Raw genomic sequence first — 459,937 nt, forward strand, 5'->3', positions numbered from 1 at the left:
AATATATTTTTATACAAGTTTTTAATAAAAAAAATTCAACAAAAATATATATAATCAGGCATTTTATGCAATGCATACATTCTTTATATCTGCAGGTACAGATAAATAACAGAAGGCAAAAACAAGTACTATGCTTATCTTTGGCCATTAACCAATAATCACCCCCAGAGAGATATTATAGGGTCAAAGAATAATAAACTGAGTCTGTAAACTTCTCTTATTACAGACAAAGCATCAGGCAATAATACAGTAGTTAAATTTTTAGAAATGTAAGGAAATATTTCTTCAACACTGCCCAATACCTCAATAGAACCTGTTTTGCTGATGTGGAACATAAGGCCTCCTTTAGCTAACACAGGCAAAATTCCTGACTAGAGATATGCTCCATCCCTCACTACCTTAACCTACTTCCCTTCACCATACGTTGTTCTAAAAAGCCAAGCTGTACCTTTCCATCGAGTAAACTAACATGAATTCGTATCTGCGGATCAGTTTCCTGAACTCCAACCAATGTACATACATACAGAGCAGTTAAGCTTCCTTATGTCAATATTTTTTCTAACTCAGTGTCCCAGAATAATAGTTATCCTTCCACTTTACAGCACAGATGCATCTGATGGCTCTACCAAAGCAATATATACATGACACACATAAAAAATGATAAAAGCAATGTTAAAGATACATTGACAGCACATAGCAGCTTATGTCTATGTATGTACATGTTTTCACAGTTACATTTTAGAAAATTGAGAACATCAGGAATACTTCTACTGTGTTTTCCATAAATATTAAAAATTTAACTGTCAGGTATTTGGACACAATATTTAGGATATCACTTTTAAATAGCTCTAGAAAACCTGTAGCGTTTTAATCACAAAGGCTGTAAAGTTTGAGGATTCTTTGAAGAGTTCAGCCAGTTTCAGCAGCAGGGCCACCTGCCAGTTTGATATAATTTTTACTTTATCTGCTCAAATCTGGTAACAAAGAAATTCCACCACTTTTGATGGAATAGGCAAGTTCTTGACCTGGTTTGTGGGCATCACTCTTCGAATTGCCATGCGACACAAATGCTGGAGACTTGAGACTTGTCTTGGAGTTGCCCAGAAGTACACGCTGCCATCCTGCGTCCTGCACAGCAAGAATGAATGAGTAAATAAAGTAGAAAAAGGAAAACAGAATTACTGCCCTCGATTATCTAATGATTCTGCTCCAATCCACATCTGTGGGTCTGTATTTTATTTATTCTCCAAGACAAGAAATGAGTTTATCGGACTCTAGATTTTCTGCATTGAGTTGCATGTTACGACTGAAGATCCTTAGAACACTTAACTAACAACCTAACCGTGTCACTTCAATATTTAAGGGGAGCATATACTTGCCCTGCAGCTAGAACACTGCCATCAGTAGAAAAGGTACAGCAGAGCCCGTTGTTCAGAGGAGCAACTTGTACAGGGCACTCTTCATCAATTCTCCAGAATCTTATCATTCTGAAAAGGGAAAAATGAAGCAGTCAGTTATCAGAACAGACATTTGATTCTATCTCGTATCATCTCTGTTTCCATACAAAAAAAAAAAAAAGTCTGATAAAAATTCTGGGGATTCCTATAAATATTTTCATATGCATACAATACATTTCAGATGCGGCTTGAAATATTATCGCTTCTTCATTCCTGATATATACCATCATTTGTATTTCTTCAACCTTTCTAACTCTGCCATTTAAAACAAAAGCTGGCCTTCTGTAGCAGAAAGCAATAACCTGCAGATTTACAAAACCTCTCTTAAGCGTAATTCCTGACAGGAAAGCCCAATAATGCTTATCTTAACTAAACAAACAAAAAACTCAAGTGTTCCTGTAGTTAATATCCTTGCTGTCATCTTGAGAAAGCATTCTTCATGAGCTTAAAATACAGATCTTCAAAATGCAATTTGCACATTAGCAGAAATTGAATACCAGATCATGGAGTACTTTGCCTTTTGTTGTGTAAACTAAAACAACAGAAAATTCTTAACTGCACTGTTATTTCAATTTACATTTTTCATCGTTTATAACCCCTCTCTTTTTATTTTCTGTTGTTGCTCTGATCATCTCCCCTGTACACAGCTCATTATTTTCTGCATTCAGAATGAACAGAAACATGCAGCAGTCACCTCACGTACTTTTACCAAGACTACCAAATGCTATTTCTCAGTTTAAAACAGGCCAACCCAACTGCCATTAAATGTTCACATCATACAGAAGGAATTAAAGGAGTCCAACAGATCTTTCCCCATACTTACTTATCATCAGCAAGGCTTGCAATATGTAGTCCATCGTGACTGAAAGACACGGATCTCACCCATCGGTCATTTGCACCTCCAGCAAATATTGGAGTAGGAGGTGGAAACAGATGCCTGCAGATAGAGAGAGAGCCAACAGTGTAATACTTAAGAGCTACAGCAGACTTCCTTCACAACCAGTTAAGCTGAAAGAAAAAAACCGGACTGAACATTTTAACTACGAAATCAGGAGCGGAAATTTTACTACTGTATCTTTTGCAGTACTGAGTATGTACTGAAAATGCTTTCATTAGTGCACACTGAGGTACTGGTGCTTTGAATTCTTCCTCAGAAGGAAAAACGCCACTATGCTACCACTGTAGGATTTTTGTCAGCTGCTACTAAGATTTTCTTTCCCAAGTCTTGTTATCAGTTACAGCCAAACAAGACCATCGATCTTCAGTAGGGAACGCCTGGATGGAACTACTCCACTTACCCAAACTCCATCAGAACAACTCCAACGTACGGATCCCAGACACAGACTCGAGTATCGTAGGATGCAGTAGCCAGTAAAGCTCCATCAGGAGAAAACTCACAGGCTACAACATCATTGTGATGTCCCTCAAGTTTTCGTATCATGGAGTATTTATCCATATCCCAGAGAAAAACCTGCAATTACATAAGCTAATGTTATAGCTCTGCTCAGCGAAGCAGTGAAGCAATTACTTTGTTTAAGAATAGCTGCTTAACTAGGATTATATTAAAATCAGGCATTATGAATTACTACAATTAAAATGCTCAGTGTCATACTCGAGATTAAAATGAAAATTTTAAAAAATAATTAAAGCAGACATGCAAATTCTAACTCGCTTGTTAAATGTTATTAACAAAATAAGACAAAATATAAGATAAATACAACACAATTTAACCACGTAGCTTACTGAAAATCATGTATTACAAAACTATTTTATTAAAATATGCAGAAATAAAAGGGTTAAACTCTACAGTCCCCTCTTTCCAGTAACTACCAAAATTTTAAGAAATATACAGACAGAAAGTGTAAGGTTAACATATTGTTACTCCAGTGGCATCCCTTTGAGTTTAAGATCACTTGTTTACAATTGGCTTGGATCACCAACGTCAGCCTAGGAAGAGAAACAGATACTGCAAGCAAAGAGAATTTTCACAGCCAAAAGTTATGTCTCTGGCAAAACAATAGGGAAGTCTAACCACATTATTAGAAAGAATTTATGCATTTTAAATCAAGTCAACAATAAAAGAGACATTAATATTACAATTTACTCAGTTAATTGCACACTATTATAAACAATAAAATATTATTCTGGGATTTTACATGCAGTTGTACTTTATATGTATATAAAATCAAAATGAAAATTGTGCATAATTACTTAATATGAACTATCTATGTTCTGCAGCATGAGTTTATGGAAAATATATGATCTTAAGCAGAAGATATTATGTCCCTGAAAGAGCTTATTAGGGTCCTTGTCTTTTTCTTCCCCTTACTCACAGATTAAAAACAAACAGATAAGTCTATGTTTTACCAAAGCAAACGTGGCCTTAGTGCCTCACACATTTCCTAAAGCTGAACCAATTTCTCTAAGACCCCAGCGTTGCATAAAACTAGAAATTAGGTTTTAGGAGTCAAATATTTTTCACTGCTGTGAAAATTATTAATAAAAAAAAAAAAAAAGAAAAAGAAAAAAAAAAAAGAAAGAAAGAAAGCAGAAAGTGGACATCAACCAGCACCTGCGTACGTACAGTACACCTTGCAGTCGAATGCAAGGTTACTTCATCCTATGGTAAAGTTCGCCCCCAGCCTGGTAGCCAGAGATGCCACTCTTTCTGCCCAGCTAACACCACTGTGCTCCTGTGAGTGGTGCCAGCTTAACCTCAATCACACCAATATTGCTGCCACCACCTGTGACAGGGAAAGCAAGAAGCTTATGCAAAACACACAGCCTAAAGATATCAATGTATACATCTACATCTACTCTAATTAAAGAAAAAACAAGCCCCCAAACTCAACTATTCTCTATCAAAGCTGCACTGATAATTTAAAGCATAAAATGCATTTGAACAGTCATCTATACAAAGCAGTATTCAATTACTGAATTGTGCTTACTAATCAGCATAGATACGCTTCGTTAACTGCCCAAAAAGCCCCTGTAACTCGGCTGAATTCCCCTTTTTGTCTTAATCTAGTTCTTCGGTGCCAACAAAAGTAGCTTACTGCATATGTGCTTTACCTGCACTGCTTTCAGTTCTCTAGCGGGCATTACAATACAGGTGAAAAGAAAACCAGTATGCTGTCCTTCATTCTAGTTCTATCAGACACGTGAGTGCCATTCGTATTGGGAACACGCAGAGATACCGTGACTGCCTCAGACTTTGCAAAGTCCCTTTCATTGAGTAGAAGACAGAAAGAATAGAATCAATAATAAAGTAGCTTTATGCATTAGTCTGTGTATCTTTTAACACTGGAAGCTTTAGTCATCGATTTTATTCTACAGACATGTTCAGATGTGCAAGATTACTTTTCAAAGAAAGCTTAAAGTTTCTTCAACTAAAAGCAGTGCAAGTTCAATTCATAAAATCAGTGTCTCAACACAACATCTGCTAGTTAAATTTCATGCACTTCTACATCATCATAAAACATTAGAAATCCATGACACAGAGCATAAGCTTACAGTTACTTAGATTTAAAATGATTATGCATACAATTGAGTAGATTTAATGAACAAGAAACTCTGACACATACTGCTTTACTAGCTCCAACAGAACACAGAATGGAAGAATCTGGAGAGAATGCACAACCGTATACCCAGTTCTGATGTCCTTTCAACACTTTCATCATATTTCCTAAAAAATAAGAGATACATAATAATTCACAAAATCAATTTCCATTAAATGTTACAGATCCAATTGGAAAAGCTCTGTAAAATGTTATACTCTTTCCAAACAACTTGCAATGTCAGTCTGCACAGAACGTTTAGAGAACATACCGAGTAAATGATTAATAGAAATTTTTGTTTTTTTTTTTAAAAAGAAAGTCCTGACTTGTGATAATTGCCATAAACAATGGAGTACATGCATATTTCTCCTGTGCGTTACAGCAGATGAACTGAAAACATACCGTCATCTTTCAGGTCCCACACTCTCAGTGTTTTGTCTCTGGATGCAGACACCAAAATCAGGCTGCCATCCGGGGCAAACGTTAAATCTCTGACAACTTCTGTATGGTCCATCAGGTTAAGGAGGAGTTTTCCTGTTACACGGAAACACCACAGTTTAAAATGAAGGGCTGTACTTTGTTCAGATTAAACTGACATATATTCTTCCCCATACTCAAGAATAAAAAGTAATCTCTTGTTTTTAAAATATACTAAAATTTTAAAATCCAGCGAAAGATTTTGGTGTAAACAACTAATGTGCATAAAGTCCCTCCCGTATGTAACCACTCCGCAGCACCAAGGCCTCATCTGCCATCACTTACATCTCAGCACAACCTGAGTCTGTTCCTTCCTCTCCCAGTGCAGTATGTTTCCAGTCGCAACCCACGATTTCTTTTTTAGATCAATTTGTATTCAATGTTCAATTTGCAATCACAGTTCTGCAAGCTATTCGTTGTATCAATGATGTTAACACCGCATAAAGTCCACCGAACTGCCAGCTTCCCCTCACCCTCCCTACCTGTATACACATCCCAGATCTTGATGCGCCCATTGTTCAGGCCTGTTGCAAGCAGAAGCTGGTCCTGCCCAAATTTGAAACGATGCCATTCTATATTCACACAGCGACTCTGCTTCTCGGGCACTGAAGACCCAAAAGCAAGACTCCAGACAATATCACCACAGTCTATTATATGTTCACAAGGCTTATTTCGCTGACTGCCCTCACTGTTCTGTCTTGAAAGCCTTGTACTGGCAGAATTTGCAACATTCTTTGTGCTGTGCAACAAGCTGCAAAACAAAAGAATACAAGAGGAACTCTATGAAGAGTTATCTCCTATTTTGAAATCCTGAAGTTCTTCAGGCTAACTGAAAGCCATGCAGCTTTATCTTACAAGTTAGTAAGGCACTGGGACCAGGGGACCAGCTTCACTATGCGATGTCCTTGTGACCAAGCGAAGTAGGATCCATCTGGAGCAAACGCAACAGTCCAGTTCTCACGTCCACACTTCTTGTCGAAAGGAGAAGTGGGGGCCAAGAGTTCTCCAACAGCCCGCGACCGCGCTGAAGAGAAACAAAGAGGAAATTCCATTTCAAAATTAATTAAGTGTATCTTAAGATGTTACAAAGAACCAGGCAGCGTGTTACTCAATTGCTTGCTAGTTCATCACTTGTAAAGCAGCTGCCCACTGTCACAAAAGAAGCGGCCGACTTTCGGTATGCCTCAGCTGCAGCGGAGGCCGGGCGCTGGCTGCCATGGCAGCATTGCTGCACCACGTTCCAGCCCACCCAAAGACTCCACAGCTCGGGGAAGAAAGCCCCGCTGGGTCCTGCCCTGAGTGGCACAAACGGCCGAAAGAAGCCCGTCGTGAAATAACAGCGCGTTTCGGTCCGCTGGAAGCCGCCGTCTCGTTCCGAAACCCGCGGACAAAGGCGTTCGTTCTGTTTCCCCGACGCGACCCGACCGCGCGGCGAGAGGCGGCAGCGCGGCCCCAACCCGGCGCAGCCCGGGAGCCGGGAACGCCGAGCGGCAGCCGCGGGGTCCGGGAGCAGCTCCCGACGAGGCCGCCCACCCCTCCCAGCCCGAGCAGAGCCGCCCCGACCGACCGACCGACCGCGCCGCCTCACCGATGAGCTTCTCGTTAACACTCAGGGGAAAGCTGGCCATCTACGGGGCCGCCCTTCGGACCGGCTCGGGCGCGGAAACCTGCGGCCGGGCGCAACACAGCTACAGCGACCGCCGCTCGCCGTGGACGCAGGCACTGAGACAAAATGGCGGCGGCGGCGCGGGGAGTTGTGCGGGGCGGGGAGCGGCGGCCTCGCCCCGCGGGCGGGCGCTCATCGTCCTGCCGGCCTGCCTTCCCGCCTTCTCTCCCTTCCTCCCTCTCTCCCTCCGGCCCTCCTCGCTCTGTGCGGGGCTCCCCGGCCGCGAGCTCTTGCAGCGCCCCGGCCCCTCTACTCCTGGCCGGGGTCCTCTTGGATCCCGAACCGTCTTGGCTCTCGCTGCCCTGCAGAGCTCGACCCTGCGCCTTGCAAAAGCCAGCACACCTACCTAGAGGTGGTCACAGCCCCGAAAGTCCCCTGGATGTGTTCTCATTATATCTGGGCAAAAAAGAGTGCGTGCCGTTGCTTCACCAAGGCGGCTCAGTTTCCTGCGGCTGCCACCCGCCCAGTCCCACCTCTACCAAAAAATACCACACCCTGCCTGCAGTGATGGACTGAACCTTGGGAGCGTGCTTCCCCCAGAGACGGGGCTCTCACTGTTGGGAGGATTTCAGGGGAACCTGTTGCAGCCAGACGGCTCTGTTACATGGGATGAGCTGGTGGATGGGCTGTAGGGCCTCCGTATGGGATCAGAAGCATTCCTGCGTGGGTCTGCTGCCTGGCCAGCATCTGGTGACATGCCTCAGTGCCTCACATGGCAGTTGTCTCGTTATCTTTTAAGCCAAATTGTAGCATGCTTGATATCTATGACCATGGGACTGCAAAGCAACCTGTGAACTGAGAAGTATGTAAACGCTTGTATGAGTGCATTGCAGTGTGTGCACCATACTGATGTGTGCACCTGATTCCATCTTCCCTGACCAGAGGCTGGAAAATGCTCGGAAGGTTCCTGCTTTCCTGACATTTCTTTGTAAAACAGTTCAGTGTCTAGATTCAGCAAGATCTGGTTTTATGCTTAAGTTCTTAAGTTACAGTTAAAACTGATAGAGTTGTCCATGAACTACTGGGTGACTGAGGCCATCTGAGTCTCGGTGTGGTTTTGTTTCAGTGCCTGTCTGCTACTCTCTCAGCTCACTGTAACACCAGCTTGCCCTGTACTCCCTAGCGGCATAATGCATCTCCTGCTCTGTCAGTCCTTTGTTGCTTGCAGAAGGAAAAGCCCTCATCAGCTTTGCACAGCAAGGCAGATTTGTAGCCAGTGAATATTGCGAAGAGTTGCTTTGGAGTTACTCATAAGTACAGAATGTTTGAACCGGGTCCTCTCATGTCTGAGACAATTCATGTCATGAGATTTCTCCTCGGGGCCTGAGCCTCACCTACAGCCTGAGTAAGGCTGGGTTCTGTTTGCTTACCTTGGGAGCTGTTACAGCCTGGGAAAATAGCAGTCAGGTTACATGGCTTTGTGGGAGTGTTGCCATGATACTGACTTTCTTGCTTTTTAAAAAGAAGCAAAGTGTGTGCCAACTTATTTCTTCAAGCTTTGATGTTCTTGTAAGGACTACTTCAGTAGTTTGTCTTTCTTCCTCAGCATGCCGTCTGCTCAGTTGTGTAATAGATTTGAGGCCCAGAAGAGATGATTAGCTCATTTAGCATGGTCTTTGTATAACACAGGAATAGAGGATAGTCTTCTGCAAGGCACCTTCTAGCAGTGAGGCTTTCCAGTAGTTGCTCTGTTGTTCAGCCATCACCGCTCTGGAGTCCAGCTGCCAGTCTTGGAGCTTCCAATCTGCCTTTTGGAAACAAATTGTGATAGGTAAATTCCCAGATTTTTGCAAATTCATTGGAAATTGTTTGGCATCACAGACTGTCCTGGAGACATTACCAACATTTCTCTTCAAACCTGGCTGGCAGGGCTTTTATTTCATGTTTGGAGCCTGGACAGAAGAGGCAGAAAGCTGAGTTCTGTCTGCATAATGCTGACTTAACCTTTATAGCTGGTAAAAAGTGCTGTTCTAAAAATCAGTCAAAACTCACAAAGAAATCACACTTCCCATTCTCAGAGCCCTTGCTGTAGTTATTGCTGTGTAAGTGCAGCAAGCTGGATGACTTTTCAGATGGTTTTCGCCTTGGGCTACTGGTGAGGCATAACTGTGGAATCAAGGGTGGCACCAGCGCATACCCCACACAGTCACATGTAGCAAGGGCCTGCAGGACTGTGCGGATGACTCAAGGCTGATTTATGTGTTTTCCATTATCCTTCCTTGTGGATGCAGCTGCCAAGTCTGCTCAGCGCCGTTCAGCTGGGAAGCTAATAAGCTCAGTGCCATCTAAATCCATTGAGAATCCACACACTGTTATAAGCAGTTACAAATGAAAGAGGATTTTTGTTTTCTGTCTGCCTGAAGTACTTCCAGGTTACAGGGCTTTTCCTGCTGCTAAGGCACCAGGATCTACTGATTCAACATTCTTGTGTGTTGACTTGACGAATCTACTTTAACACACTGCACTTGTTTAATCTTTTCTCTGAAATTTTCAGCTACTTTGTATGTGTTTTTCAGTCAGCTTTGAGGCAGTTGTTTTGACTCAGTCACTTTCTATTAGGTTATGTGTATCCCAAACAAGGGACCGTGACGCTCTTATATAAACTGGGTTTTATACATTTGTCACACTGCCTGGAATTTGTAGAATGAACCCAGGTGTCTGCTTCCTGCATTTTCTGCCTTCTAGGCACTTGCAGGACCCTCAGTGGAGTGCTTGCTCTGTTTCATTTCCATTGCTATGGCTTTCACTGAAAGGCTTCCACCACAGAAAGGCTGTTCATTCCAGTTAATGAATCCTGGTACAGATCAGAAGTGAATATTGATCACAGTTTCTATTCATGCTGTGCTTAATATGCAGGTCCCCATTCAGTCTGTGCAAGCCATCCCAACAATAATCTTCTGTTTGGGGACTAGCAAGGTTACGTTTCCGTTATCTCTGGCTGTTTGGGTTGTACAGACCAACCTCGGGGAGCCAGCTCAGCACACTCAATGTATGACAGCAAAGTCCTAGAAGAGCCCATGGCCAGACCCAGGATTTCTGTCCCACCCCTTCAGTCGCTGTTTTGTGAAGTACAGACGGCAAATGGCAGCTGAGGGGACAGTTATGGGCAGTGACAGGGATGTCAAGGTGGCCTATCTGTGCAGTAGTGCTTGCATCTGGGTGGTCTGTCATTAAAATATACTATTTCTAGTCCACATTGTTAATAATTCACAATCACTGTTTGTTTTGAGTTGTCTCCTTGGGTAGGAGAAAGTTCAGCGTTAGTTTGTAGAAGGAGGAGAGAAGGTGAAAGAAAAAATCTGAATAAAGAGGGCAGGGGGATGAAGAGGAAAAGGGATTGCAGCAGAGAGAGCGGCGAGCAGCAGAACATTGTGTTGGCCAAAGAGAGAAGTGCTGTCAGCACCCCAGGACAGAGAGCTGTCCTCACTGCCACAGCGCAAACAGCGTACCCTGGAAAGCTCTGACTGTGGGTGTGGGGGCCTGGGGAAGCAGGGGAAAATCCAAGTACCCCCGAAAGGCTGTGCGGTTGCCTCAGTCTTGGCTGTGGGCACAGCCTTTAGTCCTGGGCTCCTGCCTGCCTCCTCTGTGCTCCGTGAGCTGCAGAGGCTCAGCGGTGCAGGCCCCAGTCATGATCTTCCTTATGGGGAAAAATGTGTTGCAAGAATAGATTAACTGACCCTTGAGAAAATGTATCAAATGTAGCAAAAAGGTGTTAAAGTTCTGAGAGTTTTGTACTCAAAACATTTGTGAACTGGATAAAACATTCCTTGTTCCTTGAAGACATGTAGGTGAAAGTAACCTACTTTCCAAGGTTGACAGATCTTCCAAGTTCAGCAGAAGGTGAAGGTGGTCCAGGTAACAGCCCCACGAGCTACAGGACTCAAAAAACTGATACATGAAAACACAACACAGCCCTGCAAGAAACTTGTGGCAGTGTGTGAGACTTTGTGTACCAGGCTTTGTGATTTCACGTACTCATATACTATAAATATTAACAATTCTAGGCAGTCTTTGCCCATCTCAGTCTCTCCCTGCCACCCTTGTTGCCACCCTGCTGTGACTGGCACAGTTTCAGCTATTTCATCTCATGTACGTGTTGTTCTTTGCCTGATGTCTGCAAGAGATATTGGCACAGCTCAGCTGCTTGGAATAAGACTGCTGGCCCTGAGGAGCCTGCATTCTAAACAGAGACAAACTGGCTGGCAGGGGAGTGAGGAGACGAGGCCATTTCTCAGGGTCATTGTGGAGCACCAGGAGCAACATCTGACTTCCTGCGGTCGCCCCACACTCGGGGTGAGGCTGCCTCCATCTTGCACTTCCAAGCTGGTATTTCCCCCATTGCTCTGTTGCTTAGCTGTTAGATTAGTTTTCCAGAGGTGGCTGTAAATTGATGCATCTGGTATCTAAGGGGTTAATCTGTAGAGGCCTGCTAAAGGTGTATTGTGGGGAAAAAGTGCACAGATGGAATATCAGAGAGATGAGATTGTGTTTTTTTCTCAGCATTCTTTTGGTCTCTTAGGGATTGTATCATTTTTAGACCACATCTTGTTGTTACAATAAATAGAGCAGATGGCTTTTCTGTGTGTAGTGAACTGGACGCTTTCACCATGGATAGCTTCACAGAGCTCCGGGTTTATTCACTTTAGCTTTTGAATTATTCCTTCTTTGTACACTGGCCCTGGATGTTGCACCTTGTGAGGGAGTGCTTTCAGGAACATCTGCGCTAAATTTACCCACTGAAGTGACAAGAGCTGTTATCTCAGACGGCTGAAGGTCAGGGGGAGAGGTGTGAACTTGAACTGCCCTAAGCCATGACAGTGGAAGAGGGTCCCTGTACTGCAGACAGAGCAAGGCAGTCTCCGTTGGGTCTACACCTGATATACGCCAACACAACCTCAGCTGTCTCTGACCTCTGCTGCGCAGCAGTTTGCCCTCTTTTTCTCACAAACCCTTCAGACAGTGTGCTGGCTTTCTGTGCCTGGTTGCTTTCTCTGTGGTTGACTTCTGTAGCCTCAGAGCTCGAAGGCTCCTTGCAGATGAAGTCTTCTTGCAGAGGAGCACAGTGCTGTGCTCTCCTGGTGGATTTGCAGCGATTTTCTGTTCCAGTGTGCAGGGGAAAATGTTACTGAGCACTTTTCTGTTCTTTTGGCTTAAATTCCTGCACTCTGGTCTGCAGTTACATGTGATTGTTTACAGGTGCAAAACACTGAGTCTGTCATTATAACCAGGGTTATAAACATTGTTCTAATTGTTTCATTAAAATTGAATAGATAGAAGACCTTCCGGCCAAAGCATGGGATGCAGTCAGAATACTTCCCGACTTTGCTACATGCTTCCCAGGTGAATGTGGGCAACTCACAAAGTCCAGCCTTAAAGCAAACTTAAATAAAACCGCCCAGTTGGGGAGCAGTAGCAGAATGCTTTGAGATAAAGATACAAACTCTTAAGAGAATGCAAAATACTGTGTTTGAATACTGACTTATTTTGTGATGAGGAATGGGCCCGAAGGGGCCAGGGTTGGGAAGCTGATGTGAGACCAGAGGAATGCCAAGCAGTCACGTAGCAGTCGAAATAAGGGCTGTGTCCCGGCTGGCTGTGAGTGTGATAATGAGATAACAGGGAATATTCTGAATGGTGCCAGTTCCGAACACGTTTGTGTAGATACAAAAAAGCATCACTTCTTAAAAAATAAAAACTGATCTGGGAGAAAAGCATACAGTTATTCATGCTGACCTAAATTGTAATCAGCAATAAACTGCTGAACGTGTTTACAACAAGAATAGTTTTTGCTTTTGATGAAGTCTGTGTTCTGGCACTGGATGAGCAGGATTGTGCAAGCAGAGTGAAAATCAATCGCATGAAGGGTGTCCTTGTCAAATCCAATACATTTTCCATAAATTAAATTTGTAGAAAGCATGTTGAATTTAATAGGAAAAATGAAACAATTGAATACCTACATTTTGCGAAGCAGATCGATAAATTAATAAGAGCAGAAAAAGTCAGCATAGTGGGGAATGATAAGGTTGTGTCTGACAGCTTCTGCCTGGAAATGAAGCAGGCTGCATTCCAGCTGCAGTTGAGTTGGGAAAGAGCAGGTTGCTCACTGATAAAGTATGTTTGCTCATAGACCAGAGGTGAGCCGGAGCTGGTAGTGATCTGAGCCTGGAAATGTTGGGCTGGATTGTGTCCAGGCCTGTTGCTGCAGGAAATGTGCAGAGGGTTACGGAAAGGGTGAAGTCTGGGGGAAATGGAGGTTCTCTGCTGCTGGAGGTTGGACAAGAGAATTTCTTAAAATCTCTCCTGGCTCCCATTTTTGATGGCCTGTTAAAAATGATTGGAAATAGGTACAAGGAGAAAAGGAGAAATGGAAATAAGCCTATCTACAGTGCAGCCTCTTAGATTATAGAATGCATGCCTGTGTTTGCTCCGTGTGAGGACAGATACTTAGGCAAACAAAAGCAGCATTTGTTCTGAAGCAATGTGTATACCTCTCTGCTTTTAGGGAAATTCCCACAAACACATCTGCAGATCAGAGTGCAGGATATCACCAGGCGGGCACATTCAGAATAATGCATGTGATGTGAGCTGACAGTTTAGCTGGATCTGTACAGATCTGAGCACTGGCCTGCAGTTTGCAATGATTGAGTAAAACAGTCCAGGAAACAAAAGCAGATATATATATATATATGTACACACAGACAACTCCTATTGCAGGTAGAGCTATAGCTATGTAGAAGGGCCCTAAGTGAGCACAGCTCATTGCTGAAATTAGAGGGATAAACCAGAGAGGTGCAGGCACATTTATGCTTTGTAGCTGCCTCCATGCTGGAGGTTTCATTTCATCACATTTGGTTCTGAGCAGACCTGCATGCAGAGGCACCAGCGCGGCTGTTGTAATTTGCTTCCTGCATTGCTTTTTTCTCCACCTGGGATCAGCCAGATGCAGTCACACCAGTGAGTCTGATGGCTTTTAGGGGAAGGTCCCGCTCTCTGCATTAATGTAATTGCAGGTTATTTGTGTAATTCCTTCCACATCTTACTTCCTGAAGGCCTGGCACAGAAGTCTGGTTTTGTAATCTGAGTACTGAAGAGTGACTGGATGTAATTATGTGCTCCATTATTCCAGCAGCTCCATAGCACAGAAAGTAAAAGCTGAGTGTTGCCATTAGTACTGAAAACCCACAAGTTAACATGTGATAAGTATCTCATGCAAGCAGCATAGTGGGCAGCCTGTACTTCACCTTTACTAGTAACTGCTTTGTACTGTCTGTTTCTCAAAGGAGACTGATGAGATTTCTTGCTATATGTTCATTATGTCTCCCTGAAGTCACGAATTGTATAGAAAATGCATAGTAACAAAGTTGTGACATAGCAGTGGGTTCCTCAGTGAGACAAAGCAGGATTTGGGGAGCGTAATTTACCTTTTCCCAGATGCCATTTGGTGACCACACACGGGGAGATGAGGTGTATGTGCTCAGACCTGCAGATGGATCTACTGCTGCAGAGCACATTAATTGCAGCTGAACCTTTCATCTCAGCAGCTGTTTGCTGCTACCTCTGGTGCTGTGCGTGCCTGGCTGCCAGGGTTTTGGTGGGAAAGGTTGCTGTTAAATAAAGACACAAGAAAGGGAGTTTTTTTTGCAAGACCTGTAGTTTAAGTCTCTATCCTGACATGAGCAGGAAATACATGTGTGTCCTGATTTAGTGACACTATGTCAGAAATACGCGGTGTAGAATTTAGGTTGTAAGTTCTGCTCTTCAGCCACGCACGCTGTGCTGCGATGGTCCGAGCGCCTCGTTCTCGCCAAACAGAAGATGGCAGCATTAAAGATGTAATGCTGTGGCATCGCGTGATGAGGCTTTGTCGTGCACTGAGAAACGTCATGCGGTGTAAACATCCTCTGTCATCAGGCTCAGTTTACAGTGCAATTAGAAGGCTGATAGCGTCCTGGTAGGCAGTTTTAACCCAGGGCATTTGGACACCAGTGACAAAGGTGGGACGGGGCTGCACTCATTCCAGAAAAGTAAAGTTTGCTGGTGCAGTCAAGTAATAAGATAATGTGAGAGTAGATCTTGATGATAGTTGTAAATAAAAGTGGGTAAACTCTCTTTTTGTGCTGTATCATCCAAATTAGAAGCTACTAATTAGTGTTTATCCTCACTTAAACTGCTAATCAGCAAGGTTATGTTCTCCTAGAGACTTTTAAGCTGTTCTCTGAGGTTCTGATGAGCTGGAGTTCGCTTGCAGGGTGGGCATGGGCACTGCTCATGGCTGTGCTGCTGCCTTGCTGTGACAACAAAGTTAGTCAGACCGCTCCCTGGGCTCTGTTTGCCCTTTTGACTTTTACATGTTTATCAGTTAAGGCTGCAAAGAAGGGGTTTCATTTTAATCTGTATTTGTGCAGCACCTTACACAGAGGAATTGGGTTTTAGGAGCAAAGAGCGTGCAGTACAGTGCAGAGCTGCTACCATGGTGTGAGGGTGATAAAGCTGTCATGTGGAGGCTGAGGGGACACTGACACTGGTGCCCATCTTACGTCTGTGCAGCTTATGATCTTAAACTGCAACTGGAATCTCTCCAGTGCTGGGCTGGCAGAGCCCCAGCTCCACTGCACCCCATCAGTGCCCTGTTGGTCTGGATTTGGAGCCATACCAGCACGACTGAGTCAATAAATGGTGTAAGAACTTCAATCAGTGTGTCAGTGAATGTTCTGGCAAAGGCACTGCTGTACAGGTGCACAGGGCTGTGCAATATTTTTGCTATCCAAAATAGCAGTGAGCTTTGGTAGCAGTATAACTATTTCTGTGTATGGGAAGAAGAGATGAGTTGGCCAGGTCCATTCTGCCATTCTGCCAGTCTAATACACAAAATACCCACAGTTAATTCCCTTACAGAACTAAGCTGAGGGAAGCTCACATGCTTGACAGGTGTAACAGAAAAAAAGCAATTGTGACCTCACCTTTTCTTTTCCTTTCCCTTCTTGCTGAGCTGGGAAGAAGTATTTTTTCCTCTTGCCCTCTCTTTCAGGTTTTTTTTTTTTTTTGTTATTTTTTGTTATTTTTTTTAGCCTGCTTTTCCTGTCCTACCACATACTCTCAAAAGAGCTTGGCATTTTTCCCTGTCCTTTGCAGCTTAGGAATGTTTTCTTCTTGTTTCTCAATTTCTGTTAGTGCTGCAAGTAAGGCAGAAGTGACTTCTGTGTTTCACTGTTGCTTTTAATTCACGTGATGATATTTAGGAAATTTGTGGAGCTGCAGTGCTGCAAGACTGAGTGAAAAAGACCACATCTGCAATGTAGGTTAATGAGTGCCCAGCTCTCTGTAGGGTCAGGTCCATGTTGAGGGCTACAGTGGCTACTGGTGGCCAGCAGCATAGGTTTACTGTGTAATACTGTGCTTCAGTTTCAGTTATCCCATGATGACTGGACTATCTGGCGTAAAAATTCCAGTATGAATATTCTGTGTCCAACCTCTGATTTCTCTAAATTATAATCCATTTTTCTGTGATTACCATTAAGATAATTAGTTCATTTGCTTTCTCTCAGATTTAACACAGGGAGAAATTGGAAAGCGCAAAATACAGAAAAAAATCCATGGTTTAATCCAACAGAGAGAGTTTCTTTGCGTTTTGAAATCTCTACAGTACATTTCAGATGAGATAATAAGGTAAGTGTCATGGAAAGAATACAGAGCTACCATTCGTTTATCAAATGAAAATAAATACGGACTGTTTTCCTACGCTTGGAACTTGGGGGATTTTAGTGGCCTGTAATGCCCTCTAATGGACAAACCTGTTGGAGCAACGTCCTGCTGGGAGGTGAAAGGCAGCATCTCGATGGGGCGAGAACTGGCAGCACTGCCGGACAGGCTGTGCAGCTTTCGTTGGGAGCCTGCCAGCTCTTAGATGAAAACCCGTGTTTGCTGAGTTTGTAGCTTAGAAACATCGTCACTTTTTACCAAAATCTTGGCAGATCCTCTTCTTCCTGCCTTTCTTCCACATTTAACTGAAGTTTGTTTAACAAACTGCACTTAAAAGGAGTAGGAAAATACTTTTGCCATTGGCCCCAGAGTTGGCCCGTTTCCTCTAGAATGACACCCTCTCCATCAGGAACTGAGTTCAGATGTGACTTACAGGGGAAGGCAGATCTGGCCAGGTGTTTTCTCTGTGTGCCTTGGTTTGCTCACCTGATTCCCCATCCTCTCACTTGGGCAAAAAGCAGAAGTGCCGGAATGCCTCCAAGGAAGTGATTCAAGGGGCATTTCTTGACTTAACTACAATCGTGACTGTCTGGAACTATTCCCACATAGACAGATCCGCAGCTCTTGCTTTGCTGCTTGGCGCTTTAGGTTTTATGAGGCCAAAGCCTGTGCTGAGAGGCGGCAGAGGATGAAGTGGAGACTCTCCTCCTATGTGTGACCCTATCACCACCATCACTTTTGACAGACAGAAAAGGAAATTTTTAGTGAGGAAAAACCATCGACATTCACTTTAAAGCCTGACAAAACAGTGGGGTACTTTTGTGGATGAGTTAGGCTCTAATTTCTTATTTGAGTTTACATACAAGCTTAGGAAAGTGTATTAAACTACAGTGTCTCAAAAAAAAACCCTTACCAAAATAATCAAGAAGCACCAGAATGCCAAAAGCTGCTGAGAAATGGTACACAACTCAGACTCTATCTGGATCTAAGGACCTTGCAATGATTTCAAACAATTTGTACCTAGCAGTCATAACTTGCCACGTGTCTGCCCGCTGGAAGACAAAATCATGCTGCTTTTTGTGTGTCCAGCAAAGTCCTACACCAAAATAAACAGTAGAGCTGCTGTGCTTTCTTCTAGGATAGGGATTTTTAGGATAATGTGATTTGGAGCACTTTGCACTGAATCTAGGAAGGAAAGGAAAAAAAAAATAAAAGGAAGCTGAACACTGTGGAAGAGCGATTGTGACCAAATACTGGCTGGAAATTTCCAAAGAGTTTGAGGGAAGCACTGAGGATTTCCAGCATCACCAGCCAGCCTCTGAAACACCCCTCCCCCTAAGATCTGGGAAGCCTGCAACAAGTCGTGTTTGCTTTTAGGGAACAGATTTGCTTTGGGAAAAACACCCTGAGAAACAGGAAGAAGCACTGTTTGTTTGGTTTAGTTGATTCTGAGGGGAAGAAGTCTTTTTCTACTGAAGTCGAAAGTTCCCAAGATGCCTCCATCTCATATAATCTTATCACCCCTGATTTTTTTTGTCTTTTCAAGATATGTTTTTCACGAGTATCAGTCAGCTGAAACCTTTCTGCCCCCCTCCCCTCTGATTAGTTCTTCTTATTTTGATTTCGGCAGGGTGCAGAGATCCCTATGAAGATTGTGGCTGAGTTGCCTCAGGTGAATGTCATTCCTTGCTCATTGCTATGGGACACTTTGATACTCAGCAAGGATGCACACATGTCACGTCGGTTTGTTTTGGATATAAATATATATAACAAATACAGCAAAAGTATTTTCTAGAACATAATTCAACCTTTAGTTTTAAACATCTTTTTGGGATATGCCGGTGCTGACGGCTGTGATGCAGTCTGATGCAAAGGAATCAATCGCGCGCTTTGTGGCACGCGGCAGTGCGCGATGCAGGACCCGTCGGTGAAGGCGGCCCCGTGCCTGGGGGTGAGGCAGCCCGGCTCGGAGCCTCTCCGCCCCCCGCCTCGCTTTGTGCCGTTTGTTGGTTTTGAAAACCTGTTTTGAGATTTTCTTCCGCTTTGGCCAAATGGAAAATAAGACGCTTCTTTGCTTCAGCACCTAGATTTCAGTTTTCATTTTTCAGCACGTTCACTCCTCGGTTCTTCTCTACACGTTGGCCCATTTTAACTCTCACTCGGGAGGTCCCACCTCAGTTAGTGATTTATTTGTGCCGCCAGATCCGGCACTGAGTGCCGCCGCGGAACCGCCGGGAGCGAGCGGCGCGCAATGACAGCGTGTGCAGCGAGGGATGGTGCCATGCCTGGAGCCGTCACTCCGAGATCAGCTGATTCTCTAAAGAACCTTTCTTCGCTCTTCAGAACACTGCCAGCTACGCGCTCCAGCCCGCACCTAACAGCCGAGCAGAAGCACCGAGCCGCACAGCCCGTCCGCACCACGCTGAGGGCGCGGCCGCCACCGCCCCGCCCTCAGCTCTCTGCCGGCCCGATGCACAGCGCAGGCGCGCTCTGGGCGCAGGCGCGGAGGTTCCGGGGCCGCGCAGGCGCCGCCCGCCGCCGCCGTGTCTCGGCGCTCCCCCTGGCGCGGCGGCCGAGGCGCTGCCGCTCGGGCGGGCGGGGGCGGCCCGGGCTCCCGCTTCCGGTGTGGTGTCATGGCGGGCCCTGCGCGCTGATGGCTGTGGGGAGCTGAGGGTCCAGGAGCGTCAGGGATACGCGGAGCTCCCCTCGCTCCGCTGCTCTGTCGCCGCCGCCCCCCCCCCCCCCGCGGGGATCCGCCCCCCGCCGCGGCCGGGCGGGCGGGGGGACATGGCGGCCCACAAGCCGGTGGAGTGGGTGCAGGCCGTGGTGAACCGCTTCGACGAGCAGGTAGAGGGGGCGGCCCGGGGGGCGGCGGCGCGGGAGTCGGGGGGCCTGGAGTGTAAGAACGGCGGGGGAGGGCCTCGGGCCCGGGGCGGGGGGCGGCTGGGGGGAGCGCTGCCCGCCGCCGAGGCCCTTCTGCTCGGCCCCGGCTCTCCCGGCGGCGATGGAGCGCGGCCCGGCGCCCCTGGTGCGGGTCCGCGGGGCCGGGTGGAGCCGTGCCGGGAGCCGAGCGGTGCTCCGGGCCTGGCCTCGGCCTGGGGCAGCCTCAGCCGCTGCCCGCGGAGAGCCGGCGGGGCCGAGGTGCCCGCTTCTGCCTCGGCTCCGCTCTCACCGCTCCCAGAAACGAGCTCGTCTTTTGTGGATGTCATCGGGGATTCTGAGTTTTCCGCCTTCTTGCTCGCCAGAAAGGAGTAAAGCCTCAAAAACGAGCGTAAGGAGAATGGCTGGAGAGCTGCTCAGGCAATTCTGCCTTCTTCCCTGTCGCTTAATGGTGAATGTTGGTGTGAAATTTCACCCCCGGTGCTGGGAGCTAGCTGTTCTGCGGGACGGAGCGGCTCCTCAAGCTGCAGCAGTGACGGATATTTGCTTCTGTTTATGAAAGCCAGTGCTGGCAGCTGGGAGAAGGGTTTTCTGAATGGAAGAAGGAGAGATTTGTGGGCCTTGGACTTTGTGTCTGTGATCCACACGAAGAAACCGCTTACTGGGATTAGGTGGCGTGACTTCCCAGCGAGGCTAAGCCTGCTGCTTAAGCTTGGCGTTTTTACTCCCAGGATGCTTTCCTGACGCGTAAGTGGGAGCTGGGTTGAGTCTGAGTGGTCGGTTTCTGTTGTGTCTCATTTGGCTGTGCCGTGAGCGCGTCCCTCGTGGCGCCAAAGGCATTTCTCTGAGGGCTCAGCCCAGCGCTGGGCCAAAGCACGGGGCTGGTTCCGAGTCCTGGGTTTTGTTCACCTGCCTGAGCCATGTGTCCCTGATGGTGACTCTTGGCTTTGGACAACCTGCAGGGAGATGGCAGCTGAGCTGCGTGGAAGTAAGCTGCTCTGTTTTACATTTATGTCAAAACTGCTCTGAATGAAATTTATTTAAGGAAAAAAAGTTTTGCCTATTGACTTTAAAATGATACAGATTTTTTATGTATGTTTTAGGCACAGTAGTTGCTTGGCCAATGTATCCCCCCACACACCGCCTTATCTTGAATCATAGATCATTTTCTCCATAGGCTTTAAAGGCACGGTACTGATTATTTTCCCAGTATTGCTAGAATATGTTTTTGTGTACTGGTGTTAAAAGACCCAAGGCTTTGTCGTTTGCTTTGTTATGTATATTGTGGAACCGGGCTTGCCAACATCTGTTAAGAGTTAAGAACTTGAGCTTTTTAAACAGAAGTATTTTTCTGCACATTTTATGGAATAATTGCAGAAAGGTATGTGGGAGGAATCCTCTCCTGACAGGAAGGAAGCTGCTCTGGTTTTTGAGATGCCATAATATTGGAGTTGCAGGGACAGTCTACATCGAATGCAGTTTTGACTGTAGAGGTTGTTGGTATTGATGGTGGGCTCTATTTGCAATATTTTAATCAGTTTATTGAGTGCTTCTCTTTAACCAGTGCAATTTTTTTTTTTTAGTGCTGTGTCAACTGGGAATGAAGCAGTGAGACAAGCATGAGATATTAATGCCTACTTTTAATCAGAAGTTTTCACATTCATTAATCTCAGCTCAGGGGTCTCAATTTGGTTTCCTTTTAACGTGTAGTTTCCTCTGCCTCGCCTGGCAGTGATCTTCAGGGTGGAAAGGTGTCTGTTCTCAAAAGAATCCTCAAAGGGCAGCTTTCTGCTGCTAAGTGAATTCTGAGTCAATGGTGGTACTTCCATGCTTCTTGTAGCTGCTTACCTCTGTGTCATTACTGGGTAACCATGTGCTTGTTAAGCTATCGACTTGTTATGTCTTTGGTCACTCATTTGAAAATTGAGTCTGTAGTTAATCAAAATGTGCTGAATATAGCGCGTGTCGTTTTAGTGATGATGATGCATTTTTGAGCCTTTGCATTCTGTGTCTGCCCTGCTGCATGCAGGACCTTTTGATTCAGCATTGAGGGAGCCAGGATGCCGTCTGATGTTATCGTCCAATTTGAGTGGGGAAGGGGAGTTGTGTTTGTTTTGAGTTGAGAGTTGTTCTGTTTTGTTTTCTGCGGGGGAGAGGACGAATGTTTTCAAGGTTTATTCCTTCTTTCACAGAGGAAGAAAATGTATCCATCTCTCACCAAAACTTACAGACAATCTTTTCATTCATTTTAAGGCAGATGAACAACAAACTGAGAGAATGCTAATCGTACTGAGAACAACCAAAATCAGTGCGAACCAGTTTGTTCTTGTCTACTCTTGTTTATTGTTATAAGCGATGCTTTAACCAAAATCTGCTTTTGTGTGCGTGATTCTCTGGGCCTGAAATGAATGGCAAGCACAGTTTTATGAATTAACCGAGGGCTGACTGACTGAATGCATTTTTCCAAGCTAGTGCCAGTTTTGCCCATCTGCGCTCAATTCTGACACTTCAGCTGCTGCAGCACTGTGTTGAGCCACCCTTGAAGACTGCTTGAAGGTTTCAGCTGGTGCAGAAAGAAGCAATTGACTGTACATGTGAGATTAGAGCCCATTTCTTGTACGTTGCATTCAGAATCACTTAAGGTGTTCATATATAGTAGTTATGAATACATTTTTCAAAACTTTCAGTGGTCTGGATGGAATTAGAGTGCTGTAGCACCAAGAGGCTGGGCTGTGTTTTAGTGAAGTTCTCTTATTTCAGACGTATCCAGGAATTTGCAAAATAAAACGGTCCCTTTTCTCCTTTGGAAGTGTTCGCGTTCAGTTTTATGTACTGCAATTTTATAGTGTTTTTTAATGTGTTACAACTGAAGTCATGGGAAGGCTGATGCAGTGGTGAAATCACAGAAATGGCTCTTCTACACTTAGCAAAGAAACCTCAGTGCCTAACCCAGTTAAATCTAGGCTGTTTTAAAGACTGTCAGATAGAATGAAAATATTAATCCAGTATAAACATGTGGCAACTTAAACCATTATGACATACTGTAACGGAAGAAGCCCCTTACGGTTTAGGTTTTCGTTTAGTCTCCCCATGAGTAGTTTGAGATATGATTACTTTCAGTTAAGAAAGCTTGTATAAAAACTGAATGCCATTAGGAATGTTCCCCTAACTTTCATTACAAGGCATTGTGTTAAAGCAGATCTTCCCTCCTCCTGTTGCTTCTCTCTGTGGCATTTGGCATCTGTACAGGATTGCAGACCCAAAGAGGTGCTCGCTGCAAGCACTGGCTTTGTGTTCATCATTCTTTTTCGTCTGAGCTTGTTAAGAAACCACTAGTAGTGATAAATTTGTATTTTAAGGAATTCCAAAGTACTTTGTGTAAGTTCCGATGGCTCTGGTGCTCAGGCACAGCACAGTCCTTTGCTGCAAGGAGGACCAGGCTATGCAGAAGGTGAATTTTTTTTTTGTGCAACTAGTCTGAAAAAAAATTTCAGAGGAGCTGAGAAGCAAAGCAGGCTTCTGGGCTGGAGCACAGAGGTGCTATTTCCATATGTCTCCCTAACATCAACCTGAAGCAGCTTTGGTCTTACTTTCCGAACCAGTGTATGTAAAGTATTGCTACAGAGCTGCTGTTCTGTGTGCAGAGTGACCTGCAGAACAGACACAGGAATTGTCCACGGGCAGCAGGTGTTACTGAGTCCATTCATCAGCTGATGAAAAGCAGCAGGATGGTTTGATGATCATTCCTTGTTGAAGTAGGGAAATAGGCGTTTGTTGATGGTGCCGACCTTTAGGTAACTGTTTGAAAGCGTAATTTTGTTACTATTTTTTTTTTTAAGGGCAATGTCTATAATCTATTTTCAAAGTTCCCTGTTCTTTAGAAGGCTGCGTTATGAGGCACTTCCACTGAATTAAGGCTGTCAGAAGGTGGTGCAGTGCGTGCTTATAGTTTCAGAGGGAGATGCCTGTTGATCCTTAACTGGTGATGCTGAGGAAGTAGTGGTGCTGTGTGTATTTTCAGTCTGTGATACAGCTGTGTATTACAGCCTAATGAAAAAGTTCCAATAAACTGTTTGAAATGGAAGATGTAGGTATATTTTTATGCTGTTAAGAATGACAGTGGAGGCTTTTGTTCAGGATGTTATGTTTGTTATTTGCTCCCGATTGGCTTTTCTAGTGTCAGCAGTATTTGGAACACAAGATTACTGCTGTCCTGGATTCAGGATGCACAGGGGCTTGTATTCTTACTGCAAATGTCAGGCTCAGTATTTAATGGCTTTTCCTCAGCTGTGGCAGCAAGATTCTGTTTCAGCTCATCTTAAAATATTTAGAACATGATAGCTGGAAATATTCCAGATTCAGTCTGTGCATTTTTTTTTCTTTGCCAGCTTCAAGAAGGAAAGCCAATTGTGGACCAAAATGCCATTGTTCCCTGTCCTTTTTAGATGGTTTGACACCTAAACCTGGCTTAGTCCAAATGGTAAGAGGGAGGGAGGTTTATCACAGCACACCTCTGCGTGGGCTGTGCGTCCCAGTGTGCTTCACGAGGCTGCTGACCATTGCTTCCTACTTTGCTGGTGAGAGCAGTTGGATGAGAGCACAGTGACCATCCCTGTCCCCACCTGCGACGAGTTCAACGTGATGCCTGTGTTCATGCTTGGAAACTCCTGTTATGCAGCAGTCTCGTGCTTTATTTTCTGACTCAAACAAAGGCTGTGCAGGTAATCCATTTTCGGTCTGTATTTTTCCTAAAATAAAACTTAAAGTAAAGATTCAACTTTTTTTGTAAGGTTTGGATTGGATTTTGGTGGAGAGGCTGAGCAGTTTCTAGTTGGTCGCTCAGCACTGCGTTTCATCTGGGTGCAGAGTGCTCCGGCTTGTCAGAAAGCACGAAGGAAATAGCTGAGGAATCTAAAAAAAATTCAGTGCTAATATTTCCTTTTAATGTAGCTTCCTTTTTCAGAAGGCAGTATAAAAAGCAGCTTTACTTCTAGGTGACCTTGCTGCAGTGGCTGTTGTGGCAGGAAGCTCCAGAAGCGTGTAACGCAATGTTTCCATTGCATGGCAGCACAGGAGCTGGGTCTGACACTTGGAGAGGCACTTCTGAGCGTTCTGTCGCTCGTGGTATTGAGCCTTTCTGCCGTTGTCAGCACAGACTTCAGAATTCTGATAAAAGTACGAGTAACGCTGAAATTTTTAATTAAATGTGTCTATCTTCCGCTAACGACTTCCGAAAATACATTGTAAAAATAACATCTAGCAATGAAAACAAAGCCTGAGTCAGAAATGCTTTGATGCGCCTTTTCAAGCTCTGAAATGAGCGCTGAATCGCGCCGCGCCGCTTCAAAGCGCCGCGCTGTGAGAGCGGCCGCGCCGTAGGGCGGCGATGCTGCCGAGCGCTTGGGGATCCCGGAGCCGCCGAGCTGAGGAAGGCGTTCCTCCAGGACCGGCCTGCGCGCGTCTGCTGGCCCTGATGGCATTCGCTGTGCCTGCTGCTGGGATGCGGCGCTGCGGTCGCCTTTGGATTGGAACGGCGGTACCCAAAAAACCAGTGCTTTGGACTCGGAGTAACCTGCAATGTGTGTGGAGAGGAAATTGCTCTTGGGCATGAAAGCTAGATAGTGTGCTACAGAGGTCTGTTTCCCTACAGATGGGAGATGTGGGTGTAAATTGGTTGTGTTTAGTGACGAGATCAGAACTTGTCAAAAAATATTTCAAGTTTTGGACTCTTCGTTACAGTTCATGCAAAAAAGGTTGTGGCATTCATTTCGAGCTATTGGTCTTTCAGAACATGTCCATACTGAGAGCTCTGGCCGGAATTAAATCTAGCAGTGGCATTTGATTCAAGTTTCTGTGGATGGGGAGTTCCTGAGTCACACTTAGAAATACGCGTGACACACGTGATCTATGGAAAGGGACAGCAATACCGATTACTTTTTTGGTTCCCTTTTTGGTTACTTTGTAAAAATCCTCATTAAAATGAATTTTTACAACTTACTGCTTTTCACGTTGCTGTGTGATGTTTTGAAACTGACTGACTTGGAGAAGCAGAGGGCAGTGGCTGCGTGCTTGGGGAGTGGCTGCTTGGTGACCCTGGAGAAATTTGGGTATGGCATGAGGGATGCTCTCAGGTTTTTTTTTTCAGTCACTCTGAATCTTATAATTCTGGAAAAGCTGCACTTCAGTCGAGTTGTCAGTGCGGGGTGTTGAAGGGGCTGACGTGGGGCTCCCGGTCCTTGAGGCACGCCTGTGGCTGAGGCTCACATTGGAGGCTCCTCCTGGGCAGCCCTGAGTTCCAGGCAGGGGTTACTCAGAACTGCCCTGGTCTCCTTCAAGTTCGCACCCCCCGTGCACCTTTGCCTTCATCTCCTCTTGTTTCAGCTTGCTGGTATTACTGCTGTGAAGACATCTCTAGTAGCAAGAGAAAGTGAAATAATCCATTTGTTTGTTGCTGTCTTATAGAATGTGTTTCAAGGTTGTTCCTGGTGTCTTATTTAATTCATCTCTAGTAATGAAAATTTCACTGCAAGAAAGCTCACACGACTTATCTCTCTTTGTAGCTTCCCATAAAGGCCAGCCAGCAGAATACCCACACCAAAGTCAGCACAGAGCACAACAAGGAGTGTCTCATCAACATTTCCAAGTACAAGTTCTCTCTGGTCATCAGTGGTCTCACTAATATCTTAAAAAATGTTAATAACATGGTGAGTTCTCTCATTTTAGATTGCTGGATGATTCTCAATATGGTTTTTAATTATTCACATTGCACAATGTCTGCAAAGAGACACTGAAGCTCAGTCAATGTTGGTCGCTTTTTACTCCTACATATTTTCTTTCTATATGATCACATTCACCAACAGCACTGTTTTACAAATCAAGATGGGGAGATGGCTGTGGCAGCAGAGAAGTTAAGGGAGGATGGTGGTTAAGGGAAATCCTTTGTTATTCATGGGAAGGGGTCTGTAGCTGGGAGGGTTGTAGGCAGCCAAGGGAGCAGTCATCTGGGCCTCTGAGCAGTGTTGAGGTACTGGCTGTGCAAGCTGCACCACTTGTTGGCAGATGAGGATGATGCTTTCTGTTGCCTGGAAAGGTGCTGCAGGTGGCTGGGGGAGCAGTGCTTGCAGCCTTTTTAGATGAAGAATGCAGCAGAGCTAAAAATGTTAATTAAAAAATCTATGTTTGCTTTTCACTGAGGAACAGAACTGTTTTTTTTTCCTCTATTCAGTGGAGTAAGTTACTGTGCAAATCAGCATTATTTGTGAAGGTATTAAGAAAAAGGGTTTGCACTCTGCCAAAAGTTGCAATTAGTTTTGAGCCAACCTCTTGAGCAGTGTGAGATGTTTGAGAGGAACCTTCTTTGGACAGCTGTAAGTTGGCTGTGGACTCAGGCAGCAGTACTGATACAGTTCTGGCTAAATCTTTTCTGTGTTGTTTAGCTGTCTTTGTATTGTTGGAACCAGCCAGTACCAGCAAAACAATTGGGTGATAGCTTAAGTGCTGGATGGATCTCTACCTCCATCCTGTTTCTGAAGTGTGGCATCCTTTTGGAGAGTCTCATGTTTCTTGCTGTGGTCTGTGATAAATTTAGCAGCACTTGAATAAGCTTGTAGGTATAGATTTGTTGCAACATCATTTCTGTTAAGTGAGATGTTGGCAATGAAATACATAATTGGAAAAGAGTCAGCAGTAATTGGTACCAAAATAGTTTCTGAAAAGCTGTAACCTTCATTTCTGAATAGTTTACCGGTCTGATGAAGGCAGGGGGCTGCAGTGCACCTCCACTCCTATTCTGCAGTAGCTGCTTGTTCCTTGTTGGATTTGGCCCTGCAGGCAGTACTGAGATATTTCTTCAGCAACAGGGTTTTAATTCTTTTTTTGGACTAGCTATGTTTCTGAACTTAACTTTAGAGCAGTAAAGGAGCCATAATTTTCTGTGCAACTCTGCAGCATTACTTTAATGTGTTACAAGTCAAATTTGTGCCACTCAGATCCTATCCTTTCTTCTTCCAGAGAATATTTGGAGAAACTGCTGAAAAGAACTTATATCTATCTCAACTGATTATCTTGGATACACTGGAAAAATGTCTAGCAGGGGTGAGTATGCTTGCATGAGCATGGTATCAAATGAGTTAAGAGAATAAGTCAAATGCCTGTCTGTCAGTTATTACTGGTACAAAACATAAAACTTAGCTCATTTGGAGCAAAGTAGTAGTAATGCTATTTTAAAAAGAGCAGAATTTTACATATATGAACGTTATTTACATAATTGATAAATTAAGTATTTCTGGGCTGTGTTTTCCTGCCTAGAATTAATGATAGTGACTTTAGTAATAGTGATTAGAAGTATTTTTCCATCTATATAGATTCAGGCAAACCGATGAACTTGGCCTTTTCAGTGCTCAGCTGATTGTCTGGAGTTATAAATAATGAGTTTCATGTAATAATTTGTTAGAAAATTTCAGACATCTGTATTCTGTGAGGCAGATGTGAGCTGGGGTAAGAAGGAGCACTCAGGTAAAGAATTAGACTTGGTTATCTGGCTTAGCTAGATTGCTGTAAACTTTGAATGCATGTGGCATATTCCACTTAAAGTCTCTTGTGAGTTTCATTTGTAAATGGTAAAGTAATTTTATTTCAGTTTTGTGTAATTGCATTTACAGTAGAAACTTTGCTATCGCTACTCTAAAACTTACTTTTGCAGGTGCTTCCTAGTTTACATTAGTTAACTCTGTTCAAACTTCCACTGGGAGTCCCGTCCTGAGGCTTCCAGTCAGAGCTGTGCTGAAAGGCAGTTTGCTGTTACCTTTGGGATGTTGATGGTTGTACAGCTTACTGTGCTAAACTTTGTAATTCCAGAGCCAAATTTCACTGTGAACAAAATTTGCAAATCTGTGGTTTATTCCTTTAATAAGAAAGACAATGAAATTCCTTTTTAAAGCTGTGCTCCTGGTTGAATATCATGAAATCACCCAAGCTTCTTGCTGTTTCTCTGTTTCTGAAAGCTTTTTATAAGGTGACTAGGTTTGTCAAGCACTGTATCTTACAGTAGTAAAACAGTCTCAGTATTTGTGAGTTCATCAGAATTCACAGAAGACCCAGGTAAATGCATTTTGCATAATAAAGTATGGCTGCAAAAGCTAAAGTAAATACCTCCTTTGGTTCATTTTCCATCTTTCATATGGAGAATCAAAGGAGACCCCCTCCCAAAACCTGTTTAATTTCTGAAATTTAATTTCTTTAAAATTTTCTTTTACACATTTTGCTTGAAACATCAGTGTTGTTTTTTTTCCTGATACATGATGATACTTCAACAGCCTAAAATTATGCTGGATGCTTCTCCCTTTGTCCATTCAAAGGAGAGCAAATTGAGCCCATATATGTACAGTAAGACTGAGCCAAAGTTCTATACAAAGAGCGTTGTGTTCTGTGATATCTTCAGACTTATTTCTTGCTCACTGTTCTTGCTCAATGTTTCATCAAGTTCTCATGGCAACAGAGCTCAGGTCAACAAAGTGGGAGTCTCTGAAACTTCCCAATTCCCTATGGTAAATTCATTGGTAGAATTTTAGAAAGCTTTAATGCTGACCCTTCTGTTAAAACTTGTTCTTACTAGAGCAAAGTTTCACTTCAAATTCTTCAGCAAATAGTTTCCTTATGTCTCATACTGTACAAACTGGCAAAAATTGAAATTTTCTTTTACAGGAAAGTTGAGACATTTTTTGACTCTCATAGAGCCATTCCAGGGAAGAGGAACAGAGAAGCACCTCTTTTTCAGTTCATTTAAAAAAAGATTTGCTGTTTGAAGTATAGGGGTCAGAATACTAACCAAAGGAGAGGTACGGGTGAGTCTGTGCCCTTCGTGCCACTATTCTAAGCCAAGACAGTGCTTGACATAAGTTGGCAGAGAACATTACTCAGGTAATATATTTTACTTCAGAAACGAACTTGGTGTTTTGCTTGCTGGCATTGGTCAACTTCACGTCCTACATATTTTGGAGACTAATTCAGAACTGTAACGTGGTTTGAATGGTGCAGATTGTTGTTCAAACGGGAAGAATCCTTTTCTGCATAGCTTACCATGTGGTCAGTGGTAGCATGCAAGTGGAACTTGAAATCCAGATTCAGGTCCAGTGCTACTAGTGGCAGATGCTCCATTCTTTGCCTTCGAACCTAGAAAATTGAATATCATGAAGTGCCAAATGTTTAATTTTAGCAACCGAAGGACACGATGCGACTGGACGAGACTATGCTGGTAAAACAGTTGCTGCCAGAAATCTGCCACTTCATCCACACTTACCGTGAAGGGAACCAGCATGCAGCTGAACTGCGCAATTCTGCCTCTGGGGTTCTTTTTTCTCTTAGCTGCAATAACTTCAATGCTGTGTTCAGCCGCATTTCCACCAGGTACGTGTTTTAGTAGCTTGACTCAGCCACTGCATTAGAACACCTGAGAATGGTGCCTAGAAGATCATTCGTGAGCTGCAGTCCTTCATTTTTGAAAAACTTTTACTGCTTAAGTGGTATTTAGAGAAATTTCCTCTGCCTGTCAAAGTTTTACTTGACTTTAGGGTTAGAAAAGGTACCTGTTCCATATCTGTTCTGGGTTGCTGTCAGCATAATACTTGAGTTGTGTTTATTGCTCTTTTTTACCTGCTTTTGTAAGTCCAAGTTAAACTTTACTGTAAAATGAAACAGTGATGACTGAGAGAAATGTATTTTGTAGCCTAAAGTTGAATATCCGCTCCTTTTATAGGACATATTTTTCAGCTAAGACTGACAGTCTTTGGGTTTAATTTGTGAATCCTTATTCACGTGTGTGTAACATGGCTGACTTCTCAAGCTCTGAAATCCTTCCTAGCATCAGTTTGACCGTACTGTAGTGCCTTTGTCCCCTGACCTGTTTTTCTCTTCAGGATGACTTGCACAGAAATAGTTAAATACTTGACCAATTGTTGCTGATCTCCACAGGGGTCAGCTTGCCGACAGTTAGCATTGCTGATCTTTTGACCTGTGCTTCCTGTTTAGGAATATTTCTAGGCCTTGCACAGCAGCTGGGGGATTTTTGGCATGAAAAGCAGTGCAGTGGGGACCTTCCCATTCCCAGCGTGGGCTGTTAAGTTTCCCTGGTGTTGAAGAAATGAAGAGCTGCTTTTGTGTGCAGTACTAGAAATTGCATTCCTTGTCAAAAACACATCTGTAGTTTTGGAACTAGACATGGCAATCTTTAGTTTGTGAGAACATATGATTTAGTTATTAGTGGCCTGGTATCTGTTGAGATGCTTAGTAAATTATCCAGTACAAAACTGAAAAGGTGCCATTGGATGTAGAACGGTATGATTAAACTTCATCCTGTTCTTTTGCACCAAGTAACAAGGACCTCCTTCAGCTTACTGAGTGTGATTGTAGCTCCCTTCTGTGCTATCAAGTGGCATCAGTCATTGTTTTACTGTAGAGAAATTAGCTGGGGCAAGACTTGCTGCTAAGGAACAGTAGTCTGAAGGTGTCATGACTCCAAGTGAATAATTTGGATGAAAAGATTTCAAGGTTAGAGCTACAAGAGGGGAGATAGCAGAAGTCTTCAGGCAAATCTTGGCTGTAAACAGGCTGTCACCAGCTGATACTGGTGTCTCGTGAGACTTACCACTGGTGTTTTTGGATCTATTCTCAGTATGAGGATTAAACAGGACTTGATTGTAACTCTTAATTTTGCAAAGTCTACCTTTTATTTCTAAACCTGGATAAGTTTATCTGAGAGGATCATATTAGATGTGGAGATCATTTATTATTCTGCTGCTCTGCACATGTATAGAATCGTGGGTGTGTGCACATACCTGTCTGATCATCTGAAGGAGAAGTTAATTTACTTTGCATATTTTTAGATTGCAGGAGCTGACTGTTTGTTCAGAAGATAATGCTGATGTTCACGACATTGAGCTTCTACAGTACATCAGTGTGGATTGTTCCAAGCTAAAACGACTCTTGCAAGGTATGATGGGAACCTGTCTGAAATATTTATATATGAGCATGTGTTGTTAGAGATGACACAGTGGTATTGATATGTTCAGCTTTTTCTTCTTTAATCCAAATATCCTGTGCGTTTTTACAAAGTGCTTACAGGTATGCGAGTACCTTTAAAGTATCAGAAAGTCCTTACTTTCTAAAGGCTTCAAAAGTGAGGCTTTGCACCTCACACATTTTTTATAAACTTTATTTGCTGCTTTTTGGAACTAAGCTTCTCTTTAATGCAGAGATGTTTTACCTTTACAGAGACTGTATTCAAGTTTAAAGCCCTTAAGAAAGTAGCTCAGTTAGCTGTTATCAACAGTCTTGAAAAGGCAAGTATTATTAATTTTCTGTTTCATCGCTTATTTGCTGTTTTTCTGTAACTTAAAAATATGTGCAATTCAGAATTTTATTGTAAAATATGCACTGGTGTTTCCCTTTGTGTCCTGCAAGAAATGCCGAGTTGTTAAAAGTTAACACCGAAATATTTATTTAAATATGTAATTTCAAAAACTATGTTTTTTAAGCTCAGGAACGTAAAGATGTTCTGTGTTACTTGCAGGCATTTTGGAACTGGGTGGAAAACTATCCTGATGAATTCACAAAGCTGTATCAGACTCCACAGACTGATATGGCCGGTGAGACATAACAAATGACACATTGTTCTAAAGTTGGTTTTAACTTTTTCCTATTAAATCATGGGGGGTTTGTGGATATTCTTAGTTGGTTCTGTTTTCCCACAAGGCATCCCCACATTCATTTTGTGTCTTTTTTTTTTTTTTTTTTTTCTTCTTGTCCATCCTACACGTCAGAACAAATTTCGGTCAGTCTTTTACAGGGCAGGCAAGAATGTGTTTCTGCTCTCTTTCCTGTCTCAACTTTTAAAGGGATTTGTTTTGTGATTCAGAACACAAAGAAATAGACCCCCAGAGATGCAAACTCTTCAGATGTGTATTTTTGTTCTTGATACACAAAAAAAAACTTGTTGGAAAACATCAGCTCTATTTATCTTTAATCCAAAAGGATAGAAATTAATATTTTCAGATAAGCCAGGGCTTTAAATGGTTCTCTCCACTTTTATCTTGGGTAGCATGTTTGTGATGTGCAAAGCAGGACTTTTTTTCTGTGTAGGCAGAGATATCATTGCTCTCTTACTCCTGTCTTTTCATAATTAAAAGCAGTATTGAACTTGAGGTTGCATTTCATGCAGATTGTGCAGAGAAGTTGTTTGACTTAGTGGATGGCTTTGCAGAGAGCACAAAACGTAAAGCAGCAGTGTGGCCACTACAAATCATACTCCTGGTCCTGTGTCCAGAGATAATTCAAGATATAGCAAAGGATGTGGTAGAGGAAACTAAGATGAACAAGGTAAGAAAAGAAAATTATCTTAGTTCTGAGTTCTAGGTGATGCTTGTCTTTGCTTATTCTATATTTTATTACGTCTTTTATACCTCAAGTGTATTAAAATTCCATATGTAAATTTCTGCACCCTTTTTGTTCTCAACTGGCATACGTTCTTTCATTGTCAATAATTCATGCAGCTCGTATGTCCTAAATAATGTTATTTCAGAACTTGCATGTTTCCTTAGAGATTTGAATCCCAGTGTTGCAACGCCCTTGTTTCCACCACACAGCTAGCATTTCTTCTAGCTGCTCTGTGTCGAACCGGTCTGAGTTTGTTCAGTGTGTGTAATGTGTGCTCTGAAATTGCAATACCTGCTGAAGGAGAATTTGGTGTGATTGCAAACATTCTTATTGTGAGTGAACCAGCATCTGATTTTATTGCATTCTGATTGCCCTCAATGATCCAAAATGAATGTGTAATACAGATAATGCTTCTCAAAAATACTGCATCAAGTTGGTTTTTTGCAGCCCCAGTATTTGTGACTTCTATTCAGGAAATGCAACATTATATTTTTTAATACTTAAGTTTCTGAAAACTCTGATCACAGATTACCAAAGCTCTGATGATAACTGTTACCCACTTGAATTCTGCAGAAACTGTTCCTGGACAATCTCAGGAAAGCACTTGCAGGCCACAGTGGGAGCAGACAGCTGACTGAAAGTGCTGCTATTGCTTGTGTTAAACTGTGCAAAGCGTCTACCTATATCAACTGGGAGGATAATTCTGTCATTTTCCTACTAGTGCAGTCCATGGTAGTAGATCTTAAGGTAAAACTATGTTTCCTAATTGCAATGAAGAAATTTGCAAACTTCCCCTTAAATGAGTGCCATGGTGTTCTTTAATGGAATGTTTTTTTTTCTTTTTTTAAATTGCAGCATTTGATTGAGTTGTTGCAATTCTTAATTTCACTCCCTTATTTTTTTTTGTTAATACCCTGCTTTCTTCCTCCGGAAGTTTTGCATTCTTTTCTTTATTTAGTGCCTCACGGGTGAAGCCATGACACCTGGGTAATTTACTGACTACTTCAGTGCTTCCCCAAGGTGCCATGTCACAACAGTAGATACTGTTTGAAAAAAAGCGGAATTTTTAGAGTAGAATACATGCTCCTTTTTTTCCCCCCATGTGATGTATTGAAAATAGACAAGAATAATCTTGGTGTCTCTCTTTTTTTCTTCTTTCTTTAACAAAAAAAAATGTATATAGAATTTGCTGTTTAATCCGAGCAAACCTTTTTCAAGAAGCAATCAGAATGCAGATGTAGACCTTATGATTGACTGCTTAGTTTCATGCTTCCGCATAAACCCGCATAATAACCAGCACTTTAAGGTGAGAGCACAACGTTCTGGTAAGTCATTCTGCATACTGTCAGTGACTTGTAAATTATCAAAGATGTGCCAACAGCAGCTGGGAGTTGGTAAATAATTTCAGCTGTGTAAGTGTCCCTTAGTGATACATTACTTTGTGTTTTTATAAGTCTTTTCTTAGCCTGTTAGAGTTCCTTATTCTCATGTCTTTACATTTGACAATTTTGTCAATTTAATTAAAAGGCTCCAGTATGTTTTTCAGTGTGGAATGAAAGGTGTCAGAGAAAAAATGTGGCTTTTATGTATTATTTTCATTGCAGATCTGCTTGGCACAGAGTTCCCCATCAACATTTCATTATGTACTAGTAAATTCACTCCACCGAATAATCACAAATGTAAGTTCTGAAAATATTTAATCAGCCCAGCTATCTGTGGCTTCTGTTCAGATCCGTAGCTGCTTCAGCTTAAATCCGTGCCGCAGGAGTTGCTTGTTAATAGCCAAGCGTGTGCAAATGTTATTTCACGCTGTCTGCTGGCTGGGTTCTCCATTTGAGAGGTTTTCCTGGTCAGTGTGAAAATGGAACCAGGCAGTGCTGAGCAGCCGCCCTCCTGACGACGTGGTGTCACTCGAGTTCGTGTGTCCCAGCATGATAATGAGAGCACTGCTTAAAAAAACTATGAGGCGTTTTGAGAAATAGAGAAGAATGTGCTACAGTGGATGTGGTGTATCCAGAGGAAAAATAAGGAAGTAATTTTGAATAAATTATATTGCTATGGTATTTGTACACTTTCAAATTAATGCTGTTTTACTTACGATTAATATGTTGAATAATACAGCTTTTTAGATATTATCAAGTGCTTAGAGCATCATTTTTCTACTTTGCGTAGTGTATCAGAATGAGTTGAGCACGTGTTGTGTTCATAGTATTATTAAGCTCCCTGTATCCTGAAATCCACTCTGGTTTCCCAGATTTTCAGTTTGTTGTTCAGTAGTAAGCAGCTAACTTTGAGTTGTTGCTTCAGTTACAATTCATTTAAGACTGAAATGGAATATCTGTAATAGTGTGCAAAACACTCATTTGTTATATTAAACCTTTTGTAACTTTTAGAGGTCTAAGAATTGTGGAATAAATCCCAGAATCATATGTAAACCATGACATAAGTCATGTTATGGCGCACCTGCTGAGCACTTCTGCATTTTCCTCCTAGTCTGCATTGGACTGGTGGCCCAGGATCGATGCTGTGTACTGCCATTCCGTGGAGCTTCGCAGCATGTTTAGTGAGACACTTCACAAAGCGATTCAGGGCTGTGGGGCACATCCAGCAATTCGCATGACTCCGGTAAGACCTGTCAACAAGTTGGTAAAACAAACCTATCGCTTTTCCCATCTCTCCATTCCATGTTGGCTTTTTATTCGTTAACCTTAGACTGGAAAGCAGAGGGGGGAAGAACATTACAATCCAAAAAGCAACAGAGAGCCATACATGCTCTGTAAACTTTCCAGGTTATGGTGTATTGACTAGCTGTTCCTATGCTGTAGTGACACATGCTTCTCCAGGTTTTTTTTTGTGCTGCTTTTAAACTGGCAACATAGAAGTAACTGTCCTCCGTGGCTAACCATTCATTTTACGTGTTCTTGCTGTGTGAATAGCTAGATAATATATCCAGTTCTGTTTAATCTGAAAAATGGAAGCATTCTGTATGTGAGGTTAATTTCTGAAAACCGGAATGCTTTTACCATGATTAGCACGATTATTACACTATTACCTCCTTTTATTTGTCTTGCTTGCTTTCTGATAGCAAGTTGACTGGTCTTGGTGACAGCATCAATGATAAAGATCTTTCAACCATTGTGAAATGAAGTCAGTATTCTCGGTTGTCGTAGAAATTTTGAGTAAATTCAGATTTGTGGTTCGTCCAGATTTATTCAGTAAGTTCACACGCAACCACATTTCCTTCTGATCTTTCTGTGTAGGGCTCTGGATGTGTCACGTTAGCTCACTGATGTTCTGTATTGTCACAGTGTGTTGGATGTTTGTTTTTAGAAGAGCTAAAATTATGCATGAAAATACTACCGTTGGGCTTGTCGTATGAAAGAAAAACAGTCAAAATGCCTTTAGTTGAAAGCTATAACTTGTTTAACTTGCTTTTTACATGTGTATGTTCATCTGTTGAGAAAATAGCAGGGGTGTTGTAGTGTCAACTCTGACATTGATTGGTGGTGCTTTGTCTTCTGCTTCTTATTTTCTATTCTTATTGGCTGCTGTCGCTCATGGTCAGATGCCAACCAGTCACTGTTTTGCATGGCAGTGGGCCTCTGTTGCTGTAAGTATGACCCATCGTAACTACCGCAGAAAAGCCTTTCGTTGCCCTGACTTTTCTGTGCATAGTTACTGCTGCAGTCACATCACTTCACTCGGACACAAAAGGTGGCTTTGCGTGGAGCACAGGACTGGAGGAGACTGCTTCTGCTGGGCTGGCAGTTGCAATGTCATCCCTTGTACAAACTTGTTGCATTGGTAAAGGCTTTTTGTTGGATCTGTTCTGTTCTTTCTGCCCTCTACATTTCCATCACAACACTCTTCCAGAATCTCCCAGCTCTGCGATTAGAACTGTTTTCTAATTTCCAGCCTAAACTTCTTTATGTGTAACTTTATCCCCATGTGTTGTTGTTCTCTGTTGTCTGCTAGCTTCAAACTGGTGTTTATCCCCCTGATGCCTGTGCAGACAGCAGTCGTGTCCCTGCCTTTAGCTTTGACAGTGTGAAGTAAATAGACACTTCATAGAAGCTGATCAGCTTCTTTTGCCAAGTGTCTGTTCTCCCTTACTGCAGCAAACTAAGATTTTGCACAGCATGAGTTAGCTCTACTAGCATAGTATCAATTTCTTAATCAGATACTTTGTGTGGTAGATTTTATTCTATTTTCATATATATTCACTGGCCAGCAAAGTAGTGTGAGCTTTGAGCATTTCTGGAAGAATTGCATTCTACAATATTGTATATATACTTTACTTCACTTGAGGATGATTTTGAGCTGGTTTATTTTACGTTCAAAATTAAAACTTGTTTTTTGTCTTCACTAAGCTTGTTACTGTTTGAGATTTTATCAAATAATAAATTAGATAATTAAAAAGCTGAGTTTCTAAAGTGTTCTGTCCTGTGCTGAATATCCACAGCCTTTTTTTGTGCAGTTTACTCTCGACTATTTTGGTAGCAGTAGGCAAAAATATTAGCTTAGTCCCTGGTGATGGAGTTTACAATTAATGAAAATATAAATTCTGTACGTTTACTGGAGAGAGATAAAAATCCATGTTTGAGCATCCTGGGGTCCAGTTAATGCAATATATCTCGTATTTTTTTTTTTTAATACACATAGAGAGATGAGTGTTTTTCACAGACACCAGCATTTGTCCAGATTATATTTAAGGTGAAGGTGCTGCAGTAGTTTGCTGTGCAACAAGATTGTTCACTCTGAAGTGTTGTGTGTGCTGTGGGGTCGAAGCATGTTCTCAGTTTCGGAAATCCCTATGTTGAGTGACATCCATACGCACTGACTGCACAGCCAGCACTGTGTGACTGGTGGAGAGGTGCGTTGGTCATGCTGGGTTCTGTTGTGAATGGCAGTGCTGGAACGTGCTGCCATTCACAGTGGAGTCAGAATTCCTTATGAGTTGCTGATACAAACTTTATAGTGCCCTCCATTTCAGATGAGGGTGTTGAGGAGTGCAGGGACAATTCCTGGTTTTTCAAATGGAACTAGCATTTTTTAATGAAAAGATGCACTATGTGCTCTGAGAACTGAAAGGCACTCTTTTTTTCAGACGTCACATAGATGAAAATGCCTTAATCCAGACTGTAACTATGACAAAATAGTGCGTGTTGCCTTTGGAAAATAAAAATTCCCTACCCTCTCATGTATTCAGGTTTACTTGTGATCTTTTTTTCCTCTCAGAACAGCTGAAATAGCTCTAAATTTTTATTATTTCTTCTACACGTTTCATTTGTATAGTTTGTCTTATCCAGAGCTTTTCTTATGTCCACCTGCAGCTCACTGAAATATTTATTAAGTAAACTTTACAGATGTAATAGTGATAGCATATGCATATTTAACGGGGAATTTTTAAGCAGAAGTCCATGCAACTGTACTTGAGTGAATTGAATGTACTTTTTAACTCTTTCATGAGTCATAGATAATGTAAACAATAATGCTTCATAAGTTGTTTAGTTGCAACTTCTACATATAGTTCCTTGCTGACTATAACTGCTTTTTCCTCCTGTCAGAGTCTTACGTTTAAAGAGAAAATGACAAGCCTTAAATTTAAAGAAAAGCCTACTGACTTGGAAACCAAAAGCTACAAGTTCCTGCTCTTATCCTTGGTAAAACTGATCCATGCTGATCCAAAGCTTTTGCTGTGTGTAAGTATGTTGAATATTTCATTCAAGTAGTAGAATTTCATTTTGAAGTTCCTAAATGAATAAAAATTAGAAATATACCCATGACATCTAGGATACTTCCCTGCTCATTCTTTTCATCTGAACTGTCAAAACAAAAAGATAACAAGAAAAATGAAGCATCTTACAGAACCAGAGGGGAACACAATGAAAGGGAACATACAGCTGTGTAACTGAAGGGAGAAAGAAGGGATTACAGTCCTTGTTTCAGTGACCAGAAAAATGGATGCTTTCTTAGTTCCTTACAGCTTTCAGTTACTGTTGTCCGTGGTGTTGAGTAAAAGGAGGATTAGGGCAAGCATTCTTTAAAATAGATATGTAAAATTGCTAAAGATTCACTCTGATGTGAAAGAGAGCCGTAACTTAATAAGCCTTATGTTTGAAAGTGCTTCCTTGTGAATTCATGTCAGAATGAATGTTCTGTTCTTTATAGTATTACTCTGTGACTGAATCTCATACATCAAATCTGAAATATCAGAAGTAAACTGAGTATTGATCAAATGTCTGCACGTGGAGGGCGTGGGAATGCAGTGCTGCCAAAAGTAGGGGTAGTATGAGCATCTAACCAGTGTGCTAAACATTTTCCTTCTGTCTGGTCTGTTTGTTGTTTAATTTAAATAGATTTCTATTATGTCAGAGATATAATATGGGGTGTCATGGCTGCTGCGCTATTAAAGATGTGGAAATCCACTAGTTTAGTTACAAAAATTACTGTTTATCAGTCAGTAGCATGGTCAGTCATTGACAAGCTTTGCTTCTTAAACTTGCTTTCATTTTCGCTGTTTAGAATCCAAGGAAGCAAGGGCCTGAGACACAAGGCAGCACTGCTGAATTAATTACAGGCCTTGTACAACTCGTTCCACAGTCCAGTATGCCAGATATAGCACAAGAAGCCATGGAGGTAAGAGGTGAATGTTCTCTATGCCAGATGGTTCGTACAGGCTGTGCTGGACAAACTGGGGCTTTTCTAGAAGCCCTGGTAGGTATTGATCAGCTATGCAGTTGTTTTAGAGATGTGTCTCTATTGGTCTTTTGCTAAATGTCTCCTGCATTAAGAGTTTTACAGGAGAGACCTAGAGGGAAAGTTTTAAAACACAGCCATTCGGGTTGCCAGTTGGTGGCTGCCCTACATCCCCTAAGACATTTTGTTCTGCCCTGGCATTGATGGAACAGAGTTTGACAGTTCCTCTGCTCCTCTGTTGTGCTCTGCACAGCCCCATTGGGCTCATAGGTGCTTGTCTCCGTTTTGGTGATTGTTCACAAATAAGCACTTAGCAATAGATTCAGACCATTGTCTGTCAAAGCCTTTGGTTGTGCAGGGAATGGTTACAAAGAGGAAAGTATTTTCCTGGCCTTGGAGAAGAGCTTTAACTAAAGAAATCTTGTAGTCACCATTAGAGGCTTATGTATGTAGGACTGCTTGAACAAATGTCTGCAGTAAATGTTAAAACACAAACTTATCTGAAGTGAGATGCTGTTTTGTTTTGAATTTAGGCCTTGCTAGTTCTTCACCAGTTAGACAGCATTGACTTATGGAATCCTGATGCACCTATAGAAACATTCTGGGAAATTAGGTAAGTTAACTTTTGTAAGTAAGAGGAATGGGTTTTGATTTCTCTTCTTTTTTGCAATAGCTGTGAATAGTTCAGAAAGTTGTGTAACATCAGCGTGAATTGGCACTCTGTTAAAGCATTTTTTCTCATGACAAAGCTGCCTTATGCAATTTGAATTCTAACAAAAATATCCACAAGTGTTTTGCAGGCTTTCTTAGCAGTTCTCTTCAGCGTGCTGTTGAGGAGTAGCAATGATTGTTGATAGAAAAAGTTAAAGGCTTTATTCCTGCATACAAGTGTTTGTTGTTTGAATTCTGTTGCATTTGTGTGGACTGAGGGAGGATAATGCTAAGCAAATCTAGAAGTGTGCATTTACTGACCTTGACTTTGAAACCCTCATTTAAAGAAGGTAGTAGCTGACCCTGACCTGTGGTTTCCATTTGTCTTTCTTGTGTGTTTAAAGAATTTTTATTGGTAAATTGTCTTGCTTTTTATAACTTCACAGCAGCTGTTGCAGTTGATTTATTGGAGAATACTAAGGTAAACAAAGTTCCAAAACAGTCGGTTAAAAAAGAGCTGAACCAAAAACTAAGGAGCCTGTAAACTCAGAGTTCTAAGAACTGCGTGAGCCGGCCAACTCAGCTCATTCTCTTCTCAGAAGAGAATTTGGTGATCTCTTCCAGTTTGGTACAGGAGGTTGTTTTGGAAGAAAGCCTGAAGTCTAGGTGGTACACTTTCACTAGCATCAACAAATGGGCCTGCATGACTGCTAGAGGTGGCTCTGAGGGCTTATTATGGGATAGTTCTGGGGCTGAGTCCTACCTAGCTGGGCGATAACAAACTCATTACTGTAATTTAGTAGTAGAAATGAATCTGTGGTCTGTTCGGGCTGGGGGAGAAACCCTTTAAAATTGACACTAATTTGGACCCTTTGGCAGTTTTAACAGAGAGTGTGAGGCCTGAATGGATATGAAGGAGGAACATCCCTAGATGTGTTCCTTCCAGAACAGAGTTGAGACACGTTATCAGAGCAGTGTAGGTAAACTTGTACTGCCACTGTCTGTGCTGTATCTGTTCTGTGGATAAATGGAGGACTTCTGAATCGACGGCCCTGGAGTGTGGACTTCTAGCAAGTACCCAGATTGCTTAACTTCCTCTAGGGAACTGCTGAGGCCATTTGGGCGGTGGGAAGGGTCAGAGGGGATTGTGTCATTTGAAGTACACACCTATATCATATCTATTATACAAGTTAAAAGAAGGTGTTAGCACATCTGTAGGATATTCATGCCAGTCATCTATTTCTATGTAAAATGTAGCAATAACTTTTTCAAATATTTTGTTGTTAGATGATAAAGTTAATGCTTCATTTCATTTTGCTGCAGTTCACAAATGCTTTTTTATATCTGCAAGAAATTAACCAGTCATCAGATGCTCAGCAGTACAGAAATCCTCAAGTGGCTGCGAGAGATTCTCATCTGTAGGAATAAATTCCTTCTAAAAAATAAAGTACGTAAATATCTGTTTTGTCACTCCCTTTGTTAGGTTATTTTTATGATTGAAGGAGTGTTAGTGGCTACACTTGCACTTTCTGTTTTCTGATTTCTGCCAAGAGAAAAATGCTTTGTCTTCTGTCATCTGTGAGACAATGCAGTGAGGCATCTGTGATTAGAACCCTTAGCTGAAGTTAGGGTGAGAATTCAGCTACATGGATTGTTTTACTTTCCCTGAAAATGGTTTTCCAAAACCTCAGTTATTTCTGAGAAGGTGATGCACTGCACTTATTTCCCTAATACAGGGGAAATGGTCTGCAAGAGGAGAGAGAGGGGAGGATGGTTATGAGAAAATGCATTTCATTGAGCTTGTGTTCAGCCTTGTCCTAGAACTCACTTGCTTCTTTCAAATACTAAGAGACTTCTTCCGAGCTGAACACACTTTGAACTCTGTACCTGCTAGAATTAAAACCAGACTTTTTTAATTGAAGGCCTACTACTGAAAATAAAGAGTTTGTTTTTTTCTGTCTGGCTTGCAAGTAGATGTATTAACTTGAGAAGATGTCATGTGTGATATGTGACATGCTTAAATGTCCATTGTACCAAGAGCATTTTTATCTTTAAATGATCTTCTTTCTCTTTTCGACATTGGTAGCTGTTACTGATGGAGGCTTTGAGTTTGTGTTGATGCTGAGTGGTAGGCTTTTTTCTTTATCTTCAACATAATGTACATTTGTGAAATATCTCATACTGCAGCTCAGGACTACGGGCATTCTGGCTTTTTATGAATTTGGGAAGACGTTTGTATTTTGCCTTGAAGTAGGAATCAGCTGTCCTTGAGACACAGAGTTGCTTAAGATTGTAATCCTGCTTTCAGTAGAGAAGAACTTAGTTGTTAGAGATCTCTTCCTTCATAATGCTCAGAGGATGATTATTAATATCATCATAAGAAAAAGATAATTGTTTCCAGAGCTCTGCTTCATGCTCTTGGTTTTTACTTTTTATGTTAAAATATCAAGTGTATAGAGAATTATAGTGCTGCTGAGCTTGGCTTCTTTAGACTGAATTACATTTAAACTATAATTATGTTGGTATGTGTTCTGTGTAGTAAAACCAAGAAACCTTTTGGGATTTCAAGGGCAGGCCCAAGGAAGGGAGGAGAAGGCATAATGTGCTTGCTTCAAGGTGATGCATTTTGAAGATGGTTCTCAAAATACTTTGTTTTCTTAAGGGAAAGCATCATTCTAAGATACTGTTCATGTGGGTGTATTTATGAGGTCCTCTTAGAGCACCAGTGTGAAAGATACATTGTAAATTCTGAGCTTTTCCCCTTGATAAGGTAGAGCCATGTCCTGAATCATATTGTTTTAAAAGATAAGGTGGTTTATTATTTTTCTTTCTTTTTTTCATAGCAATCAGACAGAACTTCCTGTCACTTCCTCTTCCTGTATGATGTCTCTGGAGGTGGAACCAGTCAGATGTCTCTTGACCATGAAGAGATGATGCGCTGTGCTCCTGGAGCCACCCTCAGGAAAGGGAAAGGAAATTCTTCCATGGTGAGTAACAGAAACCTGAAATCTCACCCTTTGAAGTATTGCGTGCAGTTGGAATGTACTGCAAAAAATCAAAATATCAAACATTTCAGTAAGGTATGCCATTGGACAGATAAGGTTTTCTGATCTACTCTTTAGCTGCAGGAAAAAGTGAAATGATATTTTGAATATCTTCTGTGAGCAAAAAAAATTGTTTATTGGCACACAATTTTCTAGCGTCAGTGGGACTTCCATAAGCATGTGAAGGTAGTCATGAAGGTAGTTTCTTGCCTCTTTGTTTATGCAGTGTCATGTACAATAGAGTTCTGATCTCGGTTAGGACTGTTTATTCTCCTGGAATAAAAGCAAATTTGAGAAGGATCTTGGATAAAGTTAAATTATAGGAAAACTGTCATATTCCTAAGCAATATTACCAAATTTGGAATTTTGTTTCCCAAGGAAAGTACAGCAGGATGCAGTGGAACACCTATTTGTCGCCAGGCCCAAACAAAATTGGAAGTCGCCTTATACATGTTTTTGTGGAGTCCGGATATTGAGGCAGTCCTTGTTGCAATGTCCTGTTTCCGTCACCTCTGTGAGGAAGCAGATATCAGATGTGGAGTAGATGAAGTTTCAGTTCATAATTTTTTGCCAAACTACAACACTTTCATGGAGTTTGCATCTGTTAGCAATATGATGTCAACAGGTAGGAATGGTGAATCTGAACAATATCTTTGCCCCTGGGTAATAAGACTGTTGGGATTGAAATTCTTTGAATAAGATTCTTGATTCAAGTGTAACTCTTGCTTTCATTGAAATAGCTGGAACAAAATGGGAATTTGGGTGTCTGTGATGATGTGAAAGTGTGACAAGGAGAACCTTTTTTGAAACACTTTAAGGGGTTATGTTCCTCTTGCTAATTTAAAAATTACTTTCAAAGATCTCATATTTGATGCAGATCGCTTTTCAGAAACCTGTTTGATAAATATTCTGTTCTTTGTAGGGAGAGCAGCTCTTCAGAAAAGAGTGATGGCTTTATTAAGACGTATTGAACATCCAACTGCAGGGAACACAGAGGTAAACTTTATTATAAACTTATATACGTATCTGTTGGTTTTGTGTTTTTTTGTTGTTGTTGGTTGATATGGTTTGGTTTTTATGAACACAGAAAAGACTTGTTTCAAGTAATTTTGAAGTTAAATCTTGATATGTCTTATTTTAGGCTTGGGAGGATACACATGCAAAATGGGAACAAGCTACAAAACTAATCCTTAACTATCCGAAGACCAAAATGGAAGATGGGCAGGTGACTATGATTTTTCCATAGGTTCAACACTTGGAAATTCAAAGTAAATATTTAAATTTATGTATTTTAAGGAATTTATCTTTAACTTAGGCAGCTAGTTCTCTAGAAGGATGTAAGTTCCATGACAGTATTCCAGAAATCAGTCCTCTGTGCCCACTGATGAGAGAATTTTACTTAAATTGTAAGACAGATGGAGTCTAAACTTATAAACTGAAAAGAATACTCTGGAATACTACCAGAGAAATTGTGCAGTCCTTTCCACTGAAAGGTTGTGTTGTTTTTTTTTTTTTTTTTAAAGGGAAACAAAAAGCTGCTGGCAGTCATCACTTAAATGTGCTCTATCCTGGTATTCAGCAGGGAGTTACAACCCGCTTTGGGCCACCTTTAGCCTTGTTTTTTCAACTTCTTCAAAAATAGTTCCCCTGGATAGATTTCTTTTACGGCCAAAATAAAATGCAAAAGGCAAATCTTAAAATATTGTTGAGACTGGAATTTTAAATGGCAGGATTCGATATGGAATGCTTTCAAATTCTGATCTCTCTGTTATTTTTGCTTAATTGAAGAGACTTCATCTCGAGTTGTTCTTTTTCAGGTTACTGAGAGTCTTCATAAGACAATTGTGAAGAGGCGAATGTCGCATGTTAGTGGGGGAGGCTCCATAGACTTGTCTGACACAGATTCTCTTCAGGAATGGATCAACATGACGGGATTCCTCTGTGCCCTCGGAGGAGTGTGCCTGCAGCATCGCAGCAATGCAGGATTAGCAACCTACAGTCCACCCATGGGCCCAGTCAATGAGCGTAAGGGCTCCATGATATCTATGGTATCCACTGAGGGAAACGCAGAGACTCCCGTTAGCAAATTCATAGATCGATTATTGACTCTGATGGTGTGTAACCATGAGAAGGTGGGACTGCAAATACGGACTAATATTAAAGATCTGGTGGGTTTGGAGTTGAGTCCAGCACTTTATCCAATGCTATTTAACAAATTGAAGAATACCATCAGCAAGTTTTTTGATTCTCAAGGACAGGTAAAGTGTTTCCTTCACATTTGTATCTTAATAAAAAGCATCAGTCTTGTCTTTCACATTGGTAATTGAAATGAGGTGTCAGTTCGTAGTTTGTACAAAAGATCTGCTAGTGTGACTGTCTGAGAGCATGCTTCTGTGATTTTTGTATTTGATTCCAAGTTGTATTTAGCATAAAGTTATTAAAATATTTTTGAGTTCTTAGTAAACTCTTAAACAACAGAACCTGTGAGAATGTTCTCAGAATCTCTAAGATTGGTTAGTGTTAACCTGTTTTAATAATGACATACAGTAACGTTCTTTTGCTCAAGTGATAATTGAAAAATGCTTGTCTGTTAGATTTTGAAATTCTGCAGTGTATTTGATAAACAGCTGCCCCCCTTTTTTTTTCTGTCCATAATTAAGACCAGAAACTTTCTTCCTGTAGGTTTTGTTAACTGAGACCAACACACAATTTGTAGAACAAACCATTGCTATAATGAAGAACTTGCTTGACAATCATACAGAAGGGAGCTCAGAACATCTTGGACAAGCTAGTATTGAGACAATGATGCTAAACCTGGTTAGGTAAGAAACCTTCTTGCCTTTCCCATACAAAGTAATGTGTTTACGGAGGAAAATTAGACTTTTAGTTCATACCTTTGCTTGCATCCATCAAGGAAGTTGACTGCAGTCCCCTTTCTTAGGGTCCTAAAAGGTTCACTAATCATGGAGACTGGTTATACCGTAGCGTTAAGTGAACTGATGGAAGGTGACTTTTTTGTTTATCAGAACCAACCATTCTATAGCTCACCTCCTTTCCTGGAAGTATTCCTTCATACTTTTATATGCAGTTGTGTCGGTGGTTGGCAGTCAGCTGATGGGCAGGTTTCTGTTCAGTTTTGTACTGATAGGAAACTTTTTGCCCAGAAGAAATTTGATACCCATCTTTAGCTGATATATAAAGGTTGTTTTCCTCACTTGGCAAAAAGATTGGCCCAAACACTTGCTGATCTTTTATGCAGGTCCATTACATGTAGGTTTTGAGATGAAGCTGAAAAGATGTATGAGATGCGTGGGTCGTTTTTCATGCACCATGAAGTATCTGCTTCACCTTTTTGCTGTTTGTCCCCAGGTATGTGCGTGTGCTTGGAAACTTGGTACATGCGATTCAAATAAAAACCAAGCTCTGTCAGTTGGTGGAAGTAATGATGGAGCGGAGAGATGACCTTTCATTCTGCCAAGAAATGAAATTTAGGTGAGTAAAGTATTTAGGAAAGAGTAAACATGTTCAAGTGTAATTCTGTTCCGCTACGTGTGTGTTTGTTTAAAAAAACCAACACTTTTTCATAACAGTCCTTGTCCTCAAATTTCATAATTTAGAATCTGGTGCTACGTTAAGTTTTTGTTTTGATTTTGGGGATGCTAAATGTATGTTTAAAAAAACGAAAGAAATCTGCACGTGATGCTGGATGGGGTATTTGTTGGTCCACTAAAATGTCGCTGTGTGGTGATTCAAATAGGAACTTGTAATAATTCAGAGGAGGTAAACGGTACTGAGTGTGCTTGAGGAAATAGATTGTTGTTTAAAAACCAAAAGCTGGCAATTTTGTATGTGTATATTTTACAGGAACAAAATGGTGGAGTATTTGACAGACTGGGTTATGGGAACGTCTAATCAAGCAACGGATGAAGATGTGAAGTGTTTGACAAGGTATGGAAGGATGCTGTTTTGCTGTTTCTGAAATGCTGATGGTGTTTTTGGTGACATTTGATATACGTGGATCAGCTGGACTGTGTGGAATTTCTTTAGTGGTTGTAATTTTAAGGAAAATGCCAAAACTGATAGTTAATTTTTTGATGGGCAGCAACAGGATAATATTTAATGCATAGCATTCACTGGCATGGCTCCTGAGGGCTCTTTCAAAGTGTTCCAATTTCTATTCAATTCTCCTTAATACAATTTCTGATTTAGCATTAGGATTGTTAGTTTTAATTTATGAAGTTAATTTGTCCTATGATATGTTATAAAGTCATAAAAACTTAGTGTTAAATGTTTTTAGTGACATACTTGCTTTTCAGTTGTTGTCCTTTAATAATGTGTTGCTTGAACCTGTTCTGCATTATGTGGTTGCATTTTCCTGCTGGACAGAATGCAGACCTTATTCTGGTAGACTTTTCAGCTACAAATAGGTGCATAAGTGGAAGACTTGGAGCATGAAGAGAAATCTTCAGATGGGAGCAGAGACCAATCCTGCTGAAGTCTGAAATGATTCACAGCTGTTTTTTGGTTTTTTTTCTTTCCCAGAGATTTGGACCAAGCAAGTATGGAAGCAGTGGTCTCTCTTCTCGCTGGGCTTCCATTGCAGCCTGAAGAAGGAGATGGTGTTGAGTTGATGGAAGCCAAATCTCAGTTATTTCTTAAGTAAATAGTGACTTTTAACTATTTTTATTATACAGTGGCTCCAAGTACATGCACCATATAATTTTTTTTTACTACTATGTTTTTTTTCTTCTAGCTGAATAAATTTAATTGTCCAAAGTTACCTCATACATTCACCATTTTACCCATCTGTCTCCAATGTTAATGGAAACATATTTGTTTAGAAAGCAATTATTAGGTTTGGTTTTGTTTCCCCTTAACGTAGATATATCTTTAACTCATGGGAGAAGGATTAACTGGGTTTGAAATTGCATTTGGCTGTGAAGGTGCACCTGTGAAATTCAGTTTCTTGATCTGAGGAATTTGTGTACGTGTTTCTTGGGCATTGCCTTCCTGTTGTTTCAACATATTCTTAGACAATTCAGACAGTACTACAAAAAAAGATTATTTGGGGCGTGCATGGGATTCTTTTTTGAAGGCTTATGGCTTATTTGTTTTTGTGTGCAAATCTTCATGGTGTTGCCTTCATATAATCTTTCAATGATCCAAATCGTTCTCTTTTCCTGTAGGTATTTCACACTGTTTATGAACCTTCTGAATGACTGTAGTGAAGTTGAAGATGAAAGTGCTCAAACAGGTGGCAGGAAACGTGGGATGTCCCGCAGACTGGCTTCGCTCCGGCACTGCACTGTTCTTGCCATGTCAAACTTACTCAATGCAAATGTGGACAGTGGCCTTATGCATTCAATAGGTAATGTAATTGGAGAAAACCCTGTGATTATGTATTCCATTTATTTTTACATGATTTTTAGTCAGTGTATTGGATTATTATTATTATTTTTTTTTTTTTAAATGAGGCTTGGGCTATCATAAAGACCTCCAGACAAGAGCTACGTTTATGGAAGTCCTCACCAAAATTCTACAGCAGGGAACAGAATTTGATACGTTAGCAGAAACAGTGCTGGCAGATCGGTTTGAGAGGCTGGTGGAGTTGGTTACGATGATGGGTGATCAGGGAGAGCTTCCTATTGCTATGGCTTTAGCGAACGTGGTGCCTTGTTCTCAGTGGGTGAGTTGATTCATGTATTTTATTTCCTGTATTTTTTGAAAATAACAAGACTTGAAATAATTAGTGCAAACACTTTTGAAGTGTAACAGGGCCCACCAAAGTGAGATCAGACCTCTGTTTTGTAATAGTTAGCTTTTCTGAGTATATTCTGAAAAAATGTATTCAGTTTTAAGAGATCTTAATTACAAACAAGAGTTTTATTTTGAATTTTAGTTGATGTCTAAGTAATTTTATATGCAGTTATTATGTATTTTCATTGATGTTACTTGTTACAGGTTGTGTGCTGTAATGCAGAAGAACAAAACTCTATTTGCTCCTCTGTGGAGATTTTAGCGAGATTAATTGGTCCTTGTTATACAGCTTATCTATCTGGACCTTCTGAAATTGCATGAGGAGTTACAGTGGAAGAGATTTTTACACAGTAGCATAGGGAAGATTAAAGAAAGGATTGTCTGTGCTTAACTGGATATTTCCATGCAAATAGCAAATTTAAAGCATTCGTACAAGCTGTAACTGGGTGCTCAGATGAATGTTGCCTTGATTCTTTCAGGATGAGCTAGCTCGTGTTCTGGTCACACTCTTTGATTCCCGGCACTTGCTCTACCAGCTACTTTGGAACATGTTTTCAAAGGAGGTTGAGCTAGCAGATTCCATGCAGACACTCTTCCGAGGAAACAGCTTAGCTAGTAAAATAATGACTTTTTGTTTTAAGGTATGTTGTCTAACCTTTCTTTCTGCTGCAAATCACGTCAACAACGGGAACGGTTGAGTAATACAAAAATACAAAGCTAACCACCTACGGTGTCAAGCATTTGAGAAAATGGATTTTATGGAAATACTACAAAGTTAAGATTTAAGCTCAGTTTAAATTAGTTGTACATCTTACTGGCATCTCTTGAAAATTTAGGGAGTTTTGTGTTTAATGCTTGATGAAATAATTTTTGTTGATAGAAGTAATTTTGTAGATAAAAAATACCAATCCTTCAGGAACTAACCTTTTACCAGGACTGTTTGGCTTAAGTCTGCAGTTAGTCCCTTTGAAAGTTTCCAAAGTAAAAAATGCTTCATTTTTCTTGGTCTGTGTGCTCTGTATTGTGGAGAAATCTGACTGTTTAATAAAAACATATGTAAGATTTGTAGGCTTGAAGACACACATTACTAGATATTTAGAAGATCTGACTTGGTAAAAATAGCTAAATACTTGTACAGAATTCAGTTATTTTGAAGTCCTGACCTACATAATCTTCAGTTGTAAGTCTCTTAAAACTTATGTCCACCTCAGTAATATGATGACCTTTTACTTAATGGGCAATTTAAAGATGGTGAGATGAATTCAAGGCTCTTGTTTGTGCTTTCACTTCAGTATAAAATTTGATGTACTGTACAGAGTACTGTGTTGAGTCACTGTGCTTCAAGAAAGATTCTCATCTATTTATTATAGTTATTGAAGTGAGCTATAATTTTCTCCAAGTAGTTAAAATACTTGCAGAAGTTGACCACAACTGTGTTTTAGGAGTCTGTCTAATGCCAAAACAAATCAAGTGTTTTCAGGTTGTCGTAATTCACAGTTTTGTACTGTTCCTGTGGACTGCTATCTTAACCTGCCCACTTATGCTGTTTTGGTTTTTGTTTTTTCAACAGGTATATGGTGCTACTTATTTGCAGAAGCTTTTGGAACCTTTATTAAGAACAGTGATCACATCCTCTGAATGGCAGCACGTCAGCTTTGAGGTGGATCCTACAAGGTTTGAGATTCAAGGGGGGGAACAAATGTATTTGTTTATATACTTGTCTCCCAGTCATCGTGATTCCCTTTTCATTGTTGCAGATATTTTTCTCACACTTCCATGCTTTCTGTTCCTCATTCCTCTAGGTACATTCATTGTATCTACATTTCTTAGACCCAGGGAGAGTTTACAGAGCTGTCCAGTGCAGTGAGATGAGTTCTGCTGCATGTCCTCTGAGCCCTGAGGGCTTAGAGCCCTTACAAACCTCATCTGCTTGCTATTTCATACTACTTCATACTTTTGTGTAGGCATAATGTGGCATTTTCCAGCAGTACCAGAAGGCATCTGGTTTAGGTCATTGAATTAGTTACAGGAGCAAGATGGAATGCATGTGTGTTGTGTGCAGTTTTTTTGTTTTAATTTCTCATGTCACTTCAGGACTTGGATTTAGTAACTGTTGTCAGTTGTTTTGACTTTAATTCTTAGAAAACTTTCATCATTCTTCTCTTAAAAAGCTTACCAAACAATAGGCCGCCTTTTTAATAGTTTAGTTCTCAAACATCTGTCTCCTAATTCAGGAACTGCTTTCAGAGAAACCATCAAACTGATAGTGCAGACCTCTGGAAGTGATGAATGCTTGTCTTTGTATGGAAGAGAGAGTCCAACTTAGCTGTCTATTACTGAGTTTTAAATGACCTTCTACTTGTGCAATGTAAAATATTGGTGGTGAAAGACTGTAAATGTTCCTATAAAAATTTCTGTTTACCTTGTGGAAGAAGGTTACTGCTCAAAGTACAAGTACAGCTAGTGTGATTTGTTTGATTTTCAGTCTTACGTTTATGGATCTGTTTCAGGCTGGAGCCTACAGAAAGCCTTGAAGAGAACCAGCGGAGTCTCTTGCAAATGACAGAAAAATTTTTTCATGCAATCATTAATTCTTCTTCGGAATTCCCTCCACAACTTCGCAGTGTGTGCCATTGTTTGTACCAGGTATGCCTGCAGTGGGTGCCTGCCCCTGAACTTTGGGGTTTGTTTTTTCAATTCTGACAGCTTGGTCTGATAACGGGTGCGCAGTGGTATTACTGAAAGACTTCTGTCAGAAGTTTGGTGAATAGCAGGGATCTGAGCTTGAAGACGAGATGCTGCTTTAGGACTTGAGCTGGCAGTGAGGAGGTGACTAAAGTATTTTCTTTTTTTAAGGAGTTGTGTCACAGCTAAGAACTCAGTCCTGATAATCTCAGTGTTTTAGCATCTCAAGTGGGAGACCAAAGATTAGCTAACTATGGAGGTAATGGTTATATTCGCTTCCATCAGTTTTGTCATACAGCTCCCTCTCTAGGGAAGGCAGAAATAGGGAACAAAAAAAAATCACTGCTACTTGGCAGCAGAATGCAAAACTACGTTTTGAATATAAAAGCATTGTACTTGTTCGCTTTTTATTTCTGATTTAATTGGTCTTGTTTAAATTTAATTTATTAACTTCATACCTTTGATCAGCTTCATAAGTATAATAGCTACTTGTGCAGTTATTAATCTTAAGTTCTCTGCATAAAAATAGTAGCAAATTCTTCAAGGGTATTTCACCCCTGCAGTAAATTTTTCCAAAACTGTCTATTAAATATCTTATCTAGATCACTGCTCTGGGAATAATATTTACAGGTGGACACAACCTCACATTTTACACCTTTGATAGAAGAGCAGGCTAAAAAGATCATAAAATACTTGTGAATAAATAAATTTTAAAAACAACAACAACAAAAAGCAACAAAGTTGTATGGGCTCCAGTGAGACAAAACTAGCTGAAGTCCTGAATTCTAGAAAGCATGACTAGTAGCTGATTATAGTGGAAGAGAATAAATGTCTAAAATGTTTTGGCTGTGTTTGGAAGAGTTGTAGTTATGTGTGGTTCCTTCAATAAGCTCTTCTACAGGTGAAATCAAGACATTACAGTATACAAACTTTATTCTGATCCCACTGTATCATGTCTCTTGATTAAGATCTGAAAGCAGGAGTCTCTAGACTGCTGTGGACAACTGTAAGCAAAGCCATTCACTTTTACTGGGAAGGCTGTCCACTTGCATATGATTTGGTAAATAACATTAACCTAGTAACTGGAATGCCGCAGATGCTTTGTACTTTGAGGATGATTAGGCAGAGGGAAATTGTTATATTTAAAATGTAGAATGATAACTGGAGAACATTTTAGTCTATAAAGTAAAATACCTTCCTACTGATACGGGCAGCGTGTTCTCCTGGAGTTACCGTAGGGTTGCCTGCCAGATGTGCTTTGCTTAAAGGGGTGACCGGATGTTTTCACGTACACAGTATTGATAAATAAAGAAGCAAACAGGAGGAAGAGAACCTGGAAGAGACAAAGATAAATAAATTGGTGGAGTTCTCTTCATGATGTGAATTACAAAGATTGAGTTTGTGACTTGTGGTTGTTTTGTGCTGTTGTGTCAACTTTGCAAAAGAAAATTACCAAACTGGGACTGTTCCTTTGCGTGTTCCTGGTTCCATTTATAAACGATGCTCGAACATAGGAAACCTGTGGAATGCTCCTGCTGCCTGTGGGACCTGTAGGGAATATAGTCTCCAGTCCTGGAGGAGAATGCTGTCACAGAAGAGCTGTGTGCAGCAGGCTGGGAGCTGTGAGCCCTGAGGTGTTCTAGAGGAGCAGGTGTAAAGTGCAACAGGGAAAACGGATTTTCTGAGCCTTGTCTGGAAGGAAGGCATGCAAAGGAGTTATCAGCCCTTGTTGCATGTGGGAGATAGTTGTGGAAAGTGGAAGCAGACACAGGAGAAAAAACCTTGAACTAATTATCAACAGTCAGAAAAAATTCTGTGCAGTAGGTACTACCTGTTTTTTGTAAGTGAATGCTGTATTTGCATTGTTTCAATAGAAATAATTTGTTTCTGAAACCAGATGATTGCTGGTCTTCTCCAAATCAATCAAACAAACAAGTGAAAAAAACAAATTAGCTTAGCAGTGATACTCATCAGGTATTCTTACTCTGTAAGAGGTCTGTAGCTAATTTTAATTAGTGTGGCAACATTATAGAAACAGAGATGCTGTATTCATTGGATATTGCAGACTGCACTGGCAGGTGCTGCTTTTACCAGAGCAAATTCCTAGTAAGCATTTTCACCTGGACACACACAGCTCACTGCTAGTTCTGCAGTAACTGCACCGCATTCACACTTGCTCGTTTTCAGGTGATGTATGTTCTGGAATGTTATATGGTCAAGAATGAACTGGATTATAGTCTCTTGTACAAAGAAATGGTGCTATCTCCTAAAAACATAGAAACATATGGAATTAAGCACACAAACAACATGATTTTTCTTAATAAAGAGAGATGGAAATTTTAGTTCCTTTGAATGAAGTAGCATGATGAGTAGAGATGGATAAGACTATTTTTGAAATTAACTGTTTCCTTCTGGAAATTACACAAGGTCAGAAATGGTAAATGCACCATTGATTAAATATTAAAAGGTCTTGAATAATTTTGAACTCATCAGTTGGTTAGTTTCGCTCATTTGCTTTTACTCTGTCACATTTTTAAGCTACAGGAATTCTCTTCCAGTTCTTTTCTCATCTGATAAAGATGTTTGGACTCTCGGTGTGTGCTTGATCTCAAACCACCAAACACTGTAAGCTTTTCTATTGATAGAGCTCCAACCATCTGGTGATGCTAGTTTACTGTGACAGCCTTTATGGAAGATGGAGGGTTGAGCTCCAAGAGCAGGATGTTCCTCTTTGAGGGCAGCAGCAGAAGGCTGATGTGCTGTAGCTTTGCTCAGATCCTGATGTAAAATACGGGAGAATGTGGTGCTTTGTGGTGGGTCCGTTTGCCTTGAAATTAACATAATCGAAACGAATATCTAGACTGTCATGTAGACCTGCTTTTTTTTTTTTTCCCTCCATTTTTCACAGAAATGTGTTTATTGTTAGTGTTATCAAAGTCATAATAACCGTGATGAATCACAGATTAACCAAATTGAAGGACACACAGAGAAACGTTGGGAAGATTTTAAACTCTAAATTTATTTTAAAAGTTAATGCGCATTTCAAAGGTATAACACTTTGTTATTTGTACTATTAAAATTATTTGGGAATGGTGAATTGCATCTGAAAGCTGAACATACAACTTAATGCCCTATATTGTATATCATGAACACTTTAATGTGGTTTGACTTTTAATCTAGCCAGAAATAGTAGAAATGATTGAAACGCAACATTTGCTTGTTTTATATTTAGTGCTTTGTAAACAAGATTTAATTAAAAAAAAGTGGAATAAAACCTCCATCATCAGTCTTTAGTTTATATATTTCATTTTCTGTTGGTTATGTTTGTTACATTTTACTGTGCAATTTACGTACAAGTCAACATTGGTTTTTTGTTGCTGTATGTAGTTGGTGCTGTGACTTGTTTGTGCTCATCTCTGTTCTGTAGGCAACTTGCCACTCTCTACTGAATAAAGCTACCGTAAAAGAAAAAAAGGAAAACAAAAAATCAGTAAGTTTGGAGACCTTTTTACTAGCCATTTCTTTCAACCCACAACAGAAATCTTTTGCTGTTTGTTCAAAACATCTTCACTTTAGTCTGTTTGAACTCACTGTGAAATCATTCTACTAATTCTGGCACAAAATAGCTTTCATTTCAATTAACACTGGAATTAAGTTATATTTAAAATATTCTCTGTGTGCCTATCTGAGTAAACAAAAAGACATTTTTAACATTACTTCTTAGTGTGTAATATTCTGATTCCTCTACCTTTGCCATCTTCAAATTAAAAAAAAAAATAGAGGAGGAAAGTGTTTTCTTTTTTTCGGGGAAAATCTGAGTCTGTTTAGTTGTTGTAATGCTTTAGTAGGTAACGACTTCAGCTTGCATCCTGCCGGAAGAACAGTTAACTGATGAATTGCTGGAGAAAAAAAAGCTCCCATGACTTATTTCGGATATTTTTGTTTGTTTGCCTTGTGAGTAAGCAATAAAATTTAGCATTTGTATTTACTTAGAGAAGACAAGCAGATTTCCCATTGCAACTGACTTACTGGAAATTGTGATGAAGTGGTGTCATTAAAAGCTGAGGCTTACCCTTTTCTTTAACAGTGACTTCAAAACATAATGTAAGAATAAAACTGAGTAGAATGAAAATTTGGGCTTTTATTAAATACTCCCTTACATTTTGCAGTAGCTGGGCAGAACAGTAACGTGTGGAAATAGAAAATATCTCTGCAAACTAATATTTTACAAGAACGTATTATCAATAACTGATTCACAAGATAACTGTGAATGAAGTTGCTACTGAACCATAGTGATTCTTGATATGTTATGTATGTGCTAATGGCTTTAACTGTTTTAAGAAGCATGATTTGAGATTGCTCTGGTTTTTGTTTGAAGTATGGGAAACTGGGGAGTGTTTGTGTTCTATGCAAACAATTTAACTTTGCGTATGAAACTGCTGATTTTGTTATGTGGAAACATAGAATCAGATTTATTATTATTAGCTGTTAGTTTTACAAAAATGTGTATAAATATTGAATTTTCTTATGACATTGCCCACTCAGCTTTGGACCATTCTGTGTTTCCTTCTTTGACAAATCTGATGAGATACGATGGAGATGGAGAGTATTTCAACAAATATCTCCTTCCCTCAAATTCAGGTTATTCCTGAAACTTTGTTTCCTATTGATGGAGAGGACCTTGAAAATAGAAGTGAAAAGACCTAAGAATCTAAAAAGAATTATCTGTGTTTCTTTGGAATACTGCATGCTTGAATACAAACATAAGGCATTTGTCTACTTGTCATTGGCTTAAGTAGTCAGTAACTTGGAATTTTGTGTTCAGAAATTGACCCCAGCGAGGAAGTTTGTGTGAAAGCTGAAGTAAACCTAGCCTGTGTCTGCACAGCCATCTCTCCCTTTCTCTGCCTTCCTTCTCTTTCTTGATTGTCGTGCAATGCAAGACCTATCAAGGCAAGAGAATCCTACTCAGACTTGTTGAGCTTGGCTACTATGGAAAGAATACATAATGTGGGACTGCCATCGAGACTTTTCTGCAGTTGCTTTCCCTTTAATGCAAATACATTGTTTATAATGCTTTGTAGGTTGTTAGTCAGCGATTTCCTCAGAACAGCATTGGGGCGGTTGGAAGCGCCATGTTCCTGCGGTTCATCAACCCTGCGATCGTCTCCCCGTACGAGGCAGGGATTTTAGATAAAAAGCCTCCGCCCAGAATTGAGAGGGGACTGAAACTGATGTCAAAGGTGAATCAGCTTCTCTCTTTATTTGACCGTATTTCATATTCTACCTGCAATAATTCTCTTCTTTGGTGGAGTGATGTGAGGAACGTTTAGTTGAACTTATTTTTGTGCGCTGGAGATCATATTTGAACTGCAGCTTGCTGCTTTTACACATCATAACCTTATTTGAAAACAACATTATTTCCGGAGTACAGAGAATATGCTGATATTGATTAAGTTCATACAAGTCCTAAAGAAGTGACCTTTTTTTTCCCCCTGTCTTGAATCTCAAGATTGGTAGTTTAATGGTTCTGTACTTCTGTGACCTGCGTGTGTTTTTAATGTTGAGAAATGGTGATTTTCTTTAAATAAGCATATATTGCCTTTATGCCTGTCTGAGTGAAGTCTTATCCTAATATTTATAATAATGTAAAAGAAGATACTTCAACTTAGTTGTCTTGTGTGGCTTTTTTTTTTTGTTTTGAGGTTTCACAGCAACTTAAGATAGGTATTTCTGGTAGTGAAGTTATGCTGGCTATCGTAGCAGTTTTGACATTAAGCCTTTCTGCGCCCTTACCTGTTCTTTATTGCTGTTTAGATACTTCAGAGTATTGCCAACCATGTCCTGTTTACAAAAGAAGAACATATGAGGCCTTTTAACGACTTTGTAAAAAGCAATTTTGATGCAGCTCGAAGGTAGGTCCTTTGGGAACTTCTGCAAAGGATCTTTATTGTGTAAACTGTAAGCAGAGATGCATTCTTATGGCCTTTTAACTCGTGCCTACGTGACAGATTTCCCTAATATGTTTATGGCAATCACTGGTTTTGATCTCTAGGTTCTTCCTTGATATTGCGTCCGATTGCCCTGCGAGTGACACCGTCAATCACAGCCTGTCCTTCATCAGCGATGGCAATGTTCTTGCTTTGCACCGGTTGTTGTGGAACAATCAGGAGAAAATTGGCCAGTACCTTTCCAGTAATAGGTAAGGCTTAGGAATGCTATGTAAGGAACTGCTAATTGGGAATGAACGTTTGGAATTTGGAATCAGATGTTTTTGTGGTTAATATTGAGAAGAATTTCATTGATGGAAGTCTTACCTTTGGGAACTTCTTTTTTTAGTTTTTTCTTTCCTTACTTACAGCCCATTAGTGGGAAAGGGTCTGAAGCGTTTGGCTTCTTTACTGCCAGCTTTCTGTGCACTTCCATAGTTGTATCTCAGTGTCTGTCATGTGGTTTGTAGAAATAACATGTAATGCATTTTTCTCATTATTCCTCTTAGGAAAAAAAAAAAATAAAATTCAAACTCTAAAAAAGAAAATATAGCTTCTTCAAGATAAGGGAGGATATTGGGCAAAACACTACAAGAATTACTGAGTAAAGAAAGATCTATCTTTAAGAAATTTGCTGTTTCTAGGGACCACAAAGCTGTTGGAAGACGACCTTTTGACAAAATGGCTACTCTTCTTGCCTATCTGGGTCCACCTGAGCACAAACCTGTGGCAGATACACATTGGTCCAGTTTAAATCTCACCAGTTCAAAATTTGAAGAATTTATGACAAGGTAATGAGATTATTATGGGCTTTTAGTCTTCAGCATGTTGAGTAACATATGTAGTTATTAAGCCTGCAGCTTTCATTCTGAAGGAGTGTTCAAAAAGTTGGCTTCACACACACCTGCTGTGGTTGTAAGTAGATTTTAATAAATGAGAAACCTTGGTAGCTTTTGTGATTTAACGAAGGTTCAAGATTTTATGAACTTAATACTTCTGTTTAAAGATGCAAATAGAGGGTTTGGATTTTGCTAGTTTGTTTTTTGTAAGGCAGTTGTGAAAAGTTGATGTCATGTTCTACTTCTTAGGCATCAGGTGCATGAAAAAGAAGAGTTCAAAGCATTGAAAACGTTAAATATTTTCTACCAGGCTGGGACATCTAAAGCTGGCAATCCTGTTTTCTACTACATTGCTCGGCGGTAAGGAATCTTTCGCCTACCCTGTCTAAAATAAACATGCAAAATCAAAAGTATCAGGTGTGTATGTGAAGTGACACAACCAGGACTCTGAAAGTAGCTTATCTGCTAAATTTTGGAGACCATATTTTTGAACTGTGATTTGGAATTAAATTAGAACTGTTGTAGCTCTTACACCCTGGGCTGTATGGGTGCCTGTAGGAATATACCTGAAACTTTAAATGAATTTTATTTATTTTTTCACTGTTTGAAATAAACCACGTTACTATTTACCCTTCAACCACATTACTGTTAAGCCTTTATCAGTGATTATAACATCTTCACATTATGAAGTATGATGAATAACAAGTTAAATGTGAGATAGGGTTTCTCAAAAAAATCCACGTATCCCATTTGAAAGAGTAATACAAGTACTTACAAGGTTTGTGTCCAGTGAACACCATAGTGTTGCTTCAGTTATTCATAACAAGTAGCATGTTGCAATACTGAATTTAGGAAGAATATCCCAAGGTTAATGTTAGTCAGTTTATGATCAAACAAGTAGTAATTCTCTCTGTTTAGATCTGTGTTTAATTCAAATGAAATAAGGCTGCAAAGGTGCTACTACAGTAAGAATGTGAATGAAACTTGGTATTTTAATTCAGTTATTAAATAATGACCTTTTAAGATCTGTGGATCTGTGAGGACAGCATGTTCAAAGCAGTATCCATAGAAACTGAGAATGATTTTAAGTACTGAGCACAGACTTGTTAACGAAAGGAGAGTCGTTGTGCTCACAGCCATGTGAGAGGCTGTGTCACTGAGCTCGCTGCTGGTGCCTTTTTCCTCTGGGCAGCATTGGTGCTGCCTTTGCTGTACCCCAGTGCTGCTGCTGGGACCTCGTGTCCACGTGGCACCACCCATGCTGTCAGGTCTCGTGGATGCTGCTGTGGTCGGATTGTTGCCTTGCCTTTTGGTGCCCCTAGGGTTCATGGTTGTGCTTCTGCTGCTATTGCAATGTGATTTTTGCTGGTGCTGGTGGGTACAGAGCCGTGCCAACATAGCTGCCCAGCACTGCTCCTGACACACTGTTGCTTCTGCTGCTGCTGGGATGTTTGTGTGCTGGCAGTGGGGTGCTTGCTTGCTGTACCATGTTAGCAGGTGTGCAGTCAGAGCGATGGTGCTCCTGTTTGTTGCTGTGAGGCTGAGCAGCTTTTGTGGTGCCCGAGCTGGTGGCTGTGGCCTGCTGCTCTGTGAGGCCTCTTCCAGGTAATGGTGTTGTGAACTGTCAGCAGAGCCTCTGAGTGCACGTGGCGAGCTGAGGAAGGCATTTCTTGGTGGCATATTCTGTTTGTATTAAACAATTTATGTGAATGGTCGTTTGGGTAAGGTGATCATAAGGTGGAGAAAAAAGGAAGTCTGACATAGCTCATCTGTGTGGAAGTAGACCGTGGATTGAGAGCAAAGTGCCCAAGTTTCTTGTATACTTAATGAATATGTAAGCCTATGCCAATCAAAGGAATACTAAACGTAAAGAAGCAGTCACTACATAAATTTTGTTTTCTTTCCCACTTCTCTCTGCACTGTTTTTCAACAATTTATTGTTCTGAATTAGAAACTATATAAGAAAATGTAAGTAAGTAAGCCTTTCATTTTCCTTTATTTTTACTTGGGGAAATCAAACCTTATGTTTGAGCGCTGCGTCTATGCTAGGCGGTAGAGAAAACATGAATGATGCCTGAGAGGTTGAGCTGTGATACAGAGTTGACAGTAAAATGAGTGTATCCAGTGCCAGGACTGAAACTAAGTTCTTTTTTTTCCCTGGAGGCTTCTGCAACACACAGTTACAAAAGTTCAGCTAAGGACCCATTTTTAATTGCTCCATCATGTAGGTGACTAGCCTGTTGTGAACGCTTAGAATAACCCAGAGATAAGCGATTTTGAAGTTTGTTTCTGCATAAGCTTCAAAAAGGGTATGGTGTTCTTGGGACAGCGTGGTTCAGCTCAAATAAATTTGTTTTTTAAAGCCTGCAGGTTGTTTAAGACAACGTCACTAACCTGAATGTCAGTAGAATTTTAAGGACTATAGGATGTATTATGTTCAGACCCCTTCTAAACTAGTTGTGCTGCTCTCAATAGAAAAAAAAAAAACCAAATACTTGACATTGGAAATACAGGAATAAAAATGGATGTTTAGAAACTCTGATTTTTCTCCCAGTTGTTGTGTTTGTTCACTGCTGTAATTGAATAAGCTTGAAAAGTTGTCATACGTCTGCGGCAAGTTAGAAGGGTCAGCTGGGTCATTTCAGACCTCAACTCCTACCTGCATTTATTGCTCCTTCCTTCAGTTCTGTCAAAGGCATTTTGGAAACTGCTTCTCTGAGACTCGTGCATGTATCCATTGTGAGAAAAAGCAGTCTCTTTAGGATGGAAAAAAGCAGAATGTATACTTTCAGAAATACTTCAGGTTTTCAAGATAACCAATCCTTTTGTTGAGGAAAATGGGTTGGAACTTGTTCTCTCTGCCCTCCTCCATATCTTACGGAAGTTATATCGACTGTATGACAACAAAAATAAAAATACGCCTCCATTATATGTGAATAAATATGATTTCTGTTGAAATATATTTAAAATTGCTGTTGTACCCTGGCATAGTTAATTTTGGTGTGAGTGAGCCTGTTGAAATAAGACTTTTTCTACCTTTCTTCAAGTGAGATGCGTAGTGAACACCAATAGATAAGTGAAGCAAACCCTGAATACTTGGAATTTATTCAGCTTCTGCTTGCTTCATCTGAGAAAACGTATGATCTTTAGTGTCATTAAATGCTGATTGTGATTTGGATGTCTGATGCTCCTTGATTAAGGGGCCAGCTCTGTGTGTCAATGTTGTATACAGGGGTTTGGGAGAAATCTGTCCAGGTTTGGGCAAATTGGTAATGGGCCAGAATAAAGCAGAATGTGGATTATGAGGCTGGATGGCAGCTATTTGTCATGCCAGTTACTATTTATTGCCTTTATCACCCTTTTTATTACTACTTCTCTTGGGCTGCTATGTAAGCCTGTGGTTTCTTTCCACGAGGCTGCTGTTCAAACCTAGCAGGTGGGACCCCTTCTCTGCGCTGTCTCTACAAACGGGGACATGGCTGGGAGGTGCTCCTTTGGGGTTCTGAGTTCTGAGCCAGATGTCATGTTCTGAGGTGTGAAATGTGGAAAGGCTGTTCAGGTCTGAGCTGCCAGTACATCTGAGGGCTTGCAGCAGGCAGGTTTTCTTTTTTAGCTTAAAGCCTTGTTGCTAGGGCATTGTTGAGTCATTTCTCTGACATATCTGGATCAGTTGATATCCTCTTGTGCTGTGAAATTTAATCTCTTCTGCCTTTTTTTGTTCCCTGGGTAACAACCAGACTTCCAAAGCCAGTGCTCTCTGTCTTTAATCCTTGCTCTGTTACTACAGTGATCAATACCTCAGTATATATTGATCCTGAAGTACTGCCATTAAGTTTTGAAGCTGCTATCTCAGACTAATTAATAGGAATCATGTGAACAGAAACCTCAGAGTTGTTTCACACTGCAGCTGCCCATGCAGCAATTTTAGCCTTCTGAAAGCAAACGTGTTTCTGCATCAAGGCGTGCTGGATCACGTCTGGAGCAGCCAACAGATAAAGACAGCAGCATTTTCAAAAAGATATTGAATGTTATATTGAAGTGTTAGTTATTTTGAAACAAAGAATTTCCTGAGGATGGATTATGGTATTTATATTTATTGTGGACTGAGTGCCCTGCCTGTTAGAAGCACAGCAAGCTGTTCTGCAGTGCTCACATCCATGCGTGTTGATTTTATTTCAATCTGACTGTGCTGTTGCCAAGCAACAGGTGCCTGCCTCCCACACTGCCTGCCTACTTGTGCTCTGTTATCAACTCATTTGTATTCCAGAAAAATACAAGGGAATCCAAATTTAATCTGCCTATTGAAGGCAGTCTGACTGAGAAGCCCTCTTTGCTTGCATCTACCAAGGGCAAGTTTTGGATATAGAGCATGGCCCTGGAGTTTGAAGGGAGTGCCATCTCACTTCCATCACATCTGTGATTTCCCCCCTCTATATATATATATATAATTTTTTTTTTTTTTTTTTTAAGATGAAAAAAGGAGTGCTTTCTCTGGTGGGTAGGCATTGGTCTGAGGGGTTTGCAAGTTCTAAATGGTAAGAAGCAGAAGGGCAGGGTATTATTATTTCAGCAGCTTATTAATAAACAGTGTTAGGGAAATTTGAGTAACCAAATAGTACTATTTGATCATACCATAGTTTTTCTCTGTAAGACATAAAGACTGAGCCAAATGCCCGCTTGGAACAGATCTGTGTAATAAAATAGCATCTGTTCTGTACAGTTACCTGTCTGCAAGATAATAGTGAAAAGAAGCACTGTCACTAGTTCATTTCAATACAAACATAGCTTTATTTTTACTTTAGTGCCAATGAAATAACTGTACAAATTCATTGTGCAACATTTACAGTACTATTAGAAATTAAAACACATTTCTGATTATAGAAATACAGTTCACAATTGGAAAGTTGTGATTTTTCTGATACCAGTAGTTATAAATCATCTACAGCCTTGAGTGATACCTAGGAGAAATAGGTAAAGGACTGCAGTCTTGGTGTTGAGGTTTTCTAGATTTTGTGGCACCTTTGTGCTACGATAACTGGAAATTAAATGGCCTGAAATGCTTGGAAAATATTGAATAAAGATTTGCAATATTAAGTGAATAATACTCTTACAATTAACTTGTTCTTCAGTTTTCATTTCATGCTGTTTGCAAAACTTCATCAGTAGTATATCAAGTACCTTTGCCATGTAATTTTCCTGGAGTGGCCAGAACCATGCGTGCATCTACTACTTGCTGATGGCGCGGATGTCAAGGAGAACAGCATTCGTGCTCATCGTTGGAAGGCCTTGGGCATGTTCATTGCCATGGCTTGAATTAAATCTTAAGTCACAAGATTCAGGAATTGTTTAAATGAGAGCTTTAAACTGCTCCATTGATGTGTTACATAACTTGCATTTGAAACTGGCCAATATTTTATTTTATTTTGATCAAAAAGTAGTTTGAAGAATTCTGGACGAATTTTGTTGAAGTATTTCAGATGTTTGATTGTAAGTTAAGCTGTTTGGTTTTGTTAATGTATGTAGATTAAAGCCCGTGTTATTGGAGAGTGTCATGGCATTGAACGTGTCGCGTTTTCCTCTACTTCTATCTTTTTTTGTTTTCTATTATGGAGAGCAAGGAATAACTTGCCTACAATTCTAAGTCAAGGCAGAGCAAAAAGAGAGATCAGCCCCTACCACTCTTCCCATGCTGAAGCTGGACCGTGTTAGCATCTCAGTTAAGCCCCTCTTAGTAGATGGACATGGTGGCATTGTCATATTTAATTCCTAAATTCAGAATGGTTGTTCTTTGTATTTAAAATATCCTAGTACATATGAAGCAAACATAGATATACATGCTAGCGATTTTTCTCAAGAATTACTTCTGATTAGCAAAACAGCTAAGTTTAGTTTCTTTACATTTTCCCTTCCTTATGCATGGCATCATAACTTACAAAGAATCTCTGCTGCTATAGTACAAGAATTTCTCACCAGCAAATCAAGCAAGACAATGCAGATATGATACAGGACTTCTGTTTTTTTCCAGTTGTTTAGTGACAAAATAATACAATCAGTACTTAAAATTCTGTGCAAGTAAAATTAAAAATTTAAATACAAAATAAGCACATCTTAAAAAACAAGAGCATAGGTTAATTTTACTCAATTAAGACATATTAAAATAAGTAGCAGCTTAGTATCGAGACATTAGTCTGCACTTCTTTAGGAACTGTTACTTTCTTTAGATCAGTCAGAACTTCAGACTTCTCGTGTTTTGATTTGCTGTTTGACCTGGATGCCTCCCCCCCAGCTGCGTGTCACAGGAGTAACCTCAGAGCTCCTACCAATAAGCACTGCCACTGCATTAAGCATTACAGCATAAAACAAGCACATCTCGCAGGCGCTCGCTTTGGAGGGCACGTCAGTGTTCAGAACGCTGGTAGTGGCTTCCTCTCTCCTTAAGGTAGCGGTTGTGCTTTGAGGCGTTCTGGAGTAGTTTGTTGGCATTCCACTGGTAATACTAAGAGTCATTGGAGTGCTGGATGATCCCGTTGAATGAGTCAGGCTTGAGTTCACATCGGTTGAATCTTTAATGTGGATGCTGTGTGTGGCAGCCGCTTCGTAAGCGCTGACCTTCCTGGTCGTCAGCTCTTCGGGGTAGAGGAGCACGGGCCGCTCTGTGCTCGTGAACAGTACTGTCTGGCTTAACGAAGCCAAGGTAGTAACTTCCTTTGCTTTAAATAGTTTATGCATTTTTGTCATGTGGGTCGGTTCAGCTGCCGCTGGAGAGGCAGCAATGTCTGCTGCCTTCATTCCTTTAATCATGAAGCTGGCATCTGGCGCGGCGGCGGAGGTCGGCGTGATGTTGGCCCACAGCGTGGACTGGTCGGCGCAGGGAGCCCCTCGCACCCTGGCAGGGGTGCCCTGCACCCATTTAAGCAAATAAGAGATATTTTGTTCATCGCTGCAGGACCACGGGTTGTTGTATAGTGTTACTACCTGCAGCTGAAAGAGCTGATCAAAAGCTTTGTCAGGAATGTATGTGAACTTGTTGTTGTGTAGGTAGAGACTTGTGAGGTGCTGTAATCTCACCAGCGTTCCTGGAAGTATCTGAGACAAGAAGTTATTGGATAGATCCACTGTCTCTATGTTGTAGGGCATGTTGGTTGGAACTGTCCAAAGTTTGTTGCTGCTGAGGTTGAGAAACTTGAGACTGCTCAGTGTGTTGTTGATCAAAACAGCTCTTTCCACCATATTCCTGGAAACATCCAGCACTCTAAGGTTCCACTGGTAAGCTGTGTCAAGTTTCTGAAGGACCTTAATGTTGTTATTTATGGCATACAATTCCCACAAGGACTTGGGCAGATGAGCAGGAACATTCTTGAGCCAATTATTTGAAATATCAAGAGTCCTTAAATTGCTGAATCTCGTCAGCTGATGATCGAGATCTATGAACTGGTTAAACGACAGATTTAAATATGTAATGTTGTCTTGGAGTCCGTGTGGCAATACTGTTAAGTTTCTGCCTGAGCAGTCCACGTTCCTGTTGTTTCCTGAGCATGTACAGATAGAAGGACAGATACCCAGAACAGTGGGTATGAAAAATAGAAAGACCAGCAGGCAGGTAGATGCTTTCAGTATCTGGTGTTCCATTGCTGCCTAAAAATAAATATACAAAAATGACACCCTTGAAATCCATGTAATGTATTTTGTTTATTTGTAAGGGCTGTCTTTGCAGTGATTAGTTGCAGCAGAAATTAAGTAAAAATATCAATAAACCCCTTTGTGGCACGGTCCTTTTTGTAATTGTTCAAGAGAGACTTTACAAAGCATCCCTTCAGAGCCTGTCATGTTGTCTGGCAGAACGAGACTTGTTTTTTCATCTGCCTTTCCCCCTCAAGCTCAAATGAGGGCTTTCTTCCGAAAATGCAAGTCTCTTCCAAACGTTATACAATGTCTGCTTCTTGTTTTTAGTGATTTCAAGCCTATATTATGTTTGGAATAATGTGTTCTTTTATACAGGATGAAAAAATGGCTGTCAACTGAATCTGCTTTACAAATCTCTGCAGTAATGTAGCAGAACCCCCCATCCAGGCATGCTCTTTGCTTAAGTAGAATTGCTTAAAATACATCTTAAATTGGTTAGGAATTTAGTTGGAAACCCAAATTCTGCATTCATAGTAACATGCACATTAGTACTTTTCCTTATTATCGTGTCAGTTACATTCCCAAAGCTAACACATGTTTGAAAGCTGAATTAATGTTAGTAAGAAATCTCTGACACTGCAGCAAATTCCTGGTGCAAGCATCTCTCATCAACTAATAATTTCGTTCTTATTTCTGTCTCTACTTTTGTAGTAGGTTTTGTGATTAAAAACAGAAAACACAAACTTACCGTAATGTCTTCTGCAATATCAGCACATTATTTCTGTGAAAGATTTAAGCTTAGAGGTCGTCTTGTTCTAGAGAGTAGCTACAGTTGCTGTCTGTGGATTGTGCTTGCCTCTTCAGCTGCATCGTATTGCTGCTAGCTGGGGCTCTGCAACCACCTGATCTGCACTACATTGGAGGACTGCAGAGCTGTCGCTGGTGCTGACTCAAATTTATTGCAAAGCATACATATTCAATAAAATAGTTGGGTTTTCTAATTTGAATCAGTTAACTTCTTTATGTGTTTGTAGCCGCGATACTGCATCAAAACATTACATATAAAATTTTCTTAGCTTAGTGTATGAACCCATTTAAATGTTTCTATTTTAGAAGTCCTGTGAATTGTGCTCTTTTCTGCTTTCATTTAGTCTCTGTTCCAGTAAGAATGGTTAGTGTTAATTTAGGTTTCCTATCTCGAGCTTACTTAAGCTACCCTGCCAGAATATCTTTTCCTAATTTAAAAATCCTTGGTTTTGTGCTGCTTGGATCAGGTTGTCTCTGTGTTGTTGGGTTTATACCCAGCAGCACATACTGCAGGAATTTACTGCTTTCTAAGGAAATCTTTATCTGCTTTGCTCCAAACAATATGGCAAGGGTATGCATAGTTTGTAATGCACACATTTGTCACATATAAAATATATGCATATATTTTAACATGGTGCAATGCATAAAGCCTCAAAGTCTTTGAGCGACCAGAATGCGGTTGGAATGGAATGTCCATTGTAACAGGTATGAACAGGTGGCCTATGTGACATCCAAACATGTTCCCTCCCCCAGCAAACTCAAAGCTGCAAGTTCTTTGTCATTTTGCAGAGACGTCACGGAAACCTAGCATTAGTATCTAGCACCTTCTCTCTACAAATCTTATCTTTCTACAAATCTAGGCATTAAATGCAAGTAAAATATGCATGCTTGTAATTTACCTCTGCATGGTTCTGGACAGGGTAGTGAACTTATCTCATACTTGAGGCCCAGAAAGGATGGGCCAATCTGGGCACTTGGAATTAAAGGAACCTGCAATCCAGACAACCTTAAACCAATTTTTAAAGATTAATTACATTGAATCCATTCTGAAAATCCTGCTTGAGAGGAACAAAAGGAAGAAATTGGTAAACATGTGCAGCTAATTCTGATAGTTGTCCGTCTGGATGTTCTGTGAACTGTTTGTTTCATCCACCAAAACCAGCGTCTGGGTAAAACACCACCTTTTTGTTTTTCATGTGTTTGGAGTCATATCCTCTTTTTCACAGCCACTATACTATCAAAAATACGCTATTATACTACTGAAAAATAAAACAAAATAATGAGAGTTTTTACAGTATGCATTTCATCGGCTTTGATCTGGACTGCTGGCTGCTGAGGGCTTTGCTTTAAATACCTGTCATCCTCTGTTCCCAAGTGGCTCCTCCATCTGACGCAGAAAACAGACCTCTGTATGAGGCAGTCTGTATGTATGCATGCCAGAGCATTTAGACTGTTTTGAATTAGAAGCTTTGTATCTAAGCAAATAACTCTGTTATGCTTTAAGCAACCAAAACATCTTCGAATTAGAAAGCTTTATTAAAATTAACTTGAATTCATTGCGTTCATTTACGTAGTCTAATAGAACAAACCTTTGCAAGAAGCTCTGAGCCCCTCTAAAGTTTCACTGTGCACATCCATGGGTGTGTTGCATGTGCTGAACACAGAGGTACACACAGTTTTCTGCAGTCTCCAAAATTGGGAATCATTTGTTATCTGCACAGTGGAGTCACTATTAGGCCATGCAGTGGCACCAGGCGTGCTGTATTCTGCCAAGATTTGTTGCAGGCAGAAAGGGATTCTTCCCTTTTGTGAAAGCTGAAGTTGAGAAATGCCGGGGAGCTGTTGCTCTTGCTGTGGTTTCGCTGTTCTTGCCTGTGTCAACTTCTCCATTACTCAGTTATTTGAAGAGTGCTTCGTTTAAGAAAAATGAGAAGCGTTTTGGAAAGTTATTTTGGCACAGTCTACTGAGGCTGTTCTGGCCGTGGCGGAGGTTCACAGATCTCTTCAGTACTTTGGAGCGGTGGGGGATACGGTTCCTTCACTTCCGAGTGAAGTTCCTCTTGCTGGCCAGGATCAGCGGCGTGCTGCTCGGCCGGCTCAGTGAGCTCAGTGAGCCACGCAGGGGGAGGCGGCAGCTCGAGGCCCTCGGCAGGCTGTGGGTGCAGCACCTGCTCTGGGCTCGCTGCTTCTGGGCCGGGAGCCGCTGCTGCAGCAGGGTCGGTGGCGGAGCAGCTGTGCTCTGCTGCGGGCTGCTGCCTGCAGGTGTTGCTGGCCGTGCCGTTGGGGGGTTTCTCCGATGCGGGAGGGTCGTGCTGTACGGATGCTTCTTCTCTTAATTTCCAAGGCAACATAAATAAAACGGACAAACGCTTGGTAGCCTGGCCGGAGTCCACAAAGGTATCTGGAGTGTCTCCGTCTGCAAACGGAGACTGACCTGCCCAGTTTGAATCGGCTAGCAATGGCTTCTTGCAGCGTTTCCATATAACAATCATACTAATAGCAATTACCATACCAACCAAAACAATGCCCATTATCATTGCTGCCACCCAGCTCCCGTTGGTGGGCTCTATGTGTGGTTCGGGCAGCTGTGGCAGTGTTGTCGCAGCAGTCAGCGCTCCTGCAGGCTTCTGCATGCTGGGGCCGGTTGTTTGCAGTTGGTACTTGGTAGATCTGTCCTCTGCCGGGCTGCTGGTGCTGGTATGCACGATGCTTTCACTTGTGGAAACATTTGAAGGTATTTCAGTGGAAAGTGATTTCCAAATTTCTCCACAGAAGAGAAGCAATATTACTGTGTTGCTGACCATTTTCCTGCAGTCTGTTTAAGTACGTCTCCTACATCAAGAATAAAGTAAAACACATTAAATTGAACCTGAAGTGACACTACTGATACTACTGATACTGAGACAATTTTATATTTAGAGTCTAAAACAAATAGGCCAAATTAAACTCGCATGCTTATTGTCATTTGTATGGTTGACAGCTTTGTCTCTGATATCAATATCATTGTGGGTTTTTTTGTTTTCCACCTTCTCTGAAAAAGGTGTTTGGTGAGAAGTGCAAAGCGTTTCAAAATAGCTTTTATCTGTCACAGAAATGATTATGGATGTGAAATGAAATACGAAACACAGCAGTACTGACAAACAAGAGTAAAGAAAATTGCCCTACTTTATACCTGAAGGACTGAGAGAGAAGCCTAGAGATAAGCTGAGACCTGGGTGAAAGGTTCTTTAAGGTCTATTTCCTGTTCTTCCCTCACTTGCGCAGTTAAGGTTAGAGTGCAATAATTCTGCAAAAGTTTCCAAATATTGCAACTATAATGGTACAGAACTCCAATATTTAACTGTCTTTGTAAAAAAAACTCCTGCACCGGGGAAGGTTCTGTAACGAAGGAGGTTGTGTTAATGTTAGGAAGTTGGGATGGAGCAGACTTTTTTTCCTGTGCTGCTCGGTGTTCAGGTTTCTGAATTTCTGTGTGATGCAAATCATTAAAATACAGACACCTATTGTGATTTTACCTGAAGTTACTTTGTGTGTTTTGAGATAATTTGTGATCATGCTGCTCTTGTGAAGCTGCGCCTGGAACCTCAGTATGTGAAACTATGAAAGTCAATTTCAGATGCAACGATGCAAACATGTATGAGCAGCAGATTAATGCTTCTAGAGATCACTATCTAAACGTAAGATTTAAAATAGATAAAAAGGACCCCATTTTATTTTCTTCTGCTCAAAAATATATTCTGTTTTAAAATATATTGAAATGGTGCGTATGTGTAGAGTTCATGATAGTTCACAGTAGCAACACCTTAGGAACTGGATGGAATGTCTGCATCTTCCAAATACTACAGGAACTTTGAATTAGCTTAGGAAGTGCTGTACAAAGTGCAGTTCATTTAAAAATAAATAATGCAAATATTAAGTCTTTACATTTTGAATTTGATTCTTACCTTTGTCTTCTGTCAAGCAAGCATTCTCTTATTTTTTGTTTGAAGCCTTAAGAGGACAGGCTATGCTAGGAGTCGAGCAGCTCTGAAATGGCTTGTCTCACGTTGAAGCAAGTTTCTGCAGCTAAAGAGGAAGTTTACCAACACTTGCTGCAGGAAGTGTCAAGAGTAGGAGGATTACTAAGAAGCTTAGCTCAAGGTTTGCATGATTTAAAAGCAGACTTTTCAGTTCAATTCTGTTTGTAAAACTCAAATATTTAGGTGGCCTTTGTTGGGTATGTGTTATGTAGGAATTCGTGAATGCTTGTTTTCCAGTCCTTGCTGAAAACAGTTGTGCTTACAAATTTTTTTGAATGACACAGAAGTAAGTTTGGATTGGATTTCATTTTTACTAATAAAAATTCAGTGGTGGTTTTGATGAGCTATCATTGTTATTAATGGAAATGCAACCATAGGCTCGCTACAGTGAGTCATAGAGCACTTCTGATCACGAGGTGCTGGCTTGCACATCTTCCTTCAGGTAGCTGTGTTACAGGCAGATAGCTGCAGATCTCACCCTTCCTCTGCCTCCCCTTCCCCACTTTGCTTTTCTGTCTGGACAGTGTTGGTGCCTCTTGCCACCATTAAAGGAGGACTGCGTGCTCTAAGCAGTTGTTTTTCTGCTGTCTCTTTTCCGTATCATAACCCAAACTACTTTTTTGTCTCCTTGAGTGTTTTGGCCTGCTGAAGAAACGTGTATGTCTGTCCTCACAGCATTTTGCAAGTGCATTCTTGTGCCTTCCACTATATCTATTCCATGTCCCATGCCTGCTGCTGTGCTCTGCTGGCTGTGCTGGCTGTGCTGGCTATTTTCCAGTCTGTTGCCAACTCCTGCTGCACATGCAAATCCTGATATTATGACACACACTTTCTTGAGTCTTACCTCATTCAAGTTCCCTTCAATCCTCACAGTTTCCACCTGTTTTTGGCTGCAGATCCCACCCTCGTTACTGTTTCTTTTCCTTCTTTCCACTGATAGGATCGTGATTCTCTACTTTTTTCCTGCTTTTCCGTGATACTGTGGTTTTACCCCTCGTGACTTGGAGAAAAAACAGAATGTAAACTTTATTTAAAATTAATTTAACATTTTACTGATGTTTCTAGTTTATTGATGGTTACAAAAAGGAGTTCTTATATTTTAACATACAGTACAAACTTCATATATTTACAGCCAAAGCAAAAAGTATGATTGCTCTCAGTCTGGTTCAGAAGACATTAAGCTGATTTAAGAAGTTTTGATAGAATAAACGTGAAAGGCATTTTAACAGAATAGTTCCTGATTCAGTAATGGCATCAAAGTCGTGACTGAATTATGGTTTTCTTAAAATAGCCAGTGCCTGTGTAGCACTTTAGTCTGTGTAAATATAGCATTTTCTAACTGTCCTTTCCTTTTTTTGTCCCCCAGTGATCTTTGAAAATGGCAAAGTTCTGTCCTGCTTTATCCTGTTTGGTTCATGGTACAACCATGATTGCTGGTTAAAGGAGTTAAAACAGCCCTGGTGCTACTTCTAAAAATCTCTTTAATGCAGTCCTACTCCCTTCTTGATGTACAGGTTTTCACAGCATACCCACTACCTTTAAAAATGAGAAACCTGAAGGTTTAGCTTTCCCATGTTACAGTGTGTGTTGTTTCTTGAAAGCTAAGTTTCTGTCTCATGTTAATCCAGTATAAAATGTAAAAGCTGAAGGTGTTCTTAGTTGACTAAATCTCAACTACAAAATTGGTAAAAATGCTTTTGTGTGACATTGTTTCTCTGTTTTCATGTTTATTATCTGTGTCTTTAACGTGACTCTCAGTGGATTCATCTTGCGTTCTCAATTGGATTGCAGCATCTCTCTCTGATAGCAAGTCCTGCATTACTACATCAGTTCCAGTTGTCTCCTTAGGTATCCTCTGCCACGTTCCTGCTGCAGTTGGCCAGAAGCTGTTGGTAGCCAGAATATCGCCATTGCTCCTGGGCCGACGTTTTCCTTGTTGAGCTTTTTTGACATAGGACAGTTTATTTGCTATTACAACAGTTGACAGAAACAGGAAGGTGCAGATGAGTACAAGGGCTGCTATTATAACGAAGCAAATCAGTGTAAGAAACTTATTGTCTTCACATGTTTCTTTTGTCATGGGGATCTTGGGTGTGCTGGTATTCTTAGGTCCTCCAGTGTCAGGAACACTTTGGGCAGAGGAAGATGAGGAGTTTGGGCCCATTGTTGAAGATAAAGACTGGGGGGTGGCTGTCAGCATTTCAGCAGTGGGTGTTGGTTTGTCGTTAAAATCAATGCCTGCAGGAGATTTTGTGTTGGCTTCTGTTGTGTTCTGACTGCAAGTTAGGTTTTGGCAGTTTGGATACCAGATTTCATTGGTAACCATGGGATAGTCAGTATGGTTTGCACTTAATTGCAAACACAATGAAAAGATTATCCCAAGAGGGAAAGCAGAATGTGGTTTGCCATGTCTCTTTGTCTTCATCTTCCTCTTCAGTCACCTACAAAAATAGAAATTCTGGTGTTAGGAAGTCGCAGTGCTAGTTCTTAGAGGTTTGAATCAGCTTGTCAGGTTTAGCAGCCAGCAGCTTTTCTGATCAGCAGTGTGTTGTAACTTGGCCTCGTGCTTGCCATGTGTGGAAGGGAGCACTCAGCTGCTTGGAATCCTGACTGAATTGGTGGTCTTGGACTTCAGCTCTTACAGTGCTGAATTCCAGTGTTTGGAGGTTTATGTGTGATGTGTATGAAGATGAGAAAAGAACATGAAGCAAAGAGAGGAAAGTGTTTTCTGCTGAGTGCTCCGTGATTTGTGGGTGTCGATACAGACTGCTGTAGTTCCTCCTCTTTAGAGCTAACCATCTTTAAGTTCATCACTTCTGCTTTTAAATGGGGAAGGGAGGCACCCATGTAAAACCTACAGAGTACCGCTTTCTGCTTCACCGTGTTTCCCCAAATATGGGAGAAGTAGCTGTGCTTGTACAGATGGCCAAGCAGAGACCTTAACTGAAAACATTCCTGTAAATGGCAGCAGTAACTTGTTCCAATCGTTTTATTTCTTATCACGGATGTCTGGAGTATTTCATAAATCCCTAGGAAGATCTTTGTTCTCTAATATCTGGTTTATTGTACAAGAGACTGTTTATCACAAACGCACTTCAGATTTGATATTTCCTTTAAAACCTCTGAAATTGTGCAGATTACCATTAGTATTATGCTCTGCTCTACATTAGGGTAATATTCAGATTCGCACCATGAATCAGAGACAAACAGGACAACCTCAGAGTGATGCTGATGAGAGAGGGAAGTTACTGCATCATGCCTGTGCTGAGTCTTCTCAGGTTTACGTGTGTGAGACAGGCTCAGGTCTTATGGCTGGTTGTTGTGCTCCCTGTCTCTGTTAACAGAATGAAATGTTTCCTCCAAGTGCTGTAGTTTACATCTTGTTCGTGTATAAATGCTATCAAGGATGACTGACATTAATGGTGCTGTTTGTAGAAATTTCTTCTTGCAGCTGTTACTTTAAAGGTAACAAAGCACATCTGCATGTTTCTAGGTTTTGGTAACTTGGAAATGTACCAGAAATAAATTTGCTTTTGCCATAGTTGAAAGTTAGCTTATCTACCAGAGAACTTAATGTGTTCACACTCAAAAATCAGAGAGCTAAGCTTGCCTGTCTTTTCAGTATCCAAATGACATCTTTCATACTCTTGGAGCCCCCCAGGGAAGGGAAGGGTGTGATAGCAGGATGATCACTGGGATGGGAGCAGGGTGAGATGGTGGGTGGCTGCTCATGAGGCAGAGGAGAGGAGAATATATTTGTATCTTTCTTTGCAATTCACACTACAAACTAAACTGCTCTGAGTCCTTATTGTTAAGTTTGAATTAGAAACCATCTTAGTTATCAGCTACAGCCTGGGTACAATATTTATCTTCCCGAGGTAACGGTTGCTGGGGAACGCCTTATTGCAGTCTTCAAAAAGGAGGAAAGGCAGCAACAGCACAACCTTTTTGGGGGTGGAGGGAAGCAGGGCATTTCACAAAGTTTCTACATGACGTGCAGAAATGAGGTGCATTTTCCAGTGCAGATGCACTCCAATCCTTACTGCCAGAGAACTGCAGCTGTACGAATGTTTATTTGGACCAATATACTTTTCTTAACAATAAAGAAACTAGTATTGTAAAGGCTTCAGTTATAATCACGTTAGCAAAGGGACTGATCATTACGTAGCTTTTTCTGTTTTTCTTTAACTCAGCAATTTGTGCCCAGGTATTGATAGGGTCCTCTGTCAGTGCAGAGTAACAGTGTCAGTCCGCAGTAACAGGAACCACAGAGCAGTGTAGGCTGCTGTTATTTCTTTAGTCTGATTGTGAACAACTTCTAGCATCACTGAAAGCAATTGTTTATCAGATTCCTTAAATCAGGCAGAGATTGATTGTTAACTGTTGTTACTGGTGGAGTTGTATTTAAACAAAAAAAGTCAAACTTACTTTCAAGTATAATTTCCTACAAAATCTAGGAAACTTTCAAGTGGAACTGAAAGTAGAAGGAAAACGTGCACTTACCTTTCCGTGGTGCAGTCAAAAGAAAGTTGGTGTTTAGATATTTAGTCCGTTAACAGTAAGATTTCTCTGTGTGTGTATTTGCTCTTGGGATGCAAACGTCCATGAACATGAAGCAAGTAGACTTGGACAGTGCTGGGTTTTGATGTGTTTTTTTTTTTTTTTAAGCAAATCTGTAACTGAAATTACATGTCCTGTATTCTAAGTGGAGAACTAAAACCACAGTGATGACCCACTTCCTTCTTTTTTTCTTCTTTTTGTTTTCTTCTAAACGACTAAATGCCATGACATCTTAGAGGGGGAAAAACACCAACTTGCCCAAATTAGCTTTCTGAGTAACAGGAAGTAACACAGGAAAAGAAGTCTCTCGGGCAGACAGATGAATACTTTACATTTGTGATGGGTATCTCCTCCGTTATCCTGTGCTCAGGTGGTTTACCTCAGATGTTACCAGGAGCAGTGTCCCTCTGAGATCAAAATGACTTGTGCTTGCAGTGCTTAGCAGATGTTTCCGTAGCCTGTTGTCTTGCTTTGAAAGAGTTGAGTTGATGCTAGCTCAAAACAAGCTCAAATCTTTAAAAGTTCAAAAACTACTGCAAAGTCTGCTTTTTAATTCTTTCTAATAGAATTTTATCTGCTGTACTGACTCTGAAAACGGTTCAGACAGATGCTCTGTTCGATCTCATAATGTTCAGCAAAGCACTAAATGACAGCAAAGGGTTCTTAATATTTTTGTAGTTCCTGCATGCTTTTCAGGTAAGAATTATTTCACAGATGTGTCCTCTGTACTACTCAAAGAACCAACTGGTCTTAGAAACCATCCACCAAGCATTAGAGTACATTGCTGTGCTTGCTGCAGTATTTAGCAGACAAAATGAGCTGAAAAAAATGGTATGTAGGTGTTTAATTAGTCTTAACCAAGACAATTTAAATAATTTATTTCTACTTATAAAAGTAGGTATAATATGAACCTGTAGAAATGTGTTTAAAATATGAATAGTAATAAAAATAGAGTTTGGGGTGATACTTCATGCCTTTTTTCAAAGAAACCCTTAACTTGCATCAGCTTTGAGCCGATCGATGCACTCTTCCTCAGCAGTGTGGATTTTACTTTTCCTTTGGTTGGAGGTGCTGGATGAGCCTCCTGGCTGTCCAGAGACTTCATGGCTGTGGGAGGTGGTGTGGCACTTCAAAATGAATGAATCCAAACCAAGCTGTAGCATACTGGGCTGAACTCGGTTGGAATATGAGTCGTGACAGAATTTAGGCTGTGGATGCCAGTCCAGTGTCATTGCTTTGAGTTTGACATTTCTGGGGCTGTGTAAATGTCAATCTGTTTTAGTGTAGCAGTGTGTGTGACGCACCACTGAAATGTTTTATTATGGGTCTAGAAGGCAAAGCCAACAGTGTCTGTCATGTTTTCTTACAGTTTCAAGACTGGCCAGATCAATGGAGATTTACTGATATACCACGTCCTGCTAACTCTGAAGCCATACTACGCAAAGCCATATGAAATTGTGGTGGACCTCACACATGCTGGCCCCAGTAATCGCTTTAAAACTGACTTTCTTTCTAAATGGTTTGTAGTTTTTCCAGGCTTTGCTTATGAAAATGTCTCAGCAGTTTTTATTTATAACTGTAATTCTTGGGTCAGAGAATACACCAAATACCACGAAAGACTCTTGACAGGTTTGAAAGGAAGCAAAAGGCTGATTTTCATAGACTCTCCAGGAAAGCTGGCGGAGCACATTGAACATGACCAGCAGAAACTTCCAGCAGCTACTTTAGCTTTGGAAGAGGACTTGAAAGTATTTCACAATGCCCTCAAGTTGGCTCACAAAGACACCAAAGTGTCTATTAAAGTAAGTATTTTCATGCTTTATTAGTGAATTGTTCTATTTTGATAAGATTTTAAATGCGTTTCTGCTGTCTTTTAATTTTCTTCTCTGTCTCACAACACAGTATTATTTCATCCAATTTCATACATGTATCTTGGTCAGATAGAAATGTCACCCTTGTCTCTTTGTATCATTAACAGCAGGTGCTCAACCATTTTTTGATTCTGTTTCTAAGGTTGGATCAACAGCTGTGCAGGTGACATCAGCAGAACGAACGAGAGTCCTGGGACAGACGGTGTTTTTAAATGACATATACTACGCCTCTGAGATTGAGGAAATATGTCTTGTTGATGAGAATCAGTTTACATTGACAATTGCCAACCAGGGAACACCGCTCACCTTCATGCATCAGGAGTGTGAAGCTATTGTGAGGTCCATTATTCACATACGGACACGGTGGGAGCTGTCACAACCAGACTCCATCCCACAGCACACTAAAATTCGCCCTAAGGATGTTCCTGGAACGCTGCTGAACATAGCATTGCTCAACTTGGGAAGCTCAGACCCCAGTTTGCGGTACTGATCTTTTAAATTAATTTCCCTTTGTAAGGAAAAGTTTGGTTTGCAATATGTATTTATTGGGTACATTTGATTGGCTTGGTGCTGAACTTCTTGCTTAATAGCTGTCCCTTGCAGAGCAAATTTTTGGGTCTCATCAAAGAGGGCTGCCTCCAAAAATGAGTCCTTGCTCACTGGCAGACTGTGGCCCTCGGCTCCTGCCTCTCAGCCACTCAGGTGCATTTGGAAATACCTCACATTTCCTGGAACTGGATGCTCTTCTGAGAAGTCTAGTACCAAATTCTTCCAGCATACTCTGTAACTTCATCAGAAACAGCTTAAAACAAAGGAGTAATTTAATTCATTTGTCCGAGGCAAATGTTGTCTCTGAACCTTAACTGATGCAGAAAAGCAGCTCAGGGTTTAAATATAGTACATTATATAACAATATTGATTTGGTTTTGGAAATGTGACTGCCATTGCTGTGATGTCTCAGTGTAATGTGTGTATTTCAAAACAGACAGGAAGACTATTACAAATCACATTGCTTGCTTTGTTTACAGGTCTGCTGCCTATAATCTTCTGTGTGCCTTAACCTGTACCTTTAATTTAAAGATTGAGGGCCAGTTACTGGAAACTTCAGGTCTATGTATTCCTGCCAACAACACGCTCTTTATTGTGTCCATCAGTAAGACTCTTGCAGCTAATGAGCCACACCTTACCTTAGAGTTCTTGGAAGAGTGTATTTCAGGATTTAGCAAATCAAGTAAGTAACGCTGGTGTTCCTCAGTCCTGACCATGAACATGAAACGATTTAAGCTGTCAAGTTTAACAAACGTCCTCATGTTACTGAATCACAGCAACTTTAAGTTACTAATGCTTCCTAGAACTGATTTGGATGTTTTTAAGATGACCCGTTTATATTTGTTTCTTAACAATCAAGTTTAATCTGATAATTCTGTGTTTCTGTGAAGCTGTGTCATCCTCAAAAGCCAATGTTGTGACCTGGGGGGGCATCTGTTGGAGCAGAAACTCCAGCAGTACTTTGATTTACACTCTTGAATGTACACTTTTCTTTCTGCATGGAAAAAAAGGAAGCAGATATTATAAAAAGAAATAAAGCAGCCTGAGCCCAGTCTTTCTAGCTTTCACCAGCCATCTCATTTATCTAAACAATTACTCAGTGTGATCACAGCACAAATTATTTGTTTCGTACCCCTGACAGTTTTGTACAGGGAGTAATCTGGTGATCAGATCTCTATCACACTGTTTTTGATTCACCAGAATTAAGAATGTAGAGAAGAACAAAAAAAGATCTTGGTGAAGTTTTGAGTTCTAGCAGATACCTGAAGAAAACAGTTTGTGTCTTTCAAATGTAAGCCTTTCAGATTGATGATATCTCCTGTCTGGTTCTACCATTCTGCTTTTGTTATCTCTGTTTTGCAGACATAAAACAGCTCTGATTTTACTGCTGGAAGCAGTTTGGAATACATTCTTAAGATTAAAGAGAAATTTTCTTTAGTCCCACTTCATACTAAGCGTACACATCTTTGTCACATGTCTTAAGATACTAAAATGTCAAAATCTCCTTGCTAGATTCTTACAGATGCTTATTGGATGTTATTATTAACAGTGTGCTCCTTATGAAAGCTGTATTCTAGGGTATTATTTGCTCAGATCTGATAGTCGTTACTTTAGCAGGAAAATGAAAGGGTAGTGCTTGCAAATAATTATTTACCTGTTCAGAGACACCAACAGCAATCTTTTGTTACAAAGTGAGTTTTTGTTTCAGGTATTGAACTGAAACATCTCTGTCTGGAGTACATGACTCCCTGGCTGTCCAATCTGGTTCGGTTCTGCAAACACAACGACGACGCGAAGCGCCAGCGAGTCACTGCTATTCTTGATAAGCTTATAACAATGACAATAAATGAAAAACAGATGTACCCTTCTATTCAGGCTAAAATATGGGGAAGTCTTGGACAGGTATAAATTATGCACGATTTCTTGTAATTTCTTCCTAAGCAGATTATAGTGTTTTCAATCACTTACATGAGGATAAAGTTTTTGACAGATAAGACCTTGCTTGTTTCCCAGAAATGTTTTTTGGGGTTCTTTTCCACCTCAAATCCAGTTTCTTCTCAGTAAGTGCAAAGTGCAGCATTTTATGAATAGCTGTGCTTTGAAGCAGAGAGCAAAACAAAAACGATACCGTATCATAGTTCTTCTGCAGTTGTGAAGCATTTTGATCTGATGCAGTTCATTTTGCAATTCTAATATTTCAATGGGCTTTTTCCAGAAAGGTGACAGATCACGAGGACTGTCGCTTACACTTATGATAGCTGTGCACCTTCAACTGAGAAAATGTAATGATTACTCATTCAGAAGATTGTTTACTGTAGAAAAATTATGTTAACCAAACAGTAAGAAAGGCTTTTTTTTCTCTACCAGATTACAGATCTTCTTGACGTAGTGCTGGACAGTTTCATCAAAACTAGTGCCACAGGGGGCTTAGGATCCATTAAAGCTGAGGTTATGGCAGACACAGCCGTAGCACTTGCTTCTGGAAATGTAAAATTGGTTTCAAGCAAAGTGAGTTCCCTCCTTGCCTCTTGAACAGTAATTTCACCTTTAGATAACAGCGTAGCACTGAGGTGCTTTCTGATGACTCAACAATAATGAAAAAAACCCAGAAGAATAACTCTAATGTTGATTTGTAAACTGCTTCTACTGAAATTTTGAGCTCTGCTCTTTGTTTCATAAAAGCAAGATGGTTGCTCTCTTTTCAGGTGATTGGAAGGATGTGCAAAATAATTGACAAGACTTGTCTGTCTCCAACTCCTACGCTGGAACAGCACCTGATGTGGGATGATATTGCCATTCTAGCACGCTACATGCTGATGCTGTCCTTCAACAATTCTCTGGATGTGGCTGCACATCTCCCCTACCTCTTTCATGTGGTTACTTTGTTGGTGGCCACAGGACCCCTTTCTCTCAGAGCTTCCACTCATGGTCTTGTCATCAACATCATTCATTCTCTGTGCACTTGCTCACAGCTTCATTTTAGTGGTAAGTTCTTAACAGGTTTTCAATTGGTTGCTTTTTAGTTTCAGAAATACCAGAGTTATCTTTCTCTCTTTCAACAATTCTGAGCTTGAAAATACTGTCTTGCTGTTGAACTTGTGTAGAAACCAGAATAAGGGTATGAGCCAGAATAACTATGAAGGGGGAGTTAAAATACGACTGGTTTCAAGCAGGTGTGTAGTATGAATTGTATAACGGGTCTTTGAAAAAGGGAAGAAAGTAAGTACCAGTAAGTTCCTGTAATGCAGATTAAGGATAAAATGCATCTGTGCTAAAACTGGCTGATGTGCATCTTTTGAACAGTTGCATAATGTGGTAACAAATATCAGTTACATAAGGAAATTTTGAAACTGCTTAAAGCAGGAATGTTGCATACAGCTGTATGTTAGCGATCCTGAAATATTTGAGATAGCAAAGGGGCAGCAGTCATAGAAGTACACTATAAAATTAGGCTGGATTTTGTGAAAAAAAAATCAAGAAGTTTATGTAATCTTGTTTTTTTAAGTATCTAAAAGCTCCTTTTATGATATCTAAGTGTATTGACAGAGTGTGTGCATAGACACAGACACTTGTATTTAAGGAAAAGCCTTGCTGTGATGCACAGAGAGAAAGGCAAGCTTTCCTGTTTAAAAAATGGGTTTGAAGTACACAGTACTGGAACAAAGTTCAGAATTGTAAGAATATGCAGTGCCAGTACCAGGGCCTTTATTTTCTTCTGATCTAAGGGACTTAATTGCAATGGGAGCCCAAACCAGAATTTAACTGCAGTTTGAACTGACAGTAATGTTGGCCTTCCAATGCAGGAGCGCTCCGTGTTTCCATTCTCTTAACAAATATGAGAAAAAGTCTCAGAAAATCACATCTGTAGACAAATTTCTTTGTATCTATTTCCAGACTGCCTCTCTCTCATGACTGCTTTCAATGATCTGTGCAACAGGCCACAGTTGTTCTGGCACGTTCTGAGACAAGTAGCAAAGAAAACAGTATAGAAACATGCACAGGTTTATCACCTGCTTGTGTATTTGTGGGAGAGTGAGCTTAAGTGTGTTTAAAATATGAATTGTGTGTCAGTGTTTTAAGTCTAATGTGTAAAAATTTGTTCAACAGAGGAGACCAAGCAAGTTTTAAGACTGAGCTTGACTGAATTTTCTCTGCCTAAATTTTATTTGCTGTTTGGAATCAGCAAAGTGAAATCAGCTGCAGTCATAGCATTCCGCTCCAGCTATCGAGACAGGTCATTTTCACCTGGCTCCTACGAGAGGGAGACTTTTGCACTGACCTCCTTGGAAACGGTTACTGAAGCTTTGCTGGAGATCATGGAGGTACGTGTTTCAAAACAAAGTTACAGTGCTGCTTGTTCTACAGCAAGCAGTTTAACGGGCAGTGCCTCCAGTGACATGATAAGGAGCACTTCTGACAACTAGAATAACTGAGCACTCTGAATTAAAATAATTCATTTTCTTTATGCTATATATGTTCAAACAATGTCATTGTTTTTAGGCTTGTATGAGAGATATTCCAACATGCAAGTGGCTGGACCAGTGGACTGAACTAGCTCAAAAGTATGTTATAGATCTCAAAGCATGACCCCTAACTGCCTGTAGTACACCTGGAATTTTCAGTTTTCCATTGTACAGCTTGTCTGTTGTATGTTCATTTAATGCAGTGTACTCTGTTTCTCCACAGGTTTGCATTCCAGTATAATCCATCCCTGCAGCCAAGAGCACTTGTTGTCTTTGGCTGTATAAGTAAGCGTGTCTCTCATGGACAAATAAAACAAATAATCCGAATTCTCAGCAAGGTATAAGGGTCTGTGTTTGTCTTCCTCTCTGACACATAAAACAACTAATTTTTATTAGTATTCCTATTGAATATAAAGCGCAGCATAATTTCACAGTAAATACATTCTTCAAGCATATTCTTCTACAGAGAAACCTGATAGGAAATTGTCTTTGTAGGCCTTCTATTTTAAATTAGTTTGGTGGCAATAAATTTATCAGTGCAGCTACTTGTAGAGTAACATTAGTTCTCAATATTGAGTTTAAAATTTGCGACACTGAATTTGGATCCAGAAGAGTCAGTATTACAATAAATGAGCAATTTTCTGGTAATGCAGCTACCTGTATGTGTTACTCTCTTTTTATTTTTATTTTTTTAAGGACATTAACAACTAAATACAATAAAAAGCAGAATGTTTATATAAGAAAACTTTGCAACATATTACCTAGCTTGGTAATTATGTCCATATTTTCTAAAGGAGGTTCTGTTCTGTAGCAGCTGCACAATGATGAATTTCTTCAAGTATTTTACTAACGTTATGTGGACATAAAATTTAACTGTGCAGTGTCTGAACTGCAGAAGCCCTTCTGTGGCTCTTGCACCCTTACTTTTTTAATACACATTGCATGATTGTTTACAGCAATAAATAAATGCTTGTGTAGATCTTCATTTCTGAAACTCCTTTCAAATTGGTTTAAAGGGAACTCAGCCTTTGTAAACTAATTGAGAACTACATTATAGTTTAGAGCTTTCATCTTTTCATGAAGCAAAATCTAATTATGGGTTCTGTTTTCTTATTATTCTTTTTTTCTACAAAAAGGGACTTGAGAGCTGTTTAAAAGGCCCTGATAATTACAATAGCCAAGTTCTAATAGAAGCAACAGTTATAGCACTCACCAAACTGCAGCCTCTTCTTAACAAGGTAAGCAACTGGATTTCTGGAGGAAACAGAATATGTTTTGTAGGCTATAATTATGAGTATAAGCTTAAAAATGTATGTAAGTCTTGTGGTATCTGATGTTCACACATCGCTGCTCTGACTCACGCTTGAAAGTACTGCATATGGGAAGTATGTCACAGATGTTTGTATGTGCAGAAGCTGTAAAAAGCCTTCAGAATGTACAGTTCTGCTTCATCACTGGGCCGTACGCAAAGGCTGCACCACAGTTTGCATTCATTCCCACCAAAAGATTTTCCATCTCGGCTTTTGAATTTGCAGTTGTTCATACATCTTTCTGATCATGCCTTGTAATAAATTTTGATTATGTCTTACTTGAGATTAATTTAGCCATTTTATGTTACTTCAGTGAATTGATCAGCATATCAGTAGGTGCACCATTAATGAATCACTTCAGAATTTACCTGTGGAGTGGCATTGTCATGCACACATAAAAGAACACATTTCTATGGCGGGGTTTCTGGAGAGCATGGATGCATTTGCAGCTCCTTCTTTGTTAATGCCTTAAAAATATGCTAAAAAAAGAAACAAAACACCTTGTTTTTTGTGTCTGGTGTGTTTGAAGGGCTGCTTTAATGTGCATATTTGACTTTCATTCACACAGCTAAAGACTTAAAAAAAAAAATCTATATTAACTTCGGTTTGTTTCACTGTTTGCTTGGTAGCTTTGCACTGTGTTATGTGAAAGTAGAATCGTGGTCTCTTTGTTTCCCTTCAACTTCTAGGACTCTCCTATGCACAAGGCCCTCTTCTGGGTAGCCATGGCAGTACTGCAGTTGGATGAAGTCAACCTGTACTCAGCAGGTACAGCACTGCTTGAACAGAATCTGCATACCTTGGATAGCCTTCGAGTGTTCAATGATAAGGTAAGCAAGCCCTCTGCTAGTAATCAGCTGTGATTAACCCTTAGTTCATGCAAGCAGCTAGTTCTAATCAAAAGAAAATATACATATATTCCTTACCCTAGTGATCAATAATTAAGCAATTAAAACTTAAAATTTGCGTTACAAGCTGTTTACTTGTGTAATATCAGCAGTACACTGTGATGTAGAGATGACGGCCTAACTAGATTAGTCCCAAACAACAGAGAAATACACAGATGTATTCAAGTCAGGAGTGCAGTCAGTAGGTTCCTGTTCTTTCTTAAATTACTATGTTTTGTCACTATTTTAATTATGATGAGTAAACTCCAATCAAATAGGCTGTTCTGAAGAAATTCATAATGGGGGCGGTGAGGCCCTGGCACAGGCTGCCCAGAGCAGCTGTGGGTGCCCCATACCCAGAGATGCTCAAGGCCTGGCTGGGCCCTGGGCAGCCTGAGCTGGTGGGAGGTGTCCCTGCCCATGGCAGGAGATGTGCGCTGAGGTCCCAGCCAAAACCACTCTATGCTTGTATGAAATATTCTTATGTCTTACTTTCTGTGAGTCAGAGCCCAGAGGAGGTGTTCATGGAGATCAGGAGACCACTTGAATGGCACTGCAAACAGATGGATCATTTTGTTGGGCTAAATTTCAACTCCAATTTCAACTTTGCACTAGTGGGGCACCTCTTGAAAGGTAAGAGTGCATGTTGCTCGTGTGCGAAAATGAATGTGTGGTTTCATTTGCTGCAATACATTACTTCTTTCTCCCAGAATACTTTCTTTCTCTGTGCTTGCCTGTATCTCCTCACTGAAGATTGATTTGTGAGATATGGATGCAATATATGCACAGACATTTGTAATTATGTGATTTTGGACAGAGGGACTGAATTAATAGTCCTGAATGTGCAATTTCTGTTAGCGCTGTACTTCATTACTCTACATATGAAGTGTCCTGAGAACATGCTGGGAAGTATTTATAAATGCTTTTAAAAAATATTTGTGCTTCATAAATATGTATTCAAAAATTAAATACAGGATTTGGTGTTTAAACCTCATTTTGCAGGGTACAGGCATCCTTCACCTACTACTGTAGCAAGAACAGTCAGGATTCTACATACACTACTAGCTCTGGTTAACAAACACAGGAACTGTGACAAGTTCGAGGTGAACACCCAGAGCGTGGCTTACCTAGCAGGTGAAATTAAACATTCTTTTGAACTTGCATTAACTGGAAAGGAGTGGGTTGTTGTGGGAATGTCTTCTGGTGTTAGGCCAATGACTGTTATCAGTATGAAGGAAACTTGTAACTGGAGTTGGACAGGAGTCTGGGTTGGGCTGCTGTGCGTCACTGACGCAGTGTGGTCTGAAGGCTTGTTGGCTCAGGACCTACTGTGCAACTTCCAAAATGCTTCAGGGAGACTGGAGGTGTTTGGTTTTAAGTTCTGAAGTGTGTTGCTCCTTGCAGAATTTACATTTCTAGTGGTCTGGAAACAGAAAACATGGCTGTATGAGGGCAAATGTTTAGATCATGGAATTTTAGCTATTTGGGGAATACAATTATTTTTTAATGACCGACTTTTCATCTGTACATTTCAGTGAGGTGTAATTACATCTCTGAGGTCTTTTTTGTACTAAGAAAAAATGTAAATAGATGCTTACATTCTTCAGTGTATTCCTGACATAGAAAATTTGCACCAACTTTGTTTTTTTTTTAATTTAGCTTTGCTGACAGTGTCTGAGGAGGTTCGAAGTCGCTGCAGCCTAAAACATAGGAAGTCTCTCTTGTTGACAGACGTCGCAATGGAAAACGTGCCTATGGATACATACCCCATACATCACAGTGACACTAGCTATAGGTTGGTTGTCTTTCTTTTCGATTATAAAAGTTACCCAAATTTCAATCTCTATTTTCTTTACTAAGTTATCTAAAGGTAAGGTATGATATATAGAAAACTAAACCTCCTGTTCGTTAAAGCTGAGTTAATGTTCACCTGCACATTAGTGCTTCCTGACCAACATGCTGCTGTGACCGAGAATCATAGGGAAATTTGTTCATGATTTTGATTTCTCTGAATATGATTTTGAGATCTCTGAAGCAATTTCAGACTTCAGTTAATGGCTTTGGAGATTCTTAATCTTTTTTGATAACCCCTTTCTGTGAGACCTAATCTCACCTCATTCTTCATTTGCATTTTAGAATAAAATTGTCTTTTTAAGAAGTAAGGAGATGCTAAGTAATTGCTTGATTCCTGTTATTGGGAAACTTTGGCATCTTATCCATTGTCTATATGCAGCCACAGAAGTAAGCTGGGAAGTCAACCCTGAAGTGCCATGCAGAGTCAGATTTTCTCAGTGCGGAGCACTTTACTCAGTACCTCTCCTTTTAGTACCCAGTATGGAGCAGCAGATGTTTAATGTCTTACATTTTGCCTTATGAGCAGATTTGCTTATGGTTTATTGCTTTATTTTCAGCTCTTCAGCATTAGGTTCATACCAGACTGTTAGTTTTTACTAGCTCAGACATTTTTCTAGCCAAATAAATACTTTTTATTAAAACATTTTTCTGGGAGATTAACCTGCTAGAAAATATGGGTTTAATATAGGATACTTTGGCTAGCTGGAAAATTAATGTCTGAATATGCAAAAGTTTTAAAGATTTTCTTAATTTCTCTGCACTTTCAGGACACTAAAGGAAAATCAACCATGGTCGTCACCAAAGGGTTCAGACAGACATCTGGCTGCCAGTTACCCAACAGTGGGACAGATAAGCCCTCGAACACGAAAGTCCATGAGTTTGGATATGGGGCAGCCTTCGCAAGCGAACACTAAAAAGCTTCTAGGTTATTAAGATGCCTAATTTACTCATTTGTCTACAGGATACTCCATGAAATGTTACTGGAGAAAAATTATACTTGCATTTGTTTTGACTTTTAGTACTTACTCCTAATTCAGAGCAATGCACATGGTTTCTACAAAACGGAAAGAGAGGACACTACAATTGAAGAGGAATAATTTGGTTTGCTTTGATCAGGAATATGGGAAATGTTACTCAGAATGGGCATGCTGAAGTGATTTAAAAAAAAAAAAAAAACAAAAACCATAATTGAGATACTTAAGATTCAGATGCCAGTTCAGTTTTCTGGGGAGCAGACTCTTTGGCAGGGTCTGTTGTGTCAGACCAAGGAGCAATGGTTTCAAACTACAAGAGGGGAGATGTGGTTTGGATATAAGGAGGAAGTTCTTTACAGTAAGGATGGTGAGGCGCTGGAACAGGTTGCCCTGATAAGTGGTGGTGCCCCATCCTTGGAGACAGTCCAGATCAGGCTGGACCAGGCTGTGAGCACCTGGTGGAGCTGTGGATGTCTCTGTTCATTGCGGGGGTGGGACAAGATGGCCTGTAAAGGGCCCTTCCAACTGAAAGCATGCGATGATTCTGTGACACAAGATGAGTTCTCCACATAACTTTACGTGAGTGCACGTGGAAGAAGAGAGGCATTTCTTTCATTACAATCCGTTACTGCTTCCTTTTCAGTAATCACATTTTGGCATGTTTATTCAATGTGATGCGTTGAGCAGGAAACCATAGCATGCCCACAGCTTACATACTTGAATAAACTGCATGCTATTCTCATATGCATTGTGAAGCATTTTGGAAACTGTGATGGAGAGCGGCATGGTGTACCCGTAGTTTCTCTACCAGCTCTGAAAACGTCCCCAGATTCCTATTGATATGTTGCAGACAGGATAGTAGGTTGGCCAGACAATCAGAAATATTGAAGTGTGGATTTAGGTTTAATGTTTTTAATTTCCTGATAAATTGTTTTTAGGTACAAGGAAAAGTTTTGACCATTTGATATCGGACACAAAGGCTCCTAAAAGGCAAGACATGGAATCTGGAATCACAACGCCTCCCAAAATGAGGAGAGTAGCCGAAAATGATTATGAAATGGGTGAGAAACAGGACTAACATTTCAGAATAACGCTAATTATAAATGCTTTGTATTTATATACAAAGGATTATTTCCAAATTCAATGTTTATTTGCTTAGGTTACTGCAAGGTAAGGGAGAAATATCTTAATGGCTTCTGGAGAGTGTAGTCTTCCATATCTCTGACAATTGAGGTTTGAGTTAGAGTTGCTCAGTTTGTAGATGCAGGATAAGGGGCAGCTATAAAGTACCATATGCAGGAGGGAAATAAGTAAAATTTGGCTTTTTATGGCTTACTGAGCCCTAGCTGCAGATTTTGCAAGTGGAATCTGATGTGATGCCTAGAATGCCTCTCTTCATCTTCTCCCACATCTGCTTCCTGTGACCCCATCCCCAATTGCAATGCAAGACCAGGGTTCTTCTGTTGTATCTGATGTCAGTCTGCTGCCTGACCCTGAGAACATTACTTACCACCCCTGGGCCTGTATTTCACTGAATAGGAAATTGGGGTTATTGTTTGCCATTTGATAATACATCCCATGTGACAATCTAGCTCTGCTAGTATTACAGCATAATTGTTGCTTTCTTATACCTTATGGAAATTCTGGTGAACTCTGAAGTTTGCATATAATTGAACTTGTTATGCAAAATATAATTCTGTTCTGGCTCAGGTTTATTTTGCTTTTGATTAGTTGGTCTTTTTTATTTGGCAGAAACCCAGAGAATATCACCTCAGCAGCACCCCCATCTCCGAAAAGTTTCTGTTTCTGAGTCAAATGTTCTCCTGGATGAAGAAGTTCTGACTGATCCGAAAATTCAAGCACTGCTGCTTACAGTTCTTGTAAGCCTTCTTTCTGTGTATTATTGTGTGTTACTTTCTGATGTTCTTTCACCGTCCAAAGAAACGCTCCCTGTGGTGCTTCATGAATTCATGTGGATCAAACTTAGAATGCACTGTGCCACTCTATTCTTTAGCTGCTTTTCTTCACGCTTCCTAGGAATCACTCTTATAGATCCATTAAAAACAACGGGAGGGGAAAATTTGGAATTTCCATGATTCTATATTATAGTTCAGAACATGTCTAATAGTTGATTCTTTTTCCTGACAGAATTCTACTACAAACTGATTTTATATAACAAGAAGCTATTCTTACGTATTACGTATTTTAGAAGAAGAGAAGATTGCTAGAATACCAGCACAATTCAATTTAAACCCTGACTAAATTGTAATATAGCAACCAGAACGTTAGTGCTTTCACCAGGTACACCAATACACCTTGCAGCCCTGTTATAATGCAGAAAGACTCAGTTGCACAGTTCTGTCAAAAACTGATTAGTTAATTTTGGACCAAAATAGAAGCTATTACCCAACTGTTCTTATTGTTTCTCATGACATAAAACAACTTAATTCCATGTCTTCAAGTTAATCTTCTGTAATGCTGCTTCTTCTGGAATCCTGGAATCTTAAAAACCTTAAACTACAATAACAAGCAAAAAAGCCTGTAACTACTCAGCCTCCCTCAGAACCATGCTGATTTATTCCTTTGCATTATCACAGGCAACGTTAGTGAAGTACACTACTGATGAATTTGACCAGCGGATTCTGTATGAGTATTTAGCAGAAGCCAGTGTTGTCTTCCCAAAGGTCTTTCCTGTTGTGTAAGTATCTGAAGCTGTTTGTGATGATTCTGTACTTGGCATTCCTATAAAATGTCTCTGGACCAGGGCAAGCATGTGTGAAGTGCTTTATCATTTGTACTTTGTGAGCAGCAGTGTGTCCTTTGCTTGAGACAAATGTCCATCACAGTTCGAGAGCATTACATTTACTTAACGTAGGGGAAGAAGGAATGCTCTGAGGGGAATGGGAATCTTCACACAGCACTGCTACAGACGGCCCACTGGCACACGTCTGGGGTCTGGGCAGGTTGGCAGAGCAGCCAGGGAGCAGCCAGGAGCCTGTTTGTGCAGCCATCCATTCCTCCCTAAAGCTTTCAGTGTCGCTGCTGCCATTACAGTAGCCTGGTGACTTTGCATGGCTTTGGCATTTATTTGGTACTGTGGAAAATCAAATTACTTTTCACGTGGTCATACAGTTTTCTATATAAGTCAACATCTACAGTTTTATATATTTTTGTCCCAGATAGACTCACATTTTTTAATCAGTAACCCAAGCACATATCGAAACACACAAAGTGTACCTCGGGATACTCTTTCAATGCAGTTTTTTAGATATGGATTAGAAAGGTGCATATTCATTTTGTGGAAAAAAATAACCCACTGTTCTTTTCTTTAGGCATAATTTATTGGATTCCAAGATCAACACCCTTTTGTCGTTGTGTCAAGATCCAAATTTGTTGAATCCAATTCATGGCATTGTTCAGAGTGTTGTCTACCATGAGGAGTCTCCACCCCAATACCAAACTTCTTATCTACAAAGTAATTTTTTTTAATTACTGAATTCAAAGTTAGATATCCTAATGAAAATGCCTTCGCAGAAGAGCTGATCAGTTTTGTTTGGATTCTCTCTGACCTCATAAATCCTTCATAACATTCAGTTTGTTGTTGTAGGTTTTGGATTTAATGGGTTGTGGAGGTTTGCTGGCCCATTTTCCAAGGTAAGAGATAAATTCATCAATTTTTACCTTTGTTCTCTTTATGAAGCACACTGATGCTCCAGGTATGATGCAGAGAAGTGATAAATGACAAAACTGACACGAGCAAGTCAGTAACATAAGGGTTGCTTTTATGGCTAGAAGTTTTTTAGCCTGCAGCAGCTATTTTGATGAACTCAAGGTAAACTTACTGAGGCTGGATAAAAGCAGACAGGTGGTAAATACAGCTTTTCAGCGCCCTGAAGTTTGCAGACTCAAAAGACATGGAATATTGTTCAGAAACTCTGGTTTGTTATCCTTATCTTACTGTTTAGGAGTTTAATCGTTAAGAATGATAATTCCATAAGGACAAATTCTATGTTACAACAGAAGAAATGAAACCATTGACCATCTGTGCTTCCATTTGTTGCTTCTAGTCATTGCTACAAGAACTGTACGAGCAGAGTAGCAGTGTTCCGTCAGTAGGCTTTGGGGGGTACAAGTAATAAATACTCTTAATAACATTTTAAGTTCGGTTGCTTTGAACGTTATGAATGGAACAGCCCCCTCCTCTGGCTTTGCAGTTCTTAGATGAACTGAAATTACATCTGTGAGTGCTCTGTAGTATTGCATTTAGATTAATCTGGGAAGGATCACAGATGGATTTTCACACATAGTTGCCTCCAGATGCTTTTTATAAATTTCAGGCAAAAACACTGGAAACCTACAGTGAGTTAGGGGTGAAATTCATCGACAGAAAAGTGGGAGGAAGTGAACCAACCTTTTTTTTTCCCCCCATCGCTCACAGCAAACACAAATTCCAGACTACGCTGAGCTCATAGTGAAGTTTCTCGATGCCTTGATTGACACGTATTTGCCTGGGATTGATGAGGAAACCAGTGAAGAATCTCTCCTGACACCCACATCTCCGTATCCTCCCGCAGTGCAGAGCCAGCTTAGCATTACTGCTAACCTTAACCTTTCCAATTCCATGACCTCGCTCGCAACTTCCCAGCACTCCCCAGGTCAGTAGCAGTTGCGGTGCTTGATAGGTAAGGAAATGTACTGAATTTATACAGCCAAGTATTCCATCTTGTTATGCTTTAAATGTGTTTACACATCAAACATGATTGCATTCTTGCAATTGCATTGAATGTTTTGTCTGTCATCTCTCCCCATCCCTTGTCACAGACATTACTCACTTACGTTTTTTCTTTCATTCTGTGTTTGTAAAGCTTCTCTGCCTTGCTCTAAATCTGCAGTTTTCATGCAGCTTCCTCATCAAGGTACTCTCTACTTCCATCATATTTGCACGAGATGCTGCTTGATCTGCTTTAGGGTTGGGCTTGTGGCATGAGAAGTGGTTTACTAATCCTGGACACAGGAATGGCTTCAGTGTAAGTGCTAAGCTGTTGCATTTCTCGTGTGATGCTAGTAATATTTAATGGAATAGCAGCAAAAGTCACATCTTCAAGAGTAAGATACATTTGGTAATAGAGAAGTGGAAGCTTGGTATGTGAAATTATTCTGCTGCACATATTAAGCTAAAATGTAAAGCTATTTCATGAGCTCTTTAGTTTCACAGGAGGTCAGCTTCAGCATCATTTGCACACTGCCAGGAAGCAGACGCAAATTCTTTGGACTAAATTGCAGCAGACAGAGGGTTCAATAAAATGAATTCTCACAGCACCATTTGATTTCTGCTTCTGTGTGGAGAAATAAATAAATAAGACTGCAAAAGACTTTTTTTACTCACCTTGCAGGTTGCTTCCTGTTCTCATCATAGCTTGTGACTTCATGAGCTCACACACACAGGGAGCAGGACAGCAGACCACAGACAGCTTCTGAATGTAGTTTTGATTTTCACTGTAACTGTGTGAAACAGTGGAGTGTAATCACTATTCTTGCTTGTGCCAATGAGAATCAATTTCTTAGAGGGATGAGACATAGAAGTGTGGGAGATACTGTTTGTAGTGATAGGATTTTGCTCCAACCTTTTCATTTGCTGTCAGACATCCTAATTTTTGCTGCTGGTTATACTTTGAGTCTCTCCCATTAAAATACCTTTCCTACTACTCATTCCAATGCTGCACATGTGCTGTAAGTGCTTAGTGTTGTTAGACGTGCCTCAAGCATACTCATTTTGTAGCAGAAGTAAAGTGACAGCTGCACGAAGATGCTGCCACACGAGTGATTAACTCAAAGTAGGGTTAGCATAAAAGTAATGACTGATTGAAAGCATGTCTGCAGTAAGACATTTATGTCTTCAAATGACAGACTGTATCCCAGAGATGTAGAGCAGTGGTTCATACCCAATCATGTGCTGTCATCATGTCAGCCTGAAGTTACACTGGAGGGGTTTGTTTAGGTTGGCTGTTTGATGTGATTCCTTTAGCACAACACAGTGGAATTCATCTAAAGCTTCTAGGACAGTATGTGCACTGGGGTAGAAATCGAGGCTGGTTTCATCCTCACCTTCTACCTCCTGCCTTTGTCTGGGAGAGCAGCACTTTTGCAATAGCAGTCATGAAAATTTCCAGACTCACGTCTTGTCAGCAATCGTGCAGTTATGTCCAAGCTTTGGCCCTAGAGTTTCTTTATTCTTGATTTGTGAGGGTGTCTTTTGAGGGTATGGATGGAGCATTTTCTTTTCAAGTACCCTTGTTCATTCTGCCCACAAATACATCAGAGCACGTGCTCCTGCAAACGAGCAGCCTCGTGCACAGGCAGCTCTGACACTGCTGTCAGCTGCAGGGTGTTGAGGCAACTCCAGAGCACAGCACTCTGCCCTCCCTCCTGAACTGGACCTGAGTCTCACTGCCCTGTTTGTTACTAGTGGTATTTCAGGAGTATTTGCAGTGACTTTTCCTGTCCTTACGAAGGTTAGCACAGGGAAGTGTTGGATCTGGTCAGGGGCTGTACTTTCTGAGCTCAGAGTTGTACATTTGATCTGAAAAAACTATTCTTCACATTGCAGTACTGCAATAAAACAGCTGCATCAGTTCTCTCATTTGCGAGTCATTGTCACCAGTAAGGCTGTGTTACTTCCTGCTAAGAGAGTTACGAGTTATTTTTAATATTTTGTTAGTTGGATGTCTGAAGTGCTTTCCCAGCTATAGGGCAGCACTGCTGGCCGCTTGTGTTCCCAGAGGCTGTCACCGCCGCCACCTGTTCGCATGGCAGACCTGGGTTGTATCCTGAGCGCAGTCACTGGGTGCCACCTGTGTCGCCGTTGCCTGGCGCCGCGTCGTCCGGCAGGGTGCCTTGATTCTGGCATCGAGGGTGTCACAGTATTTTGTACCGTGAAGGCACTTCCATGCTAACCTGTTCATTTGCAGAAATGTCTGTCGTTATGGTGCTGACGGCAGGGTGGCAAAGCAGCGAGGCTAACTTGTTGGTCTGTGTGTGTTCCCAGGGATCGACAAGGAGAACGTGGAGCTCTCGCCCACCGCTGGCCACACCAACAGCGGGAGGATGCGCCACGGCTCTGCCAGCCAGGTGCAAAAGCAGCGAAGTGCTGGCAGCTTGAAACGTCACAGCATTAAGAAGATTGTGTGAAACTTGGGGTTGTTTTTTTTGTTTGATCGTTTTTTTGGGTTTTTTTTTTTTTGGAAACTGACTGACGTACGTGGGCCTCTTGCAAAGGGCCCCCCACCAGTTGTGATGCTGCACTTAATTTTTCAAGTTCCCATCCTGTCAGCCATGTTGCCAGATGATCAACTCCTGAAACATTGCCTCAATTTTAATGCCTTCTTACTTTTTTTCTGCTTTTGTTTTTTATTTAAGCCAGTGTTTCAGAACCACTTGTAGACCCTGAAGGACTTCGTAGGCAAAGGAGATGTGAGTTCTTCAACACTGCGGAACATACCTTGTCCAAAAATGAAAGCCATTTCCCATAGACGGTTCTACCTTGCTTCTGTGATTCGCCTTGTTTATTTCTTCTATAAAGGAAAGTGTTAATACTTAATCCTGTTTGCACACTTCTCAAGGTAGTGGCTTTATGAGCCAGGGGAAGTTACTATCATCCTGGTTTTGATTCAAACCTGTAGGATTTTTAGCTGTGGACTTTTTTTTACCGTGCTTAAAAGAAAGTTAACAATAGCTGCAGTACAATGAGCTTAGCCAGAATTGATTGATTAGATTAAATTCCTAGTAATCAGCAATAAATTGAGAGGACAAGGAGGCTTCATGAGTCTCTTCATTCCCCAGACCATAGCTTCAAACACTTGGACTGTATATGGACCAGACTGGATAAACTGTCTTTTTTCCAAAGGAGTTTTTTTTTTTTTTTTGCTGTACTTTAACTAGACTATAAAAGGTTGTACAGTGAAAGACAAGGGACATGGTAGATGAGGGAAAAGCTGTTGATGTAGTCTACCTAGACTTCAGCAAAGCTTTTGACACGGTCTCTCACAGGCTTCTTCTGGGGAAACTGGCTGCCCGTGGCCTGGACAGGTCTGCCCTGCTTTGTGTGAGGAACTGGCTGAGGGCTGTGCCCAATGAGTAATGAATGGTCAATGGAGTTCAGTCCAGCTGGAGACCGTTTCAAGTGGCGTCGTCCCGGAGTTGGTACTGTGGTACTGGGGCCCATCTTGTTTAATATCTTTACTGATGACCTAGATGAGGGGATCCTCAGTAGTTCTGCAGATTACACCAAGTTGGGAGGTGGTGTCAATCTGCCTGAGGGTAGGGAGGCCCTTCAGAGGGATCTGGATAAGCTGGATCGCTGGGCTGAGGTGAATGGGATGGCCTTCAACAAGGCCAAGTGCTGGGTCCTGCATTTTGGCCACAACAACCCCATGCAGTGCTATAGGCTTTGGGGCTGAGTGGCTGTGAGTGTGAAGAGGAAGGGAAATGTGAGTGTTGGTTGATGCTTGGCTGAACGTGAGCCAGCAGTGTGCCCAGGTGGCCAAGAGGGCCAGCAGCATCCTGGCCTGCATTAGAAACAGTGTGGCCAGGAGGAGCAGGGAGGTGAGCATCCTCTGTACTCAGCTCTGGTGAGGCTGCACCTTGAGTACTGAGTTCAGTTTTGGGTCCCTCACTACAAAAAAGACATTGAGGCCCTGGAGCATGTCCAGAGAAGGGCAACAAAGCTGGTGAGGGGTCTGGAGCACAGGGCTGATGAGGAGCAGCTGAGGGAGCTGGAGTGGTTCAGTCTGGAGAAGAGGAACTCAGGGGAGACCTCACTGCACCCTGCAACTTCCTGAAGGGAGGCTGTGGTGAGGAGGGTTTGGCCTCTTTTCCCAGGAAACAAACAGGACCCAAGGAAATGGCCGCAAGTTGTACCAGAGGAGGTTTAGGTTGGACATAAGGAAGAACAACTTCTCTCACAGAGTGGTCAGGCAGTGCAGTGGCTGCACAGGGAGGTGGTGCAGTCGCCGTTCCTGGCAGCGTTCAAGAGGCGCCTGGGCGAGGAGCTGCGAGATGTGGTTTAGTGCTTGTGGTAGCAGTGATGATGGGAGGATGGCTGGACTGGATGATCTTGCAGGTCATTTCCAACCTTGAGATTCTATGATTCTAAGAAAACTGTCAAGAACTGACTATTATGGTGTCACTATAGCAGTGTTTAAAATTTATTGCTTCTTTCTTCCATTTAACGTATGCTTTAGTTTTGCCCTTCTAACAATACACACTTTCAAGAAATTCTTGGCAGATAAACTGTTGGGATACAGAGGGGAAAATTTTATTGATTAACTTTCAGCTCTGGGAGGTTGTTTGGCAAAACTGCTTTTGTGCCGTCCAAGCAGTGATATAAAAACAGTAATGTTTGCTCAAGGTACACAAATTTAAAAGTAAGTGACGCTTTGTCAAATCCAGGTTACGTTTGAATGTTTGCAGTGCAATTTCTGCTATCAATACAGACATTTGCAATCAAACTTCTCTTGCAGAACTTTGAAGGGGTTTTAGTTTGTAAGGGCTCCTACTTGGGGTTTATATGAAACTGAAATTGCTATCACTGTGAAAGACTTGCCAGCCACGGTAGTGCATGAGCAATGGGGACTGTGATAATATGCTGCTATGTTGCATGACGTGTAAAGATGTAGCACTGTGTGCTACAGACATGACCTGCACGGACTGAAGATGCGCAGAGCGTTGGGTCTGAGGTGGATGGGCATTCTGACAAAGGCCTGACAGCTCGTTGTAGGGCTAAGCAAATCTACTGCTAAAGAACAGTTAAACTTCCTAGATTCAGATCTCTGTTGTATGTTAGAAGTTAACAGCTTATAAATGGCTTTAGAAGGGGGGAAGAAAAGTATATCCTCTATATGAAAAAAATAAAATCCTCTAGTGCAATTTTGTTAGTGGCTTTCAGTAAATCAAACTCCACAGCTAAATTATTAGAGAATGGTACAATTATAAGTGTTCAGATTTTATTGATATAGCACATAATTCACGTGTATCCACACAGTAACAATGTAACATTTATGTAAATAAATGCCTTTATTGTATTGATTCATAAAATAACAATTCTTCTAATTTGTTTACAGTCCTGGAAGAACTATGAACACAAGCTTAATATGCAAATAGTTTGCCAAAACAGGATGAAAATGTAGAATTAGCAATCTTGAAATAGAATCGTTGGAAAATATGAAGACTTGTGCAATTAACCACATTTTTTTACTCTTGACTGTGTAGGAGCTGCAGTGGAATCATGATCCCTGAACTGTTAGGTCTGTTGAAGGGTTACAAGGCTAGACTTAAATTAAGGAACAGAGCAGTGACTTGTGCCATGTTTTTCAGCTGCTATGCATTTGTAATTTTGGGAGTCACTGATTTAAAAACCTTTTTCATCTCGTACATCAAATTGCTCATAGCTTCGGTATCGCTGTCGGTTTGCACCTGATTATACTGAACCAAGCTACTTCCAGCCCTTTCTGTTTTGCTGAAGACAATGAATTGTAGAAGCCTTTAGAGTTATTCCCTCCATAGGTGGGAGGAAAAAAGAATCTCTTGTGATTTACTGATTCAAAAAGATAATGTTCAGTTGTTTCTCTGTGAGAAAATTTTCTTTAAAAATAATTCCAGATGAACTGCCAGCTCTGCTCTGTTTGGACCGAGTGCATTTGAGAGCAACTCTTCTAATATTTTGCATTGCCTCAATAGAAAATGCATCATGAAAGAAGAACTGATGCATTCTTACAGCTGTGAGTATGGTGAAACCAAAATTACCTTTTCAGTGAGAACCAGAATTACTGTAAGCTCTCAGTCCTGACTGAAACAAATGATACATTGATAAAGCAAGTCAGCAAAATTTAATTTGTTCTATTTCTTGGCAAGGAGTCATTGAACGTTTTCACTCTGTAGTTCAGAGAGGTGACCCGAACTTTCAGAGCAGGGGTGTCAAACATTTTAGGAAAAAAGAGCCGAACTTGAGTGTAACTGTAGACACAGAACCGTGGAAAGGTTTGGACAGAAGGGGCCTTAAAGCTCACGTTGCAGCCTCTGCCAGCACCTCCCAGCAGCACAGGCTGCCCAGGGCCCACCAGCCCTGCCTGCAGCACCTCCAGGCACGGAACACCCCCAGCTGCTCCGGGCAGCCTGTGCCAAGGCCTCACCACCCTCACCGTGAGCAGTTTTTTCCTTTTACCTGCTCTAAGTCTATCCTTTTAGTTTGAAGCCCTCGCGCTCCCTGACAGCCCTTTCCTGCAGCCCCCGAGGACCGCAGTGAGGTCTTCCAGAGCCTTCTCCAGGCTGAACAGCCCAACTCCCTCAGCCTGTCTCCATAGGAGAGCTGCTTCAGCCCTCTGAGCATCCTCCTGGCCTCTTCTGGACTTGCTCCAGCAGGTCCATATCTGCCTTCGGGGAGCCCAGACATGAATGCAGTACTCTAGGTGGCCACAGTCTACAGCAAAGATGTAATTCAGGGCTGTGTTTGTCCCGGTACACAGCAGCACCAGGGTTTAGGACGTTTGTGCTTAGATCAAGGGGGAAAACGCCTTCCTTTCATTCGTAAACTTTGATTAGTATATGGTTGGTCAGTGCCTTACTGTCATCCATCACCATGAGAACCTGCTCCCTGTAATAGCCGTTGCTATTGCTTCACTTTTTTGTTTTCTTTCTCACATCCTTCCTTATTTGCTCCCTTTTCCTGTTTTGCATATTCTGTGTCCTGCTCTGTTTCGTTCCTGTGAGCACCGCTCTCCGTTTCTAATCCAGCCTCTGTCCCTCTCCTCATCCTGTCATTCCATTGATGCTAGTGAGCAGCAGTCAGTTGCTGGTGACAGTGCTTCAAGATCAGGCTTGAAACCTGATGTAAGTGGGAGACTCCCAGGTTCAGACCTTCCAGCCACTGTTTCAGGCGGCGCTCAGCACCGCACGGGCTGCCCTCCCCATGGTCTGAGGATCAGCTCTGCAGCCGTGCAGTCTGTGTACTTCAGAATGAAAACTTAAATTCAGAAAAATCTGATTGTAACACGTGGACCACGTAGCGACACTGTGGGGACTGTATGTTTGACACCCCTGTTTCAGAACACGCCATCCATTACGTACTAACTACAGTTAAGTACTGTAAAGATGATTAACATTTTGTGTTTGTATTTTCCCTGACTTAAAGATAATTCAGTAGTATTTGAATAGTACATAACCTACCTGTTAATTATGCCAATGTTTCTGCTTTAATGTGCATGAAGTTTCCAGGAATAGGAAACCTTTCAAATAAGTATTGTGGACTGAGCACTTGGGAGCATTCCAGTGCTCTCTTCCTAAATGGGTTGTAGGTTTTAGGGCTTTTTCTGTTTCATCCTAAGTTTAATTTTTACAAATGTAATGAAGCACGTCTTACTGTTATGCAACAAACTTACCACAGAAAGTCACTTTTAGTGTTGGTCCCACCATTTTTTTTAATGCAGTATATTCACCTGTAAATATTTTTTGTGTAAAATTTGACAGAAAAGTATATTTACTACACTGTAAATACATGTGACAATATATTGTATTATTTTGCTTTTTTTGTAAAGCAGTTAGTTGCTGTATATGTATAACATACAAATTTGACTATTCTAGTGTTAGTAATTGTTAACTACTACTTCTCCTTCCTGCTGTTGCGTTACGTCATTTAAAAACAAAGCTGTGTACTATAAACTTACACTGTGTATGATATCTTACTCTTTCCACTCGGGCCTCACCTTTGAAAATGTTCCCTCGATACAAACAGTCCTGTTCCTGTGCTCAGCAAGTGTGGCAGGGCGGGCAGAGCCCTGCAGCCTCAGACACAGCTGGTAAGCTTAGGCAGAAGTGGTAGAAGCCTGGTTTCAGGTAACTGTTGTTCCTCCCATCTGCTCCTCATGTACTTTGCCTTTTTTTGAAGTAAAATGTAAATTCAACCTGCTTCAAGTTGTTTGAAGGTCATTCACTTACGGGAGTTGGTATATTCTGAAATCCTTTTCCTGTTTCTTGGGACACAGATTTGGATGGGTTTGAAACTGAGAGTTGAAAAGCTGTTTGTCCTAGGGAAAATGAGAACCAATTGCCTTGGGATTTGTCTTTCCAGACAAACGTGCTTCTATGTGGGTGAGAACTTGCACAGTTTTGAATAGTAGCAGAAGTGTCTGTGGGTAACTGAGGACAGAACGTGGACAGAATAAAGCAAGCTCCTTGTCATGGATTTCATGTCACTTCAGTAAGGTTATTATAATTGAAAGACTCAGACTTTTTAATGTAAATTCAGTATTTTAATAAAACAGCTGCTTGGCCTTTAAAGAACACATCAGTATAATTTGTCCATTTGGGCTTTTCTCGCTTAAAAGCTTCAAGTTTCAACTGTAAGGCAACCTTTATGACAAAAAAGAAATATTTCTCTTTTATGGGGATACTTTTCCACTAAAAATGTATAAGTACTTATATGCTGCCTTTATGAATAATTAGTTGAGTATCTTCTATAGGAGTACGTTTTCTTTACTTTAGAGGAAATGTTCATTAATCTGTATCAGAAATAGCAGCACTGTGTGTAAAGAGGAGCCCTAAGAGAGGTATTTTCTGCAGCCGTGCTAAGTGACTGCTGCTAAAAATGCTGACATTCTTCTTTTGGACAGTTGACCTTCCCTGTTACTTGTGGTACAGAATGAAAGGGGAGTTATTTTAGCTCAGCCTTTATGCAGTTGAACAATTCTACACAAGGGAAAAAAGTGGCATCCTCAGAGCAACCACTTCTCCATTTGGAAACAGCTTCAGAATCCCTGCTCGGCTGGCACCAATGTGCCAGAATATTTTACAAAGAAAAAAAAAGTCTAAATTCGGAATTTCTTTGATGAAAGGGTACAAATTTTGTTCTAGAGGTAAATAAGGGTAAAACTGTACAAAAAGGAAAACTGCAATTGTTTAAACTGCTGTAAACCCCTGAATAAGACTGACCTGTAGTAAGAGTAGATAATTCCTAAATACTAAGTTGTCTCTGGCCAGCATAAATATTTCCAAATACCTCTGACTGGGATAACAAGTCTTTTCAATATTCACACTTCAGACAGCCCAGATGTTTCATAAAAAATTGCAGTTCTCTGTAACGATGTCAGACTTTCTTATGAACCCTAAAAAACAACAAAAATTGCACAGGTGTAACAACTGAAAGCCCTTTTCAGAAGCTGGTGGGGTGCCAGCACTGAGGGCAACTTTGGCACAAATACTGAGCTGAATCTGACACCTCTGAACGGCAACATCACTGTGAGGATCAGCCTCATCTCAGGCTGCTTCACAGCTGTGTGCAGCTGGTTTAAGGAAGCACAGCAGATAAAAGCAAAGTGGCCGTTCTGTTTATCACAGTGCACTGCTTCGAGGGCCAGGGGAGAGATGTCCTGGACTTTGCCCCACTTTGCTGACCCCAGGGTGGCTCAGAGCCATTAGTTAAAGTGACCAAATGCTGTCATGGGCAAACTGCTACATCTAAGAAACACCCATTGCATGAAATGTTGTAAATCTGCCGCTCAGCATCCTACCAGAGCACTGAGTTCTACTGCAAGTTGGTCACTTCTGTGATCATCAAATGCTTATTTTGCTTTCCTCCCTTTAAGCCCATCTGGATTGATAAAGTAGGCAGAAAACACATTAACCTGAGTAAGTATATCATGCTCAGGCACAGTGCCATGGAACTAAGAACTAAAACTCTTCTTGCTGTGAAGAGTGCTACTGACTATTCCCTATCAAAGCAATGATGTTCTGTTTCTGCCAGTAGAATTTAAGATTTGTGTGTGAATTCTAAACACCTTGGAACATTAGTTTCTTCACTGGTATTATTAACAAGTTCTCAGGTGACAATAAATCGCAGGGTTGTGTGGGTGGAGAACGTAGAATAAAGCCTCCCATGATGTAACTTGTTCAAACAAGTACAACTTTGCTGCTCAACGCAACGATGAAGTTCGACAGCTGCATCTCAAGGTAATGATGGCATTATAGTGATGACTAGATGACTAACTCTGTGTTTAAGAAACTCCCACTGAACTATTAAACTGTTGGGTTTTTTTTCATAGCACACTGTCCTTTAGAAAAATGAAAAAAGATCTGCTCTGCAGCTTCTGCTCCTGACTAGTATGCTCAGACAACAAATTCTGTGCAGAGTTGGATGCTCAGCAGAATGGCTTTGTTGAGCTGTACAAGAATTGCTCACCCAGACCGTGGCGTTAAAGACGCAGGTAAGTGAAGTGACTGTGTCCTGAAGAGGCAGAGCAGAGACAGGCCTGACTGGGGCTGAGTTTCCCAAGCCCTTGTTTATTAATTCAGTACTTGTGGTTCAGATAAGATGCTAGGTGAGGGTCGCAGTGACTGCCTCTGCCTCCTCACCTGTCCTGGGCTCTGTTCTGCCTTAATTTGCACTCTGAGAAGTGCATTCACTTGCTGCCTGTGTCCTCCTGCTCCCTGCAGTATCAGCCAGGGTTCTTTCCCCTTTTTACTGGTTCTTCCAGCTCTTCTCACAGTGAGAGCACGTGCAGAGGTCTACAGCGTGTGAGACCACCCAACTGTCTACAGACAGACGTGACTGAACGTGGCCCAGAGTGGCAGAGAGCCAAAGGGGAGCCTGCTTCAGAGCAATGCAAAGCACACAGAGGAGTAAAGGCCTCAGCGTACAAACACAGGTGAGGCCAGGCGCTGGCAGGGGCAGGACAACAAAACAAGGGAAGAAACTTACATGTTTGCTCTGAACATTTGGCTGCTGAGCTCCTGTGACCCCACAGCTCAAATGTTTATCATTACACGCGCTCTCGTGACCTTCGGTAAAGGAAACATCTCACGATCAGGCGCCGCAAATGCGCGCAGCGCCCACCTGCCCGCGCACAGCACGGCGCGCAGCGCTGCCCGGCCGCCACCCCAAAGCTTTTCCTCGCGGCGCGCCGTCAGCTCCGTGCCGCGCAGCGCTGTGAGGATCGCCGCCACTTCACGCTGAAACGAAGGCGAAGCGCCCACGGCCCGGAGCGCGGCGTTCCCCGCCCCGACGCCCCTTTCCGCCCGCCTCAGCCCAGCACCCAGAGGCAGCGGTCGCGCTCCGCCGGCTCGTGCTACCGGAACTTCCCCTCGGCAGCGAGGAGCAGCGTGGCCGATGGCTCCGACCGGGAGCCGCACCGCGAGACGTCGGGAGGAGCGCCGCAGCAGCGAATGGCGGCGGGCGGGGGCGAGGCCGCAATCCTCCTCGTGCCGGGGCGGTCGGGGCGCTCCTCGGGCGCCAGCGGGACGCGGTGAGCATGCGCGGCGCGCGGGCGGGGCGGTCCCGGCGCCGCTCTCGCGAGAGGGGCGTGGCGCACGGGCGGGGCGCGGTGCCGTGCATGTCCCAGCGCGGCGGCCCGGCCGGGCGGCACGTGGGTCGGCGCGGGCGGGGGGCGGCGGGTGGGACCGGGACCGGCTTGGGCACCGGCGCCGGGAGGGGCAGCGCCGCGCCGGACCGTCCGTAAGTACCGCGTGCGGCCGGGCCCGGAACCCTTCATCCTCGCGGCCCTCCGTCCCGGGCTGTCAGCCCTCGGCCGCGGGCCCGGAGTTTCTGCCGCTCCGCTCAGCCGGTGCCGGGGGTTCTGTGCCCGCCTCGCGCGCGGCCGTTTGTTGCGCTCTGGGGGCCGCAGAGGGTCCTGCACGGCCGCGCCGAGCCCAAGGTCAGTGCCGTCGGCCCGGCCTGGAGGTCACCCGGCGACACCGAGCGGGACGGGGGGAGCCGCTCGGGGCCGCTCCGCACGGCGGCTGCTGTCCGCGGTGCCACTGTGTGCTGCGGGATCGCGGCGTGGCCGAGGCCATTCTGCTGCGTGTGAGGCGACGGGGCCTGGCCGTGCTGCGGGCGTTCCCGATGGGAGCTGCCGCCGACCGCCGCCCGGTGCGACGCGTGCTTTTGCTCGTCCGTTCGTTTGTTTGCTTGCACGCCGCACGGACCGCACGTGAGAGCGCAGCGGTTGCGTTCCGGTGCGTCGCTGCTAGCGGAGCTGCACTCGAACGTCCCGCTCTCCTGGGGCTCCTGCGCTGCTCCCCCATCCCTTAACGAAGGAAGGTCCCATTTACCGGGCAGGGCTTTGCCGCCTTCCTGAGCTCTGTGATGTCTCGACGCGGAGCTGGGAGCCCGGCGCGGTGCGGGCGTCCTGGGGAGGCGTTCCGTTGCGGTAGGAACCGAGCGGAGCTGCGGTCCGCCTGTCGGGGCAGGCGGCGAGGTGCGCGGTGTTTCCAGCGCCGCGCGCTGCCTTGCTGAGGCCGGCGGCTGCGCGCGCGCCCTGGAGCGTTATCAGAGCCGCTGTGGACTTTGAGTTGAAAGGAAATGGCTCGTTGCTGGGGAAAGTTATAGCGAGAGAAGCTAACTTTATTTTTCTCGTGTTTACTTTGTCTGTGAATGATCTACTGAGCATGTGCCGGGAGGGAGGCCGGGCCGGGAGCCGTGGAGCTGCGCTGGGCTCCGCCCGCCCCTCTGCCGGAGCTCCCCGTGGGACGCAGTTCGGCGCTGAGCCTCCGTTGTCTCTAATGAGCTTCCTGGGTGCCGGATGAAGCAGTGCCGTGCCTGGCATCGGCTGATGTCTGTCTGTGATTCCTTCGGCATGAAGGTAGCGCGGCTTCTCTCTGCGCACCTTCATTTCACAGCTTCGTTCTTGTTTGATTGGTTTGCTTGCATGCACTGCCTACTGCGCAGAAGGAAACTCGAGTTTTAGTAAGTGAAAGGGAATACAAAACCTGTAGACTCAAATTGTGCTTGATGCTCCATAGAAGCTGCCTTAATGCTTCACTTGCAGAGCCTGTGCTGCTCACCTGGCACCTGCTGCTTGCAGTGGTTTGTGGAGCTCTTGAAGGACTCCCAACAGCTCTCATGAGGCTCTGTGCCATGGGGCTACGGGCTGATGGCTGTCAGATGTGAAACAGCTAATGTTGGTGGGGGTCTGTATGGGATAGTGCTGCAGGAACCCATTTTTGTACACTCTGGTGGCTGTTGCTTATTTAGGTTTGCTCTTGTTAGTCATGCTAAGCTTAGATACCCACTGGAGGAACCGCATTCCTTAAAGCTCTGGAGATGCAATAGGGTGCTTGCATAGAGAGCTTTCCTCTCTTTCATCAACTGCCTCGAAAGCCTTGGGGTAAAGGCAGCTGCTCCACAGCGCGTGGGGTGAGGCAGCAGGAATTCCCCTCACCAAACACAGTGTGATGGCGGTACCTGAGGGTCAGACTCGGCAGTCTGTGGGCTCTGAGCTCCCCCCCAAGTTCTCCTGGGAGTCAGTGACAGCAGTGTGAGGCCTGCTGCCAAAGCTGCTCTACGCCAGGAGCCGTCGGCCGCTGTGTTGAGACTCGAGTTTACTTTGGAAGCACTGTAGGCTGACTTGGGGCATATTCAAGAGCGAGTGTGTTTGTGCAGTAGAAGAGCTACGTGAGGAGCATGATGCTCTGGAAGCAGCATGCTCTGCTTATTGCAGAATGGCCTGGGTTGGGAGGGACCTCAAGGATCGTGAAGCTCCAGCTCCCCCCTGCACCACAGGACTCTTGTGGCTCTGTGGCTCTTGCCTTTTATGTGTGCTTAACTGCTGTGAAAAAATTATTTAGGATATTTCTAGTGTCCAGAGGGATGGTGAGCTCAGGATTGGTGTCCCCAGGTGCCCTTAGCAACATCTTTAAGTCATTAAAAACCATTAATTATTTCTAATTATGTAATATTTCAAATCTAATGAGTGGCCTTTCTAAAATCCTGATCTCTAACTGCAGTGCTTCTGTGGAATGCTTCACACAAACGGTTGGTAAAACTTGCAGCTGCCAACTTCAGCTTCTTTGAGGTGTCTGCAGGAGCTGCTGCGCTGCCTGGAAGGTCAGGCTGTTGAGTTTGCTCCTCGCAGGGGTTGCAGGAGATGGCATGTTTCCGTGTCAGTCACTGCTTTTGCACATGATCTCTTCAGCTGTCCCCTTTGTCAGCTTTGTTGCTGACCAGCACGTGGGGGCCCCATGCATTGCTCTTAGCAGAGGTGAGCTAAGAGGGAGATTTGAAGAGATTGTTCAAATTGTTCTTCAGCAAACAAACCTGTGCTTGTAGACCACAGGGGGGAACTGCCTGTGACCTCTGCTGCCACCTGGCAATGAGGATGAGAAACTTCCCATGTGCTCTAGCTGGTTTGGGCTCTGTGGGTATAAATAGCAGACCCTAGCAAGAGCTCATGATCTGTGTGTGCCTCTTGCACCAGGGCTTTAGCTGTGCTTGGGGATGTATCAATGGTTTAGAAGGCTGAAGTCTGGAACAAGAATTAGGGAGAAAAATCTCTCCATAAAACTCAGGGTTGTGATCCTGTATTTTTTTTCCCCTTTGCTTAATGGGGAGCCTCTTCTGTTTGTGAGCTTGGGATTTGTTCCATTTCCTGTTGAACTGTGGGGATAAGGACAGGTGTGGTGTTCAGGGTTGCAGGAAAGAAGTTTGCACATCCCAACTCCAAAATATTTTAAAGGAATAGCATACAGCGTCCTGTTTGCTGGCCCGTAAAAGGATGGGCAGCGTGTGTGCAGCTTGGGCTGCAGGAAGGTTGGTCTGTGTGCTGACTCCAGCAGTGGGCTGAAGTCTGGGGGAGCCGTCCTGTGCATGAGAACAGCCCCCAGCACAGTTGAGGCGAGGGCTTGTAGCTGCTCCTGTAATATAGATCAAAGCGAAGCTCGTCTCTCTGATTAGGTCTCAAGTATGTTGTATAACTTCTTGTAGCAAGCTTATTAATGCATAAAAGTCATCTTCCTGCTTGTTTGGTCTAAGTGTTTTGCTGAAACCTTTGCTGTTCCTTCCCACTGTGGGTGACTGTGGAGTGCTTTTTTCAGCAGATGTTCAATATCCTTCCATGCACTTCTGAGGTTTATTTGCAGTGAGCCCTAGGCACGCAGCTTCCTTCTGAGCAACACCATCTCTTGCTGTTCTGTTTTAGCCCAGGTTTTGTTTTGAGAAGCACTCTGTCAAGGTCTTGTTGCGGTGAGCGCTATCAGTGCTGTGGTGTAAACCTTTCCGTTCTGTCTCCTTGAAAATTCAGGTCTGTTTTGTTGTGTGGAGTGCAGAGCACAGCGGAAGCCTTTGGTTAGTTTAGTCTCTGCTTCTGAGCGTTGTGCCTGCCTGGGTGTTGGAAATAAAGTGTGTGCCAGGCATTTTACTTCACTGATTGCTTAGATTGTCAACTGTAAACTGCACTTGCCGTGGACATTAGTGTTGCCCTTAGCAAAGGCTGAGTTCTATATTGATGTAGAAGCAAATACAAGGCATGTATGCATTGAATGTGTTTGTTCTGAAATTCAGGGAAGTAGTTTCCAAGCTGGGTAACAATGCAGAAAGAAGGAAAGATGCTAAAAATCTTTTTTTAATGATTGTAATATGTCAGTAGGTTATGAATGTAATAAAAGCAGCTTTGCCTGTACTACCAAGGAGTGGTTCTCTTGAGCATTTTATGAAAAATGCTTTTGAAAACATCGAGTCGCCCCTGGTGCAATGCGGGCCGTGCAGCAGGGACACAGCATGGTGTGCTGGCAGCTGCCCATCTGGAGGTGAGTCCAGCAGGCAGGGAGGCGTTAGCACGGCTGTGTGAGGCTGTGGAGTGGCAGGAGCAGAGAGTGGTCCCTGGGCTGCAGGGAGTGGTGCTGCTCCAGCGGGGACATCTGTGCACAAGGGTGGCTGGCTCTGAATCCAAGGGCTTCCTCTGCTGCATAAAGCAGGGCGATAATGGGAAGGTTGTGGCCAATGTGCTAAACTTCTGGCTCACTCAAAGCAAAAGAGTGTTTGGTCTGGTTCAGAAGCAGACTCAAGCTGGCAAACTTCCTCAGATGTTTGAGGAATAGATGAGAAAGGTGAAACTGGTACTGATGAAGAGGTACAGAAGCTGTTTCACCTTTCTGGCAAAGCAGCCAGTTGACCTTGGCCTTCTCTGTGACGGAGGGCTCGCAGCGAGTCACCAGCGTGGCTGAGGAAACTGAATAATGAAACGAGAGAGCAGGAAGGTAGTAAGATACCAACTGTAGTAAGGAGCTTGATAACCTGATTGGGTTAATGTTAATTACATAGAGTAACCTGTGGCTTATTGCCTAGTGGGTGGGATCAGCTCAGGGCCTTGCATTAATCTGTGCAGCAGTGCAGGCAGGGAGGGCTGCTGATGCTAGTTGGTTGCATATGCACGAGCTGCTTGGTGCTTTCTGAGACATCTGCAAAAAAACCATACAGTTTGGCAAAACTGATTCTTTCATTGTAAACCTCAGCTTGTATGTCCAGGCAGGCGGCTCTGAGACCTGCCTTGGGCCTCGAAGTGATGCTACTGGAGCTGCACAGCTCTGCTGGTCCAATCTCAGGTTCCTTGATGGGTCAGAAGCAGAGTTGTAGGATGAAGCAGTGATAAAGTTGGGCGGTAAGCACAGCAGCTTCAGCTGCAGAGGAAGGGAGTGAGCTATTGTAGGAACATCAGTGGAGCTGATTACACCAAAAGCAGTCTTTATCTCTGAGATAAAAGCAGCCTGCTGTTGGTGTTTCATGTTCCAGAGCTCTAGTTTAGCTCTACAACAACCAGCTTTTTCAGCGTCTTGTTTGTCATAATAACCTCTCTGCAACTAGGACTCACTGTTTTTTTTTAGTACTTGAAGATTGTAGAGTGGCTTTCTTAATAGTTTCCATCCGTAGGAAGACAGCTCTGTGAGCTGTGCAGTTGGTAAAGGGAGGTATTGCCTCCGGAGCATCCCCTGCTGCTCGTGTCCCAGCGCTGGTGTTAGTGGCAGGAGTTGCTGCAGATCTCTTCACTTTAATTAAGTACAGAGAAACTCACCTGTTCACTTTTTTTTTTTTTAAGTACATACCATCTTGTCTGAGATCTGCCTGCCTGGCTCCTACCTGCCGTTGGCTCCTTGCTGCTTCTGAGTCACATCTCCTAAGCTCTCAGCTCTGGGTGGTGGATGTTCTTTCTGAATGGTACGCTGCCCTGGGAGGAGAGACTGGGACAGACAGGAGTCCGAAATGCTGCGATGTCCTGCGGTGCCTCGGGTGGGTGACGCAAGGCTGGCGGCCTGGGGATGTGGCAGCTGGCTGTGGCTTCACGGCCCATCCTGTGAGGTTCATGTTGGGCACCACTCACTGCAGCCTGACCTGCAGCCTCCCGTGGAGGCATTTGGGCACTGGAGGTGGCAGCTTGGGTTTGTCACCTCTATGCTGCTCCTGTGCAGCACTTCCTCTGTTCTTCCAGTTCTTTAGGTTTTTGTCTACTCTTGTTCATCTGCCTCTTACGAGGCAGAGCGTGTGCTGCAGGTTATTTTTAGCATGGAAAGTTTTAAGAGGCCATGTAGCTTTAGCTGAGGCAGCCTTGCCCAGTGTTCTTTCACCCAGATAGTATTCATTTTCCAACTGCTGTATCGCTAACTGCAGGGCTTGCTGGGAGGCGTCCCAGCCTTGCTGGGAAAGCCATACATGCAATATAGCTGCCTGCTGGCTCTGGTCAGGGCAGTACTGAGAGCTCCGGCTGTGTCCCATCCTGCTGGTGGGCTCTGGGTGGGGGACCAGGCTGTGGGGCAGTGCCCCCAGTGCAGCTTCCTGTGCTCCAGGGATGGCTGTGCTCTCCTCTTGGGCCTTAGGAATGAGCTCTCTGGCTTCCCTGCAAAGCTCGTCCTGCAAACATTTCTAACCTTATAAGGATGCGTGCACTGAAGGATTGCTTGGCCTGGCTGGAGGAGCAAGGTAGCTTAAAGCCACTCTGGGACCCTATTGCAAGCCAATGGAATGAGCTGACTGTCCTCGCCTTTTTTTTTTTTTTTTTTTAAGGTAGGTGAGCATGTGTGCCCATCCTTGTCCTTATCTTCCAGGTCCTCACCAGGAGTTCTCCATAAATCAAGTCAGAATGTGACCTGGATTGCTGCCTTCCCTGCTGTCCTAATCCCTTCCAAGCGCAGTGCTCAGCGCGGAGCAGCGCCGTGCGGAGCTGCGGCTGGGCCTTGGTGTGAGCTGTGATGTTCAGAGCGGACTCCTGAGATGCCGATGGTGTGAGCTCTGTTGTGTGATGGCTCCTCTTGGTGCAGGCAGAGCAGAACCAGGCAGCGGTGCTTGGTGCTGGCTCTGGTGCTGGCACGCTGATCTGGGCTGAGGCTCTGGAGCTGCTGAGCTTCCCCTACGGGCTCCTCCCGCTGTGAGGGCTGCAGGGCCAGGCCCCTCCGTTCTGGCAGTGCTTGGGGCCGTGTGACTTGACAAGCTGCCATCTTGTGCCCTGCTGCTGCTGGGGGAGGCTGCGGCGCTCAGCCCCCTGTGTGTAAACGGTGCCATTGCCACGTGTGCCCAAACGGTTGGATGAGCAATGGGGAGAGGGCTCTGTCACTCTGGAACATGTTGGAAAATGGATGTGGCTTTAGGAACTCTTTCAGAGATGAAGGATGAGTATGTCTGTACATCCTCGCACCTTCTGCAGCGCGGTCCGGTGCGCAGCCTTTGCTCAGTTGTGTGCAGCCACAGCCCTGCCTGGCAGCTGCCAGCCCAGTGTGGGGCGTCCATGGCCCTCCTGTCTGTGGCAGAGCATCAGTGGGAGCAGCACACAGCACTTGCTGAAATGAGTCCAATAGCAAGCCAGAAATTAAACAGGCTCCCAACGAACACTCAGCCGAAGCGCCAATTCCCCTTGATTTAAATATCACAGAAGAGCAAAAATCTTTATCTTAAGTGATTGTACTGTTCAAAATAACTCTTGGAAGTGTTCTGCCTGCCAGGCTGGGGCAGGCCCCACCCCGTAGGGTATCCTGCTGCTCTCTGCTGCACTGCAGAGCTGTGTGGGACTGTTGTGTGTGTGGTTGATGCAGCTCTGTAGGGATGGATCATAATGGCACAGTCTGTATGGGGGAGCTTGCTGGGAATGGGCTTCTGTGAGCTACTTTAATTTGAGTTTGTGGTATGAGACAGCTTGTGGGGTGGTTCTGCATTAACTATGACAAACTTAAGTGGACAGCAGAGGAGCAGCAGCAGTGGCTCACAATGTCCCATTGTGCTGCAAACCTTTTGTCTTAGCAGTGTGCAGGCTTTCCAGTGACCAATTTCAAAAACAAACCACAAAAGAAAAAAAACCCTCCTAACAAAATCCAAATTACTGCACAAAACTGTGTTGTTTTTTCCCCTCAATTCCAAATCCAAAGCGTGCTAACCAAAACATTATTCTCAGCCACGAGCTCTGCTGCCTGACTGCAAGGAGGTAACTCCTGCAGAACAAATCAGAACTGCCCGGCGCACACGGCTTCCACTTCTGCACAGAACAACGTAAAAGCCTCGTTCATGAGGTACAGGAGGTGTTAGTGCGTTTGTTAAATCATATCTGCTTTGAACCAGGAGGTGAGGCTGGTGACTGAGCCAGCTCAGCTAAGGTTGTGAGTGTGGCTGGAGGAAGAGGTGTGAAAAGTGCAGTGAATATTGGCTTGTCTGGGACCTGAATGCTCAGAGCAAGGGGGAGGTGTGTTTTTGTTCCTCAGCTCCTCGTGAAGACTGGGAGGGTTGTACTTGGAAGCTGCACTTGGAACACTTGCTCTGATAATCATTTTTTTCCAGTGGAGACAGACTAAGCATAGTCTACAAGCTGGCTTAATTATTTTTTCTTCTCTAAGAAATATTATGCTTCTCAAAGGGAACCAGATAATGCTCTTGCAGTGGGTGGCTCCCGCTTCTGTGGCTGCTATCTCCTGAAAAAACAGGTCTTATTTGTGTCGCTCATTGGTAAAAGTCGTGGCCTGGTTGGAGAAGAGTCTGATGTGTGTGGGTATGGTCAGGCATGTCATGTTTTGCTTTAATTCCTGCTCAGGGAAAATGTAAACTGTGAGTGCTCTGCCGCGAGGCTGTTGTGGGAGGCAGGCAGCGGTTTGGTTGTTGTTCCAGCTTTCCTTAAGGAAAGGCATGTCGGCCCTGCCTCGCAGTGCGGGGATGGTGACTGGGGAGTGTGAGGGCAGTGTGGGTGCCAGCAGCGTGGGGCAGGGAAGAGCTGGTGTGCTTCCTGCAGGGAGGGAGGCGGCTTTCATCTTGCTGAAGTTCAAGGGTGGCAGCTGTTCACCAAGGCAGTTTGTGTAGGTGTATGGCAGACTTTGGGTCTGGGCTCCTAAGTAGCGGGATCTCTATCCAGATGGATTCTGCTGGACAAGTATTGCTGCTTAAGGGGTGTTAGAGCCTACTTCCCACCTTTGCTTCTTGAAATTGCTCATTGAGGGATCCCTGAAGGTCTGAAGTGGTGCTGTCTGGCTCATGGGCTCTGGGTGCTGAGCTGAGGTGCGTGGAGCTTGCCTGCCCCTCATCAGGGCAGGGTTTGGAGCAGAGCAAGATTGTGGGCCAAGCCTCGGTCCACAGTGCAGAAGAGGCCTCCATGTCTGCAGCAGTGCTGGAAGCAGGGCAGCCCAGTGAGCCCACGCAGCATGCACAGTTCTGCAGGTCTGCTGCTATAGCGCCCCGGGAGTGTCAGGGCTCCTGGTAGGTGTGATGTCCCTGTTGGGCAGGAGGTGCACCCAGCTGGGCTGCAGGGAGCTGTGCACTGCAGCAGTGCTGGCACAGAATATGGCAGCTACGCTGAAAATCCCTGGTGGGGGCCCTCCTGTCTTCAGGGAGCAGCAGGGACACAGGGTGCAAGTGCCATGACCCATCTAAGAGCAGGGAGTGCACAAGCCACCTGTGTGACCTGGACACTCGTTAATGTGGTGGAATTAATTCACAGTGATGTTTGTCTTTATCCAAGCAGCATGCTGATACAAAGAAGCAGCAAAGTGCTGTGTGCCATCTTGCTTACTGCTTTATTTATAGACATGAAAGCATGCTCTGAAGTTGCTTCAGTGCTTCAAAAACCCACAGAACCCCTTTTAACAAAGGCTGAAACTGCAATTAAGAGGTTCAGCATGTTAGAAATGTGTCGTGTCCTGGATTCTGGTCATAGCATGAACACAACTGGGCGATGAGCAATGTGGGAGGATGATGTGCTGTGCTGGGCCCTGGAAGGCTGCATGCTCATGGTGCAGCCCTGGTTGTGCTGTCCCTACCTCAGAGCTTCACGTGTGATGAGAAGCTGCTGCTGAGGCATTTAGCGTGTGTCCCTTTGCTGGCAGTCCCTGTGCAGATGGGTAGATATGTTTCCAAATTTCACAGGATCTTTCCATAAGTGTGTGCAATGACTGAAGCTGTGAACTCATGATGTTGTGTTCTTGGACACGTGCTGAGTATTAAGAGGCCTTTGTTGCTGGCAGTGAAGGCAGGATACTCCATCTATCAGTACTTGTCTCAAGCTGACACAAAGCCTACACATCTTGAGTGGTGTCCTTGGCTGGAGCAGCCCTGAATGTAGTCTCTTCCTGCCTGCCTGTTAATAGTGGCACGAAGACTGTGATTTAGGTGGTGTAGGAAAGCTTTGAGACGATCCTGCTGCTCACCATAATGCATCAGGAGCCATGTGCCTTTGCAGGCTGTGTGCAGCTTAAACCCAGCTGGAGTTCCCATGGTGTTAGAGGTATTCAAGGCTGCTTTGCTTGTTCTCCCTCTGTTGTATTGTGAAATTGAAGCAAGTGAAATAACAACTGTTAGTCTCACTTTGCTCCTCTTGAAGGGGGGCAAGGTTCAGTTTTTCAGGTAGAGTGGTAGGATGATTCCTGTTGAAAGGCTTCACAGAACGAGCAGTGGGATCCTTCTAACGTGAATAAAAGAGCTGCTGCCCTGGCGACACAGAACCCTCTGCTGGAGCACACACCAGCTGCCTTCAAGAAGGCAGTGGAAGGCCTGGAGGCCCCTTGCCCTGTGGGGTGGTCGTGGCTTTTTGACTCGTCAGTGCATGGCAAGCTGGGGATTCGGCTGCTCTGTGTGTTCAGAGCTCATTTTACCTGGCTGAGCACTTTATGTACTCCTTAGGGCCAAGAAAGCATGCTACGACTGGCTTACTTGCATCCAGTAGCTACCTCTACAGGCTCTAGGGTGCTTTGTGGATCCTTGGCATGCTGCTGTCTCTGTAGCCTGAATTCCTTGGGGTTATCTTCAACTGCAGGCCTTCCTGTTCTACATTGGTCATGTGGCCGCATAAAAGCTTGCAAATGTTGTTCGTCTGTCTCAGTCACTAAACGATTGAGGTCGGGTTGCAGAGACATCCCAGACACTTGTGGATCAGAGCCCGTCCTGCAGCGCCTTCTGTTAGCGGCATCCCTGGCATCGCTCTGCAGCAGGGCAGAGTAACTCTCTCCTGCCCGTGTTGTCCTCTCTGCTCAGATGTGTGGTTGCATCCAGCTGGTCTTGTGACGCCTGTTGGCTTGGGGGTTGCTTTTTCCAGAGAGGGGAACTTGCCTGTCTTAGCGCTGTAACCTGATTTAGTGCTGCAGTTCTCCCTTTATATAGCTCTGTTCTTTTAGCAGAAACCACACTGCAGACAGATGGGCAATAAGATCAGTGTCAGCCCTCCCATCTGCTTAGCTTGCAAATCCAGTGATTGATGTATGGCGTGGAGGGGTCTGCAAGTTCTGAGTGGACTTACTGCCCCTTTGTTCTTAATGAATGCCCATCCTGTGATGGTAATAGCTAGATAAGAGGAAGGGTAGGGTTGTTTTTGTGTTTTGTTTTTTTTTATAGCTGTGTTGGGCTTCCAGTAGAAAGCATGAAGTCTTTCAAAGGCACTTCTGGCTATTGCAGATCCTTGCATCATCATGAGGGGGCAAGTGCTCCTTGTTCATAAAACAATGGATCAGCTGCATAGCGCTCTGCTGCACCTCCAGAAGTGCCAGCTTGCGCCGAGTGCCGTGCGCTGCCCTCCTGCAGTGATGTGGGTGAGGAGGTTTGTGAAGCGGTTCTCCTTTGGTTTCTCACATGTAGTAAGTCACTGGTGTTTGCCAGCCTACAAAATGCTTTTGGGAGCGTGATGCTGTCCCCAAAGCAGAGAGCTGGGGAGACCTGTGGTGTATCAAGTCTGAGCTGCTGAGTGCTTGTAGTATGGCCGTGCTGGGAACTCAGCCTGGTGCAGGAGAAATGTGCTGTGTGGGATGCTGCCCTGTGTGCAGCGCTGACCCGCAAAGGCAAGACGGGAGAAAGAACATGAAGCTGTTGGCCAGGATAAATTCACTGGTGAAAGCTGACCAGATATCCCTACTGCTAGGTGAGGGTTGTGTTCCTAGGTCTGCTGATAGAGCAAAGATGTGAATTTAAAGCAGCTGGAAAGCAGCCCTGTTGTGCTAATAGAAACAGCTCAAGGTATTTGTGAAACTTCTCATTGCCTTTTCTGTATTTTAATGCCATTTTTGTTCCCTTTCTAGGATTTAATTGCTGAGGCTTTGTAAAATGGCTTTACGCTTTCGCACTTTCTTCCCGTACGCCATACCTGGAGTGCTGGCACTTCTTGGCTGCTGGTGGATCTATTCCCATAGAAAAAAGCATCCAAGCAACCGTAACAGACAAGCAATAGCTATTGCAGAAGAAAAGCAGAAAGAACTGCCAGAGAATGATTCACCACCCAAAACAGAAGCATGTGTTCCTCAAAGACTGCCTCTCTCCCCAGAAGAGGAACGCCCAGAGAATGAAACCTCGACCTCCCTGCTGCTGGCAGGGCCGATGACGCCCTCTCTTACGCGTCAGACTCACGAGAGGTTAGATTTCTCACGGGACCTTTCAGCCCCAGCAATAAGGACAACTCAGCCCAGCACCGTTGAGGACGACAGTGAAAAACTAGAAATTAAAGGTTCTCAAGATGAAAGCAGTGTCCCTGCTTGTGTTTCTCTCCCTCTGATCTCAAAGAGCGCTAAATATCATAGCGATGCTGCAGTCAGCCCTGAAGAGGATTCAGGCTCTAGTGCAAACCAAGCTACGTGCCCATCAGCATCGCTGGTGCTGATACAAGGGTCTTTGGGAATCACGGAGGAGATCAGCAATGCAGAGCAGTCAGATGAGTCTTCATTTAAGCCCCCTAAGGAAAGCCAGATGCCAGAAATTGCGCTGTCGGATACTGGCTGTGTGACAGCCCTTCACTTGGGATTGGAGAAGGAAGCCGATACCCCACAAGCCATTCTCTCTAATGAAGTTGTATCGAGTCACCAGGATTCTGCAGTTAGGATGTTATCAGACAGTTTGGAGTCTGCCTGTTTGGAGCAATCTAGGGAAGAAAAGATATCTGAGTCGAATGACAGTACTGTACCTGTGTGTCAGGGGGAGGACACACATGCAAAAGGAAATGAATTGGAGAGAGAGAGGATCAGAGGAGTGAGTTTGGACAAGGAAGAAGTTGAGAAAATCGAGCAAGTAGCAATACAAATAATTTCCAAGGTCATTTTGGCAGCAACTGAGGAAGTGCTGTCTGGTTCTGTAAGTGATGTGTCCAGTCGGATCTGCCAGGCTGCAGCCAGCCGAGTTGAGAGACCTCAGGAGAGAGCAAGCACTGTTTCTTCTGATGAGCTGCTTGCGGGAGAAGCTGGAGGAGCGGATGAGAACACAGCTCTTAAGAGCGATGCTGCGGTACCAACGTCTCTGCCAGCAGAGGAACATGATCAGTGTGTGACATATTCCAGCTGTTTAGCACTTGGTCATTTGTCTAGCCCGGTTCAGGGAGACACACAAAACCGCCAGGAAAAGAACTGTGTGCACAGTGAGTCCCAAAGAGTTGATAGAACTCTTGTGACAAGCCATGGAGGATCGCTGGGGAAGTCATGCTTGGTTATGGAGGACTCTGGGTGCAGCACGTGTGCATCTGAAGGTGGGACAAGTGTGGAGGACCCGTTGCAGAACACAATGCTGTCTGTCGCATCAGGCCAGCATTCGGACTTACTGAGCACATCTACAGCCCAAGACACTTCTGCTGAGCAGAGCTCAGAACCAAGTGAAAAGCCTCCTACCCTGAAGCTACCTGAAGACAGCAAAGTGCCATACAGTAACGGGACGCTGAAAGAAGACGGTTCAGATTCACGCCATGAGGGTAACTGGGCAGCAGAGATGGATGGAGATCATTCAGGAGGTAAAGGATTTGTAAAGCTTCCAACAAAACATGGTGAATAAACATTTCGTGGGCAGTAACACCTTGCTTCACAACACATTCAGATAATTCCTTTTTCTACTTAAATTTTCCCCAGTAGATGAATATTCAGCCTTCTTATTCAGATGGGTGTCCCAAGTGTTAGCTGGATGTTCTACATGCCACAGAATCACAGGGTTCTGTGATGTGTTGCAAAGGGATGAACAGGGTGATTCCCTTTCAGCACGTTGCTTGCTGTCTAAAGCGAAGCGCATGGTGTGACTGGATGTAGGTCAGGCGTTGAACACCTTACTGCTTTGAAACTTGCTAATGCAAATGGTTTCTGCTCCAGTTCAGGCAACTCTCTAGTAAGCAGTGAGTTCTTATCTCCATTTGTGGGCTGCTTCTGGAGGGAGGCTGTAGGGCAGGCTTCTGAGGTGCTGCTGGGTGAACCAGCGAAGTGCTCTAATAAATCCTGATAAAATCAGTTGGTTGGAGACCAATTACCCTGAAGCCTTTTTTGCCTGGAAGAGTAGGTGCACGCCAGGAATTCTCAACAGGCAACTATGCTTGTGGAGATCCTCCATCTGTCTCTGTATTGTTTTTGCCTTCTAGATCCTGATGTATGCCTGGCAGAATGCAAGACTGTCTGAGCAAATGTTGACCCATGTGACCTTGAGGATGGGTGTTAAAATCCTTTAGGATCCTGTGGCGCCAACAGCTCTTAATGACAGGATGTCTTGTAATCACTGCATAGTAGGGTTGCTGCTTGTTGCAAGACAAGGGTCGAGTTTGCCAAGAATTAAGGATTAAACCCACAAAACATCCTCACTAGTGAGAATAACTATGGGAAGAGAATGGTTTTGCCTTGCTGTCAGTGCTGATGTGATGGAAGATGTAAGAACGAGTTGGGAGCCTGCTGATAAATAACAAGAGCTGAAAGCTCTGTGCTAAAGCTGGAAGCTGGGGAGGAAGGATACAACAGGTAAAGTTGTTAATATGACTGTTGGATAAGAAGTCCTACAGCTGACCTTCACACCCCGGCTGTGTGATTTCAATCTTCCTCCTTGTCTGGAGAGTCCGTGGCAAGCAGCTGTGCTGTTTGTCTTTGACTTTCTTGGCATTTGTACTGTCCTACTATTTGAGATGTAGCAAACTTAAAGTAGCTGTTCAGTTACTTTTCTTTTTGGTCTTGTACTGGATGGTCTTCATGTTCCTGTGTGTTACTTTGCAGGAAGGATCAACTTTGTGATACACTGATCTAGTGTATCAACAAGGAGACTGTTTTTCCCCTTACCAAGGGAAACCTTGATATCGATGGATGGCTTGGGAACAAACCATAGCTCAGCTTTGGTGCTGTGTTTCTTTAGGCATATGAGATATTAAGGCAGGAGGCAGTTTGGGTGTGCTCAGGATTCACTGCAGCTCTTGTTCAGGCAGGAATGTGATATGAAGCAGGCAAATAGGTTGTGTGTCCCTCCCTGTGAGGAGCCCTGTGTAAGCCATGGGGAAAATGCAGAGTATCTTTCCACAGCAGTAGCTGTGCGTTGATGCTAGCATAGCTCCTATTCAGCTGGTAGTGGTGACTTTAGTGTCCTGTCTCTGTGTAAGGTGTCACCCTGTTTGAAGGACTCATGCTGAACTCTGGCTTCCTACTGTTGTGTTTCCAGAAGTACTCAGGTTTCTTTCCAGGAACAAAAGGAAACTGTTTAGACTGTGTGTGACAGGGCTTGATCTGTACTGAAATGCTGCAGAACTCAGTGCAGGAACACATCACATGAATCCACATAAGAAAAGCTCAACCTAATCTCTCTGCAAGATGACGTGTTCTCGTGGCCTTCTGTCTGGAAGCTGGGTGGATTATGGAAGTAATTGGAATGCTGGTGTGTGTGTTTTGTAGGTTCGGATGTGAACAGCATGGATTCTGTGGACAGTGGCTGTGCCCTGGGGAAGACAGAGACCCGCCAGAACTCTAAGCCAGGAGGAGAATCCAGCAAGTCTGACCTCACTATCTGGGAAATCGAGGTTCCAAAGGTAACCAGCCACCAGCCCATCGTGCTTCTTCCCTGCCCTACATAGCGATCTTCTGGTTCTTGCGGTCTGGTAGTGGCTCAGTGCCATCCCAAGGAGATCGACAAATAAACAAGGATTTAAGCATTTAGCTCCTGTTGCAACTGGTCAGGAGTGAAGAGCCTGTACACAGCTGTAACCAAGAGGCACGTAAGGTCTATACCCAGGGTAATGTTGGGTGTTAAAGTCTTTACTCCCCCATCTTCCACCCCAGCCTGTTAGTGCGCTGCTTCAAAAGTGTTTTCAGAATAGCTTGAGAGTACAAGGTTTTTAAGAGCCGGTGAGGATTCGTTTTTCATTGTGTAGGAGAACCATGTTTTAACAGCCTGCCTAAACTCCTCACAAACAGAATGCTGATCTGAGCTGTTCTGTGGAGCAGTTTGCATCTGTTACTATAAAAAGTTTTCTTTTGGATTTGAGAGAGAGGGTATGGTTTTGTGGGCTGTGTTCATCCCCTTTCTCCTACTTCGTGTATGCAGTCACCCCTGGCTACTGTACACATCGTTGCCCTTGCAGTTCTGCTCCTCAGCAGACCTAGATGCTGACAGTCAGTGAAGTGAAACAGCAGCTCTGTCAGGATAAGCATGCTGCTGCCTTGAGTGCAAACTGCACAGCTGCTCCAGAATTGTATGATCCAGCACTTGATAGCCTGATTTACTTCCTTTCAAATCTAGTTAGCTTGTGTTAAAACTGACACATGCTTTGTTCAAAATATACAGTAGTATGTTGAAAACAGTGCCCTAAAAATAAAAATACGTCCAGACTGGTAGGAGATGTTCTTTCACTTGCTGTAGGAAGGCAGTAGCCTTTATCACATTCAGTTTTGTTTTCATGGGTTTTTTGGTTTTTTTTTTTTTTTTTTTTGCAAGATGTGTCAAAACAGTCAGTACCTGCTGATCAGTATCTGTACAAACTGCCTTACCTCACTGCAGACAAACAGAACTGGCCCAGTGCTGCTTTGCACTCATCCTGCCTGGCCCTTTGCACACAGGGAAGTGGGAATGTGGGTGAAAGAAGGCAGTGCTGTTTGATCTGTTTATCTTCCTGACTGTTGCTTTCTTATCTCTTTTGTAAAGCATTTAGTTGGCCGCTTGATTGGCAAACAGGGGAGGTATGTGAGCTTCCTGAAGCAAACATCTGGTGCCAAAATTTATATCTCAACACTACCTTATTCCCACGACTTCCAAATCTGTCACATTGAAGGTAAGATGTATCTATTCGTGGTCTAATGCCTAGCTTGTGGGTTGTTGTTAGATGGGCAAGGAATTTAAAACAGTTTTACAGGCTTAATGAGTCCAGTGCTCGACAAAACTTTTCTGCTCGCAGATAGTGCTGTTACAGTAGAGGTGTATACCAAGTCACCTGTATCCTAGCACATGAACTCTCTATTTTAGAGGTGCAGTTTAACATTCTCATTTGCTGTAGTTTGTAACTGGTATCTTTGCAGGATCACTTAGTGTTGAGAGAGGAGCTAGGGGACATGCATTGACAAATGGACTCTGACTGTGTGGGAGTTGCACTTAAATGTGGCTGAAAAAATCTTAGTACACTGTGAAATAGGTCACCCTGGAGGCTAAAGCTGTTGAAGTGATGGCCTGACAACCTGAGTTGCTCACGATGGCCCCAGCATCAGATTTAGTGGCCAATCTATTAATTTTCTAGAAACTGTTGATATAGCCTAGGAAGTTTCTTGTAGGTGTATTGCTTCACCTAGGATACACGTACGTCCCCAGAATATCTCTACAACAGACTCTATGCTGGACTTTTGTCTTCCAGGTTCCCAGCATCATGTAGAAAAAGCACTGAGCCTTATTGGCAAGAAGTTCAAAGAGCTGAGTCTCACCAACATCTATGCTCCACCTCCACCATCATTGGCGCTTCATTCCCTCCCTATGACTTCCTGGGTAAGCCCTGCTTTGCTGGCTCTGGTGGCATTTGGTGCCTAATTGCATTTGGAGAACACTCACACCTTAGCGTTTCATAAAGTGATTTTTTTGCTTTTCTTGCTGCTTTTGCTACAAGGTACTTAGAAACTGCTTGCATTGGGCATCTAGTAACTGTGCACATGTCTCTGTGGATGTGAAGACAGGCTTTGTTCAGGAAGACTGAATTTAATAAAGTTAAAGGCACTTACGGTGTATTTTGAGCAGATTAATGCTTTGTGTTCTGGGAAGTTGCCCAGCACAGCAGCCCTCTGGTAGGAAGGGCGAACTAACTTCTGAAACAACCTCTGTGACAAATCTTAGGCAGCCCCTGCAGAGATTGCATTGATGTTAAAAATCCTGTGGGCAAAGCATCCCTGGGAGTTGTACAGCATCAGTAGTGCAGCATGACTTGACCTACATCACTGCTGACTCTCTCTAATCTTTTGTGTAGTAAGTCCCACAGCTGCTCTGTGCTAATAGTCGTTCTGTGCACAAGATGGGCCCCTTCCCAGATGTGATTCCCTTTAGTGTAGAGTAACGCTGGGTATTTTTCTGGTTCTGATCCAAAGCAGCCTTTGGAAGCCAACTACCAGAATGTCATTGTTCTCCTACTGGTGGCTGTTAGCTTTAGGAGTTGCTCATAGAACAAAGAATTAAACAGTGTCTCTAAATGTGATTGAAGCTTATGTGACAGTCAAAGCTGATGAGTATTTCTCTCCTTCCTGTGGTAGTTGATGCTCCCAGATGGAGTCACTGTAGAAGTGGTTGTGGCCAACCAAGTCAATGCAGGACACATGTTTCTACAGCAGCATACACACCCCACTTTCCATGTCCTGCGTAGCCTGGACCAGCAGATGTATGTCTGCTATTCTCAACCTGGAATTCCAACCCTGCCAACACCTGTGGAAGGTAAGTGACTTGGACACGATGTGGAGTGGGGGGTGCACCACAGGGAAGGAGTAATCAGCGCTTGCTTTCCTTGTTGGAGATAGCAAACTTTGCTGCTAGAGGCTGGAACAGAAGTGGATGTCTGCATAGAATGGCATTATAGTGGCTGAGATTTAGTGGTAAAATGCATTTCTCTGGTCTCACCTGCAGGCCTTATCTGTTGGGGATGTGAGAGGTGTTGAAAGAAAATAAAAGCAACGTAAGCAATGCTGTTGAGTCTTTGTGAATAACTGTGCAGAACTGCTAACACGTGAAGTGCTGTTTTCCAGCAGTCTGTTAATGCTGAGCCTCTCTTCTCTGTGCTCTTCCTCTTTGCAGTTGGTATTATTTGTGCTGCTCCAGGCCTGGACGGGGCATGGTGGCGGGCACAAGTTGTTGGCTACTTCAAAGACAGCGGTGAAGTGGAGATCAGATACGTCGACTATGGAGGATATGAGAGAGTGAAGATTGACACACTCAGACAGATCAGGTCTGTAGCTGCTCTTCCACAGCCTCGGGCAATACCTGGCTTCAGTCTGCGTCAAAAGCATCCATCCAGTTTGAAACACTGAAGGATATTTCTCTGCTAAAGTGGGAGATGGTTAGATGGTTTGTCCCAGCAGTGGGTGTGGACGTCTTGGGTGTGTGGTAAACCCTTGCAATTTCTTTCCTCCTCCCTTCAAAAAAAAAAAGCCATGCAACTTCTGCCGCTTCAGCTTGGAAACTGAGCAGAAGGATGCCTTCCAGAGTCTGTCCCATCAATTAATGGTGCGTTCATGTACTGTTAATCAATGAGGTAGGACTAAAATTCAGATTCTGTATGCTCCATCCCCATTGGCTGGGAATGCTGCATACAAGCCTGTTAAATACTTAATTGTTTCAGAAAGAGTGCCCAATGGCCTGGAGGTAAGAAGCATAGGCTGTTACGGAGCTGATATTTGCTTGGAGCTCAAACGGACGTGGCCTGTTAAGCAGGCAGTTCATTGCTTCTAGTTAGGTTGTTGGTGGGATGGTTGGATTTTTTTTATTTGGCCATTATCAGTTATAAACCAAGTTCCTATTAGAGCAGTTGATTAATCAATATCACCTTAAAGAATACAGAAGTAATTTGAAGCCATGTTCTTATTTTGAACTTATTCTCTTCTTAAGGTCTGACTTTGTAACACTACCTTTCCAAGGAGCAGAAGTTTTACTGGACAACGTGGTGCCACTTCCAGGTAATGGAGCTCTTGAGCTATCACTCATATTCCTGCTGCAGGTTTAAATGCACACCAGCTGTGTGCAAGCAGTGATTGTGTAAACTTGTCCCTCCTATTGCAAGTGCAGCCTCTGAAGTGATGAGATCAAGGGTTGGAGAAATTATATTTTATTGTTCTGGATCTGCTAGTATGACACAATCTGTCTTACTCAGGAGGAAGATAATAAATATCTCTCCTCTATAGAGGAGAGAATGAATTGCTGTCCTAAACAGCAGTGTGGCAGGACTGGCAGGATGTAACTGAAGCAGCTGTAATGATTCTGCTGCCTTCTGACATAATGTAGCTGTAAATGCAAACTTGGTTTTCAGTCTGCTAGACAAATACCAGGTATTTTCCTGCTGAAAAGACTGATGTACACATTCTGCCTTGAAAAGACTGCCCTCCAAGCGCTGTGTTGTCAGTCCCTGCCTAGAAATGCTTGCTGTGTTTTCAGTTGTTTCTCCCCACCCCCTGGTGGCAGGCTCTGGCTTTGCTAGCAGGAAGTAATGTTTGCAGTACTGGTGTCTAAAATCTTGCCCCCCTGGGTGCAGAAGGGGTGCAGGGGTGGGCAGGGCAGGTTTTAATCACTGGAACCTGTGGCTGGCAGGACTCCAGTGCTGGCTCTGCCAAGGCTGTAGATGGACAGCAGGGTTTATGCTGCTGCTAGCAGAGGTGAGGGGTTTTCATGTGCCTTGAGGAAATCTGCCTCCTTATTCTGGAAGTGCAGGGAATTCCTTTGTTTCTGGAGATCATCTCAAGATGGGGAACACTAGGAGGAAACTTTATTTTGAACCCTTTAGATAGGAAATGAGCAACTTTCTTCCAAAATGGAAACACCTCTGTCCTGTCTCATCTTTGCTGAGTAGATTTTAACTTAATTGGCTGGAACATGAGTTTTGTGTTGCATGTGGAGTTTGCAGTAGTACCCCAAAAGCTGTGCAAGTTGTGAGGTTTGGGCTGCAAGTGCTTGTAGAGTGTGTTTGGCACCATTCAAGTACCAGAGCCAGTGGGACAAATGTTTCAGAGCTCCTATATATAGCATTGCATGCTGCAGGGTCAGGAAAGGCCTGAGGCTCCTGAGCTTAGTTCATTAAGGATCAAAATATTAATGACAGAGGTACTGCAGAAGAACATTTCTGTCTTTAAAGCTTCCTAATTCATCAGCCGCTTGTGTTCACGTTAACTTAGCTAGTGGCTTTGAAAAGCACTTCATCCTCTCCCTTCAGCAGCACAGCAGGCATAGTTCTTGTGATCTCCAGCTTAATAGACTGGTTTCAGCAAATGCCTGCAGCAGCAGTAGGTGAGGATTCTCTCTGGCCTAGCTTATGTGGGAGGTCAGACAAGATTAGGTTAATGGTGCCTTCTGGACTTGAAAGCCCATGAATGTCTCACTTGTTTTCCCCTGTTCTTTTCTTTCCAAAGATGAAGATCACTTTTCATCAGAAGCTGACGCTGCTGTTAGTGAGATGACCAGAGGGGCAGCACTGCTGGCGCAGGTACATGAGAGCTGTCTGGAAAAGACTTGCTGATGATTTTACTGCTGCTGTTATCCTCTCTACCCCTAGTACAGTGTGTGTATTAATCAGAAAGAGTCCAGAACCTGTAAGCCTGGCTGCTGGGCAAGATTCTTTTTGAGAAGCCTCAGTTCTTGAGAACAGGCTTGTGTAGCAACCTTGTATAGCATCACCGCTGCACGGGACTGTGTGCCTCGAAGAGATGCACAAAGAAAGGGGCAAGAATTCACTTCTGTCAGCTGATGCGGGCGGTGAGGGTGGATGCATGAATGGTCTTACAGAGCCAAAGTGGGCTGTTATGCAGCAGATTAAGCACTGCCTGCCCTGCCAGCCTGCAGTGTTCTTGCCATGCTGACACACAAGATGTGGCCTGTGGCTGGTTGGAGAGAGAAGAAGGGCTTTTGGTGGAGCTCATGGGCTTCCGTGCACAGTACTAGGTCTTACTGAAGGGGACTTTACCTCTTTTGAAGTGCTTCTAATACTGGCTGTAATTATCCATGTATACTAATTGAAATGAGATGAGTGGGAAGCTTGATAGTGTTTGTGATAGCTTTATAGCTTCCTTTGGCTTAACACAGTGCTTAAAGGCATCAGTAATTCTGGCAAGGGTGAAGATTTGAGCAAATACAGTAAACTTGCCAGCAGTACCTCGGCTGTGTGGTGGCAGCAGCTGTTTCGTCTGGTCTGCACATGGGTTGAGGAACTGAGTGTCATGCAATGAATAACACCAGCTTTGCATCTATCATGGATGAGACCCAACTGCTGCACACGTTTTCTGTTTCCAGGTCACGAATTATGACAGTGCAACAGGTCTGCCACTGATACAGTTGTGGAGTATGATGGGAGATGAGGTATGCTGCCATACTGCTGTTTAACTTGTTTCAGTTTTGGTTATGCACGCTGCTGATTCGGAACTTGGCCTTTCTTGTTAGTGGTTTATTCATCTTTCTTTTTTCCCCTTTCTTCAGGTGGTGTCAATAAACAGAACTCTGGTGGAAAGAGGATTTGCTCAGTGGGTTGACAACTACTAGCGGTGTCCTAGATGCCTCGACAACTTTTCCTAATGGGGAAAAAAAAAATCCTGTTTTGCACTGTTACAATTCGGTTTGGCAACCTCTTACAGAACATCTGTTTACACCTGCCTGCAGAGTTTTGTGGTCCATTGAAAACTGTTTTGCTCAACTGTTACCATTTCATTAGAAGCACATACCTCATCTCAGTGAAAGGCAGGGTGTTAAAAGCCATAAGGAGAGACACTGTAGCTTTAAGGCAAAAAATCCTCCCTGGCCTCTACTTAAAAGGCAAAAGCCTTTAAAATCCTGGGGCTTCCTTGAAGCTACCAGATGCCCCTGAAATGTTAGCAGTGGCTACATTTGTGTTGAAGATGTATAGTACCCCATGAAGTTGGTGTCTGCTTTTCCTGGAAGTTACAGTGCTTGTCCTTTTTATTTTTTTAACAGGCTCTGCCTGTGAAATTAATGAATGTTATTAAGGAACTTACCGTTCAGTTATGGATTTTTCTATATTGTGCCACTGACGTGCATAAATTGCATTCATCTTTTATCTTCTTGATGCCAGGAGGTTGGTGAGCTGCATTTGTTGCCCATATTGTGCCCATACGTCCCGCTGCGATCATGCTTTTTATGCTTGATATGCTTAAGGAAGAAATGCTTGAAGTGCAGGATACATTACCACTACAATTTTGCTCTGAAATATCATGTATTTAAAGAACTGATTGCCAAGCCTAATTGTAATTTGTATTTTTCTAGCTGTGCAAGTCTGTAAATATATATAAAAACATTGTAATATTTTGTACAAGAAAAACACTGGAAACAAAGGGAACTTTACAGAAACTTTTTCACACCAAAATGTCCTATGTAGGTAGAACTGGTTTGGAGTGCATTAGGGTAGCCAACGTATTTGGAGCATCTGGAGATGGGAGTGTTTCTGCTGTACTGTACACAGGATTAGCATTCCCATAGGTTGCTGTCTGGTTTGAATTGTGGTCACTGCATTCTTTGCTATGTTGCTGTACAGACCTGTTTAAAAAAAAAAAAAAAAAAAAAGTAACAATTTGGCATTAATATTGCAGTGGTGTTCTCTCTCACAGTTTTTTTGTTTTTTGGGGGTTTTTTTGCTCCTTTTTAGATTTATTTGTGTCACAAACTTACAACATTTTTTGCCCAAGTAATTTAAGCTGACTTAATGCTCTTAAGCACATGCCCTCTAATGTGTATCACTTTAGATAGGTATTGAGTTGGGATTTATTGCTGGTGGAGAAGATACTTGCCAGGCAAATGATGTAGTCAGGGCCTCCCAGGTTTTTTCAGGTGGATTCAAAGGTGTCTTTACACCCAGTGAGCTCATGTGTCAGTACAGTGCACGTTTGGATAACTGCCTACAAAAGCATTTGGTCCAGTCCCTTCTGATATGTTATGATTATTATATCCTTTCTTGAATTTTCTCCTATTTGGCGCTTATGATTTAATGTTCATATTTGCAATAATTTCCAATGGAAACTAAATTTGGTAATTCAGTTAAATCTATAAAACATATATCCTTTTGGAATGTTTCTTTCCATTTCAATTAAAGCTCAAATTTTAAGCCGTCTTAATCAAACTGTGATGACTAAGAGCCTTCATTTCTAGAACTCTTGGGACGTAGGGTGGGGAAGAGAGCTCAGTGGGACAAGCAGGTGAGGTACGATGGCTTTTCAACAGATACATAAAGGTCAAGCTTCAAGTCTCCTGGTTTTGGGTTTGTTTTTACTTCAAATTTTGTGAAAGAACTGAAAACTGGACGTAACCTTGTGGTTGCTTTTAAAATTGCTTTTTAGAAAGCCTTCGTTTGAGCAGTGGGACTCACAGCTGTTGTATACATGCAGTGAATTTACCCTGTGACTCAGGAAGCTGCTCGGCCCCACGTGTGTGTTGAAAGCTCCCGAATAGGATGGGTGTCATCCTATTGTGCAGAGACAAAACCTCTTTAAAACACTGACAAGTTCGTTATTTGAGCCAAGGAGAGCAATGATGTGGCTGGGTATCCCAGTGAATAGTTTGTCCATACCTGGTACCAGAGCACCCTGCAATTGGTCAGGTATATTTTTGGCAGCAGGATGTATCTGTGCTTTCTGAAAGGAAGAGAAATGAAGGCACTGAATGAGCTGACTCTGAAGGTAGCACAAAACTAAGAGTTAAACTGGAGAGTATTGCCTTTGTGAGTGCATACATATTTACAGACTATATAGTTCAAGGTATCAGCCTTCCTGGTCTCAAGGTTTAAAACCAGTCTGTCGGGTTCATTGCAGAATACACACAGTCTGTGGATCCTGCGGGCTACACCTCGGTGCTGTATAGGCGAGGACAGGAGACAAAGCATCTTGATGCTGGGAGGTGTAGTGGTTTGGAAGCATGCAGAGTTCAGCAGTGTCTTTCCTTGCATCTCATTGCAGAAGGTGAGTTTCATTTCATGAGATTCCTCGGTCCTTGCAGTCACACTCAGCATCTCTGAGGGATGGCTTTGCCATGCGGTGTGGTCTCCCAGGTAAGCAGCTGGTGGCAGGTGCTGTGGGTGGTTATCATTACTGCTTCCTAGCACACCTTAGAGTGGTGGGTGCTGGCAGCTGTGCAAGCACGCAGCTCTGCCCCAGCTGCAGGCTGGAGTGGCTGGTTCAAAGTGCCTGCCTGTTGCCTCTTTCTAGATGTCAAATATGGAGAATACAGTTTAGCCTGGCAGTTGAGAGGCGCTATTGCCATCCCAAGGTAATGCAGACACTGCAGTTTTTAGAGTTTTTAGATCTAAGCGAACAGAGCTCCCGTGGCTGCTCCCACATCCTGGAGCCTGTGGTCGTTGGTTTCAAACCAAGCGCAGGTTAGCCTGGAAGTGTTTGGTTTTTTTCTCAGGATCTTGAGAGGAGCTCTGGACTTCCAGGTCTGTGCTCATGCTATGGCTCTGTACTCACTGCACCTGACTGTGAAGTTCAGCTCCTCTTCGCGCTTCCCCGGCCTCGTGGGGCCATCAGCGATCTGCTGCAGTGGCCGTGGGAGCTCTCCTCTGTGTCTGCTCTGCATCTTTTGTTTTCCTCAGGCTCAGCAGCACAAATGTCTTCCCGTTCCGTGTTTGTGCAGTAGCGAGTGGAACACTGGACGTGCAATTACCGAAAGAGGCAGGTGTTAGGGGCGAGCAGCGAGGCCATGCGCCCTTCCTCGAGCCGCCCCGGGTGCCGCGCTGTTGGCCGGAGCTCCGAGCAGCGCAGCTGGGAGCGGTGCTGGGGAGCAGCCGCGAGGCAACGGCGCGGCGCTCAGCGCCCGCACGGCCCGGGGCCGCCGCAGCGCCTTCCTCGGAGCTGCGGTCAGCGCGGCCGAATGGCGGCCCGCGGGTAAGGAGCTCCTGGGCGGGAGGAACGGGGCGGCCCGTGGGCCGGGACGGAGAGGGGAGGCCGGGGGCTCAGGCTGACGGGAGCGAGGCGGCTCGGTAAAGCGGGCAGGTTGAAAAGGAGCGGTTGTCCGCGGCCCGGGCTCCGCGGTGCCGCCCCGTTCCGCGCGCGGCGCTGCCCACGTGCGGCCGCCGTGGCCGCTCCCGGCGGCGGAGCCTCGGCTCTGAACCGTGCGGTGGGGCTCTCCCTTTGAAAGGCAGTAATTTTATTACGGGTGGAATCAATGAGGTCTCCTGAGACGCCTGATGGATCACTTCCTTCTGGAGTGCTTCCTGCCTGCGGGCCGGAGCAAAGGGCTCTGTGTTGGTGCGGATGGAGCCCGGCTTTTGTCTTTGGGGGTGGAAGCCTTATTGATGGTTGTTCTTTTCCAGTGAAAGTAAAAATGAAATTTACATCTGTTTTCCTTTGCTACCGAGTTGCACACGAGCACCCTGTCGTGGTGCCTCGGTTTGCAGGGCAGCTGAGCAGCGCATTGAGCTCCACGCCTCTGAGCCATGTTGGCTCTTGGGATGCAGGAGGGACAGCAGCACTGCAAAGCGTGAAACTGGGGCTACATTGGGCAAAGGGCAGTGGTGTGCGTGGGGCTACTGTGAGAGGAATGGCCCCGTGTCGGGGCTCTGCTCTGGTCATGCTGTAGGTCTGGCTGGCTCCTGTCAGCTCTGTCCATTCAAGGATTTGAGGTGTATGATACAAAAGCTGAATCCCCTGCAGTGTTCCTGGCCTGGGGCTCTGCCACTTTCCCCCAGGAGTGACACCAGGCGCTACGTGCGGCCATAGTGGATGCTCAGATGCCCTCTGGTTTGTTCACATGTGAGGCTGTCTGTCCTTCTGACCTCTGAGATCAGTGGCAGTGCGTCTCCTAACTTAAGTGTGGGTGAAAGAGTTACTTCCTCTTTGCCTTGTGAATTGCCTGAGCGTACCTGGATAGTCCTCCTTCCTGATGCTGCCTGAGGTGAGTAATGGTCCCTGCTTTGCTCTGTGTCTGCTGTGAGCTGCTCTGTTACATGGTGAGATGCCCGCAGTGCCTTCAGCTCCTCAGGTGGATGTTGGTGGGTGATTCCCCGCTGTACACCCTGTGCCTGTCCCAGTCCTGTGTCGGCCTTTTGCAATGGGACGCATAGCAGGGCTTCCTTCCTCTGCTGAATCTGGAACAGGATAACAGCTGCTGAGTGTCAGTTGTGCCTAAAAGCGTGGTCAGAGGCTTGATAGCAGCCCTGGTTGCTTCTGAAACTACGTCAGTGGGTGACATTGGTGGTTGCGGTTTCTTTTTTTTATTTTTATTTTTAACATCAGAACTCCCTGGTTTGGATTCAAGGATGCTGAAGTGATGTTTGATGCTGTTTCAAGTGGGGAAAACAGCACGGTCAAAGTAATTTGTGGATTGTTTTTTTTCCATGCGTTGTCTGGGTCTAGAGTGTGTTTGAGTGCCCCTTTCTGGCACCCTGCAAACACTCCTTCATCAGCAGTGGCAGAAAGCACGATGTTGGGAGGCTCGTGGTGCTGTGTTGCCCCACACAGAGCTGCAGGACCCTCAGTCCTCGCTCAGGGCTCAGCTCTCATCCCTTCCTGGAGGTGTTCGTGTTGCTGGCACGGTTGTTTCCCGGAGCGGGACGGAACGCTTCGGCTGCATCGCGTTCATCCTTCGGTTCCTTTACGGCGCTGCTGGAGTCCCCGTGGCCGGCGGAGCTCGAGGCCGTGCAGCGGGGCAGGGGCTGCCCGCGGGGAGCTCCGCGCTCGCTTCAGCCCGGTCCGTGTCGGTGCTGCAGGTGGCACTCGAGCTCCAGCCCAGGGGTCCCCGCGCGGGGCGGTGCGGAGCTGCGAGCGGAGCCTGCAGGCCTTCATTTACAGCTCGGAACGCTGCCTTCCGCTCGCAGGTGCGGATCGTATCTCTGCTCGCAGGTTTGTCCTCACGCGGTGCCCGCACTCGAGGTGATAAAGCGCTGCTTTTCACTTTGGGGAGTCTGCTCCCTAATTTAAATGGCTTTACTGTATTTATTTTTGTCAGTGGCGTGCCTTCCTGAGCAGTGTGAAACCAAGCTGTTAGTTTTGCAGATCAAGCTAATTATCTTTTTTGTGCAAATGGAGGCTCAGAGACGGCCGGTATGAAGCCCAGAGGAGCAGAGGAAGTTTCAGTGCTGTGCTGCCTCAGCCCAGGATCTAAATGCACTTTGCAGACTTACTGTAACAGTGGTCACTCTTGTATTTGGAAGTGTATCTTGGCACCTGCTAAAAATATCGAGAGCCCAAGGCCTTCTTGCTTTCCTTCCAGCAGCACTGTGTACCTCCTAGCGCAGCTGCCTGTGCTCAGGGGCAGGCCGAGTGTGAACTGGCTTGCAAAAGCAGAAGTCATGGTACAGATGAGTCAGAAACTGAGGCCCCGTGGTGATGTGTGTCTGGGCTCCCCTGTATTGAAATGAGGGAAAAAATGTTCCTCCTGACTCTGCTGCAGCCCTGTGAGCCCCTGGCAGCAGCCTGTGGGAAGGACGCAGGCAGACCTGTGGGTTCCCATCAACGGCTTGATTGACCTCCTGGCTGGTGCTGCTGCCCTGCACTGGTGAAGTGCCCTCTCTCCTCCACTCATCTGACTTCAGTGTAATAGAAGGGCTAAGTGCTTATTACCTTTTTGAAGCCTTTTCCAGTTGCCAATCAGATGTGTCTGGTTTGGGGGTTTGTTTTGTTTCTCCGTCGCTGTGACTATGCAGGATGCTCCATCTCGCTGTAATTACGGTTCCATCATTGTCTTGGCATGAAAACATCTGCTGTCTCTCCGCGATCTCCACTTCTCCAATTTCTTTTGAGAATTTCATGGATCGTGATGACCTTCTATTTTCCATAACGTCTCGTGCATCTCAGTGTACACAGCTGTTCTCTTGCTTTCCCCTGTCTCTCCATCCATCCCTTTTTTCTATCAGCATCTCCAATGCACTCAGCATTTCAACTCATCTGCTTATCAAATCAATATCTCGCCTGCCACCTCCTCCGTGTCTCGGCCGCTGTAAACACGGCGCCTTTGCACCCAAGTTCCCGGACAGCTTTCCTCTCTTAGCACCATTCATCTTCCAGCTCACGTCTGAAGTCTTTGTTCCTCTCATTTAACAATTTTAAGTTAATTTTCTCAGCCTTTCTGCGTTGATTACATTGCGCTCTCTGGCTGCATGGTTTGAGGTCGCTGTGCGGATTGTGAGGAGCTGCTGCTGGAGGAGGAGGAGTGGGGCTGCCTGTGGGGCTCAGCTGTGGGCAGAGGGGACGGAAAAATGTGGGTTTGTGTCCTACCTCTGTGCGACCTTGGTTCAATAGCATGCCTCTGTGAGTATGATGAACAGAGATACTTCAGTTTTTATTCCGTTCTGGCGCTTTTTATTGCTGGCACCTTACCGCTGTGCCTATTCTCTTAAAAAATAATAATAAAAAATTCAGCCCTATAACTGCTGCAGAAGAAGTAATAAAACTCCTGGGTATGACAGGACCTTAAATCTCTTTGCTTTGTTCCCTGTGTGCTGAAAGGACCTCCCAGCCCCCTGCCCGCACTCTCCCCCCCCGACCCCATGTTGTGGCTGCTGGTGGGACCCAGCTGTGCCCACTCACAGCACAGCCACGGAGAATATTGAAGGTTTGGCGTTTTTGTATTACTTGCCTTCAACCCATGGTCTGAGTCTGAGCTAGGAATGTCATATTCTTGACAGACTTTGCAGAAGTTTGGCACCTGAAATGTGTGGCTGAGGAATGGCTATTTATATGTTGACAGAGGAGAGGGCAGAGAGCAGAAAGCGAGGTGGGGATCAGTGAATCATGCTATAACTTCTTAGGTGGACGGAAATAACACTGTGCATATATCATCATTTTTTCCCCTTTCAGGAGTGTAGCTGCTTATGCAGGGATGGCTTGGGCACTTTTTCATACAGATATGCATTATATGTGGGTACTTGTATATAAATAAGGCTGTAAAACCATACATTAAGGGACCTGTTCATCCACAAAGAGTTATGTGGTTGTCAGAATGTGTAATGGCTTCCTGATTCGGGACACAAATGGCTCCGATGGAGGCGCAGCGCTGCCTATGGCCACAGGTACAGCCCTCAGTGTCCTTGCCCAGGCAGAGCTGCTCTGCCGCGCTCCTGGAAAGCCCCGAAGCTGCTGGCAGGGAAGTGTGTGCAGGGAGCGCTGTGCCCTGAGGGCTGCGCCACGTCTCTCAGCTGCGCTGCGCCTCAGCTGATGCTTCTGTCTCTGGAGTAAAAACACAGCAGTGCCTGGCACCAGAGCAGGGGCTTGGGTGTTGGGCTAAGCATCGCTCTGGAATGGGCGAAGGGAGGACAAAACAAGTGGAAATCAAATAAGGGATAAGCGTTATCGGAAATAATCCCCGTCGCTTAATGTGCCCCGGTGACTTTGGAATAATTGGCCGCTTCCTGGCCGTGTCCAGATGCGCCGAACAATGTTCTCCCTGTTTCCTTTCTGCACACTTGCGATCTCTCAGTGACCGGGCTGGCCGCTTCTCCCCCTCCCTGTGCCTCTTAATTCCCCCTCAATTTTCTCATGGAGTTTGTATTTTTCCCCCAACAATGTCTCAGAGGAATCACAAATGTGTAATGTGTGTCCCGACGCTTGTATTTTAATAGCGCGAAGCAAACCACATCAGCACAGGCAATTTCACATTCAACACATTATTGCTATTTAAAGTGCAGAGGTATAAAAATGATTGGCAATCCTGCTCTGCCAGCAATCGCGGGCTGCTGCCAGCTGCCAGATTGTGATTTTTTCATATTAGCTGCTCCATGCAGTCATTCCCTCACCTTTGACTTGCAGATTTCCAAGCGTTGAAATAGCAAAATCATTTTTGGATGCAACAGACACATTGCTTGCTGCTGAAAAGAAGTAATTATAATTAAACACGTGTGCAAATATGTACTCATACACATACGTGTAGCGTGGGGTGGCTGGTCAGTTTTTTCCAGCTGACCAACCATTTACATTTTCCTCCTTTGCATCCGGAGGAGGAGGAGAGCAAAAAGGGACAAGAAGTAATTGGGAGAAGTGTTTGAAACTTCCATGCAATTCGAGAAAGGAAAAGACTTTAAGTGGGATGGAGCTTTGGTAATTGTTACTGCCCATCCGCTGCTCTCGAGAGCTGGGTGCTTATGGCAGGGCTGGAACCTGCCTGCGTTCAGCAGCCGGGCTGAGCCGTCCAAGTAAACAAGTGCAAGTCTCCAAAAGTTTTGGGAAATAATAGATTAAAATGTACTGGCTGTCCTGAACGTGTTCTTGCTGGTGGACGTTGGGCTGGTGAGAGGCTAACACTGTGTGAAGAGCAATGCATCACTGGAGCAGTGCTGCTCTGATGATGCATTACACCAATACATCATGAGGGCGACAGCGCCGTAATGATGTATGGCTCTGAAAGGGCCCAGAGAGAGCAGGTCCAGCAGGCTTCGTCCATTCCGACTCAGGATCTCCCAAATGTTCAAGTTTTATTTCCTTTTGTTGAAAGAGCATCCCGATTAGAAGCGGTGTGAGGTGTGGCTTCAGGATCCTGGTGGGCCCATGGATGTCGATCCTGAATGACGTGAAAATATTGATTTGGAGAGAAGGAGCTGAAGTGCTCTCAGGTGCCAGGTTGCTGCGCCAGCGCTGCCAGGCGCACAGCCGCTGCTCCTCGAGCAAAGCACTCCGGCACTGCCGGGAGCAGCAGCGTGGGTCAGTGTCCGTCCCATGGCCGGGTAGCGAGCGTGGATTGGAGGGGACGCAGCCCTGGGCGGCGTGCGATGTGCCATGGCGTTTCGGCAGTGCCAGGTTTTCCCACTGGTATTTTCAAAGATGACATAGGAGCCTGCTGCCAGCCTTGGCTTCCAAGCAAAACATGTTGTCCTTTCTCCATTGACCATGCGTGTTATTTGAAAGGATTGTCCTCTGGATTACTTTTATTTGTTGTCTCATATCAAAGCCCGAAGGTCACATTTTTCAAGTTCTTTCCTTGGAGCTTCAAAGACAATACGTTTACTTTAAACAAAAAGGGAAAAAAGCAGCATTTTTAGAAAATCACTCTCCACACAGGGACTCTGGAAGGCTTTGAATATCTGTGTCACAGTCTGATGCTCCTGTTCAGCTTAAAAGCAGCGAGGTTTTACTTAGTTACAAATACTTCATAAGTGTGAATGTTGCACATCTATGATTGTGGCTTCTCGAAAATGAGCATCCAAACCCAAGTGCAAACCCACCTCCTATTTCCAGCCACTTAGATGTATAACTGACCTATGCTGATGAGGCCAAAGTGAACTGGGGGGTGCTCACATTTCAGCCCCATGGCTGAGCTGGGTCTGCTCGAGGCAATGCAGCTGTTGGTGTGAGGCTGGGCAGCTCAGGAGCACGCGGTCCTTTCTGTGCAGGATTTGGGGCGCTGCTCACGTGCAGACTGGGAGAAGTGTGACAGCTCTGTGGGATGGCGGCAGCTCAGGGCAGTGTCCCTGCTGGTGTCACTCTGGCCCCGTGCCACCTCCCAGGGACACATGACACCTAATCCAGCAGTGAGCCGGAGAGCTGGCGCCTGATCCCTGGGGTAACCCGCCGGGGGGTCTGAGCCACTGAGAGCAAGCGCCTTGCAGGCCGGGGCTCCGTGCTCTGCTTTGCGGGCTGGGGGCTGTGCTATGAGCAGGGATGCTGCACACCTCTGTACGCTGTGGAGATACTGAGACTGAGTGTGGCAGGTAGGGGTGCAGAGGGAGAAACGAAGGGCTCAGTGTTCTGCTTCTGGCTTGCGTGGACCAAAGTGGGACATTGCTATCGATCTCTTCACCCAAAATTGCTTTTATGGGCAAGTATGCTAGAACTGTTTGCATAGCTCGATCCTACCATATTCCAGCTGAACTTTGGCCAGGAAGGGACAGGTAGATCAGGACTCGTTGCTTAATTATGTTTACATGTATATTACTGCGGTAGATCTTCACTTCCTCAAGAGTGACTTTCCACTGCACTTTAATTTTATAGAACAATATGAAAGGCATGAATCTTCATGAAGCTGTTCCTCATGCAGCAGAGGCCATGCAACATTTGCAGCCTCTGCTCTCCATCACAAGAAGTCCTGGGGGAGGTTCAAGGTAGATCCTTGCCGTATCCGCTTTGCAGCCTCGGATAGCCCAATAAATAAAACAGAAAGTTGGCAAAGCCCTGATTCAGCAAAGGTGTGAGCACAAGCTCGGCATTAACCTCTGCTTAAGCTGATTTGGAATGAGGCAGTTAATCCAATGGCAGCCCCAGAGTCAGACCAGAAAGTGGGACTTGAGCAGCTGAAGCATCAGGGTTTTAAATCTGAGAGAAGCAAATGATTCAGGATGAGGAATTTCTGAAATGGAGGTAGAGAACAAAGAATGGGCACGGCAAGAAAGAGTGCTCTGAGTCATGGGGAGATCCCTGGGGGTAACAGAGGCCGGCAGGAGCAGGACCTGCCGAGCCGTGAGGGCTTCTGCAGGAGATGTGCTGTGAGGAGGGCCGTGGCACACAGCCCTGGGCTCTGGGGGCGCAGCTGTATGAGCAGGGTGCAGTGAGCGGGCACCAGGACCATGCGCCCGGCTCTTTGTGCTCCTGCGATCTGTGACTCCATCACGATGCGGTTCATATTCAGTTATGGTGTTTTAATGTAGTCATGGCTACACTGAGCAGACACGTTTCTTCCTGATTTACACCGCTGGAATCTGCGATGCGGGTGGAGGCTGCCTACAGCCCCTGTCCCCAGGCTGCCGTCCCAGCACCGCAGAGAGGCGAGCAGCGCGCGGTGCCAAAGGGAAGCACGGGACGTACCTGCGCCCTGCGGAGTTTCACTGCCCTCGCTGCTCCTCCTGCCCTGGCCCTGGGTGCTGCCAGCACTGCGCTGTGCCCAGGTCTCACGGCCTCGGCTGCTCCATGGTCGGGGCACTGGTGGACGTCCCTCCATCTGCAGAGTGGCTCTGGGGCACCGACCTGCCATGATGTTCTGCAACAGCTTTGGTCTGCTGGTTGGAAACGTACAGCGACGATGCCCTCTAGGGAGCAACTTGTTTTCCCTTCCTCTAATTCAGCTTCAGATTTGTGAATTTTAAGGCACACATTGTGTACATAGAGGTGTGCTCGTATCTGTACGGACGCTGTCTGTGTGCGTTCTGCAGTAATTCTCCTTGGATGCTCTTGCTTTCTCCTACAGTCAATTTCTTTGAATGACACGGGGCTGATAATGAATGTGATTTCAGTGCCAAATGATCGGGCTGGCTCATCTCATTCCACCTCTCCCTGTTTTGAGCAAGAATGTGGGGACTCGCTGTGTCTATTTCAGATTCCATCATGAAAGGAATAATTGAGATTGAGATTCTTAGTCACTCAATGCAGAAGGTCAGGGAATTAATGCTGTGTTACATCCAGACCATTCATTTACTGTGCCTCCTTTTTTAGCTGTCTATAGGGGAAAACAAATGTGCCACAGAGAAGGTAACGCATCTCCAATGCCACGCACATCGCCAGTCTCTGATAATGCACACTGTTTGTCTTTATTTTGGGGGTGTTCCAGGGCAGTTTTATCATTGTAATTGATTAGTGGCTACAGGGAAAAAAAAATCCAGGAGTAACAGGAAGAAATGAATCCAGGGAAACCATTGACTCAGTTGTAGCATTGATCTGCTTCTGGAAATTATTTATAGGAAAAGATTCACAGTTAATAATATTAGTTTGGACTTCTGGAACAGTTTATCAGGGGATCTTAAAGGCCTCTGCTAACAGTTAATCAAGTAGAAGAATAAGGTAGAGAGCCTCATTTCAGGAGAGGGAAGGCAGCTGGATTGCTGGCATGGATGTGGCCCAACAGTGCATCTCCAAGGATGCAGGGGCTGCAGAGGCAGTGGCACAGCGCAGGGCTTTCAGGGGGTGCAGTTTAGGGGTGGTCCTTGAAGAAGTCAGCACAAAACTCCTGCTTAGAAGTCTTGAGATGTTCACCTGAGCTACAGAGCGACCAGCAGGGACACAGCAAACACTCTCCTCTTCCCACATTGCCTCCACGTGTTGTTTTTGTTTTTAGCTTAATTGATCCGTATCCCACCCTCCTACCCACAGGAGAAATGGCACATCTGAAAAGAGCAGGAGCATTTCTTTCAAGTGGTCCGGTTGGTTTTTCTGGTGCCTATATACAAAATTGCCTGGAAGTAGTAAATAGAATTAAACACCGTGGTTCAGAAAAACAGAATTCTAAGGGCTGTCTGTTGATTTCAAAGCCGATGAAAACAAAGCAGGCTTTGAAATCCTTCCTTGCAGAGCTCTCTTTCTCCCTTCCTTATCATCTAAAAGATGGGCCTGATAATATTTGTTTTCCATTCTTCTTTTGAAACAAGTTGAAAAAATGATGCTCTTGCAATTAAGATGAAAATCCCAATGATTTTAATAAGGTCAGTGTAACGTCTTCATTAGCAAGATGCTGAAATAACTTGATGCAGATCTGGAACTGTTGCTGACAAAAACTTCAGTCTCCCCCTGACGTGTGGAGCCCCATCTGCAGCAGGTGTGAGCTCAGAGCCGGGCCGGCACAGCCCGATTCGCACAGCAACTGCCCACCAAGGTTGGAAAAGACCTCCAAGGTCATCCCGTCCAACCGTCCACCTGCCACCAATATTCCCCCACTAAATCGTATCCCTCAGTGCCACATCCAAATTTTCATGAGCACCTCTGAGGATGGTGACCCAGCACTCCCCAGCAGCCTGTTCCCATGGCTCACCACTCTTCCATAGAAGAAATGCTGCCTAGTGCCCAGCCTGACCCTCCCGTGGAGCAACTTGAGGCCATTCCCACTCGTCCCAGTTGGCAGCTGGTAGCAGGGCAGACAGCCCAGGCAGGCAGGCAGCGCTCACCACTAGGAGATGCAGTTGGTTGTCAAAGGACGGACAGCCTTAAAAAGCAAAACCAAAACCAGTGTCTGTACCCTGTCCAACTTTTGCCTGTGGGTATTGCGCCCAAGCTGCAGCACTGTGGAACCCACGTGGGCCCCAGGGCCGTCCTGGAGCCGTGGCCCCTCCGTGTGTCGGGGGAGCGGTTCTGCAGATTGCTGCCAACACCGAGGCAGAGAGGCAGCACCAATTGTTTGCAATGACATATTCTGCATTTTAAACGATCTCTGATTTCCTGGCAGCTCCCCCGTGCCCTGCCCCTCCGTAAAGCTGTCTAAATAACATTTGTCAGGTGGAGCCGTGGCCGGGCGGCAGCAGGGCAGCCCGCAGCACCACTGCTGATCAGGGACTTCCAAAACCCACCGGCCAATCAATCTCAAGACCTTATTAAATGATAGATGGAATATAATATAAGTCATTATTTCTTCCCTGTGCATGAAAATGAATTATTCAGTAAAGATTTAGATCCTTTTTATTATGACACTGAATTTATAGCGCATGCATAACATAAATGCAGATTCCTCCGTGGCAGAGAGGCGAACCTGCTCCCAGTGCAGTGAGGTGTCCTTACCTGGCCCAGCACCTCTCACTCCTTACCTGGCTCATCACTCTCTCTGTGGTTTGGCAGCCCAACATCTGCGTTCCGCAGAGCCACAGAATCATTAAGCTTGGAAAAGACTTCCACAGTCACCAAGTCCAACCCCGAGCCACCCCACTGTGCCCATTGACCACATCCTTCAGTGCCACATCCCCGCAGAGCGGAGCACCTGGAGGGGCAGTGAGCCCTGCTCTGTGGGCAGCTGTGTGGGCACCCGAGTGTTCTTTTCGAGAAGAAACTTGTTGGGAATTTCAGACATCACTTAGGCTCCCATAACCCACGTGTTGCTGGCAAGAGCCAGCCATTGCTTAGGCCCTACAAATGCTTCCTGCAACAAACCGTGCATCTCTGTTCTCAAACTGCTGTGTGTCAAGAGCTCAGCAAGCCTAAAAGCTGGTAACGAGGGGCAGGTGTTGTGCGGGCAGGTGTGGGCATCCCGGAGTCTGCTGTGTGCAGTGCTACGGCCCAGAGTCTGCGTTGGTATTGGTACTGGTAACTTTCCTTGTTAACGGAATGAGCGCTCCAACTTTTAATTGTGCAGCTGGGGACAACATTAGCGCTGAGCAGCAGCTACAGAAGTTGACTTTGCAGGTCGTTAGCTCCTGAAAATCCGTTGGGAATGGATCTTTAGCACGGGCGACCAAGAGGAGAGCAGAGCACGGCGTGGGCGAGGGGCTGGGAATGGGGAGAGAGCAGGGGTGGGCGTCGTGAACATCGCCTGCGGGCACCGCGTCACCTGCGGGCTGCGGACCGTGGGGGAGGTCGGGATTTGGGGCGCCGGGGTGAAGAGTTGCCAGCGCGAGCGGGCACCGGGACGAGGGGCACCGGGACGTCGAGCGTTGACACGTGGCGGCACCAGGACGTTGACTTTAGACAAGCGGGGGCACCGCGACGTCGGGTGCCGACATCCGCGGGCGCGGGGACGCGGGGCTCCAGCCGCTCGCTCGCTCGCGGTCGCCGGTCAAGCGCCGCCTTCCGACCCCTTCCACCCGCCCTCGCTCCGCAGCGCTCCCCAACCCCGGCCAGAGCCGTGGAGCGGCGCCCCCGGGCGGAGGAGGCCGAGCGGCGCCGCCGGGCACGCGGCGGGGGGGAAGAGCCGCGGCGTCGGAGGCGCGCGCGCGGAGCGAGGAGGGCGCTCGCGGCGGTGACGTCACGCAGGGCCACGCGACGGCGGCGGCTCCGCCCCGTGGCGCGGGGGTGGGGGGGGCGGCGCAGCGCGCGGGATGGAGGGAGGAGAGGATGGCGGCGGGGGGGCGGGACGCGCGGCGCTGAGCTAAGCCGAGCCCACGTGTGACGGATCTTGGCCGCTTCCCCGGCGCCGCTCCAGTGAGGTCCTCCGGTAGCGGAGGGAGGAGGAGGAGGAGGAGGTGGTAGTGGTGGAGGAGGGGGGGGAAGGGAAGGGAAAGGAAGGGAAGGGAAAGGAAAGGAAGGAGGGGAGCGGAGAGGAGCCGCAGCGAACCGAGCCGAGCCGAGCCGGGCCGGGGAGGCGGCAGCGGCGGCGAGCGGGGGGGGGGGGGTCTCTCGCTCGGCGCGGATCGCTGCGGGCTCCGCGCGGCCATGGAGGCGGACGGGAGCCAGGCGACCTCGGGCGGCCCCGGCGAGGCGCAGCACGACCCCGGGTAAGTGTGCGGGCGGGGGGGCCTCCCCGGCCCCGCTCCGCGCCGTGCCCCGTCAAAATGGCCGATGGCGGCCCGGCGCTGAGCCCCGCTCCGCTCTCTCCCCCCAGCAAGATGTTCATCGGCGGCCTCAGCTGGCAGACCTCCCCAGGTAGGCGCCGCGCCCGCCCCCCCGCCCCCCCTCCGTGCCCGCGCTGCCCCCCGCTCTCCTCTCCCCGCAGACAGCCTGCGCGACTATTTCAGCAAATTCGGGGAGATCCGGGAGTGCATGGTCATGCGGGACCCCACCACCAAGCGCTCCAGGTAAGCGGCCCCCCCGTTCCCCCCACATTCCCTTCCCTCCCCGCTTCCCCCCCCCCCGGACAAAACTTTGCGGCCCGGCCCGGGTCCGCCCCGCGGAACAAAGCGGCGGCGGTGCGGGAGGTGCGGCCCCCCGGTGCTCATCGCCCCCCGCCCGTCTCCGCTCTTTGTCTCGGCAGAGGCTTCGGCTTCGTGACGTTCGCGGACCCGGGCAGCGTGGACAAGGTGCTGGCCCAGCCGCACCACGAGCTGGACTCCAAGACGGTAGGTGGCCGCCCCCAGCGCCGCCCCGGATTCGGCTCGAACTCGCGAAAGCGGCAACTTTTTTTATTTTATTTTATATTTTTTCCGCTTTAATCCGAATTCTCCCTGCCGGCCGGTGGCTCCTCCCCACGCCTCACGTTCTATCGAGCGATGACATTGAAAAAATCCCAGGGTGAAATGTAACTTTTTGTGGCGTTCGGCTGCAGGTTTCCTGCGGGGCACTTTGTGCGGCTGCGATGGGTGATGATGTCCTCAGTCCGTCCCAGGGCCACCTGCAGCCGCACCGTCCCCTCAGTTGGTGCTGCTCCCGGAGCCCACGCTGGGGACCCGTGGGATTCACGCGTTGATCCACGAGGGTGAGGGCTGGCAGAGCTGGGCTGGCAAAGCTGCTCAAGTGCCGGTTTGCTGTTTGTGCAAAGCTTTTTGCTACAGTCGCTCTCCAGTGGGTAACGTGACATTATTCAACTGAGATACATATTTTTTTTTAAGTGATCATTTAAAAAACAAAAAACGCCCAGGGGACCTACCCCCTTGCCCTTGCACCACGAGTTGTGTCCAGCCCCCACTGCTGCCCTGTACCCAGGGGCTGGGGCTGAAGTTTGCGATTCACACGCTGCCTCTGCACTGTGCCCAGCAGCGGCGTGGGGAGGACGCCGGTAGAGGTCATTTCTGCTCTGGTGCCGCTCAGTGTAAGCAGTGCTGTATGGGGATGGAGGGGCTGTGGGGCTCAGCCCTGCGTGGGCGCTCCTGTGGGCGCGTGGCCGCGGCTGGGCTGCTTTGTGGTGCTGGGACTGAAATGTGACAGCGGTGAAAGGGAGAGTCCTGCCTCGGTGCCGGAGCATCCGCTGTGTACCTGGATGTGATACAGCCGCGCCAAGGGCAGGCCGAGCGTGGTGTGTGGCCCTTAAAGGGGTTGATGTGAAATGCAAAGCCACTAGGAAGCAGTTGAGGCGTAATGCTCAAACCCGACTGACAGATTCTGCTGGGCCTGTCCGAGCTCACGGCCCCTGCCTTCGCCTGCCTCAATAATTTGATTTGGGGTTGAATCAGATACAGTGCGGTCACTGATTTGACTGTGCTCCAGAGATTAAAGTCACCAGACCTTGGTGTACGGCCGTATTCTGGGTATTTTTAAAGATAAATCTAGTTAGGAAGAACAAAGGCAAACAATATCCGAACAAGAGTTTAAAAAATGCCAGGAGGACACCCTCTCTTCCTCTGCCCATGATTATGTTCTCCCCAGCTTTCTATGGCACAGAGTCCCTGCAGCGAATTAGTTTGCTTTGCTTGGGGGAGGGGCAAAAAGCTCGGCGAGGGCCAATGTGCCTCAGTGCTGCCGTGTGAGCGATGGAGGCAATTCTACCAGCAGGGCTCCTCGCAGTCAGAGCGTGGCTGGCGGGGCGCAGCTCGCGGGTCGCCCCGGCCGCTCGTCCGTAGCCGTGTTGTAGTGATGCTGCTCGGTGTAACATAGCGTTTGACTCTGTTTCAACGTTCAGCGCAGGAGGCAGATCGGTTGGGTATTGGCATGGAAACGTCGCTCTTGTTTACAGTTACGTTAAAAGCTTTGTTTAGGTAATGGCCATTCATATCAGAAATAGTATTATAGTCATTTCCTAGAGGACTTGTAGATACAGTAAGTAGAATCGTACCTAACTAACTCGATATTATTTTTTTTTTGTAGAAATTTTTTTGTTTGCTGAAGTAGTTGATGGGGTTGTGCAAAAGGTATGGATGTGCCACGGGGTGCCGGGGTGCCTCTGAGAATGGCAGCCTTGGGCAGAAAGTTTGTACGAAGGAGAGCTCGGTTGCTCAGGAGGAGCTGTTGCTGCGGTGCAGGGAGCTCCGTGCTCTTTAGACTGACCTTGAGAAATGAGCGGTTCGCTTCAGAATGTAACGGCTCTGCTGCTTTCTGCCAGTGGGATCGTGGTGTTCTGGTGGGACTGGTGTTCGTTTTGCAAAAACTTTTCCATTGGAAGTGGCTGTGGGAATGTGCCTGTTTGCCTTTGGGTACCCGCATGGGCCATCCATACCTTTTGTGTCGCCCCAGTAGACAGATGCTAGTCAGTGCTGGATGTATTTGTAGATAATGTTAATCTTTATGAAAAAGGTTAGCTTTCTAGTTAGAAAAGTTACTGTTTAATGCTTTTTGAACAAAGAAGAGGCACGTAATCACTCATTTCTCAGGTGTGTTCTAAAAGAAAGATACCGTATTTGTATCTGATGCAGACAAATTAGTGATAAGTTGCACTTCAAATGCTGGTGCTGTTTACGATTTTGACATATTAAGTGAGCAGAGCTGCTCTTTAGGAGAGGTTATTTGTCACAGAAATCACCACAGGAATAATGGTACCTAAGTGGGAACACCTCCTTGTTTGGGGGCAGCTGCAGGGGGTGAAATACAGCCAACCCCAAGCCAGGAAAGCCTCTGCTTCTGCCTTCACATGGTCAGGGTCAGTGTTTGTTACGCAGTCGCAGGGTGCCCAGTCCAGGTGGGATGTAGTCCTCTGAAACACCCTCTCCTAGCCTAGTTAGAATGTGAGTGCACGCAGATGCTGCTAAAAATACAGAAGCAATCAGCAGCATGCGTGCACTTTCTTGCAGTTGTTTTTGGCAGTAGAGCGCTGCCTAAAAGGTGTGATTATTTATTTACATCCAGTCCTTCATTTATGGTGGTGGATTTCTGTTTTCAGGTGATTTTTGACGGAGTGCAGTTGGTAATGCCCCATGTGAAAGTTGCTTTTAAAATTGCAGAATGAACGTTTTAGAACTGCAAAGTGGATATGGCTTGTAATTTATGCAACACAGTGGGTGTCAGTGCTACATCTGAAGGGAGCGAGGGATGAAACCAAGGTGTGCTTACTGATCTTCTTGGTCCTTTTTGTCCGTGCTTCACTCAGGAATACTTCAGGGAACTCCCTCATGGAAAATCTTTTTTGAAGAGCTGGGTCTCTCTGGCTCACAGTGGCTGCACGTTTTGTTTTGCTCTCCTCTCTTTCCCTCACCTCCGCAGTGCTCCTTTGCGGTTCTTTGGGGGAAATGCTGTAGCAGATCCATGAGGAGCGCTGTTAGGAAGGATGGTCTCGCAGTCCTTCTAACAATTCAGTTTTAATTACCAACTGAAACTGAAGCAATTTGACTTTGAATTTTGCATTCTGCGTTGATGCTGCTAAGCCAGCTGGCAAAACAGAAGAATAAAACAGAGGCCAAAGTGACCCAAAACCCAACGGAAGGAAGGTGCAGGTGTCAGGGCCTACAGGGAAGGGCTCGATCAGGAGTGCTGCTTTCTGTGCAACCTCAAGAGTGGTGTTGCTGCAAAAGCAGCACCCGGAGGCCGGTACAGGGCTCCCTGGGCACTGCTGGTGGTTGTGACCCACTGGCCCTGCTCAGGGTGCACAGGAGTTTGCTTCCTCCCTTCCTTGTCTCCCTCCCTTTGCCGGGAAGTCTCTGACAAACCCAACCTGTGATCTCTCACGGGGTGGTTGTAGGGCCCAGTGTGCTGAACTATAAGCCTGAGAAATGAGAGATTAATAATTCAATGATTTTTTTTTTTTTTTAATAAGACAAGAAACAGCCTGACAATCTTGTTGATTTCTCCTTTCTTTTTCCTCAGATTGACCCTAAAGTTGCATTTCCCCGACGAGCACAGCCTAAGGTAAGTAGGAGGATCAATAATAGGATTTTAGGCACACAGAGAATCATTGTTGCCAGGCAGTTCAGGTTTCAAACAGGGAATTGGCAATGAAAGCTTTTAAAGCCGGAGTGCATGGCGTCTTAAGGGTATCAGCGCATGGCTGTGAAACTGCAGGAGAGCTGCTTTGTGCTGTTCGTGCCTGCAGTTAACTGTCTCCTTGCAGAGTCCCGGTCAGTTTGCTGGCTGAAAACCAGAGGCTTCTCTGGCGGTGGTGGGAGATTGTTGCCACATTACTTGGGTTTGTTATGCTCTTTTCTGCAGTATGTTTTGCATGGTATTTATGGAGAGCGTTTGGATTAAATGCAGACTTCAGGCTTGTTTTGAGCTGAGCTTTCAGTTCTGCGGTTGTGATGGATGGGGGTATATCTCTGCCTGCATTGTTTGCAAGTTTTCTTTTGTGTAGCTTCAGAGATGCGTTTGGATATTAGCAAGTGTTGGAGAGCAAGTTCTGATGGAGCTGTGAACTCTTCAGGCCACAGGGTATTCCTCTGCAGGCATGGGGAGGCAATGAGCTTTAAGTCGGGCAGGCTGAGCAGGGACCTCCTAGCATCCTTGCAGGGTGCTCCACAGCGCGGGGTTCCACGCCAGGACAAAGGCGCTGGCTGTGTGCAGATTCTTGGCTCTGAGTTATCGCTCAGTGCCGCCTCCTTGGGCAGACCTGCGGATGGAGCAGGAGTGGCTGTTGCTCTTCAGGTCCTGCCTAGCAAAACCAGCAGATCGGTTTCAAATCCCAAAACATTTGCAGTTGCGTTTGAATTTTGAAAGCTAAAAGAAAACTTCTGTGATTGGCTTTCTGACTGCCTGTTTTTGAGAATCTATAGGAAGCATTGATGTGATGTGTGCCACTTGTACTTTTATACACTGTTTGTCTTGGGTTGTTTTGGTTGAAAAATTGGAAAAGAAGACTGTGGAGTTGCAGAGTGAATTCAGTAAGGAGAAGCATTTAACAGCCTTTGTGGCTTGAGACCACCTGAGCAAGTTCAGCCCAACAGTTTTGTTGTGTATGGTTTCTTATCAAAGCAGGTGGTTTAATAGTGGAACTGTAACATTAAATATTGTACAAAATGTGCATCTGGGGAAAAATGTGTGATTTTTAGGAACGGGCATACAGCAGGAGAGGTGCTGGTGATTTCTTTAAAGTGAAATGGGGGGGGGGGGGGGGGGAGGGAACAAGAAAACCCAACAGTGTACTTGTGGAGCTTTAAACCAAATGAATGTGGTAAATGAGTTAAAGGTTCTTTTCTTCATTGGACATATCTAATAACTAATTAGTGAATAACAAGCTGCCTGATTTGCTTCCTTGCTAAGCAGAGTTTATACTTGTGGGGTTTGTGGCTTCTGGATTATGGTGTTGGATTAGTGCTGTCTTTCAGAGAGATTTTTAAAGTTTCCAGGATTCTGAAAGGTTTCATAATTAAAGAAGGTGATCTTGCATGAAGGTGATCTCACACTGTGATTGATGCTTCTTTCCTCCTTCCAGCGCCTTTAAAGGCTTATTTACTTTTTAAACTGCCTTCAATTACCAGGTGTCTGTTTCTACAGTGCTATTTGTGAAAGTTTATAACGCTTACAGTGGAGCTGTTAAACTGTCCCAGGTGACTTCTTCTAAAACAACAACAGCAAAAAAAACAACAGGGCTTGTCTTATGCAGTGGGTATTGCTGTGTTAAATTGACCTGATTTCTGCATTCTTTAACAGGAAACTTTTACCAAGGAAACAAAGGGGATTTTGTTTTTGTCGGAGTGCTTTGGCTGGTTGGTGGCAGACATCTTTCAGGCGTGGGGCAAAGCCCGGGATGTGGGCTGCTCCCAGGGGTGGCCCTGTTGCGCTGTGCTGTGTGTGCTGCCTCCGTGGGGACCGGGATCCCGCATGGCGTTTGAGGGGCAGAAAGAAACTGAAAGGAGCCTGATGGAGAAAACGTGTGCAGTGAAGAACAGGTTTTACACTGTTTTGTGATACGTTGTTCTGGACTGTGTTTTACGACCTGGACTTTCTGTTTCTTACTTAGATACCGATTTAAGGTTTTGGGCTTAAGTTGTTCCCTCATCCCAGTTGAATACTGAGTGTTGTGCATTAGAATGCAACTGTTTTGGAGTCTAACTAACTAGCTAACGCCTGGGGCTGTGCAGATGAATGGCGTTCAGTGCCGTGTCTCTCTCTAGGTGTGAGAGGAGATCTTTTCCCCAGGCAGTTCCCCCAGCTGTGCCCCCAGAACCAGGGCTGTGCTCCCCGTGAGGCCGGGCCGCAGAAGGCCGCTCAGGGCAGTGCAGTATCCGGGGGCCGCGGCTGGCCGCTCCCAGGCTGCGTTCCCCCCGGCTGGGGGCTGTGCTCTGCAGGGTCGCAGTCACTTTGTGTGTGTGCATAATGATGTGTGTGCATAATGATTTGTGTGCGTCGCTTTCCCCATTCGGATTCATGCTAATTGGCCAGGCTCCCTCTTTCAGACTGCGTCCGGGCAAAATGCTTTCTTTTGGGCTTTCTAAACTGCGTCTCCATGATGTGTCACCTCGCTGGTGATGCAGATTGGCTGCTGAGCAAGAAGTGGCAGACTGGAACAGTGGAGTGTTCACCCTGGTTTTCTGAGAGCAGCCCTTCCACAGATCCTTAGCGATTGCCCCCGGTGGATTTCTGATGTGCAGTGCTCCCCTCCTTGTGCAGTCTGACTTCAAGCTGCTGTTTTTGGACATTTGCTGCAGAGCTTTAACTTGCCGAGGTTCCAGTGTGGGCTAACGGAGATGAAGGAATATAGCGAGGTGCTGTGGAGGCCGCTGTTCCTTGATAGCAATCTGTCTTGCTTCCAAATGCTGGAAGGAGCTCTCGAGCAGTTGATCATTTTTAACTCTGCTGACATAAAAATCCTTAAAAAGCAGCCAGGCGGGAGGAAGCAGTTGAGTACCCCTTTTTGAACACTGAAGACTACAGTAATGTGACTTTTTAATACGTACAGACTATTGACTCTGACCTTACCCATTATGTTATGTGGGAGAAGCCTTACCAAATTTAGCGTGTTCATTAGATATTTTCAAGCGTGATGGATTCCCACCTCCCCTGCTGCGAAGAAACTCTCAGATGGTACGTGTGTGCTTGCGTGACTTCGGTGCAGTTATTTGCTGCTCGTGTCGTTGTGCTCAGTGACATCGGGCAGTGCCACGTGTGTGACCTGCTGGCCACTGCCTGCATGTGCTCCGGGAGCACTGGGCAGGCAGCACCCAGCCCAGGAGCTCCGTCTGCTGCCAACCCAGAGCAGAGCTTGTTCTTGTCGAGGTTCTGTTGTTACTGAGGAGCTGATCTGTGTGTGCTGGGCATGGTGTTCTGATGACTGTCCAGCACATAGTAGCAAGAGACTTATTTGGGGAGAGAAGTGTTTAGACTGGTAGTCAAATGGTGGTACTGGATACAGTGCTCTTGTTAGGTGTGTTTTATCCTGACAGAGGACCAGCCCTGGTTCTGGCATGGCTGTGCCCAGTCAGCCAGCGTGCCCCCAGCTGGCTGTGCCTGCCAGTGCCTGGGCTGGACGGAGGTGCAGTTCTACACATCTGTTCCTCCTTGAGTGGAAAACAGCATCAACAGCTCTTCTTTCATTGGAGTTGTCCCGGTTAAAGCCACGTGAAGCTGACTGTTCCAGAGCAGCAAATGGAGGGCATGCCCTTTTGGAATAACACTCCGGCTAACCTGGGATTTTTTTTTATTATTTTTTTTTAAGTGAACCAGTGGATTTGGATGTCTGATTCCAATTAAGCTAACTGTAGGTGGGGAGTCTGCATCCCTTGGCTGGTAAATGTGAGTCAGAGTAGCAGAGAGATTTTATTCCAAAGCAAATGATGGACCTTGAGAATCCAGAGTTCTGCTCCCATGCTTCTTCCTCCAAACTCTTCCAGGTTAGTCCTGTTTCTTTTCATCTTAGGTGGAAGGTGCACTCTATGAAATAATGCAAACTGGATTCTCCAGCAGAGCTCGGGACTCTTCCTTTCTGCTGCCCCTCCTTCTCTACCAGGCTGTCAAAAGCAGCAAAAACAAACCTTGCTGCTGTTACAATTGTTGTTATTATCGTTCGTCTTATTTCCCTGCATTTGCATATCAGGATAGAATAAGGGAGTTACTACTTTCTGCTCTTGGCATACGTGTGTATCTTAATTATTACTGCTGTATCTTCTACATACAGAGTAGTAGGAGATCCCTACCAGATGGCATGAGAGACTTGGTTTGACAGTTGATGGCCAGTGTATGGGTGTTTGCAGCCTATCCTGGTGGAGATGCCTTGTGTGCTGTAAGCTGCTCATAGAATTTGTCTCCCTCTGGCACTAGGTGGTCAAATGAAAAAGTTGATGAGTCTGAGTCTTAGCTTATCTTCTCAGGTAGTAAGGGCTCAGGGTTTTAAAACCTATTATTCTTGAGCTCAGCTTCTTGCTCTCTGATCTCTTAGAGGCAGAACACGATCTCTGTTCTTTGATGCTGGCAGACAGAGGAAAAAGTGCCTGTGTAGGGCCTTCTGTGAGTGTGGTGAGCTTGGTCAGAAGCTGGAGTTGAGGTGGATTTTATTCTCCCTAACCACTCAGGCAGATTGCTCACATTGTCCTTAACCTCAAGAGAGCGTCCTATTATTTTGTAAAACGCGTGTATTTCTATTATTGTTGCCTAAGGATGGCTTTTGTATTCAGAATGGTCCTGTGCCTAGCCTATTTTCCTTTCTTTTTACTTAGTGCTAACTAAAAATTAAAATTGAGCATCACTTGCCTTTTTTTCTGCAGAGGTAAGTCCTGTGCACCAAGACCTAGCTGCTTGGATACGGCAGGAGAGGGTCAGAAAAGGGGGAGGACAGGCAAATGGGAGAGAAGCAGCATGCTGACACCCCTGTGTGCTCCTCTCTGCTTCCAGATTGAGTACATCTCGTCTGCAAAGTGCTGAGCCTTTACCAGCCCGGGGGTAGGTCTACTAATGACTGATCTAAAACCATCAAATTCATTTATTTGTCACTGCCAGTGACAGCCCAGTTAATGCTAATGGATTCTTTTTTTAGCCTGTTGACTCTGGTGATAGTCTTATAAATGTTGTGAAATCCAAAGCATTAGGGGAACTTGTAACTTATTTTTAGAGGAGATCTATTGAGACAGGGTAATGTAATAAAGGTACGTGCTGTGTCGAGAAGGAAAGAAACTCTTCTGTTTCATTCAGATGTAGGTATCTTTGTTCCTAATAGCTGTTTGGCATTTCTGATATATTTCAGTATTCTCTACATAACACATTTTGGATTATGCTGTAAACAGGAAAGACTGCAAATAGAGCCAGTGGTCGTAGGAAAAAAGTCTTGTTTCAGCAAATGGTTCATCTGCAGAGCCTGAACTTTCCCTGTCCCTATTGTGCAAAAGCACTTAAGCATATACTTAAGCATAAGCATGTGGGTGAGTGCTTTGCTGATCAGGATGGACTAAAAGCACATTAGTAGATGTTTTGTTGAACTGTGGATTTTGTAGCAGAAAAAGATGAAAAGATTACTTGGTGTGTTTGACAGTACTTTGACTATGGTCAGGTCCATCACTCCTCTTACAGAGATGGCTGGTTTCATATCTCCTACAGTTTTCCTGCTTTGACCATAGGATCTCAGTGACAAGAAGATACTGATGTGCTGTTGCCTGACAGAAGTAACTGCAGGCATGAGGCTGGGTCCTTGTAGCATCTGACTCTTCAAAAACCATAGTCTAAGCTTAGTTTAGTGTCTGGTCCTGGAATGACACATTCTGTTTGGCTGAGTCACTGGAACAATTTTCTGTAAACTATGTGAGCTGTGTTCAACTTAGTTTGCTGTAGAAATTGTGGTTTGCTGAGTAATTTGAAAGTTAATGTGAATCTCTGTAGACAGATCAGCATGAGGTATTAATAAATTACTTCTAAACACTGGCATTCTGCTGCTCTCCTGTTGAAAATATTTCCTTTGTTTTTTGAGTGCTGAGAACATTTTATAAATGTTAGGCAGTGTTTTGCCCTTGTTCAGCCGTTCCTCGTGCTGGAATAGCTGCAGCTGTGTGTGCCTCTGGGATCAGGTATGTTTAATTTACAGATTATGATTGTACCTGGGAGCTTCAGGTTTCTGATCAGGGATCCTACCCTGCTAACACCTGTGCAGTTCTACACATGAGGAGTGGTTCTGGAGACCTTAGCAAGAACAGTTAAATGTGAGCAACGTTGCTCAACGTGTTGATGAAGGGCACATGGCAAGAAGAGTGAAGGGAAGCCGTCGTTCCTTCTGCCCTTCCCTCCCCCCAGCAAGGGCTTGCATTAATTCCCCGCCAACTCTGATATACAATAGGGAAGAAGTTTCAAGCTGACTAAAGGGCCAAAGGTCCAAGAAAGCTACTGCAGTGGGAGCTGATGTGGAGTGACAGTAATGAGGTGGCCTGGCAGGTGGGAGGGAAAATGGTGGGGCAGGGAAGGAAACTAACTTCTAGTTAATCAAGTGGTCCCAGGATTCAGAATTGTTGAGTCCTGTTGGTTTAAATTTCCCTTTTATGTGCTTTACAACTGTGAGATATGGCCAGAGCGAGGCCTCTGTGCTGCTTCCCGTGGCTGAGAACTTGGGCAGCACCCTGCAGTGGCTCCAGCCCTTATGCTTCAGCCTGGCTGACAGTGTGCTGGTATTGCCTGGAGGGGAGGAAGTGTTCTGGTGTTCCCAGCCCTGTGCTGTGTTGTTTTCCCCTGTGTTTTATCATTCCTGACTCTGAGCTCATTTTCATGTTGTTCTGTGGGTCAGTTCTCCATCAAAGGGAAGGTGAGGAGCGCAGAGCAAAGAAGTGTTTTTAAGATTTGCTTTATTTAAAAGAAGGACTGTGAAGTGCCGGCAGGAGTTCTAGCTCCTTGAATGCTGGCAGCAGCAGAGCACCTACAGGCAGAGTCAGTAGAGGTTTTCTAACTGTTGCTGTATGAATGCTGTTCAGGAACCCTCCTGAAAGGTAATCAATGGGGTGTGTAAGGAGGTTACCAGGAGCTGAGAGTTCGTCCCAGACATTGTCTATCCAGCTGCGCTGCAGTATTGCTCAGGCTGGAGGCCTGGTTTGTGCTGGAGGCTCAGCAGTAGCAAACCCTTAGGGGGGTTCTCTGCTGGCCGCGCTGCTGGGGGAAGGTGCTGCTAGAGGGGGCATTGCTGGTGGTTTTCTGCAGCGCTTACTGAAGTGATGAAGCTTCTGTATAGTCTTCCATTTGGCTGTTATCAATCACTTATGTTCAGAGGTGTGTAGGTGTTACTCTGCTCTGACCCTGAGCTGCATGTTGACCCACTGTGTGTGCAGTGCGGTTCTGTTTTTTTCAAAAGTTTGCAAACTGCTGCAAAGGAGCACAAAAAATCTTCGTTTGCTGGTGAAATTTGCCTACTTCTGGCATTGCATTTGGCAGACCTGCAAAGCTTGCTACATCAAGCACACGATATAGCTTTGTGGAGGAGAACAGAAAACAGAAAGAAATCTGAAATTGATATGGAGGTGAGAAATGTGATAGGAATTCACTGAGGACTGAGATGGCACCCCATTCTGGGTGCAGGGCTGTGTGCTGTGGTGTTTGATGCAGTGTCCTGAGGATCCCCAGAAGATCTGTGAGCCTGAAGGAGCAGAGGTCAGAGCAGAAAGGGCGTGTGTTATCCGGAATATCTCTGTGGCAGAGAGCACATCCATTTCATGAGCCCAGGGCTGGGTATCACGAGGTCAGCGGTCTCCTGTTGTGCAGAGATGCTGACGGCATCCCTGGGCACTGGGAAGGAAGTGTGTGAGCGAAGCATATCGCCTGCTGCCAGCTCTTGGTGACGTGAGTGAGGGCTTAACCTGAGGTTTTGTTTCTAACGGCTTTTGATTGAGAACTTGTAAGCAAGGCCCTGAGTCAGGCATTCCGGTGGCATGGTGGAGGTTGAACTGCTATGTGCAGAGGTTCCCACTGAGCATTCTGCCTTCCACCAGTGGCAGCTGGGCTCTGGGGAGGGGGAAGTGAGATAAGGCGCGGGGCTGCCATGCGGGGTGGCTTGTGGTGCTGCAGCCACTGCTGTCACATGCGCCCGCGGGGGCTGGGGCAGCGCGTCAGCAGCACAGAGGTGAGGGCAGAAGCTGGCAGCAGACTCGAATGCGCTGAGCACTGCACTGCAGGCTCCTCCTGATGCCCTCTGTGATGAGAGCAGAGCAGGAAGCCTGCCAAGCTGCAGGTGTCTGGGGGGGCCATTGTACTCCACGCAGAGCTGGGCGCTCCTCCACCCCGTGGCCTGGCTGCTGGAGGCTGGCAGCGCGCTTTGTGCTGCGGGCCGTGCACTGCGAGGCCTCCCTCCCGTCAGTGCCTACAGGGGTGGTGCAGAGCAGCACCAGGGACGTGCGCTTCCTGCTCACACTCAGCAGTGGGTGATGAGGAGGAGAGCTGGGGAGAGCCCCTGCCAGGTGCCTCTGTGCCTGGATCCTTGGGTTGGCGGAGTCCTGATGAATCGTGGTTAACTGTGGTCAGAGCAGCAGGTTATGCGTGCCGTGTGCCCAGCAGTTTTAGCAGCTGTCCTGCATGGCTGTTTTTGATCTCGTTTAATTGCATCCTCAGTGTCCTGTCCTGCAGATCAGACCAGATGATCAGTGAAAGCCCTCACACTTAAGGTTTTCCCCGAAGTTTTGTGGGCCTGGCTTTGAGTTTGTCATCGTTATTAGAAGTCAGCTCATATTTCTTGGCTGTTGTTTATGGCTGTTTTCAGTGGATATTTTGATAGAGACATTTCCCTCACAGTTGAGCGTGTGTATGTGATAGCAAAATATATAAATAAACTTAAAACAATTTAGTTTTGGTCTGAAAGCTTCAATGCTAAAGAGCCATGGAGAAAGTTTATTGGAACTATAATTGCAGATGTAAGAAGTGATGTTCTGTCTCCCTGCTTTTATAGTTCCCACCACTGTCATCAGAGTGCAGCAAGCTGATGGGAATGTGTGCAGAACTTGGTTCAGTTGATCCTGTGTAATCCTGAGCTCTTGCAATATGTGGAAAGTAAAATAAAGGTGTCAATTCATTTGAAACTGATGGAGACAGAAAAAAGGGAGGGAGTACCTGCCGAAAGCATAACCTTATTTCATCCAGCTTGTAGCTGAAGGAACGCAGTTGACAGACTAAGCATTACGTATGGACAAGATCAAAGTAAATTCTGCTGTTTCTGAATGTTTTCAGAGGTCTTTGTCAGGTTCGGTCCCTCATCTGCAGGGAGTGCCTCCCTTTGTTTCCTTGAAACGTTCTCAATATCCTTTGACTGAGAAGGGCAGCAGCACCTGTTTGTCTTACTGAGAACTGGAGATTGTTGGAACAGGGCAGACAAATGGGTGCTGCCAGGCGCTTCCTGAGGTGGAACAGAGATCAGAGAGCAAGTCCTGAATTGCTTGGCCTGCTTACTGGTGCTGGGTATGCGGGCAGAAATGTGCTTTGGGCTGTAAAGAGATGGAGACAGGAAGAGGCGATGAGGTGGTTGGCAGGCCTGAAGCTGTGAAGTGCACAGTGTTGGTGTACTGGAATCTTTTGGTGAACTTACTGTGCACATGATGTGGTGCTGCTGTGCAGAAGGAGGACTTGCGCTGCTGGTATGATTCAGTGAGAAAATCTGACATTCCTGAACTGTAACCTGGTGCCTCTTTTGTAAGGAGGCTCTTAGGTTTGCACTGCTGGAGAAATGCAGGAAATTTTCTGCTGCATGACAACCAGAGTGGCTGAAGCGGTGGTGTGAAGAGCTCTGGCGGTTTATGTTGCAGTTAGCAGGGCAGAATGTCCACAGGTTTACGTGGTTTGAGTTTGCTTCATCGAGATTGGGATTCATAGGGCCTGCTTTGTGCTCTTCTCCTTGCTCTCCTGCTCTTCGTGCTTTTTAGGCACAGAAGTGAAAAAGCTGAAGTCTGTCTCATAACACTGAGCAGCTGACTGCAATGGAAGTTACTTAGGGAATCAGTGGAAGAAGTGAGGTAGGAGCTGGGAGTCCAGTGATGTCCTAGCAGGATGTGAGTAGTGCAGGGCTGGGGCCGAGCCTTCTGTGAAGATAACTATTTCATGGATGATTTTTGGCAGCCAGGCCATCGTGGTGTGGTGCTGCCTTCAAGGCTGAGCAGCACCAGTCCCCTGCATGCAGAACGTGCCTCTGTGGCAGCTCCACAGAAGAAGAAGAAACATTCCAGGGCCGCACAGCCCCAGCACCCGCGGGCTGCACACTGCTCCCCTGGGCTGGTGCTCCGGCTGTGGGACCCTGCGGCAGGCAGTGCTGTGGGGACATCCTCATCTTGTGGCCCCAGGGGCTCTGCTCTGCACCGGGCCTCAGCCTGCCGTGCTGCCTTCCCGTGCACGGTCTCGTTCTGCCCATCAGCAGTGGGAGACGGGCCTGGTTGATTTCTGCTCCCTGCTGCATAATAAATCTGATACTAAAATTAGTGCCGGTCTCCCTAGGCCATAATTCTTGCTGAGATTATAGAGAATTGTGAGTGCAAAGAGAAATCGTGGCTGCCTCTGTATGTGTGTGAGATTTTTTTAAATAACCTTGAGTGTACAATTTCCAGTTTTTTTACTTAACCTCCCCATCTTTTCCCCCTTCCCTCTCTTTTGGGAAGTGCTTAGCCTTTCTCTGTGTTTTGGCTATTTAAGCCTCTGTCACTGCAGGCAGATGAGTTCCTTGGGAGCTCTTCTGAAGGTTTTGTAATTGAGTCTTTTACCACAGCGACAGGATATTATTAACCTTCAGTAAAGCAATTTATTTCATACTCCTTTGTGGGGATAAGGCTTTTTTCCCCCGGGAAAATATTTATGTGGAAAGGGTTTTACGTACAGGGGTAGCTGGACTTTCACTAGCGATTATGATTTTAAAATAATAATAATTTGCATGAAAAATGGGCTGTTCTGTTTGTGTCAGTGCAAAAGAAGCCTTTGGTCCTGAATGCCTCCCACCCCTGCTCTGACACTTGATTGTAGCAAATGTACTCGTGCCTATGGGAGCTTTGGCAGAAGCCTGTGTTGCTTTTAGGACTTCAGATACTCAGCCTCTGTGAGCTCTGGAGCATTCTGTTCCCCTCTTGGAGACAGCCTTATAAAAGGAGCTGAGGGTGGAGGGAGGAGGTCCACGCAGGGTCTCCCTCTTGGCCTGGCCTTTGCCCTGAGTTCAAATGCAGACTTGCCCAGAAGCAGTTGCAGTTTGCGTGGTTGGCTCCTAGGGCAGCAATTTCCAGGAGCAGGATGAGGGATTGGCAGCCGGCCTGGCTGAGGAACCTGTGCTGTGTTGCATGATGGTAAAGGCTCTGGGCTGGGACCTGGGGGGAGCTGGGCTCGTCTCTTGCAGTTTATTCAGCACTGCTTCTCCCTGCACCTGTGTTTCCATAAAAGGTGGATAAGAGTATTTCTTTTCCTAGGTCTAGTTAGATTTTGCTGTTCATTTCAGTAGACTGTTGCACTTCAAAGTAAACACGAGTTGGTGACTTGCTCATCCTGGTTTGTCTCAGGACTTAAGATCTCTATGTGGTCACAGCATCTGCTTTCTAGGAGTTTGTTCACCTTGCAGTATGTGTTCTTTCAGCAGTTCTGCAAGCTGGTGCTGTTGCCACATTATATGAGAGAGCTGGGATGGGAGGTTAAATCTTTTTCCAGAGCTTCACCTTTGCTAATGCAGTTGGATCTCTTGGTGCCGTTTGTGGGCTCCTTGTGGCTCGGAGGGCTGCTGGCCTTGCAGTGCCCTGTCTTGGGAGCTTCTGCACTGTGCAGTGCCGGGGACCTGGGATCTTCAGGTATGAGGGTAGATCGTGTGACCTTGCTTCATGCTGCAGCCGCCAAATGCCATCAGTTCAGTGTGTAGCTGAATCTCAGCTTGTCTGTTGCGGTGCCATCGCTGCTTCAGGGTGACTGAGAGGCTTCTCTGGGGTCTGCCCAACTCGGTGAGGCCTGGGCTGTGCTCAGCCCTTTCTCTGCCACCCTTCAGCCTCTGCTACACTGGGAGAAGTTGCATACTGAAGGTTTGGCCACTGGAAGGCAAAAAAAAAAAAAAAAAAAAAGGCCCCTTTGCCTGCTGCCGTATAAAACTATGCAGCAGCTGGTAGACTTGCATCTTCAGCCAGAGAATCTTTTAATTTTCAATATGCTTAAATTACTTCCATTCCCCCTTTCTACTATAGCTGTTGTAAAATAAGCCCCACAATCTTAAAAATAAATAAATATTTTTTAAAATATATTTTTTTTAAAGCTTCCCCACGGGAGATTTAATTAAAATATTGTGAAAGGCAGTCATTGGAAATGAGGCTCCTTTTGAGTGGAAGGCACCCTGATTTCCCTCCACGGAGCTTTTTGTCACCATAGAGATGAAAAGAGGAGCGCAGAATTGCACTTCCCAGTGCCTTGCTACCAGGGCGGCAGGTAGCAGCTGGCGGCTGCTGGCAGGCCTGGGGCTGCGGCGCTGCTTTAACTCTTGCAGGGTACAGCAGCGTTTGGGATCTCCTCCCTGCTGGAAAGGTGTCTTTGGAGTTTATTGTTCTGTTTTAATTTCCTGTATTTCAGGGCTGGAATTTATCCGGGCTCAGGAAGGGGAAGAATTAAGGCACCTGTCTTTTTGTCTTGGCAAAAGCATCACTGAGCAACTTTGGGTGCAGCGTGGCCCAGTGTGCCCTCACCGACTGGGCTGAGCTGCCGATAACTGCGTTGTAGTTGAGGTGCTTGTACAGAGAGCCTGCAAAGAATGGAGCTGAAACCCAACTTGACCTTGTTAGTTTGACCCCATTGGAGTATAAATCAGAGCTCCTCTCGCTGCTCTGCTGAGTCCCACTTCAATATCTAAATGACTGATTTTGTGTGCATTTACTTTAGAGTGAATGGGTTCGGTTTTTTCCTTTCCTTCCAGCAACTCCTCTGGAAGTGTAGGGATTAATAAACCAAAAATACATGCTGTGAGTCACAAAACTGCTCTGATATGGTTTCAAAGACAGTCACACAAATGGGAGACTGTTGGAGGGTACGTGGCACTGGGCAGTGTTATGCTTTTAATCATTTAGAAACAAATTTTTTCTTCCTAATTGTGTTAAAAGAGAGTGAGGAGCAGGCTCAAGTGGATTCTTGGCACAAGCATCTCAGGCAAATGAAAGTAAAATGTATATTCAAGCTGTCTGCTGTTGTGTATTTTACACCATACCTGTCTTTGTGCCTGATTGCAAATGGACTTAATGGTTTAATTCTGAGCCATTCAAGTGAGACCTGTTGTGTTTAAACTTCTAGATAGAAAACAAATGTAACCCACGTAATGCCATTATTAATGGAGAGTATTACTATGCAGTAATTTGCAAATTAATGGTTTAATTCTGAGATTAAATATAGAGCTGTGTTTTTGTGTAATGCTACATGACAAAATTAGATGAAGTGTTTAAAAACAGAAGGGCCTAATCCTAAACCAATGGGTGTTTTCCCAGGACTTCACCAAGCTCCTGATCTGCACTGCAGTGAGGGTGCCAACGTGCAGTGTGAGCAAAATTTCTAAGTGTGCCAGTGTAAAAGGGCTGTTAACATCCAGCTACCTGGAAGACCAAAGTATTCAGAGCAAAATGACTCCCATGTTTCTGTGGTGGTGACCAAGGCCACCAAACTGCCAATCAGGTTCAGCCTGTACCTGGCAGGCTAGTTGCAGCAATGCTGTTTGCACATCTGTCGAGTCTTTGCAAAATCATATCTGAATTTTCAGCAGAGATCTGGGAGCTGGGCTCTGATGCAGTTTGCCCTTGTGCTTTCCTTGACTGTTGCTAATAAGAAGTGCTGGCCTAAATCAGTGTCTTGGAGAATCATTGATTCGCTAATTGCAGATAATCAAGTCTCTGCTCATGCTGAGACCACTCTCCTTTCCTGCCATTCCACGAGGGTTTGGGCAGTGTCTTTCAGCCAGTTTGACGTAGCCAACAAAGTAGATTTTGAGCTCTCCCACCATTAATTTTTAGAGGTGATGAAGTTAGTGTCCAGCGTTGGTAAATAAGGACACTGCTGACCTCTCCCATGAGCATGATGTTGGCTCCATGCGTGGCCCTGTGCTCTGAGGTTGTGCTGGGCGCATGCAGTCCTTGCTTCTTGTTTGGATGGTTAAGATATGCTCTGAGAGGTTTTAACATGCTGTAGGTCGTACAGAATGCATTAAAATGAGGCAGGAGATGCTCAAAATGCCTCTGTTCTGTGGCTGGAGAGGAGCTGCTGCTGTGCACTGCCTTCTGGTCTGCACCATCCACGTGGTATTGCATGTGAGTGCTCTGCTTGGTGCTGTGTACCTGAACCCAGTGTGCCCTGCTTCAGTTCCTACCGGAGCAAGAGGATGTGAGAAGAGGGACCAGAGGTGCTGGTGGCTGGCACGCTCCTCTAATGACTTGTGTAGGGCAGCACTCGATCTCAGACCAGGAGAAAAGAACTTGTCTGAGAAGTGGGCCATCAGCTGGTGGACATGCTTTCCTTCTGTAGGTGCTGGGCTTTTGGGTCGCGGGGAGCAGGTCAAATCCCATAAGCTCCTTTGCTTTGCAGGTAGGAACTAAGCATGCTGCCTTGGCTGAGGAATTCTGCAAGAATAGTGAGAGTTTTTCACAGGGTCCATCTGGTTGGGAACTGGTGCTGTGCATGGGGCAGCGCGTGCCGTAGAGCTGGAGGTGTGGGCTGGCTCCTGCTGTGCTGACTGGAGAGATTCTGCAGGTGGGACACAGTGCTCTAGTGGCAGGAACAGATCCAGCTCCAGCCCTTGTGCCCGTGCTTTGCTTGCTTACTGTGCACTGCTGAATCCTGCATGGAGGAGGGAGGAATGCAGCGTGGCTGTGTGCAGAGGTCTGGGAGCACATGGGGCTGTGCAGCCCTGAGCAGTGCCCAGCATGCAGCGGAGCTGGGCAGCAGATGATCGTGGGCAGCTTAGCTTACATAATCCCGATGGGGTCAGTGTCAGGACTCCCTCCGCCCCATCCAGCACCGGCTTCCAATCCTGCTCGTCACACTCCTGAATGTCCTTTTAATTTTTCTCTTTATTAATAGTACTGGTGCTGCATGTGTTCTGCCTGGCTGTGTGTGATGTGTGTGCCCCTGCGCTCATTTCTCTGCTCTCCTCCCCTGTGACTCTGCTCCTCAGCAGCCCCCAGCTTCTCACATGTGTTTGATTTGCTAGTTCCAGAGGTGGCTTTGAAAAAAGTGCTGTGGAGAGGAGGACAGAACTGCTGGGCTTCGAGATGAGCTGCTGTCATTCCCAGTGCAGTGAGGAGGGGACACGGGGCCCGCTGGGGAAGGGTTGGGGGGGGCAGTAGCTCCATCCGATGAGCCCTCCTGTTGGCCCGCTCAGTCCCATCGGCTGGGCAGCGTTGCTTGAAATTCAGCTTGCTTGTTTCTGGAAGGACTGCTTTGTTTCTGCCCTGAGTTCTTTATTTTTGTAAATGCGGGTCTGGGTATTAATGTGGATTTGCCAATCCTTTACAAGCGGTAAATATTAGCATTCCTGTAGAGACACAGCAGCAATGTTTGTGAATGCTGAAGGGCTGCTGTGCCACATCCCTCACCCCGGCACCACTGTAGGGCGTTCTGCGTTGTCCTCTGCTCCTGCTGGGTTGGCACGAATTTACTGCGTGTCTCCCGATGGCGCTTCTCTGAAAGCTCCAGCACTGGGTTACGTCACTGTCAGCTGTTACTGTTATTTAAAAGAATAAGATAATAAAACTGTTTGCATACGTACATACACATGGGGTGGGAGGAGGAACTGAGATGTAAATCCAGATTAAAGTATTGGAATCATAGAAGCTGCAAGGAATGTGTTAGGAGTGGACTTGTGACTGAGCAGCAACCTCGGGCACTGGAAGTACTCGTGCATTTGCTGAGATAACTTCTCTTACATCAGCTGTTGTGTAACACTCTCAGTGTCAGTGCAGTTGAAAAGTATTGCAGGGAAAATATTTAATACATTGTGAACATCAGTGCAACGTAGCAGCTGTTTAAAAAAGGAAAGGGTGGGAATAGGAAGAGCAGAGAGCAGCACACGGGCTGCTTCTGCAGGCACTCAGCACAGGGCTGAACCTACAGGTAAAGGGTTCAGCACGCTTGGTGGTTTCTCATCTCCTGTGATTTATTTTTGCTGCTTTAAATGATGGCTTAACTAGGAAGAGGGGACAGGAGCAAGGTGAGAGAACAAAAGCAGGGGTGGGAGGGCACGGCGGATATGTTTAATCATGTTTTTTTGCAAACATAAGCAAGGATTGCCTTTGCCACCTCTTGCAGTTGTGGTAGTACGTGCTGATTCCTCCCTGAACCCTGTGATTGTGAGTAAATCATGAATTGATAATGCCATCATGATCTTGACTGTGAGCCAAATTGTGCAAAATCCAGTAGCACATCTGTGTCTCTAAAGTAAAACAGTCAGAAAGGGCTGGTAGTGCTGCCAGCTGCTGCTGTGTGCTAAAGTGGTGGTTTGTGGTCCATGATCCCTAGGTGAGTAAGTCTCTAAATTGTATTCAGAGATGATGTGTGGCATAGCTGGAGTACTGCAGCATCATTTCTTTGCGTAAGGTGAAAGAGCAAAAATCCAGGGCTGTATTGTTTGTTTATTTTTAATTTATGTGCTTCGTGTTTTGAGCTATGTCCTTTTGCCCAGTAGATGTTTGCAAACAGAAGTCAAGACCCAGATGCATGGGGAACATAAATTTTGCTTTATGTATAAATATGTGTGCATACACACACATAGCAGATGCCAGAATTGCTGACGTGTTTGTGTTTGTTCAAGTGCACAGGGTGTGTGATTGACACTGCTGAAACAGGGAGAGGGGACAGCGTGGTGAGTTATTGCCTTTGATCCCTAACCTGCTATTGCTTGCTGTATCCTGAAAGAGCCTTCGTGCTAATGATGCTGAGCAATAAATAACGCAGAGAAGATTAATAGCTGCCTATGGTTGCAAATTATAGTTGATTTATTGCTCGTAATATATACAGGTGCAGCTAATTTAATTAAACACAGGACCTCTTTAATGCTGTAAAGACATCCCTCTCTCTAGAAGCGAAACAGCAGCATGATACTGTAATAAGGCCTTAAGTGAAATAAGCAGCATTACAAGCAAAGCTCTGCTTGGTCTGATCAGTCTCCTGCATCGTGGGGGAGGGAATATTTTTCCATAACCATTAATGCCACTTTAAGTCAACTTATGCTGTAACAAAGTCCAATTCAATATCGTGATGCAAGTTATCCCATCTCCGCCTCATCATCCAGCAGCAGCTTTCCGTAACGCAGCGCACACAGCTCGTTACTTTCTGTGTTCCCCAGGGTGTCTCTGATTGCTCGTGGGCTGTCTTCTGCTCATCCCTCACCTGAGCCTGAAAAAGGGCATTGTGTAGGAGAAAAAAAAGCCCATACGTAGGGCTGTGTTAGTGAAGTCCTGGTCAGCTCATTGACCTCTTCTAATCCTCTTTTGCTCCTCTGAAACTAAACTAAGACAGTGAAAAAAAAAAAACAAAAAAAAACCAGAAAACCTTGAAGTGGGCATCTGTGCGTGTGCATAACATGACAGCGTTGGCCTGGCCGTGTGCTGCTGCTCAGTTCCCGGGTTGTTATGATTGCCACGTGCACAGGGCTGGGAGCCTGCCCTGCACCGTGGCCCTTCTCAGCTCATCACGCAGGGACGGCGCTGTGCGATACTTTGCCACCATCACTTGATTATTTGCGAAAGCAGAAAAAGGTTCAAGTAGCTGATTGATTAATTTTTCTCCAAGTTTTTCTTCCCTCTATTGCCTTCATTTGAAACGTAATCAGCAAAGGAAAATGTATTAGGAATAGATGGGGCATGTATGAGAATGCTTAATTTCATCTAATTCAGGCATCAGGCGCACGCGTTCCACGCACACCTCCTGCGTGCCGGGGCTGTGTGTACGGCCAGGTCCTGCAGAGCCTGTCTGTCCTGGAGCAGAGTGCTGGTGTCCTTTGTGGTCCTGTGCTGGGCAGAGGCCTGAGAGCTGTTCCTCAGAGGTGTCTGGTGAGCTCACTTCACTCTAGCTGCACCGGCTGTCAGAACTCAGTGTTGGTGGATGGTGAGAACCAGTGGTGGGGCTGCGCGAAGGCAGCTGCTGTGCTGGTGCTGTGTGTCCGTGCGGAACCTTCCTGCATGTTGGTTACTTGGTTTTTTTGGTTGTCTTTTTTGCTGTGTTTCTTCCCATTGTAATTCTGTCTCCTCGTGTTTGCTGAATAAAGAGCTCCGTGCATCAGTTTCTTATCTGTTTAATGGATAGCGTAACAATTGATCTCGGTTCTCAAGGATTCTGTTGTGAAGTGCTTTTGAGAAATCCAGGCTGAAATGTCGTGTTTGATAAGGCCGCTTGAGAGCTCCCATGAAAACTACTTCTAATCCAGATAACATTTGGCGATAAAACTTTGCAAAATCTATTGCTTCCCCCATCTTTTGCTGTTCTCTGTGTTCACTTTGTGAGTCAGGAACTGAGAATCTGGAGACAAATTGAAGTGTTTTTTACTTTTTGAAACCTGTACAATATCTGTGGCTGAGAGAAAGATAGGAAATGGTCTGAAAATCTCTGAGAGTAGAAGTAGTGCCTTGTTGTACTTGAATTTCTCATAGGAAATGCTGCTTTGATTTCTCCCTGGGTGCTGTATTTCCCTCCTGCGCTGTGCCGGTCTCCAGTTGCGTTCCCTCAGATGGTGCTTAAGGAAACGTTCTCCTCTTGGAGCACGTCTGGTGACTCAGACACGCATCTCCAGAGCATCTGCTGAGTGCAGTTGTCGTTATTCATCTGCCCTGTGCCGGTCTGTCACAGTACTGTCAGAGTTGCTTTCGCTGCTGCTATGGCCGGTTTGGGCTGCAGCAGGGCCTGTTGTCCCATTGGAAGTTGCATGAGGTTTGCCAGATCTGCTGGGCTTCCCCAGAAGCTGCCTTGCTCCTGTCCCCAGGTGTCCGCCAGCCAAGCACGTTGTGGATAGCAGCCCTGCTCAGCCCCAGGTGGCTTTCATGGCTCTGGTGGAAGAGTTAACGCTGAAGGAACCCGAGTGCTGCCCGCCTTCAGATGGCGTTAGCCAGAGCGAGCGTGTCCTGGTTGCATAATGCTTCTATTTTTGATGCTGTGGGCGAGTGTGTTGTAAGTTAATACCGTGCTTTAGAGTTCAGAATTAGAGATTCTTTGGAACCAGATACAACTTGGCATTATCTCCAGAGCTTTGTGCGTTTTCGTTTTTAACACAGTTGAATGAAACCTCCCACAGTTACTTTCATTCTTCCCCCTCTAGTTTGTGTCAGGGTTCTGCTTCCTGGGATGCTGACCGCCGTGTGGGCAGCGTGCTGCTTCTACAGGTGTTTTTCTTCTGGAGCCTCTCTGGGGTAGGCTTTGCGCTTTCTCTTCCCTTCCACTGCAGGGCCACCGCTCCCATCCCAGCACATCACCGTTAGCTTTTCCTCTGGTATTGTTCATCACTCTCACTTCTGAACGGCTGCTTAATGCCGTTCTGCCTTGTTTCTGACATGGTGATTTTCTCATCGCTTCGTAGCAGCGATTTGTTGCCTTTGGCTTCAGAGTAAATTGGGGAAGTGAACAGTGCAGGTTTGAGAGCATATATTTTATTTAAAAAAAAAAAAAAAAAATCCAATAAGAAATAAATATTTTTCATTTCTATTAAAAAATCCTTTTTTTCGGTCAGTCCTTTTGTTTTGAGCAAAGGGGGGATTCTACTTTTAACAGTTTTATTCTATGTGTGCTGTTGAAATTTACATAAATGAATTTTAAATACACTTATGAGCTGTGGGAAGAAGTTATTATCTCTGCGCAGTGGATGTGGGACTTTATGCTGTGCTCCATCTTGCACTCAGTGTTTGTTCCCTTGTCCCTGTTCTGCTGTTGTGATCTTTACGTATCTTCTCAAGCACCAAACACAAGCCAACTCCAGTTTCACTGGGTGTGTTGGTGCCGAAGTTGAGCACTTGAGCTGTTGCAGTGAAGTCAATCCCAACCACGTGCTCGAGCTTCTCTTGCTTTGATGGACTGGGACCTCCATCACAGAAATTTTCTGGTGTGCTTTTCTGTCATCTGTCCAAAGCTGTTTCTGACAGAAACCGATTCAGCCCCTGCCAGGATTGCTGTGGGCCCCGGCTGCCCTGCTCACGGCCTGATACCCAAGCAGTGTTGCTGTGATGCGGCAGGGCCGTGCCTGGAGCTGCTGGGGATGTGCTGCCTGTGTCAGGGCCAGACCTCGAGCCCTGGAATGACTGCACTCTGCATGCTGGGGGAGCTGATGGCAAAGCCTGAGCTGAGTTACAGCTGTGGGCCTGAGACTTTGTCCCGTTCCTGTGTGGGGGAGAGGCACAAGATGTCTGCTCCCCTCCTACCCTTTCCAATTCTAGTTTATCTCCGAGGGGAAACCAGCCTGCTAAATGACTGTTTGCAAGTTCTTTTTCATGATGCTGTGATGATGAAGTTCTGGTAATAGAGCATATGATGAAGTTTTTTGCTGAAGTTCTGGATTTGGGCAGGTTGGCCACATACGCTGTAATGAGCAAGAACCTTTCCAAACATGTCCAGAGAGGAAAGCTAACAAAGCGCAGCGAGTCTGCTTGCTGACGTGCCAAATAGCAGCCTCTGGTAAGTGCTCTTGTGGGGGCAGTTAGGGGGAAAGCAATTGGACTTGGGGCTGGTGATTATTCCATTGCAGTGGTTGAATTTCTTTCAAGTGTCGTGGTGTTCTGAGTTCTGGGGACAATTACCAGCTCTTTTAGATGTCTTTTTATTTCCAGAGCGTAAAAATGGTCATTTGGGGCAGATACTCAAATAGCATAGCTTGCTTTTAAGGCTACTTGAAGTCCTGACTTTATCAAGACCCAAGTTGTGGTGTTACTTGATCCAGTCTGGGGGTCTGTTCCTGAGAGGTTGGGGATTGGGCTGTGGTTGCGTGCATTCATAAGCAGAGGGGTGTAAAGGAATGGTGTGAGCATGTTTTCTATGCATAAAGGGATAAATTATTATTCTTAATTTATGATCTCCATTCGTTTCTTTCTGATTATTTAAAGCAGACTTCCTTGGAGAGCTGTTCAATTAATCTAAATTTGTGTCAGGGTGTTTTCCAGGGAAGGGGTGGCTTTTTTGCTGGGCCGGGTGGGTGAAGCTGGTCGATGTGTCAGGCAGTGAGCAAGGGGCTTTCCAGCTGTCTCAGCACAGGGCTGGCACAGGGCTGTCGTTGCCCCTGGGCTGCTCCACCTGCCTGCAGGGCTGCAGAAGGGCTGTCCCCCAACTGAGCCATCAGCACAGCTAGGGAGGCTGAGTCAGTGGCAGCTCTCATCCTGTAGCCCACGATGGGCGCATGTAGCTGCCAGAAGTAGCGGTGGGGATTTTTAGCGTTGGAGCACTTGGGCACCTGCCAGCTGGAGTCTTTTCCCATTCTGATTGAGACCGGTATGCTTACCATAAATGTTTTCTCTTAAAAACTAAAGCAAGAAATGCAGGGAAAGTGCAGAGACTGTGACCATCCTCATGGGCACCAGCACAGTGGGACAGCAGGACAGCAGCCAGCTCCGTGGATGGTGGCATCAGGGCTCTGCCTTCACGCCTGCTTTGGGTTTTGTGTTTTTGAAGGGCGTGTGGCAGAGACGTGTAATGAATAGCACTCTGTTCTTCACAACCTGAATTTTCATTGCAGGATCCCCAGGGAAGCATTGCTGGCTCTACTCAGTGAGGGAGAATCATTATGCAAAGCCACGGTTTGAATTTTTTCAGCTGATATGGAAGGGTAGGGGACAAGAGAGAGGAAGAGTGCAGTTGAAAAAGGGGAAAAAAACTATGCAAATAGTCCACGTATTTTTGTTCTTGTTGCTTTTCTGTATAAAAAGGGAGTGAGTTGTAGCTCTAAGTACTGTTCATGTTGCAGTGATGTTTGTTCTACTTGCATTGGCTCATCTCTGCAGTGACTTGGTGAGAGCTCTGTGCTGTGGGCTCCTTCCTCCGCCTGCCCTGGTTGCACAGAGAGCTGGCACTGTGTTTCCTGCTTCTGGGCTGCTGGGAGCTTTCCGGGGAGGGGATCAGTACAGCTTATTGTTAGGTAAATAAAGCCACCGTTTGGCTTCGTCATGGCGACCTGCTCACCTGGAGGTGGATTCAGACCTCTCTGAAGTCACCTGCAGGATCTGGTGAGTGAGTCTGTGGGAGCGGTGCTGCCAGGGAGCAGCGCAGCGCCTGGCGTCCGGGGCAGCCTGGCCGAAGGCAGGGCGGTGCTGAGTGGGCTGTGGGCCTGCTGCTGGCACGATGCTGTGTGGCCGGGAGGTCGGTGGTCTGTGTGGCAGCGGCCCTCGGTGAAGTAGCAGCGGCCTGCAGGAGCCGTCAGGCTTGAGCGTGGCCGTTTGCCGTGGCGGCCTTGTGCCGGGCCGGGCAGCTCGGCAGGGGTTGGAGGGCCTGGGGTGCCGCCTCGTGCTCCTGAGCTCCTCAGAGAGTGACAGAGGACTGTTGTGAGTTGGGAGCTTTGTGCCGCACAGCTGCAGTTCTGCCTGCTTCACCCAGAGCTGCAGCCCAGCAGAGGGGTGTTTGGGAGCCCTTGTTTTCTCAGCTCTATAACCGTGTGACAGTGGGAAGGTGCTCTGAAGTTCAGGAGTGCTGAGTGGAGCCGGAGTCCTCGCTGCCTGAGGAGGAGGAGTGCCGAGGCTGAGTGCAAACAAACCGCCTCCTCTCCTCCCCCTCATGTTCAATTTTATGTTCTGTGACAACACTTGCTAAAAACCCAACACAAGCAGTCAAAGCTGAAATGTGCTAATCTGTGGCAAAAAGCAGGAAGCTTTTTGGTGTTTCTTTTTTTCAGTAATGGATTGTATGGGAACTGTTGAGTCACGGCCTGAGCCACTGATGGAGCACCTGGTCAGGACCAGGTCAGCCCTGGGGGCACAGGTGGAGGCAATTCACCTGTATGGCGGGAAGGGGCGGAGCCTGGCTGCACCTGTCTCAGAACTCATTTAAGGGCTGGCTGCCACCGGGGAAGGATTTCCTTGTGGAGATCCCTCCATGGTGGAGCTTTCCCTTGCGAATCTGGAATCTTCTGACACGGGTGAGTGATCTTTTTCCCCTCCTTTATAGCACCTTTCTATCATGCTGATCCTCCATCACCTTTCACCTCTGGTGAAACACCTCTTCCATCATGTTGATCTCTCCAGTTGCTGCGTGGATCGATGTGCATCATGTAGGTGCAGAAAGTGAAACTCTTGTTGCGTGTTTTTTAAGGCCGTGGGTTTTGGTCAGGGTTTGGAAGCCAGAAGTGAAGGGCAGATGTTGGTGTGCTGAGGGAATGTGCTGTAGCCCTCCACTCATTCTCTGCTCTTGAGAGCTGCAGGAATGACTGGCGTACTCCCTGACCCCCGATGGTTCTCTTCTCTTGTGTTCCTTTTCACACTTCTATTGGGTCAGAAATCATTGAGATCTCCTGTGTACAGGACACAGTGTGATGTCAGTTGTGGAAATGAATGCTGTGTGCATTTAAATCCATAAATCTGCAGAGGATCCCAGTTGCACCAGTTGGGCTGGGAATCTGGAAGGAGCTTGATTTCATGTCCTGTGCTGCAATGCTCGAGAGGAGCTGCTGTTACAGGCTGCTGGGGGAGGGACATGTAAAGGTGTGAAAAATGGTCTCTGGTTCCAAAAGCCCAAGTGGAGGTAGGTTGATGTCCCCAGCAGAGCTTGCTTTGCTGTCCTGCTTGCTAACTGAGGGGATGGCTGAGTCCTGAAGCTAACGCAGAAATAGTGTTTTGCAGACTGTTTTGTCTTTGGTGGCTTTGAAGATTGCAGCTGGTGTTCCTAGTTTCACCCACCCCTTGGGAAAAAACATGAGGTCATTGAGGTTGCATTGATGAGGGCAGCAATAGGGTGTAGGATAGAAGGCAGTGCTTATTTTAAGTCTCAATTGACCAAAGTGTGTTTTTAGACAAAAAAATATTTGTTCAGCTGCCAGCTATCCTCAGTTGTTGAGATTCAGATAGTTTGTCTGCAAGTTGCTATCTAAGAGGTAAAAAGTAGGAAAGGAAATATATTTGTGCAGTTGGATGTTTTTGGTAAGCATTTTTAAGTTCATGGAAAGACTTGGCTGTGATATTTGTATGAGGTAATACAGTAATGTTGTCAGAGCTTGGGCTGTGCTGACATTTTCTGACAGTGAAAGAAATGCTGCCATATCTGCCCATATCGTCTGCTCTCAGAGCTTTCTGTGTCTGGAAGTCCCGCCATCTGCGTGTGCTGTCGGGGTGTTGTAGGCCCTCTTCTTCTTGTGTCCTCCATGGGTGCTGGCATGATGTGGAGAAAATAGTGATGGTGAAAGTGACCTTAAATGCCTCTTGATTTGCGTGCAACTTAAATTCCACTTGTGCTAAAAGAAAACACTGTAGTCAATTTAATGCATAATGCAGGGAAAAGGCTGGGGATTCTAAAAGGGTCTGCAGGAAGAGCTGCTGGTTCCATATATGTGGGAAGGTTGGAGTGGAGGAGTGCTGAGCAGTTTGATTCCCTTTTTTGTTTGTTTATCTGAGGTCACCTGCTGATGTCATTCAGGCTTAGAGAAGCTGTACTGATCCAGGTGGAAGCTAAAGAGGGGCAGAGGTGGGGATGTTTGCAATTAGCTACTTATGTGATAAACATATATATCATCGTGACTGATCTATCTATCATAATACAATTTCCATCACTTTGATATATTTGGGTGATGGTGAGGGGAGAGGAAGCTTTCTTTCCCTGAAAAATGAATCTGAAGCACATATTAATGTTGTTCTCTGTCCTTGCAGTCTCCTCCCCAGCAGAGTATAAACTTTGTGTAGCACGGTTGTTTTTAATGCCATCACTGTCATGCCTTTGCATCTTTGCAGTGAGCTCATGAGAGGCAAGGCCTGCACTGGTGCTGAGACTTGCTGTTTCGGGTGTATGATAAGCAGAGAACTCCTTTTCTGCTTGCTCTTTTTGATGGCTTTTTCCTTGTTTGAGAGTTAAGCTTGAATTACTTCTGTACTGTATTCCTGGTTTGATGGGAGATCTGAACAGTTGCCAAAATATGAGCATCAGTGTCTTTGGGCTTTGGAGCCCTTATTTAAGGAGCCAGGAAGGAGTCTGCAGCGGGCAAGAGCTGTTGGAGCACTCGGTGGCATGAGCCAAAAGGATCCTACCTGCCGCCAGGAAGATGCTCTTTGGGGCGCAGCGTGTCGCCCAAAAGAGAAGTTTGCTTTTTGGATCAGGAGAGGGATATTGTTAAACACACAGCAGCATGAAGCTCTTCTCCTTTTAATGGAATTTGAAGGGAATTTCTTACTGAAGGGAATCTCTTGAGCTCCTATTAATGAACTGTGCCTAGCAACTTCAGCGCATCCTTTTAAACGGGGTAGTGAGTGAAAATGCAGTAGGCTGGTGGCAGAACCACTGGAAACTCATTTCCAAGCCTCAGTGCAGTTGTCTCCGGTGCGATGTGCTCTCCTTGCTGCAGCGTTGCTCAGCGCTGCTCTGAGCAGCAGCTCGTGTGCTGCCAGCAGATCGCTTACGGCACACGTTTGTTAGTGAAGGCAGGTCCAAGTCTAACCAGCGTGAAATGGAAGAGATTGAAGTCAGCCCTCCTACCTAGCCAATGGAGCTAGCACTTTCTATCATGAAAAAGTGGATGGTGTCCCTCTTTTGCTGTGGTCTCCTTCCCTTCCCCAGATAGAGCCTTCGATTGTTGCTGTGCTTTGGAGCAGAGAACCTCCATGGCCGTGGGCTGCTGCCATCAGAACTGATCAATAGTGGCTTTTTTTTTTTTTTTTTTAAATATTTGCTGTTTCAGTGATTAAATGTTGTACCAGACGTTATGATTCGAGGTCGCTTTAACCTCCTACCTCTGGGCTGAGACAGCTCATCTGCCTCTCATTTTTCAGGCTTTGTTACATAAGTATTTGAAGTCATATGTAGAATAATAAAAGCGTGGAGCTCCCTAATGGCAGCAGTTAAAAAGGGAGGAAGAAGCTTAAGAGCCATGGGCTGTGTGACAGTGAATACTCTCCCGACCTCTGATCAGAATTCAAAGTAGGTTCACACCGTTTGCCTTCCATCTTACTTCACCATGTTAGTTGTTAACCTCAGCAGGATGCTTCCCGAAGAAAACTAGGTTTGAATTGTGTCAGGCAAATTAAAAATAAAAATAAAAGTTAAGCCCAGAAGGGGAATCCCTTCTGAATGGGGCACTTGTAGGGAAAGGAGGAGAGGTCTTGCTTAAAGAAGTACGGAATAGATGTTTCTTCCCATAGCCAGCCGAGTCTGGCAAGCAGTGAGCCTGAAAGAGCATGAGGTTGTCCTCCTCCTGTCCATCTTGGGATGACATTAGCCAGAAGGGATAAATAAAGGACGTTTGCTCTGGTGCCACTCAAGTGCAAGGTTAAGATGAAAGCTGCCAGCCTGTTTGGGATCCCTGGCACTTGAAATGACAGAAGCCTGAGTTTTGCTTCTTCAGTTAAATAATCTGCTTGCCTGACATTCTTCCTCCCTGCTATTTTTCTTTGTTTCTGGTTGTTGGGTTTATCGTGAAAGCAGCCATTGTTTTGCTCCAGAGATGATGGTGTAGATCTGATCGTGCTGCAGCAGATAAGTCTATTCACTTCGGAAAGAAACTGGAATCCTTCAGGGGAAATGCAGCTGTGTGAATGGTTAGTTGTTTTTTTTTTTTCTATGCATGTGTGTATTTCCATACACTTTTCTAGCAAGTGCTTATGTGGTAGTTCCATGCTTGAAGGGATGTTGTACGGAGGAGGTTGGTGTTGGGAATTGATTTTGGTGGTGAAGAGGTGATTTGCAGTGTTGTTTCTCTTCCCCTAAAGGAACATTGTCGAGTACTGCAGGAGGAGATCAGGCACTTAGTCTTGCTCTCGTAATCTGAATAGTTGTCTGCAAGTCTAATTTTAACGCGGGTGCTCCTGAACCAAATTTGTTGTTCTCCACTGGCAGTTAGTTTTGAAAGTGTGTTGTAATACATACGCAGGATGGTGAGGGGGAGTCATCTTAACCTCTGCCAAGAGGAAAACACAACAGTTGGGAGAGGCGCAACATAGCAATAAATATTTTATTGACATGTTCCAAACATATTGGATGTAAATGTACGCAGTATCTGAGATTCGTTAAGTTTCCTTGTGAATCGTTACGTTCCTGTGAATTCTGGCTTGCTAATTGGCTGCAGGGTGATGAGTGTCGGCGGTGCTGCACCGGCCTGGGGAGCTGGGGCTGCAGCTCTGGGGACGTCTCATCTCGCCCAGCCCCTTGGTGAGACCTGAAGGCAGAATTGTGCCTCTGCGATTTGGGAGCCAGAGTGTTTATCCACAAAGCAAAGAGTGGGGAAAGATTTGATTAAATCTGCAATTTGGTGCGAGTATGGCAGGTAAATGGAATTTTACAGAAATGTGTCCTCCTGACTTCTATCAGCTTCCTTGTAATTTGAAGGTTTTCCATTAGATGCGCAATAAAAGTTGCGGTGTTCTGAAGATGTGCCCTACGTCCTGTGCTTGCTTTCCAGTTGATGATCGCTAAAAAGAAAAAGTACATCCAATTTTGGGTGTGCAGTGTGAGTTCAAAAGGTTACACAACACTTATTTTGATGCCTTTCTTCTAAATCTCCTTTGCTGGAGTATTTTGTGGCTTTCATGATGTTGATTCAAATGGGATTTCTGGGGCTCAGGACTCGGCTCCCTTCCAGGTGGGCTCTGTCAGTTTTGGGGTGCACAGCCCACCTGCCCCTGTCACCAGGGCCACCAGCTTGGGCTCGTCGCCTCAAGAGAGCACATCATAAAGAGCTGAGGCTTCGGTGGGGCTTTCAGGAGATGCTTCCAGGCTGCAGTGCCTGTTCAGCTTAGAATTAAGATGCTGACTTGTTAAATGTAAATTTTCTCATGCGTACTGAATTGTCACAGGAGGTAGACAGGAAGTCTGTATAAATGTGTTGCTTGTCCTTCATTTAGTAGCACGCCATGCATTACAGGTACCCAGTGATAATCGCGTTGCACAAAACTATTCTGGAGAAATGCTCTGTGCCTTCCCTGTCCTCTTTCCCTTGCACTGCTGAGCCGTGCTCCAGCAGCACGCTGCAAGCACTGCAACTGTCCTGCTGCCTCCTTGTTGCCTGAAGTGAAGCTGAGCTGTGTGAGCAGCAGCAATGGGAGAACAGAGAGCACTGCGCTGGGGGCTGTTCTGCCAGTGAGTGCTGATGACAGGAATATTGTCAGAGCCCTATGCTGTCGTCTTTTTTTCCATTACCTTGCATTAGATAGGCTGTTGGATTAGATGTTAGTGATTACAGTCTCCGGTTCTGCCTTTTGGAAAGACCTTCTGGGTTATCAGAAGAGAACAAAACGAACTTGCCAATTGCCATAGGAAATGTTTGAAGGAGCGGGAAATGCAAGGCACCTATTGCTCTTTTTTATCTGCAGCCTTGATCAGAAGCACTGTACATCGTACAGCGCCTTCCTGTACGTGCCCACCTGGGATCTCAGTCTGCAGCTAGAGCTGTGCCTCACCAAGGAAAATGACTTAAATTCTGCCTGGGAGGGTAAAGGGAAAGGCCAAACAGAGCTAACTTCTGTCATCTCCTAGCATGCGAAACTCCTCAAGTGTTAGCTGTGGAAATGTGCCTTTGTTGCAGAGAGGAGCGCAGTCCTCCCAGCACTGTGTCCAATCTTTACACAAACTGAGCCCGGGAGGTCTTCATAGCCATGGACTTTCTCCTCCTGCATCTGCTTTTCCCTTCCCTTAGCTCACCTGGCTGGAGCCCAGCCCTGTGGTATGTATGGATGTGATAGGACTTGAGAAGAGAGCTGCTCGATGAGCTGAGCAATGCTTTTTTTCCATTTTGCCATTTTAATCTTAGTTAAACCTCTTAGTCAGAGGGTGATTTCCATTTCGTCTTGAGATACATTGGGCTTCCGTGGCTTATTTCAAGCTAGAGCTTGCCTCCTTAAACTTCTGATGTAAGCCCTATTACTGCATTACCCCAGTGGCTGCAAGGAGCCACTCTGACTCCTGGGCATATAAATACTTTGTTCTGTGCCTTTGTTTGTCAGACGTTTGGGTTTGGTATGAGCACGAACAGAAGAGTTTATTCTTGTTTCAGGGGAAAGGCAACAAATGTTTATCTGAATGATCAAAGTAGAATTTATGGGGAAACACAATGGAAACTTTTCTTGGCTGTTTAGAAGCTGATGTGCAGGAGTAAGCCAGGAGCAGAAGTGAGTGTACATGCTTTTCCTGGGCCCAAACTGCAGTGTTTCCACTGAGCAAATGCTTTTTCTTTGCGTGTGTCTAAGACTGGCTGTGGATTTGTGAAGAGCAACAAAGAGTTGTGAAAAACAGCAGCCCTACTCCTTCTGAAATATTTCTTCAATGAAGCCACAGAGGGTGAGGTTTCTATTCTAAAATTACTACGTGGTGTTGCTCCTTTGCACTTTCCTTCCGCCTCCTCCTTACCTGACGCACAGTTTATGCTACCACTGGCATGAAGAGGCCGTGTCCCTGCTCTTCCTGAGGTGGGCGGATGCTGCTCTGCTGTGTCCTGGTTCAGGAGCCCACTGCTGGCTTAGGGCTGTTCCACTGCCTCTCCTCCAAAGCTCGCTCTTGCTCAGATGAGCTCAGCACGCCCGGCCCACAGCCCTCACTGCTGCCACTGCGGCGCCTGCTGACCCTGTTGGGTTTGCTGTGATGAGCTGTGATGGGCTCAGGGCAGGTAGGCAGCAGGGGCTCAGGTGTGTGTTGCATTGCTTTACCAGACGTATTTCGCATTTTAGTCTTCCAGTGACGTGAAGATGCAGTAAGTCTGCCGGTGCTGCAAACCCCATTCTTTCAAATAGATGGATTGTGTGCTGTGTTTTCTCCCACTGAGAGAACTGTAGGAACACAGTAGGAAGCTGTAGTGGAATGTGTGCAGCCCCAGGAGCAGCGGGGCTGTGTAACCCTTCTTGAGCCAGATGCCAAGTATGACTTGGAGTCATAGAATGGCTTGGGTTGAAAGGGACATCAGAGATCATCAAGTTTGAACGTGTTGTTTGGGACTTTACTTGTGCAGGACCTGGTGACCAGGTTCCTTGGTGGCAGCACTCTGTGGACAGAGTACAGAGGTGCTGCTGGCTCCTTAATCTTGTCTATTCTTGAAGAAAGTCTTTCTTAGGCTTATTTGGTAACAAAGATAATGAAGTCTTTCTGCTGTTTTACAGCAGAAAACATTAATGCTGGATCTTTCTTCTGTCTTCGTGCTTGCGTGCCTCTGTGACGAGGGGTGTCAGACCCTCTGCCACTCTATGTTCCTCTATTTTCTTGCAAACTTTTCCTGCTTAGTCTTGACTGGGTGCACCTCTGCTTGTCCTAGACCAGAGCAGTTCCTTGCAGTTCCCTTCCACGCGGCAGCTGTCTGTGGGCTTCATTCTTCGGATGAAAATCAGTGCAGCTAACTTCATGCCAGCTCAGGCTGTGCCACTATTTCAAGGACTGGACTGTATGTTGGAAAATTAGGGAAGTTGCAGAGTTCAGAGAGTCCTCTTGCTTTCTTCGAATGTTTAGTGATAGACCTGCGTGGTCTGAGATCCTGCAGAGCGGTGTTCCTGTTGTGGAGCTCGTGTGGGCTATTCCTAGAAGGGTAATGCTCGCAAGATGCTGAACGCGTGACTTGTTTGTGGAGTGGGAAGGGTACCTCCTGGTGTCTTGTGCCTGATGCTTTCATTATCTCCTGAGCCCGATGTGTGCCCATGGCTAGCATCTCTTCTGGCTCTGCCCTCGGCCACGCGGGCGCCGCACTGTGCCGCAGTCTCGGTGTGCCCGCGGAGCCAAGCGTTAGCCGCAGCCTTTCCAAATCCACGGCCGCACCTCTTCCCTCCCACGCTTTGCATTTGGAACAGCAGCATCCAATTATGGCCACGAGACACTGCAGGAGCTTCGCAGAAGGGTCATTATTTTGTCACCTAGGTGACAGTTTGTTACCCTGCCAGTTGTCTGCTGCAGTAAGCCTCTTCATGTACAGCTGACACGGCCACTTGTGACAAAGTGGGTAGCTGCATCCTTAGTGTTTGTATCTCTCAAAAAATCAGTTCTCAACTGTTGCCTCTGTGATGAGGTTGCTCTGAATTTGTGAATTCAGCTGTGGTTGTGTGCTTTGCCTCCTTCTGATGCAGGTGACACAAAGGGTTGTCCTGATTTAGGAGCGCTGTTAGAAATGTGACTGTTTAGAAGTACCAGGAGACGTGCAGGTGCTGTTCCTGTTTGCTGATAGGCGCACAGAGTGGTGCTGGGACTCGTGCCAGGCTGCCAGCAGCCGTAGTGGGGCAGCCTTTGAGGCTGGCATCAGGCTGCTGCGTGTAAATTAACGTTAATCGTGCCTTTTTCTGCGAGGGCTTTCAAGGCTATCCACTATGAATTTTTACTGCAAGGCAGGAATGCTAAAACTGGATGGTTTCTATATGGAGATGTCAGGTATAGCTTCAGTGTTTTAAGTCTTCTTTTATGTTTGATTTTTACCCTGCGCTTCTATGAGTAATGATGGCATCAATCAGCTCAAAGACATGGAAGCATACAGGTGCCAGTGCTGGGCCCCTCTGCAGCACGCATCCTTGTGCTCTTGGTGGAACAGCCCCGACCACAGGAGGCCATGGGAAGCAAAGGGAGCTGAGGGAACTTGCTGCCCAGCATCTGCTGGTGGTCTGCCACCCCCTCCTCTTGAGGAATTGTTTGTTACCAAAGGTGCTCTCGACTTGGGGAGTGCATTGTAGTCCTTCTGAGTCATTTAAAGCAGTGTAGGCAGTTAAAGATTAATTTTGCATGCAGTGACCTCTTTATTTTTTAACTGCTTTGCCTCCTGGATCCTTAGAAATAACAAACAAATGCTTTGAACACACCAACCCCCTTGGAAGACAACAATTTCATTGTGGCTGTGAGCGTGGCATACATTGTGTAAATATTGGTGCTTACATGCCTGCTGATTCTTTGTCCTTGGATGCTGAGTCTTCCAGCCCTGCTGGTTCTGTTTTGTAAGAGCTTGGGAGGAAACAAATCAACAGTGAAAGCTGCTGAAGTTAGTGGTTGGTCAGGACCACCTTTCTAGCTTGAACTGTTTAGCAAGGTGGATTTTTTTTTTTTACTAATGTGATCAGACCAGTGCGTTTGTGACTTCAGTTTAGCTGACCACCATTGCTGTTGCACTTCATGCTTTGTAGATGTCTTTGTGTTGGTTGTTGCGGTGTGCAGAAGGGCTTCACAAATGCAGCTGAAGTCCTGCTTCATCTCTGGAAGAAAAGTAACAAAGCTCTGTCCTTGTGAAGGCAGGGGGAGGCAGGAGAGTGATGTGCAAAGGAATTGTCCTTGTTACAACTCAGGACGTGTTGCATTGTTCCCTTTTTCCATCATGGCTTCTGTGCACGGGCAGCAGCACGCTCCTGCTGCAATATAGTCGTGCTGCTCTTTTAGCTCATGTAGTAAGGTATTGAGTCAAGGAGCTGAAAGTCCCCGTTTGCAAACCCTGCTGATGACTGGTGGAGGAGGTAGGTTTAATTTCCTGAAGGCTGCATATAACTCCAGTGGAGCTAAGAGTTGTTCTCTGCTTGTTTCTGTAGCTGGGCTGTACTTCCTCGCAGAGAATGAAATGTGAATCTCTACATGATCTAACGGTTGTTTCCTAAAATATGAAGAAAATCAAAGAACGAAGAATGTGCGTGGTTCAGAGCTGCTTGAGGAGCTGAAATATCGACTGAAGTAGCTGAGAGGGGAAAAAAAAAAGGATCTTGTGTGGGGTTTTTCCTAGCTTGTTTAATGCACTATATTCATCTTTGCTAGCCAAGCCTTCTAAATATGTCAGAGTAATTGTGTGTGGGTGCTCCTGTAATTGTTAGGTTGCTACTGAAATACAGACACAGCGAGGATAATTTTTGGTGCAGGATCTCATTTTTTGGATCAAAAACCTTTTGTAAAACTTAGGGGCAAGTTAAGGAAGGGCTGAAATGGGACCTGCAGACCAACTTGGGCTGCGGCGCTGCCTGGTAGACTTGTGTAACCTTTGAGTGCCTCCTGGCTCTATAGCCCTTGGATACTGCTACTTCATGGAAAAAGTTCTAAATATAGTGCTCGTTTGTTGTTGAGGAATAACTCTGGAGAGTGGACACGACAGTTTCCAGCTCCTTGCAGAGCAGGAGCAGCACAGGAGCTGTGCACTGTGAATGAGACCCTTCATGTTTGTCCTCTCCTGTAGTGTTGCTGAGCACCTACGTAATTCACTGCGTTACTTATTTGCCAAATATTCTGTTGAAGGCCTGTCTGACATGGAATGCTCCCTGAAATGAGATCTGAGGCTCCTTTTTGCCCATGGAGATGCTGTCTTTTCCTTCCCGTTTCGCCTGGTGTGTCCCAGCTGCCAGATGTGGGACTGCTGTGGTCAGCAATCTGGAGATGTGCACTGATAGCACTGAAGGGATCAACGGAAGTGGCAGAAATGGTTTGGAAAGGAGTCAGCGTTACTTCAGGTTAGCGGAGGGAGAGGTGGAACCTAGGGGAAGGTGAAGAATTCTGCCCCAGGTTGTGCAGCAGGCGTGTGCTGAAGGGCCTGAAACCTCTGCTTCCCAAAAGCCCGTACTTTAACCCAGCCCCGTTACCCCAGGTGCCGTCCTTCACTGAAAGTTGAGAAAACTCGCGTGGTTTTGGCCACCCACGGGGTGAATCTGCCTCCTTGCTTGCTCTGCCCTCCCAGCGCTTTACCTTACAAGACCTTGCTGTCTTGAGCAGTTGTCCTATACAGTGCCTGCTTCAGTGCTGCTTCCTTTCACTAACTTTTGCTTGGAAGTCAGATTCTTCCCTCTCTTTTTGCTTTACTTCCTGGTAGAGCTCTTCCTTGTTCCTGCTGCTCATTAAATCCTGCAGCTGTTATTTAACATCATAAAGCCTTTAGAGATACCGTCCTTATACAAGGATACAAAATGGATGTGCATTGTAATTCTGGTCTCGGGGTGGCAAGCTTCTTCCTTGTGGAATTTCTATGGCTTTGTAAAAGCTGTTACTTACCTTTTTATTTAGTTAAATTATTTTAGCGCTTTTCTGATTCTTAATGGTTTGTGTGTTGGTAAACATTTCTAATGCAGTTATTAAGTAATAATGTAATTATGTACATACAATTTATACAGGTGTGAGTTTGTATGGGAGAATGTGTGTTATTTCTCTTTCTGTAGTTCGGCAGCAGGGTTGGGTTGCCACATCTTGGCACAGTTACAGATGACTGCCTCACGTGGGCAGAGCGTTCCCATCCTGCTGCAAACCAGCACAGCTAAACCATGCGTGGCGTTGGGCCTCGGTGGCTCGTGGTTGGAATTGAGCTGGCTCTCCACCGTTGGGCTGTGTTGTTTTTTTTAAAGCAGGCCGCTTGGTGTGTGTGCAGCAGGGCTTTCTCTTCTAAGGGTGGAGGTCAGGGGCAGCAGCAGCAGGGAGCAGGGCGACTGGTGCCGGTAATTCCTGGAAGCTTCGTCTGCATGTGGTCTTCAGGATGGTGTGTGTGTGTGTATTTTGAAATCTGAGTGCTCATTTCAGAGCCTGCTGCTGCTGTTCTTCCTGGGCTCGGGGTCTTTTGGGGTTCCTTCTGCGTGGTCCCCATGCCCAGGTTCATGCACTCCTTCAGGGGAAGGGGCTGCTGCAGAGCTGGGTGCCGTGGGTGCAGGTATGGTGCTGTGTGCTCACCTGTGCTGCCGTGGGCCTGGCAATGGAGCCTGCTTCAGCTGGGGGTGTGGAAAACAGCTCTTCTCAGGCTCAGCTTGTGTGTGTATGGACGTGAAGGCAGGCAGGACATCCTGGCAATGCCTCGTGTCATGCACTTCAAATAATCATTAAAAGCATTCTCTTTTTTTTTTTTTTTTTTTTCTCCTCTCCAAATTACCCTGGCCAAAGCAAATAGGATGAAGAATTAGAGCAAGCTGAGACTGGTATTATATATAACATACTAAACTATGACTCCAGCAGCAATTAATGTAAAGGAATGAACATTTTACTGTGCCCTGCGGTTATCCTTAGCTCTCAGTGGTAAACTGAAGACAGCCTGATATCTGTGTGCTCACCAGGCTAACTGCCACTATTACTGCTCGTTCTCTTCTCCATTTGCAGACTTCTCTCAAGCTACCCTCTTTCCCCTTTTGTACTGACCCAAAAGAAGAGTATTATTGTTAGTGCAGTTGATTTGACCCCAAGCTGAGTGCTGATACTGGAACATGGTATGTATTGCTCAGCATTCAGCATGACGTGGCCAGGACTGGCTCAGGGAGCCTGTTCCCTGGAAAGGAAAAGGTGCAGTTTGCAGAGACTTCTGACTGAGAAGTGTTTGGGTGCATGCTTTGCTTTAAGGTAGTCCTGCCCAGCCTGGAGCCACACGTGTGTGGTCATCCTTCAGAAAGGCAGGGGAGCTCTGCAGGCGTACAGCTTTGGGTTGGCATAATAATCTTCGGTAAGAAACTGTCTGTCCTGGTGAGAAGTACAAACAGGAATGTCAGACTGGTTCTTTTCTCATTAAAGAGGTACTGTTTGTACCCTTTGCCCTCCCGTGCTTTGTTTCACAGTAAGGTTGGTGTGGAAACTGCACAAAGGATAGCAGCACACCGTGGAGCTCAGTTTGGTTGTGGCAGCCATGGAACAGATAGGAGGGCTGATAGTGTGTCCCATGTCAAGGTGGCTGCATCCTGCCCCTGAGCTGCTACTGCTTGGTGGTGGGGAGAGGAGGAGGAGAGGGTCTGAGCCTCAGCCATTGCTATGTGTACACTTCTGCTGTATGGAGAACATCTGAGTGGAAATGGGAGGAAATGCACTCTTCAGGCAAGAAAAAGAGTATGTAATGTAAGAAACACTGTTACTTAATGTGTTTTTTTGCTTGGAAGCTATAGACAACACATGCTGTAGTACTGACTGCTAGTGTGATACAGTAGCAGCAGGACATTTCAGATTTATTGCTTTTGGTTTCTCTTTAAAGAAGTCCTGAATCTGGAATCAGAAGAATGCTTGTTTCCTCTCAGCTACAGAAGGGGAAAAAAACTCAAAATGACATAAATCAAAAATTATATTAAAGGCCAGCAGAACAGATGAAAACTGTTTTGGAAGATTGTCTATAATGTTTGGCAGAAGAGACTAATATGCTGTGTTTTTTGGCTGATTCAGTAAATGAGAAATACTCTGGGGTCTGTCTCCTCGAAATGATCTATTTTTGTATATTTCATGTATATCTATTTCAAAAAAAAAACCAGCAGGGGTGATTTTTTTGCGTGCAGTGTATGTATTAAAGCCTGTGTAATTAATATTTAATTATATGAATGGCATTACAAACATTCAATTACAATTTTATACAGCATATTCAGGCTCTTTCTCTAATAGCTGCACTGCGCCCTGCAGCTGTCGCTGTGCGCGGGGCAGAGCTGGCGGCGTGCGCTCAGCCCTTCTGGTGCGCGGCACCGCGGGGAGCTGGAGGCAGGAGCTGCCCTGCCTGCGTCTGGCAGCCGCAGCTGGAAGTGAGCGGCCAAGTGGAGCCGATGAGTTGGCTCGGGGTCTGCTTGCTCTTCAGTAAACTTCCTAGGGCATGTTTCTTCCCCTTCTAATGCGTTTTTAAATTCAGTTGCGTGGTTGTGCTCTGTGTAACTGAGTCGCGCCACAAAGGATGCAGTGCGGGATGATCAGTTCGAGCTGCTGCTTCCTCCTGTGATGCTTTGCCCTTCTGCCTCTGATTTCTAAGATGCTTCTGACACTCGAGGTGGAGGGAGTTACCTTTAGACTGCTGATGCTACTCTACCTGTGATCTGGGAGGTTTCTGTACCCCTTTTCCAAGCAGGAATCCGCTGTGATCTGTGCCTTGTTCTGTGCACAGCACACAATGAATACCCTTTCTTCCCTTTTCTCGTGGAACAGAGATTAAAATGCTTTGCAGGAGAAGAAGTGTGACCCTCTTACCTCTGTCGCTGCAGTGCCGCTGTCTGGCACTGTTTGTGCTCCTGAACTCAGCTGCAAACTTAGGGCTCAGGTCATCTCACAGAGATTGTGAATTTCCATGTAAAAAGGTCTTGTGTAGAGCTGCACGTGTGTCTGTGTGCCTAACAGATCGGAATTGCTACTGACACTGCTCAAAGCGTTCACAAAGAGAGCAGTGCTTTAAAGCTACCTGTTAGAAATTACTCCAGAAGGGACAGAGCATGTGAAAGTGGCAGTGGATTTGGGTTCCCAGGCACATCTCCGGGCTGACCCTTTGGGCATGGCATTGGGTCTGGGAGGCGGTGCAGCCAGCAGGAGCTCTGGGGTACCGGCACTGCGCTCCTGTCTCTACTGAAACCAATGAGTGTGGTAGATGAAGACTGCAGAACTGCCGACACTTACCCCGAAACGTGTCCATGTGAGAGCATCCTGGGGCAGCCCTGTGGAGCTCGTCCTGTCCCAAAGTTCTGTGTGCAGTGCTGTGCCCGATGCTACTCACGGCTAAGCACTACATGTAAACAGCTTTGTCGGCCACTTTAACTTTCCTTGCTTATATTGTACACCTTAAACGTGCTATTTCTCTTTTGGCGTAAAGGCAAAATCGCTGCTTATGGGAACTGCATACAAAAAGCTCTTTGAAAAGAGCTTTATCAGAGTACAAAGTACTTGGAATTGAAAACCCCTAGAGGGTTGCTTTATTTTCCCCCTTCATTCAAACTTGTAGTGGTGCAGGATCGAGATACATCGTGCCCTATTTTCAGCTGATTTGCATGTTAGAGAGAACGGAGTAATTGGTGTTTAACCAGAACAAAAGAGGATCTGTTTGCTAAAAGAAAAAGAATTCTTGAAGTAGACCCTAATACATATACTGCCTTTGTCTCTTCTCTCATTAAGAATTGAATAGGATGGCCTAGTAATTAGAATGTGGAAGGCACTGCTTTGGTGTTGATGCTTTTTGAGCTAATTGGTTTGAAAATTATATTTGATGTAGCTCTAAGGGATGTTGGCACAACACCTTCTTGGGACATGGGCGTCCTGAACGCCCTGCTGACTGCGGGTGCAGGCCTTGGAGGCAGGGGCTGAGTTTGGGGACTGTTGGGTGGGTTTTTGCGTGCATGTTTTTGGGTTTTGTTTTAAAAAGCAGTATTTACCTTCCCAACTGAGTACACAGGATGAATCCCACGCATGTAAATCATCTTCTCCTGTTGGTACGGGAAACTTGAAATGACCTTGGGAAGCGATGATTAGCCCCCATTTTCCAAATAAATACCTAGCTCAGGCCTTGGCAAAGCACAGATTTAAGCTGAATCGGGTTTGGATTACTGCCTTTCTGCATTCTTGGAAAGGGCTGGTTTTTGTCTTTTGTTTTGACAAAAAGATTAAAGCAAATTTAGAGGTTGAGCAGGTTGGAATACAAGACAGGACTAGAAGCATCCCGGAGGCTTCCCTTGGTTTGTGCTGGGGGAGGATTCCCACCTTCACTTCCTCCAGTCCTTTCCGCAGGGGGAGGGGGAGCTCAGGGAGGCGCTGGCTGCCTGGTCCTCACCTTGGGCTCCAGAGCAGAGCTGCTTTCATCTGAGGGCTTGGGAACTTTGCTGGGAGCCTTTTGAAGCAGAGGCTTCTTACTGCTTCAGACAGGCCCCTCTTGTACCGTGCACAGACAGTGGGATGTGGGGTAGGTGGAGATGCAGGAGATTCCGTGAAGATGGATCTCTTTTTTAGACTTAGAGACAAGTATCACAGAGCAGTAAAGACTCAGCTCCAGAGAAGTGGAACGTGTTTTATTTGATAGTGCTGCTGTTTAGTGGTAGAAATGTAAGTCTCAAACCTGTTGCTGGTTCTCTGCAGAGCATTGTTTGATCATATTAATAAAGTTTTACAGCTTGATACAGTTATTTTATGAGGATGAAGCAAACTTCTAAAATCTCCCCAAAGGTTTTGGTGATAAAAAGAACACTTGTTTTTAATGGCTTCGGGTTCTGGAGAGTATGTATTTAGCAGTGTATCTGTTATTTAAATGGTTTTGGTCTTGCGGAGAACTAAAGCCTGCTTTTATTTACTTTCCAAGTATGTCTCTTCCCCTTCTCGGTGTTCTCAGCATTCTTATGAGGCTCCTCACAAAGGAATGCATGACAGTGATACTGCCTGAAGATCTGCTTGTGTTTTCTCTAAGACAGCTTTAGTGCCCTTAGTATCTTAGGGCTTTATCATTAGGCACCTAAACGCCTTACCTCTCCTGCCTGGAGCCAGGATGGCTGGTGGTGAGCTGTGCTGCAGGCCGTGGCAGCAGGCTGGGACTGAGCTCCCGTGTCCCAGCCAGGCCTATTGCAGGGCATTGCTCGGAGCAGCGCTTTGCTGGTGTTCGCTGGACCCCCAGGCTGCTCTAGGGTTGTCCCTGGGCACGCTGCTCCCTGCCAGCTGAGGTCTGGCATCCTGCACGAAGCGCCTGCTGTTGGGCATCGTGCGGCACTGCTGTGAGCGCCTGCGGCCTCGAGAAGCGCCTCGGGGAGAAGTGGGCTGTGGGGAAGGGGGGCAGGATGGGGGGACACAGACTGGGGGACGCAGCGCTGACAGCTCTTGAAAACAAGCCCCCAGTTCCTCTCTTGTGGGTCCTCATTATTTAAAAGTAGGTCTGAAAGACAAAAGGTTAGAGAGGGGTTAAACAAACTGGGGAAAAAATGCAATATATTTAGAGTTAAAACAAGATGTTGCGGATTGACTTGAAAAGAAATTTTTCCTTTTTAAAGATTTGCCAACAAACTGCAAACATGTTTGTTTAATCATGAGCGAATTTATCCTCCTGCTTTTTGGTCCTGTCTTGTTTTCAGTTTAGTCAGCAAATTGGAAGACGGAACTGTTGTGGCAGTGTTCCCAGACAGGGCAGCTCCGCACCGCTCCTGGAGCCCGCAGCGCCCGCTCAGGGTAATACCTCAGAAATTATACATGGGAGTTTATTGGGAACTGCTTCGGTTTAAGTCACTTGTATGCTTTGACGGCAGCTAATCCCCTTAAAATGTGTCTTTAATGACTGGTTTGTTTTCACCTGAGGTCATTAATGCTCTAAAAATGGCCGTTAACTTCACCAAAGTCATTTATTTTTTCGCAAGGAGGAATTCCAGCATGCAGTGCATTCAGTGGTACCATGCGTTTCATTTCTACCTCTCTTTCTGGGTATGCCAACTTTGTTTTTAGTTGGAACCGCCACCATTTGTTTCCTGTCTGCTGGTGGGCAGCAGCAGTGTGCGCAGGGCTGTGCTGCCTGCTGTGCCCCAGCCCCAGGGACCGTGGGGGGATTAAAACTTGAGACGACGAGCGGTGGTGATTCTGCACAATTTTTGTGCTGATTTATTGCTCTGCTGTGTTCCTAATTCTGTCACCTAAATGCAAATGCACTGGCAGCCTGCTTTATGGATAACACTTAAAAAATAATGGTCCGGTAATGAATGGTGAATTGCAGTGGAGATCTTGCTGAAGTGCTTGCAATATCCACATTAATTTCAAATGAATTAATTGCAGTTAATACTATTGTATTTAAAGCTTGTCAGAAGCCATAATAATGATTAGGGTGCCAGCGTAAAATGTTATTTTAAAGCAGCATCAACTTGTTTTTAAATTGCTGTATGTGACAGTTAAGTGTGCCTGACCCTAATGGCCGTCGTGGTAGGCTTTGGTGTGAAGCCCATCAAAGGCAGAGGACTCGGAAATACGCAGCTGAGGGAAGGAGGGGCCGTACACCCTTTGTTTCTGCCCAGACCAAACCCCAGAGCAGGAGCAGGACAGCGAAGGGCCTCTGCCTCCTGCTGCTTTCTGGCTACTGCTCTGCTGCTGCTGCTGAACTTCAGTTCCTGCCCTCGCTCCTGGCTCCGGCTGCGTTCCTTCCAAGCATTTATTAGTGCAGCATCAGACAGTCCTTGGAGGTGGGCAGTTTGGGCAGTTAAGGTCATAAAGATAAAAAGGTTCTGAGGGAGCGGCCGCAGCTGGAGCCCAACTTAATGCTGTGTAAGCGCTGCACAGGTGGGACCAAGGACTGGTAGCACACTTGGAAAAGGTCTCAGCTGCGGTGCTGAGGCAGCGAGGGGGGCAGAGGGCTCCAGCCGTGATGCCTTACAGCCCTGCTCTCCTTCTGGGCTCCCACCACCATCTGAGAGACTCCCAGATCTTCACACCCCGTCTGCGCAAACGGGCACAAAACTCCTTTCAGTTTAACCACTTGTATTTCTATTTTAGATCTCAGTGTCTGGCCTTGAAGAGTGCTACACCTGCAGGCTGTGTCCTGATAGTGGGAAGCGCAGAGTGTAACTTAACAGATGAAGACAGCTGCATTTTGTTCATCTCGAGCATGAGTTGTGTTGGGCGATTTGTAAACTGAGTTTCCATCTGCCACAAAGGCAGGGACTAATTCTGGGGTGTGTGGGACTGATGAGATTTCAGGCCAGATCTCTTTCTAAAGAGACAAGCAAACAAAAAAATAAGCAACCGAAAAACCACCCTACATCATTGCACAGTTCAGTCAGTTTCCAGGTTCCTTAATTAGATCTGCACTGGCTGATTTAGTTGGATTATTTCAACAGAAAAATTATAGGTAAAGGAGAAAAAAAGTATGTGCTGATTTCCAGTGAATGGTATTCGGTGCAGAAGTTGCTTTGCTCTGTTTCTGTAGGCATCCAGTGGTATTCAGTCTTTTCTTTGATGAGGAATTTCTTGTCATTTTTTAAAAGGAACGGTGGGGCTTCAGCTTTTTTTTGATGCAAAAATTGTATGCATGTTTACATTTATATGGAAGTATTAGTGATGATTAGCAGCCAGTCGAGGCTCTGTCTTTTTGTTTCAGGTGTTACCAATCATTTGCAAATTCATTTTGGGGTAGGTCAGAAATTATGGGTGCCATTATATTTAATCACAAAGTGTTCCCGATTTGCCGTTTCCTTGGGCAGACCTTCTGCTGCAGATTTGATCTGATTTCTTTCAAAAGCGGCAGAGTTCATCATAATCTCTCCTGTTCTTAATCCATCCCCACACGGTAGTTTGGTAACCACTTCCTAATGAAGAAATCTGGGCTGCAGAGCCAGTTGAAACCATAGATAACTGTTTAATCAACTGCGTAGCGGTGGAAGCGTTGGAATTTCATTAGCTGTCTGAGCTCAGAGCACCTTGCAGCGCTGCCGGTGCCACACGGCCGCGGGCTGGGGCTGCTGCAGCTCTGCTCAGCCACTTCCCAGCAGCTCCCACCTGCAGCCCTGCTCCCGTCTGCAGGGGCCGCTGGACGTGGGCACACGGTGCTCCAGGAGTGACTGGAACAGCTCTGCTGTCTCTGCTCCCCCTTCTCTGCAGTTAGAACAGAATTCAGGGCCCAAGAGCATCCTGGCTCCTCTTGCAATTGCATCATTCCCACTATTAACTGAGGGGAACAGTATTGGTTTTTTCCTTGATTTTTTTATTATTTTTTTTTTTCATCTTCAAATGAAGTCTTCATCGTATGAATTCTGAAGAGTTGTTGTAGTTTGCCAGCTACTCAAATCAGAATGCATCCACACACCAAATCCTTCTGTTTCCTTCGTGAACTTTCTTTCTCTGAACTCTCTTCTTGGTAATTTGCATCTTGCTGCTGCTCAGTTGCACTTTGCTTAATGCAAGGGAAGGAAGTCCGTGTGGTGTGGGGCATGTTGATTTGCATATGTACTTTATAATCCTGACGTGGATGCTTTGCTTGCTTCAGGCAACCAAACCAGGATGTTTTTATTGTCATATCCTGTTGGTTTAAGGTGAGAGGTAGATCGGCGCTTGCTTTGTTTGATTGACAATTGGAATCTCGGTTTGAGGTTTGGTGGTAAAGATTTGAGGCGCTTGGGGAATTTTACGAGAAAACAGTGAGCTGAAGGATATTGCTTTAAGAGTTGTGGCAAAAACTTAGGAAAATAAACTTTGTGGTTTGCTAAATGGAAAAGAATAAAGGAGGGAAGAAACACCACGGGGCACTGAGAAGCAGCACGATGTGTCATTCGATGCTGTCGCCTTCAGCGATCACTGCGACGTCTCCAGAAGGCGCTGCCATGCAGGCAGCACCCACAGCAGTCGGCTGTGAGGGTTTGTGTCACATCCCAGGGCTCTGCGTTGTTCCAAGTACTCGAGCTCCTGGCTGTCAGATCACTGCAATTTGTCTGCTGTGACTTTTTTTTCTTTAACAAAATCAAGATTTGGAGGAAGAGTGGTGCCTGGGAAGGTGAGAAGGGGGAGGTCGGTGAATTCTCATCTGATTCTCAGCTGCTGGTTGGAAGGCTATGCGCACCTGTCTAAACTTGGAGGATTTTGTTAATTAATTTTGTAATAGAGCTGCACTAATAGAACCCCGTTGTGTCATAGGCCAGTGTGTGCAGGGAGTGTGTGTGTGGTGGGGAACCCCCAGCGCAGTGCCAGGCAGCTGCTTGCCGTGCACCGGTTCATCACCTTCCTGCAGCATTTGCTGTTTAGTCTCCTTCATGCAGTCTGTGGGGCTGAGAGCTGCCCACGTGAGAGATCTCCTCTTCTGCCCTGTGTTTGCATTAGATGCAGATACTTCTGAAACCTTCTCTGACAAAATGAGCTCGGGTTCATCCTTGAGTTTGAGCTTTCCTTTCCAGAGATGGTGGTGTTTCTGGTTGCTGTTCTCCATGTGCTTTGTAGCTGCGCTGTGGCTTAGTGATAGAATGGGACCTTGTGGTGGAGCAAGGCAGGTCTGAGCAGTGCCAGCCCGGCGCTGGGTGCTGCCCACCGCCTCCTTCCCGGTGCTCTTGGTGGCTTTTGCATGACTGTGCTCTAACTTCAGTAACAGCAGATGCGCTGCTTGTGTTTTCAAACACTCTTAATTTGTGCTATTGGAAAACAGACATAAAAATAAACCTGGACTGCGCGGAGATGTGGGATTGAATTCTGACTGCAGGAGGGATGTGCAGAGCAGCGGCAGGGCTGTCCCTGCGCCCATCTGAGCAGCTGGGATTATGAAATGAATTTGCTGAGTTCAGGCAGTGCTGCTGAGAGGGATGCTGGCTCTGGCCACTCATCTGCGAGGAGCAGCTCTCCTACCCGCAGCCATGAGGAGCAGCAGGACCAGCCCTCACCCTGGGCCTTGGGGGGCTCCTACAAGTGCTGGGTTCTGCTTTCCTGCTCCCTTAGCTTTGGACTTTGCTTCTGTGTCTTGTTTGTCATGAGCATCTGAAGGCTGTTGGCCAGAGCTGCGCTCCCTTCCCGGGGGTAACGTGGCTGGCAGCACAGCGGGGATGGCAGCAGGGACAGCCGGGCTGACAATTGTTATTTACTCCAACAACCAACGGGATGCAGTGCTGCCCAGGTTGGGATATGGGATCTTCACAGCAGCAAAAAGGCTTCTGCGTGCTCTGAGTCATGGAGCTGATTTTGAAGAAAAAATGTTTTATAATCCTATTTTCCTTCCATTTCTCCTGACTTTGATGAAAACACTTGAAACACCTTTTTAACTCTACATTTAAAATGCTTTTTTATAGCCATGAAATACACTCTTGCGTGGTTTTTAGCTCTATTTAATTTTTAAAAGCCCTCCTTACTGCTACTGCATAAGGAGAAATTTTTAGATTACAAGATGAAAATATGACATTCTGTTCCATATTAAAAGTTAATTTAGGACAGAACTGAAGGCAAAGAGAAGCGTCTCTTCCTGTCCTGTACCTCCACGTAACTCAGTAGCCCCCAGCTCTTGGCCATGGAAGCTGCCCTGCGTGGTGCAGGTTGGCCCGATGTGGGCTCTGTGCTCCCTGTGCTGCTCCTGGGCTGGAGATGCTGCTGTGCCCACGGCAGCTCAGCACCAGTGCTGGCTCAGGAGCAGCTCATGCTGGGGCCGTGGCACCGTGGCCCTGTGTTGGTTCACGTCCCCATCTCTCCCAGGGGTGCCTCGGGCTCGTGCTGACTTTGGATGCATCCAGCTATTAAAAATGGCAGGGTTAGAGCTGTGGTTATGGAAACAAGGCCTTTCCTTGGACCCTGCTGAGATTGTTTACAAAGGTATAAAAAAACCAAACCTCTGCAGGTGTGCTGAGGGTGAAGAGTAAAATAGGTTTGTGTAATAACAGAGACTGGAGAGATCAGCGTGGCCTCAGCCCTGGGAAGGGAGCACGGCTCCAGGGCCCAGCGGCCGCATGGCCTTCATCTGCAGGAGCGGCTGCAGGGTTGCTGCTGAGCCCTAATTGTGCAACTGTGATTTTCTGTGAGATGCATCATAAAACCAATCCGTGAGCTGGCTGAAGAGTTACTCCATCCTCTCCAGTTGTAGAATAGATACTTTACAAAATTGCCTAAATCTGTACTTTTCTTGGAGCGTTGCTAGTCAGCCCCACACGTTGCTAATAAATATTTCATAACCTTCTGTGAGTTTATTAGCACAATTTAAATATCTGAATGACTGGCTCTGCTTGGCCTGAGCAAAGCCCAGAAGCAGACTTGGGGTCGTCATTATGACCTCCTTTGGTGTTCTGCTGCACTGCCCTGAATTATGGGCCCTGTGTAAGTGCTGACTTACTTTCATTGGCTTTGAATTTCCTCTGTCGTTAAATCTGACTTTTTTTTTTAGCACTAGTGGGTGAAATATATCTTTGTAGTTCCACAGCGTTTACAGTAAGGATTTAAAAATGTCTAGCGTGCGTTAATTTAGCATGAGCTCCTTCATGTGAGCAGAGGAAATACTTTTCCCATTTTAACAATCAGAAGGGTGGGAAGAGAACCCAAGTCCCCACCTGCCTCGATCCTTGTGTTACATTTGATGAAGCAAACAACAAGCAAGGAATTGGAAGGGAGTCTGACACAGCAGTCCTCACAGCTGAGGAAATGGGCAGATGTACCATCCATTTCCTTCTGGTTTTTTTTCCAGCAGAGTGAGCCCAGGCCAGCACTGGTGCGGCTGGCTGTGTTCTGGTACAGAGGCTCAGGTGCAGCACTGAGTGCTGCTTGCTGTGGGCTTGGGGTCACTGCCTGCAGCCGGGTGGGTTCTGCTCTTGGCTGGCTTCTGGGGCCCCTTGTGCTGCTCGCTGGACGTTACTGAAGTTCTCTTTCCCAAAGCTGTGAGTTAAGGGGTGAATGACGTCCTGGTTCTTATTTCTGTGTGCAATATTTATGTATGTAAATTGCTGGGATGTTTGCCTTTATCTCTGGATACAAATACAAGAGGTGTACACAAATATAATGAGGCACAGGAAGCTCACTTTGTTTAAGCAAAGCGCAGCGCATTAAGCAGTCATGTCCTGACACTTGTTTCATAGTTAGAAACAAGAAGGGAAGAGTCTGACGTGAGCTGGGAGGTGTAAAAGTCTCTGCTTCTTTACATGATGGTTATTGTGGCTTTAGCTTGCTAAATCTTGTGTTCTTTATTATTACTTTCCTTTTTTGTAAGGAAAAAGACAAGGGCTAAAAATAAGAAACATAATTTTTGATAAAAGTGTGGAAGCCCAGTTAGTTCTAACACAGCAGGTGGCTGAGGGACTCCGTCGGCAGAAAGCAGCAGTGCTTTCAGTGCAATCAAAGTTAAGTGCAGAAATTTAATTAAATGGTAGCAAGGCTGGCAGAAACTTTGTAGAGCAGCAGTGCGTTGTCAAATCCAACAATTATTTCAAGGAACACAATCCACAGATGGTGTCTAATTGATAAATTAAGGTTCTGGTGCCTGATTCCGCTTACATTTTAAGGTTCTCTTTTCTTAAACAACCTTAATGTTTCAAGGCACCGCTGTTAGGGAAGCATTTGCCGACAAGGAGCTGTTAGTTGGGTGCCCGCTTCCTGCCGCTGCCCTCAGCCACCCGCCTGCTTTTGGCCATGGCAGCACACACGGATCCCCCTCAGGCTGCTCCTCAGCATCGCTGGGTGCGCAGCCCGGGATGCGGCCCGAAGGACGGTGCTGCTGGGTGGTGTCTGTAGGGCCTTGGGCTGGTTCTGTTCGCTGGCTTCCCTGGGAAGTGTGCGGGGACACGGGGCAGAGCGGAGACCGTGAGTGCCCAGAGAGTTTGGGTAGAGAAACCCAACCGACCCACCCTGCTTCTCCTCCTTTCTGAACTGGAGATGTGCCACCAGTGCTTGGTGGCGGGTTGATTTACGTGCGTAAATACAGCTCGTTTTCCAGGGTTTATCTTAGCACTTAGAAGAGGGCAGAAAAAACTGAATCCTGCTCTTCAGTTCGTTTTGTGTGCTGTCCTTCCATCCTGGAGAGGGTCCTTTCCCTCAGCTAGTGGCACTTGGCATCTTTTGCTGAACGAGGAGTGCAGTTGAGAGAGGAGGCTCTGGCTACGGAATTGGTATGTGATGTGCTCCCCTACGAGGTGTTTGTTCAGTCCCTGCTATCAAAATGATAGTAAAAAAAAGACGTTTGAATTTCACGCTTTCTTCTCTGTTTAGGAAATTTTAGAAAATGCATACAGGAGGGAAATGGTGATTCCGTAGGATGCATGTTACCTAGATGCTTATTTCCTAATTGCTTTTCTGAATGCGTTGTGTCCTTTTTGGCACTGCCTTGTGGTAGTAAATTCTCCATTAGTTGGATCCTACATGAGAGAGCCGAGTCCATTCTGCGCGACGTCGCTGATCCAGTGCTTGTTATTTTTGGTTACTAGCAGTGTGCTTGAGTTCAGCAACTCAGCTGCTCCCTCCCCCTCCTCTGCTCCTGTGCCTAAATATATCCACCCAGTCAATCAGCGCTGGCAGGCATCAGTGCTGTGGCTGTCAGATCGAGTTAGCTCTGGGTAGCCGAAACTACTGCCTTGTTTTTGGGGGCTTGGAAATGTGCTCAAATAGTGGCGTTGTATTTGACTTGCAAATAAGTACAGTCTGGTGATGGGCCTCTTGCATAGGAAGAATGATGCAGCACTTCAGACAAATGTATGTCTCCTTCCCGTGAAGCTGATTAGAAATAATACAGTATGTGCTGATGTTTATGGCTACATGCTTAGAGAACAGAAACATTTTTGAATTTTCATTAATTGTGGATTTTATAGTTCTTAATGGAACAAAAGGAAAGACTGGAAATTAAATGCTAATGTCTTACTGGGGAACTTATAAAACACGTGGTTTAGAGGCAAATTGCTCTGGTTGTTGTACTCTCTCTAATTTTTCCCCTTATCTAAGCTTTTTGGCTGTTGGTTTGTTTAAGAGCATCGCTGAAGTGAGCACATTATCTTTGTTGTTGCTTATTCCCAAGTTGAAGGAGCTGCCCTTTGCCTGTGACGGCATAGCTATTTCCACAGCAACCAGGCAGGATGTCACAGATTCAGAAGTGTGATTTTACATGCAGAACGGCAGCAGGAGCAGATGGATATTGGAAACAAAACCCCCACCCTCTCCCTTTCCTTCTTACACTTCTTCAGGAGGAAATAAAAGCGCTTCTGACAGTGCCTGTCTTTGCGAGTCTCCCAAACACTGCCCAACTCGGTGGCTTGGTGCAGTTTGCAGTTGGGATGCAGCTGAGCTGGGGCAGGGCCTGCTGGCTGTGCCTGCAGCGCTGTGTGAGCACTTTGCGGATGGAGCGTGGCCTGGCAGGAGCACCGAGCCGTTGTCAGTGCAGGACTGACGTAGGGAGAAGGAACGTTCTTGGGGATCGGGGCTCACGTTCAGCCCACGAGTTGTTTTATTAGCTTCAGTCCTGGCCTGGTTCTGTTAATCCTGAACTTAACACGGGAGTTGAAAAGAAACCCCCCCGCTGTAGGTATTTAGGCACATTTGGTACCCGTCTTGCATAATGTTTGTCGTAACACCCGCCCACTGTGTGGGCAGAAGCCCCAAGAGCATATGCTCAGTGTGTTTTCTCAAGAAAGATAATATTGGAAACAGACATAGGAGGGGTTTTGCGCTTCATATTGGGGGTCAGAGCCTGCGGTTGAAAAACCATAGAGCAGGGGCTGAATCTCTGCTGAAGGCCCTGTGGCAGCAGGTTCAGGGGATGGAGGCTGGAGCCGCCGCTGTGCCCTGCGTGCTGCTGGGGCTGTGCGCTCAGCTGGGGCAGCTCAGCTCTGCAGCCTTCATGGTTGAAGTTCAGGAGGAGCGAGGTGCTGGCCTGCCCTGCTGGCAGTTGGGTAGGAGCTGGGTGTCTGTTGGTTTTTTTTGTATTGCTGCATTAGAGTCAGAGCCCAAGATCCCCTCGTATTTTTCGGTTTGTCGCTTGACTTTGAAAGCACCAGCTGAGATCCTCCATACTATTATTGGTATGGATCATGTGAAATTTTAATTAGCTTGGGTTGAAGAGAAGGGAAGTTCTGGTAATTGATTTAATATACAAATGCCCCTCTGCCTTCTTTGGTTTATGTGCTGGAAAGATTGTATTAGAAGTTTTCTATTATAAGGGAGACAAAAACGTGTTTTTAGGCTTTTCTTGAAATTAAAAAAAAAATTAAGTGCCTCCAAACTATTCATTTGCACAGTACTATTGTTCACTAATTCAGATAAACGTACAAGTTATTGTTATCATTACTATTATTGCTGTACTGGAGCCAGTCGCTGCAGTCGAAGGCAACTCATTGCAGCCTCACACTGAGCCTCAGCCCGTCGCAGAGCTCAGGCCCCATGTCCTGGTGGTCACTGCACACTTATTACACAGGGTTATGAGGTGTTTTCACCTGTGTGTAGTGCTGTAGGAGCTCTGAGCTGATGGAATGACCGCTGAAAAGCGAGCAAAGCAGGGAGCTGTGTTATCAGTGATGTTGCACCCTCTGAGGTGCATCTGGAATGCTCGGTGTGCCATCGCTGGCACTGTGTGCTGCTGGCCGGTTTTGCTGCGGTCGTTACCTTCTCCAGGGGTTTCACTCTGCCGGAGTGCCTGGGAATTCCCTTTTGGGGTTGGGAGGCGCTGCTCGTGGGGCTCTATGAGGTACAGCCCCTGTCCTGGAGAGCTGGCAGCTTTGGCAGGCTGTGGCTGTCGTGCTCTTCCATTGGGACCAGTCAGATATGAGGGTCTATTTTGGGAAATTAACCTTCACCTCCCCCTCTTTTGAGGCCCATCTACTGTTCACCTGCGATCCCACTCCTTTTGCTGTCATTTCAGTCTTCCTTCCAGCTAATTGACGCAGGAGATCACGCTAATTTCTCTTGACTGGGGCTGCCACCTTTGCTTTCTCCTGCTGTAGCATGAGTGAGTCTTCTCTACTCACCTCTCTTTTGGCTCCAGAAGATCTGGAGGCAGATTCCTGGTGCTCCTGGGTGGAAGCACGTGGGCGCATGGCACCGTGAGCAGCCGTGCGCTGCAGGCTGGGCAGCAGAGCAGAGCTGGCAGCGGTGGGGCTGCGGTGTTTGCCTCTGCAGAGCTTTCTGTGTTCCGCCTGCTCTTAATTTCTGTTTTTCTTCTCTGCATTCTTTGATGCTTTTGAAAAAAAAAAAAAAAAAAAAAAAGATGGAAGATTAAGAAGCCCCCAAATTACTGCAGTAGCCACATAAGAAAAACAGCAGCGGTGATATTAATACCTGTTCTGTCTGGGAGATGCTGTTAGTGCTGGGGATGATCTCTATTCTCCCCCAGTATTTTACAGATGAGCGCTGAAAAGTGTCTTTATTCAGTTTGACTGTTGCTATTATGTGGCGAGGCATTCAATAAAAGTTGTGATTTATGAGATGTGTGTGGCCGTTGTTGTTTTTTGCTCTGTCATCTATCAGGGAGGGAAAAGCTGGGCCTGATAATTCCTGGCACATAGCTTTTTCAGTTAAGAATGTCAGCTGTCAGGCTGTCAAGAGAAGTTATTTCTCTGTTTTGTTGTTGTTGTTGTTGTTGTATTTAAATAGGCAGAGATCCTGCTTCTTACTGCGGTGCGTTGATAAGGAGCGCTTTCTGTATTGCTGAGAAAGTGTGTCCCAGGGAAAGGTCCTTGGTGAATGCCCACTTAAACTTCCAGCGCTTTGTGTTTCCAACGTGTGACAGCCCTTGATTGCTTAATATAAAATGCGTTCCGATTCTTTTTTGCTGCCTTTGTGTTTTGTTCCTTTCTCACTTACTGAATGGAACGCTTTTTTCTTTGTGACGAGATATTTTAAAAGCGCCCTTTTGCAAAGTATGTGCACATTAGATAATCTGGTGTTGCATAAAAGCGCTCATATTTTGGGGGCTTCGCGCATACATAAAGTAGACCTAATTGAAGGCAGAAGCAGTTTGTCACAAATGTGAATATAAGGATGGGGGATGGAGGGAAAGAATTACGTTAAACGCCAGGGTGATGGCTTTTTTTCCTTATTAGTTATTTGCAGAAATGTATCAAAAAGTCATTTTGATGCAGAGTACAATGGTATCACAAACTTGCGCTTTGCATCCTAAGTGCCTGGTTAGAGCACAGTTAGAAGCTGAAATCATTCCTCGATTAGTCCCTGGAGACCTATATAAGTCTTTAACTCTCAGTATGTGGTCTGCGATTTAACAATGGATGACGGATTGCTGAACTTGAACTGAATGAATAACCTGGAATTTTCAAACCTTCAGCCCCTCTGCTTTCTCCTCTCCCCTTCTTCCCAAAGAATATCCATCAAAGCCTTGCCGCAGCTGGCTGCATTTTGCCTCGAGGGCAGAGCTTTGGAGCTAGAAAGACTGGCACGATGCAGCTTGTGGAGCTGGGAAGCAAATCAGCACTGTGAGGGGCTGGGAAGCGTGTCTGGCTGCCGGACCGTTCCTGGGTGCTGCACTGGGGCTGCTTGTCCTCTTGGAGCCTGGGAGGGAGTTGGTCTGAGCGTGTTGCCAGCATCGTGTGGCTGCAGCTGAGGTTGTGGTGACCTCCTCATTATTGTGGTGCTGTTAACCTTTGCTTAAAAGGAAAGAATCTTCCATGTGGTAATTCAGTCTGGGCAAATCATTTACATATTGTATATCACTGCTAAGAAACAGGATTGGAGAAGTAAGGTGTAAGCCTCACTGAAAGATGAAGTTGGTCTGTGTGGACTGTTGTGACGTATGGGGCCATATGTGTCTTAAAGGTGTTCATGTGGTTCCTGGTTTATCTCCTATTAATACAGGAGCGGTCTTCAGCCCCCTGTGTGTCTCCATAGAGCTCCCAGCCTTGCGTTGGAGTCTCCAGGGCATTTTCAGACCATGAGGTTCCTTGGTAGGAGTGAGATCTCCAGCACCCTGCAGGCAGCCTGGCAGGTTGCTCTGGTTGGGTGCGGTGTGGGATTTCAGGCTGAGGTGGTTCCTGCTGTGCCAGCAGCCCGTCTGCCTCCTGGTGGGTGATCTGTTGGCAGAAGGGTTGCAGCTTTCCCCTGGCACCGCATCTGTGATGCTCTTTTCTCTTGCAGTGGAACTGAGGTTTGAATTGCAGGTTTATCAGGCAGGAGGCAGATGTAAATGGTCTTCAGATCTGTCTTGAGTCAAACTACACAAGTAGCTGTTCATGAATGTTGTCCCAGCTTTTCATGTCCTGCCAGACCTGGAAATCCAGCCATCTCAGTGACTGGGCTTGTCTGTCTGAGATTCTTGGCAGTGTTCTAATGCTCTAGGTGCTTTCAAGTTTGAGTGTATGGAGCTGTGATAGTCCTTGACACTCAGCAGAGTTCCCCTATGGGGAAGACAGGGAAGGAGTATGTTTCTGGCCAGTTGCTTACTTTCAGTACTGTAGTAATTAGAGACCTGTTGGTATGATGAATTGGGTAATAAGGAGTCCCTTCGTTGTGACAGCTGCTGCTTAGGGAGCCACCAAGACAGCATTACAGCACAGCACTGTGCTCGCCAGCCTAGGGAAGGAGGGAACCAGAACCCCCTCTTCTTAGCTCACAGTGGGGAGGAGGCTAAGCTGATGACCAAAATACCACAATTCAGTGGTTTCTTTGAGCTCTGCAGGTCTAGCAGCCCAAGGGAGAAAAAGAAACGACAGGGCTGTCAACATGACAACAATTTTCTTCTAATGCACTCTCAGTGCCAAATTCTGCGAGTGCTGAAACAAGGAGAGTCGGTGTTTGAGAACAGAAAGAGGCACCAGGCACGGTCCCTGTGGCTTTGGTGTGGTTTGCAGAGAATTCGTTTGTGCAGACTTTGCAGTGAGGTGGGTGAGCGTCTCTGAAGGAGCACTGGGGCTGATGCTGGTGAGGGGCTGGTGTGTGTGCTTGGCCAAGGTGGAGCTGGAAGTTGGTGAGCTCCAGTGTAACGTGCTCGCTTTTTGCCTCTTGTCCTGGAGCCTCCGCTTCCTTGATGCGCATTTCTTTTTCTCAAATCCGTGCTCAGGCTGGGGAGCTGTAGTGGGGCTGTCCTGAGGATGCCCTGCCGTGGTTGCAGCCTGGTCAGTGGGTGGGATCTGGACAGCGTGCTGTGAAAGGGAGCTGGAGCCCTGTCCTTTGGAGGTAACACGCCGCCTTTTGGGCTTGTTTCTTGGAGGAAGGCTGGAGGAGTGTGCTGGGAGCATTTGGGCTGTTGGCCACATGAGAAGGGGACTGGCACCTTTCCGTGGCCTGAAGTACTGAGCCACTGGCGTCCTGCTGGAGATGGCCGTGTCAGAGCTGGGTGCTGAGTCACGCCGTGTGTTCTGCCATCCAAATGCCGAAGTATAAACAGATCATTTTTTGCAGAATCTCTTGCCAAGTGCTTGGATTTACAATGCTAACAACTTTAAATAAATTCTTCCTGGAGATAACTGATTTATTAGGCTCCCACCCTTCTGAAAGTGAAGCTAGTCGCAATTAGCAAACAAAGCAGCATGAGACAGTTACCATTCTGGTAATAAATCTCTCGGTGTTGAGTACCACTTGCTAATGGGCTTTGCAAGTACGACCATACGTCAGTCAGCGTGCCGTCAGCCTGGGCAGCAGTGTGTGCAGCGCAGGGGCTGTCAGCACGGCGTGCTGGTGGCTGCCATTTGTCCAGGCAGGGCGTGCTGCGGGTGGGGGCTGCTTGGTGCTGAGCAGGAGCTGGGTGTGCTGCAGCAGTGGGCCTGGCTGCAGGGCCGCTCTTGGCGTGTGCTCCTGGAACACGTGGGCTGCGTGTGCCACCACAGGTAGGAAGCGGTCCTGTGTTGTTTCTGCACGCCTCATGCCTTGCTGTTGGCAAGACCGACGGTCTGCTTCTTCCAGGTTGTTTCCATTGGTAGCCCAGCGCTGCTCCTTCCCCACTTTTCCCTCCTGCTTACCTCTTCCCAGCCCCGTGCAGTAAGGCTGCCTGCTCCGCCAGCCTTCTACCTCCTCTTGGCTCAGGATTCTAGGATGTGGCTGACGAGAGCCCTCTGAGCGCTGGTCAGGAGGCATCGTTGATCCCTGGCTGCGGCTTTGGATAAACAATTGGTCCAAGACCTGTTAGCGTGGTTTCCAGCGCTGGGGAGATGCTTCCTGCTGGGTTTGTAGAAGTGATCTAAATGGATCCGACATCCTGGCTATAAAACATCTGTAACATTACACATTTAGTTATGTTACTAGAGACTTGAGTTCATTTTGATGGGTAGTATTTTATCTGCTACTTTTCCCCTTCTGAAAGCAAAGCTTTCTACAGAGGAGGATTTATAGAAATATCTTTCTAGCACACGCAAAAAAATCATGCACATTAAGATGTTGGAGTAAAGGAGAAATAATGTCTTTTTTTGGAGACCTTGGCTGATTTATCGCTTGCTTGGTAGTTTGCTGCGACCTCCGTAGCTAGGAATAATATTTTTATTCTTCCTTTAATAACAGTAATGTCAGTAACAATGTCTTGCACTCTTCCAGCATCTTCAAATCAGACTTTTGGCAGGGCAGAGGTTTGAGTGACGCCTCACAGGCTCCGGTGAGCTGTGGGATTTTTTTTTGTTGTTGTTCTTTTCGTGGAAACCAAGGCACACAGCACTCGATTGTGCCGCGTACTCAACCTAATGAGGCTTCTACAAGCTCTGCAAGTTAAAATGTATGCTTAAATGCTGAGCCTTGCAGACTCCGGCAGAGTTTCTCCCAAGACTCTGATATATCAGCCCTGCATTGAGATGACTTGTCCCCTGGTCAGTAAGGGAATAAACATCACACGAGGGAGACAAGCTCTTGTAGCTGCAAGGTGCTGCCTTCCCTGGAAGAAAAATCAGGATATTTTCTCTTGTCTTGCTTCCACTCTTCATTCTCGATGCCACTCCTCAGGGGCCCTTTTATTCCTAGTCAAGGGTTATTTGATCTGCTTTAGAGCCACGACTCTGTTGCTTTTATAATGGCCGGTGAGTTTCCTCCCGTCTTTCTTTTGTGAGGAGGAGATGGGAGCAGGGTAATTCTTGCAATTCACCACCCCGTTTATGTGGGGAGGAAAGAGAATGAAAGAAAATGCGGTGTTTCATAGGACTGTGGAAGTATTTCAACAGCAATAATGAGCAAATGTGGGCATGTTGCAAGATTTCAGTGGTCTCACATCAGAGGAAAAGATCAGCCTTGTGAAAAAGCCAAGCGGTGTGTTGCATAGACATGAGCTTGACTCAGCATATGAAGTAAAACTTGCTCATCAGTAACTGATTGCCATGTGCATCTGTATTATGTAGATGAAATTAATCAAGGCTAAGGGTTAAAGTTTTCCATTTGTTCTTTTCAGAGAAATCATCTGGAGTGTGTTGGGCGGGAGGTAAATTGCTTTATGCATTTCTTTTTGCTGCTTGTGAATTTTTCTGTTTTAGCAGAACATCATCTAGAATCTTAACAGAGGGCTCTTAGCACTGATTTGTCAGGGCTATCACAAAAAATTAGTTGGTGCTAACTTGGAAGTATTTAAATGATGCCTGCTTTCTGTGCTGTAGAGGCAGTAAGATTTTTTTTTTGGAGTGATCTCGCTGTTTGCAGCTGGAAGAATTTTATAACTTACAGAACGTGCACTTCTCTGAGTCCCCACATTGGGCTGTGCTGTTGGCTTTTGTGAAGTGCTGCGTTGGGCCTCCAAATGCATTTCTTCTTTCTCCTTTTGGCAAGCGCACGCGGCTCTGTAAGGGCTCTGTTAGCCACAGCACTGCGTGCTTATGGGTGTATTGACGGAGCTGGCTGCTTGGCACACCAAAAGGTACGGCTGGCTGAAGGTGTAGCTGCCTGTGCGAGCTTTCTTAACTTCAGAGGTAAGTGTGGAGCAGTGAGGGAGGGGAAGGTGATAGATTTTGCCCATGGGACAGTTTTTTGCCAATGGCTCTGCCCTGCATCAGTTTGTCCAGCAGTGATGGCTGAGGAGACCTGTGCAGGATGTGTGTTTGAGGGTGGCCCCGTGACTCTGTGGGCTTTTGCCTGGGCAGGGGCTGTGGGGCAACCTGGCAACGTCTCCTGGTGCCTGCAATGCCCGGCAGCCCATGAAAGCTGCGGCCGTAGGCAAGCATGACAGCAAATCAAAGGCACTCAGCTTTGGCTGCTCTAACTCATGTATGGGTTTTAATGGGGTCGTTGTGACTCAAATCACAGAAATATTGGGAAGATTCTTAGCTGGGCGTTTTGTGTCGATGGGAGCTGGGCTTCCCACTCTGACCTACTTTGATGCAGCCTGGCGAAGAGGCTGCTTCGCTGAGAGCTGAACGTGCCCTTGGAAAGGTGTTCTCTTACTGCTGGGTGTCCTGGTGGAGGACAAAGCTTTCTGGTTGTTTTTTGGATATGGCACCGTTTCCTTCCAGAAAACGATAAAACATGAGTAGTGGAATTGATGAACCTTGTAATGGTCAGCTCTGCTGTGTTCCCACTGAGCGCTGCTGCCGTGCCTTTGTATGGAGGGCCCTGGGCAGAACGCCGTCCCCCCTGTCCTGCAGTGCAAGGTGAAGTTCTGCAAGAGGACTCTGCTGCAAAATCTGTAGGCTAAATTGCTTCTCTCTGGGACTTTTGTCCCTACATTACGTGGGTATTGCAAAAATCCTGCCCTTGGTACATCTTCATATTGAACAGTGGTCTCCTTTTGTGGTCCTGAGATGTCTTCCTTTAGCAATAATTGTGTTCATTTAATGTATCAGCGCAGTTTTGAAGCACTGCTGAGCAATAATCAAGCTGGTATGGTGGATGAGTCGTCTGCAGTCAGTGAATATTTAGTTACCTTTCTTCCCATAACCGTGTGTGAGAAGCTAACACGACTGGGGGATTTAAATAGATTTGCTCTGTTCTCCTCTTCCTGCCTCCAGACCTTGCTTCCCCTACGCATAAAAAGAGTAACCTGGAGTGGAGGAGGAGGGAACAGCCCTGCGGGATTCAGAGCAAGTAGTTGAATCAGGGCTGAGGGGCTGTGATCTATTCCTGTTCTCTGGAGGGTGTGAAGTCCGGCTCTGGTGAATTTCGCTGTATCTTTTGATTTGAAACTTGAAGCCACGTTTTGCTCAAAGAAATGCTGAGCTCTCCCAGCTGGGGCTCATTTTCAGGAGCGTGGGCAGCTGGTCGTGGCTGTGTGTGTGGGGGCTGCGCTGCCCTGGCTGTGCTGCTGCTCCCAGGAGCTCTGTGGCGGCTGCGCTGGGGAGGGCCCTGCCAGGGCTGCAGCCCTGCAGTTGGTTCTGGCTGGTGCTGCTCTGCTGCATAAAAGCCACGTTGCTTGTTCTGCCTCCTGCCGATACCACGGGCATCTGGCAGGGGGCAAAACCAGCAAACAACCAGCCAAAAACCAGCTCTCTCAAGCTTAACATCAAAACCAAAGACCGCTGAAAACTAGGAAGACAGCTGGGACTAAATTGGTTTTGTTGATGAACGGCTTGGGAGAATACAGTCCGTCTGTATTTTCCACAGAAATCAAGGGAACTGAGTGACCCCACCAGGAATCTGTGCTGCTGGGTGGAATTAAAGAGCCCTTTCATTGCTGCGTCCCTTCTGTAGCTGGCGTTGGTTCTCACAGGATGACATTAGCTTACGCAGGGGTCAGGCACAAGGTATTTGCACTGGCTAAGTCTTGCTGAAATCCTATTTTGAATACTTAAGCGTGTTGTACGTGGCACGTAAAGCTGTGCTGCCTTTACACAGGATTGAGTTTTTCTTGCTCTTGGGGAGCTTTGAGTGCCTGATGTTTGCTAGCTGAAGGTATGTAGTACTGTGCAGGAAATACGTCCGTCATTTCTCAACCATACAGTGGTTCTGGCTGAGAGGATGGCTAGTGGGGTGTTTGCTCACTTTGTGAATGGAGAAAAGTTGGCAGCTTTCAGTAAATGTTCTTTCTTTCGTCGTGGGCTTTGCACTGTGTTCCGGTTTGTTTCTTAATGGCTTTTTGGAAGTTGCTGTGAGGATCCTGGAGGCAAAAAAAAAAAAAAAAAAAAAAAAAACCACCACAAAAAACCTGGAGAATTCTTGCTTATGGTTTTTGTTCTGCTAAAGAAGCCTGGCAATTTAGTTAACAAGATCACTTCCCCTATTACATGAGTTATTGTTGTTTTTAATTAGAGGTAATGCTGTAGTTTGGATGTACAACACAATGGGGTATAAAATGCAGTTCAGCATATATACTAGAGATGATTTTTCCAATTACAAACCTATTTAGAAGGCGGATGCATTAGAAATGATGAAATGTCAAACTGCAGATGAGGTGAGCAAGCTGGAATACACATGCACCCACACACACACACTCAGAAGCACAAGAGGAAAGTGCTCTGGAAAACTGTTATATATGCATAATTAGTTTAATCTGAAATTAATGCTAATTTCAGCAATTTGTGATGCAGATTCATTATTAGTACTCCAGTCCATTTCCACCATTCTGAGACGTTGAGAAGGGGAAGGAAATGATTCTTACAGCCGTTGTCCTGAAGTCAAACGCAGAATTCCTGCGCTGTGTGAGCTGGGCCTTGGTGCTCTGCAGGTGCTGGGGGTTTGGTGCCTGAGATTCTGAAGTTCTTTAAATTCCAAAAATTCTTTCATAAATCCCTTTTGCCCATTTTCATAGTCACGATAGCAAGAGAGAATGGGGAGGAAACGAACAAAGAAGCCTAAGAACAAAATTGATGTGTGCGGGCACGGATGGGCGCAGAGCTGGAGGCACAAGCTCTGCAGAGCCGCACGTTCCTTCGTGTCGCCTGGGCTGGGTTCCGCTCCTGTGGGACGGATCTGTTTCCAGAGGCAGTCTTCAGCCTCTTCTTCTGGGAAGACTGGCTTGATGTGCCACAAACCGATCTCATTACGACCTTAGCCGAGCACAAAATGCCATCAAACCAGAAGAGCTGTCGTGCTGAAGCACGGTGGTTTTTCCTGCTTCTGCCCCAGCTGAAGTGTTTGCCAAACACAAAGGCAGATGTATTTCTGAAGAGCCAAGCCAAGAGAGAGATTGTAACCTTGAGTGACTCTTCGCAGTTCAGTCACATGTTGAGTTTTGATTAACTGCAGCACCAACACCGTGCACAACAAAGCGGTTCTGCAGATACTCGCCATTAGCGGGCTTCATAACCACCGTTAGGTCTCCCTCTCCCCTGTTGATTCCTGCTACAGCACAGACAGACGCCATCAGCGTGCAGAGACTCCAGAAACACGTGAAGTCTGCGTTCTGTGCAGACCTTTCGATGGCCATCGACAGCTCTGCTTTGCTGCACGTTGCTGAGGTGTGGAGCTGGCAGTGGTGCCTGCTGCCGACCCGGCGCTCAGTGCTGCTCCGAGGGGTTGTGATGGATCGGCTCCCATGGCTTCCTGTCGCTGTCAGTGAGTGCAGGCGGATGGCACAGCGGGTTGTTCTTAGGTGTATCACAGAACATCCCAAGTGAAAAGGGGCCAATAAGGGTCAGCGAGCCCAACTCCTGCACTCACCTATACGTGTGTTTCTGTAGAATTGTAGGATATTTTGGTTAAAGATATGCAGGTGCGTTTTCACAGCCAAACGAGACGTTCTGATTTTAAAAAGCCTTTGGTTTTGAACAGAAACTCCGTGCCTGGCTCAGCTCTACATGCTGGTGCCCCTCAGCCTGACCTGGCCTTCCCCAGGGCTGCATTCTTTGCCCAGGCAGTGAGTGCTGAGTACTGGAGCCGTCTGAGAGCAGGGATTGTGAGGGCAGGCTTCATTTTGGCCTTCGCTTCTGTACCTAGAAGTGATTTCTAAAACCATTTCCCATCTCACAGCACACAGTCAGTATTAAAATGTTGTGAATTTGCTTGTCATTACCTGTATTTTCTTTGACTGAAGCTATAGAAACAAAATAGTCTTTTTTTTTTTTTTTTTTAACCTTCAATCTTCTTTCTAAAAGAAGTATTTCTCTTTTTCTTTCTTGGTCAAATATAAAAATGAAGATAATTTCAAATATTGCTTTAGAATAATTGCTTTCCTCCCTCTTTTGTATGACAACAGGAGCTTGGCCTGATCTTCATCAGATGCCAGCAGGCAGAGGGCTCCTGGCAGCCCTGCGAAATCCTTTAGTTACAAGTTGGCTTTAGCCAATTCTTTATTTGTAAATGACAATTTTATACAGAAAAATGTATGCTTGGGCTTCAATTTCAGAGTCCTAGATTGCATTCAGGAAAAAATAATTGAATTTTTACACTATTTTTTTTCCTTCTTAACTTACAAAAAAAAAAAGTGCAGCTCTGTAAAGCATGAGTGGGGAGTGATGGAGGGAAATGTTTGATTTGAATGGCAGCAGAGATGGGAGTGATGGGTCTGCGCTGCTGCGAGGCGCCCATTGGTGGTGGACTGGCCCTGCAGTGACACCCACTGCCCTACTGGTGCTGCTCCTAAGGGCTCGGGTCCTTGGGCTGAGTCCTGTCCATCTCAAAGGGCTGTGGGTGATGGGTCACCTGGAAGTGCTCCACAGGGAGTCCAGCATCATTCCTTTGCTTTGTGTGGACCAGCCTGGGCTGTGGGGTCTCGCCTCCTGAAGAATGTCGAAGTAGTTGTGCAAGTTCCTTTTAAAGCCACCCGTGGAAACTTAATATCAGGGCAGTTGAGTTGGATGGAATTGCCTTATGTCTGCTAAAGAGTGTGCTTTGTCTTTAGGAAAGAAGGGGGAAAAATGCCGTGCCTTTCTGAGATGGTAGCTATGAGGAATCCTTTTTCCCTTATATTTGCATTGAGAAGCACAATAAAAATCATTTATTAAAAAAAAATATCCGGGGGCTAGAGTTGTTATTGAGTGCCTTTACTCATCCATTTCTCAAGCAAAAACAAAACAAGACAAAGAAAAAAAGTATCTAATCAAATAGAATCTGAATTGCTTTTGTAGAGAAATATTCTCATTAACTGGGCTAGGGATGGCATCTGAAGAATATATTTTTTTTCCACATATTGTTTGAAATAATCTGGTTAAACCATATGCTTGTCTTGTAATTTCTTGCAGATGGTCACAAGAACAAAGAAAATATTTGTAGGTGGATTATCGGCTAATACAGTAGTGGAAGATGTAAAGCAATACTTTGAACAGTTTGGCAAGGTAAGTTCCTGCCTGAGTGAGCGCTGCATTCTTTGAATTCTTCCTTTTTTTCCCTTTCTTTTTAAAGTGTTTTGAAAAAACAGAAGTGCAGTGAGGCCTGTGCTCAAAGGAGAGCCACATTTTCTGCTTTGCAGTATAATTTTTTTTGAAGCCTATTTAAGTTTGTTTTGTGGTTCCTATTGTTTGCTGCATCTGAATGTGTACAGCATCATCCAGCATTGTCAACACTGCTCAGGGTTAAAAAAAAAACATATCAAAACAACAGCAACAAAAATCACTGGGAGTTGAATTTGTGTTTGTTCAGGAGGAACGTACCCTTACCTGAACGATTACACAGTTGTCTGCTCCATAACGTAAGCCTCCTGTGAGCCCTGATTCCAGCAGCTGAAGGAGGCACAGAGGTGTGTGAGAGAGCTTGCAAAGTTGTGAAATGCCTTTAGGAACCAGGTGAACAGCAAGAGGGGAATGGAAGTCACCAGGTTATCCTTCTGTTTCTTACTGAAAAATCTTTAGCAAGATCCTTGTGAAGCACACGTGGAGTCCTGAAGTCGTTAAAAGCAGAGTTAGGCGTGGAGTCGGTGCTGTCCGAGGGAAGCCTGGGCCTTGCCCCAGTGCTCTCTTGTGCAGCACAGCAGCTCGCACCCTGCGGTGGGCGCCAGTGCGGCGTGGGGCCCCCGGTGCGGCGCTGGCTGTGCTGAGCTGACGGCAGGCGGGGTGGGCAGGCCCTGAGCGCGGTGCTCCCGATGGGCGCTGGACCTTCGGCGCTCTGCAGCTCGGTTTCTGCCTTTTGCATTGCATCGACTGATGATTTAGATGCTTGATTGCCTGAGCGCGCAGCGGGATTTCCCAAAGCAAAGCAGCTCCCATTCCTTGTAGTCAGTTTATGTTTCTTTTATCTGGCTCTGAAATGCCTTGGCCAGGCAGTATTTTGTTGAGAGCTGAGGAGGGGAGTTTATAAACTGTTCCTGTGCTGGATTGGTAGTTGTTTTTCAAGCCGTTCACTTTATTTTCAATAATAATCTTCGATTCCGGCAGGATGTTTACAGCCTGCTGAGCCTTTTATTAAAGGATTACACGAGCTTTTGGATGTTTCTTCTGTAGTTACTTCTAATTGCGGAACTCCTCTAACCTGTATTTTTGAAGTTAATAATAGTTTCAATAAAAGTGCTTTGCATATTGGCTGGATGCTCTCTTAATCTAGTCTTTTTAATTTCACCATCTGGTAGTTTCATGTTTGCAGTTTTACAGTCCTTGATAACGCAGACAATCGGACTGCAGTTTTTCAGTAGCGACTTGTGGTTCGGGATGCTTCAGTTCCTGCTTTTGTGCTCTGCCTTTCTTGACTTTAAAGAAGGGTTTTCAGAAAGCAATACTTCTGAAGAATCAGATACTCTTCAGGTGTTATCAGTTGAAGGCTTAAAAATGAAGGAGCTGGAAATAATTGTGTAAGTTGTGAGCAGGGCTGAAACCCTTCCCTTTGGCAGTGGAGCCGGGGTTCATCCCGCTGAGGCTGGCAGTCCTTGGGGCTGGGCTGCTGTGGGACTCAGGGCCAGCAGGGTGCTGCCCAGTAGCATTTTCCAGGTGCATCCCTGTCTTGTGCATCTCGGTGCTACATTGTGATCAGGAGGAGAGTTTGAAGGCAGTGGCATTTTGGAGGCACTCAAGTGCTCTTGACTGCACTGTGTTGTTTGTCAGCTGGCAGTTTGGTTTGGGGGTGTCTGAGGTGATGCCTGCCAGGCTCCAGTTGTGAGAAGGAGCAGAGGTGATTAGTGACCCTCGGAATCGTGGACTTGTGGTCCAGCTGGTTCAGGTGGCTCAGTGCACTGCAGTGGGTGGGTTGTTTAGGCACAGGGAGGGCTGTCCCTGTGGGACCTGTAGGAGCTGCTTCCTTCTCTTCCATGCCCATCTCCTTCCCAGGCCTTACCTTCACTTGCTGCTTTTGGTTGCAGGCTCGTGGTGGCAGAGACTGGTGATGTCTGTGTCCTGCTCAGCACACCCCTCTCCTGTCAAGTCATTGCAGTAGGAACAGTGCATTAGGACTGATGGCAAGGATTGCATTTGGTTAGCGCTTTCTTAAAATAAAAGGCAGTTGCGTTATGTAATAAGAGAACAGCAGAGCCGCCCGTGCTTGATAAGAACATCTCAGGTGACTTCCTCTTTGAAATGCTGAGCTTTCTTATTGGTGTGAATAAAATTGCTTAATGGCTGCTGTGCTTCTCAGAATCCAGTCTGTACTTGCTGCAGAGAAGAGCTTTGCAACCAGGGGCGGTTGTTCTGGTAACTGGAGGTTGCTCTCAGTGCAGCCCGTGGTTACAGCCATGCAACTTTGGGCCAAGCTGACGCGCTAATTTAACGGGAGTTGGCACGAAGGGCCCTGAAGTGTTGAATTCGAAATAGTTTCTTTCTGAAAAGTAAATGTCAGAACCTTTCTCTCCAGTAGAAAGAAAACTGCCTTTAATAAACCTTCTTTCCTGACTTCACCAGTGGAAATGCCTGCCAGCTAGCACGCCAACAAATGTAGTAATGATAACTCTTGAGACTTTTATTGTGAAGCTTCTGATATGATAGTTATTTCTTTCAGTAAAGCTGAAGATCTGTGGGAATCCCAGCCATCATTCAGAGGAAGACAGGGAAAAATGACCTGCATAAAATCAAAAACCTTAGCAGAGCGCAGAGCAGTGTAATTAAGGCCTGGTGGCCGGCTGCAGGAGGGGCCCGGCTCCCTCTGCATGCCCAAGCTGCTCCCCGGGCTCAGCGCCTCTTGCGGTGCTCAGTGCTTCCAGAAGCAGTTTGGGAGCAGAGCTCAGCTTCGCTGCACCTCACCCTGGGCTGTGGTGGCAGAGGGGCCTTCGTCTGTCTGCACTTCTGTCAGGGCGAGCGCATCCCACGCGCCTCCAGCTGCAGGCGAGGGTGGTGAGGGACCCCTGCGGGTCTGCAGTACTGGGTAGCTTCGTTGCGCTCCTGTGAAAGTAATGTCGTCCTTATTTTGTGACTTGCAATTACACTTCACATGGCGAACTGTGTAATTAGTTTGGAAGACTTATGCCTAGTCATTGGTTTATCCTAATCGGCTTTGGCTTTTCCCAACAACAAAGTGAGCTTATTTTCCTAAGCTGAAACAACTCTGCTCCCTTTGTTCCTGTCTTTTATTGTCTCATTCCTTTCATTCTGTTTTACTGCCAAAGTTTTGTTTCATTAGGCCTACAAGTCATTTCCAATCCAGTGGGCTGCTACAATAAGGCCTTTATAGCTGGCTGCCCTGGTTCCCATGTCCCTCCTGGTCGGCCGCCAGCGCCTGCGGTCTGGCACTGCCTTAACCCCATCGCTGCCCGGGCTGAGCCGGGCCTGCAGCACGGGCTGGGCCCCCTGGGCTGGGAGTGCAATGCGGTGCCAGGGGGGCCCTGATGGCACCGGGCAGTTCTGGACCCAGCTGTTGGATCAGTTCTGTTCAGTGGTGTTCTTCGTGCAGGGCTACAGCCAGTCCTGGGGGTGCCGTCTTTTGAATGAAACCGGGTATTTCCAGCCCATGTTTCCAGCTTGCTGGGAACGGTTTTGTTACAGGTGCGTTTGGCTGTCCTCAGCTATTTAGATCAGTGCAGATATGACTGTTCTGGAAGCAAAGATGTATTTTCTTGTGAGGTAGAGAAAACACTAAGTTTATACTTCAAAAAAAAGTGGTTTTTCTTAAGGTGAAGTCTGAAATATTTTTGTGGACTGCTTTGCATACAGTTATTTTAAACTGCTGGCAGAGCAGTGCTGGTGCTGGTGGCTCCAGCTGTTGTGCTTGCTTTCACCATCTCAAAGCAGGAGCGTTTGCTCTGTTTTGTCTTTCACAGCAATCCTGAAATGACTTTTGGGAATGGGCGCTGTAGCATTTGGTTTATATTTTAAAGTTCCACATAAAATCAGAACAAAGATGCATGCATTAGTTTTGCTTTCTGTTGGGGCTTGCCACCAGGTCCCTCAGACAAATTGCAGGCATGCTTCAGCTTTGCCCAGAATGTGTTGTTTCGTCAAGAATGGCTTTTAAGATTTGGAAAATTTGGAAGAAGAGAGGATTTCTGAATTACCTCTCTGGTTGTGAAGGGTTTCGTACAGTTGCTTGTTATTTCCTGTGAGGCACAGAACAGGCCAGTGGAATAATAATTTCTGGTTTCTGATGTTGGTTTGGGTTTTTTTCTCCCGCAAAACTGTTGTGTTTTTGAAAGATTACGTTCTTCTGATCTCTCCCTTCTGTAGCCATGGCTTCCTGTCTCGTTACAGTTAACAAATACAAGGAGGCTGCTCCTAAACCCTCCCTGCTGCCACCAGGGCTGGGGTGCGAGGCGGGCAGAGCTGCGGTGCTTCAAGGAGCAAAGCGTCAGGATGAGAATTTGCCCCTTTCCTTTTATGCCGTCATGTGTTGTAACAGGGACAGCAGTGCAAATAATGACTAGTTTAACCTTTAAAAAAAGTAATCTGCTTTCAGTAACAGACAAAAAGTCCCTCTACTTTCTGCATGAAATGGCAGTGGAAGAGGAGAGGGAAGGAGGTGTGATCCACATGCAGGATTTTAGCCTAATCGGGTGGTTTACGTAATGTGCTTCCTACATGCTTTTCTCTCTGACAGCTGTGAAAATATAAATCAGGAAAGCATGAAAGAAAACTCCTCCTGGCTTGGCAGGGCTGTCTGGGTGTGAATGAGTTAATGTGCCATTGGAGTATTAAGCACTTCACTGGTTTACTTTTCCCTCAGACCTTGAGTGTGGCCTCTGAAGATGTTATTGCAATGGAGTTATTAGCATGAGAAAAGGTGCTTTGCTCCTGGTTTTGTGTCCTGGGGATTGGGAGTCTGCTGGAGCTGGGGCTGAGGCCAGAGCCAGGAGGTACAGGGAGTTCTGCTGGCATGAAAGTGAAAGCAGAGTTAATTTTGGCTTGGCACACAGTCTGAATTGCGTTGTTACATCTCTTGGGTGTTGATATGTAGAGTTAATGGTTAATGGGATACGTGGATGGTCATTCTCAAAATATTTGCTTTGCAGAAAAATCATTTTTTGATATGACAAGCTGTTAGCTTGCCACACGTTTCAGTACTGTATTTCCAGATTCAGTATTTGGGAAGTGGTGACATTTTATGAAATTGAGGGACAGATTTGGGCTCGTTTATGTTCTTGTCTGTAATAGCCCAAGTTTCTGAAACATTTTATAAATACAAAACAGAGGATGTTGGCTCTTTTTTTTTTTTTTCCCTTTGCTGAGGCTGCTGCTTATGTCACCATTCCCTTCAGAGAGGTCCTGAGCTCTTGGCCTGTTGTTAAATAGCGTTTAGGCCCTTACATTCTTCTTCCTAAGTTACCTGGGAGCGCTTTGGGAGGAGCTGCTTAATTTGCTTCATTGCAGCTCCTTAGGTTGAGCCCCAGATGAGCAGGTTGTTTGCAGCCTGTGATGAGCGGTGCTGCTGGGCGCTGTGCTGCCTGCCCTGCCCTCAGGCATTAAGTCCTGATATTTCCGGAGTTCCTGGTTTGGATGCTGTGTCTGTGTTACTCTACAGGATAATGAATATTCCTTTAAATTTTTGCTTTGGCATGTGACAAAGAGATCTGGGATGCAGTGGTCCCTCGTGGCCTGGAGCGCTTTTATTATTTCTGCTCACTCCCACGCATGCTCGCTCTTTTTTCTTTTTTCTTTTTTTTAACAAACCAAGGAACTCGATTGTTGCTTTAAAAAAAAAAGTGTTTTCATTCTCTGAATGAGAGCTTGTACACAGGAAGTCAGTTTTTAGGAGGTCTGTAACAAGACACACGCTTTGTGGAAGTGGTTTTGTTATAAATTAGCGGTTGGTTTCTACCTGGATTTTATGAAAAGAGGAAATGTTAAGGCAGGATTTGCGGGCAAGGCGGCTGTATCAGAGCACAGCAGAAGTTTAAAGCGTGATTTTATTTCCTTTCTTGCTCTGCCTAAATGAAACGGCACGGCAGCCTTTGTGCTGTAACCCGTGTGAGATGAGGTAATTGTGGTGGGGAGCCGGGGCCCCGAACATCTGTCTTCTGTTTCCCACTGTGCCACCCACTTGCTGTCTGACTTTGGGCAAGCTGTTTTATCTTGCCTTACATTTCCTTGCCTTTCTTTCGTAGTGAGCTCTGTAGGGCATGGGAAATGTAAATATGCCAACAGTCCTGTCATTCGCAGCCTTCAGCCGTGTGGCCTCGGTGCCGGCTGAGCACACGGTGCCAGCAGCGATTGGACGGCTGGGCTGAGCTCCGTGCAGCACCTCTGTGCTGGGCTGAGTGCTGCAGCTCTGCCAGAGCGCGGCTCCAACGCCCGGCTGGGAGCTGCTGGGCAGCGCCTGCGTCCTTGGTTCAAATGTGGCTTTTAAAGAAAACTTTATCGTCTTTTTCTTTCTTTTCCTTTTTGTGAAGTCACGGCTGGTGTTCTGTGTTCGTCCTGGGAGCAGTTCTGATCCTGAGCTCGCAGGGCATGGCACACAGCTGCTGACCTGAGGCACCTGAGACTGAATCAGCAATTGGCCGGGGGCTGCATTTGGATGAAAGAAGTTAGAAGAAAACATTCATGTTAACTTTTCCAGCATGCACATGAATGCTTGCTTGCAGCATGTAGCAACTTTGCAACAGGGCCAAAACCATTAAAATTACCTGTATCTTTTCTGAGACCCCATGAAATCTGATTTTTCGTTCTGTCTCTGTTCTATAAAAACATGATGTAATGTACCTAACAACTTCAGCTAATCGTGTTTGCTAACATCTTCAGGTTATCCCTGCAGTGCCCTTGGATTCATCCCAATGTGGGTGGGTGGGCTTGAAGATTCAGGTCCGCTGGGATGGAAATGTTAGTGTTGCACTCTGATAGCAGCTTTGAGTCTGGATGCTTTTAAAAGTATCTGTGAGGAGCTTCATATGAATTGTTCCAAGTGTGGAAGGAGCCCATGTTGCTGTACGAGCGCCTTTTGCAGCGGGACGTGGACGGCACGGCTCGTTCAGCAGCTGGCTGCAGGGCTTGGGGCACAGCAGCCCTCTGCCCCCAGCGCCGCGGCCCTGTGCGGAACATCGAGGAGATGCCAGATTTGAGCTCTGTACTGATTTTAAGAAACTGACGTTTTTCTAATGGAAAAATAGTTTGTTGGTGTTTAAGTGTGGTGAGCCTTCTAGTTCTTGTTTGTGTTCTTGTTCTTCATATGTATTTCTGTGCTATTCTGTCAGGGCAGTAAGAACCAACAGGATGATTTTTTGGTCCATCCTAGAGGTGAAGTAACAGAGCTTTGTTCACACACACAATACTGAGCTCTGACTGATTTAATTAAACTTATGCTAATTTTATAGAGGTAGGAGATTAAATTCATTTGACATCCATGTGTCCACCTCTGTTAAGGGAATGTAGTATTTGTTTTTGCAGAGAAAAAAACGTGCCTGGGCGTATTTGAGTGGCAGTGGAGTAGAAGCCAGGGGCAGCAGGCTGGTTAGTGTGAGTTCCATTGGTAACCCTATGGTTTGGGGCTCTGTGCTGGTCCAGAGAGACTGCGTATTTATACTGTGTGGTGCAGTGTATGTATTTATAAATACATCTTCGGAAATGGGGACAAGGGCAAAGTAGCTCAAATGAAGAGCCAATTAAGATAATCTAAGCAGAATGAGGATTAGCTGCCTCTTAATCTGAAGAATACCTAAATGCATTTGGCCAGTTTAGATCAAGCAAACATTTGTCTCTGACAGGGGCGTTCACAAGAGGTTTTTGGTGCGTAGCAGTAACAATGGTAGTGTCTGCTTACTGCCCTGGGTAGAATGTTTTTGAAGCAGGGATCTGGGCCCTGCTGGCAGTGTGAGGTGTGGGCTGTGCTGCAGTGTCCTCATTGCACAGGTTGGAGGTGAGGGAATGAAATGATAGCTTATGTGAAACAAGACCACATTTTGCAGTTTTTCTTTCACAGAAGTTTGGAAATTAGCAAGTTTGTTGGAAAAGAAGCGGCCGTGCATTTAGCGTTTAAAGTGGATCTTAGTGCCCATCCTGACCTTTGCTGGCATTCCTGACCCTGCAGAAGGGATCTGAAGAGAGGCATTGACACGTCCCCATGGCACCAGGTGGCCCTGGCAGTGAAATCGCAGAGGTCTGAGCACGTGCAGGATCCCACTACCAGCACTGTTTGTTTTAACACTGGCATTTACACCTGTGCCCTCTGGTGGGTTGTTGTGCCTGCAGCGCTGACCCACAGCGTGTGCTCGTGGTGCCGGTGGGACTCATTGCAGGAGATTCCTGTGCTGCTCCAGCACTGTGAGGAGTGGTTCAGCGGGTCCGGATGGGTTCCTGTTAATTGTCAGGATGGGGAGGATGGGAGCAGATTTCACCAGGGGCAATGGAAGAGATCCAATGAATTTCCACTCTGTTTCCCTGCTTGGCAAACCAGCACTTACTGTCACTTTGCATAAATAGGTTTATTTCAGAGGGTCAGCCGTCACCACTCCCCCTCTTCCCCTCCCGGCCCACCCTCCCCTGAAGGATAGGAGGCCGACGAGCATTTAATTTCCCCAACAGCAGGTGCTTGTCATCCATCTGAAGATAGCTGCCAACATCTGGTGCAATTGCCTCAGCAAACGCAGTAACAAGGCGGCCTGCAGTTCAAACGCAGGGAGAGCATTGCCTCTTTAATGATAACAAGCTGTTGGCTTCCCCTCTGAGATGAATTCATCTCACAGATGTTTGTCTAGTTTTGGCAATCTTATCACTATAGCTTTGGTGATTATGCTCAACTGGAGACTATTACTATAAAAGAAGTTTGAACTTGTTCCATTTTTGCATTATTTTTTAAAATCTATTTATTTCTTTGCTTTCTGGATGTAATTTGTACCAGCAACTGTACCGTGGGTCCCTTTCCCCGCGTATCCTTACTTTCTTGTTGGAACTGCTGAACAGTAGCTCGCTATTTGACATTCACCACTGGTGAGTGTCTTTCAGCCACGCTGACATTTTTAACATTCCCCATCAACTGCTTTGTGGTTTGAACCCTCTATTTAACACCACATTTTCTGGGATTACTTGGCGCGCGTTCTGTCTGCTCTCTCTAATAACTGCAATGTACTGACTATTCCTACGAAGCGTGAATCGCCAGGAATATTCTGGATACTTGCTTTTGGACGGTAGGGCTCTGGTGACCTTGGCAGGGGTTTGTAATGAGAACATGCAATCATCTTCATTTTTACATCTTGAACACTTGCAGTCGCAGTGTGCTCGTACCAAATGTGAGGACCTGCAGGCGAAGGCTTTGGTGCTTGTTTGCTACTGTTTGCTTTTCCAGCATGCCTTTCTTCTGCTGTTTTGTTTTTAAGGAGACATTTTTCTCCTGAGCATGTGGAATTTAATTCTGGTAAATAGGATTTATTTTTGGAAACGTGCTTATGAATAGGTGACTCATGCCTGAATGAAGATTTGTCACTGTTGGTGGGGACACCACATATATAATTTCTGAGTCTATAAATAGATGTCCGTCCAAGTATTGGTGACACGGCGATGCTGTGCACTGACTCTTAGCTGGAGGAGAGTGTCCAGTGTCAGTCTCTCCTGCCGGAGCAGTAATTTCTGCTGATGCTTAAGGAATAGACATCAGTAGCTTCATAAAATACTCTTTAAATACTCTAATTAGCACAGTGGAAATTGGGGTTCAGACACATTCTCTAGGCACAGTCACAGGGTTGGTTTGTTGCTCCTTTCCATTTCATGGGTGGAGTGGCTGATCTGAGGAGTTTGGATGCTTGTCAAAAGCTGCTGGGTATCGCCTGTAGGTTCCTGAAATCTAGAAACTCGTGTTTGCTCATTTAATGCATGCACTCAGCTCTCATTGCAGGAGATTTTTAAGATAAGCCATTGGCGTTACAGTCATTGTGATTTTAAGTACTGGAGATGGGATTTCCTTTTTCCCGTCCTCACTGGTCCTAGGCTGGTTCCATGTAGTCGATGTTTGCTCAACCCCATTTACCCACCAACATGGCACATATGGTTTATTATTACAGCTTTTTTCTGCTCCTGCTGTAGTTACAGTATTATTAAAAATCCATTAAATTTTAATGTACATCATAAAGTATGTGCTCCTGTAAATGTGAGCACGGATAATTATTTCTGATGAATAAACCAAAAGGACAAGTATGTAAGAAGTTCATCCTGCAGCTTTCAATTTTCATTATATACATCTCCTGCAGGGGCAATCGTTGTGATGTTGCAGCTGGTTGTTTCTGTGGCCCGGCTCTCCCTTGAGATGGCTGATGACAGTGCAAACTTGAACTAGCAGAAGTGCCAGCGTTTTTGTGGGCCTATTTGTAGATAAATGGTCTACCAGGGGAAGTAACCCTGTGGACAGTAGAGGACGTGAAGCGCGCCGCAACGCTGAGCAACTTTCAGAGTTCCTGTTCACACATTGGCTTTGCAGAATCTTGGAAAGTAACCCAATTATTTCTCATTAAAATAACCTAGAATTCTAGCAACCAGCAAGGTATCGGTGCTAACACACCGCCAGGAAAATAGGGAAGCTCTTCTTGGTTTCCAGAGCTCGAAGTAGGCAAGGGAATCATTAAAAATAATGCATTACAGTGTCTATAAAGTTTCATGCAGAATGGAGTAGTCCACAGGGGCCTCACCTAGTTTTGCATATATGATACATACATAATGGCTACAGCTTCTCATTAAGCTTCCCATAATACCGAGTGTGCATCTCTTTAACACCTCCTTCAGGCTTCACGTTATTTGCCGAGGATTTCCTAATAAGCAGGAATTTAAATATTTATCATGCTTGCCTCCTGTCCCCACCAGCCTGAAGCCCTTGTCACCCTCACCTCTCTCTTCAGCTTCCTGTTCTGGAACGCTGTGGAAAGAATCCAGGGGCCCAAAGGACTTTTCTAGGACTCTCCTGTGAGGGAGTTCTGCTGTTCCAAATAAGAAAGCAGGACTGTCCCAAGAAGTCATAGAGATCCCACAGGATCCCATGTACCATTGCTTCTTTGCATGCGAGTGTTGTGTTAAAACTGCTCAGGTCTTGATGGATCCTATGGGATCACTTGGTTGTTCTGTGGCCTGGGAAGGAAAGAGGAGGAAGGAGGTATGGTTGGACCAAGGTTTGGGAGGTCTGCTGTGCAGACGTGGCACTGATTTGCTGTGCTATTTTAATCTCATTCAGATCCTCACCCACAATCTGGGACTAATGGTGAGTCTTCTCTGGTGCTGTGGCTGCAAGCATCTCCACGAGGGAGAGAGCGTGTCTGTGTGCAGCACCTTGCCCTGACCTTGGGCAAAGTCACTGTGCTGCTGTGATACCAAATAATGACAGATAAATGCACCTCTGTACAGTTTAGTCTAGCAGGCTTTGTTCTCTCATCCCCAGCCCTCCCTGTGAAGAATTTTGTTTACTTTTCCTGAAATGGATGAGGCCCTGTTGCATGGTCCTCTTTTAAAAATAAACCTTTAAAAAGGAAAATAAAAGAAAAAGAACAGAAATCAGACCTTGTCTGATAAAACAGCACAGATACTGATCTTGAGTTCAAGGCAGCGTGAACCAGAGGTTTGTTTAAGCGCAACACAAATTCTGCCCTTTGTGGATGGTGTGAAGCCCTCCTCCTGTCCATCCTGTGCTTTCTGAAAACAAACGAAAAAGAATGGCACTAACATTCTAGAACTAGCAGTATTGATTTTTTTCCTTTCTTTTGTCATAGTCTTCAATTAGATTTACGCTCCAAAGTTCACAAAGTCAGGTGCTGTGGAAGAACTGTATTTCATTTGACCTTCCGACTGTATTTTGACTTGAAGGAAGTAAAAATACCTTGTAGAGATGGGATTGCTTTACTTCTGAGCCAGCAACAAGCTCTTACATAGGAGAAGAGGGAAAGATAGGGATGGAGAGGAGGACCTCTCCTGCTGTGTGAAGGGCTGTGTAAAGAGTCACTGTTGTGCTGCCCCATGCTGTGCTGCTGTCCTACACACAGGCTGTGCAGCTCAGCTCATCAGGCTTTCCTTGCCTCTATTTACTCAGTGCTGTCTTTGAAATTTTTCTTACTCCTGTTTGGAGCTCTGAGAACCCTTCTGTCAAAATGGAAGCGAGCTATCAATAGTCAGCAACGCGGGAGCGAGCTGCTCTGGCCGTTGGTGAAATGTGGATTCATTTGCTTGATGGACTCCATGGGCTGTGATGAGTCCAGAGGAGCCCATCGTGTCGAAAGAGAAGAGCTGCAGAGATTAAATACCCAGCGATGGCAAAAGCCAGCGAATCGACACAAAGCCCGCTCCGCCTTCACGCTCTGGCGCCCTGGAATGTGACCTTGCTTTGATGCTGCGGGCTCACAGCAGCGTGCGGGGCGGGCGCTGCCGGAGCTGCTGCCTCGCGCCCCGCTGCTGCTGTGACCTTGCAGAACCGGCCCGGCCCGGGGGCCTGCAGGAGGAAAGGGGCTGCAGATCCCCCAGCGAGTGGTTTGCTGTACTTTTCCTGCAGGATTCTGGTGGAATCTGATTACTGTAGCCCAGCTCGACCATCTGAGTGTTATCTGAAGGCTAGGTGTCCTTTCTGGTGCTGCCAAACGAGGTTTCAAAGCACGCCCCGTAGCATCCCTCAGTTCCTTCTGGTAAACTGGGGAGGCTGACGATGCCTGGCCTGAGCAGGCTGAGTCCTGATAACTTCAGCATTTCACTGCTGAAAGTGGAGATTGAGACAGGCTCATGAGAGGCTGTGACGTGATGGGTGAGCCGGGCTGTGCCTGGCAGTGCTCGGATCGCTCTGGGTTTCTTCGTGCTCCAGTGCTGCAGCTGCTGCCTGTTGCAGGGCGTGAGGCTTCATGGCTCGTGTCAGTGGGGCAGTGGGTCTGGGTGTTGCCATCAGCAGGGTCTGCCATGCAGTGCTGTAACCTTCCTGAAGTGGTGAATGTTGGCTGTTCCCTGCTCACAAAGCAGCTGTGTAGGATAAATAGAAGCATCTGTAATGACGCTGCTTCCATCTTGTTCATTGGTAATTAGGAGAAGAGTTCCTGTGAAAAGTACCCGCTTTGCTTTGTTGACTCAAGCCGTACTTCTTGTTCCCCCTTTTCTGTTTAAGTGGGTAGATTTGTGTACTATTCCCTGACCTAAAAATTTGCTCCATAAAACGTGCAGAAGGTGTGAAAGTCTGAGAGTGTATCTTTTGGGACCAGAGGCTTGCTTTTGACCTCTATTTACATGGTGTAAATCAAATTGGAGGGGAGCAGTGAAAATAGGGCAGTCACACTTGCATCAGGGGCTGTTTGGCCTTATCACAGTAATAATGCTGTGTAAAATGATAATATGTGGTAGGATTTTGTCGTGGCCATTGGTGATAAGGAGGGTGCTCCTAAAAGGGAAGAATTAGAGGTAATTGATGATTTCAGTCTGATTGCTTGCGAGTGTTAACTGGCAAAACTCCTTGAGATGAGGGGGACTGTGCTCGTTTGCACCCACCGCGTGTGACCAAACATGATCCAGATGGCAGCAGTGCTGGAGCTTCGTGTCAAATGGGGCACGGGTGGAAAACTGCTGCTGTCCAAGGGAAGGGCTGCCCGCTCTCCTTGAGTCACCTTCTCTATTTTTGTGGCCTCTGAGCAGGAGCTCAGTGCAGCGTGGTTGTGCTGCAGCCCCTGGGTGCGTGTGCTCGTCTGCTGGCAGCCCGGGAAGAAATCTGTTCGTTTGCTTATAGTGCTATTGAAATATTAATGCAGAACAAATTGTCCAGGTTAAACTGAACATCAGACAGAGAAGAGAGAAATGGTGTGTGATGGTATCAGTGGTTTGTAAAGGAAAATGCTTGACTGCCCTGTGATTGAATCTATTGACAGTGCGCTGGGTGGGCAGAAGGATCCTCAGTAGCCAGAGCAGGGCAGTGGCTGAGGTCTTGGTCTGTGACCCTCCCTGGGCTGCTAGGAACTCAGGTGGAATGGGAGAAGGAGCTTTTCTGTCTTGCATCATCTGTGACGGATCGGGAGGGTATATGGGAAACATTCGCTGCTCTTGGGACTTCTTCAAACAGACTGTTTAAAGTCGTAATTTTACCCAGATGGTAAATATAGGAGACATCCTCAGCAGCCTGCTAGTAATAATAATACTAATATGGCCCTTTATACTTTCAAGCTGCTGCCCAAGTAGCTGCTGATCTGTCGTGTCTTCTACAGCAACGTGGAGTTAAACCTGAAGGATATTGGCCTGAATTTGTAGCAGTTTATCAGTCATGTCTGTGGGTGAACTCCTCTGTGCTGTTGGTACTGTGGAAGTAAACTGATTTCTCCTGTGTTTCTTGACATTGATTCCAGTCTCTCATCGTGGTAGTGAAAAAAAATGTTTAAGCTGAATGGGGAAGAGAGATGTCCTTCTGTCTACTGCGCTACAAAAAGATGAGCACGGCCTCACAGACAAATGATGCTTCTTTTTTCAGCCTATAGTGTATAAATGAGCATAGTGTGAAAAAGAGCTTGCTTTTTTCTGTGGCATGACCTTGCTGGCTTAAGCTGTGTGCAGGCTCAGTGTTTGTGCTCTGTGTGCTCCAGTGTGACCGCAGCGTTTGGGGTTTCCCATTGGTTTGGGTGAGATTCCCCTTGTCCTGCCAGCTGGGTTTCTGGATGTGTGGGATGTCATTGCTTTGAATGTGGGCTCCGTCAGCCATACTTTGCTCTGTGTTTCTGCAGTAGTGGGATGGGGCAGGCAGGAGAGGACATGCCAGTGTTTGGTGAGAGGTGGGATGGGGGGTTTGCTGTCAGGTCTGGACTGCGCAGGGACTGCAAGAGAGCAGCGGTGAGGAGCTGCCCTGCCCTGCCGGCCTGTCCGTCTGCAGCATGGCTCGCTGTGTCTCCTTTGTGCAATCTCTCCAAGGATTTTATTTATTTTTTTGCCTTTAAGGGTGCTTCCAAAGAGCATTAGGTGCAGGCGGAGGGAATAGGTTTGCACACCTGCCTGCAGTTAAGTAGTTTGCTTTATGTTCCTTAATCTTTTATGCAGTTGCAAGGATGGTGCACGTAATGCGAAGTCATCACTGAGCCAAACTCGTGGTGCTCAGGGATGAGGGCTCTGCACCCAACTGCTGCCCGCCTGCTCTGCATCTCGGGTGGGTGTGAGCCTGGGGAGAGAGCAGAGCGTGGAGCCCCAGGGGCGGCGGTGGCTGCTGGGAGGAGTAGAGGGGGGTGAAGGCATCCTTAGCAGAAGGGACCGTGGGGGAGTGAGCCGAGTTCTTAGAAAGAGGATGATGTGAAAAAGTAATTAAAAGGAAAAGTCTAATGGTACATTAGGGGGAGATGCAACTGGAACTTGAATAAGCAAATGTAAAGAGGGAATTAAGTTCCAAGCTTTCCTCTAAGGAACTGAGGAGGAAAATATGTCAACAACTTCTGCTGATGCAAATCAGTGCTGAATCCACTGCTGAGGAGCTGCAGCTCGTGAGGCCGCCTCGCTGTGTGCTTGCTGGTGTGAGCCTTGAGAAGCACGGGGAGAGGATGTGGCGTTCTGCAGAGGTGATAGGAAGGACATTCGAGTCTGAAGCAAAACATACGGGCTTGGAATGAAGTGAAACCATTGGTAGTGTGGTTTGCCTGGGGCAAACTGGTAGTTTGTTATTACCAATATTAATTTCAGTGTATAATGCTTCAAATGATCTCAATAACTTAATGTATGTGATTTTTTTAAAAAGCAGTTTACCCACTCTGATCCTGGGGAAAACAAAACAAGAGAGGAAAAAACTTCAAGTAATATCAGCACTTCTGTTTTACTCTGGAGAGTAATCTACAGCAGAGACGTTTATTTTTAGATGTGAAGAATCTGCATGTGTGTTTCCAGATGTATTCTTAGACTTCGTACTGCTTAAAATTCAGCTACCGCAGTAAGCAGATCCGAATTTTCCTCTCTGTAACATTTTGTCTCTGCCCCGTGGATGTCTTTTTTCTTTTTTTTTTTTTTGTCTTTTTTTTCCCCAGCAGAGAGCGGGGGGGGGATGCTGGCGATGAGGGCCGGCCCTCAGTCTCTGAGCTTCCTCTGAACTTTCCTCCCCGTGCGAGGAATGGCCCGTTTCGATGAGGCCCTTTGATGCGGTGCGGAGGTCAGGTGAGGTCAGGGCTGTGGCCGTGCCAGAAATCCCACAGATGCAGGAAGCGAAGAACTTCTGGAGGATGCGGCTGAACAGGCAGTTATTTCAGTGTGTTCTTTCTCTGTGCGCACATTTGTTCTCACTACATTCCAGAAGCAGAAAGGTCCGGATCCTGTGCAGCGCAGAGAACAGCCGTCACTCCCCGTGTTCCAGGGGCGGGTTGTGTTCCCGCGGGCAGCGCTCAGAGCAGGGCAGCACGGAGGGGCCACGCGGAGAGCGGCAGAGCTGGATTCCCTCTTGCTTTGATGTGCTCTGTGAAGCGCCCAGTGCTTGTGCAGCTGGATACCTTGCCTCCCTGCCATCTCCTTTGCAGCCCTTTGGGTCTGTCCCTGTCTTTACAGCTTGCTGCCTGAAGAAGGGTGCTCTGCAGATGTGTTAAATTCCGCAGCCTTTGTTAATTTTCCTAATTGCTGTGTGGAAGTAAGAGGAGGGAAGATGCTCCTCGGCTTGGATGTCCCAAAGTAAAATCCCAGCCGAACAGCTTATAATAGATGGTCAGCTGGTCGTTAGGGCTGGAGCCAGCTGGGAAAGCGTGGCATCTGTCCCCCAGGAATGCTGCCTGGTCATCAGACTGGATAAATTAGGACTAGTTCTGGGAGAGCCTGAGGTTGGGGAGCTGCCCTAAAAGCCAGCACCCAGCCCTCTGACATCTGTCTGGGAGTCACTGGTTGTGGATGTTGCAGCTCTGAGACGTGGGTGTGGGGATGCTCTGGGGGTGCTGCTGCCCTGACAGCTCCTAACGGTACATCTCTTAATGGATCCAGCTTAAAGGGGGAAGGGAAAAGATAATGCCTGTGATATTCCCACAGCAGCCATGTCTGCGTTTTACCTTCTGTGCCTTTCTTCCGTGTGCTGCCTCCTCCCTCCCTCCCTCTGAGGCCGGGAGCTGGATCCAATGGCAGCGCTGCTTTTTCTCAGATGCAGCACAAAACAGATTTTTCTAGTGGCTGAATTTAATCACTTAGATGCAGAACACTGATAGACTGAATCAATTTAATTCCTATTGCTCGTGACTGGGAGGGGAGAAGCAGGAGGAGGAAGGTCATAAAATTTAGCAAGCAACAACTTGGCTTAAAAACGTAACCAATAGGTCAGGCTTTCAGGGAGATCTAAACCTGCCCAGGCCAGTACGTATGGCAGCTCTAGGAAGTGGAGCAAGTTGTGCTCTGCAGAGTTGGGAAGGTCATTTATTGGTGTGAGCCTAAGTTGGGAAGTTTTTAACTGAGCTGCTGGAAAGGTCCTGTTTGTCACCAGGCCATAAGCACCTCGAGTGGCCCGTAGTGCCTGTGCATTTCAGGGTCTTTCATGCCTCCCTCAGAGCATCTCTGCCAAGGCAGCAAGTGCTAAGCATAGAGCTCTTGGATGGCTCTGAATCCCTTTGGAGGCTTCAGTTACCTGCTGTGCTGTGAGTCTTGCTCAGAGAATGGGAGGATTTCATTGGAAATGAAGAAGTCTATGATTGTCCTTTTAAAACAGATGCTGCTTTTCCTAGCATCTGTTAGAATGACAGCATACCTGTTCCATGCGAACTCTGAAGTTTAGGGCTTGGTGGCAGCACCTTGTTGAGCCTTTCTGAGGGCCCTTTCTCTGGGCACGGGTGGTGCAGGTATCTGTGCAGCCCCACACGTGGGATATGGCCCTTTCTGCGCTCATTTCTGATTGCAGGAGGTGAAACTGCTCCCAGGTAGATGCTGACGTCAGACTCATCCTTCACCAGCATCCAGTTCTCCCTAGAGAAACCTTAGGTGCACCTTGCTGAGGGCCAGTTCCCCAGTGGCATTGCAGTAGGACCACCAGCAAGTTTTGCACGGTGTTTGTGTGGTGAGTGACGCTTCAGATGCTGCCTGCAGGGCACAGTGTAGCAGAGCAGAGCCTTTCCCTCTAGCTACTCACAGTCGCCCGGCTGACAGCAGCATTCCTCCTTACATGGGGCACGCGTCAGGAGCAGAGTGATAACAGCAGACTTGGCCAGCTAACAGCAAACTTGGTAGCCTGCCACAGCCATCAGCCCATATGTACCATGGTAAATAAAAGCTGCGGCTGAATTCCTTTCTAGCTTTATATAACATTTGTTACAGTATGTAAGGAGAAGGGGAATCCCTCCAAGCGGTTCTGCCACAAAGATGAGTTGGAGCCTCCTGTAGTGCGAGGTGGGTGTGCAGCAGGGCTGCCACTCGCATGGAGGAGGGACGCAGCAGCGAGCAGAGGCCGTGTCCAGGCAGCAGTGTGCACCTGCGTGCCTGTCAGTGGGGCTGGGAGCTGCATGGGGGCTGTGTGAGCCGAAGGGGAAGAAGTTTGGCTGTGCTAAGTGATGGTCAACTTAAAAATAGAGCCCTCTATTTATAGCTGTGGCAGGAGGCTGCTGCCTGCCGCTCAGTGGTACCGTCTGTCTGATGATGCCCTTCACATCGATGAGCACGGGGTGGAGGCGGTGCTGTGTGCCGGCTGTGCTGTGGGAGCACCTCTGTGGGACAGCAGGGCCTCATAGCTCTTCCCCGACCTCCTCCTTGTTCCTCAAGCACAGCCTGTGCCCACTGCGCCGCCAGGCCTGCGTGGTGCAGAGCCCTGCAGGGTTCTCATTGCCTCGGGCTGGTGAGGCTGTGGCCCCGCTCCCCGGTGTTTCAGTGCCTCTCCTGTTGCTGCAGTGAGATGCCCAGGCAGGACGTGGGCGGCCTCCCGCTCTGTTGTTGCTGGGAGGGAGGTGTAATGTAAACACTTATTTAATTGCCGCATGTTGATTGCTGATGAGGCTTCCACTTTACAGACAGGCAGCATCAGAGGGCGGCGCTGGTTCAGTTGCGATGAATGTGCATGGGAAGGAAGGAGAGCAGGAAGGGGAGCCGTGCGCAGAGCACGCAGCCGCACAGGTTGCCTTGCCAAGGCGATTTTGACAGAGCTGCATCTCGGAGCTCCAGGTGCCTCCCTGTAGCAGGAGATGATCTGCCTGGTGGCAGCCCAGGACTGCAGGGAGAAGCCAGGTTTCTGTGTGCCGTTGTCTCCCCATGGGGCTGCTGGGTGCACGGCTCGCTTGCTGCTGAGTGAACCCATTCTGTTTCTAAACAGGTGCTTCTGTTGTCCTTAGCATTTCTTGTGCTGACTTTGTTTCTTGGAACACTAGGGGAAAATAGAGAAAATTTTGGCCTCGTTGGGCACCGCAAGGGTTGAAGACAGCAGCTCTGCAAGGAGAGGCACTGCGGGTGGCTTGTGTGGCAGGAGCAGCGGGAAGCCCACGGCTTGGGGTTGGAGCAAGGCTTTGCTTTGGCTTCCCAGCGCCGTGTTGAATTGCAGATTTTGCCATTTGTCCCTCTCCCTGCTGTGGGCTCCTGCTGCTGCCTGTCCCTGTGGCACTTGGGTCCCTGGGGTGTGAGGCTGGCGGTGCTCTGTGCCATGCGGATGGCCGTGCACTGCTGGCAGCCCTGCAGCGCTGGCTGCTTGGCTTCTGTGGCAGCCATTCTGGGGTCTGGTAGCAGGGAAAGCTGCCGGTCCTGTGAGAGGCAGAGAAGAGCTTGGTGGGATGACCGGTGGCCTGGCACAGCTTCTCTGCTTTGGAGAGCAAAGAAAATCCATCAGTGAGCCATGGCCGAGCTGTCAGTGCAAGTGCCTGGTGCAGGGATTGCTGACCTGCGGCAGCTGGGAGCCGGCTGGCAGCTTTGTAGCGTGCGTGTGGAGCAGGGTGGGTGGTTGGTGTGTTGCACATACAGTCTGCTCCTGACTCTGAGGGGCTTTTACCCAGTGTGTGTTTTCACATTCCCATCCCAAATTAGAGGGTACTTGGGAAAATTTATTCTCATGAACTTCTGCACTTCTGAGAGGAGAGTTGTGCCTCTGGTTGTAAGGATATCTGCTGCTGGTTGAAACGTAATCTTGCTAAATCTTAATTACATGGGGTCTCAGGGCAAGGCTGTGTTTTCTTATGTGTGTGCTTTTCAAAAGAAAAGAAAAAAGAAAAAGAAAAAAACACGTGTAGATATGTAGGGTCTGTTTTCCTTGAGATTCTGTCCACACTGATGATCAGCATTCTGTTCATAAGGGCAGTTGTGAGTTCCTGTTGTTATGGGGTTTGTTGATTATTATTTTTTTGTTGCTGTTGTTCTGTTTTGTTATAATGGCAGAGTGGTTTTCTATTAATGTTTCAACTGTTTCAGCTTTGGGCTTGCCAGTTCAGGGTTGAAGGTTGGGGTTGCTGTTTCACTCACTGCTGTACACTTAAAGGTAGAATTTCTGCCATAGTTTTCAATCTCTTGGGTTTTTGCCATTTTTTATCACATTCTGTGTTAGTTAACCACTTCTTTATTTGATCATTTAAGCGGACTGACTCGTACGAAGATGATCACATGTAAGAGGCACCTATAATGAGAAAGGGGTTTGGTGTCATTCGTATTTCAGCGAAGAAAATCGTGTACTGTTTGCAGAACGGAGGCAGCACGTATTAACACTCAACAGGCGGCATCCGCTGTCCTGACAGAGCGCCGGCTCTTGCTGACTTCCATGAGTGCTTGGGCAGCTCCAGCACTTCCTCTGCAAGTGTGGTCCTCTGCCTGCTTGCGTCTCTCTTTGTCTCTCCTCCAGCAGTCTTGTCTCTGCCTTATTGAAACACTGTGGAGCTGACCTGGAGGTCTGTGTGTTAGGGAAGATTTACCCCCATGAAGCGAAACATCAGGCCTGGTGCAGTGCTGACTGCGTCTGGAGTCCTGCTCCTCTTCAGTGGAAGGCTTCCAAACCTCTCACTCTTCACTCTTGTTGAATTTTTGAAATAGAATAAAACATGAGAGCTTTGGCTTGGAGTTCTCTTTTATGGAAATAGTAAACAAATTCAAAATGACTTTTCACTTTTCCTAGAAAGCGGGAGTTACGTATATGGCAAACGTTAATTGGCAATTGTCTATTGATTTGGCTTTAAAAGCCTGGGGAGAGATTTGGCTTTTTTCAGACATGTCTCTCTTGAGAAGTATAGAAAATATTTTTCCAATGAAGAAGATCTTTGAAACTGGCAGGAGTGGGATTTTCTGTATTTGTTGCATGCAGACTGTATTGTGGCTTTCATTTGTAGATCATAGAGTTTGCATCTCTGTGGTCCTCTCATGTTGCTACTGGCTTCTGTGCAAAGAGGATGTAAAATATTACCCTTCTTTTTTCAAAGACATCGTTTGGGTTTTTCTGCTTTGAAACAGTGAGGTGAATCTGGAGCTGGGCTCTATTCCTTCCCATGGATTCCTGCCCGCCTGGCCCTCATTGCAGCACTGTGGCCCAATTCCCATGTCAATAGCCAGAGCTGCCTGGGTGCTGGCACCCAGCCCTGTGCCTGCAGCAAGAATTGCCACTGCTAGGCTGGCCCTGGGGCTGGGTTAGTACAAAAGATTTCTTCCTGTCTGAAGATTTAGGATGGGGAATTCCTGTTTGCGTTGATTATCAGAGATAGGATTTGAACTGGTAGACGTTGAAAGGATCTTTGGATGTTTCCAAGGATGGAGGCTCACCAGCCTCTCTGGGCAGCCTGTTGTTTGATAGCCTGGTATTTGATAGCTTTCAGGGCTTGGTGGCCATCACTTCTGGACCCGTCTCTGGCACCACCAAAAGCAGCTTGGTCCGCTCTTCGTTCCTCGCCATCTCTTATTTTTCTACACAACAGTGAGCTCTCTCCCTGCAGTGGGGCAGTCCTTCCCACCTTTCCTCAGAGGAGGGTTGCCCCAATCCATCATGTTTCTCTTGGCCCTGCGCTGCTCTCCAGGAGCTCCACCTGGTACTGCAGATCTTGGACTGGTCCCAGGCTCCAGGTGCCGCTTCCCGGAGCTGAGAAGGTGTTGGCTCTCCTTGCCACAAGGGAGCATCGCTGGGTCACGGCCACTTGGTGTCCACCAGGACCGCAGAGCTGCTTGGCCCCAGGTGGTGCCTGGCCAAGATGCGCTGGAGGGATCTTCCCACCAACATGATGTGCTCGGGTCTGATGGGTTCTTGGCCATCTCCAACCCCAGCTGCGCCACCACCTCTGGAAGCTGCTGGGCCTGGGAGCTCCCATGCAGAGCTGCCCCTCACCACGTCCCCTCGGCAGCACCCCCCGCTGGTGGCAGTCTGGCTGTCACAAACAGATGTGCCACTGGGTAGCACAGTGGTTTCGGGGGGCTGTGATGAGCGCGAGGTGGTTTCACACCCCTAGGCTTCTTCCGAACCGAGTGCTGGGCCAGCTCGCTTGAAAAGAAAACCTCAGCGCCGGTCGTTTGCTCCGGAGTCCTGGTAGCTGCGTGCGGGTGCAGGAGTACGAAAACCACGCAAAGCCGTTGTGATATTTGATATGTAGGTTGGTAATTTATCAGGAGCAATTGCTCTGCAGATCACTTGCGTGCTGAAATGAGCAGAAGATGGTGTGCGCCGTAGCTTGGCTGCCTGCCTGCAGCACGCGTATTGTTAGAATTTCTTCCTCCTCCATCTCCTCCCTCTCCCCATTGAAACGACATGACACCAGGGGACCATTGATTTCTGCTCTCCGCGTTAATGAAAAATTCCTTGTTGGCTCCTAGTTTTCTAAATCCTTTGAGACAGCTGCGACAGTTTAGATACTTCAGAAGCAAACATGCCAGCCAGGGTGATGTATGATTTGTGAACTTTCAGGGGACAAAAGGGTAGGCTTCTGCTACTTGTAAAACCAAGAGAGCTCTTACCCTTGTAATTATTACATTTTCTGGAGCTGGTTTGCTGAACGTATTTTGGTAACTCGTACACAGTTTCCATTTCATATGGCATACAAGATTTATCATGTTTCTTAATGCTTAATAATTTCATTTAGGAGCTTAGATCCAGCCAAATAAGAGCCATAAGTCTTAATAACGCTACGTAAGGCCTTCTCATACATTTGATAGCGCTCGAAACACAGTCCTCATTTTCTTCTCTGCTGTGTATCTCTTTGCCAAGTGAAAGCCATTAATTTAGAGAGAAGGGAAGTATTATTTTAGATCACCTTGTAATGCTTTGCTGCCACATTTTATGTTCCTGGACAGCATGGTAGTGGAACGCTCCTCATTTATGAAGTGCAGGGTACAGATGGCAACTCATTAAAACTTTAGTGATAATCACCCTTCCTATGGAATTACCACTTAAATCTAGTTAGTGGAGGAGCAGGAGTGCCACATAAACATGCTTCTTCTGGGTGATTTAAAAGCATATGGGATTGAGTGTTTTATGCGTGCCCCCTTGTCAGGAGTCCTCGGAGCAGACTGGCAGAATTGCTGAGCAGTTAGAGTTTAATGGAGGTGCAGGAGCTGGTGCTTGTGATCCCTCTGACAGTTAAGCTGTCGTCTCCAAGTATTTTTTTTCTTTAAAAAAAAATAAATATATCTTTTAAATACAGCTTTTCTGCAGAATAAATGGAGGCAAGAAGAAGTATGTGAGACAGCCTGCAAGGAGCTGTTTGGTCATTTCAAGGTTGGGAAGCATTCTTCGGGGAGTAATGCATCATTGTTAGATGGCCTCACAGAAAAAAAGGTGCTTGCTTGTTTGTCCTCGCTGGTGCAGATGTTGTAAGAGGGATGGTCCCAGGGGCTCCCTGGGAGCTCGGAAGGTAGGAAGAGTATTTGGATTCAGGTCTCAGCAGCATTACAGATTTTCTTTGGGACTTTGAGTGAGTCACTTATTTCTTCTCTGCCTTGGTTTCCTATCTGTAAAATTTCTGTGCTGTGAGAAGAGGGTTCTTTGCCCCATGGCAAGCTGCTTTCCACCAGTTGGAGCAGATGAGTGAAGCTTCCTGGCTTGCCCTGTGCTTTCCTGTCTTTTCACAAGCGCAGAATCTTCACAGGTGACTTATGCTTGGAAAAGCAGAGCTGAAAAGACTGGCTGAGGTCAGCACACCTCTACACAGGTGCCGTCATGTTACAGCACCGTTAGCAATTCAGCCCAACTTGAAGGCGATCCACAAATTATCCCTTGCAGTAATGGAAGTGATCTGCCGCGCCTGGGTAATGCAGGTATGTAAATGGTGTGACCCTCCTTTTCCTTTCCCAAGGACTAGTGCTGCCAAGTGCCCATGCCCCTGCTCTGTGGGGCTCTGCAAAGCTGTCCTGTCACCGATCTTGCTGGAAGGCAGCCAGAGGCTGGTGGGCTGCTCTGCTGCTGGCTGATGGTTTGCTGGTGGGTGTGGGGGAGCCCCCAGCCAAAACTGGGATCCTGTTTCCTCTGAGTCACATCTGTCTGGGCTTCCTAAAGCAGAGAAAAAATAGCTTTCCTGCTTTTGGCAAGGCAGAGCCAAGAGCTGTCTGTGTTCAGCTCTGCTTCCCTGTGGCTGCCCATGATCAAACCTGTGCCCAGTTGCAGTGAGAGCGAGCAGCTCGTGTTCTTTGTGCCAGGGAAATGGCACACGCTTGGAAGAAAGAATAAAAATCTTCGGGACAGTGTCATATTTTGAATCAAATTTTACATTGGAGAACCATAATGCAGGGTAGGACAGTGAGGTCTCTTAAATGCAGACCTTTCTCCTCTTCAGGCTGCATTTGATAGGGTCATCGTCTGGTTGGTGCACACAAGTGAATTCCCTATTCTGTCCCTGCATCAAGCAGCCAGTTTGGTCTCAGCCCTGCGCTGTGTTGTCACTCAGCTGGTTGCCGGAGACTGGATTTAAGTGCCTGAAGGTGCTTTTTGCTTATCTTGTAGCTTGAGTTTTGCCTCATTCATCAGCAGTCAGAGCTTTGCTGCAGCCTGAGCCCTTTCTGACAGCACTGACGTGACTGAGAGGCAGCAGAGTTGGCTGGGGGCTGCAGCACTCTGTCTCATGCCACCACTGTCCCTCACACAGGTTTGGAGGGACGTTGGTCATGTCCTGACCTCCCCTCTGGGGTGTGGAGCTGGCATGATGCAGGCAGTGCAGAGCTCCCCTCGCTGCCCTGGAAGCAGCCCTTGGGATCCCAGCTCTAACATCAGCCTGGCTACTCTGGGTTTTGCTCCTTTGTCAAAAAAGACCAAACACTTTGCTGTCTCTCCTCTCCCCTGCTGACGCTCGTAGCTGTGCTTGCTGTAGCAGTGCCTGGCCCCTTGGGCAGCACTTCAAGGTGGGTAGCCTGCAAACTGCTGAGGTGAGCTGCCTCAGGTATGGTGTGAAGCTGCACGCAGGGACAGTGCTGTCCAGGCCAGTCAGATGTCCAAGGTTTGGTTCCAGCACATGGAGAAGGAAAAAATGAGGTCTCCTAGCCACTGTTGAGTAAAAAAAAAAGGAATTGTAGCAAAGGAAAAAGAGGCCAAGAGCTATGAGAACACCTTGTGCTGGACATCTGCTTTTCTGTGGTTCTAAAATGTCGATGCATGTCATTGTACCTACAAGGTCCAGAGGGATGCCAGGTCCATAGGTAGCAGAACCGTGTGCTCTGTGTCACACCCAGGAGCTGTGGGGTGCTGTGAAGACCTGTTTGTGTGCTGCTTCCCCCTTTGGTATGAGAAATCAGGCACAGAAAGTGCGTGCAGGTTTGTTTTCCCCTTGTGCATTCGTATTCTGGACAGTGAAGAACAAAAGAATCCACTCTCCTGGAAGGATATGATCTTTTAAACAAGGAGCATTTGAAAAAATGCAATAACGTTAGCGTGTATTTGTTCCAGTATAAACACATCTCATCGATGGCAGATGTGGAGGCAGCAGATCTGAAGCAAGGCGCACATGTGCAGATAGGGCAGCGCTGAGCAGAGCTGCTGTTGTGTGCGCGTGTTGGAGGTACTTAGTTCTGCTTTATTACCGCACTGTGCCCCAAAAAAGAAGGAAAAATAGAAAGCATCTGTTAATGCTCAGTATAAAAAACAAACAGCCAAAGCAAGGGAAGGGGAGCCCACCTGTTTCAGTGCCGCGGAACTCCGTAGCAAGTTCACAGAAGGGCTCTCAGCTGCTCTGCTCTCAGCTCTGGCAGCACTCGTGGTCACATCCTGACACGAGCGAGGGCCCCGTCTGCGTCAGCTTACATGGAGTTACAAATTGCACGTGATGATAGCAAGTGCATATTAATTTTTAATATGTTACAGCTTGTGCTGCTGGGATATGGTGTCTCTGACAATTGCTGCTTTTGGTGGAAACAAACCCTGAGGCCTTTTCAGTGCTTCTGTGTGTTTGTAAACACTTCTGTCTGCAGAGGAGGAAATGTGCTTTTCAGCATCTCAGAGCAGTAATTCTTCTCTCTGATTTAAGGGAAAACTTCAAAGCTGACTGTTTGAATTGCTGCAATTATGTGTTAAGTTCCTGTTTGGTTTTCACATCTTTTACATGCATTTAGCTGCTAAGTACGTAGATACCAGGGTATGGAATAATCTGAACAGAGAACCCCTTGGTTCTTGCATGCTTGCTCGAGCAGTAGTTGGGCTGTGAAACAGCAGTTTCAGAATGCACATAGGACTGCAGTTTGTGTGGGCTCTCAGAAGGCAGTCTGACTTTCCTGTTACTGCCCTGTGTTTCCAACAGGCATCATTTATTTTCTCATTGGTTGCAGATGGCAGTGAGCGATGCGAGGAGTGCTGGGTTCAACAGGCAGCTGTAGTCCTGCTGCCGGCAATGGTTTGGTGTGGGTCTGCCCTCAGTGTGTGCATGGAAGGGTTTTTCTGGTAGAAAAGGATGTGTAGGCCTCCATCTGTGAGCGGAGAGGCAGCCGGTGCTGTTGGTGAGGGCCCGTCCAGTGCTCACAGCGCTCTTGGCTCAGCCCCAGACGGCCGTGGCAAAGCCGTGCAGCACGTAAGCCTCAGCTTTCGCTTTGTTTTGCCCATTTGTTCCCTGTGCCTGAAGATGAGAGTTTCTGCTAGCTGTTTTTCTAGGAATTGTTTTTTTTCCTCCTTCCTGAAAGTCCAAAAGCTGCTGGAGACCGCTATCTCCAGAGGACTTGTGCTGTTACCAGACACTTCAATCACTGCAGCTGCCGTCGCAGGAGCTCTTCAGTTTCTGCTGGGTCATCTGCCCAGGCATGGGTATTATTTTTACACTTACAAAATGCTGCTGGATTTTGCAGGGCTGGGAGCTGTGGTGTCACCTCCGGCTGCCAAAGGATCCGCTGCTGTCGCAGCATTTCTGGGGAGCAGGGCTGGCATCCCAGCCTGCATTGGATGTGGTGCTGGTGAAGGTGAAGTATGGAAGTACCCGAATGCACGTAGCTGTGGCTGTCATTTTTAGACTATCGAGAGGATTTGATTTCCCAAATAACCCCCTGAATTATTCTGTGTAATTAACTCGTGAACTCATTTAAAATGATAACAGGGTGGGGAGGAAGAGAGGAACTGTTGTGGATCTTAGAAAACTGATAGTATTGCATCACTTCTCCCCACTGATCGCAAGGTCGTCTCCAACAGCTGTTCAGGCGCAATTAGCCAACCCAGACTTCATGATCTGAACAATTGAAAAATTACAGGGGTCAGTGGCTCGGTGTCTTAAATTTTAATAAGTACATAAAACCAAAGTGCTGAGTTATTAAAAATTAATCCTGCTAAGCGTTTGTTTAGGCTTTGTGGAGATGGAAAGCCTGCGCGTGTCCATTTGTCCGCTGGGGCTGGAGAGGTGCTGGTTATCTCCGCGGCCTGTGCTGCTCTTCGGCAGCAGTTTAATGGGGTGCTAAGTTTGACTGTTAATTTAATCAAGGTCACACTTTGTTTATGCAGAAGTAGAACTGTGGCCCTCAGTAATCCTTTCTCTCCTCGCTTGCTCAGCCTTTGTAATTCCTGTAAGCTGCTCATATGAGCGGAGTTGGGATATTCGCGCAGTCAAGTGGATATTGTGCAGTGTTGATGATAGCGCGGCGCGGGCCGTCCCTAAGTACTGAGATGTTCTATTAAAACGGACCGTAAATCTGTCAGCATTAACATTATAAGCCTGAATCCCTCCCTCCCCCCTTTGAGACTTCAGATCCCAGTTATAAAACTTGGTTCAGAGCTTTGAGTGTTGTGAGTGTGCTTTCTTCTCTCAGTGCATTCTTCAGGAAGTGTTCGACCGTGTCATGTATACGAGAACAAATTTGGGAACTTCTGGCTACACTGTTTCTGCAGCTTTGTGCATGCGTGCCATGCTGTAAAGCCATGAGAACTTAGAGAGGAAGGCAGAGCCCTTCCCTGACCAACCTGGCTTTGTTTGCAGAGGCAGCTGGGTACAAGTGGAATGCAAAGGGGGGAGCAGAGGTTGAGCCTGGGTGTGGGATTTGGAATGAGACATTTATTTCCTTAAGTTTGTGTGCAGGAGTTGTTAAAGGAATCCGATAAGAGTATTTGCTTTTATGTAAACATAAAAGGCATTGGGAAGATGCATGCTACGGAGTTGCTCCAGGGGTTGCTGGAGCAATCGCAGTGTTAGAAGCACTCTGAACTCTCAGTGAACTGGAGGTGCGGCGCTGGGTCGTCTTCCTCCGTCCTGAACAGAGGCTTGGGAGTTTAGTTGGCATTGGTGCTTTGTAGCCTCCGCAATGGGACTTCTTAACGCAGTGCTTCCAACAAAGCAACAGCCCCAGGGGAAAGCTCTGGGCCTTGTGGCCCAACTGCCCCTCTGAGAGGGCAGGGAGGAGATGTCCCATGGTTGGCACAGTGTGTGTGCAGCCACAGTCTGCTGACTGCATGATGGACTGTGGGCAGAAGGGTGCTGAGCTCTGCTGGTTCCGTAGGGTCAGGCCGTTGGTGATCGTGGGGCTGGAGCTTATGGTCCCTGTTCAAGGCATCCCTATGCTGGGGCTGGGCAGGGCTTGTAGCAGGAGGGCTGAAGTGTGTGCCTTGAAGCTGGGCTGCCCACCCTGTGGGGCCAGCACCCTCGCAGCTGCCTGCGGGCCCTGAGAAGAGCAGGAGCCTCAGGAGATGTTTTTAGGTAACGCTTGCTCAGCTGTGAGCTGACAAAAGACTTTCAGACTCTATTAGGCAGCCGCCGCTGCTGAATCATAAGGCTGATTTGAAAAATTGGCACCTAAAGGTTTACAACTGGAGTAAATTTCCAGAAATTGGACCACAGAGAGAAACTTCTTTTCGTGTGTGCAAATGTGCTCACGGCTGTCCCTGGGAAGGGGCTGCTTGTCACTTCCATCAGCACCCCGGATTTCTTCCTTCTAATTAGGAGTGGCGGTGAGCTCAGATCAGCATCCATTCATCTCTGTTGTGACAAAGCCGTTTGATGGCGAGGGCTGCGCAGGGGACTCTCAGCACTGCAGCCTTTTTCCTCCTTCCTCCTCCTGCCGGGGTTTGTAAAGGCCAAAGCCTGAGAATTCCTGAAAAATTAATGGGGCCTCAATGGGTGCTTTCCATCTGCTGCTAACCTCCCTCTCCCAAGCCCACCACGGGTCACAACTGAAAGGCTGACAGCACAATGGCTGCGCAGCAGCTGCTCTTTTGTATGCAGATGGAAGCTGGGCTGCAGGCCCTTGTGCTGGGACAGCTGGGGGGGGGGCATGCCATGCACTGCTCTGACCCCACAGATGACACTGTGGGTTGGTCCCTGTCCTGGGCACAGCTCCGTGGTGCTGTGCTGCTGCAGGGGCTGCCCAGCAGGGCACAGGGCTGGGGAAAGGTCTCTGCCTGCAGAAAGCACCGCTGCCTCTCCCCCGTTACTGCAGTGCCTGAAATATTCAGAAGCATCCTAAAGCGCTCTGAACTCCTAAGTGTTTGCCTTTTTCCTATTATAGAGAACTCCTGTCTGGCTTTCCTTACTGTTACTGTTATTTCCAGTGAGCTGGTGCTCGTTTCTCAGCCCGTCTTCAGAACAAGTGGTCAGGACTGTGTCTTGGCAGCAGCCTTGCAGGTTGCTCAGCGCAGCTGCAGGCCATTGCCTTACAGCCACTGGGAGCTGTGTCTCATCCCGAGCTGCTGTTCCCCTCCCTACCTCGGGTTTCCCATCCTGCAGACAGCAGTGAGCTGGGGGCCCTGTCCGTGCCGTGCAGCTCTGCTCCTGTGCCCCAGGTTCTGCTGCCCTCATGTTCTGTGGCAGCAGGCAGGTCGCATCTCGGGCCCTGCTCTCTCAGGGTCACATGGGGTCGGTTTTATACCCAGTGTTAAAGTAATACCCCCGTGCAAGGCAGAAACAAAAGGTGAGGAGTCTCCTCCATTTGGCAGTGTGTAAAGGCTTTTTAAAACTAAACAAGAAAACCAATTATTTTTCTAACTGCTTTACTCTTTCAAATCTTTCACTGTAATGGAGATTTAGAATCCATCACTGTTTAGCTATTATTTCTGTGTAAACAGAGTCATGCCCTATTGCACCAAGCAAACAGTCAATTTTTTCCATTATACTTAGCTGCAAATAACAAGGGTACAGAATGGATGACCCATTTTGGAGCATATTTTCCTCCGTGCCATACTGTGTGTGCCTGCGTCCCCAGAGGAGGTGAGAAGGGTTGAGGCAGTGGCAGCGTGGGGCCGTGCTGCAGGGCTGGGCAGTGCACTCCTCATGGGCTGGTGTTGCTCTGAGTGGGGCAGGCAGTGGGGCAGGCAGTGGGGCAGGCAGGATCCCACCGGAGCGCCCCCAGGAGTTGGCTGCAGTGGGTTTTTATTCCATTGCAGACTCGCCAGCGATGCGTGCGCTGTGTGAAAGCGCAGCACAGGGGTGCAGCCAGCAGCTGTTTTTTAGAATTAAACAGACTCTTGAGGTTAAAAATCCACAAGTTCAGTTTTTGCTTCCTTCTGTGTTACGAAGTTTGGATTTCTTCCAAAACCTTGATAATTTTATTCTATGGCATTGAGTCTGTTTGTTTACGTTTTGCATTTCTTTCGTGTTCCGCTGTTAGATTTTGCTCTCCAGCTCCGAGACCTCACTGCTGGGTTGAGTCCCACTGTGCTGCAGATCACAGCTCTGCTGGGGCTCGGGCTGTGAGCCTTCCATCTGTATTTGATGGAAGTTCCAAACCCCAGTGCTGTGGGGATCCCCGCGGGGTGCCGCACTGATCCCACTGCAGGGCACCTCGGCTGCAGTGCATCCAGCATCGCACAGTGCCCAGAGATGCTGTAGGGAGGACTGAAATAGCAAAGAGTGATAAATTAAAGGAATAAAATACCATAAGGGCTTGTTTGGAAGAAATAGCCTTAGGAAGAAGTGTGTGAGGGTTGGGGTGTGGAGGGGAACTGGCTCCACCAGGTGAGGAAAGAGAAGCACTGATGCCTTTTTTTGGAAGACCTCAACCTGATCACCTCTCTTTAAGAGAAGTGAATTGGGAAGTTGCAGCATGGACTGTTGAGCTCGTTGGGGGAGAGATAAGGAGCAGAGGAGCTGTTGGTCTGATGAAGCTAGGTGGGAACTGAGGTGCACACAGGAGCTGTGGGACCGAGGAACAGCATCCAGGGAAGAGAGGGCGATGAGCTGAATAAAGGAAGCCCGGCCATGGAAGTGAGGTTCCAAACAGTGAGTAAGTGAAAGGGACAATAGCTGTTGTGTCACAGTGCCAGAGGGACGGGGGCTGTCCTTTCCAGTGCTGGGCTGCCATCGCTTTCGTACTTGAATTTCATCCCTCCTTTGTAGTGCCTGACTTGCGTGGCTAAGAAAGGGCTTCTTTTTTCCGTTTGAAAATACTTACATAAAGTATTTTATAGCCTATTCCCAGCTGAGGCTTTTGCTCAAGTGCTTCTGGTTAGCTTCTGTGTGGAATATGTCCAAACCACTGCCATGAGCACATGCATTGACAGCAAAAGGAATGAAACCAAACATTTCTGAGATGGGCACTCTCCTCTGAGGGCCAGTTCTTACTGTATAAGTGCATAAAGTAGAGCTGCAGCACATAAACAAATGCATGCTCCCAGCTGCACACTCAGCGCTTGCAACCACGCATCCCAGTGCCACCTGACAGGGCCTTCCATCCCCATTCCTCATCTCCTTTCTGTTTTTCCTTTCCTTTTTTTTAGTTCCAGAACAACATTTTGAGGGTTTTGGTTTTGTTCTTGCTTTTGTTTTTCCCAATCCATGAATGTACTTTAGACAGAAGTAATGAAACAATTAAAAAAATAAAAGGAATGGAAATAACCTCATGAGAAATGTCAGAAAAAACCCCATCAGCATCATCAGCTGTGCTCACACCAAGTCGTGCTGCTCCAGTGCATCGGAGACACTGCTTCATTGGAGAGCCCATGCGCATAGGCAGCCCTGCGTTGCATCCACAGCATGTTCTGTGAAGGGCTGTGATGGTCCAGGACCGCAGTTCACTTTGTTTTTTCCTTCCTGCAGGTTGTTGTGCTTCTGCTGGGCTTTTCATCCAGCATCTCACACTGAGCTGTGTGAAAAGGAGCGATGAGAAACCAAACAGCACACAGATCTCCCACCTGGCTTGGGGAGGTGCTTTCCCTTTGGTGGGTGGCTGGAGGCAGTGGGCTTTGGAGGTTGTTTTGGTTTCCAGCCTGCGTGGAGCTCCCAGTGGAACTCTGCTCCGCTGGGAGGTGTTAGCAGGGAGCGTCCAGGCCCTTGGGAGGAGGATCCCCTTCTGTGCTGCTTGGAGGAGCAGCCGTCTGCAGTCATGTTGTTGGGGAATATTAGTGACCCCACAACATCCTGCTGCAAGAATCCTCAGCAAGGTGTTTATGTTATTTTAAAAGGCGAAGCAAAATTGTTTCCTCCCTTTTTTATTAAACAGTTGTGTGGGTTCAGACTGTTCTGGTGAGCCTCTAATTGGCACAAAAGGGCAGTTTAGCTGCACCTTCAGGAGCAGTTGTCAAACAAGCTGGAATTGTTTGCCACTCAGAAGCATATAGTAGAGCCATCTACTATGATTTGCATCTTGTTTTCAGCCATTAGATAGTGCAGCAAGGTATTTCATTGACATGAAGAGAGCAGCTAATGAGCATTCTTCTTCATCTCTGCTGCTGTTCCTCCAAGAAATGCAGTTGTTAGCAGCAGCCCCGCTAATAGCTGCGGCAGCGGGGAGCTCCTGAGGTTCGTCCTGCCCCAGAGAAAGGAGCGTGTGGCTGGGCAGCTCTGCAGGGTGCAGCAGGGCTGTGTCAGCCCCAGGCTGGGTGCACTGCACGAGTCCTGCTCAGCTCAGCCCCAGTGTTTGGTGCAAATGTTGGCCAACGCCTGTTGGGAAGCAGGGCGGTTGTCCCAGTCGAGTTGTTAGTTTAACCTTTTGTTCTGATCCCTTTTGTTGCGCTGATGATTTAGTAAAAGCTGGGAAAAGAGGGCAGCGCTGTTATTCTTCATAGGTCGGGACTGGGACCAGCGCTGCCCTGGCTGAGCAGGAGGGAAGAGCCAAGGATGTGGGGAGGGCAGGGAGGGTGCAGCGGGGCTGTGGCTGCGCGGTGTGCTGGCAGCCTGCTTGCAGGGCTTTGCTCAGCAGTGCCAGCTCCTGCCTGACCCCCTGCTCCTTTCTGCTCTGGTCAGTGAAGTGCGAGGCACGCCGCTCGCTGGGCTGTGGGATCCTTGTCAGAGCAATACTGCGTGCTTGGCTAATGGGCACCGCACAGGACGTGGGCTGCCCCACTGGTGCCCGTCCAGCTTTCTGCAGGCACTGCATCTTTGCATGCAGGTCCTCCCGTGTCCCCACGTGCGCATTGCTGGCAGGAGCAGTGCACCCTGAGCTGTGGCCATTGACCGCCAACAATGCGGCAGCACGGCTTAACCTTTGGGTTGGCTGTAGCAGCAGAGATCTGTCCTTTTGCTTTCATTGAAGTGCACAGCAGCCTTTTAACAGTGGAGCAGCTACAGCAGCTCTTCCAGCGCAGGTGTCTGAATGCTGCTTATTGATTCAGGAGGAAGGAGGCACCCACTGTTTGCTCATCTCCCGCTGGTTTGGAGAGTATAACAAAAACTTCCCAGCAGAGCTGTGCTGGGCTCTCCCTGGGCCCTCCACTGCTGTGCTGGTGGCTGGAGCTCTCCTTGCAGTCCCTGTACCTCCGGGAAGGGCTGTTGAGCCGCCAGCTTCCTGCTGCCAAAAGCAGGTTTAAACAGAGCTCTGGAGCCATAGGCACTCATCTTTAAAGAAGGCGGGTGCTGTAGTGCCAAGGGTCGAGAATTTTGCTTGAAAAGCCCACAGGAAAGCAATCTTGCACCACTCTTGGGCGGTTGTGCCACTCAGGACTGGAATGGAGTGAGGGGTTTTACCCAAATGGGCACAGACTTGAGAGTTCGGATTGCATTCTGTTGTTGTTTTTCAAATTTCTCTCCAGATCCATCTGTGCTCCTGACATCCTTTTATGTTGCTGTTGTGAGCGTGGTCAGGTCAAACTCCTCACTTTTATCTCTGCTCTCTGGTAGGTGATGGGCATTTGGGGAATAAAATGCTGAGAGTGGGGCTTAACGGGGCTTTGTGTGCTATTGTCCGGCTGTGCTTGAAAGTGCAACAATAAACAGTGAGAGGAAGTAGAGCTTTTAAACAGACCTGCTTCTTGTCTTCCTATTCCTGTGTTCCTGGAATATGACAAATTCTGCTTTTTACTCCAAACCTTATTAGTAAAAATAACAAGGGGAGGTGCGTTCAGTACAGCTCAGAGAGTTTGGCTGTCACTTAATTGTTTTTACATGTGCACCTCTGTGTGCATACATTCATGCCTGTGTTTCGGAGGTGCTGAAGAAGTCGTTCTGTTTGGTGGCTGTTCCTCCCAGGTCTGCGTCTGGGCTCCATCCCCTGCAGCCCCCCAGGGACTCCAGGCTGATGGGGGCTGTTCAGCTCCAGCTCCTGCCCCTCTCTTCCTGCCCCATTTAAGGCATTGGTTTTCCTTGCCCTGCCCACTTTGATGTAATTGCTTGCTATAGAGCCCGCTGCTCTCCCAGTTTGTCACCCAGATGTGTTCATGGCGGTTTTATCCCCACTTGGTGAGCCCACAGCTTCGGGGAAGCTGAGCACCTTCTGTCAGAGGTGGCTTTGGAAGTCTTGCATTGAAGTCATGCAGCAAATGCCAGATCTTTGCTCCTTTCTGCTTGCCTCTGATCGTTGCTGTGCTTGAAGCTGCCAGTGTGAAGGGTTTGTGTGCTGGGCTCAACACCACGGGCTGCAGCATCCCACAAACCCATCCCTGCTGCGAGTACAGCGCATGGAGATATTCGTTCTGCTGAGGAGCAGATAACAAAAATAATCTAACCTATTCCACCCAAATAAATAAGGCTGAAAATAAATCTCCCTCTGTATTGTCTTTGTAAATATCTTTTAAATTGAGTCTGAGTGACAAGATGTGGTTGAGTCGCTAGAAGATGATCTGTGATAGCACTCGAGAACCCCTTCCGCATGTATTTTGTACACCAGTGTCACTGCAGCTGTACTGATCTCAGCGCTCCGCTCGCTGCCGGTGTTGCAGTGACAGTGGCAGATGGGGACAGGGACTCATCCTGAGCACTGCGGGTGCTCTGGGCTGGGCCTGCAGGGCTGGGGGCTCCGCACCTCCTGTCCTTGTGCAGGGGGACACGGGGCCGAGGGCACCGCTGTGCTGTGAGCGCGCAGCCTGCAGTGCTCGGTGGGATTTCAGATTGTTTAGCTTGATTGCAGCCTCCTTACAAAAGGAGTTAAGATGCAGCTCTAGAAGATAAAGAACTATAAATTGCAACGCAGGTTCTTACAAAATCAGTAAATTATTCATTTACCAGTTCCGCGCGTGCTAATTTCATGTTGCTATGGCATCTCAAAATGGAGGAGGGAGGTCAGCCTGTGAGTGCGGGGTGAGCGCAGAGCGCGCGGCTCTCGGCGGAAGGCAGATAACGCCGTGCACACAGCCCTCAGCTGATGATGAATTGCCTCTTTATCTGGTGCTGCCCAGGGAGATCCGAGGCAGACAACTGAAAGAGACGTCTCGCGCTAGCTAACGTTTTTTGGAATTAGACCAAAAATCGCGCATTTCAGTCTTGAAATCTGTTTAAGGATGCATTGTCTTAGTGCCATCTCTTGTGGGTCTGTCTCTGGAGATAGACAAATCGCAGCAGGCAGAGAGCGAACCTGGGGCTGCATCAGCGCGCGTTGCTGCTCGCTCTGCTCTCACCAATGGCCAGTAAAGCTGCTTACAGGAAATGAATTTTCCTCTAAGTTCTGTTTTCAGGAAGGGGACGTTCTTTTCTGTTGGTGCGGGGGGTATTTAGCTGTAATTTATTAAGGGACAGAAGAACTGCTGTACTGCTGCTAATCCAGAGCTGTTTGCATGCCGTGCTCTGTGGCCTCGGCCGTGCCCTGCGGTGCCGTCAGTAACGGGGACCTTCCTGCCATGCTGAGCTCACAGGGCCGGTCAGGCTGACAGCGGGGAGGGATCTGTTCTGATGTTGATTGTGTCTCCTGTTCTGTGGCTCCTGCTTAAGCACTGAGGGTATTTGCCCCTGGAAGATGTGGTCGGAGGGTGGCCCATGGCCGGTGTGTTGGTTGGGCTGTGCGTAGGGCCAGCAAGAGCAAAACGCAGTGCTTGAAGGTGAGGTGCAGGTTCTGCTTGATAGCAAAAGTGATGGGTTTGGAAAGCGGGAGTCTTGGAGTTGTTTTAGGTATGGCAGCCAGGCAGAATGAGTTGTATAGTGTCTCTGTCTTACCCAAACTATGGAGTGTTTGCTGGATAAATGGGGCAGAGAATCCCCTGGGGTCACAGAATCCAGTTGTATTCTTGCAGAGAGGGAGGACTTAAGAGAGTGTCTTCTCTCCTGGCTGCCTCTGTGCTGTGCTGGTCCCAGCCATCTCTGAGACAAAGATGGGTATCCATACAAATGGCCAGGAGCACCCAGAGGGAAACAACAACTCCACAACAGGGGTGTTTTTTTCTGTGGTGCTTGGTTAATTGAGCCCGCTGTGGTTGATCAGGAATAGAGGTGCCTGTTTTTTTCCCCGAGACACCAAATGTGGAGAATATCTTTGTGCATATGGGGAAGTGTTTGTGGTGTTTGCACTAAGTAGTCATAAGCTTTCCTGCTGGCACACGTGCTCACCGCTGCTGCACTTCAGGTGAGAAGATAATGATCACATCATTAAGACACTACTGAAGCTGGCATTACTTGTTAGGTCAACATATCGATCTTGACATTACGCTGCAAGATTTTTTTAGATAATGTCTATCTGTCCTGCCTCTTGCTCCAGGAAAGAGGGAGAGAAAAAACACAAAGCTAAAACTCGACTCAAGCAACTTAACACAGGTTTCTTCCCCAGAATAAAAGCCCTTTTCCTCTTAAAGGATCTGTTCTGTAGAGGCTCCTGGCTTGTTGCTGCTGATGAGAATATGGGCCTATTTTCCTTAAGTCAATGAAAATCACAAGGGAATTGCTGGGTGCATGGGCAGATAGTTTGGCCACGGGTTGCACCTGATGAACCAGGTAGGCTGTCTGTAACTCTCTAGCTGTCCCTTAAAGCCTGCTGTTGGTTTGCATCACACCGGTATTCTGAGCTTATCAGGAACCGTGGAAATGCCCTTCTTTGCTGTAGAAAAATCTCACTTTTTAATAAATTTCTGGGGTTTTTTGTTATCTCTTTGTATTGAAGCTGTCCAAGCCAGCTTTCCTGATTTCCCTGGGCTCTTCTTACGATGTGCTACTTTCATAGAGGCATTTTGGAAGAATACCTCTGATTTTAATAATATATATCAAATTACATATATATAATGCATGTTTTACATCACCAAGCCTTTATCTGGCATTTTAATCAGAGCTCACGGACTGCAGTGTAATGGACCCTAACGTTGAAAGCGATGGTTGCAGAAACGTGTGATGTTTTTCAGCCTGACTTCAGAGGAGCAGTGTTTGCACCGATGCTGAGCTGCTTTAATATCCCTCGCTACATATATTTCATTAAGAGAGGTCCATATGGTGTGTCAGGGAGAAGGGGAGTGCGGAGCAGAACCCGTGTCTGCCAGAGAAAGCTGTTTGGCTCTAATGTTCTGCACAGTACAACTTTTGGGGAAAAAAAATAAACAGTGTCAGATGGGTGCTGCCAAATTTCACAATTTACTGAGAAATTCAGGCTGTTCAATGGCCTTTTTTCCTTTGGAGTACCCCGGCTTTTGGAGCCTTGTGATTTACACAAGACTGTTCATTTTTGTTTTGAAAATATGTTGTAGAAAAAGCCTCAGAATGTGGAACTGAGGGGCCGTGGTGCCAGTGAGCAGTGAAAGCCTCAACCAAAGGCTGTCTGAAGCGTTGTAGCTTTGCTGTGCATCTGCAGCTGGTGGGACGGGGAGGAGCGGTTGGGATGCTGGTGTCCTCGGAGCACCCCGCGCCACCTCGCAGCTGCCTTTGGTCTCTCCTGAGCTCCTCGTGGTTTTTGACACATCCAGTGAAGCTCTCTGGGTTTGCCTAGGGTTAGTTCACACCGATAAACAAAACCTGTCGCCGCTTTGTACCTCTTGGGCTCGCTCCAGGAGCCGCTTGGAAGATGCCACCTAATTAGAGCCTGGGGAGCTTAAGGAGCCGATTTTGAATTTCTGACACTGGAGACAGACGCAGGTTTCATCCTTAGGGTCTCTCAGGGGCCTGGTGTACAGATCTGGAGCGCTGCAGGGCTGATCCTGGTGGGGCACAGCACTGCGCACAGACCTGCATGGCCTCAGCCTGGCTGTCAGCAGCTGCTGTGAAATATGGGTTGTGTTTTACAGCATTGCAAAGTGACACTTTATGGCAGGTAGGTGTTATAAATCATCAGTGAGTAAATAACATAAAGCGTTTGTTTGCATTAGCTGCATTCTCTTGGTGTGGAAGTGCTGGCAAAGCCCTCAGTGGTCACAGCACACACTGAGGAAGGAAAACCTCTGTGTTTCCTCAAGTTGTGGTAGCATTTGGGCTAACAGAAGTTCCTCTGAAGAGATTTCCCAGGCTGTTTTACAAACCTGTGCTAGGGAAGGGAGCAGTGCAGTGATGAGCGTGGCAGGAGCAGTGCTGGGCCTTGTGCTGGTTGCATGCAGGCTGGTTGCATGCAGGCTCGCTGCTGGGCCTGAGCTGTCTCCTGGTGCAGAAAGCTTCGCAGCTGCCCCTGAGTTCCTGGCTGCTCTTTGTGGCTGTTTCAAACTGCTGGGTCAGCTTGGAATTCACTGTGCTGAAACCCCAATTTTGCAAGAATAAGACGGAGAAGATTTTGCTAGGAAATCACGAGAACGTGAGAATAAGGAGAGTCGGAAGGGCCGGTGTCCTACAGCACGAGCAGCAAGGTTAAAACCTGGCCACTTGCAGTCTGCTGTGGATTGAGTTGCGAGATCAGCACTGTGGCCCTATGTACGTAAGGGTTATAAATCTCCTTTCTCATGACACTTAAAACTGGGTTAGCAAAAGTGCAAGCAGAGCACAGCAGAGAGCACTGCTGCCTTGGCCTCTTGGGGATGGGACAGATCCGTGTGCTTTTTCTTAAAACATTTTCCAGCTTGCAGCTGGCATTTGAAAATAAGCTATTAATAAATGTTCCTTTCTTTCTTACTGTTCTTTGCTTACTGGAAGCATTCACTTTGCTTACTTGAAGCACTGGTTACAAAATGAATGCTTGCTGCTATCCTTTATCACACAGTGTTTCCAGCAGACGCTGGAGGATTCAGTATGTACAGTTTCCACAATGCTGGTTTTCCCTGTTCAAGATCCATTTCTGTCCATCTCTGCTCTTTTCCATCGCTCTCAGCCTGGGTTTCCCCCAGTGCCAGGGTTGTGATCCGTGCTGCATCCCACATTGGTGGTGGGTGCTGCGCTGGGATGAGGCTGCAGCCACCAACTCTGACACCTTCTGCTTTTGCACACCAAAACACAAAGCACAATTAGAATACAGTTATATATCCTCATAGTTATTAAAGCGTGGATTAACATGACATAAAGTTTTGTCTGGGGAGCCCTTTGCTGAGGCTCAGGGAGCGTTTTTGTGTGACAGTAATAGGCTACAGTTAATATACTTGAATGATACCAGAATTTGTGTAATAAGACAGAACAAAGAGGGTTTATTTGAGGCTGAGTTACAAAGGTGGAATTATCACTGTAACAATCCACTGAGATGGGAGCTTAGTTATTGCGTCTTGACTTATTGTGGCATCAGGCACTGTAGCCAGCGAAGCAAAGTTTAAAAATACATAGGCACGTCTCCGAAGGACACCTTGTCAGTCACCCGGGATTGATGTGTGGACCTGTCACCTCGTTCTTAGCGCCAGAATCCTCTCTTTGCCCATTTTTGCACTTTGCTTGATTTACAGAGCCTGTTTGCCGTGATTCAAGAGCCTCTTGTAGTGCTTGGAGGAGAGATTCATCACTGGGACATAATCCATTCAAATAGCTTTTGGGCAAGAAATAAAAAGTGTCGGGAGTGCAGGGACTCAAAACAGAACGTCCCCTGCGAGAGCTGTGGTGTCTGTGGGTCGGGGCGGGCTGTGCCAGCTCTGCAGCCATCGTTTGCCAGCATGGTTTCAGTTGGATCCCTGAAGACCCTCCGTGGGGCCGTGCCCTGAGTGCAGCCCAGCACTGAGCCAGGTGTGCGCTGAGGTTGGCGGAGCGCAGCACTGTGTGCCCGCCCTGCTGTGTGCTTGCTGCCCTGGAGCTGCTGCAGCGCTCTTTGGCAGATTAAAAGTCCCCAAATGTAGAAATGAAAGCCGTGTTTGATCAGGGGTGGAGGGATGCGGGAGGAGAGAGCTCTGCTTAGCAGAAATAGCCTCTGCAAAGCGTTCTTTAATATGCAAGTCAGTATATGAAGAGAACAACAAAAGGAAAAAGGGTCTAGCAGGAAATAAAATGAAACTTTTTTTCATTACAGTCAAGGAAAACTTAGATGAGTTTTTCTTTGCTAATAAACTGCACTGTTTCATTTTGCAGCTGAGCCTTTTTCTGAGGCTGACTGTGGCGATTGTTCAAGACTTTTTTTTTACACTCTGGGCAATAAAAAGGCCCTTCATGCATCAGGAAACATAGTAATGCAATCCTTGTCTTATCTTCACACTTATTCAGCAGGTAGTTACGGAAGGGCAGGGGACGCCCTCTGAGCTCTTGGATTCTGCTGCCCACGATGTCTGTCCATCAGATCCGCTCAGCTGTGTCTGCCTGACGCTGGGGCTCTTTCCAAAGCACCCCGGCTGCAGAACTGGGGGTTATCACTGAGTGGGGAGAACCCATGCTGGAACACCCTTGGCACTCTCACACGTGGCAGAGGGGCATGTGAGCAGTTTGTTCCTCTGTGGCTTTGTAGCTGGGCGTAGGGGAGCTGCTTGGTGCTTGGCGCGATGTCAGAGCGCAGCACGGAGCCCCATTACCACTGTGCGAGTCACGCTGTGCTGCCCTTATATCTTGATCCTGGAAAGTACTCACAAGGAAATTGTGAAAATGAAATTGTCATCTTCAAATAACACATCTTGGAAGGGCTTAGTTGGGCTTAACTGTATGCTGCAAGTTGAGCTGCGCTCGGCAGCAGCTTCCGTGTGTTAGAGACTGCTTCTGAAATGGTTGGTGGTGAATTTGGAGTGCAGGGCATTCAGAGGGATGGCTCTGGTGCTCTCTCTGGCATGAGGCTTCCGAAGGTCTCACTGCAGCTCATTATTGGGCATTTGTTTGTAGCAGACAGAACAGCTGTTTGTGTTTCAGTGTTGCATTGGTGGGAAAAATGCTGGGTTTGGAAAGAGAAGGCTTTGCACATGCTTCTCTGAAATTACTGCTCTACAAATATTTGAAGCTCTCTTTTCTCACTGGATATGTCCTGGGCTCTCCCCATCCATCCATCATCCCAAAGAGAGCAACAGGTAGTGTGAGCTCTGGGCCATGGTTCGTGGCTGCCCAGCACTGTCCTTTGCATCACTTTGATGAGTATCACTGCACAGTGTGACAGAGATGCTTGCACCTTCTTTCTACTCCCTTTATTGTGGAGCAGGCTGGATGGAATGCTGACCACCGTATCTGCCCAGAAACCTTCCAGTGTGAGTGTGGTGGGAGCTGCCCTGAGAGCCTGGGCCGTGCAGGCAGCACCACTTAGGTGTTGTTTGGAAAAGAAAACAGATTGCAACTTTGCAGTGCTAATATGCAAACGAGCACCGCGAAGGGAGGAAGAATTATTTCTGCTGACGGCAACTAATGTGCCGTGAAAGTAAAATCGCAAACTGCCTCACACCTGGCTCACCGAAATGCTGAAGGAGCAGTGTTCTGCCCAGAGCCCGCGGCACAGAGCAGTGAGGGCAGCCCCATCCCTGCCCAGCAGCCCCTGCAGGTGCTGGGATGGATGAAGTGCCGGGGGATGTGGGACGTGGGCTGGGGCACACCGAGCCTCAGAGCCGTGCTGTGGCTGTGCCTTCGTCCTCACAGCATTTGATGTACGTGAGCCTCAATCTGGAGGGAGGTGGGGATGTGGAGTGTTCAGCAGTGCCTCCGCCGCTCCTTTGGGAATGCAGCGCTGAGACCTCTTTCCCTGTCTGGTGAAGCATGCCCAGGGGACGGCCAGCCTCTCTGGTGGCAGGAATCATTGTGGGCAGCTAGACCCAGCTGCAGGACATGATTGTGGAGATCAGGCCGGGCCCGCGGCTGGCTTGGCTATTTTGTCTCCATAAAAGCACAAGAAGCACACGCATGCTCTGCAGAGGAGGGGTAACGTTGCTATGGCCTCACTGCTCCCCTTGTTGCTGTGGCCAGCTACCTTGCTTTAATCAGCAGCTCACGGTATTAAGGAATTGTTAGTAAGGGATTCATAAGGAATTGCAGGTGGTGCCATCTTCAGTTTGTCCTGCTGCAGAAAGCTGTGTTTCCAGGAGAGCAGCGGCCGCTCCTGCATCTCCGCTGGGAGAGCGCGTGTTGAGCAGCGCCTCGGCCTCGCGTGGGAGCACGGAGTGCACGGCGCTGCTGGGGGCTGGGAGCGCCTCGCTGCGCCCCGGCTGGTGGGCGAGCCCTGGGATTGCTGTGATTGAATGACTGTTTTAATTTCAGCCCTGACGGAGCAAAATTAGTTACGATGATGTGTGTGTGTTGAATGAAATTGTAGTTTTATTAGCTGTAATTGCCAAAGAAGACTTTTTAAAGACTTGACTGCTGGGGGGAAAGATTGCTAGTGCTGGAATTTGCTGTCGCGCAGCGTGGCGTCGATGGTTTGCGCGGTGCACGAGGCGCGGGCCGTGGGTTGGTGCGATGTCGCTGGGGGACGTCAGGATGCGCGCAGTGAGGAACCGCACCGCGTGCGCCCGGCCCCCAGGTGTGCACAAATGTGCCATGCGCCACGGGTGCCATTCTGCTGCCACGCAGCCACGGCTGCCGGGAACGGGGTCGTGGTCACAGGTTTGGGCCTGCGCTGGGGGAACTTTTTTCTGACGTGCAGTAGGTATCTGTCTCAGTTTGTGCGGGGGGAGGCTGTGCATCAGCAGGAGCGCGTTGCTGGCACTCAGATTTCACATGCACATTTAAAATAATAGCACCTGACAGTTTACTAGCAGCTAAGAGGCTTTTCTGCTTCTGGAAGCAAAATATTGTAGGAGTTGTGCAGTGTGTGTAAATAATTTGAGGAATTGGACAAGAATGTCCGGCGCTCTGACTCAGGATTGCTGAAGATGACAGACCTGTACAGTTTGCAGACCTGGGACAGAGGGATAGGAACACAGCACAACACATGTCACTGAGTGTCATCCTTGTGTAGTTGCTGTTCTCCTAGGGCCTCGTGTGAACGGGCACAGCGCTAGGTTGCAGTGCGTTGCTTCATTTCTCTGCCCCAAAGCTTTTCCCTGCGGGGCTGCAGAGCTCAGAGCAGCCCTAGCCCAGCCCTGCTGTGCTTCCTGGGAACAGGGGGGGTCCCCACCTGCACAGGATATGTCAGGAACTCAGCTTTTGGATCAGGACAGACTTGCCAGGACTGGATGAGGAGATGTGAGGAATAAAGGCTGCTGTGTGTCGGTTAGAGCTGTGAAAGTCAGTGGTTTCTCCGTGGAGGTTGCACCGAATGAGCAAACTTGATTCAAAGGGGAAAAAAAAAGAACTTGGGAACATGAAATAGGGGCTGTTGTCATCCCCGTGCCTGCACGCAGACACCCTGTAAATAACAGCAGCCACAGTGGCTGCATTTATTCCCACTGCCCCCTGGGTTTGCAGGGCCGTGCGGGACGTGGAGCTGTGCCTCCAGAGCCTTCCTGCGCAGGGTGGTCCTGGGCTGTCCCAGGGTGGTCTCTGTGGGAACCGGTGACAGCTCTGGTTTGAGTGCAGCTGATGAGGCCCAGCACCCAAATCCAGGTTGCAGAAATAAAAGACCAGACGTGAAGTTTCCCAGAAAATCCCCAGTTTGAGTCATTGCCGTTTTCTGGCTGAGCATTCACTGATTTTGCGGCAGATTCAGCTGCCTGCGGTGGCTGATTGAAACTGCTGTCCTCGGGCAACTCACGGAATTGCCTCTCATCCGCAGAGAGGATTCAGCCTTCTCACTCATTAGGGCGCGAGCGGTGATGGGCTGCGCCGTGTTTGATCATCTCTGACCGCTCAGGACGGACCCGGGCAAAGGAGAGGAGTTGAAAATCCTTAAGAGGAAAGTGGGAGGAATGAATGAAGAAAAGCGTGTGTTCTAGTTCTGGCTGGATCCGTAGCATTAAATTCAGAGTTTTTCTGAGTACAATTAATAGTCGTCTTATTTAGGTCATCCTGGTTTTGTTGCTTTAAATATATGTCGCCATTAAAGTGGAAGAAAATCAAATAGATTTATCTCCGTGGATCCCTTTGTGAACTAGTTGGGCATATTTTAAATAAGCCTGGAGCTGTGAGGATTATTAAAGCCTTTGGCTCCCCCATTTTTTTCTCTTTTCTCCTCTTAGTCCTTATTCCTCCTTCCAGGCGGTGATTAAAGCAATGCTCTGGCCCTTCCTGTTCTCAGAGCCCCAAGTAGGTTGGAAAAAAAAGGTTAAACAAACTAAAACCCATTACCTGGGCTTTGTATAAGAAGCCTGGTCTAAATTGGGTGTTGGTATGGTGTGTGCTGTGCAGGGGAGAAGTCCTTCAGATCCACACCGAGTCCATTTGCTCCTGGCGTTGGGTGGCAACTTTCTTTCCTTTGCTGTAAGTGCAGAGACACTGTTCTGAAACGCTCCCTCATTTGTTGCTCGTTATTAGGTAGGATTCATCAGCCCCTTTCAGCTCCGAGTTGAGCACTGTAACGCCGGCCGTTCACACCGGCCTCCATAGCAGTGTGCACTGGTCAGAGCTGCCTCGGAGCACCGTGCCCGTGCTGTGGGGCAGACGGCCCTGCGGCACTCTGGACCTGGGGGGAGAGAGCCTGGGGGGAGCACGGGTCTGGGAGTTGATGGGCCTTGCAGCCCCGCTTCAACCCTGCAGAAAACTTCCTGCGGCACACAGCGAGGCTTTGGGCTTTGGGCTGCGGCTGGCAGAGCTCTCCTTGCAGAGCAGCTTCCGAGCGCAGGAGCCGCGTTGTGAGGGGTGAACTGCAGGAGGGTCACCGCTACCGAACGCCTTGAGTTTCATCTGCAGGCTTTGTGTTTTTTCTCCCCTTGCAGCAGGGATCAATTTGCTTACTACGGGGTTTCCTGCCAGTTACCTTGACTGCGTCCCTTATTTCTCCTTGGTCAGGGCTCGAACAAGCCGCTTGTGTTAGACTCACAGAGAACCGTGAGAAACGGGCAGCGTGTGAGGCAGTGTGGTTTTCTCATTCTATTCAGCCCTTTGTATATTCAAATTCTTCCAGTTTCAGCTCTTGCTGTTCTGCCAGATTTCCATACCATTGATGGGTTTTCTGCATTAATCAGCTTCTTTCTCCCCCTCCCTCCCGTACCCTCACCACCTTTTTGCAACCGGTGAAAAGTTTCTCTAAGCGCTGCTCTCTGCGTATTGATTTTCCTCTCCTGCTTGTCTGACCGGCTCTCAGATGTTTTATTTTGCAAAGCATTAATAGAATTTTTCTTTGGCCGTTGCACTCTGTCTATTCAGGAGGTTTCAAGAAGTCTCATTGTGTCACCGGACTATAGAGGAAAGAGCCTATTCTTCTGCTACAATGGCTGCCCTACAAAATAACGCAGGGTGGGGTAAACTCCAAAAGGGCAGAGACGGAGATAAAATGTTCTGACCTTAGGAAGCAGAAAAGATAACCAATTAGGCATTGTTAGAAGGGCACCAGCTGGCTCCAAGAACACCCCCCTGATTATTGCTTGTTACCGGTGCTCTCTATCCAAACCTGACACCGGCTGCGGGAGCTGCTTCCCCCACCCGGGGTTCCAGCCTGAAGCTCCCAGCCGCAGTCAGGAGTCTCTGGGTCTCCAGAACTGGCACTGAGTGCAAGGGGTCATTTTCTTACTGCCCGTGGGGCCAAGAGCTGCGAGAATGACAAGATCTGCTGTATAGATGTAACCTTACTTGGAGATCAGTGCTCGTGGTGGGCGGAGCGCCGTCCTTATCAGCATCCCAGTATTGCTCAGACCTGTGAATCTTCTTCCTCCAAGTGATGAGAGGCAGCAGGACAAGTGGCTTTGTGCTTAGTGTGGTTTGGATTTCCATTGCATCAGCATTGTTAGGTCTCATGGATGGTGGGCTTTAGGGAGGCACGCTGCTGTCTGTCTCTAGCTGCTGCTAACACATTTTGCAAAGCACTTTGGAGAAGTCAAGAGCAAGTTAACCAGAGACAGGTTGCTAAATGCACCCTGGTATAACAAAAGGTTTTGCTGCTCTGCATTTTTGCTGTATCCTGGAGTGTGTTTTAATGCAGCAGTTAAAAGGCTTGAGCTGTGTTTTGCCATCTGCACAGAGCAGGCAGGGGCTGCTGGGATGGGAGGAGGAGTCCGTGGTGGCATTGCACAGGTGAGGGGAGCATGTAGGATGTTGTGAACTCTTCTAAGGTGTGTGGTTTATAGAAATCCTGAGTGTAAATACATGAAAATCTCATAGAAATCAGTGGGGAAAAAAAAACAAAACAAAACAAATGGAAGAAAAACACCTTAAAAAGATAACCATCCCTGATGTCTCCTGCAATTTAGCAATGGTGCAGGTTTTCATCAGCCCCTGGTTTCAAACAAGGAGCAGGAAGCCTGGAAGTCTTTTCACAGGGCTTGCAGGACCTTTCCTGCAGCGTGCAGGACTGACCCACAGCCCCTGAGCACCAGTTCAAAATGTGGTGAGAAATCCCAGCCCAACAACCTTCTAAAATAAGTGTAAAATGTTAGGTGTGGCTACACAGATTAAACGGAGGTGGAATAAATCATGCAAATAGTAATGAAAGTTGAAAGCAATTTGGTTGCACTTCAGTACGTTTCATCAGTCATCTCTCTTCTGAAGTGGAAATGCCAGGCCTGATGCGAATTAAACTTTCTCCCCCTCCCTCTGCCCTCTCCTCCAGCTTTTCAAAGGGCCCTTTGAAACCCTCTGAATACCTTTCTTGGCTGACCAGATTTTGCCCTGCTCCCGCTCCTTGAAACCTCCCAATTCACAGCCAAGGCAGCAGCACTGATTTGGAGAAGTCACGGGCGTGATTTGCATCCATGATTCCTCAGCCCTCCTTTATCTCTACAAAAGGGAAAGAGGCTGAGGTGGGGCATGGCGAGCTGGAAGGGCCGCCCGGACGTTGGGCTTTGTAGGGTGTCAGTACTGCTAACGTCCGCTTTTCTGCTTTAGGATCAGATGTCAGCGAGCGCACAGGTTGGAAGCAGCAGGTTTCCAAGGGGCGATGCTGACTCTGAGCCAGAGGAAGGAGATGTGATGCACCTGCACTGCCTGAGCCGAGGCCTCCGCCATCATCCCGCTGTGTTTGTGTGCCTCTGCCAACCCAGCTGGGTGTGTTAAGCACGCCTCTCCCTTGTGTCTTGCAGGTAGAGGACGCCATGCTTATGTTTGACAAGACGACCAACAGGCATAGAGGTAAGAGAGCAGCAGCTCAGCCATCACCTTTGTGACAGAGTCGGCATGCTGAGCACAGCCAAAATCAGTGTCAGCGTGGTGACCATGTGGCTAAATGCAGTGGAGCTAAATCAGCAGAACTCCTCATGTTTGAGACAGCTTCCTGTGTCCTGTGGGTGTATGGAGGAAGGGCTGTGTGACATGTAATGCCACGTCCCATGTGGGTTTTCATATTGGAGCTGATTTCTCTGGTCAGCCTGATGACTTACGTTTGGGAGGATCACTGTCAGGCTCTGTGCTGTCCCCAGAGGTGGTGAAGCCCGGCGCCAGCGTGTGCCACAGGGAAGGGAGCTGCATCAGAATGAGGGAAAGTCTCTGTGTCTCCACTATTCACCCCGTGGGATGTGCATCCGAGCAGGGTCAGCCCCAACCCTGCTGGGAGAACTGCGTGCACTCCTGTTCCCTGCACACACGTCATCCCTGCAGTGCTGGTCGCTGTGCTGCCCACCTGCCCTCTGTTTGCAGTGCTCCTAGTAGAGCCACGCTCACAGCTCGGGGTCCTGCAGTGGTGCTGGGCTCACACCAGGTGTTGCCATGTGGCACACAAGTGCTGAGATCCAGACGTGCTGGTGGCACTGGGGTGTTGGCTGGGGCTGCTTTTCAGGGAACCTGAAGTGATGTTCCCTGGCCCAGAGTCAGTGCGGCCTGGCTGCTGGCTCAGATGATATCATTTACATGTAGTTGTGGGAAAGGTGACCAAGTGGGCTTGCAAAGCTTGAGGACCATGGCTGTTCTCCCTGGATCCACCCGTGTCACAGAATGTGCAGAGGCTGTACCAGGGCGGTGGCTGTTGGGTTGAGCTGGGTGTAACGTAGTAGGTTGAGACCAGGATATCAGGGTGCCGAGCCCTTCGCTGGGGTTGTGAAGTTTGGGGCTGCTCATCATGTGTCGATAACAGTGAGCAAGATCACCAGAAAATGAATCCCATCCACATATTTCAGTGGACAGATAAGGTTTCATTATTGCTTGTACAGCTCTGTGAAAATGAGCTGAGGATTATTTCAGCTTTATGGCCTTTCCTTTCAGCAGAAATAAATGATGCTGCGGTCCGGGTGAGCGCCTCGCACTGAGGAGCAGAGCTCCAGCAGAGCCCTGGCAGCTGGGGAGCCCCGGGGGCATGAGGAGCACTGTGCCACCATTCCCTTGCAGTGGGACCGATGGGTGCTGCCTCCTCCTGCTCTCACGAAGCGTGTTTGGAGGCAGCACAGCTTGTGGCTCCCGCAGGGGTGCACAGCTGGAGGTCTGTCCTGCGGCCTTCACGCTCCGGCCATGTCTGCGCAGTGGCTCTCGGAGGGGCTTGCTCAATTGACACAGCTGTTGTCTCAGCCACGGCTGCTTCAGCTTCCTGGTCAGCAGCGGTCCTTGTCACTCACAGCCCAAGGGCAGCCCTGCTGGGATCAGCCCGAGTTCTTGCAGGAAGGAGCCAGCCCTGCAGCAGGGGGACACTGCGGCTGAGCTCTGACCTTCACCTCTGCCATGGAGCGGAGGGAGGAAGGAGCAAGCATAACAACTCAGGAGGCGCAGCCGTCTTTGGCCCCGTGTCTGAGCTGAGCCTGTCTCCCCAGACATTTTCTCCTTCCCTGTGCAGGTAGCTGCCACTAATCAGGCTAATGAGCTGCCGGGCAGGCTGTCATCGTGGAGCGGGTTCTGTGGCATCGATCGTTTATAAAATCACCCTGGATTTTACAAATTGTGACATTCTGATTGTGTTGGAAACACGTTTAAAATGCAGTAGCATGCGAGCAGCAGCGTTAATAGCAATTCTTAAAACCACTTGTGGGTTGCAATCTGTATCGTCAAATTAGCCAAGGGAAAGAGAAATGGCAGATAAAATATCCGCTGTGGTTTACTGTAGTTAGTGTATGCCTAGAATGATCAACGTGGGCAAGGAAAAGTATTAGAATTCACTCTCTGCTGCTGGAAGGAAATGGAGGATGTTTGTTGGTGTAAGGCTGTCCCATGTGTGCTGCCTGTGTGCTCCAGTAGCAGTTGGTGTGGCCGTGCTCACATGTAACCCCCACAGATGGAGGCAATCCCAGAACTGCTCAGTGCTGAGCAGTGTTAGTAATGCCTTGGGAGGCCTCAAATAAAACGCTGATGGAGCAATGGAGTACAGAACTTTCATACCCTTTAAAATATTATCAAGCGAACCACTTTGCTTCCTCTGTGATGTCCTTTTGTTTTCTGATACCCCATCACTCCTTCATGGTCTGTGGAGGAAGTGAGAGGCAGAGCTGCTGCGTCTCCTGCTGATCTGCCTCGCCACGCGGATGGGCAGCTGGCAGTTTGTGCGCACGCCGTGGGAGCAGCGCTCGCTGCTTGGAGCTCTGTTGGAAAAGCGGTCTGACCTTGGTGGGACCAGGCTGGTGCTGCGAGGCCCCTCCTCAGCAGTGGGATGCAAAGGGTGGACGTGTAGAAGACCGCTGTCTGCATTGCCTTCTTTTATGATTCCGTTTGTTTCTGGGTAAGGTTGGTAATGTGGAATTTCTGCGCCCTGCACTGTACTTCTACATTTCTGTATAGGGAGAAAAAACACACAAGTTCTGTAAGAGCTGTGGAAGATCACTTTTATCACTTTTTTTGCTGCCTAAAACTTCACAGAGCTGAAAATTACTGGGTCAGTCTTGAAAGGATTCAGTAATTGGAAAGTAGAAGCGAGGGTGGTGTTATTTCGTTACCCTTGCAAAGAGCAGATAAAATCTTGAGTTCAGCATTAGTTATTGATCTTTGGGGTTGGAGGGAACCTTGCAAGATGATGATGCCCTTCTGCCTTCACTGCACAGACAGGTGTGGGGCACATCCCTGGGGGTGCCCTGCGTGGAGCTGCTGGCTGCTGAGCAAGGGCTGCGGGAGCAGGCTCATCTCCTCCCCACCCTTGGTTCTTAGCAGAAGGGAAAGCAGGGTGCAGTGTCTCCTGACGAATGAATTTGCTCAGGAACCCCTTTCTCCCTTTTCTTTCTGTGGCTGTTAAGCAAGTAGGTGGACACTAGTCAGGAGAAGGCGATGGGGAGAGGTGGTGCCCTGGGGTGCTCTCTGTGGGCAGTGCCCATACCCCGTGCTGCCTGCAGGGCTGTGTGCTGTGCTGCAGCATTTCCATAGTTTGACTGTGCAGAAAGGAAAATAAAGATTTTGACTGATTGAATCCCCCAAGTCGTAATTGCTAGTATTAAATGTAATGCTATATGTTTTCCAAAGCCGTGCAGCCCCCAGAGTTATTTTCATATCAATTAACTCTCACGTGGTTAGGAATGGCAGGGGAGAGAGGAGGGAAGCGACAGCATGTGATTTGGGCTTCTTTAATCTGAAAACTAAACAAAATTAAAGTCAGGCCGTCTGCGCGATGCGCGGTGTCCCACGTGTGGGCGCTCAGAGCATCGCCCCAGCCCAGCGCAGAGCTCAGTGACTGCACTGCATGGCAGTGCTGCTGCCCAGGGGGGCGGCGTGCGGCCCCTGTGCTCACTGCAGGAAGAGGGGACGCTGCTGGGCTCTGCCAGGGAGGGTGCTTTTCTCAGGAGTAAAACTGCCTTTTGCGTTGCCCGACTGCCAGAACCTCAGTTTTGCAGTTGACCTCTGAAGTTCTAATTGACATTTTTCTAGATGAGATATAAATATAATTAAGAGTCACAGCAATTATTTGTTTATCGCCGTCTCTCTCAAGCAGAGCAAGGTCACGTGCGTTTAAAAAGACATCGCTAAGCGGTTTTGAGGAGAGTGTTTAAAACATAGAGAAGTCATTGCCTGCTTTGGTCCTCCGGAGCACAGCTGTGTCTGCTGCACCGCGCCTGGGGATCTGGGATGGAGCCTGCAGCCTTTGGAAGGAGGGGGCTGCAGGGAAGCTCCTCCTGGCTCTGACCCGGGGCCTTTGGAAAAGCATCCGCACGGGGCTGGCATTTGTTGAGTGCAGTGAGTGCTGTAAGAGCTTCGGATGAAAGGTGTGACATAAGATATAAATGGAGGCAGCATTATTGTTAGCGCTTTGCTGGATGAGGATGGCTTTTATTCCCTTGTCGCTTCTATCGCTTCGTAAATGAGCCTCTGGAGAGCACGGCTGTGCAGAGCACAGCGTTCCCAGCAGCAGAGCCCAACCTGGGGCGGTGCTGTGAGGAGCAGCGGCTCCGTGTCGGTCTGCTGCCCACCCAGCGGGCTGGGGAGAGGAGCTGCACATGGTTTGTAAGCAAATACTTGCTTCAAAACTTCCAAGGAGGGCTGTGAAGATTAATTAGTTAATATTATTTACCATTTACAGACCTATCAGTGGAAGTGGTGATGGCTGAGCTACAGTGCCATCATTCACACCTATCTGTTGGGTTTGCAGTTATGACATGTGCCATATTAATATTTCATGTGTGTACGCTTTTAATATCACATCCTCACTTATAAATATTCATGTCATAAACCATATTAATGACAGCAAGGCTGAAGCAGAGCGCTCCCAGCTCTCTGCCTCCCATCCCGAGGTCAGACCCACACCGGGTGGGATGCAGGAGCCGGGCTGCAGCCTGTGGGTTTGGAATGGCCCTGCAGCCCACCCGTGTCCATCCCCCACCATGTGGGTCTGCGCGCTGCGTCCCAGCCCTGCCTCCTGCATGGTGCTCCCAGCACCACTTGTTTCTTCTGTGCCAGCAGCCGCAAAGCGAGCAGGAAGGGCCACCGAGCCTTGAGCCCCTCAGCCCTGGGCTTTGGTTTCCTGGCCGGCGCCACTTGCTGCTGCATCAGAGCACCTTGCATGAGGTGCAGGAATAAATGCATTTCAGCCAGTGACAGCCCTGCAGCCTGGGAGGTTCTGTGTCAGAGCGGCAGATTGGTGCTGGCCACGCGTCTCCAGGTGATTATAGGATGTCTCGGGTGGCTGCTGCTGCTCTGTGCCAGCCCCACACCGGGTAGCACCACCTGAGGCTCAGAGCAGTGGCCCAGCTGGGTCCTGCTGCTGTTCTTCCTTGCTCCATTTTGGACCAGTGGTGGAAGCTGCATCCAGAGGAGCAGAAAGAGCCAACAGCTGCACTGTCCGGGACACACAGAAGGCACAGACATGTGTGAATGCTTATTCTGAAAGAGGGAGAGCTCGGCTTTGCTAGCAGCACTCAGGGGATGGCATGACATTTTTATTTTCTCATTTTACAAACAAATGTGGTAATAAAATGGAAAAAAAAGTCCCACCAACCTGCAGTAAAGGTTGCAAACCCAACATGGCAATTAGTTTGGAAGTCTCCAGCTGCACAATTAGACTCTAAGGTAAATACCAACTTAAAAGAATATTGCAGAGGACAGGGGATCTGGAGCACCCATCCCAGAGGAGGAGTTGGTGGAGCTCCGGGCTGGGGCCAGCAGAACCTCCAGAGGAACAGGGGCATTTCCATCCCATGGAGCCTCAGTTCACAGTCCCTGCCTCGAGGAGCTCCCACTCACTCAGTGCTGAGCGCTGTCAACAGCTTGGTGTAATTAGACTGTGGTAGCGCTGGAGTGTGCAAAGTAAATCAGTGGAGCCCTTCTCATCTCTGGAAGGTTCTTCAGGAACCTGATGGTGAGGATTGTGCAAATATTTAAGACAGTTTTTGAATTATAATGGCTCTGTTACTCGTCAGCATGCTGGATGGGATGAGTGCTTGCAGCAGGAGCAGGCAGCAGCATCCTCACAGCATTGAGAAGGCAGGGGGGTCATTTAGTAGGACTGCAGTTCCGCACTTTGCCACCTTCCTCCCCACTGCTGGGCAGCCGGTGTGAGCCTAGAGAAATTAGCAGAAGTGCTGATGGTCTCTGCATGGAAGGGAGCCTGCCCCGCTCTGACTGCTCGCTGGTGGGACCAGAAGCCTTCTTCCTGCATGGAGCAGCAGACGTGATTATCAGGTAGTGCTGCGGTCTTGTGGGACTGTTTGAAAATGTTAATTGCAGAAAAGCCGGAAGCAGGAGGAGAACAAAATGCAGCATTTACATAGATGGGTAGTCTTACTACAGCGAGCAGAATTGAAATCGGTGGAGTGACCTTGAGAAGGCAGCAGCTATTGCAAAATGTGCGATGGGAGCACGGGGCACCCTGCAGTGCTCCGTCCTGCTGCATTCTGTTCTGCTCCCAGTGCATTGCTGGAAGCGTTCTGGTGCAGCCGCTCAGTCCACACTGGGGCACAGATCTCTGATTTCTTCCTGTGACATCCATGCTCTGTATCTGCTGTGATGATAAAGGTTTCAGAGCCTTCTGAAAGCAGTGGGGGCATTCCTAGCAGCGCGGGGGCACAAATGCTGCTCCATGTTCCTCCCATACCTTCCTGCTGCCAGCCAGTGCCCGTGTGCTGCCGCTGCTTTTCTTTGCAGAAGGGCTCAGCTCAGAGCTCCCAGAGATCTAATGAAACAGGTAACACCTCCTCAGGTCCTGGAATCCAGCAGTCAGGGTGACACAAACAGTGCTGGTGGCACCAGAAGCTCTGCGTTGCCCCTAAGCAGTGCTGCTTTCCAGGCAGCTGTTGCCCTAAAACAAAGAGTGCAGCTCCTGTATGGGTGCATCCCACCTCATCAGTGCTCCTCTGTTAGCATCCTGGGGGCTGTTATATCACTGCCATGGGTGCTGGGATGCAGGGCTGTCACTGACCGAGCTGGTGTGCTTTGCACTGTTCCCCATCAGTGCCCTCTTACCTGTGCTCCATTGTCTTTCCCAGAACACCAGGTTTTAACTCAAGATTTCTTTAATTAACTTGATAAATACATTCTGGCAAGGAGTGATTCTGCTTATTCTGTATGTTGGTTTTTTTTACCTATAGCTGAGGTATGAACATCTGGTGGGTTTTTTTGCTGGGTGTGATAGAATAAGTTGAAGAACAGCTTCTTGCAAAAGACTGCAGGTCAGCGGTTTTGCTGGGGTTTTGTTGTTGTTGTTGTTAATTTATATAGTGGTTTTTGGACCAGGAAAAGCACCTTAAACTAACGTGATAATTTGGAGATCTGTTTAGAAACACCTCCTGATGCTCATGTGCCCAGCAGAGCATCCAGCCAGAGGCACTGCTGTGGATGGGGCACCGCAGCTCCGGGCAGCCGTGCTGGGAGAGTCCTCCCCCAACCCCAGGTACAGCCCGCACCCATCCCCCCACGTCCCCAGGGAGAAGCCCGGTGAGGGGCTGTTCTGTGTGACTGTGGTAACAGCTTCACGGCGGCTGTTGGGTTCCCTGCAGGGCAGCAGCCTGCCTGCGTCCCCGCGGCCAGGGCTTGGAGGTGGGCAGCGCAGGGCAGGAGCAGCTGCAGAGCGCAGAGGGGAGCAGCTGCAGCAGGAAATTAGTCATCGGGGGAAGAAATGGATTTGATAAATAATAAAACAGTGGCATTAACAACAGATGCTTTCCAGGTCAGGTGACTTGGGTAGAAGAACCCAGCAACTGTGGGCAGTGGTATGAAAAATAGGTGTCCAGGAGGGTGCAGTGCTGTGTCCCTGCATTGGGTGACTGAGCCTGTCAGCTCTTCACAGCCCTGCACCAACCTCTCCCTGAGAATGGCCCAGTTTGTTTTTATATTCCTACTTTTCATTTTATTAACTGTTTTGATTTGTAAAATACCGTGTCCTATACAGTGGTTTGGACAGTGGTTGGGTATGGTGATTTACTATGCTCTTCTTATCTTTCACCTTAAGTCTTTGATAAGAATGTTTTAAAAATGAAATTGCTACCTGACACCATTATCAGCTCTTGGCTGCCTGCCGAGGGGAGGGGGTCATTGGGGGCACAGGCTTCCCAGAGCCAGGGCTGATGGCACACGGGGTGTCCGCAGGGATTGGGCACAGGGCTGACAGCAGGGCTCAGCTGGGCATGGGGCACAGCGACCGGGAGCGACGCAGGGGTGGCACGGCTGCTCCTCACCCTGCTCTGCACCGTGGCCCTGTGGGATTGTATCGAACTCAGCACTGCTGTGTCTGGGTGCTGCCCCGGGGCGGGTGGCAGCAGCAGCGTTTGGCTGTGGGGCCCCAGTGCCCCCAGTGCCAGAAAAGCCCTCCTGGGGCTCAGGTTGTTGTTATTGGCATCGCGGTGCCGCTGCGAGACTCCTGCGCGTTTGGGTAATTGAAATGTTTGTGACGAGCGCGCTGTGCCCGCTGGATGTCATTTATCAGTGGGAAGGCATCAGCGGTGGGAATATCAGTAAATAGAACTGTCTGACGTGGCAGGTCATTTTTATTTTAATGTAGTAGATTTAATGAACTCTTGTCTTTATAATTCATGGTACTTGCTGAATGCATCCATTTCCCCTCCTTAATGACGTTTGTTACAGATCTGTCCTTTGTTAGAGGGCTTTATTACGGCTGCAGAACTCGGCTCCCCCCAAGTTGTCATGATGTGCTCCCGAAGCGTGGAGGGCCGTGTAATGGATTGCTGCCCTTTACATTCGGAACTATTAGTGATAAACATGGCCCAAAACTTCCCCCAGTAGTTCATGCATTATTAATGGTGGGTAGAACGGAGGCTCTGCGGGATGCTCGCCAGCCCTGCCCATGTGCTTGGGGCACCGCCGTGGGCCCTGTGCGCTGGGGTCACAGCAGCAGAAGCTCCCATATCTGCCGTCGAGTGATTTAATAGCATTTGTGTCCAGCCTAACCCAATCTACCTCACCTCACAGAGAAGAAAAAAATAATCCTGCATCAAAATTATTGCTTTTGGAGCTGTCTTGTCTCTTTTGAGTAGGAACTGGAGACAACTAGACAAGCTTCAATGAAAGCGAATAAAGAAACATTACTTTCTGAACACAATCTTCTGTTACCAGTCACTTTTCAACAGACATTCAATCAAAATGCTAATAGCAAAGGCAACAAGGGAGCGAGGTTATTGTAATACTAATTGATAGGCTGCGGGGATGGGTTGTGATAAGTGCTGCTGAAGATGTATTTTTGAAATACGATTCTCTTTAATTACAATGATACTAATAAAAAGGAACAAATGATTTAATGATAGTTTTCTAGGTAATGGCTTAAAGATTTTGTTCAAGTTATTTTGTAGCCTTTAAAATAAAAAAACAGGAACTGTGGAAACCTTAAAAATGAAGCCATTGCTGAAGGTAGTGACTTCATCTGGACTTGTGTGGCTATTTTGCATCAGAATTAACTCTGTCAAATATGAAGCTCTTGAATAAGAAATCCAATCATTTATTTCCACAATAGACTTTGCTGGAAGCCCACAGTAGAAGCCACGTTGCATGTAGGAGTGCATTTACTATCTAATACTTGAAGAACAGGATCAACTGTGCGGGGGTTTCGGATGCCTCGCAGGAGGGGCAGGCTGTGCTGCGGGGTGCAGGTCTGGCTGTGGTGTGGGGTTTCTGCCCTGTGTCCTGCAGGAGCTGAGAGGAAGGGCGGCTCCCTTTCAGCTAATTGTCAGTAGATTAATTGATAGCGAAACAAAAGCGGCTTTTTCGAGTGGAGAGGTGTTTTGCTTTTGTTGACGTGGGTGGGGGCTTTTCTGGGGCAGGAAGGATGAGCTCTCCTGCCTTTCAATTTGTCAGGCTCTCTCTCAAAGATCTGCCACAGAAGAAAGGGTAATTAATAGGCTTGAAGTCATTTCCGATGTGTCAGTATTTCTGCCTTGCTTCCAAGTGATAATGTTCGCTGGCTCGAGGCCTCCAGGGAGCCTTCCATCTTATTAACTTGTCTGGGAGAAGCAGTGAGTGGGGACAGCTTGGGCCAGTGGGTGACATGAAATAAGGATTTGTGGTGTAGTGAGCTGTAAACACTGCGGCCGATTGAGTAAAAAGTGGGAAGGAGAAAAAATAAAAAAGAAGGGAAAACAGTTCTAAAAAGGCACTCGTCACCAGCATAGCAGCACGTGGCAGGGGATGATGTGCACTTTGTTCGGGCTGACCTGCAGCAACGACCCCAGTAGAGCACACAGAGCTGTGCCCTGCATCCAACCCCTGGGGTGTGTGCCCATGGTCTTCAGCGCCTCGTTCCCTGCTGTGCTGTGCCACGTGCAGGGCAGCTCCTGTCCAAGACTGGGAGGGGAAGGAGCAGCCATGCTGTGGTGCCAAGACGTTCACTGAGGGTTTTGGTAACCGTTCCTGCCTCACAGCTGTGCTTGGTCCTGCTGGGTGTGAGCAGAGCTCTGGGGGCTGTGCCCAGGTGTCGTTAATCCTGCAGATGAGAAGTCAGGCAGCTGCAGGTGGGCTCAGCCCTCGGTGCTGGGCAGTGCCCAGGTGTACTTAATTCTGCGGAGGAGAAATAAAGTGGCTGCAGCTGGGCTCAGCTCCTGGGTGTGCTGAGCTGCTCTGGGGTTTCAGCAGAAGCTGTGGGGGTGCCGTGGGGAGAGGTAGAGGTGTCCATGTGCTCCTTGGGCAGAGCAGGAGGAGATGCCCCAGAGCGGTGGTCTGTGCCTCCAAGCTGCTGTGTCTCGAGTGGTGCTGCTCCTTGCTGCTGTTGGAGCTCTGACCTGTGGGCATACAGAAGGTGAGCTTATATTTATGTGTTTAAGACTTTTTGGCTTTTTTGTTTTGTTTGTAAGTTTCCCTTTGTAGCAGAAGCGTAAGGGTGGTTTCGTTGTCTGTTAAAGACAAACCCAGCAGAGGCAGTGCTGGTCTCAGCCATGTACAAACTGTTCCTTGGAGATGTTCCCCTTTTATTCTTTGAAGCGGCAGACCTTGGTGTGTAGGGTCACTGGGAAGGAACAGGATGTCTTTCACGTATTGACAGATTTGTTTCTTCTCTCTTCTCTCACACTCCTGTTTGTCAGGCTCGCTTCTCATTTTCCAGAGAAATGATGTGACTAAATGCCTCTGACAGCCTCTTTGCAAAGTGTGAGGTGGGCATGATGGAGAAAGCACAGCCGCCTTGGAGCAGGGCGGTGATGAGCTGCTCCCTGGGACAGCTGGGCTCCTCCATTGCTCTGCCTGTTCCTGCGCAGCAGAGTTCCCCTTGCAAGCACTTACTGAGAAGGCACCACTATAATCTAATTAAAATTGGTTTTAATATTCTGTGAAAATTAAAACCGAATCCTTCCTGCTAGAAAGAATGACCGTGCATGTATTAGTCCTCTGTGTCGTTGTTGTTGTTGGCTTGCTCAAATATTAACGCTGCCTGTACGCTCAGAATGGTGGTTTGTGTCCATTAGCAGAGCTTAATTCTCAAATTAAATGGTGAGCAGTACAGAGGAGGTGGAAGCTGGTTGCTGGATTATTTTTTTTAATGTTAATGGTACATCCTGGAGGAAAATAAGGGAAGAGGGTGCAGTGCAATGTTATTGCTATGGAATGAAAATAAAGCCTCATTATTTGAGGATGGGATTTAGTGGCTGAGGGTTTGCTCTTCATCTGAAGCTCCATCCTGAATGCTCCCAGTTAATTGCCTGCTGAGAGATGGGCATTGCTAATGCTGCCAGGAATGTCCCAGGCTGGGGATGGCGGCCATGTCAGTGCTGCTGGAGTAAGGGGTGATCGTGTGCTCATCTGCACTCCTCTCTTTTTTCCTGGGAGTTTGGAGTTCTTGCCAGCTGGAGGACCTGGATAGCCACTGTGTATAGATCTGGTACAGGGGTGGAAATGAGGAAAATACTGCCTTTCAGGTAATGGGTAGGAAATATGCTATTTGAGATTTAGGTCAGATTTGGTCCCGCAGGGGGAAGTTTTTTGGGAAGTAAAAAAAAAAAATATGGAACTTAAAGCTGCAATGTATTTTTGTATTTAGCCTTGTGCTGAGCATGGAAAAGGACCTCTGGTTGCTGAAACCTCCATGTGCAGCTCTGCCCCTTCTGCACAGGTTGGAAGCATGCTGCAGATATCTCTGTTCCTGATCTATTGGAAGTTTTCATGACTGATTGGTGGAAAGCCTGCTTTTGTGTTGCTTGTGGGCAGAAGATAAACCGGGTGCTGCTGGGGTTATCTCCAGAGCACAGCGTGGTCAGAGTGCAGGGGAGCAGTGGCCCTGGGCTGGCTGTGAGGGATGGGGCTCAGTGCCCATGCAGGGGATCTGCTGCAAAGCATCACCGCAGCGATGTGGAGCTCGGGGCCGTGAGCAGAGCAGGGAGGATCAGCAGCATTAGGCCTGGCTGCTGCCCTCGTGGGAGCCGGGTGCTAATAAAGCTGTACCAGGCTGAAAGGACACGGAAACACCGCTTTGTAGCTATGGCAACTTGGGAAACAAGGGCTGCGTGGAGTATTTTGAAGGAGAGCCCTTATTATCGAGAGTTCGAAGGGAAGGTTCTTAGCAACACAGGAGGCTTGGCAAGGTAATTAGACTAGCTGCTCTTGGAGCAAATGCGGGCTCTGGCATTGCGTTACTAGAGCTTCTGGCCTTGCTGAGAAACCCAGCACCGGTGGTATTCTGCCACCCAGCTCCTCTCCGTGCTCTCATTCTGCCCGTCCCCATGCTCTGCTGCAGGCAGAGTGCCCCTGGTTAATGGGGTGCCATACACCAGCTTGCTGTCTCTACTGCAGGGGACATGGCAGGGTTGGCTGTGTTCAGCCTTGCTGCAGGTTCTCTGTGTGCTGGTGGCAGGGCCCAGCTCTGTACCTGGGTTTGCCTGTTGGTGCCAGGTGGTGGATAGCAATGTACTTGCCTTTTGTCCGCTGCCTTGAGCTCATTAAATGGCTTTAACAGTTTGCAGGTGCCAGACTTGATAGAGGAGAAGCAGTGTGATGCTTAGTTGAGAGTGATGATTTCCATCTAAAGCAAAGGATCCGTTCCCTCTGCTCAGAATGGTGCGGTACGGTTGGTACAGGTGTGGGAAGTCACAGCTGAGGGACTAAAGACCACCTTGCCCTTGCAGTGTGGCAAAACCTGCTGTGTCTGGCTCTCACTGCCTCTTGCTGTGTCTGCTGGGCTCCCCAGTCCCTTCTCAGGGTTAAGTGCGTGATGCCCATTTAAAGACCAGATTGCAGGGCAGAGAACCTCAGCTGGGCTCAGCAGACATTGAAGTAATCTGATAGATCGATTGCTCTCTTTATACTGGCTCCCATGGCTGCAAAGCCCTTCGAGGGAAATGATTTTAGCTGCTGGTCTGCAGTGTGCCCGCCTGAGGCATAACCAGGCAGGGCTGTGTTGTTTGTGTGCCTGGTGAAGGAGTGCACCGTGCAGTTGATGGAAGCCTGATGTCAGGTGGGTGTCAGTCCTGCCAGACTGAGATGACAGTGGCATCATGCAGCAGATCAAAGCATTAAGTCTTTAAAACCATATGTTCGATGTGTCATATCACAGAAGCTTTATATTCTTGGTGATAATGATCAGCAATGCATTATCTGTGTTTCCTCGACTGTGTGTTTTTTACAAGCTGATAAACTTTGAGCCGGATGGGAATCAATCGGGCCTTGTCCTTAATGTCTTAATCAGCCTCAGAGGAGTGCAGCTGGGGTGGTAACGGCGGAACCAGCACCTCTCCATGGAGTCTGTGTCTGTGGTGTGACCCCTCAGCGCAGGGGAAAACCCACCCAAAGGGCAGCAGCCTGAGTGGGGAGGCCTGGGGAACCAAGGAGGAAGAAGCCAGGAGCATGAAGGAGGTGGCTGTGCTGCCTGCCAGCCCTGCCCTCCAGCTCACAGCAGCGCAGCAATATGTGCTGTTGGTGCTTGAGAAGAACGCTCCCCTTGCTTGGCATCTTCCAGCAGTAGGCTGGAATTAGTACTTTCTTTTGGTGTGTGGTGATTTATTTTGTTAAAAACCAAGGCATTATTCCTAATTATGCAGTTTTATGAGGGTATGCATAGCAGCATTCTTCCTGCGGTAGGCTGTGGGAGCTGGCATAATATTTAAATAGGAGCCCTGGGGAAAGGACATGCCTGCATTCAGAGGAGGCTCCGCGCAGTTGCGGGCTCAGCCTATTGAACCAGCGTATAATTACCTCTATTCAGCACTGCCGCTCCAGTTATCAGCCGGCCGTCAGGGGAAGGCCAGCGCTTTAAAATGACATAGATTGTTAGAGAACATCAAACTTTTTTTTAATACAGTTAATGATCCTCAGCTATAAATAGTCTGTTCCCATTGACTGGCAATAAGGCTTTTGTGCTGTGCCTCGCAGAGCTGCAAGGCTTTTCTTGGTTTGTTTTTTTTTTTTTCTCTTTCTCCATATGTACTGTAGGGACTTTCATCCCGATTGTTTTACAAACAGCAGCTCTCCCTTTCTGCATCACAAGATGTAGGTCCTATAGAGTGGGGTTATGCCCAAGGTCACTGAGGGCTGATGAGTGAGGGAGATGTGGGCCTGGCAGCTCTGTCCCCACGTTGGTCAGTCCTCTACCTCCCATGTGGATGGGGACAGGCTCGACATCCCCACACCTCTCCAGTGCCACCCAATGGTCCTGTGGGAATGGCCATCCCTACCTTGTTAGTAAGACAGGCAGCTTTTGTGTGTGCTGTGCCCCAGAGGTTTGCTCGTTATCTTTCAAGTTGGACTAGTGGTGTAGGTCAGTGGAGGAGAAATTTGGGGCTGCCAGCTCTGTGTTCCCCTGCTGCCAGACGGCGTGTGTGATGAGGAGCTGTGTACTGATGGAGGAAATCCCAAAGCAAAAGAACATTTGCAGAGAGGCTGGGGGGGTGGTGGGGAGGCACTGTGTGCTTTACCCTTGGTAATTTAATCTGGTGACCATAACTGGATTCATACCTAAGGTGAGCCCCAGCAACTGCTTGAAAGCTCAGCATGTGATGACCACAGCCCATTACAGTTCTCTGCAGACATGGCTGCTTTTACACACAGTAGCAAATGATTCTATTTTTGCAACTGTCAGTAATAACGTTTTTCTCAAAAACACTATGAAAGATCATAGACTTTGTTTCTTCTATCTCTGGGGTTGATTGTTCCTGCAAGGGCTGGACTTAAACGCAAAGGCTGGAGATTGAGGCAGGGTAATATCTGCCACAGCTTTGTTCTTGAGTGCCTGTGGGCACAATAGGAAAAGGTCACCTCTTTTCCAAGGCCATCTCTTTGTCCAACTTGAAGGCCAGGAAGCAAAGTGTTCTCACCTGAACCTTGCTGCCCGCATGGCAGGATCAGGCCTTGTCTCCGTGACTGTGCATGCTCCATCAGCTGGGCTGGGGCTGCAGTGCTGTGTGCTGCTGCAGGTATGAGCAGAGGCTGTTGGCTGGGTGTGGATGTGGGGATCTGGGCCGGTGGAGGTCAGAGATGGTGCAGCAGTGGATGGGGGAGGCATGGGCACCCCGGGCGCAGCACTCTGCAGGGAGCACCTCTCTGCTTTCCCTGCCAGCATGTGCTCCTGAAGAGCAGCTGCCAGGGAAGCAAAGCTTCCCATCGTATCTGACGAGTGTTAGAAAGCATACTGAAATTATGGATGTGATTAGCAGGGGGACCTGGGCTCTGTGCCTGTGCCTGTGCTGTGCCCATCTCGGAGCCGTGTTTTTCTGTTACCAGCAGATCTGTGTCACAAAGCTGCTCAGCGCTGTGTGGTCCCTATTAAAAGTTTTCTTTCCCAGGGTGATTCTGCTCCTTTGTTGCATCCAGTTCTCGAGCACTTTATACTATCAAACAGCAAAACTGCTTTTATTGATGCAGTAAAGAACAATGGGATCTCTCCAGCCATGCTCCCAAAATACACTCTTGGCTTTCTTTATGCCTGGCTTCCCGTGGTGGAGAAAATGATTGAGATATGTTAGGTTTACTGCGGTCACTTCAAGAGGAGATTGGTAATACCAACAAATGATTCCAGCAAATAGATGAGCTCCTCTTCCCCAGCGAGGCTGAAGCGTTGTGTGCTCATCATGCTCCTCCTGCGAGGCAGAGAGCTGAAAAAGCAGAACGTGGCCCTGGTTTAATAGCACAGATGGGGTTGGGCAGAGGTGATGGCTCTGGGTGTGTGTCAGGTCAGGGCTGTGGGGATGCATGCAGTGCTGCTCACAGTGACTGTGCCTGCTATGCCTGGAGCTCACTGCCCCATGGGGAGGATCCTGTCTGTGTGGAATGGGAACTGAGATGACGGGAGGTAGGCAGAGCATTCTGTGCAGTGGTGCTGAGTCTGAGCTTTGATTTTCTGCGTGTTCAGGGACTGGCTTTGAATTTCTCATGTGAGCAGATGGCAGGGCATGTATGTCTGGTGTATTAGGGACATATGCTTGTTAGGGCCATGTTTTAGTGGGTGCAGTGGGGATGGGTTGGTGGTTGGACTTGATGATCTTGGTGGTCTTTTCCAACCATGGTGATTCTATGATCAAAAATGTGTGTATATGCTATGCCTTACCAGTGTCTGTCAGCCTTTGCCCTGTGTGATCTGACCTCTCTGGAGTTGTTACTGTAACAGCTCTGTTTACAGAGACAAGTTCTGCTCAGGCTGTTTCAATTGGCAGAAGAGATCTTTAAGCTTCAGGGAACTCGTTCTAGTTCTAGAAGTGCCTGTGCTACGTAACGTTTGTACTTATTTGTCCATTCTTTTGGAGCACTTTGTTGCGTGGCCTTTGTTCTCCTTCAGACAAGGTGCTTGTTGCACTCCATTGCTCCCTGCCTTCCTCTCTCACCAGGTTCCATCTGGCTGGGGAAGAGCTTGTGTGCAGTGAGAGAAGAGTACATACAGCACCTCAAAGAAGTGTGGTGCCGTTGCAGCGAAGGCCCTGCAAACTGACCTTGAATCTTTCAGAACAGTCAGTCTTCTTTAAATACAGATCTAGCTGGGGGAGAAGAGAAGGCACAAACAGGGCAGCCTGTGCTCACAAGAGTAAGCAGTTGAGCATTGAGATGGGAGTCCTCCAAAGCCCCCACAGACCCACTCAGAATCACCTTTGTTTGTGTGCACAGCTCCCAGCCCATCACTGCCCCACAGAGGTGCCAGTGCCTTTGGTGAGATGACAGATGCTGCTGGGCAGTGCTGTGCCCTGTGGTGCCATGGGGCAATTCCCATTAGCCACATCCACGGGTGGTCCTCCTTGTCAAGGGGAAGCTGGCCTGTATTTCTAACTCATGTTAATGTCTTTGATAATTTGAATTGAGAGTTTTTTTCCCATGTATAGGAGCTCTAAATATATATATGTAAGAAAGTGATTATCTTAATGTTATTCATCATTTACTTGAAGTGCGTTCTCAACCTAAACCTGTTTGCTCTGATGAGCATTTATGTCGCAAAGGAGTTGATGTTATCTCACTTTGCCTGCAGTCTTGAGCTTATGAACAGGAGGGATTTCCCCCATTCCTTCTGCTCGGAGATGGCACAGGGGCTGCTGGATTCACCCCCACGCAGGGAGGCAGCAGTGCTGCTGGCTCTGCTGTGCCCCTGCCTGGCTGAGCAGCGCTGGGCCGGGCTTCCAGGAATAGCTCAGCACAGAGCTTGCTCTTTACATGTGTATCCAGAGGAACAAATGGTGCATGTATTCAAAGCATCTGTCATAGCCAGGCACTTTCTCACAGTAGCATGCATTCTTTGCTCAGGCAAAAACCAACACAGTGCAGGAGCAGCAGGATGGGGCCTCGGCTGAGGGTTTAATGCTGTCCAAGAATGTTATGTGTTGCCTGGAGCTATAGCCCGAGGGGTCATACTGCACTGCTCAGAGGTATTGCTTTAACCTGAGGCTAAGCTTCTCATTTCTGCTGGTATTTCCCTTGACCCTCTTCAGCATTTGTCTCAATTCCTGAAATAGTTTCTGTTGTTCCCTGCCTGATTCTGTTTCTTTGTGTACTGATATGCAGGCAGCAGGGCAGCGTGAGGCTCCATCCCTGCGGTGTGGGAGCAGCCTGTACAGCTTAGCGAGCGCACACAGAAAACCAACCTGTCTGGGTGCTGCGGTCGTGCTGTCAGGCTGGGGGCACTGCGGTGCCTGAGCCGGAGGGGGGCTGAGCCTGGTGGTGCTGCTCCAGGAGCTGCGCTGCTAGGCTGTGCTTCCCCCATCCTGCCCTGCTTTGGCTACCTGCAGTTCTGTGTGCTGCTTTGGTGAAAGAGCATCAATAAACACTAACAACTTCTCATCCTGTGCTCAGTCCCAGTGACTTCCTGGAATGGAGTGGGGTGTTCTGCTTTCTTTCTTGCAGCAAAAAACAGCTCTCAAAAAGCACACCTTAAAAAAAAAAAAAAAAAAAAAAAAAAAAAAAAAATCTATAATTGAAAGATTTCAGATTTCTTTTGTAAGAGCAAGTGCGTGCTTAAACTCAGAGACAAATACAGCCAATAATATGTACTTGAAACAATGCAAGTTAATTCATTTTGGCACAGCCCCAGATATGCTGATGAAATGCCCTGTGAAGTGCTGCAGTATCTTGATAATGTACCTTCTCTGTTTGATTATATAATCAAATATGTTGTACCTAATAAAACTTAAAATGAGAGGGAGAAGCTCAGAGCAGATTGTACTGGGCATGGAGCGGGTTGTGGGCAGCACGAGGGCAACTTCTCACCTTGCTGCTGCTGCAGGCACAGGGCTGCCCCACCACCCTTCATGGCACCGCAGGGGGAGCAGCTGTAGAGGTCTGGCACCGAGTTCTCATTCCTTTACAGGGAAGCCGTTGGTTTCTGGTGGGGTAGAGGGAATTTGGCCTGGGTGTTCTGGCCCTCCTGTGCGATGAGGTTGATGGGAAACAAATGCGTTATGCCTCTGACAAGCTGTTGCTGCATTTTTATTTTTTTTTCATTTTAAAACAGCGCTATCAACCAGTTGGAATATGGGCCTGGAGTATCGCAGGGAGTAATCTAATTAGTATGAAGTCAATTCACTAGTTCCTTTTGTATCTCGTGATTAAATAAGTGGGAAAATGGCTTGAAAATTAGGTGCTAGAACGACCCAATTACATTTCTGTAGCTTTTTGTATTCAATTTCATAAACAATTTTGCTCTTCGCTGGTTAATCAGTGAATGCCTTTTTCCAGTTTGAAAAGCACTTTTGAAATTATAATGCAATTAAATTGTGTGTGGATGTTCTGGCATAGCGAGTGTGAAAGCTGGGGGCCTGGCAGACAGCCATGTTGTACCTTGACAGTAATGAGTTCCTGAGCTGGCAGCTTGCTCGTGTCATTCATAATATTGTCCATGCTGGGTTACCCAGGGATGCAGCTGCCTTCGCTCCCTCCTGGTTGGGGTTGCTGGTTGCTGTGTGCCGCGTCTGCTGCACCTCCCGGGGCTGAGAGCCACAGTGCTGCGTGGGCACCCATCTCTGCGCATTGCTGTCCCTGGGCTGTGCTGCTGCTGGGCTCAGGGCTGCTCCTGTGGGCTCCTCCACCACCATGCTTTTGGTGCTGTGCAGCTCCGTGCTTGTGCTGCTCTGTTTTTTCCTTATGTGAGCATCTGTTAGACTGCAGGATGGGTGAGGAGGAGGATGTAGGGGATGAGTGACTGTTCCAGGATGGCGTAACAGAATGAGGAGAAGGAGGTGGTGGCCGGAAGTACTGCTTGTTGGATCAGAATGCTGCTTTGAGGAAAGGATTAAATCCCCACTGAAGAGCAGCAGAGCTGGGCTGGTGTGAAAGCATGTACAGCCTTTGCTCCCATCCTTGGGCAGAGCAGCTGAGGCGCTGCCCGGGATTTACGGCCGAGCGGCGCAAGGAGAAAGGTAGAAAGCTGTGTTAAGAGAAAAAGAAATAGCGTTAGAAATAATGACTTGCTTGGCAGCTTTTAACAAGTTCAGTAATGGTATTAGGTGCCCTTGGCTCAAGATTGTAACCTCCTCTTAAATGATCGTTACCTGACTAATAAAGACCTCAGAGCAGGTCATTACAGCTTAATTTAGACATAGCATCCTGTTTGGTTTGAACAGCATTGCCATCTCTCAGGCTAAAGCTGGTGCTGGGAGCTGGGCTCTGCCCAGGCTGCTTTCCCAGCACTGCAGGGCACCAAGCATGTGCTCTGAGCATCCCTGATCTGGGCAACTTCCTGGCGTGTCGCCTCATCTCTCCTTGTGTTCCTGAATGTTGTTCAAGGATGGGGAGCAGGCGATGATAGGAATGGGGCTGTGGAGCTGTGAGCACAGATAGAAACCTGGGTGTCGGGAGGTGCTCACCATCAGCTGTGTTGGCAGCGTGCTGTTGTGCCGTGCTGGGCTGTGCTCGAGCCCAGCTGTGATTGTCATAGGGAGGCTGCAAGAGCTCATTGCTTCTTGTTAGGTGTACTTTGTGTCCCCATTGTTTCCTTTCAGAGTACATCAGAAACAGCGTTTTTTCTCATCCCAGCATTTGTAGTGGAGCTGTGTGAGTCAGGAGAGGCATGAAGGAGCCACTTGGACAGCTTGTCCTTCCCATGCACGTGGCACCAAGCTGAGCCACCAGGCCTTGGGTTCAGCACAAACTCTTTCTTCCATGTAAGATACAACTGGAGCTTGCAGGCACTGCAGAGATGAGGGACTGGGAGGCAGCAGGAGCTGTTGCTGCACTGAACACAGTGGCAGCTCCTCCACACCATGCGGCTGCATTTCAGCTCTTCCCCTTTTTTCTTGTTATTTTGAAGGGATTTTAGGTCTTTTTCCATTGAAAGGAGTTAATCAGGTATGATATTGCCATGTTATTCACTTGGAATGGCTGCACACTGTGGGGTGCTGTCTCTGTGCAGCCGTTTGGTGCAGTGGGATGATGCTGGGTGGCAGTGGCTCTGCATCCCTTGCAGACCAACAGATGAGTGCCCAATGTGTGCACACGTTGCTGCTTCCCATCTCAGCAGCAGAGCTGCTTTAAATGGAAGGGTTTTTGTGTTGTGATAAAGAGCGTCTGAGGGCAACTGTGGCATCCTGCCCTTAGATGAGGACTCAGCAGGCTGCCATCCTGGTGGATCTTGTGCAGGAGTGAGGACACCACAGCCCACCCTATGCTCAGGGATGAGCTGTCATATTTCCCTAACCCCATTAGCAGTAAGCTTCAAATGCAAGTAATTAAAATCGCCAACCCCAACCAGTTACTAATATTTTGAGGACATTTCTTTGCTAAGCCTGTCTTTCCAGCCAATTTCCTACTCAACCAAAAACAAAACAACTTTCCTCCTGGTGTTGTAAATCTGTTGTTAAAATGAAGAAAAGGAAATGGGAAAGAAAAAAAAAGAGATTTCCCCCAATGACAGAACGTTTGTGCCGGGCTCAGCGCTGCATCGCCTTTGTTAGCCCTGGATAGAATTATGCATCACAAATAAAAACTGCTGTCAACATGCATTGGTTTCAAAACATTAGAGCATATGGTATGTGATTATCTGTATTGTCAAATGCAATAAAGTGAGTTTGGATATAATAAAAAATGTAATATTTTAGAAATTTGGTAATAAACTGTGGGAGAATTGACAGGCAGGGAGTGCATGAGGCCCACGGGCTGCAGGATGTGGGGCAGCACCCATGGGGCAGCCTGCTGGCATCGCTCTCCTGCTCCTCTCCCCATCCTCATCTTCGCCCCGTGTGGGAAACTCAGACACAATGCAGATAAAGTGCATCACACATACGTGCAGTTTTTCTTAGGTCAACTTTAATGCGTCTAAATGATCTGTGAATGCATTAATGGCTTCTGTTAATTAACAGTATGATAAAGCTGGCATTTAGTAAGTTGCAGTGTAGTGTGCGTTTAAGTCATTATGTACTCAGTGCTTTGGTTTGATTTCAGAATGTTAATAGAATAAAATTTTAATGAAGACTTGTTGTTATGAAAAATGTATTAGAGCGGGTGAGGTGCTGCCGGCGGGGCCGTGGCACGGGGCTGGGGGGAGCGGGGTGTCCCAGCCCTGCAGGCCTGGTGGTGTCACAGCAGGTCCCTGCAGTGATGGATGTGCCCTCGGTGTCCCCTGCTGCGCCCTGCGGGGCGATCGCTCCCAGAGAGCGGCGCGGTGCTTTCTGCCCATTGCAGCACCGCCGTGTGCTGCTCTGCCTTCTCATTCTCCATGCCCACGTCTTTTTCCTTTGGCTCTGGATTGTTTTTGAATGATGCTCCCTTGGGATGCAGCCGTGGGAGGACGGTGAGGGACCTGAGTACCGCAGCTGCCTGCAGCAAAGGCCGAGTGGCTCTGGTGCCCGTTATCCTGCTGCCCTGCTGTGCCGGCACTGACACAGCAGCACCTTGTGCTGCCCCAGTGTGCAGGCAGTGCTGTGAAGCAGTTTCTCATCGCTGCTCTGAACCCCATTGTGGAGGTGAGGTGTGTGCCATCCAAAGGGCATAGCCTGCAGGCCTGGGAGTTACTTTCCCAGCAGACAGAAACATCTCCTTTCTGTGCGTGCCGCTCAGGAAACGGGAATAACAAGGAATAACAAATGAGAATTGACAGCTTTTGTCTCAAACAACTCTGAGCTGTAATGAGCCAAGTTGTGGTTGTCAGATGGAGACGTCACAGAAGGATCTGGGAAGCGGGGGAGAAGCAGTGTGGGACCTGAAGTGCTGGGGGAGCTCCGTGCTTTGTGCAGGCTGTGCAGGGAGAGGCGCAGGGCTGAGCTGTGCAGGTCCTGCGGGGCTCCGCCTTGAGCACAGCAGCGGCTGTCCCGTTGGTTCCCAGATCCCGGGGACCTCGCACAGCACTGGGTTAGACCCATTCTGTCCTGGTTCTGCATCTGGGCAGCGGAGGTGCCCTGACCTCTGCTCTGAGAGGAGGCAGCAGACCCTGCTGTGTTGGCCCCTCCTTCCCCCCCAGCCCTGTTACTGCTGCAGGTGGGCTGGCGGCTGTGAGATCGCTTACTAAGGAACTTCTTCCCTTCTGATTACAAGGGATGTGTGAATAAAGCAGAACTGTATTGATTCACACCAATCTGTGCATCGACTGTGTGGGAGCCACTTGCAATTCCCAGCAGCACCAGAAAGCTTTACAACAGGGAGAAATATGACCAGGCAAGTTGAGCAAATAAATTAAACCAGTGTCAACTTTTCTTGTTTCTTCCCTCATTATTAATGGATGGAATGGGGCTCGTTTATCAAGAGGAGGGGAAAATTAATTGACACGGGCCTTAATATTATTATGCCTGGCTTGTCTGGTCACATTCCTTTTTTGTTTTTTTAAGCTTTTCAAAATGCATTTTATTACGGTTTACAGGTCTGGCTGCCAAAACTGTTGGTATAAACAAGAAAGCAGGTGCGTAAATAATGCCATGGCAGGACTGGACATTGCTGTGCTTCACTGCTTAAGTAACTTAAATATGGGGAGAGAAAGAGGCATAAAACAAATACAAACAGGATCATCGGGTACCAAGATGAAATGCAAAGAGGGAACACAACTGGAGCTGATGTTCCCTCATTCTGGTGCTGTGGTTGTTGGGGGCTTTTGTGGGTTCGTGTCCCTCAGCACAGCACTGTGAGCCCCCGTGCTGCCAGGCTGTGATGGATGGAGCTGTGCTGTATGGATGCCCATCAGGTGTTCTTACCTGGCAGCAGGAGTGAGAGTTGAGCAATGCTTCTTGTTGTGGTGCAGGCTGTGTATATCTTATTTCCCAGGAATCTTCTAAGGAGCTATCTCATACTTCAGCACGCTGTAGGAGGTGGTCCCAGCTAACTGAGACCATATGGTCTAAGTAGACAATGCAGACCCAATGTGGGTGAAATGAGATGATCTCCTCCATGTCATGGGATGGCCCTGGGACAGCCAGGGATCAAACCACTCTCCTCTGGTGCTCACTGCCCTGCTTCTGCCCCCAGAGCTCCTCTCTGTGGCTGGAAAACAGAGGTATCCTTTGCCTTAGGAAAGCTGCTGGGCCAGCAGTTGGCGATAGTGCAGATGCTGGGAGGTGGTGGTGCCCCAGTGCGGGGCAGGGCGGTGTTCAGTGTGAGCAGTGTCCCTGTGTCAGTCACAGTCTCTGCAGCCAACGCGAACACTGGCTCTGTTGGTGCAGGTTTGAGGGAGCGAGGCCTTCCACGTGTAAGCTGCCTTCACGTAGCTCTGCTGCTGAGTGATGTTCTGGGGGTACCTAAATGCAGCTGTAACGCACTGCTGTGCTCTCAGCGCCCTGGTTGAGAGAAGCAGCTGCCAACTTGCAAGGGAAAGCAGATGTATTTCATAGCGACGGTGTCGTCATCTCAGCTATATTTTACTGAGGTTGACAGAAAACTTCTCAAGTGACGACAAAGGTGTGAAATATAGTTGATTCAAGTGTGAGAAAAACAAAGTGCGGAACACAGGAGCGCTGACATTTGGTATCTTCAGCACGGCTTCTCCATGTGATTTATGGCGCCCACTGATTTGTTTTAATCTTTCTATGGTTGTATTTGGCTTCTCAGAGCAGCGCTCCCCTCATCTCTGGAGTGCAGAGCTGGCAGTGCCCTGGGCCGGGGGGTCTGAGTGGTGAGGGCATGGTGTGCTGGGCACTGAGTGCCTGGGCGGTGATTTTGGGCATATCAGGGATGCTTCCAGGGAGCTCAGGCTGGCGTGTGCATGAGGAGGCGATGCATTTCCCCAGGCTTGCCTTCCCTGTGGGCCATTCCCTTGGATGTGTTTCCCCGTGAGGATGCCCAGTGCCAGCAGTGCCCATGGGCTGCACTCCCACAGGTGCCTGCGGGCTGAGCTGCCGTCTCATTTCCTGCAGGGCTGCTCACTCGGACTCTGTTTGCCTCTTGTTTTATTTTCTCCCTCTTCATTGTCTTCTCTTCTCCAGAAAAGATTATTCAAATGAATATTCAGTTTTATTCATTTGAATTAAAAAAAAAAAAAAGCAAACCATTTGACTCTGTTAAATGCTTATCTCTTAAATAGAGCTTGTTAGCTTCCAATAATAGCTTCATTCAGAAGGATGCCGTATAATTTCATTTTAAAACGTGTGCTCCTTGACAACCGGAATCCTATTTCTGTCACCGTTTCAAACAGCTGCCTTTGTTTTGTGTTAATCTTTTTCATACACTTTCCAAGGAGCGTTTTTTGTTGACTCTCAGTACCTCTCATAAGAAGTAATTGTCTGTTTCGTCCAGGAAGGTTTCTGAGAGCTTTGGTAATTCAGAAATGAGCTCATATTCATTATGCTAACTAATAAGGCATGCGTACTGTAATGTTTTTTTATGCGTGCAATTATTGAAAGTCGCAATCCAATATTTTATAAGTGAAACAAAGAAGGACCCATTATGGGTTCGTTCCAGGAATTTTTTAGCTGCAGGGCAGTGATCTCCTAGGGTTGCTTAAGGAGCAGTAGGATGCGACGGACAGGCTGTGAGAGCAGAGGCAGCACAGCCTGCAGCGCTGAGCACTGCTCTTCTCCTGTGCTCCCCCAGGGAGGAATGAGGCAAAGCTGCTGCTGGGTTTTCCTATGGACCCATTCACGTCTGGTTTTTTACCTGCATGGGTTGGCCTGGATCTTTTAAAAACCTGAATGAGCATTAATGTCTATGGATTGTTACTTTGTTCTTGTTATAAAGCCTGTAAACACAGAAAGCTGGGCAGGTTTCTGCTTTTCTGGTTTAATCAGAGGAGTAATTTCTGGGTAGAGCTGTGTTTAAGCCGTATGGAGTGCGATGAGAAGGGGAAACTTGTTTCCTGGTCACAACGTGTCCTGCCTGCAGCAGGCTGTCGTGCTGCGCTGCGTATTAATGCTAATCTCCTCTAAATTCCTCTTCCTGGCTCCAGCCTGGCAGCAAGACCTGACAGGAGCTCAATGAGAAATCCTCAGCTGCAGCACTCACTAATGAGTTACTAATGAGGAGGTGGTGGTGGTGACAGTCCCAGCACTGTGCAGGGCACCCTGGGGTGCTGCACCCAGGCAGTTAACCACAAACATTTGGTTGTGAGTGCAGATCTGTTTGAGGTGGATTTAAATGGAACAGTTTGGAAGGCAAAGAGAGGAGCTGGGTCAAGCACCACGCTTGAAGCTGTAGGTGCTGACGTGCAAAGCATTGCTCTGAGCGCTGCATTTGGGTGCGGTGTGCTGTGGGATGATGTGCTGCACCTCGGAGAAGTGCTGGAACCATTTCTAGTGTTGGTTTTTTTCCATCCACCCAAGAAGATCCAGAGAGCAAGGGGTGCATTGGCCACTACCTGTGCTGTCCGTTCCCATCACAGCCTGTGCTGTATGTTCCCCAAAAGGCACCGCCTGGTCCTGGTGCTGTGGGTTCAGGGTGAGGTGCCGTGTGTCCCTGCAGGGCTGTGCAGCCAGCAGAGCACACAGTGCTGGGCTGCAGGTGGGCAGCAGGCATCCAACAGCCCTGACGCAGCCCCCATCCCCACAGCTCTGACTCAGCGGTGTGGAGGAGAGGAGCGATGAGATCAGAGCCCTCTGACTGACACTTCTGAGAGGCCTCAGGATGTCCTGATGAGGCATTAGAGGAAGTCATTCAGGAAGAGGGGACAAACGAGCACCTCCGGAGCTTGGCGGCCCCGCTGCCTTGCTGAAGTTGTCAGTGCTGGCTTGGTGCGAGGGGAGGGCAGCAACCAGCTGCTGTCTGCCTGGGTTCTCGGTTCGTTGGGTTTTTGTTTTTTTTGTCCTGCAATGAGTCAGCCCTAATGGAGAAGTCCCTTGGAATTAAACAGGAGATAAAATCAATACGCTTCCATAGACATATAATTGGGTTTTGTAGAGATTGCTCTTAAAAACCTATAAGGTGTAAAAGAAAATATAGCCTGATTGTAGTTTCTGAGCCATCATGAACCAGGGTGTAACTATCCATTAAGTTCTTTGGATGGATCAAAAAATCCATAAGGAGGTTTTAATTCTCCATTAAATCCTATGGAAGAGCTGTAACAGAACCCTATTAATTTCCTCCGAGGTGATGCTTCCTACCTCCATTAGGCTGTAATGAGTTCCGCGGCAGTGCTGTGCAGGGCAGGTGTGTTTACATGAGCATATTCCTGGGAAAGCATTCCAAAGTCCAAATGGCAAATAATGCCTTGTTAGAAGAAAAGCTGTTTGACCTCGCTAACGTTTTCCTTTCCCCCTCCCCTTTTTGTTCCTCTGTTGAACAGGATTTGGTTTTGTTACTTTTGAAAATGAAGATGTGGTGGAAAAAGTCTGCGAAATCCACTTCCACGAAATCAATAATAAAATGGTAAGTGTGTGTTCTGCCCAGAGCTGGGATGTGGGGCCTGGGCTGCTGCCAGCCCTGTGTCCACAGAGCCAAGGCTGTGCTGCAGCATGCCAGCGCTGCCCGGCCCATGGGGAAGTTTTCCCTGGGTGACATCAAGCCCCAGGTTGCCGATGTGACAGAGGGAGAAGGGTGTTTGTCTTCCAATCGATGCGAAAACTTTGATATTTTCAGCTGAAATACTCTTTTTCCCTTTGTCAAAACATCCTTCGCTTCTCAAATGTGTATTCAGATATGCATTGTATATTGGTCTGATATGTGTTCACAGACTTTAAATTCAATAATGGAGCTTTTAGTGTGGATAAGATCAAAGCAATCTCCTTGGCATATGCTGGAGGCCTGATTCAATATTTGACTTGCTAATTTTTCCCAGGGCACTGAAATAATATTCTTCATATTGTTCCTGATTGCAATGTGCATCTGAAATAAAAGCGGCCGTCCCTCCAGCAGGCACAGCGCTGGGGTCCAGAGTAGGAACAGGGCAGGAATGGGGCAGCTTGCCCTGCCTGGCCACACTGCTCTCTACTTTGCTTCTGGAGTTTCCTTCTGCTGCTGGTGATGCCTCGTGTGAGATGAATGTGGGTTGTGGGTGAGGTTCCGTTCCCTATGTAGTCACTAAACGCTGATCTGTCTGCCTTAAAACTAAATAAGAGTTAACACCCAACACTCCTGCCTCGAGGAGCAGCAGACTTGCTACAAATTAGGAATGCTTTAAATTTGGGTAAGGTTTGTCAGTGAGGGAGGAAGAATAGGAATTTCCTTAATGCGAGGTGAGTGCCCATCACAAAGCACTCCCTTTGCTTACTTCACACCACATACTTTTCTCCAGAGCTCAGCTCTCAGCTCACTCTCTGTGTAAGTCACAGTGGGGAGGTGCAGGAGCTGGCCGGGCACTGACAGCAGCACAGCATAGGGCAGAACTGTTGCACAGGGCAGGCACAGTGCCGGCCCCCAGCAGGAGGAGCAGCCTCCAGCAGAGCTGTGTGCTGGGGGCACAGGGAGGTCTGTGGTTGTTGCCCTTCCTTTGCCCCAACCATCAGGTTGGGTTTTGCTCTGCTATCGGGATCTGCCCCTCTGGAAAGGCTCCTCCTGCAGAAGGGCTGCGCAGGGCTGTGGGCAGGCGGGCTGAGCGGGGCACAGGGCGAAAGCGTTCCGCATCGCAAGGAGCAGCAGAAAGCAGGTGGGTGTTCAGCTGGTGTGAATAATTGCGGTGCGTTCCTGCCGGTGCGTGATCCGGGCGCCTCGAGCGCGCTCTTCTTGTCACTCCCGCAGCACTAATTTTAAAAGCAGCCCACGGGGGAGGAGATGAGACATGATCCTGTCTTGGGACTGACTCATCGTGCTGCTGATGTGCCTGCAGATTAATTACCAAACCCATGCAGGAGCAGCAGAGCCTGCGCACACGTATGTGACAGCGTGCTGCGTCGGGGCTGACAGCAGCCAGCCTTCCTGTGCCCCTGGCCCTGTGCCTTGGTTTGGTTTCTCCCTGGCGTTGTGCTGTAGGGGTGCTGGCGGCCCGCTGTGCTCTATAGCACTGCTTTGGCAGCTGCCCCACACCGGCTCTTGTCGGCAGCCGCTCCCTGGCCCGGCTGCAGCCTGCCTTCCCATGCAGGTTATTTTTATCCCTCCCGTTCTGCCTCTGTTGCCATCCATAAAGCTTAGAATGTCAAGTGTAATATTAAACGAGCGGTGTGCAAGTGAAAGGAAAATGCCAGAGAGATATTTAATAAATGGAAGGCTGGAATTGATGGGGGAGACCATGGGTTTTCTCCAAACTCTGAGGACAGGGGAATAGATAAAACCAAAATGAAATGTCCCCAGAATATTGTCATTATTGCCAAAAGAAGCCCAGTTTTGTAGGGGGTGCAAAAGTAGCTGGAAAAGGGATGTGATGGGATCGTTTGCTTTGAGATCTGTACTGTAGCAGAGTCGTTCACATTGCAGGGTAATGTGGGTACCTGGGCCTGGACCTCTCTGCAGCTGTTGAGAGTGGGCTTCCATGGTGCAGGGCTGACACTCTGCCCCTTGCCCCAGGGTGGGACCCACTGGTGGTTGTGTTGTTCTGGATGGACCAGAGCTGCTTGGGCTCTGCCAGGACCAACAGCCTTCAAGCTGTGGTTGCAGCATGAGTTACAGTGCATGCTTTGGGTTTCCATCCCAGAGCTGTGCCCAGCTGAGGACATGCTTGACAGCAGTCACGGGGCAGCACCGCTCGTGGCTGCAGCTCTCACTGGTGCTCACATTGAGGGGCAGCAGGGCGGCCCAACCCCGGCTAACCGCGAGGCCAGCTAGACAAAGTCACCTTGTCTTTGGGTGGTAAAGCAGATTTTTGTGCGCTGTGAATCTGGGAGTGCTCTGCTTTCCCTGGAAAGCTGTTGGCCGTGTTTTTGTGAGCTGTCGTGGTGCTGCGAGCTGACAGCCCGCCTTGTTGCGCTGGGTGTGAGAGGCTTTTCACTCCCCATCTCAGCCATCCTGGGCTCTGGTGGCTCTGACTGCTCATCTGACCCAGGAGCACCCCGGCGCGACGTTAATTCTGCCAACTAGACTAAACAAAAACAGTGACTTTTAGTTTCCCTGCTTTTTTTTTTTTTTTTTTTTTTTTTTAAATTTCTTTCAGCCTTAAACCATTCTTTGTTAGGCTGCTGAAACTGGAGCACATCCCTCGTTCAGGGGAGGCAGAAAAAATCTGGAAATTATTAAGATGTGCAGAAATGCTGAACTAAAAGCTTGTGTGTGATTCGGGTTTGCATGCAGCGTGCCCGCATCGGGCCGGCTCCTGGGCAGCACAGAGCTGGGCAATGGCTGTGCCATCAGCGGATGCAGAGCGTGGCCCATAGGGCAGCCTGCCTGGGCTCTGGGGTTCCTGTGCTGCCCTGGGGCTGCGCCACCCCCAACCCGAGCAGCCCAGCCCTGCACATCCTGTCACCCACCCCACACAGGAGTCATCTCAGCTGGGCAGTAACAAGTGTTTCTGCCCTTGCTATGGGATGTGTTTGTTTACGAGGCTCAGAAATTATTTCTTTTTCCTGCGGGTGACTCTTTCTTCTCCTTTAAAACCACGTTAAAACTTCTTTGCAGCTCAGTACCGTTCCCTTTATATCCTCATGTGCTGTGAAAATCATAAATTAAGCCAGTCTTTCAGGGAGCAGCAGTAGGCTGTTTTGTGGTTGCAAAAGCTAATTACTGGGTTATTGTTTCTAACGGTGCTAATCCAAACTTCATTTTCCTGTTAATTGTCCGTCCAGCCAGGCTACATTGTTTTCATCATTCTGAATATTGCAGTGAGAGCAGCTGTGAGGTGTAACCAATGCCTCCATGACACTGTGAGTAGTGGCGAACCCAAAGGATGTGCTGAGAAATGGGATGGAGCACCTCTGGCGGCCACCCAGTTGCAGTTAGAGAGGTTAGATTGGCACAGGGCTGTTGAAGGACTCAGCAGCGCGCGAGGAGCGGTCGGCAGGACGTGGCCGAGGTGTCGGCGCAGCTGGTGCCGGTGCTTCGGCTGCATTTGGGCCCCGTTGCTCTCAAGGCGGTGTTGTGGCACATCGCTGCTGCAGGGCCCACTGAATTCCCTGACAGAGCTTTCCGCTCCCTCTTCCTTCTCTCTTAATACCAAGGCCCCCAATGTGCACCGTGGTGCTTTCCGTCGCACGGCGTGCCGCTGCGGGGCTTTGCTGCGCTACCCCATCTCTTACAGCCCTTCCCACAGCTCTTTTAAGGACCTCAGTACTTGTTGAGAGAAAGGTGGAAAAGGAGAACTTGAGAGGAATTTCACTCCAGCCTTCCCTGGGTTCGGGCAGTTTGCTTGCAAGAAGTGCTCGTTCTGACGGTGTTGGCAGATTTGAGTGCTGTAACACTGAGGTGTGTTGCAGGCAAGCAATGTAAATACGATCTGCACAAGATTTGCAGCAGAAAGGGGAGGAGTAGGTGGTTTTGTTTAAAACACTGCCATTACAGTCAGTTAACCTTCATGTTACCTAAATGAAAATTGTATAAACCTGAAATTTTCGCTGATCAGGTTGCCTGGAAACAGGCGGTCGGTTTTCATAAGACAATGAACACACAGCCACTGATAGGGCTATTAGGAACGGAGATGTTCAGCCACGTTATCCAACAGCCCCAGGCCTGTCTGCTGCTGTCACTGCTCACCCACCGCTGCCAGAGGGGTTGGGGATACGGGATGGTCACAGCCCATCCCACGGGCAGTGGAGTGGCACTCATAGGTGTCCAGCACCCTGCAAACCATTCCCTGGAGCTGGCTGGCCCTTGGACTGCTGTAGGGGCTCAGGAGGAGCAAGCAGAGGTGATTGCTGTGGCGTGGAGGGACTCAGAGGCAGCGGAAGTAACTGAAAGTGAAAGAATGCAGATCGTTTATTAATAGGGTTTACAGAAATTTTCTGCTGGGCAGAAATATTGATTCCTTATTCCTGTTTTAAAAGGAGCTTTTTGTAATGATCACCGAGAGTCGTTCTGTGCTATTGATTGTAATAGAGCTGTGCTGAGGACTTTCCTCCATCCATTCCACGCCTGCAAAGTGTCACTGAGAGAAAACGCAGCGCGGGTTTTGCTTCCAGGACCGCAGCAACTTCTTCAGTCAGCTTTTCTGTCGTCCTTACGGCGCTGGGTGCGCTGAAAGAGGCACACGTGTGCTCTCCTAAATCCATTCATACTGTTCAGAAAGTTCATCGTGAGGGGGAGGCGGCGGGGGCAGGAAAACGCTAAAAATAAATCTCCCCCCTTAAGTAGATCAGTTCTGCATTTGACATTTACATGGAATTCATTTGCATCTCATTTGTACGTGTTTCTGCTCAATAGGTAGAATGTAAGAAAGCACAACCTAAAGAAGTGATGTTTCCACCAGGGACGAGAGGAAGGGCGCGCGGATTGCCGTACACCATGGACGCTTTTATGCTGGGGATGGGAATGTTGGGTAAGTGTGCCACCGAGCGTCTGCCAGGGCTCAGCCCCTTGCTCAGCACCTGTGTGGGGTGAACCCCAAACCTCAGCAGGGCTGGGGGGAAAGAATCCCGTCGGAGGGAAATGATGAACTGCCACCTCCCTGGAATATAAGAATTTGCATTTAAATGGGTGTTTTAAAGAGCCTGTTTTAGTCTTTCTCGCAAAAATAGAATGATGAAAGATGCAGTGTGTTCATTCTGACTAAAAGTGATTTCTCCCCTTTTTTAGAAGAGTTCAGTCGCACATTGTTCCTCTTCTTTTAAAGGTATCTTTGGCAGTTCGGTGTAGATAATTGAAAATCTTGCTGGCTCTTAAATGGCACGCAAGGTGGAGAAAGCAGGGGGATGCATAACAGCATAGGTCACAACAATAATTACGAGTTTCAAGGAGATGGAATGGTATTTTGGTCCAGAGTATTGTGTCCAGAAAATACTAATTAAATAGGATAAATGATATTTAATGGCAAAATTCTATTTGTGCGCAAGGTCTATTTAGTTATAATTGGTTCTCATTTGTTTCTGCCTGGGTGGTTCTTCTTTCTGTATAGTCTGACAACCCCTTGGTATTCTGTCCTCAGATTTGCTAAGCCAAAACACTGCTAGTCCATTGCCAGTGTCCTTTTGTAAAACCCACGTATTGCCAACCTTCTGCTCCCTTTGTGTTGCTGCACCTTCCCTTGTCACACACAGTAAGGCACAAGGGGGGCAGCTGGGGGTGTCTCAGCCCACAGTCCTTCTCCATGGCCCTTCATGGGTGCTCTATGGCTTCTGCCTGGGGTGGCAGAGCAGCTGGAGAAGGGCAGGATAGTGCTCACCCCTCCCCTCCAGCACCGTTCTGCTGAAGGCACCCAGTGGCTGGAGCAGGGCCTGCACACTGAGCTGCCATCAGGGCAGAGGATTTGATTCCTGTGAAAACTGGGCTGTTCTGCAGAGATGTCTGACTTCAGGCACTGCTTGATTGGATGGGGAAGAATTTCCCTGCCATGTTGGCATTATCTGAATTAATGGCACTTCTCTGTGTGGCCAGAATGATTAGTTGCTGGGATGTGTAGTTCAGTTATTTCAAGCCAACATCTGTTTTTCTGCTACACCACCACCCTGCCCCGAAGTGTCTGGAGATTGCATTTTATGGTTAAAATATTTATCTTATTCAAGTCAGTCCCTCTGTGTGGCACTGCTGGTGGTCCAGGAGGCGCTGGTGGGTGCTCCTTGCTGCGCTGGCACAGCCTGGGGGTGGGAACCAGGGCAGCAGCCCCTCTGCCAGAAGTGGAGGCAATGCTGGGAGCAGTTCTGCAGCTGGGCTGTGTGCCAGGGACCTCAATGGGAAGCTGAGCCCTCGGGAGTGCGCTGGGAGTGATGGCTGCCTCCTGGGGAAGAAGATGGCTTTGGGCTTGAAGAAGCAACAGGGGAGTTCTCAGCATGTGGATCATCTGCGGATAACTTTCAGCTGGGTTGTGTACTGTGGTCACCTGCTGCATGGGGTTGGCTGGCCAGTGCTCCTCGCAGGGCAGCCCTCAGTGTGCTTATTAGATTTTAAGCCAGAGTGGCTTGCTCAGAATTGCTGATTGATTTATGTTGAAGGCCAGATGCTTCGTTATCTACTCGCACTGTTTTTCATTTTCTGCTTGCTACAGTGCACCATGTTAACTAAAGATGTGCAGACTAACAGAGCTGCAGCCTGCTATGTAGGGGGCTGTTCTGAGCCCCAGGGCTCATTTTGAGGCTGGGAGGGGGACAGCAAGCCCTGATGGAGACCCCCACCCCAGTGTGGGGAGGGCATGATTAACCCATCACACTGTGGAGCATCCGGCACAGTGGGCTGCCAGGACAGTCTGAAGCAGCAGAGCGCTTTGCTGAGATCCCAGCGAGGCCGGTGGCAGACTGACTCCCCTCCTTGCTTCAGTTGTTTGACTGGACTGAGATGGAGTGGATGGAAGCTGCTCTTAGAATGCTGTTGTACCTGCTTCCAGGAGCCCTTGTCCAAGGTCACCTTCTCCAGATGCCGTTTGCAGACAGAACAGGAAATCAGAGGAGCGAACGCACAAGACAACCCAAAGGAAAGAGTGGAGAGTGACTCCCTCCAAAGCTATTAAGGAAGTTGGTCTTTTTCATTAATCATAGCCTCCCTGAGGAGCCTGCAGCAGCCGGGGTCTAAAGGTGCACAGGCAGCCGCTTCTGTGATGATTTGGTTGATTGGAACAAAATTAAAGTGTTCTTCTGAAAGGATTTTTTGACTGTGAGAGTGCAGGCAGGCTGAGCCTTCTGCCAGGGCTGCTCCTGGGCTGTCTCAGTCGCTGTCTGGTGATGAGAAGCACACGTCCTCGGGGGAGGCCAGGAACATTAATTAGCCACTCTGCATAAAGAGTGGGCTGGAGCGTGTTCAGTTTGTGATCTCCTCTCCCTGCCTGCCCACCCGGCCACAGCATGGCAGCTCCTATGTCACAGTGAGCAGAGCTGTGCCCCTTGGTGGGCAGCGCTGCGCTCAGCTGGACGAGAGCAAGTGGGGACTGAAAGCTCACGCTGCATCCAGGAGACCCTGCCTGCCTGCTGGTCATGGTGCAGACTCATCACCCAGGGCCGTGTAGGTGCTGCTGTGTTACCTTCTGCTCCTGGGGGGAAAAAAAAAGCCAAGAAAAGTAAAGAGGGACAAAGAGAAGAGCAGGTGGGCTCCATTCCTCTTCCCTCCTGCTGGCAGCAGCTGTGTCTAGGATGGAGTGCTGCCACGTGCTCAAGTTGGAACACCAGGCACTGAGGGTGGCTGCTGCACTGCACTGTCTGAGCTGGGGCCCACAGCATCAGCTTCATTTGGCGATGGGTACCTTGGGCTTGCTGGTGTTTAATTTTGAAGTAACCTCTCCAGAGATAGAGCACAGTCTGTAAGGTTTATGCTCCGAGACTGCTGAAATAATGTCTGATAGGAACACCAAATTTCAGGAAGTCTCTGCCAGGCTGCTTATATCATTGCGCCAGGCAGACCAGGACTCTGCATTACTGCACACGTTCAGGTGAGGTAGGCTGAACTCATGCATAAAAGAAGCTCGTGCCCTTCAAAGAAAGTCATTCCTTTTTTCCCTCAGAGTCTGTCTGATAGAGCAGCAGCTGCCTGTGAGGCAGGCTGAGGAAGGAAGCTCTGTATTGGACACAAGCTTTCTGCAGGACCTCTGGAGCTGCTGGCTTCTGCTGGCCTTGCACTGGGACAGATCTGCTTTTTTTGCACCACGGGAGCACCTCTCTCTTGTGGAGATGATGATTTTCTTGAATTAAGTGTAAAAGCAGAAGTCCCCAGGTTCAAAGCAGTCACTCCATGCATCCATACTTTAGCTGTGAGGTTTGTCCCTCCTGGATCACAGCATCTAAACGTGGGGACCATGCAGAGCCAAGGTCCTGGCTTGGTGTCCCACCACCCTGGTGACCTCATGCCGTGAGCTCAGGCTCCAGGCCCGCGGGTTCCTGTGGGCACAACAGAGGGCTGGGTGCTCTGCTCCATTTCCCTTTCTGTGACATGCCTGTAGTGACTGGCCTTTACCCTGGGCTTTAATACCAGTGGTGTTGTGGAACTCTCTCATAAACTGTAAGTGAAAAGGTCAGTGTTGATCTGTTTGCAGCTGTTCCTGCATTGGAAGCAGAGCCTTTGCTTTCCTTCCCCCTGACAGGACACCGACCTCACGCTGTGGCAGCGCAGTGCTGGGTGTTCCTTCCAACAGAAGCATCGCTGTGACTGCTGCTGCTCAGCACAGTGACTGCAGCCATTGCTGTCACCTTGCATAGGCTGCTGGTGTGCTCAACCCACTGCCTCTGGATGATACTGTGGGGTCAAGGAGTTTGGCGTTGTCAGCGTGCTTTGGGGTCTTGGTTGGAGCAGGCTCCGGGGTCTTGCTTGAGAAAAGGCAACCTGGGCAAAACTGGGATTCTTGGTTTACGGTGGGGGATAATCAGAGGGTTGGGTCATTCTCTAGGAGTACTGAAGCAAATAAACTGTTCACTGCCCAGCATAGGATGACTGTGGCATCTAATGGAAATGGTGGATAGGTCAGCATGGCCGTAATTTGGCTTGATGAAGCAGCCACATGGGCCTGGTGTTAATGCGCTATTGATATTCAGCCAGCCCATTTCCCCTGCGTGGATCGGGCTTCGACTCGTTAGAGCAGAGCGGGGCACTGCAGCAGTAAATGAAGAGGAAAATTGAAGTAATGTTGTATTGTAAATTTATGATTCCATCTGCCTGACCGAGAGAGCGCTGAGAGCAGGGGATACAGCTGAGACCCCCCCGGGCAGCCCCTGCACCTCAGAGGGAGAGCAGTGCTGCCGCAGGGTGGTGCTGGAGCTCGCGGTGCTCGTAGGGGTGTTGCTCACTTGGCAAATAATCCATTTGTCAGTGCGGTGGTAGTGAAGGGCTTGGTTCTTTTTTTGAAAAAGGGAAAAAGTTTTGTGAAGCGTAACTCTGAAAGATCTGATTTAGCGACAGGAGTGATTAATTTTAAAGGGAATCCAGCTGCTGAGCTGTGAAACAAATATATGGGCTGAGCAGAACGGACGAACCCCGGGAAGCCGGAGCGCTGTCCTGCAGCTGCCGCCTGCTTTCCCCTGGCTCTGCCTAATGGCTGCATCAGAATTCATCCAAGCACTTTTATCTCCCGGTTTTAGATGGTGATTAATAGCACGTTATATGTATGTTAAAATTGAATCGGAGGGACTTGCCCTGGCAGAAGAATTGCTGTGGGATGTGGTATGAACAAGGGTAAGTGGCTGTGGGGACGCCAGGCCTCCTGCAGTGCCCTTCGTGCAGGACGCCTTTGGCTTTGGGTGGAGCAGCACCAAACGTCTGCAGATGGTCCTTGGTCCGGAGGGGCCTTTCCTGAAGGCTGGAGGAGTCTTGGTGCACCGATTGATGCTGTGGACACAGGGGATGCTGTGTAGCACTTGGTGCATTAGAATTACAGGAGAGAGTCGCTGTTGGTAAGCGCTGAGCAGGGGATGCTGAGGATGAGCAGCAGGGCGCTGGTGTGCCATGGCCCTGCCTTCCACCTGCTGCGTTCAGGTGGGCAGCGTTGCTCCTTCGTGTGCTTCCTCCAACATTTTTATTAGCAAAATGGCCTCGAATGGTGTTTTTCTCATAATACGACTTCAAAAGCTGCCCGAGGTTGGGTGTGTGTGTCTGAGCGATCCCTTTAGGAAGCGGTTCTCATCTCTGGGTTTTACTTTCCTGAAAAATTAAAAGCCTTTGACTCTGGCTCGTTGCCGTGGCTCCTCCAACTCTTTGATGTGTTAACTGTTGTCCTTCACACTCCTGGGATAAAGAATTACTACTACCTTAATCTCCAACTGTCAATAGCTCTGAAGCAAAGTACATTCATTGTAAGCTCTCCAAATGTCAGGGCAAACCTGTGTTATGTGTTTAGCCTTAGCATTTGGCATTTACTCTTCCAGCTAACAAGTATGCACAGTGCTTGGGCTTCAGGCACCAAAGTGCATGTTAATTACAGGAGTGACAGCGCTCGTGCGAGGCAGGTGATCAGCAGCCCTCCATCTCTGGATGGTTCTATTCCAGATGATAATGAAACCTTTCCTGCGTTTTGCATGAGCAGAATAAATCTCATTTCTGCATATTCCCTGTAAAATCAAGTTTTGCCCATCCTCAGTGTTATTTGACATTGTGTTTATAATCTGAAAGCCTCTGTTAATCTTAAAACATTTTCTCTCACTGTTTTACTTGTTTGTTTATTTATTTTTATGTTTCTGTGATCAAGGTTACCCGAATTTTGTCGCGACATACGGCCGAGGATATCCTGGATTTGCCCCAAGTTACAGCTATCAGTTTCCAGGTACGTACGTTTCATTTGCAGATTCACTTCTTTCTCTCTTCTTTCCTTCTTTAGTTTTTTCTTTTCTTTCTTTCTTTTTTTTTTTCTAATCCGTAGCTGCAGGTTGAGGCAGGCAGGTCTGCAGGGAGCATCTCACATAACATATTTTTTTGCGATTAAAACATATCTCTACAGACGATATATTTAATACATCTTTATTAACGTGTGAATTGGTACTGGTTATTTGAAAACAAAATTTAAGTTAAAGCGTGAAGCGGCAGAACTGGTTTCAGAGCTGTTAGCTCCCTCCGAGGGGTTCTTCCTTCTGCATACTGCAGCTCTGTGCCTGGGCACACACAGCCTTGCACACACAGCCTTGCACAGACACACGGGGGCAGACACACACACACACACACACACAGCCTTGCACATGCTCCCCACACCGTGGTACGTTTGCATCCAGCAGGAGGGCCGCTCTGCCCTCCAATATTGCTGCCTCCTTTGGTGCCCGCCGCGTCCTTCCGGCATCCTGTGCTGTGCTCACTCCCCTCTCTGGGCTCTGGCTCTGTGCTGTGCTCCCCTCCCAGGTCTGTGAGCACTGCTGAGAAAAAGGGCTGAGAGCCCTTTTTCCTTCACCTTAGTGCTTCTCAGGGATGTTACTAGATTACACAGAGCTGTGGCTGCTGTGGTCAGTGCTGTGTGCTGAGTTACAGCGGCTGTGTTGGGAGCTAACCTCCCTGCATGCTGCAGCAGCAGATTAAATTCTCGAGCGCTTGTCAGGTTGATCCTGGGTGGGACAGAGGACAAGGAGTAGGGCTTGGCTGCCTTAGGCATGTGAGTCATAGATATGGCTGTGGCATCAATAGGAAGGAGTGTTGCGTGGAAAGGATATGTGTTATTAACATCCATAGGATGAATGATGTCCTTGCACTGCAGATCTGGTGTCTGCAGGATGAGTAGCATCGAGGCAAGCCGGTGTTAGATTTTTTTTTCTCTATTTCTAGGCTTTGCAGATGCAGCAGTTCTGTGTTATGCTCACCTGCCTATTCCCCACCTGTACTGTGCCCTTTGCACAGCAATGAACAGAGTGTGCTGCTGGGGCGGGCAGCACTGCTGGTGCCCTGTGTGCCCCACAGCAGCAGGGCAGGCTCGTGGGGTTTCTGTGGTGACTGATCTATGTGAGAGCAGAGACAAGAGACAGTCTCGATAGGTTACATGGTGAAAATCAGCACAGCTCAGGTGTCTTTAATTATAAACATAACTAAAATGAGCGTGTCTGGCTGTTGAACGTGGAGGTGTGTTGAGCTTCAGCCATCCTGACATACGCTGTCCTGGAGGTTTGGGTGATCTTCCCGTGATTGTCTGGTTATGTTCAGTCTCTTGCAGAGATTGTGGCACAGGAGAAAATCAAAGAGAAACGTTACCTCCAGCGAGCGCTGCACTCAGTGCCAGCCTGGCCGTGCCGCCTGCACCCGGGGCAGCTCGAAAACGGGGCTGGCAGGAGAAGCAGCAGCTCCTGGCCAGGCTGGCACCGGGAGCAGCACCACTCACGGCAGTGCAGGGGCTGCTGCTGTGCTGGGGGTTGGGCGGTGTGCAGTGTGCACTGCATGGAGCCGGGAGGCGCCTGGGGCAGTGAATGCGGCGGCGTTGGGGGGTTACAGGGCGTTGGGTGGGACGTGGGGTGTTGGGGAGCATGGGCAGCCTGCTCAGAGGATCTGACATCTGCCGTTCTGCCCGCTGGCCCTGCAGCACAGCGCACACAGGCACTTGGGCGACTGTTCGACTGTTCTATCTTCTCCCATCGTTATTTTTTCCTCTAGGCCTTTAAAGCTCAGCACTTAGCCTCTTTTTTTTATTTATTTATTTTTTACAATCACTCCCCTTTCTGTGTCTTTTTTTTTTTTTTTTTTTTTTTTTTTAATTTCTGGGACTTATCTTTTCAGTTTAATCTATTAATTTCTGTTCTTATTTCACTTTGCAGACTATTTGCCGATTTCACAAGACATAATTTTTATCAACTAGTTCTTAAAGATGCATAACAAATTAATCGGGGTTTACTACAGTGCTAATGAGAGAGAGAGACAGACAAAGCCTGGGTGGTCCATGTTAATATCAATGTCCACTGAGAAATTGCTGCTCTTGCTGGCTGGTTTGATTGAATGGACTTTTTACTTTATTTTTTTAAAGGCTCCATATCCTCACTGCTTTGAGTTTTGCTTTTTATTATCTTTTTTTTAATTCTGTTATTTTTTCCCTCTGCTTTGTTATGAGTTTTTAATGCCCACTTGGAATGTAACTCACAGGGATGGGGAGAGGGGCATTACGAAGGCATGACTTCTCACAAACTTCTTAAGCATAATTCTGACCAGGGAGCGAAAACAACAGTTGGGCCTCACAGCTGGCCCCAGAGGGATGCTGGCACTTTGTGCAGCAGCACAAGTCGAGAGCGGAGCGAGGCCGCCGTCTCCTCTTGCTGGGGTTCCAATGGATCAGGGTTGGATTGTCCCCAGAGGCTCTTCTCACACTGCAGCACCCACCCATGGCCGTGCCTGGCTGTGGGGCGGCTCTGCCTGGGGCAGCTGCTGCCTCGGGGTTGGGGTCGGTGGCTTCTGTGTGGCCACCACTGAACCGCAGCGTCCCCCCCCCTCAGTGCCATCCCCTCAATGCCATCCCCCCGCCTCCTGCAGCGGGCGATGCTTCCACCTCCTCCTGCAATTGCTTTTGCTTGCAAATTGTGAGCAGGTTGCTTAAATTTGGGCAGGAGGGGCTTTTGCTGTGCTGCTTTCAGCTGTGCTGCACCTCTCAATCTCCACCCAACTACCCGAACTGCAAACCGGTGATCTGCTGCTGTCCATTGGCTCCGCTTTAACACGACCAGATTCTGCTGGTTTGGGTAGAAAACACACATGGTATCTTTTTTTTAAGTGTTTCTACCTACCTTATAAGTTTGTGAGAAGTAAATTGCATGCTTACAGTAGAACTGTAATGCATTTTAATGTTTGTTAATCCACTTGTTTAAAATGTCGGTGTCAAAGGCTCTGCGATACACGGCTGTGCTGTTCATTTCATTAAAGATGCTTGATGTAACGATTGGTTAGTTTCCTTTTTACTTTTCTGCAGGCAATAGCTTTTTTAATCTGTATGGCTTCTTATTATTTTGTTTGTTTTTTTGTTTTTTTTTTGCTATGAATTGCTTTGCTTTTGTGAACTTGTCTTAGTGTGCATGATTTGCAAACATTTCGGCTATTGTGAATTTTCTCATTTTTTGTAAATAGTCCATCTGTGCTTTTTTTTTTTTTATGACTTTTATCCTGTAAGTAACTGAGGTAGAAAATAATAATAAATTGTTTACAACGGATGTGCTGTGTTGCTGCTCTCTTAGCTTTGCAGATTTAATATTTTGGTTTGGATGCACCAAATAACCAGTACCAATGACAGCTTAATAAAAGAATGACACCACCACCACTCCCAGCACGTGAGCCACTCTTGGAAGAGCCTGCAGACGAATGGTTACGTATGAGGTGTGTTGGCAGCAAAAATTAAAACAAAAGCAATGACAGCGCACTCGTAGCTGGGGGAGAGCGGTGTCTGCCTGTAAGGTTGCAGCATTGCCAGCAGTGACCGAGGTGGGTTGGAGCACCAAACTGTAGCTGTGGTAGAAATCCCTGTCCAGCACTGGTGAGCAGGAGGCTCTTTGCTGTTTGGAAATGGAAGGGACGATGTGGGCAGTGTCATGGCAGAAGGTCCCGTGCTGCAATGGCAGCATTTGCCCCGAGTGGTGCTGCAGAATGCAGAGCTGCCATCGCTGTGGGTGTCACTGTGACCCTATCTGCTGTCACTGCCTGGGTGCTGGAGGATGTCAGAGTTGCTTAGAAGCCTTCAGCTCAGGAATTTAAATTTCTTTTTAATTCAGAGTTTGTTTGCTTGTGTGTTTGTTAAAGTTTATTAAAGCCTTTGTATGTGGGAAGAGGTGGGAAAGCCAGATATTATCACAAGCTTTCCTGAGCTCCCGTAAGAACACTTGCACCTTAATAACCCATAGTCTGCAAAGCCTGGAGCCTGGTTCTGCGTTGTGCTCCTGCTGCAGACACGCAGTGCGAGGGAGCTGAGTCTGAACGGGGACTTTCCATTATTATGAGAATATTTAAAACCAAGTCAACTTTCTGCTAATGTACAGAATTCAGTTCGGTTTCTTTCCTGATAGCAGTTGCACTCTGCTCACTCATCAGCAGTTGATTCTGAGTAGGATGGTGTCCTTCCCTGAAAGTTACTTCGTGATGCTTACCTGATAGGTGTGGTAGCTGCTTTCTGGGTCAAGAAAAAGAGCTGGTACCAGAGGCAAAGGTAACGATTATAGTAATGACATGCTTAAGGCTTCTTTTGTATTGTCTGAAAGAAAGGGCAGCTTCCTTCCTTACCTCTTTCTGGTGCTGAGGACATTCAGCAGTGCTACAAAGCTGTGAGCTGGCTTTGTTCCTGCAGGTCTCTTGGTTCCCCGTTCCTTTTTAAGTAATCTAAGAGAAGTGCAGTAAGACTGGGAGGAAACGAGCATGTGCATAGTTTCACCTGGTGTGGTGCTGGGTACGGCCTGGCCAGGCTGGGAGCAGGATGTTCGCTCAGCAGAGGTGCAGAGCAGCTGCCCTCCAAGGACTGAGCTGTGGTTCTGCCCAGCTGCACAGGCTGAGCTCCATCTCCCAGCCCAACATGCGTGGTGCTGCCAGGATCCCAAGCTCCCTTCTGTTCCCCAGCACCCAGCTGTCTACTCAGGTGATGGGGAAGTTCCGAAAGCTGAGATGCTGCTTGCATGTGGTTTCCATGCTCGCAGGAAGTAGTGAAGTTAGTACTGAAGGAGTCTGCTCTCTAACACGCTCTTGTAAAGTGCTGTTACACAAGTTGTAGACTTGTCTAACAAGGAATGTGTTTGTCTAGACATGATAATTTAGTGATCAAACTTAACATTAAGGAGGACAGAAGTTACTGGCAGCTGCAGAATAGGAGGAGGCAATGCAAAGCACACTTGGTGTAGTCTGTTCAGTTAGTGAAGCCTTGCGTCAGTGAGATGCTGAATGAAGCTGGAGCTGCTCTCGCTCCTTTGTCTAACCTTTTCTTAACAGCTTAAAGTCTGCTGCCATCATCCCTGCGCTGCGTGCTTTTGTTCACCAAAAAAACACATTACTGCACCTGCATGGCATCAAATGGTTCACAAAGAGCGTTTGAAATCTGCTAGAATCACCTTAATTATAGCTCTTCAGAAGTCTTAGTTTTGCCTCCACCAATGAAAACAAAGGCCATGGACTTGACCTGGTCTAAAAATTAAGAGTTCGGGTTTCTCTGGTTGGCAAAGGACAGGCTGAGGAGTTCTTGGTGCAGCTGCATCCCGGCAGTGAGGAGCAACTGAACTGAAAGAGCAGCTGACAAACTGAGGAATGAATGTAGCAAAGCCCATACATTCCCAGCCAGAAGGTACTCCTTCAAGTTGTATTGAGATGATAAGAGTTTTGTTTTGATTAAGAAAAAAAGAATGCCTAGAGCTGTTGTCTGAGCCCAAGCAGAGCTTTGGCAGCTTTGCCTTTTATAGGTATCCTTTGTTTATGAGTTTATTTTTTTGTGTTGCACAGAAGTGCTTTGTAGAAATTCGCACCTCTTATGTCCTCTGCCCTCTCAAATAATATCCCGGTGCTGAGTTGGAGGGGAGGCCTTCAGGAGGATCCGCTGATCCTGGTCTGTGGTCCAGCTGCCAGCAGGGCATGAAGAAGGCTCTGTGCTGCATGCGGGTGCTGGTAAGATTTCCCTAAAGAGCTCATCTGAAGGACCAAAGCATGTCCTGTTCTTCCTTAGGCTTTTCCTTACTCGGTGCCTGAGCAGGAGGAGCACCCTGACTGCCGACCTTGGGAGCCGCTGCCCATTCCCAGCTGCTCACTGAACTGTGCAAGAGCCAGGCTGTAAATATCCACAGCCATTGCTGTGGGAGTGAGTGGTCCTAAGGGGATGAGGAGGACAGGAAGGAGCAAACTTCACAGCCTGCTGCTCCTGTGCGACTGTGTGGTGAGCAGAGACCGGGAAATGTAACAGGAGTTATTTACAACAGCTAAGAGCTGTAACTCAAGCAGAACGTGTGGGACAAAGCAGAGATCACCCCATGGAGCAAATGATGCGATCTGGAGATGCCATTCTGCTGTGAGGGGTTCTGCGTGCCCAGCTGCATGGAGTGGGGCAGCTTGCCTGTGTGGACCTGCAGAGGCTGAGGGCCCGATCCCTAGCCGTAAGGCTGTTACAGATAGAGCGAGGGGCTGAAAAAGAACTCGTAGAGGTAATTCTTCATAAAGCAGGAAAACGTTCCAATGTGAATGTTTTTCAGAGGCATTTAGTGATAGGGTTCCACGCTTGTACTGAAGCATCCAGTCGCCTCCAGGTGCGCCTCCTCCCCAAAGCAGCGCTGTGTCGACACTGCAGTGCTGCTCTGAGGGCTTCAGGCTGAGCCTCACCATCCTCTGCTCAGTCTGTATTTGTGACGTGGGTCTGAGCTGCCCAGCAGCAGTTCCTCCAGCCCAGAGCTGCAGGGATGTGTTGACCACACGGCTGTGGTGCAGCATCAGGAGCGGCTTTTGCTCCTGGGACCCCACACAGGGTGCAGAGCTGCCAGACCTCTGCTTAATCATCTCTCTGCTGGAGCTGCCTCCCTTACGCTCTGGTTCTTCCAACTCCAGCTTCCAGACGTGGGTTTTTCTTATGTGTTTTTTTCATAGCCTGGGATCTGTCTTTTAATAATACTTACCCAGATAGTTTAGATCATTCATAAAAATTTAAGCAAGCTGTTTAAACAAAATAGCTCATTTTCCATACCATCGAAGCACTCAAATGAGGCTTTAAGCAAATCAGCGCCGCTTTGCTGAACTTTAAATACATGCCATGATGCTCTTCCCTCCGCCCTGCCCTGTCTGTTAGCAGCAGGTGACAATTCAGCGCTGCTGGGCCGGGGCTGGGGGAGCCCACAGGCATTCCCCCTGCTGCCAGCCTTCCTCTTCTATAGACCTTGTTTATTAGATGTCGATGGTAAGCATTTGGCTCTGGGCTTTAGAATGAGAAATGCTTTCAGTGGGGCAATCAGCTTAGTACTAAAGAGAATTACTTGCTTTTAGGAAGCGATTTAGTTGAGATTCTCTTTCATGCACGTGAGCTGCTTTCACCTGAAGCTCATAATTCCCTGTGTTTTACCAGATTAGGAAATTAGGGAAGATTACGTACGGAGCTGAAGCATTGGGTGGTGGGAGGTGCAGTGTTTGTAAGTCACAGTTGAGGAGCTGAGTGGATGCCTTAAGGAGAGTAAATAGACTAAGGCAGCTAGCAGCCCTTGCGTTGGTTTTGGGGGTTTTCTTTCTTTTTTTTTGTGGCTTTTGTTTTTTGGGCTTTTTTTACATGAATACTTTACTGAAAATGAGCCATTTGCCTTTGAGAACTTCCCCAGTTTTCTGCCTGGTGAAATAACTGCAGAAGGGTTATTACACTCGAAACGACACGGAACGATAATTTGGAGACAAACAAGGCTTTGTCTCAGCGATGCATAAAGTAATTACTGGGCAAAAGTGCATCATTCTCGTTTTAAAAACCGTGGCCTGAGAGCGGTAAACAGCTGAAAAATGGGTCGTTCGCTGTACATAAAGCGCAAGTGCCAAATTTCGAACTAACTATATTTGGATTTTATTGTTTTGTGGAAACTCCAGAGCAGAAATATTTGCTCACAAGAACACGAGCACACATCCGGTGCGGAAAGCGCGGCGTGTCTGACGTGGAGCGTTTCCCCACCGCGCCCTGCGACGCGTCGCACATCTCAAACAGCCGCGGCTGTGCCTTGAATCACAGAGGGCTGCTAATGAGGTTTCCATTATGCGCGATGTGCTGAATCTGAAGTTCGCTAATTTTCTGACCTGCTGAAATAGATTTTAATAAGCTTGATGTACCACAGCATATAAAGACAAAGGGAAGCGCTTAATGGGGCTGTCAGGATAACTCTGGGCAGGCCTGGGGATGCTTAAAGTGTTGGTGGAGTTGATGGGAAGCTTGGGCAGCAGACTGTGTGCCCATGAGCGCTGCCCGGCGCCGTGCTGCTCTGTGGGAGAGCTTCGTGGGGTCTGCAGTCAAATCCAGGAGAGATCATTGCTCCTAAAGCACGACAGCGGGTTCTGAGCAGTCAGGTGCTGTCCTGATCTTTCAGTGAGCCTAGATGGAGTTTGATTTCTCTGGGTGTGTTCATCCAGCGGTGAGTGGTTGGCTGTTCATCTAAAGCTTGACACGGCGGCTGCATTTTCTTTTTCGTTTTTGTTCCTTGTAGAAAAGGAGGGGAGGGGGGAGATGGAGGACTGAAAGATGAAAGTTTTGAGCGTAAAGGGATTGTTTTGGGATTGAGCTTTCCCTCATGTGTGCTCACCATTAAAGGCTGTGTTTGTGTCGGGTAAATTGGACCCATGCCTGCCTGCCTCCCAAAAAAGGCAGCGAGCTCTTCTGCTTCATGGTTGCGAGTCTGATACTTTTGAAATGAAGCCTAAAGATCCGACAAAGAGGATAACACTGCCTAATGGAAAGAATAATGCGGGCAGGAACCCATCTGAAATGACAGCTGTGAGCCTCGCGCTGCTCTCCTGCGCTGATCAAAGCCGCTGGTAACGCTGTGTGAAAGGAGGGCATCGGTTCCCCCTCTCCTGCTCCACCTGCAGACATTTCTGCATTGGCAACTTGGTGCTTTTTTCCCTGGGAGATCAGTGCAGCTCCCAGCATATGTTCCAGGCTCCATTGTGACAGGCCAAGGGGCCAAACTACATAGAGGGGAGATTCCAGTTGGATGTAAGGAAGTTTTTTACAGTAGGGGCAGCACAGGCTGCCCGTAGAGGTGGTGCTGCCCTGTCCCTGCAGACAGCCAAGGTCAGGGGAGGCAGCCCTGAGCACTGATGGAGCTGTGAGTGTCCGTGCGTTGCCGGGCAGTGGGATCTGATGGCCTTCAGAGGTCCCTTCCAACTCCATCCGTTCTGTGATTCTGTAATAATTTTGGTGGTTTTTCTGAAATCTGGTGCTGAGGCCACATGTGCTCATTGCTAGACTCTTGCCATGCGACCTCATGTGCCCGCGTGCTTTAGTCAGTAGGAAGCAGAGAAAATTGTTTGCATAGTATTTATTGATAGGAAAAGGGATATCTTGGTCCTCGTGACTTTTGGGGGGTGTGGTTGCTCTTGTCCCGGTGTTCCTACAGTGCAGCATCGTGTGTGCTTCAGGGCTGAGTGGGACGTGGCCCAAAGCAATCACTGGTTGCCCCATTGGCCGCATGCTGCCCTCTGAGCTCCTGTCCCACTGCCAGCCTGCTGCTCCCTGACTTGTTTCTGTGCTGGAGAAGGCACTGGCGTGGAGAGGGCTGCTGCCTCGAGCTGTGACCGTAGGGTAGGGCTTCTGGAAACAGACGTGTCCTTGCCCCATTGCATGGGGCTGCTTTGGCATTTATAGGGAAACTGTTGGTGCGGGAAGCAGAAAAATGTATCTGTGAGAAATTGAACTCCAAACACTGGCTTTGGCTCATTCTGAACAATAAGAGAGCATGAAATTGCTGTGAATCCTCAGGGCTTTCCTGGTCAGTGTGTAAGCCCGTGGAAAACATTTATTGTAAAATACCTTCTAATTACAGTGCCTGAAGTAGGCACTTTGGGCCTTTTGAACAGCTTTGCTATCTTGTTTTCTGTAATTATATGCAGAGGACTCACAGAGGAGGGCAGGGATCTTTTCTGCAAGTCTGGAGCCCCTCATGCAAACATGATTATGAAATCTCTCCTTTCACCCCTTTCCATTTCCCATGGAGCTTCAGAGCTGCCAGGGAGCAGCATGTGGGGAGCTGTGTGGGTACCTGTGATGGGCCAAACTCAGGCACAGGGGAAGGGGCTGTGGCTGCTGGGAATGGGAGGGCATCCTCACCCCGAGGTGCTGGTGGGACCTGGGGGAGGTTCTCCAACAGGGAGGTCCCTTTGGGGGCACAGAAACCAGCACAGAGGTTCCCTTTTTCAAATACCTTTCCCCAAGTGACTTTGCTCCTTGTGCTGCATTTTGTACCGTCTGTGAAACGGAGATGGTGTCACTGCCAAGAGACACAGGAACAAAGAGCTCCGTAAGAACAAGAAGTGGATTGGCTGTGTTCTTAGACAGCACGCAGCATTAATGTGCTCAGCAGCGTGATGAGTGGGAAATTTGTTTTTGACTGAAGGAGCTGATTAATGCAGCGCCTGGCAAATGTAATTTCAGTGTGTGGGACTGATTACTTTCAGCATGTTGGATTGATTTAGGGATCCTCCAGTGATGGAACCCGTCTGTGTGTGTTGGTAAGCAGGCTTTTGCCAATACAGATAATCAGCCTCTGCTCCCATCTCCCACCTGTGCAGCCCCACGCAGCCGTCCCAGCCAGCGTGAGCAGCACCATTGCATGGAGCTGTGCAGTGCCTCTGGCGCAGAGGCTTTCATCTCATAGTCAAGAGAACAGCTTTCTTTCAGGGAGGAGGGATTAATTTTTCACACATCTGTCCTTACTGAGTTCCGGATCGCAATAATAGATGCTTTGTTCAGGCTCTTTTTGTGGAGCCTCTTCTCCACCCTTGTTATTTCGTTCTCCTTTTGCATGGCAAAACTTTTTGTCCTGCATTTCAAATAGATACTGAGAGTCCCTGGCAGCTGAACAAGAGAAACAAACTTTGCAGCCCTGTCCTTTATGCTGCTTTCGGGAGATGCGTGGTGATGTGAAAGGTATTAGATTGGTTTTGGCAGAGGCATTTGATTCCCTGGGAAATCCACAGCTCCTCTGATCCCTTACGGATGGTTTAGGGCCTCTGGAGCCCCCAAGTGACGGGTTTGCTGGTGGGCAGCTGATCCTGAGCACGGCATGGGGGTATGGTGGGCGCTGCTTGGGATGAGGTAGCAGGACGTGCTCTGTGGTAGGCAGGGGGGAGGCTGTGAGCACTGCTCTGTCCCATTTACTGCCAGCTCAGCGTTCAGCTTGAGCGTGGCTCTGCACAAAAACAGAGCCCCAGAACAATGCACTCATCCTGCAGGTGTATTCCCTCTTGGCTAATGCTGGTTTGATTCTCTAACATCAAGGTCTTCTTGCTCCAGGCTATTGCAACTCTGCTACCATGTGCTGGGGGGAGCCAAACAGGGTTCCCCAACAGGAGTGAATTTAGCACTCTGGTGTTTGGTTATAACGTCCCCTGATGTGAAAGTGCTTCCCTCTGTATCCTGCTCTTCAGAGATCATAGCAGTTCATCAACGTAATGAACAAATCATGTAGGTGTTAAGTAGCAGGGTTTGCTGTGCTGTGCATGGGCTCTGTACGCAGGGAGCAGCTGCCTGGGTTACCCTGCATATACATTTACCTGGACTTTCTCTTTTCCCCCAACAGCCCTATTACCATATTTAAATGCAAGTATGTCTGTTTTTTAATCAATGTTTTAAGTAGCCTTAAGTGACTCTAGCCTAGCTGCTCTCTGCTCATGCCCTTGGTAGATTCCCCGTAGGTAGGATGGTAGTGGTAGCAGGCTTGTAGTTGGCAGGTTTCTCTGACTCTCGCTCTCTCCATCTCTCAGCCTGCTGTTCTCTTCTCTCTTGGCTCAGTTGTTTTTCTGTGGTTCTTCAGCACCGCGAAGCAGTTGTGGTTTCGAGTCCCGGAGCTGCTGAGGGCAGTGCTGAGGCAGAGTTTGCACCAGCGGCTGTCCTGGCTGACAGCAGGAGCTCCCAGGGACCAGGAGCGCTCCAAGTGCTTTGTTGACGTGGCAGCACAGGGTACTGGGGGTTCCTGTTGATTGCCTGGACCTTGCCAGTGCCCTCTTAAAATATATATAGAAAGTCAAAGCCTCTGGAGATCTGTTAATATTAATTAAGTAAAGAAACCGAGTCTGAAATCTTGGTAGCAGCGTTTCATTCATCTGCAGCCCCCTGTAGCAGGGTGTGTGTCTTCAAGCTCCTTGATCTGCGGCTGTTTTGCTATCAAAAGCTTTTTTCTTTCTTTCTTTTTTAAATTACATTCCGGTTGAGTTTTTTTTCTGCTTGATCCCAGCAAATCTGTGATCTTGACACGAGACCCTTCCCCCGTTTTCCATTACTGCTCTGTCTGTAGATCGGCACGTTATTATCACTTGCAAATAAGCAGCGACCGAAATGCAGCCGTCGCTGTGTGCACGGGCCGGCCCTGCCTGCTGGAGGGGATGTTGGCTGTGGGGCCCTGCGAGGTCAGCCCCGGCCCCTCGCCTCCCGCAGCGCCGTGCCCAGGATCCGTGTGCCAGCACTGCCCTGGCAGACGCCCCGCAGAGGCGCGCGGTGCCGCCGGCTTCTTTCTTTACCCTTCTCCTTTTCTCCACGGCCAGGTTTTCCGGCAGCGGCTTATGGACCAGTAGCAGCGGCGGCCGTGGCGGCAGCAAGAGGATCAGGTAGGGGGGCCCGTGGAAGAGCAAACCCTCAGAGTGCAGGGTCAGGTAAAAGCTCTGTCGGTATTCTGTGTGGCTGCAGCTCTCCATCATTTCTCTGATTTTCCTCACGCTTATCCTGGGGATCTGAAACCAATCGATCAAAAAGATAAAAAAAAAAAAAAATAACTAAATCCCAACCCCAAACTACAAGCAGAGGCCACGGGCCTGGAGCACCTTGCAGGAGATTGGCGTCAGAACTGCCAAAACCAGGGTAGATATTCTGATTTGCTTCTTTATTTATCCCTTTATTACGTTGGTTTCTTTTGTTTAAATTCGAGATTATAAAGGACACCCAAAAGAAAAAAGAATTGTGGTGTTGCGAAAGAAAGTTTTCGTTTCTCATGGAAGGTGAGGGCCGGGCTGTGCAGGCTCTGCTCCCCGGCGCCGCAGGTCGGTCCCACGCGGGTGGCCGTGTGCCATTTCCTGCGGTGCTCCGGCCGCTTCTCATGGAAACGCCAAAGCTTTTCTTCCCGTCCTTCCGAACACTTCCGTTTTTTTCCCCTTAAGGGAAATAAATCAATCGTTGCCAATTACCGTTATTACTTTGGGCTTCAAATTCAGATAAAGGTGCAAATTAGCGCTTTGCTGAGGTCGTGGAGCGTTCAGTGCACTCATGAGTGAGCTGCCGGTTGGGCAGCCCAGCCACCAGCCTGTCCCATCCCGCAGGGCCGTGGGTGCGCGGGGCCGGGCTGGGGGCAGCGCTGTGCTCGGCCTCCCCGGCGCAGGGCCCGCTGCGGGGGTCGGCCGCTGGGTGTTGTGCCGGCGGAGGCCGCGGCGTTGGAGGCTGCTCCCAGCTCACCCATGATGCAGTCCTGACGTGGGGGTTTCTCGGTGACTTTCCTGGAGGTGCCCTGGGTGATCCGGGCTCTTCCAGGAAAGAACCGACCAAACCGCTGCATACTGGGTCAGGAGGAGGGCATGGGCCCCAGTGTGTGAGCCTGATGCCGTGGAGGCCAAAGCAAGACACCAGGAGAACTCCGTTCCATGCAAACTGGCACTGCTTGCAGGCTACAAAGGATTATCTGTACCAGTTCCATTTTGTGGCATGTAGAGAGCGCCTAAGGGGTGACTTGCCAGACTGGTTGTGGGGGTCCCAATCTCCTCGCTCCTCCCACTGCCCCTTAACAGAGGGAAACAAAAGTTTTCAAAAGCAAAAAAAAAAAAAAAAAAAAAAAAAAAAAAAGGAAAAAAAGAGAATGATTTTGCATATGATTTCAGGAAAACAGATTTCATTGTTTCTGCCTTTTCCTCATGTTTTGCCCTTCAGGTTTTGTTTTACGTACAAACAGACCTGGTGAGTTGCCCCTTAGCAAGGCACAGAGGGTTTGGCTGGATTAACATTGCTTCCCTGATAATTACTATTTTTTTAATCGGAGTGCTTTTGGTGCCCATTACAACTGAACTGAGCATTGATCAATTCTGTGCCTGAAAATCATTTGTCTTTAATTTGAGTGTTTTTTGGTTTTTCTTCTGTTGGGTTTTCTGTTTTGTTTTGTTTTTTCGTTTTTTATTTGAACTTGCAATACAAAACTAAATCTAACCCGAAATTAACAACACCCTTTCTGGCAAGTTTAAAGAGCAGTATGGTGTTTGGAAATGTCTTTCAAGCCTCAAAATTGCCCGTGTGCATAAAAATGGCAAAACTCCAAAACCGAATCACAAGAGCCCCCCCAACCCCGAGACCTGCAGGAGGGAGGTGGGTCTGTCACAGCCGTGGGGCGCAGCCAGCCCTGCTCCAGGCACGGTGTGTGTCACGTAGTCATCTCCATCCAGAGGCAGCTTTTGGAAGGGACATCCTCACTTCCATTCAGCCATGGTAGTGAATTGTATCCAGGAGCAGTAGAGTGCCATCAGTCTTGTGATACAGTCTATAAGCCCGATTCATTACAAGAAAAAATGATTGGGGTTTTTCTTCTTTCCGGTTGGGTTTTTCTTTTTCCCTTTGCAAATTTGCACCCCCCTCCTTCATACATGCCCCAGCCCAAAGCCCAGAGTGCGGCGCTGCTGCTCTGCCCCAAGGCTGCTGCCCCTCTGTGGGCAGCGCAGCACTGCGTTCCCCCCTGGCCTCACTGCTTAGCCTCATGGTCTCCCAAGGAGACTGCAGCCTTCTCATTTCCAATCCCCTTCAGTTCTGATGTGCAGACACTGCTGACCTCAGTGCTCCTGGCTGGTGACCCTTTGTGGCACCCCGTGCGTTGCTGGGCAGCAGGGCAGTTACCTGAACAGGACCTGTTCACTCTTCACTTCCCTCTCCCCTTCTTTTTCTTTTGTGAGGATGCAGCCACCAGTTTGCCTTGCTAGGTCACACAGGTTCTCTTTTCTGTTACAGCAGCTATGTCCTACGCTCAGCAGAAAGGGATGTTTTCCTCTGCTCGTGCTCAATGTCAGCCCTAAACCCCATTCTTGACCCAGCTGCATCCCCACAAGGAGGTGACGGCCGAGGGCTCTCAGTCTCCGTTCCCATTGGTGGAGCCGTGCCAGATCCCTCAGCTGCTTTTGATGACCTCACCCATTCTTGAATATTTTTTTTACGAATTGGGACCTGAGCCATGGAAACGTAAAAGTCTGAGTGCTGCAAACTCCTCCTAGACAACTTCACTATCAGTGTCACGTTTCTTTTAAATCCACCTGACATTTTTTTGCGTGTACAGCATTTTTGTCTTATAAACACATTTTTTAAAGTAAAACCATCGGGGGGACATTTTTATCTTACATTTGACATAGGGGGGGGGATTAACTTGGAAGGAAAGCGAGCCAACGAAAAATCGGCAGGAGAGGGTTTTAGTGCCTTCCTGTTTGGTTCATGCACAAGTCTGAGATTTTTCCAGTTTCCAACCTGTTGCCACCAGCCTTTCCTCCCTGCTGACCAGAGATCAAGGCGCTAAGGCCGTAAGCTCAGCCCGACCCGCTGCTCAGCAGCCAGTGCCCAGCTGTCCCAGGTGACCGCGGTGCTCCGACGGCTCCCAGCACGGCTGGACCTCGGGCGCCTCTGCCGGCTTGGAGCCCCGCGCCCCGACAACCCCTTACTGTACTTTATACTTGCCAGTATAACGAATCTAGTAACGCAAGCTACTGACCTTGATGGTGAGTGTGAGCAGTTATGTTTTGTTGTTTTCTCTCTTGCTTGGTTGGGGCTGCTGTGAGAGAGGGTGTCTCTGAGGCATACTTTCCGGCCTCTCTTACACTCGGACGTGCACACCTCCTCTCAAACACTCTTCTGAGCGCTCTCAGCGGGAAGGTTTGTCCACACCTATTAATCCTCTCTCAGTGTCCAGCTTCTTGTTAGTAGCAGCTGGTTGCATGTTTTTTGCTTGTTCAGACGAAACGGTTCAAGAAACGACTCATATCAACTCTTGAGAAATGTCTCTATTTTTTTGTACACTTTCTTTCTTTTGATGTTTTTATTAATTTCCCTTACTTAAAAAACAAAACACCTGTCGTCCCGTAAAACATTTCACATCTCCCCTTGCCTGTTCTTAGAGTGTATGTATCTGTGGGACTGAACTAAATGCATGCACTGTAGTAGTCGTACTGGTAGCAGTAGATGTAGTTGTAGAACATGCATTGTCGAGTTGATATTATAGGTGCCATCAATGTGAAATAGCGCGGCAGTTAAAAGCATAGCCTTGGTCTGACTGAGAGCGTAGGGCTATTAACAAAGCAGAGAGCTGCTAAAGGCTTGGATCCATAGTCCTGCATTTGTTAAATCCCATTATCTGGAAGTTTAAATTGAACGCAGCTGTAGGCTGTACAAGAACCCGCACATGCTGTTATGTTGATAGTAAATTTGCCGTATTTTTTCAAATTAAACCCCCTAGGAATTTAAATGCTAAGCATAACAATATTCTCTAATTTTTATTTTATATTAAAAAGATATTTTAAAAATCATTTTACAATCATGGTTTCTCCATCAGCCTGTTACTCGTCCATATTAGCCCATAGAATCATTTGTTAGCAGTTGTAGACCAGATGTGCCGAATGCAAATCACTCCATTTGGGTGTCTAAATAATACCATGTGTGCGAAGCAGCTTCCCGCAGACCGTCCCAAGACATAAAGCAATTGTTTTTAGGTCATAAACCTTAAATCTTGTTATGCAACAGAGACTCTGAGCTAGCGGTGGTTTGTATTCATTGCCATGTCACCGAGCTTAAGGGAGCATTTGTAAATGAAGATGTAATGTTTCATGAATATTGGCATCAGGAGCTTGAGACGAGTTCTGCATCTTTGCCGTCGAGCCAGTGAGCGGCGTTGCTTCCGGTGCCAAGGTGTGTGCACGAGGCTTTGGGAGCTCTTTCCCAAATGAAGTTTAGTCTGTGGGTTTAGCAGGCAGCAGGTGAGATCCCAATAGAGACTTTGTTCCTCTGTTTCGTTGGCTGGCTGTCAGAGAACGCCCTGCTGGGAGCAGCTGGGGTGTGCAAGGTGTGGGTGCTCCCTGCTTCCTCCTCCTCCTCCTGCGAAGGCACTGTGCTGAGCCCATGGTCCTGCTCTGCTGGGGGCTCTGCGTTCAGCTGCCAGAGGGAATAAGGTTTTCTGGGGGCTTTCGAAGTGTAGTTAAGAATTTGTATCTGCTCCTCACCTCTAACAGAGCATCAAGTAAATCAGCCAAACAACAGCTTGGATGGAGCTGACCCAGAGGCAGCCTGTGCGGAGCAATCGGAGCTGCCCGTATCGCTTCCCTGATTGCCGAGGAGCCGAGGTACTCGGGTATCAAGAGGGAGAATTATGTCCCCTTTTGATCTCGATCTGCCAAGGAGGCAGGGGACCCACAGTTTAATGTGCAAGGCGTGTGATGTAGTGAAGAGCGTATCTGAAAGTTAGCAGAGCGACAAATTGTGAGGGGCTTAGGAATCCTTGTCTTACACTTCAGGAAGGTGCTCTAAAAATGTAATATCGCCATTAGGCGCCCATAGTGTTGGCAAATTGCAGCCATAAAGAGCTGGACCACGGCTGGGCTGTGCGGGGGGAGTGACACCAGCACGGAGCTGAGCAGGGATGTGCGGAGGTGATGTGGCAGTGAGGGATTTATGCGGCCTGCGGAGAGGGCTCCCTGCGGCACGGCCGCTCAGATGGAACTGCTCCCCTCCTTTTATTTTGCTATATAAAAGTACATAAAATTTAATCCAAGCTATGTAATCTCAAAAGCCAGAACCTAACAAGTGGACCACTTGGGAGCAGCAAGCAGGCTGAAATTTCTCACTCCACTGGAACAGCCGGTAATTATGTGACAGAGGCTGGCAACCGGAGCTCTGCACGGCTGGAGCTTCAAAAAATTAATGGCTGCATCAGATGTTATCTTCTGCTTATCTTCCTTGCAGAGGCAGGCGGTGCTGGAGAGTGGTGCAGGCAGTCAGCAGGGAGGAGTGGGATGGAGAACCTCACACCTCTTCATGCACTTGCAGAGGGGGAACACAAAGGCCAGTGTCTGGAAGGAGGTTATAGAGTGCTGGGGGTCTGCTCCTGCCCCGGGTAATGGGTAGGATGAGAGGTGAAGGTCTCATGCTGTGTCAGGGAGGGTCAGGTTGGAGCATGAGGAACGATTTCTTCTCCAAAAGGGCAGTCAGGTGCTGGCACAGGGAATGGGGGGGTCACCGACCCTCCAGGTGTTCCAGATCTGTGGGGATGTGGAGTTGAGGGACACAGTCAGTGTGCGCAGTGGGGTGGCTTGGGGTCAGACTCAGTGATCTTGGAGGTCTTCTCCAAACTTAATGATTCTACGGTTCTGTGATTCTATGTTTTGTATCATCTGGGAGGTCTTGTGCCAATCCAGGCTGGTTCCAGCCCCGCAGAGGTTCTCTCCTCTACACAAGCCCCACTCATCGGCTTTTCCTCTTGGGCTGAGCTCCTTCCAGGGCCATGTAGGAAGTTTGGCAGATTTAAAGCCATTTGGTGCTGCTGTGATTAGGCCTCAACCACAGCAGCGATCGCTCTGCACAGGGCTCCTGGCTGAGGTCTGTTGTGGTTTAAATACATCAGCCTTAATCAATAATTTTGTAATAGGAAACCTTGCGCACTTGATAAATCGTCCCCTGTGCAATTAGTGACCACCTCTGATGTGCAGACTTAAGCATGGTGTAAGTTAATCTTTTATGAATTTAGCGGCTAACTTTTAATAGTCTTTTCAATCAGGAGAATTATTTTCAGTGGGAATTAGGTCCCAGCAGAGACCCTGCTGCCTCCAGGCACACAGAGCTGATGCCCCCACAGCCATGGGATGGACTGAGCACAGCGGGCTGAGTCCTGTTAGTGTCGCAGCTCTGAGTGTGACATAGCATGCATTTTACAGACCCGCCGCTGACCCTCACCCTAAATGCTTTAGAAGTAAGTATGTAATTACAATGCTGTTGGGTTTGTTGGTTTGTTGGGTTTTTTTCCTGGTTTTAGAGAAAGAAAAGTGAAAAAGAAGCAGTGACATTTTTCCTTGCAGCGAGTGCTCGCATGGCTCAGGATTAGCACGAGGAGCAGGGTGGATTAGGAGTTTCAGGAGAATGCAGAATTGGTCTTTGGGTGCATAAAGCTGAGCTCTTTAAAACCAGCTGGGGCTGTTCAGAGGCGTCTCCTGGCGGTTGGAGCCCAGCGCTGTGTGCAGGGGGGGCCCCCGGATGCCCACAGGTAAGTGGGTGCCCCAGGCTGAGGGATGGTGTCCCTGCACATCGTGGTGCCTTACAGCCCCAGGGCTGTTGCGATTTTCCTCCTGTATTGTCTGTTACTGTTCAAAAGGCTTCGATTTAAAATTAACGGCAGTGATAGCCAGTTAATGCGTTACAGTAGGAGGCCAGAGTTTCTGTTGCTATGGCAATGGAGTTCGGCTCATTTGTTTTGTAGATGAGTAATTACTACGCAATTAGAGTGGGCTAAAAATAAAGGGGCCTTTTGTTCCCTGTTACTCATTAATATTAATAAAAGACCTGTCCAGGCGGTGGTAAACAATTAATGCAGATGTGGTGCCCATGGTAAAAGTAGCAACAGATTTCATGTTACCCAGCAAGAGGTGAAAGTGGCGTCTCTGCTTAGTTTGGCTGTTGCTCATTTTATATAGAAAAATGATGGGGGAGGCCTGCTGTGCACAGGGTCACACGGCCCAGCCTGCTGCTGGCCGGGCGCTCGATGCTGAGAGCTGCAGCCTCCTGTGTGCACAGGGCAGTGCTGGCTGGTCCTGTGCTGCTGCAGGGTGGGAGCCTCTCAACCAGCCCAGCCCGGGGCAGCGCAGGCACTGCTGCTGGAATGGCAGCCCAGGGTGCCAGCACCAAGAGAGAGCAAGGGGAGATGGTCCCAAGCACTTGGTGTGAAGCATGCAAGCACCGGAACACAGCAGATTTCGAATGGGCTGTACCATCAGGTGAATGGACAGGGAAGGCTGCTGGGCAGGCACTGACACAGGCTGTCTGGTGAGCAGGTGGGTCCCTGTCCTTGGAGGTGTTGCCGGGCCATAGCAGTGTGGCACTTGGGGATGGGCATGGTGGGCATGGTGGGGGTGGGGTTGACTTGGTGGTCTCAGAGGTCTTCTCAAACCTTAATGACAGTGACTGGACATGATGGGTTGGCGGTTGGACGAAGTGATCTTCTCCAGCCTTACTGCTTCTGCGACTGATTTGCTGAAGGTGGCAAACAGGACAGCCATTACCTCTCAGATTTACTTGCTGGCCTCCATGTAGGTGGGGGACACGGCTGTAGCCCCCGGTGCTCAGCACCCGCAGCGCTGTGCGGAAACACCGCCAGTGAGGGGCAGCAGCACGGCCCAAAACACCGCTGTGGTGGTCGGGGGATTGCAGAAAAATGGAAACCGCCTCCCTCCCAAAGTGTTTAACTAATGGAGGGAAACGTAGCACAGCCTTTGTAAGGTCGACATTTGTTTGTTGTTAAGGATCTAATTAGAAACATGAGAGGGAGCTGAATGGCTGCTTGCTCGGCTAATTAGCGACATGCACGAAGACCACTTTGAACTTCAAGGACACAAAGCTATTAGCGCTTACATCAAAAATGGATTAAACTTCTGTGCTTTTATAATGATTAAAGATGAGCTGCTTGAGAGGAAATCCTTTTGTGGGGTTGTGACAAGCACCGGCTCCCTGATTGCAGCTCCTACAAGTGGAGCTTTGTGTGGCCTTCGTGTCAGCTTGGTGCGCGTGGCACTGCCAACTTGCAGGACAGAGAATGTGATTAGGCAGTAAATATTGATCGCTTGCAAAAACAGTACAGCCAAGCTGGAAAGTGCAGGACTTAGAAAAGCTGCACTTGAGTACATGAATGTTGTGCTTTTGTTTTGTTTGTTTGTTTTTGGCAAATCAATGGACAGCTTCCAGATGTGGCTGATGCTTTGAGGAAGCCAAGTGAGGCCTTCAGCAGGAGCAGGTGCTGCTCTCATGCTTGCAGGGTGCAGCGAAGGACAGGAGTTGGGTTTTTTAAGCATTTTCTCCACTTGAATTTCGGGTGTACACAACTCTTTGTAACAGCAGGGGAGCACTGGAGCAGAGGCAGGAGCAGTTCCATAGGATGACAATTGTCATCATCACACCGGCACGTCCAGCGTGGTGCATAACAGCTGGGACTGCTGCTAGGTGCAGGCCTGGAGGTGTGAATAAGGAGGGGTCAAGCGCTGCCCCATCCCTGCTCAGTTCCAGCTGTAATTGCTGTGCTTGGGAACCTGCTCACCTCCCGCTGCTTTCTGTCAGTATCCTGGCGATAGTTCGATGTGTGAAGCCATTTCCAAAAGAGCTGCAGAGACAGAACAACCTTTTAAAGTGTGACTGCAGATAGAAAATACGGTACAAATAGTGTCTTGTTAAGGCAGATAGCAGCTTGCGGCGTCTCTCGGCCCCATCACACCAATTTGCTGATGAGCCCCACTTCTGCAGTTTGTCCCTGCGGGCGGGGGGCTGCCCGGCCCTCCCTGGGGCTGTGCTGGGTCTCCACAGGCAGCACCGAAACCTGGCTGTCCTGGGAAGAATGCCTCCAGCTGTCAGCAGTGACAGAGGATCCGCTTACCAAGAGGGGTTTGCTTTTCAGGTCTGCTGGGAAGGAGCACAAGCGAAGCACAGCCCCGTACAGCTCTGCACAGTGCTGTGTTGAGCAGTGTCTCTAATTGCAGTGCTGGGTTCTCTTCTTTCCTGTCTGTCTCCCACTTTTGTGCTCAGCTAGTTGGGAGCTGTTTGTACGCTGCTGTTCTCTAGGATGTCTGTGTGTTTCCAGCTCATTATTTTGGAGACATTTTCTAGTTTGAGCATTGATCTGAACTGGAGGTGTGCCGCGTGCAGTTTGTCTCAGACATAAAATAAAGCTGCATGTAAAAGGGCAGGTAGAGAAAAGTGATGCCTCTGATAGTTTGGCCTGACCACAAACAAATGTGTTTGTGCCTCCAGCAGGAGCTGTGTGCAGTGGCTGGGGTATAACAAAAGAGTCTGGATGCAAACAGTGAATTCTTAATGCTGTGTCTGTGCGCTCCTGCAATATGAATGGCAAGCAAAAACCAGGAGCACTGACGTCTTATTTCACACTGACATTAATTTGTACATCCATGGCTGAGTAAATCACATCGGGGCAGTTAGCATCTCAGAACAGCAAGGTGCAAGCTCTCTTCAGCTGCAGCAGTGAGTGCTCCAGGAATTAGGGCTGCCCCAGCTCTCCTTGAGGTGGGTGCAGTGCTGGCTACCGTAGGGTACTTGTGAGGCTCTCAGCGCTAATGATTGAGCTTTGCATGCAGTGCAGGAGTTTCTCTGCGCCCCATCCTGTGGCTGTTATTTAAAGTATCAGCATCACACTGTGCCTGCTGGTCCATTAGTCATGCACGAAGATGTGGTCATTGGTGTTCATGCTTCAGGACACATGGGATGCCTGAGAAATCAGGAGGGAAGCAATCTGTGCTGCACCAGTAGCCCTGGTTTTTAGTGGTGTCCTCTGCAGCATTTGTACTTGGTTCTTTCAAAGTCAGTGCAGCAGGTTTGAATGCTTGGGTGCCTCTTGGGGAAATTCCCAACTTCCAGGTACTGCAGCACAGTGTCAGAGAGGTTTAAGGAAGTAGCTGAAAGCATCCTTTGCTCCACGTGGCTGCCTGTAATTACCGTGATATCTCATGGAATTAGATCTAACCACTCTTTAGCTACAGGTGCTGTTCCTTCTGCAAAAATCCAGGCAGATCCTCTGAACTGCCATGAATCAAATTAAATCCCGGGTGAGCTGAATCAAATGCCCCAAGCATGGTGTTGTTGCTGTCCCAGCTGTCCCCTGGCCCATTCCCTGCCCCGATCCATAGCCGTTCCATCACCATGCTAAATGTTACCCTGTTGTTTCCTCCTTCAAGCTGGAAGCTGATGTTTGCAGCACACTAGATGAATTTTTCATAAAGATAAAAACAGCCTAATCTTGTGAGCTTTGAGTCTTGGTAGTGGGTAATGGCTTTGATTTAAAGCATTTTGTCTTAATGATAGTTATATTGAAAATTTCCTGCTGCTTTCAAGCACGTGGAGTTATTATCATAAACATTGGTGGTAGAAATGCCTGCCAAATTGTGCGTGGCTGTTTATGGCAGATGAGAGAGTCATGCAGAAATTAGAGCTCTGGATCAACAAGTTGTCAGAAGCGTGTTGGTACGGAAGGGCTCCGTCGGGGCGCGGAGGAGCAGCGTGCCGTGGCTCTGCGCCGGGCGCAGGGAGAACTGCGGGCAGGGGCTGAACGGGCGCTTGCACTTGGCTTGGTTCTTTGTGTTATTCCTTGTGTGGAGCCTCTTGTGTTTGCTTCTCTTGGAAACATGAGCAGGTGCGTGCTTTGTAAATGAGGATGTGTTTCTAGGGGAATATTTCACTCTTCTCTCTCTTTTTTTTTTTTACACGTGTTGCTTTGCTCTTTGTGCTCTGTTCAGCAGCATCACCCGCTCTGAGCAGCACCTCCACCAGGGCCTGTGGACAAACTCTGCTTCCAGCAATGCCAGAAGCAGATCAGCTCAGCAACACTGATTGTGTCCCAGGGAATATGAGCCCTCCCCGGGAGGTGGTTCATTGTCATTGGGCAGTCCTCAGGAGTGCTGCCTCAGTGCTTGCTGATGGTGCCGCTTTGCTCTGGTGTCTGCGGGAGGGGACGGCCATGGGGACGGCTGTGGGCAAGGAGCGGCTGCAGGCAGTGCTCGGCTGCTCTCTCCGTGAGGAGATGCATTTCTGGCTGTGATGACAGGGTGCTGTATTTCATCCTGAAGTATTCTGCCTCTTCTTGAGGAGGAAATGCAGTAAATCATGGGTGGTTTCTTGCAAAGTTGAGGTTTTTCTTCTGCCTGTGTAGTAGTAGGGTGTGCAGCCACGGGTTGTGCACTGTTCTTCGCATTGCTTTTTCTTCAACTTTTGAAATCTTTGCAGAATAATTGTAAAACAAGCACAGCAGTGATTACTGAACCCTTTCCCTCTCTCTTTACCTTCACTGACTTGAGTTTATTTGGGTGGGATTTTAGCATCCAGCTTGCTGTGCTTTACCCATCTGTTTCCGTCTCCCCTCCCAGAGAGGCATCTGAATCCTCGTTAGTGCAATGCACAGCTTGCTAAGGCAAATGTCATAATGAATCCTGACTTAGAAATTTCTCAAGAGTTCATCAGAAGAGAGTTTATCTTTCAGTGGTGACCTTTCCTGTTGCACGTGGATTAATGTACGATCGGGTCTGTGCTAACACGGCAGTTTGCAGGAACGGGCGCTCGATAAGCGAGCTCCTGGAGCTCCACCTGCTCCCTGCAGCTCTGCTCTGTACCCCCCATGCAGCTCTCTGCTGGAACAGTGTGTTGAGAAGTGCCTCACATGCATTCAGTGTGTGCAGAGAGCTCTGCAGAAGGATGCCGAGGTGAGTTAGTAGTCAAAGAACCTTGCTCAATGTAGTGCTGTCTTGAGGTTACAGATGCGTTTTAAAATTAGCTGCAATTTGACATTTATTTTAGCAGAAGACTCGGTAGGTTCTCTGCTCAGACAGAGCAGTGCTCAGGGAGTGAGTGCAGTGAGTGTGCAAGGATCGGTGTCTTCTCTGTAAGGAAAAACACAGCAAATTCTAAGGGAAGGAAACGCTGCAGGAAGTGTCCCTGTTCTCATCACTCAGCTGCTGTCAATTTTTTTTCTTAGGTGTAGGAAGAGCTTCCCCAGCCAAGAGGATGGGGCTGTCTGGGCTTGGGAATGGTGAGGCTGGTTAGCTGTGACTTACAGACACATCTCATCTTTTTCACATCCGTTCCACTTCGATCTGATGCAGGGCTTTGTGGTGACACCTGGGGCTGAAAATCATGCATAGTGGAAACCGTTGTGTTGGAGGTACCAAGTCACAGTTTCAGGGCTGTGAAAACATCCAGTGCAGGATGGTTCCCTGTGCAATCAGTTGATAAATTGGAGCTCAATTCCGATCCTGGAAACAGGTGCAGTGTCTGCCACGGCTTCCCGAGCGCTTGAGGTGGGAGGGCATCGCCCGCTGGGACCCACAGGAAAGCAGTAGGGCTCTGCTCCAGCACTGACCAGAGCGATCTGCGGCTCGCTGCTCTCCTCCAGCACAGCACAATCCTTGCCAGTTTGCCAGCAGTGCACTTCCCAACATCCACCCGTGGTTATTTCCAGCTCTGTCTGCAGGATGTCTGACCAGGGGAATGTCTCAGGTGCTTTGCAGGCTGCGGTGCTTTAATCTCAGTGCTCTGTGCCTCTGCACCCAACAGCACCTGCAGCTCTCGGATGGCTTCTGCTGTGAGCTGACAGCTTTGTCCTACAGCTGACAGCTTTGTCCATCTCCACAGTCTTAATTTTTTTTTGAGGGCTGAAATGGCATCCAGAGTCAGGAGAGTTTTGTGTTTTGTTTTCTGCTTCATTTCAGTCTCAGATTACTTGCAGGTTTGTGTATAACAGATTTCTTTTCAGGCATTTCTTACCCAAACGCACTGTATTCTGCATGTTGGGAAAGTCATTCAAGGTCCCTTTGCAGTTGTTTCAAAGCGATCATAAAACTGCCTCCAGCTCTAGGTGCGCTTCAGTGCAGCTATTGTAAGAAGACAAATATTTAGCAACTCACCATGGCTGAGTGAATCGTTAAAGTACGGCTTTCTCAGGACTGTTTAGTCTCCTGGTAATTATGAGAGCTTTTCTCTTTCATTTATCGGGTCTGGAGCAAAGTGTCAGCTCTGTAAAAGCTTCCAACCCTTTCTGTGAAGTTCTGCAAACAGCTGTTAGCAGGCGGTGCACAAAGTGCTGCCTGGGCACCCCGCGCCCACGGAGCTGTGCGAGCGGAGCGGAGGGCGTGCTTTTGTGTCACACGTTTGTCTGCAGCCACTTCTGTGATCATCAGGATGTAGTACCAAATTGATGCTCAGGAGATAGAAAATTGCCTTTTTCTTACGTTGCATACCTACAATCAGAAGGATGTTGAATAAACAGCTGCCAACTCCTTCCGCACGTATGCAAGCTGGTATTCCTGAATTTCTTAGAGCTGTAAATGGCTGGGGCTGGGCTGCTTTGGGGGATGGAGCATCTCTTTCTGGCTCCTCGCTGCTCGACTTGCTTTCAGTAAGAGTTTGGGACAGGCTGAGTACATCTTCTTATTATCTGTGCATGGACTCGTAACTGTGGCTTAATGATGCAGAGGTGCTGCAGTGTGTGTGTGTGTGTGCGTCTGATCCGCTGCCCCACTCGCACTTGGTTCAGGGGCTGGCTCAGCTCCTCATCCTGCAGCTGCAGAGGCCACAGAGGTGTTCATTCATAGGACATTCGACTCGCAGCACCCCAGCAGCCTTACTCCATGCATCTCACTGGGGCTGGCTGCAGTGCATGAGTCCCACTTGCTGTGGTGTAAAGCAAGGGCAGCCTTTGTGTCACATACCTGCTGCTGGGTGCCCCACTGCCAGCCCAACCTCTGCTCAATGCCATTTTGAAATGGTGTAATATTTGATCACTGTATCTCAAAATTAAATATTGAGGCATTCTACAGGCGTGTTCGTGCCAGCCCCGACATGCCATCAGTGGGCTGCATCAGAGATGAATATGGCCTTGCACCTCAACTTTGATTTTTAATGAAATGCTCCGTGCACCTCTAGATGAGAGCTGTGTGATTTGGGGACCATGTCTTCTTGGTGCGATTTGCACTTTTTCCCAGCAAGCCACACGCTGCAGGAAGGCAGCTGTGCAAGGTGCAGGGCCACACTGCAGGGCTGGGGGCAGCACGTGGGCTCCATGCAGAGCCCTGCTCACCCCTCGTGCCTCATGCCATGGCTGTCTGCAGCTGTACTCATGCTCTGTGCTTTGGCACCTTCCATCTCTGAAGGACGTGTTAAAGAACGTTAAGGCCAGATTGGATGGGACTCTGGGCAGCCTGGGCTGGTATTAAATGGGGAGGTTGGTGGCCCTGCATGTGGCAGGGGGTTGGAGATTCCTGATTCTTGAGGTCCCTTCCAACCCTGGCCATTCTGTGATTCTGTGAATGTTCCACATGTCCCAGCCAGGCGCAGGGCACGGCCTGCCTGCAGAGCGCTGCACGGGGCTGAAACACCCACATCCATTTTGTTCAACTAGAAGGAAGAAAAGGAGAGGAAAAAAGCACTGGCTTATAGTAATAAAGGGCTTTTGAACATCTCAGCTGGATATTTTTCTTCACGAGTGAGAAGGCCAAATGCTATCTTGACATTTAATCTTTAATAATAAAAAAAGGTACTTTGTTTGCCAGTGAATTCCAAAATAATCTGTTTACTCTCTCATGCCTTATTACTTTTAACTTGCCGGCTTAGATGACCTACTTACTTTCCCCTGCTACCACTTTACAGCCACATAAAACCATTTACTTTGCAACATTTACTTCCCTGTCATTGCAGAGCCAACGGTTGCCGTGTTTTTGACTGGTTAATCCTTTGGGTTGAGGAACGCGTGCCGTCAGCGTGGTGGGGACGGTCATGGAGCCACAGCAGCACGGCGCGTTGCCCCAGATTCTCACTGCTGTGTGCTGCTGCAGTTTGCAGTCAGCCTGCAGCCCGGTTTGCCTCTCGGGAGCCTTGCTGTGGGTCGCTCCTGCGGGGCAGGCGGCACTTGCCCTGCAGTGCTGTTTGTCCCCTATAGACCCTGCTGTGTTGACCTGCAGGCTGGTGGCTGGGCTTACTGCAGGCTGTCTGGAAGCTCTTCAGGTGCACGGCGGAGGTAGGCAGGGAGCTGTAGTTGGAGGAGGAGGCTGAGGGAGTCGTGGTGCAGGCTGAGCACAGAGGTGATGTGAGTTGCCAGCGGTGCCCGTTGCACGGCTCCAGGGAGGTTGTGGTGATGCTGTGGTCGTTGTGGCAGATCAGAGCCTGCATTCAGGACATCCTTAAGGGCCATTTTGGTGTCCAGGGCTGAGCTGCAAGAGTGTGGTCGGTCAGGCTGCGGTGCCAGGTCAGCAGCAGCATGTCGGCAGTGCTCCGTTGGCAGTGCTGTGTCAGCAGGGCCGTGTTGGCAGGTCGTGTTGCAGGACTCTCCCGCTTCCAGCGCCATCCCCATCCGCTCTCCCTGCCGCTGACTTTTCTTTCACATTAAATCCTCTTACTCATAAACTTCACATCCAAGAACAACAGTGAGGAATGGCAGAAGCCTGATCATCTAACATGCTTTAATATCTAAATCTGTTCTTCAGTATCATTCTTGTTTACATTGTTTTTCTGTCTCAAAAAAAAAAAAAAAAAAAAAAAAGTGAAGGGAGGAAAAAAATAAAATTTACTTCCACATTAGGAGGTGAGTTGCCATACACCCTCTGGAATTCTTTTTTTGCTTTGAATCTTTATTTATTTGTTTAATTTTGGTTGATGTCCCCCCAGCGTGGTTTTGGAGATGAAGGTAAGTCTTCAATCTCCAAATCTAAAGAAAGGCAAATTAAATAAAACAATACTCTCCTTGGTCATACCTAAAAAATAAACCCAAACCGTTCCATTCCATACCATTAAAAAAACAAATTAACTATTGAGCTGTTTCTACAGCTTATCAATTTAAAAGGGCAGGTTTTTTTCCAAAGTATCAAATGGATCCAAAATGATTTTACTAGATGCGATTGAAGTTACTTGCTGTCAACATTTTAATATCAATATTACCACAATGTGTAGTCTCAAACTAGTTCCTTTGTAGTTTGCATGGGATGTGAATGCTGTCTCGGCGTGCCCAGACCTAGAGAACTTGTTACTACTGCATGAGCATCAAGTCAGATGTTGAAAAATATCTATTATATTTTGTGATAATTTGGTAAAAATGAGCACCTACAGTCTCTGGTTGCAGTAGTGTGTTGAATGATCGTTCTTTTTTTTTTTATATATATTCATATATATATTTTGGAGCTCTAAGCTTCGTAGTAGTACGGGCTGACTATTATTCAGTACTTGCTCTCCTATCGCATGGCCTTGGTTAAGTGTTAGAAGTTGGGCCTAGGCTGTTTATTCTGGTGTTTGGCTTTGTGATAACGGTGCATGCCCGGCGTCTGGCCTCATACCCAGCTTTATTCTCTGCACACCAGTCTTGAATAGCTACAGTGCTCAACCGAATTTTGGCGCACCCGCTTCCCCGGCAGGCTCCAACCCAGCCCGGCCCGGAGGCTTCCCTGGGGCCAACAGCCCTGGGCCCGTCGCAGACCTGTACGGCACGGCCAGCCAGGACTCCGGCGTCGGCAACTACATAAGTGCTGCCAGCCCACAGCCGGGCTCCGGCTTCAGCCACGGGATCGCCGTGAGTACCGCGTGCCGGGAGGGGACGCGAGGGGGTTTGGTGTCTTTTTCGATGACGGAACGACGGGCTGCTTTGTGCACGGCTCCTGTAGCCTCCAGCGCTGGGCACAACCCTCTGCAGGCGCTGAGGTTTCCCGCAGCCCTGCACTCTGCTGTCCCAGAGCCGCTGGAGTTGCAGTGCAGACTGGAAACAGTTGTCTGAGCCTTAGCTGCACCAATGTGGCGTGTTTTGAACAGCCCTATTTAACAGATACAAGCTTCTGCTTGTCTAGATGGGCTTCCCATCAGTGGAACGGCCCGTTGAGGCCGGTGTGCTGCTTGCAGGCAGTGTGCCTGGCCTCTCCTCACACCCAGAGGAGGAGAAGGGTTCCCGGGACACCAGGCCTGCCCGTGTCCCAGCAGTGGCACAGAGCCATGGGGGCTTGGAGCTTCCAGCCCCTGCCCTGCCGGCGTCGGTGTGTAGCAGAGGATGTGGGCATGGGAGGTGGGCGCCGCCTCGTCGGGGCACCTTGAGGCAGCTTAGGGGGTTGCTAACGGTCCTTAAAACGTGCAGGTCACAACTAAGTCACTGCTGTTGTGTTGTCAAGTCATTGGAAACGTATTTCTGTCATGCTGCATGGTTCTGCAGGCTCACTAATTACGGGCGATGGAAATTTGCTTAACAAAGCTGCATGCTGTTTTTCAGATTGCACTGTTTTACCTGTGTGTGTTAGCATGAATGTGGTTAAACCGCTTTAGTGACTGTCAGTCTCCAAAACAGAAAACCAGCAACCTACACTGTTTTCCCTTTTTCCATAAAATGCTGAGAAATCTTTTCCTCTCATAAAATAAACATGTCAAAGTACAGAGATCTCCCCTGAGGTTTTCCAAACTAAAATGACAGTTCTGTTCTTTGACCACACGGGATGAGCTGGGGGAGCTGGAGCACAGAGCAGACAAAGTTCCTGCAGTGGTGCTGTTTGTACTGCATGAACAGCCGGCACCCAAAGAGCCACAGCAGCCGCTGCCTCTACAAGGGCCCTCATGCTCTGCAGTCCGCTCTGGTCCTGCTGTGCACGTGGCCACACAGAGGACGTGGCAGCTTCTTTGGATGAATTTGAGTACAGAACACAGAGTATGATTATTCTGCTGAGAGAAGGCTACACCAATTCAGACTTACCCCTTCTGAGGCCCCCTTTCCAGTTTCCACCTGAAGACTTGCTTGTTTTGGAAAATTTGGGTGGTTTAACCTCGGTGACATCCCAGTCTTTCAAGCAGTGAGATGCACGATAAAGGCCATGCTGTCGTGATCTGTCTGCACTGAGACTTCTTCAAAGGCCAATTAGGATTGGATTTTGAGATTGGCAGCCTCTTAGTTAAGGGGATGCCCTTCATACTGGGTGTACTCCAGTAACTGCAAAGGCTCAGGAGCCCTTTTTACCTATATCTTTATTTAACACACTCCATTTACTAACCTGGTTTAGAAACAAAAAAGGGAAAACCCAGAGTTTATTTTTGCATCTGAGGGAACAAGAAGGTCTTGGAAAGGACCCTGTAGAGTTCAGCACAGAGTCATTAATGACCAGCACAGCTTTTGGAAATATATATTCCATATTCATGCTGACAACACAGTCTTTCAAGTCCTTTGATAATTTCTTGCCAAAAATTAATAATCATCTGTTCCCATGTATAGAACACTGATGAACTTAACAATTGTACAATTTTAGGGACCTTTGATTGCAACGGCTTTTACAAATGGATACCATTGAAACGTTACACATGGTTGGTTGCCATCTCACTTGGAGGTATTACAGTATATACCATTTGTACTTCGTGCTAAACTGCCATTTCCCTTATATTTACGTTAAGAGAACAATTTTTTGTTAATCTCCATTCTGTCTTTCCTTGGCCTTTAATCATTCTTTTCTGTGATTCATTTTATTTAAATCAATTTCATGGGTTGGAAACTGGAAGGCAGATCAGGAGCTCGGGCCCAGTGCACTTAGCACACTGATTTGGAGACTTCAAAACCCCGCAGAAATAAACAGTGATCCCCAAAGGGAACAGCCAAGTGCCAGCATCGTTGTCGGGGGTAGAGATTGGCTATGAATGCACCCAGCTAAAAACAGATGAGCTCCACTGCTTCATTAGAGAGAAACCATCGTGCTTAATCAAGGGCTGTACCAGATATCACAGCTAGAAGATAACGTTGTAACCACAGAGCAGTTATCAAGATTTTTAAAAAATTAAAGCTAAGCAAATTAAATTAAAGACATTACCTAAGTAATGCGTCCTTGGATCGCTGCCAGTTTCCTACCCTTTGAACTAAGCTCAAGTTAATTAAATGTTTAATTTTTTCGTTATTTTTTGGCCTTTGGCATATCCATCTTAGCAAACAAATATTCTTACACTGAGAGCAGCGTAGATTAGGAAAGTCAGTCAATGGAAACGGAAAGGTGTACGCACTGAGTGCATGGATTCACCGTTAGAGCTCGTGATCCAGGCAGACAGATGCGATGTGACATCTTTCATTTCTTTCTTAGCCTTTAGCCCAGCGCTGCCCTATCTCAGTGTGCAATCAGGGCTGGAGGCAGGCTGGGGATGGGACCTGTGGAACACATTCAGGGGCTTTAAGCTGTGTAAAGATGAACGTATAGGTAGCTACTGGCAAAAAAAAAAAAGGGGTTGCTATTTATTCTTCATCTCCCTATATATACAAGATTATCTGAAAGTCTTTGATGGACGGATTCGGTCCAGCACGCGCTATGTTGTGGGAAAGGAAAGAGGTGCCCATGCGCTCCTGCTTCAATCCCCGTTACTGGCTGCACGTATCCTGTGTGTTCTCAGGCTGATTTGTCAGATCCATCGTGTTCTGTGGGCCGCCAGCCTGAGCACGTGGGAGGTTTGAGCAGAACATCGTAATTCAAACTAATAACGCTGCAGTGAGGGCAGTGCTCATCAGATTAATATATTGTAATCATTTTACACTTACCACAGCACATCAAACTATAACCATCATTTACCGGCCAGTATTAAAACTCAAGCCATTAATGACTTAAAAACAGAGAGTGCTTTTACTGTTGCTCGTTACTAATGAAAATAGATTTCGAGAGGAGGAAATGAGCCTTGCTATTAACTCTTCCGGGGCCACCAGGTCTGAAGATCCCGGGGCGCGCATCCCTTGCGCCGTGCAGCGCTTGGGGCAGTCGGGGTGGCCCAGGGCCGCCTGCAGCCCCCGCTGCTCATCGCCCTGCTGGCTGCACACAGCGTTCAATGCAGGCAGCAGCCGCAGCGCCAGGCGTTGCGCCTCCCCTTAGAACGTAGCCCCGGAGCGCGGCAGAGCGCCCAGGAGGACGTTGTCCCCTTGGGGAAAAGCTGGCCACCTCATGTCCCTGAAGGCGCGGTCTACTTGCACAGCCCCAGCTGACCCTTCCCCTGTCCTGTGTGCTGCTCTCCTCGCAGAGTCTCTCTGGATGTCCGGGCAAAACGGGGCGAAGTTTCTGAGCGGTCCCACGGTGAGGTGACATCGTCAGACTTCAGCACTACATCTTCACCAACAGCAAACGAACTGGAGGTGGCACTCGACGGACTTGGGCTGTTTAAAAAAATCTCTCTCATCATCTCATGAATCTGCTGTACTATAAAAACAACAGCTTTTAAAAGTATGTATATAAAATCCATTTCTTGTTCGTTTTATTTTCTCAAAGGGTTTCCCCCCCTTTTTAAACCTACTCGACCCACATTTTTTGGTAGCGTTTTGACATAGTCTCGTAGCCACGTAGACCTGATTCTTTGTGTATCTCGTAGGAGCCTAACCATAGCCTAGCTGTTTATATTAAGGTTTTCTTTTGTTTCCCTCCCCCCCCCCCCCGTGCCCCCCGGTCTCTGTAGTTGCTGTCATTGCAGGACGTGGGGCTGCGGAGCACGCGGGTCGTCCCCCCTCCTTTTGTTTGTGCCGTCTTCGTTCACCCGGTTCTATTTTCGGCAATAAGGCAGGGACGACAGACTTTTGGGCGTCCTTTTTCTATAAGTGCTTTTTTTTTGTTGAAAGAGGTGATATAAGGTTTTTTGAAATCGTGAATTCTGAAAAAAACAAACAAACAAAAAAAAAAAAAAAAAAAAAAAAAAAAAAAGAAACACAACCAAACACTGTAAATACGATTCCATTACGTACATATAAACTATTAAGAAAGAGAAATACAAACTATTTTTGTGATGGAGTCAGTCTAAGGCAGTTTCTCTATTAAAACCGAAGACGCAGCGCAGGTGTGGCCTCGAGGCCAGCTGCCCGGGTTGGCGCTGCCCCGTCGGCGCTCTGCCCCCGCTCTGCCTGTTGCTCATGCGTGCGCAGCTTCCCCCTGACAGCCTCGTCGTCTTTTTAATTTAAAAACTGCTTTTCCCAAGACTGAAAAAGAAGCTCCGGTTTTCCTATTTATCGCATTTAAGGTTCGAAGCACACAGCTGCTCCGCGTTGCCGCTCCCAGCGCAGGCGGAGCGGCGCAGAGCTCGCATGGGTACCTTTGTTATCCATCACTTTCCGTGTTATTAACAAATTAGGAAAGCGACTTTGGTTTGTCTGGTTTTTTTTTTTTTTTTTTTTTTTGGGAATACCTCAGTGCTACAAGTTTCACCCTAGAAGCAAAGGAAGATTTTAATTTATTGTAGTTGTAAACAGAATTTAAAAAAAAAAAAAGAAAAAAAAAATAAAAGTATAAAACATCATTGCACTGTGACTGGTAGGGGAAAAACTGACAGTTTCCTATTTGCACATGTTTAATATTTGGCTGTTATATATATGGTCCTCTGTTGGGGGAGGAAACTTATGAAGGATATTTTTTAATTTAATTTTTTTAATATTGGTAAATAGGCCTGCAACAGCAACTAGAAGTACAACACGGTAGGTGGCATTAAGAACATACTGTAGTGTGGATATATTTCTTCTTTTTTTAACGTAATATTGACGAGTTTTATTAATATTTTTTTAAATTGTTACGTTTATAAATTTGGTACTTTAGGTACAGCCAGTATAAGACACTGAATGCGACATTTGTTAAAAGAGCTGCTGCACTCCTATTTTTGTAAATTTTACTAACGAGTAGAATAACGTAGCCGTTCAGTAGACAAGGTAGAGAAGGCATCTGCAATGGAAGTGAGGCACCGTACTGCGAACCAGAAGGAGAAAACCTTGGGTTTTTCCTTATTTTTGAGAACAGAATCATGCTTTTTTGTGTAATGTTTTCGGTTGGTTTTCTTTCTTATTTCCGAACAACCAGGTTTAAGCAAGATGCTGGACGCTTTTTAAATATTGAGACTTGATCAAGTGATACATAAATGAAACCATTCTTTAAAAAAAAAAAATGAAAAAAAAAAAAAGCAACAAACCAAATTCCCTGAGGTTCAGTGTACAGTCAGGGGATTTTTTATGGCTATTTTGTCAATGTTGATGATGTACTGTACTACCGGTTGGTTTTCCTCTCCATTCCCTGTCACCTCATAGAATATTCTTTGTTGATCATTGTTGTATGTTAATAGTGTATAAAATGGCTATCTTGTAAGAGTGCTGTCCTGATGCTAGTGTAGTGAATCTTCCCCTCCTCTCTTCCTCTTCTAGTACATATTGGTAGGTGTATCGTAATTAAGGTTAAAAATTTAGATGTAGTTATTCAGATTTAGGACCAGTAAGGATAGAACTTTCTCTTATTTAAGAAAAAAAAAACTTGCTAATAATTTTGGGAAGGTTTTCCTCGTTTGTTTTCTTTTCCTTCCTTTCCTCTTCTATTATTTTTCTTTCTGTTGTTGTTGTTCTTTTCCTTTGCTGATCTGATGCGGTTTCAACTAACCAAAGGTCTCACGATGTTAAAAATGCTGGCAAACTCTTACGGCATTTTGTAGATCCCCACCCTTTGAGAGGGGATGTGCCATACTACCTTAAATGCTAACGCTAGATATGCAAAACTGGATTTTTTTAATTTATTTTTTAAAAGAGGGAGGCACGGTATATTAAAACGATTTTACTAAGAGAAAAAAAAACATATTTTTTTAAGAATGCTCAGAAGAAATTGCTAATCTGTGTGAATATGTTTTAGATGTTTATATACCTTTTGAGAAGTCCCAGTGGCCCATAGCACAAATGTCTTGGAACCCGGTACGTCTCGATGTGGCTCCCCATGCTGAGGGTCCGTTAGTCCCCGCTCACCTCGGAGTCCATTCCCAAGGGGTTTTGTTCCCTCGTTCCCTCACCCGGGGGTTCTGTGCCCTTGCTGGCGCAGCGGCTCAGCACGCCTCGCTTCCAGCGCAGCGCCTGGCGGCCGCCTGCCCCCAGCTCCCACAGAGCAGCCGTGGGCCGGGGCTGAGCGCAGCAGGAGCTGCAGAACCCCAGCAGTTCAGTTCCCCTCCCCACTAAAACATAAGAAGTCGTTTGCGATGGGCTCACTTACAGCGAAGCCTGATCTGTCCCTTTTTTTGTTTCTTACACTCATCGGTGTTCATTCTAAGTTGAATTTGTAGCTTGGACTTTAAGGTAGCATGGCTCTCTTGCTGTATTTTCTTTTCCCATTGTACAGCAGCATTCATTCAGCTGGTGAATGTCACACATCTCGCTAGAGTAGTCAACCATTGGGTAGCTGTTGGTATGACCTGAAAGGTGTTCGCGTTTCTTTTCCCCCTCCCTGCTCCGAATCCTCCGACGCTGTTTCCATCGTGGGTGCGAATGAGGGCTCGTGCTGCACCACCGCCGCGTTCCGCTCTGCCGCTCAGCGCAGCCTAACCCCGAATAAAGCAATAGCGTTTCCTCCATTTCTCTGAAGGCCAGCCATGGTTACGTATGATATTGCATACGAAACTGTTTACACAAACAAACAAAACACTAACTCGTAGCTGTCTTTTACGCTATGGAAATGTCTCTCGGGTGGAATTTTTTGAATTCTGTTTGTTGTTTTTTTTTTAGTGTTTGTTTTGGTTTGTTTTTTAAGCAAAATAGTTCCGACAGAAAACTGAGGGTCGATCAGTGTAAGACGGGATGCATCGAAGACACACCGCGGGCCCGGGGTCTGCGCGTACACTGTAGAGTTTCATACGTACAGAATCGAAGTCGAACCCATTTCTGTGTGTGAACACTACGTGAGGAGATTCTGTAAGCTAAGCAATACTTTAATACTGTAATAAAATTACCAAAAAAATAATAATAAAAAAAATAAGTTTGAGAGAGTAAAGGTGCGCCGCGGTGCAGCTCCGCCGAGCCGGGCGGCTGCAGGCAGCGCTGCGGGGCCCAGCGGGACGCGCCGAGTGCCGCGCAGAGCGAGCGCCGCCGGGCTGTGTGTCACTGCAGCGGGGAGCAAACCTGCGTCGTTCTGTCGTGCGAGGTCCGAACTCCATCAGTGCTAGAGTGCGAGTCGAAGCGTTTCAGGTGGTCATAAATGTACCTAAATATACTATGGCACAGTGGCGAGCCTAGCCCTTCCTTTTATACTTTAGTATGAACTGATGAGAACTTTGGTAGTGACTTTTTTTTTATATATATACATATATATATGTATCTATATATATCAAGCATCTTTCAGGTCTCTGTGTATGGCTTTCTGAAGCCCTGTTGTAAAATACTATGTGGATGGGGGTCTCTCACATCACAGATGTGGAAAGTATAATTTTATATTTGTATTTTCAAATAAATAAGTTTGTGAAAGGTTTCCATCCTCTACTGTGGTCCAGAAATCAATGTGTTTGTCTGACAAAAAAATACAATAAACTGTTTTGAACAGATCTCCTTGTCCCTGTCGTTTGGGGCTGGCAGTGGGGCAGGGAGCGCTCGGACCTGGGCTGGGAGTGAAGGGGGGGAGGGGGCTGCAGTGTGTCGGGGTGGGGGCAGGACGGGGACGGCAGCCACATCACCATCGTTCAGCAAACATCTCTGAACGATGAGTGCAGGGTGGGTGGGTGATGCCCAGAGCTCCGCTCCTTCTACACAACAGGGTCTGTGTCAAAATGTACATTTCTACACCAATGACAAAATAAGATTTTGTGTTCGCCTCCCAGCTATTGAAATCAATTTGCAGCTAAAAGCAGAGTTGTAAAATAAGCAAAATTTTCCCTTCTCTGTCAAATCAGTGTCCCGATAAAGAGAACAAGGGACATAAACATGATTTGCGTCCCTCTACTCCTGGCATAAAGCGTTTATGGCTGAGCCTCAGTGCAGGGTCTGTAAGTCAGTCGTGCTCTGAGCTCTCAGTGCCCCCATCCTCTACTGCCCGGCCACAGGGACCTGGAGCTGGGACTCCCCAAAGATGGGATCCTCGAGTTGAGACCCTGGAGCTGGAACCCCCTGGGGATGGGATCCTGGATTTGGGATCCCCGCCACCGCCGCTCCCTGCAGACTGCGGCTCAGCAGCAGAAGCCAATCCAGCGCTTATTAATTATGAGCTTAAGCACTTCCCTTCATGGCTATTTACAAGGGCCGCCTCGTTATTAATAAGGAATAACACAATGGGGCAGTTTTAAAGCCCATTTGTTCCGCAGGGCATCTGGGCACACGACAGCAGTGCCCCAGGAGGGCTGTGACTGTGCGCCCATGGACAAAGCCCCAGATCCCCCCAGCATCCCACGTTCAGCCGCATTACATAGCATAAGACATGAGCAGTTAATTGCAAGTGTGCCGGGGTTGGACCTGAGCTGGTAAATGGAGGATCCAACATCCAGGAGCCAGAGTGGGAGGGTGGCAGTGGCCATCCCGTGTCCCATTACCACCAGGCACTAATTGCTGTGACATATTGGCTGGCACTCGCCTGGGGAGCGGGTGAGAGAAGCCTGCGTATCGCTCCCGCTCAATAATAATTACTGATTAAAAACGAGTTAAAAAGGCAATGAAGATGGAGACGTGCATTAACCAAGCGACCCCCGCCCCGAGCCAGCTGTGGGGAGATGGCATTACAGAGTCAGCACTTGAGGCATCACACGAAGGGTGGCTCAGATCCCCCCCAGACCTGCTGTGCAGCGGTGCCACAGCTGCCCCAGCTCCCACAGCCCCATCCCTGGGAGCAGAGCAGCACCGGATGGGACTGGAGAACTGCTCTGCTCAGGAGCAGCATGGTGAGGGCTCTGTTTTCCAAAAGGAGTCTGAATAAGTGTTTTTCCTTTCCAGTTACTGCACTTCACTCGCAGCTCCTGACAGCTTTGAAAATGGCTCCAATTGAAATCATCATTTCATATTGATTTTGGGCTTTTTCTTCCCTCCCCTGACAGCAATGCACCGAAGGTGTTTTCGAGTGTTACTGAAATAGAAAGCTGCTCTTCCCCCTGAGCTCCTGGCTCCCTCCCCAGCTGTCCCAGGTGTCCCCACGCACAGGGGGCAGTGCTCAAGGCCTCACACTGTTCCATGGGTCCCAGTCCCATTCCAGTCCTCCTCTCCCAAACGCAGAGGCTCCTGATACACAATGTAAACACCAGCAAGAATAGCAGGCACGAGAAAGCATATATCTGTCTCTGTCTTTTTGTCTTTTGCCTGGGGTGCATTTGAGCCACTAATAGAAACACACAGGACTTGCACAGGGCTTTGCATCATCAAAGCCAGGCAGTGTTTTGTTCCTCCTCTGCCCTTTTTATCCACAGATCCAAAGCACTTGTTTCCATTATCTCAGCACCTTCTATAGGTGGGAAATACTTCTTTTATCACAAAAGAGCAAATCCGGATGGGGCTGTGGCTGCCTTGTTCTGTCCCCTGCAGCCCCACTAACTTGGACCCCCGGCTTGGTTCCAGTAATGCAGGGGCTCTCGGACTCCAGCACTGCCAGTAGTGACGATGGTGACACGGCAAGTGCACCCTCTCCTCCTTCTGCCACATCCACCTGTGCACAGCAGCACCGGGAATCTCGAGCAGAGGAAGGTCAGCAGCACAGCGCCCATCTCTGCCCCTCCACACATCCCTCTGTGCGCCGCAGTTTGCATCACTCACAATAAAACGCGGTCCCAGATGCTGCCCTTGGGGAGCGCAGAGATGAAGGCATTCCGCTGGGAGCCAGCACTAACAATGCTGAGCCATTAGCAATCAGCATATCGGCACGGCATTGCGGCCGCTTCATAGAAAATCAAGAGGCAAAATAATTGAGTCAATAGCGATACGCAAGGATTGCTCCTTCAGCCCCATTCTTCTGCTAACAATTCTTCAGCAGGGCTGAACATTCAAAAGCTCAGGGAATCAAAAAAGAATTGATTTCATTCAGAGCTGCAGCCCGGGCTGTATTTAACACATCATTTCTGCTTGCTCTACATAGAACAGAAGGGCTGCCTTATGGCAGCGAGGCACCAAGGGCAGGGCTGGGTCCCAGAGCAGCGCCCATCGCACTCAGGGTCTGCTCCACCACTCCATGCACTGGGATGGAGAACAGCAGCTAAGGGTGACGCACTGCCAGACCACCTCCAAGGAAGGCAGGGTAAGAAAAGGAACGCTCAGCCCATCCCAGCGAAGCGCAGCCCTCCATCCAGCACACAGCACCCATCGCCCCCCGGAGTGCCAGCACCCTTAAGGCCGTTGTGCTCCTAACGAGGGCCGTATGCTCCCTGCTGACACAGCGGGGACATTCAGACCCAACACCAGGCAGCTGATGGGATGTGTTGACGAGCAAGTCATGTTGCTATAATGAGAAGTGTTTATTTGAATAATAAGGTCAGGAGTTAAGTAGTTGGTATTCCACTCGTATGAAGCAGTTTGCACAGTGTCACTAATAATTAAAGGGGTTTTTGGACTAATCTAGTTGCTCTTCCTCAATGTACTCTACTCTGTTCAAGAAACTCATCAAAGCAGCAGAGTGATCTTCGAGGTTATTAATCTCCTTTGCTCCACAGCTGGAGCAAATTTATTTGCTTGAATTAGCATGAAATAAACTTATAATAAAGCTGCCATATCCCTCACTTTAGAGATACAGTTTGTGTAATGAGTAGTTAAATCTAGGTAATGTAGCAATAGCCTTTAGGTTCAAAGATTAGGGGGGAGAAAAACCAAAACCCACAGCGCTGTTACCTCTGGGTGATGGGACATGGGCAGCGGGAGGTGGCACGTGGACAACTGGCAGCGCACAAGGGCTGGCTCCTGCAGGGAGCGCGAGGCCAAGGGCTGTGCATAGAGCTGGGCTCAGCACAGGGTGCCTAAGTGAGGGGAATTAATTTGCTTCAACTCACCAAGCCTTTACCGTTTGCAGCTTCTCTCCAACAATAAATCCTTGCCTCTTCTCTCTGCCTAACACTTGCTGCACATCTCCCAGCAGCCCCGAGTGCCCCTTACAGACCGACGTGGGGTGAGTTCAGTGGCTGGGGGGGCTCACCCCCCGCCCTCCCTCCTCACAGCCCATTATTCACAGAGAGGGAGCAGTAAATAATTTTTCTCTCTCCATTTCAGCTCTTTTCTGTTGCTTCTGGAGCTGCTCGGTGCTGGAGAAGGGCCTGGGCATTAGCCAGAGGTGTCAGAGGTGTTAGACAAGGTATTAAGGAGGTGTCAATGGTGAAATAGCTGGGATTACAGTAAAGTCTAAATAAGGTGTAAAATAAAACCAGAGGTGATAAAGTCATTGATAAGAAAAGCTGGAGAAAAATAGGAGTGCAATTATTTTTCATCCCAGTTGTTCACTCTCGCAGTGCATTATCCGCGGCTTTGCAAAGCCTTAAGTGAGATCAGTTCTGGCTGCAGCTCAGCGCCCGCCGAGCGGCCGGCACAGCCTGCTGAGCACCGCGGGGCCGGGGCTGCAGCTGCCCCCCCCCAGGGACAGCTGTCCACAGCCGAACAACGCAGGGCTCCCGCTTTCAGGGGCGTGTGGCAGAAGCCCCCTCAGTGCCACGCACCTCACGCAGGACCTGAGCTGACCCCCGAGCCCGGCCAAGGACCTGCACCCAGCAGCAATGTTGGCTCCACACGACGAACCCTGCCGTGCAATGCAAATTAGCGCAGAAAGGGGAAAGATGTCTTAAGAAGCAACACACTGAGCAACTAAAATTATGCAGTTACTGCTTGCAAAGTGCAATTATATCATTTCCATGCCAGCTCAGGAACCTGCCACCGTCCCTCACTGCCACGTGCAGCACTGCTGTACCCAGCATCCTACAGTCATTAAAGACGACCACTACGATCAGTGAGTCCAACCACTGACCCATCACCATCATGCCAAGACCCAGCTGGCATCGGGGGCCTGGAAACCTTTGGGTTTACGGGCACGAGATTTATTCCCGGAGAACTCCAGAGGAATAGTTTAGACAAGGACAGGAAAAAACAAAGAAAGATAATCCGCAAATCTTTTGCTGCCATGAAGCGTTATCAACTGATTGGGTTTCATCACCTCTCGCTTTGCTGCTGCTCCAGGTGATTGCCCTGGATTTGCATTTCCCTCAGACCAGCACTGTGTGCCCACACACTGCAGCAGTGCCCCAGGGGTGGGGATCTGCATGGCCAGGGGCACAGCGTGAGGCCATGCCAGGAAGGGGTAAGTGGAGAACAGGAAAGAGCAGTCAGGGATTGGAATTACCCAATTGGAATTGGAATGAAGGGGTCCCATCCCCCGAGGTGTTCCAGATCTGTGGGGATGTGGCACTGAGGGATGGGTTGGGGACCTTGGAAGTCTTTTGCAACCTGAACAATTCCGCAGTTCTCTAAAGCAGCACCGAGCTCTCAGGCAGGCGATAGCAGTGAGGGTGCAGGCAGCAGATGGACACAGCCTGTGTGAGCACCAGGTCTGTGAGCCTGGTGGCCATTCCCTGCTTCTAACGTTCATTAATAACACCGTCACTGAAATTATTTCCACCACTGCAGCTTTGCAGAGCACACCACGTCCTACTTCTGTTCTGTTTCAGGCATATGGAGTAAGCAGTGAACTGAGTGAGATTAAGAAGGCACAGAGAGGCACGGCCTGGCACTGGTTAGGGCATGGAGCTGCAGCGTGCTTCAAGCACGTGGCCCTGGCACTGCTGGGCCCTCACCACAGCAGCCACAGTTTCAAGTGTCACACCTTGACTTCATTTTAGTAAATATAAAAACATTCGTATGTATGAACAGCTCTGCCAGTACCATACATTGTGCTTCTCCTCCATATAGGAAACAAGCTGCTTTCAAGCTTTTTAATTACACAAATTTGAGCAAAGCCTTCGCAGAACAACCAGATAAGGGGAGGTGAAGTGGTTTCTCCCCATAACACAGTGTTGAGAGTTTCCTTCCCCCCTCAAGGTTGAGTTATGAACACACCGCTCCTGTTTGCATTTCAGAGCACTGAATTGGTACAACCATAAGTACCACACTACAGCAATAACCAGCTTCCCCCTGACTGCCCTGACACAAAGGCAACCATGCTCCCCACCCAGCACTGCCTGCACCGCACTCCTCATCCCCACCAAGGAAGGAGAGCAGCAGCAGCAAGGACAGACCTTGTTCCCGTGATTAATTAAGGCCGACTCCAGACCTGAGGCGCAGCACCAATACCTGCCTTGTTTCCAGAGGTGTCACAGCTGCAGAAGCACCACAGCCCTGTGACTTTCTGCGGTGTCATTTGTCACCGCCTGACACTGACAAAGTGCCGCAGCTGCACGGCTGCTGCCCGGCCATCCCGCTGCACCGACACACCGCGCTGCTGCCCTACTTTCCTCCTGCAGCTCCCACTCCCTCCTGCTGCTGCACAAAACACACAGCACACACCTGCAGCACCCGAGGGCTCACTCAGCTCCCATGTGCTGCCTCGGTGACCCAGAGAGACACAGGCAGCGGCCACCAATGCTGGAGGGGGTTTGTTTGCCCGAGGGAAGTGATGGGGAAGGAATGGCAGCCATTTTTGTATAGAGATGCTTTTTCTCCTTACGGTGACACTTTAACGAGAGCTTAATGAACAGTGCTTTCTTGCCTTTGCGGGGTACAGACAGGCCGGATAGAGTTAGCACTCATTATCATCCCATCACCAACGCAGCCGGGCAATTCCCCAGCCATATGGTCAGTGCAATGCACTTCTAAAAGCAGCGACATCTACACGGGCTTCACTGCCACCAGCCACAGCATTTGGGCATCCTGCAGCTACAGGAAACAGCCCACCACAGAGATCTGGGTGCAGAGGAGCAGGACCTGGGCTGGTGCCACAACCACGACACGTTGGTTCCCCACGGCCCAATCTGACACTAACAAAGGAGTGAAGGTGATGGTAAATGGGGCTCCCAGCCAGGCATGCCCCATGTGAGCTCATCTCCAAGCACCCACAGCACCATGGCAGCAGGAAAACTCAGCGCAGAGCCAGGGCTCAGCATCCCCCAGCCTGGTCCCCAGAGCCCGAGCCGTGCTCTACAGCAAGCACATCGCTCCTTCCCTGATCCTGAGCTCCGGCTGCGATTCAATAGGACACAGCAGGAGGGTCTGTGCTCCTTCTACAGCAGCCGACCTGTGTCAGCATTTTATTCTGCAGCTCTGTAGGTTTTTTAGCTTTTAAAAAAAAAAATCAGAGGAGTTTTCAAAGCTTTAATGGCTTTGAAAACAACATAGAAAGCTCTCTTTACTGCAGGAGAGGTGAATGATCTCCCTCTGCTACAGAACTAAGCCGGACATCATAATAAATAATCATAATAAGATGTAAAGTATCACCTGGAGTCACACAGCACAGAGAGCAGGTAGGAGTTGCAGTGCGTTACTCAGAGCAGCTGCTGGGGTGAGATTTCCAAAGTGAAGGCAGTCAGTTAAGAAATGGAAAGCAGAAGCCAGCAATTAAAATATTACTTAAACAGAAGCTGATCACATCTCGTCTGGTCTGGGAGGGCTCAGTGCTCCAGCTCCCAGCTGTGGCACTATGGGGTGGGGACCCCAGCACCCACTGAAGTCCCCAGGTGGGTTTATCAATAGCTGGGTGTCCCCAGAACCAGGAGAGCCCTTGCTGGGAGACCCCCTCGCTCCCAGCCCAGCTGCCTCCAGGCAGTGCCAAGCTCAACCCACAGCAGAAGAGCAGCAAAGCACTCGTTAAGAAACCACATTAATATCCTTAATGACAGTTCCCAGCTCTCAGCAACACAGCAACCTCAGCAACATTTCCACAGACAGGTTTCATCCCTGGGCATTTGCAAGCACCAACGACGGGTGGGCAGCAGGTCTGGGAACAGATGCCACAGGGTCACCCCTGAGCTGGCACAGAGCAAAAATCACTGCCGTTCCGCAGCCCCAAGCTGGTCACTCTGGGGCAGCACAGCACAACGGGCGCATCAGCAATAAAACCCATCCGCCATCACCCTCAGGAGCAGCACTGCTGGACCACAGGGCTGGGACACAGCCAACACCTGCTGCTCCCATCCATGCATCCATCCGAGCCCCCCAGGCCCCCCCATCTCAGGCAGATCACAGCACAACGGCTGTTGTGGAGCGGGGATTTCCTTTGTGTGTTTATCCCCCCGTCTCCGAGATGAGCTGCTTCTTGTCTTGTCAAACCACATCCTTTTCTTTAAAGGATCGGCTTTAAGAATCCAATTTGTCAAGCTGGACAATCGTTTGAGAATCCATAAAAAGCCTCGGTGACTTTATCAAAAAAAATAAATCAGAAGGTTTTAAATGGTAACTGAAAGAGATTTGAAAATGGGTTGAGTGGCCTACATCAATTAATCTTCAGAGAGCTGGGGCTTTGTGAAGATGAAGTGGCACAGAAGTGTCAAAGGCCAGTTACCAGGCTTTAGCAGATGGAAGGTGTCGATATTCCTCCTTCTCACTCTTCTCCTTTCCCCGTCTTGCACAATGCAGGCGGAGAAGGAGAAGCCCTGCAATGAGCAGAGCAGGGCTGCACCCAGACAGACAGCTGCAGTGGAACCACAGAAGGACAGGGGTCACAGAACACCACCAAGTGTGTAAATGAGCTGCCTGAACAGACGCAGTCACCTGAAATGGCAGCAGACGGCTCCGATGCCGAATGGAGGGCAGCAGCCTGTGCTGCTCCTCACTGCCCAGCAAAAGCAGGACTGGGCACAGAGACATTGAGAGCTGAACAGGGCAGAGGGGAACTGGGAGCGTGGGGTACGTAGATGGAAGCTATGGGCTGGAGAGTTCAGCAGGAAGAGACTTTGGGAGCAACGGAGCAGAGGTGCTGCAGCCCAGCAACCCCAAGAGCAGTGAGAGGCGCTCCAGATGGCTTTTTGTTTTAGTGCAATGAGAAATGCAAGCTGACAGGCAAGCTGGGGCTGGGTAATAAGAATAACACCCATGATTTCCTTACAAAAACGAAAGCAGCCCATCAGCTCAAAGGTACCCCTGTTGGCTGCAAAGAACAGAGACTTTCTGTTAGTTACAGCAGCAGTGAGAGCGTCCCTGATCTTTGAAATGGCATTTTGTTGCAGAAGTACAATATAAGGACGTTGGACTCACTTCCCAGTCTGGGGAAATAGATCTGACTTGGAAACAGGCCAAGAGCGCCGCAAATTGGGGCTCTGAAGTGAAGGTGATAACTTTGCCAATTAAATATGGATGTGATTTTTTTTCCTCTCCTTCCCCTGAATACTTTTGCACAGTCATTAGGTGATGATATAAAGACATAGGCCTCCCGGTGCAGCTTAATTGCTCATATATAGAAAAATGATGAGCTCCGTTGCACTGCACAAGTACTGCCTGGATACTCCCCGCCTTATTAATAGGTGATACCAACCCGAGCTTAATTCTTCTGCCCAAGGAAAAACAGAGCCCCTGCACAGCCCCAGCTCAGAGCACACTGCTGCACGTGCCAAACCACTTCACTAACAGCTACAGACGTAAGAGCAGGCTTACACTTAACTGCACCATTAAAGCCTTTTGCTGAATTGGCACTTGGAGCTCTGCGACCAGGGTGGACTCTCACTGAAGTTTGCTATCATTTCCATATCTGTATAAAATAGAAAAATATAAGGTTCTCCCCCTTCCAAAAAACACCCCCCTCTGCCATCTACAGGGGCTGAGCACAAAGTAGGGGCACAAACAACTGAGATGCAGCGCGATGGGATGCGACTGCCCTGGGTGCCGGGGTCAGAATGAGCAAAATGGGCAAGAACCACCAGGATGAGGGGAAAGTGCTTCTGATGGCTCAGGGAAAAAGCAGCATTAACAATCATTGGAAGGGACAAGGCAATCTCACGGCGTGCAGATTGCTCACGGCAGGGCAGTGGGAAGGGCTTGCATCAGCGTGTGCTCCTGCACCCCGCTCAGCCCCACAGCTGATTTACTTCTCAGCACCACAAACCACAGCTTGCTCTTCCCTCTCGCTCACGGTTTCATTACTCCCTCCAGATAATTCCAGACTTCTCAGCTGTGAGCGCAGCACCTCAGCTCCCAGCCTTTAAATCCTCAGCTCTGCTCTCACCACAGTCCTCTTCACAAATCCCCATTTGTTTCCATGCACAGAAGTTTGTAACCCCAAACATTTGGTGCAGCCATCAGCACCCACAGAGTGCCAACACCGTTTCAGCACCGAACAAAGAAGAAAACCACTCTAAGATGCTTCATTTTGGCAGCCAGGTTCTGAAGGGCATTTCAAAGACACAGGACTCACTCCAGGGGCTGCTGATGTTCAGGAGGATTTCACCACTCATGTCAGCGAGACAGAGCCGGCGTGCAGGGGGCGAGGTGACATTAAGACACTGCTGCTCACTGTGACGCCACTTGGAGCTGCTCCTGACTGTGACTTCAGGGCTCCTTTGATGAGAAAACCAGAGCTGTCTGCAGAGGGGCCACGGGCGACCTCACGACACCAAGAAATTGCAGCAGTACAAGCAGTACGTACATGTTTCAAAGCTGCTCTTTTGTTGGGCCCCACCAGCAGCTGTGGAGGGGTGTCCCGGGAGGCAGCTCAGAGTGTGGGAGCTGAGGGGTTAACCATGACCCTCCCCGGGCGCGCTCCGGCCTCAACCTCTGCACCTTTCTAACCATTTCACCCGCTTGAGATTTCTGTTTCACATTTCAATTTCCTGCAGCACAGTAAATTTATCTCTGCTGCCCAGCCAGGTTCTCTCCAGCTCTTCCCCTTATCTTTTCCCCTGTACGACTGCAAACACCACCGTTATCTTCATGTGATAAACCCAGCCACGATGCACCGCCTGCCGCCGTGCTGTGCCGAGCAGCCCCGTGCCCTCAGACCAGCACAGCACAGAGAGCCAAGCAGACAACGTGGGCTTTGCTCAGGGCATCTCACATCTCATCAGCAAATACTGGCCGTGCTGTAAGAGGCATCACAGCCACCCCCTGGATGCGCTCCACATGTGCTGCCCAGGGGCACTACTGGGGTCCCCCTGGGTGCCAAGGGATGGCAGCAAGGCTCCGGGTGCCACCAGCCCATCCCAGAGCCCGTTCCACAGCACAGGGAGAAGCTCACCCCCTCCCCTCCCCTCAGAGCACAGAAACTCAAATATCCCATCGGCGAGGGGCAGAGCGAGCATCCGGCACTGCCGTGGGAAACTTCATCCCAATAACGCCTTCATCATCCCAGGGAGAAATGGGAAAAAAAAACAACAGCAACGCCCGGCCGAACAGGTAACAAAGTCACCTTGCTGCCATCCCCGAGCGACGGCTGCAGCCCTGCCGTGAGCACGCAGCACCCCCTGGTGCCACCGCCGGCAGTGCGGGGGGCCGCGGGGACAGGGATGGACGAGGAGGCAGCGAGGCGGCTGCTGGCTTGTGAAGTCGTGCAGGGTTCGATGAAGTTCTCAGCCCGTTTCCCTTCCGCAGCAGCGGCACCCGCTCACTGCTCAGATCCGTTCCGCCTCCTCCAGCGACCCCAGGCCCCAGCTGCCCACCGCGCGGGCTGACAGCCCGACCTTCAAAGCAAATTGCTTTGCAAATGCCAGTCCGCTTAGCTTTACAACATCCGTCTCCAGTGAATTGTGCCTTGGTTTATAGATGGGGAAATCGAGGCAGGGAAAAACAAAGGGCTCAGTGGCCGCAGCAGACCAGGAACTCGGCGCTCTACCTGTGCCTTAACTACAAAGTCACCTCTCCTCATTAGCAGCTAATTAGAACCGCGGGAGGGGAAGAGACTACAGGCAGGGTGGAGAGAGGAGGAACTGGGAGAAATACAGACATCAAAACAGATCCTGTCTATTTACTCATTCATTGCTGTGTCTTAGGCTTCAAATCCTCTCACGTCTGCATTGGCCTTGTGCAATTTTGGATGCCCTCTCCCAAACCCACACAGCTAAGAGTCCCACACTGTCTCAGGAAGGAGAAAATCTGCAATTTTGGGTTAGTCTTGGGAAATCTTATTATTACTCTGCCCACTAGATTAGAAGAAGCCACTAATTTCCACTGGCCAGCCTGCTATCTCTATGGGAGCCCAGATAAGGTATCTGGAAGTTGCTTATTGAGAGCTGCCCTGCAAGCACCACACTGCATCGGGCAGCAGCGTCTGGGAGGGAGCAGAGCCCCAGGACCATCACAGGACAACACGGGGCTCAGCCAGGCCCCAGCCCCCCCACAGCTCCAGCCCTGCACATGGGACCACTGCAGGAAACAGGGAACGTGTTTTTAAACAAGAAGAGGAAACGGTGCCTTTGTGTCAGACAAGTGGAAGAAATCCAGGACCAGGAGACTGCAGAGCCTTTCCACTTCAGACAGCAGGTGCTCTCCAAGATGTGGTTATGGCAACAAAATAAATGATGGATAATTGCTTTTGTGACAACTTGCCAATTAAATTAGACTCAGCAGAATAACATAATGACAATTTGTTATGCTCTGGTGGGCACTAACACACCAATCATAATTAAATGCTATGACTGAAATAGAATGCTGCTGTACACAGGAATATATAACCCCAATTCCCTCCCAGTGAAACATTATAGGTTCAGACTTGATTTCAATTTCTGGAGGATAATAGCATTAGCGCACATCAGAATGAGCTCGCGGTGTGCACACAGGCAGCAGCACTGAGACAGCAGCAAGGACAGCCCCGGTGGGACCCCATGGACCCCACATCCCCAGCAGCAACGGGCAGCGGATGATCAGCGCCACCCCAGCCCTGCTCCAACATGCAGGGATGGGGCCAAATGTGTGTGCACACAGAGCTGGGAGAAGTGGACACCGAGAGCCTCTGTCCGTTCAGACCAGTCAGATCCCATGCCACAACAAGGCTGCCTTCACCTGGAAGGGTTTCAGCTCAAACTGTCACAACTGGAACTAAACAAGTCTCTAACAGCTTAACTAGAGCTGCATTTCCAGAACATTAACAGCCTTGCTACCTGCCCTCACGAAGCCTGGCACTGGCACGCTCAGGTTCCAGGCCCCTGGCACAGCTGCAAATTGCTCTGGCAGCTCCCAGCACCAGACTTGGCCCTGTTACACCCTTTGCTCCCTTACCCCCAACATGTTGTGGGGACAATCTGACAGCGCATAACCAGGGATGTGCTGACTGCAGAACACTGGGGAGCAGCTGAAGTGCTCATCTGTCAGCCAGGGCACTGTGGGGGGGAAGGCACCACGCACCCACACCACTTCATTTCTCCCCAGCAATTTCTCTGCAGAGCATCAGCGCAGGACACGCTTGCAAGAGGTCACTGCTCCACCAGTGCCCATCTCAGCAGTTCTGCAGAGCAGAGCCCCGACTCGAGGAGCACACAGTGGCAACGAGGCCTCCCCACAGCGCAGCTCAGCTGGGCTCACTGCTAGCACTGCTGCAACGAGCCCACTGCATGGGCAAGCACAGATGCTGCGAGGGAAGCACGAAGCTTTGAAGGAGAACTCCAGACCGCAGGCTGGGACCTGTGCTTCCTCACAGTGCCAGGAGACGCCCTCAGCTTTAGGATCTGACCTTGGGAGACCTTCAGGCTGACTGCCAGAGAGGTACAGAAGGCTCCATCCTCTCCCTCTTGCTTTCAATTGTCTCTCATTTTCGATGCCTCGAGGAGCCCCATAACCAATACTTTGGCATTTACTGTCACTTTAAAAGAGCTCTGCAATCAGAAAGGGGAACTGCTGCACACTCACCGCTCATCTTTCAGGAGGAAAGAGGTCAGCACTCCAGCTCAGGAAAGGTCACACACTGCTCTGTAATGGGGTGTAGGATTGCGAGATGGCAGAAGCTCCGCTCATTAGCGAGCTCTCCGCCACCAGCAGCCAGCTCTGCCCCGCACGCGGCACAACGTGGACGCGCGGTGCCCCACAAAGGCACGGGGCAGCGACGAGGCCACAGCGGCGGGTTTTGTACCGCGTGGAGCGGCGCGGGGCTCCGCCTGCCCTTGCCCTTCATCTGTGCCTCGTGCTCAGATCGCTCCTACGGGAAGCCGACTGCTGGGGGAAAGATTGCGCTCCTTTCCCCGCGTGCCGACCCCGGCACGAAGGCACAGCCGGCAATTCCATCACGGCCCTCCGGCCGCAGCGCGGGGCAGAACCACGGGAACAAACCCGCAGCACCAACACGAGCTCCGGCCCCGGCCCCGCTCCGTCCGGCGGCGCTGCGCGGTCCCCCCCTGGCGGACACGAACGCCCCGCGGGCGGCGGCCCCCAGCGAACCCCCCCGCAAAGCCGCTGACCTTTGGCTAACGGCGGGAAGGCAAACACTTGATAAATAATAAATAGCTCACCCCAGGCTTTTTCTCAGAGCCTTTTAATTAAAATAGCAGTTACTCTCAGGTCACGGCGATAGGAGTTTCAATCCCAGCCCAGCGAACGCATCCATCAATCGCACGGTATCAAAAAACACAACTCTGCTCTTAATCGCACCCTCTCCTAATTGCACCGAGTTCTTCAGCTCCCGCTCCCTATTACCTGCCACAGCCCGGCAGATGGAGGGCCGCAGCCCCCAGCCCCCCCGGACCCCGGCAGCAGTCCTCACCGGACACATCAACTCACCCACACCGGGTTTCTCCAGGTAATCTGCCCCCATTTCAGAGGAGCGGCACGAGGGCTGCGGTGCTTCTCCTCCACCCCCACCCCCGAAGCACAGCTGCACCACCAGGCACAAACTGCTCCGCACCACGGGCACACACAGCTGAGGACATCAGGCAGCAACCAACAGCCCACCCCAGAAGGGCTCCATCTCAAGTGCCCCCACCCAGAGAGCAGCTTCTAACGACTGCTCCGAACAAAGACTAAAGCAGAAAAACATTCCGATTTTGTTAGCATCAGCTCTGCATAGAAACCGGCTCATGGCACACTGCAAGCCACTGCCCTCTTTGGCATTCTATGTTTCTTAGACCTCCACGTGGCAAAGGATAACAGCCAACCCTTCCAAAGATGCAAGACTGAAGCTGGTGATGGCAGAGGACAGAAGAAAAGGTTCCTTCTGGCCACTTGGCACTGTTTTACAGAAGCAGTAACAACCAGGAGACCACCAAGCTGTGAGCAAAGTGAATGAGAAACCTCTCACACCATGGCACTCATCTTCATAGCACCACTTCCCATTTTAAAGAGCTTCCAGGCACAATTCAGGGCACAAGTTAGGAGCATCATCCACAGCAATAAGGCAAAGTTAGAAGTTCAGTGCACTTACCTCAGATTGAAGAGTCCCGAAGCAAAAGACGCTGAGCAGCCACAGAGGAGATGTGGAACCTTCAGCCACCAGTAACCATTTGCCCCACACAAAGAAACTGCACACAGGAAGAGAAATTCCCATCACAGCTGCCAGCACTCTACTAACGAGGGCAGCTGGCCTCAGCCCTCATGGAGGCCAAAGAACACTGAAATTTAAAGAAACCTGCACCCAAATACTTGCTGCTGAAGACTGAAGTGCACCTCCACTCCAGCTTTGTTTCAGACTGAATCCCATTGTCACTGGTTTCTTTTGTCACCACACATCAGCCTCTCTCCCACCATGGTGGCCCCCCATTTGTTCTGCTGGATCCTGGCACCGCAGCCTCTGCTCAGGGCTGCCACCCATGGCTTTAGATTCAGGCAGTCATTCACGCTCCATGTGGAAGCTCCTCGCACGGCCAGGCACACGTGCCACCACCATCAGCTCCACAATTACTGAGCAGGATCAGGAATAAATAAATAAAGTTTGACCTTCCAAGGGCAACCGAATCGTTCTACTGCAATGGCATTGCTACCAGGAGGCGAATCGTGCCATTCAAAAAGGAAAAAGAAGCAAGAAAAAAGAAAGGAACATTTTTCAACCATCCCTTTTACCTCTACTCAGTACACATTCGTAAGTGTTTGCTTGAATTACATGCAGCACCAGGGTCACAAAACCACCTTCAGGAGAACGGGTCCTGGAAGGCAGGTACAAAACCAAAAGGAAATCCTGACCTTCTCCTTTTTGGGGGAGGAGTCAGAAGTGGGAAGAGAGATTTTCCTGACATGACTTAAAACACAGTGGTTTTCTTGTTGTTGTTCCTTTTCCTTTGGCCTAAAACCAAAATTCTTAATAAAAACAAGGTGGGCAATTTACAGACGTGAGAAGAATGGAATTATAGTCAGCTCTAAACTGGGTGAGATTACTACTTCATTTTCTGTGCCAAAGTTTCAGTGACTTTCTGTAAAAGAATTCAACTTCCACTTCAGCAAAGAGTTGCAGTGGTGCATGTTCCACATTTCCAAGGTGACCAGTTTCTTAAAGACTTGCTAAAAAACTTCAAAGATCTAAATTATCTGTGGTGTTTCATCCTAACAGGAATGCAAGCAAGTGACGAAGCAGAAAGAACATATTAGAACATTCATATAAATAGCAGCTCTTCAGAATCAGCTATAAAAAGATGACACTTCTGACAGCTGTTACAATGCATCAAGTAAACAGCATCTGCCATTTCAACAGCAGGACTGTCACAACGCCTGTACCATCAGTGCCAGACAGTGCTACTGCAAATAAGACACAGGTTCCCATTTTGCAGGAAGTGTTTAATTTTCCATTCTATTTTCCATCTCAAAAGCTGAGACAACACAATTGAAAATGTCAAGGCAACGTTCCTTAAAAGAGGATCATCTCCTGCTTCCTAAGTGGGGAGACTGAAAGACAAGAACGTGTGTCACACACACCATGGCAGGGAGGCACCACAGCCAGAAGACTGAGCCATAGCCTCCTTCAGAATATTTCTTAAAGCTGTGCAGATGGAAACACTGGCTCCTGAGCAGGCGAGCAGCATGGGCACACAACGCCAAGCTGCAGGATGTGCCAAGAGCACAGCTGTTAGGATGAAGGATTTTCCTTCTGCGTTTCTCTCAGTTCTGCTGTCTGCTCCTCCTGACTTCCCCTCTTCTCCTGCAACTCTTCCAACACGGTTTGAAGTTGCAGACGCAGCGCCGAATCCCTGGCTTCCGCATCCTGATGATCCTGTTGTGCTACCTACAGTTAATGACAGATGATCACAATAAAAAAACAGGGCTGAAAAAGTTTGTCAAAGCATGACTGAAGAGAGCAACAGGAAAAGAAGAAAAAAAAAAAAAGAAAAACCTGGCAGTTGCTTGCCCAGAAAAGCTGAGAGACAAGTTGTGACTCATGCTTAGATTATTATAAAGGTACAACACAGTCTCAAAGCACCACCAAGAAGCAAGAAACTCAAAATGAGATTGCTGACCTCGAGAAAAAAGATAAAAGACAGGTACTGATCTCATCTTCCTACATGCTCATAGGACATCACACTTTAACTAGAACCAATTTCTGCTCCTTTTCAGCCTCTCTTACAGAAAAAGCACTGTGGATGCTTAGACCGAGGATGACTGGATAATGAGGAAAACGAAGGGCATATGACAACAGAAAATAACAACTGAGTTTGGCTTACTTTATCTGTTCCTCGTCTCTGCAGAATTATCCCACTGGCTAAAAGGGCTTTTCCTGTTTCTTCAAACAGGTTTTCCTCTTCGATTTTTCCTTCTTCTTTCAATTCATTATATTTCTCAACAAACCTAGATTTCAAGATTGTACTTTCACTCTCACTGAAACCATTTTGGTTTGCTGACCCAAGGGGAGACAGGGACGACTTCCAGAAATATTTGTAGTTTAATTTAAAAAACTAAAACTCTTACCTTTGGCAAGTAGATTTGTACCTCGGTTGTGATAAATCAAAGGGTTTGGGACCGCTGCCATATATTTTATAAAATTTCCTATTTAAAAACCAAAAACCAGTGTTTAAAGCAATTAAAAAGAGACACGTTTAGAAGGAAATGAACACGATCAGAGCCAGGCTACAAGAGGCCTTCACAAGACCGTCACTCCTTTTACCATTGGGCATTACCCAGCACACTCAGCATTCAGCCGCAGCGCCAAGCTCCTGCTAGCTTATCCCCCCCAGGGGCTTCGCTCAGGCCACGCGCGGCGCCTTAAGGCCGTTCCGCCTTCCGTGGCAGCCGAGCTTTCACCCGGCCCGGTGCCCGGCCGCTCCTGCGAACGCACAAGGCCGTGCGGCTCCTCCACGGCACGGCCACGCAGTAGCGGCCCCGCAGCGGCCAGGAGACGGCAGGGAAGCGACGCTCCCGCAGCGCCCCGCAGCGGCACAGCCACACGCACACCGAAGGGCCGCGCGGCCCCAACGCAGGCGGTTCCGGCCCCGGGCGGGGACTCACGCTCGCACTTCGTCCTCCCGGTAGAGGATGGGCGGCACGACGTCCGTGACCTTGCCGTAGCGCGGCCGGGGCACGCGGTACAGCGGCTCGCGGAGCGGAGGGAAGGCGGCGTACACGTCGAACCACAGCGGCTTCTCGATGACGCCGATGCGCAGCAAATTGCGGGTCCTGCGGGCGGCAGCCACGGCTCAGCGCCCACCCTCGCAGCCCACGTCCACTACGCTCGCCCTCCCGACGCCCCCCATTACCGGCTGAACACGCTCCCGGTCTTCTGCATGCGATTCCCCGCCATGGCGGCGGCCTAGGCCTCCCCTAGCAACAGTGCCACCCTAGCAACGAGCTGCCCCACTACCCGGAAGCGGAAGCGCTGTCCCGTTGGGCCGCCGACCAATCCGCTGCCAGGGCGTACTGTGGACGGGAGGCGGCGCGCAGACAGAGGCAGACGATAGCCGAGCTGCGGATCGGCCCCTCCGCCATTTAAAGGGCCAGCGCTGCTGACCCAGAGCCGGGACTGAAAGTCCTGAAATGGGTCCTAGGAGCAGCTGTTACCCCGCTGCGCTCCTAGAAAGCGTGCACGGAGGCGCTGCCCTGAAGCACCTCCAGTATCACCGTGATTCTACCACAGTTTTTAGTTCTAGGCTTCTCCCAGGCACAGTTTTTTTAAAAACACAGTTCTGAAAAAAAACTCCTGCTCACAGAGAGCAGAATTCAAGAAGTGCTGCAGCTGTTCCAGGACAGGGCAGGCCCCTCTCCACCCTGATGTCTTCTTTTCTCCCCATGTAAAATAACAGCAGCTAAAAGCAAAATGCTGCAGTGTTAAGAGTACAACAGGACTTTATTATGTGAATTACTATTAAACATTTTTAAGAAAAAAAAATCACTTATGGAAATTCTAAAAGAGCAACACTCACACACGCCACAGACTTCTTTTTTGTTGTTCTTTTTAAAACATTTCATATAGAAGTGATAGAAACGTCACTGAGAATCGTACAGCTTTATGCAAGAAATGCATTTTGGCTCCCGAGCTGGTTGTAGGGGCCTTTCTGCTCATTAGACCTGATTCACTGTCTTTTTAAAGGAGATTAAAATAGCGACTCTTCATCGTCCATTGAAACGATGTTTTGTGCCTCCAAGGTATTTTAAAATGGCCGCAGAGTGACATCACTCAGAGCTGCGCAGCACAGGGCACGTTGTTTGGAGCACATTCCCCGACCCCAAAGCAGCCACAGCCACTGGGACAGCAGCTCACAGCCCACAAGAGCGCTACTGCATCGCCTGTCTGTGCCTCATGCATGCATGAAAACTTTGCTGCAAGTTAAGCCCTTGTAGCTCAGAAGCACTGGAACGTTTACAAGCTGATCCAATTCCAAGCTTGTTTTTTTTTCCAACTACACAGCACTGCTTTGGGCTGGGAGGGAGCAGCGGTGTCCTCCCGCTATCTGAGAGCCAGCCTCAGGCTGGGGATAGCAGCCCCCAGCTCCTGCTCCAGCAGCAAAGCCACAGCTTCATGCTTGCCCCGTGCCACATGGGACACGCACCTCTCCAGATCCTGACCATACACAGAGTAGCAGTGCCTCCCCAGTACCTCCCTGCACCCCGTTCCCACCACCTAAAGTCACCTTGGGGATTAGGCCAGTGCAGCATGGCACTGCTGCAGCCCCCACTTCAAAGGGGACACCATTGCCCCTTCCTTAAAAAGGAGCAGAATCAAAGTTGGGCTCAGACTTGAGGGCAGCTTCTTGAAGGAGCTCCAACCGTGGCGCAAGCAGCCCACGGCAGCACTGATGGCAGGTGGTGTCCCTGCCTCACTCAGCCCTGCAGCAGCACTCAACAGGTGCACTGTGGCTGTGGGGAAAAACGTTGGCATCCACTTCAAAGGGGATGCAGGGAGGATTTGGGAGGAGCCCGCCAGGAGCCAGAGCAATGTGGGCTTTGTTAGCAATCCCACAGAGAGGCAGGGACAGCAGTTGCGTGCGTGTCTGGTGGATGAGATTCTGCATCTGCCACCTTCGCAGCACAAATCTTAAAACATTTGTGCTGGTTCACAGGAGCCAGAAAGCAGAACAGGCATGTCTGCAGCCACCTCCTGACTGAGCAGTAAACAGATTATGCTGATCAAGAAGAAGAAAATGTGCTGGCGGGAGCGAATTCTGACTTAGTGCTCGTCACTCGTTACTTACACAAGGAAGGAATTTGTTTACATAATTATTTTTAGCCTGACAGCATCTCAGGATGCTGCAGAGATCCAAGCGCTGCTTCCCAGCTCCCCCTGCGCTCTCCTGGAAAAACGATCCCCAAGGCTTGGAGAGCTTCTCCTGCCCCACACCGGCTCATTGTATCAAAAACATCTTCGCCAGCCCCAGCTGCAAACCCCAAATCTCCACCTCATCAATGGCAAGGGATGTCCCTGCCCGGCCCCAGAAACACTACTGGAGCACTGCACCCAACAGGACATGTCCTGGCCCGGCCGCTGCACCAGTGCAGATCCAGCCCTTGGTGCTGCCCCACAGGGAGCAAGGCAGTGAGGGTCCGACTTCAAGGCAGTTTGAGCGATGCCAAAGGCAAAGGTTTAATGCAAAGGGAAATGCCTTGGAAAAGAAGGCCTTTCCTTTTATAAACAACTTATATTATTTCACTATTACCTGATCTGAATCTCTGCTTATTACTCCTAGCAATAGTAGACGACAGTTTTTAGTTTCTTTCTTGTGTTTTCTTTTCCTGCGTGCGCAGAGGAAAATTACATCAGATCACCACAGATATGCACAGGGTTGCTCTGCTAGGCAGCTCCCGCAGCCGGGGCATCCCCTCAGCACAGCCCATGTGCACTCTTCTGGCAGAACTCTGTGGATCCCACGCGCAGGAGGGACGGCTCCTCCCTGAGTCCCAGACCCACCAGCTCCAATGCCACAGCTCACACCAGCTGCCAGCTGTTTCCTTTCCTTTTTTTTTTGGCTGATTTGCTAGATAGGAGAAGTTGTTTTCAAACCTCTGAAAAGAAAACTGCCTCACTTCAACGTTTGTACTTCAGAGGAGTACAAGAGCAGAGGGGGAACAGCCAAAAAATTGGGTTATTTGTCGTTGGGTGTTTGTTTTCCTTTTTTCAGCCATCTTCTTATTAAGCCCTTTGCACATTCTGTGCCAGCAATAAACCCCAGCGCTGGGACCTGGAGGGGAGGAGACCAGGAGGAGGAAGAACAGTGTGTGCTCAGCCTCAGCTGCACCACGGCCAGCACTGTCCCATCACGGCGCTGGAGCTGTCACCAGCCACAGCACCACAGCCCTCACCATTTACTGCCCTTCCTTCAGCGTCTCCTCCTCTTCCCGGAGCTGCTGCCGCCGTGCTTGAAAATCTTCATCTGAAAGGAAGAGGCAGACGAGTCAGGGTCTACAATTACCCCACATGTGATGCCAGGCCCATACCAGCAAGGTGGCACAGTCTGGCATGGCACGGCACAACATGGCACAACTCAGGATGGCACAGCACAGAGTGGCACAGCCTTTCTTACCGCACGAGTGTCCTTCGACGTCATCAAGAAGATTTGCTGTGGATGCAGCTGTCCCCAGCCTGCATGCTCTGCTAAGGAAAACCAGGGCATGGTCACAGCACCAAAACCGCTCCTCACAGCCCACAGATGTGGGGGCACCTGGGGATGCTCCTCTCCAAACTGCAGCCTCACAGAGTCCCCAGGACCACCCACATTCCCCCAGCAGTCCCAGCTACCAGGGGCAAATGACAACAAGGCCCTTTTAGGATACACCTGGTGCTTCAACAAGTGTTTTCTTTTTGACTTCCTCATCTTTGTCTTCTCAGAGAAGGCTCTGGCGAGTTCAAACAGCTTCTTGCGCGTTGCTGGAAGGAAACAGGCCAGTGAGGGTCTCACCACAAACTCTCCAAAGAGCTGCCAGGGGTGCTGGGGAGGAGACAGCTATGGGCAAGAGCCACTGGTGCCAGAAGCAGCCACTGTGGTGCTGGGCACCAAGAACCAGGTCCTGCCACTAGCAGAGATACAAGAGGCCCCAGGCCAGAGGTGCTGGTGTTTCTATCCTTTCATTGGGACTTCTGTGGTATTCCCTCCTCATGTCTACCCCAGGCCACCCCGGTGGGTCTTGGCCAGCTGCAGTCTGAGTCAGGCCACCCAAAGAACTTGGGTTTGTTTTGCAATGGGAGAAGCAACTGTGGCAGGCTTAAGAGGAAAGGGAGAGCTATAGCAAACTCCTCTGCTTCCTCTTCTGGGATTCCCAACGCCATCTGTATCATCAACACACACCACAAAATATCTACGCGCTCCTCTAGTCCACCATGGGCTTCCTGCTGCCAGACTGGAGCCTGGAAACCAACTCACATTTTCCCATGTGTTTCAGTTTGTCTCTGAATAAGGCATCGTCAGACACAGCACTGCCAGCCTCGCTGGTTCCAGGAGTGGCTACATCACCTGGAAGGCAAACATTTGGGCACCATCAGCACATCTGGTCACTGGCAGAGCTAAGTAACAGTGAGCAGGAAAAGGGCACAGCACTCCGCACCCGATTCTGGGTGACAAAACCCCTCTGAGATCTGGGGTGCAGAAACCCTGGGGGCAGTGACCCCAACTTGCAGCTGAGTGGCTGCATCTTGCCCATCCCAGCCCCACTCAGGGACATGGACAGCTACCAGTGCTAATTCTGTCCCCAGGCAGCTGCCTCACTGCTGAGGTTAATCAGGATTACTTGGAACAGTCATTACGTCTCCCAGACACAATCCTCTGTTCCCATCAAGACAGAGGGCTTTGTCACCCCTGGGAACTGGGCCCAGGGGAAGAACAGAGCCAGGACATGGCTGGGTGGGGAGGGCACGGGCACCCAGCTCCGTCACCTGTCTGCCCCACTGCCATGTGCTTTTAGGAGCTCTGTGCAGTAGGGAGGGAACAGCTGGGTTCCTCCCCAGGCAGATACATCACAGGGCATGGCACATTGGGTGGAGCTTTGGAGCATTCCCCTGATGACAGGAGATACTCTTGTGCACCTTGAAATTACCTGGTATTATGGAGGAGAAACAGAAATCATTGCTGACAGCAGCACTGGTCGACTTGGATTTTTTTGACTCGTATTTTAGTCGATCTGTAAAAACAAAAAGCCCTGTAAGACTCTCGAGGCAGCACACACAGCTTCATGCTCCTTGTCTGTACATGCCCACTGCACTCAGTCCCTGCAGCAGCAAACGGACAAGATCTGCCACACCCCAAGGATGTCAAACATCTCCACACCACGGCTGGGAGCGGTGGGAGCAAGCAGGCAGCCTCCCCCAAGCACCACCACTGCTGCAACACAGCGACCGCAGGCACTCTGTGGGAGCCCACAACGGAGGAAGTGAGCGCCCGCCAAAACGTGGTGGTTTTCCAGCTGCAGCGGATGGGGATGAGGTTGACACACCGCAGCAGGAGCAGCGTCCCAGAGTGGGGCACACGCCTGAAAAGCAGACAGAGGTTCCTAAAGGTGCTTCTCACCTCTCTCCAGGGCAAGGAGGAAGTCCCGGTTCCTTTGCAGCTCCTTCATGAACTCCTCGTTCTGCAGGAAGAGCGCAATCCGCTCGTCCTCCAGGTACTGCTTCCACCTCCTCTCCTGCTCCAGGGAGCCCTGGCCCCGTGGCACAGGCTGCCGGCATCCAGAGGAGCCCTGTGCAAGAGGAAACACGAGCAGAAAGGTTGGTCCATGGCCACAGCACAAAGCTGCTGGACACCAACACCAGGCAGAGCCAGGGGGACACCTCTGCATGGGAGCACAGCCCCTGATGTGGGAATCAGCTCTTTTTCAGATAAGCATAGAGTTGAAGCAAGACGTGAAAGTGAAGGAGAAAGGTCCTGCAGCCAGCATCACTGCTTTAATTTTGCCCAACTAAAAGGAAAAGACTGCGATTTCCTACTAGCAGTGCACCGGTGCTCACGCTCTCTCTCACCCTCCCCAGCTCCCACTGCATCCATACATGTGGAAGAGCAGAGCCACACTGCACAGGATCAATCTCTCCCTTGCCTACAGTATCTATCTACAATATCTACTGCTGCTCTCAAAGTGCCATAAAAAGCAAAAGCACACAATTACCAGAGAAGAGAAGGGCAGCTGCTTCTCTCTCCCCTGAGCCCCAGTGAAATGCTATGTTTCTATTCCCAGAAAGGTATTATAGCCTGAGAAGCTCAACTTTCAGGCAAGTATATATGGCAACATAGCAGACTGCCTTCAGCACCAAAAAGGGCTGGGAAAAGATGATGCATCTGCAGACCTCCCCAGGCCACTGACAAACTAGGAGGGCACCAGCCCTATTGCAGGGGTGCAAAATGGCCATGGGACGCCCAGGGGATGCGGAGCAGCCAAAGCTGAGCTGAGCCCACTGAGGCTGTGCTTGGACCCCACAGGGTGTTGTGGTACCAGCCCCAAAACTGCCAAGGAGAGTACGAGTACCCCGATTTCCAATGTGTACATGAGGATTTTGTACCTTACATACATAGTATCCAATGAGCATAAGGCCTCAATGCTCTGCCCAAGAGCACTGGCTGGTCCTAGTGTTTCCCAGCAGAGCAACAGAGCTGATTTTCAAAGTGATCAGAAGTAACCCACGACTCTTGGTCGTGCCACAGGGGCTCAGGGTTGGTGCTCACCTGTGTGCAGGCAGCTTGCTGGGGTAGGATGCGCAGGAAGTCCTCAGGCAGGTTGCCCAGCAGCGGTGGGTTCCAGTTCCTGTAGCGGCCAGGCCCCGGCACATCCGTCCTGCCGTGAGCACAGCCAGAGACTTCAGCCAGAGGGAACTCAAACGCTGCTGACAGGGACCCGTGTCAGCAGCCACCTGCCCAGCTCCCCAGGTGTTGTCCAGAGGCTGGAAAATCTCACTGTGCCTAGCTATCTTCCAAACCCACAGCCCTTCCCTGCCACAGGCACGAGGGCTCCTGGTGCCAAGAGACAAGAGGTGTCAGGCCCCAGCCACACAGCACCTGGTGTTCTCCAGAGGCAGCAAGCACTCCTGCATCCAGAAGCTGATTTTTGCCATTCTACTTGCTTCATGGGCAGCCCTCTTGCCCCCTCAGCTATTCATGTTTTAGGGCCATTTTTTATCCAGCTGCGAGCTTCCTTCATCTCCCTTGACTTCGCACTAATGCACACGCAGCAGACTCACCTGGGTGGGGGGGTGGGAGGTGCATGTGGACAGCTCAGCATCTGGCTCTCATAGGCTGGGGGGGAGTATACTGGGGGAGGCTCCTCATCCGAGCTGTCTGGCTCCAGGGTGCGCTCAAGGATCTGGGGAGAGAGGAGGAGAGGGTGAGGGTGAGCTGAGCAGTGCTGCAGGCAGGATGGGGCCGACATGCACTGGGGAGATTTGGGGCACTGTTCTGTAGGGAAGAGGCACTGCATTTTGGTATAGTGAGGCAGGAGCTAAAGACCTTCTATTGGTTTTGGGGAAGAAAGGAGGGAGGAGAGTGGTTTGACTCAAGCCTCAAGCTCTGACAGAGGCCAACTGCCAGGCTGCATGCTACAAACTGGCCAAGTCAGCATTAAAATGGTTGTCAAGAGGCACCCACGTCAGCCACAAAGTGCAGCTGCAGGCCTGCAAGGACACCAGCTCCAATGTCCTTCCGTTACACCCAGTCATGCAGGGGGCAAAAATGAGACAGAATGAGCCCAGGCCAGACACAGCAGTACCTCAGGGGGAATGCTGTCCTCCGAGTCCGAGCTGTCCTCACAGCCGCTGCCGTCCAGGTTCATCTGGAGGAGCTGGTCGATGGTGGCATCCACGGCACCGTTGTTGGCCCTCAAAACGCACTCGATGATGTCGTAGTCCATATTGGGGAACATGGTCTTGAAGTCCTCCATGGCCTGGTTGAACTCCAGCCGGCGCACCTGCCTGGCAGGGCGGCTGTTGTTGAGCTCCTGCGCCGAGGAGCCGCCGCGCGAGCCGCCATTGCTGCTGCTGCGCCGAAAGAGGCTCGTCATGGCGGCGGTCCTGGTGAGGGGGGCACCTCGTCACGGGGCGAGGCCCCGGCTGCCGGCCGGGAGCATGGGTGGGCGGCGGGGGCACTGCTCCCCACAGCCAGAGCTCCACGCGTCAGCCCCCGGCACGCTGCAGCATCCCAGCACCTGCGGGCACAGAGAGATGTCAAAAGTTACCTCTGGTGAGACGCGGGGCCCCAAGAGTGGGGGCGGCTTCGAGCTCCCCAGAGCCAGGACCAGCGGCTGGACTGAAGCACGAGGCACATTTTTGGCAGCCACCTTCGTATAAAGCCCACCTCAGAAACCCTCCTTGTGGTATTTTTTGCTTTGTTGGAGTGAGGAGTGGGATTTACAATCTTGTCCTTTTGTGGTCCTGCCCTACTTGCTCAGCCCCAGCGCATGGCCAGGAAGCTGCAGGCAGGGGCTGCACGAGGGCACTGTCGGTGTGGAGAAAGCACCCAGGGCACAGCAAGATCTCAGAGGGGGAAATTCAATTCAACTGAAACTATTCAACTGCACCCCCATTTGCACGGCATGTCCCCCAGGAGGGCATCCAGGAGCTCGGGTCACTGTGCCAGGCGCCGCACAAACCAAACACTGCAAGGGGAGAAAAATAGCACCACTTGCACTGCAGAGGGCCCCACAGATTGAACATTCCCAGGTTTGACGTTTGTTTATAAACACAGTGAAATCCCTCTTTAAAATAAAAGGTGGAGTCATCTCAGTGCAGGGGGCTAAAGCATTTTGCAGCACAGCAAATCGACCCTTGGGAAAAGCCACCAAATCCAAGATTAACATTCGCTTTAAAACCATAAACAGATTATATACAGCTACTGCCTCTCATTTGGAAACGCAGGGACAAATTCAGTTCTGGATTAACTCCGCCGTTTAAAAAGAATTACCCCAGGAACACTTTTGATCCGCAATATCATTTTCAAAGGCTTTTTTCCCAAGTAGCAGGCGAACAGTTCAAGATAACTGTCCCTACATTTGTACTTAATTGAGAAGAACAAACCAAGCACATTTCGTAGTAACACACTGCATAATCAGATTGAAACCCATTAAGCAGAGCGGCCGCCTCTGAAGGTCACCCGGTGCCCCACACCCTATGCAGGGGCCGTGCTGCACGTGGGAGCCCAGCCCTGGGGATCACCAGGAAGCACCTCATCCCAGCCCTGTCGGTCAGGCTTTGCTCTGGCATGCTGGGAGCAGTTATGAGGCTCTGGGCAACTCAGTTACACTGAACCCATGCCAGATAGCGTGACTGGGAGCAGCTGCCTGCAGAATAATTGAAAGCTTCTGGTCCTAAGATGAAAAAAAATGAGGGATGGTGACATTTGAACACCAAAAAGGCTCTGCTGCACGTCTGGCTCTGAGCAACACCGAGGGACTGCACCGTGAAGACATCCTGTTGATGATGTGGAGAAATGAAAAGCACTACATAATCACGAGTTAAAATCTGGAGAAAAGCTGGTCACCTATTGGCACGACTTAACTAAGAAGTTCCATGCCCAGGATCCTCCTCTGTCCCTGTGCTCTGAGTGGGAAGCAGAATCCCCACTGCTGGTTGCTGCCTCGATGCCAGCGAACGGCTGGGAGGGTGCCAAGAAAAGCAAAATCCTTCGGATTGCCCAAAAAGGAAGGAAGAAAGCTGGCAGCCAACCGTGACCTGAGGCGAGGGCAGAGCCCAAAACCTTGCAGAACCGACCTGTGGCGTGGGCTGCTGTCTGCAGGCTCACCTCTGTAGGCTGCAGGCGCAGCACGCAGACGGCCATGCCCACAGAGCACCCACAGCACCCACAGCCACGCTGCTCCAGGCACAGGACTGGCACAGCCGGGTGATCCCAGGGGCCGGGCACTCCACAGCTCCATGCTGGGAACAGCAGTTGTTCAGCTCTGCTGAAAGCAGTCCTGGTCAAGGAGCCAACAGCTGTAACAGCAGCGGGACCGACTGCTCCCAGCCCTCACAGCTCAGGGAAAAGCCTTGGCACCAATGGAAGAGGAATGTTCTTTCCCAATGTCTGCTGTGGCTCAGACAACAGATGGGGTTGTTTAAAGGCAGCTGAACAGGAACAGCCCCTTTTCTCCTGCTATTGCCATGCTGTGTTCGTAGGCTGTCCCCACTCAGAGCTTGGGAGGGAAAACTCTCAGAGTAAGACTCAAAGTGGAGGCATTAAGCCAAAAATCACTGCTTCAGCCCCAGGGCTCTGTCTTCAGCCAGGCCCCTCAAAGAGACTATGCTGCAACGGATCTCAGAGCTCAGGGACTGCTTGGTGGTGGAGGTGTCTGCCCAGCACTGACTGTAATAGGATTAAAACCAGGATGAAAAGGAAATGATTAGGAACAAAAATTAGTGTGTACCAGCACATTGAAATTCAGAGCACACCCCGGGGACGTGCAGGATGTGTCTGCCTTAAGTCTCCAAAATCTCCTCCGTCACCTTTCTGTTCTCTCCAGCAGCCACACACACACCTCCAGGTCTGTGCCTGCGCTCTGATCCTTTCACACAGAAACAGGCAGGAATACGAGCTGCATCTGAGGGTCTGCCTGTGGCACAGACACACTGTGACAACCTTGCTGAGGACACAGGTGGGTTTGGACATGGGCACTCGTCCAGCAGCTCTGCTGCCCTCCTTGAGATGCCAGAGTCCCAGATCGGGGTTTCCCTGTGGCTAATCCCAGATTTTGTGTGCATTTGCCATGCTACAATTACAGCCCCCACCCTTCCAAATGAGGCTTGTATTAATGAGCTAGTGCCAGATCTTAATCAAAAACCTGCCTGCCTGGTGAGGCTGCCTTGCACCGGATTCATTGGAGGTAATTTGATCTTGGTAGGACGACATTCCTAAAATAGTTGAGGGAATTCGAACATGAAATCAGGTTTCCAGGAAGGGATTAAAGAAAAATAGGTCAAGCAAGTGTGAGCAATGAAAGTAACCCTGTATCCCTCCGTATGGGTTAAACACATCTCTGTTCAAATCTGTCTGGTGTCAACGTGTCATAAATTAGAAGCAAGAGGCTGCCGAAAGCAGAGGGGCAGATAGAAGGTTTTCCTGTGGGGTTGGCTGAGCTGCTGTGACCTTTCCTCCTCCAGCTTTCACTGCTGACATCAAAATGCATTGGTCCCAGCTGGGAGATCGGCGTGTGCTGGAGCCGGGCTTAAAGGTGGCAGCAGGCCATGCAGGGACATGCCCCAGGTCAGCGCTGCTCTAAGCTGCACTGCTAGTTTGCTTTGCTGCACAAGCATTGGTGACCTCAGCTGCTCCTGTGCTGTCCGAGCACTGTGACCAGTGCCCCTGGATCACACGCATGCAGAGGTGCCAGAGCCAAGCTCAAGCTCAGAGCCCCTTTCCAGCCCTCCACTTGCCTCAGTTTACCCATCTGCAAGCAGCACAAGGTGCCAGCCAGCCCTGCAGCGCTCTGGGGCTGCTCATGGACACACTGCTGGTGCCAACACTGCACTGCAGGCAGTCCCATCCTGCAGAGCCCTCACGCCATATGGCGCACAGCCCCGTCCTCAGCCACTTATCCCTCCCTTTGTGCTCCTGGCTCAGCACAAACCCTTGCACAAAAGCAGTGGGGACAACTGCAGAGAGCAAAGGAAAGATAAATTCTTGCAGAGACAAAGGTGCTCAGCCGTGGCAGTTTGGGAGCAGGTTTTGTCAGTCTGCACCTCACTGCTTCCAGGCTCGCACAGGAGCTCAGCGGGAAGAAAAACAACGGTTTGGGGCAGGCAGGCGCTCAGGGCCTGACCGGTGCCAGCTCCATGACACCGTGGTGCCGCAGGGCCTCCGGTCCCCGAGATCTAAGGGCCATCACTCAATGCACAAAGGAACAAAAATGGGTATTGATTCGCCGAAGGCTGCGTGGAGCAGAAGGAGCGCAGAAGTTTCTATGGAAACAAAATGAGTGGAGTGAAACTCTCACTCATGGGCACGGTAAATTATTTACCAGGACAGGCCCTTGTCCATTAGGATCTGGTAAAAAGATTTAGAAGCGGTCATTACGCAGGCTGCTCGCAGCCACCTCGGTCAGGTCACCGAGATCACGGCCACCGAAGAGGGCAGACGCAGGGTGGATGAAACCCACTGCTGCAGCTTGAGGGCAGCTCAGAGCCCTGTCCCAGAGCAGAGCACTGCAGGCAGAAAGGATTAATTAAGCAGCAAGCAGGAGCTCCTGGGTTTATGAGTCACTAAGCCATACGACCAGTGGAAGCCCTGCAAAAGCACCAAGCTGACAATCTGGGCACTGCTGTGCCCTTGTTGTGCTGGGACACGGCGTCACAGCACAACCGTGCTGTTCTGTCTTCCCTTGTGCCAGGTGACACTGCTCAACAGAGGAGAACCTGCCTGGAATGCTACACCTCGCCTGGGAGCGACGGCAAATTACTGACATGGCTGCCCTCCCCTGCAAGAACACCAGGAAGGTTTCCCAAGGACCCTCCAGCACACTGTGTCTGCAGCAGGGGGAGATAAAAGCCCTTGAAAGCCACAAGATCATGTTCGCTGCACAACTTCTGCCCCACTGCAGTACATCGGATTTGACACAGGAATGATACGGATCCAGAAGCCAGGACAGCGCCCTGAGGGTTGCTCAGATCCAGCTGCCAGTGGCACACGGGCCATGTGCTCCAGCAGCACACTCTGCCAAGCCACCAAACTAGGGCGCGCTCCTCTTCCAAGCCCAGTCTCACTTCTACTTTGTTATTTTTAAGTTTGCATAATTAATTCACGCATAGCTCCGTCACTGCGCTGTCCCAGTTGCTTTGGGCTCATCTGACAGCTGCAGTTATCAGCCAGCGAAGCTAAAAGTAGCGAGGATTTTATAAGCAGTGGTTTAGGACAAGCTAGAACACTCCATCAGCACAAGAGGATTAGCGTGGCGCTGCAGCTGTGCCGTCCGTCTGTCTGCCCCCAGCAGAGCTGTAAGCCCTCACAGCACCCCAGAGCTCCACATCCCCTCTCCAACACCATTCTCATTCCTTCCCAAGCACAGGGAGCCTGGACTTGTCCCCATGTCCCAGCCCCTCCAGCAAGACCCCACTCCGGTACCTTGCAGCACTCCCGCTGAGCTCCGGACCTCCTGCACACGCTGTCCTCGTGCCAGAGCTCCACTGCCGCCTGGAAACAGAGAGGGAGAGAAAAAACACTGTTAGAATGGGCTCTGTAGCTGAGTCAAACACTAAGATCAGGTCAGGGTTGGAACATCACAGCAAGTGAGCCTCAGGTGTGCCCTGCTCCATTTTCTGTAGACAATCCACTCTTTTTCCCTCACTACCCTACTACTGCCCCAAGAATGTAGGTGAGGGGAGGGATGGTCGAGATGTCAGGAGAAGGAAGAAATGCCACCTCCAGGATCTGGAGCTCATTTTCCAGCAATTCAATGGAACAGGGCTGGGAGGAAGCACAGGGTGTCAGAGAGACTTGGGAGTACAGGCAGGCACCCATGGGGCCAAGTGCTGGGTGAACTCCTTCAGGGCAAAGGAAGCAGCTCCATTTGTGTAAAATACCTCCAGATGTCGACAAAATCCACCCTGTCTGGAGCCAGACAGGAGAGCAGTGCCATTCACAGCTGAACACACTGTGGGACTGTCACCAATGCCAACGAGGGCAGCTCCCAGGGTCAGTCCCACAGATGCCAAAACCTCCACGGTGCCCCAGCAGCTCCCAGCCCAGCAGCATGACAGGCTATGGAGCAGCCTAGGTGGGAGCAGCAGCTCCGCACAGCACCCTGCCCATGCATCCTGCCTGCAGCACGGACATGGCAGCATGGCACTGGGAAGCCACCAGGGCTTCACCCTTCCTGCTGGCTTGGATTTTAAGACACTTGTTTGTTTGTTTGTCGCTGGGCAACCAAGAGAGGATGGAAAAAAAAAATCAATATCACATTGTCACCTATGAGTCACTGCTCCCAGCTGCTGAAATGCCCCATTCTTCCCCCAAGATGCTGGGGAAGCCTTGAGGAAAGGGGAGAAAAGCCCCAGGTGCCCCACGGCCACCAGCACTACCCCCAGACCTGAGCCCCATCCTCCTCCTGGTGCCCACAGGCAGGGACACTGGCTGGTGGCCCCGGGGTGAAGGCAGGGAAGGAATTTGCATTCATATTTGCATTTCCTAATTGCACCTCCGGGTTTCCTGGGACAGCGGCCGGGTTTGGTTTCCATGGCAGGTTTTGTGCAGGCTAGGAGAACTGAGGAGGGCACAAAGGGGCCACAATGGACCTGCCACTCACCAGCATCAAAGGCACCGGGGAGGGGGCACCACCACGTCTCCCCAGCACTGCCAGAGCCAGACCACAGAGCCCTGGAGTGGGCAGTGCTTGGAGGACAGCAATGGCTTTGGCACCGACCACAGCTGCTTGGGTCGTTAGTTTCTGGGCTTTTTTAAAGGTTGATGGTTTCAAGGAAAGGCTCTGCAGGGCCTCCTGGCACCTCTTAGTCCATTCCCAAAATGAGAAGTTAATCAAAAGCCTTGTTTTAACATTTTCCAGTTGAAAAGTCAGTGCATTTTGGTGGTTAATACGTGCGTCAGGAACAGCTAACAGCACGGATGTTCAAAAGAAGCTTTAAAAAAAAAAGCAGTTTGAAATTTAAACAAAGTGTCTCAACTGACCAGATCCCAAGTTTCTCAAGTTACACCACACCAAATGAATGGCTGAATAAATAAATTGTCGGTTGACCTTCTGTCCTGACTGTACGTGGAACTCAGCCCAGCAGCAGCCGTCTTCACACCAGCAGCCACTCAGGGTCCATACCAGCAAAGCACCCACAGCAGGTGAGGGAGTGGCAAGGGGGATTTGCTCTGTAGTACTTGAGAGTTGCAGTGTCGCAGATCCACAGGGCTGAACAAGGCACAGCTCAGCACAGCTCAGCACAGCAGCCCCACTCCTGCTCCCAAGGAGCAGCCAGAGGGAAAGGGCAGGAGCAGCCTCACGGCATGCTGTGCTTGACAGTCCTTCAGCAGGAAATCCAGGGGCAAGGAACCGTTTGGAGCAGTTTGGTAATGCCTTTTTTAAGTTCCCCATGACCACTGCCATTTGATCACTCTGTTCTCACAAGCTTTTACCCCTCGTGCCATGGGCACCAACAAAAGCTGCCACATCCCTGTCACAGCCAGATCACATGCACCAAAATCTGACTTAATCCTAACTTGCAGATACCTGAGATGATGGAATAGGAAGGCTCTGAGCTCCAAGTAACAGGCAAACCAGGACAAACAGCCACCAAAAGCAGCCTGAGTCACAGCATTGCCGCTCATGCCCACAAGCACCCATTGATATCAATAGCACACACAACCCAAAGCGGAAGACAGCAGCACACAGCTCCTACCCTGAGACTTCGTCCTCATGGCAACAAACTGAGTACAAGCCACCTTCCAGCTCTCCTCCCAGCCTTTCCTGTCCAAACAGGGCTGTCTGCCACATACAGCATCCCTGTTATCTTTACTTGCACAACATGCTTTGGTGCAGGCTGATAAGAGCTCGCTATCATTGGGGGACGCCACACATCACTGCACACCCCCACCAGCCCCACGGTGCCCAAGCACACGGCCTGGAGCCCTGCAAAGGAAAACCCCACACCGTGACACCACAGATCCAGCTGGGTGCTGGTGTCTGGGTGAGGGGCTGTTCAAGATGAGTGTGATGGAGGAGGCAAGGAGCAGAAGGCTTCTCTGGGTGCCATGTGCCCCTGGGTACCCCCACCAGGCATCCCCAAACTGGGGGTCAGTCCAGGACAGCTGGGTTTCCTCACAGACATTGTCACCCCCACATTTATTTTCAGTGGCAGCAGCGGGAGGAGGTATGAGGAGGAGGTGCGACTGCTGCTTTTTTAAAAATAATAAAAAGGAATCTTCCAAACTGCCTGAGGAGGCTGACAACTCTCCAGTGCTGCTTTGAAGTGGTGATTTCCAGGGGCGAGGCAGCTCTGGCTCTTTTCTATTGCTGTTCGCACACTTCACGGGGAGCCCCGGGGGCACACGGAGCCCCAGAAACCTCCATCCCCGCCCGGAGGGGCAGCTCAGGACTCAGCCCGAGGGCCACAAACAGCTCCAAGACCACCGGCACATCGGTGCTCGCAGGGCCTGACACACCTCCCGCGTTAAGCTCTTCGATCCATCCCCAACAGCGACGTCCGGGGTTGAAGCGCATCGCTCTGTTAACGGGGAGCGGGGGCACGGGACGGCGTCCGCGCACGGGGCCGCCAGAGCCCGCGGGAAAGCACCGCGGCATCGCCCCAGGGCAGGCACCCCACGCCGGGGCAGCACCGCAGGCCGCCCGGCCGCTCCGGGCAGGGCCCGCCGTGCCGCTCCTCGCAGGGCTCTCCCGATGCGGGACGGCCGAGATGCCCGAGGGGCGCAGCCCGGCAACGGGACGGCCGCTCCGCGCAGCGAGCGGTCGGGGCCCGGCCGCGGTGCGGGCCGCCGGAAGGAGGCTCTCCCCGGGGCCGGGCCTCCGCCGCCGGAGCCCCCCGCGGCTTCAGCCCGCGCTGGGCCGTTCCCGCCGCTCCGCTCCCCGCGGCCCGGCTCCGGCCGGCCGCCCCCGAGAAGCCGCGCCCGGGCCCCGCGGACGCCGAACCGGCGGCCCCGTCCCTCGCCTCCCGCGGGCTCGGCGGAGCCGGGGGCAGCTGGCGGCGGGCGGGCTGGCCCTCCTCGGGGCCGCGGACCTTCCCGCTCCCGCCCGGCCCCGCCGAGGCTCCGCGCCACGGCCCGCACAGGCCGGGAGGCACCGCCCGCCCCACTCGGCCCGACCGCGGAGCACAAAGAGCCGAGCCCTGCCCGGCCCGGCCCGCCCCCCTTACCGGCGCTGCGGGGGCGGCGGCAGGCGCGGACCACGCCGGGAACCATGGAAAGAAGCCGGGACGGGAGACGGACGTGGCTGGCGGGCGGGCGGGGCGGGGGCGTTCGCCGTGCCCGGCAGCTGGGGGCGGCGCGGCGGGGCCGGGGCGGCTCGTGGGGGGGGGGGGCGCGGGGCCTAGCGGCGGCCCGGCCGAAACGCAACCGTGGCTCCCGGGACCCCTCCGACTCCGGGGCGCGGCACCGCCTCCCCCGGCGCAGAACCCCGCGGCCCTTTCTGCCCGCCCGGGGCGTCGAGGGCGCGGCGCCGCCCGATCCGCGCAGGCCTCGGTGCGGGCCCCGCCGCGCCCGGCGGTTCGGCTGCGGGAGCGGCACCGTCTGCGTGCGGGCTGCCGGCCCCCGCCGCTGCTCTCGGGCCGTTCTGCATCCGCAGGGCGGCACGGATCCCGGCTTCCAGGCCGCAGTGCCCCCACGAAGACGAGACGGCGCTCCTGCCCCGAGGGCTGCACATGAGATACGGATTATAACAAAGCATCACTTCAACCACAAACAGAAAGCAGCCGCCTCCGAGATCCATTGCTACAGCATCTGACAGCTTGCAGCCATACCACATAACAGCTTAGGACAGGAAGCGATCTCCTCTTACAAATTACAGGAGTGAATTTACATGGGGCAAACGCTTTCCGTTTTGTAGAGACCAGGGTGAGACCGCGAAGGCAGCGGCTGAGCACCTCGCAGCTCTCCGAACCCTTCCCGACGTGCTGGCGTTTCCCAGAGGGAGGAAAGCTGTGCCTCCCAGGGCACCCGCCAGGGTCGGGGTCAGCCAGAGCAGCAGGGAGCACGGCTGGGATGCTGGACCCTAACGTGCGTTTGGGATGGTCCAAGGATCTTGTAGCTCAGCCCTCTGTGCAGAGGTTTTTCTCCCACTCAGTCATTTTATCTGCGTCTGGCAGCTCAGCAATCCTTTGCCTGTGTAAAAATCTGCAAGGCTTTGACAGCGAACACAGCAGTGAGAGCAAAAACATTAGAGGCAAATCTTTGGCTTTCAGTGAGTCAAGTACATATGCCATAACATTTGCCTCCCCAAAGTTAAATACAGATCGGTGCATCCTCAGTGCCTTGCAGCGAGCTTTGTGACTGAAATATCTTTTTCAAATCCAGCCTCGCTTCAGAGGAAACAGGCGATCAAATTTCTTTGCTGTCCTTTGATACGGATCCTTGCTGCAAATGACACTAGCAAGGAAGAAGAAATGGGAAAAGATATGCACAACTATTAAGAAATAAAATAGAGTTTAATTCAGCCAGTTCCAACTAAATTGGTAATTCCCTGGGGGGGGGGGGAACAAAACAAAACAAAACTGTCATGGAAAACACAGAACACAAGTTTTTCTTTGACAGTTGGCAATAACAACTTTGTGAAAAGATGAGTGCAGTATCTCTGCCTTTTCTGAAAACCAAAAGGTTCCATATGTTCTGAAAGTCCCCTTTGTCATTTTTACTGCTTGGATTAATTTTGGAGGTCAGGACAGCAGAGGTCTGTGCTCTCTGATGTGAGCTAATATCAGATGCCCACGCTGAAATGTTTTACACATGAAGAAGCATCTGTAAAGGAAAACCCGGAGCTTCTTGGCATGATTCAAATTAGCCCATAAACCTGAAGAACCAAAAAAAAAAAAACCAAAAAAACCCACCTTGTTATTATTTTGAAGAACATGAGCCCATCTTTCCCAGCAGCCTGACTTGGGCTTAAAAGAGAAGCAAGCAGAAACAATCCACCAAGAGCACGCAGCCAGCCGTGATGGCAGAGCTGGCTGGACAGCACGGCTGAGTTTTTCTTAGCACTGAAATACTTTTTCCAAACCAATACCAAAAAAGGTTTGTTTCTAGGTCAAGACCTCAGCACTAAATTTTAACCAGGAGTTGACAGTCAAGTTTTAACACAGCCGTAAAATGGATTCACAGTAGAAGCTCAGGCATTCTTTTTCTAATTAGAAAACAGTCCCTGAGCCTCGCGCATTTAAAGGTGAAAGCTATTTTTGACATAAAAGTTAGCACGTAGTTCCTGTGTCACCCTTCAGTTGCTGTTCTGGAAGCTGTGAGTGAGAGATCAAGGATAAGCAGCAAGTATAAACATGATGCATTAAATAACGGGTAGAAAGGGACTTAGTTTAAGTTTTCCTCGGCCTGACAATAACGCGAGGAGATGATTCATTTTTACACTTACTATTTCTCCTAAGCAGCACTGCTTAGAAGGTCCACATAAGCACGAGGAAAGAAACAGGTCTGAAAGACGTTCACAAACATGAAGTGCTTTTAATAGCTGCCTTCTGAAACACTGTTAAATCTGACTGTGAGATGGGCAGTCTAAGGCACCGAGGAAGCAAGGCAGTTTGCAGGAGGACTCTGCACTGAACAACTGTGGCCCGCCCCTCAAGCACTCAGCTCCCATGTGGGGATCCTGGGCAGCAGGGTTAAAAACAAACAGAATACGCGATGCTTTCAGAGACCTGGCTGTTCTTTAAATGCCAATTTTCCTTCTTGGTGGGAATCTGACAGCTCTGACTGTCTTCAGCAGTTTTCAAAATACGTCTCGGTGACCATTTCTAAAATAAAAGTCAGCCAAGAGCGAACAGAAATACAAAGGCTTATGGGCACCGTTAATGCCACGCACTGATCCCCAGGAGGCCCTGCCCCTTTATGTAACATGGATTGTTTCAGCTAAAACAGCTTATTGCTCTTTGGTGATTTTTCTTTAAACACAGACATTAGATACCTCCTTCTGACTGAGACCCTTCTTCTGGCCCTTGTTGTGAGGGGAAAAACGCAATGGGAAACACAATTTAATTGCGCTAAGAGAATAACACATGCATTTTTCTCTCTTGCCTGTGATCTACCTTTGAAGAAAAAACCTCACCAATTTACATCACTCAGGTATAACTCCCCAGTGGCAGGACGCAGAAGGCCCACCCCTCATCTCTCCTCAGCCCAAACATCCCCAGACGGCTGTGGGCACTCCAAGCAAAGAAGGGATGGCCTCGGGAAGGCCACTGGCACGGCCTGACGGCAGCTTTGGCAGCCGTGCTGCAGTACTTACTTCCTGCTGGCCCGCCTCCCCGGAAGCATCCAGCCAGCACCAAAGCATCACCGCAGCTCTCCGTGCACAGAGGTGAGTTTTCGTGTCACTGAGCTGACTGCTCTGCCCTTCGCAGCACAAATCCTTCCAAAGCAAAATTCAGCTTTGTAAAACTACCGGTCAGTGCTAAGCCGTCCCCCTAACGCCGAACGCTTATAAAAACGTCAGGAGAAAAAAAAAAAATCAGAACCTTTTTGAACCACTTGCAATTGGAGACCCGAATGGACTTGATGTGAAAACCAACTCAAACCTACAGAAGCGATCTGCTTCCTTGGGCGCTGGACAAGATCCAGCTTAAAAGTTTCCGTGAAATAAACTAGGCTAAGCACATCGGCTGCACAGAAACACTCGGTGTAACGGGAGCATCTGTTCTTCACATCTACGGTTTGCCGAGAGCCTCCATTTCCCACGGCTGAGGGGACACGAGTTGCCACACCAATCGCTGGCGCTGCTGTGGCCACGCGTGCCTCCCACCTGCAGCCGGCCTCGCTGCCGTCGGCGCTGCGGACGAACCATTCCCACAAGGCAGCGTGCACAGGGCACAAACTACTCGACCAGGCAGCCTCGGGTTGTCAGAAAACAGCTTAACGTATTTCGTATGATGGCATTACAAGTGAAATTAATGTCTGCGTTGAGACAGCTGAGGAGCACACCTCGGAACCATTTATGCACAGTACAAAGCAAATGTTTACCCAAGTACAAATGAAACAGGTTGACAATTAGCTAATGCAGCTTTGTGGACACAAACCAGGTACATTTGAGCAGAACCAACATAAAATAGAAAGGAAGCAGCCCTTTTCCTATCCAGTGCTAAGAGCACCACGGTGAGTGGTCAGGGAAGTCTCTGGTACATTGAAAAATTTCCGTGCCAGTGTTTAATGTGTTTATTCTACTGCTACTCTGCCGGGATAAAAATAACACCAGCAGGGCACGCTGGCGGGACGATGGATCCCCTGTCAATACTACAGTAATTGACAACATACAATTAAGTCTCACACCTGTTTATTGTAAGTAATTCATAGATAACCACTTCTCGTACACATTTTCACATTGGCTTTTAATGCTTTTGTTTTTCAAGCTCAGGGACACCCAAACTTCATCTAAGGGTCATCTCTGCAGTTTACCCAGATCCAGAATGCCATACCTACTACGTAAAACTGGTGCAAGTTGGTATCACTGAGGTGGGTAACAGAGATGGCTTGGAAACTACACAACCCAACATGCAACGCCCGTCAGCACGGGCTGCTCTACGCTACGGGAGGAAGATTTTTTGCTGGGGTGCATTCAACTCACATGCCTCATGTTGGCCGTATCAGCCCAAGTCATGCAGCTGTCTGCACGCAACGCTCTACACAGTGCAAAAACGAAGACGTCTATACATCTGGAGTAAGAACAGTGGTAACAAAGTCATAGCTACATATTCTTCTCTACATTTTTGTTTATTGAGACAAACTAATTAAAAGGCACAAACATAGGGCATATGTTTACATGGACATTATAACAAACATATACATTAAAAGTGTAGGAATGTGTTTCCTTTCTGCTAAACAGAAAGTTCCTAAGCTTTTATATATACAAAAGTTGTACAATTTGATGTCCTAAAGTACAAAAGATCATTTATAAAATTATTTTACACTAAGCTCTATTTTTTTTTGTTGTTTTTGTTTACTATGTAGTCCAAGCCCCTAGAACAGTTTCACGTAATGATACAGATACCTGTCACCTGACCCAGAAGTCTGGCAATCACTGCTTGTACTGACACGGCAGGGTAGGAACGGAAGCAGTCCATTGTGACTAGTCAGTCCTGCTAGCACTCAGTGAAAATGCGCACACGCTAATCTCCATAGCTTTCAGCTTCATTAAAATAAAAACATCTCAACTCATTATTATTTTTTTCTTTTTTATGTAGAGTCTTGGTTTTAGGGTGGGTTTTTTTTTTTTATTGGTTTTTTTTTTTAAACAAAGTTTTAAAAATGTGAATATGTGACATGATAGTCTAAAAAGTATATCTGTTTCCCTAGATTTTGCTTTCTACGTTATGTACAGATAAACAGGTTAAGAAATAAAAAGCACATGTAGCTTAAACATGTGTGACCATTTGTAGAGCAGTTCTGGGCAAGGCAGTTCAGGCCGTCACCCCAGAACTCCCACAAATTGATAGAAATGTGTTAACACAATAGAAGAATAACGTAAAAATGATGATGTTTGCAAATATTTACAAAGTTGAACAGATTTGCACAACACTTGATTAAGAAATAGGGGAGAAATTAAAAGACGCTCTCTGCTTGTCCTGAAGGGGCATCCTACCTAGTTAGTGGTTAGAATAAAAACTGTATACAATTTAATATAAGACAAAACTTCTAGTGAACAACTAACACGTCTGTCCCCTGCTGTAACACCAGCAGGTTCTGATTGGGAGGCAGAGGGCATAAAAATCACACCCAGCGCCTCCAGAATCTTCCAGCTTAAAGCAATGTTTCTTAAGTTTCAAAGCACTCCTTTTGCTCCTAGGTAAGAGTCCCATAGGGGTCTGACTGCTCAGAGACCATGTTTACACACATTGCGACTCCTCTTCTGTCAGCCTTGGCTGTCTCTTGCCAAACAATAACAGTTTGTTTTTTTAAAAAATGTTGACTACAATGCTATATTCCCTTAGGGTAATATGTTGGGTAATATTTACATCTCCAAATATCAGGTCACAATCCCTATTATATGTTGAAGTTAGAATGATAAGTTATCATATGCTTTGCATATCAGAGCTGGTATCACCTTTCCCATAGGGAATGCTGCCTGAAATTATCATATTCCCAAAGGTAAAATGCATATTTCATCCAAAATGCATTTTTTTTTTTAATAAATGACAACATTGTAATTCATTTACTCATTAAAAAAAAAAAAAACGAAAACAAAACAAAACAAAAAAAACCATCAACACAGACAAAGATTCTACACTAGCCCAAAAAAATGGACCTAAGGACTGGCAAGTTACATTTAGCCATCTGCCCTCTTAAAGATACAAAGGGGGTCTTTGCTAGTGTTTAGATTAAAATAATTTTCTAAGTTATTTGGGGGATAAAACATAAAACTGGTTTTTAATGACTTCCTTAAAAAAAAACAACAACAACAACAACAGAAAACCTCTGGCAAATACGAATCTGCTCTAATTCGTCATCAGTCAGCTAAAAGGTAAAACTCACGTTAAACGAAGTGCTCCAGTGAAACTCAAGATTGAACCACACGAGCCAAATCAACGGGGAAGATGCTACTACGCTCTCTGATGGTGCGTCACCGCGGTGCCTTAGATTGGATTTATTATTAACTTAAAAAAAGAAGGGGGGGAGGGGGAAGAAAAACAAAAAAACAAACAAAACCAAAACAAAACAAGCAAACAAACCCCAAAAAAGAACTGCTGGTAAGGATTCCATTTTAATCCTTTTAATACTGTTGAGAAATTCTTTACCAGGGAGGAGACGTGGGCAAGGCCTGGGGCAGGAAAGGCATGCTCTCTACTGGTCTCATCGCTATGTTTAAGGGACCAGCCAACGTCATCGGTGTGGGGAGGTTCATGGGAGACGTGATAGTGACCGGGTGTGCTATATTCACTGGAGCTGTTACTGGGGTGGGAAGATTGACTGGTGTGGTGAGCGTTAATGGAGATGTCATGGACAATGGACTGGTTATAGTTACAGGATGCCCTAGGTTCATCGGACTGGATATATTAACTGCACTTGAAACATTTACTGGACTTCTCATGCTCATTGCAGCTGCCACTGTGACTGGGTTTGTGATAGTCCCAGAAGCCACAGAGGACGTTATATTGAATGGAGTAGTAAGAGTCACAGGCGTAGTAGCAGCAGTGGAGGTTTGGCACAAGTTAGCAGCTTCTAAAAATGAGACATAAAAAGACAAAAAGTTTTTAACACATAAAAAACCATGGACGAGATCTTAAAACAAAAACAAAAACAAAAATCAAACAAGTACAAGAGTACAAATTCTGGAATCATTTTCTGTTAGGAATTATTATTAAGTTAAATCTGTTAACATTCGATAGCCTACGAGAAATACAAACTCTCATGCAGTTCATTTGAATTCAGCATTCTTTCCCGGGAAATCAAACGAGGTCTTTAAAGAGGGTTTGGATGTTCATAAACACAGCATCGTACAATCAAAAAATCCTCCCGAGAGGAACATTATAAATAGAGGAGAGAGTGTACATACCGAATGGTACGTACTCTATAGCCTTCTCAAAGGTGAACTGACATTCTGTGAAGGTTTTAAAAAGTCGTTATTAGGGACTGATAAGCACAGCTCATTGCAATATTTACCTGCTCACTTCACACTTAATCATTTCTACCAGGCTGTTCCACCGATCGCGGCGCTCCTACTGAGCGACTTCCAAGGCTCCCCAGTCCGGACAGCCTCCGACCCCACCGCCTCTCACACAAAGCTACCGCCCCGCGCCAAGCTCTGCGTGACTCGGTTTTGCAGCAAGCAGGAATTAAGCGGCAGACAAGGAAGAGCCAGGGCCCGTGCCCGCTGCTGGGCACTGCCGGCTGCCGCGGGGATCGCTGGGCATCAGCACCACCTGCCGGCTGCCCACACTGAGGAGGCTCCAAAAACAGAAGCGGGCTGATGGCCGTGGGTGAAGGAAGGGGGTGGCTGCTAGAGAAACCGACAAAAATACATGCTAGGTCAAGGTTACAGCACGTCTAAGTCGTGTCTTATTCCACATTTGTAGGGCAGGACACCAAGCTCAGTCTACACCCACGTGTCAGGAGGTAAGCCAGGAGCAAAGAGTCCACTGCTGCCACTCGGGCAATACAAATGTACCAAGACAGAGTTAACTTTGAAAGCAACATTAGCCCCATTCAAGGGTTACTGTTGGTTCTTCAAAGTCCATATCTAGGAGGAGTGGGAGGGAAGGGAAAGAGTAAAAAAAAAAAAACTGTGAAAACGAAATAGTACTAGGCTGAAAAGATCCCATCTATTGTAAAGCCAACACGACAGGTGGCACCAGCGCAGGAGAACCGGCATGAGAAGAGCAGCACACAGGCATGGCACCGGCTGGCCCAGCTTCGCCCTCCACGCGCAGTGACTCGCCCACAGCCCGCCCACGTCCCCTCCCCAGTTCAGCTAATTAATGACCATCATCCATTCCACCGCATTTCTCCCCGCCCCCCTCCCTCACCCACCAGTCCGTCCCAAAGCAGATTCTGTTACAGCGCACATAATGGCAATAAGAAAGGAGGGAACAGGAAACAGGAACAAGCAGAAAAAGGTTACTCAGATTTTCTACATCCAGCACCCCTTTGCTTTATCCACCTGGTGGCCTCATCATATTTAATGTCTGCTATTGCTACGTTTTAACACAAACAAGCTGTTTCTAAACTTTAAATCACAGGATTCGATTCAATTGAAATAACAGCGAAGGAGAAAGGAGCTAGCAGCCTAATACACAAATATGACCTAGAAAAGAGGGAAAACTGAAAGGAAATTAGGAGAAAAAGGGGGAAAAAAAGTGAGTTGAGAACATTTATTACTAAAAACAGACAGTGAAAAGCAGTTAGTGGTCACTAAGAATTTCTTCTAAAACATGTAATCTACAAGAGTCAATGACAGGCATTAGAAAGCAAATTGATGCAAAAAGAACGAGCTAGCGGTAGCAGGAAGCTTTAAACCATTGTACACCAAACAAGACACTAAGCTGAAGCAATCTATTCTCTACAGAGCTGACGCACTGACCAACAAAAGGAAGCTATTCAACTTTGGTGACAGTAGGACAGGCACGTGTAAGCTGGGCGCTAGCAATAATGAAAAGCACTTTCACATATAAGTTAATTTTGTAATTAAAAAAAAAAAAGTGATGGAAGAGTAAAGTTTCACAAGTTTCAGAAAGCTTCATGCAATACAATCACAAAGTGAACTGCATAAGTCAGGAGAGAAAGGCTGGAAGGAACACAGAAAGCATTCAGATGCAAGCTGATGATGCAAAGACAGAGGTGTTGTACGTGTGTATATATATACATATAAATATATATATGCACACAAGTTAACAACCGGTAAATATACATAAACACAGCTCAAAACCACATGCAAGCAGAAAAACACACTCTTGCCTTGGAGCAGATACAAACATCCCTTTATAATTGATGACTGCCACACACACATTGAATCACAGAGACCAAGGGGAAGCAAGCAATAAAGAGATTCTTTACGAGCTTAATTTTGGTGATGGTATCCTCCTGCTCATTTTCAGCTATACCTTCTAGCTTCCGAGAATGACATTTTTATCTACCACTCTTTTCTGACTCCTTAAACTCCCCATATAACCATAAACTCAATTATCTTATAAAACCAAGTAAGTTTTGTTCCATTTTACCTTTCTTCCTTGCTTTGACGGCCTCTTCCCACAATCTCAAGGTCTCTACCTGCTTTCCAGGCCAACTTGTTACATGCTGCTGCTGCTGCTGCTGCTGCTGCTGTTGTTGCTGTTGCTGCTGCTGCTGTTGCTGTTGTTGCTGTTGTTGTTGCTGCTGCTGCTGTTGCTGCTGCTGCTGCTGCTTCTGATTGCTGGTCTCTTCACTCATGCATGCTATGCCAATTAAGTAAGAACACAAATTCACCTTGAAAATTTACTCTGTTTTCTGCTGAGATGACAAAGGCTTCCTCCAAAAAGAGTGGAATCTTGCAGGATTCCAGGAGCAAAAAATCACAGAGGTGCTTAAAACCATGTAATTAATTCTGTGTTTTATACAACTACTTTTCCAATGTTTAAAACACAATGCAAATCAGGAACATCTGCCTTCTCTGCCAAAAACGAACCTCCTTTCTCATTATTTTATTTGTATTTTAGAAAGATTGAAATAAAAGACCACAGCAAGTCTCTAGAATCAAAAGCTGGTTAGCAGATTCCACTTCTTTTAAACCTCAGTTCCATTTTTTTCCTAAAGCCCTTTTTACTTTTTCTTCCAAGCATGACTTCAAATTTTCAGTTTACCTTTGCATCACAGAACAGCACATTACTTCCCCCTGGCCACATTACAGCTCATCATTTCCACCTCTACCAACTGCTGTAAATGCCTCAGATGAACTGGCTTAGCACCGCCGCACTGACTTACAAAGCCAGAGCTGTAACCCTACACCTCAAAAAATATCTCACATCCAGATTTCCAAGCTCAACAATCAGGCATTTTAGACATTCCCAGCAGCCCAGTCTAGCAGCAAACCAATTCCACATATGCCAAGTTCTTGAGCTACAGAAGAACCTGTTATGAAATATCTATTTTAATAGGTGCGAATACCCACAGAGGCGGGTATGCTCTTGCATTTTAATGTAATCAAAGGCAATTCCCTTTGCAAACACATTGGTATTAGAAATGCTTTTAAAACGTTCACCTACTTTTATTGATGCCTTGTTTACAGGTATTACAGTTGATACTTTGGCTCTGCCCGTGTGTCTTTAAGTGGCTGGTGATATATGCTGCACTCAGAAGTTTACCACAGATATTACACGATACCTTTCCTTCATGGCGCACCATGTGTGTCCGCAGTCTGTCTTTGGTGGCAAAGGCAGCAGTGCACGTCTATATGAAGGACAACAGTTAGACTCAAAGTGCAGACAGTATGGTTAAGTATGAATTGCATGCCCCCAGCAAACCTACTCCACTTTCCAGGTGCCAGAGGTGTCTTAGGTGTACTGACTACCCCAAGTTTTGCCTACATTTATAGAGAGACCAAAATCAAACTGCTGAGCCGAGCTCAGCATTACCCAGGAGCTTCATGGAAGCTGGCTTCAGAGATGACTAGGAGAGAAATTGCGTTCTCCACTATCTGAGCTGCCCTAAAGTAGTGGGTTGCCTTCCCTAACAAAGCTAGAGGTGATTTACAGAAACCCACCCAGCACAGGCACCGTTGGTACCTGATACCATTCCACTACACAAAGGTGAAGTGTTCAATTACTTCTGTCTCCAACCAAATCAGAAGAGGGAAACAAAACCTTTTTCTAAAGCCATTCTTTTTACACAAAACTTTCATACATACGATGAGTCACTAAAACACAGGTTGGAACATGCAGATATATTCCAAGCAAAACAGTTAATTGTTCAAAGGTATTCAGGTTATTTCTCTTACACTAAGTCATCAACTTTGGGCAACGTGCTTTCATGTTCCAGCAAAACAGCACATCCAGAATCAACTATTCCAATGCATTGTGAAGGATATACTGAGAAACACATCACACACAGGACTGCAGTAACCAGCACTGAGCTGAGGACGTTACAATCCTCCTGCTAAGCTAAGCGCACCGTGAAACAACTCTGTTGTTCTGCAGCAAAGCAAGAAGCCTCTCATCTTCCTGCGGGAGCAGCCCCTGCAGCCTTTCAAACTGCTGCCACGCAGCTGCTAAGTAGTGCAGATGAGACTTCATTCCCAAACTTGCATTCCACAGAAAAGTCCAAGAGCAAATGCAGTTCTGCAACGATTACTCCCCTGAGATTCTAACTATACAACGACATATTGTTCTTAACAAATAATGGTAGCCCTTACTTGGCATTTGAAGGGTCTCTCTGTTGAATGAACATGTTTAACGTGACAGCTTAAATGATCAGGCCTGCAAAAAGAGAGAAAGAGAAAAGAAAACGCGCACTGTTACAAATACATAGCAGTGACACCTGAACAGCGCGCTGCCGGCCCTCTGCAGCCCCCACCCCCCTGCCTACACACTGCTAGATGGAGGAACGCAGAGGAGCCCCAACCTGCAGTGTGAAACTTACTTCTTACACACCTGGAAAGGGCAGCACCTCGTGTAAAGGTGACAGACCGGCAGCCCTACGGCCTTGCTGAGGGGCAGGGTGACAGCCTGCTGTGCCCGATGGCTGAGCGTGGCTCTGCGAGCACCAGCAGCACCGATGTACCCAAGGTGAGGAAACCATTTCAAAACATCGACTGCACGCTGCCCGCCTGTGCCCCGGAGCTGAGCATGGCTCTTTATCCCCTCGCCCCTTTCCCACCCCTCGCTACCGACAGCTTAACCCCTCTTGGTTATGAAAAGCCAATACTTGAGCTCGCCTGGGATTTTCTACATGGTACCTCGAGAAGCCTTTTCCACAAACACCACAGGTGTACGGTTTTGTGATGCCACCTTCGTGAGACCTCACGTGGTAGGTCATGCGATCCTTTCTTTTGAAGCGCTGATTGCAAATCGGACATTCGAAGGGTTTTTCGTCCGAGTGGGACAGCTTGTGCCGGTTGAGGTGGTACACGTCCCTGAAGGCCTTCCCGCACATCTCGCAGGCGTGGTTCTTCTTGACGGGCTTGCTGGGCTTCTTCACTGTCTGCGTCACTGCCATGGCCGTGGCACCGGCGCTGCTGCTGGGGTTGGTGGCGGAGGAAGACGTGGTGACCGTGGACAGGATGCCGGCGATGGTGGACACCAAGGAGCTTCGGCTGTTGTCACCGGCGATGGTGGAGATTAGGGGCACCATTGTGGTGGGAGTTTTCTTTGGCCGTGACACCAATTTTATCCCTGTGTGGCAGGACTCGTGGCGCCTCAAATGGTAGCTGTCCCTGAAAGCCTTGCTGCAGTAAGTGCACACAAAGGAGGTTTTAGGTTTTTCCTTTTTAATCCCAACAATAGCATCCTTTAATGTTTCTGGTGCGGGTTGAGGTTTCTGCGTTATTGGTAAGGGCAGAATCGGCTTCTGATCAGGTGGCTCTACTGCAGAGCTCAGGAGAGGCAACAAGCTGTTCTGCGCTGCCTGCTGTTGGTGATGGGAGGCTTCGTGTGCCTAAAACCAAACAGTCACACTTCAGTTCCCGGGAGGGACGCTCCCTTTGACACGGTGAGAACATTTACACACTACAGGAAAGCAAATGTTAGACCGAAGGCCGTGGAAGTGCCAACTGGAGAAGGTTACGTAAGTTTGGTTTCAAACAGGGTAACTCACACACGCTTCAAATGCACACGCGGCGCAGAGTCTGCGGTGAGGAAGTGCAGCAAGGCACACACCGTAGCAATCAAATCATTATTAAGTTTCCGGAGGGCAACATTTCTTATGGAAAACAACGAGGCGCCCGTCAGATCTTTTACTGCCGTATCGCTTGATCTTTACATAGCAGATAACTCGTTTTACTAACGATCGTATCGGGTGCCCCAGCAGGACTTTCTGAGCACTCCGTCACAGTTGCAAAATCCCGCCCCACCTTTCCACTTACACCCAGCTCTCTGCACGCCGGGGATTCGGCTGCAGCTGCCTGGAGCTGAGCTGCGATAACCCATCCTGTTCAAACAACGCGTTCATACCAGCGGAGCACTGAGCAACCAGAGCAACCCAACCCGGAGCTGCACTGCTGCACTCAGCAGCGCCCGCACGCTGCCCGACGCCCTGCACAGCTGGGAACAACCAGGGACCGGGGACTGCACAGAGCACGGGCAGGGGAAGAGTTCGAGGCTGACCAAAAGCAACGCCCAATGGCTGAGAGGAGACAGAAGGGCTGGGAGAAGCCCTGGGAAGGCAGAGGGGCACCGGCACTGTGCCATGGCAGGCGGCCCTTGGCCGAGCGGCAGCCCCTGGGCACCGAGCGCTGTTCATTCTAAGGCAGAAAACACCGACATCAAATCTCGCCCGTCAGATGGGGACAAAGCCCGAGCAGATACAAACTTAAAGTGGTTTAGAAACCACACAGAGCAATTCAGCCTAATGGAGCATTAAAATAAATCACTCTAGCACCTTAAGCCAGTTTAAGCGCGTCTGTATTCAAGATGCATCTCGGTCTGATCAGAGCAGTTTCAGATCATCCTGCGCATTAGCGCAGTTTGCCAGGTGTGAAGGCAAGCCTGGGGAACTCACACTCGGTGTGAGCTCAGTGCCACAGCCCTCTGGGGCTCCTTCCCTACAGCTTTCTCCCCAAAGCAACATGCAGTGCTCTCACCACTCAAAGCTGGACACTGCAGCCCCCATGCATCTGCTTCTGTTTGGCGGCAGACAGACAGCTTTACAAAGCGCAGCCTGGCTAACGCTCAAACTCATGGTGCCCTCACAAGAAGGCAGCTTTTTTAGAAGCACGCCGTGCCCCTCGCGGGGAACCCCTCGCAGGCAGCAGCACTTCCCAGCAGCAGCTCTCAGCCCCACACAGCCCTGCTCTGCTCCCTGCTCCACTCACACCTCGCAGCGCGGGGCCGACGGCCTTTGGATAAAAGCCATCAGTGGACACAAACACCGAGCCACGTGGGAAGGAATACGTGCTCTGTAACACTCCGAGCCTATCTGACAGGAAAATAGTTTGCAGGTTTGCTGTGATAACAGGAGAGCAAATTTGTAGGAAGGAGCCAGCACAGCCCTGCGGCCGTGAGGAGCGCGGGATGCACCGGGTGTCCGCATGTCACCGCTGCAGCACTGCAAACGGCAGCAGAAGGGTTGTGTGCAGAAGGGCTGAGCACAGAGCAGAGCACAGGGCTGTCCCGGTGGCCGTGCTGCCAAACCAACACCGCACACATCCTCCTCACCTCACAGCTCCTGCCCGAGCCAAGCGGCTGCCAGGAACTTCCACTACAGCTATGTGATGGGACGCCTCCATTGCATTTAAAAAGATAGGACCAACACGCTTCAAAAGCACCATATTAAGCAAGCTGCATACTCGAATACAATTTTAATTTGGGAAAAAAAAACAACCAACTGACACATTTTACAGCCGACTTTAAATAAGCATTCAACAATGTTGTTAAGTGCAGCAGGAGACACTTAAGAGCACCTAAGGATAGCTCCTGAGATACGGTTTCAAAGGCAGAGCTAGCAGATCGGATAATAGGAGCCCAAATCCTTTGGACTGGGTTCAAATTCGCGCAGTTTATGGTTATTTTTAAGCCTTACAATATCATCAGCACTCAGAGGCACCGAGGCACTCCTTCCCACCAAAGGGACACAGTTGCTGGCCACAGACCAATGTATATTCATAAGGCTGCGTGCTGCGGGGCCGCCGCTTACGTAAGGGCTGACGGCCGGGTGAGCAGCAGTGCTTCTTTCCATGCAGCCCGGCACACAGCACTGCCCTACACAGCACTGCCCCTCTCTCGCCCTTAGGGCCATCCTAAAAGGAGCAGTCTGTGCCCTGCTGCTCGAAAAGGGACACAGCACCTGCTGCACAGAGGCCCCTCACACGGCTGTGCTGCGCTGGCACAGAGCTCTTCACTCTTCCAAACGCTCAGCGCTGCTGTTCCGACTGCCTGGGACAGCTCTGGGCAGAACAGCCCTGTTCTATCAGGAAATCCTCCTTTCCGGGGGGACAGCAAACAAACAATCTTGTGACAGAGGGCCGCAAGAGGCGGCACTGCGAACTTCCAGCGCCAGAGGCGAAGAGATTTTTGTGCTCAAGCCTTAATGTGAGAGCAACAAATTAGCGTGAGTCATATCTCGCATACCCTATTTGATGGATGAGTCCTCCAACAGGAGCAGATACAACTTTCGCTTTCCGGGCTGATACTCAGAGTGGGTTTCAAAATCACAAGGACAGCTCATTCCATACCATAACCATGGCTTCAGGCAGTGACGGCTGCCCAGAGCAGCCACAGCTCGGACTGGGAACAGCCGCTCCCCAGCACAGCCCTGCTGACACACTGCAACCTCCTCTAGAAACATTTTGCTACAACTTACAGCTGTAAACTAACTTACATCCTACATTGAACCTTCCCTTAGAAATCCGAAAAGCACCTGAATAAAAGCCCCCAAAAAGAGCTGGTGGACGTTTGTTCCGTTGTACTTGTTATTTAAGCCATAGGAGGAGGGGGTTAAAATGTACTTTTTGTCACTCATTTGAGCCAACGTGTCGGGGAGAACAGAAAGAAGAAATGCTTAAGGACGGAGATAAGAACAGAAAGCAGAAGAGCACTTTGTGATGCTCGTCTTTGCGGGGCCCGTTAGGATGCTCACATCCCAAGTCCCCGACTTTAACAAAACGACTCCAGAAACGATACTCGGCATTTATTAGGAGGTTGGAAAGCTTTATTATTCCGGGGGAAGATAAAAAGTATCGGAGGAAAACTCCCAGGCCAAAGTCGGCTGAGGACGCTTCCACGCCATCCATCAGCGGGCGCGCCGGGCAGGCGGACTGCCGGCTCCTACCTACGGCAGCAAAACCCTCCGCTACATCACAGCGCGTCGCCGCCGCTCGGGATCACTGCAGCCGCCCCAGAAACGGCAGCGAGCGGCCGCGCGGACACCTCCGAGGCAGCGCCCGGCGCTCCCGGGGAAGCCGCGGCCGCCCCGCACCGCCCGCGAGCGGCGCTTCGCCTCCCGCAGCACGGCGGTCAGGCAGCGCTTCACCTCGAGGACGATGATGCGCGCGGATTTATTTAACTCCCCTTTTTGCAACGCCGCCGCGGTTATGCGCTTTATCACCTTTTATGCTTATCGAAGACCGAGAAAAACAACGGCGCGGCGTGCGGGGATGCGGCTGACAAAGCCCGGCGGGGGCTTGGGGGCTCCGCGCCGCGCATCGCCCTCCGCACCGCGGCCGGGGAGGGGCGGACGGCGGCCGGAGGGCAGCGCTGCTCCCGGCCACGGCGCCCTCGGAGGCGGCACGCGGCCCGAGCCGGCGGGATTAACGGCCCCGCAGTGCCGGAGGCTGCGCCGTGCGCGTCCTTTTGGCGGGGAGCGGGGGGGAACGGCGGGGGGAGAAAAACTCGAATAAAGATCAAAAATAACAGCGGGAAAGGGGATAATCCTCGTGATAACGGCGGGGCTGCTCCCCCCACCCGCACACACACGCGCAAGGAAAAAAAAAAATCACAACAAGGGGGGAAAAAAAAGGAAAAAAATAAAGACGGAGAAAAAGTAACAGGGAGAGAGGAGGAGGAGAAAAGGAGAGGAAAGCGGAGGAGAGAAGAGGAGGGAGGGAGGGAAGGAGGGAGGCCGGCGGGCCGCGCCGCGCCGCGGGGCCGGGGGAGGCGGGCGGGGGCCGGGCGGCGGCGCTGAGTGACAGCCGGGCCCTGGCGGAGCGCGGCGGCCGCGGGGAGGGAGGGAGGAGGGGGGGGCGCGGGCGGCCGCGGCGGGGCCTCACCTGAAAGAGGAACGCGGTCCAGTTGGCCTCCATGGCGGGGGCGTCCCGGCCTCGGCGGGCGGCGGCGGCTCCGGCGGCGGCTCCGGCGGCGCGGCGCCCCCCTCCCTCCTTCCCCCGGGCCCCAGCTACATGGAGCCGACAACAAAGCGGCGGCGGCGGCGGCGGCTCAACATGGCAGCGCCGAGCGGCCGCTTCCGCTAACCTCCGGGCTGCACCACTGCGGCCCAGAGGGGGGAGGCGGCGGCGGCGCGGCCCGGCGGGGCGGTGCGGGCCCGGAGCTCCGCGGCGCCGCCCCCGCCGCTCCCTCGGCTCGGGGCGGGCGGAGGGGCCCGGGGCGGCGCGGCGCGGCGGCGGGCGGGCGGCGGGGCCGGGGCGGCGCGGCGGGCGGGCCGCCCCCCCCCGCGGGGCTGGCAATGGGCCGGTCCCGGGCTGGGGAAGCCGAGGCGAGCGCTGTGGCGAGAGAAGATGGAGGAGCGGGCGCGGTGTCCAGGGCCGCTGCCCCGCTGCCGGCCCCGGGCGGGGGCCCGGCCGCGCCGCCCTCCGCTCCCCTCCCTCCCGCCTTCCTCCCCGCTCTCCCCGCCCGCCGCCCCCGCCCGCGGCGCGGGGAGGGAGCCGGCAGGAGCCGCGGGGGCGGCGGCGGCGGGGGGCGGCTTCGCCCCGCGGGTGCGGGCGGAGGGCGGGCGCGGGGCCGCCCCGGGGATCCCTCGGCGCTCCCGGGCCGCGCCCCGCCGGGAGCCCGGAGCCGCGCCGCCGCCCCGCTGCCCCCGGGCCTCCCCGCCGGGCCTCGGCTCTGCGCCCCCCGCGCCTCCCACGAGCGGGCTGCCCGCGTTCGGCGGCGGCTGAGGCGTCCTCCGCGCGGCACCCGAATGCAAATCGAAGCCACAAACAATTAAGCGTACGCTTACCCTCAATTATGTGTTTACACACATCAAGCGCAGCCCCGAGAGCGAAGGGATCGGGGCTCAGCCGCGCTCCGGGGGCACCGCTGCTCCACGGCGCTGCCGGGAGCGCACACGCGTGGGTCCGACACGGCGGTGCGAGGGGCTCGGAGCCGCGGCTCTGCTTGCAGGGAAAGGGTTGTGTGTCCGGGAGCCGGGGACACGAGGAACCCGGGGCGAGAGCAGCACTTTCCCTTTCTGCCCGCAGCTCCTCTCTGCCGTTCCCAGGCCCAGCCCCGCACCACCGCACGCAGCCCTTGGCCGCGGGAGCGTCTGCCCCATCACTGCGTGCACAGACACACGATGATGTTGGTCACCCTTGGTTTCCGCAGAGCCCGAGCTCAGCATGCAGGGCTCCATCTGCCTCACCTCGCTGATGCGTCCCGTACTACTTCCCCTCTCTCTGGGGAGCTGGGCGCTTCTTTCACTCTTGGGCGTTGGATGATTGATAACACGAAGGACGGGCCCAGCAGCACACTGGGCAGGCTGGGTTTGCTGCAGCAGCAATGTGCCGGGGCACGAGAGATGTGGCTGGGACCCCCAGTGCTTCATGGTGGTGCAAAGGACCGACTGTGTTTCTCCACCTCCCAACCCTATTGCAAAGCAACAGCACTTCTGCTAGCATCTGTCCTTGCAGCTGTTTCATGCACCTTCAGGTATCCATCATTTTTTTCCTCCAAACCCCAGTGTAGGAGCTGAGTGGTAATGCCAAAATCTGTTTGCAATCAAAAGAGTTTTGCAGAGCTCTGCTATGATACATCCAGCACAGAGCACACAACGTACTGTCAGCAGGCTGCAGGAGCTGAGACAAACACACACACAAATGAAGGGGGAACACACCGAGTACTGACCCTGGGCTGCAGGAGCCCTGAGCTGAGACAAACATACAAATGAAGAACTCCACAGGTCGGTACTATGGGTGTCTCCTCAGCTCAATCCAGCAGCTCCTGCTGGGGATGCTGTGCCCAAATGGGGCACAGGGCAGCTGTCATCTCCTGTCCTGCACTCCTGTCTGCCACAGGGAGAGCTGAGAGAGAACCCCACCCTTACAGAGAGGGAAATCACTGCTGCTGGCGGTGCTTTTCTTCTGGCTGCTGGGTTATTTTTGTTAGCAATTATTAATAGGGCTTTGGAAGAGGGCTCTTAGTGGAGGGCTCACACTCACTTCAATTAAAGGCGAAGGGAACCACCCGAGCGTATCACTGAGTCATCGAAGAAATCCCAATCTGTACTCAGGAGGCCAAACTTGATGTTTTGGTTATTTTTACAGTTAAACAACCATGAGGGCATAAAGCACCTTCAGAAACAGAAGTGGGGAGGACATTCAGCATATCCTTACTCAGTTGTAAGGGGAGGGAACGGGGAGCAGCAGCGGGTTCCTCTCGGATGAGTGTGGCTGGGCCCTGAGCGGGGGACAAGGGGCAGCCCCACACACCTGGGATGTCCCAGAGTCAGGAGAAAGCTGCAGGAAGCAGAGCAGAGCAGAGCAGATGGCCCCAAGGGGAGCGTGAGCTGCAGGAGAGTGTTGGTAAAGGGCAAGCCCATGCCAAACCTGACAGACTTCCCTTTATGCAGAATTATAACTGGAAATATAAAAAGCCACAGTGTTTGAAAACACCTATTTACATTTTCTGTGCCCCAAAGCACAATAAACAAAGGATAGATTTGTAAACTCTCTGTCTTAATTAACGCAGCACCGCTTTGGACAAACCCACGCAGCAGGTGACTCTGCGCGCCGCGCTGTTTAACTTGTACCTTCCAGCTGCCTTAGTCACCGAGCCGGGACAGCGATAACATCGGCAGCCACCGCCGCCCGGGTACGCAGCGAACGTGCAGCGGGAATTCCTGGGGCAGCGGGATCCCCCGGCCCACTCAGCGCCCGCCTGACACAGCTTTTCCTGCCTCTCGGAACGAATCCTTCCCCCTTTCTTCCCGCACGGCACGAGAGGACGGGAGCGGTGCCGCTGACCCGCTCCGCATCCCGCGCCCAACGCCAGCGGTGCCCAAAGCCCAAAGCCGCGCAGCGCCGCGGTGCCGCCGGCAGCCCCGGGAGCGGAGGTGGGACAGCCCTCAGCCGGGAGCGCGCCCGTCCCCGGCGCTGGCAGAAGGAACGACCGTGGAGAACTCGTGAAACCCACAGAGCCGAGCGGCTCCCGGCAGCGTGGCAGCCACGAAGCGGTTAACGACGCGCAGCGTGCGGGCGCCATTAGCTGCCCCGTCCTGTGCTGGTGCGCGGGGATGGTGGAAGTGGATGCTCCCTCCCTCCCCGGGCAGCGATTCCGTGCCGTCCCCTTGCAGCGCCCTGGGTGTCAGCGCTCATCGTGGGCTGTGAGACACCGAAGCGCGATCAGCGTTTCCGCTCTCCGTGCCTCTCGCGCTGCTCCGAGAGCGCGGCACGGATCCGAGCCCGGCGCTGCGACCCGCACCGTCCCCAGCCGTGCGCCGAAGCCGCAGCGCTTCCCCAGCCCTTGGCTGCCCGCTGACACGCAGCGCTCCGACTCCGTTTCGCGAGCGTGCGCTTGGATGGCTAAGAATAGAAAATGTTGTCAAATATTTCGGCTTCGGAGGAGCCCCGCTCTGTTTATGCTCTGCTCCTGGGGCGGCACAGCGTGCTTTGAATTTCACAGCTCTGCGCGGTTGAAGAGCCCTCGAGTGTGTCAATAAGCGGGGATGGCGTCACTGAGATCGCTGCCAGGGGCAGTTCCCTTTTGCTGCTTTCCCAACTTTGTGCCTTCTCTATTCGCTCTCCACGCAGCCTCGACTTCCTCTTCAAACAGATCCGGGCAGCTAAAAAGAGACAGCAAAATATGAAACTGGGAAACGTACACTGGATGTTGTGACAGCCACAGGTCGCAGTGGGGCTGCCGGGTGGTTGTAGGGGGCATCCCCAGCACAGCTACAGGACACAGCACTGGGAGTCCTGGCATCCCCCAGGGAGCTCCCACTATTATACCACCTCTGCTGGAGCAGAGCCCAGGGAAGCTGCTGGGGCAGGTGGATGGCCGTCACCATCACGACACCCACTGCCATCTCCCCCTGTGGTTCCTCTGCCACCCTGTGCCCGCCAGCAGCACTGGTGCCGGTACTCCTCAGCCCCAGTGCTTGCTTGGCAGGGAGCTCCCACCGCCATGCAGAGCATCCTCTGTGCCTGGCAATTAGCGCATCTGAAAGATCACTCCACTTTTCAAAAGAGGAAAATAGGATGCTGGAAATCAGCAGCCAGCCAGGCTGAATCACCGCAGCCAGGCATTGTGGCTATCAATGGAGCAGCAGTAAGAAGCTGCTCAGTATGAGGGAGTTTCCTTACGAGTCCTCAGCGGGGATCTCTGTGCTCTCCCACTCTGTTTTCGTGCTGTCAGCACCAAACTTCGAGGTTCCCACCCCCATCACAGCACATCATGGGCCGCCCTTGAGGTTCACCATTGCCAATGGCTCCCATCTCTACAGTGTCACCAACTCACATCCCTGCAGCCCTGTGAGTGACAGATGCTAACACAGCCTTCCAATGGCAGCACGGTTCTCCCACGCTGTGCCCAGCACGGCCCTGGCTGTGCCTGCGGCCGAGCAGCAGTACAGCTATGTTTAGCCCTGCGCTGGGGAAGCAGCGTTATCTCTTTCCACCTCCTTGCCCTCAGCTGAGCGCTCACTAATCTCCGCTCAGCACCTTGAGCTTGGGGCTGCCCCATGCTGGGAGTGCTGCACAGTCCTGCCCTGTTACGTTGCCTATTCCCACCACACTGCTGCTGCCGCATTGCCGTCCCATCCACACTGCTCAGAACCACCACGTCAGCTGCCAGCCTCGCTGCCATCCTTGGCACATTTCACACCCCCAGACTGCCCCAGGGAAAGGCTGCAGCAGTGGCACTTCTGAGGGACACCCAGCGGTACGGTGCCGGCAGTGCCACCCACCCACACTTAGCATCAGATCTGCTGCCATCCCTTGGCTCCATATGTACACGTGGTGCACAGCACCGGAATTCTTCGTCACCTGCAGCTCAGAGACCTCTGCCTGCACCCCGACCCCACCATGCTGCCTTTGCACCACGTCTGCTGCTTCCCAGCTCTGCTTTTGATTTGAAACTTCACGCGGCAGCGAGAGAAGCAATCGCACAGCAGCGCGCTCCTCCGCTTCATCACCAGTGACCATTTTTAGTCATAATTCCTTTGGGGCCGAGGGCTGCGCAGAAACATCCTCTCCTGCCCCGCTCCCTTCCCAGCATCTGCCTGGCCAGCAGTGCCATGCGGCTGCGCACGTTGGGTCAGCGCCACGCAGAACAGCGTGGCTGAAATCCAGGCAGTAATCCCTGCTCCGACACCGGCAGCCCCGCAGCCCCGCAGCTGCTGCCTCCTGCCCTCCCGCAGGCACGGAGCCGTCCCCGGGCGCTGTGGGCAGCAGGCACAGCTCCAGCCCCACTCGTGCCGTGCGCCCGCGTTGTTGATTCTCCGCTGTTTGCTTTGAGTGGGACCTGTGCCCGTGTGCGTAGGGGGGGTTAATCTCATTTGGCAGCTATGGATTTTCTCAGAGTAATCAATGTTGGCGCATTTGCCTGCTGTGCGCTGTGCCGGGGAGGCTCTGCTGTGCAGAGCGGGGGCACAACCCCAGGCTGAGAGGCGGCTGCTGCGTGCAGGCACAGGATGTACGTGGGGAGACCTCCGCTGGAGGCTGAGCTGCGGAGCAGTGCTGGCTGTGCGAGGTCAGGGTGCGCCGTGCCACCGCTGCCCCTCTGCCTCCAGCTCCTCCACCTGCAGCCGCCCCTCAGGGATGCGCACACACACAGCGAAAGAAGGCAGATCCACACCCGCTGCAAAGCGGTGCACAGGAAGTTTTCCCCATTGCTACGCGGTCCCAAAAGTCTCTAGAAGAGCACAGCCCTGCCCTTTGCTGGGGGGAGCACAGCTGGGTGCAGCACTCTGCCGGGCTATGAAATCTCCGCTCCCAGAGGCCACGTGTGCCACCCCAGGGGCAGGAGGTTCCCCGCAGGACCTCAGCCCACCCCGTGGTAACACAGCCTGCACTCACAGCTGTGTGGGGTCACAGCCGAGCACCACCCACCCCACAAGCAATGAGGACTTTCAAATCGTATTATACCCAAAGCACGAATCTTCAGCTGAGTCACACAAATATGAAACTCGCTTACAGGATGAATTAAAGCTATTAGAACACAGAGGTAATTACTCATGTGAACAATGGCCTTTTCAACTCTTTAATGATCACACAAATTAGTGCATAAAATTATGTTAATAGCCCCACAACTGTTTCATAGACGTTCAGTCCTGCAGTACGCGGCAGGCTGAGCAGCACAGGATGGGCAAAGCCAATGGGCCCTGGCTGTGCCTCCAGCCCTGCTCCTGCTGCATCCCAACGGAGCCCCTGCTCCGTGCCGGGCAGCGGCCACGTGCTGCACAGCAGCTGCATGAAGGCAGCACAAAGCATGCCTGAAGCAGCTGCACACAGAGCACTGCAGCCTGAGCCCCTGCTGCCCTCGTGCACATAGGAAAGACTTGAGGGAAGGGTCCTTACTTAGGAACTGCATGGAATCCCATTTGTTACTCATTCAGCTTTCTACCTGAAATTGTTTTAATTGCAAATTAAGAGAAATCGCTCTTCCTCGTGCAAAGGCAATGGGGAACACTTTGCACTCGAGGGGGGAGGTTGGACCCTCATCTGCAGCTACGCCTGGCAGAACCAGGAATTGTTAGCATGGTGCCACGGAAGGAGAAGCAAGCTGCCACAGGTGGGACGGAGCCCCAGAGCCCCGACTGCCGCTACCGGAGCGAGGAGGGAGGGAGGCTCTGCTGCTCTAAGGCAGAAGTTTCTGTTAAAAAAAAAAAAAACAACACAGCAAACAACCAACAAAAAACCCCAAACTGCGGTTTGTAGGAGAAACCACAAGCTTTCTACCCATTTCTATTTTGGTGCTAATGTTGGGTTTATTATCAACCCAACGCTTATTATCAACGCTACCGGCGTCGCGCGCAGTTGAGGGCAGAGCCCTCCCTCCCTGCGCGGCGCACAATGGGCGCAGTATGGGCTCGCTGTTTGCTGCCAGCTGCGGGGCCCAGGGTGAAACAGAACAGCCACACATCCCGAGGCCAACAATTGCCCTCAGTGTACCAACAGAGCGGCGCTTTGGCATCACACGGCTGCCTGCAAAGCGCACCAGCAGGTAGCAGCCTCCGGCACGGCAGCAGGATGCCACGGGGCCGAACCCACCTGCAGTGTGTGAGCGCCGCAGCCCTGAAGCACTGCTGCTCCCAGCCGTGCCTCGGCACACCGACACCAGCGCTCCCCCCCCCGGGAGCACCAGCCTTGCACAGCCTTACTGCTGCTGGGAAGCCCTCGAGATGCCCGTGGCAGCAGCCGATCCCGCAGGGTTTGCAGCCAGGCGGCTGAGCCGCACAGCAGATGGAGCAGCTGCGGATCAGAGCTCCCTGCACACAGCTCTGCCCTCACCTGGGAGAGCCTGGAGGACCCGGCTGGGCACCTGAAAGCCTCCTCACACCTCTGCCATTACAGCCTGCGTGGGTACGTCCCACGTCCTGAAGTCAGCCAAGCACCCCTTCATTCAGCACTACAGCACATTAATTAGCTACATATTAGCTTGCTGAGAACCACTGGTTGGGCTACACTGCTTGGCTCAGCACAGTTACAGGACTGTAACCCCCTTCTCAAGGTCCCAACTCCTCTCCTGAGCAGTTTGCTTTCTTTCCAATCCTTGTGCATTCACAGCAGCCTTTTCCAGTTAAACCAAACCCTTCAAGGTTTAATTCTGCAATACAAAAGGTTTTGCTTCCCTTGCTATACAACTGTTGCAGGCTCTCCTTTCCTGAACGCAGGTGACAGAACAGATTGAATTCCCATGAGGGTTTGGGTCTGGGGCCAACCTTCCTGTGCTCTGACAGCAGTGCGTTTCCCCCCCCTCCCTTCCTAACCCTCCCAGCAAAAGCCACCACACCTCTGTGCACCCCAGATCACCTCTCATCTCTGCTGCTCCCCCCCTCAAAAAAGCAACTGTATCTCAAAAAAAAGAGCATCTCACACACACATCCCTTGCAGCGCAGTACAGGATGCAGCATCCTGTACCAAACTCACCATGTGCAGCAAGCTGTACAGTGTCACACGTTGCAGCACGTGGCTTCCCAACCCAAAGCTGCTCATCTCACCCTGAACACATCCGTGTTCCTGCCTGGAAATACAGCACGCCTCAGCCCTGCCCTGCGCAGCCACGCAACCTCCAGCAGGCAGCCATTCCTGCACACACAGCAGCTTCCTGCTGGAGCACCAGCCCGACGCTCAGACACTGGCAGACAACTGCACATCCTATGGAAAGTTTTCCCACTCGCTGTGTCAACACTTGAATTCCTTGTAAACTGAACCAAGTTCAGCATTACCTCATCAGGAAACCGAAGGAACATCCACATCCTTCATGCTAGATGTGCCTCCTGCACGCAGCCTCCAAGTCTGCCAGTACTGGAGAAGCCAGGTGTGCGGACGCAGCCTGCAGTCAGAGCAGTTTCTGAGGAAGGCAGTGGGGAACGCTGGGCCCAGCTCATCTCACGCTTCCACGCTCACTGCAGTTGTTATCAGTACCAGAAGCAAAGCACCTTTTGGTGATGGTTAGAACTCCTTTTTCCCCAACCAATAAATCCCATCAGTGTCCCACAGGGCACCCGATCCTCCATGCAGGAGCTCCAAGGCCGGCGCCTCCTGCGGAGCAGCAGGTGGCTGTTGAACACAGGAGCCTTTTGTCTGCTGTGAACAACGCTGCAGCTCCTGGCGGTGAGCAGGCTTTGCAATCAGCAAATGATGACAACCATGTGTGATTTTTAAAAAATTTTATTTGTCAAAGAAAAAAAACGCAATAGCCAATTGAAAGCCTACTTAAACTCCAATTTTTTGACTTTAAATTTAGAGAAATGACTTTTTTTTTTTGTTTAAACAAACCCCCCTTTTTCCCATTCAACGTTTACCATCTACTCGTGCTGAATCCTTCCAAGGAGATTGCTCCAGCGTACCTCTCCAGGTCCTCGCTTTGCTCCTTTTACCAAAAAATGAAAAACTCCATCGTGCATCATAAGGGCTCCAATCGTCAAAAATAGGAAAGAAAAATCTTTGGAATAGCCAATTGAGTTGAATAAAAAAATCCACACGAATGCGGTTTGGTTGGGGCAGGAATCCACTCCTACGTTCCTGGTAATCTGATCCCGCTCCATGAATCCTTGCCATTCAGCCTCCCTATCCTATCCACATTATGATTTGAATCCAATGATCCAGCTCCAAGGATTGGGATCCAGTGAGCCCTCTCCAATCCAAACCTTTATAACCAGCAAAACCAAAAAAGAGGAGGCAAAAAGTTAGATACTGCAATGAAAAAATAGGATTCTGGGGAATGATCAGTTATGTTTGCCATCAATTAATACAGATGTACATTAATAACTATCAATTCCCCAAAACAAGCTTCTGAATGGTGATGCTATTTTTTTTTTAAGAAATGTTAATTATTCGGAGGAAACACTGTAATATTTACATATGCCAACGGAAAATGCCAACATACTCATCGCTCGTACGGTGGTGTGCTACAGGTTTTGTGGTTGCAAAAAATGTTTATGAAATTGGAAGAGTTTACTGCTAAAGCTATCCGCCTACTGCACCTCTAAGCTACAGCCAGCACCCCTAGCTGGAAGGTAACAAAGTTAACTAACTGCAGTTTTCAAGCATACCGGTGAGTCAGATCTGAATTAGTCTGGGGGAAGGGCTGACAAACTATTCCCAACTAGGTTCTCTTATTTTTTTTTCTTTCATTCTGATACTTTAAAAAAATGAAATAGCAACGCTGTATCAGTCACACAGAGGACATGCAGATTTTAGCAGTATTGATATTATACTCCGATTTAAAGATACCCTTGATCTGCAAGTGTAGAAGTACCACGGAACATTAACGCTTGTAACCAAATGCTGCAGGACAAAGTAAACCAATACTCCCCCCCCGTCCCGGTTTACTCCTTTAAAGAAAAACTAGAATGGAATAAGGAATTACAACAGCAAGTACTGAGCCACAATTGCCAAGAGGGTTTTAAAGAGGAGAGCAATTGTAGCCTGCAGAGACCAAGAGGTGCCTGAAGAAGTGACACGCAGGCGCACGTTCTCAATTCACCTGTCTCAGTATAAGGTCAATACTGCCAAGTTCATCTGTGACAATAGCACTTGGAGTCATACCATTGCCTCCATTATTGATCTGATCCTCCTCAATCCTCCTTTTGACAATCCTAAAATGATTGACATGTGCTCCACAATCCTTTAATCCAAAGCATTCTTAATCCATCTCTTCAGATATGTCTACAGAAAGACACACGAAAAGGCAAGATAAAATATAAGATCCCCCAGAAGAGACAAGTTAGCCACAAACATCCCAACATCCCCAGCTCGCATAAACCATAGCTGAACACTGAGACATTTACACAGCAATACCACAGCTCGAAGAATGGTGGTATTTAACTAGAACTAAATTGAAACAATCCTGACTGACATCAATTAAAATACAGTTTACCAAAGACATGAGGGGAATGTTGTTGTTACGGAGCAAATACTCACTAGGGATTTTACACAAGAATGCAATTCAACACTTCAGCCGATTTGAATAAAACAGTTTGAATTAAAAAAAAAATAAATTGAAAGACTGTACTGAGTAAAGGAAAACTGTGTACAACATGGGGTTCTACAAAAAGATCAGAGCTAGTGATCGCTTATGTACGAGATCGGGATCTGCTGTGGCGGGGAGAGTAGCGTGGAGATCCTCTGCTTCTCCGTGGGGAATAACTGCGGCTTCTGCTGTTGCTTCGACTACGGCTTCTGCTACGACTACGGCTGCGTGACCGAGATCTTCCATAGCTTGGACTTCTTGGACCATCAACTTTAACACGGATGTAGGCAGTTTCTCCCTATTGAATAGACAGAACTTTCGATTGAAAGGTCTAGGCTTCAGGGCCATCGTTTTAGGCATGCTGACAGACTGCAGATATCGTTTACTAAAGCACAGAAATAGACATCAAGCCCTTAATAAAGTCTATTCCGTGACGAACTGACAGCAGACTCAGTTTAGCTGCTTTGTGTATTAACGCAACGAACACCACGTGTTCCTTACCTTCACATCCTACTGTTAAGCCCTTTGTATCCAATTCTGGCCAAAACCAAGTAAGGGTGAAACCTACCTCATGAGATCTAAACTTAGTGTTATCCAGCTTTCGCACAGCGTAGGTCATATCTTCCTTCCGTACAAACTCCACGACACCAGTGCCATCTCGGAAAACATCAGCATAACATACATCACCTGCTTCACGCATGTGATCCTTTAAATCCTGCCAACTTCCACTTGGAGGCAGCCCTGGATAAAAAGCAACACCCGGCTTTAAAACCCGATGGCGCGGGCCTCTCCTGCGGGGAGAACGGCGTCAGGAGGCCGAGAGCCCCCCGCGGCCAGAGAACCGTTTGGCCGAGAGCGGCCTGCCCCGCGGCACCCGGCGCCCCTCCCGAGAGAAGCGAAGCCGCATCGCCCCCCGCGCACGGCGGCCGGAAGGACCCGGGGGCAGAGAGCCGTGACTCACCCGATACGATCACTCTGTACTCCGATCGCCGGGACGGGGGGCCGTACCTGCCCCGCGGGGCTCCGCCCCCTCCGCCGCCGCCACCTCCTCTGCCGGTGCCCCGGCCGCTGCGAGGGAACTCCACGCGGAGGCGATACCCATCGTAATCGTAACCGTCCCGCCCGTAGACGGCGTCCTCCGCGTCCCTGCGGGTCGGGACGGGCGGTGAGCGCGGCCGCGCCTTGCCACGCGCCGCCCCCCGCAGCGCCTTTGTTCCATTCCCCGCGGCCCCACCCCGCCCCCGCCGCCCCCCGCGCCGGGCCCGCAGCGCAACAGCACTGCACAGCACAACGTAACACAACGCAGCACAGCGCAGCGTAGCGCAACGCCGCGCAGCGCCGGGGGGGGCGGGCGGAGCCGGGCGGCGCCGCGCCCAGGGCCGCTCCCGTCCCCCGCCAAGGGCCCCGCGGGGGCTCACCTGGGGTCCTCGAACTCCACGAAGGCGAAGGGCGGCCCGCCGCGGCGGTTCTTCAGGTCGATGTCGCGGATGGCGCCGTATTTGTAGAAGACGTCCTCGATGTCCTTGGTGCGGATGTCGGGGGGCAGGTTGCCCACGTAGATGCGGCAGTCGTTATTGCCGGCTGGGCCGCGGATCACGCCCCCTCCGGACATGCCGAGGTCGGCAATGGCTGCGGCGGTGCGGGGCCGGTGCGCGGAGCGCGGGCGGGCGGGCGGGCGCGGGGCCGGGCCGGGCAGACAGGAGCGCACACGCCGCCTCCCCCAACCGCCGCTTCAAAATGGCGACCGCGGCTTCCCTCGCGCTCGCAGCGCGCGCAGCGATCTCACCCCGCGGCGCGGCGCCGCCCACGGCTCTCGACTCGACTGCGGCGGTTCGTGTCCCGCCGCGCCCTCGCCGTCGCGCACGCGCGGTGCTGCGGTAAAGTAGTTCCTCTCCTCCGAATTTCACCTCCGAGGCTCCGCCGAAGAGGCTGAGGCCGCGTGAGGAGCGCCGCTCCAGCCCGCGGGGACGGGACGAACTCGGTTCTCCCTCGAAAAGCCCCGCCGTCCGCCACGGTAGCCCGGCACTTTTTCCCCGCCGCCGTTTTCGGGGTGCAGAGCCGTGTGACGTCACGTCCGGTGCGGCGCTCGCGCCAAGAAGGCCCGGCCGGGACTGGGGGTGTCCCACAGTGCGCTGCGGCGGCGGGGGCTCTTGGCGCCAAGGCGCGGGGCGTGGCCCTGCCCACAATGCAGCGCGGGGCGCCGCGGGCCGTGCGCGGCAGCGGCGGTCGCAGTTGGGCCCGTTACGTCGCGTCCTTTTCCAGGCCGTTCCCGCCCCGTTCCGCGGCCGCCCAGAGGGCTGCGTCCCGGCCTCTCTGTGTCAGCGTCCGTGGGAACGGAGGAGCGGCTCCCCGGCCGCTCAGCCGAGCGCGCGCGGAGGCGATCGGGACGGGCTTGACCGCGCGGAGGCAAAATGGCCGCCCGAGGGCGCGGAGCGGCGTCACATCCCGCCTCCGGGCGCCGCTGCGGGGCTCCCCGGGCACAGCACGGCCGCTTGGCTGCCTTCGGTCAGCAGTGCGGCTTCGGGAATCCAAATAAAGGGCAAACCGAACGTCAGTGGCCGTTCGCGTCTGCGTCAGTGAATAAAATAAAAGCACGAAAACTTGGGGGCAAATGGAGGCGGAATTGGGTGTAACGATGGGTGCAGAGCCGTCAGGGAAATAACGGCCTGCTGTGTTTGTTTTCTCTAAGAGATTGGAATTTATATGAAGTCACTAAAACACCAGGATGTTACCCTTGTTAGTCACACATCCCTGACATTTCTTCAGGCAGCAGATGTAATTTTTAACATATAAATTGCTTTTCGCTAATGAGGCTGCAATTAGATGAGCCAAGCTTTGGTTTAAAAACAAGCGTTATTTTGGCCGGCAGCTCCTCCCTGGTGACAGGCAAGTCACACATCCTCTTTTTTGTTTTTTTCTTTTTTTTAATACAGCAAAAACTTTTGCCCGGCTCGGGAGGGCAGAGCATTCCCTGCTCCGCTGGCTCATGCTTGGCTTCCTGGAGGTTGCGCTTGGCTTTTGCAGAGGTGGCAATGCGTTGTGAGGTCAGATGTGGCACTGGGGCAGACAGTGGTTGGCTGCCTGCAGCCTGGCTGGCTCTGCCAGCAGCAGTGCTGAGACCGCCTGGTGCTGGAGGGCTGAATCACAGCACCACGGGGATGGGGGAACACAGCAACTCAGCGTGCAGAAAACCCCTTGTGCTCCTGAGTTAATTGAGGGATTTTGAGAAATGTCCTAGCACTTGGTAGTGGCTGTCGTGCTTACTTCATTTTCATATGCTAATTAAAAGAGAGTATTCCTCCAGCAAACGGTGGCATTCTCGCTATGAAGTTTCAATGTGCTTGATTATTATCAGTGCCTTTCATTTCCCTTTCTGTGGGTTAAAGTGCAGTAATGCCCTCTGCTCTAATGGTTTCTGACGTCGCTGGATTGCTGGTGGTTTAAAGACTGCCGTTAATCACAGAAAGATGTGATGAGCAAAGCCCATCATCAGAAGCGGTGCTTTACCCAAATACAACTCCTGGTTCCTGGGGATTTCCTGCATCTTCAAGGAGTTTTAATGGTTTCACGGTTCTCTTGAAACCAGAGTGTGAACTCGTTGCAAAGACCCCAAACACGCTCTTCACATGTGTGGAGAAGGCTCCAGCCTATGCCTGGGAATGATTCTTAATAAACTGCTGGAAGTTATTCTTAAAGGCATCATAAGATAATGGTGAATCTCCCTGGTCTGCTAAAACCCGCCACACAATTTCTTTTGTGTGTTAATAGTCCTTATAACTACTTTAAGTGATTGCTTTAATTACTTTAATGAAGTGTCTCTTCATAGAATTATTGAATGTTTTCTTTCTCATTACCTTTTTTAGCTCCGTGTTATCAGCAGAGCACTGAAAGCATTTGGGTAAGCTGCAGAATGTTTGGTTGCTTTTTCAGAGCTGCTTTTGGCTTTCTGGAAAAATGTATTTGTGGAGAATCATTAAACATTAATTACGTAGAAAATAAATTACTAGGTAAGAAATGGCAAATAGTTAAAAACAAACAAACAAACCAACCAAAAATGTCAACCAGCTGCTGTAAAATGATGGGCTTCTGTTCTCACAACAAGAACAGAGCTTTCTAGCAGAGAATCGATCAGCAAAGCAAACATGAACCAAGTCACCCAGCTCCTCTGGGTGGAGCTATGCCGGAGCTCAGCCTGCTCCCACTGCCTGCTCTCGGCTTCTCATGTTGCAAACGAAGCCGAGCAGGTTTGGTTTGGCCCTCGCTGGCATCCTCACAGCTTTCCTTCTCCCCTCTTCTTTCTGGGACCTTTTCCCACGCTGTTAAACAGCCCTCGCTCTGCTCAGACAGCCGTGTGATGCCACAGATGGCTCTTGGCGTGAAGACACTGCAGCGAGCTCATTATTCACTTTTACTGATGATGAAACAGAAGCGTTGGAGGAGCAGTGGCTTTCCCAGGGCTGGGGTGAGAGAACTGCTCCTAAAGTGCTGCGGAATTGGGCAGGGATTAATCCTGTCACACTGCACTGCAAAATAACAACCCCTAAAGCCCTGATTGTTTGGGAGAAAAGGGCTGTTTTTAAGCAGTGCTGTGAGCTGGAACAGTTACTGTAGAACTGAGTTGTCCAAACTTCCCGATCCGTGACAATGGCTCTGGGGAACTGGGTTCACTGGCAGATCAGCAGTGACGCAAAACTGCACAGACTGTCTCTGCAGCTCTACATGATGAGCCAGAGGTGTCTCCATGCCATGCATTTACTTGTGCTCATTTTATTTATTTAGATATATGCATAAGCCACAAGATTCGGTGTGCACATGCTGTGGCTTGTCCCAATGCACACCTTGGCTGTGCAAACTCTACCTGAAAGCCAACCCAGGTGAAAAACACGGATGGAGGGCAGGGTGAGGAAAGCCGCCAGAAGAGCGGGCAGAGATGCAGCCCCTGTGCATTAGGACCAGGGTCATACCAAAGTCATCAATGCGACTTGAAAGGTGATGGAAGTTATTTGCTAAGAGTTAGGCTGAGCATGCCTGCAGGGCACACGGTGCGAAGGGTCACAGTGCTGCCATGGGGCACTGCCCCTGCTCTGTTGCTGCTCCCGCACGTGATGCCTGTGAGCTAACAGCACGAGGATGATGTGTTGGGAGAGATGCTTGGGTTTTAGGAATCCTGGAACACTGATCATGATAACACCTACACCCCTGAAGCTATTAAATGCGACTTACTCAGAAGAGCCGTGACTGTAACATCTCTATTTGTCTTGCTAGCAACAATTAAAAGCTCATTAACAAAATTAGGTTTTGGTGGGATATGCGCTGCCTTGTTGTCACGTTGCCATGACTTCAAGGTGAGGTTCCCTTGGGTTCCTCACCATGTGGGTGGAACTGAGCCCAGAGTCCCTGGCGAGCCCCAAGCTGCTGTGGCAATTGCTGTCCCTGTGGTCCCCGCTGGGCATTCACACTGTGCTGCCGGGTGCTCTGGAGGATGAGGAACAGAAACACTGGTAATGAACACAAAACACGAGCCCTCTCCTTCCTGCCAAGGAATGAGTAAACAAAAGGCACAGCCATCTCCTGGGTGCTCATTTCAGCGTCTGTCTGTCCAGCAGGGACACGAGGTCCATGCGTACCAATGTCCTCTTGGTTGTGTCTCCCTCAGGAGTGTGCGTAGATCTGAGGCTTTTTGCTCTCCAAAAATAGCCCCAATTTTTCAGGCCTCAGTAGTTTGTAAAGGAGGTTTTCCATTAGTGTTCAGTCAGACTGCAGGCAGCAGTGATGTCTGTGCTGTGTTCTGCCTGGGGTGTTCAGGCAGAATGTGACCCCACATGGATGTAGTTCTGGTGATTTCTTTTTATACAAGCTGTAGAAAAGTGTATCCACAGCAGCTACTTTACATAGCAATTCCTTACGTTGTTTCCCAGGCAGAACATTACCATTTTGTTCTCTGAAATGCCAGACGTGGGCAGGCAGGAGAGGTGCAGGGGGCTCTGGGAGAGCTGAGCTGCAAAGGCATGGGGCCCTGCTCACCAGGTCAGCAGATGGATTTGTTTCCTTTTGCACGGGGCTGTGCACCTCGCTGCAGTGCTATTTTCCATTACGGACCTCGTGTCCGCAGCAAAAGGAACAAACCAGCCAATGCACGCTGCTGGCCCTTGGGGGAAACATAAAGCAGCAGCTCAGAACACTTTTGTTTTCTTTGAGAGCATAAAAGACGTCAGAAAGTATTTGTTTTCCCCCAGGACTTTTTTTTCTTTTTCTTTTTTATTCACCTTTTTCTTCCTTCTCTCCCCACTGAGCAGAGAGCAGCCATGCACTGTGACCGCTTGCCTGCTGGAAGCAAACACGAACCAAATGCTGCACCGTGCCAGGGCTGATGGACAGAAACATGTGCCTTTTCCTTGCCATGAACTCCATCTGAGCACCTCCAAACCACAGCAGAGTGATGCTCTGTGGCCCAGGGAGCACAGCCAGACCCTGCCTGGGCATGGCACTGCATGGGCTGCACTGAGGGGAGAGGGTGGGGATGGACAGCGTGGGATCCAGAAGCAGTAAATTACACAAAGTCGAGTTGTCTCTTCAGCACTTCTATTAGTAGATAAAGCTGCCTTTTGTTTGGACAAAAGTGCTGAAATGATTCCAAAAGGTCCTCTGGGTTTTGGAGCTGGTTTTACCGGCCGTGGAAGGCAATGTTCAGGTGCCCTTCTTGTGCAGGGCGTTGCTGTCTGCACAAAGAGCCACATCACTGGTAGCAAAGCCCAAATGTCACGTGCATCCCACCAGAAGAGCTGCCTTGCCCTCTTGCTAGAGATGCAAGCAGGATTTCAGCCACCTGTTTCAAAATAAATCCCAGTTGCCATCAGGTATGCTGGCATACCCCAGGATGTGGGGCTGCTCTTGCTGAGGCTGGGCTGGAGCAGTGCAAGTGGCCCCCCTGCACCTGGGCGGAGCAGCCTGGAGCATCTCTCTAATTAAAACCAAATCCCTCGTGGGCTCTTACACCCAGAGATGTATTACAGGCTTAAGGGATGCATAAAATGTGTGTTTATTGATTGGGCCAAGTATTGCAGCTCCTTCTGCAGAGTGAAGTGAGAGCATCAGTATGATTGACCAGGCTGTGGGAGGGCAGCTGTGTCAGTATAGCGTCAAGAATAGTGATTCCAGATTCCATTATTTTCCCTCTTTTTCCTTCACTCAGTTAGGGAACTGCTAGAGCCTAAGTAAAGCACAGAAGTGCTGCTGACCTACATCACAGACCTGCATTTGGAACACCGTGCATCCTTGCTGTGCTGTCGTGAGGTCTGCATCAACTGAGGGCAGCAGCTCTGTTCTGTGCCCCAGGAGCTCGATGGGAGGGCTGAGGGGTTCCTGGCCAGGCTGTGGGTGCAGCACTGCTGATGGAAGCCTGCAGGGCATCAATCACAGGGTTGCTGCAATCCTGCATTACTCTGAGCTAGCTCACTCACCCAATTACTTTATTAATGAGTGTCCAATTAGCCAGGTGCAAGTGGCCAGCAGTGCCTACATGAACACCCATTTCAGGCATGAGTGCCTGACAAATGCACACATGAGAGCCCCCTTGGTGAATGCAGAGCACATTTCTGTGTGAGCACCCAGGATCTCTGTGCAGGAGCACTTGATTCATTCGGGGGTGAGTGCTAGGAAGATTCCTGAGTGCCAAACAGTGTCCATGTGAGCAGCCAGCGGGCTCTTGTTTGTGCACTTGGTGGACTTACACAGTCACAACTGGCTCCTGCACAAGTGCAGGATCAGCTCATGCATGAATGCTTGGTTTCTGCATGCATGAATGCCTAATTACTGCCCACATGAGCACCCAATCAATGCATGAATGAGCACACAAGTATTTTGCACGAGTGCCCAGTTACTTTGCATATTAATGCCCATTTAGTGTGTGCATGACTGTTCACTTAAGTCATGAACTTACAAGTGAGCCCACTGTGTGTTCCCTGAGTGGGGACGCTCCCATGGGCTGCGACCACGGAAGGATGAGGAGAGAGCAGTGTGTGGCACATGGCTCTGAAACAACTTTTCCTTTGGTGTTAAAGGCCCTTCTAAGCCTGCCTTTCACCTCGGAGTAGAACAGACCGGAGGGAGGTTCCAGCCTGTTTCTTGCCTGGGATGCTCGAGCTGCCCTGGTCCTGCTGCAGTGTACATAGAGGTGCTAATTGCATTCCTGTGCTAACGTGACCCTGCCCAGATTCCAGATAGGTATTTTTGTTTATGGATCCTGCATGAATTGCACACCACAAGTCAGTTGCAAAAACTTGTAGCAAGCAGATGACCTGAATACATATTAATAAGGCTCACAAGCCATTTAGTATTAAAGAGTTTTCTGTCATGCTTGTGGGATTGCAGGCAACACACTACCTCGTGGAAAGCAATGTTTAGACAAAAAGCCATCTACAGCTCATCACATTTTTAAGACCATTTACCTTAGAGATACGTCTGTACGTGTCCTTTGCTGCAGGGCAGACGGGGGGGTGAGGCAGGGTTGTGGGAGTGACTTCTCTGTCACGCTGCAGCTGTGCAGGCAGCCCTGCGAACCTCAGCAGAAACCAGATGTGGGGCATAAACTGCTCAGCAGCATCCGTGACATTGGCACTTTGTTCCTGTGCAGGTGCTTTGCAGCTTGTCCCTTTGAGGAGATCTGAGCTGCTGGGGCCTTTGCTTGAGGTACCAGCCCCAGAAGGAAGATTGTCTGTGATGGCAATGTCTCCGGACCAGGAAAGGCATCACAGCAGCTCCGCTGGGATATCTGTGCTCTGACCACAGCAGACAGCTCTTGGCAGAGGGGCTTTGTGCTGATACAGTGAATGGCCAAATGTCCCTTGTATGCACTGCCATGGTGCCATCAGGATGTCAGGGGTGTCTCTACCATGCCACATTCCCAAGCCACGTGAGAGCTGGGAGATGAGTTAAAAAAAGAAACTGCTCTTCTGCTGCTGCTGCTTTTATTGATGATTATTGGCAAACAGAGCAGCTGATGGCAGAGTCTTGAGATAAGCAGGTAAAGGAGGCGCGATGGAGGAAGGAAGAGAGGAGTTGCTGCAGGGAGAGAAGACAAAGGCAGTGCTTGTACAGTCATCTCTGTAGAAGTGTGGTTTCATTGCAGATATTTCCCTGGCTTCAGGACAGAGACCCAGGCAGAAAGGCCATCCCTGAGAACAGAGGAGCCGAGCCACGGCTGGAGCTGGAAATGTGCCTGGTCAGGAAGCGCCTGGCCGCAGGGCAAAGCTGGACTGGCAGATGAGCACAGCCTTAGATGGCAAGCAGCTCTGCACAGCCAGGTCCTTTTCATCTCTCTGAAGTGCCTTATATAGTGCACCAAGAGCAATTTATAAATAAATGTTTTTTGTCACGATTTAGGAACGCATCTCCCACTTGAATCACTTCCTCCTGTGCAGGCCATGCTCCTTCCCGTGCACAGAAACGCCCAGCCCACAGAGCCAGTGCTGCACTGCTACTGGCTGGGCTGTGGCCAGCTCCTGCTTCTGGTTTGAGGTCCAGGGCTCCAGCTATACAGAACAGGCACGGTTCAGCAGCCACTTTTCCAGTCTTAAGATCTCCTCTGTCCCCATCATCTACTCCAGCCTCAGTTCAGGATTAACATTACGTTAAACCGCAGCTACCTTGACTTCGTGGGTGTCATTACTGCACATGAGGATTAAGCAGATACTCATGTCAGCAGGAGGGGTGGGAATGGAGAGCTGACTCTCCAGAACCCTCCCTACTAACGAAGCTCCTTCACTTAGCAAGGGATGCTGCAGCAGTACGGACCATGAAACTCAGCTCCGCTGAGCCACAGCAACAGGATCGGGCCGGGCGTACGGTGAGCTTCTGGAAACATGGCCTGGGAACGTCGAGCCCCAGTGCCGGGGATGGGAGCCGGCGCAGCCCGCCCTGCGGCGTGGCAGCGGGAACGCCTTCCTGCCTGGCTCTCCCTCGGGCAGTTCCTCGGCACCCATGCCGGCTGAGAGGGTGCAACCAGAATGAGGGCTGGCGGGCCGCCATCCCGGCACACTGGGCACCCCAAGGACACCCGTAGGCTCAGAGCGCGTTGACGGAGGGCGCTTTCAGTCCTGTCACCAGAGCACACCCGCATCTTCCTGAGGACAAGGAGCAGAAGGCCCATGGAGCAGAAGGCCGGTCCCGCCGAAGTGCGCCTGGTCTCTGCACCCAGCAGCAGCCCTCCGCGGCACAGGGCGTCCCTCCCGGGGTGTGACGGACCCCGGCGGGATGAGGTGCCCCAGCCGGCGATTAAGATCCAGGGAACCCCACCGCGGGCGGCGCGGCCCAACTCCGCCCCTCAGGCTGAGGGGACGGCCCCGCCCCGCCCCTGGCCCCGCCCCGCCCCGCGCGCCCGCGCGCGGCATTGTGGGATGAAACAGGATGTAGGCAGAGCAGCGCGGGCGGACGGGCCGGGCCGGCGGGCAGCTCTGCGGCGCAGCCAATAGGGGCTCGGCGTGGAGCGAGGCGCAGCCAATGAGGGCGCGGCGGTCAGTGCGCCGCAGCGGGCGGGGCGGTATTTGAGCGCGGCGCGGCGGCGCGGCGCAGAGCGCTCGGCGCGACGCAGGGAGCGGAGCGGAACGGGCAGAGAGAGGCGAGCAGGTCCGGGCCTCCTCCCACCTCCTCCTCGGTGCCGTTCCTCGCTCTCCCCGGTCGGCCCTGTCACTGTGAAGGTGAGCGACGCCCCGCTGGGCTGGGACTGCGGAAAACGCCGCGCTTCGCCCGGTGCCCCCCGGTCCCTGCGTGCGGCGGGGCGGGTCGCGGATCCGGGCGGCTCCGTCCGATTATCTGAGGCCGCCCCGCCCCGGCGGCTTCTGCCGGCCTCGCTCCGCGCAAGGTCACCGCCGCCCCCGGGGCTCCCCCCGGTGAAGGTCACGCGGTGCCTCGGCCTGCGCTCGGCTCCGGAGGCCGCGGGGACGCCTCTCGCTGGGGAAGGGGCCGCGCCGCGCCCGGGGTCGCTTCTGCAGGGCTGCGAGCCGGGCCTCGTCCTGCCGCCCTGTAGGAAGTGCTTTGGGAGCCGGCCTGGGCCTAAACCCTGTCCCGAAGCCTCATCCTGTCCTGGTCTGCTCCTCTCTGAAGACTCCAACTGGAGGGGTGGCTCTCAGAGCTATGCCGTTACGCCTTCCTGGGGCCCGTCCTGCCCCGCTAAGCGCCGGGCTTTGCGTTTCCTCACAAACAGAGCTGGGTGCAAGGCCCCGAGGGCCGGCTGTGCCTTAAGGCTGAGACGTGTTCTCGTGCTGTTGGGCTGCCGTGCAGGAGGGATGCCCGTGTCACACCCGGGAGGGAGCTGAGGCCCGGGCCCAGTTCTGGGCACTCAGGTGGGTGCCTGGGGAGAGGTCTGGCCTCCAGCCCTGCCATTACTGCCCTCGGGAGGCTGCTGTGCCTGGAGCAGTGGTACTGGAGAGGGCCGGTTGGCCTTGCAGCTCTCCTGAAGGCTGGTGGGCTCTTACTCTGGTGCTGTTGGCCATTGAAGGCGCCGTTCTGCACTGAGATGTTCCTTGCCAGAATGATGAAGACAGAAGATGCTTTTTGCAGGTCGCTTGATGCCTGCTTATGTAATGGCAGATGTCCTCTGAACTCTGTGTGTTGCAGATGTGTGAAGGCCAGGTGTTCCTCAAAGAGGCTTTCCTGGGAGAAATATCCATGAGTGAATCTCTGCTATGTCACTTCCTGTGGGGTGGACGTGCAGAAGGCTCTTCCAAGGGGGTGCCAGCCCCCTGGATAATGAATCCACACCTGCAGGCTGTTAGCTTGGTTCTTCTGAGTCATGTCTTGCCCTGTCAGGGTTTCTAGGCCCCATGCTAGAGCCTGCTGTCTCGAACCACAGCAGAGAGGGGAACAAACTGCAAGTGGCTTTTCCAGAGCAGTGATAGAGGCGTGTGCTCTGTTGCTGTCTGAGCTCAGTTCCTGTCGTTCTTCCTGGTGCTATTAGTGTATGTTAATAGCAGTGCTCTATTAAGCACCACATCTACATAGTATAAATTAAGGTTGCAGTAGAAGACTTCAAGTGCAGACTGAGTAAAGAATTGAAGTATTGTAATTGTAGGGCTGCAATTATGTAACTGGATTCTCTTTCTCTCTGGGTAGCAGGCTCCTTTAATTGCTGTAACAAAGCTACTCCTTCAGTTTTCTGGGACTGTTCCAGGAAGCGATCATTGTATGCAGCAGATTTTCTTCACTCTTTGGTAAAGCTATGAATGTGCAGTTTCACAACTTAAAAATATCCTTGGTACTATTGCATGGGCTCACAGCATTGTAGAGAGATCTAGTAAACTTACGGGTGTTTTGCAGGCTTAATTGGAGGTACTTCTTGCCAGTAAGTAGCTTATTTCACAGAGTTTTAGTGCACTCTGGTAGGAGCTGCTGCTGAGGTGAGCAGCAGTGCTTCTTCTCAGCATAGGCCTTTGCTTGACCAGCCCCACAGATGGTGCTTGCTTCCTGACTGGGCACTCCCTGGGATGGTGCCTCTGGTGTCTAGAGTGGGATTTGGAGCAGGCCAGCCAGCAGTGCTGCACTGGGCTCCTTTCCTTGCTTCAGGAAAGGCTGTGGGGCTGGGATTGCCAGACCCTGCTTTCTAGGATAATGTGAACTGCATACAGGAGGCTTCCCAATGCTGACTGCCTCATAGAAAGGCCGTGGTAAGTCTACATGTCAGTGGCTCCATGCATGTCAACTAGCTCACAGTGAAGGAAGTAAATGCTCAACTGGAGTTACCATTTCCTGCTTTATAGAGGTGATGGGCAGTGCTGGTGTGCTGGTGTCTCACACCTGTGCTGTGATCTATAGGCGGTGGAAGAAAGATGAGGTACCCTTCCCTGGCCCTAGCAGTGGCTGGCTTCCCCAGCCTGTTTCCCTGTTAGGCTGTAGCATGGTGTTTCTGGTTTGTCAGACTCGCTTTGTCCTGTGGGAGTAGCTGAAATCTGGGGTTTAGCAGCAATGCTGTAGTGATAGGCTGACTGTGGAACAGTGTTCGTTGCAAGTGGAACGAGCAACAGCAGCTGCTGGTCAAGGGCAAAATGAAAGTAGTTTTACTGTTGTCATGCTTAGCAAGCTGCTGCTGGGGACAGGTCTGGGGCCAGCTCCTGAGGCTCCAAGCAGGATGATGCTCCAAACTGTTGGTGCACCTGGAAGGCAGACTGGGCTGTAGCCTACTGATGTGTAGGGAGGGCTCTGTCTCTGCAGATCTTGTCTCCTCCCACACCAGCTTTTTTTTGCCTGTTTGATGCAGGTGATGGTGTTGAGCTATCTCTGATCTAACCTCCAGACATTGCCAATGCTTGAGTGTTCCAGCTGTGAAGGATCTGGGACTGTGAGAGGCTCCCTGATAAACTCGCACTGGGTGTAACGGATTTCATAGTATTGGCCTGTGATGCAGTTTGCCATAAAGGAAAACCTCTGAGCATGGGCAGCTGCTCCTTTCTTGGGAAGAGATTAAAGGAATCTATGTTCTGCCTTAGGTTCACGATGTCTGACAGAAAGGCTGTCATCAAGAATGCAGACATGTCCGAGGACATGCAGCAGGATGCTGTTGACTGTGCCACACAGGCAATGGAGAAGTACAACATAGAAAAGGACATTGCAGCATATATAAAGAAGGTAACTAAGGGATGAGGGGGGTGCTCTGCCTGAGACTTCCTGCAGCTCTTAAGTATGTGTGTGTTGAGCCTGAGTGTCTGACACGTCGCACTTCAGTGTTTGGAAGAAGATGTTTTCTTTGCTGCTTTACTGCTATTCCCAAGAGGATGGAGTGACTTTTCCAAGGTCAGAGAAAGACTGTGGCAGAGCAGGGCCTGGTGTATTGCTGCTCTCAGCAAGCAGTTTGAGTGCTTTCCCTCTCAATTTGCTAGCCTTAAGAGCTGGCTGCAGCCTCTATTTAGGGCTTGCTCCATGGATGCTGCTGCTTTTGCTTGACTGCTTCTGCTTGACTGGCAGTACAGGTGCAGGATGGGATTACTCCGAAGCTTCATGCAGAAGTGGGCAGCCCTGCATGAGCAGTTCTGTTTGTAGTGTTCCAGACTCCAGGGTGGTGGGTGTGGAGGAGGATGCAGCGTCGTTCTGCCTGGCAGGAATGTACAAACAAGCTGCTTTAAAAGCAGTGCAGGCAGTTCCCCTGGCTCATGAAGTTTCCCTGTTTGCGGGAGCCCATTAACTTCTGTTTCTTGCTTGACAGCATCTGGGGAGCTGTCAGTTCCATCTATAGCCACTTCTCTGAAAAATGGCCAAAGTCTTTTTGAAGGAGCAAAATGATTATGTAGGTAATACAGTCCTGGCACCAGGGTTAGCTTTTGGGCCTTGCTTGTAATCTAAGCGTGAATGGATTCAAAGATGTTTCCTAACTTCTCAGATCACTTTGGTCTGTTGAAGCAAGACCTATCTCAAAGTGCTTGAGGCAATGCAGTGTGCAAAGTGAGTGAATGCAACAGAGAATCCAAAAAGTTGGCCTTTATTTTCTAAGAGTGTTGGGTGAAATTATTTGTTGCACCTTCACGCCCTGGCGAGAAAGCTTTTAGCTACTTCAAAGGTTACCTGCAAGGAGTTTGAGACTCCTGCTGCTGTCTGAGGACTAAGGCTCGCTTTAATCTTTGTGCTCTTCTGGCTCTGTATGGGCGAGGGAAGGGTGTTCCTGGGTGTTACCTGTTAGAGGGAAGAAAATGTGCTCTCACCTGCTAAACAGACTAAAAAAATTAATAACCAGTGTTCCTTTTGCCTACCTTCTACCTCAAAGATCTTAGCTGTGTCCTGTGAATCTTCTTGCTTACTTACACTGGAACGTTCTCCTGTTAATGAAGAAGTGTCCCAAACAGCATACACCAGACTTCTTCTTTTACTTAGGTGACCTTTAAGCTCAAATGCCTTGCTAGAGCAGACATGCCAAAATCTTTTTTTTCTTTTTTTAGTAGGATTGGAATGGGAGAGTAGAAATATTCCCCTGAGCTACCTACATGAAGGGCTTGTATAGTGCTGTACTGAGGAGAGCTCTTACGTCTGCTCATTCTGCCCAAGGCTGATGCATGTTCCAGATCTCAGGAGATAATTTGCTTGTGTTGGATCCTTCAGACAAGCCGGTGCAGTGCAGAGGCCTGGCTTGTGTCGGTCACTGCTTCACTTAATGCAATGGTATCTTGCAGTGGGAAATCCAAAGATGCTGCAGGTGGGAGGAGAGGAGTTAGTGTGAACAGAACCAGCTAAGAATTTGTACTTAGAGCTATTTTCATGTGGGCTTTCTTGGCCTTAATGCCTCTCTTCTGTTTCTTCAGGAATTTGACAAGAAATACAACCCAACTTGGCACTGCATTGTTGGCAGAAACTTTGGCAGCTACGTAACACATGAGACAAAGCACTTCATCTATTTTTACTTGGGTCAGGTTGCAATTCTTCTCTTCAAGTCTGGATAGGAAGTAGGAGCAAGAGAAATCTGGACTGTAATGCACTGATGGCTGAAGCCACGACTCCCCTTAACATGGCTATGCCGCTGCATGGACTGTATACTATATTTAATGTGTATATGTTGCAGTAAAATTCTACTTCTGTTTAGTTGCCTGGGAAGAAGGCGGCATTTTTTGTTACTGCTTTTTTTTTTGGTTGTATTGCACTAGGAAACCTGTAAATGCTTAAACAATGGCCTTTACGTGGTAAGAAATAAAACTGTTCCACAACAGCTCCCTCAGTGGTAATTCCTTCTTTGAGGCTGGGAAAACTTCTTTGGGCAGGCCAAAAAGACCCTGACTTCCTTATGGAGTTTTACTAGACTGTTAATCATGTAATGAGGAGCAAAGCCAGTGTGAGCCTCTGTACCCACCCTGCAGACTGTAGAGAGCTGGCTCTCCTAGTAACCTCAGCGCAGGTACTCAACCCACCTGAAAGCTGGTAGGGTGGCTCTTATTTCTGTGGCTTTCACACATGTTGAACTCCACCCTGGACTGTGATAAAAACAGACTTGCAGCTGGCACCCTCAGTGTTCTTTCAGTACCCATCACTGTATTTTTTGGCTCTGCTGAAACATTGACCTAGGCTTGTAAGCACCTCAGCCTGGTCTAGAAGACTTCAAGAAGCATCCCCTTGAGATGCTGCTTCCTGCAGCGAGCAGCAACCTCTGGCTGAAGTCTTTAGACCTCGATGCTGAGATCTAAAGTTGGCCACGTGGCCCATCCCTGAAATGGAGTAGATATCAAATTGGTGACTACTGACAACAACTTATTTGGCATGTTTTTAGCCAGTTGTCTCAACACTGCCTTAACTTGATGCTCTCCTTTAAAACAAGCTAGTCATGTGGAAGATTTGTAAGTGGCCACTGTCTCCTTTTTTTAATTTCTGTAGCTGATAAGCTATTTCTGGAGGGCTGTCCTCCATGTTCTGATATCTGCTTTTGTTCTTAAAGCACAGTACCAAGAAGTTATATTTACATGTGATGTTTGTGTGAAGGAAACTCATGTGACATCTGCTTCAATGGCAGAAAAATGTCTTGGTCTCCAATAGGTTCAGCGGTGATGTTGTCTTAGTATGTACTGACTCTTGGATTAAACTGCAGGAAGTGTTTTTTATCTGGGTGGGAGAAATCCTTCTGAAGGACAGTGTGATGGCAAGTAAATACTTAGTGCTTGTCATAAAGTCTATTGTTGGTTTGTTGACTGATGTATAGGCAATATCACTGGGCTTGTGAGCCTAGCTTGTGTCTCTAGGACAGGTTTGGTGTTGGTAACCAGTCACTGGTGGGGTGGGAAGGCGGAGTGAAGGGAGCTATTCTTTGTGAAATGGCTGGATGACCCAGGTTGACTACTTCCTGAAGTAAAAGTCTTTCTTGTCTCTGTGCAAAATCCAAAGTATGCCTAATTTTGTAATATGGATAGAACAATGTTGTAACTAGAAAGAATGTAGCTGTCATTACTTCATGTTGATGGAAATGTTTGCACTGGGGTAACGTGCCTTGGGCTGTCTGGGGCACTCTTGTGGTCTTGTCTGTTGAGAACTCCACTCTTGAACTGAAAGAATGTTTTGGATTTGTTTTTTTTCCAAGCATGAGTCTAATGTGAACCTGTTCACGGTCTCTTGTGGAGCAAGATATGTTCCCTTCATAACTGCAATGGCTCAAATACCATTTATTTTTTTCAAACATTAAAGGTGAATTGACACATTTAAACAGCCTCTGGTTTCTTCATTGCCAGCTGTCTGATGCAAAAACTGCTCTTGTCTGGGGAAGGTGAGTGACAGGTTCTCTGCCCTGGAAGATGCCGATGACCCAAAGGAGGCAGCTCTGTGGACCAGCAAGTAACTTGGTCGGGGGAGCATATGTGGCCCATCTGTGTGGGTACTGACCTCCAGTCTGGCTCAAACACTGTGCCAGAAGGAGAGATGGAGGGGAGTGCATCCTGCTGCAGCCCTGAAAGGTGCTTCTGTGCCAAGTAACCTAGATATGAAGGCGTTAAGTCTGACCTCTTAATGGCTTCAGGCAGACTGGGGGTAGTGTAGCAGCTGGGATTCTGGCTCCTGTGTGTACTCGGGTGTCTGCCCTGCTTTGCAGGAAAGTTGGGTTCCTTTCTGCGCTTCATAGCAAGGCAGAATCTGGAAGTGTTGCAAACTGCCTGGAGCTGCCATGTTCAATACTGCCCTTGCCTCCCTGGCTTGTTCCTGCCAACCTCAGTTTGAGCATGTAGTCTTCCTGATGTACTGGCAAATCTGTGGGCTCTTGTCAGCTCCAACAGTGTAACAGCTATGCTGCAGGACTGTAACACTGGCATGTAAAATGAGGGAAAGCTGAGCTGTAGACCAGCGTGAGGCTTATGTTAAGTAGCTACAAAATGAAAGCAGAACTCCAAAGCAAGCAGCAGTATGTTTGCTACACACAGGCAGCCTGTCTAACCTGTACCTGACAGTGCTGAAAAACAGAGGAGGTTTCTATATTTGGGAGGAGCTGGGAGTGCTGCTCCTCCCTCTGCATTCCCAGTGAGCCTTTTAGCTGGAATTATAGTTTAAGCTAAACCGTGCTGAGGCTCTGCATTCCTGGTGTGCCTGGCTCTGAGTTATTGCTGCGACTCCAGGAAAACGTCTGCAGCCCTGTGGGGCTGGGGAGGTTGATCCCTATTGGTGCATGGGGTTCTTAATGGTTAAAAACTGACTCAGGAATGCCAGTTGCTGCCCAGGAGGCTGCTAATCTGAACTCCTGATGAACTTTTCCAGGGCTATTCTGTCAATGGGGAAGCCTATTTCATGGTGTGTACATCCCATGGTTGTGTGGTGTACGATGGTCCCTGGTGGAAAGTGGAATCCTGGAGTGATGCCATACCTTGGAGCTGACACATGCAAGTAGAAAATGAGTTTGTTGCTTCCTTAGATGTGTCACTGCAGCAGAAACCCCCCTTCAGGCTAATAGGAGCTCTAGCTTGCACCTTTAGTGGTGAGGCTAGCAGGGAAACCAAGCCCGGCTCACCTGTCCCTGCACAGCTAAGAGGCTTTAACACAGAGCTTTGTGTCCCACTGCCTTTCCCTTGTTCTCCCCAGACGCTGCCTGACACAGCTTTTGGCTTTGAATTTTTCCATTGCTGTGCTCCACATTCGTCTCCAGTTTCCACCATGTGCAGGTGGCCTGCATTATGCTTCAGAGTGTTAACTGTGTCTGTGCTGGAGAGGCCAGCAGCAAGCTGGGGTGCCTGCTCAGCCTCAGCAAGAACACAGAGCTATTTGGAAACATCTGGATCCGGAACAGTGAGTGGAGGGTATGTATCTGTGGGGGAAACATCTGGAGAAAGAAACTGCTTCCAGATGTTTGGGGAAAAAAAACCAAAAAAAGCCCCACTATTTAAACGTGAACTCAGTATATGTTACCATCCTGCTTTATGGGCATTCAGAAAATGTCTGATGGCAGCAGGGTCTGTGCTGCTGGCTGCTGCTCGTGGGCTCAGGGCCGAGGCCTGCAGATGTGTGTGCATTTGCTGTGGATAACTGTGGTTCATGGCTGGGGAGTGTGTCACATTATTTTTTGTTGCACAAACCAGAACTTTAAATTCCTTGCATAGAGTATTTCTTCCAGATGTGGCCTTGCAAAAGCAGTTTTGTGACACTGAACACTGTGCAGGCTCTTTTTGGTTGGCTGTGTTCCATGTATGTAGCTATTAGTCATTACCTAGCAATTATTTCTCTATGGAGGGAGCCTGGAGTAAAGCAGCTGGAGAAGGTGCAGGAGCCAGCCCTGCCTCCTTGCTGCATGGGCACAATATTCTCCTCTGTGTTTGCCTGTGTTCTATTAAGGGTCCCAGCGATGGTGAGATCCTCCTCGCTCTGTGCACCCATGAAGGGGCTGGGCATTGCAGCCTATTCCTGTGGGATGTCCAGGACTGCTTGTCAGTGCTCTCCATCCTTCCAGCCCACAAAGTCACTCTGCAGCACAGGCTGCAGCTTTAGTCTTTCCCGAGCACGTGGAGCAGAGCCTGTTGCTGATAAACCTGACACCCGAAGGACGTGTTCCTTTTTTGCAGCATTTCTGTGGGAGGTTTGAGATGAAGAGAGAAAAACATGGAAATCATTTTTATCTCATGCTCAGTCCCTGCCTGGTGAATCCTGAAGAGCCGATGCCACTTGGTGCGGGAAGCAGGGCTGTGCCATCCCTGCCCACCCGAGGTTTCCCTGCTTTGTTCTATTTATTGAGCAGCATCTCCCACACCCTTTGCCAGACTGTGACTCATAGCAACAAAGCCTGTGCTGAAGCCATATGCCTCAGCGCTGGATGGATATGGGAGCTGCAGGTTCCTCACAGGAGGATAAACTGTGTTTATTAAAAGACAATCAGATGCTTCTTCCCTTAAGGCAGCATCTAGCTGAGGCTAAGTAATAATAACTCATTACTGCTGAGACAAAAAAAACTGCTTTTCCTCAGGTCGGCAACTTCTCCAGCCCCCCTGCGAGCTTCCCTGAGGGCTGTTCTACACTGAGCACCGGTGGGGGAAACAAGGGAGATATTCCCCTGCCCAGTGCTGTGCCTGGGGAAGGCTGGATTGAAACGTCCCTCTGTTCTGGCATTGTGCTGGGTGGGAATTGCTGTAAAGCAGAATGCAGCATCTGCACTGTCTCAAAACATGTCAGGTCCTTGTCGGTCTATTCAGATTGTGCAGCCTCCAGATGGATTTCTCTTGGTTTCTAGGCTTCCTCCTTTTTGTGTCCAGCTGCTCCAGGCTGCAGCTTTGGGTTTGACCCTGCAGGGCCACATTCTGGTCCCATCCCTTCTCCTGCAGGAGGCTGGGGGGCAGCCCAAGGCTCAGCTCAGTGCCCTGCGTTAAGCTCCGGGAGCAGCTCCATTTGGCCCTGGAGGGCCTCATCTTACTTCCTGCAGAAGCTGTTTTAGTGGTTGAAAGAGTTTGTGAGAGAGCTGCGATCCCCCCACATTTCAACACGTGCATGGCCTTTCCTTTCACCTCCTCCCAGCCTGGTGTGAATTGAGTGCTTTCAGGGGGAGGAGACTGCTGGGAGCTCTTCTCTCCCGTCGCATTGGTTACAGCCCATAAAAACATCCCAGGAATTTGCCACAGCAGTCTCTCGCATCATGAAAGCGGCCTTTGTTCCCAGAGTCGCAGCAGCACCTCTGACCAGTGTGTGTGGGCCAGGGGCTGCAGAGCAGCTGGGGGCTGCTGTGGGACACAGGCATCCAAACCACACCTGGGAAAAGTGTTTCCCAATGTTTTGCCAGAACGTGGTTTAGCCCTGTGCTGCTTAAGCTGAGTCAGAGGAACGGAAATCCCATCTTACACAGACATCTTTCCATGAGCAAGAGGCTACGTGTTTTATTCCAGCTCAGGATCTCATGCTGGTGGTTTTGGGGTCTGGGTGCAGGTGGGATGTGGCCCCACTGCAGCCTGAGTGCAGCAATGGCTGGCAGCCAGCCCACAGCACAGCACTGGGAAGAAATAAATGCATTTTATTTTTTAGGAAAGCCCAGAACGCTTTGATGGAGGTAAAACCTCTCTGTCGATCCAGTTCTAAAAGTCTTCTTTTCTTGAAGGGATCACACTGACCTGGTAGAGAAGCAGCTGACCCGGCCCATCAGCCAGTTTGGAGGGGTCCATCCACGCCCGTGCTGCTGAGGATCCCCTGAAGCGGTGGGGCTGAGGGCAGGTACAGCTTGGCCCTTTCAGTGAGGTCCAGGGTGCTGTGTCCCTCGTGTCCCTGGTGGCTCACACAGCGCAGGGCCGGGTGTGACTCAGCAAGCCCTGGTGCCAGGCCTGGGCTTTGTGTCGTGACTGTCCCCAGCAGCGCTGACACCTGCAGTTCCAGCAGAGCTGGGCTGGCTCAAGGCATCATGGTGCTAAAATATTTTACAGAAAATCATTAAGCAATTAAACTGGCAGATCTGACATCATGTGAAAAGCAGGCTGTAATCTGTGTAGTAAACAGGGCAATGCTTTCTGTTCTTTCTGAGTGTCTTCTTGGAGTCTAATCCTTGCTTCAGAAGAACTATTAATTATCTCCAATTGCCATTATTGTTTTACATTTTTAGCATTTTCAAGCGCAAACTGTTAGTTTTTCATAAAGATACAATCAGCAGCCAGGGTTCACAATGAAAGCAATTAAAATCCTGTGATTGTTACAAGCCTGCTTGTCTATACAACAGCTTCAACCTGCATTGCTTGCCAAGACGTAGGCCAGGAGCTCAAGAGAAATCTATCGTTTATTTGGTAACCCAGCAAAGCCACAACCCCTCGCTGTCTCCAATGATTTGTATGTATGGCACTTTTTGGAAGGACAAGAGGGGAGGAGAAAGCAAGCATTTTCTAGAATACATCCCTAGAGAAAATACAGCGAAGATAAAATTATGCACATGAATTATGCAGATGAATTATGATTTCACTCCTATTTTTGTTGGGATTAGCTCATGGTTGGTGTGCATCCCTGGCAGCCAGCACAGCGCTTTCCCAGCCCCAGCTGTTTGCTGCATTTTGGATCCCACATTCCCCTCCCAGCAGACAAGAGTGATCTGAGCTGCTCCTTAGAGTTCCTTTGTGGTACTTCTGAGCACCTGCAGACGTGGCATGGGGATGTTTCAGCCTCTGCCAGATCTGGGGAAGACAAAGGCTGGGGAGCAGGAGCACAGGCCAGATCACAGCTGACCAGTACCTGTTGTGCTCCTGAATCACTGCACCAGCCTCAGCAGTGGCTCCCAGCACAGCCTATTTATGCCACGTTAAATAAGTCTGGTAGCCCTTCCCAGAAATAGCTTTGGAAATCTGAGCCCCGGCTCTCAGGAGGGCTGGGTGACCTCAGAGTGCAGCGCTTCCATTTGGAAGGAGGTGTAACGCTCCTCACTGGAGGGAAGGAATTATCCTGATGAACCAGTTAGGGAGACAAGCAGAGGATCCTGATGGGACAGCAGGGCCCCAGCAGCATGGGTGGTCTCCCTCCTGCTGCCCTTGGGTGCTGGGGGCTTCTCTGGCCATCCCACATGCTGTCCCCCATCCTGCCACAGAGCGACATCCCTGACAGCGCCAGCAGTTGCTTGCATGAGAAAACGAGATTAGGAAAATATTTGAAGTATCTGTGTCTGTCCTTCAGGGGCAAACAAGCCTGGAGCCAGCACTGTTTGTCCGTCAGCTGGCCTGCAGCTTGGGAAAACAGCCAGAAGGCGGTGGGAGACACCTTTAGCACCAGCAGAGATAAAGCTAAGTGCTGTACTGAATCTGCACATGCCTTTGGAGAATGGTAACTGCGGCACCTTGCCGGTTGGGCACTCACTGCATCTCCATAGCTGAACATCCTAAGGAGGAGAATCTGCATTTTGTGTTTGCTTCCCTGGGCAGGAGGATATTTTTGATTCGTGTGTTTCATCCGTTCTGAAATCACACTGATAAGAAGTGAAATGTCAGTAGGTTTGGAGGCAGGACTGACCTGGAGAGCCTGGCAAAGAAACCCCCTGAAATTCTGAGGAGAGTTCTGGGCCAGTTATTCTCTGGTGGTCACCTGGAGCAGGGCTGGTGGGACCCAGCCAGAACTGACCCTGGGGCTGCAGTGGGAGGAGGACACATTCTTTCCATGATTTTAAGCCAAATACAGCTGCTGAGATCAATAGGGAAGGAGATTCCCCTGCAGTACAGAGAGCCCCATTCCATTCTTCCCTGGAAACTTCAAAGGAGCCGAGCAATTCAGTTCCCCACTGATTCAATTTGAAAATACCGATGTCAAATCATAATTATAGCATACAGAATTACAGGTGGACAAAGAACCCACCACACTTCAGCCACTCCATTTTCCTATCAGTGAGCGTTTGCGGTTTATCAAGATGTCAAATAACATTGGAAGACATCTCTACAATTAATGACAATTTCACAGACTTACTGGGAAGAAAGAGGCCGTTTTCCAACCTGTCCCAGCCATCCTTACCCAGCTGTGTGCTTCTCTCTATGAGCTGCACTTCTGACGCTTCTCAGCCTTCTGAGGCTCTGTGCTGTGAGCAGGGATCTGCACGGCGCCCTGCCGCGGTGCTCCCTCACGGCTGCTCTGTGCTGTGCGGGGCTCCGGGGCCGAGCACCTGCCCACCGCGGGCACAGCTGAGAGGTGTCTCTGTCTCTGAAGGAACTCGGCGGCGTTTCGCTCAGCTCTCGTTTGCGGCCCAGCGGTTTGGGTCACACTCGTAAAGCAGGGGCTGCCAGAACGCCAACTGCAGCAGCGCTTCAGAAGCAGGAGGCAACGCGAAAGGAAGAGCTCTACAGATGTGCTAACAAGATTCTAGAATAATAAATAATAATAATAAAAAAAACGAAGCGGTGACAAAAGGGACAAAACCAAACACGGGCCCTGGCAGAACGGCCGCCCAGCAGGGCCAGCACTGCCCCCTGCCGCCACGGCCGCCACGGCCTCCCCGTCCCGCCCCTCTCGGCCGCCGTAGCCTCTCCGGAAGTGCTCCGCGTTGCCATAGCGACAGTGCCGGAAGGGCGGAAGATGGCGGCGGCGGCGGCGGCGGCGGCAGTGGCAGTAGTCCCGGTGCGGGAAGCGGGGCCGGGCGGCTCCTTCCGCCGTTACATGGCGCGGTTGGGTGCGTTGCGGACTCAGCCCGGCGCGGAGCGTTCCGGTGGAGGCCGTCGCACTGAGCTGCACCTGTTGTTCGACCAGCTTATCTCCGAGAACTGCGGGCCGGCGCCGGCGGTGGGACCCAGCGCTCAGGTACCGGACACTGCCGCGTGCGGGGGGCTCGCAGCCGCCTGAGGCCCGTCCGGTGTCGGGTCCGAGCGCTGCTGGAGCCGGCGTGACTCCATGAGAGCCGGGGGCTCGGAGCGGGGCCCGGCGGCGCACGTGCCTTGCGGCTCTCGATGACAAACCCGCGCTTTCTTTCCCAGGATGTTTGTGTCTTGCTCGCCCAGGCCTGCCAGCTGGTTCCCTTCGATCAGGAGCATCTCGTCAGCAAAGTCTGTCAGCTCATCCATCACCTGCTTAACAGATTCCAGGTATGGGAAGCTGGCTGTGCCTTAACCCTCTGTGCAATCTCCCTGGGCCCCCATTGAGCCAGAGGGGCCTTTTGCCATTTCTGTGGGGCTGTGGAGCTGACCTCATGTGGGGACGCTTGGATTTTCAGTGCAGTGTTTATTTGCTCTTAGCCGAGGTTCTGACCTGTGACTCCAGTGTGACTGTGAAAGGCAGCTCTCGTGGGCAGTACAGCTGGTTACAGGACACTCATGTGCACCGATCTGTTTCTGAAATGTAAATTTCTGATTTTGTGATGATGTGTAATTTTAACAGCCAGATTACCCAAGTCTGTAGCCATGGAGATATAAATACATTGATCAGTACAGGATAATGCTGTTTTCTTGACCATAATCCTTTTTCTCTTACGACAGGTGGTAGTTGATGAACAGAACTTGAATTTTCTTCTGTCTTACTGCATCTCTGCGCTTAAGCAATGCAGCTCTTGGACACACGTTGAAATTCTGCAAGCCTTAGCAGCTCTTGTTTACAATAATGGACCTAAATGTCAGAAGGTGTGTTTACAAACTAAGAGAAAGTAGGCAGGAAGGGTTTTCATCCTTTACTGTTTCTTTTTTTTCTTCTTTTTAGATAAAAATGTGTCTTGTTCTCAAATCACCATAGCTTTTAGGTTAAGATTAGAATCATGCCTAGTATTTATGCAAAAGTTGAATTGCAGGTGTTTTAGGTAAGTATTTCAATAGTCAGTATATAACAAGATTTTTCCCGTGCTCATTGATGCTGTCCCTGCGTGCAGCAGCAGTAGGATCCATCCAGGATCTGGCTTGAGCCAGCGGCACACAATGGAAGGAGGGCACCAGGCTCAGCCTGCAGACTAAGCACTGTGGTCTGTCTGTGTGACAGCCAGAAGGAACGTGGGGAGATTCAAATTGCAGACACTCTGCAGTCTCCATTGAGGATCCCTAATTTGTCCTGCAGCCAGATCTGGTCTTCAGTGAGCAGTGGTCTCAAAGCCATTTCGAAGCAGAGGTTGTCCAGTGTTGTAGCTGAAGTTTGCACAGAGCTTCTTCTTGCTGCAGAGTAAGGTAGTGTTTGATATGATGAATTCTCTTGCTCTCACCAGCTCTTGGCAGTTTGCAGAGCAGTTTCTGCAGTTTGGCTAAAGCTCAAAGTAGTGATGCTAGCGGTGTTGGAGCTGCCAGCTTGCGTGGGTTTGTAGCCTAGAAAATGGCAGAAGCTTGGTACAGCAGTTGTCACTAACTTAGAATTATGTCTGGGAAGATGGCATAAATTGTGACTCAGTGTGAACTATGCTCACACTCGGTACTTTTTTAAAACACAAAACAGGAGAACTTTGGAAATAGTAATCGTGTCGTTTTAGTAAACACAATCTGTCTGTGGAATTTGAAGTTGCAGCTGATGAGTCTTTTCTTGTAGCATAGATATGATATGTTTACCTACCAAACAGAGCCAGCAGGCTGAGAGAAGAGCATTAGTGACTTTGGCTGCTTTGTTTTAGTACCTGCAGGATTTGCTGGGCAAGACGGGACTCCTGGTACAGTTCAGTGATCCTGCTCAGTCCGACGTGGAACTCAGGAGGGCAGCAGTACACAGCATGGCAAACCTGTGTCTCAGGTGCATATGAGCTCTTACAGGTGGGGAAGTGGATGCTTTAGATGATGTCTGACAACACAGACAGCCCGTCTGCTCTGTGCCAGGAATGGCAAATGGGGACCAGTAAGCTACATATGCATAAATCCATATCGTGTATGGATAGAAACTGTAAAGTCTCAGACTTCCAGAAATAGTGTTAGAAAGGAAATATTTAGGGGAGGAAATAAAAAGTTTTGTCTGGTCCTGTAATGATTGTTGGGAGGCTGTAGAATCTCTGTGCTTGGAGATGCTCAGAAGCTGAATGGACTTGGTGCTGTGCAACCTGCTCTGCTTGGCTGTGCTTAGAGCAAGGATGTTGGACTAGATGGTTCCTGCCAGCCTCAGCTATTCTGTGATTCTAATTTCAGGAAAATCAGTTGCAATACTTGAATTGTCCTGTGAATATTACCAAACATGCAGTAATGGCTTGAAGTAATTAAATGTGCTGGAGACAGATGCTTAGGAATCCATTACAAAGATTGTATTTAATGACAAAAGCTACTGCAGCATTGGCCAGCTTTTACTGTATGGTACCTAAGACAGCAGAGATTAAAGTGATGCAGTTGCCCTCTCTTTGTACGTTAAATCAAGCAGACATTAAAATGTTTCAGCACATTAAAATTGAGAGATGTGGGAACTGACAGAATCATACTAGGTGCCCTTAAATGTGAATTCTTGCCTTTCATCATTTGTAGGCATGGAAGCTTGTTGAGCTGTGCCTGGAGATTCATAGTAATTGAGAAGGTAGCCACAGAAGCAGAGAGCTGTAAGGCATGCTAGGATTGTGGGAAGTCTTTGTGCAGGTTTCCTTTTGTTCTTTTTAGAACTAGAGCTGATCCTTTTCAAAGAGCTATGGGTCTGTCTTAGGCCCTCCTCCTCAGCTTAGCAGAGAATTTGCATCTGAGTCTGTAGCTTTATAAAGCTGCGAAGCACTGATTTGTTTCTCACTTTTATTTAGTGTGCCTGGACAGCCGTGCTTGGATGAGCCCTACAGAAGTGTCTGTTTTCAAACGTTCCTAAGTGTTCTGCAGTCTTCAAAAACCTCTAATGTAGATGACATTGTCTTTTGCATGGTAAGTGTGAGTCTGGAATACTCTGATTAGGAAATTGGCTGCTGGAATGCTGCAGTTTGGAGTGTATGATGTTTGGACTATTTTCAACTGAGATTTTGCTTAAATAGTTTATTTTTTGTATTTGTTTTAACTGGGCAGAGTAAATAACTGTCATGGCAACTATGTTGAGCAAAGCCATAGCTGCTTAAAAAATCACTTGAAAGATGTGAAGCTTCAGTGTTCTGAGAAGGAAAAGTAAATAATTCTGTTTTTGTTCTCAGCTGCTACAGAATGCACTGAAAGGAATCCAGTCGCTTCTGAACGGTGGGAAGATGAAGATAATGCAAACTGACCAGCTTGGATCTCTCCTTGCAGTATTAAAGGTAACTACTGAAATTGACACTGAGGACATGTGCTGAAGGGGAAAAATACACCAACATTTTTGTTGTTGTTTCAGAAATGCATGTTTCACGGGCTGCCAGGGCTGAGCATAGAGATGCCTGCAGCCTTGTACCCAGCTCCATTACCTCAGTATGACAAAAGGTCACCTGTCAAAGAGGAGCAACCAGAGCCAGCTGCCTTTAAGCCCACGGGGGTAAGCTGAAGTTGTGCTCCTTTACTGTACTCATGTGATTGTTGTGGTTGCGTGTTACCTGAGTGGCATTGGTGCTAACAGGCTCTCTGTGTTCTGTGTGATACATTTTGTATTTTTTTTTTGCTTTTATGGTATCAGTTATACATCTCTGAACTAATTAAAATGCTTTGGTTTTGTCACCTGAGTTTACAAATGGCTCTGCAGAGATGGGTTTTCTTGACTTAAGCTGTGTGTGTCATTCTTGGCCTGCAGGCATGGAATTGGTGCTTGCAGTCAGACAGAGTTCTTTATTTTACAAATTGCATTTTGTCTCCTGGCACTTGGACAATTATTTGACTTCTTCTGAGAGAAGTCAGGTTCATCTACTGACTGATTTTTAAAAATTATTATTATTTTTTTTAAATTATCATTATTTTGGTGGTTTTTTTCCCCTCTTTTTTCCTTGCTTCCTCATCTGTTCTGCTTAATCCTTACACAGGTTATTTTTTGTGTACAGTGTTGCACGGACTGCACGAGTGCAATCATACATTGTTGCACAGAAGATACTAAATAGTTGTGATAACTCTTCTGGGTAAATTAAATTTCATGTCAAAACTTCTCACTTGAAAACTAGAGCTGTTACATGGTAATGTTCTACGTGAGGGGCATGATTTACCATATGGAACTCTGCTTTTCTTCTGGATTTAAAGTAGTTTTGTTTTCATTTGGGATTTTTTTTCCCTCAGTAAAAGGTGTACTGCTATAAAATGATTGCACATCCTGGATATATACATCTACATAAAATCTAGCTTTCTTCATACAACAGAACCGAAGAAAGAAGTCCAAAGGGAAACAAAAAAAGGGAGAGTTTGCAGAAGAAGGAAAAGAAGATTTGTGTGATGCAGGAAATGAATCAAACCATGGAGCAGACGTGCTGAAACCGAATGTGGAGAGCAGTCCTTGTGCAGATCCTCGGGTTTGTGCATCAGGTGTTGCATGTGTGCCTGCTGGAAAGGATCCCCTGCCTTCGCTTGGTGCTGCCTGGAAAGGAGTCAGCAGCAGCGAGTCGGAATATTCTGATGCTGAAGGCGGAATGCAGAGCAAAATGAGGTTATTGTTCTTCACGTAAACATAAAGCAGAGCAGCATGCAGAACTGGCTTAAATCCATTGCTTTACACTTCTGCTGTTTTATTAACGTTTTTGTTTATTTTTTTTAAGATCTTATCAAGCCAAAGTTCGTCAAGGGGCGCTGGCGTGCTTCCTGTCTGCTATAAAGTCAGTAGAAAAAAGAGTTCTCTATGGCTACTGGTCAGCATTTGTTCCTGATGCACCCGGCATTGGCAGCCCGCAGTCGGTGTCCCTGATGACTATTGCTTTAAAGGACCCTTCTCCTAAGGTGAGATGGTCCTGAAGAGGTGAAGTGTTATATTGTGAGAGTTGTCTTTGGCTTTTAGTTGTATTTGTGCTGCTTGATCTCTGTGCCACAGGAAATCAAAGGTTGAGGGTTGAGGAAACCAATGGCAGTCATTACTCATTCCTGGTGTAACAGCTCCTGAAGTTACACTGCATACTAAGGATGTGGTGCCATCCTTGAGATGAGTGTTTAGGAGGGCCTACGAGAAAGTGGATTCTTAAAAGCTCAGCTGTAGCTAACAAAGGTGTTTTATTTTTTCAGACACGTGCCTGTTCTCTTCAAGTTCTGTCCGCTATTCTGGAAGGTTCTAAGCAGTTTCTTTCTATTGCTGAAGATGCTAATGATCACAAGAGAGCTTTCACTCCCTTCTCTGTAACTATTGCTTCTAGCATCCGGGAGCTGCACCGCTGCCTGCTGCTAGCCCTGGTGGCAGAATCGTCTTCTCAAACACTAACTCAAATAATCAAGGTAAATATTTCAAGTGCTGCACAAGAGCTGAAATTGGCCTCTAGACTTCTGAAGAAAGATTGCATGGAAATTCTTGTGGCTGCTAAGGAAGGACTGGGGTGAAGAAGGAGGGTAAATAGACCGAAGCCTTGTGATATCATGGCAACAGTGACTGAGGCTTCCTACAGACTCCTAGAGTTTCTTCTCAGTGCATTTTTCTTGTTATGCTTTTCTTTTTTTTTTTTCTTTTTTTTTTTTTTGAGGTGAGTGAACCTAAGAAATGACTCTGGAGGCTCCCCCTGGCTTTGAAACCTGAATCCAGACAGCCTTCTTGAAAAGTTTTTCATGGGCTGTTGGAATGTCTTGATCTTTATGCCAGGTCACGTAGGAGAAGCTTGCAACCAATTTTCAGACAACAGATAATTTGGGATTATTTGTTTTCAGCTGCCCTCAGACATTTAGCTGTCAAAAATGACCTAAACTACAAATGTTAAATGAAATCTGTTGGAGGCCAGGCACCTTACCCACCATGCCACGTATGTTCTTTTATGTTTCAGTGCCTTGCAAATTTGGTTTCAAATGCACCATACAGCCGTTTAAATCCCGGGTTGCTGACAAGAGTTTGGAACCAGATAAAGCCATACATTTGCCATAAAGGTTTGTGTTCTGCATTGTGCCTCTTTGTATAGGTTAGTCCTTAATTTAGCACTGGTTAATTACAACATTATAAATACATAATTAGAGCGCTACCAAATTGTGCGTTACGACCTGTCTCATTTGAAAATGGCTGAAGGATACTGACGCATCAGTGAGATGCTAATGGACTGGCTTTCTCTTCCCCCCCCTGTTCTTTCTTGCAGATGTTAATGTTCGAGTTTCTAGTCTCACATTATTAGGGGCTGTGGTATCTGCCCAAGCACCTTTACCAGAGGTGCAGCTACTTTTACAGCAGCCCAGTTCTTCAGGGCTAAGCAACAGTGGTAGTGCAACCCCTCATCGTTTTAATTTTTCTGAGCAGTGGAGAAAAGCACTGCCCTTGGAAGGGGGACCTTCAGAGAATCCATCAGGATGTTTGCCTCCAGAACCATGCTGGCTTATTCGTCTCTGCATTTCCATCATTGTTCTGCCCAGAGAGGATCCCTGTTCTGACAGCGATGCTAACTTTCCATCTGGGAGTGTTTATGAACCATCTCCTGTTCGACTGGAATCCTTGCAGGTGAGAATGAACATTTAGCTTGTAAAGCAGCCATCCTGTTCAGTATCACATAGCCTCAGGCCTGCTGAGTCTCGTGGGTTGCCTTTGCTCCTACCTCTTGCAGAGTGCTGTAGGCAAAAGCATTTGCTGGAGCAGCATTTCTGTTCTGTTGTGACTGAAAGAATGCTAACGTTTAGATTCTGTGCTTGTGGCACAGAATTCTGCAGTTGGTGAACAGAGTGCAGAGAGCTGTGGGGTGGCACGGGCATGACTAAAGAAGTACTTGTGAATGCTGGGACTTGGATGTGTTTTTCTTCGTGTAACCACAGAAAATAGTAATATTTTGTAATGTGCATCACAGAGAGTCTCATACTTCTGGAACAGTGCATATTTGTTAAATCCAGCTTTGCTGAGCACAGCAGCAGTGTTGCAGGAGATGCAGAATGTATTTCTCTTACAGGCAGTAGCTTTATTCACTACAGAAGACTTCTCTTATAGTAAATAATTCATTGAGTTGCTACCTGATAGTGCTTTTGTGGCTCTCTTTTGAACAGGATAATGGAATTGGAAGGATTTTATTTAGCTCTACTATTCTAGAAGTTGTGCTGTGAGGTGTATCTGTTACGTTATACTTTAGTATAATGTTGCTGTCGTTGCTGTGTTGATTAGCCTGTTAACATGCTCTCTGTATTTAGGGTATTTTGTTTTAATAGAAGGAAAAAAATGCTGAATTGCATTCATTTTTTGCTTGTGTTTAGGTGTTAGCTCTTCTTGTGAAAGGGTATTTCTCTATGGCTCAGAGCTATTTGCTAGAACTTGGAGAAGTGGCTTGCAAATGCATGGAAGAAACGGATCCATCCATTCAGCTTCATGGAGCCAAAGTAAGAGCTGAGGAAAGACCAGCATTGTTCTGTCAGTCAGTTGTGTCCATCAGTGTGCTTTGCAAACACAGATGAGTCATGCTGAGTATTCAGAGTCTGCAAGTTCCATGTAGCAGCTCTGTGCTGAGCCGGTGCCTTCCAGAGTGGCAGGCTGCTGCGTTCCCAGAGGTGCACTGTGACCTTCCAGTCTTCAACTCTGAGCAGAGGTTTGGTACTCGGCTGAGTTCACCAGGAGGTCTGGGAAGTGCATGGACTGCAACGCTGGCCCTTCCCTCATTTATCATCACTTTGTGCTTGAACTGTAGTCTGTAGTAACTGTAGTTACCCAAAGGAAAGCTCAGAGATATCCTTTTTGCCCAGCTATTTGTTATGCTTCTTTAGCTGGAGACTTCATCTAAGAAGGGCTTTTCCTCTGGTTCCTTCACTAGCAGAGACAGAATAGAGCCCAAATTAATACTGGATCTTCTTTACCCAGAGAACAAAAGTAGAAGTTTAGTCCTTGATAAAGATTTCTGTAGTTTGGTGATACTTGAGTCACTGTGATAAAGGCCTGGTTGCATTCTGCTTCCTTGCAGCTTCTGGAGGAGCTGGGCACAGGTGTAGTACAGCAGCACAAACCCGACTCTGCTGTTGCCCCTGAGAAGAGAGTGCCAGTCAGCACGGTGAGTGTGTGGGCTGCCGCTCAGATTCGGCTTCACTGAACTTCCTTTCTTGAATTCCCTGCAAAGTTTCTGGTGTGGAAACTGATAGATCAATCACAGGAAAGAAGAAAGGAAGTAAAGTACCCTGCAGCTTTAGAGGTGCTGGTAGGTAGAATTTCGGCAGCTTTCTGCGTTAATTTGGCGTTCCTTTTGGCTGGTAACCAAGTGATCTTTTTACGTGATGTTAACACTGCCTTTGTGCCTCTCCTTATTCCTCTTCTTCCTGTCTGACGTAAGTCAGCAAGCTGGAAGAGCAGTTCAGGCTTTGCATGTGTCATTACTATCACATCAAACCTACAGATGCACGGTTAGAGTTGTGGTGAGCTTGCACTGGTACTGGAGCCTGCCTAAATGTTCTGTCTCACATTCAGAGAGGGGGTGGCCACAGCCATGTGTGTGACCTCGGAGATGTTCACTGCCTGAGGCTGCTGTTTAGACAGCTTTGCTGGAGCCGAGGAACTGGCATTGTAGCAGTAATGTAGACCTGTTTAGGACTTGTGTCTGTGAAATAGGGAAATGCTATAAAGTGGTTTAGAGTAAGCTAAACTTTAAGCTTGTCACTGGTCACTCTCCCAGGTGGGAAATGTGTCCAGCAGTGCTGGCTTCTTGTTACTTGATATGAATGGAAATTATCAGGCAAATGAAAATACCCACCTGTGTGGCTTTGAGAATGGAACTGTAGTTCTACCTAATGCAATCTAGTCCAAGAGTGTGCATGTGCCCTTGGGAAGGAACAAACACAACTTGGTGAATAAGTGCTTTATAGCACCACTAAAATGTCTTGAAAACATTTTATTTTTGGTGCTAATTATTTTAGGGTTCCAAACACCTGTAATCACTTTCAGGTGAGATTATGCTACCTGCTATAAGTATGTCTTCTGGATGATGGTAGAAAAAGACAAAATCTTACAGAACTTTGGCAAAATTGCTCAGTTTAAATAGGTAAACCTGTCTGCTGTGTCTGTAGGTTGTAACTTTCTGGACTATGATGTTGAATGGCCCTTTACCTGGTGCTCTCCAGAATTCTCAACATGCAACTCTTCAGACAAGTGCCTGTGATGCTCTGTCCTCCATCCTGCCAGAAGCTTTCAGCAGTCTGCAGGTAATAAAGCACTCCTGTGAGCCCAGCATTCTTACCTATGGAGATATTTTCTTGACTACTGCACGAAGGAAATCTAAAACCCTTTACTTTCATAGGGAGAAGGTAGAGAATGTTTTTTGCATTCTGAGTAAACGGAGACCAATGAAGACTGGAAAAGGCAGTATTGGGAGTAATTAGTCTCAGAAAACAATTAAACTGTGGGTCACAGAAGCTCTTTGGCCTTGCTGTGAATGCTCAGCCTTGGCTATTGAAGCATGGGATGGAGGGCAAGAGCTTCATTGCACGAGGGAAGGGTGAAGGGTTGCTATTTTGCTGGTTAAGCAGTTGAAGGGACAGCTGACCTAACAGCCGTGGACTGATGCTGTTCACCAATTCACATGCATGTTTTTTCTCTTGGCTAGTTTTTAAAACATTAAGCTGCAGTGTTTGCCCTGGCGGAAGCAAATGAATGTGTTGGCCCTCCTCTCCTTTTGCAGCATGAAATATGCTCTTAAACATGAAAGCCTTGGCAGTGTACCACCACTGCATTGTGCAGCTCCTTTTGTGTCACTGTGCCCTTCTTGATGGCAGTACCCTGCCAGGTCTCATTTGCCCAAGAATTGCCAGTGCAGCAGTACCTCTGGAATTCTCAGCCTGGCTTCTCCCAAGTACAGCATGTGCTTCATCACTCTGCACTTTGATCTTGTACACTCTCTTTTCCCTGTGGCCACGTGGGGTCAAGTCAGTGCCCACTCTGACCCTTTGCTCTGATGAAACAGATCTTTGTTGCGGGCTGGTAAGCTGACAATCTGTCCAGGATGAATTTAATTCACCTTGTTGGCCTTGTTTGTGAAGTGGGAAGAGTGAAGTAAGACAGGAAAAAGCAACCTATCCAGTTTGTTTTACTTCTAATGGGCCGTTTACCTTCTGCATTTGGATGACAGTTAATATTTAGTTTCCTTCACAGTACTATCTAACAGCAACCAGATAACATTTTCTCTGGAAGCCTTCCAGTTTCCTGCGTGGCATCCTCAAATGCCCATCAATTTACTTTGAAGAAAAGAGTGCACTCTGAATGACAGTTTCTATAGATCCTGTCTATTAAGCTCTCTCACAGTGTTTGTTGGTTATCTTTCTCTGTGGGACAGTTTTGTTTTCTGTTTCCTCTCTGCTGCCATAACCGTCTGCCATTTCAGAACGACCAGCAGATACTGTGCATCACTCTGCTGCTTGGCCTGAACCACAGCGAGACCCCACTGGTAAAAGCAGCTGCCGTGCGTGCCCTTGGGGTCTACATCCTCTTCTCTTGCCTTCGTCAGGTCAGAACTAGTTAAACTTTTTCTTACTGTGAACCATTTTGGAATGAGTTTGATGAACCGTAAGATGGGGACACGAGTTCTTTCGCAATGAGCCTTCCTTCATTCTTTTGGTCTTCGGCATGCATCGTTTTTCTTTACTACCCCAATCTGTCCCTTGCCTGGTATGGGAACAAGTCAGTGCAGTTCTTTGTGAGATGAAGCAGAACCCAGATTGCCTCATCAGGGAGCCCAAAAGGAGGAGAGGACCTTCACCAAGCTCTTGAAGACCAAAGTGGGAAAGGAGGAAAGGAACAGCGAGGAAGTAATGCTGGGGAGAAGGGAGCAAGCTGGTTTGCTTCCACGGCAACTTGGCCTGAGCTCACTTAGGGTAGCAGACTCATTTTTGCAACGTGGCCTTAAATGGGCGATTTTAACAGAAAATTATGCAGTAGCTGCTGTTGAGAGTTCAGTCCAAATATTTTGAAAGGAAAATCCTTCATCGTGGGCAAAGGGATGAAAATGAAATCTGTAGTGCTGTGAAAAGGAAGATTAAACAAGCAGCTCAGCAGGGAATTTGGCAAAGCAATTACTTAGTTAAGAGTGGGATTTAATGAGTGTAAGAATGGCAGTCCAGGTAATTATGCTAAAATCCAAAGTAACTAAAAGCACCAATGAAATTAAATTATACAGTGAAACCTTTCAGCAACTGCTACCCAGGAGAGTGGTGAACTTGGTCACCATGGAGGCTTGGACCGTTAATTAAAGATCAAACAAAGCTGTGCAGAAAGCACAGTAAACATGTTAAAAGTTGTGACCTACAAAAACCAAATGTTAATAGAGGCGATTTCTGTGGAGATCCTGTTTTCCCTATCAAAGCTCAGAACATGTATGGCACTGAGGAAATCACCTGTTTAAAACAAGCAGCAATGAGAACAACAAAAAAAACCCAACAACTTTTCAAATTGCAGTTTTTTTCTCTCTTATAGGATGTGATGTTTGTAGCAGACACAGCAAATGCAATCCTGAACTCCCTGCACGACAAGTCTCCCAGCGTCCGTGCCAAAGCTGCCTGGTCCCTGGGCAACCTCACCGACACTCTGATTGTCAACATGTAAGCAGAAGCACAGCTCCTCTCAGTGCCTGCAGTGCCAGAGGGCAGTTAGCATCAAAAAGACAAAATCTACAGCTGCTGTGTCAAAACGGAGTGCTTTGTAACCTCCCTTCAGCCAGCATTTCTACTGGTGTGCAGGGCTGTGTTAACAGTATCCCTGTCCCTTGCTGTTGGACTCGACTGCTTGGCTTTAGGTCTTTCTTGTCATTAGTTCCAAAGTATAATGCCAAGCTTACTTTTCTGGTTTTTGTGTGTCACTTTGTGTAGCTGTGTGTTCCTTGATAACTTTACTTTCAACGTAACCCAAAAGTAGAATTGATGAATATTTAACACTTCCTCAAGCCAAAGACTGAAGGATGTCCAACCAACTGTTACATTTTTAACAGGAGAAATAGTTATCATATATTCCTGCTAATGAATTGCCTCTGAGCAATTCATTGCCCTCTGTCTTTTATTACAGACTTAATGCATTGCTAACAGGCTTTCTTGCATTGATAGCTTGGTTTTAAATTAATAAACATAGTGGTCACATGTAGTAAGGTTTGCCTTACATATTAGCCTTCTAAAGAGTGAAGGTTGTTCATACAAGTTTATAAAGGATTGTATCATCTGTGAGAGTGGATTTTCAGAGCTAGTCTTTCACACTGTGATTCTTCTGCTAGGGAAACAATGGGACAAAGTTTCCAAGAGGAATTCTCTGATCTCCTACTGTTGAAGATGTTACGGTCTGCGACCGAAGCATCCAAGGACAAAGACAAGGTATGGCTTAGGGAAGGAGGGTGGAGGATCGTGGTTGCGTTTCTACTGAGAAGGGCACTGGCTGCACTGCCTGCAGGGTGTTCTGCCCCAGCAGGCAGGGAGCTGCGGGTCAGCATCCTCCTTTGAGAGTTGATGTTTGTGTCTGTTTTTTCCGTCCAGGTAAAGAGCAATGCAGTCAGGGCCCTCGGGAATCTGCTTCACTTCCTGCAGCCGTGTCACGTAGCACACCCCAGGTTTAGGGAAGCCATTGAGGACTCTCTCCAGGCCCTTGTTTCCACTGTTCAGAGTGAAGCCACTATGAAAGTGCGTTGGAATGCTTGTTACGCACTGGGCAACGTGTTTAAGAACAGTGCTTTGCCACTTGGTGAGTAGCCTTGTCCCCGTGGCTCGGTCTTTGTACAGCAGGTTGTGGGGTTGAGGAGGTCTCTGTTAGGAATGTGTTGCAGAAGAGGGGAGAAAGCAAACCGAGCTGAATTGCGCTGTCATATCCGGAGGTGCATCTTTCCCAGAACTCTGACCAGTGAAGTAGGTTCAGATCCTGAAAATGCTAATATGGTCATCACTGTGCTACATTCACTTGGATGTGTCATGTTAGAAAAGAATGGGGTCATGGCTGTGGACTGAAAATAGAAAACCAATTGTTGTTTTTACTCTAGGAAAAGCGTCAGCAGGTTAACTTCTTCAAAACTATTTTCATAGCTCCTTATTTGCACTGATCTAATTACAGAATACAGAACACGTAAGCTGTTAAATATTTAGGTGTCACAGGCACCATTTTCTTCTACATTTTGAGTGCTTGAAACGGGTTTGTGGATTTGCTTTTATCATTGGTATTCATTTACTTGCAGGAGAGGCTGCTTGGGCCGCACAGGCGTTCAGTGCGCTTTCCTCGGTAGTGAAGTCATGCAAGAATTTCAAGGTCCGCATCAAATCGGCCACGGCCCTCTCCATCCCCAGCAGGAGGGAATGCTATGGAGCCACGGAGCAGTTCTGCCAGATCTGGGGTGCCTTGGTGGAAGCCTTGCAGAAAAGCGAAGACACCGAGGACTTCCTGGAATTCAAGTACAGCGCCAGCCTCAGGACACAGATCTGCCAGGCTCTGCTTCATTTGTTGAGTCTGGCAACAAACACGGACCTGCCACTCATCTGGGAAACCATAAGAGCAAATGGTGATGCCATCAAATGCTATGTGGTGCAATATATGAAATCTGGAGTAGAAGACAACGAAGCAGGGACGCACACAGACTTGTGTGAGAGAGAGAGACTACTGCAAGGAGCCATTGAACATCTGCACGGGGTAGAGAAACATCCAGAGTGCAAAACTGGAGGGAGAGTGTCCGTTTATCTAGAAGATGTCCTGACAAACCACACCGGTGCCACTGAATTAGCAGAAGCCTAAAAAGGAGAGCTTGTTGCAGTGACCAGGATCTTGCACTTCGATGGTGCGCAGAGAGGGAATGCGCTGCTTTAATTTATGCAGAGCATCCAAAAGAATGGCTTCCTGTTGAGGCTGTTAAGCAATTGATTGCAAACTTACATCATTCATAGCACCTCACTGCACAGTTCTTTAAATTTTTGTTGCCAATGAACCCTGGCAGTTGTTTTCACTTGGTTTTGTTTGTACCTGTAACAGTGTTACCCCTTGAAAAACAAAGGCCTTTTTCTTGCTTGTATGTTTTATAAATGGAGCCTGTTGTGTGAGCTCCAGGAGCGTTTTGTTACCTATGCTGCTATGTTCAAAATCACTTTTGTAAAAGAGGGAGGGGGCGGAATTTTGTTTTTCTAAGCACTGCGAATTTTGCCACTCTGAGTTCCTGCACTAAACCTGAACGTGCCAATATTTGAATACCAGCTCCGAGCAAACACGCTTTGCCTTTAACTGTCTGTTCCTGGTACCTCACGCCTGGATTGGCCTCCGCTGCCTTCGTTCCCTGTCTCCCAAGAGCTCAGCTCTGCCAACAGGCGCCCGCCGGCTGTGCTGAGCGACGGCAGGCAGCGGGTCTGACTTCAAACCGGTGCCACTGCCGTTGTGTGGGACACGCTGTGATGTTCTGCACCTCGTTGGCCCCGTGCGCAGCGCTGAGTTCTGTCCCCTTCCCCTCCCTTCGGCTCGCTCTGTTTGGTTTGTGCTTCCCGTGCTGATAAGCTGCGGGAGGACCGGGCCCTGTGACGTTGCCGGGGACTGATCGATACCTCCGGGAATGAGGCACTCGGGGAGCTCAGTGCCCCGCTGTCCTAACCTCTGCGGGGATGTTTGCACAGAGTTCTGAGCGAGCCTTGGCTGTCATAAAAGCTCTCTGGCACACAGCGTTTGTCCGCTTTGTTTTTTCCCTCCTCGCTCTCGCCGCAGGTTTCGGCGCGCCTCAAGTATTTGAGTATCCGAAACCCCTTCGGCTCAATGGAGCCGCGGCGCGGAGCCTCGCACGAAGCGCCGCAGGGGAGCGGAGCCGCCCTGGAGCTCAGCCTCCGCGCGGCGCCCCGAGGTGCAAATCGCGCGCGGCTCCAGAGCTGCAGCCGGGCGGAGCTGCGGCGCTCGGGGCTGACGGCCTTGGGGCCGCGGGTTTGGTTTTAGGGCCCGGCTGTGCGCGGCGCCCCGCGCTGATGGTGCCCTGGGGGCGCTGGGCGCGTCCTGCCCGATCCCGTTGCGGCGCTGGGGTCGCTGGGCGCGGATGTCTCCTTCCGTATCCCCGGGCGGTGCGGAGCGCTGCGCTCACCGTTCCGGGCTCCGGCCTCGTGCTCCGTGCAGCGCCTTCCGCACCCAGCGCAGCTTTTACGGCCCTGCCGCTTTATAATGGTGCCGGGCAGGGCGCTTTATGTGTTTTCCTACGAACGGTTTCAAGGAGAAGCGATTACCTTATCGCATGCGGTGTGATTTATGGCCGAGGTGGCCGGGGCCGTTCGCTCCCATGTGGGCTCTGCTGGAAGGGAGGCCGCGTTTCCGTGGGGTCAGCGCGTGACCAAAAGCAGCGGGGCGGCAGTGGGGGGCCTCCCGTGGCACAGCCTCCCATGGGCTCCCGCCTGGCGGCTTTAAAGCTCGGGTGGCAGCTCGGGCTGTAAAACCCGTTGTTTATCATTATTATTATTACTATTATTATTTGTATTACCGCCCCGCGGTGTCCGCACACCGCGCAGCAGCACCGCTCCCCCCAGCGCCCCGTCCCGCGTTACTTCTGAGCGGTGATGCTTCTCCCGTTACCGCCCTGCTGCCGGGCTGCACGTGGGCAGAGCGGGGAGCCCAGGCACGAAGCGACGCCTCCGCTGCAGCGCCCGTCCCTCCACGCGGCTCCTCGGGGACCCGAAGGATTTCAGCGGCCTGAACAGAAAGGACATTTAATCGAATTTAATCGAGGAAGGCGCGGCCCTCCGCACGGAGGAGTCCCTGCGGCCACGAGGTGGCACCACGGCCACGGCCCGGCCCCGGCGGGGCCACCGAGCGCGGTGCGGGGTGCGCGGCTGTGCGTGCGGTTGCTCTCCGCACGACGCACGGGGATGCGCTCATTCCCCTCTCAGGGCCGCGCGGATACCCTCGGAGGAGCCCGTGGGGGTCGGAGCGACAGCGCGTCTGTTCTCCCCCGTGCCGCGGCCCTTTTGCTCCCCGTGTAACCGGGCACGGCCCTCTCGCCGCGGCCCGGCATCCCGTGCCGGCCGCCGTGCGGAGACTTTTTGGGGACGGCGTGGGGACGATGCCGCGGACGACACGGTGCTCCACGAAGCTCCCGGCCTGCGGCGGCCCGCGGCCTCGCCGCTCCGCTCCTCCCCGCGCTAGGAGATGGGCACGGCTGTTCGCCGCTTGGCGATGGCGCGGAGGCAGCGCAGTGCCGAGCACCGCGGCTCTCAGGGCCGGGGCTGAGCGATGGGCAGGAGGGCAGGGGTGGCTTCCAGTGGCGGGGTCGGAGGGGAGAGGCCGATCCTCAGCCCACGGCCGCTGTCTCCCCTGTGAAATAATGGCTCGGCGCTGTCTCGCAGCCGGCACTCCCGGCCCCCGCTAATTCGGTGATTTTTATCCTGTCCGCCTCCCCCCTCTCCCTCCTGCCCCGTGCGACCTCCGGCGCTCCTCCTCGGGGCAGCTCCGGGGTCACTGCTGATGGATAGACCCCGCACCCCACGTAGGGGCCGGGGGGACCGGGGAGACGCAGAGCCATGTCCCCCTGTGCCACCCACACGTCGTGGCCCACGCTGCCCTGCGGCCCCGTGCTCCAGGCCCAATGTGTCTGCCTGGACGTGCTGGCACGCGTCGGCCCCATAGGGTCCCTCGATGGCACTGGCTGTGTTGGCACAGGCAGAGGCTGTGGGGGGCCGGGGCGGGATGGAGGCAGCCAAGAGCCTGGCATTTTCTCCCTCTGAGATGGAAGAAAGGTTTGCAACCAAGGTGCAAAACAAAGGGGAGGGAAAACTGTGTGAAATGTGACATTTGCCCATAAAACCGGGCTGGCTGGTGCACAACTTGCTGCCTTTTGCTTGACCATCTCCCTGTGCTGTGCAGGACCTACGTGCAGCGACACCACCGATGGGCAGATCCCGGTGACTTGGGGCCACCAGGCAATGCCACCACCTCGATGCCACGTGAAACATCCCAGACCAAAGCCCGGGACAAAGGCGGCTTTGAGGACCCACAGGGCCGTGCTTGGGCGGCCGCTGAAATGTGTGAAACTCAGCTCTCGTTGGGCTTCTTCCTGAAGCGGAACTGTTCTCAGAGAAATATTCCCCTCCACCGGCCCTAATGGCTTTTCTCTGTGTGCCTGCATTAATGAAGGCGAGGCCCAGCCTCATCGGAGGGAAGCCATGCAAGTAATTGCCTGAATTTTTAATTCAGGGTTATGATAGGGGAATCAAAGTCACGCTGCAGTCGCCGCGGTTCCACACCATTGAGCGCCGCAATTTTCCTCTGCTTTTTGCCCTCCTCTCTGACAGACCCTGCTGGGGGCTGAGGCTGCCCCATCCCGGGCTGAGAATGCCACGGGTGGGTCTGGGTGTGGGGTGAGCCCACATCTGGTGGTGTTTGCTGGCCCTGAAAAGACCCCTGCACCTTCCTGTGCTGTCTGTGGGCTGCCGGGCTGCACTGTCCCTTTGCCATTGCGGCCACACTCAACCCCACCTTCCCAATGTCCAGCCACCGGTGCATGCTACTGTCCTTGTACCAGGGATGGGAACTCACAGATGGGGCACAAGCCAGAGGGTGGCGCAGATGGGGGGCTACGGGTACCCAGCTGGGGCTCCTTGCACTGCACGGATGGCCATGCAGCCCCTCCAGCATCCCTCCAGCGCCACTGCTTTTGTTTTCCCAGAAAACAACCCCGCCTCCCGAGCTGGTTCCAGCTCGCTTCACCTCCTCTTCGCCTTAAAATTAATAAAAAGTCTGCGGACAGGGGGCTGCTCAATAACGCAGAATGGCATGCGCACAATGTGCGCCCCGCGAGGGGGGACAGAGCTTTGGAAAGCAAAGGTGCCTCCCTGCCCTGCTCAGGTCTTGGGAATCTGGTGCACTGGGTGTGGGGGGCCATGCCAACAGGCTGAGGACAGCAGGGCTGTGCTGATGGGATGGAGGTGGTAGTGCCACACAAAAGGGATGGGGATGGTAGAGCTGTACCAATGGGATGGGTTGGCAGGGCTGTGCCTATGGGATGAGGCCGGGCCCCGCTGTGCACAGCCATGCGCAGGGAGCAGCTCTGAGCCGGGGCTCCTGTTGGGGAGCCATTCACACAGGTTCAGCCTCATGACCCCATGTTTGGGGTTTGGGCCACTGTTGTGGTGTTCTTTGTGCTGTGATTCCTCAGCAGATAGCATTGTTTGCTGTGACACGTAAGCCTGGTGACAATATGAGCGCTCTGGCACTGATTTCATTTGCACTGCTCTGAGCTCTCCTAGCTTGCCCCGGTTTCAATGTCTTTTTATAGCCCAGCAGAACTTGTTTTCCTGTACCAGTGAACCATAACCCGAGTGTGGGCTGGGAGCTGCAGGGGACACAAGCAGGGTTTGGGGTGGCTGCTCGGTCACGTTTGCACTCACCATGCCTCTGAGAGACCCCACTCCTGGGGGTGCTCGGCCACAACACCCCCTCTGCCTCAGCCTGTGGGGAGCCCACATGGAGCCCCTGCACCCTGAACAGGGGGTCCCAGTGTGGGTTTGGGGCTGTGGGTGGGTGCAGGGCGATGTGTCCCTGTGGGCAGTGCAGGGGAGCTACACGGTGCTGCCCCCCCAGAGCCCTGTAGCTCAGCAAAGGACAGGGGGGCGAAGGCGGATTATGAAAGTGTTTCTTTGCTTTGCTTTTGAGAAAAGAGAACTTCAAAGGGGCCATTTATCACCAGACAAAGAGAGTGGCGAGTTATTTGCAAAGTGTACGGAGAAGCATTAATTATCGGAGCGCAGGCCAGCGCTGCAGCCGGGTGTCCCCCTGCCCGCCTCCCCGTGGGCTCACAGTGTCCCCAGCCCATGCCCTGTCTCCTCTCCTTGTCTCCTCTCCATCGCAGGAGGTGCGGTGGCAGCGGGTCCCTGACTGTGTGACAGCACTGTGCTGCAGCACTCAGTGCTGGGGACACGGCTGGGAACAGGGGACGTCGGGGACCCTCCTGCTGAGCATCCACCCCAAAAGCTCTGTGCCTCAGCGACCACTGGGGGCAGGGGTTGGGCAGCACGTGGTGCCTCAAGCTGGTGTCCCTTGGCTGGTGGCACAGTGGTACGTGTGGCACTTCCCCATGGCTGCCACCCGCCCTGCACTCTGCTGGGTGTGCAGGCCGGCACACAGCACGGCACAGCTCTGCCTTTCATGTCTGAGCCTCCCCAAACCACAGCTTCCCCTCGCCGCCGCGCGGGGATCAAACGCGGGTCATATTTAATAAAGGTGGGGATGGGAGAAGGCTCCATAACATTACGTCACCTCGGTGCGGGGGAGGCGGGGGCAGGGAGGGAATGCGAAAATCTCGGCGCGAGTGGGGGCAGAGGAGAAAACATCTCAGCGCGGGGACTTAATGGCCCTGTGCCGGTGGGAACGCTGTTGCCCACTGCCCGCAGGGTCAGGGCGGTGTGTCTGCATGCGCTCAGCCGTTAAATGAAACTAAGAAAAAATGAGAGGCAGATACGAAATGCGTGAAGGCGTCCATGGCAGAATTCCCCCGGTGCCGCGTGAGTCACGTCGGGGCGACGTGTGGGAGAAATCCCCGCCTGGAGGCACTGGGCACCGAGCTGAGAGCCGGGGGCACCGCTCAGTGCCCCTGCAACGCGTGCGGGGATGGGGGAGTGCGGCCGCGGTCCCTCTGTCCCTCTGCCCATCCACTCACATGGCGCTGGGAGCAAAGTCACCACTGCCACGACTGTGCCCATGCCCGACCCCACCGTGTTCGGGGTTCGGGGCTCGTGGCAGCGAGCAGAATGCGTCCAGCCCACAAAGGCACAGAGCTGGGGTGGGGTGGGCCGGGCACGGAGGGTCGTGGTTCCCCATTCCCAGCCCCTGCGCCCTCCATGTGGGAGCTCAGCCTGATGCTTGGATGGCGCCAGCACCTTCCTGCTGGGAAACTTTGTGCTCCCACCCCACGGGGCGCCACTGCCCCCCAGCCGCGGTGAGTGCGGCCTTCTGCTGAAGGGAGTTAATGAGCTGTGCCCGACAGCGGTGGGAACGGGCAGCAGTGGGGCTCCTGACAGCTCTCAGAGGAGCTGGGTGTGGAGGAAGGGGGAAGAGCAATAGGGTGAGAGATGGACCAGAAAACAATATCCACTTCATTAGCCAGGTGGCTCCGAATGTGTGGAAATAGGACAAAGTCTAGGTCACCCACTGTGACAGAACATTATTATCATGCGATGCCATGAAGCCGTGCAAAGACCAAGTCAAAGCTCACTGGCCCACTTGAAAGGGACAGGGGAGCTGCCCCAGCCCGAGCTGTTCCCAGGCTGTGGTCCCACGCACGGCCCCATGGCACAGCTGAGCCACAGCCAGCAGCAGAGGCTCAGTGATGGGAGTGCGGCTGTCAGGAACCCAGCAGGCAGAGATGTCAGTTTGAGAACGGGACAAAGGGAGAGCTCTTGGCCAGGCTGTTGGGAGTGGGCCTGGGCCCTGAGCTGGGGCCCTTTTTCTGCCCTTTTTTCCGTACACTGTGCTAATGTAAAACCAGAACCATCAACACCTGTCTGCCAGATCCCTGCCAGGCATGCAGGGAGGTTTCCTGCTCTTCAACACACTACCCCTCATTTTCCTAGTGGGTACGGTGAGGGCAGAGAGTCCTGCCCCAAATGGGCTCCTACAGGGCTCAGGGTCTGCCAGGTGCTGGAGGCTGTTGGGACATTTTAAGATTCCTGGACCCCTCGAGGTGGGGGGCAGTGGTGGCTCCAGGGATGCTATGGCAGTCTGAACCTGAGCTGGGAGTGGTGGGCATTGAGCGCCCATCTCCCAAAAGCACAGACACCCATTGCTGGGGCACGGCTAGAGGGCACTGGGCTGCGCAGCTTGCTGGGATGGGAGGTGATGGGTGAAGCATTCAGATGTTGTATTTCCCCTCCCACACCTGCCCTGCGGGATTCCAGAGCCCACCACGTTGCGTCCAGTGATGTGCTGGTGCCTGTTGTATCCCGCCTGCTTTGGTTTGGGTCAATTTGCTGATCTTTTGTGACTCAGTGCGTTCACGGCAGGAGGAGAAGCACTTTTTGTTCAGGTCCCCGATGTTTTCCACTGCCCCACCCCCGCGGTTATCAGGGCTCGACGGGCGCTCCGCGTTCCCGAGCAGCGCTACCCCCGCAGAGTCCCATTTGCCACATTGCCGCGACTCCTCCGCGGAGCAGAGCCTGACCCCCGGGACCCTTCCGGGACCCCGGCCGAGGACCCTCGGCCCGGCCCCGCGCAGCCCCACGGGCTTTGTGCAGCGGGGCTCGGCTCTCGGCGCGGGGCTCAGCCCCGAGGCAGCGCCCGGCTCCGCGCCGTGCCGCTCCGAGCGGCCCCCGACGGCACTCCGCGCTCCGCGCCGGGGCCGAGCCGCTCCTCCGGAGCGCCGCACCGTTCGGGGCCGGACCGGGTCGAACCGAACCCCGCTCCGCCGCTGCCCCAAGAGCTCCGCGCCGCTCCTCGGGGCCTCACGGCGGCCGCGCGCAAAGTCCGTCCCAGCGCGGCCGATAAGGGCCGGGCGGGGGCCGGACCGCGGCGGGCGGGGACGCGGGGTTCGCTCCCGGAGGAGAGGCCCTCCCGGAGCTGATTTGCATAAGGTATAATGCCTAACGGCTAGGTAGAGGGCGGCCCGCGCCCCGCACAGCCTGCCAGCCGGGGCGGAGCGGCAGGTGCCGGAGGGAGGCGGGCCGGGCCGGGCCGAGCGCGGGGAGACCCGGGACCATGGTGTCCCAGCTGAGCGCCCTGCAGCGGGAGCTCCTGGGCGCCCTGCTCAGCTCCGGGGCCACCAAGGAGGGGCTGATCCGCGCCCTGGAGGACATGGTGCCCGCCGCCGGCTTCGGCGTCAAGCTGGAGAGCCTGCCGCTGTCCCCCGGCGGGCCGCCCGACGGCAAGCCCGGCTTCGTGCCTCTGGCCAACGGACACGGCAAGGGCAAGCTGTCCGGCGACGAGGGCTCGGAGGATGGCGACGACTTCGACACGCCGCAGATTCTCCGCGAGCTGCAGGCGCTCAACACTGAGGAGGCCGTGGAGCAGCGGGCAGAAGTGGACAGGATGATCAGGTACCGGCGGAGCGCTCCGCTCCCGCGGCCCCGTTCGCCCCTCCGGAATTCGTTCCGGGTGCGCCCGTCCCGGCGGGGCGCCGCCGCCGCCCCCTCTCTTGCACCGGGAGCAGCGCGGTGCCGGGCAGTGCCGCCGCCCCGTCGGGTGTTCGCCGCCCGCCGCGGTGGAGGGGCCGCGGGTGCCCGGGTTGCGGCCGCCCGGGGCTCGGCTCCGTCCTCCCTCCGCGCCAGGAGATAAAACATAAACTGCAGCACGTGGAGCTCGGAGTGCTATTAATTTATTTCTATAAATCATCAACAGAAAGATACACAAAGAGCCGCGATTAGGGCGAGCGGAGAGGCGGGTTATTCATTGCCGGAGTTGTAAACCAGGCGGGGAGGGGGAACGAGGAAACCCCCAAACGCGGCCGCTCGGGTCCCGTCCCCTCGCGTCGCGTCCCAGGGGATGCGGCTCCGCGCCCCGCTTTGGCCGAGCCCGTCCGCTCCGTGCCGTGCGGGTCCGGGCAGAGCCGGGCCGGACCGGGTCGGGCCGTAGGTGAGCGGCGGAGCAGCCCCGCGCTTGTCTGGGGCGATTCCCCCCAGCCCCGGGGCCGGCAGCGGGGCTCTGCTCCGAGCACGCGGAGGCGATCCCCGCGTGTGCTCAGCTACGCTCGCGTCCGGCTGTGCGGCAGGGCAGCCCAGCGCCTCCCGGGGTCGGTGACATTGACGGCAGCGCGGAGGCTCGGACGGGACGCGCGGTGCGGGAGGGGACGCCGCTGCGGGCCGCAACCCGCGCGCCGGGCGCCGCTGCTGTCCCACCGCCCCACTGCCTGCCGCTGCGCCCCCGAGGGTGCGGGAGGGCTCTGTCCGCGTCGCAGTTCTCCCACAGGTGTTTCTGTGCAAAGTTTGCCTTCGGTGCAAACAAGAGCAGGCACATGTCCCTGAGGAGCCTTCTGCAAAGAGCTGCTGTTTGCTCTAAGAGAGCCCTTTGTACTTAGAGCGAGGCGGCCGGGGCAGGAGCGTCGGGAGCCGTCGATCTCAGCCCCTCCGTGCGGCTGAGCCCCCTCTGCTCCCACCCCGCGACCCCCGGGTCCTCTCCCAGGCGGTCCCCGCGGCCGCGGAGGTGCGCGGCCCCCACCTGTGCCGGGCTGCCCCGTGGGCACCTCCGTGGGCCCCAAAGGGCTCCGTGCTGGGGGAGCTCTGACCCCACGGCCCCGTGCAGGACCCCGCTGTGTGCGCAGGGAGATGCAGATTAGATAGATCCGATGGGGGGAGCCGGCTTTATAATCCATCTGTATAAATTCTTGGCATTTTTCTCGGAGGATGTGAAGCGTATTTACCTGTTTCCAAGGCTGACCCAGAGGGCGAGCGGGCGGGGGCCTGGAGCACAGGATGGGCAGAGCTGCCCCACTCGGCCGTACTGACGCGGCGCTCAGCTCGGTGCCAGCGGCCACACGGGGCAGAGAAAGGCCGCGGGGTGAGGGCTGTGAACTGGTTTGCAGTGCCACACAGCACACCTGGGTGTGCTCCTTTATTTCTTCCTGCGTGTAAAATCCATCCCGACGGAGGTTGGACAATTGATGAAGTTTTTATTTCGGGGACAGAACCCAAAAAATGGGTTTGTGCCGACTTGTTGAATAGAAATGTTTTCCTCTCTGGCTTTTTAGGTTGACCAAAAAGAGGAAAAAAAAAAAAAAAAATAGAAGAGGTGAACAAACACTCAAACGTTTCATTTTGGGTCAAGTCCAAACATTTTGTTTAACATGAAACAAAATGTTTGGGTTTGGTTTCAGGCTGTTTAACCCTTCTGAATACGGTCAAGTTGATTTGTAAAGAAAATCGTTGCTCAGAAATTCGGAGCTGAACAATTGTTTGGAAAGCACAGAGTGCATTGGAAATGCTGAAGTTAGAAATTCTAAAAATAATAAAGTGAAGGGAAAATTGAGGAATTTCACTAATTCCCACATTGATTTTTTTTTTTTCCCAGCACGAATGCTGCCAAATTCCATTTCAATTCTGAAATCTGTAACCCAAAGTCACTCATTTTGCATTTTCACGGTGCGCACCGGAGCATTGGCTTGAGGCTCAGGCAAAACGATGCCCTTGTGTTAGCCAGGCTGCTGTCAGAACAAGCTCTGTTCCACCAGCTCGTTAGGACTCAGTAATTAGTGAGCAGGAGCAGGTGGGAGCAGGATGGGGCTCAGCTCCCAGCTGAAGCTCAGCTCCTCCCGCCCAGGCTCAGGGTGCACGGCTCCATCCCCGCCGTGGGTCCCCCTGGCTGTGGGTATTCCTTTGGACACGAAAAGCTTTGTTTCCTTGCTGAGTTTGGAACAAAAAGTAAGAAACCTATTGGGTTTTTTCCCCCTTGACAGGATGAAGGATCCAAAATAACAAATGCATTGGAAAAGTGCTTGGACGGTTATTCCGAGCGCAGTGTCAGAACATCTCATTCTTTGAGTGCACGACTGTGACCAGGTTCAGGTTCCGCTCCGATTTCTCAGCGTTGAACCATTTCCTTTCACCCCACGTCTGTGGGTGCTGTGGGGTGAGCTGTGGGGCCGGCCCGCTGTGCGGGTGCGTTGGCTGCTCCATCCACCATTGCGTTGTGCCTCCGTTGCAGTTTCATTGGTTCCCAAACTGGTGCCAGGCAACAGATGGACATCAAAGTAGCGTGGATTTAAAGAAGAGCCAATCTGCACCTGGACTGGTTCTGATAGAGTTGAATTCAAGTGTTGAAAAATACCAAAGACGAGCTCAAAATGACGGCGAGGGGCTCTGCTTGGGTTGGCACACGGGGCGGGAATCTTTGCCATCAAACATTCATTGGGAATCGCGGGTCTTCACCAATAATAGCGGGGTTCCATCATGGGAAAAAGCAACCACAGAGCAAAGTTAACCCTCGTTTTTCTGCACCCCCAGCGAGGACCCGTGGCGGGCGGCGAAGATGATCAAAGGCTACATGCAGCAGCACAACATCCCGCAGCGCGAGGTGGTGGACGTCACCGGCCTCAACCAGTCGCACCTCTCGCAGCACCTCAACAAAGGCACCCCCATGAAGACACAGAAGCGGGCTGCCCTCTACACGTGGTACGTCCGCAAGCAGCGGGAGATCCTGCGGCGTAAGTACCGGGGAGCGGGATGGGGAGGGGGCACGACTGTGGGTGGGGGCAGAACGCCGGGTCCCCCCAGAGTGGTTTTGGGGGTCCGAGCGATTGAGGCTGCGGGAAGAGCGCGTGAGAGCCCCTCTGGATCGCAGCAGTGCTGTGCGAGCTGCCCCGAGCCCACCAAAACGGCTGGATCTCTGGGAGAGCGATTCGGGATTGCGCACAATTAGATCCATCTCCCACCTCTGCCCCCTTTTCCTCTCCGCTTTCTGAACGCGCTCACTTTCTGCAACTACTTGCAAAAAAAGAGAAAGAAAAGAGGGAGGAAAGGAAAAAATTGTAAATCTTTAGCAGGGTCTCATGCAACCCGAATTATTTACAATGTGGATGTCTTTGACCGCGCACCCGGAGCGGTGCTGGTGCTGCGTGCCTGGGGAGCTGCACTGTGTAAATCCCTACGGCCTGGCTAGGAGCAGTGCTTGCGTGGGGCAGGTGCTGTGCTGAGCCCCCCTGGCGCCCGACCCCAAAGGATGCAAAATCCAAAAGCAGAAAAGGGCTCAGCCCCGAGTGCCGCTGCTTTGAAGGTGCACCTGGAGATGTTAAAGCAAACAGAGCTGCTCCAGCCGTGCCCCTCGCCTTCCCCTGTTGTCACAAGGGGAAAAGCCATTATAAAAAGAGGGAGAATTCCCCTGCAAAATGGAGAATAATAAAAACTCCCATTAATCTCCCTTTATGGTCGTGGTGACAGGTGCCTGGCGGACACTGGAAGGTCACCCTGGTGTGGGGCCAGGCTCCTCTGGGAGCCCCTTGGGCACGGGGTGGGCACGGGCAGGGGGCTGCGCACCTGCTGAGCTCCTTTTGGGGGCTGTGACCCCATCCTCACATGCAAAATTCCTCCTGGAACAAGCGCACGCCAGCAGAGCCCGGCCACGCATGTGCACATGCTGCACGTGCAGCCAACAACCACCTGTGCCCACCTGCCTGCGGTGCCCACCGGGGCCGTGGATGGGAGGGGGCCGGGGTGGGGGCCGGGTGGGGGCTGCCGCTGCGCCGTGACGGTGACTCTGAGCTCTGAGCGGCGGCTACAGGCCGGGTCACGTCTGCTCCTTTCTCTTTCAGAGTTCAACCAGACAGTCCAGGGGTGTGAAAATAGGACAGACAAAAGCAGTCAGGATCAGCTGCTGTTTCTCTTTCCAGAGTTCAATCAACAGAACCAGGGGGCTGGCCAGCTTGACGATGCCTGCGCCGAAACCCCCAGCAAGAAGATGCGCCGCAACCGCTTCAAGTGGGGGCCGGCCTCCCAGCAAATCTTGTACCAAGCCTACGACCGCCAAAAGAACCCCAGCAAGGAGGAGCGGGAGGCGCTGGTGGAGGAGTGCAACAGGTAACGGCCGCCTCGTGCCATCCTGCAGAAGCCGCATGAGGTGCTGGGCTCGTGGCACGCTGCCCTGGGTTTTGGAATGGTTTTGCTGAGCCACCTGTTGGCTTTGGGCTTAGCGCTGGGCAGCATCCAGAGGAGAGCAAGCTCTGTGCTGTGTTTGGGATGCGGCAGGGATGCAGCCAGGATACAGCAGAGATGTGACAGGGATGCAGCTGGGATACGGTGGAGATGGAGATGGGATGCCGTGAAGGTGCAGCAGGGATGCAGCTGAGATACAGTAGGAATGAAGCAGAGATGCACTGGAGATGTGGCAGATATGCAGTGGAGATGCAGCAGGGATGCAGCAGGGATGCAGCCATGATGCAGTTGGGACGCGGCAGCGATGCTGTGGTGTTACAGCAAGCTCAGAGGGAGGCGGGATGGGCTTTATGGCACGAGTGTAGTTGGAAAGAGGGCCAGGTGTTCAGGAAGGGTTGAATGCTTTAAACCCTGTGTTGGGAGCTCCCATCAGCACCCTTGCTCCAACGTGTCCCTTTGCATGCGCAGGGCCGAGTGTCTGCAGCGGGGGGTGTCACCCTCCAAGGCACATGGGCTTGGCTCCAACCTGGTGACGGAGGTGCGTGTCTACAACTGGTTCGCCAACCGGCGGAAGGAGGAGGCTTTCCGCCAGAAGTTGGCCATGGATGCCTACAGCTCCGGCCAGCCCCCACACAGCATGAACCTGCTGCTGTCCCATGGCTCCCCGCACCACAACCAGCCCAGCGCCTCGCCGCCCAGCAAGATGCCAGGTGAGATGGGAACAGCGATGCTGGGCAGTGGCAGTGTTGGTCGTGTTTCCAATGATGAAAGGGATTGTGAGCTCAGTGGTCGTGGGCCATTGACCTTGTTGATACTGTTGACAATGTTGGCACCATTTGTGCTGCAGAAAGAGGCACTCGAGGCATTGCGGGGCCATGGTGGTGATGGCCTCGGGGGAAAGATGGTCCATGCTGCCCACGTTGGACAAGGGACAGCAACAAGGCTCAGCCCTTGGTGCAATTTCCCCATTGGCTGTAGGATGGGACTCCTCTCAGCAACGGAGCATTGGGACACTCTGCTTCCTCCTCAGTTTCGATAGGTGCAGAGAGGTGTGGATGCTGATCCCTATAGAGCCAGCCACGTGGCGGGGGCTGGATTTCTATCCCATCAAGGACAGATTGCTGGGCTGGGCATGTTTGTGGGTGCAGGCTGGGCTGGGCAGAGGCGTGGATACAGCTGCTCTGCCTGGCGTGGAGAGTTAGGGCTGGGGGATGTGGTGCTGGAGAACTAAAGTTGGTGACACGAGTGGCTGTGGGCAGAGGGCTGCGCTGAGCCCCACGGTTGGGCTTTGCTCTGCCTGCAGTGTGCACTGCTGGGGGATTTGAGCAGGAGATAATGCTGAGAGCAGAGCTGGGACAGTAATCAGGGAGGGCCTGGCGGCATGGGGCAAGAGGCATTGTTGGGAGAACAATCCCCATTGTGCCGCTACCTGCAATCTGCACTCCAAAGCCGCCAGCCCCAGCAAACAAGAGCGGGCACTTTGAGGCGGGCGGCGAGGGGTCAGCACGGGGCCACGGGCTGCAGGCCGTGTGCCCTGACCACCCCTGTCCCAATTTGGGGACGACACCCCAGGGACAGGGAGACACAAAGCAACTGCTTCCCAGAATTTTCCCTACCTGGCTCATTGCAAGCCACAGCCTCATTACAAAGAGGAATTGATAGAGGATGTCCAGAGGAGGACACTGTGGTTACTGTGGGGAGGGCTGGGAGATTGGGATAGAGCTGTCCCAGGCACCACAAAGGCCGTGGTAGAGTGATGGGGTGGGAGGGCATGGAGATGCCGATGGGCGTAGAGCATACTGCCCAATGGCATGGGGACACCGGGGGCACTGGGGACACGGGGGGCACTGGGGACACCAGGGCCGGCAGCCTGTCTCGTGGTGCAGCTCTCCCTGCAGGGCTGGCCCACAGTGACCAAAATGTGACCCTGCCCCAGGAATGCCCCACACAATGGCGGGGATGGGGTGGACGTTTGCCCTCCTGTCACCGGCTGATTGCTTACAAGGTGCCCTACAAGCACATTGTCAGCAAAATCAGCTGTTTTCTGTGTTGGCCGCCGGGCTTTACAATACTGCACCAGCATGCAGCCCCGCGTTGTCATGGCGTTGTCCCCCCCGTGCATGCTTAATTGACAATTAAGCTGGGGCTTTGAACGCACCCCGCTGCCTTTGATGTGGCCCTGTCTCTCCAGCGCGCTTGCAGGCACCCCGCGAGAGCCTTTGTTTTCTTCTATTAGGGGACTGCAATTATTGGAACCGCGGGCATTTATCTCGGGGCTGCGGGGCCGTTAAGCCCCAACCTTTATTTTCCCATTGGAGCATCGGCCAGCAGGAGCCAGCCGTGGCTATAGGGCTGCTGACAGCCCATTCGTGGGGGCTTTGAGCTGGGCAGGAGTGATGGCCGCAGAGGGGTCAGGAGGGCTCAGCTGCGGGAATTCCGCGCTGGCTTGCAGCAGCCTTGCCAAGGAGCAGGAGATGGGCGCAGTGAGGGCTGCGCATGGGGTTCGGGGCTGGCTTAGGGGTGAGGGGCTGGGCTGAGCTCAGCCTGCACTGGAATCCGTCAGTCACAGCAGCGTTTTGGGGCTGCAAGCCTCCAAAATGTCACCAGCTCCTCTGAGAGATGCTGACCCCATCCGTGCTGGGATTTGAACTGTCCTTGCACCGCGTGCGGCACTGTCTGCAGCCCTCAATGCCTTTAACAGCTTAATGACAGTGCTGGGACACTGCCCGCACCCTGTGGCCTGCACAATCCCCCCAGGAAAGGAAATGATGGAGCTGAGTACGGCTCAGAGCAGGCATTGCCCCACGGTCGGGATGGGGCCGGTGCAAGCTGATGGCTGGGGACAGCGGGAGAGCTGTAAAACCGAGCATCCTGGGCGGCCCCTCGGTGCAGGGTTTTTAACTGTTTGGAGGTAAATACTCCAAGCCTATCTATCTCGGAGGTGTCTCAGACTCTGGACTTTTCCCTTCCTATAGGGGATTATCAGAGATCTCGGTTCTCTGTTTGATTTGAAGGTCACTCGGGGCTTTATCTCGTTCCTCGGTGCCATGCGGCAGACTCTGGCTTATGCCATTTTTATCTTCAAGAGCCGCGGGGACAATCAGTGCTGATGAGATTAGGGACGCGCCCCCCGCACCCCGCACACAAAAGACCCCGCGTCACCCGGCCCCACTCTGACCGACAGCTCTGCGAACACCGCAGTGACCCCATCTGTGTGCACATCCATAGGAACGTACAGCATTTTGCATTATTTATATGTATTTTAGATATCTCTACAGCCACACATAAAAATATAAAAACTCAGCTCCACGCCCCGAGATTCTCCCTAAACTGAAAGGGCAATTTGGGTGACTTTACTCTATTGTTTTTTTCCTTCAAGAAGAGCCTGCTAATAGCACTCTGGTCCAGAGGTACATCGCTTTCTATCTGGATCCTGCAGGCTGTTCTCTGATAGCTTGGGCTGCGCAGGTTCTGATTGCAGACCCGGTGCCAGCCGTTGTCAGATTTTACTGTTGCGCTCATTGTGCGGCCCTGTGGGTACGGTGTGCTCTTAGGAGCTTTTCCTGCTTTTATGGGGGGTAATTAGGACTTTATGGCAGCAGCAGAATGGGAGGGTCCAGTCCCAATAAACAGCTTTATAATGGACATAAACTCCGCACCTCGGTAACATGGCAAGATTAACACTTTAGGGACAATTTGAGTGGCAGACCCAAAATCAGCCCCAGGCAGGAGCGCAGCCGGGTGTGAACAGTGCAGCTGGCTGCGCCTCGGGATGCTCCATGGGATGATCTGTGGATGCTGCATGGGATGCACTGCTCTTGGGATGGGCTCTGGGAAGCTCAGGGTGCTGGCTGCAGGGTTGGGGCACAGGGTTAAGGCTATGGCAGCCGGAGCCTGCAGGTCGTCTGGAGCCGTGGGGAAGCAGTAAAGCATTTCACGGGCTGTGCAGCTCAGGGACCAAACAATAGCCACGTCCCATAAACAGACTTTTATACTATAGCTGTAGCTCCAGTTGGAAACAAACTCTTTAAGGGCGCAGGCTTGGCGGGCAGACTCATTGCTGGGGCTGGACGGGGAGAGGCCAAGGAGGAATAAATCTCATGCTGGGGCTGCGTCACGCTGTGGAAGCACAAGAGAGTGGCGGCACAATAATTGTGCCTGGCTCTGCACGGCCGCCTGCCCTGCCGTGCCATAAAGCTGAGCTTGGGCGACCGCAGAGCCCCCAGGAGGAAACCACTGTGCACAGGGTGGGCAGCGGGAGCTGGGCCATGGGGAGAGGCTGGTCCTGGGGGCAGGGCTGGCACAGGGCAGAAAATGGCGCCCTAGATAGCATCTCGTGCCTGGAGGCTGCTCCAGCAGTGTGGCTGCGGCTCTCCATCTTCCCTGTGGGTGCTTTGATGGGGAGTGGGTGGGAGCTCAGTGGGGATGGGGAGCAGGGAGGGATGGCACCTCCACTGTGTGGGAGCACTGGTAGATCGGCCGTAGCGACAGCATGGATCTCCTGCTGTTAACGATGCAATGTGCCGTAACCCATCCCAACGGTGAGGGCACACAAATAATAATATGCATCCTGCTCCAGGAACGGAAAAAAAAAAGCAAGGTGAAATGGTTGTGGCTTCCCAAAGGCCCACAGGGCACACGGGCAAATCAGCCCCAGGTGCCAATGACCCAAACTCTTAGGATTGCAGAGAAAAATTTGAAGATCAGCTTTTAACGTCTGCTTTTAAAGTCAAATTTGTAATGATGGGGTTCTTGGCTGAATTGGGTAGAGTGTGATTTGGGACTTAATTTTTTCTTTTTCTTAGTGAAAGCTTCACAGAATCCAAAAGAGGGTGAAGATTGCCCTGATAGTTAGCAGACATTGGCGTCCCTCCCACTGAAACACTATGGGCTGTTGTTCTTAAGAGTAATGTCTCATTCTGCCCCATGTTTTTCATAACCGCTTCCAGTTGCACAGCCAATCCGATCACTGTTTCATGGGCTCAGGAGCTGCCATTTTGTCTCCTGTGCTCCTCATCTATCTTTGAGACCACTGTGAGAAGAAAGGGCTTTTTTTTTTCATCTCCGCTCCCACTGTTTGAATAGTGCTGCAGCGTCTCAGACCGGCAGCGGCTGAAGCACACTTTGCACGAGGCTGGGACCGCAGGGAAGAATGTGGTGACAGTGCCCTGGTTGAGTAATGTTTACCCGGCCGTCCACTCGTACCGGCAAATATCCACCTGCCAGAGGACATTCTTGTATTATCAGGGATAAAGGGGTTTGCTGGGAAATGATCAGGAACCAGACAGCGCGGGGAGATTCCTATCTGCAGGATATGTTTGACCAGCTGATGTTTGGAAAATTTGGAGGTGATTAGAGAGACTTTTTGTGCTTTTGGTGGAGGTGGCAGGGAGCCTGCTGTACCTAATTCAGTCATTTTGGAGCTAAGCTCCCAGACCCAAGTTATGGCTTCTTTCTTCCTCCTAGACTCAGGTTTTACGGTGGCCCTCAGAGCATCCTTGCAGAACTGGAGCTTAGGCAGTGCTGGCACCTCCTGACCAAGGCTCAGTGCAGGCTCGGGGCTCCAGTGGCACTCTTGGTGCTTGCAGAAAGGAGCTCCGAAGCCCCAGGCCCCCAGCTCGGGTCATTCTGGGGAGGGTCCCAGCGCCTGGGTGATGCTCCCATGGCTTGTGTTCCCAGGAGGGATCTTGGGCCGCCACTTCGATCCCCGGGAGTTCAGTGACCCCGGTGCTGGCTGCCCATAACAAATGGCTTCTCACCAGGGCAGCCCTGTAAAAGGCGCTTTTGTTTCCCGTGGGTTTCCCTCAGTTAATTATTTGTGATCTGTAGATGCCTTTCCATGACACACGGCTGATCATATGGTTATCAGTACGGGGCTGTTTAGCCAAATTAAATATATTTGTATTGAAGACCCATGCTCAAGCCAGATTTCTCTCCTGGGCGGTGGCAGGCTGTGGCCATCGTTCCTGCCATCACCGTGTCGTCCAGCCGTGTTAATCACACACGTGTCAAGAGCGAGGCGCGTCCATTCCCACCACGGTTTTCATAGAAACGCGGCGTCACCAAATCATTAAGGTTGGAAAAGACCTCCGAGATCATCCAGTCCAACCGTGAACCCATTCCCCCAAGCCCGCTGACCACGTCGTGTTCTGCAGGGGTCCGATACGGCCAGGGGGCGAGCAGCGAGGCGGCATCCTCCGGGGCCATCAGCCACCACGGCAGCGGTGCCATGGTCACCACCAGCCAGGCGGTCCTGCAGCAGGTCTCCCCAGCCGGCTTGGACCCGGGCCACGGTTTGCTCTCTCCCGACGGTAAAATGGTGAGTACACCTGGCCTATTGTGGCGGCGGTGCTGATAAGATAAGAGGGCCCAGCGGGCAAAGCAAACACGCTTTCCCCGGGTTTCACACGCGGCCCGTGCTGAACAATGGGGCATTGTGGGGGTGTGGGCGCGCGCCCGTCCCCACCGCCCGCCTCAAAGGCGGCCCCACAGCCCCGGCGTGTTCCACAAGTGCGGCCCATAAACCTGACAGAGCCCGCTCCGCTTTTATTGATTGCATGCCTTGTGAATTGAATGCGCGCTGGGTGGATCACTGTTTGCTTTCCCCTGCCGATGACATGGGCATTGATAAAGCTCTCATTCATTGCTTTTCCTTAAGCCCTCCTGAGTTCTGAGCTCCGCTGGGAAGCCCTTTGCTCCCAGTTGTGCCCCCAGTGTGCTGTGGCTGTGCTGGGCTGTGCTGGTTGAGAGCTCAAAGCGCTCCTGGCTGAGCGCGGTGCAGAAATGTGCAGGAAGGAGTGGTGGGATGGGATGGAATAGGATGGGAAGGGATGGAATAGGATGGGATGGGATGGAATAGGATGGGAAGGGATGGAAACAAGCATGGCACTCCTTGAAGCAGCTGGCACAGCATCACCGTGTGGCTGGTCTGGCCACTCGGCAGCTCTTCCGGGAGGAGGTTTTCCTGCTGAAAGTGAAAGTCATACATGGCTCTTGGCACAAGATTTCACTTCCATTTTCTTAAGACAATCCCTCGGGGCCGTCAGCTGCAGGTCCCCACAAGCCTGGCAGCTACACCAGGGCAAGCTGCATGCTTCTTCCCACAGCCTGACTGCTTTTGCCCCCCATTTCCCTGCTTTGCCTTCCCTTCTGCCTGCCTCTTACTCATGCGGTCTCCTTGTAGCCCCCTGAACTCAGGCACCGCTCCAGGGTAGCTGAGTATCCTCAGCCATGCAAGGGAACCATCACAGAGCAACTCCGAACCCCCTGGCACTCTCCCTCGCTGCACACCCTGCACGCACCCATTTCTCCCTCTGGGTGTGTTGTGCCTGTAACCCTGAGCCTTGAAGTCATAAAATGAGTCACGAAGGAAGGCAGCAGCAGGCACAGACAGTGTGGGGTGGGGGACGGGAGGACAAAGCGCTGCCACGAGCTCAGCAGCACAGCAATCTCGGTGCACTATTTGCAGTTTCTTTAAGGGGCACAGGAGCCCCCTGGAAGGGGATATTTTCAGTGCATGGCAGGGGGCTGCTCAGAGATGCAGAGGGTTAAAGCAGTGTGCTAAAGGCACCTGCAGGCTGCAGCAGCACTGCTGAGCTCTCCGTTGCACAGCGCCGTCTTGGGCTGCTCTGCTCCTCCAGCAGCATGCAGCTCTGCCAGCTTATCTCTGATCTTTAAGCAAGGCTAGCTAGTGCTTGCAAGTTATTTAATGAAAATATGCTGTAGGCTGTGGTTTCTAGTAGGTAAACATGTGCCTTTAATGCCCTACATGAAACCAAAAGCTGCCTAAGAAATTGCTGCATCTGAAGGCAGTTGGTTTTTTCGGGGGAGGAGGAGCACTATGGAGATGGTGTTATACTTTGTGGTGCTGCTGTGCTTTCCCATAGTCCCAGATTGTTCAGTGCTTGGTGGAGTGTTTCCCGCTCCTGCTATCTCTGGTTGACCCCATTTGGGTGCAGCACTTTTGCCCAGTTCTCCCCGAAACGTGCCATGCCACAGGTGAGCAGCATGCGCTTGCAATGGGCTGCCTGCAGCACACTGCACTGCGGCGTGGCCTGGCCTTGAAGAAACTTTCAAAGTGGAAAGTACTGGATAAGGAAACATGAGTCACTCCTGTGCTCTGGAATTTATTGATGCCTTTGTTTCGATTGCAATGAGGCTATCTCAGGCTCACATGGGTAAAATAAACAAGGACCAAGTGTCCAAAAGTGTCACACAGAGCCCAAAGGATGCCTTCAAAATCTGCACTGAGGTTGCTCAGTGCAGGAGGTAACACAGAGGGGTGAGGTGAGTGTGCAGCAGGTCAATAATGCAGCAATAACCAGGCGCTGCCAGAGTCCTGCTACTCCCAGGACCATCCCAGCACACCCCCAAGTGCCTCTGCAGTGGTTGCACACCAGGAGCTGCCTTTGGCCATGTGCACCTGCCCCTACTGGCTCGGCCATGGTGCGGCTGCAGCCCCCTCAGCTGGAATTTGTTTCATAAAACTATGACTAGGATCACTCTGAGGTCTTTTTTTTTAAATTTACTTCACCTTCTTTTTTAAGCTTTCCCAAGTTTGTATTTCTCACTTTCCCCTACATCTGTGACAGGTGGAAGTTAATAAGTGTGAGAGTCCTCAGTTGTCCCCAGCAGCAGGAATGCGGACCTGGCCAGCAAATGGCGACTGTGTGGGACACGTCCTGTCCCTGCTGTGCTCTGCTGGAGCACTGGCAGCTGCTTCCAGGAAGGCTTCACACCGCTGCAGCTTTGCTATTTATTAACGTGACACTCAGTGCTTCCAGCCAGTGTCTGCAGCTCAGGGGTGCTCCACTGGAAGGCGTTGGTGTGGGTGCAGCTTTTCACCTCCTGGGGGGCTTTTTCTTTTCCCTCTGTTGCTGGTTTTGGTGCTGGTGTGGCTGGGAGCCAGCGTCGTGTGCCTGATGGCCCCTGTCTGCTTTGCTCCCTGCAGATCTCTGTGTCGGGCGGTGGGCTGCCTCCCGTGAGCACCCTGACCAACATCCACAGCCTGTCCCACCACAACCCGCAGCAGTCCCAGAACCTCATCATGACGCCGCTCTCAGGAGTCATGGCTATTGCACAGAGTAAGTGTGAAATGGGAGCACATCTGGATCCCAATCTCCAGACCCCAACCAGCCCCGGTGCTGACACCCTGCTCCCTTCTCCCAGGTCTGAACACCTCGCAGGCGCAGAGCGTCCCTGTCATCAACAGCGTGGCCGGCAGCTTGGCAGCCCTGCAGCCGGTGCAGTTCTCACAGCAGCTGCACAGCCCGCACCAGCAGCCACTCATGCAGCAGTCGCCCAGCCACATGGCCCAGCAGCCCTTCATGGCCACCGTCACCCAGCTGCAGAACTCGCACAGTAAGGGGCTGAGGGGAACACCTGGGAAATTAACTCCTATGGGAAAGTGACTTCTGCTCTGCTGCTGCTCTCTGCCTGGCTTTGTGCAAGGAATTTTTTCCTTGTGGGTTATTATTGTCACATACTGCTTACTGCTCTTGCCTTGGCCACCTCTGGCTCTTGTGGTCAGAAAAAGCAAAAGCTTCCCCGTCATGCCAGAGGCACATGGTGATTTCCTTCCATTTCTTTTATTATATTCCTGTCTGCACAGTATCCATCCCCACAGCTATGCATGTAGCGTGCTGTCTGCCTGCCTTGCTCCTGCACAAAGGCTGTGGGTGACGTTGTTTTTCTCTCCACAGTGTATGCGCACAAGCAGGAGCCCCCCCAGTATTCCCACACCTCCCGCTTCCCCTCGGCGATGGTGGTGACAGACACCAGCAGCATCAGCACGCTCACCAACATGTCTTCCAGCAAGCAGGTAATAGCTGGGCTCTGGCAGCAGGATTGGGGTGTGCTGGTGTAATTTGGGGTGTTTGCCCCGTGGGTCCCCCTGGTACAAGCCTTCCAGCACTGGAAACTGAGCCCTGGAAACCCAGCCTCAGCCCCTTCATGGGCTCTGAAAAGCCTGCTCATGGATGGCAACCCAATGGGGATCTGCGCAATGAGAGGCCGTGCCGGATGCTGAGTGCTGGGGTTTGGCCAAGCACCGTGCAGTGAGCAGCTCTGGTCCCTTCGTGGCTGGTGAGCGGCGCTGGGGCAGTTCTGCAGATGGCATGGCGGCCTCAACCCCACCTTTATCTGCCCCATGTTGGTGTAAGACATATCCCAGCTCGAATCAGCTGCACAAGGCCTCGCTCAGACAATAGCCCCTTTCTAAATGCCAGCTCTGGGGACTGTGGGAAATATGCGGCCCTTATTGATTGCTAGATAAATATGAGAGAGCCTTGAACTTGTATCCAGATAAACTCTCTTACCAACCTTAGACAGCAGAGGGGAAAAAAATGTCTGCAATGACCACAGAGTAAATACGGCGTGGGATTGCCGTGGGACTTCCGCACGGATGCCTGGCACTGTGTGTTGCTGGGGGCGAGGAAGGGGCTGGAGTTGGGGTGGGGATGGCGGGGGCCCTGGGGCTGAACCAAGGGGAAAGGCAAAGCGCCTCGGCCCGGCTCAGCTCGCTTTGGGTGCCTCTGCTCTGCGCCCCGCAGTGCGGGAGCGTTCAGGCGCGGCCGCGCTCTCAGGAGCGCCATTTCCTCTGCACGGCTTTATCGGCCCATCTGCTGTGCGCTCAGCCCGAACTGCCCCTGATTAATTGTGCTCTCCTGCCACGGGCTGGCTTTGATGCCGGCTTGCCAAAACGAGCCCGGCACACACAGGAAATGTCCCTCATGTGGGAACAGCAGCCGGCCATCCCTGCCATGGGGCTGCGGCCTGCAGGCCCCACGCTTGGGATGGGTGACTCTCCCTTTCTTCCCCCCATCGTGCTTTAATCAAAGCAGAGAAGGGGGAGATGTGGCTCTTTGTTGGGGCTGGAAGGGACATGCGGCTCCCGGTTCCTCTGACAATGCTCGAGGCCGAGCCACCATGTTTATTACGTTAGCAAACACCTGATAGCTGCGGCCCGTCCCTAATGACATGTCACGGGAGGCTCCTGGCGTCTCCTTATCTCCGCCTTATGATGTTTGCTGTGCGCTCCAGCCCACAAGGTCACACCGGCTGCCAGCCCCCACCCCAGCGGTGACCGGGGGACCCTGGAGGGGCCGGGGGATGGAGCTGTGGTGGCACTGATGGAGCCACAGGGACCAGCCCGTCCGTCTTGGAGGTGACAGCAGCACTGGGGACAGACACTGCTGTCCAGCTGACCGGCACAAACTCCTGGCACAACTCCTGCAATAGACCCTTTTTTATTTAAAAAAAAAAAAAAATAATAATTTTCGTAGGGTTGCAATATCTGGCTCAGAAAGTGCTTTCCCCCTGGGGGTGCAGAGGGCTGCGGGCTTGGGGTGCGGGAGGAGATGACCTGCGGAGCCCCGGCCCACCACTCACCATGCTGCTCTCTCCCTTCCCAGTGTCCCCTGCAAGCCTGGTGATGCTTCACACCTCGCTGCCTTTGCACATAGCAACGGAAACTTATTTTCCACAACATCCCGCTGGTGACCCACGCGTCGAGCCAGAGCGCAGCTCAGTGCCGCAGCGAGGTGCTCGTTACCCCGACGTGCGGCCGGAGCCTCGCAACCCCGCGCTGGGGATCAGCCCGAACCCGAACCATGGGACCGCGCCTCTCCTCCCCTCCACGCAGTATTTCCGAGACGTGTCCTGAGGATTGTTTTTTCCTAAGTATTTGCCTTCCAAGAGGCCGTTGGCTCTCCCGAGGAAATAGGAACAAGCTGTACTGGGACGTGGCAGAAGATGGATCGTATTTAAGTTATACTCCTCCACCCGATGGACTGAGAGGGACCCGGGTCTGTTACTTGGCTTTTGGAAGGAGGAATCTCGTGCTGTTGAACTGAGCCAGTTAAACTGTAAATATAGGTACAGTCTGCTCCACCCTCACCCATCCCCGCTCCTATACATAGAGATTTATATAAAAGAAGTAAATGTTGTCCAATTGATGTAAACTATTGTAATTAAGTGCAATTCCCCCATCTGTATATATTGTTCCTGCTTTTCTCCTCTCCCTCAGTCTTATTTTTTATTTTTTGGTAAAGGTCAGAGCTCTGCATGGTTTTGGTTTTGTATTTTCTTTCCTCCCTTAATGGAGTTGATTAACGAAGAAAGCCCTGTGCCTCTGCAGAGACACCAGCTCCCTGCCTCCCAGAAGGACAGGCACCGAGCTGAGCCCCAGCAGCTGGCCCCAGGACTGGGTGACACAAGGAGCTCAGGGGACTCTGCTGTGTTTGGGGACACAGAGTGGGGTGGGCCACTCCACAGCCAGTGCATGTCCCAGCCTAGCACCCGCTGGGGACGTTGTGCTGTGCACTGCCAGAGCCTTGCCCTGCTGCATCTACCCGAGCCTGATTTTCCAAAGCTGTGAAAGGCATCATCTCACCTGCCGTGGGACATGAGCTCCTCCATGCACACATCTCTTTGGAAATGGATCGCATGCTCCTTGGTTGTTTAATTTCTTCTTAAACTTTGCTATGCATGCCAAATGCTGAGAGTGCTTCAAAGAGGCGAAGAGCAGTGGAGGTGCCTGTGGACAGTCAGCCACTGTTCAGAACAACACTGGATGCTTTTTCTGGGGCAAGAAATGCTATTTTATACAGTAACCATTGCCAGGACTGATAGGAGCAACCCTATGGGGAATAAGTCATCGTGAATCGGAGACCGATATTCAAATCACATTTAATTTAATGTATACCATAATTAAAAACCATTTTTTCAGATTCGTTGCTGCCATGTGATCTATGATTCCTGCTGCAGTTGAGAGTGCTGGTGGGGTGCAGCAGGGATGTGGGGCTCAGGGAGCTTCATCTGTTCAATGTAGGTGCTGAGGGAGGGGCTTTCAGAGCATCGGTCTGGTGTTCACATTTAGGGCCAGAGCATCCCAGTTAAAACCCTCCCGTGGAATTTCTGTGATTTTTTGCTGCCCTAGACAAGAACTGGAAGAGGATGGGAGGCATGAAGACTACTTGTTCCCTTTCACAGAGATTCAGAAGCAACATGCTCTGTTAGCAAAAACTGGGAGAAAAGATGCATGCTTGAGAGAGATCCGCTGCCCCTCCCTGCTCAGCAATGCCCTTTCAGTGCAGCTCAGCCAACCTTCTCAATCAGCTCAGGTTCTGCTCTCAGACATTGCCTGGGCTCAGTTCCCAGCAGGTCAGGGTGGGAACAGTTTGGATTCTCTTGCTGTTGCCAGCTGGTGCTCTGCTCCCTGAGTGGCTCATCAAGGTGGGGGGATGAATGTTCCCCAGCTGGTGCACATCCAGTGTCAGGCTGACTTTGTCCCACAGAAGAATGGGTAACCCAATGGGAAGGAAGGAGGGAAATAGGCACTATATAAAGCCTTGCTGGCAAAGCAGCCCAGTATCAGCACTGCTCTCCAGAATGCCACACAGAGAAGGTGAGTGCAAACCCTGGGGAGGTGCAGCCCCACAGGAGAAGGTCTGGGAGGTCAGGGGAGGGGCTGAGCCCAAGGGAAATGGGCAATGGGCGCAGGGCACAACTGAACAAAGGCATGGGCAGAGAAGGCAGCAACTGTGGAGCAAAGAGTGTGTGATAAAGAAGGTAGGACAAAATTGATAATGTGAACAGAACTAATGATTAAGAAGGGGAAGTGTTTACCCAAGAGGCGTGAATGCACGAAGCTGCCAAAAAGCTGCTTGTGTGCTGTCAGCTCTGGGTACCAGAGGGCCAGGAGGAAGAAAACTTCTTTTGCTAATGGGCATTTTGTATCTGGTGATGCAGTTGTCATACAGCAGGGACACCTGGCAGAAACATGACAAAGCCCATTTATGACCAATATGTTTTACAAGGCTGAGTGATAATTCCCCAGTTCAAAGACATTTTGCAGGGGAATTCCTGCACATGAGGATCCACGGGCTATCACGAAGCTTTAAAGGGCTGCCTTCATATCCACAACAACTGCCACCTCTTTCTTGGAGCAAACCCATATCACTGCATTTAACTTAAAGTGCAGATGCGGGTACAAAGGAAACCTCCTAGATCCCAGCATTACCAAAAAGCCTCTGGATGGACACTGGAATACAGACAAGCTATTTTAGCAGCATCAGAACTGCTGCTTGTCGCATGTGTAGTAGTAACACCAAGTTGCACAAGAGTGCCCAGCTTCAAACATGCAGCATTTCCAGACCGGCTCTGCCAGTCTGGCGAGGTGGCTGCATGCGCTGAAAATTTGGGCAAGAAATTTCAGGGCTGTGCTCCCTCGATGCTTCCTTCCTGTGTGACACTGGGAAGAAAGCATCATTGCTGCCCTGTGGATGGCACGCGGGCCACCCTTTGGAGGCTCTGGGCAGGTTTGGTCGGGCTGGAGCTTGCCCAACACACAGGTTTGTGCTGTGGTGATGGGCTCAGCAGAGCAGGGGTGGAGTTCTGACCCAGGCTGTTATTTTTCCAGCCCAGGGATTAAACTTACAAGTCAAAAACCTTGCACAGACACTGCAGAGCTGTCCCAGCCCAGTTTTCATGTTCATGCAGGGACGTACAAACCGCAAGCCTCAGTTTTATATTCTCATTCCAGGAACTTTGACTTTCTTTGTATATCCTGCAAAATTAATTCCCCTTTCTGTAATTAATATGCTGCTTCAAATGAATTCTTAATTGCAGATAAATCACAAATCCACACACTCAACTGTTATGCTTTTCAAGTAATAAAAGAGATCATTTGTCTTCTTCAGATGAACAGAGACCAACTAGCACGCCATTTCCCCTTTTATGAAGAATTCATTTGCCTTAGAAAGAAAGCCTTTTAAAAAAAAAAAAAAAACAACATTGCAAGGGTTTCTTGAATAGGGGATCAAAGCTCTCACACTGCTGGAAACCATTTTTGCTAAATAAGATTGGGGAAAAAAAGTAAAAGTGTTTTGGTAGTGATTGGGATAACAGCACCCTCGGGAGGGACAAGGACACGGGGTCAAGAAGTTGTGACCAGGTTAGCAACACAGGGAACAGAAGGAGGGGACAAAAGAACAGAAAGTGGAAATGGACAGATGAATGAGGAAGCGTGTTCCTTTGCCGAAAGAGAATAGATGCGACATCAATTCATACTGGGAGCTGGAGGACGAGGGCCTGTTAATGGATTGAGGGACACAGCAGGGATCAGAGGTCATGAGTGCGCCCAGCCAGGCTAATTGACTGTTATGTGCATATTAGTGATGATCATTTAGTAGGATAGTGGGATGTGGGCAGAGATATGCAGAAGTGCCATTGATGAATGTGGTCCTACGTGGGCTAAAAAAAGCATACCAAATAAAGAAAAAGATACTGGCTTTCCTTGGGAGGGGGTTCCACAGCTATAGGTGACCATCCCTGATCTGATCGTGCATGAACTAAATCTTCACCACGTTTGCTTTGCCATTGTGCAGGTTTTCACCTTAGCCCCACCTTGGGACGTGGCTGTGATGAATGTTGAGGGGAAATGCCCAGCACACCCATGGGATCCCAGCCCAGCTCCCTGCTAGCAGCTTCAGGCTGCCTGTGCTCCCATCCTGCAGCAGCCTCATGCATGAGACAGACGTGGGATCGCTTTTGAGTTTCTGGTGCAGCTTTGTGCTGAGTTCTGTGGAACTGAGACCCAGCCCAGCAAGCTCTCCTAGGATAGGGTTGCCCTGCTACACGAGGCTGTCGGAGAGCACAAACCCCCAAAGCACTTCAGGGCTGAGCACTCCCATGCACCCCACGTACCCTGTAAAACCTTAGCTGGTCATCTGCTGTCAGCACGGACTTGACAATTAGTGTGGAGTAATTGGTAGAGAAGCACCAGGGAAGCAAAGCTAAACCTGATGCTTTCGCAAGAGCAGTTTTGCTTTGCATTCATTCAGGTTGTTTCAATTTCACATTTTAATTTCTCCTTTTCTGCACCAGCAGGTGGGAACAAGCTCCAGTTCTGCTCCCTCCAAAGTCCCACCTCAGTGCAGGGCTCCTTTGCCTGGCCACAAAGGCACTTCCCAGCCAATTGATGAAGAGAGTAGTTCCCATTTCCTCGCTCTTGAATCTGCTGACAGCATCTCTTGGGGAGTGATGGATACTGGAGATGATTTATAGATCTTTGTTACACAAATTCCTCCACATTCTTCCTTGTCCTCACACAGCAACCATCAGCCACCTCTCCCAGCAGAAAAGCAAGAGCTTCAGCCTGGGATCAGCGCAAAGGATGTTCCTTTGGATCTCTCCTGCACTGCTTTACTCTCTGTGCACACAGCAGCAGCTGCAAGTGGAGATGGGCACCAAGGAGGGACACAGTGGTGAGCTGTACCCACCCACTCATGGTTTCTGCTTTCACCCCTCTGCTGGGAAGTCAAAAGGTTGGCCCAAAAAAAAAAAAAAGTGCTATAAATCAGGCAGATACGGGCTGTGGGGAGGACCTCGTTAATGCAATTTTTCATCTCAAAGCTTGTAATTAAAGTAATGAATGTTACAGGAGGAACAGCCATTGTCTGGATGTTCTGGGGCTCTCAGACTTCAGTGATGTAGATGTTTGGTCCTTGAGAATTTTATTATGTGAAATGGTTTTTGTAATGCTGATATTACTTTGCTTAATGGGATTTGCTTGTTCTACCTCAAGCCCACAAGGAAAGATATCTGTATAATTTGATCTGACAGAAAGTACAAGGAGACTTACCTTTACTACTGTGTCTCGTGGCTTATCATAATGAATAATTACATTAATTAGCCAAGTTCTGATTTTTCTCTGATTGTCCTGAACAGCAGAGCCAGTTGCTCTGGCGCTCCTGTTTTGCTTCTAAAATAATTTCTTTAAGCACAGTTGCATACATGTGAGATGAAACTATATCAGTGTGCATCAAAGATTAAACAAACTCTTCCTGTGCCTGACTTCGAGGTAGGAATCACTGGAACTGCTACACTGCTTCACGCCAAATGTGTGTGGGAATCTGTCTTAAAACCAAGAGCACAGTGCAGTATTCCTGGCTGCAATGGATTTGACTCAGGGCAAGAGAGAACACGCTCAATCTTTCACACAGCGAGGCAGGGCCACAACTGAATTCCTAGACAGTTGATGAAGACAATGTAAAACCAGGGATGATCCTGACAATGAGAAGATGAGAACTAATAAACCGCTGGGCTTTCTCCTCAGAAATACGTGGGGCCCAAGTTTGCAGCTCTGGGAGCAGCATTGGTGCCCGATGGACTGAAGGTGTCTCTCTGTGATTGATAGAAGAGCACTTTGCCCACCAGCCCTTTGAGACCAGCTAATGATACTGTAAATCATGACAGCACAGACATGTGCGAACAAAAACTTCTTACAAAAGCCTTTGTCGCTTCATTTAAATGAGCTGCTCCTTTAAAAGAGGCGCAGCAGTCAGTGTAATTAACTCACCATCAGAAATACACAAAAGGACAAAGTGCTGTGATGAGCCTATAAAGATGTAGAACAGCTTTACAGCTCACACTACAGATTTGATATTTCTGATTCACTTGGATCTCACGCAGATAACCTCAGCCTCAAGGCTGAGTAATGCTTA

General features: G+C 48.6%; 14 protein-coding genes and 2 long non-coding RNA genes across 45 annotated transcripts; 6 read left to right on the forward strand and 10 right to left on the reverse strand.

Annotated features, from left to right (window-relative positions):
- Positions 1-4: 4 nt before the first annotated feature.
- Positions 5-7,223, reverse strand: WSB1 (WD repeat and SOCS box containing 1). Its single transcript, XM_052689085.1, has 9 exons — positions 7,080-7,223; positions 6,347-6,515; positions 5,974-6,242; positions 5,417-5,548; positions 5,042-5,142; positions 2,756-2,928; positions 2,281-2,394; positions 1,380-1,487; positions 5-1,128 (listed from the first exon to the last, which is right to left on the reverse strand). The coding sequence occupies exons 1-9, from the start codon at positions 7,117-7,119 to the stop codon at positions 969-971; spliced, it is 1,266 nt and encodes a 421-aa protein (XP_052545045.1). The 5' UTR covers positions 7,120-7,223; the 3' UTR covers positions 5-968.
- Positions 7,224-19,576: 12,353 nt separating this feature from the next.
- On the forward strand, positions 19,577-100,704 carry NF1 (neurofibromin 1). 3 transcript variants are annotated; one of them, XM_052688439.1, is made up of 58 exons: positions 19,577-19,703; positions 26,297-26,440; positions 27,747-27,830; positions 29,950-30,140; positions 31,616-31,722; positions 32,004-32,071; positions 32,302-32,377; positions 32,950-33,107; positions 33,738-33,911; positions 34,348-34,470; positions 34,769-34,843; positions 35,658-35,789; positions 38,732-38,866; positions 39,690-39,803; positions 40,397-40,476; positions 41,838-41,961; positions 43,358-43,501; positions 43,937-44,183; positions 44,481-44,554; positions 44,700-44,783; positions 45,376-45,816; positions 46,241-46,380; positions 46,928-47,050; positions 47,423-47,506; positions 48,101-48,217; positions 48,745-48,926; positions 49,033-49,244; positions 49,795-49,956; positions 50,886-50,989; positions 51,826-51,961; positions 55,428-55,490; positions 57,085-57,243; positions 57,818-57,915; positions 58,056-58,202; positions 58,635-58,781; positions 59,079-59,189; positions 77,208-77,640; positions 77,852-78,192; positions 78,738-78,940; positions 79,967-80,160; positions 80,626-80,766; positions 80,964-81,243; positions 82,366-82,580; positions 82,759-82,820; positions 82,945-83,059; positions 83,858-83,959; positions 84,721-84,861; positions 85,425-85,551; positions 85,921-86,052; positions 86,578-86,713; positions 87,540-87,697; positions 88,685-88,807; positions 89,499-89,626; positions 90,344-90,444; positions 91,079-91,221; positions 91,354-91,400; positions 92,185-92,401; positions 94,792-100,704. In XM_052688439.1, exons 1-58 carry the CDS (start codon positions 19,644-19,646, stop codon positions 94,932-94,934), a joined length of 8,502 nt encoding a protein of 2,833 aa, XP_052544399.1. In that variant the 5' UTR covers positions 19,577-19,643; the 3' UTR covers positions 94,935-100,704. The 3 variants fall into 3 exon arrangements, with proteins under 3 accessions (XP_052544399.1, XP_052544402.1, XP_052544403.1); XM_052688442.1 differs by lacking the exon at positions 94,792-100,704 and adding an exon at positions 92,612-94,386; XM_052688443.1 differs by lacking the exon at positions 55,428-55,490.
- On the reverse strand, positions 64,826-68,157 carry OMG (oligodendrocyte myelin glycoprotein). Its single transcript, XM_052688444.1, has 2 exons — positions 67,201-68,157; positions 64,826-66,464 (listed from the first exon to the last, which is right to left on the reverse strand). Exon 2 carries the CDS (start codon positions 66,456-66,458, stop codon positions 65,064-65,066), a length of 1,395 nt encoding a protein of 464 aa, XP_052544404.1. The 5' UTR covers positions 66,459-66,464; positions 67,201-68,157; the 3' UTR covers positions 64,826-65,063.
- EVI2B (ecotropic viral integration site 2B) lies at positions 68,777-70,322 on the reverse strand. Its single transcript, XM_052688445.1, has one exon. The coding sequence runs from the start codon at positions 70,061-70,063 to the stop codon at positions 69,221-69,223; it is 843 nt and encodes a 280-aa protein (XP_052544405.1). The 5' UTR covers positions 70,064-70,322; the 3' UTR covers positions 68,777-69,220.
- Positions 70,801-76,100, reverse strand: EVI2A (ecotropic viral integration site 2A). The gene is made up of 2 exons (XM_052688446.1): positions 75,782-76,100; positions 70,801-73,719 (listed from the first exon to the last, which is right to left on the reverse strand). Exon 2 carries the CDS (start codon positions 73,701-73,703, stop codon positions 72,942-72,944), a length of 762 nt encoding a protein of 253 aa, XP_052544406.1. The 5' UTR covers positions 73,704-73,719; positions 75,782-76,100; the 3' UTR covers positions 70,801-72,941.
- Positions 100,705-104,172: 3,468 nt separating the features above from the next.
- On the forward strand, positions 104,173-127,459 carry AKAP1 (A-kinase anchoring protein 1). Its single transcript, XM_052688809.1, has 11 exons — positions 104,173-104,244; positions 116,028-117,715; positions 119,613-119,746; positions 120,859-120,985; positions 121,559-121,686; positions 122,439-122,616; positions 122,974-123,124; positions 123,784-123,851; positions 125,295-125,368; positions 126,172-126,237; positions 126,355-127,459. Exons 2-11 carry the CDS (start codon positions 116,053-116,055, stop codon positions 126,415-126,417), a joined length of 2,652 nt encoding a protein of 883 aa, XP_052544769.1. The 5' UTR covers positions 104,173-104,244; positions 116,028-116,052; the 3' UTR covers positions 126,418-127,459.
- A 14,341-nt stretch (positions 127,460-141,800) lies between these two features.
- On the forward strand, positions 141,801-326,436 carry MSI2 (musashi RNA binding protein 2). 19 transcript variants are annotated; one of them, XM_052689141.1, is made up of 15 exons: positions 141,803-141,928; positions 142,036-142,076; positions 142,147-142,228; positions 142,405-142,489; positions 146,100-146,141; positions 207,209-207,301; positions 254,946-254,994; positions 281,723-281,805; positions 286,657-286,771; positions 292,547-292,621; positions 304,984-305,046; positions 306,353-306,379; positions 321,541-321,749; positions 323,455-323,532; positions 325,190-326,436. In XM_052689141.1, exons 1-14 carry the CDS (start codon positions 141,867-141,869, stop codon positions 323,494-323,496), a joined length of 1,068 nt encoding a protein of 355 aa, XP_052545101.1. In that variant the 5' UTR covers positions 141,803-141,866; the 3' UTR covers positions 323,497-323,532; positions 325,190-326,436. The 19 variants fall into 19 exon arrangements, with proteins under 19 accessions (XP_052545113.1, XP_052545106.1, XP_052545110.1 ...); XM_052689147.1 differs by having other exon boundaries at positions 141,804-141,928; positions 321,595-321,749; XM_052689146.1 differs by lacking the exon at positions 254,946-254,994 and having other exon boundaries at positions 141,802-141,928; positions 286,703-286,771; positions 321,595-321,749.
- Positions 325,591-344,135, reverse strand: LOC128083657 (uncharacterized). Of its 2 annotated transcripts, none has more exons than XR_008208140.1 (2): positions 343,509-344,135; positions 325,591-325,810 (listed from the first exon to the last, which is right to left on the reverse strand). It is a non-coding gene; the product is annotated as an uncharacterized LOC128083657 (long non-coding RNA). The 2 variants fall into 2 exon arrangements; XR_008208139.1 differs by lacking the exon at positions 343,509-344,135 and adding an exon at positions 342,645-343,026.
- A 1,335-nt stretch (positions 344,136-345,470) lies between these two features.
- MRPS23 (mitochondrial ribosomal protein S23) lies at positions 345,471-347,542 on the reverse strand. The gene is made up of 5 exons (XM_052689158.1): positions 347,402-347,542; positions 347,154-347,321; positions 346,617-346,694; positions 346,373-346,496; positions 345,471-345,936 (listed from the first exon to the last, which is right to left on the reverse strand). The coding sequence occupies exons 1-5, from the start codon at positions 347,443-347,445 to the stop codon at positions 345,781-345,783; spliced, it is 570 nt and encodes a 189-aa protein (XP_052545118.1). The 5' UTR covers positions 347,446-347,542; the 3' UTR covers positions 345,471-345,780.
- Positions 347,543-347,969: 427 nt separating this feature from the next.
- CUEDC1 (CUE domain containing 1) lies at positions 347,970-364,000 on the reverse strand. 5 transcript variants are annotated; one of them, XM_052689138.1, is made up of 12 exons: positions 363,904-364,000; positions 360,158-360,226; positions 354,819-355,253; positions 354,295-354,416; positions 353,783-353,891; positions 352,637-352,805; positions 352,167-352,250; positions 351,497-351,586; positions 350,910-351,003; positions 350,660-350,718; positions 350,439-350,509; positions 347,970-350,317 (listed from the first exon to the last, which is right to left on the reverse strand). In XM_052689138.1, the coding sequence occupies exons 3-11, from the start codon at positions 355,107-355,109 to the stop codon at positions 350,442-350,444; spliced, it is 1,086 nt and encodes a 361-aa protein (XP_052545098.1). In that variant the 5' UTR covers positions 355,110-355,253; positions 360,158-360,226; positions 363,904-364,000; the 3' UTR covers positions 347,970-350,317; positions 350,439-350,441. The 5 variants fall into 5 exon arrangements, with proteins under 5 accessions (XP_052545098.1, XP_052545093.1, XP_052545095.1 ...); XM_052689133.1 differs by having other exon boundaries at positions 347,970-350,509; XM_052689135.1 differs by lacking the exon at positions 363,904-364,000 and adding an exon at positions 362,434-363,177 and having other exon boundaries at positions 347,970-350,509.
- Positions 364,001-368,451: 4,451 nt separating this feature from the next.
- On the reverse strand, positions 368,452-381,200 carry VEZF1 (vascular endothelial zinc finger 1). 2 transcript variants are annotated; one of them, XM_052689131.1, is made up of 7 exons: positions 381,084-381,200; positions 376,119-376,816; positions 375,576-375,639; positions 374,431-374,614; positions 373,411-373,623; positions 371,250-371,294; positions 368,452-370,915 (listed from the first exon to the last, which is right to left on the reverse strand). In XM_052689131.1, exons 1-7 carry the CDS (start codon positions 381,114-381,116, stop codon positions 370,488-370,490), a joined length of 1,665 nt encoding a protein of 554 aa, XP_052545091.1. In that variant the 5' UTR covers positions 381,117-381,200; the 3' UTR covers positions 368,452-370,487. The 2 variants fall into 2 exon arrangements, with proteins under 2 accessions (XP_052545091.1, XP_052545092.1); XM_052689132.1 differs by lacking the exon at positions 371,250-371,294.
- Positions 381,201-389,840: 8,640 nt separating this feature from the next.
- On the reverse strand, positions 389,841-393,348 carry SRSF1 (serine and arginine rich splicing factor 1). Its single transcript, XM_052688821.1, has 4 exons — positions 393,081-393,348; positions 392,624-392,808; positions 392,231-392,403; positions 389,841-391,960 (listed from the first exon to the last, which is right to left on the reverse strand). The coding sequence occupies exons 1-4, from the start codon at positions 393,272-393,274 to the stop codon at positions 391,766-391,768; spliced, it is 747 nt and encodes a 248-aa protein (XP_052544781.1). The 5' UTR covers positions 393,275-393,348; the 3' UTR covers positions 389,841-391,765.
- An 8,866-nt stretch (positions 393,349-402,214) lies between these two features.
- Positions 402,215-408,820, forward strand: DYNLL2 (dynein light chain LC8-type 2). The gene is made up of 3 exons (XM_052688887.1): positions 402,215-402,356; positions 405,141-405,279; positions 406,941-408,820. The coding sequence occupies exons 2-3, from the start codon at positions 405,148-405,150 to the stop codon at positions 407,076-407,078; spliced, it is 270 nt and encodes an 89-aa protein (XP_052544847.1). The 5' UTR covers positions 402,215-402,356; positions 405,141-405,147; the 3' UTR covers positions 407,079-408,820.
- A 3,605-nt stretch (positions 408,821-412,425) lies between these two features.
- Positions 412,426-415,497, reverse strand: LOC128083503 (uncharacterized). The gene is made up of 2 exons (XR_008208091.1): positions 415,042-415,497; positions 412,426-412,972 (listed from the first exon to the last, which is right to left on the reverse strand). It is a non-coding gene; the product is annotated as an uncharacterized LOC128083503 (long non-coding RNA).
- Positions 415,498-415,584: 87 nt separating this feature from the next.
- On the forward strand, positions 415,585-430,553 carry HEATR6 (HEAT repeat containing 6). Of its 3 annotated transcripts, XM_052688818.1 has the most exons (20): positions 415,585-415,821; positions 415,995-416,102; positions 416,493-416,633; positions 417,599-417,714; positions 418,691-418,805; positions 419,066-419,167; positions 419,242-419,379; positions 420,185-420,468; positions 420,578-420,755; positions 421,035-421,241; positions 421,778-421,877; positions 422,081-422,436; positions 423,174-423,296; positions 423,872-423,958; positions 424,965-425,099; positions 426,275-426,397; positions 427,363-427,487; positions 428,150-428,246; positions 428,406-428,610; positions 429,095-430,553. In XM_052688818.1, the coding sequence occupies exons 1-20, from the start codon at positions 415,600-415,602 to the stop codon at positions 429,643-429,645; spliced, it is 3,513 nt and encodes a 1,170-aa protein (XP_052544778.1). In that variant the 5' UTR covers positions 415,585-415,599; the 3' UTR covers positions 429,646-430,553. The 3 variants fall into 3 exon arrangements, with proteins under 3 accessions (XP_052544778.1, XP_052544779.1, XP_052544780.1); XM_052688819.1 differs by lacking the exons at positions 415,585-415,821; positions 415,995-416,102 and adding an exon at positions 416,876-417,164 and having other exon boundaries at positions 416,535-416,633; XM_052688820.1 differs by lacking the exons at positions 415,585-415,821; positions 415,995-416,102 and adding an exon at positions 416,879-417,164 and having other exon boundaries at positions 416,548-416,633.
- A 6,891-nt stretch (positions 430,554-437,444) lies between these two features.
- HNF1B (HNF1 homeobox B) lies at positions 437,445-455,161 on the forward strand. Of its 2 annotated transcripts, none has more exons than XM_052688889.1 (9): positions 437,445-437,891; positions 440,790-440,989; positions 442,094-442,358; positions 442,902-443,143; positions 448,589-448,752; positions 451,384-451,516; positions 451,602-451,793; positions 452,135-452,253; positions 453,845-455,161. In XM_052688889.1, exons 1-9 carry the CDS (start codon positions 437,554-437,556, stop codon positions 453,863-453,865), a joined length of 1,674 nt encoding a protein of 557 aa, XP_052544849.1. In that variant the 5' UTR covers positions 437,445-437,553; the 3' UTR covers positions 453,866-455,161. The 2 variants fall into 2 exon arrangements, with proteins under 2 accessions (XP_052544849.1, XP_052544850.1); XM_052688890.1 differs by having other exon boundaries at positions 442,172-442,358.
- The last annotated feature ends 4,776 nt before the right edge of the window (positions 455,162-459,937 follow it).

Source organism: Tympanuchus pallidicinctus, unplaced genomic scaffold (assembly GCF_026119805.1).
Source record: "Tympanuchus pallidicinctus isolate F22 unplaced genomic scaffold, pur_lepc_1.0 scaffold24, whole genome shotgun sequence".
Classification (NCBI taxonomy): Eukaryota; Metazoa; Chordata; class Aves; order Galliformes; family Phasianidae; genus Tympanuchus; species Tympanuchus pallidicinctus.

Coding starts and splice junctions, on each gene's coding strand:
- WSB1 (XM_052689085.1), bottom strand. CDS start 7,119: ATGGCCAGCTTTCCCCTGAGTGTTAACGAGAAGCTCATCG. Junction 5,549..5,973: donor GATCTGGGATGTGTATACAG/GTAGGGAGGGTG, acceptor TCCGTGTAACAG/GAAAACTCCTCCTTAACCTG. Junction 2,929..5,041: donor CTGTTGGAGCTAGTAAAGCA/GTATGTGTCAGA, acceptor ATGTAATTGCAG/GTTTTTCTCTGGGATATGGA.
- NF1 (XM_052688439.1), top strand. CDS start 19,644: ATGGCGGCCCACAAGCCGGTGGAGTGGGTGCAGGCCGTGGTGAACCGC. Junction 40,477..41,837: donor GAAACATTCTGGGAAATTAG/GTAAGTTAACTT, acceptor ATTTTGCTGCAG/TTCACAAATGCTTTTTTATA. Junction 82,821..82,944: donor TGGACTGAACTAGCTCAAAA/GTATGTTATAGA, acceptor GTTTCTCCACAG/GTTTGCATTCCAGTATAATC.
- OMG (XM_052688444.1), bottom strand. CDS start 66,458: ATGGAACACCAGATACTGAAAGCATCTACCTGCCTGCTGGTCTTTCTA.
- EVI2B (XM_052688445.1), bottom strand. CDS start 70,063: ATGGTCAGCAACACAGTAATATTGCTTCTCTTCTGTGGAGAAATTTGG.
- EVI2A (XM_052688446.1), bottom strand. CDS start 73,703: ATGAAGACAAAGAGACATGGCAAACCACATTCTGCTTTCCCTCTTGGG.
- AKAP1 (XM_052688809.1), top strand. CDS start 116,053: ATGGCTTTACGCTTTCGCACTTTCTTCCCGTACGCCATACCTGGAGTG. Junction 119,747..120,858: donor GGGAAATCGAGGTTCCAAAG/GTAACCAGCCAC, acceptor TCTTTTGTAAAG/CATTTAGTTGGCCGCTTGAT. Junction 123,852..125,294: donor CAACGTGGTGCCACTTCCAG/GTAATGGAGCTC, acceptor TTCTTTCCAAAG/ATGAAGATCACTTTTCATCA.
- MSI2 (XM_052689139.1), top strand. CDS start 141,867: ATGGAGGCGGACGGGAGCCAGGCGACCTCGGGCGGCCCCGGCGAGGCG. Junction 254,995..281,722: donor GACGACCAACAGGCATAGAG/GTAAGAGAGCAG, acceptor TCTGTTGAACAG/GATTTGGTTTTGTTACTTTT. Junction 305,092..321,540: donor CCCTCAGAGTGCAGGGTCAG/GTAAAAGCTCTG, acceptor TCTGCACACCAG/TCTTGAATAGCTACAGTGCT.
- MRPS23 (XM_052689158.1), bottom strand. CDS start 347,445: ATGGCGGGGAATCGCATGCAGAAGACCGGGAGCGTGTTCAGCCG. Junction 347,322..347,401: donor ACCGGGAGCGTGTTCAGCCG/GTAATGGGGGGC, acceptor TGCCGCCCGCAG/GACCCGCAATTTGCTGCGCA. Junction 345,937..346,372: donor AGAGACGAGGAACAGATAAA/GTAAGCCAAACT, acceptor CATTAACTGTAG/GTAGCACAACAGGATCATCA.
- CUEDC1 (XM_052689138.1), bottom strand. CDS start 355,109: ATGACGAGCCTCTTTCGGCGCAGCAGCAGCAATGGCGGCTCGCGCGGC. Junction 352,806..353,782: donor AGCAAGCTGCCTGCACACAG/GTGAGCACCAAC, acceptor CCTCTTGCACAG/GGCTCCTCTGGATGCCGGCA. Junction 351,004..351,496: donor ACTGAAACACATGGGAAAAT/GTGAGTTGGTTT, acceptor GTTTCCTTCCAG/CAACGCGCAAGAAGCTGTTT.
- VEZF1 (XM_052689131.1), bottom strand. CDS start 381,116: ATGGAGGCCAACTGGACCGCGTTCCTCTTTCAG. Junction 375,640..376,118: donor TGTGGAAAAGGCTTCTCGAG/GTACCATGTAGA, acceptor CTCTTTTTGCAG/GCCTGATCATTTAAGCTGTC. Junction 373,624..374,430: donor TAAACAAGGCATCAATAAAA/GTAGGTGAACGT, acceptor TAATTGGCATAG/CATGCATGAGTGAAGAGACC.
- SRSF1 (XM_052688821.1), bottom strand. CDS start 393,274: ATGTCCGGAGGGGGCGTGATCCGCGGCCCAGCCGGCAATAACGACTGC. Junction 392,809..393,080: donor GTGGAGTTCGAGGACCCCAG/GTGAGCCCCCGC, acceptor CCCGACCCGCAG/GGACGCGGAGGACGCCGTCT. Junction 391,961..392,230: donor CTAAGTTTAGATCTCATGAG/GTAGGTTTCACC, acceptor TCTATTCAATAG/GGAGAAACTGCCTACATCCG.
- DYNLL2 (XM_052688887.1), top strand. CDS start 405,148: ATGTCTGACAGAAAGGCTGTCATCAAGAATGCAGACATGTCCGAGGAC. Junction 405,280..406,940: donor TTGCAGCATATATAAAGAAG/GTAACTAAGGGA, acceptor CTGTTTCTTCAG/GAATTTGACAAGAAATACAA.
- HEATR6 (XM_052688818.1), top strand. CDS start 415,600: ATGGCGGCGGCGGCGGCGGCGGCGGCAGTGGCAGTAGTCCCGGTGCGG. Junction 416,634..417,598: donor ATGGACCTAAATGTCAGAAG/GTGTGTTTACAA, acceptor GCTTTGTTTTAG/TACCTGCAGGATTTGCTGGG. Junction 419,168..419,241: donor CTCTCCTTGCAGTATTAAAG/GTAACTACTGAA, acceptor TTGTTGTTTCAG/AAATGCATGTTTCACGGGCT.
- HNF1B (XM_052688889.1), top strand. CDS start 437,554: ATGGTGTCCCAGCTGAGCGCCCTGCAGCGGGAGCTCCTGGGCGCCCTG. Junction 443,144..448,588: donor GCCGCCCAGCAAGATGCCAG/GTGAGATGGGAA, acceptor CGTGTTCTGCAG/GGGTCCGATACGGCCAGGGG. Junction 452,254..453,844: donor ACATGTCTTCCAGCAAGCAG/GTAATAGCTGGG, acceptor CTCCCTTCCCAG/TGTCCCCTGCAAGCCTGGTG.